This window comes from Macaca fascicularis, chromosome 2 (genome assembly GCF_037993035.2).
Source record: "Macaca fascicularis isolate 582-1 chromosome 2, T2T-MFA8v1.1".
NCBI classification, from domain to species: Eukaryota; Metazoa; Chordata; class Mammalia; order Primates; family Cercopithecidae; genus Macaca; species Macaca fascicularis.
In genome coordinates, this window is record NC_088376.1 from 63,593,808 (window position 1) to 64,025,242 (window position 431,435).

Below are 431,435 nucleotides of genomic sequence, written 5' to 3' on the forward strand. Positions count from 1 at the left end.
GGCATATGCTAGTACTTCACTTAAAGATACACCAGGCGGCATGCTACTTAAGGCTTGGAATATTAAAAAATGGAGGAAAGATGGTAAATCCAGGAGCCCATTGGAGAGGAACTGATTCTCATAAACCACTAGAAAGAAACTCTGAAGCATCAAGAGTCACTCAGTTTGGAAATCTGCTAAGGTTGATTCTTCAACTGAATCAAATGTGATGACTAGGCAAAAATCCCTTCCCGAAACAGATTTTGTAGGCCTATGCAATTTCATGGCAAGTGGAAAAGGAAGCACCCTTTGTGGCTCAGGCCTGAAAAGGTCTGCTCACAGGTTGTTAATGAGACTCACATTCAGTTTTGCTCTGGGGTGCCAGAAACAAAGAGAAAATGGAAAATTAGATTATGAATAAGTAGAAAGGTGGGGGTGCCTGTGTTGATTAATACTGAGTGTCAACTTGATTGGAATGAAGTATGCAAAGTATTGATCCTGGGTGTGTCTGTGAGGGTGTTGCTGAAGGAGATTAACATTTGAGTCTGTGGACTGGGAAAGGCAGACCCACCCTTAATCTGAATGGGCACCATCTAATCAGCTGCCAGCGTGGCTAGAATATAAAGCAGGGAGAAAAACATGAAAAGGCTAGACTGGCTTAGCCCCCTAGCCTACATCGTTCTCCCATGCTGGATGCTTCCTGCCCTCGAACATTGGACTTCGAGTTCTTCAACTTTAGGACTCCGACTGGCTTCTTTGCTCCTCAGCTTGCAGATGGCCTACTGTAGGACCTTTTGATCGTGTGTGTTTAACACTCCTTAATAAACTCCCCTTGATATGTATATCTATCCTATTAGTTCTGTGCCCCTAGAGAACCCTAACTAATACACGCCTCAAATAAAGCTGGGTGATTTGGGCTGACACCGGTTCAAGTTTCTAACTTCGCAAGAAGATTGTGATGTCTCAAATGCTACTATCTTGGAAACAAGGCTATTTGCAGATCACCACCACCTTCCTCCAGCCTCACCCTCAGATATGTAGATAAAGAGTGTCAGAATTAACTACTAAATGGGAGGTTGATCCTGAGATTCACTGTAAATTCAGAGACTGTGAACTTCAGATAACTATCCCAGACTGACTCGCATCACTGAGAGGTTAAACCAAGTTATTTGTTTTTGGTCTGACCTGCTTCCATCCAATACCAATGAATCTCTGCTAGGGCCTTTGACAATACTAACTCTGGGCTATGGAATTTTATATTCTATGATAGCAAGATTGGCTTGTTTTCTGGATTTGGTGGGTCAGGGGCCCATGCTGGGATAGTCTTCTGTATTCGATTAAGGCTTGGAGCCTTTAAACACAGGACATAGTAGAGATGCATTCAACTTCTAAAGTCCTAAAGGACCTACATCCATTCCATAGAAGATAGCCAGGTTGCAGCTGCCTACTCCCCACCCCCTACCCCAGACCCTCCTAGCTGAGACTAGGCAAATTATTAATAAGAAATTGAGGAGGATAAAGTTTAAACTTCCGTTTCTTCGGGTTTTTAACTCCCAAGTGCATGAGAATGTGATTTTGGACGTTAATTCTTTTGACCTCTAAAATCCTTGGACTAATTTACATGGAGATTTAATTTTTAACTTTAATTTCCTCCCAGGAAAATCCATCTAAGAAGGCAATTAATATTCAAATCTGGGACTTTGTTTGTTGTTGGCAGTTTTATTATTGGAGTATTTTTATATTGTTATTTTAATCATTGCCAAACCTTATATTAGACAATGTGATGGGACATAGTTTGGGAAAGGAAATAAAATAAAGAAAGAATTTTCAGTTTTGGGTGCAGGTTTTAGAATTAATTTAATCAATGTGCTATTCTGGCCCATTTTAGAGTCCATGGGGTTAAACACAAAACACTGCCACCAGCATCCCAGAACAGCCATGGTTGGTGTTGGAGGAATAATTTTTTGAAGATGGGATGAAGACGGCCCGAGTAAATTTTTAATCTTGTACCCCATGGAGGGAAGCCACTCCACCAGTTAATGGTTAAGCCAAATAGGGTAAGAGAACAAAAATTGGGGGAATTTTAGAGGAGGGAAAACTTCTTTCCTATAACTTGCTTATAACTTCCCTGCCTCTTTACTCTTCATCACTCACTCCTCGCAGAACTTGTCAGACTTTCAGCCCATACCGGCAGTACTGGACAATGCCAGCATGCTCCTCCTACAACCTGCCTCCTCAAGATCTGTCTGCTTCCATCCAAAATGTGTAGTCTTCCCTATACCTCTGCTGCAAGTACTACAGGAGCAGGCACTCTCTGCCCTGCACAGTGAAGTCTGTGGTGGTCTCATGCCACCTGGGGCTAGGTAGGAAGCCTGTCTAGCTGTGAGTTCACTATTAGGATGCCTTCTTACCTGCAGACAGAAGAATGAGCTGTCAATATTAGCTGTAATCCTGATAAAGGTAATATTTTGACCTCCATTTGTCTCCATTTGTCTGACTTTTGTGTCTATTTTCAGTTGGTTCTTAACTGGAGATGGGAATATAAGTGTTAATTTTTAGGCCCTCTTTAACTCTATTAGGATTACCATAAATTTTTTGAGATAGACCTGATAGGGCTTGCCAAGTTAGAATTAATTTGAGCTAGTTAATTAAAATTAATAACAGCTAATTCAGTGTGGGTTGTGAAGAAAAATGACAAATCGAAGATGATTTTGAGGTTTTTGGCTTAAGTCACTAAGTAAATAGTGGTTCTATTTAATGATATAAAGGCCCTAATTCTGAGGTGAGAGGTGTACATGTGGTGAGAATTATATGCTTGTGTCAGGGGAGGGTATATATGTGGTGAGTGATTTTTGGGGAGGAGGGTATAAATACAGGGACAATGGCTTAGTAAGGATGAGATGGCTTGGGGGCAGGGAGAATGAGCCGGAGGCCATTGATTTAGTTCCACATAAGAGATAAGGGCTTTAAGTAGGGTACTAGAAATAGAGAAAGGGGATTTAAGGTTGGAGACATTTAGGAGGTAGAATTAATGGAACTTGGTGACCTGCTGGATATGGATAGAGGGATGTGAAGAGGGAGTTGAGAGAGAATCCAAGGTTTCAAGTTTATGCACTTTCTCACCTAACTTAAACATTAAGTAGTTACATAAAGCTGTTCATTTGATAGATACTGCCATTTTGAATATGACAACTCTTTCAGCCACAATAAAAACATGCAGGGTATAGAGAAAGGAATATGGAAGGATAAACTTCTCTAGAGCCTAAGTCTTTTGTTCAAAAAAAAAAACAAACAAAAACAAAACAAACAAACAAAAAAAACAAAAGTCCCACAACTATTCAAAACTTTTGAAAGCAGCAGCTAAAGTGGATCTTTTGGTTGTGGTGGCCTTGATTTTATTAATAGACATGATACACTATATCAGGGATTGGTAAACTTTTTCTGTAAGGAACCAGATAGTAAATATCTTAGGCTTTGTGGAATGTGGTCACTGTTACAACTAATGTACTTTGTTATTTTAGTGCAAAAGCAGTCATAGACAACAGGGTAATATATGGGCGTAACTGTATTCCAATGAAACTTTTCTCATAAAACAGTCAGTGGGCTGGATTTGGCTTACAGGCCATAACCAGTTTGCTAATAACCTTCATAACAATACCTTATATGAGTGATGAGGTTGCCTTTCCCTCAACCCTTACTAGAAGGCAATGGCTAGTCCAAAGACTAGTTAATAAAAGGAGGCCTTGCAATGTTATACAAGGTTGGGAGGGAAGTGGTGCTCTTTTGATTGATGAGTTACAGCAGCAAGGGGAATATGACTCCCATACATGGACCTGTTGAAAGCTGTTGGCAGGAGATTAACTCTCCAGTGCAAGATGCATGACTTTTTTTAATGGGCTGGACAAAGAAGAGAGGGAGAAGAAAAAAGAAAACAAATTTATCCAGGTAGTGTTTTTCTGACCACATATCTATCTTCAGGATATAAACCTTCCCTCTCCTCCCATCCAGCAGCAGAACAGGTGGAAGAGTGGTTGTGATTCCTCGCCTAGGGACTGACAGGATTTCCAGATCACAGGAGGAGGCCAAAGACTTGCTAATACTGGGGAAGGGCCACTTCTGAAAAGGGAGGGTAGGATAACATAGGGGAAGGGAGAAGAAGGGAAAGCACTGAGGGCAGGGGAGAAGAGGGTGGTGTGATGAGAGACAAGGGGTCTGGAAGAACACTTTCCATTGCCAAGGAAACATTCATGGAGGAATATCATCAAGGTCTGATCAGTGAGGCCTATGCTCACAGATCATGCTCAGAGATGAAGCAGTTCAATAAGGAGGGCAATGGCGAACTTCTTTCCACTATCAGATTTATAGAGATTGGAATTTGTCTCAGAATTCTTAAGAACTGTTTGACCCTAGTGTGTTTGCATGTGTTCACTTGGCCCGAGAAGGGGCTTAGACCCCTGGCCCCACCAGTTAATAACCAGAGACACTGAATGATATAAATGAAAACAAGAGAAGCTGAGAAAATTTGGATGTGATACACAATTATACAATTACAGAACTGCAAAGGACTGTAAGAGAGTATCTGACCTAGTCTTATGCCTTTAGAAAAGTTAGTCTTTCTTAATGATATGCCTAACAAAAGATCAGACATTCTGTTTCAATAATCCATTCTGATATTTTCACTCTGGCAGCCTGGGAGCTCTTCTTTACATCCAATAGAAATTTCACCTACTTTACTTTCATTTTCTCTTATTCGATATGTGATATAGACAAAACTAAACCAAACCATCTTTTTGAAGGACATTTTATAGTCATTCAGATGTAGTAGAGTGTCATTTATTAGGATGTTTGAACACTGGGAATAGCCACACAACAGACTTGTAATGATGTTTTCCTCTGCCAGTGTTGGCCCAGTATTCCACATCATGCCGTGCAGACAGGGTGGTGCAGATTATAATGGACAAATAGAAAATAACTTTGTCAGTGGCTATTCCAGGTGAAAAAAGTCTCATACATTTAAAGGAAAGTTCATTTCCTACTAAGCAAAAAAACTCACTGTCGTGCAGGCCAAAATAGACATTCAAAAAGGACAAGGGCTACAAAAGTAAACAGACATTGGTGAATCTGTTCAAATGAGTGTTGCATTCACCTCTCTTTTAGTTTTGCTAGAAGCAATTTCAACAAATTGTGTTAGCAATTTTCTCATACTTCTCTCTGCAGACAACAATTTCACACTAAATAAAAATGGTTTACTTTTTGTATTATTGCATACTTCTTTTTGGAGGGTAGTTTTAAGGAAACTAATATGCATTATGAATTCTTTTTGTGTGTGTGAGAATTGAAAAGCATAAACTTTTTGTTGTTTGACATCACTCAATATTTAGGGTTTTTCATAATGTGCCACATTTTTTTGGTTGTTGCTGTTGCCTTCAAGTAAACTAGATAACTTTGCTTAATGTCAAATGACAATAAATCCTTAATTCATGTTTTATATAACTTACTTTTGGTGGTGGTGGTGTTGTTGTTAGAGATAGGGTGTTACTCTGTTGTCCAGGCTGGAGTGCAGTGGCACAGTCACAGCTCATTGTAACCTCAAACTTCTGGGCTCAAGAGATCCTCCTGTTTTGACTTCCAGAGTAGCTAGGACTACAGGCACATGCCAACATGCCTGTTTAAGTTTTAAATTTTTTTTGGAGAGACAGGGTCTTGCTCTGTTGCCCATCTTGGTCTCAAACTCCTGGGCTCGAGCGATCCTCCTGCCTTGGCCCCCCAAAGTGCTGAGATTACAGGCATTAGCTACTGTGCCTGGCATTTACTCTTATGGAATAAAATGTTTTTCTAAGACATACAAGGCTTTACACTTTAAATAAATAAATATTTATTTATTTAGATTGTTTAAAAAACATTCGGTTTTAGATACTATTGTGTATTAATCAGGCCATGCTAGACTATGCCATATAACAAATTGACCCTCTAATCTCGGTGGCCTAACATAACCGAGGCTTATTTCTTGTTCATGTTATGTTTTATTTGGATCAGTAGGGAGCTGTCTTCCACACAGTTTTTCAAGGACCAGGGCTGATGGAGACTCTGACACTTTATAGCTGCATCATCTGGAACAGGAGGCTCCATGGTGGCTGCAGCAGCAGAAGTGAGAGCTACAAAGTCATACTCTTAAATGCTTTGGTCTGGACGTGACACTCATGCATTTGCTCACTAAAAGATCTTTTTTTCCCAAAATGTCCCTTTGCAGTTAAGATAAAGTCTCAACATTCACTTAATCCAGAATCTCCTGGTTGAATGGTCTTCTCTTTAATAATGTCATCCTTCGTTCACCTTTTCTTAGGCAAATCCCAGTGTTGTTAGCCTTTCTATCTGTCAGCATTTTTAGTTAGAGACAGAAAACTCATCTCTAGCTCATTTAAATGGGAAGGAACTTATTAATGGAGACTAGAAAGCCTGATAATCATTGGAAAGGTTAAAAGAACAGGTCCTAGACTGAGCCAGAACCAAACTTGCAACAAACGCAATGGGGAAGCTACTGCTCCCACTGCTGACCCCAGAACCATGACCTTGGAACAGCCTGGGCCAGCAGAATAGATGTCTGGAATCTGCCTGTTTTTCGGGTAGTTTTTCACCAGGTGCAACTAGAGCCAGAAACTAAGTTATAGGACCTAATTCTTGACTCTAGAGGCTAGAAAGATTAAGAAATGTTAAGTTTTTAGAATTTACTTTGGGAAGACAGGATACACAATGTGGGGAATTATCAAAATGTGGGGTGGTTTCTCGAAAGATTTGGGCTGCTGCCATGAATAATAGATGTTCACTAGACTTTCTTTTATACAACTCATTTTACTCAAAAAAAAATTTTTTTTCTGTTGCAGAAGTAATATAACTAAAGATAAGAAAGAAGTACTCACACTGCTACTACCCTAACCAGGCTACTATTATTGTTTGGGTATTTTTCCTTTTTGCCCTTTTTCTTGCAGAATTCTTTTATTAAATAGCAGATAAAATCACATGACAATAAATATTGATTTCTAGTGAGATATTAGAATATAAACTTTTCCCCCATGTTATTACATTATGTTTAAAATAATAAATTTTAGTATTTGTACAATATTGTCACAGTCGGAATGGTGATTTTTGTAATTATAATAATGTGATGCAAGTCAACGGGTATAACTTCTCTGATTAAAATTGTATGTTTATTCTTTCAACTGTGCTACAATTAAGCCGACATCTTGTTACCTTATTTTCCAGTTTTTGTCAGGATGTGTGACCTTCCAGAGACACAGTTCAACATAATCTACATAAGGAAAAGAATGTGAAAATTTCAGACAATTGTTTTATAAGTACCAAAACATAATCCGATTCCACTCATTTGAGACACTCAGGATAGTCAAATTCATGGAGACAGAAAGTAGAAAGTAGTGGTTGCTAGAGGCTGGGGGAGGAAAGAGGAATGGACAGTTATAGTTTAATGGGTACAGAGTTTCTTTTGGGAGGATGAAAAAGTTCTGAAGATGGATGGTGGTAATGGCTGCACAACATTGTGAATGTACTTAATGCCACTGAACTCTACACTTAGAAGTGGTTAAAGTGGTAAATTTTAAGTTATTTATATTTTACCAAAATAAAAAATTTAAATGAAGAAGTCATAGCAGAAAAAAAGGAAAGCTAAAAAAAGCCTTCATTCTTCAGTAAAAGGAAATTTAGTATGTATCACCCATGCTGGCAGTTAGCCTTCCTTTATATAATGTCAGATAATTTTTTAAAATTCCAGATTCATTTACCTATGTCATCATAAACTTAAAGTAGTTCCTAATAATTACACAGAGCAAAATTCTGTGTTAAGTTATACCAAAAAAAGAAAAAAAGAGTCACACAAACTATAACCTTAGGAGAAATCTATTCATTTGTTTGAAATATATGTATTGAGCACTCACAGTGTCCAAGAATGCCAGGCCTTGTGTGAACACAAAGATGTATAACATATGATTCTCCCAAGGAAGAGACATTTAAATTCTCTTATCAGGATTTTTTTTTTAAAAGCAGCAGTATGTTGGACTGCCTTTTAAGAGTTAATATTTAAAGGTACTAAAAGAATATTGAATTGGTAGTCAAGAGACTTTTATTCACAATTCTAGCACTGTGTTATTTTGAACAAGTTACCCAAACTCTCTTGGCCTCCATTTCCTCATGAGTAAGGAGAAGTTATTAGACTAGGTGAGAGCTCAGGTTTTTCATCTTGAACATCCTAAAAATAACATGAAAATATCCCACAGGTTGTCTGTCAGTGTTTCTATGTCAAAAAAGAATAATAAACACACAAACACACACAAATGATATTTGCACTGAGAAAACGTGTAAAGTGGGTATCCTATATAAAATTCATGAAATACTAATATCACCTTACAAACTATGACGAAAAGAACAATTATTCCTTAAGAGTGATCTGTAACACTTGTAGTCTTCATCTGCTTAGAGTCTTTCAAAGTGTTAATGAACCACTGGACACGATTTTTTCCAAATAGGATCATTTAGTCTTACAATTAGGTAATAGACTCAGCTAAAAGAGGGCAGTTACTATTTTTAAGGGCTTAATGGACAACCAGGTTCTGAACAAAGCACTCTTCAAATATAATCTCATTTAATCCTTGTAGCAACCCAATGAAGACGGTATTATCTTGTTTTATGGGTGAGGAAATGGAAACTTAAGGGTTAAGTAATTTGTCAAAAGCCATATAGCTTGCAAGTGGCAGAGCCAGTTTTCCAACCCAGGTCTGTCTGTATCCAGAGGTCAATGCTTTCCATCACAACCTGTTTTGTAGATCTTTCTCTGAATTTAATTAATATTGATTTTCCTCTTATTATAACAATCATACCTTATTTGAACTAATTTCTCATATCCTGATCATTATTTTTGGGTATGCCTGAACCCAGCAAATCATGCAGGGAACCCAGTTGATTTTCAAAATAATTAAAGTTTAGGCCAGGCATGGTGGCTTAAATCTGTAATCACAGCACTTTGGGATCTGTTTTGTAGATTTTTCTCTGAATTTAATGTTGATTTTCCTCTTATTATGATAATCACATTTTATTTGAACTAATTTCTCATATCCTGGTCATTATTTTTGGGTGCGACTGAACCCAGCAAGTCGTGAAGGGAACCCAGGTGATTTTCAAAATCATTAAAGTTTAGGCCGAGCGTGGTGGCTTAAACCTGTAATCCCAGCACTTTGGGAGGCCATGTATTAAGGAGAGTTGCTTGAGCCCAGGAGTTTGAGACCAGGCTGGGCAATATGGTGAGACCCTGACTCTACAAAAGATTTTAAAAAGTCAGCTGGGCATAGCAGTACACACCTTTGGTCCCAGCTACTTGGGAGGCTGAGGTGGGATGATCTCTTGAGCCCAGGAGTTCGAGGTTTCAGTGAGCCCTGTGTGCACCATTGCACTCCGGCTAGGCAACAGAGCAAGTACCTGACTCAAAATAAATAAAAACTTAAAATATCTTCTCAATTAAATTATGTGGCTATTTTGGGCAAACTTAAAAAAAAAACCTAAACTGCTAGTAAAAATAGTAATCTTGCCTATTAAAAATACATATATATGCATATACACATATATATGCAAATATATAGAGAGCATCATTATTTCAGTCATAAATAATTTCCTACATATTCTAGTACTTCCCACATTTCTTTCTAAAATGAGGAAAAGAAGAGCTTTCCCACCATCCCCTAGTTGCTCAAGAACATCTAAGCCAAAATTTCTTTCTGAGTCTCAGTCATTCTCAGATATATTCTAAAGTAGTTTCCTTTTTTTTTTCTTCCAGGTTTCTTTTGAAGGATATCCCTTTCTATTTATTTATGTAAAGATGGGGTCTTGCTATGTTGGCCAAGCTTGTCATGAACTCCTGGCCTCAAGCAATCCTCCTGGCTTTGCCCACCAAAGTCCTGGGATTACAGATGTCAGCCACTACCTACAGCCAGATATCCCATTTTTAATCATTATTATTTAGCATGCAACTAGAACATCAGGCTTGTAAAGCCTTTTGTAATTATTATCCAATACATTCTTCCAGCAGTTTCTAGGGAGACCAACATTTTACAAAAAAGCAAAATGAGATGTAGATATATTAATTTATTTGGCCAGAGTGAAACAGTGCCTTTCCACAGACATAGCCAAGGGACAGCTGGAGCAGTCTTGGATTATTAAGACAGAAATTCTGCTCCTGGAATGGTAACATTTAATGTTGTGCTGGTTTTATAATTGCAGAACAGCCCACTTCACTTTGCAAATGAGCCAGTGATAGAGGTGTCTTAAGAAAAAAATAGAGAGTTCTCAATTTGCTACCCAGAATGGATTCTCCTGATTTTCCAGTGATTTTCAAGTGTTTGCCCTTAAGTAAATGATAAAAGTCTGCTTTTGCTCTTCACTCTTCTTTTCAATTTTTGTATTGATTTAAAAATGATAGACATAATGCTATTTTGTGTACAATAGGCTTCCTAGACACCATTTTATCTTGCTCTTTTAATTCTTACATTAACATGAAGCTTGATGCTAAATCTGAAGTATGAGAGAGAAGTGGCAGCTCTCCCTATAAATGGATGTCCTCCTGTATTTGACTTCTAGCCAGATCCACCTGAACATACGTCCCTGCTATTAAATCAATATTTTCTGATTCACTTTACTGTTCTCTCTTGGCAAGAGGACTTCCGTCTTTTAACCTTTCTGATGACTAAGCTGTATGTGTCTTTGGTTCGGATAAATAATTATATAGCTTAGTGAAGATAGTAAATCTTTGCTATATGGCTAATAAATAACACTGTGGTATTTTATATTTGATTTCTTGATGCTTCAAATTTAGAGTTAATAAGCAGACTCTCCAGCATCATATTATAAATAAAATGCCAACTTTATTTAAAATTTTATGTTAGGTCATATGATAATTTGACAATAATTTTGAATAGCAACAAAGGAAATGAAACACCAGAAGAATCTATTTCAGAAGGTGTGTCATCCTGTACACTCAGAATCAGAAAAATAAAACTCCAGGAACAGAAGAACTCGTATGTTTTATTAGGTAAAATCTGACTCATAGTCTCCAGATTGATTCAATGGTAATTTTACAGATGGGGTATGTACTAATTTTTATGAAGTATAATTTAGAAATTTTGGAAGATAGATAATTAACATTACTTAGCAATTATTGACAGCCACCTTTGTAATTAATTTTTCTCCAAACTGTCCTTTAAGGATGATTTCTGAAAATTAATTAGGATGTGTTACTTAATTAGTTTAATATTTTAAATTAAATTACCTCTTTAAAAATATTTACGTAAGGCCAGGTTTCTTGGAAAATTCAGATTAAATGGAAATAAGTTTATGCAGCTGAGAAGTTTAACATATATGTCATATGTATGTATAGATATATATCATAAACAAATATGAATTCAAACACTTCTGTTTGACTGCTCTAGAGTGATAGACTTTAGTCTTTATGGAATTAATTGGGAAAGAAATTGAATTAGTAAAATGATGTTTCTGCCACTAGATTAGTCAGTTGACTCATTTCTTGGCAGAGGAAGTGAGGCTGCCCACAAGAAGTAGTCACTGGACTGGGACCTAGAATGTCTAGGTCCAAACCCTGGCTCTGTTGATGATGAGTTACTTCATGTCTGTGCATCAGATCCCACCCATAAAATGTTATAATGATATTTTCAGACTTAGGCAGATTGTGAAGGATATTTTATGAAGTGCTTATAAAACGCTTTGAAGACTACAAATCCTGAATGACACAATATTCAGGGTAGATAGAATATTTAAAAGCTGCTTTCTCATTACCATCATATATGAATGGATTTCTCAGGATTAGGAAACTTACTTAGCTAAATATAGAGCCCAGTTGCTGGGGTTTGGAGGAAAAACTGCTATGTTGGACTCACTGAGCAATAGTGTGTCAGTCTCTAATGAAGCTTGGATATAGACTTATATGCCCTACTAGACTTCATTTATTTTGGTCTTCTGGAGATTTCATGATCAAATTATAAACTTCAAATTATTTTAACTTCAACGTATTTATTTTAATATTACCTTGGTACTGTCTAGTCTTTAAGGGCAGGGAAATATTTGCTTAAACCCAATCACAGAAATGTGAATGGTTTCATTACATATTGTTTTAATGATGTATCTTTTATTACCAATGCTGTGATTATTGCATCACTCATTGTTGGGAACTCTAGGTTTTTAGTTGACCTGGTTACACGGATTTTACCATTTTTCCCCAACAGGTGACAGTCCTGTTAATGACTTTTCCTCTCTAAAACACGGTTACAGAGGCACTTTCTTTAATAGTCCTCTAAGAATCTCCAAAGTAAAACAAACAAAAGGACTAACACAAAACCTCAAACTCTTCAATATTAGTAGGCTCATAAAATTATATAATCATTAAAATTCTTTCTAGGTCCAAAGTGCTGTAATTCTACAATTCTACAATTGAAAGTTGGGAAAAAAAAAAAAAAAACCCACACTCCTGGTAGTTTCCTCTGCTCCCGGCACTGGTGGATAATAACCACAGTTGCTCTGCAGCATTACGGTATCTGCAGTGTTCTGCCAGGACACGTGCATTGAGGAGAGCCCTGGGATGCTGGGGAACAATGACAGATCACAGGAGGGCTCAAGGGCTGGAAGAATTTTTATTTCCAGGTGGGAGAGGCCTAAGCTAGGGTGAGGCAAGTGAGGCACCTTGGGTGCAAAATTAAAGGAGACAGTCACTCTTGGGGTCAGCTTGAGAGTGAGTGCCCCCTTAAACTTTGTTCCCCAGAAGCCTCAGCCTTGGGAAAAGTCTTAACAAGGCTTGTGCCAGGGAGTAGGCAACCTCCCACAATCTAGGAATTTTGAAGCAGTGAGTGTGAGTTGGAGAAGCCAATCAAATCAAATGAAGAGCTAGGTGGAGTTCTTTGTTTTTTGCTGTGTACTGTTTCTGGCCTTGGAGCACTAAAGTCCAGCATCTTCACAGCCCGAATGGCCTCCCATTATCTCCCACTCTCTCAGGGCACCCATGAAGAGGGAAGGAAAATTCTAGGGGTTAACATGGAGACAGCAGAGAAGAATTAAGGGATACGGGAAAAAAGTAGGTCAGAATGAATAGTGTACACAGAGGCTTGGCCCTGGGTTCCTCCTAGGTCAGGAATTTCTCTGGTTGCTTGGACGTGGGTCCTTGAAGGAGTCCATCCTGCCAGGTGACTTTAAAGCCTCTGTTCTTGGAGGAACCCTTTCATGCTCTTGGTAGTTACTACTCCCTTTGCACAGATCCAGGTAGCCAGACCTGTGTTTTCAATTCACAAAACTGAACTTAAAATCTCTATTACTGAACTTGCAATCTCTATTTCAAGCTTCCATTCTGTCTGATAACAGAAATATAGATCAGTAGATTGCAGGTAATCATCTGTTTTTTAAAAAATAACTTCGGATAAACTCCATCAATTCAGCATTTCCCCCTTCCCCTCATCTCCCTAGGTGGCATCTAAGTTCCAGGAGATGTGGGGTGAAGTGTTGGGTTCCTGACCCCCAATTCCCCTCCAGGCTGGCATTTGCTGCTAATGTCCCCATTGTCCAGTCATCAGCCCTAGTGCCTGTAGCTCCCTTATCCTGACTGTGGTGGTTCTCCCTGAGCCACATCCTCACCCCTCTTAGGAAAATGGGAAGCTGTTGGGTGTTCTCTTGTGCCCCTCTGAAGCTGTGGAGACTTAGGGGGTTGTCTTAGACACACCTGGTTGCCCCTTCTTCTCTTCCTTCTTGTTTATCCTGGTCCTACCTGAGAAGTGGTGACTCTTCCCTCAACTGCCCACCCCTGGGGCCTCAGCCAAATCTTGGAGTCACTCTCTCATTTGACCCTTCCCTCTCTTCAGCATGCAGAATTATCTAACACTTCACTGTTTAATATAGCAGCCACTAGTCACATGTGGCTACTGAGCTATTGAAATGTGGTTAGTCCAGATTGAGATGTACTGAGAGCGAGAATGCACACCAATTTCAAAGACTTAGTATGAAGAATAGATTTTGAAATATTGATAATTTTAGTATAGCTTTCATGTTGAGATAATATTTTGAAAATGTTGAATTAAACAAAGTATAGCATTCCAATTAATTTCACTTATTTATTTTACTTTTTAAAAAATGTGGTCACTAGAAAAATTTAAATTGCACTGTTTTGCTTTTGGACAGAGCTGATCTAACAAGTATAAGGAAGTGTTATGGACTGGATTGTGTCTCCCCCCACCCACCCAATTCATATGTTGAAATCCTAACCCCCCACGTGACTGTATTTGGAGACCGGACCTGTGAGGAGGTAATTAAAGTTAACTGAGCTTGCAAAGGTGGGATCCTAATCCATAGGACTGTTGTCCTTATGAGAAGAGGAAGAGATACCAGGAGCTTATGGTGTATACAGGAAAACCCACATGAGGATGCAGCAATGAGACATCTGTCTGCAAGCCAGCAAGAGAAGCCTCACCAGAAACCAACCCTGCCAACACCTTAACCTTGGACTGCCAGGCTTCAGAACGGTGAGAGAGTAAATTTCTGTTGCTGAAGCCACCTAGTCTCTGGCATTCTGTTGTGGCAGCCCTAGCAGACTAATACAGGTAGGAAAACTCACTCTGGTAATATGCATTCTCCCAAAATTAAATGTTTATAGCATTAATTTTAGCTTGTGTTCCTCAAAAACCCATTCTTAGTCTATTGTCTGTGCCGGGAATTAAAAAAAATCTATTTTGAAATTCCAAAGCAGAGTGAAAATGGACTCTATTGTTCTCTGTTGTCTGTTGTGACCTTCCTTTCCCAAGGCCATAGAAGCAGCTACCCTCTGCTGTCTGAAGTTGAGGGAGGAGTCACATAGCAAAAGGGAAATATGGAGAATGAAAAACACATTGGCTAATATCAAAATATCCCTCAGCGATAGGAGTACACTTTGCCTTACCTCATGCTATCAAAAATCAGGAGGATCTAATTTCATTTGTCATCATCAATTTGTTATATATTTATTGCCTACAGATTGATTTTGTGTACTTTACTGTGAATAGCCTTCGGACAGCATTTGCATGTCCGAAAATTTCAGGTCTTTAATTTCGTAATGAAAGATATTTTTCTGTGAAAGGAATTGAAGGTATCATAGAAACTGTGGGAGTGGTAGAGAGGTGGTTGAAGGTACTAAAATCCTGTTGTTTGTATCATTATAGTTCAGAAAGTTTTGTTAACTATGGAAGAGACCTTGTTGCCCACCCTCAGCACAGATCCTGTTTTGCTAGAAGTCCTGTTGTTCCTGATGTAATGCATATGGCACACACAGAGTCAGTCTTGGCTTCCAGCCTAGAAGTATACATGGTGGACCCTGGGGGACAGCAGAGGGCCAGAAAGGCAAGTCTTGCACTTAGAAGAACATGACCAGCTCATCTCATCCTTTGTACTTCTCTGATGCACTAGGTATAACTGGGTCTGTTGCTGACCTCACTGCATTATGCATGTTGGTTTACTTTTCTGTGAACCTCTAGAGGGCAGGTAAATACAGCTTTCATCTCTAAATATTCCTTTGCACAATACCTAGCATATAGTAAATGCATGATAAAAGTATTTGGAATTTTATAAAATGAATGCATGAATCCAACAACTTCTGCTCTCAAATCCTTACTTCAGATGTTCTCCTACCACTTATCTCTGTTGGCCTGGGTATTTCAGATAATCTTACTTCTGTTCTCTTAAAAATCATTTCTGATAAACTCTATGAATTCAGAATTTCCCCTTTCTCCTTTGTCTGCCTAGCTGGCATCTAAGTTCTGGGAGGCATGGGGTGAAGTACTGGGTTCTTGACCTCCTCCAGGTCACGCAGTTTCTCCAGCTCCTTTAATCCTAACCAATGTATTCTCTTATTTATACAAATTCTTCTTAAAACGTGTTTAGGAGGGGAAGAGCAAGATGGGGGAATAGAAGCCTAGACCATTTATCTCCCAAACCTGGCTGGAACACCAAATCTCAACAACTATCTGCACACAGAAAAGCACCATCACAAGAACCAAAAATCGTGGATCAGGTATCAGCTCGGCCACCGTGGGGTAGAACAACAAGCAAGCTCTTGGGGGTCACTGAGTCCAGGTCTAGGCTTTTGGACAGCATTTCTGGACCTGCCCTGGGTGGGGATGCGGGTGCCCACTGCCGTGAAATGTGAGTCCCAGGGCCAGCAGCATTCGCCACAAGCTGACGGAAGGGCCCTTGGGCTTTAAGTGAACATCAGTAACAGCCTGGCAGAAATCCCCATGGACTGTGGTGAGGGCCACAGGGAGAGGCTCCTCTGCTTGTGGAAGGGGGAGGGAAGGGCAGGAACTTTGTATCGTGGTTTGAATGCCAGCTTAGCCACAGTAGAATAGAACATCAGGTAAACTGCTGAGGTTTTAGACTCCAATCCCTGGCTCCCAGACAGCATCTCTGCACATGCCCAGGGCCTGGGGGAACATGTCAGCCGGAAGGGAAAGGCCTTGGACAAGGCCCAGTGCTGTGCTGGCTCCAGGTCTGACCTAGTACAGCCCCAGTGGTGGTGGCCTCTGGGGTGCTTGCATCATGACACCTCCTGTTCCCAGTGGCTCAGCACAGAGAGAGACTTTGTATGTTTGGGAGAAAGTAAGGAGAAAGAACAAGAGCCTCTGCTTGGTAATCCAGATAAATCTTCCGGATCTTATCCAAGACCACCAAAGCCGTACCTCTACAAGTCTGCAAAACCATAGTGTTATCAAGCTTGGGGCCCAAGTCCTTTTGAATACCTGGAAAACCTTTTCAAGAAGGATAGGCACAAACAAGCCCACACTATGAAGACTACAATAAATACCTAATTCCTCAAAGTCCAGACACTAATGAACATCTACAAGCATCAGTACCATCCAGGAAAACATAACCTCACCAAATGAACTAAATAAGGCATCAGGGATCAGTCCTAGAGAAATAGAGATATATGACCTTTCAGACAGATAATTTAAAATAGCTGTTTTGGGGAAACTCAAAAGACATTCAAGATAACACAGAGAAGAAACTCAGAATTATATCAGACATATTTAACAAAAAGATTGAAATAATTAAAAAGAATCAAGCACAAATCCTGAAGTTGAAAAATGCAATCAACATGCTGAAGAAAGTATCAGTCTGTTAATAGCAGAACTGATCAAGCAGAAGAAGGAATTATTGAACTTGAAGACAGGCTATTTGAAAATACACAGAGAAGACAAAAGAAAAAAATAATAAAAAACATTGAAGCACACCTACAGGATTTAGGAAATAGCCTCAAAAGGGCAAATCTACGAGTGGTTGGACTTAAAGAGGAGGTAGAGAAAGAGATAGGGGTAGAAAGTATATTCAAAGGGATGATACCAGAGAACTTCCCAAACCTAGGGAAATACATGAACATTCAAGTACAGGAAGGTTATAGAACACCAAGCAGATTTAACCCAAAGAAGACTATTTCAAGACATTTAATAATCAAACTCTCTAAGGTCAAGGATAAAGAAAGGATCCTAAAATCAGCAAGATAAAAGAAACAAATAACATATAATGGAGCTCTAATACGTTTGACAGCAGAGTTTTCAGTGGAAGCCCCACAGGCCAGGAGAGAGTGGCATGACATATTTAAAACGTTGAATGATAAAAAAAAAAAAAAAACTTGTAGTAGAATGCACTAGAATTGTATATTTGGTGAAAATATTCTTCAAAGATGAAGAAGAAATAAAGACCTTCCCAGACAAACAAAAACTGGGGGATTTTATCAAAACTAGACCTGTCCCACAAGACATACTAAAGGGAGTTTTGAATCTGAAAGAAAAGGATGTTAATGAGCAAGAAGAAATCATCTGAAGGTGCAAAAGTCACTGGTAATAGTATATAGAAAATTGTAACACTGTAATTGTAGTGTGTTAACCTCTCTTGACTGAAGTAGAAAGACTAAATGATGAACAAATAAAAAATAATAGCTACAATAATTTTTCCAAACAGTACAATAAGATGTAAACAGAAACAACAAAAAGTTAAAAAGCAGGGGTGGGGGGCGGGGGACAAAGTTAAAGTATAGAGTTTTTATTAGTTTTCTTTTTACATGTTTGTTTGCTTGTTTGTTTATACAATCAGTGTTAAGTTGTTATCAGTTTAAAATAATGGATTATAAGATAGCATTTGTAAGCCTTATGGTAACTTCAAATCATAAAACATACCAACAGATACACAAAAAAATAAAAAGCAAGAAATTAAAGTGTACCACCAGAGAAAATCAAAACAATAAACTCATAGAGATAGAGAATAGGAGGATGGTTACCAGAGACTGGGAAGGGGATGGTTAATGTGTACAAAAAAATCAAAAGAGTGAATAAGACCTAGTATCTGATAGCTCAATAGGGGGACTATCATCAATAATAATTTAATTGTACAATTAAAAATAACTTAAAAAGTATAATTGGATTGTTTGTAACATAAAGGATAAACTCTTGAAGGGATAGATACCCAGTTTTCCATGATGTGATTATGTATTGCATACTTATAGCAAAATATCTCATGTATCCCATAAATATATGCACTTACTATGTATCCACAAAAATTTAAAATAAAAAATTTAAATTTGGCCTGGAGTGGTGGCTCACACCTGTAATCTCAGCACTTTGAGAGACTGAGGTGGGAAGATCACCTGAGGTCAGGAGTTTGAGACCAGCCTGGCCAACATGGTGAAACCCTGTCTCTACTAAAAATACCAAAAAAAAAAAAAAAAAAAAGAAAAAGAAAATAGCTGGGCATGGTGGTGGGCACCTGTAATCCCAGCTACTTGGGAGGCTGAGGCAGGAGAATTGCTTGGACCAGGAAGGCGGAGGTTGCAGTGAGCTGAGATAGTGCCATTGCACTCTAGCTTGGGTGACATAAGTGAAACTCGGTCTCAAAAAAAAAAAATTAAAATAAAGAAAAAATTGTTTAATTACCCAAGTTCTATATGAAGATGTTCTCATTGTAACATGAAATGATACAAAAAAATTTTAAACCCCTGTTACCATTTCATGGCAATCTCTACCTTTGCATAGTATGAGAATAGCCTTCCAAGCCCTCCTTCTTCATGCAATTTCATATATTTATCATATATCTGTTAAAATAGATATGTGTGTGTGTGTGTGTGTGTGTGCATAATAGACACACAAAGGAAATATCATTTAGGTTAATCATGTACATATATGCAACCTAAATAATTTCATGCTGTTGTGTACCGTTCTGCAACTTGCTTTTTTTAAAAAATTAATCAGATACCCCCTTTTTTTCCTTTTTTCAACTTTTATTTTAGATTCAGGGGGTACATGTGCAGGTTTGTTACCTGGGTATATTACATGATGCTGAGGTTTGGGGTACTAATGATCCCATCACCCAGATACTGAGCATAGTACTCAACAGTCAGTTATTCAACTTATCCCCCTTCCATTCTCCCCCGTGTAGTAGTCCCCAGTGTCTATTGTTGCCATCTTTATGTCCATGAGTACCTGATGTTTAGCTCCATTTATAAGTGAGAACATTCCGTATTTGTTTTTCTCTTCCTGTGTTAATTTGCTGCATCTATGTTGCTGCAAAGAATATCTATGTTGCTGTAAAGGTCATGATTTTGTTCTTTTTATGGGCTGTGTAATATTCCATGCTGTGTATGTACTATATTTTCTTTATCTAATCCACCACTGATGAATACCTGGGTTGATACCATGTCTTTGCTATTGTGAATCGTGCTGTGATGAACATGCCAGTACATGTGTCTTTTTGGTAGAACAATTGTTTTCTTTTGAGTATATACCCAGCAATGGGATTGCTGGGTCAAATGTTAGCTCTGTCTTACATTCTTTAAGAAATCTTCAAACTTCTTTTCACAGTGGTTGAACTAATGTACATTCCCACCAATAGTGTACGTATATTCCCTTTTCTCCACAGCCTGACCAATATCTGTTGTTTTTGACTTTTTAATAATAGTCATTCTGATTATGTGAGATAGTCCCCCATTTACATTTTTGATTTGTAGTTTTGATTTGCATTTCTTTGTTGATTATTGATGAAGAACGTTTTTTTCATATGTTTGTTGGCTGCTTGTGTATCTTTTTTTTTTGGAGAAATGTCTGTTCTTGCCTTTTGCTCATTTTGCAATGGGGTTATTTGATTTTTGCTTGTTGAATTGTTTAAGTTCCTTTTAGATTCTAAATATCAGGCCTTTGCCAGATGCATAGTTTGTGAACAATTTCTTCCATTCTGTAAGTTGTGTGTTTACTCTGATGATAGTTCCTTTTGCTGTGCAGAAGCTCTTTAGCTTAATTAGGTCCCACTTGTCAATTTTTTTTGTTGTTGAAATTGCTTTTAAGGACTTAGTAATAAATTCTTCCCCAAGGCTCATGTACAGAATGGTATTTCCTAGGTTTTCTTCTAGGATTTTTATAGTTTGAGGTCCTACATTTAACTTGTACCCTTTTTATGTCACTATGCATGCATCTCTCTCATACTCTTTTTAGTTGCTGCAAAGTATTCCATAGCACAGAGGAATGAAAATATATTTCAAACATATGTAACTTCTCCTTGGTTGATGGTTACACAGGTTGTTTTGGAATTTTAATGTTAGAAACAATAAAGCATGAATGTCCATCTTTGTGTGTGCTTCTTTTGGACATACATAATTTTTTTTATGATACACTCTTAGAGGTTGACTTATTGCGTTAAAAGGTACATAAAGGTACTGGGGAAAATCTTGAGGAAGGGGCTTTCTTGGTCATTTGTCACACAATCTCTTCTTATTTGTAAACCAAATGGATTTACTAAACTGTACTAGGGAAGACTGGCACAGCAAGACTTAGATTGTTCAAGTTCAAGGGGATAATTTATATGTTTTATGACCATAAGATGAACATATGACCTCCTCTAACATCTCTAGCAATCTTTTCCCACTGGATGGCAGAATAGAATTCCACGCCCTTTTCCATGTATTTGTATTATGTCTTAAGGATTTTTGCATGCCTGCTACTTTGTAATACCTCTGTCAGTAGATAAGAAGAGGCCACCTCCAGTACCCCAAATGAGAAAGAAAATATTGTTAGTAGATGCCATTACTGACTATCATCTTGTTCAAAAAAGGAGAGGCGGATCATGTCAAAAGAATCAGCGGCCGTGTCATATTCAAGGTGATAGACCTCAGGACAGACATCCATCTGTTCCACGGACTCAGTTCACCAGTTAAAGAGGAGAATCACCTCATTATCCAAGTGCTAAGGAACCAGAGGGGGTAATATCTGAAAACTTAATGTTATCTTGATAATATAGTTTGAATGAGTCCCCCCAGGTTCATGTGTTAGCAAATTAATCCCCAATGCAACATTGTTGGGAGGTGGGGTCTGATGGGAGGCATTCATGTCATGAGGGCTCACCATCATGAGTGAATTAATGCCAATTATAAAAGGTTTGAGGCTACGAGTACAGTATTTTGCTCTCTTGCTGTCTTACTCTCACTTTCTCTGGCCTTTCTACCTTCTACCATGAAGTGATGCAGTAAGAAGACCCTTGCTAGACATCAGCACCATGCTCTTAGACTTTCCAGCCTCTAGACCATGAGCCAATAAATTTCTGTTCTTTATAAATTACACAGTTTCTGGATCACCTGAGGTCAGGAATTCAAGACCAGCCTGGTCAACATGGTGAAACCCTGTCTTTACTAAAAATACAAAAATTAGCCGGGCATGGTGGTGGGTGCCTGTAATCCCAGCTACTTGGGAGACTGAGACAGGAGAATCACTTGAACCCAGGAGGTGGAGGTTGCAGTGAGCTGAGATCGCGCCGCTGCACTCCAGCCTGGGCGACAAGAGTGAAACTATGTCTCAAAAAAATGAAATAAAATTAATTAATTAATTAATAAGTAAATTACCCAGTCTCAGGTATTCTGTTATAGCAGCAGAAATGAAATAAGACACGTGAAAACTTTCTTAAAAATCTTTCTGGTTGATATTGGCCTTTTTGAGTTCAGATCCCTGTCACTCACTGTTTCATAGAAATAAACTACTAATTACTGGGGATTTGGAAAGAGAATGGTACATCCTCCAAGCATTGTTCAAAACTTCTTAAATATGTTGTAAATTTTAATAAATATATTGCTAAACTGCCCTCCAAAAAGACTGCATCAATTTTTACTCCCACTAATAATTAATATCTAACATATTATCAGTCTTTTGAATTCCCATCTGTTGGGTGAAAGATGATACTTTACCATTTTAATATGCATTTCCCTGGTAACCAGTGACATTATACATATTTTTAATATAATTCTTGGCCATTTGTATCCTCTTCTATGGACTGTCTCCATATCCTTTGCTCATTTTCTAATTCATTTTATGTGTTTTCTATATTGACTTGTATGAGTTAATGACATATTATATAATCTTTCATTATATATTGTTAATATTTGCTTCTGGTTGCTTTGTGGTCTTTTAATTTCATTTGAGGTGTTGTTTTCATACAAAAATTTTAAAAACTTGTGTAGCTAAATATGTTAATCAATATTAATTCTTCATAGATTTTGTAATTTTAGCTTAAGAAGGCCTTCTATAACCGAAGTTATTAATATATTCTTCATTTTTCTAACATTTTATTATATTTTAAGTGTATTTTAATAAAAAATTCTAATATATGCATATATTCTCACTAAAAATTCAAAGTTTTTTGTAATGTGATGAACTAGGCCTTAAATAAAACTCTTCCCAGTACAGTACACTTTCAAAATGTGTTATAGAATATTAAGGTAAACAAACACGCAAAAACCCAATACAACTTTTTTTCATGTTGGACTGAAGCTGAGCTGGTGGGAAATTAAGGGAATTTTTCAGCGGCCAGGAAAAAAATAAAAGTAAAATATGTTAGGTGGAGCCCTGATTAGGTTTATGAGCTCCTTAATGGCTGCTGGCCTGTGTTTTACTGGGCCCATCGCAGCAGGGATGAAGATAAAGCCGGGGCCTCAAGCAAGACAGAAGGTCATATAGGGTGCCTTGAAGGGTGGCCCTTTCAGTGAGTATGATTATTAATTCTATGGGTTGACTTGACGATTCTGGTACCCTGATATCAGATTTCCAGCTCCAAAACTGAAAGAAATAAATTTATGTTGTTTGTAAGCCATCCAGTCTATGGTATTTTGTTATAGCAGCCTGAATTGACTAAGACACTAAGGTTACTGGGTATAAGATCAATATTCAAAAGACTTTTGCTTTTTTAGGCAACTGAACAGTAAGAAATTTTAATTTAAGAAAAATGTATGATATTGTATTTGTTTGCTATTGCTTCATAACAAATTACCCTAAAAGTTAGTTGTATAAAACGATGATAACAATTCATCATCTCATACAGGGTCAGGAATTCAGAAATGGCTTAGCTGGCTTGTCTGGTTCAGGGTCTCTTACAGGATGTCAGCTGAGGCTGCAGTCATCTGATGGCTTGACTGAGACTAGATCAGCCTCTAAGATAGATCATCTCTACCTGGCTGGCAAATTAATCCTGGCTGTTTGTGGGAGGCCTCAGTTCCTCCCCTCATGGACTTCTTTGTAGGGAAGCCTGAGTGTCCTTATAATGTGGCAACTGGCTTCCCCCAGAGCAAGGGATCCAATAGAGAATAAAGCAGAAACCACAGTTTCTTTTACGGCTTAGGCTTAGCAGTCACACTCTGTCATTTTCATGGTTACACAGGTCAGCCCTATTCAGTGTGAGAGGAGAGTTACCAGTGTCAATATCAGGAGGCAAGGATCACTGGGAGCTAATTTGGAGGCTGACTACTACAGATGCACAATGCAAGGAAAATGTAAAGATTCTCAGAAATTTAAAAAAGATTTGAAAGGCATTTAGGGAAAAATTTTAAAACTATCACAATATATTAAATACAAATAGTTATATTATAAAACGGTTCATATTTTAAGAAGAATATAACAAAGTAAGTGGAGAAACATATCACATATAGGAATCATCAATATTATAAAGATATCAATTCTTCTCAATTAATCTATGGATTCCATGGAAAGTTAATCCAAATCCTAACAGTTTTTGTTTTAGTAGAAATTGACTATTTTGCTCTAAAATTTTTATGAACAAGTAAAAGCCTGAGAAGAAGATACTACTAAAGAAAAACAAAGGTAGCTAGTTTTGTAATGCAGATTTCAAGAATCATATAAACTTAGCCGCAATTAATACACTATGGTATTCATACAGGGATAGACAGACTCATAGAAGAGACTTATAGACATAGATTCATGCATGCAAGGGAATTTGATATAGAACAGAAATGGCAGATGAATGGAGAAAGATACTAATAAAATTGATTTTCCACAGAAAAATTCAAAATCAATTCCAACTTCACACACACCATGCACAAAATTAGCTTGGTTTAAATGTGAAAGCAAATTTTAAAAACTTTCAGAAGAAAAACCAGGAGAATATTGTTATGGCCTCAGGGTAGGGGAGGATTTCTATAAAGAAAATCACAAAAGAAGGTTGGATAAATTTGAATTCATTAAAATTAATAATTTCATTTTCAAAGATACCATAAACGTGGTGAAATGACAAATCACAAATTGTAAGGAGATATCTGAAACACAACCAACAACGGATTAGTATTTAACACATACACACATTGACAGCTCACATACATCAATAATAAACAACTAAGAATCTAACAGAAAAATGGGCTAAAGACATGAATAGGTATTTCACAGAATGGGAAATATGAGTGGCCAATAAATATTTTAAAAATTCTCCGCCTTACAATTAGTAATCAGGAAAATGCAAACTAAAACCAAAAGATTTCACATAATTTCACATCCATTACGATGGCAACAATTTAAAAGTTTGACAATACCATGTGTTGATGAAGATATGAAGCAAGGAAACTCTTATACATTGCTTCAGAACATAAACTGGTACAACCTTTTTGGAAGACAGTTGGGATTACCCAGGAAAATTGAGTAAGTATATACCCTCTGACTCAGCATCAACTCCTGGATGTGTGTATATAATAAAGAAATTTGAAAATGTACAGTAGGGTATGTGTACAAGAATATTCAGAATGGCATTATTCAGAACAGCAAAAAATCTAGAAAGACACTAAATATTCATTAACGGTAGGATGACTAAATAATGAAAAAATATTCTAGAGTGAAAACGAATAAATCTACATGCAATATACAGATTATTATTAGAAATGCAATTTTGAATCAAAAAAGGAATTGTAAATGAATTCACTTATGTGAATTAAAAAACAGTCAAGTAATACATTGCATGAGGATGTGTGTGTATGTGTGTGTATATTTTCTGTACAAAAACACTAAAACCAAGAGCAACAAATAGGTAACACTAGCTTCAGGTCAGTGGTTATCTCTCAGGGAAAAAGAAAGGGATGCCATCATTTAAGGCCATGCAGAGATTGTCAGTGGTACTGGTGATGTTCAATTTTTTTAATATGTGTGGTAGATATACAATTGTGATCATTTAAAGATTTATTTTTCTTCTTTAAAATGTACATATACTTTGTATAATTTCTTTCATATGTGTAATATTTTGCTTTTCCTAAGTTAAAAAATTCAAAGAATATAGATAAGTAAAAAAATCTCCTTTTAACCAAGCCTCCCCTAGTGGTAACCACTCTTACTAGTTTTATGTGTTACCTTTCTAAATTTGCTCTATGCACTAACATACCTATATCTGGCCAGGCGTGGTGGCTCATGCCTGTAATCCCAGCGCTTTGGGAGGTCGAGGTGGGCTGATCACCTAAGGTCAGGAGTTGGAGACCAGCCTGGCCAACATGATGAAGCCCCATCTCTACTAAAAATACAAAAATTGGCCCAGCATGGTGGTGGACGCCTGTTATCCTAGCTACTCGGGAGGCTGAGGAAGGAGAATCACTTGAACCCGGGAGGTGGAGGTTTCAGTGAGCCGAGAGCACGCCACTGCACTCCAGCCTGGGCAACAAGAATGAAACTCCATCTCAAAAACAAAACAAAACATACATATATCTGTAGAAGTATATAGTTTGTTTTGTGAGATGGGAGTTAACGTAAATGGTATTAGACCAACAGTCTTATTTTAGAATTTGCTTTTTTTCTCCTTAATAATACCTCTTAGCAAGCTTTACACATGAGTACATGGATATCCAGCTCGTAAGTTTTATCTGCTGCACAGTATTACATGATTTGGGGACATTCGTTATTTTACCCTACTCGGGGCTGTGCAATAGTAACAAGCAAACTTAGAATCTTGGTAACTTATAACAAGAGCTATTTATTTTTATGCTCATGCTACCTATCCACTGTGAGTTGACTGAAAGCTCTACCTCATATTTCCTTACTCTTGGGACCCAGGCTGATGGAGCAGTCACTACAGCAAACATTGCTGGTCACCGTGGTGTAAAGGAAAAAGAGCTTTGAAACATCTTACATGGGCAGTTAAATGCTCTGTGTTACAAGTACATCTACCACTTCCACTCACAACTCATTGGCCAGAACCAGTTGCAGGGCACCATCTAACCACAAGGAGGTAGGAAATGCCGTCCCACTGTGTGCCTAGGAAAGGAGCAAGCCAGATCTATTTGGTAAGTAGTACTGATGACTACCTCACCCTGCTGATGGTCTGGTCTTTTTTTTCCTTTTTGTTTTCCTTAGGTTTAGGCCTTTAATTTCTCCAGAATTTTTTAATGAACGGTATGTCTGGTTCCAAATGCATAGTAAATTTTCCCAACAGTATTGATTTAAAAGCTCCCTATTTGTTGAGAATTGTGTTTGTTTTTAAGCAATAAAGACAAAAAATCCCCAGTGGATTAAACAAATTAGGGGTTTTATTTGTTCTTACATGAAGAATCTAAGGGGACACAGTCTGGGGATGGTGCTATGATATCATTAAAACCCAGCCTTCCCTTGACTTGTTGCTCAGCCATCTTTAAGACATGGCTGTCTCTACCTACAAGGGGGAGCTGGAGAGATGGGGCTTCTTAAAAAGATAAAAATAAAAAAGGACGTATTGCCATTACCAGAAAATATTTGTATGTGTAATTGTGTATGTATGTATGTGTATGTGCTTGTTTCTGCACTTCCTACTCTGTTCTATTTTCTTATTGCTTATTTTTCATGATTGTTTTTAGTTTTCTTTTTCCATTTTGTTTTTGTGTCAAATTTCAAACAGCTTGTCAAGTTTTATTAGAGAACTAATTTTTTTTTTATTGTTATACTTTAAGATCTAGAGTACATGCGCACAACCTGCAGGTTTGTTACATATGTATATATTTGCCATGTTGGTGTGCTGCACCCATTAACTCGTCATTTACATTAGGTATATCTCCTAATGCTATCCCTCCCCCCTCCCCCCTCCCCGCAATAGGAACCTGTGTGTAATGCTCCCCTTCCTGTGTCCAGGTGATCTCATTGTTCTGTTCCCACCTATGAGTGAGAACATGCGGTATTTGGTTTTTTGTTCTTGCAATAGTTTGCTGAGAATGATGGTTTCCAGCTGCATCCACGTCCCTACAAAGGACACGAACTCATCCTTTTTAATGGCTGCATAGTATTCCATGGTATATATGTGCCACATTTTCTTAATCCAGTCTGTCACTGATGGGTATTTGGGTTGATTCCAAGTCTTTGCTATTGTGAATAGTGCCTCAATAAACATACGTGTGCATGTGTCTTTATAGCAGCATGACTTAGAATCCTTTGGGTATATCCCCAGTAATGGGATGACTGGGTCAAATGGTAATTCTAGTTCTAGATCCTTGAGGAGAGAACTAATTTTAACTATGGCTTTTTTCCTTGAATTCCTCTTCTCCCTCTTCTCAGCAAATGGCACCACCATCCTCCCCGTTGTTTAGTCAAAAAACCCTGTGAGTTATCTTGAGCTCTATCTCTCACCTTCATCTAATCCATTAGCAAGTCCTATGGCTGCTGCCTCCAAATTATATCTTGACTCTGATCAATTCTGACTTCCTCCTTCTCTGCTACCCTAGTTCAAGCTGCTATCATCCCAATAGGTCCCAATAGGACTACTGAGAGAGTCTTCTAACCAGTCCCCCTGCCTCCACATTTCCTACCCTCTCTGCCACCAGCCCATTTGCCACACAGCAGCCTAAATGGTCCTCAGATGATGTCACTTCCCTGCTTACGACTGCCCAAGGGCTTCACAATTAAATCTAGAATCAAATGCCTCCCCATGGCCTAGAATCTCTACACATTTAGCCCTGCTAATCTACTTTATCTTCCCCAATACTCTCCCTTTCAACTAGGTTCCAACCATAGTCCCTTTATTCTGTCCCTTTAGCTGGCTATGATCATAGTTGATTCAGTGTCCTTGCTCCTCCTGTTGCTTGGAAGGCTGGGGCTTCCCAGATATTTGCATGATTGACCCATTTGCATAATTCAGATTTGACCTTACCTGTCACCTGTTCTGGGAGGTGTTCTCTGATTCGCTCTAGTTAGAATAGGGTCCCATCCTCTCCCCTGCACTGCAGTGCTTTTGTCAGTCTCCATCAATGATCTATTCTCCATAACACATGATCCTCTGAAATTATCTTGTTTATTTTTTTATATACTTATCTTCTCTCTCCTCCCTTGCATTAGAATGTGGAGAGCAGGGACTCTGTGCTTTTCACCATCATATCTCCAATGTTCAGCAACTGACTCATAATTAAATGTTATATAAGTATTTTTTTACCAACTGCTTTTGATTGGCCCTGAATTTAACTCATAGATTAAATTAGGAGTGAATTGGCATTTTATAATGCTATATGTCTTCCTTTATTGGGTTATTTTTTTAAGACCAGCAGTAAAATTTTATTATTTTCTCCATACAGAAACTGTGCATATATTATTGAGTTTATTCCTAGATGTTTTATAGTTTTATTGCTACTGAGAATGAGGTCTTTCTCAGTTATTGTTCTCTAAGAGGAATACTACTTATCTTTGTATGTTGACCTTGCAAATGGCCACAGTGTAAATTCTGTTTGTCATCCTGTTCTCTGGGTTTCTCATCTGTACATTTTCTTGCCTTTCCCTCTGACTTGGGACTCTTGGATGACTGTCTTATATTTTTGAACTCCCTGGATGTTATTTAAATTAATATTTAGTGAAATTGTTACACTATAAATGTACTGATTTGTTGTTCTGGATTACAGCTAAGAGGCTAAGTCCCTCCTCTTTTCTTAGGGGAAATTGTGTATTCTTTTAGTAGGCTATGTCAGATATCAGGCTATTATGAACCTGTAATGATAGGAGTTTGGGGACTACTTGCAAGTGGATGGGGTTAAAATTATCAGTAAACATCTGGGGAAATGCAAGGAGCTAATAATTTAAGCTGGGGAGAAGCTTAGGTAGGTCATCAAATTGGCTGATGTTGGCCAGGTAGCTCCTGCACATCATCTAGGGAATGAAGGAACTCCTCCAGACAGAGATGGGAACTCTGTAGTTGAAACAGACTAGGTATCAAGACTCTTCAGGGTCTTTTCTGCCCAAACTCCTAGGGAAGAAGCACATCAATGAGGAATATTCTGAAGGAAAAGAAAGCTGCAGTCTCCATGAAGGGCTCCCATAATCTGGACTCTGACAAAGGTCCAATCTTCCTGGAGGATAATGTGTCACCCTTTGCCCCCAATCAGCATGACCCACCAAATGGTCTAAATCTTTCTGGAGGATAAGGTGTCAACCCTCGCCCCCAATCAGCATGACTCACCAGTCCCAGAATCAGCACCAATAAAACCTCCCTAGAAAGGCTCTCTCAACCTGAGACTGAGTCAGATTCTTACACTGGACTTTCTTATTAGCCTACTACCCTCCCAGTGCCTACTACCCTCCTAGTACCTGGCACAGGGCTTGGCTCATGGCAGCTAATAAATATTTGCCTAGCTGATGGCATAAAGATATTTTCTGAGTGGATAAATTTGATTTCTGTCAACCCATGGAATTAAAAGGTAGAATTTTTCAATACTGGATTCAAGAGAAAGTTGCATGATATCATCCTGTTAACTTTAGACCTTTCTTCCTTCTAGGTATTTATACTTTATACTGAGATTTCTGTGATATTTTCATGCAAAGTTATATGTATATTTTTGACTTAGCAAGTATTCAGTTAAAGATTGGTGTACAAAAAATTGATGGAGAAACCAGAGTGGGCAATAATGAGAAGCCCATACTCAACAACTAAGAAGTTTTCAATGGTTAACATGGATTTATCCTGAAGGTTAGATTTTGAGGGTTAGAGATGCTAATTTTGGAGAGGCTATGGCTAATGTGAATTCAGGGTGCCTATTTTAGGAAGGTGCTGGAGTGGAAGAAGCCTAGTTACTAGAACTAGGTTTAACAATAGGGACTGGGACTTAGTAAAAAAGGCAACCATCTAGTTGTTAAAATTAGGATACCATGTTGTGATTGGATTCATGGTTAGGATGACTCTGGGCTGGATCTTAGAAAGGAGGATTGGAGCTGCTTAAGTATTTGTTGTCTTAGGTGAGGATTGAGACTACATTTAGCTTCTAAAAGAGGATCAGGTGACCTCAACTATGGGGAGGAGGGATTATAGGCTTGGGAACCATGCTGTGTCTGATACTAGCAATTGAAAATGGCAAATATGGTTACTATGCTCCTTCCTACACTCATAGCAGACGTTGTCAATTGAGCATAGTAGTCTTTTCTATGGAGCCAAGAAACAGCTGTAGACTCCCTGTAGACTTTCAAAACAGTTACTAATAATAAATCTGATTTGGCCTGCAAATATAAACCTACTGCCATTCATCTGACCAATAATAAAATCACAATAGCTGCCATTTACTGAGTGCCTAACATATGCTGTATACTTCTCTGTGTTATATCTCATTTATTCCTTATAATAATCCTGAGAGATAGATAATATTATTTCCCAATTTACAGATTAAGAAGTTGAGGGTTGTTTTGTTTTGTTTTGTTTTGATGGAGTCTCACACTGTTGCCTGGGCTGGAGTGCAATGGTACAATATCTGCTCACAGCAACGCCCACCTCCTCAGTTAATGTGATTCTCCTGGCTCTGCCTCCTGAGTAGCTGGGATACAGGCACACATCACCACATCCGGCTAATTTTTTGTATTTTTAGTAGAGATGGGGTTTCACTATGTTGGCCAGGCTTGTCTCAAACTCCTGACCTCGTGATCCACCCACCTCAGCGTCCCAAAGTGCTAGGATGACAGGCATGAACCACCGCACCCTGCCAAGAAGTTGAGATATTAAATAACTTGCCCAGGTTCACACAGAGAGAAAATAGTACAATTGTGATCAGAAGCCAGGACTTCCAGAGTCTTGCTTGACCAATTCAACCTAGAAAGTTTAATGCTTCAAACCTATACCAAGCTAAATTTGAGACACTGATTTACTTTTGGAATATTTAATTCATACTCTGAAATGTCTCATGCTAGAATTAATTTTAGCTATGCATTTGAAATCATTGTGTGTCCAGGTTGCACTTTTGGAGGTAAGAGGGATAACCAACGGAGAATAAAAGTGCAAGAGCAGAATATTTGATGAAAATAATTTTATCTCATCTGACCCTTCGTTGGTATTTCTGGAAAGCCAACCCTGAGATCCTGCAGCAATGGAACAGGGCCTGGGAGTCTGGAAGGCTTCTCCATCTCTTGGGCGGCCTGACTTAGTATGTCGCTGTCACTTTAAATGTCATAACATTTCTTTTTCTCTCTCACTCTACCGTTCCATTTATCTCTGCTTATTCAAAATTTCCCTTTGAAATTCCTTATCAAAAACACTTGTAATCCCAGCACTTTGGGAGGCAGAAGTGGAAGAATCGCTTGAATTTAGGAGTTTGAGACCATACTGGGCAACATGACAAAACTCTGTCTCTACCAAACAAACAAACAAACAAAAAACCCCAGTTGTAGTGGTACAGCTGTAGTCCCAGCTACCTGGGAGGCTGAGGTAGGAGGATTGCTTGAGCCCAGGAAGTGGAGGCTGCAGTGAACCATGATCACACCACTGCATTCCAGCTTGGGTGACAGAGAGACCCCATCTCAAAAACAAAACCAAACCCCAAATAACAACCTGTCATCCAGGTATATTAGCACCTGGTTAATTATTTACACAAGTATTTAACTTGGTCATGGTATTTTGTCATATCCTTTATGGAAGTGAGAACTGAATCATATTAATCTATTTTTGTGGTTATTATTTTTACTTTCATGCTTATCATACAGGAAGGAATATTTTTAAAGATAAGAAAACAAAGAGTAAGGGAATAATTTTGCTGTTTATATGAGTTCTTGCTTTCACTAAAATAGAATTAGTTTTACTTATATACTCCTAACAAATTTATTCGGAATACATTAAAAATGGCAGGAGATTAACTTTTCTATTATGATCAAATTGACAACCATTATATTTCAAGAAGAAACGTTGAAACTCTGAAGGCTCTTGGTTTACATTTTGATGCTCCTTGACCATGTTGCAAATTTGTACAGAATTATTTTACTTTTAAAGTCAATCAGTGCAAACAGGAGAAAGTTGCTACAAGTTCCATCTACAGCCTTGTGGTTTGGAGCTGGGGACAGAGATAATAGAGGCTGGTGGGAAGGAACTTGATTGCCCTCAAGGAAAGATTTACTGTTGGTTCAGGTTATAGAAAATCAAAAAGCGAAAACACAAACAAAAACAAAACCCAATTTGTGAAGTGAGAAACATGTTTATCTAGGCTGTAATATGTAATAATAGGGCAATCCTTTAAAATGTAATACTAATTATTCCTGAGCACTAGCATTTTACTGACCTGACCTAATCAGACAGAAAATAGGAAAGGGGAAAGAAACAAATTGAAAGGAGTTGGGGCAAAAGGAGAAAAGCAGGGGGACGGAAGGAGAGTAGGAGGGTGAAGAGAGAGAAGTGAAACAACTTTAACCCTAACAACCCTCACTTTTGCTGTCTGTTCCCTTTGGAGTCAGAAGGAAGTCATGACAACTGTGTCAAGTACACGTTATATCCCATTATATCTTTTTAACACTTTGGTTTCTTAGTTTATCCTTTAGAAAGACTAGAAGGAGAATGTCAGTGAGTGACAGTGGACACATTTGAAAAGTAGCTATGCAACCCTTGTTCTCTTTCATCCTAAAATTAGCTCAAGCTTCCTTTCATGAAGCCAGGCAAGTCTCAGTGGCCTATTCTAAAATGACCATACAGCCTAATTTTCTTAAGCCTGTTTACACCTGTTTGCTGGTGTACTCATTACTAGTACCCCTTCCACTTTCAAAACAGTCCCAGTTTGGACAGATAGAAGATGTGAGCGTCCCATAATGAGCCATGTTGACTTGACACTGACTTGCAGCCTCCTAAGTCCTGTTACCTTATTTATAGCAACATTCATACTGTTAGTAAGTGTTGGTCTCTTTCATTAGATTGTTAGTTCCTTGAAAATGAAGACTGCTTTGATTATACACAGACAATTGCCAGTGTCTTGAATTATATACAGACATATTACATGCTCAATAGAAGTGTATTGAATGAATGAAGCATGTAAAAATTACATATGTATGTGAACAAAGAGAAAAGTGAGACTCATAATCACATTAAGTTTTAAATGTTTTAGATTATTTAAATAGTTTTAAATGCTTTTATAGTAAAATATTTCTTTTCTAAAATTCGAAGGCTGTGTATAGAGCATTTAAAAAATATTTTTAAATGTTTCAACTTTTAGTTACTTCTTAAATGGTGAACCATCAGTTATTCTGAAGACAGAAGATAGACAGTGCCTGCCATTTAGTGTATACTCAATAAATGTTGAATGAATAATCAAAGATTTTTCTTGAGTTTGAAGAGAGATGAGCAGCTGTAAAAAATAGAGACCTGTGAGAACCATTTGGATCATTATTTCACGGAAGTGAAAAGGGAACCAATTAGGTCAATGGCAGTCAGGTTGCATAGTTGAGTTCTTTTGGGCCCCGTTGCTGCTGACTAGGTAGGCACCCAGGATACTGAGAGCTTTGCAGGTAGCTAGGGCCAAAGATATCTGAGTCATCCATCCCTAAATAAATTCCCCATCTTCACCAAGGCAAAGGGGTGCAACTATTGCTCCCAAGTTCCAGACATAGCCCTCAGACTGCCCCTTTGGTGTGTCATCTCTCTATTCTTCTTTATCTTATTGAGGGTGGGCTGGATAAAAATGGGGTGTTGGGGAAGGGGTCCAGCACATGGTGGTTTGTTCTCCCAATGGAATACTTTTATGGGAATTATCAGATTGTTTCTCATCTGGAAAAGGTTAAGAATCACAGGTATTTAAAAATGTTAGCTAAGACACAAAAATTGTGAGAGAAGAGGGAGAAAACTTGTATCAACCATGGGCGGGGCTCTTTGATAATTTTTTTTCACATTTATTTTATATAATTATGACAACTATTTAATATTTAGTGAGTGCCAGAGGCTAGATTTGAACTCACATCCAATGATCTACCAATGTGAAAGTAAAAAACTTTTGGTGATGTGGGTGAAAGTGCTGGTTCAGTTTGATGGAAACAGCTCTGGGGAAATCTTTATAGATTAGGATATATCATTCTTTGCAGCTTCAAAGAATCTCAACTAGGACAAAGAGTGACTGTTGTTCAGGAACAGAGCATATTTCTCATTACGGGTATAGAAATACATGAGGTCTTGCATTTTTACTTGCAAAAAATAAAAAAAGGAAAGTTAAAAATTAATCCTGGCCTTAGTGGAGGTTACATGGGTATTTTCAATTTTTGGTAACTCTTTGAGCTATATATTTATGATTTTTGTATTTTTCTATATATGTGTTATACTTCAATTTTCCAAACATTTATTTTTAAAAAGACCAAAAAAAAGTTATTGTAGGGAAGGTAGGGGATGTTCCAAGTCTCTGTAAGCTAAGCAATTTACACAGCTGCATCCTGATTCTTTCTTCTTTATCTGTGAAAAATAAAGATAATGGAATACGTTGCACCTTCTTCCAAGAGATAAGCTTCTGTATTTTTGCTTGGTCAGTACATGGTTGAGCTTCTAATTTAGGACTTTTTGCCTCACACCTCCATGATAAGAAATTAAAGAAAATGTTTCTTTCATTCCCATATTAAAAAAAAAATTTCCTGTGACACCACAGAGTCTGCCAGTAACTCTCTCACAAGTCTACCTTTATTTGCGTAATCTTAGAATGATTTACAGAAAACAAATACCTTGCCTTCCCTCAAGTTTGGCTGGGACAAGTGAATCCATAAATGTTTTGGGACAGTAAGAAAGGATATTGAAACATTTGTAGATTCTTTTATGACAATTAGCATTGACAAAGAAATTATTTTATTTCTTTTCATAGAAGAGAATAATATTCTTATATGGATATAATATTCATGCAGAATTTAAGCCCTCATTTGTTTGGCTATCTCAAAAACAAGATATAATTGGTGAGATGGGAAATGGTGAAGGCATATATGTATGATCATGCTCATTACAGCAAAAATGTATTAAAGGATGTCCCCAATACCAACAGTAGACCTCATAAAGCACTCAAATCATTGAGTTTAATATGAAATAAATGTTTAACTTCTTTTAAAAATTTTAATTTGTTGGCTGGGCGCGGTGGCTCAAGCCTGTAATCCCAGCACTTTGGGAGGCCAAGACGGGCGGATCACAAGTCAGGAGATCGAGACCATCCTGGCTAACACGGTGAAACCCCGTCTCTACTAAAAAATACAAAAAAATTAGCCGGGCGAGGTGGCAGGCGCCTGTAGTCCCAGCTACTCGGGAGGCTGAGGCAGGAGAATGGCATAAACCCGGGAGGCGGAGCTTGCAGTGAGCTGAGATCCGGCCACTGCACTCCAGCCCGGGCGACAGAGCGAGACCGTCTCAAAAAAAAAAAAAAAGAGAAAAATTTTAATTTGTTGAAAATATGGAGGTGAGAAAGAGCTTAAGTAGTAGTGCAGTCACAGTCCCTAAATTCACCTTTGGAAGTATAGACTTACCCCTAAGTAAGCTGAATTATTTTTCTGTATTACTATGGCCTGTAGTCTAATTTTATTAGCTTATTTCAATTATATTCTTTTTTTCAACATGTTGTTTTCAAAAATTTCAAATCTAGAGGAAAGTTAAAAAATAGCAAAATGAACACTCAATACCTCTGACCTAGAGCCACCAACTATTGCCATATTTACACACACTTCCTCCCTCTCATATACATATCTTTGTGTGCATGTGTTTGCTGAGCCGGTTGAAATTAACTTGCTGATATCACCTCTAAGTACTTTAGCCTGTATCTCCTTGAAACAAAATCATCTTCCTACATAACAATAGAATCATTGCCTTCAAGAAATTTATCATTGATAAATAATACCATCTAATATATAGTTCATAATCAAGTTTCCCCAATTTGAATGGTCATAATTGTTATAATAATTTCCTTAATCACTATTATTGACACAGGATCCAATAAAAGTTTACACAATGCATTTAGAAGTCGTATATCTTTTATTTAGAACATTCTTCCCCTGATACTTTTTTTTCCTTTTGTCTTTCATGACATGGACCTATCTTGAAGAGTCCAAGCCTGTTGTCTTGCAGCATGGCCTATAATCTAGATTTATCTTATGGTTTTCTCATGATAGTTCAACATGTTTATGGAAGAAACCCCTACTTATCCATATACAGTTGGTTTTCCATATACATTCCCATATTTTCCCGTTTCTAAGACTTTGCTCTCACAGAATGTTTCTTTCACGTATGCCCTCACGTGTCTCTACAAGGCCTGGTTCAATACTTAACCTTCTCCAGGAAGATTTCTCTGACGCCTTTCATTCTGAAGGAGTCTATGAATATCCAGAATACATTAGCCTTTCTTTTCTTGCAGCATGTGTAATTTTTTGGCTTTGTATTTATTTTTATTAGGTCACATGTCTTTTACCTTCTCCCCAGTGAAAGCCAACTAAAGGCAAGCCTAGTTTATCTTTGTGACCTCCCTGGCATCTAGCACAGACTAGGCAATCAATATGTTTATTTCCTGAATGGTTAGATGAATAAATCAATGAACAAATGAAAATGGTATCTTTGGCCTCTGAGACATAGTGAGTTGGTTAAGAACTTAATTCTTTAAAAAGGGTTACAGAATTTCTTCATACGTGTGCTTTCTGCATCTAAAATAGTCTACTTATTTTGTATAAAAACTAAATAAATTTTTAGTTTTAATAAAAAAACATGTATATCACATTGTATAGCTCTTTTAAAAATCATGTTGGTAAGCATTGAGGGAAGTCTTTCAATCTGGCAAGTTCATTCTTTAGCTTTGGAAAGTGGTCCTGTATTATTTCTTTATAATTTCCTCTTGTGCATATTTTTTTTTCTCTCTGGAATAAGTCCTACAAATCAGACTTCTGAGTTAAGACTTCTGAGTTCATCCACTATATTTCTTATCTTTTCTTCCATATTTTCTATCTTCAACTTTCTGAAAGACTCCTTCAACATGTCTTCCAGCCTACAGGTATTACTGTTCTTTAAAATTTTTTGAAATTTGTGTTTTTTATTTTTAGGAGTTTTAATTTTATTCTCTGAGTGGTCTGTTTAATACCATCCATTTTTTGTCTTATGGATGTAATGTCTTCTCAAGTCTGTACAAAAATAGTAATTAGAATTTAATGAAAATGTTCTTCTATTCCCTTCATTAGCTCTGTTTAAGCTTTCTTAAAAGTTCTTATTTTTATCTTGATCTCTCTCTTATTCATATTGAAGGCATGCTATGCATTAAGTATAGAAACTTCTGTGCACTGCAAAGCTGATTGGGAATTCTATGTATGTGAGCAAGTTTGCCAACTGCCAGGTTGGCTATAGGTTAATTACATGTTGACTTAGGCATTATGGTCAGAAACTCCCAACTGTCAAAAATGGAGGTCTTTTTTCTGAGATCTTTCAATTTCTTTAATAAAAAACTCTTCAGTATTTTGCCTGGGAATAAATATCTAGTTGGTGAAGACAGCCAGCAGAGGGGTGTGTGTGTGTGTGTGTGTGTGTGTGTGTGAGAGAGAGAGAGAGAGAGAGAGACAGAGAGTGTGTGTGTGTGTGTGTGTGTGTTCTGTTTATTTTGGCCTCTTGTTAACCTTCTTCTGTTTTTAGTCCTTTATTTCATCCCTTCTCTCTGCCATACCTGTCACCTTGTCTATCTCCTGTGCATCAGCACTCCAAGGCTTGGCTTTATCCTGCTATATCAGTTACCACTCATTTTTCCATCTAGTTTCCATTTTCCAGAATTTTGTTAAAATCTCTCACCCTGTGATGAATTATCTTGTTGTTTTGTTATAGATTTACATGGTATTTTTGGTTTGTTTGTTTATTTTGAGACGGAGTCTCAGTGTCACCAGGCTGGAGTATAGTGGTGCGATCTGGGCTCACTGCAACCTCCAACTCCCTGGTTCAAGCGATTCTCCTGTCTCAGCCTCCTGAGTAGCTGGGATTATAGGCATGGGCCACCACGCCCAGCTAATTTTTTTGTATTTTTAGTAGAGATGGAGTTTCACCATGTTGGTCTTGATCTCCTGGCCTCGTGATCCACCCACGTCGGCCTCCCAAAGTGCTGGGATTACAGGCATGAGCCACCATGCCCAGCCTATATGTTCTTTTAATGCCTTTACCATTATTCTGTGGCGTCGTGGGAAGAAGAGGAAATAACTACATGTATTTATTTGCCATCTTTAATTGGACTGCTTAATGTAAAAGTGTTTGTGTTATAAATTCCCCCTCATATATTTGGTTTTGTGACTGCAGTCATGTAAATTCTCTGCCTAGAAGTTTAAAGAAAGTGATTCTGTATGTGATTAGTGAGTAAGGTTCAGATAACCTTGGGTGGTTTAAGGTTTCCTAGTGAGTAATCTGGACAAGGGAGATTTAAGATACTGCAGACAGAATATGAGAATAACTCTCTCTTCACGACTTAAGAAGCCTGGTTCCTTATTTACAATTGGGATAAGATAAATGGTTGAATACCTAGAGAAGTTCTACAAAAAGTTACACAAAAAGTTTAGTTAAATTTAAGTTAAAAGTTAGTTAAAATGAAAAGTTAAGTTTTTGTTCTGCTGCTAAACCATGCTCCTCTGCATGTTGAACCTTCAGTTTCCTCTAGATTTCTAGCACCTGAAAGAAAACAAAACTGCAGCCAGGTAGGCCTCTCCTAATCTTACTCATTTACAGAGAATTTCCCCTTTGAGTCACCATGGCATTGGCTGGTTACTCACACCACAGATACCTCAGGATTGGCTGGGACTGCAAATAAAATACTGTTTGCCCATAATCAAGTTGATAAGCTACAACATAAACACATCTAGGTTCTTGTTCTTAGAATACAGCATGAAGCATTTGCTTTCTTCTTTCTTCCTAACATTTTCATGCGAGATCCAGAAAGGACACATTGTCTCTGGCCATTCGAAGAAACAAAGAAAGAAAGTAAGAAAAGGTATTTAAAGAGAGAGAGAGAGAGAGAGCGAGAGAAAGAGAAAAGCTAAAATGGGTTTGCTGGGTTCTAAAAATCCCCAAACCAAACAAGCCCAAATTCTTCTTTTGGGACTTGACTCAGCTGGGAAGTCTACTCTCCTTTATAAATTAAAGCTTGCTAAGGATATTATCACCATCCCTACAATAGGTTTCAATGTGGAGATGATCGAGTTGGAAAGGAGTCTTTCGCTCACAGTCTGGGATGTTGGAGGACAGGAAAAAATGAGAACTGTTTGGGGCTGTTACTGTGAGAACACTGATGGGTTGGTGTATGTTGTGGACAGCACAGACAAACAGCGACTGGAAGAGTCTCGGAGACAGTTTGAGCACATTTTGAAGAATGAACACATTAAAAATGTGCCTGTTGTTCTATTAGCCAACAAACAAGACATGCCTGGAGCTCTGACTGCTGAGGACATCACCAGAATGTTCAAAGTGAAGAAGCTTTGCAGTGACCGGAACTGGTATGTGCAACCCTGCTGTGCCCTCACAGGGGATGGGCTGGCCCAGGGGTTCAGGAAATTAACTGGATTTGTGAAGAGCCACATGAAATCAAGAGGAGACACTTTGGCATTCTTCAAGCAGAACTGAGACTGAAAAATCCAAGTCTCAACAGAGACACTGATGAAGTTGAAAGGGTAATTGTTTTTCTATGCCAAATGAGGAAATCAAATTATTGAGATGACAAACTTTTCCTGAGATGTTATTTCATTTACATTTAGTTAAACAACTTAGAATGATATCTAGAAAATATTTATTTTTCAGCCAGAAACTTTAGCAAACTGTGGCAATGCTCACTGGGAATGAAAATGTATAATGTTCTACAAATTTTTATCACATTGGATGACTTTGAATATAGTAGTCACATTTGGGACCAAATAAATTACTACATTATTAATTGTATATGACTACTAGAACAAAGTTTTAGTAAGCTGTCTGCTAATAGAGTCAGAATTCTTCCAGATTGTTTCCAGCTGTAACAGGTATTGAATTTCCACCATGCTCCTATGTAATAGCTGGGTGGTGTAAAAAACGAACTTCAAATTGTGGAGTGGAAAAGGGGTAATGTTAACATCTTGTAAATTCATGTTCCCTAAATAAAGCTTTCTTATTTCCTAAATAAAGCTTTTCTTCTGGATTCCTGCCAGCTTTTTTGAAATCTATTGCTGGGAACTTCCTCCAGTGAATCTTAAACAATGAACTTCAGGCTGCTAATTACTCAGAGGCTGTGTTCTGCCATAGGGAGCAGAGTGTATTTACTTAAAGGTCTGGTGATCGGGGTAGCACCTTGGAGTTTAGGGGCTCAGGGCTCAGCTCTAGGCTACAGCCCCGAGTCTCGCTTCCTTGGAATTCAGTTTAACAGCCATTGCTTGGAAACATATGTGCAGCTCATTGTACTGATCAAACAGGAACCAGACCTAGACTTTGCTCTCAGAGACCCACAATTTACAGCAGGAAACAACATAAAGCTAGCAGCTAGATTAGGGCAATAAATGCTATGTGCGATTACGGGAGATACTCTTTTTAACCAGGGAAACAAGAAATGCTTACTGCAGGAGATGGTATTTTAGAGGGTCCCTCACTCCCACTGACCCTACAAAGGTACAGGTTAGTCACTGGAAGTTCCCATCTCTAGGAAACTTTCCAGAGGCATTGGGCGGGAGGGCAGGTGAGTGGGCAGAGGAGCTGGAGATTGGAATGGAAGTCCCCTGAGAAGCTCAGAACTCCCAGGGAGGCCCTGGTACAAACAGACAACACTTTCCTCCTACCCCACTTCCAACAAGGCTCATTTGGGGCTGGAAGCAGAGCTCAATCATCCATAGCAGACCCTAGGACTCCAAATCTTAAGGTCACAGAGGGAAAAAAAAGGGGGTAAAATAAACCAAGGATGCCAGCCCTTGGATTCCTCTTAACGATTTTCTTCTCTCGTCTTAGCTATTTGTTCAGCAAAGATCCGAGCACTACCTTCTGTGCTACGTGGTAGAGATTCAAATAATAAACTAGACACACAGGTAATAATAGTTACTGTGGGATGAGTACTTGTGGGTGCCAGGCACTGTGTGCTAAGCACTTTCATACATCTTCCCATTTAATGTTCACAACTGCCCAAAGAGAAACAGGCATAATCTAAATTTTAAAGATGAGTGTACTGAGTCTAAACAAGATTACACAACAACCACCACAAAAAAACTACTTGATATTTAACTGAGGAGTAGCAACAGAGCCAAGATTCAAATTCAGGTGTGTCTCACTCCAGGGTCTGTGCTGTTAGGTGTTCTGACGTTGTTTTACTAATAAGGTATAGTCTCTGTCTTCAGTGAACTTACCACATGCAATTAAGAATAAATCAGGCCAACATACATTACTTCTATAATAAAAATGTTCTTAGAAAAAATTTACTAGGCAGAATAAATTAAGTTCAATAACAGAGATATAAAAAACATGAAAGACTGGCAAAAAGTTTCCTGATTTCAGGGAGATCTCAGGGGAGTGGCAATGTTAAATGCTTCGTAGTAGAACTTTTCTTTTTTGGAACGTAATTAAAATCTCAAATATGTATCTTCCCTTACAATTTCTCTGTGTGTGTTTTTATGGAATCTTCTTAGTAACCTTAAATTGGAAGTCACTAACTTACTTCTACAAAAAATGCCCTCTGGTGCTCATGTATCTTGGTAATCTGAATTAAGTCAAGCCCTTTATGGCCCAGTCTTGGCATGATGTAAAAGTAAAAGTTGAAGAAAACAGCCTGTTAAAATACTGAAAGGAACCCAAATCTTCACTTTAGAAAGCCCCTGGGTGTATGTGTTGGGTGTGGTGGGCAAATGCATTCTTCATGTAGAGCAAAACTTATAAAGCAGCATTTTCCTGTCATTTCAACATCTCCCCCCATATAGCAGCTATTCCTTAAAATCTCTGTTAATATTCTCCCCAAAACGTGTACCCTTCTCATGCTTTTCTCCTTTCTTCCCTGGGATCCAGGGATTCAGTCTATTTTCCTCCATCAGTCACTTGCTTTCTTTTTTTTTGAGACGAGGTCTCACTCCATCACCCAAGCTGGAGTGCAGTGACGCGAGCTCAGCTCACTGCAACATCCACCTCCCAGGTTCAAGCGATTCTCCTGCCTCAGCCTCCCGAGTAGCTGGGACTACAGGTGCGCACCACCATGCCAGGCTAATTTTTGTATTTTTCAGTAGAGATGGAGTTTCACTATGTTGGCCTAGCCAGGCTGGTCTCGAAGCTTTCTTTTTGAGTTAATTTTATCAGTCTTTATTTGGCAATTCCCTCCTGCTCTCTGCAGTATGATCTTGTCTGCCCTCCAACACACACACATGCACATGCATGCACATACATACACCTGTGCACTCTTCACCCTGGTCTACTAATAAAGCCCGAGACTGAGGGACGGGAAAAAACTAGGTGGACAGTAGCAAAATATTTCTTGACAGACAAGAGAAAGAGGCTTGATATTTATTATTGTCATACATTTTATTTCATTTTTATTTTGTGCATTCCTTTCAGGTGTTTATCTTTATATTTTTATTTTATTTTGTGTATTCTTTAAAATGAATTTTATCGTGTATATTTGAGGTTTGTGTTATGATGTTTTAGGACACATATAGATACTAAAATGATTACTATAGTAAAGCAAATTAACGTACCTATCATCTCACATTGTGACTTTCTTGTATGTGACAAGAGTGACTAAAATCTACTTATTAATATTTAACAAAAATCCTAAATGCCAAGTAATTTTACTCTATCATTTATCTGTAACAAGGTAAAACTTAACTTATCAAAATAGCATGCTGCCATGGATTTAATAGCAACAAAAGCATAACACTTCTGAAATATTCCTTGCCTAAAGAGTTAAAGAATAAATCTTAAATCTTTGAGATAAAGGTAAATATCAGTTACATTTTCTGAAAAGTGAATATCAGATAAATATTTCTATCTGATTTTCTAAGCATTGTAAATGACAAAAATCTCGACAGGGCATAAGAATGAATAATGGCGAATAAATAAAACACCCACAGTGACTGGTGTGTGTGTGTGTGTGTGTGTGTGTGTGTGTGTGTGTGTGTGTGTATATATATATATATATTTTTTTTTTTTAAGGCAGAGTCTCACTCTGTCTCACCCTGTCTCACCCAGGCTGGAGTGCAGTGGTGCGATCTTGGCTCACTGCAGCCTCCACCTGCTGGGTTCAAGAGATTCTCCTGTCTGCCTCCTGAGTAGCTAGGACTACAGGCATATGCCACCACACCTGGGTAATTTTGTATTTTTGGTAGAGACGGGGTTTTCACCATGTCAGCCAGGTTGGTCTCAAACTCCTGACCTCAGGTAATCTGACCTCCTCGGCCTCCCAAAGTACTGCAATTACAGGCATGAGCCGCTGTGCCCAGCCCGAACATGACTATGTTTTGATAATGAACAAACTGGGTTTTACCAAACTAAGGAAGACCAGGTATGGAAGGAGCCCTGCAGTTCTAGCTCCCGGTAGGTGGTACCGAGAGGCAGTCTTGGAGGCCGACTGAATTCCTGCAGTGTGTTGACTGTGCGGAGGAATTAACCTAAAAAGAGCGACCCTCCGCTGTGTTCTGCTTTGCAAACCTCGAGTTGGCCGACTCTCGCTTGCATGAGCTTTCTCACCACAGAGATAGAGACAGAGACACAGAGGGACAGCCAGAAATAGAGAGACCTCCTTTGGCAGTGCCAGTGAGTATTTTAACGTAATAACATAATTTAATAATGTCACAGGGGTTCCAGTCCACCAGATTTTTAGCACAGTGTTGAATTACTTTAAGCATAAGATACCACACTTTACCTTGAAAGTACCACACACACAAAAAAGATGGTTATTAGATGACTTAACCATATAAGTAGTATTTTCACAAATATCTCATTTCGTTCTCACCAAATCTTATGAGGGAGGCATAGCAAATATCAACTCCATTTTAAGGATATAAGGAAACTAAGCAGTTACCAAAAAAAAAAAAAAAAAAAAAACCAAAAAAACAAAACCCACACACACACATAGGCTGGGCGCAGTGGCTCACGTCTGTAATCCCAGCACTTTGGGAGGCCGAGGCGGGCGGATCACGAGGTCAAGAGATCGAGACCATCCTGGCCAACATGGTGAAACCCCATCTTTACTAAAAATACAAAAAATTAGCCGGGCGAGGTGGCACATGCCTGTAGTCCCAGCTAGTCGGGAGGCTGAGGCAGGAGAATCACTTGAACCTGGGAGGCAGAGGTTGCAGTGAGCCGAGATTGTGCCACTGAACTACTGAACTCCAGCCTGGGTGACAGGGAGAGACTGTCTCGAAAAAAAAAAAAAAAAAGAAAGAAAAGAAAAGAAAAGAAAAGAAAAAGAAAGTACATGAGTAAATTAGAGGTAGGGAATGGCAGGGAGTGTAAGGCTCATTTACATAAGGATTCAGAAAACACCCCTCTACACTTTTGGTTGGAGACCTACAACATTGAAGACCTGAGGAAGGTGTATTCTAAGTTGGAGAACAGCAAGTTTAAGAGCTGTGAGGCAGTAACAAGCTGGGAGTGACAGAAGGGCATTGAGGCCGGTATGGCCGGATAGGGAGACAGGTGGGAGAAATAGAAAGTGGGCATCAGCTAGGGAAAGGAGTGAATGGAGAGGTTTAAAGCAGGTGAATGATGTAATCAGATGTTCACTGTTAGAAGACCTTCTTGGCAGAATTCTGTGTGGAGAATGCAGCCATCCAGGCGAGAATTGGTGGTGGCCTCATGGTGGTGGGATTGAGAAGTGGTCAGAAGGGAGAGGTATTTTGAAGGGTGAACTGACAGGATTTGCTGGTGGATGTAGGATCCAAGGGGGAAAGGAAGATATCTTTTAGGTTTTTGGCCCAAGAAACACTGTATCCTGTAGACCCATTTAGTTTCTAGAAACAAAGAGATTTAATAGTAAAACCTGTATGTGCCACATTATAGCTAAATTCATTGTATCATAATATTTGTGTGTGTGTGTTTGTTTGAGATGGAGTCTCGGAGTCTCGCTCTGTCACCAGTGTCTCCCGCTACACACACACACACACACACACACACACACACACACAGTTGCAATCATCCTGACACTTTACACGTAAGTACTTTATTGTGTATCTCCTTAGAATCACCCTTCTCCTGTGTAACCATATTTGGGCTTCTTTTCTCTTCCTGTTTCTCTCTCTTTCTACCCGCCCCCCTCACCACCACTTTCTGCTACACATGTGCCCACACGTGCATGCACACACACACACAGTTGCAATCATCCTGACACTTCACACTTACTTTATTGTGTATCTCCTTAGAATAGCCCTTCTTCTATATAACCACAGTGCCATTAATTTACACATAAAACTTCAAGCATTAATTCAATATTATCAAACAGTCTATAAGCAAATTCCCCCAGGATACCCAATATCATCTACAGAACTTGTTTGATCCAGAATCTATTGCATTTGGCCATGTCACTTTTAATTTAGAATATTTTCCCCACCTTTTCCTAGTTTTTCATGTCCTAGAAATTTTTAAGGAGTCCAAGCCAGACAATTTATGTCCCACAGTCTGGATTTGTCTGTTTCTTCATGATTGGATTCAGGTTAAACATTTTTGGCAAGAATATTCTACAGATGCTATTGCACTTCCCACCATATCCACTAGGGAATATATAGTGTCAGTTTGTCCTCTCATTGGTGACACTAAATTTATTACTAGCTTTTTCCATGATAAAAATATAATTGTTTTCCTCTGCTGTTAATAAGTGACTTGATATGTATTTGAAAGGATAAATATGATCTTTTGAGAGCTTATGAATATCCCATTCCCCAAAAGCCTTTCACTTAATGGTTTTGGCCTCCATTAATGATCTTTACCTGAATCAGTTATTGCATTGGGAACTACAAAATGGTGATTTTTCCTCCTAAATCTCTAATTCCTTGACATTTGCTAGCTGGCATTCCTCTATAAATATGAGCTTTATCACCCGTATCCATCATTTATCTCTCTCTCTTTCTCATCACTATGGACTCACAGACACTTTGTAATTTCAAAGTTTTATAATTCAGTGCTATTCAAACTCAGGTCCATGGATCAGCAAAATCAGCATTGCCTATGAGCTGTTTAGAAATGTAAATTCCTGCTCCCTCCCTCTCCACCACCCCAGACTAACTAATCAGAATCTTGGTTGGGGACAAGGGGTGTCCAGGAATTTGTATTGTGACCAACACTGTTATACAGTCCTCCCTCAGTATCCATGGAGAATTGGTTCCAAGACCTCCCCAAGATACCAAAATCTGAGGATACTTAAGTCCTTGATATAAATGGCATAGTATTTGCATATAACCAACCCACATCCTCCCATACACTTTAAATCATTTTAGATTACTTATAATACAATGTAAATGCTATGTAAATAGTTGTTATACTGTATTGTTTAAAGAATAATGACAAGAAAAGGGGTCTGTATATGTTCAGAACAGACACAATTTGATATGTATTTGAAATGATAAATATGATCTTTTGAGAGCTGATGAATATCCTATTCACCGAAAGCCTTTCACTTAGTGGTTTTGGCCTCCATTGATGATGAGCTTTAAATATGAGCTTTAAAGCTTATACCCAGGCTGGAGTGCAGTGGCGCAATCTTGGCTCACTGCAGCCTCTGCCCCCTGGTTCACGCCATTATCCTGTCTCAGCCTCCCGAGTAGCTGGGACTACAGGTGCCCGTCACCTCGCCCGGCTAATTTTTTGTATTTTTAGTAGAGATGAGGTTTCACCATGTTAGCCAGGATGGTCTCAGTCTCCTGACCTCGTGATCCACCCACCTCGGCCTCCCAAAGTGCTGGGATTACAGGCTTGAGCCACTGCACCTGGCCAACAAAATGATTCTTACATATCTCTCCTCAAATTATATGTAAGGTATAATATAATACAACCTTGTACTTCTAAGTCAGATTGGACTTTCTTTCACTTTAAAGCATTTTTCCACTCGAGTTTAATGTACGTACTTTAGTTGCCAATGAATGAGGAACATGAGAGACCGTGGTGATGACACCAGCTTCTGTTTAATGGGATAACCCCCAGTAGCCTCATGGTTTTATTTCTGCTCTTGCTTTAATAATGTATTTTACATGTATTCTAAAATTTAATATAACATAAAAATGCACAGATCCCAATTTGTAAAAATGCATATATAGAATACATAAAATACATAAAATATCTAGGTAGTTGTACATAAGTGACTAGAATTCTGTACAGTTCTCAATATTTTCCAAAGTTTCTACAGTGAACATATGTTACTTTTATATTCAGTGATAACACACTTTATTTTTAAAGGAGCTATTTAATCTTCATAGCGTATATAAACCATGAGTTGACAATGCATGTATGGCCTTAGAACTGTCATTTCAAATGCATTAATCTAAAGTATTAAGAAGTCCTTTTAAAGACCAGAAGTATTGCAATGTATAGACACATGGGGGCACTGTAACCAAGTATTAATAATCAAAGAAAAACAAATCCAATAACCAAAACAGTTGACATATTGAAAATTCACTGTAGTCCAGGTTCTGTTCTTAGCATTTATATGTATTATCTCATTTAATCGTCACATTAAATCTGGGGAATACCCTTATTATCCTCATTAGTACAGTGATCTGAGACTCAACGCTATGCAGCCACCTAAAATTGTAAAAAGCATTTACTGTGGCCTTTTATACATAATCAAGCTTTCACTATCAGTTGTTTGGTGAGAATTCCTTTTTTTTTTTTTTTTTTTTTTGAGACGGAGTCTCGCTTTGTCGCCCAGGCTGGAGTGCAGTGGCCGGATCTCAGCTCACTGCAAGCTCCGCCTCCCGGGTTTACGCCATTCTCCTGCCTCAGCCTCCCGAGTAGCTGGGACTACAGGCGCCCACCCCCTCGCCCGGCTAGTTTTTTGTATTTTTTAGTAGAGACGGGGTTTCACCATATTAGCCAGGATGGTCTCGATCTCCTGACCTCGTGATCCGCCCGTCTCGGCCTCCGAAAGTGCTGGGATTACAGGCTTGAGCCACCGCGCCCGGCCGTTTGGTGAGAATTCTATACTGTACTTCTGTGCAAAAGTTTAATTCTCTTTTAAGTCATGGCCTGCTTCATACTATCAAATGCTTTCTCGGCTGGGTGCGGTGGCTCATGCATGTAATCTCAGCACTTTGGGAGGCCGAGGCGGACGGATCACTTGAGGTCAGGAGTTGGAGACCAGCCTGGCCAATACGGTGAAACCCCATCTCTACCAAAAATACAAAAATTAGGCGGGCATGGTGGTGTGCGCCTGTAGTCCCAGATACTCAGGAGGCTGAGTCAGGAGAATCGCTTGAACTCAGGAGGTGGAGGTTGCAGTGAGCCGAGATTGCGCCACTGCAATCCAGCCTGGGCAACAAGAGCGAAACTCCATCGAAGGAAGGAAGGAAGGAAGGAAGGAAGGAAGGAAGGAAGGAAGGAAGGAAGGAAGGAAGGAAGGAAGGAAGGAGGGAGGGAGGGAGGGAGGGAGGGAGGGAGGGAGGGAGGGAGGGAGGAAGGAAGGAAGGAAGGAAGGAAAGGAGGGAGGGAGGGAGGGAGGGAAAAAAGAAGGAAGGAAGGAAGGAAGGAAGGAAGGAAGGAAGGAAGGAAGGAAGGAAGGAAGGAAGGAAGGAAGGAAGGAAGACCAAAAACTAAAAAAACCCAAATACTCTCTCTGTTGCTCTCCTCAGAGTCTAAGGACAGCTAAGGAGCAGAGAATCGATATTTAATAAAATTTGGTTTCTTCATCAGCAATATATCATAAAATTACAGAAAGTTAGAAAAAATGGATAAATATAACTATTAGCATTTTGCTGCATTTTCTTGCAGTCTTAATTCTTCTTCAATGTGTATATAATTCAATGTATCATTTAAAATTGTATTTATGTTTTAGCAGGTAAACAAAAATTGTATATATTTATTATGTACAATGTGACGTTTCAAAATATCTATACAGTTTGGGATGGCTCAATTAATGTATGCATTACCTCACATACTTATTTTTCTATGGTGAGAACACAAAATCTACTCTGTTAGTGATGTTCAGTTATACAATACATTGTTATCAACTATAATCACCATGTTATACAATAGCTCTCTTGAACTCATTCCTCCTGAGTAAAATTTTGTATCTTTTGACCGATATCTACCTGCACCAAGCCCGGTAATCACCATTCTACTCTCTGATTCTATTGAGTTCAACTTTTTAAGATTCCACATTTATGTGAGATCATGTAGTATTTGTCTCAATATATCATTTTTGATAATTTGGTAATTCAAGTTTTTTCTTCTGTCATCACATTCACATATTATATACCTTTACTATGTTATATATCTTTTAGAACCATCAATTTTCAGTGTTACCTCATTTCCAATGTAGTAGACATATCATATTAAATGTTTAGGTAGTTGCACACAATTGTAGGTTTTTAACCATTTCTCTACCATTAGTTTTTTACATTGCAGTCAATTTTTCATGTTGTAAATAATTCAGCAAAAGCATTTTCATGCATATACTGCCACCCCCATATTATTACTTCATTCACTGATGAATCTGGGCAAAGTACACTGAAAAGCTTCTGGAAAGGGTTCAATATTCTAGGTGCTATTAAAAGCATTTGTGATTAGTGGAGGTTAAAATGTCAACATTAACAGGAGTTTGGAAGAAGTAAATTCCAACCCTCATGCATGACTTTGAGGGAGTTCAAGACTTCAGTGGAGGGGGTCACTGTAGATGTGATGGAAATAGCAAGAGGACTACAATTAGAAGTGGAGTCTGAAGATGTGACTGCATTTCTGCAATCTCATGATCCAAGTTTAGCAAACAAGGAGTTGTCTTTTATACATGAACAAAGAAAGTGGTTTCTTGAGACAGAATCTATTGAGATTTCCTTCTTGAGAGAGAAGGAAAAGAGAGCTCTGGAGTTCCTCAGAGTGGCAACTACATGCTATATCTGAAAGTAAGAGAGTGGGATGGGTAGGGGTGGGTCATATCTACTCAAACACCTCACTGCTCAGGCACCAGGAAGCATAATCCCATTATGTGCTGGGAAAGAGTAAAGTTGGAAATATTTGGTGAACTAAATTATTATTAAAGATAAATATATATGTATTAATTTAACTAAGGAAGCAATTTGAGTAAGTTAGAGGTCATTTGAGGAGGCCTTATCTAAGGGAAATAGAGACTAGGGAAGGAACAGGAGATGGAGTGAGGAACTAATCGGGTGTACCAGGCATGAAAGAGCAGAATGATAGCAGATTTTCAGTCTGGATGATTATAGGAAGGGTGATGTCAATGAGAAGATAAGGTGAGTGGTGCTTGTCAGCGTGCAGCTGAGACATCTACATTTGACCTTACCTTTTGCTTGATAAGATCTACTATCTTCGCTTCAGGCCCTTTGCTCAGTATACTCTGCTTCTCCTTTGTGTTGAGTTACTGGAGATCCAGCTAGAAATCAGAATTGGTCCCTGCTCTGGGTGGATGGACAGATGCCATGGGTAAGGAACATATGCAGGAATTTTAGGGATATGTAAAGTGCTTTGTGTACATCACCTAATTTTTAAAATTATAATTTATGTTCTAGGGTACATGTGCACAACGTGCAGGTTTGTTACACATGTCCGTCAATGACAGACTGGATTAAGAAAATGTGGCACACATACACCATGGAATACTATGCAGTCATAAAAAGGATGAGTTGATGTCCTTTGTAGGGACATGGATGCAGCTGGAATACATTACCTTATTTAAATTTCAAAATATCTCATGAGTAAAATATGATTATGTTCCTTTTAAAGAAAAAGAATTATTAGACTATCTAGAATCCAGCTCTGCTATGTAATCTTGTGCCAGTTAGTTCACCCCTCTGAACCTTCGGTCTCTCCATTTTAAAAGGTGAATACTCCCTACACTGATGGTCATGGGGACTATGGTGTTGCGAAAGGGCCAGAGAGTCCACCAGCACACCGCCCTGATGTCCTCTCACCCTGCCAGGGCCTATGATCCAGAGAAAGGGGAGAGGGGCACCTAGCCCCACCCCTGGCCCTTGCAGTGAGATGATGTCATGCCCCTCAGTCTCCACACACTTGGGGCTGCCCTTGAGCCGTAGCCTACAGAGCAATGATTAGACCCTACTCCTGGCCCACACAGTGTACTGACGTCATGCCCTACCGGCTGCTGCTGCATGCTGATGATGACATCACCCTGTGGGTGTTCTCACCCCCGAGGACCCAGAATCTCATTTGCTAGAGGGAGAGGCAGGTACCAAGAGCAGTGGGGCTTGTGTGGAGTCGATGTGACATCAGCTTCAGTGACCAATAGCTCTGGACAACTTATAGGGCCATATCTGAACCTTGACCTTGGGGGAACCTTGTCTGATGGTTGCACTGAGATTGCATGCAATAGGGATTGGTTATTTCTACAGAGCAATGTAGAGCCTGCCTCTCTGGAGGGGTAATGGAAGAACAACTTGACCTCTAATCTAAACTTTTAAAAAGAGTTGTTTACATGTGTTGTCTCTACTCATTTTCCATTCACTCCTCAACCCATTCCAACTGTTAAAGATTATTTCTAAAAGGTAAAATCAGAAATCTATGCAAATATGCAAACATAAAGTGAACATGTATCAATTAACTCATTAATTAATAAAGGAACCAGTTGTCAATCTAAAATAAACAGCAGAGAGACCGACTCTCCAAAACAGAGTTAATTCAAGAATAGCAAGAAATTACAATTTGGGATGCGGGTTCTGTGTCAGGCCATAGGTGCATCCAAAGAGGTTTGGGTAAGAGCAGGCTTTTAAAAGAAAAAAGAATTACAGGTAACATGCTTTGAAACAAAGACCATTGGTTACCGGGGCTTGTTGCAGGAGTTGGCATTAGCTTATTGGTAGAGACAGCCATTGTTAGGCAAGTGTCCTTGTGCAAGTGGCTTATCTGGAATACTGCGATTTTGAGGAATTTCTTGCAATAATTCGTACTACCAACTTAGATGCCTGAAGGCTTCTACTCCATAGCCTCGTGGCTCCATTTCATTAGACTTGACATAAGTGACTTCATTTTGACACTGATAACTTCACACAGTAAGACATTATGACTGTCTCAAAGAACCTTAAGAAGTACATAAATAGGCAGTAGTATTCTGGAATGAATTTCTTCCCCCATCCTCTCTCTCATGCAATGGATGAAAAAGATCTTTTGACTCAGCTTCCAAATTGGATTAATCTTTTCTCCAGCTTCACAAACAGCATCTTACTCCAAGCGAAATCATCTGTGGATCCGACTATTGCCTTCCAGTTGGCCTCACCTTCTGCCCCCCAAATCTGTTTGCTAGAGTTTCCAAAGTGATCTTTTTTAAAAAAAGAAGAAAAAGAACAACAATAAACTAGATCATGTTGCTTCCCTTTGTAAAATCTTCCAAGAGCTTCTTTGCTTGGAGATTTAAATCGACACTTTTTTTGCTTGCTTACAAGGAAATATGTGATCTATCTGTGCCTCTTTTCGGATATCATGTACCAGTCTGCCTTCCCACAGTGCTCTAGGGCCTTCTGCTTAGAATGTTCTTCCTCCTGAATTTTCCACTGTCATCTCCTTTTCATTTTTATATTTCAGCTTGAATATTGCCTTCTCAGGCCTTTCCAGATCCTGCATTCTAAACTGGCCACTCAATCATTCTTATTTAAAATGCTAAATATCAATCACTTTGATACAAAATTTGTGTATCGTCCCTCTCTCCACCCCCAATAAAAATGAAAGTGCATAAGTTCAGCAAGAAAAGCTCTGATTTACACTGTTCACCAATGTCTTCTCAGCTAATAGGACACTTAATTGAGTTCAGCATGTTATCTTTTCATGAGTTGGGGTTTATCACTTAAATTAAGAAGTTATTATGAATATTCTCACTATTCCGATTTTGTAATAATCAGGACAGGCTAAACATTCACAATATTAAGACCATGCATGTATCCCTAGACCTAGTTATTTCCCCAGGTCTGGTTTCATAAATGCTGGTGATAAAACAGGTCTGATAGATTATATGATCATTTTGTGTGATCATATAATGGCTGTGATTCTAAGTTATCTTTGATCAACCTTAAGAAAAATGACAGTACAGCTAACATAGTAACTTTTGCAAAAAATCAGTGCTAATTTGCAGACTGTGGTCTAAAGAAGGGATAACCAAAGTAGAGAAATTTGATGGCACCAGTTGCTATTAAATGAATTGTAAAAATTACTGTATATACAAATTTAAAAATAAAAAATAAGCAGCTAATTGTCATAACAAAAGGTCTAATTATTTAAAATAAGTACTACCTGAGATACATTTACAAACAATATTAGATTATTTTATGTGAAAAATACTTTGGATTCAAGAAAAAAGGTGTTAAAAATATTTTCTGTGCTTGATTTCCAAAGCATATTATTGAAGATGATCTTTTCAAGGATTCTAATAGTTATTTTTCTCTTTTAATTGCTTAGATCATAATCTAGAAAGAGAATTTTAGGTTAATAATCCAATCTAAATTTCCAATCACTATTTAGCAGACATTTTTTGCTCCATCTCTGGCCAATCTCCATGTTAAATGAGAGAGGATTCCAAATAAGACCTGGTGAAGGTAACATTTGAGTTTCAGTATGAGTAGAGTGAAAATAGAAGTAGGTGAAAAGCAGAGAAACTGGCGCTTTAGGCAAAGGCGTGAATTCAGGTCTTGTTCTGGAGACAGAATATAAACGAGATTAGCTAGAAGGGTTGGTGGGAGCCAAAACATCAAAGGCCGTAAATTTGAGGAGTTAGGGTCTTACTCTGCATGGGAAGCCAACAGATTTTAGACTGAGTGTCATGGTCCTGTGTTGTTCGTGTTGTCATGGATAAGATTGTGCAACATTAGCTAAGTAATGGACACAAATAGACCTCACATACTTAATCAAAATCAATAGGGGCCAGGCACTAGTGATTATGAACAAAAGGAGTTTCCAGTAGACCTTGGAATTACACATTAGAGCTAAAGGACATATAAAAAAGATTTATTCATTTATCTTTCAGTCGTTATTTAGAGGGCACTAACCATGAGTCAGGCACACAGGGAGACCTCCAAGCTATTTTCAGTATGCTGAAAGACCCAAAAGAAAATTGTCTATTTCCTCTCAACAGGCTGAGTAGGGTGATTAAAATTTCTTGTTAGTTTGCTTTGGGTTGGAATTTACGGGAATTCACTATGGGAACACTGATAATCTCAGGCTGACCAGAAGCTCTGATAACAAAAGATAATAAAAAAGATGATAATTGGTATTTGGTTTTCTTAAAGAGAGAATGAACTGAAATTTAATGTAGTTTGCTAGGTAAAATTATTCAGAATGTGGAAAAGCCAATGCATGGAAGAATATTCAGGAGACAAAAGTAATGAAAATCAGATTCCCACCTTTACACAGTCTCTTTTATATAAATCCCAACCTGTTTCTCCTCCCCTAATTTCCACCTCAGTAATGGCCCCACAATTCTTCAGCTACAAATCCCAGAAACTTGGGCATTCTTCTCAACTCCTGCCTCCATTTAGTTCTTCTATCAAATCACAAACCAAACTATTGACTCTACCTCTGAAACTTTTCTAGAATCTTACCTTCTTCTTTATTCACACTATTCTAGCCTCTGTTGGTGTCACAGGAGACACTCTTCCTTCACCACACTATGGCTTTTTCCTTTGTTTTGCAGAGTGGGTGGAATTCACAAACTAACTGTTGAGCAAACCAAGGTCTGTGTGACCTTGCCCAGAGAGATTAATTATACATAATGCAACAGGGAATAAAATATGTCACAGTTGTCAAATTCTTCTGAGATATCCTCCTATGTCCAGAAGCTGTGCTAGCTAGTTATTGAGTTTTTATTAGAAAAGAAGGAGGAATGTGTCCTTCAATGTCCTGAATGAGCTAGAAAGTTGTGATTGGGTACCATAATCTAATCTGCCTTAATTGAGATAAGCAAGGAATGATGGGTTATTACCACAGGGTCACCATTCCTGCCCAAGGAAGTTATAACTATGATCGGATTACCTCTCCTCTTGGGCAGTTGGGCTTGGTGTATGCATGCAGAAATGAAGGTGATAACTATTGCTTAGCATTGTCTTGGATAAATAATAAAAGTAAAGTTAAAAGCAATTTATCAAACCACTTTCAACTTATTCCATGTTCTGTAACTATTATCTCTTTGTACCTAGGAAAAGCAAAGTAAGACCTAGCCTAGTGAGGTACAAATTGCAATCACTTACCCAGCAGCCATTTTTCCCCTTTTCTTATCATATTTGACACATACATACACTTTAGAAAATTTGTTATTTATTTTAAATTCAACTGGCAATCCTGTATGTTTTTGTCAACCTTAATATTCATAAACTCAATAGTCATATTCCTTGGTAGCATATACTTATACAAATATGTCCAGATTGGCAAAAAAAAAACTTTTACAATGATAATTTTTCCTCTCTCTAGGATTCCTCTTCTCATAGTTTCAAATGAGTAATAAAAAGCCATATCAGCAGTATCAATTTGTTTTTTAAACAAATATAAATGATATACTGTGAACAAAGAATTAAGTATCCTGACTTGACAGTCAGAAAAATTTGTGCTAGACTTTGAAATGGCAAAAAAATATTACTGAGTCTTCTGTCTAATGCATCCTTGTGGGGTATCTCCTCCTTCGATTTTATTTGAGCAACCTACAACTTTGTAGATGATAGAGTCTGCAGATGACTCTTGTCCATAATGTGCAAATGAATTCTATCCAGTGAAGGGACAACTGATTTTCTTCCATGCCCTGTGGAAAAAACCAGTTTTGCATCTATTTGTAAATTCATTTCAGCATTCCTTCTCTCTCTCTCTCTTTGAATTCACCTTTGAACCAGTCATATCTTTTACATGTTCTCTTGTTAATTAATAAATTAAATAAAATCTTTGACACATGTCCATTTTACATTTTTACGAGAATCATGATTTTACATTTAAAATATGTATTTTTAGCAATGCCTTTGGAATAATAAGTCAGTTCACTGATAGTTAGTGCTAGGATATATTTTCAATCATCTTAGGAGGCTTTTTATGTTTTTCTTAAAGCAATTCCAAAACAAATTATTTCTTACACATATTTTTGGTAATTTTTTCGCTAAGGAGAAATAAAATATAATGACTTACAAGATAAAATTTGAGGCACTGTTGTCATAGGGAAACTTAGGAAAGGAACTGGAAGATAAGATTGAGGTAGAGGAAGAGAAAGAGAATAATAATGACTTTTTAAAGTAAAGTAAAGTAAACAAATGAACAAACAAACGAAACCCAAAGCCCTTGCGCCAAATCCTTACAGAGAGACGGATAATGCCTTAACATCTGGACCAATTAGTGACCTTACTCTTCAGCAGTTATTACCCAATATGAGGACCAATTCTTTGGGGGAAGGAAGAAGGATGGAAATGGAGACGAAAGCCTCCAACACTTCCCCTTAGAGGCCAACACACCCTTTCTGTTCAGTCTACCCACTTCCAGATATTCTCTCTTCAAAAGCACCCCATTCCCCTGCCATGAGCCCTGTCCTTTCAATGCTTTACTTGTATGTAGGGACTGTATGGAGAGATAATATGAGGAATATTTTAAGAAAAGCAAATAGAGGGGACAGTGCTTTTGGTGGTGAGTTGTTCTGGGCTGGGTTCTTTAGGAAGTGAGGAGCTGGAAGAAGAGGAATAACTACATGGGCATCTGGTATGGTAGATGTTTGGATCTCTCTGAATACTTAGAAAGACTTTAGCAGGTTCACAAGTGATGGCCCTTCAAGACTACACAGCAACAATTTTTCTCCCTACCTGCATACCCCAAGCTCCCCAGCTGCCCTATCAGGAGACTTCAAGAGCAGTATCAGGGGACAGAAGGTAAACACTATGCAAAGGTCCTGAGCCTCAGTGTGAAGAGGGTGCTGGGGACAAGTGGGGGTGGTGTGGGTACAGACTTATGATCTGACACCAGCAACAGTAGGCTCCTCGCTCCAAACTGAGGTTCACACTTGGTGAGGGCAGGGCCATTCCCCACCTCCTGGGCTACCCTAGTAACTCTCAGAGCCTTGAAACTCCCTGGCCCCTATATCTTCAATCCCCAATGAAAGTTGTGGGTTCCAGAAGTACCTCTGGCCCTAAATGACTTTTTCATAGCTGCTGTCTTTTGTTTGTTTTCAGATGAAATAACTGTTGGCCAGGCACAGTGGCTCATGCTTGTAACCCTCGCTCTTTGAGAGGGCAAGGCAGGAGGATCACTTGAGCCCAGGAATTTGAGACCACCCTGGGCAAAGTAGTGCGACCTTGTCACTATTATTACCAAAAAATTAGTTGGGCATGGAGTATCGCTCAAGCCCAGACTTCAGTGAGCTGTGATTGTGCCACTACACTCCAGCCTGGGCAGCAGAGTGAGACCCTGTCTCAAAAATAATTGTAGTAATTTTTACTTATTAATACTTTATTCTATATTGCAATATATCTATTTCTAAATCTATAATCTCCAGTTCTCAAAACAAAATGTACAAGGCAGCTATTATTATAAATGGTCCAGTATAAATAGCTCATTAGAGGGAGGGTGGTTGCATTCTACAGAGCTCCAGGAGCCACAGAAGTGTCTGCTGCAAAGCTTTGGCTCTTCCCAGCATCCCCTTGCCCCTACCTGCACCCTCTGAACGGGTTTTGTTCCAGTCTGCAGCAGAGGCTTCTATAGGAAGAGATACTGTCTTTGCCTGCCACATCTAAATGACCTTCCTGAGTCCTCGCCTAGGAAAAGGCAAAGTTTCAGACTTGTGCCAGGAAAATATTAAACCACAGTCTTGATGAATGTGGCCATAGCTGGCTTGTTTATTAATTGCAATGCATTTTCTCACTAGTTAGTTTAGTGCAGGGACCATGTACAGCCAAGCCCTAGCAAAATGCTTGGCACAGAGAAGACATTTAGTAAATATTCGTTAGGGGAAATTAATGCATTGCATGCAATCTTTTATTTTGTTCACATTAGAAAACAAAAGCATGCAATTCTCTTTTAGCATTAATAAGTATTGGATTATTAATGATGGAACAAGCTGGAATGATGGAACAGCAGAGTGTTATTAAAGGCCAATATAATGAATTCCCTATATCCTCTAACAGATTCAGATACATATAGCTAGATTCCTTAGTACGATCATAAAATCTTGCAAGAGGGAGACGAACACAGGTTGCAATTATTTTAAAAATTATATAGTAGTACATGTTCACAATAAAAATTTATACTACACAAGTGTATTGCAAAAGTAAGAGTCTCCTTCTACATCCCCCCTCCAATCCTATTTCCCTCTCTAGAAAAAAGTGCTGTTAATGACTCAGTATGTATCCATCAAATCTTTTGTGCATTTATAAATATGTATAGTGATTCTACATAAGTAGGATTATGATCTACATATTGCTCATGAGTTGATGTTTCATTAATCACCTTTCCACTTCAGTGTAGTTAAATTTGCTGGTTGCACAGTGTGGCTATCCCATAAGTTATTTAATTATTCCCTTACTGGTGGATTTTCAGGTACTTCCAATATTTCATTCGTATAACAATTGCTGCAATAAGCATTTATATGTGAGTATGTGTGCATGTCTCACATTTGCTTATATTTTTGTAGACTAGATCTCTAGAAATGACATCGCTGAGTCAAATGATAGGGGCATATAAAATTTTGACAGACACTACCAAGTGGATCTCCAAAAATCATGTGTCATGACTGATGATACATAATTAATGATTGATATAGATGATTGACATGTTCATCAACTGTATTTGGCAGTCCATTGCCTGCATTCTTACCGATACTGAATATTAGCAATGTTTTTCATTTTTCCCCGTTTCAAGTGTGAAAAAATTATATCTCATTGTTATTTTACTTTTTGTTTTCCTGAATACCAGTGAGGGTGGGCATCTTTTTGAAAGCTTCTTGGTCATTTATCTTTTACCATATGTGAATTACCTGTACATGTCCTCAGGAAGTAGAGATCGCTATCCTCCTGTGCAACCAACAGGGCTAAGACTGAGGCTGAGGGTATGAGAGCATGTGTAAATTGTTCGGGATTGTTTGCCTGACACCCATCCACTCTGGCTTCCAAAACCTGGAAGGTTTGGCTTAGCGATACTTCACATGACTGTTAAGAGTGCTTTAGTCAACAAATCCAGGCTGGGGAAAAGAAAGGACCTGCAAATTGAATTACTGCATATCTGAAAGCAATAAGGATTCCCATCACTGGAGGTAAGCAGGGTAGCACTAACATTTGATGCATTACTAAGGTTTTAACATAAGATTAATTGGGATTGGGTAAGATACAGGGCAAGGTATTGAGACCAAACCTCTGTTTCTCTAAATCAGTATAGGGTCCTCATTAATCTTTAGGACTGTGGAGTGGGATGATCCCTTACAACCATATGGAAGGCCTTGGAAAAAGCAAATGATAGGTTTGTTAGTTAACTGCCAACCCAAGGGATGCTTTGAAAGCCAGAAAGTTTCTATGGCATCTCAAAAGTTGACTCATCTCCTGCAGACTGTGTTGAAAAGCAGCCTCAGATCTGATTATAAAGGTGTCAGTGCTACAAAGGAGACTAGATAGATGCACGGCCTCAGCAAAGCTCCTACATCAGAAGCAGGGTCCTGATAGGGGAAGAAAACAAGCCTGAAACTGGGTATAAGGAACATATTGATGGATGATTCTGAGTTCTTAAATTTCAGATTTCCCCAAACCGTATTACCTGTCAGAAACAGTTCTTTCTCCTGGGAAAAGTCTTCCCTTGCCTGAAGAGTATACCACGGCTTTACATGAAGCACATGCCTCACAAGATGACGTGGATTCTCCTCAACGATTCCCCTCAAGAATCTTCCCCCTTCCCCTGCCCCTTATTTTACAGACTTATAACCAGAGTCAACTCAAAGCCAAGCCTTAGAGGTGAAATATAAGAAAGAATTATTCTTGGAATAAATGGCTTACATACCAAAGGAATTACAGAACTTTGCTAATATGCACAGAAAGAAATAAGGTAAAATATATGATTTCAGAGATGTTTTTCCAGTGGGAAAAGTGTATAACAGGCTGGAGAAGAGAAATTCATTGACGTAAGGATACTCACTCATGACTCAGGACTTAATGCCTGGGAGGGACCCTGGAATAATTAGTTCTAAGAGTTTTCTGTGATGGCTTGTTGAACCCTGGACATGATGAAGGATGATAGTAAATTAAGTGGAGCTTCCAGAATTTCCTTGGCATGGTATTAAATTGGTTCTTGGTATAGGAAATATTAGGATGGATTTATTATGTAAGGCCTAAATCTGTATTCTCCAAGAGGGCCAGCCACTCTCTGTACTGAGGTAATAAGGAATGCATTGATGAGAAGCCTCTGGTATTTATTGGAAAAGCTTGGTAATCGCTATTTTCTGAAGGCTGGACATTCCCTGTTTCCTGTAGACAGTGAGAGAAGCTTTCATGCAATGGGACTCCCTGATGTCAGTGGGGATTTTGGGATTCCAGAATGGCAGCAGCTAGAAGACAGCACTTAAGCATTGAAGGCAAAATGGTGTAGTGTCTGCAGCAAAGCCAGAGTAGCAATCAGGGTGCCTCCATTTACAATACCTGTGGCAATGGATGAAAGATAGCATACATCTAGATGTGACATAGATGAGCACATTTTTGCTTGATTTTTTGGCATTAGCTTTATTATTCTTGTTAAAATGACACTTACAAACTGTAAGCAATCCTATGTATATAGAAAATTCCCCCCAAAAATAATATTCTCACCAGAGAATACCACCTTTACCATTTTGGTGACCATTCATCCAGATATCTGTCTATGCTTGTGTTCACAGTTTTATATGCATGAGATCTGGTTGTATGTGCTGTTTCTTTAACCTGCTTCTTTAGCTCAGTTTTCTGTAGGCATCCTTCCTTATCAATGACAATAGTAAAGAATTTTGACTATATAAGGATAGTATGACATCATTTTATGAGCCTTGACATTGGGCCAGATTGTCTCAGTTCAAATGCCAGGTTCACCAATTTCTAGCTTTGTGAAAATAAATTGAATTCCCTGCACCTCAGTTGCCTTACCTCTAAAATGGGTATAGTAGCCATACATAGTTACTTAAGACTCTTGTGAAGATTAAAGGAGAGTTAATACATTGATCAATGCCTGACAAGTGTCACTTATTATTAGCCATTGCTTTACAATCTCCTAGTAGTAGAAATTTAACTTTTATTTTTAAAAAATTTACATAAACAATGTTTCAGCGAACATCTTTGCTCCTACATCTTCTTATATTTGTGATTATTTTCTTTTTTTTTTTTTTTTTGAGACGGAGTCTCGCTCTGCCGCCCAGGCTGGAGTACAGTGGCGGGATCTCAGCTCACTGCAAGCTCCGCCTCTCGGGTTCACGCCATTCTCCTGCCTCAGCCTCCCGAGTAGCTGGGACTACAGGCGCCCGCCACCTCGCCCGGTTAGTTTTTTGTATTTTTAGTAGAGACGGGGTTTCACCGTGTTAGCCAGGATGGTCTCGATCTCCTGATCTCGTGATCCGCCCGCCTTGGCCTCCCAAAGTGCTGGGATTACAGGCTTGAGCCACCGCGCCCGGCCTTATTTGTGATTATTTTCTCAAGAAAATTCCCGGAAATGAGATCTCCAAAGGAAAAGTCATAATCCTTTTTCCTGAATGATATCTTTTATATTTTTCAGAATTTAAAGTTTCTAGCATGTGAATTGTGTCCTCCTGGACTACACATGTAAATACGGATGTGTTCTATTATCTCTTTTTTATTATTAAATAGGAATTTGAGCTTGGGGGAGAGGTAAATTAGAAAACAAGGGCTCATATTGACATGTGGTGTTTTGCGATTCTTAAATTGCTTCTAATTCCATCCCCCGCACGTTTTGGCATGAATACAGAAGCACTGAATCTTGACCAGGGTATCATGTTTAGAACAAGTGAGTGAGATCAGTGACCTTGTGCTAATGACCATGATCCCTTGGAAAGTGTTTTCTGTAACATGATCAAGTAGCTTAATGGATGATATCTGAGTCTTGAGAAAAAATATTTCATTGATTCATCCCACTTTGGCATCCAGATGTAGCATTTAGATGCTTCCCAGTTCTCCTATCCATGACAATTGATCCTCATGGCAGTATTTGCCGGCTGGGTTCCTGTTCCATGGCGCCTTTCTCTGAGCCTGTGAACTACTGTTAATTTCCCTCTAGAGAAAGGAAGCTTCATTCTTTCCACTCCCTATATTCCATCTCTATGTTCTGCTCCTCTAAGGAAAGCTCTACCTCGACTCTCTGTCCTTTTCTTTAAAATTTGACTTAATCTTTTCCAAAAACATTTTTCCTAACTTAACTTCTTAGTGCCTCTCTCTGGACTAGATTTTCATGTAACAGCTCTGTTTTAGGGAGAAGCTCATCCATTCCTTTTCTTTGCATGTGTTCTAGTATATGGAGCCTGGGAGGTGGTAAAGTCAGGCATCGAAATTGATTAAAACTGGTCTTAATTCACATTTTTATGAATTCGTTCTTCATGCTTCCATTCAGTTTTTTACATGGGTGTCATTCATTTGCTTAGTTATTATGCAATTATTCGTGCATGAAATAGATACATAGTCTATGTGCCTGCATTCAGTTTTCATACAGTCATCTCGGTACCCATTCATTCATTCATTCATTCATGCTTTAATTCACTGGGTTATTTAACTCAATCATTCATACCCCATTGTCCATGACGTGCTTATTTCACATTGCATGCCTGTATCAAAACATCTCATGTACTCCATACTTACATGTACTTACTATGTACCCACAAAAATATAAAATAAAAATTAAAAAGGCATTAAAATAATTCATTCATTTACATAGAATACATGTATTCAATTATTTATTCATTTGCTTCTTCTATATCAGTCAGGAAGCAAGAAACCAATGGCATACTCAAATTTAGATGATTTGAAGGGATTATTTACAAAGGCGTGAGCAGAACATAAGACCACAAGGATTAGTGTAGCACCCTATCAGCTGGGCACTATTACCACCTCTGGGTCTGAAAAAACAAGGGAAGGGATAACCTGAGGCCTCATACTGAGGGATGCAGTAGGCCCCTGATGGCCTATATGGGAGGGAATCTGGGCATAAATATTATCATGTAATGCTCCTTCCTCTCCTGCTCATGCCTCCTCACCCCTAATATTGTCCGAATGGAACTGGAAGTCAGTGTGCAAGAGTGAGATAGAGGTGGTTCACACTGGTTAGCTTTCTGGGGCACAGAGCAAGAGAAACGGGAGTGGAAAGAGGATCTGGAGAAGCAGAGGAAAGATATTCACACACTCTCTGAGGTGCTGAAGCTGGGCAGCACTGTGTCTTTCTTTGTCTTTCCTACTAGTGGGAAAGAAACAGAATAAATAGTCAGGAAAATCCTGTCCAGGAAACTGTTTTCGTACCAGAAAGCCACATAGAATGGAAAGAGCCTGGCTATTCATGAATCTTTGGATTATACCCCTTTGGAAAAATCTTTTGGGTTCCTCTACTACCTCCAACCAAGAAGGGCACTATCTTCTGTGACAATATTTTAACAACATACTGTGTCTGGATGACTGCACTACATACCATGAGGATACAGACTGTGTCTTACTTGTCTTACGTCCCCAGAGCTTAGCCAGGGCCTGGCACACAGTAAATGTGGCATGAAAGGATGAATGGATATATCAATGCTTGAATGAAAGGATGCTGAGTTTAGGGAGGTAATAGATTCTTGACTTTCTTTCACAGTCCCACAAGGTGGCAGCAATTACCATGGTCCAATTTCTATGTGTCGCATTTAGATATGCATCTTCATCAAAGGTCTTATGAATAGGATATGTCTGTTTTTAAAATTATTATATCAAGGATGGAATAATGCACTGAGGGAAAGATAGGAAAAAATTAAATATTTACTATCATGAATATGTAGACATATAATAGACATGGCACTATAAATTTTACTTTAAAAGGGTTAATGCCTGGGTGATGGGGTGATCTGTGAAGCAAACCAACATGGCGCATTTACCTATGTAACAAACCTGCACATCCTGCACATGTACCCTGAAATTAAAATAAAAGTTGATAAAAAAAGAAAGCAGGATTTCAAGATTTGCACACCCATGTTCAGAGCAGTATTATTTGAAATAGCCAAGAGGTGGAAGTAATCCAAATGTCCTTCGATGATGACTGAAAAAAAAAATGTTATGTATGAAAAAAAAGCATTTACAAAACACGTGTTACTAAATTTGCAAAAGAAATAAAATTTTCCCTCTGTGAAAATGTTAGATATATGAATTATATTTGCCTGTCTATGTTTTCTGCATAGTGTCTGTGTTATCTGCTTACCCAAAAATCACTCTCTGAGCTTTTCTTGTACACCTGGTCCTGTTTCAGGACTTCAAAGTTAAAAAATTTCACAGGTTCTGGTTTCTCAAGGAGCCTGCTTCTTTCCCCTCTTCTCTCCAGCCACTTCAGTCTTTGCAGAGACCATACATTTTGCTTCTTATACTGGGCTGTAAATTCTTGAATTCATCACTATTTCAGGCCACGTTAACTTCTGAAAAAGGGCATCATGTTTTTTAAAAAATTACTAAATTTTCTTTACAAGCTCAGGGATGATGGTGTCCCAGTGAAGTCAACAGTACTTTAATTTCATTGAAAGCACTTAAAATTCCTGTGTGTCTTAGAAATCAAGAGTATCATTTCTTTATTTAAAAAAATTGTTTTAACCTGCAGAAATCTTGCTTGGATTTTTATTACTTTTGCACTGTAGCAAAGATTGCCAAAACTTATCTTCAAAATTATCAGCAATTCTGGATTTAGCATAAATTTTACCTTCTAACTTTAAACAAAGCTATGTCCAAGAGATTAAAAAAAAGAATGCTAAGTAAAAGGAGACTTTTTTTTTTTATGATCAAGAGGTCACTACAGAAGACCGATAAGAAGCTACATGGGTGATTGGCTGGACCATGAATGAATTCTTGAGTTAAGATATCTGTCTTAATAACAAATAAGAATAAGAAGGTCAAGAATACGAAGATAATAAAGAAACAACAACAACAAAAAACAACAAGGCCCACAACACAACTGCGTCAGTGTACATTAGCCCTTGGCAGTGGATCAAGTCTCTCAGATGTTGCTTCTCCCAAATCTCTCAGGTTTTTCTCAGCTGCTAAAGGAGAACTCACGTTCATTCAACACCTGCTGAACCCCAGGAACCAAATCAGTCTTTTAAATATTGTATCACTTAAGCTGTACAATAGCTCTGTGTCAAAGTACAATTTTCAAAAAGTTAAAAACATGACTCTCACACAAAAATTGAATGAACATGTCAAAAATGTACTCAACTCATTGATGAATGAAGGAACTAGTAAACTGGCGAAGTTGGCACCCAAGGGCATTTGAGGAACAGGGGCTTATGTAGTATATCAGGAAAGGAATTTTTAAAAAAATACACCAAAGACTGTTAAAGTCCTACAGATAGTAAAATTATAACCTTCAGCATTATTTTTTCCTGCTGGACAGAAATCTACAAATTAACGTGTAACTTCATAAGGGGGCTCTGATCCAGTAGCAAATAGCAAAGTCAAACAAAATTTCATTCGCCTTGGAATCAAACAGTCCTTGAGCAGACCTGTTATATAATGACCCAGCATGACGCTAAAAAAAAAGTCATCCTTTTTGTTTCTTTTAATTTCTTGTTCTACCTCCAGCTTTTTGTCTCTAAGCTGAGAGCTCTGTGGGGTCCTGGGCTGGCTATGTCTGTCTGTTTCACCACTGTGAAAAACATCCAAACATGTAATGTGCAGTGACATGCAGTACATAAATATTTGTTTAGCTGAATTGAATTGAGTTGTATAGAAAGGTTAGTAACTTGCATAAAATCCAACAGTAGGAAAGTGGCCGATTCCCTGAGACTTCTTATAATCTCTCAGTAGGTAGGTCTATTAGTTTCCTAGGGCTGCTGTAATGAATTGTCACATACTAAGTAACTTAAAACAACAGAAATTCATTCCTTCACAGTTCCAGAGGATGAGAGTCTGAAATCAAGGTAGGGCTGTGATCCCTCTGAAGGTTCTAAAGAAGAATCTTTCCTTGCCTCTTCTAGTTTCAAGAATGCTAAGGTTGCCTGCAATCGTTGGTATTTGTGGCTTGTAGCTGCATCACTCCACTTTCTGCCTCAGTCTTTGCATGGCTGTCTTCCCTCTATGTGTGTGTGTGTCTCTGCAAAGACCCTATTTCCAAATAAGGTCACATTCACAGTACTGGGGGTTAGGACTTGAACATATCTTTATAAGGGACCCAACTCAACAGGAGGCTTTGGAGTCAGAAGATCTTGGGCTTGAATTCCTTTAGACAATTTAGTCAGATAAGGATCTCTCAGCCTTGTCTGTATGCATACTTTCTGCTTCCCCAGGTACTGAGGAAAATTCCTGTTCTTAGCCAAATAAAATTCCAGGAGCCCGAGGCACTTATCATGGCTATTTTGCATCATGACCTTTTGATCTTATAGTTCTAGTTCTAATAACAAATCTCTTTCACGTTCTCTGAAACAAATCCTTGCCTTTTGCCCGGGTTTTAGTAAGTGGATCTTTTTCTTTTCCCTGCCATGTCTGAGATTTTGGTACCTGCCCAGGAGGCCAGTTTTCCTGGGTCCTAGTCCATGCCCTGCTCTTGCCAGGGTACCTGGGTGCCATCAGTGCCAGCTGAGCAACATGAGTTACTGGAAAACAGGGAGACAGCAGATGTCCCCTCCGACTGGAAAAGAGAAAACTGGCTTGAGTTTTGCAGTTGGCCTGGAATTCACAAGGTGTGGTCAACAGATTTCAAAGCCAGGTGGCTGGCAGGGATCCCACCAAGATCTCAGGAAGCCTATTGGGTCCCAAGGATCCCAGAGAGGCCTTTTGGAGCTTGGGGGAAGCAGCAGTTCTCAGCACTTGGTGGTTGTAGAGAGCCGTAATCTTACAGTTTTTCATTTAAAAAAACCTTCTAAATTAATTTTGAAAAATGAGGAGTCACGTCATACATTTTTAAGTTAGCATCTAAAGTTTTTCATCTTAAATTTAAATAATTATAAAATATAATTTTTGACATTTCATAATCTATTAACATTCTAAAATAAAACTGTTCCATCGCTCTTTTAAAAGTGTCCAGTGAAATCTAAATACTATTGTGATTATATCCACTATGACATCTTTATATTTTCATGAACAAGTTTTTTAAAAATGGTAGAATTTGTTGTATATTTCTTTATTCTTCTTTGAGCTCATATTTCATTTTAATTCTTCCACAAAATTTAACCCTCATGTAATACACATTTAAGCATGAAAGCATCTTATGTACTCTGTCCTATTTCTCTGTGAAAAAAGTTTAGAAAATCAAATTTTAAAACTGCCTTCTTCACCATAACCTAAGGTTCTGACGGTTAACAAATATTTCTTTGGGTTCAGTTACTATAACCATTGTTAGTACACAATCAAAATGACATAAAGATAATAAATATTGATAAATAATTACTAAATATAAAATGTAAATTTTTATTGAAAATTCAATTCTTACTGAAATTACTGGCTTTTCCCTCCCCATAATTAGTTTATGTATCTGTAAATGATGATTACTTATTGATGGAATGAAGTAGAGTTTTATGTTAATTCTATTACTCTTTTTCATTTTTATAGATAAAAGTTCTAAAACGCCTGGGCGCAATGGCTCACGCCTGTAATCCCAGCACTTTGGGAGTCTGAGGAGGGCAGATCACCTGAGGTTGGAAGTTTGAGACCAACCTGACCAACATGGAGAAACCCTATCTCCATAAAAATACAAAATTAGCCAGGCTTGGTGGCACATGCCTGTAATCCCAGCTACTTGGGAGGCTGAGGCAGGAGAATAGCTTGAACCTGGGAGGTGGAGGTTGCACTGAGCCAAGATCGTGCCATTGTACTCCAGCCTGGGCAACAAGAGCAAAACTCCATCTCAAAAAAAAAAACAACAAAAACAACAACAACAACAAAAAACAGTGCTAAAAAATATTAATCATATAAATAAATAGCAAAAATGGAAGGAGTTATGTAGTAATGATGCAATTTAATCTTTTGAGCTCATTCTGAATTATATACCCAAAATAATGATATATAATTATTTAAATTCATTTATTATCTGGCAATTTAGCAAGGTCCTTCTTCAAAATTAATGAAAAAAATGAACTGGAAGCCACATGGCTTGGAAAATGATTTGCTGCCCACTCATCACAAGGCACTGACTTTCTCAAGTTTCTGGGAAATATAACAGAAAGGCTTTACCAAGACTTAACAAATTATTATTAGTTATACTTATTGCTTTCTTGCTTTGAGATATCTTGATTAACTCAATACACCCAACGAGGACTCAGAAAATTGAAATATTGTTTATTTCCTATGCCTTTGCCAAGGTGGTACATTTTATAAAATGATTTTATCTTATTACATTACTAAAACATATTTTCATTTAAATCTTAGAGCTGAAAATTTTCTTCATTCAGGTAGTGGAGGGGTCTACCTGGCAAACCAGTCATCTTTGTTAGTCCCATCAGCCCTAATCATGCTCACTATCCATCAGAAAAAGTCTGGCCTCATTTTTCAATTTAAATACATGTGTTAGGCATTTCAAAGAAAATATAAAAACTGCTCAAAAAAGGTTAGACAACACATTTTATAAGATAGATTAGTAAAAGCAGTCAAGATTTGAATGACGTAATTTAACATAATTAATTCATCAATGTTTTAACAAGCTATGAAAAGGTAATAAATCAACACCAAAAGCAATGCCAACAAAAGCCAAAATTGACAAATGGGATCTAATTAAACTAAAGAGTTTCTGCACAGCAAAAGAAACTATCATCAGAGTGAACAGGCAACCTACAGAAAGGGATAAAATTTTTTTTATCTACCCATCTGACAAAGGGCTAATAATCCAGAATCTACAAAGAACTTAAACAAATTTACAAGAAAAAAACAACCCCATCAAAAAGTGGGCAAAGGATATGAACAGACACTTCTCAAAAGAAGACATTTATGCAGCCAGCAAACATATGAAAAGAAGCTCATCATCACTGGTCATTAGAGAAATGCAAATCAAAACCACAATGAGATACCATCTCATGCCAGTTAGAATGGCGATCATTAAAAAGTCAGGAAACAACAGATGCTGCAGAGGATGTGGAGAAATAGGAACGCTCTTACACTGTTGGTGGGAGTGTAAATTAGTTCAACCATTGTGGAAGACAGTGTGGCAATTCCTCAAGGATCTAGAACCAGAAATATCATTTGACCCAGCAATCCCATTACTGGGTATATACCCAAAGGGTTATAAACCATTCTACTATAAAGACATATGCACACGTATGTTTATTGGAGCACTATTCACAATAGCAAAGACTTGGAACCAAGACAAGTGCTCATCAATGATGGACTGGATAAAGAAAATGTGGCCCATATGTAGCATGGGATACTATGCAGCCATAAAAAAGGATGAGTTCTTGTCCTTTGCAGGGACATGGATGAAGCTGGAAACCGTCATTCTCAGCAAACTAACACAGGAACAGAAAACCAAACACCGCATGTTCTCACTCATAAGTGGGAGGTGAACAACGAGAGCACATGGAAGGGGAACATCACACACCAGGGCCTGTCAGGAGATGGGTGGCTAGGGGAGGGATAGCATTAGAAGAAATACCTAATGTAGATGGCAGGTTGAAGGGTGCAGCAAACCACCATGGCAGGTGTATACCTATGTAACAAACCTGTACATTCTGCACATGTATCCCATAACCTTTATAAAAAAGGTAATAAAAAAGGTATAAAAAAGGTAATAAATCAAAATACTATTTTTCATTACTTAATTTACAATGATGCAGTACAATTTGTAGCTTAAAATATTACTTATTTATGAGAAAGAAAGTATGATAGAAAGTATGCACAGATGCTATGTTCAGCCTTTGGGATTAACTAAATATGGATCATATATAAAATTAGAATTACTCCCTTAATTATTTTAGACATTATGATCAAGGTTTTCAAAAATCCATATATTTAAAGAGAAAGAAATATAAATAGCACTATAAAAATAATCAGTTCTCCAGCTAACGTGTGTGTGTGTATATATATATATTTTTATATATATTTTTTTGAGATGGAGTTTCACTGTTTTTGCCCAGGCTGGAGTGCAATGGTGTGAGCTCAGCTCACTGCAACCTCTGCCTCCCTGGTTCAAGCAATTCTCTTGCCTCAGCCTCCCTAGTAGCTGGGATTACAGGCATGCACCACCATGCCCAGCTAATTTTGTATTTTTAGTAGAGATGGGGTTTCTCCATGTTGATCAAGCTGGTTTCAAACTCCCGACCTCAGGTGATCCACCTGCCTCGGCCTCCCAAAGTGTTGAGATTATAGGCATGAGCCACCGCACTCGGCCTCATATATATATATATATATATTTAAAAAGAGATAGAAAATACTAAACATTTAATAAGATGAAATAAGATCCGGATTATAACTGCAGTAAATATTTTATTGTATGATTTGATAAAACTAAATTATAACTCCATATTGAACCATATTCACCAATTCTTTAAAAGCTTTGCAAAGGTTTGTAAACAATTTTTATTCACTAAATCTTGAAAAACTTGGTAGCTCAAGAAAGTATCTCAGTTACATTAAGAGTCAGTTACTAATTGCGGTAGACAATGTCTGAGGTGACTCCACAGGATCCTTGCCACATGAGGTCCATGCCTTGTGCAATTCCTTCTCTTGGGTTCTAATCAGTAGAATACAGCAAAGGTGATGGGAAGTGATTCTGGGATTACTTGATGTTATAGAAGACTCTTATCTTGCCAGGAAACTCACTATCTTGCTAGAGTCTCTCCCTGCTGGCTTGTAGAAGTAACTGGCCACATTGAGGAAGCTCATGCATGAGGCAAGGAACTACTGATGTCCTCTAAGAGCTGCTGGTGGCCTCTAGGAGCTGATCCTGGTCCCACCTAGCAGACAGATAGCAAGCAGCCAAGGCCCTCGGCTTTACGACTGCCAGGAAATAAATTCTGTCAATAACCTGAGTGAGATTGGAAGTGAATCCTTCTCCAGTCAAACTTCCAGATAAGAATGCAGCCCAACTAACACTTTGATTGCAGTCTTGTGAGACCCTAAGCAGAAGATTCAGCTAAACTGTGGCTCCTGACCCATAGAAACTTAAATAATAAATGTTTGTTATTTTAAGCTGCTAAGTTTCTAGTAATTTGTTGTGTAGCAATGGGTAAGTAATATACTAACCTATTCAGCTTTGGCATTTTTGAAGTGCTTTTATTTGCAAATAATTATAAATCCTAGAAACGAATATTAAGAATGGCTGAAAGTAATTGCTTAAGTGTGTGAGAAGGGACTTTTTTTAAAAAGGCATTTAATATATCTCATTGACTCTGCTTTGTTCTTGTGGCACTCTTCCAGAGTAATGCCGTTTGTTGGGGGGGTCAGCAGACAGAAGACAGAAGAGGCAAAGTTTGTAAATGAGAATTTTCATTACTCTCACTACTCAACTACTACATAACAGAACCCCTAGGTCAAAATGTTCTGCTTGGCCAGGTGCGGTGGCTCAGGTCTATAATCTCAGTACTTTGGGAGGCTGAGGTGGGTGGATCACCCGAGGTCAGGAGTTCAAGACCAGCCTGGACAACATGAAGAAATCCCGTCTCTACAAAAATACAAAAATTAGCTGGGCATGACGGCGGGTGCCTGTAATCTCAGCTATGTGGGAGGCTGAGGTGGGAGAATTGCTTGAACCTGGGAGGCAGAGGTTGCAGTGAACCATGATCGTACCATTGCACTCCAGCTTGGGCGACAACAGACAGAGACTCTGTCTCAAAAAAAAAAAAAAGCTCTGCTTATAATACAGCTTTATTCTGACTCGAAATGAATATACAACAGGGAAAGACAAGATGCTCTAAGGGTTTATTATGTCTTGATTAGTCATTAAAGGAGTCTACCTCTTTATTTCCTTGGAGGATTTTGTACTTAGAAATGCTCCATTCAAAGACTTGGAATGGGTGAGACAAGTGCCTTTATTTTAGAAGGTAGAATAATGGCTGATGTGAACACAGGCATACTCTGTGGCATACTGGTTTTGAGAAGGAGTTCGTCTGGAAGGCGAGGGTCTGAAAATTGATTCCCTTTACACTCTCGCTGCTGACATACCTTTTGGAAAGTTTTAGGTCTAGATGATTAATCAGAGACATCTTTAAGAATTTAGGGGTGCTGAAGCTTAGAGCCAGGCTTTTGTTCTCACGGGAAGGACAAAATTAAGGGAGAAAAAACTTGACCTCTTGAACCTTATAGTCTGGTGGAGGAGTACATGAAATAAAATAAGTTAACAGTGTGTTAGGATATGATAAGTGTTTTTAGAAGAAAGTAAAGCAATGGGATGGAGGTGATGAGAAGACTGCAACTTAAAGAGTTTGTCAGGAAAGTCCTCACTGAGGTTAAATTTGAGTGAAGATTTGAAGGAGGTGAGGGGAGAAGCTATGTTAATATCTGGGGGAAGAATTTCATACAAAGTTAAGTAAAAATGAACTTTTCATCCAGTAACACTATGTACTGGAAAACAATGAATAGAAATGGAATGGATAACAACAGTGGGGAGGTAACAATGCCTCACTAGAGTATGAGAGTATGCCTCACTAGAAGGGCAGGGGCTGGAATAGCCAGGAACCCAAGAGCAAAAGTGAGAATGCTCAAGGGAAAGTAAGAAAGGTTTTGTATTATGTTAATTGTTATACATCAACAAATTAAAGGAAAAAATTAAATAATCATCACTCTGGATGAAAAAATAAATCTTATAAAATTAAATATTAATTCCAGACTCTCTTAATAAACTAGGAGAAGACAACTACCTTAATAACATCAAATTTTTGTACCAGAAATGAACAACATACATTGTACTTAAGATTGAAATATAAGATTAAAGCTATTTCTGTTAAATTTACAAATAAGACAGGGATAGCTATTAGCTTTGCAGTTTTTAAAATTCTCCTGAGGCTGGGCATGGTGGCTCACACTTGTAATCCCAGTACTTTGGGAGGCTGAGGTGGGCAGATCATGAGGTCAGGAGATCAAGACCATCCTGGCCAACATGGTGAAACCCCGTCTCTATTAAAAATACAAAAAAAAAAAAAAAAAAAAATTAGCTGGGTGTGGTGGCTCATACCTGTAGTCCCAGCTACTCAGGAGGCTGAGGCAGGAGAATCACTTGAACCCAGGAGGTGGAGGTTGTAGTAAGCCGAGATTGTGCCACTGCACTCCAGCCTAGCGACAGAGTGAGACTCCGTCAAAAGAAAAAAAAAATCTCTCGAATGTTCTAGTCAATGCTATAAGATAAGAAAAATAAATAAAAGGCATACTGTCAGAAAGGAAGATGCAAGATTATCATCATTTGCAGACGAGATAGAGTAGAACATGGTTAGGAGTCTGAAGATACTTAATTTATAAGCATATTAGACCAATGCAAAGATCAGATGTCCAAGTGTTAGAGTAATATACATTTTTTAAAAATCAGGTTATACAGTGTGTACATATAGATTGAGTAGAGGTTATAGGTAGGCTAGCAGTGATAAACACATCTACTACTCAAGGCTGGCATAATGCTTGAAGTTCAGCATGACAACAGCACTCACATACAAACCAATCTCATTTATGCAGTAGCTTTTCTTTAGCTATATAATTGATAAGAAAAAATAATGGGAAAAAACTATTCACCATAACAACCTATAAAACACCTAGGAATAAAGTTACCGAAAAATATATAGGATGTAGGCTAGACATGGTGGCTCATGCCTATATCCCAGCACTTTGGGAGACCAAGATGGGCAGAGGCCAGGAGTTCGACACCAGCTTGGCCAACACGGTGAAACCCGTCTCTACTACAAATACAAAAATTAGCTGGGCATGGTGGCACACGCCTGTAATCCCAGCTACTCGAGAGGCTGAGGCAGGAGAATCGCTTGAACCTGGAGGCAGAGACCACAGTGAGCCGAGATCACACCACGGCTCTCTAGTCTGCATGACAGAGCAGCCTGTCTCAAAAAAAAAAAAAAAAGAAAAAAAAAAAAAGAAAAAATCTAGGATGCAAATATATTGAATTTAAAAGAAGAATAGTTTGAGAAAAAGGAGATTCAATATTTCATTTTATTTTAAATGAATATGGACTAAACACTTTATTTAAAAGATAAATAAAGTTTTTTATCCCATTCAGATGGGATAAAAAAATCAAGACTTGACAGGGTGCAATGGCTCACACCTGTAATCCCAGCACTTTGGGAGGCCAAGGCAGGTGGATCACCTGAGGTAAGGAATTTGAGACCAGCATGACCAACATGGTGAAACCGCATCTCTACTGAAAATACAAAAGTAACCAGGCATGGTGGCGCATACCTGTAATCCCAGCTACTTGGGAGGCTGAGGCAGGAGAGTCGCTGGAACTTGGGAGGCGAAGGTTGCAGTGAATCGAGATCACACCATTGCACCCCAGCCTGGGCAACAAGAGAGAAATGCCATCTAAAAAAAAAAAAATGAAAAAAAAATCAAGACTCAAATATACGATATCTAGAGAAGACACTGTTTAAATACAAAGAACAGACAAATGGTCATATCACTCTGAACACACCTGATCTCTTCTGATCATAGGACTAAGCAGGGTTGGGCCTGGGTAGTACTTGGATGGGAGAATCAATATTTTTAATACAACCATTCTCCCCAATAAATTCAATCCCAATCCAAACCACAAGAAGAAGCTTGATTCAACCCTTGAAAAGTTCATTTTAAAGTTCCTTTGAGAAAATAAATTAATTAAAATCCCCATGAATATTTTGAAGATGAAGTTTAAAGATGGCTAACGTGTCCTACACCAGCAGTCCCCAAACTTTTTGGCACCAGTTTTGTGGAATACAGTTTTTCTACAGACCGGGGTGGGGCAGATGGTTTTGGGGTAATTCAAATGCATTACATTTATTGTGCACTTTATATTATTACATTGTAATATATAATGAAATAATTATACAACTCACCATAATGTAGAATCAGGGGGAGCTGTGAATTTGTTTTCCTGCAACTAGATGGTTCCGTCTGAGGGTGACAGGAGACAGTGGCAGATCATCAAGCATTAGGTTCTCACAAAGAGCGTGCAACCTAGATCCCTCGCATGCGCAGTTCACAGTAGGTTTCATGCTCCTATGAGAATCAAATGCCCTCGCTGATCTGACAGGCGGTGGAACTCAGGTGGTAATATGAGTGACAGGGAGTGGCTGTGAATACAGATGAAACTTCACTCGCTTGCCCACCACTCACCACTTGCTGTACAGCCTGTTAAATAAAATTTATGGGCGGCCATTGATTTGGACTGAGCTCCTATACTAGGCTCCAGCAGACCAAACCAAAATGGAGTCATTCATGCTAAAGTTTCACATCAGAAGCGGGTCAGGATGGTGGACTAGAAGCAGCTAGTGTGTGCCACTGTCACAGAGAGGGAAAAAAGTGGCAAGTAAACATTGACCCTGCAAGCCAGTTGTCTAAGAAACCATGTTGGGATCCATCAAGGGAGCAAGGGGACACTTAGAACAGAAAAGAACAGTTAGGTTGCAGCCCATCTGGGTTCAGTGCAGCCAGGAGAAGCCCCCACCACCAGAAAAGGGAGAGTGAGTGAGAGCCTCCTGGGGATCCACACTTCCCACAGGAACCTATTCAATCCTGGGAATGGGAGAATTCCTCCAACCCTCAACCCGGGCTTCTGCACTGATACAGAGAGCCACCCGGAGTTTTTGTGGAGGCAAACACTCAAGTCCACAGGGGCCTCCACAGGCCTTGGACCCTGGAGCAGCCCAGCCCCGGCTGCTATATCCCCAAAAGAGGCCGCGGTTGTGGTGCCCAGGAGCAGTAGGATTGCTCCACTCCCCTTCACCAGATAAGGCTCGCAACAGCTTCTAGCACAGCGGCCCCACTTCTGCCTGAACTATGCTGAGATACACTGCTCTGTGTTCCCCCAGGAAGCACCCTGACAGTGGATCAGAGGACTCCACCCATCCACACTGCTTGGCCGGGAGGGCCATGCCTGCTGGGACTTACAGCACAGTAGGCCTGCTTCTGCCTGAACTCTGCTGGCAGGCACAGCCCCATGATCTCCCGGGAAGCACCTGGATGGTGGATTGGGTGATTCCACCTACCCTGGCTCCTCCGAGCCAGGCGAGACACACCAGTTAGGGATTGAACACAGCGAACCCACCCCTACCTGAATTCTGCTGGCAAGCACAGCTCTGCCTGCCCCTAGGAGGCATGAAGATGGCAGAATGGGTGACTCCACCCACCTCTGCTGTTCCTAGCTGGTTGAGACTTGCCAGCTTGGGCAGCACCCAAGCAGTGGGAGAGCCCTTACTCTCAGAAAACTGAGAGGGGCAATACTCCTGAGTTAATGGGCTGATTGGGGAGCAGGGTATGTCCCTCCACAGGGCTGGCCTGGGAAGGGTATGGCCTGTTTGCTAGCTGTGGCTCTTGCATGAGGGAGCCCTGCAGATCGGAACACCTAACAAAGGAAATGCAAACATGGAGTCAGTGATCAGAGGTGCTCCTCCAAGGCCCAGCAGCAGACCAGGTGAGGGGGTTATCTTTTCACCCCTCACCACAGAGCACTACTGCCAACTGGGCCAAAATATAAAAGAACCCTGTGGCTGAGAGCCTATCTACAGGCCAACACTCTTAAGCAGCACCTACTGGATTGCAGCCCAAAATGCAACACCAAAATACCCTGCCAGTATACAGCACCTGTGAAACCTAAGGCAAAAATGCAGCCACAAATAAAGATTCTGTATATTGTGGCCTTCTGAAAACACCCAGAAATGAAGTCAACTGACTATTTTCAACTTACATCACATTTAAATGAATATTAGCCCTCACACATGAGAAAGAATCAGCACAAGAGCTCTGGCAACTCAAAATGCCAGTTTGTCCCCTTAACTCCAAAAAAAAAAAAAAACCCCCCCCCCCCCCCGCACCCCCCCTCACACGTTTCCCAGAAATGGTTCTTAACCGGATTGAGATGACTAAAATGACAGACAGAATTCAGAATCTGAATGCAAAGAAGTTCATTGAGATCCAGGAGAAAGCTGAAATCCAATCCAAGGAATCCAGTTAAATGATCCAGGAACTGAATGATGAAATAGCCATTTTAGGAAAGAACCAAACTGAACTTCTTGAACTGAAGAATGCACTTCAAGAATTACATAATACAGTGAAAGCATTAACAGCAGAATAGATCAAGCTCAGTGCTTGAAGGGAGGTTCTTCCAATCAACTCAGTCAGAAAAAAGAAAGAAAAAAGAATTTTTAAAAGTGAACAAAACCGCTGAGAAATATATAATAGTACTATGTAAAGAGACCAAGTCTGTGACTCACTGGCATTCCTGAAAGAGTAGGAAAGAGAGTAAGCAACTTGGAAAATATGTTTGAGAATTCAGTCCATAAAAATTTCCCCAGTCTTGCTAGAGAAGAAGACATACAAATTCAAGAAATACATAGAACCCTGTAAGATACTATACAAGATGACTACCCCCAAAATACATAGTCATCAGATTCACCAATGTCAATGCAAAATAAAAAATTCTTAAAGGCACCTAGAGAGAAAAGTCAGGTCACTTACAAAGGGAACCCCATCATGCTAGCAGCAGACCTCTCAGCAGAAACCTTACAAGGCAGAACAGATTGGGGGCCTTTTTCAGCATTCTTAAAGGAAAGAAATTCCAACTAAGAATCTCATATCCTACCAAAATAAGCTTCATAAGCAAAGGAGAAACAAAAACCTCCTCAGACAAGCAAGCACTAAAGAAATTTGTTACCACCAGACCAGACTTACAAGAAGTCCTTAAGGGAATGCTAAACATGGAAACAAATGATCAACACCTGCTACACCCAAAACTCACTCAAGCACATAGCCCATGGACAATCTAAAGCAATGACACAATCGAGAGTACAAAACAAACAGCCAACAACATGATGATGGGATCAAAATCTCATCTATCAATACTAACCCTGAATGTAAATTGTCTAAATGCTCCAGTGAAACAGCATAGAGTGGCAAGCTGGATAAAAAGACAAGACCCAAATATATGCTGTCTTCAAGAGATGCATCTTACATGTCATGGCACACACAGGCTCAAAGTAAAGAGATGGAGAAAGATCTACCATGCAAACGGAAAATGAAAAAGCACAAGTCAATATTTTTATATAAGATAAAACAAACTTTAAACCAACAACAATCAGGAAGGACATAGAAGTGCATGATGTAATTATAAAGGATTCAATTCAACGAGAAGACTTACCTATCCTAAATAAATATGCACCGAACACTGGAGTCCACCTAGATTCATAAAACCAGTTCTTCTTGACATACAAAAAAACTTAGCCACACAATAATAGCAGGGGACTTCAACACCCCATTGATAGTGTTAGACAGAAATTGAGGCAGAAAACTAACAAATAAATTATTGACTTAAACTTGACACTTGATGAATTGGACTTAATAGACATCTATAGAATACTTCACCCAACAACCACAGAATACATATTCTTCTCATCAGCACATGGGATATATTTTAAGATTGATCACATGCTCGCCATAAAGCAAGTCTCATTAAATTCCAAAAAGTATTAGGTGGTTGTTGCAAAAGTAATTGCAGTTTTTGCCATTACTTTTAATGGTAAAATACCATAATTACTTTTGCACCAACCTAATAGAAATCATACCAAGCACATTGTTAGACCATAGTGCAAAAAACATAGGCATAAATACCAAGAATATCTCTCAAAACTACACAAAACATGAAAATTAGCCAACTTGCTTCTGCATAACTCTTGGGTGAACAATAAAATTAAGGCAAAAATTAAAAAATTTTGAAATTAATGAAAATAGAGGCACAACTTAGAAAAACCTTTGGGATGCAACTAAAGCAGTGTTAAGAAGAAAGTTTGTAGCACTAAACACTTTCATCAAGAGATTAGAAATATCTCAAATTAACAATCTAACATTGCACTGAGAGGAACTAGAAAAAAAAAGAAGGATCTATCCCCAAAGCCAATAGAAGAAAAGAAATAACTAAAATCACAGAAGTACAAAATGAAATTGAGAACCAAAAGTCAACACTAAAGATCAGTGAAACTAAGACTTTGTTCTTTGAAAGAATGAACAAAAGTGATAGACCACTATCTAGATTCATGAAGAAAAAAGAGAGAAGATCCAAATAAGTGTAATCAAGAATGACAAAGATGACATTACAACCGATCTCACACAAATACAAAAGATCCTCAGAGACTATTATGAATACCTCCACACATACAAATTAGAAAATAAAGAAATAATGGATAAATTCCTAAAACACACAACCATCCAAGACTGAACCAGGAGGAAAGTGAAAATCTGAACAGACCAATACCAGTTTAGAAATTGAATCAGTAATAAAAAAAACTTACTGGCTGGGGGCAGTGGCTCACATCTGTAATCCCAGCATTTGGGGAGGCCAAGCTGGTCAGATGACCTGAAGTCAGGAGTTCGAGACCAGCCTGGCCAACGTGGTGAAACATCCGTCTCTACTGAAAATTCAAAGAAATTGGCCAGGCATGGTGGTGTGCACCTGAAGTCCCAGATACTGGGGAGGCTGAGGCAGGAGAATCTCTTGAACCCAGGAGGCGGAGGTTACAGTGAGCTGAGATCGCGCCATTGCACTCCAGCCTGGGTGATGAAGTGATACTCCATCTCAAAAAATAAAAATAATAAAAAATAGGGGGGCAGAGCAAGATGGCTGAATAGGAACAGCTCCAGTCTCCAACTCCCAGCACGAGCAACACAGAAGGCAGGTGATTTCTGCATTTTCAACTGAGGTACTGGGTTCATCTCACTAGGGAGTGTGGGACAGTTGGTGCTGGTCAGCTGCTGCAGACCAACCAGTGAGAGCTGAAGCAGGGCCAGGCATCGCCTCACCTGGGAAGTGCAAGGGGGAAGGGAATCCCTTTTCCTAGCCAGGGGAACTGAGACACACAACACCTGGAAAATCGGGTAACTCCCACCCCAATATTGTACTCTACCAAGGATCTTGGCAAATGGGCACACCAGGAGATTATATCCCACACCTGGCCGGGAGGGTCCCACACCCACAGAGCCTCCCTCATTGCTAGCACAGCAGTCTGTGATCTCGCAGCAAGGCAGCAGCCAGGCTGGGGGAGGGGCGCCCGCCATGGCTGAGGCTTAAGTAGATAAACAAAGCGGCTGGGAAGCTCTAACTGGGTGGAGCTCACAGCAGCTCAAGGAATCCTGCCTGTCTCTGTAGACTCCACCTCTGGGGACAGGGCACAGCTAAACAACAACAACAACAACAACAACAAAGCAGCTGAAACCTCTGCAGACACAAACGACTCTGTCTGACAGCTTTGAAGAGAGCAGTGGATCTCCCAACACGGAGGTTGAGATCTGAGAACGGACACACTGCCTGCTCAAGTGGGTCCTTGACCCCTGAGTAGCCTAACTGGGAGACATCCCCCACTAGGGGCAGACTGACACCCCACACCTCACACGGTGGAGTACACCCTTGAGAGGAAGCTTCCAAAGCAAAAATCAGACAGGAACACTCGCTGTTCAGCAATATTCTATCTCCTGCAGCCTCTGCTGCTGATACCCAGGCAAACAGGGTCTGGAGTGGACCTCAAGCAATCTCCAACAGACCTATAGCTGAGGGTCCTGACTGTTAGAAGGAAAACTAACAAACAGGAAGGACACCCACACCAAAACCCCATCAGTACGACACCATCATCGAAGACCAGAGGCAGATAAAACCACAAGGATGGGGAAAAAGCAGGGCAGAAAAGCTGGAAATTCAAAAAATAAGAGTGCATCTCCCCCTGCAAAGGAATGCAGCTCATGGCCAGCAACGGATCAAAGCTGGACGGAGAATGACTTTGATGAGATGAGAGAAGAAGGCTCCAGTCCATCAAACTTCTCAGAGCTAAAGGAGGAATTACGTACCCAGTGCAAAGAAACTAAAAATCTTGAAAAAAGAGTGGAAGAATTGATAACTAGAATAATTAATGCAGAGAAGGCCATAAACGAATGGACAGAGATGAAAACCATGACACGAGAAATACGTGACAAATGCACAAGCTTCAGTAACCAACTCGATCAACCAGAAGAAAGAGTATCAGCAATTGAGGATCAAATGAATGAAATGAAACGAGAAGAGAAACCTAAAGAAGAAAAAGAAATGAACAAAGCCTGCAAGAAGTATGGGATTATGTAAAAAGACCAAATCTATGTCTGATTGGGGTGCCTGAAAGTGAGGGGGAAAATGGAACCAAGTTGGAAAACACTCTTCAGGATATCATCCAGGAGAACTTCCCCAACCTAGTAGGGCAGGCCAACATTCAAATCCAGGAAATACAGAGAACGCCACAAAGATACTCCTCAAGAAGAGCAACTCCAAGACACATAATTGCCAGATTCACCAAAGTTGAAATGAAGGAAAAAATGTTAAGGGCAGCCAGAGAGAAAGGTCGGGTTACCCACAAAGGGAAGCCCATCAGACTAACAGCAGATCTCTCGGCAGAAACTCTCCAAGCCAGAAGAGAGTGGGGGCCAATATTCAACATTCTTAAAGAAAAGAATTTTCAACCCAGAATTTCATATCCAGCCAAACTAAGTTTCATAAGTGAAGGAGAAATAAAATCCTTTACAGATAAGCAAATGCTTACAGATTTTGTCACCACCAGGCCTGCCTTCCAAGAGACCCTGGAGGAAGCACTAAACATGGAAAGGAACAACTGGTACCAGCCATTGCAAAAACATGCCAAAATGTAAAGACCATCGAGGCTAGGAAGAAACTGCATCAACTAACGAGCAAAATAACCAGTTAATATCATAATGGCAGGATCAAGTCCACACATAACAATATTAACCTTAAATGTAAATGGACTAAATGCTCCAATTAAAAGACACAGACTGGCAAACTGGATAAAGAGTAAAGACCCATCAGTTTGCTGTATTCAGGAGACCCATCTCACATGCAGAGACATACATAGACTCAAAATAAAGGGATGGAGGAAGATCTACCAAGCAAATGGAGAACAAAAAAAAGCAGGGGTTGCAATACCAGTCTCTGAAAACAGACTTTAAACCATCAAAGATCAAAAGAGACAAAGAAGGCCATTACATAATGGTAAAGGGATCAATTCAACAGGAAGAGCTAACTATCCTAAGTATATATGCACCAATACAGAAGCACCCAGATTCATAAAGCAAGTCCTTAGAGACTTACAAAGAGACTTAGACTCCCATACAATAATAATGGGAGACTTTAACACTCCACTGTCAACATTAGACAGATCAACGAGACAGAAAGTTAACAACGATATCCAGGAATTGAACTCAACTCTGCACCAATCGGACCTAATAGACATCTACAGAACTCTCCACCCCAAATCAACAGAATATACATTCTACTCAGCACCACATCACACTTATTCCAAAATTGACCACATAATTGGAAGTAAAGCACTCCTCAGCAAATGTACAAGAACAGAAATTATAACAAACTGTCTCTCAGACCACAGTGCAATCAAACTAGAACTTGGGACTAAGAAACTCAATCAAAACCACTCAACTACATGGAAACTGAATAACCTGCTCCTGAATGACTACTGGGTACATAATGAAATGAAGGCAGAAATAAAGATGTTCTTTGGAACCAATGAGAACAAAGATACAACATACTAGAATCTCTGGGACATATTTAAAGCAGTGTGTAGAGGGAAATTTATAGCACTAAATGCCCACAAGAGAAAGCTGGAAAGATCTAAAATTGACACTCTAACATCACAATTAACAGAACTAGAGAAGCAAGAGCAAACATATTCAAAAGCTAGAAGAAGGCAAGAAATAACTAAGAGCAGAACTGAAGGAGATAGAGACACAAAAAACCCTCCAAAAAATCAATGAATCCAGGAGTTGGTTTTTTGAAAAGATCAACAAAATTGATAGACCGCTAGCAACTCTAATAAAGAAGGAAAGAGAGAAGAATCAAATAGACACAATAAAAAATGATAAAGGGGATATCACCACCGACCTCACAGAAATACAAACTACCATCGGAGAATACTATAAACACCTCTACGCAAATAAACTAGAAAATCTAGAAGAAATGGATAATTTCCTGGACACTTACAATCTCCCAAGACTAAACCAGGAAGAAGCTGAATTCCTGAATAGACCAATAGCAGGCTCTGAAATTGAGGCAATAATTAATACCCTACCAACCAAAAAAAGTCCAGGACCAGATGGATTCACAGCTGAATTCTACCAGAGGTACAAGGAGGAGCTGGTACCATTCCTTCTGAAACTATTCCAATCAATAGAAAAAGAGGGAATCCTCCCTAACTCATTTTATGAGGCCAACATCATCCTGATACCAAAGCCTGGCAGAGACACAACAAAAAAAGAGAATTTTAGACCAATATCCCTGATGAACATCGATGCAAAAATCCTCAATAAAATACTGGCAAACCGGATCCAGCAGCACATCAAAAAGCTTATCCACCATGATCAAGTGGGCTTCATCCCTGGGATGCAAGGCTGGTTCAACATATGCAAATCAATAAATGTAATCAGCATATAAACAGAACCAAAGACAAAAACCACATGATTATCTCAATAGATGCAGAAAAGGCCTTTGACAAAATTCAACAGCCCTTTATGCTAAAAACGCTCAATAAATTCGGTATTGATGGAACGTATCTCAAAATAATAAGAGCTATTTATGACAAACCCACAGCCAATATCTTACTGAATGGGCAAAAACTGGAAGCATTCCCTTTGAAAACTGGCACAAGACAGGGATGCCCTCTCTCACCACTCCTATTCAACATAGCGTTGGAAGTTCTGGCTAGGGAAATCAGGCAAGAGAAAGAAATCAAGGGTATTCAGTTAGGAAAAGAAGAAGTCAAATTGTCCCTCTTTGCAGATGACATGATTGTATATTTAGAAAACCCCATTGTCTCAGCTCAAAATCTCCTTAAGCTGATAAGCAACTTCAGCAAAGTCTCAGGATACAAAATTAATGTGCAAAAATCACAAGCATTCTTATACACCAGTAACAAACAAACAGAGAGCCAAATCAGGAATGAACTTCCATTCACAATTGCTTCAAAGAGAATGAAATACCTAGGAATCCAACTTACAAGGGATGTAAAGGACCTCTTCAAGGAGAATGACAAACCACTGCTCAGTGAAATAAAAGAGGACACAAACAAATGGAAGAACATACCATGCTCATGGATAGGAAGAATCAATATCGTGAAAATGGCCATACTGCCCAAGGTAATTTATAGATTCAATGCCATCCCCATCAAGCTACCAATGACTTTCTTCACAGAATTGGAAAAAACTGCTTTAAAGTTCATATGGAACCAAAAAAGAGCCCACATTGCCAAGACAATCCTAAGTCAAAAGAACAAAGCTGGAGGCATCACACTACCTGACTTCAAAATATACTACAAGGTTACAGTAACCAAAACAGCATGGTACTGGTACCAAAACAGAGATATAGACCAATGGAACAGAACAGAGCCCTCAGAAATAATACCACACATCTACAGCCATCTGATCTTTGACAAACCTGAGAGAAACAAGAAATGGGGAAAGGATTCCCTATTTAATAAATGGTGCTGGGAAAATTGGCTAGCCATAAGTAGAAAGCTGAAACTGGATCCTTTCCTTACTCCTTATACGAAACTTAATTCAACATGGATTAGAGACTTAAATGTTAGACCTAATACCATAAAAACCCTAGAAGAAAACCTATGTAATACCATTCAGGACATAGGCATGGGCAAGGACTTCATGTCTAAAACACCAAAAGCAATGGCAACAAAAGCCAAAATTGACAAATGGGGTCTAATTAAACTGAAGAGCTTCTGCACAGCAAAAGAAACTACCATCAGAGTGAACAGGCAACCTACAGAATGGGAGAAAATTTTTGCAATCTACTCATCTGACAAAGGGCTAATATCCAGAACCTACAAAGAACTCAAACAAATTTACAAGAAAAAAACAAACAACCCCATCAAAAAGTGGGCAACGGATATGAACAGACAGTTCTCAAAAGAAGACATTCATACAGCCAACAGACACATGAAAAAATGCTCATCATCCCTCGCCATCAGAGAAATGCAAATCAAAACCACAATGAGATACCATCTCACACCAGTTAGAATGGCAATCATTAAAAAGTCAGGAAACAACAGGTGCTGGAGAGGATGTGGAGAAATAGGAACACTTTTACACTGTTGGTGGGATTGTAAACTAGTTCAACCATTATGGAAAACAGTATGGTAATTCCTCAAGGATCTAGAACTAGAAGTACCTTATGACCCAGCCATCCCATTACTGGGTATATACCCAAAGGATTATAAATCATGCTGCTATAAAGACACATGCACACGTATGTTTATTGCAGCACTATTCACAATAGCAAAGACTTGGAATCAACCCATATGTCCATCAGTGACAGACTGGATTAAGAAAATGTGGCACATATACACCATGGAATACTATGCAGCCATAAAAAAGGATGAGTTTGTGTCCTTTGTAGGGACATGGATGCAGCTGGAAACCATCATTCTTAGCAAACTATCGCAAGAACAGAAAACCAAACACCACATGTTCTCACTCATAGGTGGGAACTGAACAATGAGATCACTTGGACTCGGGAAGGGGAACATTACACACCGGGGCCTATCATCGGGAGGGAGGAGGGGGGAGGGATTGCATTGGGAGTTATACCTGGTGTAAATGACGAGGTGATGGTTGCTGACGAGTTGATGGGTGTAGCATGCCAACATGGCACAAGTATACATATGTAACAAACCTGCACGTTATGCACATGTACCCTAGAACTTAAAGTATAATAATTAAAAAAATACAATACAATACAATACAATACAATACAATAAAATCACCACTAATAATAATAATAATAATAATAAATAAAATAAAAATAAAAAATTTACCAGCCAAAAAGAGCGCTAGACCTAATGGATTCATAACAAAATTCTACCAGCTATAGAAAGAACTGAAACCAATCATACTAAAACTATTCCAAAAAATTGAGGAAGGGGGCTTCTCCCTAACTCACTGTATGAAGTCAGCATCATCTTGACACCAAAATCTGGCAGAGACACAACAAAATGGAAAACTTCAGGTCAATATCCCTGGCGGACATAGACACAAAAATCCTCAACAAAATACTAGCAAACCAAATCCAACTGTACATCAAAAAGTTAATTCACCATGATCAAATAGGCTTTATTCCTGAAATGCAAGGTTTGTTCAACATACACAAGTCAATAAATGTGATTCATCACATAAACAGAATAAAAACCGAAGACCACATGAGCATTTTCACAGGTGCAGAAAAGATTTTGATAAAATCTAACATTCCTTCACGATAAAAACCATCAACAGACTAGGCATCAAAGGAACATACCTCAAAGTAGTAAGAGCCATTTATGACAACCCCATAGCCAACATCATACTGAACAGGCAAAAGCTGGAACCATTCCCTTTGATAACTGCAACAAGAAAAGGATGCCCATTCCTACGACTCCTATTCAATGTAGTACTGGGCGTTCTAGCCAGAGCAATCAGGCAAGAGAAAGGGATAAAAGGTATCCAAACAGAAAAAGAAGAAGTCAAACTATCTCTTCTTGCTGATGATATTATTCTATAAATAGAAAGCCCTAAACACCCCGCCAAAAGGCCCCTGGAACTGATAAACAATTTCAGTAAAGTTTCAGGATACAAAATAAATGTGCAAAAATTAGTAACATTTCTATACACCAGTAATGTCCTAGCTGAGAACCAAATCAAGAACACAACCCTTTTACAATAATCACCAAAAAATGAAATATATAGAAATTTATCTAACCAAGGAGGTGAAAGATCTTTACAAGGAGAACTACCAAACACTGCTGGAAAAAATCAGAGATGACACAAATAAATGGAAAACTATTCCATACTTATGAATTGGAAGAATCAATATTGTTAAAGTAGCCATACTGCCCAAAGCAATTTACAGATTCAGTGCTACCCCTATCAAAATACCAATGTCATCTTTCATACAGTTACAAAAATCTATTCTAAAATTCATTTGGAACTAAAAAAGAGCCTAAATAACCAAAGCAATCCTAAGCAAAAAGAAAAAAGCCAGAGGTATCACATTACCAGACTTCAAACTATGCCATAAGGCTACAGTAACCAAAACAGCATGGTACTGGTACAAAAACAAACATATAGACCAATGGAACAGAATAGAGGACCCTGAAATAAATCCACACACCTACAACCAACAGATCTTTGTAAAAGTTGACAAAAGTAAACAATGGGAAAAGTACTCCCTATTAAATAAATGGTGCTGGGAAAACTGGCGAGCCATATGCAGAAGAATGAAACTGGACTCTTACCTCTCAACATATACAAAAATTAACACAAGATGATTTAAAGGTTTAAATATAAGACCTCAAACTGTAAAAATCCTGAAGGAAAACCTAGAAAATACCTTCCGTGACATCAGTTTTGGCAAAGAATTTATGGCTAAGTATCTGAAAGCAATTGCAACAAAACCAAAAAAGACAAGTGAGACCTAATTAAACTAAACAGTGTCTGCACAGCAAAATAAATTGCCAACAGAGTAAACAGCCTACAAAATGGAAGAAACTATTAGCAAACTATGCTTTTGACAAAGGTCTAATATCCAGAATCTACAAGGAACTTAAACAAATCAACAAGCAAAAACTAAACAGTCCCATTAAAAAATGGGCAAAGGACATGAATGGACATGTCTCAAAAGAAGCTGTACAAGCAGCCATCAGACATATGAAAAAGTGCTCAACGTCACTAATCATCAGAGCAGTGCAAATCAAAACTGCAGTGAGATACCATCTCACACCAGTCAGAAAGATGATGATTAAAAAGTAAAAAAATAACATGCTGGGGAGGCTGTGGAGAAAAAGGAATGTTTATTGACTATTGGTTGGAAATACAAGTATTCAGCCACTCTGGAAAGCAGTTTGGAGATTTCTCAAAGAACTTAAAACAGATTTTTTTTTTTTTTTTGTGGCAGCAATTTGACGCAGCAATTTCATTACTGGGTATATATCCAAAAGAAAACAAAAAAACCCATGCACTCACATGTTCATCACAGCACTATTCACAATAACAAAGACATGGAATCAACCTAGGTGCCCACCAACAGTGGGTTGGATTTTTTAAAATGTGATTCGTGTACACCATGGAATACTACACAGCCATAAAAAGAATGAAATTATGTTCTTTGTAGCAATATGGATGCAGCTAGAGGCTCTGTGCATTGAAAAAACAAATGTAGAAAGATAGGCATTTTTGTTAATAGTGGTTAATATCTCAGTAAATGGCAACTCAATTTTACTGGTTGCACAGGCTGAAAACCCAGGAATCGTATTTGATTCTTTCTCACCCCACATTTAATCTATCAGGAAATCCTGTTGGCTCTATCTTCAAAATATTTCTGGAGTCCGACCACTTCTCGCTACTTCTGTTACTACCACGGACTCCTGGATTTTTGCAATCTAGTCTTCTTAATTTGCCTCCCTGATACCACAGCTTGCCCACCTGTAGTCTCTTCTCAACACAAAAACCAAAAGTTGAATCATATTACTTGCTGGAAACCTTCCAGTAGCTCCCATCTCATTCTGAGTAAAAGCCAAAGTTCTTAAAAAACGGCTTATAGCCCAGGCGCGGTGGCTCATGTCTATAATCCCAGCACTTTGGGAGGATGAGGCGGGTGGATCACAAGGTCAGGAGTTTGAGACCAACCTGGTCAAGATGGTGAAATCTCGTCTCTACTAAAAATACCAAAATTAGCCAGGCACAGTGGTGGGCTCCTGTAATACCAGTTACTTGGGAGACTGAGGCAGGAGAATTGCTTGAACTCAAGAGGCAGATGTTGCAGTGAGTTGAGGTCGTGCCACTGCACTCTAGCCTGGGCGACAGAGCAAGACTCTGTCTCAAAAAAAAAAAAAAAAAAAAAGGGCTTATAATGCCTATAATGCCCCAAATGATCCATCTATCCTCCCCCATGTCCCCATCTTCTTACTGTTTACTCCACTCTCCCTTCCCACACTCATTTCTCTCCATTCATACTGGCTTTCCTGGTGTCTGTCCGATCTCTGGGTAGACTCTCTTCTCAGGGTCCTTTCACCTGCTGTTCCCTCTGCCTGGACTACAATTCCTCTACCAGATTTCTCACCATCTGCTTAACTTGCTCCCTCACCTCCTACAGGTCTCTGCTCAAATGTCAGGGATTCAGGGACAGGAATGTGTGGTACTATGGGAAGAGTGGATTTCAGGGAGGTCACAGTGATTCTCCTGGGAAGGGATGAATGGTGGCTTATTGTGACGCCAGTGGAAATACAGAGAAGTGAACAGATTTAAGAAATATTGAGGAGGGGCAATTCACAGGGGTTAGCATTTGATTGGCTCTATGGATAGGGTGAGGCATCAAGGCATCAACATTTAATAGGAAATACTGGAGGAGAAAAAGACTTGGAGAGATAATAAAGAGTAGGATTGTAACTTTTTACTTTTAATGTATTATATGTGACGGGTGTTTGGAGACACAGACTTCATTTTCTTTTAAGCAAGAGAAGTGTCATTCTCCAACAATTTTTGTGCTATGGACTCCTTAGTGAAATAAAACCTATGGACACTTTCGCACAATAATGTTTTTTTCCTTTTTTTTTTTTTGAGACGGAGTCTCTCTCTGTCACCCAGGCTGGAGTGCAATGGTGTGATCTCGGATCACTGCAGCCTCTGCCTCCCGGGTTCCAGTGATTCTCCTGCCTCAGCCTCCCAAGTAGCTGGGATTATAGGCACCTGCCACCACCCCCAGCTAATTTTTGAATTTTTAGTAAAGACAGAGTTTCACCAGGTTGGCCAGGCTAGTCTCGAACTCTTGACCTCAGGTGATCCACCTGCCTCGGCCTCCCAAAGTGCTTGGGTTACAGGCATGAGCCACCATGCCTGGCCCCACAATAACATTTTTAAGAGCATATAATTAAGTACAGTTGCCCGTGAATGACATGGGTTTGAACTGCATAGGTACATTTATACATGGCTTTTCTTCAACCAAACACGGACCAAAATGTAGTGTTCAAGGGACGTGAAACCCATGCATAAGGGAGCTGACTTTTCATTTACTCAGGTTCTGCAGGACTGATTATGCATGAATATTGTTACATGCTGGTGGTGCTGGAACCAATCCCCTGTATATACCGAGGGACAACTTGTACATATAGTTTAAAAGAAAATTAATTATACAGAAATACTGCCAGTTCCTGGATCCAGATTAGGAATTCTTCTATGGAGTAGCTCCTCTTTGAGTTTTTATTCCTTGCCTGAATAGGTCTATTTGGCCACATGTGTGCAAGATGAATGTGCCCATTGCTGAGGAAGGGTTCAGGGATCCAGAAACTTTGTTCAAAGCATAAGACTGCAAGGACAGTAGACCACCACTTTCACAGTAATCCTGGGTGGCAGCAACAGGAGGAAATCTACCCCAAAAAAGGTCAGTTATTCACTGGTGACACCGTCCTGGCATGTGGAAACAGCAGGCCTGTGTAAGCCCAAGGTTGCTTGACCAAATGAGGGGAGGAAGGAGAGGGAGCATCAGGAGGTAGATACTGGACTACCTGTTAGCAGGGGCATATGGGGACCTAGTGATTAAAGGGAAAATGACAGAGATATGACTGTAATTGTACCTCTACCAGGTGATGTGGGTCCTATCTATTGCATTCATTTCTAATTGTATGACTTTTAGAAAATTTTCACAATGACCACTTACAGCTTTTGTAATAGAAAAAAGAGTGTACAGGATTTTCTTTTCATTTCATTTATGTCTTATTAATGTCGCCTGGATTTAAACATCTCAGGCCTTTTGGCAGATGTTGTGGAATCTGAGAAAGGATTGGCCCAGGGTAACCTAGACCTAGCGGACAACTGTGCCAAAAGAAAGAGACAGTGGAAGCTCATAAGCTTTTACCCTTCACAGCTATTCCTGTGACTCCAATAATAATAAATTGGTAACAAATGCTCAGAGTATATTGTGCTCAGGAGACTTTATTATTATTTACTTCTGAATAGAGGGATCAACAAGAATAATGTATGCCTGGAGACAGATATCTTCAAGCTATGCAAGCTCAGAAGAGTTGGGAGCTTGTGGATCTCCCTTGGGAATTTTAGCCTGTGGAGGGGTTTGAAACAGAAATGGAGCATAGCTGCTTTATATAGTTTTACATGTTGAACTTCTGCTCATCTTCTGAACAAAGGGATTGGGGCTAAAATAAATTTGAAAACAACAGCACTGAAACCTATGAGAGAACCAGTTTGGAATTGGGAGAAATAAGTGCTAGGTGCATGGAACAGATGTTACTGACTCTGACAAGTGTACACTTGTCAAATTGTGGCTACTCAAAAGTCTGATTGAGCAGAGGGTCAGCAATGAGTTTCCCGGGTGCCACAGAACTCTCACACAGCACTGGATTATATATACATCACTGAAAATGCAATAGGATGGAGAAAAGCCTATTACTGAAACTTCCCTTGGGGAGATGACTCTGAGTAGTTGGAAAGCATTCATTCCCTTATTCGTTAAATATTTACCAAGAGCTTACTGTATGCCCAGCATTGTTCTGGACACAAGGATAAGCAGTGGACAAAAAGTCAGAGCTTCTACTCTCAAAGAGAGTATATTCTAGTGGGGGATATCGTCAATAAGGAATAAACATGTAAAAATTCAGGTAGCGACAAGGACTATGAAGAAGAGTATAGCAGATTAAGGGGACAGAATAACGGGAGAGGAGCATTTTATACTGTGGAGAGGAAGACTTTTCTGTTAAGGTGACTGTTCCATTAAGGTGACTTTTCTGTTAAGGTAAGACCTAAAAGAGTGAGGGGCAATGGGGGAAAATATACCAGAAAGAGGAAACAGAAACACAAGCAGTGAGGACCTTTCAGGGGAGCTTGAAGAAAGTAAAGAGGCCAGCGTGGCTAGGGTGGAGGAAGACAGGGGAAGGAGGTGAGCTCAGAATACTTTTATAAGGTGGTGTGTATAGGATATGAGACCTCCAGGGAGCCTTGTTCTGAGATGTCTAGGTCTGTGTGGTTTGTTTTCTGAGTGGGGCTTTTGTTTCTAAGCGGCCTGCACTGCAGCGCTGGGGCAAGCAAATCTGGGACCTGAGCTGAGCCTCTCAGGGAAGGGACGCCATGCTGAGCCCTGTCATCTGGTGCTATACTTCTGGATCTTTTCTGTACATAACTCTCAGCCTCCCTGATAAATGGTGAGTGAGTACCAAAAGAACAGAGAATTGAAGTACAGTTGACCCTTGTACTGCAGGGTTCACACATAACGTGGCGATTTTCAACCAATGTGGATGGAAAATGCGGTATTTGTAGGATGCAAAACCCATGTATACTGTACTGTACTGTAGTTTGAAATTATCAGCCTGCCCACATGCCCACTGCTCCTAAAATTGTTTTGTCTGAGGACTAGATAAAATGAGAAGGGTCTGAAAACTTAGAAAACAGGAATTCCTTGGCTCAGGTGCCCTTCCCTCTTCAAAGCCAGCAGTGGCTGTTCAATCCTTTTATACCAGACCATCTCTGTGGCTCCAGCTCTTCTGTCTTCCCATTCTCCATTTAAGGACTTGTGATTATATTGGGCCTACCCTGATAATCCAGGATAATCTCCTTATTTTAAGGTCTGCTGATTAGTAAATCTAATTCCATTTGCATACTTAATCCCCTGCTGCCACGTAAAATAATGCATTCACAGGTCCTGGGAATTAGGATGTGGACATCTTTGGGGAATCATTATTCTGCCCACTGCCATCACATTCCAAAAATGTGGGCTCCTTCTTATGGCCTTTATTTTCTATTTCTATGTTAATTTCCTTGTATTTATGTTCTTTAGTATAAGCTGCTTCGAACCTATCTTGAAAAAGAGACAGAGAAAAATGAACCTCTGGAGATACTGGTCTTTTTCCCTGGTTCCTGGCACAAAGCTTCCACAATCCTTAGACCCTCCTGGATGGTAAGAGTGTCTTTGCTATGGTGGCAACTCTTGGCTGAGAGACTCCTAGATAACTTCTGGATGTGGGGCTGGCCACCAGAAAGACTAATCCAGAATTAGAAGATTGAAACTCCTAGTCTCACCTCCACTCTCCAGGGCGAGAGAGGGGCTGAAGATTGAGCTGATCACCAGTAGCCAATGATTTAACTTTGTAGTGAAAGCTCCATAAAAACCCCTAAACAACAGGGTTCCAGAGCTCTCAGGTTGGTAAACACTTTGATATGCTGGGAGAGAAGCATGCCCTGAGAGGGATGTCATCTCCCTCACAAACCTTGCCTTATACCTTTCTTATGTTTGGCTGTTCTTGAGTTGTATTCTTTATAAAAAACTGATGATAAGTACTGATAAGCACCTTCCTGAGTTCTGTGGGCTTATTTTAGCAAATTATGGAACCTGAGGAGTGGGCTGTGGGAACTCTTGATTTACAGTCTGTCTGTCAAAAGTACGGGTGACCCAGGACCAGCGATTGGCCTCTGAAGTGAGGGAAGTCTTGTGGGACTGAGCCTTTAACTTGAGGGATATAGCACTAACTCTGGGTAGTGTTAGAATTGAATTGAGTTGTAGGACATGTAGTTGGTGTCTGGAGTATTGGAGTCATGCCATATTCTATTGATTAGAAGTGAGTCAGTGGGTCCAGCCCACACTTCGAGAGAAATGACTTCATATGGGCATGAGTACCAGGAGCAGAGGATTATTGAGATCTGTTTTGATGCTGCCTATTACGGCCACTATCAAATTTTTTAGTGTCAATTTAAAATGCCTTTGAGAACCTAAAAAAGAACTACCATTCAACTCAGCAGTCCTACTATTGGGTATGTGATATGGTTTGGATCTGTGTCCCTGCCGAAATCTCATGTCAAATTGTAATCTCCAATGTTGGAGGAGGGGCTGGATGGGAGGTGACTGGATCTTGGGGGTGGAGTTCTCATGAATGGTTTAGCACCATCCCCCCTTGGTACTGCATAGCGAGTGAATTCTCATGAGATCTGGTCGTTTAAAAGTGTGTGGCACCAGCCGCCTTCCTCCTGCTTTGGTCGTGTAAGATGCATCTGCTTCCCCTTCCCCTTCCACCATAATTGAAGGTTTCCTGAGGCCTCCCCAGAAGCCAAGCAGATGCTAGCATCATGCTTCCTGTATAGCCAGTGGAACTGTGAGCCAGTTCAACTTCTTTTCTTTATAAATTATCCAGTCTCAGGTATTTCTTTTTTTTTTTTTTTTAATTTATTTATTATTATTATACTTTAAGTTGTAGGGTACATGTGCATAACGTGCAGGTTTGTTACATATGTATACTTGTGCCATGTTGGTGTGCTGCACCCATCAACTTGTCATTTACATCAGGTATAACTCCCAATGCAATCTCTCCCCCCTCCCCCCTCCCCATGACAGGCCCCTGTGTGTGATGTTCCCCTTCCTGAGTCCAAGTGATCTCATTGTTCAGTTCCCACCTATGAGTGAGAACATGCGGTGTTTGGTTTTCTGTTCTTGTGATAGATTGCTAAGAATGATGGTTTCCAGCTGCATCCATGTCCCTACAAAGGACACAAACTCATCCTTTTTGATGGCTGCATAGTATTCCATGGTGTATATGTGCCACATTTTCTCAATCCAATCTGTCACTGATGGACATTTGGGTTGATTCCAAGTCTTTGCTATTGTGAATAGTGCTGCAATAAACATACATGTGCATGTGTCTTTATAGCAGCATAATTTGCAATCCTTTGGGTATATACCCAGTCATGGGATGGCTGGGTCATATGGTACATCTAGTTCTAGATCCTTGAGGAATCGCCATACTGTTTTCCATAATGGTTGAACTAGTTTACAATCCCACCAACAGTGTAAAAGTGTTCCTATTTCTCCACATCCTCTCCAGCACCTGTTGTTTCCTGACTTTTTAATGATTGCCATTCTAACTGGTGTGAGATGGTATCTCATTGTGGTTTTGATTTGCATTTCTCTGATGGCCAGTGATGATGAGCATTTTTTCATGTGTCTGTTGGCTGTATGAATGTCTTCTTTTGAGAAATGTCTGTTCATATCCGTTGCCCACTTTTTGATGGGGTTGTTTGTTTTTTTCTTGTAAATTTGTTTGAGTTCTTTGTAGGTTCTGGATATTAGCCCTTTGTCAGATGAGTAGATTGCAAAAATTTTCTCCCATTCTGTAGGTTGCCTGTTCACTCTGATGGTAGTTTCTTTTGCTGTGCAGAAGCTCTTTAGTTTAATGAGATCCCATTTGTCAATTTTGGCTTTTGCTGCCGTTGCTTTTGGTGTTTTAGACATGAAGTCTTTGCCCATGCCTATGTCCTGAATGGTACTACCTAGGTTTTCCTCTAGGATTTTTATGGTATTAGGTCTAACATTTAAGTCTCTAATCCATCTTGAATTAATTTTCATATAAGGAGTAAGGAAAGGATCCAGTTTCAGCTTTCTACTTATGGCTAGCCAATTTTCCCAGCACCATTTATTAAATAGGGAATCCTTTCCCCATTTCTTGTTTCTCTCAGGTTTGTCAAAGATCAGATGGCTGTAGATGTGTGGTATTATTTCTGAGGGCTCTGTTCTGTTCCATTGGTCTATATCTCTGTTTTGGTACCAGTACCATGCTGTTTTGGTTACTGTAGCCTTGTAGTATAGTTTGAAGTCAGGTAGTGTGATGCCTCCAGCTTTGTTCTTTTGACTTAGGATTGTCTTGGAGATGCGGGCTCTTTTTTGGTTCCATATGAACTTTAAAGCAGTTTTTTCCAATTCTGTGAAGAAACTGATTGGTAGCTTGATGGGGATGGCATTGAATCTATAAATTACCTTGGGCAGTATGGCCATTTTCACGATATTGATTCTTCCTATCCATGAGCATGGTATGTTCTTCCATTTGTTTGTGTCCTCTTTTATTTCACTGAGCAGTGGTTTGTCGTTCTCCTTGAAGAGGTCCTTTACATCCCTTGTAAGTTGGATTCCTAGGTATTTCATTCTCTTTGAAGCAATTGTGAATGGAAGTTCATTCCTGATTTGGCTCTCTGTTTGTCTGTTACTGGTGTATAAGAATGCTTGTGATTTTTGCACATTAATTTTGTATCCTGAGACTTTGCTGAAGTTGCTTATCAGCTTAAGGAGATTTTGAGCTGAGACAATGGGGTTTTCTAAATATACAATCATGTCATCTGCAAACAGGGACAGTTTGACTTCTTCTTTTCCTAACTGAATACCCTTGATTTCTTTCTCTTGCCTAATTGCCCTAGCCAGAACTTCCAACACTATGTTGAATAGGAGTGGTGAGAGAGGGCATCCCTGTCTTGTGCCAGTTTTCAAAGGGAATGCTTCCAGTTTTTGCCCATTCAGTAAGATATTGGCTGTGGGTTTGTCATAAATAGCTCTTATTATTTTGAGGTACGTTCCATCAATACCGAATTTATTGAGCGTTTTTAGCATGAAGGGCTGTTGAATTTTGTCAAAAGCCTTTTCTGCATCTATGGAGATAATCATGTGGTTCTTGTCTTTGGTTCTGTTTATATGCTGGATTATGTTTATTGATTTGCGAATGTTGAACCAGCCTTGCATCCCAGGGATGAAGCCGACTTGATCATGGTGGATAAGCTTTTTGATGTGTTGCTGAATCCGGTATGCCAGTATTTTATTGAGGATTTTTGCATCGATGTTCATCAGGGATATTGGTCTAAAATTCTCTTTTTTTGTTGTGTCTCTGCCAGGCTTTGGTATCAGGATGATGTTGGCCTCATAAAATGAGTTAGGGAGGATTCCCTCTTTTTCTATTGATTGGAATAGTTTCAGAAGGAATGGTACCAACTCCTCCTTGTACCTCTGGTAGAATTCAGCTGTGAATCCATCTGGTCCTGGACTTTTTTTCGTCGGTAGGCTATTAATTATTGCCTCAATTTCAGAGCCTGCTATTGGTCTATTCAGGGATTCAACTTCTTCCTGGTTTAGTCTTGGAAGAGTGAAAGTGTCCAGGAAATTATCCATTTCTTCTAGATTTTCCAGTTTATTTGCGTAGAGGTGTTTATAGTATTCTCTGATGGTAGTTTGTATTTCTGTGGGGTCGGTGGTGATATCCCCTTTATCATTTTTAATTGCGTCGATTTGATTCTTCTCTCTTTTCTTCTTTATTAGTCTTGCTAGTGGTCTATCAATTTTGTCGATCTTTTCAAAAAACCAACTCCTGGATTCATTGATTTTTTGGAGAGTTTTTTGTGTCTCTATCTCCTTCAGTTCTGCTCTGATCTTAGTTATTTCTTGCCTTCTGCTAGCTTTCGAATGTGTTTGCTCTTGCTTCTCTAGTTCTTTTAATTGCGATGTTAGAGTGTCAATTTTAGATCTTTCCTGCTTTCTCTTGTGGGCATTTAGTGCTATAAATTTCCCTCTACACACTGCTTTAAATGTGTCCCAGAGATTCTGGTATGTTGTATCTTTGTTCTCATTGGTTTCAAAGAACATCTTTATTTCTGCCTTCATTTCGTTATGTACCCAGTAGTCATTCAGGAGCAGGTTGTTCAGTTTCCATGTAGTTGAGCAGTTTTGATTGAGTTTCTTAGTCCTGAGTTCTAGTTTGATTGCACTGTGGTCTGAGAGACAGTTTGTTATAATTTCTGTTCTTGTACATTTGCTGAGGAGTGCTTTACTTCCAATTACGTGGTCGATTTTGGAGTAAGTACGATGTGGTGCTGAGAAGAATGTATATTCTGTTGATTTGGGGTGGAGAGTTCTATAGATGTCTATTAGGTCTGCTTGCTGCAGAGATGAGTTCAATTCCTGGATATCCTTGTTAACTTTCTGTCTCGTTGATCTGTCTAATGTTGACAGTGGAGTGTTGAAGTCTCCCATTATTATTGTATGGGAGTCTAAGTCTCTTTGTAAGTCTCTAAGGACTTGCTTTATGAATCTGGGTGCTCCTGTATTGGGTGCATATATATTTAGGATAGTTAGCTCTTCCTGTTGAATGGATCCCTTTACCATTATGTAATGGCCTTCTTTGTCTCTTTTGATCTTTGATGGTTTAAAGTCTGTTTTATCAGAGACTAGTATTGCAACCCCCGCTTTTTTTTGTTCTCCATTTGCTTGGTAGATCTTCCTCCATCCCTTTATTTTGAGTCTATGTATGTCTCTGCATGTGAGATGGGTCTCCTGAATACAGCAGACTGATGGGTCTTGACTCTTTATCCAGTTTGCCAGTCTGTGTCTTTTAATTGGAGCATTTAGTCCATTTACATTTAAGGTTAATATTGTTATGTGTGGACTTGATCCTGCCATTATGATATTAACTGGTTATTTTGCTCGTTAGTTGATGCAGTTTCTTCCTAGCCTCGATGGTCTTTACATTTTGGCATGTTTTTGCAATGGCTGGTACCGGTTGTTCCTTTCCATGTTTAGTGCTTCCTTCAGGGTCTCTTGTAAGGCAGGCCTAGTGGTGACAAAATCTCTAAGCATTTGCTTATCTGTAAAGGATTTTATTTCTCCTTCACTTATGAAACTTAGTTTGGCTGAATATGAAATTCTGGGTTTAAAATTCTTTTCTTTAAGAATGTTGAATATTGGCCCCCACTCTCTTCTGGCTTGGAGAGTTTCTGCCGAGAGATCTGCTGTTAGTCTGATGGGCTTCCCTTTGTGGGTAACCCGACCTTTCTCTCTGGCTGCCCTTAACATTTTTTCCTTCATTTCAACTTTGGTGAATCTGGCAATTATGTGTCTTGGAGTTGCTCTTCTCGAGGAGTATCTTTGTGGCGTTCTCTGTATTTCCTGAATTTGAATGTTGGCCTGCCCTACTAGGTTGGGGAAGTTCTCCTGGATGATATCCTGAAGAGTGTTTTCCAACTTGGTTCCATTTTCCCCCTCACTTTCAGGCACCCCAATCAGACATAGATTTGGTCTTTTTACATAATCCCATACTTCTTGCAGGCTTTGTTCATTTCTTTTTCTTCTTTTTTCTTTTGGTTTCTCTTCTCGCTTCATTTCATTCATTTGATCCTCAATCGCAGATACTCTTTCTTCCAGTTGATCGAGTCGGTTACTGAAGCTTGTGCATTTGTCACGTATTTCTCGTGTCATGGTTTTCATCTCTTTCATTTCGTTTATGACCTTCTCTGCATTAATTACTCTAGCCATCAATTCTTCCACTTTTTTTTCAAGATTTTTAGTTTCTTTGCACTGGGTACGTAATTCCTCCTTTAGCTCTGAGAAATTTGATGGACTGAAGCCTTCTTCTCTCATCTCGTCAAAGTCATTCTCTGTCCAGCTTTGATCCCTTGCTGGTGATGAGCTGCGCTCCTTTGCCGGGGGAGATGCGCTCTTATTTTTTGAATTTCCAGCTTTTCTGCCCTGCTTTTTCCCCATCTTTGTGGTTTTATCTGCCTCTGGTCTTTGATGATGGTGATGTACTGATGGGGTTTTGGTGTAGGTGTCCTTCCTGTTTGATAGTTTTCCTTCTAACAGTCAGGACCCTCAGCTGTAGGTCTGTTGGAGATTGCTTGAGGTCCACTCCAGACCCTGTTTGCCTGGGTATCAGCAGCAGAGGCTGCAGAAGATAGAATATTTCTGAACAACGAGTATACCTGTCTGATTCTTGCTTTGGAAGCTTCCTCTCAGGGGTGTACTCCACCCTGTGAGGTGTGGGGTGTCAGACTGCCCCTAGTGGGGGATGTCTCCCAGTTAGGCTACTCAGGGGTCAGGGACCCACTTGAGCAGGGAGTCTGTCCCTTCTCAGATCTCAACCTCCGTGTTGGGAGATCCACTGCTCTCTTCAAAGCTGTCAGACAGAGTCGTTTGCGTCTGCAGAGCTTTCGGCTGTGTTTGTTATTGCCCTGTCCCCAGAGGTGGAGTCTACAGAGACAGGCAGGTTTCCTTGAGCTGCTGTGAGCTCCACCCAGTTTGAGCTTCCCAGCAGCTTTGTTTACCTACTTAAGCCTCAGCAATGGTGGGCGCCCCACCCCCAGCCTCGCTGCTGCCTTGCCGGTAGATCACAGACTGCTGTGCTAGCAATGAGGGAGGCTCCGTGGGTGTGGGACCCTCCCGGCCAGGTGTGGGATATGATCTCCTGGTGTGCCTGTTTGCTTAAAGCGCAGTATTGGGGTGGGAGTTACCCGATTTTCCAGGTGTTGTGTGTCTCAGTTCCCCTGGCTAGGAAAAGGGATTCCCTTCCCCCTTGCGCTTCCCAGGTGAGGCAATGCCTCGCCCTGCTTCAGCTCTTGCTGGTCGGGCTGCAGCAGCTGACCAGCACTGATCGTCCGGCACTCCCCAGTGAGATGAACCCAGTACCTCAGTTGAAAATGTAGAAATCACTGGTCTTCTGTGTCGCTCACGCTGAGAGTTGGAGACTGGAGCTGTTCCTATTCGGCCATCTTGCTCCGCCCCCAGGTATTTCTTTATAGCAATTCAAGAACAGACTAATGCAGTACATATTCAAAAGAAAATAAACCTCTCTACCAAAAAGGCATATACACTCTCATATTCATCCTAGCATTATTCACAATAGCAAACACATAGAATCAATCTAGATGCCCATTCATGGTGAATTGGATAAAGAAAATGTGGTACACATACACCATGAAGTATTTTCCAGCCATAAAAGAGAACAAAATCATGTCCTTTGCAGCAACGTGGATGCAACTGGAGGCCCTTATCCTAAGCGAATTAATGCAAGAACTGAAAACCAAATACCCCATGTTCTCACTTATAAGTGGAAGCTAAACACTGCGTGCTCATGGACATAAAGATGGCAATTGGGGACTACTGGGCAAGGGGTGGCCTGGAAAACCACCTACTGGGTACTGGGTACTAGGATACTATGCTCACTACCTGGGTGATGGGACCATTTGTACCTAAAGCTCAGTATTGTGCAATTTACTCATGTAACAAATCTGCACATGTACCCTCTGAATCTAAAATAAAAGTTGAAATGATAAAAAGTAAGTAAATAAATGCCTTTCAAAAAATTCACCTGAGTTTACTACAGCCATTTTGGCATCCATCCAGCACATGTGGACACAAAAATAATGTGTAAATTTAACCACTTTCAAGAGAGTTAGATGCAGAGGATGTTGCTCCTTGGGTGCATTGATCTGAAAACAATGCACCCAAGGAGCAACAAGTTGCAATATATTGTTATTAAAATTTTGATTAACAAATATAAGCAGAGTTATATCAAGCAAAAAGAAGCCAACATACAATTGTTATTACTATCTACCACAATAATGTCTCTATACTAGACTTGTTCGTTCCCCTACAGAGTTTGTAATTGACATTATAAACAGCAAAACAATGGAAAGGCAGGAGATGTTTGCTGAAATAAGTAAAGCCTAAGTGCACGTTATTAGAAAAGTGAAAGTATTAAATATTAAGCCAAAGTCAAATTCTCCATTACTAGACTCCATTCTGGGATAGCAGGAAAACTACCATAGTAACCCAAATAATAATAAATCTGAAGAAAAATCATACATCAGAACATTCACAGAAACCCAGCGTATGTCTTTGATTACTGATAGAGTGATTTAATGCAGAATAAATAATAAGGTGTGGCAAATGTAATTTCTATAGTGACAAACTCACAACATTAAAAAACTCAAAAGAAATAAGTATCATATAAATAGCAGTATCTCTGAAAGCATAGATATCACTTATATGTGGGTGATTTTTGTGGTGGCTAGGCACATACAACTTTTGAAAAATAATTATTTTTATTGCTCTTCTTTCTCCAGTTCCATTTTTCTTTAGGTTAATTTCCTTTTTCTTCCCTAATTTTGGCTATTTCTTCTATTTGTCATTTCTCAAGTTATTGTTGGTTAAACTTTTCTTCTGGTCATAAAAGTATTCCAGGTTTCACATTAATATATCTTGAATCACAAATATATGAAACAAATACTTTAGTTACTCTCTGGCGCTCAACTTTTCTTCCTCTATAGACAGTATTGAGGCAATATTAAACTCTGCACTGGTATACCTTGCCTGGAAAACAGGTTAATTGAGCAGTCCCTTTTGTTCAACATTTTTGATGTCAAAATCATGCAGGTAGAGGACTTTGTGTTTTAATATGAAAACATTGATCAGGACTTGGTGGTTATGATACCACTATAAATAATTACTTGAATGTTTTAATAGTTCTATTAAGGTATATTTGACATACAGTAACCTGAACATAAAAATCTGAATTTTGATGTCACTTTCTTCTTTTCACTATATGATTGAACTTTGAACATTTTCATTGAAAAATATCTCTCAAGGTAGAATGTAAACAGGTTTGTAATAGACATTTGATGATAACCCTGGTGGACATGTAAAACACTGTTAGTTGCCAATACAACCTTGTTAAGAACCCCAATTTTCTTCAGATTATTAGGTGGCAATGTACACAGTGAAGGTGGGATCTCTCCTGAGTCCCAAAATATAAATTATAATTTGCCAAATCCCATTAATTTTTTCCTTTGTTTAGGCAGTTGACCCAGTTCTGGTCAATGAGGTGTGAGGCAAAGTCTGCAAGGCACTTCTGGGAAAAATTTTCCTCCTTGTCAGCATCTTGGGACTACAAGAGACCAACCCCAACCTGTTGAGGATGCAGAATGGAAAGAGAAGGAATATAGCTCTTTAATGATCTTGCTGAACTGCTAAAGTAACCAACCCTGCATCAGGCCTACCTCTGAACTTCTTGTTACATGATTTTATAGTCTTAGCAAAGCCACTGTTTAAGCCATTTTAGGTAGATACTCTGTTTTTGCAGCCAAAAGCATCTAACCTCATAAAATAGGGCAAATAGGGTTCAAATATTAAGACTGCCTCTGTGTACCAATTTGTACCTTGCAAAAGACTACCATTAGAAAGTTTTAAATTACAAGTAACAGCGATACAACTCAGACCTAATATAAAAGGAATTTATTGGCTTATGTAAATGAGAACTCCAGAGGCAGGGCAGGCTCCAGGTGGTTTGATCTAGAAGGTTTTGACATTATCAGTAATTTGGCTTTTTTCCTCTGTGATTTCCTCAACTCTGTCTTCCCCATGTGTTGGCTTCTTCTTCAGGTTGGTTTTCTTCATGATGGCAAAAACATTTGCAGTAGTTTCAGACTTCACATTTCCATATCCCAACCCTCAAACTCTGATTGTGCCATTTGGCTAGCCAGGGAGTCGAAGTGCTCAGATTGGCTTAGCCTAAGTCACCTGCACCATCCCAGGAGCAAAGGATGGAATCAGATTTCCTAGAAGCTCATGGGTCCCTAAATGGAAAGGAGAAATGAAGTGCCGGGACCAAATCATAAACTCTACTCCATGGGCTAAGAATTATAATGGAAATAGACTTTTAAAAATCTGTTTGGAATGTATTTGTACTCTACTCACTGTCTAGAGAATGTGAGATGGAAGTAACCATTGGCGTTAGGCCCACGAATTACCAATAAATCACAAGATCTGTTTAGCTATTTGGGAACTAAGGATAGACCTAGCTATCTGGAAGCCTCTGCTAAGTTGTGTTGTGAATATTTGTAAGATAGGACTTCTGTTTATTTCTAGAACTAGACGTCAAGGCAATCAATAGTGATTGAAAGCAGCTGCTTCAGGAGAAATGTCAAACTCTTTACTCTTTAAAAAATGTTAATGGGAAATTTAAAAATCTGTGAACTCTTTTCAACACCTCTACTTTTATGAAATCCAAAATTACTAGTATAAAAAAATGCAATGCAATTTAGTCAAATCCACAGACACTTCCTGGCACAGCTGCCATTTGCACCAGAAAATGAAGCAAAATTGGCAGGATACACAACTAGCTATTTGCAGAAGCACTTGAAACCCACAGCCTATGTTTGTACAGATTCCTGGCACATGGTGCTCAGTGGCGAACCATGGTCATCTGAGAGCCTGGCTTAGGTACTCATCACCCTATAAACCTTAAATTTATTTCATACCTGCTTTTGAAACCTGGAAATACTGCCAAGTTGTTTTTCCAGATGGATTTGGCAAAAAATTCCAACGTACTGTACATTATAATCTGAGTAAATTCACTTCCTAAATTTATTGGACATCTGGAATTTTTTATTTTTATTTTTTTCTGTTTTTTAAGTGGCCAGGTGCAGTGGCTCACGCCTGTAATCCCAGCACTTTGGGAGGCCAAGGTAGGTTGGATAACCTGAGGTCAGGAGTTCGAGACCAGCCTGATCAACATGGTGAAACCCCACTTCCACTAAAAATACAAAATTAGCTGGGTGTGGTGGTGGGTGCCTGTAATGCCAGCTACTTGGGAGGCTGAGGCAGGAGAATCGCTTGAACCTAGGAGGCAGAGGTTGCAGTGGGCCGAGATCATGCCATTGCACTCCAGCCTGGACAACAGAACAAGACTGTCTCAAAATAAATAAATAAAATAAATAGATAAAAATAAATAAATAAAATTAAATTAAAAAGTGATGTCTACTTCAGAAAGGAATCTGATGCCCTTAGAGGTCCTTATCACTTTGACCAGAGTGACATAAACTAGGAATGGGAGAAGCTGTGGTCCCAGCATCTGCTTGTCCTGGGTTCTTCCCTCAGAAATATTGCTAGTCAGGTGAGGCTAGCCATGCCTAAAGCTATAAAGATTTTGCTACTTGCTCTCAGAAAACCATTCTACAAGCTAATTGCTTTTGTTATGGAAATATATTCCCGAATTGAACTGCAAGGGTGATTTTGAAAATTCAATGTGGTGCAATGTGTACATAAATAAGCTGCTTAGGAGGGGGAGAAAGGAGGCAGTCAATGATAATTCCTTACTAATGCTTTGAGATTGTTTATGGTTTAAGCAATTAACCTTTTATTTTTTTCTTGAATTAAAAAAAAGAGACAATTTAGGCACTTGAAATAACCACAGTGGTGCTATGTTCGCGCTATAAGTAGAAAGTGCAAGTAATGGAAGACACTGAAATTTCTCTGACCATAAACTCCAGCTTTCCACTTTCATGTACTAAAAAGGCTGTATTGGGTGGTTGTTAAGAGCTTGAATCTAGGCCAGACTGCCTGGATTCTGGGCTGAATCCTGGCATTTGTTAACTGGATGACCTTGAGTAAGTTATAAACTTTCCTTGTTTAGAAACCTTGGCTTCTTTATCTGTAAAATGGGGATAATAGCAGTGCCTGGAGTATTAGAGTCATAGGGTTGTAAGAGGATTACATAAATTAACATATGTAGAGCATTGAGAGCAGCAAGCACAATTGAAGCATTAGCTGTAAGTATTTATGAAGTTTCAGATACATGCACTGAAGGAAGTTTTTTTTTTTTTTTTTTTTTTTTTTTTGAGACGGAGTCTCGCTCTGTCGCCCAGGCTGGAATGCAGTGGCGCGATCTTGGCTTACTGCAAGCTCCGCCTCCCGGGTTTACGCCATTCTCCCACCTCAGCCTCCCGAGTAGCTGGGACTACAGGCGCCCGCCACCACGCCCGGCTAATTTTTTGTATTTTTAGTAGAGACGGGGTTTCACCATGTTCGCCAGGATGGTCTCGATCTCCTGACCTCGTGATCCGCCCTCCTCGGCCTCCCAAAGTGCTGGGATTACAAGCATGAGCCACCGTGCCCGGCCTGAAGGAAGTTTTATTGGAATCCCAAGATAACTAAATCAGTATGTACTTCCAAATTGTATGTTTGAAGAGGAAAGTATCTGTTTTGAAAAGTCATTTAATAACCTTATTAAAATATAAATAGCATTCTATTAGTTAAAAGTTATTTGGCATATAATATTAGTCTTCAGTCTGTACAGATGTTGCAAAACATATATGATTTGAAGGTTCTACAATTTATTTAACAAATATTTATTGAGCACCTACCATGTGGAAGGCAATGTTCTAGCATGGGGTTGATAGTCTGTGTGTGTGTGTGCACGTGCAAAATCTTTGCTTACATGGAGCTAATAACCTTCGAGGAAGACACATATAGTAAATAAACAAACAAGTGATGTATCAGATGGTAATAAATTCTGTGAAGAAATATAGAGCAGAGTCAGGGGTAATAGAGAGCTGGAGGGTAGGCACCTAGAGGGAAGGGCTCTCTGACAAGGCCACACATGAGAAATGACCTGAAGTAGTGAGGGAAGGAGTCATGTGGATATTTGAGGGAAAGGGTGTTTAGGAAGCAGGAACAGTAAGTGCAAAGTCCCTGAGATGAGAGAGTGCTTGATGTGTTTAAGGAATGGCAATGTGCAGCCAGGCGCAGTGGCTCACGCCTATAATCCCAGCACTTTGGGAGGCTGAGGCGGGTGGATCACCTGAAGTCAGGAGTTCAAGACCAGCCTGGCCAACATAGCAAAACCCCGTCTTTACTAAAGATACAAAAATTAGCTGGGTATGGTGGCATGACCTTGTAATCCCAGCTACCCAGGAGACTGAGGCAGGAGAATTGCTGGAACCAGGGAAGCAGAGGCAGCAGTGAGCCGAGATCATGCCACTGCACTCTAGCCTGGGCAACAGAGCAAGACTCCATCGAAAAAAAAAAAAAAAAAAAAAAGGAAAGAAAGAAAAAGAAAGAAATGGCAGTGTGGAGTTTAAACCTAGGAAATCTGATTCCAAAGCTTGCATTCCATATTCCCACATTATCTTCTGCACTCTCCTCCATGAACTCTCTGCTTCAGACAGGAAGACTATACGAAACAATGACCATCACCGTGATATACCATCTTACATCTGTGTGTTATGCTGACTTATATATGAATTCCAAAGAATCAGCATGGACGACAAATTTGACTTCTCCTTTTCAATAGCAGCTCAGACTAGGAAGCAAAATATATTAAATTAAGAACAGCAACCAGGACATTCCCAAACAGACTAGAAAGGTCCTTAGCCTAGAGGTTGTGTGTAAAATTGTATGTAAAATTTTGCATGCCTGTGCCTTCTTCTGAGGTGAGTGCTGGGTCCTTGCCTGAAGAATCTCTGATCCCACTAAAGGTTAAGAGTCACCATGTCAGGTAATAGTGTTTTAAAACAGAGAAATATTTTTGGCCTTGTTTAAAAAAATCTCAAACAGGCAAAAATGTAGTAGAAAAATAAACATGGTTTTCATTGTCTTAATTCAAAAAGGAAAGTGCAGAGGAAACCACATTTTTTTTTTAAAGGTTTCTAGGTATGGCACCATTTAGAGAATAATTGCTAGTTAGCTGAATTAAAGCAGAGGAGCTAAGTCGGGAAGTGCATATTTTGAGGGCAAATTGTAAAGAGTAGCAGATAACTTCGTAGAAAAGCAGCCACCTGGCTAGAAGAATATTCTGAAGAACATGCACAACTGAGTATTATAAGCTTTCTATTTTTGAGGCAGTGCTAGAAATTCTGAGGAAAGAGAATCTAAATCAGTGGTTCTCAACTTAGAAAGTGTGTTATTCTGGGTCCTCTGAGAATCAGCCACCAAAATGGGATTCAATGTGAAAGGATTTTATTAGGGGAAATACCTCTGCAAGAGAAAATGGGGAGGAAGGCAGACAGGCTGGGAGAGCCATCAAACTGTGATGTAAGTGTGACCCTGAAAGAAGGAGACCCAGAAGGAAGGTTAGGTGGGAACATCTTAGATCATTGAGCAGCCTAAGGAAGGTTCAGCAAGGTTCTCGGGGAGTCCTTGAGCCAAAGTCATGAATCAGAGAAGTTCCATGTCTCCTGGGACTGGGCTTGTTTTGGTACTGAGTGTCCCTGTAGCACTCAGTCATTGGCTGGGAGCAGCCCGTGAGAATCCTGGCCTTGGCATGAACTCAGAGATGGATTGCAGTGTGGGGCCCTTAGCCAATTATGCTGTAGCTGAAATTGGAGAGGTGCAGTCTCATGGCCACAGAGTGGGTATGGGAATCACTTAGGGAGCTGTATCTATGCATCTTCCACAACTCCAGCCCCAGCCCTTCTACCTCAGCTCAACCCCATGGAGGCCTGCTGCCTACATGAAAAGCACTGTCCAGGCAGCCAGAAACTGTGTGTGTGTATGTGTAAGTGTGTGTATGTGTAAGTGTGTGTATGTGTGATGTCCCTCACAGATGCTGAGATGGTAAAAGGGTTGAGACCATGGGAAACAGAAAAATATCTTCTGCTTTAATGTTTATTTCATAAATGTATTGTTAGGAAAGATGTTTTGTAAATACCTTACTAAGGATTTGCTAAAAAGTTACTTGGTAGCTAATAAATTGCTATATCTGTATCTTTATTTTTTTTCTAAAAATTTAGGGGAATAAAGCTGTTCAGTAAAGAGCTCCCTTGGTATATGGACAGAGCCCAGTCTCCAGAGTCCTGAGAACATTTCAGCAAAGGACAAGTTTAAACGCTCGCTGGTGAAAGAGAGCTCAATAAAAATTACATTGTGGCTAAAACACAGGATATTTCAGAATATATCCCCACTGTACCTCACTCATGCCTCCCTGTGTTCCTCTCATTGGCTTTCTGCTCTTCCTCTTCACTGCAACATTCTCCTCTCTGGCTGTTTCAATAAAGCACTTCCTGCCTACTGCAGCACACAGGGATGCCTCTCTCTACTGTGGGATCTGACCTAGAGCATAGCACTTGATTATATACAAGCATCACCCTGGAAACCTGAGTTACTTCAGTCCCCAAAATCAGATGTCACATGCAACAAACACTTGCGGGTTTCTATTTGCCATTGTTTTAAATGGAAAAAACTGTGATGGCTATTGGTCAATGCCTAGCAATTCCTAAAATGCAATGTGACACAGTAGAAAAGTCAATATGTTTAAAAAACGGATGTTAGAATGTAAGTTGCTCAAATTATCACTTTCTGATCACCAGAAAGATGAATACAATTATTAACTATTGCCTTGTATGCAATAATGTGCAGTTTGCATGTCCTATATGGCAGTCACTAAATTTAGTATTAAAAAACTCCATCATATTGAAAAACAACTGGAAGTTCAAAAATAATTTTGTAACATGCATAATATTTTCCTCAGAAATTAGAGCCAAACATAAATGAATTAAGCAAAGAAAAAATAAAAGCAAAATTATAAGGACTCAAAAACAACTTTTTTAGCTAAAGAAATTTTATTTAAGGTGGGACATGGTACATTTCAATACATTTTATATGACTTGGGGTAAGGTGTCCTAAAATAAGTCCCTGGGGATTACAACAATTTTAAAGAAGTCCTGTTGACCAGGGCCTTGGGGAATCCTCTCCTTGAGGCCATCCAGTAACCTTGCCCATCTGAAGCAGGTCCTGCTTACCTGGCTTTGTGCCCAGGGCTACTCATACTTGGATGTGCCTTGAGGCAACAGCCATCCTCTGATGGTGGCATCCACTCCTTCTGTCCCAAGCTTGCGCCCCAGAAGACTTTTGGCCTGGGCTCCAAAAGTCACGAACTTGGTGGTCAGTTCTCAGGAATTTGCGTTACCCCTCCCTTGTCCCGGGTGTTCCGCCTCTCTGGAAACCCTCTGTCCTATTCCCAATTGCATGCTTTTCCTCTTGCATAGGCACTGACCTTCCAAATTAAAGTGGGATGATCTGCTGGACAGCCTCAATACCACTGAATAAGCTATTAGTGCCCTCCTGGGGTAAGGGATCCTAGGGGATCTAGAACCCAAGGTATGGAGGTTTTTCCTCAAAAAGAAGAAGAAGAGAATTATTTTTCCAATTTGGTTTGTTTGCTGCCAAGGCTACCAAAGCAAACGTTAAAAAAATACATTAAAAAGGAACCAAATGGATTGATTTCTTTTTAACTCAAAGTGTTACATTTGTATTTCTAGAAATACAAAGACTAAAAATATCTCCCTCCTTCCATCCAATTATCATATACATGCTTTTCTTTCCCTGTTTCCCTTTACTTCCATGAGAATCGTCTGATTTATTGTTCAGTAATTGTTAATCCTTGGGATGAATTCCAAATGAGAATGCACTCCTCTTTTAAACTCCCAAACCACAGGATATAATTCTGTTGTAAGGTTACATATATTTTAAAATTAAATTCAGACATATAATCACAGCAATCAGGTCTTCTCTTCAACTTCTGACTGGGTTCCATGCAGCAAGCATAGATTCTTATCCAAAGACATTTTCACTGAGTACAGTTTACAATAACAATAGAGTGATATTTTATACTTACTAACATCTGTCCTAAATACAGTCTCATCATGTTTGTATGCCATAACCTTTGAGACCTACTGTTTCTTAATGTCTTCATAGATACCAATTTATCATTGGTTTTATCTTTATTTCCTTAGAATTGTAACTGTGGAGGCACTGAATCCAGATGTGATCAGCTGGTTTCAAAGGAAGACTGTATAAAAAATGGATCTGACACTATTAGTACATGAATGCATGTTGATAAGGCTGATCCTTCTTTCAAAAAGGACCCCAAATTAGTTTATTGGTGGGAAATACTTAAGTTACCAACACTTATAAGTTTCTTTGAAATTGTAGTAAGAAACACACATGATTATCTTAACCAGTTTTGTGTAGTTTAGTAATGTTGCCTATATTCACATTGTTGTGAAACAGATCTGAAGAACTTCTTCATCTTGGAGAACCAAAATGCCGTTCCCATTAAACAACAACTTCTCATTTCCCCTCTTTCTAGTGTGTTTCCACCTTTCTACTTTCTGTTTCTATGAATTTTGTTACTTTAGATACCTCATATAAGCAGAACCAAGCAGTATTTGCTTTGCTTGTGTGTGTGACAGCTTATTTCACTTAGCATAATGTTTTCAAGGTTCATCCATGTCGCATCATATGACAGGATTTCCTTCCTCTGTAAGGCTGAGAAATACATGCATCCTTTGTACATGTATACCACATTTTGTTTATCCATTCATCCATTGATGGGCATTTGGATTGCTTCCACCTCTCGGCCATTGTGAATAGTATTGCTGTAAACACGGGCATACAAATAGAAGGTATACATTTTGAGGCATCTTTTCCTACAGTGTTGTGGATCTGAGTTTATTTAATAATATTCTCTTAGCAAAACTAATTGTGTTGTTCCTCTTTTAAAAACTGCCAGTCTTCCTATATAGCCAATGAAATAATATGAACATATTATCCAAAGTTCTTCAAGATACAGTGCCAAATGATCAGGCCGGGCATGGTGGCTCATGCCTGCAATCCCGGCACTTTGGGAGGCCAAGGCAGGTGGATCACTTGAGGTCAGGTGTTCGAGACCAGCTGGTCAACATGGTGAAACCCTGTCTCTACTAAAAATACAAAAATGAGCCTGGTGTGGTAGCGAGCGCCTATAAACCCAGCTACTAAGGAGGCTGAGTGAGGCAGGAGAATCACTTGAACCTGGGAGGTGGAGGTTGCAGTGAGCCGAGATCACGTCATTGTACTCCAGCCTGGGTGACAGAGCAAGACTGTGTCTCAAAAACAAAACAAAACAAAACAGAACAATGCCAACTGACCAGTCATGCTCTATATCCTGTTAGTCCTCTAAGCTTTCCTCTTTTTGAAGCACTAAAAGCAAACAGAATATGTCATTTCTTCTTTCTGGAAGTCCATCCCTTCTACCCCAAACCTCTTTTTCTGATGTCAAAATCCTCCCATCCCCAAATCCTCCCATCCCCTTCTTCATGAAACCTTCCTGATCTCTCTAACCCAATATGATTTCTTTTTTTCTGAAAAATTCCCATGATATCTTGGGCCATATATAGGGTCCTAACACACTCTGCCCTGTATGTATGAGTTGCCTATAAAGTTGTTTTATCTATTTACCTCCTCCAACTAATAATAGTTTACTTCTCCTAGTTGCTTATTATGTGACAGGCATTGTTCTAAGTACTTCATGTATATTAGCTCCATAATTCTTACAATAGCCTATGAAATAGTTACAATAATATCCATTTTACAGATGAGAAAATTGAAGTACATAAAGAGAAGTTAGATAACTTGCCCAGTCACACACACTGCGTGTATGTATGCAAATAAACTTTTTAAAGAATAGTTTTAGGTTCATAGCATAATTGAGCAGAAAGTACAGAGATTTCCCATTTATTCCTTGCCTCTGTATATGTACAGCCTCCACCTACTATCAAAATCCCATACCAGAGTGGTACATTTGTTGTAGTCAATGAACCTACATTGAGACATCGTTATCATCTAAAGTCCATGGCTTACATTAGAGTTTACTTTTGGTGTTAGACATTCTTTGTATAATGACATGTATCATACAGAATAGTTTTACTGCTCTAAAAATAGCCTGTGTTCCACTTCTTCATTCTTCCCTCCTCACTGACCCCTAGTGACCACTGATCCTTTTACTGATTCTGTAGTTTTTCCAGAATGTCATATAGTTGGAATCACAGGGTATATAGTCTGTTCAGATTGACTTCTTTCACTTAGGAATATGCATTTACATTTCCTCCACGTCTTTACATGGCTTGATTGCACATTTGTTTTTAGTGCGGAGTAATGTTCCATTCTTTAGATGTACCAGTTTATCTATACACCTACTGAAGGACATCTTGGTTGCTTCCATGTTTTGGCAATTAAGACTAAAACTTCTACAAACACTCGTGTGCAGGTTTTTACGTGAACATAAGTTTTCAACGAATTTGCGTAAATACCAAGGAGTGTACTTGCTGGATGACGTGGTATGTTTCGTTTTGTAAGAAACTGCCGGACTGTTTTCCAACATGGCTATTCTATTTTGCCTTCCCACCAGCAAAGAATGAGAATTCCTGTTGCTTCACATCATCTCCAGCATTTGGTGTTGCTTTGTTTGGATTTTGGCCATTCCAATAGGTGTGTAGTATGTTTTCAGTGGTGAAGATGGATGCATATTCGTAATTCTAGGGTGAAAATATAAGAGACCAATAGGGTGGAGGCAGTGAACTCTTGTACAGGGAACACTAACCCAAGAATGGCCATTTCTTCCATTACAGGAGGGCTGCCAACACCTTCTACCTGACTTTAGAATTGGCAAGTTGAAACTCACCACAGGAATCACACTCTGCATGCTTATATTTTTGTTAACAACATTGGTCAGTGTGCAACTGAATATTTATGAATGTTTATATGTTAAAGGTCTTTCTTACTGCAAGCTCTGTGAAGACAGGGTCTGTGTCTATTTTGCCTGGTTCCTAGTACAGTCCTGACATATAGTAGTTGCTGAGTAAGTGATAAATTTACAAAGAGATGAATTAGCAAATGAATGAGTTGTATCCTGCAGTGGTGAGAAAAATAGCTGGAGGACTGTACCCTTGAGCACAGCAGACTCTCATGCACACAGAAGTGTGAAAAGCCTACTTGCCTGTTCTAAGCATGATGAAAAAAGCACAAGTTATGAAAGAGTAAAATTGACTTTGTAAAAATAAATGTAAACAATAACAAAAAATCAAATAAAGCTCCTTATATTTCAAATATCATAAACAATAGAAAGCTAAATGACGAGATGGGGAAAATATATACTACTTGAATGATAGCTTTAGTACATAAACAGTTTTAACATTTCACGAAAAAAAGACAAACACCCTAGTAGAAAAATGGACAAAGACATCTATTTTGTAAAGATGTTTGTTTTTCTAAGAATTTCCCTCTGTCTGTAAGCTTAGTCTTAAGATAAAGCGAGCAAGAATGTAAATGTAAAAAAAATTTACAAATGAAAAAATCTATATGGCCTTTAATGTTTTCTGTCTGTTAGTAAAATTAATCTTCAACAATTCATGAGTGACTTGTGACTTAGTCTTTGACTTTCTTTTTGTTGCTATTCATGATTAAAAATCACACTAATTAGTTTCACTACTTTCTAGCAATGTTGGAGAGACTTTGAGTGGAGCTGAAATAATGATTTCGGAATAACTGTCTTCATTCATTTATGAACATATATTTATAATATGCCTCCTATATTCCAGGAATTGCATTGGTGCTTGGATTACAATGGAGGGTAAAACAGACGCAGTTCCTGCCCTCATGGAGCATATAAACTAGTGAGAATGGGAAAAAAGACATTTAAAAAATCCTAACAAATATGTATTTATAATTCTGATGACCACTCTGAAGTAAAAGTACAGGTTGCCATGAGAGGGGGTGAGAAGGACTTCACTTTGATTGAAGAGTCAGGAAGGGCTCTTGAGAGAGTGTTTTATGAGCTAAGATCTGAGGGATCATAGTTAACTAGGAAGAGTTAACTACGTGAGTGGGACAGCAGGCTTGGGAAGGTCAATATTCCAGCTATATGGAACTGCATGAATAAAGGCCCTGAGTCAGGAGAAAGTTTGGTGCTTTATAGGAACTGTAAAAAAGCAAATGTGGCTGAAGAGGATGGACTGAGGTAGGAAGTGGCATGGAAAAGGCTGAGGAGAAGTTCACAGTAAAGATTTTTGTCTTTATTCTAAGAGCAATGAGAAGTCTTCTAAAGTTTTTAAGTAAGATTGTCGCAGGATTAGATCTGTGATTTTAAAAAGGTCATACCTTTTTTATTTTTTTCTTATTTTTATAATCTCTTATCCACACCCTCCTTCACCAGATATCTTCTCTGGCTGCTATAGGTACAGTGGATTATAAGAGGGCAAAACTGACTACAGAGAAATAAATGGGAAGGCTATAGCAGTGTCCTAGGTGGGAAGTGATGGTCAACTGGATGAGAGCTATCACAACAAAGGTAGAAAGCAGTGCACATATTAGTGCTCACATATTGGCTTTATTGGTGGTAAAATCAACAGGGTTTGATGATTTGGTTATGGTAACTGAGGAAGATGGAGAAATGAAGAGTAACTTAGGTTTCTGGCTAGTGCAAATGGACATGGGTGGTACCATTTTCAGAGAGTGAGAGAATACTGGAGGGGGCCACCAGCTTGATTTTGAATGTGTTGACCTTGAAATTACTTTAGCAGAAATGTTAACTATTTGGATGCAGAATAGGAGAGGTCTGACTAAAAAAATGTATTAAGGAGTTAATAAAGATTGTAACTGATGTCTTTCTTGGGCACAGATGGGAAATTCTAGGGTGACAATAAAGTGAGAGAAAAGGGCTTTCAGTGAAATTTGGAGAAAATTCAAAATTTACTAAGACATGTTTTCTTTTTCCTTCTTTTTGTATGTCCTTTTAATATTTTTACTTTAAAATTAAAATTGCTTTTTGTTCTCATAGTTGAGCTAATTTTTCTCAAAAATTTCTGATTTTCTCTTATTTCTATAATGTCACATTCTCCCTACCCCCTGAATATTTTTCTCCTTAAGGCGCTCTAATTCAAATTATGCCATTCAGTTTTTTGGTTATTATAGATAGTTTAGTAAATTATCTTTGGTTCTAAATTATTTGCTTAGGTTTGATTCCATTAATTCAAATAAAACAAATCAGTAAATTAACCTGTAAGGTAAACAAAGAAGAATGTTCTATTGCCCATCCATAGGCTTCTTTACATATTGCATTGCTTCAGAGATTTTGTTCTTCTCTAAATAGAAATTGTGAGAGACATTAAAGCATGATGAGCCGTCACAGTGTCTATCATCAGACTGTATAGATGATAATAACTCAGCATGAACAAATGCATTATCAGGCATAAAGAGAGCAGAAGAAATGAGATGAGAAGACCAAAGGAATAGCTGAAAAAAAATATAAAGACTTTTGTCTACAGGATAATTGCGTTTATTTTATTTTATTTGAAACAGAAGACTTCCTTCATAGCAAAAACTGCTCTGTGGCTAAAAAAAAATTGGCAAAGAGATGTTTTTCCAGCAAGCTAAGGGCTTGCTGGAAAAACAAAACAAAACAAAACATACGACTGGAAGGGAGACCTGAATAAAAGGATGAAATCCATAAGGATAAAAGCGATGTTGATAGAAAACAAGTGAAAACTGATTCCATCTTAGAATAATATGCTTTTCTGTTACCTAGAATCTCTTCCCTCCCTCTCTTCCTGGCCCCCCTAGACACACTGAAAACAAAAGTGGACAGAGAGATGTAGACTAGTTGTAAGAAATACTTTCTTGTAGAAAAAAGGTGTTAAACATTGTATGTATTACGCTCATAAAGGAAAGTCCCCAATTCCTTTCTCTAGTTATTCTTAAAAGAAAAAGGCAATTTTGTTTGTCTTTCCCTAAAATATGGCTGCATTCCAGTAAACCAAAGAGGTTGTATAAGATAAAAAACCAACCAAACAAAAATGACTAGTCATTCTTCACTATCAGGTCTCTGATGTTATAAAAAATAGTAATAACAATAAATACTTTCCTTCTCCCTCACTTAACTGAGCATTCTTTTTCTTGACTCTAGTACATCTACTAAAAAAAAATTACAGAATAGTAATTGATTAATGTCACAGCATAATCTCAGGATGTGAGTGAAATGAAAGTACCATCTGAGAACATTTAGAATGAGGAACTACGTAGGTAAACAGATTAACTAAACCTGTGCTGGTGATGATCCTTGGGATGTTGCAAGAAAGAAACAAACAAGCAGATGCCAAGAACACATGTTACATGAGGGTTTGGTGCAGAAAACAAAAACAGAAACACATTAGGTTCTTGAAGAAGAGTCATTTAATACAGGGAATTAGGCACTCACAATAGCATTATAAGGCTCTAAGCAGTTGAAATCAGGGGCTGTCATTAGGCAATAGCTCAATTTCTACAAAACTGGAGACTAGAAAGGGGAACCTGGCTGGGTGTTGTGGCTCATGCCTGTAATCCCAGCACTTTAGGAGACCAAGGCAAGTGAATCGCTTGAGCCCGGAGTTTGAGATGAGCCTGGGTAGCATCTGTGCCTGGGGAGGTTGAGGCTGCAGTAATCGGGTCACTGCACTCTAGCTTGGGTGACAGAATGAGATGCCATTCAAAAGATTAATAAATAAAAAAATAAAAAATAAATACATAAAAGGACAGAGAACCTGATTTGGCCAAACACTCAGTTTACCGGAGCTTGGCCAGCAGCCAACTGAGCTGTAGGAAAAATAGTTTCTGTCTTTTCTCTGCATTCCAAATCTCACACAGGGTCATCTCATCAGCAAAACCTAAACAGTAAAAATTCCAGCTGGAAGGGATTCTGGAAAATGTAGTTTTTGTTCTTACATTTTCGTGACTGGAAGGGAGTGAATTTAGATGGAGGTACAAATGGATGTTGAGATTCAATTGACAATATCTAGAACACAGATATTCCTCCAGCAGAAGAGTGTTGCCAGTCTGTTGCTAAACATGGGCACTATTAAAATTAAATTATGTAAATTTGTAATTAAGTAAACTATATTAAAACAAAGGTAGTAAATATTCATCACCTCTTATTTTACTACATTTTGATACTACTTATGCTCTTGATGTTATTTACATCTATCATGTCCATTTGATGGAAATACACTGTATAATAGTGGGTTACTGAGCAATTATTTCCAGCTTCATGGTCAGTGGTAAAGTTCAAAATCAGCCAGGGTGAGAGGATTTACACCATGGAAATTGGCACAATAGAGCTGAGTCTTTACCTCCTCTTCCCAGAGGGCAGGTGGTTAAACATTTACTTGCACAACACCGGCTAAATGTATTAGAAGAGTTGTATAAGAAGAAGAAAAATAAGGTAATCAAGAAGTTGTTTTCAGATAGCTAGGAATAGGAGGGTCACAATGGGAATAATGGTTCATGATCAAGAAAAAGATTGGGAAATAGAAAGTTACTGGTAATTAGAATTCAGGGCAGTAAGTGTTTGTTATACTTGACCTTGACTAGTGCCTGTCACTTAAAGCCGTAGCAATTACAGTATATTTAGTCTCAGGAGCAGGATTTAGGACATCTGGTCAACATCTGAGAGCTCCAAGGCCACACATGATTGAGTCTTCTCCATATGTAGGATAGGCATAAGGAGTTTGTGGTGATTAAAATCCTTTACTATTATGATATCATTTGGGAACTATTTACTGAAGTGTAACAGTTTGGGAGGGAGCCATGTGTGCTTTGAATAGACGGAGAGAGGCCAGAAACCTTTTAAGGAGTTCCTCATTAGCACAGGTATGGCTGGGGAAAATGGATTGAACAGGGACTTTGCAAGCAATGCCCTGGTGAATTTGGGTTATGGCTACAATGTAAGAAGCCATTATAGGCAACTTGGGCTCAGGTAGCAGTGAACGAATGTCGGAAGTTACCAAGGCACCATAACAGCTAGGAAACAGGAACTCTTTTGAAAGTGCCATGAAGGCTCGGTGCGGTGGCTCACACCTGTAATCCCAGCACTTTGGGAGGCCGAGGCGGGTGGATCACGAAGTCAGGAGATGGAGACCATCCTGGCTAACATGGTGAAAGCCCGTCTCTACTAAAAATACAAAAAAATTAGCCGGGCGCGGTGGCGGGCGCCTGTAGTCCCAGCTACTCGGGAGGCTGAGGCAGAAGAATGGCGTGAACCCGGGAGGCGGAGCTTGCAGTGAGCCGAGATCGCGCCACTGCACTCCAGCCTGGGAGACAGAGCGAGACTCCGTCTCTAAAAAAAAAAGGAGAAAGTGCCATGGAAATGGGACATATGTCTTAGTTTTACCTCTTTGTAACCTTAGATCACACAATTTTATTTTGGGGCATAACAACCTTTACCTCAAGTATCATGTATAGAAATCAACTCTCAAGTTAAATCCTGTGTGACTAGATTTTCTCTTAGTCCTATCAAGCAAGCATCTTAAGAGGTAAAAAACAGAAAGGTTTTGTGAATACTTTTACATATTAAAACTACTCAGGTTCCCAAATTTAGTGTTTCTAACAGTGCCCCCAACATAAAACAAATGTTTTCAATGGGAACCATTTGGGGAACATAGAAAAACTGGAGGGAATACAAATTATTCTCAGGGTGCTCAGAGAAGCCATCAGAAAAATTTGGGTATAAGAATGGGATGTCAACATTAATTTACCTTGATATAATACAAATGGACATCAAGCTTGAATTGATACCAACAATTCTCAAGGGCCCAATTCTCACTGTTCTGTTGGGCTACCAAACAGGGTTAGTTGTGTTCCTGAGGCAATTTTTCTCTTTTTTGAATTGCGCTAAAGAAAAAAAGAAAAGTTCCTACCTCCTATGGAAATAAACAAAATTTTATCTTCCCACTCATGTTATTTCTTGGATTCACTACAAAAGAATTGTTCAGTTATTCACAACGCTTCATATTATAAATTGGCTAGAATATTGATGTGTGTCAATTGGTATACAAAAATTTAGGAAATGCTTTAGATTAATATTAAAATTTAGGAACCTTGTTTGAAGATTATTAGAGAGAAGCCTAGGGGAATCAGATGATGGATTCTTAGAATATATATGGTTTGTGTATACATAGTGCAATGGTATAAAAGTTTTATTCAGAAAAAAACTATCTGTGATATATCTCTGTAATTAATATAAAAACTTGGGTTTCAGAAACATTCTTGTGTTTTTGGAGTTCAGTGAAATAAAATCATATTGCACCCCAACATAATTGGTGTCTGTCACGTGAGTTCTTCGTTTGATAGAACCCCAGAGATATTAACGTAAATCTAAATTGATATACTATTATACTTAAAGTGATGAATTTTTTTCTTAGCTATACTACTAAAACATTCATTTTTCACTTGAAGGTCATTGACATTTTTTATGTAGTTATTTTAAAACGTTTTTATTGATATATGGACATGCATTTGAAACAAGATTTAGTATTAAATTTTGCATCTAGAAAGGTTTTATGAGAATAATTGAAGGCTTAATACGGTTTAATAGACATGACCATGGATAACTATTTACTAAAGGACCAAATTGAAATCTACTTTAAAACATAATTTATATGGTCCTTTTCATTAAGGAGCTTTGATTACATTGTTGGTTAGACTGTAAAAGGGAACAACATATTTTCAAAAACAATTTGGCCTTAAGTTGTAAAGCCGAACATTTTCATTCTCTATCATTAAGTAATTTCACTTTTGGTATATATAGAGAAACTTTTGCATATGTGCACCAAGACATAATACAAGAGTAATTCAAGAAATTATTGATCCTAATAGTAAAAACTTGGAAATTTGAACATCCACAGAAGATGAATATATAACTTATGGAACAGTCACACAATGGAGTATTACATAGCTGTAAAATGACTGATTCACAGCTATATGTAACAGTTTATAGCTATACGCAACAACATAGGAGGATCTAGAAACATAATAGTGAGAGAAGAAAACAAGTACCAGAGGACTATATACAGTAAGATACCACTGTTCATAAGGCTCAAATCCAAAACAAAACTAAAAAATATACTACTTAGGGATGCAGACATATATGATAAAGTTATTTTTTTAAAAGGGCAAGGCAGGTGGCTGAGGTGGGTGGGTTGTTTGAGCTCAGGAGTTCGAGAACAGCCAGGGCGACATGGCAAAACCCCGTCTCTACAAAAAATACAAAAATTAGCCAGGTGTGGTGGCATTCGCCTATAGTCCCAGCTACTTGGGAGACTGAGGTGGGAGGATCGCCTGAGCCAAGATAGTGTCACTGCACTCCAGCCTGGATGACACAGACCCTGTCTCAAAAAAAAAAAAAAAAAAAAAAAGGCAAGGGGATAGTAAAACATAAAATTCAGGATAGTAGGCTACCTGTAGAGAGGACAGGCATGGAAGTGGGATAGGGGAAGTTGGTATGAAGATATTGGTAACACTCTAGTTTTTTGGTTGGGTGCTGTGTTTATGCATGGTTGTTGTATTTCATAACAATACCTGAATGCTCTTTTATATGTATCCTTTAAAAGGTTATAATTACTAATAGAATGTCAGTAAGAGAGTCCTACTTAATGCCTACTACATATTTGTATACAGATGGCAGGAAAAATTTAAGAATATAAATCAAAGCGATAATTGAGAAATTTAAAACTGTGCAGAGAATTTCTATGTGTATAAGTTTCATATAAAATTTACTTGAAAGGATTTTAAAAATCATATTTATCACTCAGAGTCTCAGTAGATAAGTCACTTTACATTTTGTTTTTATGAGACAGGGTCTCATTCTGTCACCCAGACTGGAGTGCAGTGGTCCAATCACAGCTCACTGCACTGTCTGCCTCCCGAGTTCAGATGATCTTCCCAGTTCAGCTTCCTGGGTAGCTGGGACCACAGGCACATGCCATTCCTGACTAATTTCTTGTATTTTTAGTAGAGACAGGGTTTCACCTGTTGCTCAGGCTGGTCTCAAACTCCTGGGCTCAAATGATCCGCCCACCTTGGCCTCCCAATATGTTGGGATTACAGGCGTGAGCCACTTTTTATCATGTTCTATGAGGTGGTAAAAAATAGATAAGGACATCCTAAAACAACATCATACTAGAAAATAGATTTATTGGTTATCAAACTCCGTTTTAAAGACTTTTTAAACCTAAGAGCTACAATTCTGAAATATTTTTGAGAATACATTATTTTTAAAAGCTATATATTTTTTTATATACTTGCAGGGCTGACATGGGTTAATTGCAAAGTAGAAAAGAGTAATTGCCTGTAAACAGTTTTATCACTATTGTTATATCCCATGAAAACCTAGGATTGCCATTAATTCTCTGTTTATTACCAGGTCACTTGGAATGGCAAAGTATTTGTATAATGCATATTTTATGGTACCTCTTTCCTCTGTGAAATTTTAACACTATTTTACTTTAGCAACAGATCTCTTAGGTGTTTATTAAAGAAGTACACTTTACTTGCACCTGTTTTCTGCCCCACAGGTATTCTCAATGGGTGAGGTAAATAGTCATGGTGAAGTGCTTATCCCAAAGGCTAAAAACAGAATTGAGGAATAAGAATACATGCATTCTTTTTGAGATTTCTGTAACAGAAATCTAGTGAAATATTAGTGGAGAAGCATAAAAATTAGAGTAATCATCTCAGTATCACTGGGCAATAATGGATGTTACAGTATTGAACTGGTAATCAAAAGAACTGAGTTTGAATGTATAACCTCTTATTTGCTGAACAGTGATATTCACTTAACATCTTTGTGCTTCACTTTCCTCATAAACAGAGATAATAACTTCTATCTTCCTCAGAGGATTGTTAGGAGAATGAAAATAACATTGCCATACATGAAACACCTTTATAATCCTCACGAATATGCAAATGTTAGTTTGTCACTAGAGGAAGGTCTTTTTTCTTTTTGTAATATATTAAAATTAACAGTAAACCATAACAGAGTTTATTTAGGCATTTTTGGAAATTGCCACATAAACCACATGAATTTTTAATAAGAAAATGCCTATAGGGTCTGCATGAAAAAATATTTTACTGATTTTCACAGATGAACACTTAGATGTAAATGTCAAAGCATATTTCCACCAAATCTTCAGGATATTTAGATTTATTAATTAATTCATCAAGTCAAGCCTTGCTATGAAACCTCCAGGGAGATCATCAGTATGGTAATCTCTCTTCTTTACTTAGTTATGGGGGAAGAAGTCATGCCTCTCATGAGTGTCTGTTCTGCTCTCATCAATATAGGAACGTAGTGGACAGACTGGATGGACCTTTGGGTTTGGAATTTTACTGCTTGCTACTCCAGGGCCTAGTTTGATTTGTAGTTCTGGAATTTTTTATCAGCTTATCTGCAAGTTGCCTTTGCCACAGTGAAACGGATTCATGTACAGAAAGACTGACAATGCACCCAAGAGTGATTTGATAATTTACAGTAAGAAATGTTGTAAACTTATCTTCAAAATAACACTTATGCATTACTTTTCTTTCTAGTTCCTAAAGGTTCTTTAATTCATTATCTCATTTTGGAACCTCTTGACAGAATGACTGAATTTATTTTAAACTGTTTATTTTCTCGATTTATCAGATGAAAATACCTGAAATGTAAAGCAGGACAGGAGACTATATCCTAGTTGTGAAAAATAACATACTGTTAGCAGTTCTTATCTCCTTCCTGTCTTTTGTACGCATGTTTATATTATTGAGATTATATTGTATATGCCATTCAAATGCTTACATTTTCATTTTTTTCTGCCTATGGTGGAAATATATAGCTTTTGTGGAAACTTTAGAAAAGTTATGGAAAATAGACAAAAGTCTAAAGCAGAAAATGAAAGCGGCATATAATGTACTACTGTATGAATGATTAACCACTGGGAACATTTTAGTGTATTTCCTTCCAGGACTTCTTATTTTTTATTTTTAGAAAAGGAATGGGGATCACATCAAGGCAGAAGTGTTTGTTGGGTGACAGACACTGGCTTGGCTGGGATCAAGCAGCCTCTCTGCTCTTCAGCCCAGCGGACTGGAAGAAGCAGATCAGCACTCTTCTTCCTGGACAGGGGTAGTGAAAATGAGTATTTTCCTTCAAAGCTCACTTCTTTCCGTATTTTAAGCGGACGTGGACATTGTTCTTTTCTCGTGCCTTCCCACCTTCAAGACCCACCAACACCTGCCTGCCCACATTTCGAGTTATCCTCTTCGGCTCCTGCAAGCCCGCACTCTTCTCCAGGGCGGCTACTCTCCGCTCATCCAGACTCCCGCCCCCAACTGAGCCTTCTTCCTGCGATGACCGAGGAGGTGGAAGGAGACCACCACTTCCGAGCTTCCAAGGGACCTTCAAACCTGAACCGCAGAGTCAGAGCCCTCGCCCCGTAGAAGAGTCAGGTGCGCCCGGGGACCCCCATCGGAAGCTTCGTGCCTCCCCGTGGAAAGGTTGCGAGCAGGCAAGGCCTTCGTGGCCGCTGAGTCCCCTGCTCCAGGGGCGGCGGCCGCTCTCAGAAAGAGCGGCCTTTCTCGTCCCTCCCGAGGTTATCGTCAGAGTGCACTTCCTTGGGGAAACAGAGGTCATTCTCTCAAGTCCCCCCTTTCTGCTGTTTTCGGGAGGAAGAAGGTCGCTAGACCCAGGCTAGCTCCCCGACTCTTGAGAGAGCCGGGAAGGCCTCTGTTGCTGAACGCCGAGACCGCGGCCAGCGGCCAGGTCGTCTCCCTATCGCTTTGCAAGCCGGGAGAAGTGCGTCCCTTCTCGCTTGCCTTATGCCTGGCGAAGAAGGGACCGCACTACAGTGCTGCCGCCGAAGGGGGGAACGCTCACGTGCAACTCTCGGCTTCCCAGTGAGCAGCAGTAGCTCCTGGAAAACCAACGCTAAGACTACCAGGGTCAGTATTAGCTTGTCTTAGGAGCCGGCACAGGGGGAAGGAACAACCATTCGCAAGAGCTAGATAGCTGACCTCCCTCTTTTCTCCCCCTTGGCTGGCCTGGACCGCCTGGGGCTGCGAGCGCGCACCGGCGGCCGCGGAACTTGCTCAGCCTCTGACAGCTCGGTGGGAACACCTCCGAGTGTTGAGTCCCGACTTAAGGGGCGGGACGGGGCGGGGTGAGCGCGCGCGGGGCGGAGCGCGCGCGAGCCGGGACGCGAGGAGGGAGCGCGCGAGTGAAGCGGCACCGAGCCGAGCCGAGCCGAGCCGAGCGGAGCCGAGCCAAGCCGAGCCGAGCCGAGCTGGGAGGTGCCTGGGGAGAGGCAGGCAGAGCCCAGCTGGCCGCCTGCGGCTCAGTACTGATCGTGCCGCGTCGCCGGGCTCTGCGTACCCCTGCCTCTGCCCAGGCATCCGCAAAACTTTTATTCTCTGGGGCCCCAGGGGGTGTGTGAAGGAATTGGAACATTCGGCCATCTCGGCGCTCCCCTGCGGCGGCGACCGAGGGGACCTGCATCCCTTGTCCGCCGGGCTGTGGAGCCTTGCGCCTCACCTGCTGAACGCTCCCGGGAATCTCGAGGGGCACCCCCGGAGGGACCGCGCGGGCGCTGGCGCCCCTGAACTCTCCCGCTCACCGCGGCAGACCCGCCCGGCGCAACTTTAACTTGATTCCTCTTGCCCAATCGGGGCATCCGCGGCTGCTGCTGCGGCGGCTGCTGCTACCGCTGCCGCCGCTGTCTCACAAAGGGGCTGAGGAGGGGAGGCGGCGCGGGCGGCAGGGACGGGCCTCCGGGCCGCCGAGGCGGGGAGACAAAAGGGAAGCTGCCTGTGCTCGCGCTGCCCGCTCGGAGCCGCCTGCTCGGCTGCCTCCGGCTGGGTTCCGCGAGCCTCGCCCCCACCCTCGGGCACTGCTCCACCTCCCTCCCGGCTGGCTGTCCCCGCAGTGCTCCCGGACCCGGCGAGCCTTCGGGGCGCGCGTCGCTGGTGGTGGTTGAGGCTCTAGCGATAATAAATGATAGAGGATACAATGACTTTGCTGTCTCTGCTGGGTCGCATCATGCGCTACTTCTTGCTGAGACCCGAGACGCTTTTCCTGCTGTGCATCAGCTTGGCTCTGTGGAGTTACTTCTTCCACACTGACGAGGTGAAGACCATCGTGAAGTCCAGCCGGGACGCTGTGAAAATGGTGAAGGGCAAGGTAGCCGAGATCATGCAGAACGATCGACTCGGGGGGCTTGATGTGCTGGAGGCCGAATTTTCCAAGACCTGGGAGTTCAAGAGCCACAACGTGGCGGTGTATTCCATCCAGGGCCGAAGAGACCACATGGAGGACCGCTTCGAAGTTCTCACGGATCTGGCCAACAAGACGCACCCGTCCATCTTCGGGATCTTCGACGGGCACGGGGGAGAGGTAGGAGCTACCCGGGGCTTTGTATTTGTGTCTGTGTATATATCGTGTGCGTGTGTGCGCGCGCGCGTGTCTGTGTGTGTGTGTGTGTGTGTGTGTGTGTGTATAAACAGGACAGCGTGTGCGCAGCGTGAGAGGATCTGGGTGCGAGGGGCGTGGTGATGACACCATGGTACCTGGCTGGACAAATGCGGCTCAAGTTGCCAAAAGCACTGCTCGATCCAGACTTCTTGGGGCTGAGGGTCCACTTTAGGGAAAGGAGAGTCATCCGCAGCATATTTGTTGCTACTTAATACGAGGTTCCCAAGGCTGGAACCCAGCAAACACTGTGCTAGCTTAGCAAGGAGAATTAATGGTATCTCCAGTGAACTTTGGTCCCAGACCCCAGTGCCCTTGTTCTAGGGTTTGAGTTGAACTAGGCACAGAGAAGGAAGACAACATCTTTTATGCTTCATTAGGAAAAGAGACTATACCTGCAGAGCGAGCTCATTGAGGGTGAAGGAAGCTGTGACTCCTTCCCATCGCCTTCACTCTAGGGAGGAATCCGAGGGGCTGCTCTGCGCTTCTTTCCAACTCTATCAACTTTACAAGTGCAATCGGGCCAATTGACAGGAGCGCCTCGCTGGCCGCTTGTTTTTACCAGGATCTCAGAGCAGGACCTAGATGTCTCTGGCCTTTGCAGAGGTGGCTATGCCCGCAAAGGAGGCGGTGCCTTGACCTCACCCTTGCGCCCTGGCGGGCTTGGGGGTGCAGAAGTCGCCCTGCTTCTAGATTCCTTTGTTTGTGGTTCATCTGGAAACAGGAGATAGCTAGAGGCCGGTTCAGTTCCCTCTCCCACATTTCAGCAGCACCCGGGTTGTGCGCTGAGGCCCAGATTTCCTGGAGGTTAGGCAAGGGTTGGCTCTGATCGTTGCGCATTGGCCCAGGCAAAGTGAGAGGCTAATGTGGCTCTAGCGCCATGCTCCAAAGAACACTGGACCAATCACCCCATCTCTCAATTTGGCAGTTTGTAACGGGTTCTTTGCCGCATACTCTTTGTTTTCCCTTTTGGCGGCATACTTTTCTTATTCTTAACCCCTTCCTGTTTTTGATTACACCCTTCCCCTGAACTCCCATACAAGTTTTCCCCCAACTTTCTTCTCTGCCCTCTGATCTCTGGGTAGGCTGTAGGGAACTGCAGGGACTGCCATTCTTTTTCAAGCATTTGCTTGTTCTTTGGCCTTTGTTTTGGGTAAACATTGAGAAAGCTTTCCACTGGATATCTCATCTGCATTCCTCACCCACCACTCTGCTAATCTTTTCATGCTACTGTGCCTACCTGCCTTGTGGAACCAACTTTATCAAGAATGACAAACTTAGTAGGAAAACTCATTTGGTAGAACTGAAATCAGTTTTTGCCATTTTCCATCCACCCTAGCTTTTTTTATATTCTGTTTTTTCAGAATGCAAGTTTCTCACTGGTTGTAAATTTGTAACCTCTTGGGTAATGTTGGGATCCCCTCCCCTTGGTCACAGAGTAAGTGAAAGATGTAAAATTAATTGAGGGAAAAGAGGCTGTGTACATGGGCAAAAACATGCCATAATGACAAAGTTGCCAGTATAACGGCTGATTTGTCTTCTTGGCTTGAAGTAGACTATCTGTATTTTCATTTTTTGTGCCTAAATTCAGTGAGGGTGAAGGAAGCTGTGATTCCTTCCTTTGTAAATCATTTAATAAGCTTATATTTATTATATATTTTTATATTAAAATTGGTGGCTGGTAATAATCTGCTTCTGGTCTTAGAAAGCAGTTTTAATTTTATTAAAGATTTGGTTGTAATAGTAATGTGGTGAAATTTTGAGTTGTGGTTGTCTGGGTGTGATGCATTGGCATAATTTTAGCCTTGGGTTAAAAAAGTGTAAGTGATTGGGTGATTTAAATTTTTTTTCTTTTAAGTTGATACTGTAAAACCTGAAATGTGCAGACCAAAACACTTTTCAGGTTGAAAATTTTCTAGTACTATCTTGTGGTAAAGGTACCCTCCAGAAAAGGGACATGATAAATGCTTTCATTTTACTAAAAGTATTTTACACGTATGTGGCTTGTCATTAAATTTTTTAACAACAAATGAAAAGATGATCATTGTTAGCCAAACCATGAAATACTTTTCTTTGTGCCTTACATTAAAAAGCATACTGTTTGCAAAATAATTGATATTATCAGTACTCTTAAATAGAATACTTGTTCTGTTCACAATCTCTTACCGTATGTAGCCAGTTAGTTCATTTTGGCTTTGTTTTAGGGCAAAATAAGGGGAGTGCTACAACAGGAGTTACTTAGTTGCTATTGGGAGTATAACGGTGATGGATAATATTAGGTAGTTTCTCTCTTGCTTTTTCTTTATGTATAATCATTCAAAATCCTACCATCGAATTCTTGTGTGTTGTTTAGCTCCTTTAACATTCACCAGAGGAGGGTGCCACTGTTTGATTTTAGTATAGATGATGTTAGCTCCTGTCACAAAAGAGGAAGCTTTTTCTGAACTTTCTATTATTTATGTATATTCTGTCTCTAGAATGGTACAGAAGATAAATGAGGAGTTTAATTTTATTTCTAATAACTCACACTAATAAGGTAGGCCATCAAAAACTAGGGCCCATCTATAATTGTAGTGCTCTTTAGATGCAGAGGAGACATTACCTTGTGTATCCTTCTATATCCATTTCATCTGTGTATATTAATTTCATCCCCCACCTTTTTTTTTTCTTTTAAGCTGAGATGCTGATAGCTGGAGAAGTTGTGACCTTCCTAAGGCTATGTGGCTAGTTCAAGGCCTTCAGTTTGTTGATCTCCATATGAAACCACTGGACAAATTGGCTTGAATATTTACCTAGATAGATGGTGCCCTGGGGATACAAGGGTGAATGAAATATAACCCCTATCCTCAAAAAGTTTCAGTCAAATGAGAGAGATAGACCTCTATACCAAAAATTATAGTCATGGTACACTTAGAGTGTTATGGTAACACAGAGGAGGGACATTTAAATCAGATTGGGAGGTAGGAAGGCCCAGGAAAAAACACCTTGAAGATATTGTTTACTTTAAGATTAGAAGCATAGGTTTTGACTTGAGATCTGACTTTGAATCTGTGCTCTGCTTTATAGTAGTTGCAACATTGGACAAGTTGCTAAAACAACTTTATCTGGGAGTTTATTATCTAGAAAATAGGGATAATAATGTGTGTAAGGTGTGTCTTCATCAGTTGTATTATACCCTGTCTAGAGAAGTACCTAATGGAGAGAAGGATATGGAAGAGGAAAGGCCAAGAAGACAAGAAGTCTGCAGTGCTGGGGCAGCAATATTCAAGGGAGAGAGACTCTTCCCGTGCGAGCCACAGCTTTGATCACTATGAAGATGTATGTAGTGCAAGGATAATTTATTAGGTATCTCCCAAACTCTCTATATCTCAAGGTTCTAACTTTCAGTGGACTTCTGATTACTAATTCAGGATTTCAGTTATCCAGATATTTGAGAAAACTGTGTCGTGGCTTCAGGTGTAAATTTTCTTACAGTCAAAAGGAATATTCTCTATGATTAATTAGTAAGTTGGTATTCTGATTTGTACTTCAGCCTCTTATAGATTTGGGTTACCATGAGGTAGTTCCTCTTGAGCATATTTAACTGTGGATTCTTTGGCAAAGATATGTCTCTGGACTTTTTATGCTGAGGACCAGACTCTGTAGGGCTGTGTCTTCTTCTAGATGGATGAGATTTTAAAGAGCCTTATCTCAGTGGTCCTACAGGCCAGCTTCCTCCCTTGATTCTAACCATGATACTGTGTGTGGATGGTTCACTGTGTGTGTATGTGTCTAAAGGTATGGCGGTGATTGTTTTCTTATATAACAAGATCAAAACAACAAAAAGGTAAAAAGGAGCTCGTTATGTAAATTGATGTAGAAAGATTATTTTAAGATAAAAATGATTTTTATCTAGGAAAATCATTGGTTTTATGCTTACTTGTAATTTTTATTTACAGGCAAAAGGTGTTTTGTTGTTGTTGTTTTTTATTTTTTTAATACTATCTAGAAGAAGTATCACTAAATCCTTTGGCACCTCTATCAATGTTTATGGGTAAAGCCTAGCTAGAAGAATAGTTGTTATGTGCTCCATATGTTCATGAGCATTACTTTATTAAAGGTCTTATGTATCTTGACAATTGACACACAGCTTGGCCAGTGGTTAAAGCCTAGAGTTCTACATTTTGCATGAGGGAGAAGCCATACTTCAGGCGCTTGCCAGGGACTGCAGTCTTGAGGCTCAGCACTTCTCAGAAGCTCAGAAAATAAACTGCTTATGGAGGGTTGCCTGAAGAATATATATATATAGTCTGATTCTTTGGATCAGTGGTTCTTAACTTTTCTTGAGTCATGCTGCTCTTTGAGAATGTTATGAAACTACAGACATATTCCCCAGAAAAAAGGACATGCATATCAAATTTTCTTTGTAGTTTCAGAGACAAGTGGATACATGAAGCCTCTGGATTTCAGGTTAGTCTAGATAGAATAAAATCTGGTTTTGATACATTTAGATCTGCAAGAAACTGTGTATCTGAACCCCTTGCTTGGCCCTCCTGCTTTCCTCTCCATCATTTGCTTTTATTGAATTGTTTGCTGTCATTTGCCTATGAGGGTTGTTTGGAGGAATAGTCTCCTCAGCTCTGAGAAATCAACTGCAAGAATGTTGTTGAAAAATCATTTGTTATATTATATAGTATCATTTTAATGAGGACTGAGGGAGAAACATTACTCTATTACCTATTTATCTTAAGGAGGCTGAATTGTGTAACTGATTGGGCCATCCTGGGTTTGTTGGCTGCTACAAGTATTAAGAGCCAAACCTCTGACCTACCTCTAGCGAATGTGCAGACTTTTATGGAATACAGTCATCTGGTACGTGAACCTCACTCCTAGGAAAGCTTATCTTTCCTACACTCAATTTTCCTTTATCTCATTTGTATTAGCCTGTTTTCACACTGCTGATAAAGACATACCTGAGGCTGGGCAATTTACAAAAGAAAGAGGTTTAATGGACTTACGATTCCACGTGGCTGGGAAAGCCTCAGAGTCATGGTGGAAGGTGAAAGGCGACGTGTCTCACATAGTGGCAGACAGGAGAAGAAGAGGGCTTGTGGAGGGAAACTTCCCCTTATATAATCATCAGATCTGTGAGACTTATTCACTATCATGAGAACAGTGTGGGAAAGACCTGCCCCCATGTTTCAAATTACCTCTCACCCAGTCCCTCCCACAGCACGTGTGAATTCAAGATGAGATTTGGGTGGGGACACAGCCAAACCATATCACCATTTTTCTCTTCTCTTAGATATGTCATTTTAGCTTGTATTATATGTATTTATGTAAGTTTCATTAGATTCTTCTGAAATAAGATACACATCTGAGTAAATAAATAATGAGTGGCACAGTGAATGATCTGCTTTTCAGACATTATAGCTGCTGTTAGTAAATATTCGACTTTCACATTATGATGTACAAGAGGCCTAGGGATTTTGTGTGGCTAAGTGCCTTATGGTTTAAGAGAAGATTCTGATTATTTTGGTTTAATGTGGCACATTAAAGTTTCTGCAAAAAAAATTTTTTTTTCAATGAAACTCTCTTTCCTATGCCTGTACTTGAAGACCTTTTTGTACGGGAATGTAGGAACCTGAGTGCTGACCTTGCTGCATCTTCTGAACAGGTTGTTAAGAAATTCGGTTCAATTAAGCCAACATTTTCTGTATAGTCTGGCACCTGTGAAAAGCAGTGTTATGCTCTGTGTGATGTCTAAAAATGACTTGGTGCATTCTGTACCCTCAGGGAGCATTCTGTCTACTTGGAGAGATGAGCATTTTTTAAAAAATAGCAGAGTTACAAGATGCCTGCCACCTACAAGTGTGCAATGGCCTGACTGAAGGAGCTTGGAGAATTTTGGATAATTTTGAAGAGGAACTGACATTTAGTTGTGTCCTAGCATTTCTGTAGACAGCGATTGGGTGGAGGAAGGAGGGGAAGATGACATTAGAGGTTGAGGGAAAAATATGGAAATGGTACAGAGGAAATAAAATGCAGGTACCATTGGAAGAAGGCAGGTAGTCTTATTTGTCAGGAGTAGGCTTTCCCCAACGGTAATCATTCTAGAAGCTCATTCATTATTTTTTTCCATATTCAAGTACGCTTTGTGTTTTGATATACTTAACATTATTTTTAAATTAACTGTTTTTTAATGTTAAGTATATTTATTTGAAAAAGAAACTTTATATCAGCACCGGGAGTGGAAAATGAAATTCTTGGCCTTTAACCTGCTGAGATACTGTCTCCATCTTGATGGAGGAGAATGATTCTAAAAAGATTTATCTCCTAGTCTCTGGTTGTCTCTAGAGTTCCTCTATCCTCCTCTCCTTGCTTTTTTATGAGGAGAAAAGGTGGCTTTTAAAATTTAATTGCCAGCCATAATTTGAAGCAAGGCAGCCTGCTTGCTCCCTTTGCAGGTGGAGAGCACTTTACAGTGATGCTACTTCGTGAGCAGCTCTGGTTTGGAGGATCCCTTTCCACTGTGACTCATGTGACAGAAGATTTTATTTGTATCATGCCTCCATGGGAAACACAGAGTTACGGGCAATGTTTCAGCATAAATTCCATCCTCATTTTTAATACAGGTAAATGGGAAGAGATTATAGGAATAAAACTGATGTTTTTCTAGGTAGTTTAAAAAAATAAATAATTCACAACTAAGGTACTTGAACCATTATGGATAACAAATTGCTTGTGACATAACTTATAATGACAAAAATATACCAGTATGCTAGGTCCCCCTGTTGAAGAGCCATGGCCTGGGGTTTGGGATACACACAGGTGAGGAGAGTGGGAGATGCTGCTGGAACTACTGTTAGCACTATTATTGAAGCCGTGCCGAGGAGCCTGGGCCATATTCTGTATATATTGGAGAGCTACTGTATAGGAATGGCACAAAGTGCATGCTTTAGTAATCCTGCTCCTCTAAACTATATGGAGGATTGATGTGAACTAACAAGAAAGAAGTATGAGGGGAGAGGGTCAATTGGGAAGCTTGAGACAGAGCTGTGAAGATGAAACCCCAGGAGTGTGGGCCATTGTTGAAAGAGAGGGAGAGGATGTGATGGGAGTGGATAACTCTTGAGGTGGTAAGACTGATGTCAGGGTTTCCATAACTTTTGTTACCATTTTAGTAATTCTGCTTAATGAATGTTAAAATAAATCTACAGCAAGTCAAATATATTTTAAAGTAAACTAATTTTAAAATTATAAAAATAATATGACTCCATGATAGATCCAGAAAACAAGAAATATTCCTTCAAATCTTATTACCCTGTCACTTCTACTGTTACATTTTTGGTGTATTGCTTGCTGGTCTTTTTGTTTGTTTGTTTGTTTCTTTTTTGGCGGGTGGGTGGACAGGATCTGGCTTTGTTGCTGAGGCTGGATTGCAGTAGCACGATCATAGCTTACTATAGCCACAAACTCCTGGACTCACATGATCCTCTTGCCTCAGCCTCCTGAATAGCTGGGACTATAGGCATGTGCCACTGTGCCCAGCTTCACCTTTTTAAAAACAGTATGCATTTTAAATATAATTTTACATAATTATAAAAATATACATATGTAGATTTAAATCTTGTTTTTCTTTGTATAATTCTATAAACATACTGTCATTTTGCCCTATAATGCTTTATATTTGATTTGTTTTTTTATTTATTTTAATTCTGTCTCTCTCTTTTTTTTTTTTTTTTTTTTAAGACGGTGTCTCGTTCTGTCCCAGGCTGGAGTGCAATGGCGCGATCTAGGCTCACTGTAACCTCTGTCTCCTGGGTTCAAGTGATTCTCCTGTCTCAGCCTCCCAAGTAGCTGGGATTGCAGGCACCCGCCACCATGCCCAGCTAATTTTTGTATTTTTTAATAGAGACAGGGTTTCACCATGTTGGCCAAGCTGCTCATGAACTCCTGACCTCAGGCAATCCGCCCCCCTCAGCCTCCCAAAGTGCTGGGATTACAGGCATGTGCCATCGCGCCCTGCCTGTTTTAATTCTTTACATTTATGTTTTGAATATGTTTTTTAGTGATAGAGCAATATTTTATTAAGTAGATATTTGAGAAATTACTCAACTGCTTCCTTATTGGTATACACTTAGGCTTCTCTAACTTCTTACCATTGTAAATACCATTGTAATAAATCTTTTTGTGCTTCTACTGTAGTTTGGATTATTTCTCTAGGGTGGGTTTCCAGAAGTGGAATTTCTGGATCAAAGGAGTAAAGGAGAAGCCACCATTACTGATGGTAATAATAATTGCTGACATTTATTGAGTATGTATAATATGCCAGGCAGTATTTATAAAGTACTTTATATGTGTTATCTAATTTTAATTCTGATAAGAGTTTATGAGGTAGGTACTATATTATCCCCCATTTTGTAGGTGTAGAAATTAAGGCACTGAGAGGTTAAGTAATTTGCCCATGGTCTCTCACAGCTTGTGGGTGGTGAAACTAGGGTCTGAAACTGCGATTCAGACTTAAAAGCTCCCTGCCTCCAAAGCCTGTACCATCAGTTTTTGGTTGACGCCCTACAGAGCTCCTAATTTGGTCAATGAACTGCTGATAACATTGTTATGTGGACACTGCCTAGTCTTCTCGATTTGCTTAGTGGGACTTTGGTTTTCTCATATGACTGTGACAGATGGTGGTGTTTTTGAAAACCCTACGCTGCTAACCTTGGTAGGTTGATCTTGTAATTACCTAGAAAAGTCCTGTAGTTAAAAAAGACTGGGGTCAGAAGTCAGAGCAGGTGATGCTTCACATTCAAACATCTGTTCTCATCAACCCTGCTTCTTTGCTGGCAGAATCTCTATCCCACTACAGAAAATCTGCAATATTTTTGCCTGTTGGCTCATGAAAGGCTTTCATAGAAATTATAGTGGTATTAGCATAACCAGTCACAATAAACAAAAATGATTTATGTTTTATTTTACTTCAAAGTACCAAAGGCTTGACTTTAGGATCAATATGTAGGAGTGTGGATGTGTTTGCATAATTTTTCTTTATATTCAAGCTTTGACTTTTTTTTTTTCTTTTTCAGGATCAAAACAGCTTCCTATTACATATATTGTTAATTTTAAACAGCAAATATCATTTTCTCATTTGTTTATAATACTGAGTTGGTATGTTTAGTTTGAGTGGATGCTAATTCTGTGTTTTCATTCTAGAAGGCTACTTAATACATTATTTTCTTAGCCAACCGTAAGTCAAGCCAAGCTTTGGCTATAGCTAGTTATAATCTGTTTTTAATAGAAATCTTCAAAGTCAAAATTTAAACAAACAAAAGAAGCCATTCTTTTCAAAATAGTTAATGTAATGATAATCCCTTTTATAGCTTTGTTTTGTAATTCTAGGCCCTCCTTTGTAAAGTACAGAGCATTTTTATTAATATTTATGTAGGTAAAAATCATGCATATTGATAAACTAATATACTTTCAATAAAGTTGAAGTCTATGCTATGAAAAACTGCTTAAAAAGTGAAGACATGTGATATGGTCTGGGTCTGGGTCCCCACCGAAATCTCACCTTGTATTGTAATTTTCGTGTGTTGAGGGAGGGACCTAGTAGGAGGTGAAGAGGGGGTTGGGGGGATTAGATCATTAGATCTGGGGATTAGATCATTAGATCATTAGACCCCCTTGCTTTCTCATGATAGTGTTCTCAAGAGATCTGATGGTTTTATATGAGGCTTTTCCCCTCTTTGCACTTCTCATTCTCTCTCCTGCCACTCTGTGAAGAGGTGATTTCCACCATGATTGTAAGTTTCCTGAGGCCTCCCCAGTCATGTGGAACTGTGAGTCCATTAAGTCTCTTTTCTTTGTAAATTACCCAGTCTCAGGTATTTCTTCATAGCAGCGTTAGAATGGACTAATACAAAATGATATTTTACTTCTGAAATAAAAGAAGCTACAAGCCTTGATCACTTGATTTCTCTGGAGTTTTTTTTTTCCCCTTCTCTTTCTCTGTTTCTTGAGAATAGGGCCTAATTTAATGGAACCTTAGCTGCTTCCAACTTTTCTGGAATTAAGGAGGGGCTTGATACTTGAGTCTGTTAAGATTGAGACTTAACCTACTTTCTTCCATTCCTAGAAGACAAGAGAATTCCTGTCTGCCACTGGGCGTGAGGCTCCTGAAGGCAAGTTTGGGGCCATTGCATATCATAGTGCAAGATGTACACTGTACAGTGATAGTAGGTGGAGAGACATTATTTTCTAATGTGTGCAGAACTGTCTGCTCCCCAAGCTAGACATCTGTGGGTCTACAATAACTTGGAAACTTTTCTAGTTTGTACAGAAGCTAAAGGCACCATAGCAGTAGGCTGTATTTCTGAGACTCACAGACTTTTTACCATACCATTAGTGCCCTCCATGTCCTGCTCTTGTATGAGCAGTTAACCAGATCATGATCTTTGTGTCTTAGTTTCTTTTTCTTTTCTTTTTCTTTCTTTTTTTTTTTTTTTGGTCTAGGGTCTCACTTTGTCACCCAGGCTGGAGTGTAGTGGCACCATCTCGGTTCACTGCAAACTCCACCTCCCAGGCTCAAGTGATCCTCCCACCTCAGCCTCCCAAGTAGCTGGGACTACAGGTGTGTGCCACCATGCTTGGCTGATTTTTTGTATTTTTGGTAGAGATGAGGTTTTGCCATGTTACCGAGGCTGATCTTGAACTCCTGAGCTCAGATGATCCACTCGCCTTGGCCTCCCAAAGTGCTGGGATTACAGGTGTGAGCCACTGCACCCAGCCTGTGTGTCTTAGTTTCTAAATCAAAGACCAGTTGTCTATTGCATGTCAGTAAACCTTGTGACTTCTCTGGAGTAGTGAACTCTTATTTGCATTTGCTTTTCAACATTAATATTGCAAATTTTGGTCATTATAAATATGAGTGGTGATTTAATGCCCTATAGCAGTAAATTTCAAATTGTATTTTTAAGAAGAGGGTTTATATTCAGCACTACTCTTGAACAGCAAAGTTTTTAATCTAAAATATGGCATAAAAATTTATTCTCTTAGTTATGAGATTGCAATAGGGCAGAAACTGTTTTATTCTGATAAGTGTATACAATTTCTTTTTAATCTAGTAAGTGCTTTCATTTATCGTTTTTAATTAAATGAATTAATTTTCAGTTAAATTAGTCACTGGATATTTTCTGGCCAAATAAGTCTCTTAATGACACTGTCAGGATTTTATGGAAATTGAGACATAGTAGGATCTTTGATCAGAGTGTTTATCTTTTTGCTCCATAGATAATGAAGTGCATTTTCTATAACAGCTGGTTTACGTAGTTATATGATAGATATGTTCCAGAGTTTGAGATTAAGAAGTTTTTACTTCTGTTTTATTTTAGCACTTACATGTTTTTCTAAATTTGTCTTTCTGAGTTTTCTCTCTAGATAGGTCTGGCAGGGATTTTTGAATTGTCATGTAATCCAAATATAGTGCCTAAGGCTTCACAGCTACATGAAATATCTATTTTTAAAGACTTTCATCAAGGAGATTCCACATTTTCCCTGGAGAATTTTTTTCACTGTAATCCTTTCTCTTAAGAAATTCATCTCTATATGTGAACTAGGTCCCTCTGGTTTAAGACTATTTCTTCTAGTCTGGCTTCATCAGAGAGAGATAAAGATTAAGTTGTTACCATTTTAAAACTGGTAAAACTATGATATTAATAATTTTTTATCTTCCCCTCAAATTAAATATTAACATTAAATTTATGTGAGAAGTACTCATCTCAAAAAAAGGGAAATTCAATGTAATTTCTACCAAAGACAGAATAGTTTCTAGGTAATCAGTAGTGGCTTCTGTTTGTAAAGAGCTAGTCTGGCAATAAGGAAATGTCCTCTTACAGATCGGTTAGTTTTGTCTATCATAAGTCTCTGTTGTCAGAGACTTATGCTACAGGTGGAGTGGGTTCTAGCTGGCCACCTAGATGGTACATTATTGGGAAGTTTTTGGTTGCAAGTAACAGAAAACTCAAGTAGAAGCAGATTAAGCACTGGAGACAGTTATTATTTCACATAACAAAAAGGCCCAAAAGAGGCTTTTGATCTAGCAGCTCAATGACTTCAAGGCTCTAGTTCAGTGTCTCAGAAATTCTCTTCAGTTTTCCCTCATGGTTGCAAGATGTGATACTCTGAACTGCTGCAGTTGTCTTTGTATAACTACATCCAGAGACATGAGCAGGAAATTATACCTGTCTCGTTCTTCTTTAAGCTTCAGGAAACCTCTCTAGAAAGTACTCTTCATATCTTATAGGCCATAGTTGTATCACATGTTCATGCCTAAACCAATGACTTGGTCATGGGAATGTGATCAGCGTGATTAGTCTTGACCCATCATAATTCATTCTGGATCTGACGGGGAGCCCAGCCTCTGGAGGACATGACAACTTAGAAAGGTGAATGAAACTAGAATTGTATTAGCTAGGAAGAAGGAGAAGTGGAAATGGTTGTTGGGTGAGCCGCACTGGTGGGAAGGGGGTTTAGAGAATGTTGCTTGTTCTGCATGTTAGCAACCTCATTGGAGAATGTTGCTGTAAAGTGTATAACACTGATGTGGGGGAAAATAAACTTTAGAGGACTTCAGAAAAGAGTAAGCCTTCTTATTTTTGGATTGCCTTAGGGATGGTTTTATTTTGGAGCTGAGACATAGATTTGGTATTTTAGGGTCCCATCAAGTCTTAAAAAACTACTAGTAGGTATTAGGTTGGTGCAAAAGTAATTGCAGTTTTTGCCATTAGTTTTCTAACTCAGGTTTTTTCTCTGCTGTGTGAACTAGTGATCAGGAGGGGTCTGAGTGTTTGGAGAATGACAAGGTGGGTTTTTTATTTTTTCTAATATATAACTGTGTATTCACTATAGTTAGTGCTGCTGATGAATGTGGAAATATTATAGTAGTTCTTCTGTTGGCTATCCATTTTTACTTCACTATCTCCTGTTTTAGACAATGAATTTGTTGGTCAAATTCAGTAGGATTTTTGTTCTTTAATTATTAGATATTGTATTATTTTGTTTTAAAATATTCGAGTCTACTCCAGGCCAAAGAGGGGATTCCTGGGAGGGTAGGACTTTTTGTACCCATTTCGGAGGGGACAACCTTACAGTGGTCTAGGCTACAGTGAGAGAAGAGTGTAAAAGACTTTTCGGTAGGCCAAATGAGTGCACTTGGAGTAAATTCTGTGTATGAGGATGAAGTACTCATCCTTCTGCGGCTACTATAAACTGATTACAGTGAGGCCATCTTTTCATTATGTTTTCTGGTGTGATTATTGTCAATTTATAAAAATGCTTACTGACTCAACTTCCTATTTAGCTTTAGTAGCATTTCTGGTGATTCATTCTCTCTCTACTTTCTTTTCTTTTCTTTCTTTTTTCTTTTTTTAAAGATATGCCGTCATATTGACTACAGATAATATAATTTTGTCTCCTACTTTCTAGATGTACTTTTTTGTTTTTGTTTTCTCCCTCATTTCATTAACCAGAACTCAAAGAACAATGTTTTTTGATACTGATGATAGTGGATGTTATCATGTTCCTGTGTTTGAGATTATTTAAAAATTTTGAGATAAAGGGAATGTAAAAATGCCTTCAGTTTATGGATAATGGGGTAAATTTTCTTTACTGATGTAATGAAAGATGAAAACCAGTAGAAAGTAGGGCCAAAGAAGAAAGGATATTTAAAGTATAATAATATAGAGAATTAATAATCACAGAGTGGACTAGAACTTATGTAGATGTAATGGTAAAAACCAGCATGCATTGATTACATAACGGGAAGAACAGATACTGTAGTTTTTTCTTTGGAGAAAAGTATCATCATTAGATCCATCTGAAGGAAATGACCTAGAAAGCATTAGTCTAAACAATAGGCAGAATATCTGACTGCACAGAATAACGATTCTGCAGGTTGAAACACCTAATGAGATATGCTTAGGAATCCTGCCCTCTGGTTTCAGAAAAGTGGGAGCTCTGGAGCCATCTTGCCCTGGCACTTCTGCTGATTTTGGTGAAGGTCATCCTTATTTTTTCTAGGATTTCCTGTGCATAAGATCCTTGCCCTACTTTCTATTACCTGTCCTGTAAAGAAGCAGTGGCTGCTTGCAGAGGAGTCTCATACTGAGTGAGGTTAGGTCCTGAGTTGGTATAAAAGACAAAGTCCTATCTAGTCAAAATCTCTCTTGAAAGATCCCTCAAATTGCCCATAAAGAACAGTGTACACGATTTTGCACATCTTACTGTATAGAGTAATATGTGATTATAAATGTGTAATACCCAAAGTTAAAATTTATTCTGAAGAATAAAGTATATGCATGTAAAATATATTTTATAGTGTTTTAAATGATATAGAAGAGTATTTTGCATTTGTATAAATTGTGAATGGTACCATTTCACTACACCTTCTATAAAATAATAGAATAAGTCATTAAATAATACTTTGAGATTTTCAGGCAACTTTCAGGAACTCTTCTTTTCTTTTTTTTGAGACAGGTCTCACTCTGTCACCCAGGCTGGAGTGCAGTGGCGAGATCTCGGCTCACTGCAGTCTCTGCCTCCCAGACTCAGGTGATCCTCCCATCACAGTCTCCTGAGACACAACTACACCTGGCTTATTTATTTATTTATTTATTTATTTATTTATTTATTTATTTATTTATTTTGTAGAAATGGGGTTTCACCATGTTGTCCAGGCTGGTCTTGAACTCCTGAGCTCAAGCAGTCTGCCCTCCTTGGCCTCTCAAAGTATGGGGGATTATGGTCACGAGCCACCAAGCCCGGATTTTTTTTTTTTTTTCAAAGAACAGCATATTAAATATTTCTGTGCGTGATCAGTTGGAGGAAATTTAGCCTCTTAAAGTTTTAAAGATACAAAGCAGAATAAACATGTGACTTTTGAGTTGGGAGTAAGATTAATTCATTCTGATTATATTTTGATAGTCAGTTTGAGGAAGATAATTGTAATGCCATATTGAATGCTTTATTTTTAATCTAAGTGCCAGCCATAGCTTTGACACCAGATGGGAATATAGAGATGGGCACTCAGCCTGGTAATTTATATTCTAAATACATGGAGAAAATTTATATCTGCTTTTTTTTTTTTTTTCTTCTCCATGGCTTGAAACCTTGGAGGATTTTATTCTCTAATGATTTGAGAAGAGAGACCAATCCCCAGTTGGGGATTCTGACCTTTTCCCTACTTTTCTGGAACTCTTCTGAGCATCTGATATGGTACCTTCAGGCCTGACCTGTTTTTATAAATGCCTGGGCCAGGATTTGTCTAAGAGTGAGACTCACAAAGCAGCAAATAATTTTTGGAAAGGAAGCTCATATTTTTAACATGTAGGGAGACCTGAGTGTCTGCTGCTGTAGAAGTCATGGGGTAAAGAACTGGGATCTCGACAGTGGTCAGAGAAACTCTCTATACCTTCATACTAGGGCCACAGGGCCTGCTCTGATTCATGGAGCTACACAGAGACAGAAATTGTTTATCCCCAAAGGATTATGTAATGCAAACAGATTTAGACATGAAACAGTACAGGCAGGCTCATACTTGGGAAACGTTTCTTAAAAGGGAATTCTGTGGAGAAAAAGACAGCTAGTTTTTACTTTCCTCTCAAAAATAGGATGACAATGGGAGTGCTTGGCTGGTGTTCCTCCTTTACCAAAAAGAGGTCCTCACTCCTTAGCCTCCATGGTGGCTTTATGATATAGGGATAAGGTCATCTAATACATAGTTCATATTCAAATTTTGCCAATTTATCTGGCTATTCTTTTAAAAATATCTTTACTGAAGTATGATACATATAATAAACTGTACATGCTTAATATATGCAATTTGATCAGTGTTGTATATACCCATGAAACCATTGTTACAATTAAGATAGTGAACATATCCATCACCCTCAAAAGTTTCTTCATGCTCCTTGGTAATTCCTATCTTTTTTCATTCTCCTACCCTTCTCCTTCATCTCTAGGCAACCATTAATCTACTTTCTGTCACTATAGTTTGTGTTTTGTAAAACTTTATATAAATAGAAATATGCAGTATGTAGTCTTTTTTTCTGGCCTTTTTTTTCTCAGCACAATTATTTGGAGATTCATCCATGTTGTTCCACTTATCAATATTTCATTCATTTTTATTACTGAATAGTATCCCATTGTATGGATATATATCAAAATTTGTTTGTTCATTCACTTACTGGACATTTGAGGAGTTTGAGTTTTTAGCTATGAACCTTCATGTACAAGCCTTTGTATGGACATATGCTTTCATTTCTCTTGGGTAAATACCTAGCAGAAGAATGGCTGGATTACGTGGTAGGTGTATGTTAACTTCTTAAGAAACTGCTCAACTGTTTTCCAAAATGGTTTTCCAGATGTTCCACATCCTCACTAATCTTTCTAATTTTAGCCATCGTAGAAGGTGTGAAGCAGTATCTCAATGTGGTTTTAGTTTGCATTTTCCTCATAACTAATGATGTTGACCATATTTTCATGTATATTTTGGAAGATGCCCCTCTTTTGAAGAGATAGAGAGGAACAGTTATCAAATTGTGATTATCTTGTAAATTCTGACTTTTGTCCTTGCCCCTATAATATGAGTGAAAAGAGAGAAAAAAAGGCAAAAGGGAAAGGGGTGATTGGCCTGAGTCTCTCTTACTGCGAGGAAAGAGGCTGAGAAGTACAGCCTAGAAATAAGTGTGGAGAGACGTTGTGTGGGGTAACCAGGAAATCAGATGGAAACAAGGAGGGCAGAAAAGAAAGATTAGGGCCTGTGCCACTGCCGTCAGTGTGTATTTTCAGATTCTCCTGATTTCTTAAAGCCTTGTTTTCTTACATTCCAGGTTAAAAATCTGAAAGAGACTTCTCTTAGAAAAGTGCCGAGGGAAGCATGGACTATTTACACGGTGTCTGCTTTCTTCCTACTTACCTCATTTCCTTTTTCCATCTGATACTTTCTCGGACTTGAGTTTTTGGAGATCTCTAGGAGACTCATACTTGTCATATGTGAGCCTATTTTCAGCTCTCATCTTTGATTTTTTGTTGGATCTTACTTTCTTGACCACCTCTCTTCCAGAGACTCACCTCCTTGGTTTTAATGACACCACCTATGTTTCTCTGCTCCTTCTTTGACTTCTAGGAGGGCTTCACTTCCTTCATGAGCCTGGGTTTCAAGGAGGGCTGTGCTCAGTGTGTTGGTCTCATTTTGTTTCTTTGCATCAGAATCTTTGCAACTTCTATGGATTCAGCCATCCTTTCTGAGCACAGGACTCCCCTTCCTATCAATAGCCCACATCTTTACATGCTGACTTTACCATTTTCTTTCTGGATGTCTCATTGATAACAACCTGCCTGAAACCAAATTTGCCTCTTTTGTCCCTAGATTAATTTCCTCTCCAGAGTTGTCTTTTCTTCTCATGGTGGTGCCTTCATTCTCTCAGTCCGCCACTCCTGAAGCTGCTGTGTCATCTTTTCCTTCTTCCTTCTTCATGCAAGTCTGTGAGCATTTCTATGCCTGTCACTCCTGTCTCCATCTTTATGGAGACATGCCATAAAGATGGTACTGCCACCATGCTAATTCAGGCTTTCAACACTTTACGCTAGGATTGTGACAGTGGCCTCCTCACTTGGCATCTCTCTTCTTCAATCCACTCAGTGATGTCTCTGATAGATCAATCTTCTATTAATAAACCAACTGGATTATATATTGTTTCTTTTTTTTAAAAAAAACCTCTGATTTCCAGCAACCATGATTTATTTCTCTGAAATTTTGGATTCTCATAATAGTATCCCTGGCTCCTTTATCTTATTCAATCTTACCTTCTGTTGTTTGCCTATGCAAAAGTCTGCACTACAACAAAAATAGTCTCTATTGTTCACTGAATACCTGATGGATACACATGCCCGCTGCCACTTTGTTAACACATAGCCATGGGGAAGAGGATGTCTTGTCCTTATTTCAAGGCTCCCCTCAATTTCCTGCTCTTCCATAAAATCTTGCTTGGTCATGTCAGCTCTCTCCTTTGAATTTATGGTTTGTTATAGGCAATCAAACATTTTATGTTGTTGTTTGTTTTTAATGTACTTTTCCTCTCCAACCAGGGTTCACCTTTCTTGAGTTTCACATGTCTATTGTGTTCCAGTGATAATGATACCTTGCAATAATTCTAAAAATAATGATGTCTAACAAATGAAAAGGGAATACCAAGCTGTCTGATTGCATTTGCTGTCACTTATATCTGTGGGAAATCAAAGGGGTGTCTATAACATGCCAGGTACTTGTAGTGGTACCTCACAAAATCCTCATGGCGTTTGAGGCAGCGGTTGTTATCCCCATTTTACAGTTGGGGAAACTGAAGCTCAGACTACTGTGTGCCCAGGGTTACACAACGGCTAAATGGAAGAGCTGAGATTACAGTATTTCCCATGTCTGTCTGATTCCAAAAGCTATCCTGTTCTGGTCCCATGCTCTCCTTTGCTGTGTGCCAATAGGCCTGGTTTGTTAAGGCATTCATATAGGGGTTACACCATTAGCACTCAGTTTCTAGCATTGTAGATGATCTGTGGGAAATATTTCAAGGTTATGGGAATGGAATTAAGTTGAGGAGATAATTTATTTATACCGTTCACTCATATTTATTCTCTTTGTTTTTCTTATTACCCCTCATAGCTCCTGCAATGTATGGTCTATCCAAAAGCCCTTTAACTAATGACCAGGAAAAATATAGATTAAATATGCATATAGGATTCTGAAGGTCATCCTAGGCAAGTGGTTTTCATCATTTTGACAGGTAACTCTATTTCTGGTGTGAGGTAAGAGGTTTGAGAATTGGGGGCTGGCTCCTCAGAGGAAGCTAGGCAATACTCTCAGATTTAACTCAGCCTGCCATTGAAAAGGTGGTTCAATTATTTGGTTGGGAGTGTTATAGATTACGGTACATTACACATGCCTCAATTTTCAAACATAAGTGCAAGAACACATCCTCAAAAGTTCAGTCTATAGTTTCTCTTCCCCAAAGGATCATGCAAAATAAAATTAAACGTAGTATTTAGTGAATATCAAAAAGTGGGGAAGTGTAAATGAACCATATCAACTTCCTAGGGGGCAGAAACAGTGATTTATAGACTTGAGATTTAGAACTCAAACATTCTTGGTTTGTACTCAAGGAAGACCATCATTAGGCAAGTTGCATGGCAGAACAGAAAAGAGCTTACTAATAGTGTGGGAATACCTTAGAAAGAAATAAAAATTATCACCTTTATCTGATTTTACCTAATTTCATCTCTCTCTCGCTTTATATATGTGTATATATTTGTTTCTTCTACATTAACTATTAAGTTAAAGGAATGACAGTTTAGAAAATGTTGATTATGAGGAAATAGTAGAATTCTCATGTACAAAATGCACATTTTCTACTTTGGGGAGCTTTATGAATCATATTGAAAATGAGAGTAACTCAGTTCTTAACACCTAACACTAGCAGCTACCTCTTAGCTCTTCCAACCATGGGAAACAGAAGTTGCTTTGTGTGTGTGTGTGTGTGTGTGTATGTGTGTTTACTCATGCAGTTATTACTAATCACCATACTAGAGAAAGATGGTCTCATAGGATGAAAATATGATGTTCCCTTAAGGATTAGGTTAAACTTCCCTTGACAGTGTTGAATCTAAACTGAAAAACATTTTTGCCTTCCTTAAATTGAGGAGGAGTTATGGCTGTGAATATTTAGACTTTTATCATGCCTATGATTTTATGGTTTACTTACTGTATGTCCACTTTCAGAGATACTGTACTACCTTGGTGGCTTTTTTTTTTTTTTTTTTTCTGAGATGGAGTCTCACTCTGTCACCCAGGCTATAGTGCAGTGGCATGATCTCGGCTCACTGCAACCTCTACCTCTGTGTTCAAACGATTCTCCTGCGTCAGCCTCCTGAGTAACTGGGACTACAGACGCACGCCACCATGCTCAGATAATTTTTGTATTTTTAGTAGAGACAGGGTTTCACCATGTCGGTCAGGCTGGTCTTGAACTTCTGACCTCATGATCCACCCACCTTTGCCTCCCAAAGTGCTGATATTACAGGCGTGAGCCACCATGCCCAGCCCTTGGTGGCTTTTATAGAGTGGATACCCTATAAATGTGTGTCAGATTAATCTCATCATGGAATCAGAGAAGATTAATACTATGAAGGGTCTTTGTTAACCTTTCCATTTTTTCTAGTATGAAAGTTTAAGCTAAATAATTTCTGCTGGGCATGGTGGCTCATGCCTGTAACCGTAGCACTTTGGAAGGCCAAAGTGGGAAGATTGCTTGAAGCCAGGAGTTCAAGACCAGCCTGAGCATCAGAGTGAGACCTCATCCCTACAAAAAATTAAATATAGGCATGGTGGTGCACACCTGTAGTCCCAGCTACTTGTGAGGATGATGCTGAGGTTGCTTGAGCCCAGGAGTTCGATGTTGCAGTGAGCCATGATGACACCACTGCACTCCAGCCTGGGTGATAGAGCAAGACCTTATCTAGGTAAAAAAATTAAATACATATTTTTTGATATGTGCTCTTTTTTAATTGTGGTAAAAATCATGTAACAAAATTTATCACTATAACCATTTTTAAGTGTGCAGTTCAGTAGTGTTATATATGTTCACATTGTTATGCAATAGCTATCTAGAAGTTTTTTATGTTGGAGAACTGCAACTCTCTACCTGTTAAACAACTCCCCATTTCTTCCTACTGATAGGAAGCCCCCTGATAATCATTATTCTACTTTCTGATTTTGTGAATTTGACTACCACTGCATATAAGTGGAATCATTCAGTATCTGTCTTTTTTGTGACTGGATTATTTCACTTGGTATAATATCCTAAAGATTCATCTATCTTGTAACATGTGACAGGATTTCTTTTGTTTTTTAGGCCAAATAATATTCCATTGTGTGTATATATCACATTTTGTTTATCCATTCATTCATTGATTGATATTTGAGTTGCTTATACTTCTTGGCTATTGTGAATAGTACTAGGAAAGTGGGTGTGCAAATATGTATTTGAGATACTACTTTCAATTCTTTTGGATATATATATTTATACCTAGAAGTAGGATTGCTGGATCATGTGGTAGTTCTATTTTTAATTTTGAGAAACTGCCATGCTGTTTTCCATAGTAGTTGTACCATTTTACACTCCTGCCAACAGTGCACAAAGGTTCCAGTTTCTCAACATCCTTGGCAATACTTGATATTTTATAATTTTCTGAGAGCCGCCATTTTTTAATGGCTGTGATAGCTCATTGTGGTTTTCATTTGCATTTTCTCTAATGATTTGTGCAGCTGAACATTTTTATCTGCTTGTTAACCATCATTTTATATGCTTATTGGCTTTCTGTATGTCATCTTTGGAGAAATATTATTTAAGTTTTTTGCCCATTTTAAAATAATTTTTTTTCACTGTTGAGTGGTAGTTCTTTATGTAGTCTGGATATTAATCTCTTATAAGATAGATTATTTGCTAATACTTTCTCATATATTTCTAATATATTTTTGTAACTTTTTATATTGATATAATTTCAAACTTACAAGAAAGTTGCAAGACTAGTACAAGGAACTCCTGTGTACCCTTTGTTCAAAGTCCTCATTGTTTTTTTTAAGCAGCATCTGGGTACTTGACATTATGTTGAGCCAATCTAAACACACTGAATTACTTGCGGCTGTGGAAGAGATAAAAATACAAATGTGGTCCCTGTCTGAATATGCAAAACAAATAGGAATGTTCATAAAGCAACAAGTACAGATGAGATTAAGATAGAATAACTTGAATTGTTAGAACTGGAGACCTGTCCCAGTGGTTCTCAACATGGGTTCATTTGCCCTCACAAGGGGATTTTTGATAATGTTTCAAGACATATGGGTTGTCACAGCTGTGGAGAGCATGGGGGAAAGTTGTCCTACTGGTGTCCAATGTGTAGAGGCCAGAAATGCTACTAAATATCCTACAGTACACAGGACAGCCCTATGCAACCCAGGAAAAGCAGTATTTCGTAGAAAACCTATCTTGAGAATTTTAAAGACTTTGAGCCCAGAAGCTATCTCAAACTCATTCTAAGTGCTTGGTGAAAACTGTGGTTGGTAAAGAATATGGTACGAAAAACTATTTCTTTTTTTACCTTTTTATGCATAATCCATAATAAGAGGACTCAGTTTACTGTAGAAAACCTACAGTAAACAGTCTAAAAATGCTTTGTTTTCCCTGGTTTTATTTTGTGTTATAGTCATTGATAGTTAATGTATTCCTGTTATTACATATTCTTTTTTTTTTTTGCTGCTTTCTGCTGTAAAAAAAAAAAAAAAACCCTATGTAAACGCTGAAAAAAGCAAATGTCATTAGACAAAGATCTTGAAGCACAGAGAGAAAGAGGTGGTGTTGGGAGAATGTGACTTAAATGGCTTCCTTTCAATTCTCAGTTTACTGTGGAGAAGCTAGGTGTCAGTTCTGCTTTATCACTGACTCCAGAAGGCAGAGAAGGGGATAGAAATAGTATGGGCATTGAAATCCTGTATATCTGGATTTGAATCAAGGCCCATCCGTTACTAGCTGTCTGAATTTGAGCAAGTGACTTCTACACTCTGAACTTAGTGTCTTCTTCTTTGCTAGGGGGATAATATCTGCTTCACTGAGTGGTGAGGGGCAGTGGAGTGCAGTGGTTAATGATGTGGACTCCCACACCTAATTGCCTGGCTTCTAACCTTCACTCCGCTACTTTTTTTTTTTTTTTTTGAGACAGGGTCTTGTTCTGTTGCCCAGGCTTGAGTGCAGTGGCGCGATCTCGACTCACTGCAACCTCCGCCTCCCGGGTTCAAGCGATTCTCCTGCCTCTGCCTCCCTAGTAGCTGCGATTACAGGTACCCGTCATTATGCCCTGATAATTTTTGTATTTTTTTTTTTTAGTAGAGACGGAGTTTCACCATGTTGACCAGGTTGGTCTCGAACTCCTGACCTCAGGTGATCCGCCCGCCTGGGCCTCCCAAAGTGCTGGGATTACAGGCGTGATCCACTGCGCCCGGCCTCTGTTACCTTTTAGTTACATGCCCTTTGGTAAATTTTTCAAGTTTTCTAGGCCTGAGTTTCTTCATCTGAAAAAATGAGAATGATATTTTTAGTATATACCTCCTAGAACTGTTAAGACATTAAATGAATTCATACGTGTAAAGTACTTAAAGTGGTGCTTGGCACATAGTAGGCACTCATAAATGTTAGTTTTTTTTTTTTTTTTTTTTTTTTGAGACTGGGTCTCATTCCTGCATTGCCCAGGCTGTGGTACAGAGGCATGATCACTGCCCACTGCAGCCTCAAACTCCTGGGCAAGTGATCCTTCCACCTCAGCCTCCTGAGTAGCTGGGACTACAAGCACATGCCACCATGCCTGGCTAAAGCTATTTTTAGGATTAATTTGAGACAAAGGATGTAAGGAGCCCCTCAGCATCTAGCAAATAGAAAGTGCTTGATAAATGATCTATAGGTATTTACATTTTAGTAGCAGATAGTTTGTTATAATATAATGCCATTATAACAAAATTTCATCAGCCCCTGAAAAATTAGTGGGAACCGGTCTTAAGAAGTCTTTAGAATGCAAAAAGGAAAGTGGTCATTCTTTCACTTCCTACTTGTACCTGGCAAAGACTCCATTGGATCCTTATTCAGAAATGTGCTTAAGGAATTACAGGCCCAGCCAGACTTCTGTGGAATTATAAAAGGCTACTAAACAGCTGCTTGAGTGCATGGAGTGGTGAGGAAGGGAAATAGCTATTACTCTAGTTCAGCTTTCATGACAGTACCCTTGTTGATGAGAAAGTGGAGCAGAAGTAAAGAATAGCATGGAGTTTGATTCCTTTTGAACTCTATTCATCCGCAGGATGTGGGTGTGTCAAGGTGGAAGAATGTGCCTTTCTTTCCTACTGGATAGCATAGGAGATTTAGACTCAATAGTTTATGGTGGGACTGACCATCAGGTTGTACCAGTTCCTGTCAGGCAGATGTTGGCTAGTAGACAGACATATTTTTAGGAAACACATTGTTCAGTTCTGTTTTGAAATATAAGGATATATTATTTTGTTTTAAGATAAAATGTATGTAAAAGGTTTAGTATAGTGCCTGGCATTGCGGTGCTTTAAGAGTTAGCTGTCATCATCATTGTTCTCTTTAACTTGATGTTTTATTTTAGTGAAGAAACTAATGAAGTCTTTACTCTTCATTTAGCAACTCTGTTTCCCTTTTATTTATTTTTTACTTTCTATGGAAGTACACATATTTACAGGTATACATTGGTATTCTCTAACTTAATGAATTTTCACCAATGGAACATTACCAGTAGTACCCCAGAAGGCCACTCATGTTCTACTGTGGTCAGTATCCCTTCTTTTTTAGGAAAAGAATGGTTTTTCTTTTTGTGATAGAGCCACTCATGGCTTTTTGTAAACTCTTAATAGCTATGGGTGACAGATGTAGCTTAGGGATGACCTTATTATATGCTTTTATTTTCTTTGGCTTTAAAAGCATGTCTCCTGGAAAGGGATTTCAGTCCTGCAGATTGTTACATTTAGACATGGATAGACTGAGTGATCTTGTAGATCTTCCTCTCCAAATAGGTGAGGTGTTCTTTGCTTTTATTTGTATATACTATAGAAGTCCATGGAAACCAAAAAGTTGTCCACTGTATTAAAAGAAAAGGAAAATGGCCCAGCTGCACAGACCTCTTAAATGTCCCCTCTAAAAGCATTTCACATTCAAAAGAGCTCAGGGCACATGAAAGAAATCCTGTGGTAGAGGAAGGCTGCACAATGCTGGGTGCACTCATTTCCCACAATAGGATGAGATGATTAGGCTGAAGGACCCGCAACTTCTAGAAGTAATGGACTACAGTGTGTTTACCCTGCTTTTGTCTGCACATATTTAGAAAACCAGTGGTGTTTTTTCAGAAGGCAACTTCTCAGAGGAAGCCTAAAAATATGGGGGTTGAGCTTAGGCCCTTTATATATCTTCTTTTTGAAACCAAAGTGCAGAACACGTTCATTCTGAAACACCCTGGACATGAGCTGTACCTATGTGTCTTGTTTAACTTCCTGTGCCCAGCAATGGCTCTGCTAAAATATTGTATATGTATTTAAGAATGTCATTACTCACTTTTGGCCAGTGTTTTGTTCCTTAAGATTTATTTACTTGGTTTTTTTAAAAAATTGAGATATAATTTACATACATAAAATTCACCCCTTGAAAGTGTACGACTCGCTGGTTTTTAATATAGTCATAAGGCTGTATGGCCGTCACCACTGTCTACTTCTAGAGCATTCTCTTCACTCCAAGAAGAAACCCTGTGTCTGTTAGCAGTCACTCTCCCTATTCTGTTTGTCTTGTTTTGCCAAATAAATGTTGTCATGATTGTCTCTATTACATAGAAACCTGTCTTCCGCTGAGTGTCATGACAGTTGTTTGACCTTTTGTGTATAGGTTTGTCATGTTCACCTTCTGTTCTGAGGTTGATGGGGAGTTGCAGTTTTCAGCACTACCACCAATACCATGTTGACTAAAATTGTTATAGGACATAAAATGACAGTGTGTTACTCACAGTCACTTATGAAAGTTTCAGTGCTTATGAACAACAGAAAACTGAGCATTGTGCAGATTTCTGACTATGTGACAAAGTTGGCCTGTGCTTTAAATGTTTAATGAATAGAGAAGTAAATTCTTCTGGGCTATGTGGAAAGGTTTAGATTTATTTGTTTCTTACACTAATTAGTTTTTTGAAAAAAATGCATAAAATGTGTTCATACTTAACTTATTTCTGAAGGACTGGAATTGGTTGTTCCTAAACTAACATGATTGACTTTCTTAAAAAACCTCATTTATAATTTAAAACTATTTTGAATCTTTGTTTTTATTATTGCAAAGTGATATATGCTAGCTGAAAAATTTTTTTGAATGCATAGAGCTTAGAAATGTTGTCAAGTAAAAAAAAAAAAGAGTTATTTGTCATCCTTTAACTTTATAGGGTTTATGTTTCAGATTTTTAAAAAATGCCTAACTCTATAACCTACTTAATTCTTTACTCAGTTTTTAAATACTTCAGAAATGCTTGTTTATTGAATTGTGTTATTCTTTATTTTAAGACTGTTTGAAGTTGATGAAAAGCTTTAAAATTTTTGCCTTTCAAAGTGGTGATTGCTAAGAAAAACTCCCAGTGATCTTTCTTAAAAATTACTTCACCCTCTTCATGGACCAGTGGAACTTCTGAGCGACTATAGAAATGTCCATGCTTCAAGACCTGGATCTGTTTATTATCAAAGAAGGCCACAAACCTTAAAAAGACTTCCTCCTTTGAGTGGCTTCTATAGAAAGGCTTCAGGACCCAGTGGCTTCCAAAGTCACATCTGCATCTTTTCAGGCAACGTTGTTTCATCATGATGATGCTGCCTCCTGCAATTATACTAGCACATTAAAAAAAATGATTCTCAGGAAAAGAATGACATTTATCATGTCCTATCGATAGAAATTAAATATTGGAGGTATCAAAATTCTGTGGTTTAAAGAAAAAAAATTCTAGGTTGACTTGATTCACTAGCAAAAGTAAGTAGTTACCATGTTCCCCGTCTGGGTGTTAGATGCCTCTCTATTTCTCTATTGAATCTCAGCTTTCTGCATTGTGTCCTGAGTTTCCCAAAGGCTCCTTGTAATTATGTAGGGATGCCTGACTTAGAACTATATTCTAAGGAATCAGGTATTGAACTAAAGAAATATCTGATAGTTAGAAGAGATGACTCTAGTAGTAAGATTTTTGAAGATACCAAAAAAGTGATTTTGAAGAGAATCCTATATTCATTTTAGGTTACAAGTATCTAAAAAGAGTATAATGTATGTGAATTGTTACTTAAACATGTTGGATTTCACTATTGGCTGAACCTAATAATGGTTTTAACATCTTTGAAAGTTCTATGATGTTTTCATTCTTCTAGGTTAACTTGTATCTATTTAATAATTTTAATGTACTTCATAATGCTATACTTGCTTTTAAAAAAAGCATACCTATCTGTATTCACAGATATATACAGATACCTATATGTGTATATATTTTCACTGCATTTTAAAAATAGTTTAATACTGTTCTAATCTACCATACTGTTTCATTCACATATAGTATCATTTACTAGAGTTATGTGGTTTTTGGAATGTGACTTGATATTGATAGTGGACTGGAAAAGTTGTAAAGAGACAAGCAAATCATCTTCTACCATATGAATAGTTAATCAGGAATAAGAGTATCTTGCAGAAAACTAGAGCTTTAATGGATATTAGATAGCACTCACTGTTGAAAGAGAAAATGGAAAGAAAAAAAGCCACACAGTGTAAAATGAGGTCAGGTTACCCATACTCTGTTTTTGCAGTAAAACAGGGAAAAATTTATAGGCTTGAAAGTTTACCTTGTGAGTTCAACAATCTACAAAAGGCTGGACTTAATACTTATTAAATGTCTTTTTAAAAAATGGTTTTGTTTTTCTCTCCCTGCATGCTCTCTCACTCAAAGACGAACCCATTTCCTATGTAATCACTCTGTCAAACATTAATTTATCTCAACATTCCTTGTTATGCTCCATAAGCGCTGAATCTTGTATAAATCAATGGTCAGTTGGTTAGTTGAAAGGAAAGTAGTTTTATCTGTCCCAGATAAACCTTACTTAAGGGAAGGTTGAAGGAGGGGAGGTTGAAGAAAAAGTGTACTGATCAACAAGCTAGGATTGGAAAGACAAAAGTGGTGATTGTTTGGGAAAGAGTATGTCAGGAAACTACTCTGACCAGTCTGTCTGCCTCTGTAGTTGTTCTGAGGGTGGCTGGAAAGTTTCTAAACCTTTGGCACACCCAGTAAATTGTTGCTCATATTTGAAGACTAGCGTTGGGAAGTATATTTAGTTTTATCCAGTCCATTTTTTTCTTTATCTCCTTCAACAAGGATTTATACAGTGTTTGCTTACCCTGCTAGCCACTGTGCTAGGTGTTAAACACCTGTGGTTAGACTGTTAGAATTGTGCTTCACAGTCTAAGTATCCACATTTTTATAGAAAAGAATTTTAAAGTTCATTTCTTAGAACATTTTGAGTTTTCTATACATTTTTAAGTGTTGTATAAGAAATAATAAATTATTTTATTGTGTTAAAAAGAAAATAGTTTATTATTGAAAAAGAAAAATTGATCTTTAGTGCCATAAATCTGAAAGCAAAATGAAGGATGTATTACTTTTTATAACTTAAAATGCTCAAACTAAACATTTCAAACAGCATAAAAAATACTCAATTAAAAACTTAAATTATCTTCTACTCTGGATCTCTAAAACACCTCCCCAGAAGTAACTGTCATTATCCATTTTCTGTTGCATCTTTTGAGCAATATTTTAAGCATGTGCAAATATATCTGTGTGATTCTAGCTTCCTTTTCATATAAATAAAAGCATGTTATTAAACTCTTCTGCACTGTGGACTTTTTCACTTAATGTATTTAAGAGATGAACTTAGACACATCTGCGTTCCTTTTACTGGTTGCTCAGTATTCCATTGTATGAGTGAACCATTCATTATGTAACCATCCCTTGCTGATGTACATGTAAGTTTTCCCTTCGTTTTTGTTTGTTCCCTTCATTTTGTTCTTACAAGACAGTGGTGCACTGATCTTTTTTTTTTTTTTTTTTTACATATGTCTTTCCCACATGTATATATTTTTAGAAGTAAAATTGCTGGGTGAAAGAGCAAGTATAGTTCTAATTTTAATAGATATTGCCAAACTCCATTTGATAGATATTGCCAAATGGAGTTTGGCAAAAATCTAAAGGCGGTTAACCAATTTATACTTCTATTAGTGCTATGTGAGAGTTCTTAAATCCCACTTTCACTCCAGAGCACTGTATCTTTAAACTTTTTGATTTTTGCGAGTTGGATAAAGATGGAATATCATTTTACTCTGTCACTCTCTCTCTATGTGTGTATATATATATTTATTATTATTATTATTATTATTAATATTATTATTTTAAAGACAGAATCTCACTCTGTTGCCCAGGCTGGAGTGCAGTTACACGATATTGGCTCACTGCAACCTCTGCCTCTCGAGTTCAAGCGATTCTTGTGCCTCAGCCTCCCAAGTAGCTGGGATTACAGGTGTGAGCTATGATGTCCAGTTACTTTTTGTATTTTTAGTAGAGACAGGGTTTTACCATGTTGGCCAGGCTGGTCTTGAACTCCTGACCTCAGGTTGTCCACCTGCCTCTGCCTCCCAAAGTGCTGGGATTACAGGCATGAGCCACTGCGCCTGGCCTAATTTTGTTTTTTAATTATGAGTAAAGTTGAACATCTTCTTATGGATTAAAAGCCATTTTTCCTTCCAACTTTTAGGTTCAGGGGGTACCTGTATAGGTTTGTTACATGGGTAAATTGCACGTCATAGGGGTTTGGTGTACAGATTATTCTATCACCCAGGTAATGAGCATAGTACCTAATAGGTAGTTGTTGAAATCCTCACCCTCCTCCTACCCTCCATCCTCAAGTAGACCCTGGTGTTTATTGTTACCTTCTTAGAGTCCATGTGTACTCAATGTTTAGCTCCCACTTATAAGTAAGAACATGCAGTATTTGGTTTTCTGTTTCTCTGTTAATTTGGTTAGGATAATGGCCTGTAGCTGGATTCATGTTGCTGCAAAGGACATGATTTTGTTGTGTGTGTTTTTTTTTTTTAATGACTGTATATTAGTCCATGGTTTATAGGTACCGCATTTTCTTTATCCTGTCCACCATTGAGGGGCATCTAAGTTGATTCCATGTCTTTGCTATTGTGAATAGTGCTGCAGTCGACACACACATGGATGTGTTTTTATGGTAGAACAATTTATATTCCTTTGGGTATATACCAAGTAATGGGATTACTGGGTCGAATGGGAGTACTATGTTAAGCTCTTTGAGAAATCTCCAAACTACTTTCCACAGTGGCTGAACTAATTTACATTTCCACCAGCAGTATATAAGAGTTCTCTTTTCTTCACAGCCTCACCAGCATCTGTTAATTTTTGACTTTTTAATAATCACCATTCTGACTGGTGTGAGATGGTATCTCATTGTGGTTTTGATTTGTATTTCTTTAATGAATAGTGATGTTGAGCACTTTTTGTATGTTTTTGGCTACATGTATGTGTTTTTTTGAAGTGTCTATTCGTGTTCTTTGCCCATTTTTTTAATGGGGTTGTTTTTTGCCTAATTCATTTAAGTTCCTCATAGATTCTGGATATCAGACCTTTGTTGGATGTGTAGTTTGCAAATATTTTCTCCCATCCCATAGGTTGTCTGTTTACTCTGTTGATAGTTTCTTTTGCTGTGCAGAAGCTCTTTAGTTTAATTAGGTCCCATTTGTCAATTTTTGTTTTGTTGCAATTGCTTTTGGAGTCTTTATCATGAAATCTTTGCCAGGACCTATGTCCAGAATGATATTTCCTAGGTTTTCTTCAAGGGTTTTTATAGTTTTAGGTTTTACATTTAAGTCCTTAATCTATCTTGAGTTGATTTTTGTATATGGTGAAAGGAAGAACTCCAGTTTCAATCTTCTGCATAGAGCTAGGCAGTTATCTCAGCACTATTTATTGAACAGGGAGTCCTTTACTCATTGCTTGTGATTGTTGATGTTGTAAAAGATCAGATGGTTGTAGGGGTGTGACTTTATTTCTGGGTTCTCTATTCTGTTCCGCTGGTCTGTCTGTTTTTGAACCAGTACCATGCTGTTTTGGTTACTGTAGCCTTATAGAATAGTTTGAAGTCCAGTAGTGTGATGCCTCTGGTTTTGTTCTTTTTGCTGAGGATTGCTTTGGCTATTGTGGGCTCTTCATTTTGGTTCCATACAATTTCAAAATAGTTATTTCTATGTTTGTGAAAAACAATGTTGATAGTTTAATGGGAATAGCATTGAATCTGTAAATTGCTTTGGGCAGCATCGCCATTTTAATGATATTGGTTCTTTCTATCCATGAGCATGGAATGTTTTTCCATTTGCTTGTGTCATCTCTGATTTCTTTCATCAGTGTTTTGTAATTCTCGTTGTAGAGATCTTTCACCTCCATGGTTAGATGTATTTCTAGGTATTTTATTCCTTTGGTAAAACCACTTGTTGGTATTTTCATTTTGTGAACTTTTGGTTTATGTCTTTTGCCCATTTTCCTATTGCATTGTTCTTTTTCTGATGAAATGTAAGAGTTCTTTCTATAGAAAGAACATTTGCCCTTTATTATATGTGCTACCAATATATTTTGTAGTTTGTTATTTGTATTTTGATTTATGGAATTTTTTTGTAGATTAAAACAAATATTACGTCATCACATTTAGTTATTTTATTATTTTGGGATTTTGAATTTTACTTAGAAATAACTTTCACATTTAGAAGTGATAACGTTTATCTATTGTTTTTGTCTAGTATTTTAATGAATTCATTATTTTTATCTTTGATCAATTAGAAATGAGAAGTGAGTTATATAGCAATTTAGTTTTATTTTTCCAGCTTGCTAGAATAATCCATCTTTTCTCTGCTTTTTTGAAATGCAGTTTTATGTGTACTAAATTTTTACATATAGGGTCTATTTCTGGACTTTTTTCTATTTTATTACTTTTCATGAAGCCAGTGTAAACAACCAGTTTTAATTACTATAACTTTGTAATATTTTAATATTTAGAATGTTCTGGGCTATTTTAATATACTTTATTTTTGTAAGTGACATTTAGAATCAACTTATCTGGTTGTAAACAATAACAGCAGCAAGATTCTGTTGGTATTATTGAGATTACATTACCTTTATCATTTAATTTAGATAAATTGATAATTTTACAATACCCAGGAATAGGATACTTCTTTAATTTATTAAAGATTTCTATTATGGATTTATTAAATTGTTAAAGTTCTTCATATAAATATTTTACGTTTGTTACTAGACTTATTATTGAGACTTTTTTATTTTAGTTATGGTCTTAGAAATGGATCTTTTATGGCATAATGTTTTCTAATTGGTTGTTTTTACATACAAGAAAGTCACTATACAGAATTCTCTTATGGTTTATAATTGTTCTTCCAATGATCCTTATAGATTTTCTTGTTATCTAATTATATTGTAAATGCTGATAATTTTGCCTCTCCCTTTTCTATTTGTATCTCTCTTCTTTCTTCTAATTTTATTGACTTATGCTTTTTGAATAATGTAAAATAATAGTGGTGATAAATGTGCATCTTTATTTTGTTCCCAAGCTTAGTGGTTCTGTTTCTAGAATTTCATCTTTAATCATGACGTGGGTTTTGGACCCATGATATGTATATAATTATACATATGTTAATTATGTTAAGGAACTACATACACTTTTTTGTTTTATTAAGAATTTTTCAAAATTTGTAGTTTATATTGAAGTTTATCAAATATTTTCAAATTTATACTATGATCATAGTTTTTTCCTCCTTGGACCTTCTAATGGGATAAATTACATTGGTAGATCTTCTGATACCGAACCATCTTTGTTCTACTAGTATGAATCTCACATGATCATGTATGTATAGTCTTCCCTTGGTATCTGCAGGAGATTGCTTCTGGGACACCCTTCCCCACTGTGGATACCAAAATACATGGATGCTCAATTTCCTAATATAAAATGGCATAGTACTTGCATATAACCTACACATATTCTCTTGTATACTTTAAATCATCTCTAGATTGCTTATAATACCTAATACAGTGTAAGTTGTATGTAATAGTTGTTATACTGTATTCTTTAGTGAATAATGACAAGAAAAACAGTTTTTACAAAGTTTGGTACATAAAACCATCCATTTTTTTTCCCCAAATATTTTTGATCCATGGTTTGTTGTGTCAAAGGATGCAGAACACACAGATACAGAGGGCTGTGAGGTAGGGCTTTGACGTCTTTCTTAGTTACATGAGCTGTTATTAACTAATTTTGATGATATTATACTGATAAATGACTTGTTTGTTTATTTGACATTAATTTTGTTTGTGAGTTCAGATGATCATTTTTAACATTTAAATGTTTACTAATATTCTTGTTCCTCCATAGCACCTTAGAAATTAAGCATGCTTCTTTAACTGTAATGTATAAAAGTATTTTATCAGGGTAAAAATGCAGTGCAGTTTTTGCAAATATGTTATATGTAAATATATAACAAGACAAAATAAGTTGGGGAAGGCAAACTGGCCTGGCAGTGAAGGAGCAAATTCAGGGAGATGAACACCTTTTTTTTTGTGGGGGCTCTACTAGTAGAGAGGGTCATATTTGGGAACACTGATTTCGGAAAGCAGAGGGACAGGAGGGAGAGCCTGTGATACAGTGGAGATACTCTGAGGATGGGATGTATTACTGTCATGAAAACTGGACTTGCTGAGGTTACATTACTTGGGAGTGCTCTGTGCAATTGTGTCTTCTTTTTGGAGGCAGAACAGAGTGACAGAGTCAGGCTGCAGAGAAGTCGCAGAGAGATGGCAGAGATTACCATGGGAAAACCAGCAATATATGGGTCATTTAAGGGTTGGCATTTAGATTTATGTGTAGAACAATTTTCATATTTTCTCATTCATGTTAGTCTCAAAGTATGTGTGTTTGACCTGGGAAGGAAATTGTTGAGGATTATGTTAGTCAGATTTAAGCTGATCTGTTAAGAGTTATTTTCAGGTTGTATTTGTACAGTGTTCATGGGAGGAGGATTCTGAGGGGGTTTCTTTAAGTCATCCTTTAGTTTAAAGAGAGATCCAGAAGGTCTTTTGACTTGTAAACATTCTCACTGGCTCCCAGTATTTTCATTCATTGTGCCAAACTCGATTAGCACTACTCTATCTTCTGGTCTCTCACTAGTTTTATAAGGCTAAGGCCACAGTGACAGTCACTGCACTAGGCATCCCGGTTTTCATGCGATCATTTAAAGAGAGACGTAAAATGAACAATGGGTTTATACGTCAAAGAAGGAGTGGAAAAAGGCATAGGCTTAGAGTCAGTCAGATGCCATTGAACTCCTTATTAAACCTTTAAACCTAAAGCCTCTATTTCTCATCTGAAAATAGTAAGTAGGGATAATAATGTGTACTTTACAGAGTTTTGTAAAACCTTAATGAGATATGTACCCAAAGAACTGGAGCAGCATAACTAGGTCTCAGTAAGTTTATTTATTTTTCTCTTAATAGCTTATATTTTAGTCTTATTGAATAATTTTCTTTAAATCTAGTTTCATTTTATCCGTTCATTCAACCAAAAACCATTCACTGAGCACTTACTCTGTGACAGGTATTGTTCTAGGGCCTGACATTAGAACAGTGATCAAGGCAGGCAGGGTCCCTGTGCTTATGAAATTTGCTTTCCAGTGGATAGGAAGAGAGAATAAAAAGCAGATTAAACTAGAAATAATCAGATAATGATTAGTAATGTGATAAAAATATAAACAGGGAGAAATAATGAGTGTTAGGAGTGCTTCTTTAGATTGGATGGACAGGAAAGGCCTCTTGAATAAAATGACATTTTACTGAGCCCTGAATAACAAGAAGGAGCCAGCTGTATTAAGATCTGGAGGAAGAACATTCTAGGCAGAGGGACACTACTGCAAAGGTGACATGAGCTTTTTTTATTTTAGAAAGAGAAGGATGGAACTGTTCAGTCAACAACCAGATCTTGAGGGATCTCATGGGAGTTTAGTGTAAGGGGGGTTTGGAGTTTTTCACATGCCTAAGATATATGGGTGTGTGTTAACTTATGGCTGAACTACTGTGGTAATGGTCTAATGTCAGCATGTACCCAGGTAATATTCATAATACTATCCTTTGCGGGAGAACAAGAAAGAAATCCTTACTTGTAGGTAGGTAGGTAAGTAGGTAGATTAAAATTCAAAGTGAGGCTAATACACATAACTAATTTTTGAGGTTAGCTAATCAGAGGTGATTAAAGTAATATGCTCTTATAATTAACTTTTAGTTATTTTTATTAGTATCATTTAGTTTATGATAATTCCTTGGATATTGTGGTATAATATGAAAAGTTATGACCACTTAAGTAACAACTTAGTACCGAAGATCAGTTATATTTGATGGTGATTTGGTAGCTTAGAATTCAGATGAAGATGTATTTTTTAAAGTAAGCTTTTAATTTTAGAATGGTTTTAGGTTTGCAGAGAAGTTGCAAAGATAGTACAGAGTTCCCATATGCTTTACACCCAGTTTCTCCTATTATTAACATCTTGCAATACTATATTTGTCACAATTGATGAGCCAATATTGATACACTATTATTAACTAAAGTTCATACTTGCAGTGCAATCCTGAAGCTAACCACAATGAGTTGGTGCAGACTTCAGAGGCTGAGAGCACAGTCGTCCCTAAGGCTCTTCTCATTTCAGATACCTGCAAACTCTGGGGTTCCCAGACTATCTGTGTTTCTCACCAACTGGCTACAATTCAGTAATTTGCTAGAATGATTCACAGAACTTAGGGAAGTGCTATACTTATGATTACAGTTTTATTATAAAGGATACAGCCAATGAAGAATTACATAGGGTGAGGTCTGAAAGGGTCCCCAGTGAGGAGTTTCTTTGTCTTCAGGACACAGTCACTCTCCCAGCACATTGATATATGATTACCAACCAGCACAGCTCATTGAGGAATGTTCCTCAGTTTGGGGTTGTCTGATGTTTTTCTCATTAGATTGGGGTTATGGTGGTTTTAGATGGAAGGTCACAGAGGTAAAGTGCCTATCATATCAAGAATGTGTAACTGACATGACTTATGACTTTTGATGTTAACCTTGATCATCTGGCTGAGGTAGTGTTTGTCAGGTTTCTCACCTGTGAAATTATCCTCACCCACCTCTTTTTCATACCTCACTATTTGGAAGGAAGTCACTACATGCTGCCCACACTTAGGTCTCTACCTCCTTGAGAATGTAGTATGATAAAGAGATTTGATAGGTAGAAAGAGAAAGAGAAGTGATTTAAAACTTGTAGGTTATTAAAACTCTATTAACCTTTCCAAATACTAGAAAAATAGAATCGTGGAGTTGGATGGGACCTTTCTTGAGATGAGCAAGTTTGAAAGAGCCATATAGAGACAGAGTTCACTGTTGGTGAGAGGTACGTTGATAATTGAAATGCTGCATCTACACATTTCTGTCAAGTCATTATGATCTGTGGCACGTGAGATGACCTATGGTTACCCTGTTGAATAAAAAGTTGCCCCTATGTCAGGCCTTCCAATGTGTTTTGGGATAAGAAATATGGTAAGAGCTGCATCTTTCCTTGTAGAGGATTTAAAATAAGCTCAGTAAAGTGTTGTGTATGTTGATTTCCATGAAATATAATTCTTCCATGGCTTGGACTTTTAGAAGGTGAACTTTGGGGATATGAACAAAAGTTCTCTAAAAAGGAATTTGAACGAAAGAGACTTTATTTCAGTGGACAGTTTGCAAACTGAGGAGAGGCAGCCTTAGGTGTAAAACAAAAGTGCATTCCAGAGAACAATGGCAGGGTTCCAACAAAAGTTCCCGCCCAGGTTATCAATCAGGTTTGTTTATGCAAATGAAGGACTAAAACTTGCTCAGTTCTGATTTATCAAGACAACTGAATCCTGATTGGTTGATACAGCTGAGCCTAATTGGCTGGGGCAGGTGAGCTCTGATTGGTTGGTTTCCAAGCTGGAAACCGGAAGTCTCTGTTAGATGTTTATTTTACAAATAAAACTGGGGTGTGGGTTTCTGGCTGCAGTTTGTCTTGGCACTGACAGCAGGAACTGGTTTGGCTTGATTGTAGAAAGGGGAGGTCCTGTGCTATTTTTACATCTGAGAATAGAGTACAGGACTGCTCCCTCACCCAGCTATGTCTGCCTGGTTCTGTTTTAACTTTGAGCAACTCAGCCACAGGAAATCCATTTTATCTGGGGCCTCTTTAACAGAGGTTTTGTTTCTGTCTTTATCTGGGCAGATTCAACTTTTGGCTTATGGAGGAATTATTTTAGTATATCATATATATTCAGGTTCTGTGTTCTGGAATGACAAGTTACTTGTCGAGCTACTTAAAGATGATCACTATATTAAATCTGATAGTTGATGAGTGGGGAAAAGGGCATTCTGAATTGGTTGAAGGAATTGAGAACCCTACTGTGACTAGTGTGTCTGTGTCCAATAGCTCTCCTCATGATAAAACTCTAGCTTCCAGCCATATGCACATAACATGACATTTTAGACAAGAATATTCACTGAAAAGCGTTTGGTATGAGAGGAAAAGATGTTCACTTTGTAGTTTGATTTACATATTTTTATTATTACTCTTTTAATGGCTCCAAGCAGCAAGGAAGTATCATTTGTAACTTCTAAAACACTTAGCCTCTTTTGTCCTCATTGTAAAGCACGAAGTTCTTAAAGGACTGATTAATTCAAACAACACCCTCTGAGAGCAAGATTCTTATCTTCACTTTGTAGCAGGGGTGTCCAAAGTTTTGGCTTCCTTGGGCCACATTGGATGAATAAGAATTGTCTTGGGCCACACATAAAATACACTAACATGATAGCTGGTGAGCTTAAAAAAAATTGCAAGAAAATCTCAGAATGTTCTAAGAAAGTTTACAAATTTGTGCTTAGGCCTCATTCAAAGCTGTCCTGGGCTGCATGTGGCCCATGGGTGGAGGGTTGGACAAGCTTGCTTTAGAGAAAGAGGAAAGGCAGGAGGTAATGGTGAAATGGTCTGATTTGAGGCAGTGGCTGAGCCTGGGAGAAGATGAACCTGGGATGGCTTGACTGAGTCCATATCTGCCTGAGAAAGATAAAAGCTGCTGCTTTAACTTCAGGTGAGCCTCACTCCCATGCAGGGAATAAGATTTCCAGGAAGGAAGAAATGTTACTTAAGGACTGGAAAAGATGAAAATGGGAAAGTGCCACATACATAGCAGATTGTATAATGTATTGGCATGTCTTTTCTTCAAAATTCCAATCCATCAATAAGCATTTTTTTTCACAATAATTTTTCAAAATTTGTCATTTTAAAAAAAGGCACTCCCCCCTTTTCTAAGTAGCTCTAGACCAGGGTTTAGATCTGGTCTTAACACGGTTAGCATTTTGGACTGGACAATTTTTTGTTGTCGTGGAGGCTGTCTTGTGTACTGTAGGACGTTTATTTAGCAGCATCCCTGGCGTCTGCCCTTTAGATGATAGTAGCAACCAACCTTCCCACCCCCACAAACAAAACTGACTCCAGACATTGCCACGTACCCTGGTGGGGGCAAAATTGCCCCTGGGTGAGAACTGCTCCCCTAGTGTTAGCAAAACAACCCTCAGACCCCAGTTGTGACTGTGATCTCTTTCAGTTGGGTGCAGTGCCTCATCACCAACCTGATTTTCTCTAGCTGTAAAAGAAATGAGGTTGGGAGACTTTCTGTGTGCCTTTTTATCATGTTTCTAGAATCAGTTTAGAAGATAAAACATTAATGAGTAACTTTATATGGCAAATTTATCTTGATACAATATCGAACAATTTAAAAGTAATACAGATCATATTTACACGTTAAGTACATTTCCCCAGGTGAGTAAACTGTCTTCAGTCACTACTTAATTTTATTCTTGTTTACCTTTTCACTTTTAGGAAGACTGCAAACTTACCCCCACTTATTTCTTCGTGAAGCCTCACAGGGCTCCCCCAGGTTTTGTCTGTAGCTCTTTGATCTCATAGTGGCTTTGCTAACCAGTACTCAGTGCTAGCGATTTCAGCTAGTTATTTCCTCAGAGAAAGCCCTAATAAGGTTGATCTTAGCGAAATTCCTTAACTGATTTCCCCGAAATCTGAATCAGGGAACCAACCAGCAACCAGGGACTTCCTCCTCTCAACTTCCTTCTCCTAATTCAAACCTGGGAGCCTAGGAAAACCTGGTCTGGGAATGCTTAAAAGAATAAATCTCCACTCTGTTGTTTGAACATTATGTACGTTTTAGACAAAAGGTATATGATATCTGCTCAAATGCCCTCCTGTAAAATTGGAGTAAGGCAAAGGAAAACCTGCGAGCATTTCTTGCCTCCACCATCACCTCCTTTTGGATTTGCATACTTATAGCTCTCTTTTTGGGAGGTTGCTTCTGCAGAGGCCTGGAGGTTGGGTGGGGTCTGGGGAAGGGTAGAATGAGCTGCCTAGTCTCTGTGATGGTATTTCTGTGCTGCATCTCTGCTACCTTTTTTCCTGCCCCAATCATAATCCTCAGTTTTTGAAAATATCTCTTACATCAGATAGCACATTAAATATCTTCCTTTGGGTGATCTGAAAAGAAATAAGAATCCCTGAGAAGAATGTACTCATAGAAGAATCATAAGCGTGTCAGCGGTGCAGCTTCACTTTGCTCTTTGTGGGACCTCAATTAGTTTGAGTAGTCCACCTGTTATCTTTGGCTATCTCAGCTGTTACCTTTGGCTATCTCAGGGAAACAGGGGAGCATGACCAAGGGCTTGAACTTTGGAGTAAGAGGGATCTGCATTTAAATTTGATTCTCCTCTTTACTAGCTTTCTCCTGACTTCTCTGAGTCTCATCTGTGAAACAGGTGTATACATTGGTGTGGAACACCCAATTAGGATAAGAGTGTGGAATAAAAGAGATAATGTGCTTTATCGGGCATTGAATAGGAACTCAATGAAATGTAGCTCCTGTTCTTTCACTCTCCCTTCCTGCCTTTCTTTCCCTTCACTTACTGAAGCCAGTTATTTCCAAATACCTTGGATAATCTAGGGTAAACACAATGACCTCCTTTCACGCCGCTCTCCCATGCTCACTCTGTCACTTTTTCTAACCCTCAGCACTCCAGGTACAGGCACATCTTGTTTTATTGCACTTAATTGCATTTCACAGACACCGCAGTTTTTTTTTTTTTTTTTGGTTTGTTTTTTTAAACAAATTGAAGGTTTGTGGCAACCCCGTGTTGAGCAAGATTATTGGCACCATTTTTCCAATGGCTTGTGCTTACTTCATGTCTCTGCTATATTTTGGTAGTTTTTTCAATATGTCAGACTTTTTCATTATTATTATATCTGTCCTGGTGTTTTCTGGTCAGTGATACTTGATATTGTTATTGTTTTGGGGCACCATGAATCACACTCATAGAAGACAATGAACTTAAATGCTGTGTGTGTTCTGACTACTCCATTGACCCGCCATTCTTCAGTCCCTCTCCCTCTCCTAGGCCTCCCTATTCCCTGAGACACAACAATATCGAAATTAGGCCAATTAGTAACCCTTCAATAGCCTCTAAGTGTTCAAGTGAAAGGAAGAATCCCATGTCTCTCACTTTAAATCAAAAGCTAGAAATGATTAAGATTAGTAAGGAAGGCGGGTTGAAAGCTGAGACAGGCCAGCAGCTAAGGCTCTTGGAACAGACAGCCAAGTTGTGAATGCAAAGGAAAAGTTTTTGAAGGAAATCAAAAGTGCTACTCCAGTGAACACAAGAAAGGCAAGAAAGTAAGACAGCCTTCTTGCTGATATGGGAAAAATTTTAGTGGCTTGGATAGAAGATCAAACTAGCCACAACATTCTCTTCAGCTAAAGTCTGATCCAGAGCAAGTCCCTAACTCTCTTGAACTGTGTGAAACCTGAGAGAGGTGAGGAAGCTGCAGAAAAAAAGTTGAAAGCTAGCAGAGATTGCTTCATGAGGTGTAAGTAAAGAAGTCTTCTCTACAACATGAAAATGCAAGGTGGGCTGGGCGCAGTGGCTCACGCCTGTAATCTCAGCACTTTGGGAGGCCGAGGCGGTTGGATCATGAGGTCAGGAGATTGAGACCATCCTGGCTAACACGGTGAAACCCTGTCTCTACTAAAAATACAAAAAAAATTAGCTGGGCGTGGTGGTGGTCACCTGTAGTCCCAGCTACTCAGGAGGCTGAGGCAGGAGAATGGTGTGAACCCGGGAGGTGGAGGTTGCAGTGAGCTGAGATCGCGCCACTGCAATCCAGCCTGGGTGGCAGAGTGAAACTCCGGCTCAAAAAAAAAAAAAAAAAAAAAAAAGAAAAGAAAGAAAAAAAAGCGCAAGGCGAAGCAGCAAGTAATCCAGAAGATATTGCTAAAATAATTGATGAAGGTGGCTACACTAAATAACAGATTTTCATTGTAGACAAAACAGCCTTCCTGGAGGAAGGTGCCATCTAAGACTTTCATAGGTAGAGAGAAGTAGTCAGGGCCTGGCTTCAAAACTTCAAAGGACAGGCTGACACTCTTGTTAAGAGCTAATGCAGCTGGTGACTTTAGGTTGTAGCCAATGCTTATTTACCATTTCAAAAAAACCTATGGCCCTTAAAAATTTTGCTAAATCTACTCTGCTTATGCTCTCAAAATGGAACAACAAAGCTTGGGTGATAGCACATCTGTTCACAGCATGGTTTACTGAATATTTTAAGCTCACTATTGAGATCTATTGCTCAGAAAAAAGATTTCTTTCAAAATATTGCTGCTCATTGACAATACACCTAGTCACCCAAGAGCTCTAATGGAGATGTACAAGGAAATTAATGTTGTTTTCATGCCTGCTAACACAACATCCATTCTGCAGGCTATGGATCAAGGAGTAATTTTGACTTTCAGGTCTTATTATTTAGGAAATACATTTTGTAAGGCTGTGGCTGCCATAGATTGTGATTCCTCTGATGGATCTGGGCAGAGCACATTGAAAAGCTTCTGGAAAGGATTCACCATTCTAATTGCCATTAAGAACATTTGTGATTCATGGAAGGAGGTCAAAATATCAACATTAACAGGAGTTTGGAAGAAGTTGATTCCAACCCTCTTGGATGACTTTGGGTGGTTCAATAGCAAGAGAGCTAGAATTAGAAGTGGAGCCTGAATTTCTGTAGCTGAAGTTCTGTAATATTATGATCAAACTTTAGTAGATGAGGAAGAGTTGCTTCTTATACATGAGCAAATAAAGTGGTTTCTTGAAATGGGATCTATCCTAGTGAATATGCTGTGAACATTGTTGAAATGACAACAAAGGATTTAGAATGTTACATAAACTTTGTTGATAAAGCAGCGGCAGGCTAGGAGAGGACTGACTCTAATTTTTAAAGAAGTTCTACTCTGGGGAAAATGCTATCAAACAGCATCATGTGCTACAGAGAAATATTTCATGAAAGATGACAAATTTCATTGCAACCTCATTTTAAGAATTGCCACACCTACCCCAGCTTTCAGCAGTTGCCACCTTTATCAGTCATTGAGGCAAAACCCTCCACCAGCAAAATTGCTGAAGGCTCAGATGACTGTCAGCATTTTAAAAGCAATAAACTAGTTTTAATTAAGGTATGTACATTGTTTTTATTAGACATAATGCTATTGTACACTTAATAGACTACAGCATAGTGTAAACATAATTTTTATGTGCAGCGGGAAACCAAAAGTTTGTGTGACTCTCTTTATTGTGATACTGCTTTATTGTGTTGGTCTGTAACCAAAACCTCAGTATCTTTCAGATGTGCCTGCGTGTTCATATCCTGGGCCTTTGTGCTTGGTATTCATTTTGCCTGGAACATGTTCCCCTGCTTATCCACGTGGCTTGCTCCTTTTCTTTCTTTGGGTCTCTACTTGTATGTCACCTATCAGAGAGGCCTTCTGTGACCGCTATATATAAAATAGGACTTGCCCTCTATTTTCTGATACTTCCCAACCCCTTATTGTGCTTGGTTTTTCTCCCTGCCACTCAGTATCTATTGGCCTATTATTTATTTGTGTGTGTATTGTATGTCTCACCTCCCTATTATGTAAGTCTCACAAGGATAGGGACTTTTTGTTAATTGCTGTATCCTTAGTGCCTAGGACACTACTTGGCCTGCATTTGGTACTCAATAAATGTTTGTTAAATGCATGAATAAAGGAATAGTATTTTTTATTCATGCCACATTTTCCTTCAGTTATTCAAGAAAAAAAGTATGCATACTGATTTTAAAAACAGTTAAATTATTTAAATTGTCTATTATTTTTATTTCAGGATATTATTCAATTTAGAGGTGACCATTTTTAGCCTTTAGTATTTCATACTAAAATATGATTTCTTCTGAGGCTTTTTTCCTTTAGACAGTTTTAATTTTAGAGAACTTTTAATTGTATCATTAACATTCCTGTCTGTAGGTCACTGTTGTGTGGTGGATTGGGAAAACAGGGAGAGACCTATGTTCTACTTATATCAATTCTTCGTGACCTTCAGCTATTGTCAAAATCTTTAATACTTTTTTTCCCCCAAATCCCCTATTCTGAGAAGCATTAATACTTTTTTAAATGGAGGAATTGAAAATACATGATATATTGAGGTAGATTTTCTTAGTAGCCTAAAATGATATCAAGAATGTTTTGGAGCCATAAGCCAGTTGGCTGATGTAGGGAAAAATCTTCTGAGCTTTTTTTTTTTTAAATTTAATTTCTTTGCTTGAATAGCATGTAATATTTTAACAGCCAAAGTTGTGGTCATTTTTAACAATTCCGATGATAATTACACTTGCAAGCGAGGTGATTTGTCATATATCTTTAAAACTCTCAACTAACATGCTGTTTTATTTCTGCTCTGTTTGGTTCTTCACCTCTGATTCTGCACCTAGGCTCTCTTGGATTAATAATGTATTCTAAGAACTGGAAGGTCTGGCATCCTTATAATTCTGTATTTTTCTGTATTGTATTTTCTGTATTGTTTTAGGTAGAAAACAATGATTAACAATTTAGGCAACATTTAAACACACTTGGATAAGGTAGATTTTAAAAATACAAGCCAGTTCACATGTTCTGGATAAGAAAGGTTTTAAAAATACAAGCCAGTTTACATGTTCTGTGATTTTTAAAAATAAGGCTGCATAAAGTTTTCATTTTTATATATATTTCTGCATATGAAGCCTGTTCAGTGAGTGTTATGCTTTGCCATAGGTAAGCTTAGAGAATTTATTTGAGAAATATATAATATATGTAGGAATATAACTAGGTCTATTTTTCAATAGGGGAGTGGTAAGGTTTACTAAATGTTTAGCGATATATATACACACACACATACACACACACACACACACACGGGAATTTTTTGTCCTTTAATATTGATAAGGGAAAAAGCAAAGATATTTTTCATGTTTTTTGCTGTATTTGCTTAGACTATCCCAAACATTGGTGATTTTTATCTAGGAGGTTTATCCATTTAAGGGCCAGAGTCAGCCTTTCCTGAATACGAACATAAAACCGTTGCTTTGAAGGACATTTTGCACTTGGGGCAAAGTGAAATTTGTTAAGTAAATGGGTTTTATGTGTTGCAGGACTAGAGAAGTAGTAACCTGGGACTGAGAACATTGTCCAATTTAAGACTACCAGACCATGGACAGTCACAGGATGAAGAATATTAGAGCTGAACCATCTATATTTTCTAAGTTTCGTGCACACCAGCAAATGATTCAGACTATGTTTGTTCCCACGTGCCAGGGAGCTCTTGTGCTGATGTGATGAAACTTGGCATAGCACAGTCCTCCAGCAGAGCAGTGCCTGCCTGTTTATGCTGAGATAACTTGCACTCTCTTGATTTTACTCAGGGGACTTCTGCAGTTTTTTGTTTTGTTTTGTTTTGTTTTGAAAACTGTGTCCCTGCCTCTAGTGCATTTCCCTTTTAGTATTTTTCCTCTCCCACAGTGTCTCAGCCTGAGGTAATTTGACTGTCATATATAGGAGGTTTGGGGTTTATATTATCTACAGATTATATATGTTGTATAGGTTCCCATGGCTTCGTTTCATACATAGTTTGAACTTATATAGTCATTTCCAGCATTCCTTCCTGTTTCCTCTTACTTTTAGCTACTGCCTAATCTGCCCTAGAGCTGTTTGTGTCCATTGCCTTGGTTGTAAATGCAACAGCTCCCCACACCCAAGCCCTTAGATTCAGAAGTGCTTTCCTTATGACTTCACAGAGTCATCTTGGTGGCTACCTCGGGTTCTGCCCAGCATCCTGTACTTAGACATCTTGTCCTAGGAATTAACTCTGTAATACTCCTCCTCTCTCAACTGCCTCCTTACATGGCAAAGACTCATCTTAGTCTTTTTGGTTTCACAGTGTTTCAGAAAGCTGTAGTTTTCTTTCAACTCTGCCCTCATGGTTTTACCTTCTGTTCTCTCACCCTGGGTCCCTGGGTCCCTAACCCTGGTCAGGGATCTGTGACAGTACCTGGCCATGTAATTAGGAGAGAGGGGTCTGGTCATTATGTAACTAGGTTGTGGAATGCCAGCTGAGTAAGTGGTTAGAAATCTACAATCCGGCTTGGAACTGAGGTTTCATGGTGTTGATGTGACCCCATGCGGGTGAGCAATTTACTCTGTGTTAGAACGTTTTCATTTTTAAAAGGTAGACGACAAGGTCTCATATGATCGTTAGGAAGAACACTAATGTTTTTGAGCTCTGAGCTGGGCACTTCATTCTCACGTTCTTTTTAGCCCTCAGAGCATTCTTGTGGTAGGGAAAGTGAGTGGCAGATGCATTGAGGAAAACATGCATATGGATACACACATATTCACACTTTACACTGTAAATTTTAAATATGCCTAATAAAGTTATACTAGGAGACAGTGTGGTGTAGTAGAAAGAGCATGGGCTTTGAAAAATTCACAAAGACCTGAGTTTAAATTTCACTTTTATCCTGGCAAAAGCAATAGTCCTCCTGGGGCAGTGTACTTTTTAAAAGGTAAAGAGGCAAATACAGAGTTTGGATGAAAAAACCAGGCACAATTAAAAATTTTTTTGAATTAAAAAGTCTCACTACTCTTATCACTGGTATGGCTGTACAGACTCTTGGAGATAAAACATGGACTCTATTAAGATGGAGACTGACAAAATTCCCTTCATGGATTAACTTCAAGATACCTGGATACTCCAGAAAGCTCAAAGAGGTGAAAATGGAAGAAACAGTGCTGGCCAGATGGTCTGGCTGCAGCATTAAGGCGAATCCTAAGGTTAACTCACCATCTCAGTGTAAAATATGCGTAGGGGACATTTAGGGTGCTAACTCAAAAGATAAACCAGGAGCAGCAGAAAGAGATGTTCTCCCCTCCCCCAAAAGTAGGCAGTCATATGCTCATACCATTCACTTTCCTTCTTTTCTATGTGGTGTCATTAGTCCAATCCTCTCTGTTTGACAGGACCATCCCTATTCCAGCGTCTGATGATTTGTTTAATCAAAATTACTTTCTCTGAATAATAACTTCAGAAATTAAGAACTTATGTCATATTTTAGAGAGATCATTGGTAATTTTTGTACAAATAATTTCTGAATCAAGAAAAAATTAAAATGGTATGTCAGACAAATTTAGATAAAACAATGAAAAGTGTTCATACTAGTATATATAGACATGCCTTATGGCTCCACTTAGGTGACTCTATTTTTTTTTTTTTTTTTTTTGCTGATAAACAATCTCTTCTAATAATTTTACTGCTGTTATTTCTTTATTTAGCTATTTAATTATGCATGACAATTGATGGATAGAGAGCAGTTTTTCAAGTTAAGCTTTGAGCCTTCACATTCAAAGGTATTTTTCCTCTTGTGTTTAGAGATCTTTGTTGAGTTTATGTAGTATTTAATATTTAAAAACTGAGACTGAGAGACACTTAGCATAGAGATTGTTAAATATAATTTATTTATTTATTTATATTTATATTTATTTATTTATTTTTTGAGACGGAGTCTCGCTCTGTTGCCCAGGATGGAGTGCAGTGGCGCAATCTTCACTCACTGTAAGCTCCACCTCCTGGGTTCACGCCATTCTCCTGTCTCAGCCTCCCCAGTAGCTGGGACTACAGGTGCCTGCCATCACGCCCAGCTAATTTTTTTTTTTTTTTTTGTATTTTTAGTAGAGATGGGGTTTCACCACGTTAGCCACGATGGTCTCAATCTCCTGACCTCGTGATCCGCCCGCCTTCGCCTCTGAAAGTGCTGGGATTACAGGCATGAGCCACCACGCCCGGCTGAGATCGTTAAATACAATTTAACTTTTAAAAAACCTCCTCCCTGTTAAAGAAAAGATCATTGTTTTTGTTGAATTATAAATGTTATTGTTTAAGCTTCCAGATATTTAATATTTCAAAGTTCAATAACCCATCTTTGAGTCAGAATGCCTGAGAGAATCCCATTTCCATATCTAAAATTAGAAATGGCATGCGGAGACTACAGGCATTTTACCAGACATGGTAATTATATGTTTTCTCTTTTTGAGAAAACCTGAAGAAAAAAATCAAGCATTAGTTCTTTACTGAATAAATAGTCTTTCTTGGACAGTATCTCTGTCCATTTATTTTATTTGAGAATCAGTTGTAGCCATGTATCTGTGATGTATTCCTTACCATTTCTCATTTTCTCATTTAGAATTTTATTTTTCCCTAAACAAATCTATTAGGTCATACAAATGTTACAATTTCCTAATTTTGTTTATAGATAACTATGTTTGTGAAATGTTTTGCCAAATTTACACAAATACCTTTTTATATTTTGAGCATCTTCTTCCTGTGCTCTAATTGCCATGCATGGGGGCTAATGTACACACTAGCTTTGCCTTGTGACTTTAAATTGATTCCGGATTCTTAGAGTGTGTGGAAGATGCACATTTGTGGTTAGCCCCTATAGTACTGATGACTGATCATCATGTGTAAGGGATCTGCCTCCTTCCTCACGTTTGGGAAATTGACCTTGGAGAGGAGTTTGAGGTGGGACTCAAATGGAGGAAGGGAAATACTCTCTGGAGACAGTGTGACCTTCTCCTGGCATCTGGGTTCTCCACCTCCTGCTGTCAGGCTGCCCTGCTTGGGAAGCTGGCTGTGTTCCCAGCCTACAGAGGATTGCTGCTCAGGGCCTAGAGCCCTAGCCCAGCTAGGCAGATCATCTGTGATTTTTTTATTACTAACTCTGTATTCCACTGGCATATGTAATTCAGTACTGACTGTAATTTATATCACTTTGAAGTCTAATAAGTGTGCTTTTTATCTGCATCTTAATATTTGCCAAATTGTTTTTTTCCTCCATTATTAAAAGTAATAATTCCTGTATTGAATTTGAGAAATGAAAAAGTAGGGGACTAATTTCAGAACGGTGGTACCTCGACTAGGATTACTGGGGAAAACTTTGTACTATTATGCTTATTACATTGCTTCTGCTGCACTGCTGTTCAACTTCACATTTAAAAATGTACTTGAGGCCAGGTGCAGTGGCTCATGCCTGTAATCCCAGGACTTTGGGAAGCCGAGGCAGGTGGATCACTTGAGGTCAGGAGTTCAAGACCAGCTTGGTCAATATGGTGAAACCCCATCTCTACTAAAAATACAAACATTAGCCGAGTGTGGTGGCAGGTACCTGTAATCCCAGCTACTAGGAAGGTTGAGGCAGGAGAATTGCTTGAACCTAGGAGACGGAGGTTGTAATGAGCCAAGGCCGTGCCATTGCACTCCAGCCTGGGCGACAGAGCGAGACTCCGCTTCAAAAATAAAATAAAATAAAATAAAAAATGAACTTGAATCGAAATTGGATACTACCTCCCCCACCTTTAAATCTGTCAGTAGTTAAAGGTATAGCCCATACCTGTAGCCCGTAGGTAGAATCTGGCCTGCAGACTTATTTGTTCTGCTCAGCATTTAAAAACCTGTAAATTTCACATAAGGACCACATTCTCAGCATCCCTTGAAAATCTGCAAAATATGTCAATATTGAGCCCATATGCTTGCCATGGCTGGAAAAAAGCAACAACAACAACCATCCCCCTGCCCCCTGTGACATCCTTGGTTTGACAGTTTGCCATACCAACTGGTGTCTCACACTCAGTCTGCTTGGCCCATTTGCATTACTAGTCTGAGCCCTCTAGGTACCCTGGAAAACCACTCCAGCCTTATTTCGTTCTTGTGTTTATATCCACTCTGTGCCTTATCTGTAGAACTTTCAGAGATCCAAGGTAGGGGCTGTGCTCTCCAGCCTCTGGACCTTTGCACATTCTAAACCTTCTTCTGGAAATGCCTTTCCCCACTTCCTTCTCCTGGTTGACTCTCACGTAGCTTACAAGACCCAGCCTGATCATAGTGTTTGAGAAGTCATCCCTGACTTTCTCTGCCTGGTTGTGTAAAGATACCCCCTGCAGAGCACCCTTCACTGCTCTCTACATCTCAGTTTTAGCACTTAGCGTACTGTATGTTAACTGTTGTATTACATGTCTTTCTTCCCCTTAGATCTAGGGTCTGGAGGGAGGGTCTGTGCTACACTTTTCTGTTTATTCAACTATTCACAATTGTTGTTACACAGTAATCTTGAACTACATACTTTTATTGATATGTTGTAATATTGTCTAAGGCAATGAATCCCCACCTTACCTGCATGTTAGAATCACCTGGACAGCTTTGAAAAATCGAAGTAACATCTTGGCACAGTGGCAGGCTGTAGACCCAGCTTCTTAGGATGCTGAGGTGGGAGGATTGCCTGAGCTCAGAATTCGAATGTAGCTTGGGCAACATAGTGAGACCTCTTGGTCTCTGAAAAAAGAAAGAAAGAAAGAGAGAGAGAGAGAGAGGCGGGGTGGGGGGTGGGTGGGGGGAGAGAGGAGAAAAAGAGAGGAGAAAAAGAAAGGAAAGAAAAAGAAAGAAAAAGAAAATGAAAAGGAGGGAAGGAAGGAAGGGAAGGAAAGGAAATAAAGCAAAGAAAGGGAGGAAGAAAGAAGAAAGAGAAAGAGAAAGAAAGAAGGAAAGAAAGAGAAAGAGAGAGAAAGAAAGAAGGAAGGAAAGAAAGAAAGAAAAGAAAGAAAGAGAAAAAGAAATCTTAATATCCAGGTCACACCTAGACCAGTTACATCAGAATCTCCGAAGATGGGGCCGAGGCATCAAGTTTTTAAAACTCCTCTGGTGATTCCAGTGTGCAGCCAAGGTTGAGAGCCAGTGGTCTGGGACATTTAGGATTATCTAAAGAAAAGCAGTTTACCCTGATTTGGTTTGAGATTAAAACATTTGGTGATGATCTTAGGAAAATCACCCAGGATGAACATCTTTTTACTTAACTTTGGTAGCATATGGGCATTTAAACAAATAGGCACCCATCTTCAATAAATCAGTTCCTCCCACAACAGTCAAACCATTCTGCAAGCTATATTGCTGACAAGTTATTAATCACCAATGTCATGTGCAATTATTGACAGTTTTTTATAATTTTGGTAGTTTATGTTGGTGTAGCCATGCACCATTTCCTTCCTTGCTACATTTTGATTTAAATTTCAAGTGGATTATTTTTCAGGTGCCCAACAAATTAGCTTAGGCATTAATTGAGTTTCCAATGCCAATTGCTTTTGTTTCTTCCGTATTCTTCTTTATTTTATATTGGGACCGCTGTTTGGAATAAAGACAAGCAAAAACAGAACATGAACTGGTATCCGATGTGGATAACGCACCTGGAAGAAAAGCCATTATCACTTGGTGAAAGCTGTCACCAGCTGCATTGTCCAATAAATGATTAGTCCTGAGCTCATGGTTAGTTTGGAGGGAGTTTCAGGAAAAAAATGAAAATAGTGAAAGAGTTGAGGAAACATTTATGACTTGGGATTGCCTTTCTTTTGGAGAATAATAGATTGAGGTGAAAGAATTCTTGTATGGACACTTTTATTTTTTTATGAATGGTAACTTGACTTTGTTTCTACTGAAAATGACAGTAGTAGACATTTGGTTTAGAATTAAGGGAGTTTTAGAAATTTATGTCTACAGAATAATTTTTTTTTTTTTTTTTTTTTTTTTTTACAAAGACTATGAGATAGTAATATTAATTGTGTGATCTCTTTTCTGGGAGAGTGTTATGACGAGGATTGACTACTGTCTGATCAGAAAACTTCTTCAGATTTATTTTAACTCTTTGATTAGAAAAATCTTTTTTTAGTTAATCTTTTGTATCTGAAACAAGTGATCTTTTTCACATTGCCCGTTTATCTTACTGAGAAAGCTGATTTATCTACACTGAATTGGCAGCAGTCCCTTGTTGGTATAGTAATTTAGATTTTCTAAGAATTTTCTGCTTATTCAACTCTGTTTTCCCGTTTGAGCTAACTGAGGCTAAGAGGGAAGAATTTGGTTGTTCCAACTGCCCTTTGCCAGGATTTTCCTCTGTGCGTGTGTGTGTGTGTGTGGTGGGTGAGGGAAGCCAGGCTTCATGAGAGCTGCAGTGCAGGTAACATGGTAGAGTCCTGATAGTGGCTGCCTGAGGAGCCCTGGCCTATAACTGGGGGTGGAAGTCTCCCTTTCCAACCCCGCTCTTTGACCCCAGCTGGCTCATTTTCAGGCTGGGAGTAGTGGCATCACTTGACCTGGGAGGAGAAGCAGCCAGCCCCAAAGAGCCAGACTCAAAGCTCTGCCCAGCCTGGCTGTCACCTTCAGGCACCTGAGGACACTCAGCATGTAATTATGTGCCTCGAGACAGTGGCTTCCCTCACAGAGCAGAGAAGGGAACTGATTAATCAGTTAGTCTAGTGCACTCAGCTGGATCTGTCTTCACAGCCTAGTGAATCAGGGGTTGAATTTGGAATTCTTCCCTCCTCCCGTCTTTGTAGAGCAGCCCCTTTCTGAAGTGGAGAGGACAGTCACTGTGGGGCATTCTACCTTCTTGGTCACCTGTCCCTCTACTCATTGCTTCTGATGCCAGCTTTCTTCCCCTACCCCCATATGATCGGGAAACTGATCAGATGACTTGAGTAAAGAAGTGGTGGCGGTACCCACAGAAGGGTGCGTGCACTGCCAGGCAGGGAAGGGCTGCCAGCTGCTAATGTCACTGTGCCTGGCACCAGCATGCGTCCCAGAATCTGCTCCCAAGGTCCAGCTCTGCCAGCGTGAGGCTGCTGTTTGGAAATATGAAGTTGTGATCTAATTCTGGCAAAATACATTTTTTTTTTCTGGAGTTGTTTTGATTATTATCCTGCTTTCCTCTTCCTTTGGCCTGAAGTGAAGGCCATTAACAGTGCCATGATGGCAATTTTATAGATGAAGAAATTTCAAGGAAAGTTATTATATTTGGCATGGCTCGGAAGTAAAAAATTTCCCATCCCTACCTCATAATTCCTGCCTTTACCTCCCTCTTCTTCCCTACTTGGAATTTCTTACCTGAAGGCTCAACTTTAGTTTTCAGGCCAATCTGGAGCCAAGACAATGGCTCCAAATGGTATTTAAACAGCTTCAACCCCTCAGTTGCAGGAGTTCAGAATACAATTCCAGATAGGTGACCTCCTGGACTCTCATGATACCCACTGAACCTCAGCTCTACCCCCTATTTACTTTGTGCCCTGACTTCTGGCTTCACTTTGATAGCGCTGGGCCTTGGGAGCTGACTTTGTGAAGGTTATTGGTGCCAAGTATGACGTCATTACCAGCTATAGCACTTGTGTTCTGGCTTGCTCTTACCATCTCTCCAATGGGACAGTAGAGTCCTGGCTTGAGCTTAGAGCCCTGCTGCTTACCAATACCGCCTGCTTATCTGACTTCTGAATGTCATTTACTCCATCTTGTGTTTTGGTACTTTTTTGAGGGGATTGAAGCCTGGTGGAATGAAAAAGGCAAATTTGATCCCTGACAGATCTAGCTCTAATGCTAGGCCTGGCACATCTTACTTGTAATCTTAGGTATGTTTCTCTCCAATCGTCGGTTCTTCAGAGGTAAAAAGATCTTACAAGTTTGTAATGGTTATATGATATACTGTGTGTAAAATATCTAGCATACTTCTAAGCCCTTAGGAGGAATTCACATCTTAATTCCTTTCCTTTATCTGCTGTCCCTGCTTGGTGTCTTGCATCATGACTGACATTACCATGCCCTTCATATACAGGAAAGCATTTCCTTGCTTGACTGCACCTCTATAATTGGCTTTTGCAGTTGGTCACTTTTCTCCTAGTCTCTGCTTAATGTGTGTTAGTAGGTCTTGAGCCAGGTCTTCATCCTGACTGTCCTGTCCCTCAAGAGGTGATTATACAAACCCAAGAAGGGAGCTGCTTTTATTGCTGTCACTCCTGTTTCAATTCACGAGCTGTTCCTGTGATTAAAATCAGCCTGTATGTATTTGCTCCTAAGATGGGCGATGTGGTTCCACATGTAGCCTTATGAAATAAGTTACCATCCTTTGGAATCTGGAGTCTTCTGGTTTCCAACTGGTTTAGCTCAGCAATGGGAATAGCATTTGTTGATATTAAATTGGTCCCTGGTGGCCACCTTCTTTTTCCACTTTGTAGTTACCAAGCAGCTGGGCATGAATCAGCAGAGTTGAAAATATTTTAACCAGAAACATTTGGACTTGGCACCAAAGTTGTATTGCCCAGATCGAGGCAATACGGAGGTCAGCCAGCCAACTGACAGGGCACATAGCTACTAGCATTTGCTTACGGATGACCTGCCAGCAAATCCCTGGATGCAAGGTCTGTATCTAAAAAGAAAATTAAGGAGGTCGTAAATTGTATATTATTTTGCCTTGCATAGCAAAATCTGAATGTCGTTTAAAATGCATCTCATTATGCACTCTCATGTTGACGACCTGGATCCAGTTTGCAACATCTGTTAGGTTGACTTGATGGTTGTTGCAGATTTCAGGGAGTATTCAAAAGCCTGTGTTACAAGTGTCAATAAAGTGAATGAAAAATATTTTCTATAATTTCAAACAATAGAGCCCCAGAGGCCTTTGATCATATTGAAAGAGCCCATGGTCAGCTTAAATCTCCCTAGGTTTCTATTCATTATGTTATGGCCCTCTGAAATAGTTCTAATTATACTGAAGAAAGCATTTGATTTTCAGTGATAGATTAATGCCTAAGTTGGAATATGCAAAGGCATGGAAATAGTGGAAACAAATGAAATAAATGCCTGATAGCTTGTCAAACTACTCTAATGAAGGGGTCTAAGTAAGGGGCCACTGTTCCTTACACTTAACAATGGAATGTTTATGAAGTGACTAGACTGAACACTGATTCTCTTCTATCCCCCTCTTTTCTCCCCGTCTTATAATGAAAGACACTGTAGTGAATCAAGATGTCTGTGAGTAATCAGTATTACAGTTCTCATCCATCAGAATCATTGAGCCTTGCTTGGATTGTGTTTTCTAACATAGGGATTGGCAAACTATGGCCTGTGGCCAGTTTTTGTATAGCCTCGTGAGCTAAGAATAGTTTTTATGTTTTTAGAGAGTAAGAGAAAACAAAAATGAATATTCATCAGAAAACCTACGTGACTCACAAAGCCTAAAATATTCACTATCTGGCTCTTTACAGAAAAAGTTTCCCAACTCCTGTTTTAACATATTAATGAGATCTATCTCTCTGTGAGCTTAAATTAAACATTCTTAATTGTGCTGTCTGTGAGGTTAGCACTGTGGAAGTGTGGAAAAGGTATGGGCTTCAGAGCTGGATAGATATGGTTCTGAATCCTGGCTCTGTGACTTCTACCTAGAGAACCTCAGGAAAGTAACTTAAACCCTCTAAGCCCCATCGTCCTCAGAGTAGACTCAGTGCCTTCCCTTCCACTTAGTAGGATCATAGCAAATGATAATTCTTCAGTCAAAAAATAGTAGACCACCTATAAAGCCTGTGGGCAGCTGTAAAAACATTGCAACAGGCTTGTGTGCAAATGGGCAAAGGGAGAAGCAAGACTTGGTGAACGCCCAGGGCTTGCCAGGCACTTGGTGTGGCACTGAGTGGGCATCATTTTATTACTTCAATCCCAAAGCAGATTCCTCTGGACTATGACATTTCTATTACGTCTCCAAAGATGGCTTCTGCTTCAGATTTTGATGAGGGCGCTTTTTTCTCAGCTTACGATGTTGGCGCCTTCCATGCTCTTCAGCTGCCTAAAGATGTGTTGGGCCTCTGCACTGGATACTTATCCAAGTATATGTGAGGCTTTGGCCCTTTGTTGGTGATTTGCTGCCAAAAACTGTTCTTTCTCCCCTTTTCTCACCTTCCTCTTTTCTTTCTTAAATATAACTGTGCATTAATTGGGTCAAAGAGAATTTGATCCTTCCTAACTGTTCCTTTCCTAAGTTGTCACTGTGATTTCCAAGTAACTTTAGACAAAGGATTTAAACCATTGTTCCTTTTTCTTTCTTCATAAAATGAAATTGGCAGTGTTGCTGCTTTATACCAGGAGGACTCAGAAGCATTGCATTCTGGGCTGAGAATGTCTAGGTACTTTTCTTAGGAGGCTGAAATTGTGGGTGTGATTTTAGAAATAGTCTTCCTTGTGCTTGCTGTTTTGAAATGACTGATCCTAGAAAGGTCTCTGGCTGTGTGGTTTTACAATGCTTGATTTTAATAGAAAACGTCTGATAGGAGCATTTTTTTTGGAGCCTTGCATTCAGTCTATGAGAGTCTGCAAGGCTTTAACCAAGATAGGGTATGCAAAGACAGGCTGTTCTCCCTTTCCCTGGAAAGATGGGATTGCTTGGCAAGTAGCCTTAGAGGAAGTGTTTAGCGTGTGACATCAGGGAATGGGGCTGCTGGCCAGGATTTCTAACACCAGGATTACAGGTAGCAAATGCTAAATTAGGGTTCTACATCCCTAGTACGTGGCTGCATTTAGCAGGAAAGTGAAGAAGTCTGAATGTGAGAAAGTCCTTGCCAACCTTATAATAAAGTAGGTGATGTTTATAATGTCTATTATGTATATAGCATTTGTCCTTCCAGGACAGAATGTCTTGTTAATATGTTACTTAAATATTCTACAGGGATATTCCTTTTGTCCTCTTTGGTACTTTTTTGTTGTTGTCTAGCAGGTTTTATTTTTTTGAACTGGCTAGAGAAAACCCCGTTTTCTGGATGTCAGATATTTATTTCATGTACTTAATGCCACTGAACACTTAGAAATGGTTAAGATGGCAAATTTTATGTTATTTCTATTTTATTACAATTAAAAATTCAATTTTATGTATCCCAGATTATGGAGAGGCAATTAACTTTAAGTATGAAAGAAATTATTTAAATAACAGCTATCTCTAGGTAGTTTCAATTTTTTTCTTTGGTTCTTTTACATTTTCAAGTTTAAAAAAATATGTATTAATTCATTTTATTTTTTTTGAGACAGAGCCTCACTCTGTCATCCAGGCTGGAGTGCAGTGGCACAATCTTGGCTCACTGCAACCTCCTCCTCCTGGGTTCAAGTGATTCTTGTTCCTCAGCCTCCTGAGTAGCTGGGACTACAGGTGCGTGCCACCACGCCCAGCTAATTTTTATATTTTTAGTAGAGAGAGGGTTTCACCATGTTGGCCAGGTTGGTCTCGAACTCCTGAACTCAGATGATCCACCTGCTTCAGCCTCCCAAAGTGCTGGGATTACAGGCATGGGTCATTGTACCTGGCCTGTATTACTTCTACAACCAAATAGAATTTCAAAAAATTAGCAATGTTCTCTGAACACTGACAAATAATCCTCTCATACTTCTATAACAAAGTTTAGCCCATTAATTTGGTTTCACGCATGCATTTAAGCCAAAGATTTTATTTTTGAATTCAAAAGTATTATTCTCTGATAACCCTTGCCTCAGAGATTCAGAAGTGAAGGAAGTACATGTGATTCAATGGAACATTCTGCATATGTTTTACCTCTACTTTATTCTAGAAAACAATTTTTGACAACTTGACAGTACAGATCACTACATCTGAAACAAGTAAAATGTGCCAATGGTATAGTCTACATATTTGATAAATTTTGTTTATAGAGACATAGGAAAGTAAAGATCTTTTACTGTTAGACACATTATCTTTTAAAAACTGCAACTGACAGGATATATTAACTTACTTAGATCAAAAGAATGTTGAGTTAAGAAAATATTTGGAAGGAGGTTACAACCTTCTATGGCCTAGAAACTGCCTTCCTTTTCCCACCTAACATCTCATTTCATGCCTTCCCCTCCTCTGCAGAGCTATGTCTTCATGCCTATCTGGGCAGCTGGGTCCTGATAGGATCTGAACAGTAGATACTGCCCCAGATCAGGTTAAGTCTGGAGCAAAGGTCAGAGTGAACTAGCTTCAGCATAAGTGAAATAGGTGGATGACTCAAAGTGATGGACTTGTCATTATATAAAAAAGACACTTGCACGTACATGTTTATAGCAGCACAATTCACAATTGCAAAACTATGGAACCAGCCCAAACACCTAACAATCATTGAGTGAATGAAGACAATGTGGTGTATATATATATGTGATATATATACATATGGTATATATACACATGCACACACACACACATACATACCATAGAATACTACTCAGCCATGAAAAGGAATGAAATAATGGCATTTACAGCAACTTGGATTATTGGATACCATAGAATACTACTCAGCCATGAAAAGGAATGAAATAATGGCATTTACAGCAACTTGAATGGCACTTACAACAACTAAGTGAAGTAACGCAGGAATGGAGACCCAAATATCATATGTTCTCACTTATAAATGAGAGCTAAGCTATGAGGATGCAAAGGCATAAGAATGATACAATGGATTTTGGGGATTCAGGAGGAAGGGTAGAAGGAGGGTGAGGTATAAAAGACTACATACTGGATGCAGTGTACACTGCCCAGGCGCACCAGAATGGGTGCACCAGAATCTCGGAAATCACCACTAAGGAACTTATCCGTATAATGAAATACCACCTGTTCCTCAAAAACTATTGAAATTTTAAAAAAAGAGAAAAAAAAAAGTTGAGGGACTTGAGACACACTTGGCATCCTTTTTGCCTTTTTTCTCATTTCTGCACAGTTAAATTGTACCTATCCTTCAGTACCTGGCTCAAATACTCTTTTACGAGGCTGTATTTAATTCTTCCACTCCAGCATAAATGCTGTCTCCCTTCTCTGAGTTCTCCAGCCACAACTGTTCTCAGATTATTTTGTGGAGTAGTAAATAGTTAATTGAAAGTAGTGCTGGTCAAATAAGTCTGGGAATTCCTGTATGTCAGGGCTGCTTTTTAGGGAGCAGGTGCAGGGGAGGGGGAGGGTGGTGGTACTAATTAGCATATTAAAGGTGCTGAGGAGCCTGCTTAATCCAGGGTTAAAAAACTTTTGATTACAAATTTTTTTTCTCCAGGAACAATGATTAATATTTCAAGGAAGGTTCAAATTGTCTGTAGTGGTGCTTAATAAACATTATTTCAAGGAAAAACTGTCCTTATTCCATCATAATATAGTATCTGTCATTCTACCATTAGAAATTATTCCCAAGGACTGTGCAGACTGCCAGATTTCTGGGACATATAATCAAAGAGAAGGGGAAGGGTAAAGAACATAAAGAGAAACATTTTACATTTTGCTTAGAGCGAGGCTCTGAATAGGGGCACACATCCAGTTCTTTGGACTGGTACTGGAACAGTGAAAGGTCATAAATGTTTTGAGTTCTTTTTCCCTAGGAAGGATTAGTATGTTTAAGTTAGATGCCAAAAACTGAAAAGAAGAGGAATCCTAATGGAAACACAATTGATTTACCTGAAAGTTATCTTCCTTACACTCCTTTTCTGTTTTTTGCATTCTCGCAAAAATATACGGTCAGAATACAAATAACCTTTCCTTTTCAATAGAACCCTTAATTTTTCCTTCATTGAGAGAAGAGACAAAGGAAGGGAGAAGTTTTAAACGATCTAAATTTCAATTAAACTGATTATTCTCTCTTCCTTAAGAGTAAAAAGTATTGGGGACAATGGAGAAAGGAGTGGATTGTGTCTATGTGTGTGTACATTTGCAATCAAGAGCAGTTTCGTGTGTGTGTGTGTGTGTGTGTGTGTGTGTGTGTGAAACCCATAGACCTCAGGTTGAAGCTTTAAATATTTGTGAGTATAGTGAGAATTGTGGATTTGTTTCTTTTCTGTGAAAAACAACATTTTACGAAATGGGAAAGAGCATTTATTTACCATTGAAGATGCAAATATGGCCTAAGGAAATGCAGTTAAAATACGAGATTTAAGAAAGACAGAGAGTCTATTTTTTTTTTTTAAACCCAACTAAGCACAGCCTGTATAAAGACAATTTAGCCTTAGTTTGATGTTGAAAAAGTTCCCAGGTTCCTTAATTTTATATTGAAGACATTGGCCGACAGAGTTCTTTTCTGTCAGATATGTATCTTCAGTGGAGGAAAACCCAAGGCCCTGTGTAGCTTCTGATGAAATATAGGGGAAAGAAATCTGGAAAACTATAACTGGAAGAAGTTATGTTTATGCTACTTCTATATTCCTGAATAAATGGACAGCAAGGCATCTTCACCACTCAGTGAGGCCCCCTTCATAAGATCTGAGAACTTGCTTGGCCTCACTTCTAACCTTATTTTAGAATTGCACTGAGAACCTTGGACACATGGTTATTCCACAACCAACGTCTCCTTCCTTCTACTCTCCATTCTGTTGTGTCTGAGTCTTTTTTATTGGTAATTATTGATTAGAATAGTGATCAATAATCTCTTTAGTTCTTGGAGTTACTAGGGATTATAAATTCTTGCTGGTAACATTGGCATAAAGAATATGGAAAAGACAATGAGTATAAGAAAGTGGTAGAAAAGAAGAAAAGTTACAAGGAGGAAAACATGTGGAGAGAAAGAGAACAAAAATGAAGCTATAGATATCTTTGGATCTACCAGTTGTCTTCTTGATCTCATACTTGCACGGGTGCTTTCAGTCTGTACAGTGTGAGAATGTATCTGAAGTGGAAGGGCTTTCCAAAACCAGGAGAGGAAAATAAGATTATATGTCAGACCAAGTAGTTTGAAGGTTTTTGGCTAAGTGAACGGCATAATAAATATTGTGCTTTAGCATGATTGATGTCAGAGGCGGAAGGATGAAATGGATTGGAAGAGAGGCAAGATTCGTTGAGATGTGAGGTAATGAAAGTGTGAACTACAGCAGTGGTATTGGTGAGTAAAGAGGAAGGGATGTCTGTAAAGGCAAAAATGGCTAAAGATAATTGGATGTATATGATTACCAGCATCTGAATTTTTACACGGCACCTTCTTCAGATATTCTGTTTTCAAACTCTAGCGACATATGGGAAATCCCAATATTTTAATCTTCAAACTATTTTTCTTTAACTGCTCTTCTATTGTGTTGGCATTTTTCTTATTTTTGCAGGTCATGTCCTAAGTAAATATTTCAGTGCCTTAATGGACTGAAGGAGACAGAATGGGCAAAGGTGACTGAAGATCTGTACCTTAGTTACCGAGAGAGCTGTGGTGCCATTGATGGAGGACAGAGAAGTAGAGAAAGGGAATTGGTTTGATCGAAAGGATGATTTGAAGGAGGCAAGTTCAGTTTTGGGCATATTTAGATTGAGGTGACAATTGGCCAGATAAATATTCTCTTTTGATGATAGCCTGGAATGGATAGTAGATACAGGGACTGGAACCAGAGATTTAAGCGTCAGCTATGTGAAGCTGTTGGTTAAAACCACGGAGTTAACCACAGTTAACAGATGGAAGGAAAAGGAGTATTTAAAGAGAGATAAAATCATAGCATGGGAAAATCCAAAAACTACCAGTCAGGGAAGCTCAAAAAGAAAAGAATTTGAAGAAGTTTAATATTACCAGATGCTGCAAAGATATCAAAGTGAACTAAGCACACTGGCTTTTTGGGAAGTTTGAAGATCTTCAAGAGCAGTATTGAATACAAGAGAAAGGTTATGAAGCACAGACCAAACTGCAGCTTGAGAAAGGTTACTGGTGAAGTTGAAACCAGTGTAAACTTAATGAAAAGAATAGTCTTGAACATAGTTTCTATGAAATTAGCACCTTACTCAGATTGCTAGGACACAGTATTTGTTTGAAAGCCTTTGTTTAGTATTTGTGGCATAGTCCTAGTAAACTGGAATGCCTTTGATCTGATGTCCGCTCACTGCCCTACATTTCTTTCAGTTCTTTACCCAACTTAGTAGCACTTCTAGTACATCAAAATATTAACTAAAATAACCAACTTTAGAAAATGAGATAGCTCACAGAAAAAAATAGCAGTTGTGCTATTAAAAATCTGATTCCACTTGATAGTCATTTTCACTGTCCTTGTTTCCCACTTTCATTGGTCTTGTCAGACTGCTTTTCTTCCATTGTAATTTTTTATTTTACTCATTTATTTAGTTTTTATTAACACATAATAATTATACTTATTTATGGGGTATAGTGTGATGTTTTGATACATGTATATATTGTGTGAAAATCAAACCATGGTATTTAGCATATCCGTTACCTCATACATTTATCATTTCTTTTTGATACGTTTTGGGACAAGCAAAAACAAGCTTGCCTTTTTTTGAAATTTGTTTTTATTTATTTATTTTTTTACTTGTGCATGGTTCTAACTTCTGTTGCCCTGTCTCCTCTTTTGGTGAGCTGCCAGAAGTCTTGCCTTGATATTTAGTATTTGGTATTTGGTCAAAAGTGATTAATATATTGTTGGTTAGCTTGGTGGTAAAGTTGAGCAGTAGATGAAAGGACATGGAATGGTATAAACCAATTATCATAATGATGGTAGACAGTAAGCAGTGAGCCTAAACTGATATTCTGAGTCTAAGAATTCTAAACCAGGCTTTAATGCATCTAACTTCAGACAGGTCACTTGATCTCAGTTGGCCTAAATTTCTTTTAAATTATAGAAAAATATTTTTTAAATTGTACTTTGTAAGGTACCCTGAAATCTGTGGAATGACATTACCTAGTCTCATTTAATATAACATAAGAAACTGAGTAGGCCAAGTTATAACAATCACTTGATGGAGGTCTAGACTCTAGACCTAAGTTTTTGTTTTAATGCCAGCATTGTTGAAGGCAAGGTATTTTTGCCTTTCCAAAATTCATTTTCCTGTGGACAAGTGAAGCCTGCCCTACAGATACAATGATAATGACAGCAACAGTTTCCATTTATTGAGCACTATTTTGTCATGTATTGTTCATTTACTCATTCTCAGCAAATATTTATCAATTACCTACTATGTGTCAGATTGTCGTCTTCTGGGTGTTTTCTAGGTGGTATTATAGGGTATTCTACAGCAATGAAAACATTCTTGCCCTCATGGAACTTACATTCCAGAGGGGACAATTGGTCAGTAAACAAAATAAGTTTTCACTGTTTAACATACTGTATATTTTTTGTATTTATTTTGTTAATTATCCTTCTCTATCCACTAACATGGATAGAGGGAATGGATCCATGGGGGAAGGGAGAGTAGCCTGGAGAAGTAGGTTGGTCCCATTATTGTTGTTATTTTTAAAAAAATAGATTTTAGGTATACAGAATAAGATTAATCATATTTTTTGCTCCATGACATCCTTTGTCATTTTATTGTTATTTATATACTCATAATGCAAGGAAATCCTATGAACCTATTACTGACTACATCTAGAACATTGGCAAGAATTTTAATCTTCTAAGTTCTCCTATTCATCATGCCTTATTTTGACATCATTTTTTAAGCCAGTAAGTGGGGACAACGTGGGGTCCAGATAGGAGGTGGGAAGAGACCAAAGGCGAGGAGACCAGCTGGAGGTGGTAGATGAGGAGAGGATGATGAGGCACAACCTTAGCAGTGATAGTGGAATGAAGAGCTGGATGAGATTGGCTTTATGAGAGAATGCAGTATTGCATTGTCATTATGGCATGGAGTTATTATTCATCAACTCTTTATGTTTGTTTAGATAAAGCACATGATGATGAAATCATCCTTGGTTTATTTGTTTTCATGCTTTCCACGTGTAGTGCTACAAAGCTAGAGAATCTCAAAATTTTTATTTCAGATTTAAAATTTTGCTGTAAAATAATTAAAACATAAAAGTACATATAAAAGGATGTAAAGTTTAATGCGCTGGACCCCCATATTCATACTATCTAGCATAAGACGTTAAATATATTAGTCCTCATATTACCCTGTTGATTTCATATCTTTGTCTTTAGCCCCAGTAGTAACTCTGCTGTTTAAATATGCTGCTTATCATTTTCTTACTTAACAACTTTTACTACATTTGTATGTTGCTGTAAGATATTTATAGTATTGTTTTGTATGGTCTTAAGCTTCATGTAAATGGCATTATGCTGTATGTATTCCTTGGCAGCTCTATTTAGCTCAGAGTTGTTTATGAGATTCATTTATGTTGATGCATGTAGCATTAGTTCACTCATTTTCACTGCTATCCATTGTGTGAATATACCATGATCTGTTTATCTCTTTTTCTGTTAATGGATATTTCATTGTTTTTAATGTTTTGGCAATACATTGTTCCTATGGCCCAACGTTCCTATGAACGTTTCTGTAAATATTTCCTTGTGTACATATGCAACAGTTTTTTTAAGGATATATTTTTAAGAGTGGAATTTCTGGGTAATAAGATATACATACCTTAAACCTTACTAGCTATTACTAAATTGTTCTTCAAATTGTTTGAGCCAGTTTATGCCCCCATTTGTAGTGCAAGATAGAGAGCATCCCTGAATTTTACAGCTGGGAAGAGAGCCTGTATTTTGTAGACTAGTACTTCTCAACAGAAACAAAGCAATGTGTGTTGTATGAGAATCACCCCACCTGGCCCTCGAAAGCACACATCTTTTCCTCCCCCTATTCCTCTCTAGGTTTTCACCCCTTGGTGTGTACATGGTTTGGTGCTGGGAACTGGAACATATAATTATAAAAAGCATATAATTATATGTTATATAACTTATATAACTTACTTGTTGAGCCTAATTAGCTCTTTGAGGACTGTCAGTTTAGTGGTTAATTGATTTAATAGTCTATCCTGAAAGCCTTTATAATCCCATATTTTGTTTTGTTGGTTATGCTGCCTAACCCTAGTCATGTTTTTTAATTTCTGCAGTTTAAAAATGGAAATATATTAGAATCATTTTCTCTAATGTCATCAAAATATTTGAAGCAATGGATTGCAGTTTTCATATGTAATCCTTAAGAAATCTTTTTTGCTTAGCTGACATTTTAAAGACAGGGATGTTATAATGTAATAAAACCACAAAAAATAAGTCGATTTTTTTTGGGGTAACTTTTGGTTTAAAATGGTACAGCTAAGAGTCCTGCAGTGGACGTAGGATTCACCTTTCTCAGCTAGTTATGACACATCGATCTGTTTCCACCTGCTAGAATTTTGTTTTTACTGATTTTTCTCCTTTTTTTTTTTTTTGAGACAGAGTCTCACTCTGTCGCCCAGACTGGAGTGCAGTGGCGCGATATCAGCTCACTGCAAGCTCCGCCTCCCGGGTTCACGCCATTCTCCTGCCTCAGCCTCCCCAGTAGCTGGGACTACAGGCACCCGCCACCACGCCCGGCTAATTTTTTGTATTTTTAGTAGAGACAGGTTTTCACCGTGTTAGCCAGGATGATCTCGATCTCCTGACCTCATGATCCACCTGCCTTGGTCTCCCAAAGTGCTGGGATTATAGGCCTGAGCCACCATGCCTGGCCTTTTTTCGTTATATTTATGGACTTCTTTATCTTTAATCCCATTATTTTCTAGGAGAACTTTGGGAGGGGGAAAGACTAAATATATATTCAATGTGCTTTCTTTTAATTCCTTTTTTTAAAAAACTAGTAATGGTATGATTAGTCACTGAGTTCTTATTGTGTATCAGGCACTGCACTAAATATATTATCTATATAATTTCATTTAATTATCTTGATAGTCTAAGGAGTAAAGAGGCAAAGGTGGGATCAGAACTAAGGTCTTCTGGTTGCAAAGCCTGTATTCTTCACGCTATACCATACACCCTCTAGGCCTAAAAAAAATTTTTTTAAAGATTTATACTGTGTGTAAATGTTTAGTTTTTGTACTTTTTTGTAGTACCATTTATTAATTTATAAAGTATTTAAGATTAAGGATAAATTACCCAACATAATTGTCATTCTTTTGAAATATTTTCCTTTTAGCTTCTTTTTTCTAAAAGCAGACTTCTTCGCAAATCACCGAATGAAATATTCTTTGTATGAAGAAATTAGTGTTTTTAAAAAGACAATATGAGATCATCCCATGGTCCAAAACTCCATCATTTGAATAAACGAGATTTCTTGTCTTCTCTTATCTTTGCTCCTTTAGTTATTGCTGTACCTTATAGGACACATCTCATGATTAGGGTCCTTGAAGAAAAAGTTCCTAAGGATATTTTATGTTTTATATGTATTAAAATAAAAAAAATGTATAACAAGAATGTTTCTGGTCCAAAATTTTGATATATGTATTTGTTATTTAATATTATGTCATTGTCTTTAGGTTCTTTAAAAGATTCTGTCTTTTAAAAAACATTGCGTATTTATTTTTTGTAGATAAACTTCTTTCCTAACTCTGTTGAGTGTTGTGATAGTAAGTATACATGAGCAATATAGATTAGAAGGCATATTTCAATTCTGAAATGTGGTCAAATAGAAATTACCCTCCTGTAAGTGGTCATGTATATAGTTACATCATGGTGAAAACATATTAGTAGTAATGACAACTAGCATGCATCCATTTGTAAGAATGTTGCAAATGGCTGGGCTGACCACAGGTGCTTTGTTACATTTATTTAACAAATAGTAGAGTATCTATTATGTTCAAGGCAGTGTCCTAGGCCCTGATGCATAAAATTGAGTGTGAAATTAAGAAAAGTTGAATGAGAATATCTAAAAGGAAGAGCTAGTTAAAAAAGGACTATCTGTAAGAAAAATAAAATGAGATCAAAAGGGGAAAACATATAAACAGAAACCGTGAGACAAAAAAACAATATGAAAAGTGAATCTTAGAAGACAAAGTAAAAAAATAAAGGTCCCTACTCACAAAGAGATAGAACTATCTTCTGTTATCTCAAAAGGAAAAAAAAAAAAGCCTGCTTTACATAAATTAGTATGCATAATTTGTACAGGCACTGGACTCCTGGAAGGTTGCCAGGATAGCTTTTGTTGAGGTGAAGTTCAGGGGACTTCTTATTTATAGGAAACTGGTTAATGTTGTTTTCTATTCTTTAGTTATTTACTGTCTTTGACTGTTCTTAATGTTCTTCTTGATCTCAGATGGCTAGAGTAGTGAAATAATTTTCAAAAATAGTTAATATATAATATATTAGTACAAAATAATGTTGTTTCTTAACATATGCAAATGTATAAATGATTTTTTTTTTTTTTTGTATATTTAGTAGAGATCAGGTTTCGCCATGTTGGCCAGGCTGCTCTCAAATTCCTGACCTCAAGTGATCTGCCCACTTCGGCCTCCCAAAGTGCTGGCATTACAGGCATGAGCCACTATACCTGGCCTAAATGATTATGTTTATAGTTTTAATTTATCTTCATATATGATGATTCTTTATAAATTTCATTTTTCATTTTCCATATTTATTTTATCATTATTAGTATGGAAATGGCCAGAAATAATTAGTATAATAATACTAATTGTTACCATTTCTTAAACATTTGCCATATGCCAAGTACGCTGCACTTTTTGTATATTAGCTCACTTAATTCTCATAAGAATCCGATGAAGCAAGTGTATTGGTATCCCCCATTTATGGATGATGAAAGTGAGGTACAGAAAGGTAATGTAATTTGTTTAGGATCCTATAGCTACCAAGGCTGGGATTTAAATTCAGACAGTCTTGACTCCAGAACCCTTGACAAGAATGCTGTTCAGTATTGATGACTAGGTCTGATTTATTCTGTAAATTGGCTCATTTGAATCATTGTGGACATAATATCAAGAGACTCGGAAGGATTCCTGCTTTTATTGTGCATTTCGTATCAAGACAAAGTTCTCATTGAACTTCAAAAAGAGTTATAGATGTATGAGTGTGCAATAGATTGAATATTTGTGTCCCCAAAATTCACATGTTGAACTCTAATCCCCAAGGTGATAGTATTTGGAGGCAAGACCCTTGGGACAAAATTAGATGAGGAGTGTGGAATGTTCATGAATGGGATTAGTGTGCCCTTAAAAGAAGAGGGTGGAGAGTTAGTTTGCTTTCTTTCTGCCATGAGAGGATAGAATGAGGAATAGGCAGTCTGCAACCTGGAAAAGAGCCCTTACCAAAACCTGACCATATTGGCTCCCCTGATCTTGGACTTCCAGCCACTAGAACTGTAAGAAGTCAATTTCTGTTGTGTATTAGCTACCTGCCTATGGCCCTTTGTTATAGCAGCCTAAACTAAGAGTGCTTATTAAAGTACTGAACCATAAGGTTGATAGTATTTTGAATACACGTTTTAGCACCATTGGTGTGTGATTAGGGCAGGGAATTCTCTAATGAGGGAAAGGTCATAGGCTGGAATCCTGTGCATGTCCATTGGCTCATTCAGTGGCCTAAGTCTGATCTTTTAACATGCCTCCTCACCTGACAGTTGTAGGCCCTCGGGCATAAGGGGTGCCATATGAGAGACTATGGATGGATCACTGTACCTCCATCACTAGGATCATGGCCACAAATCAAAGCTCTGTCACTGAAAGCCTCTTTGGAAACTAATAGTTTTGCATCTGTACATATATGTACAGATTTATGTTTTTCAGAACAAGAGCAGGAGATGGTTCCATTTTAGTATTATGAGACTAATATATTTTTTTTAAAAACTGTATCTTCTAAGATTCATGCCTTATATATACATGTACTCTTTTTAAGTTTCATATTTTTATACCCTCTTTCCTGCTTTGGGTCTCATTTTATTTCCCTTAGCTTAGTGTTTTTGCAATTATTCCTTTAGGGGTTTCTAAATATTCATATTTTAATTTGACTTTCCTTAATTTGGAATTCCATTTTATGCTCCAGAGCCTCAGACAGTGTCATATATATGATGATGGCTCAAATGGTTAAACTATGTGTCAAAAAAATCTGTGGTCAGCTCAGCCATGTGTAACATGCTTATATCCTGATGTATGCTGGCTCTCTTTATTCCTGACACATCTTTTTAGGAAGGTAGACAAATAGATAAATAGACAGATGGATAAACAGCCATTTGCAATGGAGTAATTTCTATTTGTCTACATTTCCCAGTTGAAATTTGAGTATTTTGGATACTAAACTAGAATCGTAAGGTATCAAAAATTTGTCAATAACAGTATTATTAATAATATTAACAAATTGATCATGATGATTTATGAAAATTTTAGATCAAACCATATGAAATTGCCAATATTAGACCATTTTGACCTAAAAAAGTGTCATTTTCTTATGGTCTCACTTAAAGTACTGTTAACAATAGCAACTCACATGTATTGATTGCTTACTATACCTGAGGTCAATGCCAAGTGCTTGCATGCATTGCTGCATCCTCTGATCTTATGAGACAAGTATTGTTACCTCCCCCATATTAAAGACAGTGGAACAGGTTACAGATGTTAAGTTACTTTTCCAAAGACACTAAGGGCAACACTATTAACTAATGTTTAACTTTGTAGTTATTTTGCCTGGCATTGCTGATTAAATCAATAGAAAGATAAGAATGACTTTGGCCGGGCGCGGTGGCTCAAGCCTGTAATCCCAGCACTTTGGGAGGCCGAGACGGGCGGATCACGAGGTCAGGAGATCGAGACCATCCTGGCTAACACGGTGAAACCCCGTCTCTACTAAAAAATACAAAAACCTAGCCGGCCGAGGTGGCGGACGCCTGTAGTCCCAGCTACTCGGGAGGCGGAGGCAGGAGAATGGCGTGAACCCGGGAGGCGGAGCTTGCAGTGAGCTGAGATCCGGCCACTGCACTCCAGCCTGGGTGACAGCGCGAGACTCCGTCTCAAAAAAAAAAAAAAAAAAAAAAAGAAAGATAAGAATGACTTTACCATTAAAACAGTGTCAGATTTGACACTTTTTTTTGAGCCAGTGATATTTGTAGTAATTTTAGCAACAGGAGATAAATGCACAAAGGCTCTTAGCTCCTTTTGGCTCTGGCTGATATTCGTGAACCCTCCACACTCATGTCTAGTAACTGCTATAAAACAGGGCAGAATTCAGCCAGCTTCAACTATATAAACAGGGGCATTGTCCCTTCTCATTCTGGTTGCTTTTGCCAACCTTTGAATTTTCTAGGTGAGAGTTTGCCTTCCTGCTCAGACTTTTGATACATGGATGTTCGTCACTGCCTGGCTGATCTGCAGGGATCTGATCACTTTCTGCCTAGACTTGTGGTGCCTGCCAGACCCTGTCCTGCAAGAGGATGCTAATTTTGCATCTCTTGGTTGGCCTGACTACCCATGCCTTGGCATCACAGTCAGGATTCCATTATTTTCAGACATGACTCTGCTGTAGGTAAAAGTAATAGTCTTACCTCTGAGATGAGTAAAATGGGAAGGCTTTCATGATAGACATTGCACTGGTGTTTGGGTATTCAAACCTTGTTAACAAAGAATATGACTAATTGTAGTTTGGGCTCTAATATGGAATTTGGCCCATGGCTCAGAATGTGGTTTGGGGTCTTTGCTAGACCTTGGCTTAAAGATGCCATTTGTTTTAACTTTTTCTTTTATTATGCTTTCTAACATCCTTAGAGGCCATTAGAACAGTTGGTAAATTGAGTGTAGTAAATGAAATAAGATGTTTAGTAAAATTAATGAATATGAAGATATATTAATAGCAACAAAAATGTCACTGTTAAGCAAATGAATTCCATTCCTGGTAGAATCATTATTCAAAGCCCATTTAGATTTATTCTATTATTTTGTCTGTTAAAGTTCATTTTTTAAGGTAATGTGATTTTGGAGTAGGGAGTGAAACAAACTGTGGAAGTATTATCTGCTGGTATCACTGTCTGGTTTTTCTTATTTAAAAGTACTATCTTTAAAAGAAAATATATGTTTACCACACTCATTGAAACAAATTTATTAGATAGTGGCAGCAGTCCCTGGATGAAAAACAGCATTGCAAAATTTGACTTAGTTTTATCACTACTAAGAATTTTTATTAGAACTGTACAGAATCATCACCTATAAATAGAGATCAGCTAATTTGATGAAGAGGCTGTAGGTCTGCAGATAATTGAACAAATACATCATAGTTTAAAAAACACACATGAAATGACAGTAATAGTGAATAGGGCCAAGGAAAGAAAAGCAGGGGGAAAGAAAGGAGAAAATAAAATATAAAAGGACAATTTTGGATTTGTGTGAGACAAAATGTGGTTCCAATACTGGCCTACTTAACACACTTTCTCACTAGGACGGCATTGTTTTTTCTCAAATTCTTTTTGCTTGGCTGCTTTCCTTCCCCATTTAGAAGGAGGATAGCCCACTCTCTCCTACTCTGGTCCTTAGACCAGAGACTAAAGTTGCTGAGGTCGATGGGGAAGTAATGGAATGTTGCATCTGCAAATGTGATCAGCCTCTGCAAGCCTGGCTTCCAGCAGAAATCCTCCTGTTGTCCTCTGAGATACTTTTTTACTGACTGATTTTTTTTTTTTTAAATTAATGTAAAGAGGCTTCTTTGGATTGACCAATAATACTTTTCTTGTTACCTTCTCTTTTCCCCCTCTTGTAGGGGTGGCATGCCTTGATTTACAAAATGAACATTGGGAAAGTGTTTTGGTATAAGTTGTGTGTGTGTGTGTGTGTGTGTGTGTGTGTGTACATGCACGTTTTAAGCTCCAAGGGTAGGAGTTACAGAACTGGGGAAAATGTGTGCATACTCTAATATCCAGAAAGACTGCTACTTTTAAAGATGACACTTGGAGAGTTAGGATAGAAAGTATAAAAGTATGTGGCCAAATCATAATGCCTGACAAAGTGATGGCTATTAGACTGTGTTTTAATGCAGGTCTCTGCATCCTCTATCTAATTGACTAATGACTGAAACAGATCCATGTGTATAGAAACCAGATGAGTCAGTGGGTATATTAGGCCATTCTTGCATTGTGATAAAGGAATACTGGACGCTAGGTAATTTATTAAAAAAAGAGGTTTAATTGGCTTACAGTTCTGCAGGCTGTATAAGCATGGCACTGCATCTGCTTGGCTTCTAGGAAGGCCTCATGGAACTTTTACTCAAGGCAGAAGGTGAAGTGGGAGCAGGTATGTCACATAGTGAGAGAAGGAGCAAGAGAAAGGTAGGGGAGAGGCACCACACATTTTTAAACAACCAGATCTCAAAAGAATTCACTCACTATTTTGAGGACAGTACCCAGCCTCCCTCATGAGGGATCCACCCCCATGACCCAAACACCTCCCACCAGGCTGCCCCTCCAGCATTGGGGATTACATTTCAGCATGAGATTTGGGGGCTGGGGAGTGGGGAGTCATCCGAGTTCTCAGTAGGTTAGTGCTTCTTGATGCTATCTGTGTAAGGATAGTGCTTAAGCATCTTTACAAATAGCAGGTATTAAGCTACTTTACCTGCTACTTCACTATGTATGTATTCCATGCCTTGCTTGACCATATTTACCAAACCTTAAAGTCATGACAACTGATCTAAGAATAGGGGTGTGGTGTTTATATGGACAGTGTGACAGTGTTTAGAATTTGGACTATCCTGTGGAATTCATACATTGACTAGGCATTCAACAAGTTCATATTAAATGCCTACAATATACCAGGCATTATGTGGGTGCTAAGGATGCAGTGGTGACAAAATAGGAAAAATCCCTTATTCTCTAAAACAGAGAGATAGACAATAAATAAGTAAAAAGTGGTGGAGGTTAGATAATGTTAGGTACTAGGGAGTAAGGCATAAAAAGGGGCAAGCAAGTATTGCTGGGGGTGGGTAGAGACTGCAGTTTTTGGTAGGAAGTGAGCATCATTCACACCTGGGACACATGATCATGGTACCACCTATATGTTCTGCCCGGGCACAGCTCTCGAGTCTCCTGCATTATTTCCTTAGACTCCGCAACCTGCTCAGACCTCAAGAAAAGAGAACCTTTCAGCGTATAGACATAGGTAGAGCCACTAAAAGCTAAACCAGAGCAAAACACCCCAAACACCCTTTATTTATAATAGATTGCCAAAAATCAGCCAAAACTACTAAGTAGCAAGTATCCAAATGTTCTGAGAAAATGCATAATTTTTAAAATAAAAACTCCTAATTCAAACATTTCCACCTGGATCCCTGTACCTCCAACAGGACGGCCATTCTTAGTTAAGGAGACCAGGGATTACAACAAGCAATAATTTCAGGGCAAGGAAATCACACGGTGAGAACATGATACATGTTGTCATTGACACAAGGAAGAGCAAGCAGTGGAAGGCTTTGGTCTCGGTATTCCAGAACGTGCCCTGTACTTGCTGCTTGCCTCTGCCTGTTATTTCCCCGACCCCTTCCTTGGGTTTCTTTTACCTGGAACGCCCTTCTCCTTGTTTTTGTTTAGCAAAACTCCACCCTAGGTAAACAAGACCTAAATAAAAAGACCTAGATAAAAAAACTTCACCCTTAATAAAAAACAAACAAACAAACAAACAAACAAAAAACACCTAGCCTTTTATGTCTGTTTCTGTGGTATATGGCACCAATGAATGCTCAGTAAATATGTAATATGTCAATGAGAGAATCGGATGAAACAAGGGAGCATGACTGGCATATATCTACTTCATTTCTCTGTCTACAAATAGCTGTCAGAAGTGACATTTCCAGGCTTTGTCCCATTTCTGACTTAAACACTCCCTCTTCACACTCTTCTGATTAAAACAAAGCAAAACTCTGGTTAAGGAGGCTGCCAGACAACTCACTCAACTGCCAGAAAGGGAGGCTCTTTTGCGTTCATGTTTTTGAGTGGACATCAGATACAATTTACTCTTTTCCCATCTACCTTTAAAACATGGCTGATTTCCCCTTATCAGGGCCTTCTGTTTCCTTCCTGCCTCACTAACTCCCTTCTCATCCTGCAGGTAGACAGGCTGGAAGAGGATTTCATTTGTAGCCTGTCAGCTCTTCTTGTCAGCTAGCAGAGATATGGTTGAGCATTAAGAGGGGTTGGGAGGTAAAGTTATTAAGGGAGCAGCAGTTTTGGTTTATCAGGAAGTGGGAGTTGGGGGATGAATACACAGATATTTTCCAGGTCATTAAAGACAGCAAAAATCCTGAGCTTTGGTCCCATTGGCATGCCTTTCCTGGCCTGTTCTCTAACACGTTAGGGTGTCCTTCACACATGCTGCACCTCGACTTGCAAAGGTACAGCCTGGCAGCTGCGTCTCAGCCATGGGAAACAAAGTGGATTGGTCTGTCACATAAACAGAGTTGAAATCCTTAGGGCAGTTGAGAAAACAAGAAGAAATCCCAAAGCTTTGGTATGATGAATCTTGGCCTTGTGAGCTGTCTTTGTTCTCTGCTTAGGCATTTCTTTGGGTGTCGTGGTTGTAAAAACAAAACCTAAAGATTTTCTGTTGTTACTATCCTTCTTATCATCCTTATAGTCACTGGTATAGCTACTATTCTGGAATGCCAACCCTGAGCCAACTGTGGACCCTGTGCTGTACACGGATTAGCTCATTTAATCCCCTAATAATCTTACCAAGGAAGGGTTGACTCTGAGCTTTTAACCATAATCTAGTACTACATCAGAAAGAAAAAGCATGTATATAGTTCCATCATGGTGAAAATGTATTAGTAGCAATGACAACTAGCATGCATCCTAGTGGAGTCATTTGTTTGAGGTAGGTTAAAGCCATGAAGGGAAGCCTTTTGTAAACTGGAATATTTTACGTTATTCCCACCATACCCTGAAAGTTTAGAATTTATTTTTCTAAATGGATTATAGAAGTTTGGATTAATGGAAGAGAAACAAGTTAAATCATGATTGTGCTTTGTTGCTCTAAAATCTGAGAATTTTTCATTTTTTTGGCAAATTTTATGGTCTCCAGATTGGTGTGAGATGATAGGTCAGAGTCTATCCTTAGTCTACCATTGCACGTGCTGTAGTGGAGAAAACTAAGACATAAAAATTGTACTCAAAGCTTTCATTTTTCTGTTGAATATTGATGTTATGTTTTCTCATACAATTTTAAGACTACTTTAAATAGTTTAAAAATAGTTTTGTATGCTTCTTATAAGCATGAATAAGATTACAGCAGTAGTAGACTTAAGAGTATTTAAGCACTATTTAAAGCAGCTTTCTAATTGTCCACTTTAGCACAGATTATAAATCAGCAAAAACATTTTCTGAATTCCATACTAGGAACTGTGTTAGGTGTCGGGGATGGAATTCAGCTGAACAGTACCAACTGCAATCTGCCCATACCTTGGACAGCACCCAAGAGGGTTTAATATTGGATGCATCAGAATGCTCTTTTTGTTTTTGTTTTTTTTTTTTTTTGAGATGGAGTCTCACTCTGTCGCCCAGGCTGGAGTGCAGTGGCGCGATCTCGGCTCACTGCAAGCTCCGCCTCCTGGGTTCACGCCATTCTCCTGCCTCAGCCTCCTGAGTAGCTGGGACTACAGGCACCTGCCACCGCGCCCGGCTAATTTTTTGTATTTTTAAATAGAGATGGAGTTTCACCGTGGTCTCGATCTCCTGACCTTGTGATCCGCCCGCCTCGGCCTCCCAAAGTGCTGAGATTACAGGCGTGAGCCACCGCGCCCGGCCCAGAATGCTCTTTATACATGTTCCATAGTTGCTAGGGAGAACCCAGGTTTTTCGTTGGTGGACACATATTTAAAAACCAATTTGTGTATGGTGTGTCTTAATTTTTTAACTAAAATTGGTGATGAGTTAGATGTTCCCAACACAAAGAAATGATAAATGTTTGAGATGATGGATATGCTAATTACCCTGATCTGATCATTAAACATGATATGAATCAAAATATCAAAAAGAAATTAGTGATGAGTTGGGACAAGGGAGTATTAAGTATGATTTGAATATGAGCTGATGGCAGTAGAGGCTTTGTTCCTATATATTTTCCTTTTGTCAGTAATCCTTTTTAATGCCCCAGTATCATGATCTAATTTGAGTGGAATTAAGCTTAAACAGTTCAAAATTATATAGTTAAGACATTCTGTTTCAAATATTATTCCAAGTTAATCTAAGCCAACTAGCATGACCTCTGATACACAAAGGCTGGTACAAAAAGGATTTTGAGGAGCAGGTGGCCGGGGCCCTCGTGGGAGTTAACAAAATGTCTCTTCCTGCTCACCCTGACCACTGGGTGCCCCTAAGCCAATAGTCTGTTAGGCCAGCTTCTAGAGTCTGAAAGGCTGTTTGTGAGGAGCTCAGGATTTGTATGAAACAATGAGCAGAGGTGTAAGAAATTTAGATTTGAGTTTCAACCATGTCCTATTTAGCACCTGTGTTATCTTAAGAAATCTTCAGCTCTCTGAGTTTTGGTTTTCTCATCAGTAAAATGTATATGATATGCCTGATGTGTTTCAGGCATTGCTGGCTATCTCACTTCAGGCCCTAGAAATCCCCAGCTGAGAAATGGTGCTAGAGCGGGTACCCTGTATTGTTCTACAAGTAGTATTAATGAAGTTAATGGTAGTCACTGGTTTTTATATTGATTGCAGCTTACAAGTCAGGTGTAAATTCAATCTACATTTACTTATTGAATACCATCTATGTAGTAGGCTTAGTAGAATAGATTAGAGATGTAAAGATGAGTATGTGTTCATTTTATTCAGGGAGCTCACAGTTTATTAAGGAAAGAGGATGTTGAGTTAACTAACTAGAGTATGGTGAAATGTTTTACTCCCTGAATGGATACACTGCTATGTACAGTGGCGGTGGAGGAGAAGAAACAGGACTCTGCTTGGTGGGATGGGGAACTCAGGCCAGGCAAGGCTTCTCAGAGATGTCATTTAGGTGGGCCTTGGGATATGATGGAGTTCAGAGAAAGAAAGGTGGAATGGAAGGGGATTCTAGGTGGAGGTGATAGCCTGAGGACAGGCATGGAGCTGAGAGAGTGCCTGGTATACTCTTGGAGTTATGGGGAATCTACTGTGGCTGGATTTTAAGGTATTTGGGATTGTACAAGTGAGACTGGAAATGTAGTTTGAGACATACCTTGTTCTTGTTTTTAATTTTATGAGTCCTAAAAACAATGTTAATGCATTTTTTCTTATTTTGAAATGATTGTAAATTCACAGAAAGTTGCAGAAATGGCACATAGAGTCTCTTGAACCCTTCACTAAGCTTCCCCCAGTGATAATGTTCTCAATAATTTAAATAAAAGATTAAAACTAGACATTAGCATTGGTACAATAATGTTAACTACACTGCAGAATTTACATTCACTTTTTACCAGTATTTTATTATTAATTTTTATTTTTAAGTTCCAGGATACATGTGCAGGATATGCAGGTTTGTTACATGCGTAAATGTGTGTCATAATGGTTTGCTGCACCTATCAACCCATCACCTAGATATTAAGCCCAGCATGCATTAGCTGTTTTTCCTAATGCTCTCCCTCCCTCGACCCCACCCCATGACAGGCCGCAGTGTGTGTTGTTCTCCTCCCTGTGTCTATGTGTTCTCATTGTTCAGCTCCCACTTGTAAGTGAGAACATGCGGTGTTTGGTTTTCTGTTCCTGTGTTAGTTTGCGAAGATAATGTCTTCTAGCTTCATCCATGTCCCTGCAAAGGACATTATGTCATTCCTTTTTATGTCTGCATAGTATTCCATGGTGTGTATGTACCACATTTTCTTTGTCCAGTCTATCATTAATGGGCATTTACGTTGATTCCATGTCTTTGCTATTGTGAATAGTGCTGCAATGAATATAAGTATGCATGTATCTTTGTAATAGAATGATTTAAATTCCTTTGGGTATATGCCCAGTAATGGGATTGCTGGATCAAATGGTATTTCTGGTTTTAGGTATTTAAGGAATCACCACACCATCTTCCACAATGGTTGAACTAATTTACATTCCCACCAACAGCGTAAAAGCGTTCCTATTTCTCCACAACCTCACCAGCAGTTGTTGTTTTTTGACTTTCTAATAATCTCCATTCTGATTGGCATGAGATGGTATCTCATTGTGGTTTTGATTTGCATATCTCTAATGATCAATGATGTTGAGCTTTTTTTCAAATGTGTGTTGGCTGCATAAATGTGTTCTTTTGAGAAATGTCTGTTCATTTCCTTTGCCCACTTTTAAATATTTTTTTTTCTTGTAAATTTGTTTAAGTTCCTATAGATTCTGGATATTAGACCTTTATTAGGTAGATAGATTGCAAAAATTTTCTCCCACTCTTTAGGTTACCTGTTCGCTCTGATGATAGTTTCTTTTGCTGTGCAGAAGCTCTTTAGTTTAATTAGATCCCATTTGTCAATTTTTTCTTTTGTTGCAATTGCTTTTGGTGATTTTGTCATGAAATCTTTGCCGGTGCTTATGTGCTGAGTGGTATTGCCCAGATTTTCTTCTAGGTTTTTATAGTTTTGGGATTTACACTTAAGTCTTTAACCCATCTTGAGTTAATTTTTGTATAAGGTGTAAGGAAGAGGTCCAGTGTCCAGTTTCAGTTTTCTGCATATGGCTAGCCAGTTCTCCCAGGGAACCCTTTTTTTTTTTTGAGACGGAGCCTCGCTCTGTAGCCCATGCTGGAGTGCAGTGACGCAATCTCGGCTCACTGCAAGTTCCGCCTCCCGGGTTCATATCAATCTCCTGCCTCAGCCTCCCTAGTAGCTGGGACTACAGGTGCCCGCCACCATGCCCGGCTAATTTTTTGTATTTTTAGTAGAGACAGGGTTTCACTATGTTAGCCAGGATGATCTCGATCTCCTGACCTCATGATCCACCCACCTCGGCCTCCCAAAGTGCTGGGATTACAGGCATGAGCCACCGCATCCGGCCTTAAATAAGGAATTCTTTCACCGTTGTTTGTTTTTGTCAGCTTTGTCGAAGATCAGATGGTTGTAGAAGTGCCGTATTATTTCTGAGTTCTCTTTTCTGTTTCATTGGCCTGTTTTACCAGTTTTTACATGCATTTGTGTGTGTGTGTGTGTGTGTGTGTGTGTGTATATGTGGTTGTGTGTAGTTCCATCACCACAAAGGAATTTCCTTGTACTCTCCATTTGTATTCATATCCCCTATCTTCCCAGAATCCACTAATCTTTTCTCTATCTATATAGTTTTGTCATTTTGAGGATGTTATTAAGTGCAATCATATAATATGCACTTAATACTCAATATGTAACTTTTGAGATTGACTCTTTTCCCTCCACTAAACATAATGTCCTTGAGATCCGTCTAAGTTTTCTCCTGTATCAATAGTTTGTTCCTTTTCATCTCCGTGTAGTATTCCATTGCATGAATATGCTATAGTATGTTTAACAATTCACCTATTGAGCGACATTTGGGATGTTTCTAGTGTTGGGTTATTATGAATAATGCTGTCATGAACATTGATGGACAGGTTTAGTGTGAACACAGGTTTTTATTTTTCTGGGATAAATGCACAAAAGAACAATTGTTGGGTCATAAGGTAAGTAGTTGTTTAATCTTAGGAGAAACTGACACTGCTACTACTACTACTACTACTACTACTACTACTACTACTACTACTACTACTACTTCCACCACCACCACTACTACTACTACTACTAGTACGTCTTCTTCTTCTTCTTCTTCTTCTTCTTCTTCTTCTTCTTCTTCTTCTTCTGCTTCTTCTTCTGCTTCTTCTTCTTCTTCTTCTTCCTCCTCCTCCTCCTCCTCCTCCTCCTCCTCCTCCTTCTTCCTTCTTCCTTCTTCCTTCTTCCTTCTTTTTTTTTTTTCTTTTCAGAGTGGGGTTTGAGTGTTTGCAAGGAGTACCAAATCCATGATGTGAAGCTATTTGTAGTTTGTTTTAGACATGGATTTGCATCCTGCTCTGAAAGCCCATTGTATAGTTCCTTAGCTCTTAAGCAATGAGTATCCACATCTTATTGCGTTTTTGATATTCTCTATAGTGATTCTTGCTTCCTTACTGAGGCTGTGATCTGCAAGAGCCAGTCATGGGGTTAAGCTATAAAGTATTTTTAGAATAACTCAATTTTTAAACTTGTATTTCTAAAATAACATGAAGAAGATACATAGCTCATCCCAATACTTCATGTAAATTCCCGTTTCCACCCTATTCAGCTGCCCTCACACCTGTAGCTTTTATTCCCCTTCTGTAAGATACTCCAGCATCATCCATGCGTTTTTATTTCTCCTCATCTGCCGTACCTTCTTACCAACTAATCTCTTATCTTGTCCACTTCTCTCTACCACAGATTCCTCCTAATAATTTCTTCTTCTCATTTTTGCCTTTTTATTCTATTGATCATGTTGCCATCCCTAGCCCCACCACTTGGCGGATTCTGCATCATAGAAACTAGCTTAGCAGCATATTATCATGGATGTGAATATATTTTTGAGTAGGGAATATGATCAAGAGTTCTATACTGTCTTTCCAAAAAATTTTTTTAGAGGCAAGTCTTTTCTCCCAAATATTTGTTTAGTTTGGAACATCTCTGCTCTTACTGTAAATTACAGTGACATTTTCCAGGGGGTATCTAGGGATACCCTGGATAATCTGCTTTTTGATCACATCCCATGACTTCTTATCCTTCTCTGTTCTGGCCAGAAATCAATGTGTCCATTTTTTTCTAGGCCAGCTAATATTCAAGGATTGAAATATCTTTTCAGGTATCTTATTAGTTGGAAATACGTGATTAACTCTAACTATGACAGATAGGAATCTGTTGCTCTCAAGCAGTCATCCCAAGGAAACTAAGCTCTGAAGGCTTCCAGACGTATTTTTAAGAAGTAGGAAGCTGCTCTTGAATTTATTGCTGTTCTTTGGAAGGAAAGGAAGAGAGAGAGAGAATGAGAAAGAGAAAGAGAAACAGACAGGTTAGCAGCGTGAATACTGGGCAGGGGACTTCAGAACCTTCCGCTCTGTTACTGATCTTGTGGCTTTCTAGCAAGAAGTCTCTTATGCCTTTGAGCAAGTCATTTTACCTTATAGCAGCTCAGTTGAATTGTTCAGTCTCTCAAATTTTGGCATCACTGATTCACGGATATAGAGAGCGTAAATGAGTTGCCTGAAGTTACGTGATTTACCCATGGCAGAGCCAGCACTCTCCCCCTCCCCCACCTAGGTCCCTGTAGTTCCTGCCTTGTATATGGGTAGTAGATTATCTGAGTGTAGGTTGGACACTTTCTGTATTTTTTGAGTGGACTCCTCATTAATCCATCTTTAGTCAATCAAAGACTCCTTGTTATTACTTCAAGTGATAGCATTCTAAGAATTTTTAGGTTCTTTACTAGTTGGTTTCCTGTTTTTGACCTGTTGGTGAATTTTTACCAGTCTCATGTGACAAAGATTGTGGAAGCTTTAAAAAATGTTCTCTAAAATCTTAATGCAAATTGGTATTCTACTTCCCTTCTTAGAGACATTAGCTCCACTGGAGGAAAAAGATACAAATGCCTATTTCATCTTAAAAATAAATTATCTTGCCTTACAATATAAAGCAATATTTTCCACATTGAATTATTTGAGTTCCACCTTGATATTTTTTTCTTCTTTGATTGCCCCCCCCACTGTTATTTTGTTAATATTTTTCTTTAATGGACTTACTTTATTTTACTTAAGTATATTTTCAAAATTTGGTAACTGTGAACTTACAGGTTGATTTATTATGTTGTTTCCAATTCACTTTAAAGTAATAAACTATATATTAAAAAAAACTTTCTTGTACCATCTGAAACCTTCTCATGTGTATTATATATACAATACTTTGGGAAACTGCATAAAACCATCTGGGTCTACTGGTTGAATGGTAAGAGAAGGGAGTAATAAAAAAATAAGAAACAAAAATGATACTGTTATAAGCTTATAAGTCCTATGGGTAATAAATTAGAATGGAAACATGAGTTTGTAAAGACAGATAAATGAATTTCCTTGACTTCAAGCCACTGTTATTGTCAAGATAAAGTTGTGCATGTAAAGAAGGAAGTCTAACAAAATTACATTTCATTCTGGGACTTAAATGCTTGCCCTTCCTTCTTTTTTATGACTCTTGCTTTATTGAATAGCACTGGGGTCATAAGGCCCCAGTAGATGTAAATGCTATGCTGTACATCTTGTCAGGAAGGCCAGCCTTTGTGTCAGGGGGAGGAATGCTTGTCCTTGTTGCAAGAAGGTAAAATGGTCAGAAGCAAATGAGATCAGATTTAGATTGCCAAGCCTCGGGTGGGACCCTTGGAGGTCAGAACACAGACAAAATGAAACAGGAAAGCATATTTAAGAGGAAGAGATGGTTAGGGCTAGCATCATGGTCATGCAACCATGTGAACTTGTGGTTGCACAAGTTCCCATGCCTGGAAGGGCCCTGAACTTGGTTTAATGCTCTGCTGTCACTGTCTTGAAATTCTATTTAATTTTTAAATAAGGAAGCTTGCATTTTTATTTTGTACTGGGCCCTGCAAATTACGTAGCCAGCCCTTGGTGTGGGGTAGACAAATGCTTATAGAAGACTTTGTGGTTTAGGTTCATGGGGTAGAACTTGAAGAGTGAGAACTAGATAGTAAGTTGCAAAAAAGGAAAAAGTTTCAGCTACTAACTGGTGGCGTCTCTTCTGATTGACCTTAGTTCATAGATTAAAGAATTTAACATTGGACTCCAGGATTCTTTTTGCCTTAAACTCCTAGGCTGGCTGACTAACTTCCTTCCATAGTTATGGAGTAGTAGAGGGAATGGCAAATTATATCTGGAGGACATGGACAACGAAATGAATAGATCTCTGAGAACTTGAGAAAAAATTATGTAGTAAGTTTGTTCCTGACGTGTTAAATTGTAAAACCAACTCATAGTGGGTTAAGTAGGGGCTTGCATGTAAATATCCACAAAGGGTGGCTGTAAGACAACAGAGAGTGGTGGACAGTAGAAGTGATGGTGGGCACCCAAGGAAACACAGCATGTTTAAAGGAAAATCTGTATTGAAGTTCAGCCTGTTATTGCCAAGTTATGTTCTGTCATGTTATTGTTCCTTGTAGCTAAAAACCTTCCAGGTTTTTTAGGAGTAGCTGGAAATCTGGATTTTTGACCGTGATATTTTTCAATTAAAGAAAAACAACTATGTGGACTATGTCTGAGTTGAATTCATTTTAATCCTTAAGTGGACTTCTAAAAAATTTCTTCTCTAAAGATTAATATAAGAAGTGACCATTCAAATTACTGTTTTAGGGAGGGAGTCATAGCAATGTGAGACCATCCCTAGTAAGGAGATGGAATTAGAGTAAGAGTTGCCAGTGGATACTGAGGATTATGATACAGAAGGAGCTCTAAATTTTTCTATATTGGAGGTTCTTGGGGGTTAAAAACGGGCTTGCCTTTGAGGACTTATGCCACGGTTTGAATGTGTCCCCAAATTTCATATATTGGAAACTTAATACCCAAATTTATATGTCGATGGCATTTGGAAGTGAGGCCTTTGGGAGATAATTAGGATTAGGTAAGGTCATCAGGGTGGGCCTCCCATGATGGGACTGGTAGCTTTATAAGAAGTGGAAGAGAGACCTGAACAGGACTTGCCTTCTTACCATGACCATGGGATGCCCTCTGCTCTGTTATGACATAGCAAGAAGACCCTCACCAGATGCTGGTGCTATGCTCTTTGACGTCCCAGCTTCCAGAACCATTATCTAAATAAATCTTTATTGTTTATAAATTACCCACTCTATGGTAATTGGTTATAGTGACAGAAAACAGACTAAGAAAACTTATTTGGAATTATGTTTGCATAGCAAACTCACTGTTTTTACTTAGATTATATGACGTAGTCATAAGAAATAGCCAACCTTTCTAGTACATTTTTCCCACACCTTAGATAAGATTGAAAAACCAGCAATTGCCCATCTCTAAGAGTGGGTGGGGGACTCTTAGGGCTGCTGGAGTCTAAGGGGAAGTAAGAAAAAAAGGTTCTAACACCCCAGACCAGTCTTTTGCCCACCACTCTATGGTTTATTGTTAAAACAAGGTCATCAGTATTATGGATACAATCAGGCCTTCTTAGCCTGATATCATTAAACATGCAATTCATTTTGTGATTTCCCCCTGATTGTGTGCTCACCTTCTGAATATGATTTGACTTCCCAACTGGATTGGTCAGAGGGAGGGAATGGGTAGGTCCTGCAGTTTAGAATATAGGTGCTTCTGTGACTATTTATTGTTAATTATAACTTAATAAATTGACATTCTAGTGTTAAACAGTAGTCTTGTGACTGTGGTCAGTGAACCTGCCAGTGAAATTTCAAATCTCTTTGGTCAGCTGACACACTCAGTTTTGAACTTGGACAGCTCAGAACCAGACCCTAGACCATAGCAAACTGGTCAAGTAATGCATGTCATTTTGGGAGCCCCCTTGGAAAGCCCTTCCCTAGGTCACATAAAAAATATATCTCGAGTGTATGCATCTTTCCTATTTGAATTTCTTTGGTAATCGAGTTGAGACATATGGTTTATAAAAGTCATGGAGTAGGGAGGGATAGTCCCATGGAAGTGTTAATAGGATTTCAGATAATTTTGGAAAATGCTGATTTAAGTGAAGGTAACTGATTTCTTTCTAAGAGGACTTTTCCAGAACGTTTAATCTTCTAATGAGTGATCCAGTAGGAACACATGGTAAGTAGTGTTTCTCAACCTCATTTGCTAATGGTACTTTTAAAATGTTTCCCTGGCAACACTTTTGGAAAGCATCATGAAATATTTACCAAGTACAACCTTAAGTATACAGTGAAATTGAGATACTTCTGGAATTTTCCTGGTGTCTAGTCAGTTTTGGGAAATTTGTGCTGCACCCCAGTTTGCATCGGGTTTCATAAGACCTACCACAGGGTTCTGGAATCCACAGGAATGACCATTTGCTCACTAGGTATCTGTATTAGTGAGAGTTCTTCAGAGACACAGAACCAATAGGATATACATACAGATGTACATATAGGTATAGATATATGAGCTGAGATTTATTAGAGGGATTGGCTCACACAATTATGAAGCCTGAGAAGTCCTACAGTAGGCTACATGCAAGCTGAAGAACCCGGGAAGCCAGTGGCATGGCTTAGTTCAAGTCCAAAGGCCTGAGAACCAAGGCCTGGTGTAACTCTCAATCTGTGGTCGAATGCCTGAGAACCTGGGGGTGCTGCTGGTGCAAGTCTCCAAAGGCTGGAGAACCTAGAGTTCTTATGTCCATGGGTAGAAGAAGATGGGTATTCTGTCTCCAGGCAGAGAAGGGGAGAAAGAGAGAGATTGAGAGAGAGAGAGAGAGAGAGAGAGAGAGAGAGAGAGAGAGAGAATGAGAGAATTTGCCTTTCCTTCTATCTGGGCTGTCAACTGATTGGATGGTGCCCACCCACTTTGGGTGATGGAGGATCTTTCTTACTGAGTCTACTGATTCAAATCTCAAATCTCTTCTGGAAACACTTTCACAGACATTTGCACAAATAATACTTTGCTAGCTCTCTGGGTATCCCTTAATCCAGTCGACGCCTAAAATTAATCATCACAGTACATGAACCTGGAATTGTCCCAGTGTAGAACCAAGGCAGAAATGGACCTTAGTAATCTGGGATTGGGAATCTGGATCTACATATTGTGAGTCATCTTGGAATTGCCAGAGTTCAAGACTTTTTTTTTTTTTTTTTTTTAATCTGTACATATCTTCTCCTGATAACTTACTTCTTAAAAGGGAACTTCCCAGGTTGAACATGCAATGCTTATTAAGGCCCATTCCAGAACCCAGCTGTGTTCTCACAGATAGGACTCAATGAGCACAATGGTTAAATCTTTATCTTTAAAGAGATTTTTTTTTCAGAGAATTGAAGCTTAGATTATAGACTAATATGTTTTTATAGACATTCATGCTACTTTCTTTGATTCTAGAATAAGGAAAAGGAATGCAGAGCTACATTTCTTGATATGAAATGGCAATTGCCAGTACAGCTCAACTGTATATTTTCAGTGTGTAATGACAACATTAGGAGGAAAATTGATTAGTATTTTTAAAACAGCAGGAAAATTATTTCTGCCCAAGCATTGATTAGCCTTTGAATGGACTTTCTTATAATTCTTTTCTTCCATAGACTGCAGGGTGCAGCACAGTCATATTTTATGCACAGTCAAGCAGAGAAACCTACTTGCTGCTGTTAAACTTATTGCTGCCTTTTTCAGCAGGTGCAAATAACTTTGTCTTCAGTAGTTACACTCTCCTGGCTTGATAATACATAAGGACTTCTTTGTGTTATTTTGTTTAAAGAGACAAGAGACTTTTGTCTTATGTGAAATGTGAAAATGGTGAAGTGTTGAAATTTTTTGATACTCCAAGCTGCTACTTGGAGTATGAAGAATTCATCCAGGTGGAAGAGGGTAGGAGGGATGCTGGTGCCATTAGCAGAGAGGGCTAGACCAGAGCATGCCTGCTTTTTCAACAGTGAGTAGATCTGTTTGGCTCTAAAAGAGGACTCATGATAGGGGGTAATGAATAATGGGAAATAAAGCTAGAGAGGTAGGTTGAATTCAGATTGGGAGGGGCTTTGAATGCCAGGCAAGGGAAGTTGGACTTTATTCTGTAGCAAATGGATAAACAGTGAAGGTTCTTCATCAGGAATAAGAAGAAAATGGAAGAAATGGCTTTGTAGTTTAGTTAGAGCAGAAGCCGCATACAACTCTGAACCCAAGTGCCTTAGGTGGAAGATAAGGGCAAAAAGAACTGTATGCAAGCTCTGTCTTCACTTCTGATGAGATGCAAGAAGAAGTCAGCTGCTTAAATCTCTTTATTTTTCCTTCTCTCATTTAAGGCTTGTATTAAATCTCTTTTTCAGTCTTAAAATGCATTAATTCAAATTTGACCTTCCTTACTGTCTGGTGGTTGAATATCCAAAGCTATTTTCAGTTGTTCCAGATTGTCACAGGTTTTGATGTCTAGGTGCCAACTGGAAGGGCCAAACCTGGCCTGCGGAGGATTGTTTTTAAAATCTGATTCTAAATTAAGCACTTTGAGACAGAAGAAATGAGATGTGGCCTAGTTCTAACTCACCATTTAGCTAAATGTATATGTATTTTTTTCTCTGCCTAAATATTTGCCTGACTCTTTTAGACTCAAAAAGCTCAGAGCCAAGAATACTTAGATTCTCTTTCACTCTTTCACTTTTTCTGATAGTTTTTGGCTTTTACTATGCTTAAAAAGTTATAAAGGAATGTCTCCAAATCTAATTCTTTTTTTAAAAAAAATTTGTTTTAAATTCCTGGCCTTCCTGCTATCCTGTATCTCACAAATTATTAAAATGGAATTGAATTAATTTCTTGAAGGGAGAGCTACTGAGAGGATTTAGACTTTTAAAAATCTAATATTAAGTTCTAAACAATAGTGTTCCTATTAGCAACAGAAATTGTGGTTATCGGGAAACAGAGTATAGTGTAAGCTTTAGAGCAAGCCTGTGCAACCCGTGGTCCATGTGCCATATGCAGCCCAGGGTGGCTTTGAATATGGCCCAACAAAAATTCGTAAACTTTCTTAAAACATTATGAGATTTTTTGTGTATGTGTGGCAATTCTTAAGAAAAGCTCATCAGCTATTGTTAGTGTAGTTTATGTGTAGCTCAAGCCAATTATTCTTCCATGTGGCCCAGGGAAGCCAAAAGATTGGATACGTCTGCTTTTGAGCCAGAAAAACCTGTTTTAAATTTCTCCCTCTGCCACTCACTACTTAGGTGATCTGAATGTATTACTGTGACTACATATCCTTATTTTGAGTTCATGGGTACAACTTAAAGCAAGTTCTTTTCTCTTTATATAAGTGGACTCTTGTCTAAGACTTACAGTGATAGACTATGGGTAAATACACAAATAGAATTTTAAGGATATCCTTTATCCTTGAGGGTTTCTGAGACCTGCTGAGATACAGAGGAGAGGAAGTGGAGAGACTCCATGGGCTAAAAGGGACTTGAGGGTTATCGCTTCTCAAGGTCTAGGTTCTTATTCTCTCTGAGCCTCAGCTTCTTCATCTCTAAAATGGAGAATAATATTTAACTTATAGAGCTATTATGAAGGCAAAAATAGATAATTTAGCTTAATGCTATATATATATATGTTTTAAATACTTGTCTTTTGTCAGATACCGGTTTGCAAATCTTTTCTTGCCATCTGTAGATTGTTTCCATCCTCTTCACATATCTTCTGCAGAGGAAAAGTTTTTAATCTTAACGATTTCCAACTTGTCAGTTTTTCCTTTTCCTGGATTATGCTTTCAATGTCATGTCTGAGAAGTCTTTGTCTAGCCTAGATTATGACAATTTTTTCTATGTTTTTTAAAGAGCCTTATTGAAATATAATTAACGTACTGTACAATTCACCCATATAAAGTATACAATTCAGTAGTTTTTAGTTAGGTTCACAGAGTTGTGCAACTGTCATTCTGATAAGTTTTAGAACATTTTCATCACCCCAAGCAGAAGCTTTGTACCCATTAGCAGTTATGCTCTATTTCTCGCCATCTTCCTTGTCCCCCAACCTAGGCAAATACTAATCTACTTTCTGTCTTTGTAGATTTGCCTATTCTGGGCATTTTGTATAAATGGAATTTTTCGTCTTCTGTCACTGGCTTCTTTCGCTTGAACCGTGTTTTCAAAGTTCATCCATGTTGTAGCATGTATCAGTATTTCATTCCTTTTCATTGCAGAATAATATTCCATTGTATTAATATGAATATATAATATTTTATTTATTCATTAGTTGATGGACATTGGATTGTTCTCACTCTTTGGCTATTATGAATAATGCTGCTATGACATATGTTTCTTATATATACAATATGTACGTAAAAAGAACATGGTGCATATATTGGTGTATGGTTTGTAGAAATGCCTATTCAGAGTCTTTGTCCATTTTTTTAGTTTTAATCTTTTTATCATTGAATTGTAAGATTTTAAAAATATATTCTGGATATAAGTCATTTATTAGATACATGATTTGCAATTTTTTTTCCATTCTTTGTGTTTTCATCTTCTTGATGATATCATTTGTAGCACAAAAGTTTTAGATTCCATTGAAGCTGAATTTATCTATTTTTTTATTATTATTATTTTTGGTCTCTTGTGTGCTGTTGTATCTAAGAATCCATTGCCTAAGCCAGGGTCACAAATTTACTCCAATGTTTTCTTTTAAAAGTTTTATAGTTTTTACTGATACATTTAGGCCCTATGATACATTTTGAATTGACTTTTGTGTATGATGTAAAAATTTCTTATGCTTTCTTCTAAAAATTATATAGGTTTGTGTTTTACATTTAAATCTGCTATCCATTTCAGTTAATTTTTGTAAAAGGTATGTCAATTATGCTGGTGTAATTTGTTGAACGTAAGCTAAATTTTTAGGTAAAAATTTAAGTGCCCCATGTGTAGTCAGACTTCAAGCTGGTTTTTCTTCAGAGAAAGAAGTACATTTGAGAAGGGATATTCCACTTTATTTAGACTTTAAAGAAGAAAATGAATAGAAAGTAGAAGTATTAAGAAACTACGAAAGGTGTACCACCTCCATTTTTCCGATTGCAAAAAGAAGATAGTTTTTATAAAGGTGCTTCATAATACCACTTAAAAGATTTGCAAATAGAATAGTATTTAATGAGATTATCTTCCAGTAAAGAAAATGGAAAGGTTTCTCACTGAAGGTGAAAACACATATATTATTTTTAAAGTTCTGAAGTCTTCAAGCTAAAATAATGTACTATAATAAAAAAAACTTGGTTTTTCATATTTCAAGTCTTTTTGTCTGGATTTTTGTTCATTCATGGCTTTTATTAGGTTTGTGAACAGTTGGCTGACATGTGGTGAAGTCACACCTCATTAATAGAATATAAATTTTCCATGTGGTTTTTTTGCCTCTTTGCAGTTATTTTGCTTTAAAACAAACTTCTGTTTCTTAAAAGTCGGGCATTTCTGTCTTGGGAAATCTCTGCAGATACTTTATATTTGTTTTAAATTACACATTGTCTCTTAAGTTTTACAGTCATGCTTTATACTTCATTGTGTTCCTTAAAAATGTTGTATTATTAGGTTGTTCACCTTGATAGATTATTTCAAAAAATTGTTATTACATTGAAATCAGCCTTTAAAAGTACAACAGTCTTCTGTTATCTAGATTAGATGGATAACTGAGGATTAGCATATATATGGAAGATCGATCACCAGTTAAATTGGTTGGTTAGTTATAAAGTATATGTTGACAGTGTACATAGTGCTTTGTGATACTTTGAAAAAAAATTTAATTGACATATAATTTTATAATTAACATACCATAAACTTCACCTTTTAAAGTGTACAAGTTAGTGCTTCTTTTTAATATGTTCACAAAGTTGTGCAACTGTTACCCCAATTCTACATTGTTATGATATTATTTGTTAATTGCTTATTATTTATTTATTTTTTACTACTTTTGTATGTGTAGCTTACTTCAAAATATATTTGAGGTAATTTACAGTAAGAGACTCATTATAAGAGGGCCACTATGATATAAGAGGTCAAAAACATTAGTAGAAAGAAAAGAATACCAAAAACTCAAACTGAAATTAATGTACTATTGCTATTAGGCAAAGCATAGAAATCTAGAACTCTGAATCTGGAAGCATTTTTTTCTTCTATCGTGGTGCCAAATTTCTCCTAAGAACTTGCTTTTCTTAAACAAGTCAAATCACACTGTTTCTTCCCTCTTTAAAGCTCCCTCTTGATTCTCACAGCCAGAAGTCATGTTTCATATTAATGTTTGAGACTTATTCAAGGTCACATATATTGAAACTGGTGGCTAGGTAGGGATGTTTTAGGGGGCAAACATGGCACATCTTCTTGTAGTATCAATTTTTCCTAAAAAATTTAGAGAACTAATATTTTATATTAATTTTAAAACATTGCTTAATGTAAAAAATAGATATAGAGTGGAATGAAGAATTTGCCTGAAATCAATGCCAGATTTCAAATAGATATGCTCAATTGTGATCTCAGCTGAGAAAAAATGGAATGAAAATAGAGTAGAATAAAGAATTTATCTGAAAGGAATGCAAGACTTCAAATAAGTATTGTGCTTAATTGTGATCTCAATTGATAAGTGTGATCGCAAGAACCCTTCTACCCTTCCTAGTACATATTTTCTTTTTGCCGGTAGTGATGCTGCCTTGGAAATAACTGCAAACTGCATAAGTTCTGGCTTACCAAACCAAACACATACATCCTGGGACATACCAAAACCAAAACAAAACAAAGGAAAAACCTCAGAAACAAAACAACCTAACAAATGCCCAAGCCTTATTTCCAAATCCTTAGATTGGTATAAAATCCCTCACAATATGCTTAACATCTCTCAGATTGGAACCAATATTGGGCCTTTTCCAGATTCTTCTTGCCTGGAATACTCACCCTGCTTCCTGCCCAGCCTATCAGATCCCCACTCTTTCCTCGGGTCCCAGCTGTGAAATTTCTGTATAAGTGTCTGTACTGCTATGTTCTCTAGGCATTGTGTTCCTGACTCTGTCCTCTGTTGCTGTAATTACCACAGTGAATTATTATGGAATAGAGGGCAGTCTGATTAGGCATAGAGTACGATGGTAATGGATGTATATTCCTTCTTAACTGCAGACTACTCAAAAGCAGGGTTCATCTTTTACTCATCTTTGTATCCTTGGTGCTTCCTATTGCTCCTGACACATAGTACATATTTAATAAATGTATTCTTGAATTAATGAATGAATTCTGAATGATAATAATTTGTGGAATATAGTAATGCAGATAATTTTATTTGGGCTTAGTAGGTTTTTTTTTTTTTTTTGTATTTTAGAATAAATGGTTTTCTTATATTTCTTATTCCCTTCCTAGCGCATCCCAGTAAGGCTTCTAGCACTCATCAGTGTACTGAAACTGCTTTTGCTGGGTCAACAACAACCTAGTGTCCAAATCTAGTGGACTTTTTTTTCCCCATTGCTTTCTTAATGGAGCTTTCCATTGCATTTAACACTATTGTAACTTCTTCATTTTTGAAGCTCCTTACTCTCCTATTTCTGAAACAGTGCCCTCTGCCACATCTCGTTATATCAACTATTACATGTCAATAGGCTATTCTTCTGGCTGCTTCTTAAGTGTTCGTTAGTGTCCCCAGGTTCTATCTTCCACTCTTGTCCTTCTCTACCTTGTGCTGAGGCATCTCCCTCTGTACTCTCCCTGTGTCTGTTCTGTGACCATAATCCTTAGATTGGGGTCCTTAGTTCAGGCTCTTATGTGAATATTCTTCTCATCTCTGCAGCTGCCTCCTTGGCATTGCCACCAGAATAGTACAAAGCTTCACAAACGTTCTGTCTAAAATGAAATTCCCCTTCTTTCCTGCTAAACTAATTCTTCTATTAACATATTCTTTCTCTCATTTGATGAAAGTATACCATCTACTCAATTACTGCAGCTGGAAATCTGGCAGTCCTTTAGGATCCTTCTTCTTTACTTTGCCCTTCAAATTAACCATGAAAACCTCTCATTTTTTCCCCTATGTATTTCACAAATTAATTTTATTATCCAAAGTGATGGCCTTCTCTCTCCAGTAGTACTGCAGAGTGGAGAGTGCATTTGGGGAGTGGAGAAACTGACACTGTCTAGCCCAGTGACCTCATTTTGAACCTATTAATTCAAGACTTATCAGTTAAATGGGCATATATTAAACACTAAATAATCGGTGTTTTCTGGTCCTGGCATTTCCAGAAGCACTCTGTCTTTTTTCACAACTACACATGCACTATTTCTTGGTTCATGCCTCATGGTTTCCCTGCTGGCCTGTCCTGCCCTAAGATTCTTTGGACTACCCTAGACCTAGAACGACTTGGGTCTTTTCCAGAGCCACCTTAGGGAATGTTCTCCAGAACTTCTTTCACATTCAGCATTCCCTGCATCCAAGTAGCAGCCAGAGGACTCTGGCATGGCTAGGAGATCTGCATTCTCTTTCTTATTTCTGAACTTGGGCTGCAATCTGGGGATGATTAGGAAAAACAAACCATGCCTTGTCTTCCATACAATCACACCCAACACTCATACTTCGCTTCTGGCCACTAAAATATGTGGAGGTTTTTCCTACACAGCCAATTCTCTGACACCAGCTGAGTGTCCTACAATTCAACTCAATTCTGACACTACCTACAGGTTAAGGGCTTAGTCCCACAAGACTGCCCTTACTTCAGACACTGATCACAAGTCCAGATTGTCACTTATACTCCTTAACTACGGCTGTCAATCAGAGGTTCCCATGACCCCGTCCTTAGGTTTGATCGTTTGCTAGAATGGTGCACAGAATGCAGGGAAACACTTTACTTATGTTTACCTGTTTAATATAAAGGATACAACCCAAGAACAGCCAGATGAAAGAGATTCATAGAGCAAGGTCCAGGGGAAGCATCTATACCTCTCTAGGAATGCCACCTGCCTAGCACCTCTGTGTGTTACGGAAGCTCTCCAAACCATGTCTTTTTGGGTTTTTATGAAGGTTTCATTAAATAGTCATTGTTGATGAAATCATTGGCCATTAGTGATTTAGTCAGCCTCCAGTCTTGCCCCTCTCCCGGGACTTTGGGGGTTGAGGCTGAAATCCCGACCCTCTAATCACATGGCTGGTCCCTCTGGCAACCAGCCCCCATCCTGAGACTATCCAAGAGCCTCTAGCCACCAATCATCCAATTAGTATACAAAAAGGAACATCATTTTGGAGATTACCAAAGGTTTTAGAAGCTGTGCACATGGATACTGGGCAGAGACCAAATATATATTTCTTCTTATGTCACGGCAATTACAATTTTTTCCTGGGCTGGCAGGGAATAGGTCTGCTTAGCCAGCTCTCAGTCTGCAGCTCCATGTCATGACTACCATTGATTCCACAGAGGAAGAATCTTATTTCACTTTAAGGATGTTGCTTCTTTTTTTGGTCATTATTGTTTTTCTCTCTTACAGTTTTTTGGTCATTACTGTTTTCCCATACTTGTCAGAGAGCAATCCCCCCAACCTCGCCTTCCTATTTTTTATCTCCTGTCAGTCCCAGTGCTCTCTAAAAGACATCCTTATAAATACGGTCATTTTTATACCTTTTTAATTTTCTTCCCTCTGTCACAAAAGATTTGAAATATTATACCACTGTACGACCAGATAGATGTTAAATTTCAGTTATCTTGTAGGCAAGAGTTTTTTTTTAAACAGAATTGTGGGGTGATAGGATCTCATTGTTTAGAAAACCAGAGGGGTAGCTCCTGTCATCAGTGATGATTAAAAATTAAAGGTAGTGTCTGCTTCTGATTTATCTGTATTTACTTAAGTGGATGTGTTTTTGATTGTCTATCACCTAGGGTTAAAAAAAGGGCACCAAATCAGAGATTCTATTATTTTCTTTGAAAAGTTGAGGGCTATGTCCAAACTTGAGTCCAAACTATGTTGAATATAAGTAATTTAAATGCCTGATTTGTTAGGAGTAAATTACCTCTGCCAGCAGATTCCGTGGCTGCTTGGCAGGGGTAATTTGCTCCATTGCAGTGTTTTCTAGTTGAGGCAAATTATTCCTTTTAGAAAGTTAGGTCTTCGTGGAGAAAGTAAACATTTCATCTTTGAGAAGGAAGAATAGCTTGTTAAAATATTGAAAACATTTGTTGAACATCTAACATGAAGCTTTGATAGGGGAAGAAAAGAGACACGTTTTAGAGAACAAAACTTTTTACAGAGAGTATGTCTTGGGTAAAGTGCTTCGTAGGAGCATTAGTTAGCTAGAGGGAAAGATCTGATACTTGGAGAATGAAGAGAGAGGCAAGCCAGGAAATGGGAAGGAAGGAGAAAGGTGGGAAGGTAACCAAGACATACTCTGCTGTTACTCCTTAGTGACCCTTTCCGAAGCCTGTATTTCCTGAGCCAAGACCTTCCATTGTCTTTCAAATATCAGGCCTGGTTTTGCTCTTCATAGGAAACAAGTTCTTTGCTGTTTTTGATATCGTGTCGATTTTTTCCCCTTAAAGAGTAGATAATTAGAACTTTGATGAAGAAAAGGTCCTATGTTCTGTTTTATACATAATCATTTTCTGAATCATCAAGTGTAATTCAGCTTCAATCTTCAGGGCAAATGAAGATTACATAGGATGTATTAAACTGTGTGAATTTAATGTTCATGACAAGTATTTCATAAAGGAAGATGCTGGCCATTATCTCTCCTCAGAAGGAAATTGTTGATAAGAAAGCATTCTGAGAAGTAAGATTTATGGCAACATCAGAGTCTAGAGAAGCTGGAGCAGCTGAGCACCCAGGACGATCAGGACAACTAGGACAATTCAGTTTTTCTCGTGCTGTCTTTTGTGTTACAAAAACAAAAAATAAATAAATTTTTATACAGCCTCACTTCAAAAGCAATTAAGGAAAATATTTATTCATTAAAAGCAATGCTGTATTTTAACAAAGCATGTTAATCTTTGACAGAGATAGCTTATTAAAAAGGGATAGCAGTGAGAGAGCTTTCCCCCTTTTTGTTGTTTTTCCCCTCAAATAAAATCCTTACATTTGAATAATTTATTGATTCAGGACAGAGTGGGTTGGTAATTTTATCTTGACCTCATTCATCCAAAGAACCATATAACCCAAATACAAAAAGTCAGACTGTTATGCTTCAAAAACCAATGCTGTTTAAGTAAATGAAGTTAATTTAACTCATTCCCTTTAAACAAACTGGCTGCAAGGGTCAACTTTTCAATGATTGTATAGTCAGCAACTATGCTTTTAATATCATACTTTTCTGATTGTATTCTGTGGATGGTTGGTCATCTCTAAAGGTACTTCAGGTAGTTTACTGTAGAATTTATGTTTATGACACTGTATTTTATTTCTTCTAGAGTTCACCGAAAGCAGAGTCATTTCATCTTTTAACTGAAAACAGATATTGTTTAAGATGTTAGTTTCCTGTGGTTGCTGATATAAATTATTATAAGCTTGGTGGCTTTAAAATAGTGGAAATTTATTTTCTCACAGCTCTGGAGGCCAAATTTCAAAAATCAAGGTGTTGACAGGGTCCCACTCCATATGAAAGCTCTAAGGAGGCATCCATTTCCTTCTTCTCCAGCTGGAGGTAGCTTCTGGCATTCCTTGGCTTGTGGGTGCATGATGCCAATCCTCTTTTGTCTGAAAACGCCCTCTGATTGCATTTAGGGCCAAAATTCTCAAGGCCCTTAATTTAATCACTTTTTCTTTTTGACAGTGGTGGGGGGCATATAAAATAATAATCACAGGTTCTGGAGATTAGGACATATACATAATTGTTTTTGGGGCCACCATTCAGCCTACTACAAATACTTTATTCTTTTCTATTGCTCCATAGATTTAGAATGTTCACTCTACCTATCCTACCTGTATTAAGAGTATAGCATCATAATCTTTCTAAAATCCCATGTAGATCTAGATAGAACAGAAAATACAAACTTTTCCCTTTCCCAATAATCAGCCTACATTTAATTATTTATGCTATGATGGACTGCATAAATTAAAGAAAAAATAGAAAATCTGAAAAGGAAGATAATGATCTCATTTATTTATAGTTGACCGTGGTCAACTATAAAAGTATAAAAATACTAAAATTATTAAATATCATATTTATGGTCATTTGTTCACCTGAAGAGTATCAAATAATAAGGGGTACATTTGAGTTATACTGAATGAGTGTTGAAACTGATTGAAAATCATTGAAAATAATTTATTTGGGGTTGAATTTTATCAAGTAATCTATAAGGTGCTTACATTATGAGCAAGTTAGCAAGACAGTCTTGATACAAAGTATTTGTAAAAGAAAAGGTAGTTTGCACTGGGCTTGTTTTCAATTTAATTCATTTTTACAGATGTCAACAAAATCTTTTACCTTTTTATAGTATTCAGGAAGAAGAGAGCATGTAAGGTCAAACTTTAATTAACTTTTCTTTGTCTATACTGGACTTTCCCTGCACAAATAGGTACTTACATTCTGATCACAAGTCCCCACACATCGGTTGTAGGTAGCAATGTCAAGTTAGTGCATACTCAGCTAGTAAAGTTTACTGGACTTTCAGGTGTTCTTGGCATGCCAGGTAGGTGGTACCCAGTTATTTAGAGAGATCTTTCTTTCAGACCTTAGACATGTATTTTACGTATAAATTACTTAGGTACTTTGACCCCATCATGTGGTTCAGTTTGTTTTACAATGAAGACTAGAGCTTGGGGAAAGGTGGTTCTTGTTGCCCATACTTACCCGAAATTCAGAAAACTTATCTTGAAGGAGCGAGAGCCAGTTGGTATATTTCTGGGAACTGTCCTTAGACTCTTAGCTGGATAGTGTTTTCCTAGTCCTTATGTAAAAAAGGGTAAAGATGGTGGAATGTACAAGGTAAAGTGTTTTTAGGATATACATGTCTGGTTGCCTCAAAGGGCATGAGTAGGGAACAGTGAAGGATATGGGTAAAACCATTCATTGATCCTAATCATGGAAAGCCTTGAATACCAGGCTTAGAAGTTTGGATTTTCTCAATGTGCAAAAATTGGTAGCATTTCTATATACCAACAACATCCAAGCTGAGTGCCAAATCAAGAACACAATTCAATTCACAGTAGACACACACACACACACACACACACACACACACACACACACACACCCCTAGGAATACGGCAGATCAGGGAGGTAAAAGATTTCTACAGTGAGAATTACAAAACACTGTTGAAAGAAATCAGAGATAACAAACAAATGAAAAAAACATTCCACGCTCATGGATAGGAAAAACTGGTATTGTCAAAATGGCCATATTGCCCCAAAACAATTTTTTTTTACTATACTTTATGTTCTAGGATACATGTGCACAACGTGCAGGTTTGTTACATATATATACATATGCCATGTTGGTGTGCTACACCCATTAACTGGTCATTTACATTAGGTATATCTCCTAATGCTATCCCTCTCCTCTCCCCCCACCCCACAACAGGCCCCAGTGTGTGATGTTCCCCTTCCTGTGTCCAAGTGTTCTCATTGTTCAATTCCCACCTATGAGTGAGAACATGCGGTGTTTAGTTTTCTGTTCTCGTGATAGTTTGCTGAGAATGATGGTTTCCAGCTTCATCCATGCCCCTACAAAGGACATGAACTCATCCTTTTTTATGGCTGCATAGTATTCCATGGTGTATGTGTGCCACATTTTCTTAATCCAGTCTATCATTGAGGGACATTTGGGTTGGTTCCAAGTCTTTGCTATTGTGAATAGTGCCGTAATAAACATACATGTGCATGTGTCTTTATAGCAGCATGATTTATAATCCTTTGGGTATATACCCACTAATGGGATGACTGGGTCAAATGGTATTTCTAGTTCTAGATCCTTGAGGAATCGCCACACTGTCTTCAACAATGGTTGAACTAGTTTACAGTTCCAGTAACAGTGTAAAAGTGTTCCTATTTCTCTGTATCCTCTCCAGCACCTGTTGTTTCCTGACTTTTTAATGATCAGCATTCTAACTGATGTAAGATGGTATCTCATTGTGGTTTTGATTTGCATTTCTCTGATGGCTAGTGATAGTGAGCATTTTTTCATGTGTCTGTTGGCTGCATAAATGTCTTCTTTTGAGAAGTGTCTGTTCATTTCCTTGGCCCACTTTTTGATGGGGTTGTTTTGCTTTGTTTTTATTTCTTATAAATTTGTGTGAGTTCTTTGCAGATTCTCGATATTAGCCCTTTGTCAGATGAGTAGATTGCAAAAATTTTCTCCCATTCTGTAGGTTGCCTGTTCACTCTGATGATACTTTCTTTTGCTGTGCAGAACCTCTTTAGTTTAATTAGATCCCATTTTGTCAATTTCGGCTTTTGTTGCCATTGCTTTTGGTGTTTTAGACATGAAGTCCTTGCCCATGCCTATGTCCTGAATGGTCTTGCCTAGGTTTTCTTCTAGGGTTTTTATGGTTTTAGGTCTAACATTTAAGTCTCTAATCCCTCTTGAATTACTTTTTGTATAAGGTGTAAGGAAAGGATCCAGTTTCAGCTTTCTACTTATGGCTAGCCAGTTTTCCCAGTGCCATTTATTAAATAGGGAATCCTTTCCCCATTTCTTCTTTTTGTCAGGTTTGTCAAAGATCAGATGGCTGTAGATGTGTGGTATTATTTCTGAGGGCTCTGTTCTGTTCCATTGGTCTATATCTCTGTTTTGGTACCAGTACCATGCTGTTTTGGTTACTGTAACCTTGTAGTATAGTTTGAAGTCAGGTAGCATGATGCCTCCAGCTTTGTTCTTTTGGCTTAGGATTGTCTTGGCAATGCGGGCTCTTTTTTGGTTCCATATGAACTTTAAAGTGTTTTTTTCCAATTCTGTAAAGGAAGTCATTGGTAGCTTAATGGGGATGGCATTGAATCTATAAATTACACTGGGCAGTATGGCCATTTTCATGATATTGATTCTCCTATCCATGAACATGGAATTTTCTTCCATTTTTTTGTGTCCTCTTTTATTTCATTGAGCAGTGGTTTGCAGTTCTCCTTGAAGAGGTCCTTCACATCCCTTGCAAGTTAGATTCCTAGGTATTTTATTCCCTTTGAAGCAATTGTGAATGGGAGTTCATTCATGATTTGGCTCTCTGTTTTTCTGTTATTGGTGTATAAGAATGCTTGTGATTTTTGCACATTGATTTTGTATCCTGAGACTTTGCTGAAGTTGCTTATCAGCTTAAGGAGATTTTGGGCTGAGATGATGGGGTTTTCTAAATATGCAATCATGTCATCTGCAAACAGGGACAATTTACTTCATCCCTGGGATGCAAGGCTGGTTCAATACACACAAATCAATAAACATAATTCAGCATATAAACAGAACCAAATACAAAAACCACAGGATTATCTCAATAGATGCCCAAAGCAATTTACAGATTCAATGCTATTTCTATCAAACTACCAATGACATTGTTCAAAGAATTAGAAAAAACTATTCTAAAATTCATATGGAACCAAAAAAAAAGAGAGTCTGAATAGCCAAAACAATCCTAAGCAAAAAGAACAAAGTCAGAGGCATCACATTACTCAATTTCAAACTATACTACAAGGCTATAGTAGCAAAAACAGCATGGTGCTGGTATAAAAACAGACACATAGACTAGTGAAACAGAATAGGGAACCCAGAAAAAAAAGCTGCATACCTACAACTATATGATCTTCGACAAAGTCAACAAAGACATGCAATGGAGAAAGGACTTCCTATGTAATAAATGATGCTGGGATAACTGGCTAGCCCTATGCAGAGCACTGAAACTGGACCCCTTCCTTTCACTATATATAAAAATCAACTCAAGATCAATTAAAGACTTAAATGTAAAACCTAAAGCTATAAAAACCCTTGAAGAAAGCCTAGGAAATAGTATTCTGAACATAGACTCTGGAAAATATTTCTTGATGAAGACACCAAAAGTAATTGCAACAAAAACAAAGATTGACAAATAGGACCTAATCAAATTAAAGAACTCTGCACAGTGAAAGAAACTATCCATAGAGTAAACTGACAGCCCACAGAATGGGAGAAAATATTTGCAAACTATGCATCTAGCAAAGGCTAATATACAGAATCTGTGAGGAACTTAAATTAATAAGCAAAAAACAACCCCATTAAAAAGTGGACAAAGAACATGAACAGACATATTTCAAAAGAAGACATCAACACACGTCCAACAAGCAGATAAAAAGTACTCAACATCGCTAATCATTAGATACAAATCAAAACCACAATGATATACAAGTCAGAATGGCGATTATTAAAAAGTCAAAAAACAACAGATGCTGGTGAGGTTGCGGAGGAAAGGGAACACTTACACGCTGCTAGAGGGAATTTAAGTGTTTCAGCTATTGTGGAAAACAATTTGGTGATTTCTCAAATAATTTAAAACAGAACTCTCATTCAACCCAGCAATCCCATTATTGGGTTGTATTAGTCAGAGTTCTCTAGAGGGACAGAACTAATAGGATAGATGTATATATAAAGGGGAGTTTATTAAGGAATATTGGCTCACACCATCACAAGGTGAGGTCCCACAATAGGCTGTCTGCAAGCTGAGAAGTAAAGAAGCTAGTCTGAGTCCCAAAGTTGAAGAACTTGGGAGTCTGATGCTTGAGGGCAGGAAGCATTCAGCATGAGAGAAAGATGTAGGCCAGAAGACTAAACCAATTTAGTCTTTCCACGTTCTTCTGCCTGCTTTTATTCTGGCGGCACTGGCAGCTGATTAGATTGTGCCCACCCAGATTGAGAGTGGGTCTATCTTTCCCAGTCCACTTACACAAATGTTGATCTCCTTTGGCAGCACCCTCACAGGCACACCCAGGAACAATACTTTATATCCTTCAATCCAATCAAGTTGACACTTAATATTAACCATCACATGGGTATATACCCAAAGGAATATATACTGTTCGACTGTAAAGATACATGCATTCATGTGTTAATCACAGCACTATTCACAATAGCAAGGACGTGGAATCAACTTAGATGCCCATCAACCATGGACTGGATAAAGAAAATGCGGTATATATACAGCATGGAATACTACACAGGCATAAAAAGAAACGATGAGATCATGTCCTTTGCAGCAGCATGGATGGTGCTGGAGGTCATTATCCTAAGCAAACGAATGCAGAAACAGAAAACCAAATACCACATGTTCTCACTTGTAAGTAGGAGCTAAACATTGAGTACACATGAACACTAAGAAAGGGACAGACACCAGGGCATACTTGCGGGTGGAGAGTGGGAGGAGGGTGAGGATTGAAAAACTACCTATCAGATACCATGCTTATTACCTGGTGATGAAATAATCTGTACACCAAACCTTCATGACATGTAATTTACCTGTATAACAAACCTGCAGGTGTACCTGAACTACAATAAAAGCTAAAAAAATAAAGAAATTCAGATTTTCTTCTTTCTTTGATCCTCTCCCTCTCATTTAATTCTTCTCCCTGTTTATTTCGCCTTAGATGGCAGTGGATTTATTCAGTTTTTGTAGTTGATTGTTTAATAGTAGTTTAGTCTCTATAGTTTTAACCAAATTTCTGACACTTCTTTCCAAAAGTATATTTTGATGTTTGATTCTAAATTTCCTATCCTTTACTTGCCAAAAGCCACAAACAAAAAATCCAGATTTTAAATTCTAAGTTTCTACCACTTTAAAAGAAAGAAGTTAATATTCCTGATGTTACACTTCTTTTTTAAAAAAATGCCTTTTGTTTCCAGAAAAAATATGGAATTTTTTTTTTTTTTTTGCTTCCAAAAGGTCATGGTTTCTTCCTTCTAATTACATTCTTTAAAATTCTGACAGTGTGGGCTTTGCAAATTATACCACCATAACTCTTGAATGTGCTTTTCATAAAATTCAACACATTTTATCTTTAGCCTCCAAAGTCCTTATGACTTAAACCATTATTCATACAAACTACAGGTTTAGAATCAAGTAAACAAAATTCCTGCTTTAATTTACAACTACAGTTGTTTTTTGGTTGTGTTTCTGGTTGGATAATCCAGATCAGACTTTGTGACTAAGAGCTGTAAGTAAGGTGGCTGCCTTAAAATATAATACAAAAACAGTCCTTTTGCCTTTTTGTCTTGCAGTTGGAACCATATGGTTTTCTGAACTTCATATGTATAATAGTCCTTTTTTGTGTGGACTCCATTCATTTATATTCTAGTGTTTATTCATTCTTTCATTTTGAGTATCTATTGTATATAGTCTTGTGAATATAGAAATGCAAGGCATGATCCCTGCTCTTAAAGAGGTTAAAGGCTTATGGGAGAGGCAGGCATATAAACAAATAATTATAGCCTAAAATAATAAATGCTATTGTAGTGTAAGACAAAGTCTTTTTTGTGGCTTAAACTCTCTAGCCCACATTCCTCATCTAATTATTTTCTTTTGTGGATTTTCATCCTTGTCTCTCAATCTCTTTTTCGGATATATGCATATCCATATTGCTTACTTAACCTTTTCTGCTTCCAGGTTTCCCATTTTGGGTGTGGAAGCCTTTTGCAGTGACTATGTCCTGTCATGACTCTTTTGGTAGCCCTCTCCAGTATTCCAGCTTTGCCTTTAAATTTTAACAGAGAAAAATAACGTATCTCATTCTTGGTGAAACATTTAGGCTGCTTAGTTGACATTTGAAATGGCAGAGTCTATTGTTCTAAAAGGAAAATTGTCCATACTGTATAATGTGGACTATTGATAGAATATGGAATCAGGTGTGTCTTTTTATGTATTTATGAAGTAAAGCGGTGGTTCCATTTTAGCACAAATAACTTTCAAAACAAAGTTATTTGAAATTTCTCCCTCCCCTCCCCTCCCCTCCCCTCCCCTCCCCTCCCCTCTCCTCCCCTTCCCTTCCCTTCCCTCTCTTTCTTCTCACTCTGTCATCCAGGCTGGAGTGCAGTAGCATGATCTTGGCTCACTGCAAGCTCCACCTCCCACGTTCAAGTGATTCCCCTGCCTCAGCCTCCCGAGTAACTAGGATTACAGGAGCCTGCCACTACGCCCAGCTCATTTTTGTATTTTTAGTAGAGACGGGGTTTCACCGTGTTGGTCAGGCTGGTCCTGAACTCCTAACCTCAGGTGATCCACCCGCCTCGGCCTCCCAAAGCAAAAGTTATTCACTTCAAGTGCCGTGAATAACAATAAGTCTTATTTCCTTATTTTTATATTTGTTTTTATAATGAAAGGGACTACATTACCCTCAATAAAAGGTGGACAATTTCGCCCTTTACTTTATATTTTGAGTAAAAATACAAGGTTTATAGAGTGTTTGCTAAAACAATGAAGCACAGGTAAATAAAATTCAAAAGTATCTACATGGGTGGTGTTAATTTATCTGTTTAAATTCTGAATGAATTACTGAAAACTTGAGATATAGTCCTAACTCTCTGACTTCAGTTTTTTCATCTATAATAAGGTGTTTTTATGGTAGACATTTGTTTTGTCTGCTCAGCTTCCATTTCTCCCTGTACTTGAAAAAGTTCCTACTTTCAAGTATTGGGTCCAACCCAGTCTGTTCCCTTTTATCCAGGAGTGAGCATGTGACCCAGTTTAGGTCAATGAATCTCTACTTCCCTTGGCCACTGGAGTAGTTAGGGTGGGTAGGCAACCCAGGATGGATGGATCAGAAGTTAACTTCTGGGCTTTGTCTGGAACTATTAAAGAAGATGCTTTTTTTCCCTATAATATTCCTAAGTAAGTAGAATAGAAAGCTGGAATTGTGTGGAGGTAACTGGAGATGGAGCCTATATGGAGGAAAGCAGACCCTATCTATGCATGAATCTAACACTACCTTTTCAGGTGTTTCTCCAGTAAAGGCTTTTAAAATTGTTGTTGTTTTCTTATGCCAGTTTGAGTTGTCCTTTATTATGTCACATGTAAATGATAGAATCCAGGCTAATTCAGTTGGGTCAGTTAACCTTTAAGGTCTTTCCAGCTTCTACATTCCATGATTCTTTGCCTTCTTTTATTTCATGCAGGTTAGATTACTATGATTGAATGACGTTAGGCAAATAACAACTGGATATTCTTAAGAGGAATAACTTCTCTATCTGGGAAATATCAGTGTATTTCTCATAGGAATTGTCAAGAGTAATCGTTCTACATTTTGATCTCACTTGTGTTTATTTTATGGCATACTTCACCTTCTTTGACTTTTGCCCACCCTTGGTCTAGCTGTATTCACTCCTACTAGGGCATGTAAAGTTAAAGAAAAGAATGAAATGCAAACATTGCTTGATATTAAAATGATAAGCAAAATTTATTTCCTTCTGAATTGTGTACACATGACCCTTTTCTGAGCCACCCTCACCTGTGGGTCAATATGTGCATTTTGTGAGGATAGCTTTTTAAGAACACGGCGTGAAAATGGAGAACAAGGAAATACCTGGGAGCTGCCTGATAAAACTGTATTTGTGAGAAGGTTTATGAGGTAGTGATGTCAAATAAGAAGAACTTGGCCAGGTGCGATGGCTCACGCCTATAATTCTAGCACCTTGGGAGGCTGAGGTGGGCGGATCACAAGGTCAGGAGATCGAGACCATCCTGGCTAATGCGGTGAAACCCCGTCTCTACTAAAAATACAAAAAAGTTAGCTGGGTGTGGTGGCGGGCACCTGTAGTCCCAGCTACTCGGGAGGCTGAGGCAGGAGAATGGTGTGAACCTGGGAGGCGGAGGTTGCAGTGAGCCAAGATCGCACCACTGCACTCCAGCCTGGGCGACAGAGCGAGACTCCGTCTCAAAAATAAATAAATAAATAAATAAATAAATAAATAAATAAATAAGAAGAACTTGGATGCAGAAGCCCCTGGTGAGTCCTGGCTCCACCCTTTATTTAGCTGTAACCTCGATCAAGTTCTGTAAACTTGCCTCATCTTTCCAATGGTTGGGTTGTTGTGAGGATGATGTGATACGAAATGTGAAGGCAGTTTACATGTCAAACCTGATGAAGAGCTGAAATTATGTAGGAATGAATGAGCCTAACTAATTTAGTGAGTGTCATTGATGATTTGTGGAAGAAGCAAGAGACTGGGAAACATTGGGAGATAAGATTACACATGTAGATAGTTTCAGATTTTAAAATCTGTACTGAGGGGTTTAAACTTATTTAAAAATAAAGAAGCAAGTTTTAGTCACCACGTCCAGATGCCTTCCTCCAAATCATTTTTAAAACTTTGTTCTTTTCTTTTCATTCCCATAACCAGTACAAACTCCTGACTCACCTAGTAGATTCTAATATATTCCTCAGCTAACATCCTGTTGCCATGTTTATTGTCCTAAAAATAATAGACCCTAATTACATGAAGAAGGCAACTGAATGTGGTGCCTGACAGACTCCAGAGAATGAAACATAGGGATGTGTAAAAATGTATCTCAAAGACTGGGAAAATGGTGGTATTATTAACGAAAGGAGGCAGATGGTAAGGGACCCACGATGAAGTAATAAGGCACCCAGCTGGAATCATTGCACAAGAAATTGCCGATTTAGGATTAGCACTTAGATAGTGGAGTCCCTGTATAGATTTGGAAGTTACAAAGCCAGAACTTTATATCTCAAAGCATTCTGCCTAAGGTTGGGCTGCTATAACGAAAGACTATAGGTGAGTGGCTTAAACAACAGACATTTATTTCTCACAGTTTTGGAGGCTGGGAAGTCCAAGATCAAGGTGCTGGCAGATCTGGTGTCTGATGAGGTTCCTCTTCCTAATTTGCAGGTGGCTGCCTTCCTGCGGTATTGTACCAGGTAGAGAGAGGTCATTTCTCTCTTGTCCCTTCCTGTAAGGGCTCTAATCCCATTCATGAGGGTTTCATCATCATGACCTAAATACCTCTCAAAAGCCCCACCTCCAAACACCATCACATTAGGGATTAGGGCTTCAATATATGAATTTTGGGGAACACAAGCATTTAGTTCATAACAGATCCTTAAGACATTGTCTGGCTTTGACTTTTTCAGATAAGAGCTTCAGAGTAGAAAGAGGTTTTTCATATAAGAGGTTGAAAGGTTCAAAGTGGAAGGTCACATAGTATATCATTAGTAGCACAGCTGGGAATACAACCTTTATTTGCTGACTCCAAGGCCAGTTTCTTTCTTTCTTTTCCACTGTGCAGCACCTCTGTGGCATTAACCCAGAGACTACAATGGAAGTTGTATAGAGTAAGGATTATAATGAGAAACAACTATGTGCTAAGCAGAATATAGTGTAATGTCCTACTGTTGCCTAGATACAACTCTGAAGATACTGATAGCTTTAACATGAGAAAGCCAAGATGTTAGATCATTTAGACGGGATGGATAATAGGGAAAAGCTAGATTATCAAGTGCTTGGCAGCTGATATAAATAAATACTAAATAATTCTTATGCCAATTGCTCTTGAAGGCATTATAGTGTAATTATTTAGTTAGAACATGAATTTTGATGCCAAACAGTACTGTGTTTGATTTCTGGCTCTGTTACTTGCTATCTGAAATGCCTTTGAGCTTCAGTTTCCTAATCTGTATAGCGGGGGACAATAACAACCAACCACCTGATAGGGTTGTTGTATGTACTGATGATGGTAGTAGTTTCCTACTGCTGCTATAAATTACAAAAAAAAAAAAAAAAATCTAGTGGTTTAAAACAGCACAAGTTTGTTGTTATGGTTCTGGAGGTCAGATATCTGAAAATGAGTGTTATGGCATTAACCAAGGTGTCAGCAGGCCTGTGCTCCTTTTGAAGGCTCTAGGAGAGAATTTGCCTCTTGTGTTTTCCAGCTTCTAGAGACTGGCTAGTCTTTTGGTGCAGCCACCTTCCAGCAATGGCATCAGTTCAACTTTTGCTTCCATTGCTAGATTTCCTCTGGCTGATATTCCTGCTTGTCTCTCATAAAGACCTTTGTGCCCACCTAATACATTGGGACCACCTAAGTAATGGGGGAAAATATTCACATCTCAAGACTCTTACCTTTATCACACCTGCAGGGTCCCATTTGCCATGTAAGGTAATGGATTCACAGGGGTTAGGGTGTGGACATATTTGAGGGGGGCCATCTGCCTACCACACTGATGATGATGATGCTAATGAAGATGATGAGGAAGAGTAGTTGCTGTTAGTATTTCACTCACTCCCAAAATTACTTTTAGTATTTTGTCAAAGAAAATAAATTCTATCCCAAAACATGTAACAAGAGAAAGGCTGGCCTGATCAGGGGATTGAGCTTCTGATTTGATAAAAACTTCCTTACCCCTTCAGTTGAAAGTGGTTTCCTTCAAATAGCTTCCTGGAAACTCCTGGACAGTGCACATAGGTCCCTTTCGATTCAAGCACTGAAATGCTAGCAAAATAAAGGTATGTTTTCTGCAAACCAGCTATCAATCTAGCACAGGCAACTATTAGGAAAATCAAGGAGATGCTGTGGGGATGTGGAATAGGACACCTGGGTTTTGATTTAAAGTAAGTTAAAGGAATTGCTTATAGCAGAGAGTTAACATTCATATTGGAAATTTTGAGCAACCTGTTTGACTCAGATCTCGGTGAGAGGGCAGTCTTACACAGGAGATGTACAGAAAGTTTTAGTGTCCATCCCTAATCCTAGATACACACACACACACACACACACACACACACACACACACACACACAATTCTGAAACCCTAATACCGCCAAATCCCCAGTGAGTTTCAATTTTCAATGAAAGCTATGGATAAAAATGATCATATTTAGGAGTGTAGGGGGAAAAAAGCTTTAATAAACTGGCAGCAGAATAAAATGATTATCAGTTTTTTGAAAGCACTAGTGTAAAGAATACCTCTCAGTTTAATTTTCCTTTTAATTTATTATAAATTATAGGCCTGCTTAGGAGAAAAATAAAAAATCAGACTGCCATTTTCTTTAAAAACGCAAATCAGACAAATCGTTACACAGCAGGATACTCTGCTAAATTTTGACAGCCACTTATTCATTTACTAGCCTTTTTCCGACACAATACCTGTGTGGCTTTTATTTTTCCAGACTTTCCACTGACACATTTTCACATTTTGGATGTTTCTGTCCAAAACATGTCATGTATTTTGTCATATATATGACAAATAGAAATTGGAATTTTTAAACTTCAGATACAATACCACATTAAACTAGTGATTTTACAATGAAGATGGTAGAATTTTTTAAATACAGACTTGGAGACCACATTCAAAACACTTCATAGCAAACAAGTGGCCCTCAGTTATCTGGTCTTACCTCAGCCTTCTTTCTCACTTTCTCGGCCCCTGGGATACTCAGTGCTGTCTGCCAGCCAGCTAAATTCACTCTTTCCTGCTTAGCACTTGTTATTCCTCTTCTTCCACTAAATGCCTTTAGTTATTAAATTATTGTTTCCTACAGAAATTTAACCTCATCATTTTTGCTGTCTGGAGAAAGCTTTGTTGTCATCACTCAGTGGTAAGAAGGTTGACTTTCTCATGAAAGTTCCAACCCTAGGTCTTAGGTTTTGTTGTAAGTCATGTGCTGCTGTGGAAACTGTCTAGTGCCTGTACAGTGTGATCTGAAGTTACTGGACTGTGAGGGGGGCCCTTACAGATTCGACAGCTATCAAGTATGTTGTGCAGTTTGATCTTTAACAGTTTAATATCAATATTGGGCTCCTGGTCACACAAATAAGCCTAGTTCTTCAAGTAAGCTGTTCTTTCTGCCCGAAACCTCACATCCCACTGTTCTGCTTGAGCACTCTTCTCTTCCAGGTATCAAAGGCTAAATTCTAGGGCATGCATAGTCCCCTGCAAACCCCTTATGAATCTGAGAATGCAGGTATGAACCTTCATTCTGAGAGTAAGTTAGCTGGTCTACATGAATATTTGAGATGGAAAAAAACATCTAGGTGGATATAGGTAGATTAAGTAACCCTGGGTAGATAAAGAGGCTGATTTTAGCAGTGCCTGAAAGACTCTTGACAAAACACCTCAGAATCTACTTCCATTACTCAGAACATTTTATTGTATTTGTTACCACTCCGTATTGAATTGTTGGGGTCTCACTGAGTCCTTTTGAAAAATCTTGTCCCAAAAAGGTCTTAGAACGTTATTCTCCCTTGTCCATCTGTTTTTCTTTTCTTTTTTCTTTCATGTCTTCTTGAGACAGGGTATCACTCTGTCACCTAGGTTGGATTGCAGTGGCATGATCACAGCTCACTGTAGCCTCCACTTCCTGGGCTCAGGTGATCTCCCCCACATCAGCCTCCTGAGTAGCTGGGACTATAGACACTTGACTAATTTTTGTGTTTTTTTTGTAGAGACGGGATTTTGCCATGTTGCCCAGGCTGGTCTCAAACTCCTGGGTTCAAGCAGTCTGCCCACCTCAGCTTCCCCAAATGTTGGGATTACAGGGGTGAGCCACCACACCCAGTCACCCTTGTCTTCCTTGACTACCATCAGCTTCTATCCTAGAAGGAACATGTGAAAGGATATATAAATGAAAATTGGAGTTCCAGAGTAACTTATTTGTCTCCATTTAGTCACATTGGTTTCAAATCTTTATCAGTTCTTTCACAAATATGTTTTTGAGCATCTATCACCAGGTGCCAGATATAAATGGATGAATAAGACATAAGTCTTGTGGTCATGGATAACCACCACTACTGACATGGCACCATTTCCCCCAAGAGATTCTTTCTGTTTCCAAAAAGGGGCCCAAGGCCCCGTCCTCATCTGGGTATTAGACAGAATGCTTTATTTTCAACAGGAAATAAACGGAAGATTGTTGTAGAAATTTCTGGGTAAAGCATTAGCCAAGATTTTCTAGGAAGTTTATACCCTGTAAGTGGGTAGAAAAATTAGGTATCTAAACTTCAGATAAAAGTCCAACACTTTAATCTACTATGTGTTGTCTGCAGATGAATTCAGCCCCCTGAGGAAGTTTATACAGGTTAGTAAAAACTAGCCAAACAAGAAATGTTTTTGTTTTAGCAAAATTTAAAAATTCTATTATTTTTGTCTTGGCTGTAATTTGTTTCTAATTGTATCCAGTTTTTATGCCAAATATCAGAAAACAGAGAGCTGAGGCATTCTGGGAAAGTCAATAATTGAGGCTTAGTGGTTTCAGTATAATGACTAACCAGGAAGACTGACTTTCTAGGAAGATGAAGTCTCAGAAGAAACATGATCCAGATTTATGAAATCATGAAGTATGCAAATAGGGCAAATATGAACGTGTTCATCAAATCCTAGAAACAATTTAAAGCTTTGAAGAAGTAATTTTAGGGTAGATGGAAGGTCCCAGGAATTATATTTTATTGTTGACTTTAAGGTCTATACTATAGGATTGCTTAATATAAACCACTTTAACAAATATATTTTGCTATTATAGTAATTAGCCCCTTTGGGTTAGTTTCAAAATTGTCTGCTTTAAGAAAAAAAAAATTAATTGTCCTGGTGTGGTGGCTCACACCTGTAATCCCAGCACTTTGGGAGGCTGAGGTGGGCAGATCACAAGGTCAAGAGATTGAGACCATCCTGGCCATCATGGTGAAACCCTGACTCTACTAAAAATACAAAAATTAGCTGGACGTGGTGGCACGCACCTGTAGTCCCAGCTACTTTGGAGACTGAGGCAAGAGAATTGCTTGAACCTGGGAGGCGGAGGTTGCAGTGAGCCGAAATCATGCCACTGCACTCTAACCTGAGCAATAGAGCGAGACTCAGTCCCATAAATAAATAAATTAATTAATAAGTTATAAGACAAATGGGTCTTTTAGCAGATTTTCAGATATAAAGTAGGAAATTCTTTATTTCAGTGAGTGATACAGATTTATCTAGTTAATATGCATTAAGTAGTGGAGATAGACTTATAGTAGGTTATTAAAAATCAAGTAATATTAAAATATGTGTCTCTTAGCATCAGAAGTTGTTGTGGAGAGCAATTTTATTTTTGCCTTAGAATGTAGTTTGGTCTATCTGTGAAAGACCAAATAACCAAGTGGACAACTGACCGTATTGAGTAAGGCCTCTCAGGTTATCCTGGACCATTGAAGCTGCTGCAGTTTTTTTCTCCCCCTATTAGACATAGGAAATTTTTCTCATGTCAGTGCTCAGAAAGGTACTTGGCTAATGCTCTTCTGAATTTCAGGAGAGTAAAGCCTCCTACTTAAAAAAAAAAATCTGCTGTATTTAGTACTATACAGACACACTTTTAGCTTTTAATATTAATGGGGTGATTTCCCTTTATTCATTTTATAAATTATGAAGGTTATTTCAGCTATTTGCTAGATTTTACCAGGCTCAAGATAGTAAGGGCATACATAGTCCATGAAAACATAACAAACCTTTACAATTTCATTCTGCTTTGTTGGAAAGATCCATGTCCCGTGTACATTTTATGACTTATTCACATTTCCTTTAGAAATATTCAACATTTAGGACTTAATTCTTACTATTTTAGATAATAATGTGCTCATAATGAGAATAATAATACTAAAATAGTGATATATATCATCACATACTAGAAGCATTAAAAGTCTTTGAATTTTGAGATTTTCAGCTTAGAATCACTTTAATGGAGCTCTTAAAAGTCAAATGTGATTTCCATGGGACAGTACTAAGGTGTGATAATGGTAAACCATCTCTCCTAAAACAATGAACTCATTCTCCCATATATTTTAGATACTTTATTTATGAAATATTTTGAGCAATTAATATGACATCTGATTATCTCTCTTTATAATTCATAATCTCTTGAACTAATCTTTGGACTCAATAGATTTCTTTCATTGCCATTTTATGTATTTATTATTTTTTTGAGACAGAATCTTGCTCTGTCACCTAGGCTGCAGTGCAGTGGTGCATCACAGCTCACTGTAGCCTTGACCTCCTGGTCTCAAGCAATTCTACCTCAGCCTCTTAAGTAGTTGGGACCATAGGCATGTGCCACCACACCCAGCTAATTTTTATTTTTTGTAGGCACAGGGTCTCACTATCTTGCCCAGTCTGGTTTTGAACTCCTTGGCTCAAGTGATATACCTACTTTGGCCTCCCGAAGTGCTGGGAGCCTTTATATATTCTTAGAATCAATTTATCTTACAACTTTAAAAAGAACTGAGAGGAAAGATGATCAGCAAATAATATGCAGTTACTGGAAGTTATTTGATTGTTTTTTGAATTTTTAATGAACTCTTAAAACGACCTTTAGCCTTAGTTGATTTAATAGGAATCTTAAAATCACATTCCCATTTTCTATTTTGGCCTAAAGTGAGTTCCAAGGTTTTTTTTTTTTTTGGAATTAGAGAAAACAGGCTTGTGAAGTTGTCTGTATTACTATCCTTTTTTCAGGTTTTAAGTACATACATCTAAGTGTTCATCTGGGTTCTCAAACCCCCTCCTCTATGCTGTTATGATGTTACTAAAATTTTATCAGTTATAAGTAACTTTACTTGACACTTTCTTCACATTTTCTGGCTTCCTTCCTTTCCCTGCTTTTTCCTTATATGCTTAAATCTGGAGGAAAATTTTGCCCTAAATAATATATTTTTTAGTCAATATTGCAGACAGACAATTGTAAACCTCAAGTTTTTGTTAATGAAGTACTTGAAAATAAGATTTTTTATGTTTTTGCTATTATGGTTAGAAAATAGCGATAATGTTTTAATGAATGGCTGGTGAAATGCAGCGGGCACAGTGCAAGTTGGTGGCATGGTATCATTGTAAAGGTTAAACAGCTGTGCTGAAAAGAGTCATTTTGGTTTAGTCCTTTTAATTTAGAACTTTTTTGGTGGCTGAATTCCAGGACAGATTGTCTATGACACTTTAATATATTTAACATATTTTCAAAAACTATCAGAACTCAGGCTAAATAACCTAAACCACTTGACTTCATACTGGGTTACATTTTGCTTGCTGAAAAAAACCCTTAAGTTGGTTTTTAAAAGAACAGGCTGGTCTGCAAAAAGGTGATGAAGACATATCAGCCTTTGATGGAAGTTGAGAAGTATTATATAAACCTTAGACTGATATTGTAGAACGGCTTTTAAGACTGAAAAATTGTAGGCATCCTGTTTTAATCCTCTGTAACCCAGCCACATATGTCAAACTGAGCACTCCTAATACCTGATACTTTGAAAAAAAGAGTAAGAGAGCTGTTTTTCTGTGTACAGATACACAAGTGCCACCTAGTACCTATCCCTCTATTCCCCCTTCCCTGGTCTTAGGGAAGGAGGGTCCTGGCATTTTCCACCTGGAGAAGTAGATGCCTGACAGCAGATGCAACATTGGTGATTTCCTGGACTGTGACTTGTCTTCAAGGCACGCTGTCAAGACTTTGGTGTTGGGGGAACTAGAGAATTAGGTAAAATTTCAGGGCCTCACCTGTACAACATGGTCATAACATTAATACCAGCTACTCTGACATCTATCAGATCATTTATTTAATTAACATCCCTTTTCTCTGGGCCACCAAAGCAGGGCTACTTTTCACTGGCCCATCTTCTTTGCATGTATTTCAATAAAAGTTTGGGGGCTATTTTTCATTGTCATGTTTCCACCTAAAACCCAGTCTGAGGAATAGTGATCTACTTATTTTTGATGCACATGCTTTATTTTAGTAAAGTGGATAGATTTTAATGATACTTAGGAATTGAGGCTTCTTTTTTTTCAGTCATGGTTTTACTTGTAGAAAGCTTTTCATATTTTAAACAAAAAAACACTTCATCTTTGGACTGAAACACATTTAATATGACAGTTAATTTCTTCTTTTCCAAAGGAGAAAATCACAACAGAACTTGAAGAAGTTTCCTATGCAACTGAATACAAATATTGTTGATTCATGGAATGTGATGCCTCTGGTATTAAGGGTAATAGTTATTGTTTTGGGTTTAAAACTTCAAGGTCTGTCTCCTCGTTTTCAGGGAAGCCTCTTGTATCTGAATAGGGTTTCTAGAATTGTGCTCTGATCAGGTGTATAAGGACTCCGAACCAGGAATGTGGGCTTTACTATACCTGCTCTGAGAATTTGTTTAAATTACTCAGCTTCTCCAATCCTTGCTTTCCTCATATGCACAATGATATTAAATTCATAGGATTGTTATTAGGCTTCAGTGAATTCACGTTTGTGAAATCTAGAAGTACAATGCTTGGAAAAGATAAGATTCTTTCCTTTTCCCCTTTTCTCCAGCCTAAATTAATAACTGGCCTCTTAGGAGCAGCAGGGTAGAGGTAGGACTATATGAGTGTCATTATAATAGTAATAACAAAACTATTTAGATATGAAATTTCCTGCCCCCTCTTTTGTAACTTTCCTGTGCACATCATTATCCCTTTTCCCTATTGTTTGCTCAGCTTTGGTGTGATTTGTAAAAGCTCCTGGTTATTAAGGGTATAAACCTTATGTTAGGCATAAGGCTATAACCTTATAACCTTATGTTAGGCATAAGGCTGTTACCTTATAACCTTATGTTAGGCATAAAGCTGTAACCTTATAATCTTATGTTAGGCATAAGGCTGTAACCTTATAACCTTATGTTAGTCTTAAGGCTGTAACCTTATAACCTTATGTTAGGCATAAGGCTGTAACCTTATAACCTTATGTTAGGCATAAAGCTGTAACCTTATAACCTTATGTTAGGCATAAGGCTGTAACCTTATAACCTTATGTTAGGCATAAGGCTGTAACCTTATAACCTTATGTTAGTCTTAAGGCTGTAACCTTATAACCTTATGTTAGGCATGAGGTTGTAAATACTTTTTAAGTTTTCCTCTTAACAGTATATGTGGTATTTTTTGCCGTATAGAAATTTAAAGTTTTGTTTTTATGTTGTCAGATCTATTGTTTTTTTCCAAAAATTGTATGACATATATTGATTTCAGAGATGTTAAAATGTGAAAAAAAAAAAAACGTCTTAGATTCAGTGGAATAGAATAACAATTTTTTATAGTTTCTGCCTTTGGTGCAGTATGTACAAATATTTGTAGGTATGTAAATTGGTCTCATTTTTGTACTCAAAAGATACTATTGCAAACATGACTGGATATGAGAATGTTCTCTCCAGCTAAGAAAACTCCAGGAAGAATGTAGTTGCATAGAGCTTAGAAGCCCTGGCATTTGCTTCAGGTATTGCTATGGGATGCTTTAGTCTTGGCTTGTCCATTGTTGCTAGAATCACGTGCTGCCCTCACTGCTGCTCTTGTCCAGCTGCCGCTGTTACTCAGTCCCTCCCGATATATATCTCTGTGGTAGCAACAATTCAAAATTTGCCCTGAGGACAAGGTTAGTATTTCTTGCCAGCACCTGCCACTTTCCCTTCCAGATCCTGACCATGGGAGAAGTGTGTGTGGGTGTGGGGGTAGGGGAGGAGGAGTTACCAAACCCTGTAAAGCAGACCTCAGGGTAGAAGGCTAGAATGCCAGGTAAAGGCTCATAGGACAGAGTGCTATAACTACCTCTTCACAACTATGACAAAGTTGTCCCACCCACTTTCCAGAAAAGAGTTAATGTTGGTTGAAGATTATGAAGCAATTGTCCTCCAAAATGCCCCAAAAATATTAGAATATGATAGAAGATTATTTGCTAATGAAGACATCAGAACTAGCCAAATGGTTCAAAAATAATTTTAAATACTTTATACATTGAAACAAATCAAGCCACTGTAATAATTAGGAGCCCCTTGCTCTGGTGCAGGGCATAATAATTGCTAGCCAATCATTAGTTGATGACATCACAGTAACCTGAGACAGAGAGGTGGGAACTGTAGTGGACACTTAAAGCAGCATTGCTTTGTCTCTTTGGTCATTCATGAATGACAGTTCCCGGCAATTCATGAATGTGACACTTCTCAGTCATTTCTGTGTTTTGGCAGGTACTGGTGGCTTTAAAGCCAGGGAATCAAAGTCCTTAAAGTTGCAGTTAATTTTCCTGAAGCTGATAATTAGACCTACTGCGATCCTTTCACATAAGACAGTTCTTTACACAAAATTTAAGAAAACAGAATAATTAGTAGAAAATGATTTCAATTGTCCTCTGTAATAGTTCATTGAAATAAGTGTTGTAGAGTGGTTTTAGCTCTTTGCAAATCGCGAAATAATAATAATAAAAGAGAAGACGGCTGTGTGGGAAAGAGTAGTTATTTTTAAATCTTGGTAGACAAATGGGACCTGCCCACTTGTCTATTGAGCACATCGCTGTAATTTCTCAGAAATAAAATAGCATGACCCTTTGATTGAATCCAAAACTGGAAATTTAAATAGGTAACTTCAAAGTAATTGGCTTGAAATCCAAGGATCTATTCTGGGATGCTTTAGAAATTTTTAATCCCTTTTCACCTCAGCTTTAAAATATATATAAATGTCAAGGCTTCAGTTTCAAAGTCTGCTGTTGTATTCCTCTAAACTATTTTCTTATAATTGGCACTGTTCAAATCCTTTTTGGAATAGGATTTGAGCTTGAGTGAGAAGAGAAGATAGTTTGGGAGAATCAAGAAGTATATAACAGTGGGATCTAAAAATCTAAACAAAAAAAGGTTAAAGGGACAGATCTGATCTATTTCAGAGGAGCAAGAGTAGAAAGGTGATACATTATCAAAAAGGTCTTCATGCACATGAAGTGTTCTAGTCCAGACTTTGGGGATTAGCCGTTCTTCACCTCTGCTAAGAGCAAAATAAAAGGAAATTATTTTGAGAATGTAGCATGAAGATACTAAGATTAGAGAAGGAATAATTTTAAAATACATGTTTATTAACCCAAGAACCTCAGCCATCTAAACAAGAGTAAATATGCCAATAATTCTACCATCTTAGTCTGATTAGGTTGTGAAATATTGAATCTTCCTTGGGTAGCTTTTAAACTGATATGGGATGGTTAGTATGTTTTATGGCTATTTCCAGTCCTAAGACTGAGTGATCCACTTCATTTCAGCAGACTCTGTAGGTATTATGGGCTTGTTTCCCTCTGTTTTTTCCTCTGTTGTCTCCTTCCCTTTTTTTCTTATTTCATGTAATATTTAAGAGTATTTTACATGTAGGTGTCATTTATAATTTTTTTTCTTACTAAAGTATTCCTTTTTTATTATGGTTCACATTGTAATTCAGGTAGCATAATTAGAACATTTTTATTGAGCAGAAAATGACCGCTTTTGTATTTTAATTAAAACATCTTTTTTTTCATTATTTATCTTATCCAGTAGTCATTGAACACTAAAGCTATGTTATGTGCCACACAGATCTTCTCTCACTTTACTCAGAACAATCTTTTCCTGAGAAATAAGTCTTTGCCCAAAGCAAGACGCTCCTGCAGTGTTGAAAGGTGATATGGGCTTTTAGTGTGCACTGTAGCTAACAGCTGGCAATCACTCACCGGTTTGAGAAGTACGTATTGGCCATTTTCTGTCAGTTTTTGGAGGCAAAGAGAAGAATTATCTAAATTTTGGAGGAGAAGGGTTTAGGGTGTTACTTATAGCATCCAGCTAGCCAGAAGAAATGAATGAACAATTATTCGGTGTCATTGACCCAAATATCTTTTCTAAAATAATCTATTACTATTTTCTTTCTTCTTTTTGCTACTTTTTTCTCCCTCTTTCGTCTCTTTAAAACTTTGACAATAACAACAACTGATGCTCTCGAGCACCTCCCATATACCCCATACCAGGAACTGGGGATATAGCAGTGAACAAGACAAACATGTCAGGTCCCCTGCTCTCAGGAAGTTTAAATTTTCTCCATTATTTTGTGCTCACTTACATAACAGGGAACAAACCAGAACTAAATTTTGATTGCATTTTAATTTATTGTTAAATAATACAAGAAAAACACTAAATATACTACAAGTTTTAGACATTCAAAATTTATATAAAGATATTAGGGCTGGGTGCAGTGGCTCACATCTGTAATCCCAGCACTTTGGGAGGCTGAGCCGGGTGGATCACGAGGTCAGGAGTTCAAGATCAGCCTGGCCAACATAGTGAAACCCTGTCTCTACTAAAAATATAAAAAAATTAGCCAGGCGTGGTAGCTGCTTGGGAATCTGGGACAGAAGAATTGCTTGAACCCGGGAGGCAGAGGTTACAGTGAACTGAGATCGCACCACTGCACTCCAACCTGGGTGACACAGCAAGACTCTGTCTGGAAAAAAAAAAGGATATTAGTTATACTGTTCATGATGTGAGGAAAATCAAAGTTTGTCAAGTAACTTTGTATTCAGAAGTTTGTGAAGTATTTAGAGTCTTTATCCTAATATGTAGGTAATGTTAAAGATGATTTTTAAAAAAATCATTGTGCAAAATTTCCTGCCATATGAACAGTTAACTTGGCATGGACTCTTTTCTTCCCACTGTTACAGGGTAGTTAACTTCCTGCTCCCAGTAAAGCTGAGGCAAAGAGAGACTTTCTGTTGCCAAGGCTAAGGGAGAAGTATTCTAGGTTCTAATGAGCACGTGGGCATCTCTCCCTTATAAAAGCCATGATATAAACACAGTACTGCTTGTATTCTATAAACAATATTAATGGCTAGAATCAGCTGCATAAATTTCTGGGCTAATTAGATGTTTATATGCTAACCTGGAAATTTAATCAGTTTGGAAATTTTTTTTTATAAATTCAGAATGGCTGACCTGTAGGTAGACTATGGAATATTACCTGTCCTTGCACTGGGTATATACAAACCCATTCTCTGTGAAGAGAACAAACACATTTCTATTTGTGGGATATCCATAGTGTTAGAATTGGACTTTGCTCTAGTAGAATTATTATTACTATTATTATTATTATTATTATTATTATTTTTGAGACAGATTCTCACTCTATCGCCCAGGCTAGAGTGCAGTGGTGCAATCTTGGTTCACTCCAACCTCTGCCCCCCGGGCTCAAGAAATTCTCCTGCCTCAGCCTCCTGAGTAGCTGGGACTACAGGCACATGCCACCATGCTTGGCTAATATTTGTCTTTTTGTAGAGATAGGGTTTCGCCATGTTGGCTAGGCTTGTCTTGAACTCCTGACCTCAAATAATCTGCCCACCTCAGCCTCCCAGAGTTCTAGTAGAATTGTAACCCTAATTAATTTAATACATGTCACTATGAGAAAATGGACATGCATCATGGATTGAGGATTTGGCCTTTATTCCAAATTAAAACCTGATTATTAACCAGGCTCTAGTCTTATCCTTTGCTGACAGAAAATGGGATGGTCTTTTATATCAAAATTGTAGAGGGCTACTAATTTTCTGTCTATATCAGACATTTGCTAGGTTTTTGGCTACCCAGAGTCTGAACCTCTGTTTTTATCTGGCGTGAATTCTTTGTTATGTGGGTTTTTGTGGGAGGCAGGATTCCTTTTCAAGAAGGAGTCAGATCTTCTTGTCTTTAGAAGCTAGGCTGCAGCCATGTGAATTAGGTTCAGCCAATCACTATTACTCACCCAGAACTTTGAATCTTGAGCACATAACTCAAAGATGCAGAGACAGTTTATTCTTTTTAGCAGTGGTGATGTTGAGAGTCTAGCAACATCATTGTCTAGTTGCAGTAGTGGTGATGAGAAAGGTGTGTTAACCAGACTCTTCTATGGCTGAGTCCCTGTGTTCTAGCCTCCCTTCAGCCTCCCTTGCTTCTGGCTCACTTCCAGGTCAGGCTTCTAGCTTTTCCTTCAAGATATTTCGGTATCCTTCAAATATACTTTTTCCCTTTAAGTCTGCCAAAATGGATTTCTATTGCTTGTAACCAAGAACTCTGACTGGTACACTGTGTGAAAATTAAGACAACTGTGGCAGGTTATACTTTCCAAAAATTATATCACCAATATATATACTATCCTATATGCTCTTCTTACAGTGTGGTTTCACATCCCTCCGTTGAGAGGTAGAGGGCTGTGTCCCCCACTGCTTAAACCTGTGTCGATAAATAGAATGTGTAGAATTAATAATGATGTGTGGGTTCCAAGGCAAGGCCTTAAAAGGTGATATAGCCTCCTCCTGGTCCTCTTTCTTTCTTGTGACATGTGCCTTGGAAGCTGAGTCCAGGTACCCCGAATATGCCATATTAGAGAGAGCACATGGAAAGACTGCACAGAGTTAGAGGGGTATGCCAGAGCAACCCCAGCTGTTCCAGTCCCCAGCTGTCTGAGTTTTCCCAGTGTAGGCGATAGGACAGACATGTGATTGAGCAAGCTGTCAGATGGCTTCTCAGCCCCAGCCTTGCAGGTGGCCTAGCTGACATAGAGTAGAGCAGAAATAAACTCTGAGGCCTTGTCCAAATTGTAGATTCATGAACAAAATAAACATTGTTATTATTTTAAGCCCCTTTGCATTTATTTTGCATATATTATGTGATATATATATATATGTATATCTCCAGAATGATGGCTATTATAAATATGCAAACTATAACACCTAAATTGTAATCTCTAGCATAGAATTATGTATGCCTTCAGACTCTTACAAGGCCAGATTATTGATATGGAATGTACTTATTTAGTTTCACATTTTTGAATCTTACAGTTAAAGAGAGTGGCATTTGGGCTATTATCAAATTACTTGGCTGGAATAACATTACAGAGCTTTATTGTTGTTAGAAACAAGGCTATCTTCCATATCAAGATGTTTAAAATACTGGTTTTCTGAATATTTATAGTTGTGTGACAGCTAAATCCATTAATTCCAAGATGTTGCTTGGTAGTCCCCTGTGCAAGTAAGTCTCTAAATGTAAGTTCATTCCTTCTATTAGGATCGTAACACATCTTTTGGGAAGCAGGATGAAAATTCTACTTTTCTTTTGGATTCGGTATTCCACCTAATATGGGGATTTGGAGAGAGCTTTAGAAATTAAATAAAATAGCTAGAAGTTATTGAGGATTTACTATGTGCAAGGCACTATGCTAAGTGCCTGCAAGTCTTCTCATTTAATCATTATAACAATCGTATGAGGTAGATTTTTTATTACTCTTCCTTTTTTATAGGTGAAGAAACACATTTAGGTTAACTAAAACTTGCCCAGGTCACATAGCTAGTAGCTGGGATTTGTATCCAGGGTTATATGTGACCCTAAGGTCAGTGTGTTCATAACCATCATGCAAAATGGCTATGAGTAATACTTCAGCATTTTATCTCCTACCTTCCTCTGACTTGTCCTGGATTATCCTTAAGACTCTTGACATTCAATGTAATACACAAACCCTAGCCCTTTTCACACATTTTTCTTTCAGAATCAAGCATGCGTTCTCTTATTTGCTGTAAGTCCTAGTCTTGAAGAGTTTTAAGGGACTCCACCAAATCTATTAGGAAGAGTGTGCAAACATAAGCTTTATGGGGATTTTGATGACCTTGGTGGAACCTTCTTTCATCAATTCCTTGGATCAAATCTGCTTTTTGTAGGAATTGTACAGGTTGTACATCATAAATGATTCAAAATAACCTATCCTTCATGATGACACCAACTGTTGAGTGTTTAAAGTAGAAAATTCCTACCTCTAATGCTTCAGATTTGAGTGACTTACGACAGTAAATCAAGGGTTTGAGAACTTCTGAGAGAAAAACTTGAAGACCGTTCTGGTTTTGTGTGTATGTTTGTGTGTGTGCACTCTCCCTGCCACACTTGTTAGTGTGGAATGGTGGCAAACTGTGCTGCTGTAGAGTTGAAGAAGAACAAAGAAAACTGTATTGATGTTGAATGAGATCCTGATTACTTCAGTGTTTTATATGTATATCATGTCTTGCTTCATCAGCATAGATAATTTATAGTAAAAAACTGGCGAACAAGATGTTAGAAGAAATTCATCTCTGTGCTCCTCAGCAAAGCCCAAATCTCTCTGAAAGTGCTGCTGTTACTGCAGACACTGTGCTATTACTATATGAGTGGCACCACTGAATTGTACTTTAGAGGAATTGATTTACTAGCAAACAATGGGCCCCTGGAAACTCAGCACTACCATATACTCTGCACTGAGTTACTAGAAGCCCTTTTAATACAGAGTCTCTGTGTGGGCACAACTACAATGCTACAATGGCTGGAACACCATATTGCGGGGGGCCATGTGGGGGTGGTCATTTTCCCTAACGACACAGAAGGGAATGAAAAAAGGCTTCATGTTGTTTTAGAGTCTTGCACACAGCAGCCTGAGCCTAGCATGTGACAAAAAGCATTTGCTATTTTTATATCCTTTGGGAATGACATCTGCACCTAGGCAACCAATCATAGGCTAAGAATCCCCAACAACAAGGAAAAGGATAGTTTTACTAATTAGCCACAGAGAAAGGGACATTGCCACATTCTGGAGAGTCTAGGTTTGCAGGAATCCAGCCACGGACAAGGCTTTGCATTTTTAAAAAAGTCTGATATTTGTTTTGGTGTTTCATTGCAGAGACCTAGATTTAATTTGAATACTCCTCAAAGGTCTATTTATCATTAGCCTTGTGTGTCATGGGTACAAATACATCTTCAAACTCAGTTCTGTAAGAAATAATAATAATCAAAAAAACTTTTTTTGAATAGCTTGATTTCCTGCAGAGAACCAGGCTGGAGAAAAATTTGGCTTTTTCCATTTTTAGAGTTCTCATCTCCAAGCTCATGGCAAGCTAAGTTTTTCACATCTCCAAATTCATGGCAAGATGTGTACAATTTATTTCAGCTGAGATGCATCTTGCCTCAGTGTGCACATCCTCTTCAGATCTGACAGCTTTCTGTTACTTTCCAGTTATGCCCGGCTCATAGAAATAATTTTGTTTTTCAGGTTAGGTACCAGGTGCCATTGAAGCAGCATCATTGTCTGGTGTAAATATCTGAGGTTTGTTGTCTCATGCCAAGGAAATAGAATACGCAGACACATGAGAAGTTGGTTTAGGAGCGCAAGTTTAATAGGCAAAAGAAAGAGAAAGGAGAACAGTTCTCTCTCCTACAAGAGAGAGGGACTCCCAAGTGGGACATCTGGCCCAAAGTGAAATACACTGGATTTTATAGACTGACCTGAGGAGGTGATGTCTGATGTACATAGGGTCCAAAGATTGGTTGGACAGGTGTGATCTTTACATAACACATGAAGAAGCTGGCCACCCCACTCTAATCTTCTTATTAAGCAAATGGGTTTTCTACTTGGCCGGTGCTCTGTTGTCTGCTCCTTACTATGCACGTGGTTGGCAAGGAAGAGGGAAGATGGAGCCACCATGTTGAACATGCCTAGCCCCAGGTAATCTTTTCCTAATGGCACAGCTGAAGGCATTCACCTGTGTAAGCTTTCCTATGTTGGCAGCTCGATTTTACAGGCTACTCTTTGTTAGAGAAGCAATGATTTGGGGGCTGCTTTTCATTAAAAGGGAAACCTTACCGAGGACTTCCTTAACCTCACTATCTGCCTAAATAATTTAACTCCTATAATCACCATTTTCACCCTGCAAGCCATCACACATTGACCCAGCTGGAGTGCATACAGATAATTCAGCTCACACATGCACTGGCATATGCAAACAAAGGCTGTCTTAGCTTTAATAAGGATTTGGGTTCAGAGTTCTACTGAGAAGGCATGGAATAGTAGTTCAGGGTTGGTATGTCAGTCCACTTGGGATGCTATATCAAAAAACCATAGACTGGGTGGCTTACACAACAGACATTTATTTCTCATGGTTCTGGAGACTGGGGAGTCTAAAATCAAAGTGCTGGCTTATTTAGTTCCTGCTAAGGGCCCTTTTCCTAGCATGGTTGCTTTATGACTGTGTCCTTACATGGTGGAGAGAGAAATCACACGAGAGTCAGCTCTCTGGTGGTCTCTTCTTATAAAGGCACTAACCTCGTCTTGAGGGCCCCACCCTCATGACCTCACCTAAACCTACTTACTTCTCAAAGGCCCCATCTTCAGATACCATCATACTGAGGGTTAGGGTTTCATCATGTGAATTTTGGGGAGACACAAACATTCAGTCCATAACAAGGCCCCTTTCAGATTGGCTTGAAGAACCTACAAGATATATTAATTGGAGAAGTGGGAGAAGCCGGTACTCTTAAGTGTACAGCCCCTTTTTTAAAATATCAGGTATAGATTATGGAAAGCACCAGTGACCCTTTCCATCATGATATAGAATATCTTTGCACATTCAGTTTAATAGGATTTCTGCTGGGTGCTAACAGAACACATCTGAACACATTTCATTTATTTATGCCTGATTGAAGAATGCCCCTGTTGTTAGGTCCTCCCTAGGAACCATGACTAAGCTCCAAACATTTATTAAACTCAGAACCTGAATTATTAGCAACTGAGCAACTAGTTTTACTTTGCTTGAGGATAGTGAGGACACCTTGTGTGCAAGGAGAAACATTTGACTTTTATGCTTTGAATGTAGCAAAGAAAAAGAAGGCAAACAAAACATTTTCGTATTAAAAGTTTGAAGGTTATATCCTGCCACAGGGGTAACTAAGAAACTTTCCCATGTATATGGCCCCTACTGGGGGCTCCTGAGAAAGAAATGCTAGCTTTTTTCTTCCCCACTCTCTGTTCAAAGTCGCCAAGCCTTTGGGGGAAATATTTTATACAACTTTTAATTTGTTTTCAGTTGGATTACTCAAATTCTGAAGTTGAGCAGTTCCATCCCAGGAATGAAGAACCCTCTGTAAATAGGATGAAGGTCTTTTTAGCCTAGATTATAATTAAGGGGAATAGATATCTCAAGTGGAGGGAAGTGTCATTAAAAAAAGGACTTTCTCCAAGGTCCCCCTCCCCAGCTGCTGTCATTATAAATGCTCATTATGTTTTCTTTTGTTATTAGCTCTATGAGAGGTACTGGTGGGTGATGGACAGCAAAGAAGACAAGGGAAGAGAAAGAATTTTTGTCCCAAAGGATCCTGTAAATGAGTGAGAATACATACACATGAAAATTTTCAGTAACAATTTGGGTGACATATGATTAAAAGCCAGAATAAATTGGCAGATAGTAAATTCCTTTAGGACATTGGTCAATCAAATCAGAATCCCATCGAATGCCTGTTAAAACACAGATTTCTATGTCCCACACCTAGAGTTTCTGATTTTGTAAGTCTAGGGTGTGTGCAGCTTGATAATTTGGATTTCTGGTAAGTTTTCAGCTGGTGTTTATGCTGCTGATCTATCCTTTTCTCCAGTCTGTCACAGTGATACAACTTGAGAACAGCTCCTGTAGGAGACCAGAGACTAGAGAGGTCTCCAGTATGATTGCTGTGTATTGAGATGGTGCTTCCTTTCATCACTCACCTGCTGCAGTTACCCATGTTTCTCTTTTCTGGCCCCCATTTTATGAGAATAGCTGGTAGCACTCTTAAAATGTCCACTTCTGTAAAAAGTGCTACATGGTAGCACTTCTGATATCATAAGCAGAGAGCATGCCCTTTTCTATAATTAGGTAATTCTCTACAGAGAGAGGAAATTATATGATCTTCTTGGCAGCAGTAGGAGGAGAGGAACAATATTCTTGTTTTTGCTTTGACCATTTTTTTTTTTATCTTTTAACCATTACCCTACAGCATTCACCCCTACATTCCCTAATGTACATTAAGAATTAGGAATTTTCTGTAGCCAAAAGCAAATAGGAAACATGAGTTTTCAGATTCACAACCAATTAAGTTAAAATTAGGGAAATGGAGAGGAGAAAAATTGAGAAATGATACAGGGTGAAGAGTTCAGAAAACAAGCCTTTTGGGAAGGAGTTATTTGGTGCTTTTGAGAAGAGCATTTGCTGATTGAGTATACATATATTTCTAGAGAAGAAATGCAGTAACATTTTCCCATGCTGCAGATGAGGCTTTGTCATAATGTTTTACTGCAGTGAGGTGGGAGGTTTCATAGCTGTTAAATTAGTAGCAGTCCAAACTGTCATACTCCCAAATATGTGTTCCTACCAAATAATATTACTGATAAAATAGCATTCTGTGGTTAAAAAAAAAAAAAGTAAAGGAATCCTTACTTAAATTTCTGTTTCTATCAAATACCAATATGGGCAGAATAAAAACTTTTCCTAAAGTATCTGTCCTTTGCTGAAAGCAGCTTCTCACCTGCCAAAAGTTTAGCATTGACCCAATCAAATTGACTTTCAGCATCTTGAGCAGGGACAAGTTACTAGAATCTCCTGTTTCCGCCCCTCTCCACCCAGATTTTGCAGTTAGTTATCCTTTTTCCCAGTTTCTCACAGTGATACACATACACCCCTCTTTCAAATGGTATTAGGATATAGTGGGATATAATGAAAGTGGAGTTTTTGTGATATAGTGAAACTCTGTTTATTTCATAGGACAGTAGATCTTTGTTTTATTTTATGGTAATTTTTTAAATGGTTGCATGTGTGATTCTTGATACAGAGAACAGCTTGTGATTTTTCCCACTTTTTCAGCAGCATTTAAAAAATAAAACTCTCTAAGGTAATGTTCTTCTAACTTAAAGAATATCAATGCATACATATATTTAGGCACTACTGTACTATTATGCTGCAAAGATTTTAACTACGGGAGTTGGGAAATAATCTTAATGTGAAGATACATGTTACATGATGTCAGTTATTATTGTTCTGTTGTTACTTCCAAGATTCAGGACTTGGTTCTGAGGGAGGGACATTTCTTTTAAATGTTTTCTTCCATTTTTTTCATGATGGAGAGATGATTGAATTACTGTATTGTCAATTTCTGGAAACTTGAATTATCAGTTTTTTCTAATTCAGCATAGGAACAGTGCTAGGAGAGAGGACAATGTGAGAAAGTATGTCAAGCCTGATTTGTATATTATACTTCTCTTGGCCAATATATTTAAAAAATAATTTTAAATACACCTCCCCCATCTTTCTTAAGATGGTGGAATCCTCCAACATGACTCCAGTTTTCATTCTTTTAGCACTAGACTTTTAGTGATATCAGAATTTGCATCTGCTTTTGACTATTCTCCCTGGGGTTTAAAAAATAGTTATTTCTCCTATTCTGAATTCTCGATAGGGTTTTTATGCCATTGACCTCACTTTCTAGTAATGTGTGTCTTATCTCCCAAGATGCTCCTCGGAGTGGTCAAGTAAGAGGTATGTATTCCGGCCCCCGGCGCGGTGGCTCATGCCTGTAATTCCAGCACTTTGGGAGGCCAAGACGGGCAGATCACGAGGTCAGGAGATCGAGACCATCCTGGCTAACATGGTGAAACCCTGTCTCTACTAAAAATTCAAAAAATTAGCCAGGCATGGTGATGGGTGTCTGTAGTCCCAGCTACTAGGAAGGCTGAGGAAGGAGAATGGCGTGAACTCGGGAGGCGGAGGTTGCAGTGAGCCAAGATCGCGTCACTGCACTCCAGCCTGGGCGACAGAGCGAGACTCCATCTCAAAAAAAAAAAAAAAAAAAAAAGAGGTATGCATTCCATATCATTAATCTTTGAATAAAGGGAAGGAGGAAGATCTGCCTCATATACGTGGTTGAATACCACTTAAAACTTGATCTTAATCTTAATTTCTCAAGATTCATGAATAGCACTTTCACTAGTGGTTGATGTAATCTATTTCTTCTGCAATTATTTATTGGAGCAGACAGCATCCTAGAGGACAGGAAATATCTGATTTCTGGATTCTTTAGAACCTTTCCCATGCCACCTCATCTGGCACAGAGTAAGCACTTAGTTGAAGTTTGAATTAATGAAGGAATAAATAAACGAGCATGTAAAGCTTTGAGGTCAATATGCATATTTTAGTTATAGGATCAAGATAATTATTAAACTGTAATAAAAAGCAGAACTTTTACTTTATTTTAGTTTCATTAGTTTTTGAGTAGGTTCTACAATCATGTTACGTAAAATCAAAAAGATATTGTATTAGTTTCCTAGGGTTGCTAAAATCAGGCCCACTCTAATCCACTGTCATATATCTCATCTTCACTTAATTACATCTGCAAAGACGCAATTTCCAAATAAGTTCATATTTATAGATATGAAGGGTAGTACTTAAACAGATCTCTTTTTGGAACACAGTTGTGCTCACCGCAGATATAAAAGTATATAAACGAAAAGTTTCCCACTCACCGTTGTCCCCAGGTCACCCAGTTGTCCTTCTCAGAGGTCATCAATGTTATTTTACTTTATTTTAAACAACTTCAGCTAGTGTAAAAATGATTCTCACTTTATCCAGTAAGAGCCAGCTTGTTCTTATCTGTTTCATTCATCAAAACTTTTTGGGTTTTAGTCTTCGAATTTATCCCATGTCCTCAGCTGGGTTCAGGGATGGGGAAAAAAGGCGAAATGTTCAAGTAGACACTAAATATAGTAAACCTGTATTAATCATTGAGTGAAATATATTCTACATGCATGTAACTCCCTCATTAAATGTCAGACATTATGTGGGTAGCACTTAGTCACTCATTTGCTGGCACAAAGTAGATAGTTGCTAGTTTTAAATCCTAGTAACATTAAGTCTTACAGCATTTTGTTGTCAAATTTTTTACTTAAATACATGTTATTAAATAGTTTGGGAATAAATTTGTTGTTATGTTTGTATTATATTGTGAAAATGATGCTGTTAAAATAAAACTTTTTTACCTGACAGTGCTATATGGAATTAGATGAAATTTATGAAATGTAGTTGCATTCCATGATACTTAACAAAACATATGTAATATCCTGTGTCTTAAAAATGAAATATGTGTGCAAAAGTTATATATAATGCTGCATAGTAGCAAATTAAATTATCTGAAAAGTCCTGCAGTAAGCACCCAGTTTAGCCTACATTTTCCCATAAACTCTTCCTTTAAAAACAACCACATCCTGCATTACTATTGTTTCCCAGAATACACTTTGAGAAATGAAGGTCTACAAGCTGAAGACAGAGTCAGAACATTGAGTCAGAAGCCAGGCAGTAAATTAGGGCAGAAAAATAGAACTTTTATGCTGCCTACCTGCAGTAGGAGATGACTTAGGTCCTTTTTGTTTCCATAGGATGTGGCACAGGACATGGGGCGAGGGAGAAAGAAGTTAGGGGAAAGAGACTGGGTTTTGGGGTCTGGGCTTTGGGGCTAGGCAGATTGGGTGTAATTCCCAGCACTGCCACTGACTAGTTATATGATCTTAGACAAGTTGCTCCATTTTTCTAAGCCTACATTTCTTTATCCTCCAGGAGTTTGAGACCAGCCTGAGCAACTTAGTGAGACCTTGTCTGTACAAAAAAATAAAAATAAAAATTTAAAATTAAAAAACATTATCCAGGCATGGTGGTGGGTGCCTCTGGAGGCTGAGGTAGGAGGATTTCTTGAGCCTGGGAGTTTGAGGCTGCCACGAGCTGTGATTGAACCACTGCACTCCAGCCTGGGAGACAGAGTGAGACCCTGTCTCAAAAAAAAAAAATTTTTTTCTTCATCTAAATAGGGGGAAGACACAGTTCCTATCCCTAAAGAATTTACCATTTAATTGGGAGATGAGATAAGAAGACCTATGGTTATATAAAGATAATATGATTATTGCTTTAAGAGATACACAGTGTGATTGGGAGTTTTAAAGAAGGGAGAAGCCAGTTAGTTGTGGACAATCAAGAAAGGCTTTTTGGAGGAGCTGGCATTTAGGTGTGTAGGTCTCCATGGGTTAGTAAAGCTTCAACATTTGGAGACTTGATAGTGGGGAGTGCATTCCAGGTATTAATAGATCAAGAAGCAAGAGCAAAGGTATGGAGATGGGAAAGGAAAGACATTTTAAAGAATAGCAAGTGGCCTCATTTCTCTGGAGACAGTAGAAATGAAGCAGCCATTAAACTTTGTGGCCTATGTGCTGTAAGGGACCCAGTGGTACTGATAGTTTTAACAGTGCTGATAGTGGGTTTTGAGTAGACTAATGTATTTAATAATCGCTTTGACACTATTACCAAGTAAACAACCTTGTACTTGAGTAGAATTTAGCTTTTGCTGGATGGTCCCTGTCCTAAGGTGCTAGTACACATGCTTTAATCTGGCATAGAGCCCACATACAATGGAATGGGGCCATTTTCATAAATATTTCAGGATTTCTAAATTATCTGCCCCGAACAATGTTGAGGGAAAGCTTGGTAGATGAATAAGATTTTAAGACCACTAAATAAAGTAAAGCAAATTTCTTTACTCATAAACTTCTAAGAAAGTTTGCTATGCTAATGAGCAGTGTGAGTCCCATGGAGGGAGATTTAGTGTGTGGGATTCTCTGAACTTGGACCTCAGAACCTTCGGTGGTTCCCTGATCTCATACTAACACCTCCTCAAAAGATGTTCTCTTCTCATGTCTGAAGTCAGTGATCTTATTACCTGTGGAGCTTTTTCAAAAGGCAAATTCTATAGTTCTTTTCTTTACCTTTGTCACCTTCAAGCATATTGGACTCTTGGTGTGTAGGGGAGGGATAGGTACTCAGTAGGATAGAACCTCTCACTCCCTATCTTCACCCCTTCACTGACCTGACCTAAGGTATTAGAAATCATTCTGTCAGTCACATGAACAATTAAGGCCCACTCTCTAAAACCCTAGTTGCTCACTTTTTTTAGGTAAGAAAACCTTTTTTAAAAGCTGTGAAGAAAAATATAAATACTTTTATGTAAGCAAAGGCAAAGGTTATAGATTGCCATAGAATAGTAGCAGATCATTGGAGAAGAGTATAACATGCCTAGACTATTATGAATGCAGTAGGTGGTCTATTCTTGTGTTGCTATAAAGAAATACATGAGGGGGCAAGGCCAAGATGGCCGACTAGAAACAGTGGTGATCGGAGGCTCCCATTGAAAAGAACCATAATAAACATGTGACTCTTTCACTGGCAACCAAGATATCCAGGTTGTCTCATCAGAACTGACTAGACTCTGGTTGGCATGATCCATGGAGAGGAAGGAAGAGAGTGTGGTATGGTGGCCCACGTGAGAGCCACCCAGGGCAGGGGAGCCCCCAACCCACAGCCAAGGGAGGCAGTGAGCGAGCATGCTACCTAGCCTGGGAAACCGTGCTTTATCCACGGAACTCTGTCACCTACGGATCGGAAGAGCCCACTGGCAAACCCACACCACACGGCCTAGGGTCCCAACCCTGGAACTGCGCAGATTCTCAACAGCCTCTCAGAGGGAATCTGCTTAAGCCTGTGGAGCTCCCCTGGGGGAGGGGCAACCAGCACCACAGCTGTGGCTGCCTGCTGTGTAAGCCATTTGAGCTCCTTGGGGGAGGGGCCACAGGCAGCACTGGGACTCATAACTGCCTAACATGTTAAGCTCCCTGGGTGGGGGAAAGGCATCATTCATCTCTATAGCTCCAGGCCACGCTTTGCTTTTCCCCTGCTGGAGCCAGTGACGCTGGATGGCTTGGTCCCAAAAGGTGTCCTTCATAGCCCAACACACCAGCTGTGGCAGACTGCAGCCAGAAAGCCTCTTCTGGCCTGACCCTGACTCATATTTCCTTACTGGGCGGGGCTCCCTGCAGTAACTCCAACAACTCCTGCCAGAGGCTCAGGGACAGAACAGGGATCTCCCTGGGCCTGTGCCCCTAGTGGGAGGGATGGCTGCAGTCTCTGTGGACCAGCAGACTTAGCTTTTCTTCCTGGTAGTTCTGAGGAATCTGGGCAGCCCAGATGCGTGGGTTTCTCCCAGCGAAGCACGCCCCATCCACAAAGGGACAAAGTGCTTCATTAAATGGGTCCTGTTCCCTGTACCACCTAAATGGGTGAGACACTCCAACAGGGGTTGTCAGACACTCTATACAGGAACAATCCTACTGGCATCAGGTTGGTGCCCCTCGAGGACAGAGATCGCAGAAGAAGGATCAGGCACCCATCTTTGCTGTTCTCCAGCCTGCTTGAGTGACACCTCCAGGCACAGGAGCAAACCAGATGAGTAGGGCCTGAAGTGAATCCCCAGCAAACCGCAGCAGCCCTACAGAAGAGGGACCTGACCATTGAAAGAAAAACAAACAGCAACAACAACAAAAAGTCCCCACAAAAACCCCATTCAAGGGTCAGCAGCCTCAAAGATGGAAACTAGACAAACTCAAGAAGATGAGAAAAAATCAACAAAAAAACGCAGAAAACCCAAAAAGCCAGAGTGCCTCTTTTCCTCCAAATGATTGCAACGTCTCTCCAGCAAGAGAGCAGAACCGGATGGAGGATGAGGTGGACAAATTGACAGAAGTAGACTTCAGAAGGTGGGTAATAAAAAACTACACTGAGCTAAAGGAGCATGTTCTAACCCAGTGCAAAGAAGCTAAGAACCTTGATAAAAGGTTAGAGGAGTTGCTGACTAGAATAACCAGTTTAGAGAGGAACATAAATGACCTGATGGAGCTGAAAAACGTAGCATGAGAGCTTCATGAAGCATAGACAAGTATCAATAGCTGAATCAATCAAGCAGAAGAAAGTATATCAGAGTTTTAAGACCACCTTGCTTAAATAATGCATGCAGACAAGATTAGAGAAAAAAGAATGAAAAGGAATGAACAAAGTCTCCAAGAAATATGGGACTTTGTAAAAAGACTGAAACTATGATTGATTGGAGTACCTGAAGGAGACGGGGAGAATGAAAACAAGCTTGGAAACCATCATTCTCAGCAAACTATCGCAAGAACAGAAAACCAAACACCGGATGTTCTTACTCATAGGTGGGAACTGAACAATGAGATCACTTGGACTGGGGAAGGGGAACATCACACACCGGGGCCTATCATGGGGTGGGGGAAGGGGGGAGGGATTGCATTGGGAGTTATACCTGATGTAAATGACGAGTTGATGGGTGCTGACGAGTTGATGGGTGCAGCACACCAACATGGCACAAGTATACATATGTAACAAACCTGCACGTTATGCACATGTACCCTAGAACTTAAAGTATAATAATAATAATAAAAAAATTAAAAAACAAAACAAAACAAAAACAAACAAATAAAAAAATACACTTCAAGATACATCCAGGAGAACTTCCCCAACTGAGCAAGACAGGCCAAAATGCAAATTCAGGAAATACAGAGAACACCACTAAGATACTCCACGAGAAGATCATCCCCAAGACACACAATCATCAGATTCTCCAAGGCTGAAATAAAGGAAAAAACGAAGGAAAAAAAGCCATAGAAAAAGGCCAGGTCACCTACAAAGGGAAGCCCATCAGATTAACAGTAGATCTCTCAGCAGAAAATCTACAAGCCAGAAGAGATTGGGGTATAATAGTCAACATTCTTTTTTTTTTTTTGAGATGGAATCTCGCTCTGTTGCCCAGGCTGGAGTGCAGTGGCGCAATCTTGGATCACTGCAAGCTCTGCCTCCCAGGTTAACCCCATTCTCCTGCCTCAGCCTCCCTAGTAGCTGGGACTACAGGTACCCGCCACCACGCCCGGCTAATTTTTTTTTGTATTTTTAGTAGAGACGAGGTTTCACTGTGTTAGCCAGGATGGTCTCGATCTCCTGACTTCATGATCTGCCCACCTCCCAAAGTGCTGGGATTATAGGCATAAGCCACTGTGCCCAGCCTCCAACATTCTTAAAGAAAAGAATTCTAACCCACAATTTTGTGTCCAGCCAAACTAAGCTTCATAAGTGAAGGAGAAATAAAATCCTTTCCAGACAAGAAAATGCTGAGGGATTTCATTATCACCAGGCCTGCCTTGCAAGAGCTCCTGAAATAAGCACTAAATACGAAAAGGAAAAACTGGTACTAGCCACTGCAAAAACACACAAAATATAAAGACCAATGACACTATGAAGAAACTGCATCAACTAGTGTGCAAAATAACCAGATAGCATCATAATGACAGGATCAGATTCACCCATAATAATACTAACCTTAAATGTAAATGGGCCAAATGCCATGATTAAAAGATGCAGACTGGCAAATTGGATACAGAGTCAAGATCTATTAGTGTGCTGTATGCAGGAGACCCATCCACATGCAGAGACACACAAAGGCTCAAAATAAAGGGATGGAGGAATATTTACCAAGCAAATGGAAAGCAAAAAAAAAAAAAAAAAAAAAAAAAAAAAAAGCAGGGGTTGCAATCCTAGTCTCTGACAAAACGGACTTTAAACCAACAAAGATCAAAAAGGACAAAGAAGGGCATTACATAATGGTAGAGGGAACAATTCAATAAGGAGAGCTAACTATCCAAATTATATATGCACCCAATACAGGAGCACCCAGGTTCGTAAAACAAGTTCTTAGAGACCTACAAAGAGACTTAGACTCCCACACAATAATAGTGGGGTACTTTAACTCCCCACTGTCAATATTACTCAGATCAATGAGACAGAAAATTAACAAGGATATTCAGGACTTGAACTCAGCTCTGGATCAAGTGGACCTAGTAAACATCTACAGAACTCTCCACCCCAAATCAGCAGAATATACATTCTTCTCAGTGGCACATGGTGCTTAATCTAAAATCGACCATATAAGTAAAACATTCCTCAGCAAATGCAAAAGAACTGAAATCATAACAGACAGACCACAGACCACAGTGCAATTAAAGTAGAACTCAGAATTAAGAAACTCACCCCAAACCACACAATTACATGGAAATTGAATAAGCTGCTTCTGAATGACTCCTGGGTAAATAATGAAATTAGGGCAGAAATAAAGAAGTTCTAAATAAAGAGGAAATAAAGGAATAAAGAAGAATTAAAGGATGGAGAACAAAGAGACAATGTACCAAAATCTCTGGGACACAGCTAAAGCAGTGTTAAGAGGGAAATTTATAGCACTAAATGCCCACATCAGAAAGCTAGAAAGATTTCAAATGAACACCCTAACATTACAATTAAAAGAGCTAGAGAGGCAGGAGCAAACTAATCCCACAGGTAGCAGAAGACAAGAAATAACTAAGATCAGAGTTGAAGTAGATAGAGACATGAAAAACTTCAAAAAAATCAATGAATCTAGAAACTGGTTTTTGAAAAAATTAACAAAATAGATAGACTGCTAGCTAGACTAATAACAAAGAAAATAGAATAATAAAATAGAAACAATAAAAATGATAAAGGGGATATCACCACTGACACCACAGAAATACAGACTACCATCAGAGAATACTATAAACACCTCTACACAAATAAACTATAAAATCTAGAAGAAATGGATAAATTCATGGACACATACACCCTCCAAAGACTAAGTCAGGAAGAAGTCGAATCCCTGGATAAGACCAATAACAAGCTCTGAAACTGAGGCAGTAATTAATAGCCTACCAACTAAAAACAGCCCAGGACCAGACAGATTCACAGCTGAATTCTATTACAGGTGCAAAGAGGAGCTGGTATCATTCCTTCTGAAACTATTCCAAACAGTTGAAAAGGAGGGACTCCTCCCTAAGTCATTTGGTGAAGCCAGCATCATCCTGATACCAAAACGAGGCAGAGACACAACAAAAAAAGAAAACTTCAGACCAGTGTCTCTGACGAACATTGATGTGAAAATCCTCAATAAAATACTGGCAAGCCAAATTCAGCAGCACATCAAAAAACTTATCCACCACGATCAAGTCAGCTTCATTCCTGGGGTGCAAGGCTGGTTCAACATATGCAAATCAATAAATGTAATCCATCACATAAGCAGAACCAAAGACAGAACCACATGATTATCTCAATAGATGCAGAAAAGGCCTTGATAAAATTCAACATCCTTTCATGTTAAAAACTCAAACTAGGTTTTGATGGAACATATTTCAAAATAATAAGACCAATTTATTACAAACCCACAGCCAATATAATATTTAATAGGCAAAAGTTGGAAACATTCCCTTTGAAAACTGGTACAAGGCAAGGATCCCCACTGTCACCACTCCTGTTCAACATAGTATTGGAAGTTTTGGCCAGAACTGTCAGGCAAGAGAAAGAAGTATAGGGTGTTCACATAAGAAGAGAGGAGGTCAAGTTGTCTCTGTTTGCAGACAACATATTTTTACATTTAGAAAACCCCATCATCTCAGCCCAAAACTCCTTTAGCTTATATGCAACTTCAGCAAAGTCTCAGGATACAAAATCAATGTGCAAAAATCACAAGTATTCCTTTGCACCAACAATAGACAAGCAGTGAGCCAAATCATGAATGAACTCCCATTCACAAATTGCTACAAAGAGAATAAGGAATACAGCTAACGAGATGTGAAGGACCTCTTCAAGGAGAACTACATACCACTACTCAAGGAAATAAGAGGACACAAAGGGAAAACATTTCATCCTCATGGAGAGTAAGAATCAATATTGTGAAAATGGCCATACTGCCTAAAGTAATTCATATATTCAATGCTATTCCTATCAAACTACCATTGACATTCTTCACAGAGTTAGAAAAAAACTACTTTAAATTTCATGTGGAATCAAAGAAGACCCCATAGAGCCAAGACGATCCTAAGCAAAAAGAACAACCTGGAGGCATCATGCTACCTGACTTCAAATTATACTACAAGGCTACAGTAACAAAAACAGCATGATACTATTACCAAAACAGACCAATGATACAGAGGTACAGAGGAGACCTCAGAAATCATACCACACATCTACAACCATCTGAGCTTCGACAAACCTGACAAAAATAAGCAATGGGGAAAGGATCTCCTATTCAATAAATGGTGCTGGGAAAACTGGCTATCCATATGCAGAAAGCTGAAACTGGACCCCTTCTTTACACCTGATACAAAAATTAACTCAGGATGGATTAAAGACTTAAATTTAAAACCCAAAACCATAAATACCCTAGGAGAAAACGTAGCCAATACCATTGAGGACATAGGCATGGGCAAAGACATCATGACGAAAACACCAGAAGTAATTGCAACAAAAGCCAAAATTGACAAAGGTGGTCTAATTAAACTAAAGAGCTTCTGCACAGCAAAAGAAACTATCATCAGAGTGAACAGGCAACCTCCAGAATGGGAGAAAATGTTTGCCATCTACCCATCTCACAAAGGTCTAACATCCAGAATTTACAAGAAACTTAAACAAATTTACAAAGAAAATTTAAAGAAAAAGACAACCCCATCATAAAGTGGGCAAAGAATGTGAACAGACACTTCTTGAAAGAAGACATTTATGCAGCCAACAGACATGAAAAAAAAAAAGCTCAACATCACCACTCATTAGAGAAATGCAAATCAAAACCACAATGAGATACCATCTCACACCAGTCAGAATGGTGATTATTAAAAAGCCAGGAAACAACAGATGCTGGCAAGGCTGTGGAGAAAAAAGGAATGCTTTTACACTGTTGGTGGGAGTGTAAATTAGTTTAACCATTGTGCAAGACAGCATGGCGATTCCTCAAGGATCTAGAACCAGAAATACCATTTGACACAGCAGTCCCATTACTGGGTATATACCCAAAGGAATATTAATCATTCTACTATAAAGACACATGCACACGTATGTTTATTGCAGCACTATTTACAACAGCAAAGTCATGGAACCAACCCAAATGCCCATCAGTGATACACTGGATAAAGAAAATGTGGTACATGTACACCATGGAATACTATGCAGTCATAAAAAAGGAATGAGATTATGCCCTTTGCAGGAACATGGATGAAACTGGAAGCCATCATCCTCAGCAAACTAACACAGGCACAGAAAACCAAACACCACATGTTCTCACTCATAAGTGGGAGTTGAATAACGAGAACACATGGACACAGGGAGGGGAACATCACACACCAGGGCTTGTCAGAGGGTGGGGGGCTAGGGGAGGGATAGCATTAGGATAAATACCTAATGTTGATGATGGGTTGAAGGGTGCAGCAAACCACCATGGCACACGTATACCTATGTAACAAACCTGCACGTTCTTCACATGTATCCTGGAACTTAAAATAAAATGAAATAAAATAAAATGGAAATATACAAGGCTGGGTACTTTATAAAGAAAAGAGGTTTAATTGGCTCACAGTTCTGTAGGCTATACAGACATGGTGCTGGCATCTGCTTGGCTTCTAGGGAGGCCTCAGGAAGCTTTTATTCATGGCAAAAGGTGAAGAGGGAGCAGGCACATCACATGGCAAGAGCAGGAACAAGGCTAGGGGAGAAACCACACACTTTTAAATGACCAGATCTCCTGAGCTGTCACTCACTATTGTGAGAACAGAACCAAGACACGAGAGATCCACCCCTATGACCCACACGCCTCCCACCAGGCCCTACCTCCAACACTGGTGATTAAATTTCAACATGAGATTTGGGCTGGATAAATATCCAAACTGTGTCAGTGAATATATTTTAGAGTTTAAAAGTCTGTTTCTAAGCTTAACTTTGATATGAATATTTTAAACACACATGAATGTGCCTTCAAATCGAATTATACAATGTGTAAAAACCCCTTTGTTCCAGATTGGGGTTTCGTATTATGAAATGTAAAAGAAAAAAAAAAAAAGAAAGAAATACATTATTTGGCTCAGAATTATCAAGAATCTGCTCTGCAACTAATATTACTTCTCACTACACATTTCTTTTTATTTCTCAGATTCCTAGCACTTTTTGAGAGATCAGAGAGAAGATAAAATGAAAGTTTTTACTACTTGTTATCACTCTTGATGCAGGGGAGATTACAATTAATCATTAGATTCACAGAATTCATCAATAATAGAAATCATTATTCTTTTGGCCATACAACAGGATTTCTGTTTCTAATGTAAGTGTTTGGTATTTTTAACAAAGATCCCTATGTTACTTTTCCTTAATAGTTTTCAGTTGGAATGATATACATGCCATATATATATAACTGGAATTAAAATGTTATGTTGTACAATCATTGCATGTATAAATGTAATATAAGGTAGACCTAAGAAGGCCATCTGCAGTAATTCTTGGAAGAAAAATGTCTTAACTTCCTGATCAAGAACCTTAAAATATGTTGAACTTGCTTTCCTCTCATCATCAAATTGCACATACTTCCTGTTAGAAATGATAACATCTCTCCTTATTTTTGTGAGGGACAAACATTTTCTCCGTATGGAAGGCAGGGAACCAATACAGGGAAATGCCTAAAGGAACATGTATAAGTTGCCAGCATTCATACTTCCTGAGATATTTCTAAAAGCACCATAAATAGCATATAGTGAACATCTTCCCTCCAGCTGAGCTTTGAAATAGCTCACTCAGCATTTTTGTTAAACAATATCCCTGGGAAAAAAAAAACAAAACAAAAAAAACAATATCCCTGGGACATAAACCAAATAGTATTTCCTATTCAGTCTCATCTGTCATTTTCCTGATTTCACAACCAGCCTCCAGATGTCAAAATATGAAGGTGAAAGTGAATGAAATTGTTTTTCTATCAGAGCTCCCTAAATCAAATAGACCAAGATTATCCTGTACCCCCGATGCCCCAATAAATTGGTCCGTCGTCCCAAAGTAAAAGCTTGACCCCATGAGTTTCTAAATCATTTCCAACCTTTATTGTAGTTTAAAACAGAAAATTATGCTATACTTGAAGGCCATTTTAGCTGAGTTATAAAATTTGCTTCTATAAATCTTGCCAGAGTAAAATGGGCCTTGGATAATCATCGAAACAAATACAGGTGGTCCCTGACTTATGATGGTTCAACTTACAATTTTTCTACTTTGTGATGGTACAAAAGCAATACCATTTAGTAGAAACCAAGCTTCAAATTTTGAATTTTGATTTTTTTCCTAGACTAGTGATATGTGGTATGATACTTTTACATGAGGTATTCAACACTTTTTTATAAAATAAGGTTTGTGTTAGATGATCTTGCTCAACTACAGGCTAATATAAGTGTTCTGAGCACATTTAAGGTAGACTAGGCTAGACTATGTTGTTCAGTAGGTTAGGTATATTAAACGTATTTTTGACTTATGATATTTTCAGTGTATGATGGGTTTATCAGGATGTAACTGCATTGTGAGTGAAGGTGCGGTTGTATTCTAAGATCTCTACAAACAACACTGACAGCCTATTGCTATTTTAATATCTCTAGGATTGCATTCTTACAATGTAGATGTAGATTCAGATTAGATTTAGACCATTGGTTTCTGTTTCTATTGCAACCACTTATTATATAATATGAATCTGGCTCCAAAGCATGGAAGAAACATGTAAAAGTGCACTGTCAAACACCATATGTAACTGCCGGCTATATTGATTTTGTGGCATTATCTATTCTGTGTGCATTTTAGGTTTTGAAGTATGCAAGTTTTATCATATTCTACTGGGGAAAATGGCTTATGTAGTCTTTTGAATGGCCCTTCATACACCACAAAGCTTGGGAATTCATAGATTCAAATAATTTTTAGGAAAGAAGGACTCCTGAATATTACCTAGTTGAGTTGTTTTTTTTTCAGAGGCCTGGAAAGGTAAGATGTCTTGCCCAAGATTACAAAGCCAGTTAGTGGCAGAGCTGAGTTAGGAATGCTGTAATTCCCAGATACTCAGCTTATTATTTATTCTTCAATTCATTCTTTAGGAGTCTTTATTAGCAATATCATCAACAATCACAGAGCATGCTTGTTTTGCCCATTTTGGTCAGTGTACTCTTTGAGTTTTTTGCATAAAAAATATACTCAGTAACAAATCTGCCTTCACCATCATTTCCCATAATTAAACATCATGATTAATTTTAAAGTATGAATCTAATGATTTTGGCACTCTAGATTGTTGTGATATTTTACTTAACTTTGTACAAACTTAATTTATGTATCTGTTTTAATTCCTTTTTACTGAGCTGTATATCTTCCACCTTTTTATCCTATACCTTTTATTAAACTGTGCCTTGGAGAAGAAAATGGATTTTTCATAGCTTGTATTCTATGTTACAGCCACATTATTGCTTAAAAATAGAGGTTAGATGTAACCAGGGACATTACTGTAGTATAGCCAACTTGAAATTTCTTCTTCCATTGGTGAGCTGATGGGAAAAGCTCTTGACTTGCCATTGGAAAACCTGACTAAATTCCTGCAGTGCCACATTTCACCCATTTATGGGTTTTTTTTTGTTTGTTTTTTAGAGACAGGATCTCATTCTGTCACCCAGGCTGGGGTGCAGTGGCATAATAATAGCTAATTGGAGCCTTAAACTCTTGGGCTCAAGCAATCCTCCCACATCAATCTCCTGAGTAGCTGGGACTACAGGTGTACACCACTGTGCCTGGCTAACATATATATATATATATATTTATTTATTTTAAATAGAGACCAGGTCTTGCTGTATTGCCCAGGCTGGTCTCAAACTCCTGGCTTCAAGCAATCCTCCCACCTTGGCCTCCCAAAGTAATGGGATTACAGGCATGAACCACCATGCCCAGCCCATCTGCTGTTTTAATTTGGGTCATCACTAACCCCTCTGAACCTTTTCCATGATTGATAGAATGGGAATAATACTTGTCTATTATTTTGTGTCTTGGAACGTGACCCTCATAGCAATTCTGAGAAATTTATAAAGGAGTACTTTGTTTTGTTTGTGGTTCTTGATCCTTTGTTTATCTTCTTTTAATAGGGACATCAAGAGTGTCACCCCAAACCCCCAATATCTGTTAGTGAATAAAAAGGTGATGATGGAGAAAATGTTTTATGAATTGAAAAATGCAGTCTAAAGTGGTCTAATATTGTTACCAAATAATCCCCAAAAGTTTTTAAATTAGTACCTAGGGATCAAGAAACTGCTTCACTCTGCTATTTGTGGTGCTTTCTTATCTTTCAAAATTTTACCCTTCCATAAAGACACCTTTAAATGCTTGATTTCTCTTTTGTCTTTTCTGATTCATCTTCTCCCTACCCCAACATTAGCTTGGATCTCATGTTTGTTTATTTTTTACTTAGTCCAGAACTAGAATGATAGCAACTTTAGGGACTGCTCTCATGAAGCATTTGAAGGAGGAGAAGGCCTTGCCTATGATAGTTGCTTAGTAATATCTCTTAAAGTGAGATTTAGGGAAAATGCATTTTTTGTGTGTTGTTTATCAATTTCTTCTTTATAATTTTACTTTGAATTACTTATTTAAAGTTTGAATAATAGTGTATGGGAAAAATCTTTAATTTTTAAACGACTTCTAGTATACATTCTTTTATGGGCTGGAATTTGAATGGTTGAAAACAGTAGCATTTTAGAAGATTAAAATTTATGAATTAATTTATCTAAACATCTTTTTTGAAAACCTTCATTTAAAAAAATCTTATTTTCCATTTATGTTTTTCTTTTCTCTCTAGGTGATCATATTTAAGTATTGTAAGTTAAGGACCTGGGCAAATAATTCCTCAAAAATTATATTAATTTATTTTTAAAAGGAAGTTTATTCATTTGCTCATGGCAAACCAACTTTGAAGATAAAAATGTGTTGCCTTAAAGACTGAAGATATGTTCAAAAAGAGTCTTCCTACCCCTTTTAAAAAGTAAATGCAGAAGCCACTGTGAGCAGTGATACTTCATGTTTTGTTTTCCAGTAGTAAAAGTGTTTTAAAATGATAAGTATTCTTTAAAATATTATGGTCAAAAAGAAAAGATATTTATTGGCTGGGAGACTTGTGCTTCTGATAGCTTTGCCTGGAGTTATGATGGAAATTTTGACAGAATCATAACTCAAGTTGACATTAATGGGAATCACTTCCTTATGATTTTGTGTAGCCTAATAAAAAGGCCATTTGAAAATTTTAGATACTCAGATGGTTTAGTGACCAAGTAGAAATAGTGCTTTATTTTTTGTGTGTTAATCTTTGAGTGCTTCCACTAAGTGTAGATTTAGTGTGTACCCTTCCTTTGACTGTTAGCACCTCTTACAGCTATAATGATTACTAGTCTAGTTGCAGTCAATGGCTGACATTTCTATGACTACTGACGCTTTTTTTTTCTTTTCTGAGATGAAGTCTTGCTCTGTCACCAGGCTGGAGTGCAGTGACGCGATCTTGGCTCACTGCAACCTCCACCTCCTGGGTTCAAGTGATTCTCCTGCCTCAGCCTCCCAAGTAGCTGGGATTACAGGCGCCTGCCACCACACCCAGCTAATTTTTGTAGTTTTAGTAGAGACGGGGTTTCATCGTTTTGGCCAGGATGGTCTCGATCTCTTGACCTCGTGATCTGCCCGACTCGGCCTCCCAAAGTGCTGGGATTATAGGTGTGAGCCACCGTGCCCAGCCGACAAGTGACTCTTGTAAAGATTTATTACCAGATGATGACATTGCTCCTGATGTCTCTAACAAGGTGGTCCCCCTTCACTTTTCTTAGTCTTCTGCCATGACCCCTCCCTGTATCTGTATAGTGGAGGTGGTTCACATTAGTTGGTCCTTACCCTTAATTCTAACATAAATGAATGTGGAATACCACAAAGAGAACAAAAGTGCTAGCTGTATGCTAGCACTGGCTCTGACAGCTAACAAGCTTTAAGGCTTTGAGCAAAGGACTTCTCTCCAGATTTCTTTTTCCTGATTTGTAATATGTGCATTGGATTAGGTGATCTCAAAGATACCTCTGACTTCTAAGATTTTATATTAATCAAAATTCATCTGCCAGAATGGCACTGTGATAATTAGATAGACTGCCAGCTGGATGCAGGGAAATAGCAGAGCTAAAAGCTCCAGTCTAAACTATCCCTGGTGAATATTCATTTTTGCATATTTTAATAACAATATTCTTAGTGTCTCACCTCTACCCAGTCACTCACTTAGCAAGACCCTTTCTTTTCCTTCACGTTTTACAACTCTGTAATTTAACAAAATCCATTGGTACCAACAAAATTGAGTAACAGTGATATTTTAATATATGGCATATACCCTTAATATCACTCCTAGTATTTGAGAAACTAAATGAAAGATTTTTAACTTTGACTTTTAAGGAAGAAAAAAAAAATCACCTTTCTTTAATGAGGAAAAAAGACCTCCAGTAAAGAATAATGCACCATAATTGTTATTCACTTCACACTTATTTATTTTTTTGGCATGCAGAGCCTCATATGTTCTTAAGCATAAAATGCAGGATGACATGTTAAATGAAGGGTCATTCTGGAAAATAAAGTAGACAAAATGGCTTTACTCTCAAAGATAGTTGTGAAGTAAAAACCAAAATAATAGCTTATTCATAACTATTTGGAGGTATTTCTTAAGTCCAGAAAGGTCAGAGGGAAATTGAATAAATGTCAACACTGTTTGTCAGGTGGGGAGACTCTCAGCGTCTCCTGAGGAATTTAATTTATATTAATGAGAAGTGAGACCTGCTTAGGGCTCTCTCAGAGACTGCTCTGGTGTCAAATTTTAATGATTTAACTTCATGAAAAAGATTCCTAACAAGTTATCCAACAAGATAACCTCACGTAAGATTGCTTTTTAATTGTGAGGCCTCAATTACTCTGACCTCACCAAACCACAGGCACGTGTTGGGGCTTCTTGAGGACTTGCTTTACCAAGTCGATAACTTGCTGTCAGTTCTGGCCCCTCTAGGGGACCAGGTAAACCAAGTGAGATTCTGATGATAAAGTTCTAATTCAATTCAGCAGACATTCATGAAGACCTATAACTGGGGAAATGTGAGTGACAATAGTAGGTACCACTTGTGAACACTTAATGTGTGTCAGGCTCCTTACTCAATGTTTTATATGTTCCCAATTTCTAATCTTCACAACAACATTACAGAATTACAGATGTGGAGAAGGAGACTCAGAGACATTAAGTAACTTGCTCAAGATTATAAGTATTGCCAAATAGCTAGCAGAACCAGGATTCGTTAGGTCAGTTTGCTTCCCAAATCCATGGCTTTCCACTACTCACCTATGTCTTAGGTTTTTTTCTTTGCTCCATCTAACGTTCCAGTGTTCATAATAGATTCCCTTTGTCTAGCTATGTTCCAGATACTGTGCTTGGTGTTTTATTATGTAAACTTACCAAATAGATGATAGTAGCCCCACTAATGTAAAAGGAGGGATGGAGGATTCAGCAGCTTGCCCCAGATCATACAGCTAGAAAATGGCAGGGCTAGAATTCTAACTGAGATCTAACTGATCTTTTAAACCTATGCTCTTACCATTAGAGAACAGTGACTTTAACAGTGCTGTGCCCTGAGTTGATACAGAAGTGTTAAAGCAGGGCCTGTACACTCTGATAGCTGAAAAGTCTACTGGGTTGAGATGGACATGGACTCAAGTGTCTGAAAAGCCAAGCAGAATAAATGTGAAATGAAGTGATTTTGAAAAGATGCTGGGGAAGTACAGAGGTAGAGAAGATTAATTCCAAATAGAAGGCACAGAATGATTTTGCCAATGAATTGGATTTTAAAATACAAAGAATGAAATAAAACACATTTCAGGCAGAGGAACTGTTTTCCCCTTGAGTACAGCTTTGGTCACTTCACTTAGATTTGGATGTATAGTGTTTTTGTTGTTAATTTCAAATAACTGGTAACTTTAGTTTTGATTTTCTCATTGGTTCATGTCTTATTTAATAGTTGTCAGAATCTTCGTTAGTTTTTTTGTTATTTAGTAAGTTATTTTTATTAGTACTGCCTTTGGGTTGGAGAAGATAACTGAATCAATAGTTCATGAATTTATTAAGGGTTTCTACATGGCTTGTGAAATGACTGATTTTTATAAATGTTTCATGGATATTTGAAATGAATATTTAAATGTAGATGAATTTTCTAAAGAGTGAGAAGGTAGAAACTTGTTTATTAAATTATTTGAATCTTCACACCTTTTTTCATTGTCTGAGATAACAAATTCTCAGATAAGAATCTCCCACTTGAATTTTGGGTTCAAAGACTTTTTCTCATATTCTTGGTGTTTACTTCATGTAATTGATGATGTGTGTTTTGGTATATATAACTTTGTGATTATTATGTCTTCTTGGATTATACCTGTTATCAATATAAAATATCTGTCTTTGCTGTATTTTTTTGCTTTAAATTCACTCTGTTATGAATATTGCCATAGCAAATTCTGTTTCTATAACAGATCAATTGTTGCCCACATATTTCTTTAGAGTTGTCTTTTATATTAACAGGTTTTTACTCCATCAGATGGTCTTTTAAACAGTTTTACCAACAGACATTTATTTTGATTGCTCATATGATTGATTTTATTCCTGCCATTTTATTTTGTGTTTTCTGATGCTTTTTTGGTTTGTTTTCTTTTAACCTCCTTTTCTTTCTTTGACTTTATTGATTTTTTAAAAATGCTTTAAAACTATATTTTCTTTCCTACATCAGCAGCCTTTTAATAAACACCTACATAGTTTATTAATATTAGAAATGAAAATATCCATAAGCTCCAACCGAACAGGAAAACATATTTAATATGCTTTGATTTATCCTTTTTTCTTCCCCTTCCTTCAGTGCTTCATAGGTTTTATGGAAATAATATGAGATTTTATTTCCACATCATTATCTATATAGGTGTACTTTACTTGTATGTTTTGTCTCTTAAAAATATTTTCTTAACTATGATATGAAACTTTATAGCCACATTATAGTAATTACATGTATTTAACTTTGAATTTTACTGAGTTCGTTGTTCACTACCATTTCATGCCTGCTATACACTCCTTTCTTGAGTTTTTGTATGAGTTAATTTCTCATTTCACCACAATATTGCAAGTAATTTTTCCAGAAAGTGTAAACGGGTGAACAGTATGATGATACCATATCATCAGAGACCTCCATATTGCTAAATCTAAATGATAGTTCTTTGTCCTCACCTTACTTGAGCTCTCAGTAGCACCTGGCAAATGATTGCTTTCTTGTCTTCATTTGGCTTTTAAGATACCAGTTTCTTTTGGTTGTTTTAGCTCAATGGACACTGTTTCTTGGCTTGCTTTTATTCATCTCCCCAGTTTCTTAATGTTAGGCTATCCTAGGGCTCATTCCTCAACTCTCTTTTCTTCCATCTCCTTGTATTCCCTAGGTGATTCCATCTAGGTTTGTGGCTTTGTATGTCATCTGTATAAATCCAAAGTTTACATCTTTAGCTCAGACCTCTCCTGTGACTGCATGTTTCCCATTGTATACTTTATATCTGAGACTTAACATACTCCAAAATGAAGTCCTGGTCTCCCCACCCAAACCTGAACTTTCCTAAATATTATTATCCATCTATTGCTATTATTATGTAGCCTCCTAGTTGGTTTCTCTACTTCCATCTTTGACCCTCTACACCCCATTCTCCAACACAGCAGCCAGTAAACATCCATTTCTTCAAAGGTTTACATTTTTATAATGGCCTACAGGATCTGCATCGACCTCACACTATAAACTCATCTTCCCCTACAATTCTCCTCCTCACCAGTCATATTGGTCTACTTGCTATTCTTCCTTCACAGCAAGTGTTTATTTAAATGTCTTTGCCCATGCTCTTTCTTCTATCTGAATGCTTTCCCCCAGATTTCTACATGACTTCCTCCCCCACTTACTTCAGGACCCTGCGCCTAGGTCACCATATCTCAAGTGCTTGAATATGTCTCATATGATGTAGCTCCTTGGTACACATTTGTTGGTGTCTGTGGGGAAAGGAAAAATGTCTTTTGTCGTGTTTGGGTCTAGTATTTTACCTCCTAATTCTTTTTTCTTAGAATTCAGACCAATTATTGAGAAACTTTTGGGAAAAATTGTTTATCTTTCCTCATAGGGCATGAAAAATCTCTTCTGTGTTAGTTTTGGGGGCCAGGCAGCTTTGCATTATCTGTTTTTGCATAAGTTGATCTCATTTGTTCATTTTGTCAAAAAATCCTTTAAAATTTCTGATTGATGGTTTCCTAATTTTTCAATGCTATATTTCTTTTTCTAATTATTTTTGTTATTTCCATAGGACTTTTGAGAAGGAAGGGAGGTAAATGTGTAGGGCCAATTCTGAATCTTTAAAATAGAAATGCATAAAATGTGCTTGGCTTTGTTCATTCACAACCATACCTATCCATTTGAAAAATTAAGCATTTTTCTGTTTGTGTGTGTGTATGTGTGTTTTAATTTATTAAGTCTGATTACAATGCTCACTTCTACATATGAATTTTCAGAGCCTCTTGTAATAGTTCCACAGCCTTAAAATTGGGAAACTGCTGCTATGAATATATAGCAGAAACATAGTCATTGGAAATGGTGGGCACACTGGTATCTCTAAAGAGTAGAGTAAAATTCATTTTCATCTAAAGGAACTCAATCCTCTTGTTTCACATTTAGAAATCGTCTTAGGTCATTCCCTGTTACTCTCATAGAAAATTCAGAGTAAGGAACACAGGTGCAGAAGAAATGGGCAGGCGGCTTTGCAGAGATGTTATCAAGATAACATTTTTCTTCACATTCTGTAGACTGTAGGGAAATGGTTTACAAGAGAGCTTAAAAGGTATTGTTTTAACAAAGATATGAGCTGTGCTTATTTATGAACCTATTTTACTTTTTCATTTTTGTTGTTATTGTCAGAACAAGGCCAGGGTTTTTCTACATCGACTGGATTTCTGGACCCACTTCCCACTCAAACAGTCCTATGATACTGAGTGTCTCAGTCATTTCTTTTGAATGTTTTGTGATCCTTCTGAATATGGAGTTAGCATGTCATAAAAATGACTGTTTCTTTTCAAAAACAGTCTTATTAATTTCCTATGTATTTAGTTTTCCTTCCAAAATTTTTAGATTCAACCATTAGACAAAAACGTCTTTTTACATCTGCTTTGTTAGTTGCGGACATGCCTTTCTACCCTGTCCCCCCATACATACACCCATTAAGATGTTCATCTAGCTCGACTAACACTGAATGCTGGAATCTGCAGCTACAGAATTGAGAAGATTTAGATCACATTTCAGTTACTCTGAAGAGAGAGAAAGGGCACAGGTTCTGGAAACAGGTAAGTTTGAACCCAGCCCTGTTACCTATAAACTGACTTGTGGGACCTTGGATAAGGTACATATCTTTAAAAAGATGGATAGTAATACACACCTTGTTAGACCGTTGTAGAGACAGTGATATGAAATCATTGCCCAAGGTTACGTATGGCATAGTAGCTGTGTCAGTCAGGGTTGTCCAAAGAAATGGAAGCAATAGTGTGTGTGTGTGTATGTGTGTGCATGTGTGTATGTGTGTGTGTTGTGTATTAAGAGATTTATTTTAAGGAATTGGCTTATGTGATTGTGGGAGCTGGCACATCCAAATTCTGTGGGGCAGGCCACCAGGCTGGAAATTCAAGTGGGATTTCTTTGTTCCAGTCTTGAGTAAGAATTCCTTCCTCCTTAGGAAAACCCAGTTTTTGCTGTTAATGCCTCCAACTGATGGGTAAGACTCACCCTTATTATAGAAAGTAGTAACTTTTACTTAAGGTCATCTGATTGTGATACTGATCACATTCTCAAAATACCTTAAAACAACATCTAGACTAATGTTTAACCAAAACAGCTGATCACCATAGCCTTACCAAGTTTATGCATAAAATATACCATCAGAATATTTAATAAATGGTAGGTGTTATTTTTAAAGGTGGTATTTTTCTATTACTTCAATTATTATTATTTTACTCCATAAACATCTCTTGAGGATCTACTATATACTAGGCACTGTGCTAGGTATGTGTGTGTGCACACATGGATGTGGGGGAAATGGGGAGGGATAAAGGTGGATAAGTTATACCACCTGCTCTCTAGGCATCTATATTCCAATGGAAGATACAAGTCAAAGGGAAATTTTAATGTATTAGAAATTATGGATAGATATATAATACTATAAAATATATACTTATGCTTTTGTATTGTATTTACTTATATTTATACCTATATTGGTAAAATTCTGTCTTTCTATTCATTCTTCCATCCAATTATCCATCTAATCTGCAGGACCTTGTTTCCATTTTTGCCTTGAGTTGAAGGGAAGAGAAAAATTGTCTTGGATGAAACTACTCTGAATAAGCATTGGTTGATGTCAAGCAGGGGAATGAACCTCTACCATGATTATAATGGGTCAGGTAGCTTTGTTGTTTTAAAAAGGTATTTCTAAGTCTCTCTTCAGAAGCAATGCATAAGTAAAATAAATTTTCTATGTGAACCAAGGCTAAAGCTCCACTCCCCTGTAGGTTTTGTGATGTTGCTCTAGATAATATGTGCCATTAAATTATGGTTCATTCATATAATAAAATATTATGGATCTGTTAAGTACTTTTAAAAGCATATTTGATGTTCTTTCAATTTGTTAGGTAGGGGATGTGACTGTAAAATATTAGTTAGTATAATCTTTATATGCATTGAAAAAGACTGGAAGAAAATATACCAAAAACTTTACAGTAACTATTTTTGGACAGAGGGATTATGGTTGGTTTTGATTGACTGCTGTATATGTTTCTGTATTTCTTAAGTTTTCTGATTTGAATGTCTGTTACTTTTATATCAGAAAAAAATGTGTGATTGAAGGGGAGCAGTTAAGTTTCTTCGATATAGTATAGCCTAAGCAAGATACACAAGTTTGTATAAAATAATTTGAAAGCTACCTGTTTTCTACAAAATGTCTTCGTATTTAATTACTATAGCACTTGGCATTACTAGATTCAAAAAAGGAAAGATAGGTACCATGTATAGATTTTCGTGAGCTTTTGAATTAATAGGAATGCATGAGAGAAGGTCTGCAAAAAGATAATCAGCTTTATTAAAACAAAAAAAAACAATAAAACCAAAACCTCAAAACTTTCTGCTTAGAAATTGTAGGAAAGATAGATAATCAAAGGATCCATCTTTCACTTTATAATGAAAAGATCTTTAGGGCATTAAAAAATTAATGATCCCAAGTGAACTGAAGGAAAGCTAGAGATTGGGAGAACTGAACATAGTGTGGATTATAGGTTATCTACTCTAAACCAATCCTTCTGGGTATGAGGATAACTGGATAGTGGACATGGCATACCATCCAGCATTCTGAAACAGTGTTTTCAAAGTGTCGTCTCCTGAAAAGAGCTGCACCAACATCAGCAACACTGGGGAACTTGTTAGAAAGGCCAATTCTACTGGGCAGGGAGGGAGGACCTCTTTGTTTAAGAAATCTTCCAAGTGAAAAATGGAATCTTCTATAAACAACCAAAAGGGAAAAATAAAAGTTGTTCTCCAGGTGATTCTTTTCTATAGAAAAGGGTCTTTAACCTGATGTTTCATGTCTACACTATTCCTCTCTGTTATTTGCTTTGTTTGAAAGTCTTTCTTATAAACTTACTATAGGAAGAGGATATTTCATATCTTTTTACTCTGTCTCATCTTTGCCACATCTGGGTGAGGTTGCAAAGGAAACTGAGGCATAAAGAACTTAAATGAGCATTCAAGTTAAAAAGTAGCTACTTAAATGAATATTCTACTGCTAGGAAGGCAGTGTCAGAAAAGAATCACGTTTTCAAATTCTAGATTCAGAACTCTATCCACAGGAACAATACATATTCAGATTTTCCTATAAAGTGACAATTTGAAGAAATTAATCATGGAAGATTTTTGCTAATTTTTCTTTTCCTTTTTCTTTTAATTATTAAAAATTTAATAGATGTATTTTGTTGTTTGTACTGTTGTATCTCACTGCTGTTTATTCTTAGTTCTAGGTATTCTATACTGACAAAGCAAACATTTTGGGGGCCTTGTGGTGAGTTTAGGAAAACAAGACCCTCTAGTGGTTACTTTTAAACTGAGCACTCTCTTACCTTCTGAGAGCTAAGACAGGGATCAGATGCAGTGGCTTCCACCTGTAATCCTAGCTCTTTGTGAGGCCAAGGTGGGAGGATCGCTTGAGCCCAGGAGTTTAAGGCTGCAGTGAACTATTACCGCGCCACTGTACTCCAGCCAGGTGGCAGAGCGAGACCACATCTCTTAAAAGCAAACAAACAAGTAAGACAAATTGAGATTAGTGCTTTGAGATGTTTGATTTCATCTATATTTTGTTTTGAAAGACGGTTTATTTTCAAGTAACTTTGGTGAAATGAAAGCTAACAAAAAATCAAGAACTTGGTGTTTAGAGAAAAAAAATTAGTTGAGATTTAGAGCAGTACATGTAGATCAAAAAAAGTACTGAAATACATGCCACTGAGAACAAACAGGTAAGATGGGGCAGTGAAAACTCAGAATGTCCCAGAAGTTGAAATGAGTGGAAAACTCATCAGCTGAAGCATTTTGTAAGCCAGGTGAATCCTTTTTTTTTTTTTTTTTAAAGCACGAAATGCATATACAGTGGACCCCTGAACAACATGGGGGTTGGGGTGCTCACCCCGCTGCAGTAGAAAATCCAAATACAACTTTTGGCTCCCGAAAAACTTAACTCTTTTTTTTTTTTTTTTTTTTTTTGAGACGGAGTCTCACGCTGTTGCCCAGGCTGGAGTGCAGTGGCGCGATCTCGGCTCACTGCAAGCTCCGCCTCCTGGGTTCACGCCATTCTCCTGCCTCAGTCTCCTGAGTAGCTGGGACTACAGGCGCCCGCCACCGCGCCCGGCTAATTTTTTGTATTTTTAGTAGAGACGGGGTTTCACTGTGGTCTCGATCTCCTGACCTTGTGATCCGCCCGCCTCGGCCTCCCAAAGTGCTGGGATTACAGGCTTGAGCCACCGCGCCCGGCCAAAACTTAACTCTTGATAGCCTACTGTTGATTAGAAGCCTTACCAATAAAATAAATGATTAACATATATTTATATGCTGTTCTTACAATAAGGTAAGCTAGGAAAATGAATATGTTATTAAGAAAATCATATAGGAAGAGAAAATATATTTGCTACTCACGAAGTGGAAGTGGATTGTCATTAAGGTCTTTATCATCATTTTCATGTTGAGTAGGCACTAAATTATATTTTCTAAAATGAAGTGATTCTGTGATTTGGGATTAAATTGCTCTTTGAATGACAGAAGCTAACCAAAAGAAACATGATAATTATGTTTTTTTAATAACAATACCTTTTCAAATAATTTGTTTTTAATTAACTCTCTTATGTGGCGTATAAGTTCTGCTCCTTAACATTTCTTTAAGTAGATTATAAAATTCTAAACATTTCCCCCTCTTTTTCTTCCCTTGCTTTTAAATCTACCTTTTAAACTTTATTTTTAATTTGATACGAGACAGGGTGTGATTTTTAGAGCAGGATAAAATCTCATATAGCCTTACTGGACTTTTTCTCATATAAGCAAATAATCTCCATTTAAACAGATTTTCTGTTTCTGTGTAAGTGCAGACCACTGTCCATACTTCAGAAGCTTGTCCTGGACTGTCAAACGCAGAGTCGACATGATACCTTGGACAGAATTTGATTTAGGGAATTTTATAGACTGGCATAAGGAAGTAATGAAGCAAGGATATTGCTTTGATATCCTGGGAATCATTTGCTTCCTATTCTTCTTTACAGAGTAAGGTCTGGAGCTTCACCCTAGCCAGACATTTAATAAACTTTTATCCAGTAACAACATCATCATCATCATCATCATCATCATCATCATCATCATCATCATTTATTTAGAGCTTAAAATGTGCTAGATTTTACTAGGTGATTTATGTATATTATCTGATTTATCTTCCTTGCAATCCTATTGCCAAAAGGAATATTATTGTCCCTATTTTAGAAGGGAAAACAGAAGCTCAGAGAGGTTAGCATCTTGCCTATTGTCACAGTTAGAAAATGACAGCTCTGGGATTTGAACCCAGGTCTACCAGACTTCAGAGCCCAAGCTCTTAAGCATTAGGCTGTAACACTTCACAAGAGATTTATCACAGAACCAGTAAACACACACACACACACACACACACACACACACACACACACACACCCCTTCAAAACATGATGTAGGGAGAAATAAAGCCATGATCCAGAGCTGAAAATTATCTTAGACACATGACTATCTAGAATACTGTATTTCTAAAAAGAGAAAGCTGAGGCCTAGAAGAATTATGGAACGTGCTCGTGTTCATGCAACTAGTGTAGGGTAGAGCTGATCTAGAGCCAGTTCTCTTGACTTTTTGGGCAGTGTTGTTTCTATGCCCCTTGATGTGTCTGTCTCCCATGTAGATGAGTACTTGGTATAACCCAAGTGTGGAAGAGGAACAGATGGTAAAGAGTGTGACTGTAGACTCTTGTATTGGGAGGATGAACTCAAGCCAGTGGGCCAAATTCTTACTGACTTGCCTTCTTAATGTATCAGTGCTATATTATTGATAGCTGCACTTATAACTAGACCTTCTATCGTGTTCAATTGCGGTGTCTTATTATCACATGCACATTATATTATGGGGGAAGAGAGGGAGAGAAAGAGAGGGAGGGAGTGAAGGAAGGAGAGAGAGAGAGAGAGAGAAAAACTATCTTTCACAATATGAGAATCTATGTTTCACGATATGAGTGGTTCCCTATGCTATTCCTGGATCCAGCCTGAGATGTGAGATGTGAACCTGCTGTTCCTCAGTTATATTGGTTGCCATGTGTGTCTCACGTTGTGAGCCTCTTGACATGCTGGGTGTGATTTTGGTGTTGAAAGATAAATTATTTTGTAAAATACGATCCAACTTATTCATTTGGTTCACAGCAGAAAAATAAAGATCTGCTCTAGTACTGGAGGAGGGACTGGCTGAGTTGGACTCATTGAACGATGTTACATTCTTTGTTTCCATGACTTTTCTAAGGAATATTAAGGGTAGTTTTGACTGTGTGATTTGCTAATCTAACCTCTTATATGTTTATTATATGGAATTTATTTTTGCATTTCCCTACCAGTTCCAATATATAAAGTGCCTTTCTGAATAAATGTTCTTCCCATTGTGGCCCTACTTTGTTATGACTATCTAATTATAAAGAGCATATTCTGCCAATGGTAATTCTCATTATACTCTATTATATATACTCTCATTATATTCTCATTATACTCTAACCTGAAGCCTGTTCATCTTGGAACATTATAGTCTTACAGGTTGACACTGATTTATTGATAAGCTCAGAATATTAGCTTTCCAGTCTTTTGAATGCCCATCTAATAGTTCTGAGATATGTATTTTATTTAACTAGTTTTTTGGTGACACCCCCATCATTAAAGTTAAGCTTGCATTTAAATCAGTAAGTTTTAGGTCTAGGACTATCTTTGTTTAATAGTCATAATCATAATCATAATCATATTTATATACATTGCAAGTGCTTTGTTTTAAACGATTGTAACAAGTGATTTTCAAGAGACATATGCAGTTTATTTTAGTATACCAAAAGGAAGTCATAAAAATCTGCAGATTGAAATATATCTAGATTTTTATGTTATCTTTCATTACTTCTTTCCCTTCCTTAGTTTAACACAGTTTTCTGTTCTTAAAATTCTAGTATTGGTTGACCCTATTCTCATTTGATTTTTGATGGGAAAAGTAGAACTAGACAAAACATTTTTTAAAAACTTTTTTTTTAAAAAAATCATTTTTTCTAAGATTATTTTTCTTTTTATTTGAATGCTTTACATTTTAATTGCTCATTTAAACCTTTTACAATCTTAGCCCTAGTTTTCCTTTATTCGTTGGTTTTAGCCTTTCATTTCTATTGTTTCCTTTTGGGCTTCTATTCATTGAACAATTTCTAATTTTTGCTAGTTTTCTTTCTACTTCCTGCCCTTTCTTAACATTATTATTATTTTTTTTTTTTTAGGAAAGACCATGTGTTCTGATGCTTTAAATTTTTATATTTTTCCCTTGGTGCTTTTCTATTAGATTCTACAAATTGTATTTCTGTAGGAGTGTCCATTTTAAAAAACAAGGTGAGGTGTCTGGATCAGTATGTATATTAGGTTATCTATTGCTGCATAACAACATACCCTAAAAATTAGCAACTTAAAACAGCAAACATTTGTATAATAATTTTTGTGGGTTAAGAACCCAGGCAGGCCAGGTGTGGTGGCTCATGCCTGTAATCCCAGCACCTTGGGAAGCCAAGGTAGGTGGATCACGAAGTCAAGAGATGGAGACCATCCTGGCCAACATGGTGAAACCCCATCTCTACTAAAAATACAAAAATTAGCTCGGTGTGGTGGCGTATGCCTGTAGTCCCAGCTACTTAGAAGGCTGAGGCAGGAGAATTGCTTGAACCTGGGAGGCAGAGGTTGCAGTGAGCCAAGATCATGCCACTGCACTCCAGCCTGAGAACAGAGTGGAGTGAGACTTTGTCTCACAAAACAAACAAACAAACAAACAAAACAAAACCCAGGCACAATTTACCTGGTGCTTCTGACTCAGTAGCTCTGATGAAGTTATAGTCAGGGTGGTGGCTGTGGCTGAATGCTCATCTGAATGCTTGACAGGATGGATTCACTTTCAAGCTCACTCATGTGGTTGTTGGCAGAATTTAATTCCTTGTGGGATATTGGACAGAGAGCCTGAATTCCTCACTGTTTGTTGGCTGGGGGCCTCCCTTGGTTCCTTGCCACATAAGCTTCCACAGGGCAGCTTACAACATGGCAGCTGGTTTCCTTTAGAACAAGCAAATGTGAGAGCAAGATAGAGTACTTAAGATGGAAGTCATAGTCTTTTTGTAACTCCAGAATAATCATTTTGTCCATCCTCTATTTGTTAGAGGCGAGTCACTTGGTCCAGCCCATATTCAAGGGAGCAATTACATAAATAGCAGGGGCTCAGATTATTGGGGACTATTTTAGGGGTTGCTTACCAGTGTATGTGTTTTAGAAGCAGAATATAATACATACTTACAAGGAACAAAAGCAGAGCTCCCATGGAACATGGAAGGCATGGAATATGGAAGGCAGTAGAAATACAAGTTCGAGATAATATCTCAGACTACAAGAGTAGAACAGTAGCAGGGCTTTGTAAAAATATAGTGAGAAATAAATAGTTTAGGATGAAGATTAAAGAAAACTTTCTTATCAATATTAATATTAATTCTGGTCTACATATTTTCTGTTCATTGAAGTACCTAGCTTTTTGAAAGTAGTTAAAACAAATCATATCCAAAACTAAGAATAACTATGCAATTTATGTTCAGGAATTTATCATAAAATTATTTTTAAAAACTTATCTGCATATGTTTTTCTTTTTCTCTCAAGTTTATTTTTTATTTTCTGTATACTTCTTCATTTCTCTTGGCAATATAATGTTTTCCCTCTTGTGCATATAAGTGTTTTGCTGAGATTTTGTCATAAACTCTCTAGCCAAATTCCTTTTTAAGTATTGTCACCATGTTTAATTAATACTAAAGCATGGCAGAGTTAAAGATAATCAAAAAGGGATAATGAAGTGTTCCTGGGCTAGCAACAGTAGGAAACTATCACTACCCCAAGCATGTAAGGGCAAGAGGAGGGAATCATGTTCCTGGAAACTAGCAGGAGCTGCACATACGACGGAGGGAATGCCCAGCTGGAGCAGGAATGCAGCCACGGCTTGTGGTCTGTCAGGGAAGAATCCAAGGAGATGAATACCCCAGCTTTGCTCTCCTCCTACCCTCTGATCTCTTGTCTCCCCTTAGCCAAACCTACAAGGATCCAGAAGGTAAGGGAGCCCCGTTGATGCAGGCCATGCAGGTCAGCCTCTCCGGGCAGAGTGTAGCAGAGAAGAGAAGGGGAGAGAATGATTCTGAAGGGGGCAAAAGGAGCATATTCAGCAAAGAAAGAAGTTTTTTTAATTCGTGGTATTGTCTGTGTTTGGATATTAGCCTGTTTGAATGTATCCACTGTCTAACTTTAAAAGTTTTGAGTTTTTGTTAGTCTTTCTACTCGAATGACCCCATAATGGTTACAATCAAGTCTTCAAGAGACTTTGTTGTTGGTTTTCTTTTTTAAGTAGTAGGCTATGTTTATATTATGTTTATTTATTATCAAATGCATGGTGTAAGAGTGCTTTTATTGTGGAAGTTTGACTTTAAAATGGCCTACCAAGAAGGAATATGCATCTTCGTTACATTTGGAACTATAAAAGCTAAATACGGTGTTGTTCACACAAACAAATAATTTTTGCTGAATAGTTGTTTATCAGTTTCTTGGAGCCTTGTTTTATAAATACTCATAAACTTGGAGGAAAAGTCTGCTTGAAAGAATTTGAGACTGTATGTAGTCTACTTATTACTACTTTCTTTTTTTTTTAAGTATATATTACATTTAGAAACAGATACTGTAACACAGAAGCAAAGATGACTGATGAGATTTTTTTCACCAAATATTTATGGAAGCCTGTCCACTTAATGTGAACACACAGAGATAAATAGTATAGGCATATGGTGATTACCAAGACAGAGTCCTTGCTCTGGAACAGTTTACCACCAAGTAGGGTATTTAAGTGCATAAACAACTAACTGTAATGATGAGTAGTGTCCCATAAATACTGTCTTATAGGGACAGGCAATAGTATAGCAGTGCAGAGAGTGATTTCAGAGAGGCTAGTGTTTCAGCTAAAGCTTAAGTGGTGAATACAATTATGGTAGAGGACGGGGGAATTCATTTTGAGCTCAGGGAATGGCATGAATAAGGCACAACTGAATAAAAATACAAATATGAAGGTGGGGTAAGAATTGTTCAAGGCCGAACCTTGGTGAACAACATATACAAGCAGTGGCAAGAGTGAAGGGTATTCAGAAACATGGTAGAAGATTAGGCTGCCAAGAGAGAACAAACAGGGCTAGATTGTCAAGGTCCTGAGTGCTTTGTTAATAATTTTACATTTTCTACATAGACCTTAAAAACTTTTTTGTGAAGAGGAGATAAATAATAGTAAGGTAAGGGATCAGCTCAAGATGGAAGAGAATGGGGCAGAGAGGCTTTTGGTGATAGTGTAGGAGGAGTGAGGAGGAATTTGCATGAAGGAGGGAGAGGATTTGCCTGAAGGCCATGGCATGGAAAGGAAATGGAGAACATAGGTATAAAACATCATACGTGCTGATGATAGACATGGGGGTTTCTTGATTTCTGTTTGGAGTAATTGGTAGAAGGTGAAGCTGTTACCTAAGAGACAATGGAAAAGAAAGAGCTGGCTCTGGAAGAAAGTTAACAAATTCAATTTTAGACTTACTACGTTTGAGATATTAGCACTGGTCTAATGTAGATGTCCATTTTGATCCACTGGAAATTTTGTCTGGAGCTCAGGAGTTGCCTGGGTTCAGGATAGAAATCTGGAAACATAAGCCTGAAGATAGTTTTATCTTTTTAAAGCCGTGAAAGTAAGCAAGCCCTCTCTCAAGGAGGGAGTTTAGCATGAAAAAAGGGCCAAACAGAGAACTGCCTACAGAGAGGTTGGACAAAAGTCCATTTAAAAAGACTGAGAAGAAGAAATCAAAGAACTAAGGGGAAAATCAGGGAACCGCAGTTGTCATAGAAGCCAAGGAGTTGGGGAGTTTTTAGAAGATTTTAGAACAATGCGACATTAAGAACTATGTTTATAGCAACTTGTAAATTAGTCCTTTCTTTTTCCCCCAGGAGCTTTAAATTCTGCCCATGTGGGTGGGTTGAGGGAGTCTTCAGAGTTTGTAGAAGTAGCTCTGGGTTTGTGAAAAATGTGAAGGTGATGTACTGACCTAGTTAATACCCCTTAATCCTGGGAGAAAGGAAGGGGTTGTGGCTGAAGTATTTATTTTTTGTCATGATAGATCTTGTCATGAATATTAACTATTTACTCTTTGAAGTCACAAGTGAAAGAAGGGCCTGGCTGTTCTGTTTAAGCATGTCGGAAGAACAATGATGCTTACTATGATGACTTCTCAATCTTGAAATATATTCAGAACTTGAAACTTTCTTTCCCTCCCCTTCCCCTTCTCTTTATCTTTTCCCTTTCCCTTCCCCTTCCCCTTCCTTCCCCTCCCCTTTTTGACAGAGTCTCACTGGTCACCCAGTCTGGAGTGCAGTGGTGCAATCTTGGCTCACTGCAAACTTCGCCTCCTAGGTTCAGGTGATTGTCATGCTCAGCTTCCCCAGTAGCTGGGAATAAGGCATGCGCCACCACACCTGGCTAATTTTTGTATTTTTAGTGGAGATGGGGTTTTGCCATGTTGGCCAGCCTCAAATGAACTTCTGGCCTCAAGTGATCAGCCCACCTTGGCCTCCCAAAGTGTTGGGATTACAGGCGTGAGCTACCGCGCCTGGCCAGAGCCTGAAACTTTCAAGCTTTCAGTTTAATTCCATGGCTTTTATTTTCTTTTCCATTTTAAACCCAGTTATTTCCTAAATCTAATTTATTTATTTTTGTGTACATGTCTTTAAAAGGTTTCCTAATAATTATATTTGGTAAATAAGTTCTTATTGTTTCTTTTAGTTGTGCTTTTGTTTATTGAGAGAAATTGAAATAACTATTTTTAAATGTTGCACCTTGGTTGCAGGCTGCCACGGGTAATCAAGATGATATGCACCATGGTAAGCAATTTCTTTTGGAAATTCAAGCTATTTCTTGAACTTGGGGATTCCGGAACTGAAGTTTGAACTTCTCTTACTGTATAAATTACTTTAACATTATGGTACTTTTATACCTCATTTGGAGATTAAAGAGCTTGACCAAACAAGATAGGTTAGCATCCAGTCACCTGTAATGAGGAAAGAGTTAGTTTTCATGTGTGGTGCTTTGGGTATCAGAGATATGCATAGCTTCATAAATAACTGGGATTTTCATTGGCATTTTCCTACCACAAGTGTACTATTTTGATATTAACAGTCTTATCCTTTGAATCTCTTATGTTTGGCCAAATAGAAGTAAGAAATCTGAATAAAGGTTAATGTTAAGTGTGTTCTTGGAGAAGTGTATGTCACTGTCAGAGTAATGAGATTTAGGGTGAGGTTGTATGTTATGTATCTCTGATGGAGATTTTGAGGGGTAGCCAGACAGGTCACCAAACCTCAACCATAGCTATGTAGCACTGCCATAGGTTCTGCAGAGCAGACCTTCTTAGCAAATGCACCTTCCTCCTTGTGCTGGGCTTTGACCCCAGAGCCTTCCATGGAAGCTAGAGGTCTGGTGGGTTGGCTTCAACCACTTGTGAGTGGGTATTCGCTTTATCCTTCTGGTCTATGACTTAGACTAAAAGAAGTCTGCCTGGGCCCCTTTTACTAAGGGCTAATTTTTTTTCTTGGATTCTTGCCATTCCTATGCAATGAGAAAAATAAACCCCAGGGGGAGAAAAAGAGAGTATACTAGCATTGCCTTCTAGCCTAGGCCCTCACAAGACAGGAGTCCTGCCAAGCAAGACACAACCTTTTCACATATGGGAAGAGGCAATTCAAAGGAGGACCAGTAACTTCTAGTGATTCAAATAGAGGAATCCAAAAGGAGCACACAGAGTGGACCTAACAACTTTAACTGTCCCACGTCCTAACACGTGGACCATTTGGCATTGATTCCATACTAATGCTAATTCTTCTGCTGCTCGGAGTGATGGAGGAGGAGTGTTGAACCCTGAGATTAGTTTGTATCTCTGCATTCAAGAGGGAAAACAGAGAAGCTGGTAGAAAAGGCTTCTCAATTTGTGAGATTAATCTGTGTTACATTAGAAGTAGTGAGAAAGGAGAGTTAGGATTTGAAAGGCTTGGGAAGACCTGAATAATGTGGATAATGGTGTGTGCAAAGCCATAAAATGTGTGGTTTTGATGAGGTTAGAATCGTACCTGAAAGCTGAATGGTAATTTAGAGATCATCTAGGGTATGTAATCTGCAAGCTCCATCGTGGGCCCAGGGAAAACCTTTCTGTGAGCTTTTCCTGAAGCTGTACTTGAGGCAAATACAAACAGGGATCTCTTTGCCATCTCTGAGCAAATTCATGCCTCCCACCTGCTATAGGTTAGGAAATAATCTTTTATATCTGTTGGTGTTGCATTTCAAAGGGCTTCCCCGTATATTATCACATCTAACTGCCTGTTAATCACAGAGGAATAAATCGTGGCATCCACAGAGTAAAGCCTCTGCCAGGGTATGTACTCTCTATACAACCATGGACCTGCCTTCTGTTAATAGGATTCTGTATTGGGAGAGCAAACCCTTAAAAGCAGGGATAAAGATACTAAGAGGTCTTCCTGTCTTTTACTAAGGTCTGAAATGCTACCAATTCTAGCAATTGACTTATCTGGGTCCCCTAGGACCTTCTATTAGAGTGTGAATATCCATGCAAAAGAGTTATGAGCTCAGATTGAAGTGTGTCATGTGGAAATGATGAAGAAGCGGTAATTATAGCAGATACATTGGTAGTTTTAGGTATGTACTAATTTACTTGATGTTATTAAGAAATTGTGAAGTTTAGAGCATTGCTATAGTTACTGTGAGGATTAAAATGCTGAAAAATAAATGCTCCTTCCGCAAAGATTTTACAGTGTAATGGGAGGTCCTCCAGTGAAGAAAGGGGGAGACTTTGGAAACAGAATGTCTGTAGGAAGTGATGAAGAGTGGTGTAGATAACCCTAAGCTTTCTTTTGTAAAAGTTGCGTTTGATAACCACTTTGAGATGTTTACTTGGTGGCATTGCATACTGTGATGGGGTAAGTTGAATATGAAACAGGTTTTCATGGGATAGATGAGATGCTTAATGGGATACCCTGTGGACAAAAACCATGAAGATGGTATATGAATTTTTGGAAATAGATGAGGTGTTCCAGGGGCCATGATTAAAAGGAAGAAGAACAGAGGCTCAAGTAATAGCTCAGAGAGTTTTAGGCCTTCCAACAGCTAGAAGAATTGGATTAATGGGTTTTGAAGGAGATAATGAACAAAAAGTTAGATTATGAAGTCACAAAATAGGTAAATTCTTTATTCTGGGCAACGAGCAGGAAATCTAGCCCACCTTGGAGTAGACAGTGAACCCTGATGTCAGAGGTCGAAGAAAATCTGATTTCACTATTTTTTAGTTTTGTTAGCATGAAACTACTTTTTAAAATCAACTTTATTGAGGTATAATTTATCTGCAGTAAAACAAACCCATTTTAAGTACATTTCAGTGAGTTTTGATAAATGTATATAGCTGTATAAATACCTCCACAATCGAGATCTAGACTTCATTACTCCAGAATGTTCCTTGTGCCCCTTCCCAGTCATTCTCTACCCTGATCCTTGGCCCCAGGCAATCACTGCCCTCTGTCATTATAGATATAAATTTGTCTTCTCTAGGATTTCATATTAATGAAATTGTATAATATGTACTCATATCTGGTGTTTTGGGGATTCAGCATAATGTTTTTGAGATTCATCCATATCGTTTTTTATGTCAATAATTCATTCCTTTTCATTTCTGACTAGTATTCCATTGAATATACTACAATTTGTGTATTCATTCAGCTATTGATGGACATTTGGGTTGTTTCCAGTTTTTTGACTACCATTAATTTCCAGTTTTTGACTACTGTTAATTAAAGATACACATATTTTGAGTACTCAAATATGTACGTCTTTCATTTTTTCATTTTTCTCCGGCGAATAGGAGTGGGATTGCTAAGTTGTATGTTAAGTATATGTTTACCTTTATAACAAATTGACAAACTGTTTTCCAAAATGGTTGTATCATTTTTTTTTTATTCTTACCAGTAGTGTATGAAAGTTCAAGTTCTTCCACATCTTTGCCAACACTTGGCCTAGACATTCTTTTTAATTTTAGTCATTCTAATAGGTGCATAGTGGTATATCATTGTGTTTTATTTTTCATTTCCCTGATGACTGCTAATGTGCTTGGTGGCCATTCATACATGCATTTTTTTGAAGTTTCTGTTCAAATCTTTTTTTTTTTTTTTTTTTTTTTTTTTTTACTGCGTTGTTTGACTTCTTAGTATTGAGTTGAAGGAGCTCTTATATATCCTAGATATAATTTTTGACCACTAGAAATTATTAAAAATTTTGCCATGATAGTGTTTTCAATGCATTACTGAAATAAAAATAATGGTCCAGATGCTAAAATGTAACACATCTGCTATGATATAGCTCATTTGAGGATAATAGAAAAATATAGATAAAAATATTCTTTTTGTTATCTTCAACTTGCATGATCTCAGATTTCAAAAAAGATGCCTGCCTACATATTTCTTCTTCCAGTACACTCTGCAATCTACTTAAAAAAAATTTTTTTTAAGATAGCTGCTAGATGAGTGCCAGTTTTATATTCTGTTTTTTTTTTCTGGCAACCCCTTTGAGAAACATATGTTTCTAAGTTAAGTTACTGCTTTTTCCTCCATATGCTTCTTATTCCATTTCTAGGTATCAGAAAGGCATTTGGGTTGAATACGTGCATGATTAAAACCATGGAGCTTATTGGTGGAGTCAGGCCCTCCAAATAGGAAAGAAAATGAATCTGATCACCACCAATTTAAAAGTAACTTAGAAACAAAACATCAAACTCTTTTTCTGCCAGTGACTTTAATTTTTAAACTATATAAACACTTGCTTATCAGCTATTTTTTGTGCTATTTTGTACATTGTTCCAAGCTAAACTTCCTGGGGAAGAACACAGGCACTACTCTCAAGAGCTCAGAGAACAAGTGCTGGAGGACAAGAGAGGGAATTAGGATTCTTGAATGCTTCTTATGCTATTTGCTTCTGGTCTTTCACAACTTCATGTAATTTATCTTCTGCCCTTATTGACCTAGAAGCTTACATGATAGTATTTGGTTCAATGACATCGAGTAAGCATTCTGCACATGAATTAGTGGGACAAATTTGGTCTCAGAATTCCACTACTGCTTAAAGTTATTAAAGAAATCTCTCAATCTATTAGCATTATAAGTATCCTATTCTAGCTAGTTATATAGATTCAAAACTTACTTTATTATGTAAACTATAGAGTGAAAGGTCAGTGAAAGTGTTTCAACTTTTAGAAATTGTTGACTTTCCAGGACTTGCATTTCTGGCCTTAATTATCTTGAATATAACACATCAGTGTACAGTAAGCAAAGTGATCTCTGGAGGACTAAAATAGATATTGTATCTCATATCTCACATGGTTCAGGCACAGCAGAATTCCTCCAATATCACTCAGAGCTTATGTATTCTTATATTAGGCATGGTTTTCATAAGCCTGGTTATTTATTTCCCAAGTCCACAGCTATTAAAAGCAAAAAAGGTGGGAGTTGGGGGGAGGTGGTGGTAAAAAGGGACTCCTATATGCATAAACACTGATAGCAGATTAGAGAAGGAGAGAATCATATTAAAAAAAAAAACATGATTTCAAAGGAAGGCCAATTTAGGACAGTTTAGGACACATATGGCAAAGCCCAATGGACCTTAATGGCATCCCTGTGTCATAGGGTATGCCAACAATATGATGGCCCATGAGTTATAAAGTCTTTACATTGTGATTAATATTCGTTTTGTTCTTTGTTTGTAATAAAATTCTAGATAGATTTCAAACCAAAATGATAAACAAAACAATTATGGGTCAAGATTAAGCGCCATCTGGAAAACTTTCTCCTGTTCCTTGCCCTAATGCCTTTGTGCCTTCCCTCTCCCCAGCTGCACATGCACACTTGCACGCGAATCCTCACTTGCAGGACTCACCCACTGATGGAATTTTCTCTGGGAAAAACTGGTTGAGCTGCCCTTCCTTTGAACTCTCTTTGCTTATACTATCATGGCACTAACAACCCCGTATGGTGATTACCTGTTTATTTGCTCATCTTATGAGACAGAAAGCTATTTGAGGGCAAGAACCTTGTCTTATCCATGGTTATATAAGCCTAGCACTTAGGACAGTCGTACCTGGCACATGGTAGAGAGGTGATACACAATTCTTTTTTTTTTTTTTTTTTGAGACGGAGTCTTGCTCTGTCACCCAGGCTGGAGTGCAGTGGCCGGATCTCAGCTCACTGCAAGCTCCGCCTCCCGGGTTTACGCCATTCTCCTGCCTCAGCCTCCCGAGTAGCTGGGACTACAGGCGCCCGCCACCTCGCCCGGCTAGTTTTTTTGTATTTTTTAGTAGAGACGGGGTTTCACTGTGTTAGCCGGGATCGTCTCTCGATCTCCTGGCCTCGTGATCCGCCCGTCTCGGCCTCCCAAAGTGCTGGGATTACAGGCTTGAGCCACCGCGCCCGGCCGTGATACATAATTCTTAAATAAAGGAATGGTTGAATGAATGTTGAATAAATCCAGAATAACTTCTGAGAAACCAAGATTTTTCTGCATAGTACTTTAGAAAAGCTGCATGGTAAAACCTTTGGAAAATTTGCACTCTAATCTGTTTGGAAATTTCTATTAGAAACCATCATGTAAGTTAGAGTCTTTAAGCTGTGAAAAATAAAACTGAGTCTGACAAATTAAACTATGCATAAGTATTCTAACATAATAAAGAAATTATGGATTGTGTTTTTCCTTAAGAGTTCTTATTTGGTATAAAAATATTCATAGTAAAAAATTGAGTATGCTATATTTCTAAAATAAAAAAATACTTTTGAAAATGATACTTTAAGAACCATTAATAGTTCACCATTGATTTGGCTGAAGGAGAACAATCAGAAGCATGTTGTTTCATGGATCTAGTAACTAATAAAATACTCTTGCCTGGAATAATTTAAATCCAGAAAAGAGAAAAAGCTCATTACTGACAACTTTGCTAATGATAAAAAATTAGATGGCAGTAAATAACACTGGGCAATAACATTAAAGTTAAAAATGCCGTGTTCAAGTTATTAGACTTGGAAGTACAATGATACATACAAATGAATAGAAGACCAGATTTAAAGTACAGTACCAGGAATAAAACAGATTAAAGAGAAGGGTTATTTAACACTGGAATGGTTAATGAAAAATCTCCTCAGACTGGGATAATGGCTTTGAAATCCTTTTTATGTGAATGAGTAAAAATCATTGTCATTAATATTATTTAGTTTTAGAATAAAATTTGTGAAGCCCACTAAATACATGAAGAGTTGGATTAGACAGATATTTTAAGGGTCTTCGATTCAGGAGACTGACTACTCTACAAGCCTTTTCTGAGAGATTCTTTTTCCTTCTGCTTTTTTCTCTCCTCTGGCCTCTGTGACAACTATGTTCTTCTGCTTCTTCATTTATCTGAGATCATCGTTTGGCCACTTAAGAACTGGGCTTTCTTCCAAAATAGGATATTTGACTGTGGCCATTTTGACAGTGTTGTCTTAAATATAAAAGGCACACAAAAATGTTTCTTAATAGCCAGCAGGCATCATCAGCAGGCGCGGGTGTCGCCCTCGTGCTGCCTTACAGTGCCTGGCAGGCTCACGGATGGAGGAAGGCTCTCGGAGTGAGAGGATATCTGTTGCAAATATTGTGTTACTTGTCATGTGTACAAAAGCTAAGAAAGCTTAATAGTTTGTTTTAGACTGTAGAAAAATATCCCCCTTTCAGAAAAAAAGCTACATCAAAATGTCATATACCTGCTTATTTCTGTTTTGCATTAGGAAGTTAATAAGCAAGTAGGTATGTGAATTGCTCTATGAAACCTGGGCTCAATAAAACATTTTGTTTTCTTTTTATTACTTAAATCAGTTTTTGAGCCCTGTTTGCTGGTGTGGTATTTGATGTCACCCATTGTTGGGGTTCCTTCCCCAACTTTCTCCCCCCAGTGCCCTCTCCCCTGCAACACTATATTGCCTTGGACTCCCAGGGCTTAAATGGGTCCTGGGAACATGGGCAGACGTCTGGTCCTGAGTCATCACTGTGGTCACCATGACCCCTTCTGTCCACTTTACCAAGTCTGAAATGGCACTTCACTCCTTGGGGGGTGGGGAGCTCTCAAAAGTGCCTCTCCACAGCTCTTGTCTCTGCAGGCAGGCTCCATAGTGTCAGCCAAGGGCGGGATGTTCTGAAGCCAGCCAGTGCCCACAGCCATTGTGGGTAGCCTGCTCAGAAGTCTGCCACCTCAGGGAGCTCTATGGCAATAAGGGCCAGGCTTCTAAGACTCTAGAGACCAACTGCACTCCCAGCCTACCCCTTCTCCTCCCCAGGCTTCCAATACCTCAACCCTGGAAGGAACCACCTGGAATTTCTAAATGGATAAAACCTGAAGACCACCAAAGCCTGTTTACTTTTCCTGCACATAAGAAGGACTTGATTTTTAGGAGTGCAGTATATGGTCTCCCATCTCCCAAGGATAGACGGTGTATTTCTTTGAGGCAGCTGAAACCCAGCAAATGCATTTATGCATTTAGTTTCTGTCTCTCTCTCTCTCTCTCTTTCTCTCTCTCTCTCTCACACACACAAACAAACACACACAAACACACACACACACATTAAAGATCTAAGAATATTTGTTTTGGACAATCTCATTTAGCAGTAGAAGGGTGGTGATGAGGGAGCTTTATCTCAAAATGCTAATGATATAAAGTTATTTTACTCATCTCCTTGACTGTCTTCATGACTATAACATGATCCAATTGTGGTGTGAAATTTAGCATAACCAGGTTCCCTTGGCAGCTAAGAAGGTGTAGTTACTAGAAGGCCTGCATTATAAGATAGCCACACTGTGAGACAGCAGCACAGTAGTGACTATCTCACCATTTTCTTACATTTTTATTCAGTTTTCCAGGTATCAGAAATTTACAAAACCCTTTTCTCTTACTTTCCATCTTTTCCAAGGACATAGAAATCTGATGAGATTTCACCAGTCGAAACTCACTGAAACTCCTGAAATTTAAGTTAGGCAATTTCTGCTTTTCACTATGGTGTGTTCCTGTAAAGAGTAACAGAAAACAAAGACAGCAAAAAATTAGTAATCTTCCCTCCTGCATAACTGTAGAGCCTGCAGTTACCCTTTTATTTTATTTTATTTTTATTTTTATTTATTTATTTTTTTTTTTGAGACGGAGTCTCGCTCTGTCGCCCAGGGTGGAGTGCAATGGCGCGATCTCTGCTCACTGCAAGCTCCGCCTCCCGGGTTTACGCCATTCTCCTGCCTCAGCCTCCCGAGTAGCTGGGACTACAGGTGCCCGCCACCTCGCCCGGCTAATTTTTTGTATTTTTAGTAGAGATGGAGTTTCACCGTGTTAGCCAGGATGGTCTGGATCTCCTGATCTCATGATCCGCCCGCCTCGACCTCCCAAAGTGCTGGGATTACAGGCGTGAGCCACCGCACCCGGCTGCAGTTAGTTACCCTTTTAAATCACTAGATGACCTTCGGCATTAAGGCTAGCTGCGGGGACGGGGACGGCCAATCAGCAGGCTGAATATTAGGATGGTAAAGACACAGGCAGTGAGTGATATGCGACTTTTTATGTTATCCAGGGTGATTTTTGTATGTGACAAAAAGACTTTTAATAATGTTTAATTTTGATTTTAAAAACTGGCTTTTACTTTTTTAAAACTACTTTAGGCTTTTCAGTACAGCTTCCAACTCTAGTTTCTTCTTTTTTATGTATAAGTCAGACAGAAGTTAGTAATAATTTCAAAGGGCCTTTGAATAACGTTTAGTCTCATTTACAAAATTAATTAAACATTTAAACTGTCCTTATAAATTTAATATATGTGTTTATTTTTAAGAACTTAAATTGTCTTATTTAAAATGTCACTGGATAGTAAATAACTTCACATTTAATAAATCACATTTATAAATACAGTGATCCTCAAATTTTCTCAAATGTTCCAAATATATAAAATGTCAAAAATTAATAGATTCCTGAAAAATAATTATTTTATTCCTAAAAATCTTTATATACTTATACTTAACTTTCTAAACTTCTGCGGCATAAAAGATACAACCCCATTTGAGGAAGGCAGTTAAAAATTCAGTTAACTAAGATTACTTATGACCAGGGATTTCAGTTAGTATTAAGACCTAGAGTTGCAGAGACCCAGAGCACTTCGTCTCATCACTAAGGAAACTACCAAGTATCGAGTAATTCAGGGCATTTCTCAGTATACAAAGGTGTTACTAATGACCAGAAATTCCCATCTGGATGCTGATTAGATTCCTGCTGACGGCCGGGCGCGGTGGCTCACACCTGTAATTCCAGCACTTTGGGAGGCCAAGGCGGGCGGATCACAAGGTCAGGAGATCAAGACCATCCTGGCTAACACAGTGAAACCCCATCTCTACTAAAAATACAAAAAGTTAGCCAGGTGTGGTGGTGGGCACCTGTAGTCCCAGCTACTTGGGAGGCTGAGGCAGGAGAAGGGCTTGAACCTGGGAGGCGGAGCTTGCAGTGAGCCAAGATTGCACCACTGCACTCCAGCCTGGGTGACAGAGCGAGACTCCAGCTCAAAAAAAAAAAAAAAAAATATCCTGCTGACTAGATTGCAGGAGATCTGGATGATGCTAGTAGAACCCATTTTATAGTTACTTTCTCAGGGATTTCAAAACAGGCCCTGAGTCTTATATGTTCCTCTGTCCCTGGGTTTAGATTATTTATACATTACTAAGTCCCCCCAAGTACTCATATAATTCTCCATCACCCACCAGGTTCATCACTTATATCTTTTTGGTTCCCAAGTTGTACAAATGACTTATCTAAGTCTAAGGGCTTTTGAACTAGATGGCATCTTATATTCTTTCATATTCTCAGGACCATACAACTCTAACAGGTACTTACAATGAGATGGATTGAATTTGGATATCTCAGTATCTACTTTGAAGTCACCTGTCATGAAGTAATGGTTCCCAGAGCAGTAAAAAGTAAAAGGATTTATACACTTTTGATATTTGCAGATAAGCAAAATTATGTAATAAAATTTTTGTCTTTTTAAGGAACCATCTATATGTCAGGTAATGTGCTAGGCAGAAGAATACAATCATAGTTAACACAGACATGGATTCTCTTCTCATAAAGGGTATGATAAAGTGAAGCTGACCATATCCTAGTATTGAAATTTGGATAATAAAAGGGTAGGTACCTAAATATTGGACCTGATTTCTGCCAGCGAATAAACTACTAAAGGTACTAAATTCCCTCTTTTCTGGAGTGAAACTAATGCCTATTCAGCTGGAGTTGCTATAGAATTAACATGGAGATTATTACTAGCGATGTAGCTAGAACTTGTGGCAATTTACATTAAGAATGACCTCATGGAACAAAGAGAAAAAGTTCCATTTTAAGAGTAATTTATTTATTCCCTATTCACTGATGAAGTTTAGTTTTAAATGAAACTACTCTACCTTTTAGGATCTCACTATAGATATAGTAAAGCTTGATCACGAGACTTTGGGCAGCTCCTGCTGAAGCCTGTAAGGAAATTGGAATGAGTCACATGTTATAGAAACCAGTTCATCTGATTCTTGCCTTATTTCTATTTGAAGGTACTTTCTGAATTAATATTTTATCATTCTGAAGAGCTTCATAAAAACCATATGTGTTATTTCCTGATTCTTAAGAAAGGGCTTTAGAAGTTGTTCTAGTCACTCAAGATAACTTAGAAAATATGGCCTTATTTTAACAAGTTTTAGGCCATCGAATGGCATATGCAACTGGTTTCTTAAATGGACTCAACCCATGGCAACACTTGGGAAATAGCTGTATTCTTTTCTCACTACTGCTCTCAAATCACATCACATCAAAGAATATTGAAATGGTGTCCAGAATATTAAATAGAAAAGTAGTTAACCATAAGAAAATACCAGTTTCCTCTTCAGTCATCCCTTGCTTTTAAATGAGTTGGGAGGCTGAGTTGGAAATTCAGACATTGTAGGATGCTACTGCATTTGATATGCCCCAAGAACGATTCTCTGATGGGCAAAATAGTATTTTCAGTAGAGCATGTGGCGGTGCATTTGAAGCCTCAAAAGTAATAAAGTCTCAGGACAGTCCTCTCCTTGGGCTCTGGGACTCCTGATACCTTCACAAGATGCTTTTTATTTTTATTCTCCGGGGAAGCAGATGGAATGAACAACTTCTGTCTATTATCTGCTCTTTTTAGGCAAGTTAAACCATCATCTGTGTGCCCCCTTTTGAGAAGATGAGCTAATTTAGCAAAAACAAACAACAAACAAACAAAAACAGTGTAACAAATGTCCTGTTAAACGTCTGTTTTCATTAGAAATTATATTCACTTGTTTCTGTTTGTTTTAGAACAGAAGTAAATGATGAAAGTGGATGTGATTGGATGTTGCCATTGAGCCACAATTTCTGCCCTGGGGAAACAATTATCCTCTTTGGAACTGTCAATCAGTTGCTCCCACAGAGCTTGGTTATGGGCTATGAGCAAAACCCAGCTATACCAGCTTGAAGCCTAGAAATTTTGGATACATTGAAGAATCCAATCTTCTGCAAAGGGTCGGAAGCAGTGTGAGTAATAGTTAAATATTGTATTGGACAGGGACATTAAAAACTTTTGGCTGTTCTCTCTCTCTCTTTATCTGAAACTTCCAGAATCAAAAGATCTAGCCAAGAAAGGAAATTGTTCCTAATTTTGATATGTTCTGTAATAAGAAGAAATAATCAAGTCTAGCTAGCCAAATCTAGCCTAATAATCAATGGGGCAACTTCTAAATGTGGAAGTCAGTGCCTACCTACCATTGTTCTCTAGTACAAAACAAAATAGTTTAGTAAGTCATTTAGCTTAGGTGTTAGAAAAATGCAGCATCTTTAGTATAGTTGGTGCCTGAAAAACATTTGCTATTCCAAGGCTTGATAGAGATACCGGCATATGCCTTCCTCAATCTCAATGTAGTATATAGTACCTCATGGCCTATCAAAGAGAAAAATCTCCAGAGTAAAGGGAACACTTGTAAAATAGGGTATTTTTCTCCATATAGGACACAGATAGGTCAATTATGGTGCTTTTGCAAAGTGAACCTGAAATTACAAGCTAAATTCTGACGTTAATAATAGGAAACAATTCACATTTAGATTTTCTTTCTGGTATGTTGTCCTTTTGTCAGCTCTTTACTGAAATAAAACCTCATTGTAGACATGCTAGAAGTTCATTTTTTGCCTAGCTTAGCAAAAGTATGTAAAACGACTATTCTCTCCTATTTGTTTTATATTCCCTTTCAGAATAAACTGCATCTGCCCAAATTCAAGTTGTAAAAAGCAGAAAATCAAGAAGCTATTCCTAATCATTGAAATCAGCTTCTAGAATTATAAATATGGAAACTGCTTGTTATTATCAAACAAGAAATGGTCATGACCATTTACAACAGCCGCTGCTCTGCAACTCTGATTTACCAGTCACTAAAACCCCTATTTGTAAGTGTCACATTTATATGCGCAGAATTGAACTTCTCATTCCAGTTTATACTGCCAGTGAGTTTTGGAAATGGGAATCATGAATTTTTTGAGAAGTTTTTTTATTTATTTAGCGTGGTATCTTACAGAGTAAATGGTAAATAGATGGAAATAAAATGTAGTTTTACTTTAAATTAGCCATTTAGGTGATCAAAACATCAATTCAATTGAGTTTGGCATATTGTTCTAATGTGATTATTATTAACAGAATTTATAGTCTTGGATTTTTACACTAGTTGTAAAGTGTTTAGTGAGTCCTTGTGTTCTCAGGAGGCTGTTTTACTATAAACTAACCTGCCATTACTAGAAGTAGAAGACCAACTCTTAATTCATTATCTCAACAAATCATAACAAGGATGAAAATAACTCTACCATATGTTTTGAGAAGACCTTATGGTTTAATTATACCTATTATCTCATGTATAAGAGATACATGAGATCTTCAGATGAAATTAGTGATGTAAGTAAGAAGGAAGGAAGAAAATGAAGGAGGAGGAGGAAAATGAAGTCTAAAGAGTAAGTGGCTGGTCCAGAGCTGAACAACTAGTTTGGGGTAGGGCCAGAGAAAGGACAGAAACCCCATCTTTCTAGTTCTACTCATTGCACTCTTACAGGGTGCTGACACTCTTTAAAGGATCTTCTTGAATGAGGTGATGGTGGTGGATATTCTAGCTGTAATACAAGCTAATCTCATAGCCACAAACCTCTGGATTCAGAATTCTAGCACCAAGGAGTACTACTGATAGAAGGAGAAGAGGCAGCATTGAGGGCAGCTGAATGAGAGAGATGGGTCTTGTATCTAGGAACTTTGAGGCAGGGTCCTAGCAGAGGGTCTCCTTCAGGAACCTATGTTACAGCCCAAAAGCCTGGTTGTATACCTACCTGCCCCTTTGCCCCTTTCCTCTAGCGTCTTTTTCTCTGTGGATTCATAATGTAATTCAATTGAAACCTTTCTTTCTGGAGGGCTTCAGCAGCGGCCTCTCTTAATGATTTCTGAGCCATAATAGGTTGTCCCATGCATTTTGATGCTTGATTAGAATTTTAGAATGTGGGAACTGCAGTTTACAGACCATCTAGCTAGGTCCTTGTTTGAAAATGAATGCAGTGAGAAGACTGCTATGTTTGATATGAAAGCTGATAAATAGTAAACCTGGAACCAGAACCCTTAATTCAGATCTCTTTCCACTGCATGATTGCTCTTTTGTTTCATTTCGATAAGGCAGTCTGCACACCAAGAGTGTAAGCTTTTTAAAACCAAGGACTTCTTAGAACTTTCCCGCTTAATGGCTACCCCATGCTGAATATGTTCTAGGGTAACAAAAGTGTACATTGAATTGACTTTGGAGCAAAAGAATCTGCTGGCTGTGCTGACTCTGGCTTCCTCTGATCAAGTAGGGGTTTGTTTGTTTCAATGTGAGAAATTCCTTTTCTGAGCTCTGCTATGAATATGCTATGCCAGTGGTGGCTGTGGGTGGTGGGTACAAAGTCAAGATACTAAGCCACAGGACTGCATTCTGACCTAGAATAGATGGTCGTTATGACAGCATTCTCCTGAGCTCTCCTGACTTGCTTTGGTTATTGGATATGTAAAACATTCATTGATAAAGGAACTTCCTTAAGAGGCAAGGCACTTGTGCTTGTTTTATTTCAAGTATATTCCAAGGAGCTTGTTTAGTCCTGTAAATAATCATTGATACTCAATGCCTCACAGCATGTATTATTTCTGTTTTGCAGATGAATCAAGAAAGTCAGACTTGTTGGGTTTTCTACCTAAGGCAAATGTGTTAGTATTGTATAAATAGATGCTCTGAAAGACAGTGGGATAGGGGGCCTTTTTCTTCACCTTTACCTTTGCCAGATGTATGTACAAGGAACATCCCACGACTTAAAGATTGAAAACTCTAACCTGTGTGACGTTAATACACCAACATCAACAAAGGCCCAGAATCAAAGCTGGGCTGTGTTATCTTTTCTAACCAGAAGCTCTCTCAGAAAAGTACAGCTGGAAAAGCAAAGTAATTTCCAGTTGTGTCTTTGAAGTTGTCTGGTGTGATATGATGGATGTTTAATACATGGTATGGATATTTTTAAAATAGGGAGCAATCATAAAATGATAACATAGAGGAACTTTTGAACAACAACATTTAAGGTCTAAAAGAAAAACCCTACAGAGCATTTTTTTCTTCCTTTACTTTATAGCTGTGTCTGTAGTCTGATGCTGATGAATTTTCTTTTTAAACTAGTGGTTTATACTCATTGGTAGTGAAACTGTTACATATTATATGATTTTTGTACCATGAAAAATTTCTCAATTTCATGAGATCTATCATTTCCCTGTGTGTGTGTGTGTGTGTGTGTGTGTGTGTGTGTGTGTGTGTATGAATTTATTGTACTAATTTTTTCCATTTTTGGTCAGACAGTTGCTATGTGGTTTAGTGGCTTTGTTTAGTATTAAGTCTCCTAGATGAGCAATACAGCAAGAGAAGAGTGTCAGTGACACATAGTGTGTAGTAGGTACCCAGTAAATGTGTATCGAATGAATTAATTAGGGAATGAATGACTCCAGATCATAACACAAAGCCTGGACTAAACCAATTAGTGACCTATTTTAGAATGTTAGAGTTAAGTTACATTAGAAGTCACTTAATCTAGTTTCCTGTTGGGAGATATCAAATGAAATAGATCTATTTGCTCTAGAAAATATTTTAAAGGAGAGATTTAGAGTATTGGAAAGGATACCAGATTTAGTTAGATGATCTGGGTTCCATAGGCAGCTAAACTCTTGCTTTTTTGTATGACCTTGGATATGTTCCTTAGTTTTTCCCTTGTAAAGTATGGATAAAATGAGATAATGGATGTAAAATTGTGGGGTTCAAGTATTTAATCTACCTAGCACCCTTCTTGACTTCTAGCAACAGACTACACACCCATCCTGACCGCAGAGCATATGGCCTGGTACCTCACCTTATCTGAACACAGTTCAGGAGGTGGGAACATGATTGAAACAGGGCCAACTAGAGTATTCCTGTGGGATTCTTCAAGGCTATCCTGACAAGCCTTTTTCTCTAGTATGGTATTGCTGTAAGGATCAGTGTTTGGAGCTACTGGTAGCAAATTGCTACCTTCTGACTCCCTCTGTTGGAGAGAATATTATAGCATACAAAGAGTATCAGTGCTATGTTTGAATGTTTATGTACCTGCCAAAGTTTCAGTTTGTGTTGAAACTTAATCCCCAATGCACAGTATTATGAGGTAGGGCCTTTAGGAGGTGATTAAGTCACCAGGGCAGAGCCCTCAAGAATGGGACTAGTGACCTTATAAGAAGGCTAGAGGGAACTAGCTAGGTCCTTTTGTCCCTCTTTCTCTCCTACCACGCGAGGACACCTGGACGGTATCATCTATGAGAACAGGCCTTCGCCAGAGACTGATCTTGGGCCTCCCAGTTTCCAGAACTATGAGAAAATAAATTTGCTTTATAAAATGCCCACTCTGTCGTATTTTGTTATAGCAGCACAAATTGATGAAGACAAACAGATCTAAGGCAGAGATGCAAGGCAGATGGGGTCTAAGTTTCTGATTTAGTTCTTCTTTGAGGCAAACCTAACTCCTATGTTTACAGCAGTTTTTTGTTTTGTTTTGTTTTTAGTCTCAAAATTCCCTTTTAGGGGTTAAGGTAGCTTGTGAGGTTTCTATGATTCGCTGACTGAAAGATTTTCAACTCATCTAGTAACCAGTGAACTGAAGAAGACAGGATTCATGGGGTCTAACCAGAAAGCATCTTTATTTTGTTTCCTATTTTCCAATTAGAGTGTATTCAGTAGAGGAAGCTCCTCCCTACCCCAAAATGAAAACTTGGGTGGCCCTATGATTTTCCTCTTAATTTAAAGTAATATACTTCATTACAGTGACTTTTAGTTGGAAATTATCAGAGTAGAATGGCCAATTCCATGAGGTAATCAAAACTTCAAAGTTGATTTGAGTTAAATTTCCCAGTTTTCGTTTCCCAGGTAGTTCCTTTGACAGTTAGAAACTCTGTCTACCTTAAGTTTCTACTTGATAGTTCCTGATCCTGCCAGGGCCTAAGCTGGAAAAGGAAGGAAAAGAGGGAGAGGAAAAGAGAGGGGGCAGGATAGTGCTTACTTGGCTGATAGTGACACATGGCTTCATGCTTCAGTGCCTGGTAAGTGTTTAAAGCTCACTCTTTCTGCTGGTCACTGTGAGTTTCTGCCATGCCTACCCTCTTCATTTTATTTACTTGTAGTGTAGTCAGTGCATTTTCCCCACATCCTGGTTTTCAGCAATCTGTTCCATAAATGTTCCATTGTGAGATTCCTTTCACTGCTCCAGGCAGTCCTCTGGCAGGATCTAAGTGGCTTCAGGCCAGCTCTCCCCCTTGTGGCTCGCATCTGTCCACAGGGACCACTCGTGATCCTGGACAGACAAGCACTGGGAGTGCAGGCCAGTCTACCACAGTCCCCGCCACCTTCCCACCTCTCCTTCAGCTTCTGCTCTTCTAGCTTTTCCAGACAGGAGTCACACATATATCCCCTCCTAACTGTAGGGGCACATGCCAGGCTTCCTGAACAGCCCTTTTGAAGCCCCTCTCTCCTGACTTGCCCACATCACCATCACTCATTCCTCTGTGTTACATGTGAGAAGGGGGACACTGTGCTCCCAAGAAACCTTCCTTAGAAACTCTCCCTTAATTTCCATACTTTTGACTCTTTTATTTTGAATGTGGATTAGGGCTTTTTAGAACCACAAAACAGGTTGCAAAATGTTTCTTTTACAAATGTACACGTGGGCCTGGAACGTCAGAGTGGAATTTCATGAACATATCTTGGTATCTGTGTTGAAATTTCTAATTTAGCAGTCCCTTAAAAAAAAAAAAAGTGTTTTGTAAACTGTGAAGTGCTACACAAATGTAGGGAATTAACTCCCTTTGCCCTAAAGACATGCAAGAACTGAATGAGACAAAAGAGAGAATAAAATGTGTTTATACTTCTTGAAGAAGAAAACATTTGCAAGAGATTTATGGGGGCTAGCCTGAGTGACTTGTTTTTGTATCTAGTTAGTTCATACTGTATTACTTAGTTGAGGTAGTATTGTTCATAATACACAGCTTCCAATTTGTGCTGCTTGTAACCGAATTCAGGTTTAGCTGCTCCCTACCTGAAAAACCAAATACATGAGAGGTGAGATGTGGTGAAAGGAAGGCAGTTTTATTCAAATGCCAACAGAGGACATGACCAGGCTGAAGCCTCAAAGGAACCATCTCAAAATTTTAGGTGGAGCGAAGGAAGAAAGCTTGGTATGGGAAACATGCGGGAGCAGTGCATGCTGCAGGTCTGTATGTCACTTTCTGATGGCCGTCTTCAGTTCTTATACACCTGGAGTGTGAGCTGGTGTCATTTTGGTTGTGGCTGGGTTGTAGATTCACTGCCTTGAGGTAATCTCTAAGTGGGGGAGAATTCCATACCTAAGTCTTCATGCCGGGTTCATTTTAAGATTAGCCCATGAATTTCTAAGCAAGCATATGGTTAGATAAGTGCAGAGTGCCAGGGAGTGGGAAAGAGAGGGAAACAGTGAATTTTAAGGTACATTTTAAGGCTATAGTTTAAGACAAGGGGAAAAGAAGTTTTAAAATGCATTTCTAAGCTGAGAGGTTCAGTTACATGCTCTTCTAACTGAATGTATAAATGACACTAATTAAGACAGTAAGGGACAAACATTTGAAATAAAAAATAAGAGTTGCTCAGGCAGCCAGTATTTCTCTGCCTTTTGGTTTAGGCAGCCTGAAGTTTGTACAGACACTTAACATGTCCACATACTCAGTGTAGGTTTTTGTGGTTATGGTATTTTGCCTATGTGCACAAGCTGATTGACCATCCCGTACGTACCACACCAGAAAAGTACTTTCTTCACTCAAAGGTTGGAGAAATTGCCAGAGAACAGGAGAGATCAAATGGGAAGCTGCACCCATCACCTGGAATCCACAGGTCCTCATTTATCCATTTAGTTCATTCAGCAATTATTTACTGAACACCTACTATTTTCCCAAGGCACTATGCTAGCCAGTAGGTCTATAGTGGTAAAATAGACAGTTAGCTATCTAATGGGGGAAACAGGACATCACACATTTTCATGCCCAATTATAAATTGTGCTAAGTGGCAAGAAGAAAAAGAAAAGGATGGGAGAACAGCAGGGATCTCCTAACTTAGTTTGGTATGTATGGGGAAGGCAATCTTGGCGGAGGAGACATAAAGGGTGGGTCTCACTATTTGTCCATGTTTTCAGTTCACATGTTCCTAGTTAAAATTAAATACCAGTAGTCAGTATCTAAATATCCTTAGGTTAGGACATAGTATTTTCCAGGGTTATGATGCAAACCTATTCTTCCAAAATGTTTTCTTCTTCAGATGGTGCTTGATACTTTTCTTAAGTAGAGCTAAGAATTTGTTTTAAAAAGGCTACTTTGAGAAACATCACTGTTTATTGGAATATAAATTTGTGTATAATACTTTCTCTATGTAGTCAGTTCTGCCTTCTCAGAGCTTTTTTTTTATGCCAAACTTGAAGAACTCTTGCAGAGGAGTCATTCTTTTGTTTTTTTGCTCTTTCTCATACTTTATAGTCAGTTCTTCCACTTATTTTATTTCAAAGCAGGGATCCAAGGGAAGGAGGGGTGAGGAAAACCTTTTTCACTATGTATGTTTTCTCAAAAAAAAAATTTACTTAAGGTTTTCTTCAAGAAAGTAAGAAAGTGAATATGGTTTTGAGCATATTATGAACACAGAGCAATTTCACTTGACTGAAATAAGATGGATTGAAAAAAGCCTGTATTTCCACTCCTATATAGTATCTGCTTAAAGTATGGGCTACAGTGAATGCTTGACTCCTCTTCAAGCTATCAGAAGTTTTATTTTGATAGAAATTATTTCCCAAATGCTGCATGACATAGGAGACATAGTGCTGGACAGTGCATTAAGAAACTTTGCTTCTGACTTATATTTTGTTCCCTGTAGTCTTGGGTAAGTTGTTTAGTTGCTGTATGCCTCAGTTTCCTTAGCTACAAGGTGAGGGTGGTGATAATACCTGCCTCACTGCTTCTCAGAATTGTTGGGGAAATACATGAAGTAATCTTATAGGATGAAGACTCCTTTAAATGATCAAAATCTTCACATTTGATAACTGATTATTATTGCCATTTGTCTGTTTCTGAGTATGATATTCATGGCTGATCTTAGTCTCTCAAGTCATTTTCCCCAAGTTTACTTACCCTTAGACCAAGATTCATGGCATCTTACCTGTGTGTCTAGCTGGAAAAATGTTATATGACATGGGTACCACTAATGCAGATATTCCAGGAGGTCGTGTATATTAGAAAAATGTGTCTTTTGAAATAGAAGAGAACTGAATTTGAATTTCAGCCTCATCATTCACTGCTGAATGACCTGGGGAATTTAATCTTTTTGTGCTTCAGTTTTCTCATCTGTGAAATGGCTGTGAGAATTAAATGATAAACACTATGAAAATGCTTAACACACTGCCAGGTGTTATCGTAGGCTTTTAGTATATGCTAGTTCTCTTTGCTTTTAAAACAAGCAGAATGGAACCCATTACTTGCAACACAGGTTATTTTCTTTATAAGAGATCCATAAAGGGAGTATGATTAACACAAACTTAGTTTATATTCACATTTCGCTGTAGTTGAGAAAGTGAGGCACATCTGTACTTGTTTTCTAATAAAATCATAATTTCTTAGATAAAATTGCCTTGTATTATTTGCAATTTTTAGAGAACTGAGTATTAGCTGTTTGTTGATACAAATAGCACAGAAAACAATTTTTATTTTAATTTGAAATGCTATATTTTGAGTGAATGATTTTTTTGTTATTTATGTAGGACTTATATCTACCTATTCCTAGAAAAGTTTTTGAATTGTTCACAAAATTAAGCCCAATGGAAAACAAGGCAATTAAAAATGAAATTGAAACAAAAATAAGGTAAGCATAAAGGTATCTTCAGACACCTGATGATAAGTGGTATAAAATGGAAGAACAAGAGCTCTTCTTGTTTATTGCATTTCTTGTTGTTCCATCATCATTTTTCATTATCCCTCTTTGAGCATCCCCCACCTCCCTCTCTTCCTTGCCTCCTCATTGTTTGGAGGAATGTGAGACATGGGAGCTAGGGAAGTTGGTGGGTAATGAGCCACAGCTGACCAAGAATTTGCAGCATGCAAATAGAAAGCATACATTCTTTTTGTTGCTTTGACTTTTTTTTTTTTTTTTTAATTCACAGCTTCAAATATTGCATCTGCAAATATATTGTCTCTTGCCTGGGGTATAACCTTTCTTCCTGTCTTTATTTGAAATGTTTCTGAGCCAGGAATCGTGGAATGAATGACTCAGACAATCTGATTACATAAAAAAAGATTTTGATACATAGCTTTCTATTTGTGAATTTAAAATGACTGAATTTGTCTTTAATAAAAGTGCCTCTTGAGAAATGTGTTTAATGGAGGTTTATGCTGTTATGGATATTTCAACCTAATAGTGTAATTACCATATGTCATTAATCCTATTTCTACAGGGAATTTGTCCCCTTTTTTTCTTTTAAAGCTAGAGAGTAACAAAAGCAAATGTTTTTAACTTTTGCACATTATTCATTTTAGATGTAAGTTGACAAGTTGAAGGTATGAAAATGAGAAATCTGGATGATCAATTTTTTAAAAAGTGGCAACCATTAAGCTATGTTCAAAAAAAATGCCTCATGGCATCCCCCTCCTGTGTTGATATTAGTGTAAAACACTTCCTGCTGAATCTTTTATTTTTAGCTTTTGATTTTCTGTGCTCCCCACCCCAAATACTTTTTTGGTAGGCCTCCTGCTGTGACAAAGTCAAATAACTGGAAATGAGGGAAGGTTAATATTTAAGTGGTGAATTTAAGAGATTACACATTCAGTGTTTGCTTGCTCACTCTTCTGAGAGAAAGAGGTGGTGTTACCTCTTGCTTTTTTCTCTTCCCTTCTTTCCATTATTCCCATCCAACATTATGTTATTATGAAAGTAATATATATTCATTGTAGAAATCCTTAAAAATACAGAAAACTTAAAGAAGTTAAAAAAATGTCTCATGTAATTCCTTCACTCCAAAAGAACAACTAATGCTAGAGGTTCTGTAATGATACACATCCTTATTTTATGTGTATATGGATTCACGCTATAGGACAGCTTGGTGAACTTTTTTTTCCAGTTACCAATATACTATAAATATTTTACACCATTGGCCAGGTGCAATGGCTCACACCTGTAATCCCAGCACTTTGGGAGGCTGAAGTGGGTGGATCACTTGAGCCTCGGAGTTTGAGACACGCCTGGGCAATGTGGTGAAACCGTGTCTCCACAAAAAGTACAAAATGAGCTGGGCATGGTGGTGCTTGCCTGTAGTCCCAGCTACTTGGGAGGCTGAGTCAAGAGGCCCACTTGAGCCCAGGAGGTGGGGGTTGCAGTGAACTGAGATCGTGCCATCACACTCCAGCCTGGGTGACAGAGTGATACTCTGTCTCCAAAAAAAAAAAAAAAAATCCCATCATTAAATCATGTTTCAATGGCTGTGTGATGTTTTCTCTACAATATAAATGTATCTAGATATGGACAAAACATAGTTACCTGAAAACAAAAGCCTTTAAGTCCCAAACCCTGAAGGTAAGTCACAAATCATATAACCCTGGCATGAGTGAAGACCTGTGTGTTACTAAGCAGAGACTAAGCTGCTTGGGACCATCCAGAGAGTTTGTAGAACCAAATATGTAGTCGTCAGGGACTGCTCAACTCCTTTTGATTATAAATAATAACTCCTTTAACTTTATATTGGCAATCCTTTAATTCTCTCATCCTGAAGATGTAGTTTAGATTCTGATCTGTTGCTCTTATCTCCACTCCAACCTAATCTTATTTAAAGAATGGTATAATTTACAACAGTCAGGGTAACCTTTCTGGAAGGGAGGAGGCTAAGAGAGTGACTGGGTACGTACATCTGTATGTGTATATAAATGCCCCCTTCTTGTTTGGTTTAGCATAGTCAAAAAAGTAGTGATCCGTCAGATAGAGTTTGCTGGGCCAGAAATACTGCAGTGCAGCAGAGACCTTGGAAAATGTGAGATAGCATATGCTTAAGCAATACTGCACTAGTGTTGCATAAATGGTGGAGGCTGCGGCTCCCCTGTTTGTTTTTCCCAGTAGACTTGTCCTGGGACCTGAAGCTATGCAACCTGAAAGGAGAAGCTTCAGTGATGGAGTCCTAATTGTACCAAATCAAAGTTCATTGAATCAGCCAGGTCATTAACTCGTTGATATTTAATTACTAGCTGCTTCACTGCTGGAAAATGTCATCAAGCCATTGTACTAAATCTGCTTTAAAGAATGCATTTTCCTTTTTGAATGGTTCATGTTTTGTTGTCTTGTAGAAAAATCAGAAAAACATCTTGACAATCCAGTAAAGCTGGCAGTCCCACCTGCTGTGTCCTCAGCCACCATTGGTCTCTCAAGCCTGCATCTGACTGTGGGCAGGCCCTGCAGAAGAAACACATCTGAAGATTGCCAATAAACTAAGACTCACCTGGGTCAAGGGTGTGGCAGAGCTTTGAAGTGGGTCCTTAATCTAGATGTTTCATCTGTTTGAGTCTCTCCCACCTCTTCTATTATAATTAGAAGAGTTATATGGGGGAACCTGGGGAGATTTTTTTTCCCTCAGGCTGGAGTGCGGTGGCACAATCTCGACTCACTGCAACCTCCGCCTTCCGGGTTCAAGCTATTCTCCTGTCTCAGCCTCCTGAGTAGTTGGGATTACAGGTGCACACAACCACGCCCGGCTAATATTTTTTGTATTTTTAGTGGAGATGGAGTTTCACCATGTTGGCCAGGCTGGTCTCAAACTCCTAACCTCATGATCCGCCCACCTCGGCCTCCCAAAGTGCTGGGATTACAGGTGTGAGCCACTGTGCCTGGCCAGGAGACTTTTAAAACAAATTTCTTGACATTTTAATGGTCCAAGATTCATTCAACTGTAGGTATCAATCTAATGATGTGAAGAATATATGCACCAGCTTCTCTAAAACAGCTGTAAGTGAGTAGAGTTTCTTGGATGTTTAGTATTCCCAAGAGTGTATTTTGAAATATGGTTTCAGAATCAACAAAATTGTTTCTTAACATACTCTTTTGCTTGTGTAATTATGCCAGTTAGTTAATGGCAGAAACATTATAGTGGAAAACAGCCTTAAATATGAAGTATTTAAAGTAGTTGTGAGATTTTGTTTCCAAAATGGACTTAATAAATCCTACCTGATATTATATTTCCTTTTTAGGAGAGTTTAATCCATTTGTCATCATTATAATTATCTTATTGGTCCTGACTTTTTAAATTACTTTCTTATGGTTTATCATGTCACACAGGTGGAGCCTCATATGTATTGATAGTTATGCAATGTTTGGTAGAATAATTCTAAAGTAGAATGAATTTCACTTGAAAAAACCAATCTAGTGTGAATTTTGTTAGGCCAAGTGGGTTTCTTTCCCCTCTTGATTTTAGTTTAATTGACAGAATACATCTGTGGTCTTAGCTTAGTGCCTGGCCTACAGTATATGCTCAATCACTGTCAGCACTTGTGAACATTTTTATTATATTCACTAAAATATTTCAGCTCATTTGTTTTTTACCTCTACATAGTAGCTGGTTGCTTTTGATTGAAATAATGAAATCTCTCAGTATTTGTATTTACATAGTCTTACACAATTAAAAGAAAAGTGAACTCTGTGAATATATTTTAATAAAATATGTTTCCTAGGAGCTAGTTAAATAATTTAAATTCACTTAATAGTCATCTCAGAATTATAACTTTTCTCATTTATCATCTGTTTTATTTAATGATGAAAGAATACAAAACCATGTAAGAGAAATATTTGACCCAATCAGAATAAAATGGCTATTGTCTGCTTAAAGCATTTCAACGCTTTATACTATTTTTAAAAGTCCATATTAATCAAGGTCCCAAATGTTTTATGCCCTCAAAGCACAATGAATTAACGTGAAGAGTCACTCAATGGTAGGAACTGTTGTGCCTCAAGTTCAGGATACTTTCTAAGTGTATGTGTTTTAATATTTTTATTATTGTTCAGTATTATTTTTTGCAGGTATGATCTACATAAAATTAAGAGAGTGTGGTTTAAGTTTGATGATACTTAAATTTATTTTAAAAGACTGACCTCAAGAATGCTTGTCCTAAAATATTAAGTGTTTTTACATTCTTGATAGGAAGTTCAAGTATTTTTCCTGCTTCATCCTTATATCATTACTTCTTATTATCACCACAATCTTATAATGTTGAAAATCAGTCACACTTGGTCTCATTTTTGCTGCCTTAGTTAATGCTCAGCAAGAGAATTGCTATTATTTAATAAATAGGTTTGTTCATTGTCACTACTGTGACAGCAGGAATTTGAAGCCATCTGATTTCTTAGCTGGTTCTGTTAATTCAATAATGGTGTCATACGGCCGATTGATGGCTGCTAAGTCACCAAAGCTAATGTGGAGGTGTTGGAGAAACTTCTATTTCAATGATACATGAAAATACGAGCATATCTGTAACCTTCTGGTTAATTAATATGCCTTCTTTCCTTTAGGTTTATGCAGTTTAACTTTGCGAGATTACCACTTAATATGATGGCTGCGAAATAGATAGTCATATTAGGAGCCTGTGAACTATTATCTTTACTCTGCTATTAGTCTGTCAATATTATGGTTAATTCTCAGGATTTCCAGATTATATAGGCTTTGCAGATTCTTTGTAGCCTGCCTTAAATTACTCATTAACACCTCAGAAGTAGGGTAGTATGGTAGAGGGAAATAAATAACTAAAATATATGGAATAAAATTTAAGACATAAAGTGATTTTGAAGATCTTCTAATCCAATCCCTTCAGCCCACTCCCCGGTTTTACAGGTAAGGGGACTGACAGCCAGTGAGGTTAAGGAATGCGTACAAGAGCACACATTCACAGAGTTGGTTGATTGCTGTGTGACTGGGAACCCAGATTTCCTAGTCTTGTTCAGGACTCCTTCCAGAAGCTGGAATAACAGAACTTTATTGCCCTGCATTTTACTATGGAACAGAATGAATTGTCCAAAAACAGCATGCCTTACCCACTTCTAAAGACTTTTGAAGCCGGTGAGTTGTGGAGCACAGTTGTTGTTAGAGCAGCTCCAAGGCAAGAACCCAAGGACAGAGCAATGGCAGGGCTCTGAAAAATAGGTATATAAATAAAGGTTTGAGAGTATAATGAGGAATAAATAAGATAATGCATTTAAGCACTTAGCATAGTGTTCAACATATAGACAGTTTTCAATAAATATCAGCTATTGCTGTTTATCATAGAATTAAAATTCTTAAGTATCCTTACATAGTTGCAGCCTGCTGTTACTTCTGGTCTTCCACCATTTCCTTTCCCTTTCCCTTCCCCTCCAAACACACATACATACTCTTACCTCCAGCTCTATAACTCTGCAGCTCTGTAACCCAATTCTAAACCCCAAATATCCATGTTTTTCAGCCTTTATGTTTTTATATGGAATGTATTCTCTGCCTGGATTGCTACCCAGCCCATTCTGCTCAGCAACTCCTTACATCCCTCAAAATTTGGCTCACATGTCCCTTTGGACATGATATGATATGGTTTGGCTGTGTCCCCACCCAAATCTCAACTTGAGTTGTATCTCCCAGAATTCCCACGTGTTGTGGGAGGGCCCCAGGGAGAGATAATTGAATCATGGGGCCCCGTCTTTCTCATGCTATTCTCATGATAAAGAGTAAGTCACATGAGATCGGGTGGGTTTATCAGGGGTTTCTACTTTTACTTTTTCCTCATTTTTCTCTTGCTGCCAGCATGTAAGAAGTGCCTTTCACCTCCCACCATGATTCTGAGGCCTCCACAGCCATGTTGGAACTGGAAATCCAATTAAACTTTACTCTTTTTCTTCCCAGTCTCAGGTATGTTTTTATCAGCAGCAATGAAAACGGACTAATACAGTAAATTGGAATCAGTAGAGTGGGGTGTTGCTGAAAAGGTACCTGAAAATGTGGAAGTGACTTTGGAACCGAGTAACAGGCACAGGTTGGAACAGTTTGGAAGGCTCAGAAGAAGACAGGAAAACGTGGGAAAGCTTGGAACCTCCTCGAGACTTGTTGAATGGCTTTGACAAAAATGCTGATAGTGATATGAACAATAAGGTACAGGATGAGGTGGTCTCAGATGGAGATGAGGAACTTGCTGGGAACTGGAGCAAAGGTGACTCTTGTTATGTTTTAGCAAAGAGACTGGTGGCATTTTGCCCCCTCCCTAGAGATTTGTGGAACTTTAAACTTGAAAAAGATGATTTAGGGTATCTGGTGGAAGAAATTTCTAAGCAGGAAAGCATTCAAGAGTTGACTTGGGTACTGTTAAAGGCATTCAGTTTTATAAGGGAAGCAGAGCATAACTATTTGGAAAATTTGTAGCCTGACTATGCAATAGAAAAGAAAAACCCATTTTCTGGGGAGAAAGTCAAGCCAGCTGCAGAAATTTGCATAAGTAGCAAGGACCCTAATGTTAATCCCCAAGACCATGGGGAAAATATCTCTAGACCATGTCAGAGACCTTCATGGCAGCCCCTCCCATCACAGGCCTCAAGTCCCAGGAGGAAAAAGTGGTTTTGTGGGCTGGGCACAGAGTCCCTGTGCTGTGTGCAGCCTAGGGACTTGGTGCCTTGTGTCCCAGCCGCTCCAGCCTTGGCTGAAAGGGGCTGATGTACAGCTCAGGCTATGGCTTCGGAGGGTGGAAGCCCCAAGCCTTGGCGGCTTTCATGTGGTGTTGAGCCTGTGGGTGCACAGAAGTCAAGGATTGAGGTTTGGGAATCTCTGCGTAGATTTCAGAAGATGTATGGAACTGCCTGGATGCCCAGGCAAAAGTTTGCTGCAGGGGTGGGGCCCTCATGGAGAACCTCTGCTAGGGCAGTGTGGAAGGCAAATGTGGCATTAGAGCTCCCACACAGAGTTCCTACTGGGGCACTGCCTAGTGGAGCTGTGAGAAGAGGGCCACCATCCTCCAGACCCCAGAATGGTAGATCCACTGACAGCTTGAACTGTGGGCCTAGAAAAACTGCAGACAGTCAACACCAGCCCATGAAAGCAGCCAGGAGGGAGGCTATACCCTTTAAAACCAAGGGGTGGAGCTGCCTAAGACCATGGGAACCTACCTCTTGCATCAGTGTAACCTGGATGTGAGACCTAGAGTCAAAGGAGATCATTTTGGAGCTTTAAAATTTGACTGCCCTGCTGAATTTTGGACTTGCATGGGCTCTGTAACCCCTTTGTTTTGGCCAATTTCTCCCATTTGGAATGGCTATATTTACCCAATACCTGTACCCTCATTGTATCTAGGAAGTAAATAGCTTGCTTTTGATTTTACAGGCTCATAGGCAGAAGGGACTTGCCTCGTCTCAGATGAGACTTTGGACTGTGGAATTTTGGGTTAATGCTGAAATGAGTTAAGACTTTGGGGGTCTGTTGGGAAGGCATGTTTGGTTTTAAAATGTGAGGACATGAAATTTGGAGGGGACAGGGGCAGAATGATATGGCTTGGCTGTGTCCCCACGCAAATCTCAACTTGAATTGTATCTCCCAGAATTCCCATGTGTTGTGGGAGGGACCCTGGGGAGGTAATTGAATCATGGGGGCTGGTGTTTCTCATGGTATTCTCGTGATAGTGAGTAAGTCTCACGAGACCTGATGGGTTTATCAGGGGTTTCTGCTTTTGCTTCTTCCTCATTTTTCTCTTGCCACTGCCATGTAAGAAGTACCTTTCACCTCCCGCCATGATTCTGAGGCCTCTCCAGCCATGTGGAGCTCTTAAGTCCAATTAAACCTCTTTTTCTTCCCAGTCTCAGGTATGTTTTTATCAGCAACATGAAAATGGACTAATACATGGTGTTTCTGAGGCTTCTCAATTAGAGAATTTGTTGTATTCTTTTGTAGTTATTTCTCTACAAGTCATCTGCTTCCTTAAGTGATAAGCTCTTTGAGGTCAAGGACTTTCTTTTAGCTCTATGTGTTTAGCATATGCTTGGAGTATGATAAACACTTGATAAATGTTGAAAGAATGAATACTTGAATTAATTATTAGGCTTACTTTGTAACTCAGTTCAGCCAGCCCTCTGCTTTTCATAGGTATGAATTTTGACAATTGCTCATGTAGTAGACAAGAGGACAACCACGCTTACTACTTTATTCATTTTCCCTTTTGATTTTCATAGACGTTTAAACATTTCACTTGATTCATGGGTGCCATCTGGTGGGGAAAAGACTAACTACAGATGCATGCTTCACCAGAACCATGTAGAAGTTTAAGATTATTATTGTTCATTAATATGGAAGTTGTCACTGTTTCATGGTAGTTTCCAGAAGTGTAGTCAGGAAAAACTCCTTGGCAACTGCTTTTTTCATTCCTGTACATTGGTTTCTTATTTTTATTTTGTAGAGATGGGGGCCTTGCTATATTGCCCAGGCTGGTCTCAAACTCCCTGGCTCACTCAAGCAATCCTCCTATCTTGGCCTCTCAAAGTGCTGGGATTACAGATGTGAGCCATCACACCCAGCCTTAATTTTATGAAGTGGCTCATTCATGAATAATTTTTGAAAATATTTTCAAAAAAGATAAGGTTTATTAAATATTGTTTACTTGTCAGTGTGGCAATTTATGTAATTTAAGGTAAACTGATTATTTAAAGTTTGAGGGCCGAGTGCGGTGGCTCAAGCCTATAATCCCAGCACTTTGGGAGGCCGAGACAGGCGGATCACGAGGTCAGGAGATCGAGACCATCCTGGCTAACACGGTGAAATCCCGTCTCTACTAAAAAAAATACAAAAACCTAGCCGGGCGAAGTGGCGGGCGCCTGTAATCCCAGCTACTCGGGAGACTGAGGCTGGAGAATGGTGTAAACCCGGGAGGCGGAGCTTGCAGTGAGCTGAGATCCGGCCACTGCACTCCAGCCCCGGCGACAGAGCGAGACTCCGTCTCAAAAAAAAAAAAAATAAATAAATAAATAAATTAATTAATTAATTAATTAATTAAATAAAATAAAGTTTGAGATACTGAATTTTTAAATTTTTCCATGACACTGTGTTTTTAATTCATTCATTCTCCAAGCATTTATTGAGCATCTGCCTAATGCCTGATGTTGTAAAAAGTGCTAAAGAACCAGAAGTGAAAGACAGTATCAGTCTTGGTCCAAAGAATAGTTAGGTAAGAATGTAAAGCCATTTAACTTTTCTTAAGACAAATCATACAAACTTCATTTAGATTTTCATAAGAATTCCTTATGTGCATATAAACATCATAGATACAACGTTACCAGTTTTAGTCTTGCCATTTTGATGGATTTTCTTAGAGTATATGAATCTAAAGGGAAATTATTTATGATTTTTCATAAAAAGTAGATATTCATTCAATATTCACATTTCTGTACTGCTTACAGTCTACCTATCTGAAGGATAGACTTTTTTTTTTTTTTTTTAAGCTACCTGGAACATTGTAATGAAGCAGGAAGTAAACAAAAAGGAACTGAGGGGTAAAAAACAATCACAAAACTCATGTACCTTTCTCCAGTAAGAAGGTTAAACATTTTGCATGTCTTAAGGCTAGATAATTGTGCATAAAGCACCCTCTTAGAAGCAGTACTATCTGCCTATGGAGGAGAATCAAGAGCTTCTCACAGAGATCAGGGTGATGTGCTGTGGAAACCAAACTCACATACAGGAGACATGCATGCCACAACCCTCCCTTTGTGTTCCCAAGATAGCCCTAAATCATCAAGAAAATGCTGGGTTTTCTTCTGTGCATTCTTTTTGAAAAACTTTGAGAAGTATGTTTTTTCATTTTTGAAGCATTTTCATCAAAAGAGATTAAAATAATTTTTCATCACTTAGGGCATTAAAGTTGAGTTAAATGGGACATTCACTTATGTGGAACTCTTCATTCCCTGGTGGCACTCATTAAATGAGGTATTGTGGAATTTAGCTATCATTTACAGAAGTTGTATTTGAAAGATTACACAAGATACACACATAGAAATCCAAACTTAATTTTCTTTTTAATTGAAGAACTGGAAAGAATTGTGAGAATGTACCTAGTTCTTAGGAAGCATACCATTAAATATTACATTAAAATGTGTTATGTATAAAATTTTGTTTTGTACTGCTCTTGAAGGAAAGATTTCAAACAAAATTGGCATTTCATTTAATTGATAAGTAGAAATGCAATGCAAAAATGGCCAGCCACCTGTCTTCTGAAGTTCTATTAATCTTCACTATTTAATTGCCTGAATGTGGACATAGATTTGTGTTAGAAAAGAAAGCTTGGTTTGCTGTGTGTATCTCGTAAGTCATGTTGACTATTTAACGACTTCTTTATTCTAGGGCACTTGTATCAACACAATGTGTTTTGAAGAAGAATCACAGGTACTACCTGGGGTAATAGAAGGAAACTAATAATTGAGTATATTGTAGATGGCAAAGTTTATAATTTTTCTAATCTCTTTCCATAATGATTTATGACATCTGGAACTTGCTTGTTGCAACAATAAATCTTCAGGTGGATCACCCTTGTCTATGGACTATTTGGGTGTAGGACATAAAGATAGGACACTTCCACAGCAGATGTTTTTTTCTTGCTGTTTGAGAGACACCAGCCTTCACTAAGCAGTTCATTATTTTCTAAGGTTGGAGCAGCTGTGGATCACCATAATTATGGATTTATTACGTCCCTGCCAATCTACTGTGAATCCTAATTCAAATTTTACATGTCTCTTTGGGGCCTTGTTAATTTTCTCATGATTATGTGGTTCCTGACAAATGACAGTTTTGAGAATCTAAAGTTGCTTAAGTTAGTTTTTTATGAGGTATTGCCAATTGCTCATTGTTTTTAGAATGCTTAATAACCTTTTTATTTTTAATCTTACATAAAATAAAGCAGCTTCCCTTTATAATGTCTGGCTGTATTTTTACCCATCCATTTTCTCGGAGGACTGCTACCAGACTACAATTTCTAAGACTCTCTAACTTTTTAGGTTATATGGTCAAGTGGAAAGAAATAAAATGCTTAAGAAAAATATCTGGAGCATTAGAATTTTTAAATCAGAGCTATTTCAAGGTGAGGACGATGATGTGCAGCTTATTTTTGTATGCCTCAAATTTAACACAGTGCCCCATACATGAAGGCACATAATAAATGCAAGCTAAAAAATTAATTTTTTATATATATGTGTGTGTGTGTATATATATATCTCCACTGATTTTGTTTCAGTTTGGCCATCCATCTGTAACAGTGTTTGGCACGTGTTTTCTGTAAGGAGCCATGTGGTAACTATCTTCGGCTTTGCGTACCATCCAGTCCCTGTCTCAGCTGCTCAGCTCTACCACTATAGTGCAGAAGCAGCCATAGACAATATATAAACAAATGGGCAGAGCTATGTTCCAGCAAAACTTTATAAAGACGGATGTTTGGGCTTCAGTTTGCCACCCTGGATTTAGACCAAGGGTCATAAAGAGGTCTCATCTCATGTGCTAACTTTGATCGATTGGTAGCTGCCTTAGAATACTGTATTGAGAAGGATTCTCAGGGTCAATCTAGGTTCAGTGGTAAATAATTCATTAGTTAATGTCTGCCATAGGCATTGTTTTGATCTTTCCTATAATTTATCTTGAGGACACTGTGACTTGTGCAGATGGTTGCCTTTATTTCTTTGCATTGGGTGCCAAGAAACTCAGAGTTACTTTTTAATCATCTGTAACAAATATAGTTGACTCTTGAACAACCTCGATTTGAACTGCACAGGTCCACTTACACACAGATTTTCTTTTGCCTCTCACTCTTAAGACAGCAGGACCAACTCCTCCTTTCTCTCCTCCTCCTCAGCCTACTCAACATGAAGATAATGAGGATGAGACCTTTATAATAATCCACTTACACTTAATAAATAGTAAATATATTTTCCTTATGATTTTCTTAATAACATTTTCTTTTCTCTAGCTTACTTTGTTGTAAGAATACAATAGATAACACATAACGTATAAAATATGTATTAATCAACTATTTATGTTATTGGTAAGACTGTCATTCAACAATAGGCTATTAGTAGTTACATTTTGGGGGAATCAAAAGTTATTTGTGGGTTTTTGACTGTGTTGGGGTTAAGGGTCAACCGTATGTATGTAACCCCATGTTGTTTAAGGGTCAACTGTAAAAAGAATAATAAAGTACATATTTTGCATCCAACTTTATCCCTAGCTTCATCTCAATTTCACCATCTTACTTTTCTTAGTCCAGAGTTCCTAAAACTTGCCTACATAAAATATTTATGAAACCATAGACTTTACCAAAGAGCAAAGGCTTACTGGGGGTTTGCAAGGACACATCTGCAAAACATTGATGATCATAACTACCTTGCAGGGTTGGTGAGAATTAAATGAAGTAATTAATGTATAATACGAAGCCCAGTGCCTGGCACATAGTGAATACTGCATACATGGTAGCTATTAAATGTATGCCTTCAGAGAACTCCGCCAACCTACCTAGAAGGGTAAATCACATTACTTCTGATTTCTCCAGCCCTCCTTTGCAGATAGGTGGAAAAACCCCTGAAGATGTAAAAACTCTGTCCAGACTCCCCATATTTCATCTTGTGGAACTGAGTCCTCCCTGTGGGAAATACTAGGCCACCCTATACATTTGAGTCTTTTTTTTTTTTCCTACTCCTCTGTTTGTGGGGAACTTTCTATGTGGAATAGGACCACGTATCCACATACGTGATAAAAAGGATAACACAGGAAAATAACAAGGTGGGATTTGGAGTGGGGAGACCGTTGGGCTTCTTTCCTTTGCCTTTGAAAGTGCCACTTTCTTGTCATACTGGGCAATTTCCATACAATTCTTAAAAGTTCATTTTAGTTTTATTCCACTGAGTTTTGGGGCAAGAATTTTACAACTTGAGATGAGTAATTTGAAGTTAGTTGATGCTTATCAATTGATGCTATTTTAGCCCACAGTTCCCTTCATAAAATAATATCTTTTCTGACTTAAAAAATGACTAGTTTAAGACACCCAGATATGTTATAATTCTACATGCTATAGTGAAGAATCAAAATGGTGAACATTCTACACTTGAGAGAAATGTGAAAGGAGAGTTGCCAGCACTAAAGAAAAGCAACAGCATGAGTAAGAAAGAGAGTGACAAATACACAAAGTGTTAACTGGCAAGTCAGGAGGTCATTAGGCCTAACCTTGTTCTTAACTCAGACTCTTCATCATAAACCCATTTTAATGAAAAGAAAGTCAGAAACTAATTTTTCCCCACAACAAATAGAAAGTTAGTATTGGTTTTAGTTGGGCAAATGTAGTGATATTTCTCCCTTCCTTAATGTTCCTCAACAGTCCCAATGGCTGGTATCTAGTACTTCAGAGCAATTTTGAAGCCTTTTCTCCTGTAAAATTACAACTTCTATTCACCCATGGCTCTAATTTATCCACATTTTTGAAAATTCGTATCAATAAATATACTGTTTTTCCTGTCTGTGTTAGCTTCTTCTTGCTCCTTATGCCTTTGTCTGTGAACCTCCTCATCATTTTTTAGATCTTGGCTCTACATCACTCTCAGGAAAGCCTCTTCTCCCCATTCCTCCTTCACCCCCAACCAGGCTATTTAGGTTCTTTGTTTTATCTCATCAAAGAATCTTGTTCATTTCTATCTCCCCACTAGACCATAAGCACCATGACAGCAGGGATATGTCTACTTCTGCCCATTACCCAAGAACAGCTGAAAGAGCACACCCGTCTATGTAGCAAAATAGTGGGAAGATTGATGGGTGGTGGTGACAAGTCCGCCGAGCCTGGTGATAGCTGGTTGTCCAACATAGAATCTTAGTTCAACTTTGAATTTACCTGCAGAACCACTTACTCCCCCTGTAAATTTAACTGTTACTCTAAAGAGGGACAGCTCTTTAGACACTAGGAAACAACCTTTATGTAGAGAGTAAAAAATATTATTTTCATAGTTGGCCCAAAAGCAGCCATCAATTAAGAAAGCGTTCAAGCTCAACACCCAACCACCCCAAATTCTAATCACACCACTGAACTCACATCACATTGGACTAATCTATTACTTTATAGAAGCAATAATGTTAATATAAGTAACCATTTATCTCTAGCACCTAGCACAGTATCCAGCACAATCGACATCCAATAAATATTAGTTAAAAGGATATACTTCTAGCTTATGACTGTGTAACTGCCCATCCAGCTATATTCTTATGGAGTTGAAGTTGGAGTTGGGAAAAAGATGTATTTTTCTCTGTAAGGTTCATGAACTGTATGCCCATCCAGATTTTAAAATGTCATTTTCTATTTACACAAGCAGCTGCAGTCACTGCTGAAACTATAGCTTTTCCACACAATTAGGTATCTCATTTTCCTCTTGCTAAAATAAGATACCCTTTCAAACCTTGTTTGCAAAGTTATGCAACACTGCCAGTGATGCTGAGTTCCCTTCCCTTCTGTTATATTTTGCTGCAGCTTTCCAGGATTCAAAATCCCACTAGCAGTCCTTGGCAGGGAGGGTCAGCTCAGTGTTCTTACCATGCCTGGGGATGGTCAAGAGGAAATCATTGTGTTTTCACAGTGTTTTGCCACAGGTTGTTTTGTGGCCTGTTTCACGAAGCTTGCTGATATTTGCCTGATTGCCCACAAGCTGTTGGGAAAGGATTCCAGGTGCTCCCTTGCATTAGAAGTACACAAGGTCAGTTTGTTTGCTTCAGGAAAGGGCTCAACCTTTCTGAGGCTGAGAAGACTAGCAATTTTGTATGATTAAAAAAAGCCTGTGGCACTGAGGGTTGAAAGGCCATGTAGGAATGTCATTGCATATAGTCAAGGTTTTCCCAGGAATACAGCATGTTTACTTTCCAAACTCTGTCTTGGGGGATGCAGAAGGACTGTTCTTGTGGAGGGTCTTGTACAACCCTAGATGTACATCAGAATTTGTTACAAAGCTTTGTAAAAATACACATGCCTAGACCTTAGAAAATCAGAATCTCGAGGGGGTAGAATCTGGTGTTTTTCACCTGTTAGTGAGCCTGTTAAAATACAGCAAACGTTTAAAAAGCAGATTCTAGAGTCCTACCCTAAAAAAAAGTTGATTTACTAAATATGGAGCAGGCCCCATGAATCTAAATTTTTAAAGAAGGCAATCCCCTCTTTCCACCCTAGGTGACTTAGAAGCAGTTGGTTGGAATACCAGCCATGAAGAAACACTGATGAAGCCCAGTGACCTAATTTTGTAGAAAAAACTGAAGCCCTGTCCTAGTGCCCTTCCTCTGTATGGAGCTAATAAGACTTCACCATGGCCCTGTTTATGAGCTTTATACCTGGATTCCTAAAATGAAACGTTAGATACTGGGTGTGTATTTCTGGGAAGAGGATCTGTTGCTCTCAAAGATGTTTTAGTCGGGTTGAAAATAATACAAAAATATTTGAAAACACATTTTTATTATGAGATACAACAGGCTCTGGCTCTGTCCAAACCAGCAGTCCTTGCAAGTGGGTTCCTGTGATATAAAATAAGATGTGATGCTTGGCAAGTATAAAATAGTATGACATTTATATGCTTTGTGGCAGAAGAGAGGTAAATGTCAGAGTGATAGGAAGAAACATTGTAGGCACGATCCCTTTTATCTTTCTTTGTGATCATGTAGAGTTATCACTCATAGGATATTAAGACTGGTTTTAAAGCACCCATTCCCCATCCTTTTCTGCCATCATGCCCATGTTGGACTAAGTGTCAGGGAAACCCACATAGGTGAAAAAGCTTCTGTCCTACCTTCTGGTTGCTCATAAACTAGTGGGAAGGCAAATAGGTGACTAGATAGAGATACTTTGAAGTAGTTGAGAGCTGTAACAGAGATCTGAACGTAGGACATTGTGGTGACAAGTGGGAAAGCAATCGCGTTAATTCTGAGAGACTACTTTTGCAACCAAAGGGATGATTCCTATTTGTACAGAAGTTTTAAAATTATATGTATGTAGTAGATGCTACTGAATTTGTTCTTTATTTATCCATATGTGAGATACAACAAATTAAGTTTGCTTCATTAGGTTAGCCTCAAACAAGCTTTGATGGCAGGTCTCGAAGCGGGAGCCAGAGACAGAGAAAAGTAATTTAGACCTTCAAGGAGCACAGATCTTTGTGTTTTCCTCCACACAAAATTAAATTTCAAAGTAGAGAACATTTGTCTTTCTTTATCTTCACTTTCATACTTTACACTCCATTCCCAGGAGTCTCCTTGGGTGCCTTATTGCTTGTCAATCCACCTCCTTGTAGGTAAAAATCTGATCAACTTGCTCATACTAAGACTGAATATTTACTTAGTATACTACTCCTCCTGAAAATATTTACCTTTTGGTAGGTGAAGAGCTGGCGTTAACCAAAGATTGAAGCTATAATGATAGAATTTCAGGTGTCAAAAAAGGGAAAATGATTTGGGGGTGGGGATCCTTTTGGGGTTACTCATATCACACTAAATAAGGCCGTTATCAGCTCCCTGGACAGAAAGACCAGACCTTCTCCATATCCCAACTACACATACAGGGAGCCTTAATCTAATACGGGTTTTGAAGGCACCTCCTAAAGTCATGTCAGATTGGAGACAGAAGCCCAACTGGCATTCGTCTGGAGCTTCCCTGCCACCCTGGCCACACCTGCCTTCTGGAGGCCCACCCTAAAGAGCCTGGTAGATAGCTGCAAGGCAGAAGCCAAACGAGGCCTAGTAGGAGTTCTGTGGCGCTACTCCTATATAAATAGAGGTTGCCAGCCAAAGAACGTTTTTATCTGACCGTGTTTTGGCTACCTCCTAAGCGGCTGCTCTACTGTCATAGCTTCAGAGTTCTTTTTGATTAATAACTCATGAGTGTTTTATAATTCACTTCTAACAGTCCCATTGGCTTCCTGAATTTCCAAGGGCATTTTCAGTTAGCATTCCACATGGAACTTTCTGGAATACATTTGGATAGCACTAATGGAAGTTAATATTTCTCCAAGCTCTATAGCCCAAGATTCAGAAAGGGAAGGGAATTTTATCAGTAATTAACCATAATTTTCTCTGAAATAGGAAACATAGTTCTCTCTGTAAACAAATATTACTTTGCAGTTTTCTTCTATAGATCTCATGTGTATAGAATGTGAAACATCTTCTTTCTATAACTGCAGAAAAGACAGGAACTCACCCATCACAAAATTTAGCCAGATTGCTTTGACCGAGTGCTGCTTGTTTTCTCAACAGGTTGATGAGAAAGTCCGACATTAGGCTGTTTTATCCCTCAGGAGAACATAGATGTGTATGTGTGCTTTAAAACAAAAGGATCATGAAACTAGTACAAACTATTCCCCCTGAATCCCTTAACCTATCCCTGGATCATGTGTAATATTGAGGGACAAAGAATTCATCATCACTGTGGCAGTAGGGAAGTAAGGTCAACTTTTTGTTAGACTGTAAAGCAGATACATTTTTTAATCCTTTAGAGTTTGAGGGTAGATTTCCATCGAAATAATAAGATAAGGAAAATGGGCCACATAGGTGAACAATGTTTGATAATTTGGCAAAATTATATTTTATTGCAATTACAGGGTAAGATCTAGAAAAGAGAGGTAAGTTAGTTTTTATGTACAAAAGCATCCATCTGCAATTAGGGAAGCCATCAGACAGAAAGTGGGATTTGAGTGATATTTTCACACGCTGGCATACTTGGTGCTGCCACATGAATATAGTGTCAGATTGAATATGAATTAGATGACTGATAAAGTTATTTAATGCTTAAACTAAATGGGAACTTTAGTCTTCATATTCCATCGGTTAGATGACTTCAAGTCTTTCACACACTGAGTGTTATGCCCTCTGCGGTAGTCATTTTACCACATGACTAGCATTTGCACGTCTGCAGCTTTCGTTCTCCAGAGCAATCTTAAATCTCTGTAATAGGTGTAAGATTTCATTTTTATGCTTCTGGTTTAAGCTTGGGACTTTTTCCTGATGCCATCTCTCTTGAAGGAATCAAATTTGCCTTCTTGAGGCAGAATTATGAATTCAGGAGTGCAAGATGGTCATCTTATTTGAATAACCTCTCCAGGTTAGAAGTGCCGAAGACTAAAAATGGCAAGAAATGACACTCTTGGCAGGCATGAGAGAGTAACTCCCTTGCCTTATGTTCTCTTCCTGGTGGGCAAGGGCACTCACTCTGACTTTATTTTAAAGTGCCTGGAGCCAAAGAGCAGCTGTCAAAAGTTAATGATATGTTACCATAAGAAAGATGGATTCCAAGGTGAAACTAAGTAAATTAACGTGTGGTCTGTGTGCTGGCTGCTGCCAGGTCAGCAAACACACATCCCTTCTCTTCAAGGGCAGGGAAACCTTGCTTGCGCTAAAATATTACTCTCTTCTGTCTTCTTTCTTCCTCTAGTGTGAATTTCGAAGCATTCCCATGATAATCTCTCCTTTATCTTGTGAATACCTTATGATTGTCCCTCAGTGACCATTTCCCTAAATTCAGCCCTTTTTCTTTTTTCTTTTTTCTTTTTTTTTTTTAATTATACTTTAAGTTCTAGGGTACATGTGCATAACGTGCAGGTTTGTTACATATGTATACTTGTGCCATGTTGGTGTGCTGCACCCATCAACTCGTCAGCACCCATCAACTCATCATTTACATCAGGTATAACTCCCAGTGCAATCCCTCCCCCCTCCCCCCTCCCCCCTCCCCATGATAGGCCCCGGTGTGTGATGTTCTCCTTCCCAAGTCCAAGTGATCTCATTGTTCAGTTCCCACCTATGAGTGAGAACATGCAGTGTTTGGTTTTCTGTTCTTGTGATAGTTTGCTAAGAATGATGGTTTCCAGCTGCATCCATGTCCCTACAAAGGACACAAACTCATCCTTTTTTATGGCTGCATAGTATTCCATGGTGTATATGTGCCACATTTTCTTAATCCAGTCTGCCACTGATGGACATTTGGGTTGATTCCAAGTCTTTGCTATTGTGAATAGTGCCGCAGTAAACATACGTGTGCATGTGTCTTTATAGCAGCATGATTTATAATCCTTTGGATATATACCCAGTAATGGGATGGCTGGGTCATATGGTACATCTAGTTCTAGATCCTTGAGGAATTGCCATACTGTTTTCCATAATGGTTGAACTAGTTTACAATCCCACCAACAGTGTAAAAGTGTTCCTATTTCTCCACAGCCTCTCTAGCACCTGTTGTTTCCTGACTTTTTAATGATTGCCATTCTAACTGGTGTGAGATGGTATCTCATTGTGGTTTTGATTTGCATTTCTCTGATGGCCAGCGATAATGAGCATTTTTTCATGTGTCTGTTGGCTGTATGAATGTCTTCTTTTGAGAACTGTCTGTTCATATCCTTTGCCCACTTTTTGATGGGGTTGTTTGTTTTTTTCTTGTAAATTTGTTTGAGTTCTTTGTAGGTTCTATTCAGCCCTTTTTCTACTCAGTATTTGCAGAATTGATTCTCATCTTACTTCCCTGTATGTCTTCCTCAGTGCCAAAGTCTCCTCACAGGAAAGGGCCACTGATCAGATGCCCTTAAAGCCAGATCTAGCATCTTATTTTATGACTTATCAGTGTTTTAAAATTTATCAGTGTTAAATTTACTGTTGACATGAGTGCAAAGATGAGTCCTTTTGCTTTTGCTTTTGTCCCTTTTTTTCCAGCTTTAGAAGGCTGTGTCCATTCACAGTCAACACATGTAACTGAAGCAGAAGCCCTGTGTGCTTTTTAGGCATATATGTGGTGTAAACATAAATTAAAAGACACTGCCATCAATTATTTGTCTCATTCAGTTTAATGGAGCTTGAGGGTTTCTCTCTCTTTTCAGATTATAATTGTGTGTGTTCAGGTGTGTTAAATAAAATGGAGGGGGAAAGGTAATTTATAAAATTGTGAAATTTGAGGGGTATTAAAATTCTTAAACTCTTTATCTTGGCAAAGCACTCTCTAGACCATCCATGAGGCAAAAATCCCTTTTCTTCTTAAGATGCTTGTCTCAGGTTTTGAAATCTTAAAATCTCAACTCATGGTTTTTCAGTTAGTTGGAAATTGCGTCTCTATATCAGGACCAACATTTACAACATACTTCATTACAAAGTTAATGATAAATCCATTTCTTGGTTTAAAAAGTATCTTCTAAATAAGAATTTATTGAGTATAGAAGCACTTTCTTTTTGATTATCATTACCTAAAACTTCATAAAATTGCTTACTATTCACTAAGTCTTAGAATTGGTAGTAAAATAGAATATTTGTTAACAACTGAAGGAACAAAAAATAAAAAACTCACACAACTGTGACATATGAATTATTAAGTAAAAATTATTATGTGATGAAGCATATTTTCATAGTTAAGGATATCAGAAGCCTGTTTTTATTTTAAGTCCACTAAAGGTCAAAATGAGTAACGTAACAAAGTGAGTAAAGTAACTTGACTATGACACTTTTTTTTTTTTCCCAGAGAAATATACTAAAAGTGATTTGAAACATTGGTCTAGTTTGCTGGTCATCTTTTTCTAATGGCAGCTCTATTAGAATTTAATTACATCACTTAATATGAAGTCAAGCTTCATATTGAGACAAGCTTTTGGCTCCCTGGAAACTTGCAGATAAGTTTAATACTTTTCCCTCACAGAGATTTTGGGAGGGTCATGGTGATGGTGGTGGATATTCCTAAAATATGGAGTGATGAATGTTTTCAGGCTTACTGTTAAATTTGCAACAGTGAATTTAATATGTTGTGTAACTTTACTCAGTTTTCCCGTTGCTTTTAACAGCTTTGCCCTCAGCTTTAGCTTCCAGTTACGCAGCATTGAAGGCATGTTTTTCTTTCCCATCTGTTGGGAAGCTTTGCTCATGTGTTCTTTTGTTCTCTTCTGGGTTTTATCCCAGCCTGGGCTGCTTTACCGTGTAAAGAAGTGACCACAGAAGGCATCGCCATCTTTGTAAAAAATTAATATTTTTTTCTAATTTAAAAGCAATTTGTGTTTCCTGCTCCAGTACTCACTGTATAACCGAGGATAAGTTTCTTAACCTCTCTGAGTCTGTTTCTTCATCTGTAAAAATCTGTTAGGGTTGTTGTAAGGATTAAATATGCTAACACATTTAAAGCATTCAGCACAGTGCTGGCACATAGAAATATTGTTTTATTTTATAAAATTTGGAAAACTTTAGAGAGAAAAAGTAAGTCACCCCAATGTTTATTACTCTGAGATAACTAATGATATACATTAATTTAATTCACCCATTTTTTTCCTCATAGATGAGGTATACAAACTACTTTGTAATCTCCTTGTTTTTGAAAGTGTCTCACTCTGTCACTCAGGCTGGAGTGCAATGGTGCCATCTCAGCTCACTGCAACCTCCACCTCCCAGGGCTCAAGCAATCCACCCACCTCAGCCTCCTGAGTAGCTAGGACCACAGGTGCGTGCCACCACGCCTGGCTGTTTTTTTGTATTTTTAGTAGAGACAGGGTCTTGCCATGTTGCCCAGGCTGGTCTTGATCTCCTGAGCTCAAATGATCCACCTGTCTCAGCCTCCCAAAATGCTAGGATTACAGGGGTGAGCCACTGTGTCCAGCCTTAATCTGCTTTTTATTATGAATATTTTCCTACATAATTTAGTACTCTTTTATAACACAATTTTTAATTGCTTATTCTGTTGATAGTTTCTTTTGCTGTGTGGAAACTCTGTAGTTTAATTAAGTCCCATTTGTCTATTTTGTTGCTTTTGCCTTTAGGATCTTCATAATCAATTCTTAATAATCAATTCATAATCAATTGCCTAGGCCAATGTCTGGAAGAATATTTCCTAGGTGTTATTTTTCTTTTTGAGTCAGAGTATCGCTCTGTCATCAGGCTGGAGTGCAATGATGTGATCTCTGCTTACTGCAACCTCTGCCTTCTGGGTTCAAGCGATTCTCCTGCTTTAGCCTCCCGAGTAGCTGGGACTACAGCACGCGCCACCACGCCCAGCTAATTTTTGTATTTTTAGTAGAGACAGAGTTTCACCATATTGGCCAGGATGGTCTCGATCTCTTGACCTCGTGATCTGCCTGTCTTGGCCTCCCAAAGTGCTGTGATTACAGGTGTGAGCCACCGCACCCGGCCTTCTTTCTTAAGTTATTTTTTTTAAATTGCTCTTTAAATTCTACCAGAATTATTTCCTGATTATTTTTCCGTGTTCCCCTCCTATCTTAATTTCTCTCCCTAAAGGCTGTTTAGCACTTAACATAACTCATGCATTAAATAAATATATTAATTTATCTCAGGATTCATGCCTATTTTTGCATTACTTTGTAAAATGTGTTTTTCTAGTATTTCATGTGTTTTGTTTGCATATTAAGATTGCAGGTTCCTTTATGGTAAAGGCTTGTTTTCCCAACAGTTCAAGCCTAATATGTATTACTCAGCAGACAGTCAATAAATTAGAATTGGCCGGCTAACAAGTTTTCTTTTTAAGATAAATTGTGAAACATTTAGCAGCTCTTGAAATACACTTTTACACCACCCCACCCAAATTATTTAATATGTATTGGTTCTTAAACAATATACCATATAATAGTAAATAGTTTTTTAGCCTAATGACCAGCATCAGCATTCTAGCTACATTTCCAGAATTTAGGTTCTTAATCATTTTGCTTCTTTTCATTTATCCTTCTTACCCACTGAGTTCTTTTTATAGAGTTTACTGTAACCCTTTAATGTCTTCCAGACTAACGCTGGAATGGGTAATATAAATATATGTCAATTCTATAAGAAGGTACATTCAGCACCTTTTATGCCCTGCCTTGTAAGTTTTTAGTTCATCTTTTTACTCTGGCTGTTGCCGAAGCCACCGTCTTTTCATGTCTAACTGGAGGGAACCTGTGAACTCTTTTGCACTTTCTTCCCTAAGGTTTCTCTTCAGCCATTTAGGATACATCTGGCTAAGCATAAAGCTGAAAGTCCAGGGGTAATTAACATCCTGCAAGGCAACTTTAACTCAGGTGTACTGCTCTGATGTACGTTATACATGATTCCTCAAAGGGTCCCTAGAAGAATCAATCAAGCCCATTGTTAAATGCAGAAATAAAGGCAAGAATGGAGAAGATCAAATGATTATGGAGAGGAAAACATTAAATAAAGCTTCACACAGCTTTAAGTGTGAAACACATAATTTGCCATTTTGTCATGTGAATGATGATTGGGTTTGAGCTGTTTACTTTTCTAAAATAATGGCATGAAAGAAAATTAAAGACCAAGAATAGTTCCATTTGCCAGTAGAAAACCAGACTTTTATTCTCTATCTGAAATTGTGAAAGGAAGATCTGTATGCAAGCAAAGAATTAGGAACTGTCAAAACATCTTCTCCCAAGCTATCTGAAAGTACTTGTTTTTTGCATAGTGTCAAAGTATTGCGCTTCTGTGGTACAAAGCATTGAACCAGATATGGGGCAACATAATAATGTGTAAGATACAGTCCTTATTTCTGCCACATGGAGGAGCTAAAGTACCTATACCTGTACAAATACAAAATAATTGGAAAGCTGTTGGATGCTCTTAGATGTTCAAGTTAGGTTAGGCAATACTAACAGTATATACATGGCTTTTGAGCCAAACTTTGAAAAATGAAGGATTGGCTAAAACCAGTAAGAGACCTCAGTATTTGGTTTTCTGTTCCTGTGTTACTTTGCTAAGGATAATAGCCTCCAGCTGCATCCATATGCCTGCAAAGGACATGATCTTATTCTTTTTTATGGCTGCATAGTATTCCATGGTGTATATGTACTACATTTTCTTAATCTAGTTTATCATTGATGGGCATTTACGTTGATTCCATGTCTTTGCTATTGTGAATAGTGCTGCAATGAGCATATGTGAGCGTGTGTCTTTATAATAGAATGATTTCTATTCCTTTGGGTATATACCCAGTAATGGGATTGCTGAGTTGAATGGTATTTCTGTCTTTCTGTCTTTGAGGAATTACCATACTGTCTTCCACAATGACTGAACTAATTTACACTCCCACCAGCAGTGTAAAATGTTCCTTTTCCTCCTCAACCTTGCTATCATCTGTTATTATTTGACTTCTTAATTATAGCCTTTTTGACTGGTGTTAGATGGTATCTCATTGTGTTTTTTTTGTTTTGTTTTGTTTTTTGTTTTTTTGAGACGGAGTCTTGCTCTGTAGCCCAGGCTGGAGTGCAGTGGCATGATCTCGGCTCACTGCACGCTCCGCTTCCCAGTTCACACCATTCTCCTGTCTCAGCCTCCCGAGTAGCTGGGACTACAGGCGCCCGCCACCATGCCCGTGTAATTTTTTGTATTTTTGGTGGAGATGGGGTTTCACCGTGTTAGCCAGAATGGTCTTGATCTCCTGACCTCGTGATCCGCCCACCTCGGCCTCCCAAAGTGCTGGGATTACAGGCGTGAGCCACCATGCCCAGCCTCTCATTGTGTTTTAATTTGCATTTCTCTAAAGATCAGTGATGTTGAGCTTTTTGTCATGATTGTTGGCCACATGTATGTATTCTTTTGAAAGGTATCTATTCATGTCATTTGTCCACTTTTTTATGGGGTTGTGTTTTTCTTGTAAATTTGTTTAAATTCCTTATAGATGCTGAATATTAGGCCTTTGTCAGGTGCAGAATTTTCAAAAATTTTCTCCCATTCTGTAGGTTGTCTGTTTACTCTGATGATAGTTTCTTTTGCTGTGCAGAAGCTCTTTAGATTAATTAGATCCTATTTGTCAATTTTTGGTTTTTTTGCAGTTGCTTTTGGTGTCTTCATCATGAAATCTTTGCCCGTGCCTATGTCCTGAATGGTGTTGCCTAGGTTATCTTCCAGGGTTTTTATAGTTTGGAGTTTTACATTAAAGTCTTTAATCCATCTTGAGTTAATTTTTGTATATTGTGTAAAGAAGGGGTCCAGTTTCAATCTTCTGCATATGGCTAGCCAGTAATCCCGTGATGTGCTTTCAATAATACAGAGTACATCAATATTTGTAAAATGTGAATTATGGAACTATTTCCTGTACCTCATAGGTATTTCAAGGAGGAAAATTAATGACAGATATTACACTGAGTAACAAGGTAGTGTGAGTTTAAAAACAGTTATTGATGGGTGCAGCACACCAACATGGCACAAGTATACATATGTAACAAACCTGCACGTTATGCACATGTACCCTAGAACTTAAAGTATAATAATAATAATAATAATAATAATAAAAACAGTTATTGTGCAGTGTGTCTCTTCATTTTCCAGTGTCAGGGAAAAAATGTTATTAAATTCTACAATTAAATATGTTGCACAAATGTGCTGAGTCCATTTACATTTTATGGAATAATTTCTTTTGTTCTGCACTAGCTGGCTGGCAGAGAAATTGAACAATGTTTGGTGATGTTAAAGTTGTAATTTTGTCAGCAACAGAATTAGGAAATATAAATATAAATCTCGAAATAAAACGTGTTGTGTTATCTTTGGCTACTCTAGGGGCTAAAATACAACTTTTCACCACCACTTCTCAGTGGACTTTTCCTGGGAAGTCAGTTGTCATTGTTCTGGCAAGTTTCTTTTCATCCATCCTGAATTGTGTTAACATTTAAAGGGAAGGTTATAAAGAAGTATATTTTAGGGTATCTACCCAAAGGAAAAGAAGTTATTATATGAAAAAGACACATGTACGTGCATGTTTATAGCAGCACAATTCACAATTGCAAAATTGTGGAACCAACCTAAATGCCCACCAACCAACAAGCGGTAAAGAAAATGTGGTGTATTTACACCATGGTATGCTACCCAGCCATAAAACAGAATGAAATAATGGCATTTCCAGCAATTTAGATGGAGTTGGAGACCGTTGTTCTGTGAGAAGTAACTGAGAAATGGAAAACTATAAATTCTCACTTTTAAGTGGGAGCTAAGCTATGAGGATGCAAAGGCATAAGAATGATATAATGGACTTTGGGGACTTAAGGGGGAGGGTGGGAAGGGGATGAGGGATAGAAGACTAAATATTGGGTACAGTGTACACTGCTCCAGTGACGGGTGCACCAAAATCTCAGAAATCACCACTAAAGAACTTATTCATGTAACCAAAATCACCTGTTCCCCAAAAACTACTGAAATAAAATTTTTACAAACCAAATACATTTTAAAGACAATTTTAAAAAATTACAATAGTAAGAACCTGGAAGCAATACGAAAACGTGGAATGTAGAAAGTATTGTCTGAGCGTGCAATCCCAGCACTTTGGGAGGCTGAGGCAAATGGATTACCTGAGATCAGGAGTTCAAGACCAGCCTGGCCAACATGGTAAAACCCCGCTCTACTAATAACACACACACACAAAATTAGCCGGGCATGGTGGCAGGCTCTTGTAATCCTAGCTACTCAGGAGACTGAGGCAGGAGAATCACCTGAACCCAGTAGGCAGAGGTTGCAGTGAGCCAAGATCACTCCATTGCACTACAACCTGGGCAGCAAGAGTGAAACTCTGTCTCAAAAAAATAAAAATAAAAAAATAAAGTGTCTTCCACAATTGGAGTATGTTCTTCCATATCTTCTCCTATGCCTATATGATAATACTAAATATGTGTGTCACTTAATTGTACTCATATATATATATGTTGTAGGATATACTATACCTGATATTCTGTGACTTTGATTTTTTTTTTTTTTTTTGAGACGGAGTCTCGCTCTGTCACCCAGGCTGGAGTACAGTGGCCGGATCTCAGCTCACTGCAAGCTCCGCCTCCCGGGTTTACGCCATTCTCCTGCCTCAGCCTCCCGAGTAGCTGGGACTACAGGCGCCCGCCACCATGCCCGGCTAATTTTTTGTATTTTTTTAGTAGAGACGGGGTTTCACCGTGTTAGCCCGGATGGTCTTGATCTCCTGACCTCGTGATCCGCCCGTCTCGGCTTCCCAAAGTGCTGGGATTACAGGCTTGAGCCACCGCGCCCGGCCGTGACTTTGATTTTTAACCTCAACAATATATCATGGTATTCTTCCTGGTCAGCACATATAGTCCTATCTCATTTTTTCCAAAGGCTATAGAGGATATTACTCTATAAATGAAAAAAATGGAACCTCTGTTGATTAGCATGTATCATATATATATCAGTATGTATGTTTAATGTATACTTATTTTATTGCATAATTAATAGCTGTACAGAATTTTAAAAATTGATACATTGTAACTTTACATATTTATGAGGTACAGTTTGATGTCTCAATACATGTATGTCTTGTATATTGTTCAAATCAAGGTAGTAAACATGTCCCTTACCTCATTCATTTATAATTTACTTATGTTGGGAACATTCAAAAACAGTTATTCTAGCTATTTTGTAACATAAAACACCTTACTGAGAACCATAGTCACCCACTGTGCAACAGAACACTACGGGGTTTTTATTTTCTGTGTAGACAAGTCTGCCTTACTCTAAGAAAAGATTGCCCCAGAGACCATCTTTTCATTGTTTTTTTTTCAGCAGTTTTTATTGTTGTTGTTATTGTGTGTGTGAAGTTTTATACTGGTTGTGAATATAATTTTGAACAATATATGGAGGACTTCACTGACTGATTTATTAACCTTAGACACTATGTGAGTAAAGCAGGACTGTACTGCAAGGAGATGCTAAACTTTTGACATTCCCAAGAGAGAAGTTTTATAAATTTCAGAATTCCCCTGATTTATGCATGCCTCTCTGTCACTTAATTATGCTCATAAAATTCTGCTTAACTAGCACTGGGATTCTTAACTTGGAGAGAAAATAGTATGCTACCACTGCAACCTACCAGAAGAACATATCAGAATCTTTGGGAAAATCTTTTCAAAATATGCATATCTTCCTTCCTACCCTCTACCCCCAAGTGGAACATGCTTACCTGATTGAAAATCACTGCATGTAATTAGTTGTTACTAATTGGAATGTAACTATCTGGGAATGTGTTGTACAGATAGTGTAAAAGCAAAAAACAAACAGCAACAACAACAACAAACTTGTCAAAGTAAGAATTATATATATGTCAGCTTAAGGCATTTAAGTGGTGAAGAGGTTTTTTTTTTCCCCCTGCCCCCCCCACCAAGGTTAAGGGGCTTTGTCTTAAATCTCCTCATTTTCTGTTTATCCCATTATTTCATTATCGATCCTAGCAGAGGACTCTCCTTTATAAAATTCACTTTACAAGAGTTCTTGTGTAAACATTAATGAGTAGAGACTAACAAAACAAAGTAGGGATGTGGATGCCATAGCATGGATGGGGTCATTGCTGAGATGAGTGACTGTCTTCTGTATTGTAGACAAGGGCAAGTCAAATTTGTATCCAGCAAAATCACTATCAGGGGCCTTCAGTTCACTATAATAGTTGAAACTCTGAGCACTAATTCTGTGAATATCTAACCAAATCTATCATCTTTTATACCTTTAAACCTAGTAGAAAACTCTTAGAGGTTTGCGATTCTGTCTATTTGAAGATCACCTTACTGGGTACAGTGGATACTAAAATGACGATGACAAGGACATGCCTGTCTGGAGGGTGGTTCACAGTGCTTTGAGCTTTCTCTGTAGCACCTGAGGGTAAGTAAAAAGTCTAAGAGGAGAATTTCTAATGGAGTTCTCTCTGTCTGTTTTATCTGCAGACTGCAGCTGAATATGTAAAATCTCGACTCCCAGAGGCCCTTAAACAGCATCTTCAGGACTACGAGAAAGACAAAGAAAATAGTGTATTGTCTTACCAGACCATCCTTGAACAGCAGATTTTGTCAATTGACCGAGAAATGCTAGAAAAATTGACCGTATCCTATGATGAAGCAGGTATGTTTGTTTTTAAAACACACATTTTTTTTTTCTCCTTGCAAAAATATTTCATTATAAACCTTGGTTAAACTTGGTAAAAGGTTAAGGGCAAACTGGATTCAAAGTTATGTAACGTGGACTAATAGTAAGTTTCTTCTCTGCAGTTTTAGTCTCAAGATGGTCAGAAGATTCCTAAAAATGGATCTTAAATATCAAATACCTTTAAAATTTTGGTCTTTTTTATTGAGCTTTTTTTGGCCTTTTATTAACCGGGTACTCCTAAAGTGTTATTTCAATTTGGATAGCAACTGAAAACTTTTACATCTGAGAATCCAAGAAATGTTATTTGATTCAAATATTTGAGTTAATTTTAGTTGTTTTCTTTTCTAAAGAGGTATTTTTGTTTTTTGTTTTTTTTTTGTCAAACTGTTAAGCTAATCATTACTTTCTTTTCCTTAGCAACTCAGACACTACCACATCAGAGACTTCATCTCACTGCCTGCCATAGGTTCTTCTCATCCAAGGGAGCTTATTAATGAAGTCATGGACAGACCTCCTTATAACATTATTTCCTCCTTATAACATTATTTTAATCTATTATATGGTCTGTCAGCTAAGACCCAATTTTAATTAAATGAGTATAGTATTACTTGGAATTATTAAAATCTTTAATAAAATTAAACTTAAGCAGCAGACCCTGATTAAAATTGCTGTACCTCTCCACCTCCCCCTCTCAAAAAAATTGGAGGAAAAAGTATAGGAAAAATGGTTTCTAATGGTCAAATGTTAATGGTATTCTTCTATTAATGCCAAGAACTTCTGTTTCTATTTTTACAAGGATTTTTTAGCATATATCTTATTTTCTTCATCAGAATCTATGCATGCTCAATACTTTCTTACCACTTGATTTCAAGTTCAAATAGCAAACAGAAGAGCAAATCACACAAAACAAAACATTATAGTACATTCGCCTAACCACTTAACCAATATTTCTAGTTACTAAGCTGCCCCCGTGTATATTCCACCCTCTAACCCCTTCACCTCCCTCTGAGGCAGGATCTATATTTCCAGTTTTGCCCAGGACATCTCTGCTTCTCTGATTCTTCTTTGCTTTTTTTTCGTTTTCCAGACACATTGGCTTTCTTCTGCCTAGCATTTTCGTTATTTTCAATATTCTTCTCATTGGTATTCTTATTCATCTCTTCTCTCATCCTTAATGGAATAAAGTAAGGTTTTGATCAGTCCCAACCAAAATCATATTTAAATATTCATAGCATCTTATAGATCATAGAACTCATATAGTCCATTCACTATGACCATTTTATGGTGAGAAAACAAACTCATGGACTTGCCTGAAATAATGCAGTTACTTAGTTGTAAAAACTGGGACACCAACTTCCTAATTACGAATCAAGCTATGCTTTTACTACACTGATGCAGGTTCTCATTTGCTCAGTAAGCACTTGTTGAATGCATGGCAATATACTAGGCAGTTGAAGCAAAGAGAAAAGCAGTGAAAACATGGAAAGGAATCTGAGATGTAGAAAATAGATCTTGCTTAAAGTCTTGCTGGGGGGCTAAAACATACATGTATGAGCTCTAGAGAAAAATTTCTGAGGAGTTTGGGACTAAATACACCCCGTAATATCTTCAAGTTATTAAAGTTAAGATGAAATGTGGAGTCAAGAAATAGTAGAAATGGCTGAAATTTTCCATGAAATTCTGTAGAGGGGGCATTATTTTAAACCTTGAAGGGCAAATGGTGGGCAAGTATTTGTGAAGAGAAGGGGGATGCATTCTAGTGGATGAAGGGGCACAAGGAGACATCAAGGTGAGCATGAACATTAGCTGCAATCACCCACCACTCAAGTTTTTCCTGCCTCAGGAGTAATTTTCCACTCTCCTGCACTGTTGTTGAGCAGCAACTGATCCTCAGAGGTACACTTGCACATGGCTTTTAGGGGCTAATAGTTTGGCATAGAATTAATCTGTCAATAATGTAGCATGAAACGGTGGAAATAAACACAAGATTGAGAGTTAGAGGATCTAAGATCTAGGCCTTCCCCCAGGTTAATACTGGTGTGATCTTCGGCAAATTAACCTCTTAGAACCTATGTTTCTTCATCTGTAAAATTGGGCTAATGTAATCTCACAGGGCTATTATAACAATAAAATATTATCATGTTTGGGGAAGTCCTTAGAGATCATATTGCAAATGCTAATTAATGCCACTAGTGATGAATGAGAACAGATTTGGACCTTGTCTATCCCTTAAACCAGTGTAAAGTACACCTGACCCTTGCACAACATGGGGGTTAGGGATGCCAATTCTTCATGCAGTCAAAAATTAGCATAAAACTTTTGATTCCCCAAAAATCTTAACTACTAATAGCGTACTGTTGACCAGAAACCTTACTGATTACATAAACCGTCAATTAACACATATTCTGTATGTTATATGTATTTATACCGTATTATTATGACTAATTAAGCTAGATAAATTTATGAAAATAATAAAAAAGAGAAAATATATTTACTATTTATTAAATGGAAGTGGACCATCATAAAGGTCTTCATCCTCACTGTCTTTACTTTGAGTAGACTGAACAGACTGCTGAAGAGGAGAGGAAGAACTGGTCTTGCTGTCTCAGGGGTGTCAGAGACAGAAGAAAATGCACATATAAATGGGCCCATGCAGTTAAACCTATGTTGTTCAAGGGCCAGCCGTATTCTAACTTAGTCTTTTCTTGGCATGTAGTGTTTGGGAAGGCAGAGGGGAAGTTTTTTAAGTGATCTTCAGAAGCTTTGAAAAGTCTAGCAACATCTATTTGATAAAACACCCACTCTGAGCTTAGTTTGCCTTTGGTCATCTCTGCATGAGGTGATGCAGGGCAGTGGATGTGGGAGGATAGGCTATGTGTATGCATGAGTGAATGAGTGTCACTGTGTGTTGCAAAACCAAAAGTCACTACCTCCAGCTCCATAACCCATATGTTAATGATTTCAGTCAAAGAAAGAGGATAAGAAAAAAATATTACTATTTAGCAGAAAAATATAATAATACAAAAGAATTAGGATAGAAAATTGGTAATAGTAGGCCAGGTGTGGTGGCTCATGACTGTAATCCTAGCACTTTGGGAGGCCGAGGTGGGTGGATCATGAGGTCAGGAGATCGAGACCATCCTGGGTAACACGGTGAAACCCTGTCTCTACTAAAAATACAAAAAATTAGCCAGGTGTGGTGGCAGGTGCCTGTAGTCCCAGCTACTCAGGAGGCTGAGGCAGGAGAATGGCGTGAACCCAGGAGGCAGAGCTTGCAGTGAGCCAAGATTGTGCCACTGTACTCCAGCCTGGGTGACAAAGCGAGACTCCATCTCAAAAAAAAAAAAAAAGAAAAAGAAAATTGCTAGTAGTATCCAATATGTGCAGATATAACCATCCTACAGAGAAGCTTCCTGACTTAGAATGGTTTAATTTAGTAGTTTTTGACTTTATGATGGTGCAAAAGTGATGCACATTCAGTAAAATCTGTACTTCACGTACACCCGTTTTGTTTTTCATTTTCAATATAGTATTCACTAAATTACATGACATTCAACACTTTATTCATTTTATTATGAAATAGACTTTGTGTTAAATGACTTTGTCCAACTACAGGCTAATGTAAGTGTTCTGAGCATATATAAGTTAGTCTAAACTAAGCTATGATGTTCAGTAGGTTAGGTGTATTAAATGAATTTTCACCTTAGGATATTTTCAATTTACAATAGGTTTATCAGGACATAATCTCATTCTAAGTCAAGGAGCATCTGTACTAAGACACTCATTTGCTTCAACTGTTTAGCTTCTTTCTATGCTATCTTAGTTTTGACTTCCTCACATTCTTGATTCAGCTCTCCCAGTTTTAGGAGATAGTTAATTATTAGTTAGAAGATATCTTGGTCTCTAGAAAGGTTAATTTGTCTTTAATACTGATTCACTGATAAATTAGCCTGAGTGACTTAATGACAATTACTGCTATTTGTAGTGTCTAAACTTCTATTAATAAAAAACCAATTAATGAAAAAAACACTTAGACATTTTTCTAAAATCATTGGCTCAGAATTTTTTCACCCTCTCCTTTTTTTCTTTCTCTTTCTCTTCCCATTTAATACATATATACTTTAATGCTTTGCCCATCCACAAAATTCAGCTATCTAGCAACCTTGAATTCAGCAAAGAAATGGGAAGTGAGCAAAAACCATGTGTGTACAACCCTACCGTGTCACAGAACTGTGGACAAGTCCATACAACAGAGGCTTTCAATTCTCACCTAGAATCTATATATTTTTATTTTATATAGTTCTGAAGGTTATATTTTCCAATGTGATATTTTCTTCTATAAAATTCTTTTTCTGACTTAAAGTGTTAAACTTTAATTGCAGAAATGAACAGAAATACATAGAACAGTATAATCTGAGAATAATTGTCAGTAATCTTACTACTGTAAACACTTTGGTATGTTTTCCTCACTCTAAGCATTTTTAAAATGTAGTTGGTATCTGGTAGTTTTATTGTAATTTTATATCCTGCTTTTTGCATTTAACATTATTACATAAGCACTTCCTCATTTCATTAAAGCCTCTTCATGTGAAGATAATTTTAATGGCTACATCATACTCTATTTGAAAGTATCACTCACTCTTACGTTGGACATTTTCATTTTTGTTTTGCTCTTATGACTAATGCTGCAAGAAATAGGGGATTCATTTGTCTGCATTTTATATTACTCTAGAGGATAGACTTCAGAAAACATAAGAGTTTAGAATTGAAACAAGAAGGTGGGGAAGGGGATGATACTTGGAGCAGCAACACTGAAAACATAAGTAATGAGAGCAAAGAGTAAATCTATAAAAAGCACTTAGATTCCTGACATTGTACTACACTCAAAGTCATATTAGCATTCACAGATTGTATTATAGAGTTCACATTGTTGATCTTCACACTGGTGACCTTGATTCCCAGAGAAAAGGTTCAATAATGTTTTTTATATTCTGTATATAAAAGCAGGAATTATGTAAACCAGTGTATTAATCCTGTCAGCCTGTGATATGGTTTGGCTGTGTCCCCACCCAAATCTCATCTTGAATTGTAGCTCCCATAATCCCCATGTGTCATGGGACGGACCAGGTGGGAGGTAATTGAATCATGGGGGTGGGTTTTTCCTGTGCTGTTTTTGTGGTAGTGAATAAATCGCACAATATCTGATGGTTTTATAAAGGAGTGTTCCCCTGCACGTGCTCTTCTTGTATGCCACCATGTAAGACATGCCTTTGCTCCTCTTTCACCTTCTGCTATGATTGTGAGGCCTCCTCAGCCATGTGGAACTGTGAATCCATTAAACCTCTATTTCTTTATAATTACCCAGTCTTGGGTATTTCTTCATAGCAGTATGAAAATGGACTAATACAGCCTGCTATAACAAAATACCATAGACTGGGTGGCTGATGAACTACAGAACTTTATTTCTCACAGTTCTCTAGGCTGTGAGGTCCAAGGTCAAGGCACCAGCAGATATGGTGTCTATAAGGGCCTGGTTCCTCATAGATGACTGTCTTTTCACTGTAACCTTACATGGCAGAAGGGGTGAGAGATTTATCTGGGACCTCTTTTATAAGGGTACTAATTTCATTCATGAGGGGTTCACCCCCATGATCTAATCACCATCCAAAGCCCCCACCTCATAATACCATCACCTTGAGGATTAGTTTTCAACATACGAATTTTGGGAGGACACAAACATTTAGACCCCCTTTCTAACATTAGTTTAGAAAGTTTTTCACTCAAATGGTTTATATTTTGACGATTTTAAGAACTAATATGTTTTGTGGTATAGTTGAAAGAAAACTTGGAACCAAAAGATCCAGATTCTATTTCTAGTCTAGCTCTACTGCCAACCATATATGTGACCTTGAGCAAGTCACAAACCTTCCTAAAGCCCATTTTCCTCTAAACTGATGGCATGAACAGGGCCTCATAGATGTCTTCTAGTTCTAAAACTATGCTTCTGGTCTTATGACAATGGAACACTCAACTAGCTATAATTTCTGCAAGGCTTCCTGTAGCTATGGCTTTTCTGCTTTTTCTATTGATTTTCTTCTTTCTCCTTACACGGCCACATAATTTGTACCTAATTTCTGACCAAAAGAAGACCATCACTCAGCTTTCATCACATCTGCTCTTGAATATTCCCAGGCATACTTTTATTGGTGGGATGGGGAGTGAAACCGTATGCATCAAGCAAAAGTAGATTTTGGAAGAAGAGATTCTAAGCTATCATTTATGGATCCTCATTAAAATAATTTAGACCTTTTATTGTATTAGTATGTATTAACACTAAGCAAAATTCAGAGTAACAAGGTGTGGTTTATATTTGATCTATTAATGTTTTTATTTAATTGAAGTACAAGTTTGTGCGCACTTCAATAGATTGGGTTTAACACAGAGAAGTTTTCAAGGAAAGCAGTGGCATAATTTGAGATGAAGAGATCAAAATAGAGTTTTACACTGTCTCAGGAAGCATCATCAACCTAAATATTTATTATGTGTCATAGTGGGCAAAAGTCAAAGGGTTGAGATACCAAGAGAGGGAATCTTTCCTCATATTGTTTATTTTTATGCTGGAGTATTATTTATGTTTCTGTAACTAATCTCAAATTCTGTTTTTAATTATTTTTGAGTTTGGGCATGAATAAATATTCCCTACATATTTCTTTGTTAAGGATTAACTAGTGTGGTTTGTAATGTTAAGGATAAACAGTGTTTGAGGGAATTATGAGGAATTTATTTGAGAGCAATATTTTCTGTCACAGGCTCAAGAACCCTAAGCCATGGGAACAGAAGTCTAGAAACAGGAGTGAAGAGCTGCATATTTTTCCCTTTGGGAAAAGCTGAGTACACCTGCAATGGGTAGAATGCTCAATGGTAGCATCTTGTTGCAGCCCTCAAGATAGTTGCCTAAGTTGCTGCTTAGATCTTCTCAGAGTTCTTAGACCAGCAAGAGCTTTCTGTTCTTACTGTTTAGCTACAAAACCATACAGCCTTCCAATGAGCACATGCTTCTGCAATGTGGAAAATGCACTTACATGTAGAAAGTGAACCAGATGGTGCACATGAGGGAAGAAGAGAGCTCAGCTGACTCTTCCTTGTGTTCCTTGGGGTATCAGAGTTGGGAGCCTGCATATTCATTTGTAAGTGTCAGGCAGTCACATACAGCTTTCCCAGAGGTGAGAAAGGAGGAGCAGCATTAATTTCTCAGCTTTTGCTTTGTGATTCCCTGATGTTGCCCTACCTGCAGGTGAAAGCTACCTGTGGTGCAGACACACCAAGCACTGTAATTTTTGGAAAAATAGCTTTTTAAAAGGGTGGGGGAATGTGCTTTAAGCAACTTAGGAAGTAGCTGGAGGGTTACATCCTATTGAGCTTATTTTATTCTTTTTAAAATAGATGGTACCTGAAAGTTACATCTACATTTTAATTGGGCCATTAGTGTCATAGTAATCAGTAATCTCAAAAGAAAAACCATTTATTGTCATGGAGAAAAAAATTTGAACTTACATCCAGCAACCAAACCCAGGAAAGAGTGTGTAAATTATTTAGGGACTTTTCAGGTTTTCTAAGAACATAAAAAATCTAGTAAAAGGCATTTGCAGGAAGTTCTTCACTCCAACAAATAGAGTGAATTTCTCAGTATATTTCTCAAACAGCTCGTAAGGGAAGAAGTGACACTGAGGTTTCATTACTTTATATCTTCAATCAGGACCCCATTTCTTAGCTCAAAAGATATCCTCTCCAGGGACTTTTTGACAAGAATTGGAGAATTTGGAAGGAAGACAAAAACAGAGACCCAAAAGAAACTTACAAAGGGAAGTTCAATATTGACTGTGCAGCCTCTGATACCAACTTCTTAGTTTCTGTAAAAAGATTTAATCTATTTTATTTTTCCATTATAAAAGTAAATAAATATGCTTTAGAACATTTTTTAAATATGGAAAAAGGAAGAGAAGAAGATAACCTTTAATTCTACCACCTGAACATAACCAACATCTTTGGTGTATTTATTTCTTGCCATTTTTCTCTGCTGAGTTTTAATTATTTATGCCAAATTTTATATCTTTTTATTTAACACTATTAATCATATTTTATGCTGTTATAAACTACTCATAAAGGTCACTTGTAATAACTGCAGTATTCTATTGAGTGGATATACCACAGTTATCATTCTCATAACCTTTTAATATTTTTAATATGATTCCTTTCTTGTGTCCATGTTTCAGTTCTCTTTACCACATAGAATCCCAGAATTTGGGGGTCTGTTCCTTATCTGTGAAAAAAATGAGAATGGTAGTATGATTAACAAAAACAAGACTATTGTAATGCAGACAATTACTAGCCATGTATAATAACAGTGGGAAGAGGGGAGTAAAATAGGTATTCAAAATCCACTTATAAACTGAGAACTTCTTTCTGGCTGATAATATTAAAAATTTTTTTGAGGCTACGTAGGTGACTAATTTACCAATCTTTTTAACCAAGCTGATTTTTTTTTTTTTTTTGAGATGGAGCCTCACTTTGTTGCCCAGGCTGGAGTGCAGGGGCGCAATCTTGGCTCACTGCAACCTCCTCCTCCTGGGTTCAAGTGATTCTCGTGCCTCAGCCTCCCAAGTAGCTGGGACTACAGGCCTGTGCAACCACGCCCAGATAATTTTTAAATTTTTTTAGTTTTTTAGTAGAGATGGGGTTTCACCATGTTTGCCAGGTTGGTCTCGAACTCCTGACCTCAAGTGATTCACTTGCCTTAGCCTCCCAGAGTGCTGGGATTACAGGTGTGTGCTATTGCACCTGGCCTCACCAAGCTGATTTTAATTTCAGTTATAATTCTTACATTTTCCATTTAGACTGTGGAGTATAAAAGCCGAATTATCTTTTGGTGATGGGGAGCAGTAACTAAACAAAGTGACTTTGACATCTGTAAAATAGAAAACTGTTGGCCCCGGTTGTTTGAAAGTACCCAAACATGTAATTTACAAGCCCCAGGCTAGGTTTTTGTCTATGGTGGGACGTTGCATCTCTCTGCATGGTTTCTTCAACTGTAAAATAAGGGTATTGAATTAGATATTTTCTTAAATCTCTTCCAGTCTTAACAATGTATGATTTTTGTCTTCAGTTTACTTAATAGTTATTGGTTCAGTCATTTATTCACTCTGTAAACATTGACTGAATGAGCATCTATGAGCCAGACGCAGTGCCCACCACCAGAAATGCTCAGATGACCACGTGGCCCTTTACTCCAGATGCACAGTGTATGCATTTGTGTCTGTGCTCATGTGGGAGGGCAGGGAGATAGCCAGTAAAAACAGATAACTAGAGTATAGTGGAATTGGTGTTTTAGGGGACGGTAGATGTGCAGAGGAGGAAGAAATTAGGTTTGGAATTGGTAGAGTTCTTAAATCAGAAAATCATGAGAGAACCCGTAAATCTTGTGAACTGTTCATCTTGAACTTTACTGTCCGTTGTGTTTTTAAAGGCAGGCTTCGAATAATTTTTGTTTTCTTCTTTGCTTCTGTAACTGTGGTTATATGTTAGTGCCTTATACAGACCAATTCTTGCCTTCTGCCATAGCAACACCTACCACATTCTTTTTTTTATTGAGACAGGGTCTCACCCTGTTGCCCAGGCTGGAGTGCTGTGGCATGATCTTAGCTCTCTGCAACCTTGAACTCCTGGGCTCAAAGGACTCTCCAGCCTCAGCCTCCAGAGTAGCTGGGACTACAGGTTTACACCGCCATGGCTGGCTAATTGTTTTTTGTAAAATTTTTCTGTAGAGACGGGTTCTTGCTGTGTTGTCCAGGCTGGTCTCAAATTCCTGGCCTCAAGCAATCCTCCCACCTTGGCCTGTTAAAATGCTGGAATTACAGGAATGAACCACCACTCCCAGACCCACCACCACATTCTAACTGCTGCTCTCCAACTGATATTAATAAGTTTAGTTTATATTAATATGCTCTCAGCATTGCCTGTTTGCTTATGATTCCTCCAATGTAGAAAAAATGATAATTCAGAATTAATCTTGTAAAAGTGGTATGATAGGAAGGTATTTTAAAAAATCACATTCCCCAACTTCATCTTACCTTTCTAATAGAACACCTCATATCTACTCTGAAAATACATTGATCTAAATTTTATGGTGGGCAGAATTGTAAAGAACTTTGCTGAGAATACCAGAAACCACAAAGGAACACTGATAGAATCAGGAAGTGCCACCTCTAGTGATTGAAACATTTGAACTGGAGCTGTATTTATCTTTCTAATCAAGTTGTCCTTGTTTGCCACAAGGGAAGTAGTGTTACTTCCTGTCTCTGAAGTAGTATTTGATTACAAGGACTGAAGGAAATGTGTACACTTCAAAGAAAATAATTGGACTGGGTGGTCATACTTTAGAGTACATTAGCTATGCAGAGACAGGATGCCAATGCCATCGGTATCTCTTCCTTTCTGTACTATCGGGATTTTGTAAACAAGATTTTATAGACCTTGTTGGAATGTTTGTAATAAATTTTAATGAGATGCACATTAATGGTAAGACCTTCAGTTTATAGAGAAAAATCAAATAGTGTTTAAAGTGCCAGGATTTCTAATGTATTATGATGGTCCATTTGTAGTAGTGAGAGTTAGGTAAATGCATCCTTGGTTGACTCTCAGACTCTGAAGATATGTGATCATAGACAGCTGGGCTGCTGTTTAATGTCATTTTGCAAATGTTATGTTCAGTCTTTGGGATCTACTAGACACTTCAAAATTTCATCTGGTAAATTGCCTCCTGAAAGGCACTGTTTTTTAAAGTCACCTTCTAGTGCCCAGAGGAATTATCTTTGTGTTTCTTTAGTTGATAAGGTTGTCTCAAGGCTGTGTGGCTTAGGCCATTTCTGATGAAGCTGGGTTGATAAGGAGTTTCTTTAGTATATGCACTGGAGTAGCTCCTGGATGTGCTCTTGTAGTTCTTTAATCAATCCTGGGGAACTCTAAATTGACTGTGGAGAAATTGCTAGGACACACACTGTTCATTCAACACAAACATTTACTATGTGCCAGGTTCTGGCTAGGTGCTGAGAGTCTAAGAAATGGGTAAAGACAGATGAGTTAGAAGTCTGCTCCCTTTGAATTTATTGCTAATCTTTGACTTCTGTCTCTATGAATGTATTTTCTAGAATTTGTTTCAAAATGATACCTGAACTTAACTGACTTATTCCTTATCTGAGTCACTCTGATTTCCATTCTCCTATCTTAGTCTGCCTCATTCAAGTAAGGAAGTAACACAAATTATATTTTTATTTTTATATCCCTCTTCTTCCCTAAAAGTTTGATTTGCCATTCTTATAATAATAATGTTACAATAAAAATAGATCAAAGCCATAATTAAGGACAAAAGCAAATGTACTATCCATAAAGAATACTAAAGTATAATAATATACTTTAATTAAGCATCTAATTTCTCCTAAGCTTTCTGATAACCAGAGCAAAAAGAGAAACCTAATGAGTTATAAAGTTCTCACTGTTTTAATAGATAAAATAAAAGTTTTTCAGTGGAGACAACTTCTCTTTTGGCACTAAAGGTCATAAAGACTTTATCACAAGGCTTCCTGTATATGGGACATTGAACAACATTGTCTTAGCCTGGGTTCCTCCAGTGTAGAGCCTGAAACAAAAGGCTCGCTTACAGATGATTTATTTAGGAATATCATCCCAAGGAACAGGAGTGAGGGGCACTGGGAATGAAACAAGAAACAAGGAAAGCTAGTATGAGGACACTTATGGAGTTGGGCTCATCTGAGGACAACTGCTGCTTAAGCCCAGGTACCTTCTAAGGTAGCCTGTGAATAGCATCCCAGACCATTTAGCTACAAGTACCACTCCTACACTGGCCAATGGTAGTTCCACAGACATTAACTTCCCTGCATTTCTGGTTTTTGTCAGCCTAAAGGCTGAGTGAGTTCTGTGGGCATCCCATATGTTAGCATCAGGGAAGCTCCAGGGGAGGAAGCAAACAATAAATAGTTTAGTCCAAGACAGCATTTGGGCAGAACTGGTCTCCACAGTGGTGGCAGGAATAAGAGGTATGGGAGCAAGAGAGTATGAAATGGTGCCTAGGAGATGGCCTAGACAAGCTCAACAAATAAAATCTTAACTTCATAGCAAATGCATGTAAGCCCATCTTATAGTCATTTCTTGCATAACAACCATCTATAAAGGCTGAGGGCCAGGCACAGTGGCTCATGCCTGTAATAACAACACTTTGGGAGGCCAAAGTGGGAGGATTGCTTGAGCCCAGGAGTTCAAGATCAGCCTGGGCAACATGGTAAAACCCCATTTCTACAAAAATAAGAAAAATTAGCCAGGCATGGTGGTGTATGCCCATAGTTCCAGTTACCCAGGAGGCTGAGGCAGGAAGATTGCTTGAGCCCAGGAAGTTGAGGTTGCAGTGAGCCGTGTTTATGCTACTGCACTCCAACCTGGGTGACAGAGCAAGACCCAGTTCAACAACAACAACAACAAAAGAAAGAAAGAGAGAGAGAGAAAGAAAGAGATAGAGGGAGAAAGAAAGAAAGAAAGAAAGAAAGAAAGAAAGAAAGAAAGAAAGAAAGAAAGAAAGAAAGAAAGAAAGAAAGAAAGAAAGAAAGAGAGAGAGAGAGAGAGAGAGAGAAAGAAAGGAAGGAAGGAAGGAAGGAAGGAAGGAAGGGAAAGAAAGAAAGAAAGAAAAAGAAAGAAAGAAAGAGAAAGAAAGAAAGAAAGAGAAAGAAACTGAAAATACATTATTCATGTTTTTTCAAAGCTCTTGTATTGGACAAGAAAATGCATCTGAATACTCTCTATATTGGACATACTCTATATTGGAATACTCTCTGTATTGAACATGTATAATATAGAGTGTATTCACATGCATTTACAGAAAAATATTGCATATAGCAGAAGATGAAAGAAAAGAGGATGTTTTGTTTGATGTAATGGCTCAACAGGACAGCTTCCCAACTCAAACCTAAATAATTAACTAATCTTCATTTTTATCACTAATGAATTCAAATACCTGGGCCCTTCAACCTGAGTGGCATAGTGAGATGTAACATTCAAATTGGGGTTTATTTATTTGACAGTAACCTGTCCAGAGCAAGACAGAAACCAGCAAAATGTTGGCTCCATAAGCCTCCTGTTCCTTCCTTGCCCTGTCCTGTATGGAAAAATATTTCCTCAATTTAAGAGTATTTATATGGGTTTAATATCTTTATCTTTTCTAATGTGGTGTATTAGTTACCTATTGGTACATAACAAATTACTCCAAAACTTAGCAGCTTAAGACAATAAATGTTTATGAGCTCATATAATTTCTGAGGATCAGGAATCCAGGTTGGTTCTCTCAGGAAGTTGCAGTCAAGCTGTCAGCCAGGGAAGCAGGCTCTGAAGATTTGACTGGAGCTATTCTGCTTCCAAATATACTCATGTGGCTCTTGGCAGAAAGCCTCATTTCCTGTTTACATGGGTTTCTTCATAAGGCCTCTTGCCACATGACTTGAGTGTGAGTGATGTAAGAGAGAGAGAGAGCAAGGGAGCACCCAAGACCAAAGCCACAGTCTTTTACAATGTGAATGTCGAAAGTGACATACCACAGTTTCTGGCAGAAGCTGGGGTTAGTCAAGCAAACCAACCCTAATTTGGTGTGGGAGTATTCATACTAAGCAAGGGTATGAATACCAGGAGATGGAGATCATTGGGGGCCTCTTGGAGACTAACTACCATAGGGTGTATTGTAAAAATATCTGCTCTTACTCTTCCAACTCCTTCACTCTCCCTTCTATTATCATTGCCTTTCCTTCTATTTATTTATTTATTTATTTATTTATTTATTTATTGAGATGGAGTCTCGCTCTGTCACCCAAGCTGGAGTGCAATGGCGGGATCTTGGCTCACTGTAGCCTCTGCCTCCCAGGTTCAAGTAATTTTCCTGCCTCAGCCTCCTGAGTATCTGGGATTACAGGCTCTCACCACCACACCCAGCTAATTATTTTTGTATTTTTAGTAGAGACGGGGTTTCACCATGTTGGCCAGGGTGGTCTCAAATACCTGACCTGAAGTGATCCACCCACTTTGGCCTCCCACAGTGCTGGGATTACAGGCATGAGCCACCGTGCCTGGCCCCCTCTCGTTTTCTAATCACTACCTGCATCTTATTTCTTAGACGTCCAAAGCTGGAATGTTGAGCCCTGCATCCAGCACGTGGATGGCTTTAGGATTATTTAGACTCAGCGTCCTTTCCAGTAGTCACAGTGTACATTTCATCTGGCCAGGGTCAATGCCTTTGATGTATCAGTTTTTAAGTATTTTGACTATCACTTCTGATAGTCATTAATTGATAGTCACTTCTGATATCAATTCTGATAGTCACTCTAATTCATTAAGATATTTCCTTCTAGAGCTTCCTAACACTGTGCCTGGGCATCTCGACAGCTTTGAAATTTCGGATCAGTTTTTTATAGCAGCATCCTAAATGCTTCAAGATTAAGGCATGACTCTCTGGACAGCAAAAAAAAAAAAAAAAAGTCTCTCTCCTTTATCACTCCCTCCTCCCTTTTCTCCCTTTTATTTTTCTCTTTTTTTCCTTCACTGTGTTCTAAAATTTATCACGTTTTAAATTTTCATATCTATTAAATAATTTGATCACTTGTTCTGTTAATTTTTTAAATGAATGAGTAAAGAACCACATAAATTGCTTTTATATTTCACTTTCAATGTTTGACCCAGCAGTTTTCCTCAGTACAAGTTTCCTATTCCTTTTTTATTGCTCTTGGTTGCCTTTTCTATTGTGTAGAGAAAAAGGGATGAAGCAAAAAAGAGGAGGTCACTGAAGAGCTTGTCTTTTTCTTCCACTTTTTACTATGCCATAATTTCCCTTACTGTGGTCATCTACTTTTTCACCACATCTCCATCTCTGGTTCTCTGTTCCTAAAGAAAACAACAGTAAACATGTAAGCCTCTCATTGTATCTGCATTAGTGGAAGAAGATTGTGATGGAACTACAAGTCACTTTCCTAGGGACTGCTTCACTGTGGCTAGATTTTTAAAAATGTTATGAGGAAAGCATCATTTTTTAAAGAACTCATATTTTTAACCTGTTTCTCTTTTCAAATTGCTTTTTTGATCTATGGGAAATTCAATCTGAGATTAAGCATTAAAGAACTTGGGGCCGGGCGCGGTGGCTCAAGCCTGTAATCCCAGCACTTTGGGAGGCCGAGACGGGCGGATCACGAGGTCAGGAGATCGAGACCATCCTGGCTAACACGGTGAAACCCCGTCTCTACTAAAAAATACAAAAAACTAGCCGGGCGCGGTGGCGGGCGCCTGTAGTCCCAACTACTCGGGAGGCTGAGGCAGGAGAATGGCGTGAACCCGGGAGGCGGAGCTTGCAGTGAGCTGAGATCCGGCCACTGCACTCCAGCCTGGGCGGCAGAGCGAGACTCCATCTCAAAAAAAAAAAAAAAAAAAAAAAAAAAGAACTTGGGAAAACCAAAATGCCTTCACAGAATTAGAGATGCATTTGATTTTTGTACTCAAGAATCAGCTTGTGAGAAGTGTTGGCCCCTGTAAATCGAGATAAACTAAGCCAAATTTGTCTGTAGGCCTTGAGTTTTAAAATCACACCTGAAGGCCGGGCGCTGTGGCTCAAGCCTGTAATCCCAGCACTTTGGGAGGCCGAGACAGGCGGATCACGAGGTCAGGAGATCGAGACCATCCTGGCTAACACGGTGAAACCCCGTCTCTACTAAAAAAATACAAAAAAAAAAAAAAACTAGCCGGGCGAGGTGGCGGGCGCCTGTAGTCCCGGCTACTCGGGAGGCTGAGGCAGGAGAATGGCGGGAACCCGGGAGGCGGAGCTTGCAGTGAGCTGAGATCCGGCCACAGCACTCCAGCCTGGGTGACAGAGCGAGACTCCGTCTCAAAAAAAAATAAAATAAAATAAAAATAAAAAAAAAATAAAATCACACCTGAAAGTGTTATGAGCCTGATATAATTGCATTTGCAAATAAAATGCAAGAAGGTCTAGGGCTCGGAGTACAATTAGATGTATTAATTTTTTCTTTTTGCTGTAATGACAGTAACTTTAGGCCTCTTCATTTGACTGTACCTCTTTGTAAACCTTCCCCTGAAGGAGAAATCAGCATTCCACAGCCACTAAAGAAAATGAGCTTGTCTAAAAATAGTTGCCTGTTGACTAGATTTTAGCAGATTTTTTTTTTTTTTTTTTTTTTTTTTTTTTTTTTTTTTTTTTTTTTTGTGAGGGGGGTGGGATGGGTGGTGGGTAATATGAAAGCTTTACAAAAGAAATGAGGTCAAATATGACAGATGTAAGTCCCTGACTAGCTACAGTTGTGCTATTTTTAAATGTATACTTTGAAGTTATACTGAATCCATGACATTCTCAGCATTTTCCTGTATCTCCAAGCATTTGGGATTACTCTGTTGCATTCTGTGGGTTGGCGATCAGTGCATCATTGCTGGTCTTATAAACTAGAGTGTCAAATGAGGTCCTGTTTTGCACTGCTTTTGTTTGACAGGAATTATTTTCTAACCACCAAAAATAATAAAATTGATTTACTATGAACTCTTTCCTTTATAAGCAGTGGTTCTCTATCAGAGACGATATCTACCTCCACCCCCATGGGACATGTGGCAATGTTGGGAGGCATTTTTAGTTGTCACAGCTTAGAAGGGGAATTGGGAGGGAGGGCTGGTGGTGTCTAGTGGGTAGAACCCAAGGATGCTGCTAAGTAAGCATGCTCTAATGCACGGGACAGCCCCCCACAGCAACATTTAACCAAAATGTCAGTAGTGCCAAGGTTGTCTTTAGAGCAATAGTTCTCAACCTTTGTGGCATATGAAAGTCACCTTGGGGGGCTAATGCCCAGGCTGCATTCAGACCAGTTACACTAGAGTCTCTGAGCAGTGGGACCCAGGCTTCAGTATTTTTATTTTATTATTTTTTAATTATAATAGGGTTTTGGGGAACAGGTGGTGTTTTGTTACATGGTGATTTCCGAGATTTTGGTGCACCCATCACCCCAGCAGTGTACACTGTACCCAATGTGTATTTTCCCCCACTGACTCCATTGCATAACCAAGATTGAGAACTGTTACTTTAGAGCAAAAATTTTTTAAGGGTAAGACGAGTTTAGACATCATCACAAATAGTTTCCTTACTAAAGTAGATGAAAGGATCTCATTAACATGTGGTTGGACCAATCAGGCATGTCCTAGTATAGTATTATAGTGAGGTTCAAATGAACTTTTAATATTCTCTAAAGCCAGTACTTAAAACATGAGAAACTGCTATTCTCATTCCCATCTTGGAAGTTTGTTTTCCTTGTTTTTTTCTAATATGTTCTTTCTTTTTCCAAGCAAGTGGAGATAAATATTTACTGGTAGCCTTAGTTAGTCAAGTTCTTTCAAATAACACTAGGTGTTTGAGCATTGGTGATTTGTTTTCCTTGAAGGTGTCTTATGTATCTTTATTACTTGAGTAAATACCATCATGTAGTTATTTACCTGAATTGATATGCTATGCAAAGGAGCTAAAGTATCCTCTCTAAAAAATTTTGTACTTTCATTCCTTTAACTGTTTCCTGTCCCCAAAAAGTAAATCTTAAAATTTGTGGACAGTTACTCTAAACAGATAAATATTCTCCAGGTATGATTAATGTATGATTTTTAAATTTCACTATAGATGCCTATATTGATGGCACAGTTCTCAGGGACCACTCCTCACCCACTAAAAATAAATAAATAAATAAATAAATAAATAAATAAAACCTAGCATCTCAAAGCTTTTGAGAGTCAGGGTAGATAGAACAATTTTTAATGATGTGTTAGTAAAAACGAGTCCATTTATAGAAGCCTACCTCGTAAATAATAAAACTGTCTTCTTTCACATCTCAGCGTCTCAGTGAGAGTTCAGGCTGTTGAACTATGGAAAGCATCCAGCTTCTTTGAAGAAATAGAGTGAGGTATTACTCACAGAGAGCCATCTGGTATCTTGGTCATTAACCCACTTTTGCTACCCATGCCCACATGCTTATCAGGAGATGCTGGAGAATGAACGAAAGGAACAGACTGAGGAAGTAAATGGCAGTGCTTGCAGAGCCCAGAGGCTCCCATGTTGGTAAGAGGTTAGTCAGATTCCTCAGCCAGAGCAGAGACTGGCCAAGGTTTCCTGAGGCCTGAGGTTTACACAATTTAGAGAACCTTTTTTAGGAAAAAAATTAAAAATAGGTACAAAATGATTTCTTTAGAATGAGAAAATAAATCACAATAAATTACAAATTTTGAAGAGCTAACCACTACCACTGAATCTAGTAAAATAACATTTGTATTAATTAATTGCCTGATATATGCTATAGTCTGACATCTGCTACAGTTTTTCCCACATCTTTTGGCAGCATGTTCTTTGGTTACTTCTTCATACAACTGTGAGTTTGTAACATCATTTCCTACAGAGGGGCCTGGGAATATAATTTAATCTTCCCTTTTTCCTTGGTTGAGCAAAACTTGTGATTTTTATCTTGCTTTGTTTTTTAACTCATACTTCAGAGTCTCTTTCAGCTTTTCATTTCGTTATTTGTAATGTCATACAAGTTTTTAGGGTTGCTACTAAATCTTGGAAAATTTCTATCAAAGTTTCTTACATATTCTTTCTTTCTTACAATAAAAGATTTCAGATCATTTGAAGTTTTCTTATACAGTTACTAATAAATACTCCTTGAATTTACAATACTCATTAACTGATTGGTTGTCATTATCCTTGTTGCAATGGCGCATAATGAGTTTTATTTGTCTTCACTTAATGTCACATTATCCATAAGAACCTGAGCTGTAATGGAGTGAGGCCATTTCAGTCAAGGGAAAACAAAAGGTGTGATCTGGCAAAGACATGGTGTCCAGTTTGGATGGAATAGCATGTACAAGTAGTGTAGCAGTGGGCCACAGGACTAGAAAGGTATGCTGGAGCCAGACAGGCAAGTGGGAAGGGCTGTCAAAACTTGGTAGGTGGTTAAGAATAGACTCTATGTTGTACCATAAAGTTAAGAAGCCCAAGGCCATTCATGGACCACCAAGCATATGAAAGGCAGCATGGTGTAGTGTTAACATCATTGGCCTTACAGGCAGCCAGATTCTGGTTTGAATACTAGCTTTTCCCCCAACAGGCCTGGGAAGCCTTGCTAACAAGAACTATATGTGAAAATAATGGCAAACTACATATATATTTCACTATACCCAAACGTGATGTATCCTTGACTTAAGTTCCTCTTAGATCCCAGCCAGAGGCCAATTTAGCATCAGTGTATACACAGGGAAATATGATCAAAGGGAAGTAGAAGTGAAGAGACAGTGCTCTTGCCTGATTACTTCTTACTTCTCCAGATATCTTCTTCAAACTTTCGAAAACATATGACCCAGGCCTTTGAAAGGGCTTGGGCAAGGGAAGGGCTCTCAAGTTTGAAGCTTCATTAGCTTCAAGTAAATCTGCAGGTGATCTAGGACTTATTCTTCCTCTCCTATATGACGTCAGAATCAGACAGGTGAGTTTTAGTGCAGTGATTTAGGCAATCATTATCATTTCTGATAGTAATGAAGGATATGCTCTATGTTTTAAACTAAATCATAAAATGAGTTTTTAAATCGTCACACTGGGCTACTAGCTTCACTTTGTTCCTTGGCTTAAATTCTTGAACTAGGGAAGTACATTCTATGGATTGGCTGTTCTGGTTCTATCGGCTGTGGCAAAGGGGCCAGGCTTACATGGTGCAATTTTCCTTTCCTGACCCTGGAAGAGGCAGATTCTCTAAGAAGAGTTAATGATTGAGGAGGAAATAATTGGATCTCTAGGGTAGACGCTGTCAAGAGTGGCAGTCACATTACTGCGTTCCACAAGAATAGGGGAACCTGGGCAAGAGAGGAGGAATAGGGCAGACACCATGAGGTGACTGAAGCTCATGGGAGGCACCCCTTGTCAACTTGTGGAAACACTTGGACAGGTTCTGTCGAGAGCATGACATTTACGTTACTAATGTTTATATGACATCCATAGGAAGGTGAGGTCTGCAAACATTCAGGTTAAGGAGTTAGGAATGATATGAGAAAAGAAAAAAAAAATCAACCTTGTTCTTGAAATGAGAACAGACTTGACCTTAAGCAAAATCAAAAAATGATAGAGCCACTTCACAGCTGCTATAGATTTCTACCTTTTAGACGCAGATGCAAAAAATCAGATTTTCTTGGCTTTTGGTCTGTCAGCCCCAGTCAATAATTAATAACACTGAGTGAGACATTTTTCCTCTGAGATCCTCAAGCTGCTTAACTGATCAGCTTAGCTTAGCTGAGCATCCTGGGGTAGTAAGAAAAGGGAAAATATGGTTTCAATTTTGGTGTGTGTGCCACTAGAGCAGGCACTAAAAAAGAAATAGAATGTTTTCTAATCTTCCTTTCTGCTTGGGAGATCTAATTCATGGAGAAGTTAAGTGATTTCTCAGGATCTCAGAACAACTTACCAGAATAGAACAGCCAGTCTTTAACTGTCAAAGCCTTCCTGGGAGCCACCACTTAAGCTCTGCTCACCTGCTTCCTCTGTTCATATAGAATTTATACTGGTAGTGCAGTTAACAGAAGGTATCTGTACAATTCTTTATGCTTAGGAGGCCAGGAATGTCTATGATTTCATAAACTAGTTCTGTGTTTCTCATGAGCAATAGATTTTAAAGGCTTTAACATCCTAGTAATCAGAAGGGGGGAAGGCATCAATATTTTCATGCCTTCGAAGAGATCAAACCATGGCCAGCTGATATAAAACCCAATGTACTGATTAAAGGGAATGTGTTACTCACTTCTGATGTGAAAGGGAAGAAAGGAGGAAATAGAAACAAATAAGACAATCCCTTAGGAAAATCTGAAAACTGAAGAATATGAGGACTTCAGTGCTTCATGCTAAAGCCCTGCCTTTGCTATTAATATTTCCGAATCTGTTTCCTTACTTGCTCATTTCTCCTCTTTTAGTTTTTATAGTAACAGGTCCTATAAAACCAACATGATAATTGTCCTATAATAAGTTCCTCTGCAGTGGGAAGTTTAGGGAAAAACAATTTAAGTATCTTTCCTCTCTAAAGTAGTAACTCTAACACTTACAGAACCAACCACCACTTAAAAAAAAAAAAAAAGATTATTTTATTTTTTATTTTTATTTTTTAAAACTTTTTTTTTTTTTTTTTTTTTTTTTTTTTGAGCAGAGTTTCACTCCTGTTGCCTGGGCTGGAGTGCAATGGTACGATCTCGGCTCACTGCAACCTCTGCCTCCCAGGTTCCAGTGATTCTCCTGCCTCAGCCTCCTGAGTAGCTTGAATTACAGGTGCCCCACCACCATCCCCGCCTTATTTTTGTATTATTAGTAGAGACGAGGCGTCACCATGTTGGCCAGGCTAGTTTTGAACCCCTGATCTCAGGTGATCCACCTGCCTCAGCCTCCCAAAGTGCTGGGGTTACAGGCGTGAGCCACCATGCCTGGCCTATTTTTTAGAAACAGAGTCTTGCTCTGTCACCCATGCTGGAATGCAGTGGCATGATCATAGCTCATTAGAGCCTTGAAATTCTGGGCTCAAGTGATCCTCCCACCTCAGCCTCCCAAGTGGCTGGGACTACAGGCATACCCCACTATGCCCAGCTGATTATTATTTTTTATTTTTTGTACAGACAGGGTATCTCTTTGTTGCTCAGACTAGTCTTGAACTCCTGGCCTCAAGCAGTCCTCCTGCCTTGGCCTCCCAAAGTTCCAGGATTATAGGCATGCACCACTGCACCCAGCCATAGCAACTTTTTTTTTTTTGAGATGAGATCTCATTCTGTCACTCAGGCTGGAATGCAGTGGCATGAACATAGCTCACTGCAGCCTCAACCTCCTGGGCTCAAGTGATCCTCCCACCTCAGCCTCCCAAGTGGCTGGGACTACAGGTAGGTACCACACTGCAACTGATTTATTTATTTATTTATTTATTTATTTATTTATTTATTTAGTAAAGACAGGAGTCTTATCACGTTGCCCAGGCTGGTCTCAAACTCCTGGGCTCAAATGATTCTCCCACCTCAGCCTCCCAAAGTGCTGGGATTATAGGCGTGAGCCACCATGCCCAGGCAACAACTATTTTTTAACATTGTTTGTACCATCCTAAAATGAGATTCATAGATAATATAATCTACCTATATGTATACATCATGATTTAAAAATTCAGCTAAATGCCCTAACATAAAGGGGAAAACAAAGGGAAAGTAATATATAATTATATGTATTTCAATATATATTCAGGCACCAATACATTAGAAGTCATAATGGAGTTGTCAGATGTGTGTACGCAGATGTACAACAGCTGCAAATGAAGACTAACAGTTGGATTATTTTGATAACTCCAACACAGTAAGTAGCATTGTCATTGATGAAGTGATTTTTTGAAGATAGCAGTTCCTCTTTGTGAAGTTCTAAACAAAACAAAGTGAAAGCTCCCTTCATTTATATGGTAGTTGCATTCCTGGAAAATTCATTGTATACTAAAGCGAGTCCCAGAATACTCTTTGTTTACATGTAAAACAAGTTCCAAGCCCATGTGATTTTTATTATTATTATTATTTTATTTTTTTTTTTTTGAGACCGAGTCTCGCTCTGTCACCCAGGCTGGAGTGCAGTGGCCGGATCTCAGCTCACTGCAAGCTCCGCCTCCCAGGTTTACGCCATTCTCCTGCCTCAGCCTCCCGAGTAGCTGGGACTACAGGCACCCGCCACTTCGCCTGGCTAGTTTTTTGTATTTTTTAGTAGAGACGGGGTTTACCGGGTTAGGCAGGATGGTCTCGATCTCCTGACCTCGTGATCCGCCCATCTCGGCCTCCCAAAGTGCTGGGATTACAGGCTTGAGCCACCGCGCCCGGCGCCCATGTGATTATAAACAGATTTTCATTTCTACTATTTGCAAGTTGTATGAGATGTGAGGAAGTCTCTTTTGTAGGACTGTCTATCACATTGCAAAATCTTTAGTGTCCTTTTCCCTTGCTGAATAAGTCCTAGTCATACCCACAGTTATTTTGACAACCAAAAATGCCTCCACAAATACCCAGAATATCCTCATTCAGGACCAGTGCTTTGTAGGGGTGTCCAATCTTTTGGCTTCCCTGGGCCACACTGGAAGAAGAATTGTCTTGGGCCACACATAAAATACGCTAATACTAATGATAGCTGATGAGCAAAAAAAAAAAAAAACAAAACAAAACAAAAAAAAAACAGAAAAATCACACACACAAAAAAAATCACAAAAAAAAACTCACAGTGTTTTAAGAAAATTTACCAATTTGCGTTAGGCCACATTCAAAGATATCCTGGGCTGGTGGGCCACAGATTGGACAAGTTTGGCTGGAACAAAGGTGAAGAATTAAATTCAGGGAAGAGACGTTGGGTTCTTTCCCAAACCATTTTGAATGTTTTTGGTTCCTTTTCTTTGGATTTGAGATGTTGAGAGCCCCTGTTTCATTTTCAATTACTGGAAACTTAAGACCCCAGGGTATTCTCAGGAAAAAGAAAGATGGTGATGGTGTAGTTATAGCACATTAAATTTATGGCTTTCATAAAACTACTTGAGTTAAGAATCCCTAAGGAGAATTTAGTTAGGGAAAGAAGACTCTCAATTACAGATATTGATTCAAACCTAAATACCATCTTAAGGAACCTAGAAAATAGAAACAGTTATACCTCGGGCAATTATGTAACTACTTGATGAAATTTTTAAAAATGTTCTTTCTAGAATTAATCTAGAGCTACTATAAAAGTCTATTACAGTCTCCCATAAGTCATACTTATTTTCTGTGAAGTCCTTGAACCCTGGGCCTTAATTGTAGTCCTAAGGACTGTGGCCTGAGAAAAAGACCCACCAGAGGAGCTACCCATGTGCCAGTGAGAACCCAGTCTTTAACTGGAAATTGACCAGCCTAATGTCTACAAGTGTATGCCATTCATCTCAATATACTGCATCCTGTATATGTATGATGCATCTATAGTAAATTCATGAAGACAGCTCAATCTCTTGGTTTCCCTAGGTAACATAATAATAACTAATAATGAAAACTAGTAATTATTGAGCACTTCTATGTGCTAGATGCTGTTCCAAGCTCTTCATGTGTATTAGCTTTTTGAATTCTCTCAACAACCCTAAGATGTAAGTGTTATTATTATTCTCATTTTACATGGGGAAACTCAGGCACAGAGAGGTTAAGTAGCTTGCCTAAGGTTGTATAACTAGCAAAGCCAGAATTTGAACCTAGGAAATCTATATCTCCAGAACCCAAGTTCTCAACCATTATACTATGCATATTTAAGAAATAACAAGGCTTAGTAAAGGATATGGGTGGGTAACTAATAATCCATGAAGAGGATTAAATACCATCCTGCTTCCAGTTCTGATCAAGCTAAATATTTGTGGGAGATAATGGTTGAAAAAATTGGTAGTGCTGTTACAGCTTTATTCTTTTAAGTATCTGCAGTGTTCGATGTAGTAAACCAGAAGACATCAACACAATTATCTCTAAAACTGAGATAATGGCAAGTGTAGCTTTCACTCACATCATCAAAATTAGGGCCCAAGACTCTCTATCCAACTAACAGAAATTCAATTCAAACTGGCTTATGCAAAATGAAAACAACAGCAGCAAAAAAGACTGTGAAGTTCAGTGGTTCTGTGAGTGAAGAATTCAAGGGATATACCTGATTAGGAATGGTTTGACCCAGGTCTCAAATGATGTCAAAAGCCTTTCGCTTCCTTACTCAGCTCTTTTTCTCTTTGCATGTTAACCATATTCTTGTCCATTGCAAACAACTTTATCCTTGGAGCCATAGATGATGTTCACAGTATACCAATACAGGAAAAGAAAGGAAGAGACCCTCTCTTTCCTGGTATCTGCTGGACAGATTTTGATCCAGTTTGGATCACATGTTCATCTTTGAACCAAGAACTGTGGCCAAGGAGAAGGAACTCTGATTGGCTAGCCTGAGCCATATGCTCATCTGCCTCATCTCTCTGAAGGAAGGTGGGCACGCACCATGGACATCATGGCTTGGAAGACAGATGGTTCTCAAGGGGAAAGGGATGATGGACAGGTAAAACTAACTGCTTTAAGGAGCCAAACTGAGCCATAACCTGACTACTGCTATTTTTATAACACTAGGCCATTGAATCCCTAACTCATAACTGAATTGTTGATCCAGGTACAGTGTACACTGGTGTTACAACAAGGTTTTTTTTTTTCTTGGTTTTGTTTTATACATGAGGATATAGAATTATACACAGTGCCTGATATAGCTTAATCATTCAGTAATTATTAGCTGATATTCCATGCTAATAAGTAAAAATGATATTCCTGCTATTGCCTTTATAATGAATATCTAACAAAAAACTTGCTGCAGTGTATGACAGTCTGAGTTGATGCCCAACATCAGTATTCCAAGGCATGTCAACAACTACATGAATTATGGAGCATCACTTTCTAATCTAGATTAGTCTCGAGTTTGATAAATTATCCTGATTCTCTACAGGAGAGTTGGGAGGGTTGGGGGAAGGAAGTCAGGTAAGAAAACATGGGAACTAAACTACAATCTTTCATACTAAAGAGGGTCAGAATAGAAATGGTCACAAGGTGGTAAAAAATAGCTTCTTGCCTGCTCAGGTCTGACAGTTGGAAAACATTGTTCTGGTGATGCTTCCAAATCATCAGTAGCCCTCTGCTTGCACTGGGTGAATTGGGTAACTTTATAGAACTAGTTTATGGGCCTCAGCCCTGAAGAATGTTTTGGTAAATGTGGAGGGACCCAGATTCCCATTTTCAGACCCAAGGTAAGCCTGACATGCCGCTAGACATGAGAACTGCAATAATCAATCTCTATAATTTAAAAAGAGAAAACAAATGTCATAGTAAGAACACTGAGTAGCAGTTCAGGTGCAGCCAAGTTACGAAACTTGAACCAACAAATGGTATATAAAGACAGACAGTGCTTATACCCTGTCCTTTCTTTTGATGACAAAGCCATTGGTTCCTTTTTGTTTTTGTATCCTCAGGGACTGATACAAAAGCCTGCTCTCTCCCCAACTCCTATTTTTCCTTTTTTTTTTTTTTCACTGCTCAGTTAATTTCACTTTGATCCATTTCTTTCTCATGTATGTAAATAAATTTATCCTGATGCCTTTTCTGGTCTTTCTGCAAATTTTACTCAGGATTTGTGGGGGGGTGGGGGCGGATATTACTTCTCTCTATTGATTCATGAATAAAAATTACCTTAAATATGCCTTATGAATTATTCATTCATCCAAAAAATAGTTATTGGGCACCTATTTGTTATGCTGACCCTATCGACTCCAGTGGGGAAGGCTCCAAGTTGAAGAGGCTGAAGAAGAAACCCAGAGCCAGAAAACAAGCTGTGGCTTTTCCCAGGGGCTTACATGCAGAGGAGGGAGTTCAGTGGCAGCAGGCTCGGCAGGATATCTGCATGGCCCAGTGGCAACAGGCTGGGCAGAAGAACCATAGCTGCTTGTAAAAGGCATGCAGTTTAATATAGCATTTTCATTTAGCACCATTTCCCCAGTGATCTTCACCTGGCAATCTACATTCAACCCAAAACCTGGGGCCTTGATCACCTGTATAGCCTGTGTTCCATGGGACAGCCCGGGGACTCAACTGTTCCTCATAGACAAGGAATGAATCTCCAGGTTGGCCACTTTCAAGTTCCCTAGCTCAGAACATACGTTCAGGTGCGTCTGCCCTACAGGGTTATTCTCATGGTATGCTTAAGCTATTGCTATCAGGTATGTTTACCACACACTACTATGTGCAGGCATAGTACTAAGTTCTGGAAATTCAACTGTGAACAACTCACACAAGATTTCTGTCATCATGAGGTTTCAGTGTAGGGAAGGAGACAAAATAATGAACAAATGACTATCAAGGTGCCAGATGATGCTAAGTGCAATGGAGAAAAATAAAGCAGGACAAGAGACTGGAACTTGACAGGATGGGGAATAGGAGAAGCTGAGGCACAGGCAGTCAGAGAAAGGCTTGAAGGAAGTGAAAAAGTGACCCTTTCCAAGATCCGTAAGAAAAGCGTTCCAGGCAAGTGACCAGCAAATGCAAGGACGCTGAGGCGGGACGAGGCAGAGGATGATAGGATATAAGTTTGGAGAAATGATGAGGAAGGTTGTAGGACATTTCAAATGGTGTTTTAAACAGTGTTATTAAAAGGTGGTGTAAAACGGAAAGCAAAGGTTGACAATTGGATTTTACGAGATGGAGGTTTCCAATGTCCTCAACAAGAGCAACTATAATGGTAATGTGAGAACAAAAGCACCTTTGAAGTGGCTTAGGGAAAAATTATGGAAGGTGAGGAAGTGGAAATTTCAAGTAAATACAAGTTTGTTGTTTTTTTTGTTTTTTGTTTTTTTTTTTTCCAGTCTGCTATGAAGATGAGCCAAGAAATGCATCAGTAGCCAGAGGGTTTGTGATATGTAGGTAGAGATTTTTGTTTTCTTCTTATTTTGAGATGGAGTCTCACTCTGTCACCCAGCCTGGAGTGCAATGGCGCAATCTCGGCTCACTGCAACCTCCACCTCCCGGGTTCAAGTGATTCTCCTGCCTCAGCCTCCTGAGTAGCTGGGATTACAGGCGCCTGCCACCACACCCAGCTAATTTTTGTATTTTTAGTAGAGACGGGGTTTCACCAGGTTGGCCAAGCTGGTCTCCAACTCCTTTCCCCAGGTGATCCACCCACCTCAGCCTCCTTAAGTGCTGGGATTATAGGTGTGAGCCCCCACGCCCAGCCCAGGTAGAGATTTTTTTAAGATGGAAGAGATGATGGCATATTGATATGCTAATGAATTATTCTAAAGAATGAGAGAAACTAATGATGCGGGGGAGAGAAATATAATTACAAGAGCAAAGCTCTTGAATAGATGAGAGATAGGAACAAGGAGAAAAAAAGGCAAGGGGTTTTTGGTTTTGTGGGTTGATAAATTGATCATGGGAAAACACCTTAGTTTTCTAATGGCATCTCTTGGTAAAATAGGTCAGATCCTGCATTAAGATTGAAATAGGGGAAGTGGTATGGGAAGTTTGAGAAAAGAGGGTAATATGTGAAATATTCAACTTGGACTGAGTTAACCAAGAAGTGGGCTAAGGATATGAATAGACAGTTATCAAAAGAAGATATACAAATAGCCAACAAGCATATGAAAAATGCTGAACATCACTAGTGATTAGGGAAATGCAAATCAAAACCACAGTGTGGTACCACCTTACTCCTGCAAGAATGGCCATAATCAAAAACTCAAAAAATAATAGATGTTGGCATGGATTTGGTGAAAAGGGAACACTTCTATACTGCTGGTGGGAATGTAAACTAGTACAACCACTATGGAAAACAGTGTGGGTATTCCTTAAAGAACTAAAAGTAGAGCTACCATTTAATCCAGCAATCCCACTACTGGGTATCTACCCAGAGGAAAAGAAGTCATTATACGAAAAAGATACTTGCACGTGCATGTTTATAGCAGCACAATTCACAATTGCAAAAATATGGAACCAGCCCAAATGTCTATCAATGAGTGGATTAAAAAAAAATGTGGTATATATATCATGGAATACTACTTGGCCCTATAAAATAATTTAATAATGGCATTCACAGCAACCTAGATGGAATTGGAGACCATTATTCTAAGTGAAGTAACTCAGGAATGGAAAAGCAAACATCATATGTTCTCACTCATAAGTGGGAGCTAAGCTATGTGGATGCAAAGGCATAAGAATGATACAGTGGGCTTTGGGGACCTAGGGGAAAGGATGAGAGGGGAGCAAAGGATAAAAGACTACACATTGGGTACAGTGTACACTGCTCTGGTGATGGGTACAGCAAAATCTCAGAAATCACCACTAAAGAACTTATTCATGTAACCAAACACCACCTGTTCCCCCAAAACCTAATGAAATCATTAAAAAAAATTTAAAAATTAACTAGAAAAATACAGTAAAAATTCAGTGATGAGTGAACACATCAGGAAGATTGTGTTCAGAAAGCACAAAAGATGGCTGGATTTAACCAGAGTTGAGGTTGTTCTAGGCAAGGCAATACCAGGAAGAGCAAAGGAAGAATTCAGTAGTGGGCAGACTAGGAGGGATAGGAGGACTTAAGGTGAGTGAGGAACAGTGAAACAGTGGCGGGGCTAATGGATCAGAAGTCCTGTTGGGCTGAAGAATTATTGGAGTCCAATTGCCAGTGTGAATGCTCTGGAAAGTTAAAAGGTAGTGGCTGGAGAGAGAGATTCTTCAAAGATTTCTGAGGTGGTTCAAGGAGTGGATGGTCTATGTGAACTGTGACAATGTTAGTGGTACAGAAGGTGACAGAGGGAGTTCCTAGTCCTTAAATGAATGAGGAGGTGAAACCAAGGGGACAGTAAATGATTGCAACAAGGAGCAGGAGTTGGATAATCTGACTGCACGTGTTTGAAAGGAGCTGGATATGTGCGGGAGGTGGACTCTGCCCCTCACCAGTTAATAAATGATGAAGATATCCCCAAATATTATATCTATCTGCTGGAAATAACTTTTGAGTTTTTGACCTTTAGTAAAAGGGAGAAGGATAACATTGTTGGCAGAACTGTGGATGGTGATAGGGGAAACCAGAATGGGAAACCATTTGTTGAATTTTTTTACGAGACTCAGGTATAGTTATTTAAGTATGTCATAAGAAATTTTGGCAATTCCAAGAAGTCACATTGTCAGATGCCAAATAGTCTGGTTTAATGACTAACTTCTTGTCCTCTTAAAGATAACCTTAGGTAGGATAGGCCTAAATAAGACTAAGAAAATTCCAGGTCTTGGTAGCTGGTCTCATTCTGGCTTTAAAATTCTTTTGAAGAGGGGGTGTTGTGGGGAGGGGTCAGTTGGACAAGCAGGAAGCAAAGAAGCAGATATAGTCTGCAGTTTTGTTTTTCTCATTTTATAAATTGTCTCCTTCTAGGTTAAATAAAGACAGCCTATCGCTAACAATCTCAAAAAAAAATTGTGTATGTCCTGAAGAACCTCCAAAACTTTCAACAGTCAAGTACCACGTGAAGCAGGATCCAAGTCTCATACACAAGTAAATAGATTTGAGGGAAATTTTCAGAAGAGCATATCACAGAACATATTTGGAAAATATAATAGAAGGAAAATAATATAGAAGTAAAAGCTATTATATAAATTACTTTGCATATATAAGTAACTTTTGCATTCAAGACAAATAACATTATTGGAAAAATTTCTCTGTTGGAAGACATTCCAATTTTCACATTAAAAATGGCATAATGAAAGTGCCCCAAATTGTACTGAGATGACCACAAGCACCATACTTAGGTATAACAGGATTTCACCTGGGACTCACTATTCCAGTTGTTTACAGCCAGCATCTGTTCTAATTGATTAGCACCTGTGTCTCACTAGTTGTTAATGTTTTCATCATCACCCTTGCTCAAATATGTATTTACTTGTCAAATAGCAAAAATTATGTACAGATTAATAGAACAAGAACAAAACACATAAAAATTAGTTTATCTGGTGTGGTTCTTATCCATGCCATTCTTGTCCCTCTCTCTTCCCTCCCTCCTTTTTTTTCCCTTTGCAGCAAATCGTAAGGTGACTTTATCATTACCTTCATCAGGGTCACAGAATTCAAAAGGACTTTCCTGAGGGAGATTTTTGACAGGCATCTTTGAAAAGATGTCTAGGGAGACTTAGAACTACTGGATGACATTTTAGGAAGCTTAACAAGAATAAATAAATTTATTGGCAATATTAGAAAGACTGTTAGAAGTCATTTCTTCAGTGTAAATTTTTGTGAAGCAAGAATAAATATTGACCATTAAGTTATAGCACCATAATACAAGGGTCTGTTTGTTAAGCACTGTGTGTGGAAAATGATATGATCCTGGTAAACCCAGAACTGAGGGGGTTGACCTGAAAGTTATTTCATAATTGTATTTATTAGTAATGAGTTACAAAGGTACATGACTTTTTAATAAAGAACTTGACCTGGTAAAGAGAATAGGTTTCAGTTTTTATGAATCTTAAACAAAAAGAAAAGAAAAGAAAAGAAAGCTGGTGGTGAAAAGAACCATGTTTTCTCAGTAAAGGCTACTCAGAGGATAACATGGTTGCCTCCTCCTGGCATAATAAATGCAATTTTGGTGCAATGTTGGGGAAAGTGTAAAAATACTAATAATAGCCTACATTTTTCAGCACATTCTATGTGCCTGCACTCTTTTATTCATTCTACATGTAGGAACTCATTTAATCCTCACAACCACCCTATAAAGAAGGAACCATTAATATGTCCATTTTTAAAGATGAAGAGAAGGAGGTTAAGTAACTTGCTCAAGGACGTACTACTTGAAAACGGCCACGTGTGATTTGTACTGCAGACAGTCTGATCCCAGAGTCTGTAGTCTGATAAAGCTTAAGATCATACTGTGGTTGCACTTAGTAAGCCATATTTCACTGCCCTAATCTGCCTATGACTCATAACATAATATTTGTGAATTCAGATGATTGTGCCATAGACCCCACTTGGCCACCAGAGGGAAATAAGAATCTCTTAAACCCCAGTTATTTCTTCTCAGGGTAAGGCTTCACTTGTGCTCAGTGTTTTCTTTCCAGCATTCTCACCTTGTTGCTGTGGTTTCTGCTGCCACACTCTTAGGAAGTTACTGCTATGTCAGGCATAAACGTGTTTTGGATGCAACCACCTTAATGCTCCTACTCTGACCTCAGTAAAGACATAGCTTCCTATAATTCCCCAGAGTTCAACTAGATCAACCAGTGACCTTCAGGAGTCCTGCTCACATGCCAAGTTTACAATGCCAGTATCTCAGTCTGAAGCATCTATAATTTGGGTCATTTTACTGTATTCAGAACTTCACCAGGAACAAAGCAAAAGTACTTACCTTTGACGCACCAGAAGTGTCTTCAGAATCAAGAGAGGACATGCAGCCTAATTCTAATTACCACCCTAAAAGAGACAGTATGCATTCAATGCTTAATGTGGCAGTTACTATGGCTGAAAATCTTGTGAGTTATGTATGAAGGCTACCTTTTAAAGTGGTATGAAGTGATGCAATTAACTATGATCTCATTAAAAAGTGATATGTATCATGAGAGGTACAGGTTTTCTGGAGTTTAGGAAAAAGAGATGGCCATCTCAAGGTCAGAGTGGGAAGGTGTTGAAGAAGTGGTGTTTGATAAGATACCACAGCGTAATGATTAAATACAGAAGCTCTGGAACCAGCCTTGCCTGTGTTTAAATTCTGGCTATCACTTACCAAATGATCTCGGGCAAGTTATTCAGTAAGCTGCCACTCAGTTACCTCTATGAAACAGTGGTATATACCTTATGGATCTCTTGTGAGTATTAAATGAGTTATGACATGTAAAGCACTTGGAACACAATGTAAGTTTTCCACAAAGGTTAGCTATTATTCTTTAGACAGGGCTTTGAAAAACAGGATAAATAGGATTTAGACATGCAACAATGAGTCAGAAATTAAATTTCAGAAGATGCAAAGATTAAAATGTAAAAAGGTTAGACCATACAATTATTAGAAGAAATCGGGAAGAAATCCCAGGGTGGAGAAGGCTTTCTTAGGTATGACTTCAGACCCAGAAGCTATCAGTATACAATTTTAAAAGGTGCATTAAAAATAACATAAAAATATACAATTTTAAAAGATGCATTAAAAATAACATAAACAAAAAACACAGTCTCAAAGAGATATTTGTACAACTATGCTTATTGCAGCATTATTCACAAGAGCCACGAGGTCAAAACAGCCCAAGTGTCTGTCAACAGACGAATAAAGAAAACATGATATATACATACAATAGAATATTATTTAGCCTTAAAAAAAGAAAGAAAGAATCTTAAATGCTGCAACATTGTAAGTACTGATTTACAGGTATTTCTCTCTCCCAAGACTCTGAGATACTACAGAGCTGGAATTGTCATGTTCACCTTTGTATCCACAGAATCCGGCACATCATAGGTGTTCAGTAAATGTTTGTGAACAGATGGGGCATAAACAGGCCACGGAAAGGAACGGCTCTTTGCCATCACAAGTTCCATTTTGGACTTGTCCAGTTTAAGATGGTGCAACATTCAAATACACATGTGCTTTTAGTAATTAGAGGTCAGGTGATATAAATTTTGTAAGAGCTTAGAACTGCAGATACAGACACTCGTATTGTCTCTTCACCTTACTATAGCAAAGGAGGTGTGAGAGGTGGTCAGATTCTAGGTACATTGTGAAGGCTGGCGGAGATTTCTAATAGATTGGATGTAAAGTGTAGGAGAAAGAACAGAGTCAAGAATGAGTCCAGAGTTTTTGACCCAAACAGCTACCAAGAGGGAGTTACTGTATAATGAGACCAGGAATGCTACAAGAAAAGAAGATTTGCTGGAATGATATTAGGAGCTTAGTTTGGGACATGCTAAGTCAGACATGCAAAGTTGGGTCAAGTAGACAATTAGATTATGAGTGTAAAGCTCAGTGGAAAGATCAAAGCTGGGAATAAAAGTTAGGACATCGTCAGCATATAGATGGTATTTAAAGCCAGTAGACTAGATGAGACCACCTAGAGAGTAAATGTAATTAAAAAAGAGTTCTGTGGAAGGAGGCCTGGGGTGCCTTAGGGTGGGGACAATAAGGAAGCATCTGCAAAGGGGGAAGAAGAGCCAGTGCCAGTGATGTGGGAGATGATTGTTGTCTCAGAAAATATCCCATTGTGAGTGACTCTGATTATCAAATAACTTTTTGTTTGGTCAATGCTGATATATATGTCTACAGTGATTTCTACAGTGTTTTTAATCGGTTGCCAGAATGCTGTTTACTCCTGGTTACATGGGCTGTGTTGATCCTGGATCACTCTTAAATGGTAAGGCCAATGCAGTGGATAGCTTGCCCATGGTGTTTTCCCTATAGATGCTTTCAATTTCTTTTTCTTTTTGGAGTGGAACACATGTTATTATATAGGCTTACATATGAAAAGTTAAAATAAGGTAATTTATCAAGAAGTTTTTTTAAAAATATGTGACCACATTTAGAGATGGCAGTGTTTGTTTTTTAACAGGATGCAAATCAACTTTCTATAATATTTCATCTCCATGAAAATGTTTAAGAATCCCAATCCTACTATATTTGTTACCTAACCTCCCTTTTCATTCATTACTCATCCTCAGCAATCAATAAAGCCTCTCTGCAGCCTCTTAAAATGCAGTGAACCTATTGATTTCACTTGTTATTGCATCTCCCTCCCTTGCCTCTGGTACAAATTACTCTGAGTCAGAAAAGGTGGTGAGATAATAAGACTATATATAGACTGTCCTTTTCTGTTCTCTCCGAAAAGATTTTTTTTTGTCTATTTAACTAGGAAGTGATAAAAAGCAAAACTCAGAACCAGCTGTAAGCTATATGTCCTACTGTTGAAATCTTCCATACTTTAAAACCACACATTTTGACTTGCTCTATACTATTAATTAAGCACAAGAAGCAGTGCTTACTGTGATTTATCTTTTCCTAAAGATGCATTACAGAAGATTTTCAAATACAATATGTCATTTAATGGAAGTAGTTGTTTCAACTCCAAATTGTAAAATATCCATGTTAGTTGTTTTTATGTCTCTATTCTCTAATTTAGGGAATAGATTGACACTGTCAACTCACAAAGCCAAATATTCCTTTTTTTAAAGTCAGAATATATATATATATATATATATATATATATATATGAATATATATATATTCATTTTTAGACGGAGTCTTGCTCTGTCGCCAAGGCTGGAGTGTTGTGGCGCGATCTCGGCTCACTGCAACCTCTGCCTCCCGGGTTCAAGCAATTCTCCTGCCTCAGCCCCCTGAGGAGCTAGGATTACAGGCGCATGCCACCACACCCAGCTAAATTTTGTATTTTTAGTAGAGACAGAGTTTCACCATGTTGGTGAGCCTTGTCTTGAACTCCTGACCTCATGATCCGCCTGTCTTGGCCTCCCAAAGTGCTGGGATTACAGGCGTGAGCCACTGCGCCTGGCCAGGATTTTTAATAGTAGTAGAAACTAGTATAAGCATTAATGCTTCAGATTTCTCAGACTTGCCTTCATGTTTTGGTTTGGGATATTTGGGGATGGCGGAGTCATATTGTAATACCTCCGAGCAACTGAAATCCACCACTTATGGTGCAAAATCAGTATGCCTGAGTTTCCTTGATGCTGTATGCAGGCAACCACTTCCATACATTGGAGCTGGCCAACAAGAGAGCTATTCCATGGGAAAAGGTCACAGTTGTAAATCAAGGAGCAATAAGTCTTCTAGGTGCATGTAGGGCAGTTGGTAGGGGGAGTCGCAAAGCGGGGTGAATGGGAGAAATTTTTAATGAATTCTCTTAACACCACTCACACACATCAAAAGCATCATAATACACATTTCTATTTGGACATATTCTATTTTAAAATTAATAATCATGCACTATCCTTCCTTCCCCTAAACCAGCTGGAAAGCTTAGTAGTTATTTACAGGGCACCTCAGTGAAATTAGGAGTAGACTGAAACATGACTGTGTCACTGATACGTGCAAGTTCTTCATAAAACCTCATTACCAGGGCCTGGAGATAATGTAGTTGTAGTAAAAAAAACCATTTGTCAAATGTGATCTGAAATCCTAAAGGGGATTTTCCAGCAGCTATATTTTATTAATCTGGTGGTGATTGAGTTGATCAGAATATGCAAACTACATCTCTAAACTGGTCATTATTTACATGCTTCAGCTGCACTCACTAATTGAATCCCTGAAGTTATTTCTGACACCTACCACCTGGGACCTGTTTCCAGACAAACGCTTTCCTGTGGCACACAGCAGAGATAGGTCTGGGCCCTTCTGTTTCATGTCAGAATAAATATTTTAGCTCTGAGGCTTTTTGTTTAACTGAATTCAGTGGTTCTCATGATTTGCATTAGTTCTTTCACCAGGAATCAGTTTACCAAGCTAACTGTTGTTCGGATGGGCTAATTAAAACCTGCTCAGTGTGTGTGCAGGCAGCCTCTAAGCCAAATATTGCCCTGCACAGAACTTGGATAAAAACGTGGCATTTGTATTTGTATTTATTAGAACAGATGAGCCTTGTGACTTACCCCTAGCCAATCTGACTCTAGTGTTTGCTTTTTTCATTGTATGCCCTTCTGAATGTACATCCCACCTTAAAAAGTGGGGAGTGCCCACAATTCCTAGTCCTTGAGGAATCCCATGGGAAGGAGGGATGTGGCTGAGTGTTCCTGAGAATGGTCCTGCTGTCAACTTCGCGGGTGGCAGGTCACCAAAAGGCGTGTCTATATAACATATGATATTTGGTCTCATGAGACACTTAGGAATTAGTTGTTTATACTGTTTTTATCAAGGTTTCATGCAAAGTGGATAACCAGTTATAGAAGCTTTGCTGATACTGCCATTCTTTTGAATGGGGGCATTCTATCTAGGCAACTGGTAAAAAAGAAATCCAAATATTGTTTCAGATAGTTAAATGCATTAGACTATGATCTCCATCTATATCAAATATTTATTCGTTTCTGTCATATTGCATGGTCCTATATTCTAGGAGAGGCCTATCATATTCCCCTAAGGAGCTTGTAGTCTTGTGAGTGAAACAGATATGCAAACAAATATTTCCAGTACAGTGTGATACATTGTCTCTCAGATTTTTAAATTGGGTAACTATGTGTATGATGATGCCCTAACCAAGATATGGAATGCTGAAGAAGGAACAGGTTGAAGGAGGAGGAGAGATGGAGGGAGATGTTAAATTGGGTTTCACATACTCACAGGACATTCAGGCTGAAGTTTCTAGGAGGCAGTTCTAAAGAGGGTTTATAAGATAGATGAGGAACTCCTTCTTGTAAGAAAATATTATTTCATCATATTCCTATTAGAGGGCGAGGCATAGTACAAATAGATTTTGATAGGAGAGGTGAATAAACAAAGGATTGAGAGTGGAGGCTATCATGGTAGGACATGAGGTTGGGGAAAAGTAAGCTTTTCAAGAGCAACTTTCCTAATTCTCAATTTTATTTAGAGTGTGCTCTGATTATAACAATATGTGGATGGTGTGGAGACTTTCTGAGAGATTAACCAGTGAATGAGTCTTTAAGAGAAGAATGTTTGCTCATGGATTGGCTATTCATTTGGAGAAGATTGTGTTTTCCAGTTTCTTAGAAGATAATATTTGGAGTATTATCTGAACAAAATGTAATGCACTTCTTTTTTTTCTTCTTGTTTATGCTTATCTTGCCAAGTCATGAAAGAGCCAATTTGAAATATTTCTGCTGATATTTCTAGTTGGAAATGAATGGATTTTTGAAATATTTCATTAGTATACTTATAAAGTGTAACTGTGGATAGAGATGATTCATAGTCTTCTTTTTTGGAGGTGGATTTTTAGAAAAAGGAGGGGGTGTGTCTCCAGTTATCTTATGGGTGAAATTCTCCCAAATGATCTCAAATTAAAGAACATTTTAAAATCAGTACCATGGTGAAATTTGCAGAGGGAAGAAAATGTCATAGAATGCAATAAATAGCAAATTATCAGAACTCCAAGGAATTTGAGGGAGATTAGATATAGAGAAGTGTCATATTTTTGTTTAGACCTATTATGGGGTCTGAGCATCTTGATGCAATTGATTATGCTGATTGGCTTTTCAGTAGCCTTTTCATTTCTTCACCAAAGTTATCCAAAAACCTTCAAGTTTCAAGTACCTAGCTGAATAAACTACCTACTTTTTGGTGCCTTACCAAGGATCCACATGTTCTATTTTCTGAAGTAAATGCCAGCCTCAGAAGTAAGTGCCAATTATGCTTATTGTATTACAATTTTCCTAAGCTCAGAATTGTTGTGGGAAGTTGAAAACATTCCAGTGGTCAAAGAAAGAGAGCAGTTAGCTCATTTAAACCCTCTTCAATGTCCCATTCTGTCCTTGGTGCAAAGGTGCCAGCCGGTCTTTATAAGAATAAATCTATTTGACAAACCTGGAGCAGTTATTGTCTGCTGCTAAGGTTTCCACTACAGATACAAGGAAAAAATGTTGCCAGGGTTGAGTAGGGAAATACAGGGGAAAAACAGAGAGGTTTTGCATTCTGAAATAACCTTGGAATCAGTAAAGCACCTGCTTTACTCCAGTGAAGTACCTAAAATTTGAGTTTACACTAGAGGTTCTAGGAAATTTCCCCTATTACCCTAACCTGATTGAATATACCTTTAAAAGCTTCACGAGGTCAGGAGATCGAGACCATCCTGGCTAACACGGTGAAACCCCGTCTCTACTAAAAATACAAAAAATTAGCCAGGCGCGGTGGCGGGCACCTGTAGTCCCAGCTACTCAGGAGGCTGAGGCAGGAGAATTGCGTGATCCCGGGAGGCGGAGCTTGCAGTGAGCCGAGATCTGGTCACTGCACTCCAGCCTGGGCGACAGAGCGAGACTCCTTCTCAAAAAAAAAAAAAAGAAAAGAAAAAAAGGGAAAAAAAGCTTAAAATTAATAGGAGCAAACCAATTACTCTTAAAAAAATAAATAAATAAAATAAATGGGGTATACATCTTGACATTATTTAATTCAACTGTCAATCTTAAAAGATAAATTTGCATTCAGACTGTGTGTGCATGTGTTAGCCTCCTCACACATTATGTGCTGGCAACCCCATTCTGTGCAGGGACTCCTCAGGAAGGGCCATCTTTATAGAATTCTCCGTGGTGGATCACAAAGAGAGGATTTGCATTTACACATAAAAGACCATAACACATCAATTTTAGAAAGAGCTTCTTTCATTTTACAAATACATTGGCCCTAAATAAGAATATTTCAGGTAGAAATCTTGAAATGTATTTTGTTTATTCAATAGTAATAATATCAAATGGTTTTCATATCTTCTCTCATCTTTCTATGAACATGAAAGGTAGCATAGATATTTTTACAAATGGAATTCCAATATTATTGCTTTGGAATTTTTTTTTGTCTTTAAGATACTATAAACTACAATTGATGATAAAGAACATTTAATTAGTTTAGGAGTAGAGTTAATTAGCATTTTAATGAAATTGAATCATATCTCTTTAGGAATTTTGTAGCATTTCAGTATTATGGATATTTTTTCTTGTATAAATATTTATTATACACTTTCCAATTATTATGAAGCTGATATAAAATTTAAATCTAAAAATAATGTTTCTCACAATATCACTTAATAGTCGGAAAAAGATTTGAGAAAACAAATTAACCATGTTACCTGCAGGAAGCTGATGACAAGAATCGAAGCAGAACCTCACATTTTCCAAGGTATGTTCCTTGGCATCTAGGCATTCCAGGCATTCTGGAGGGAAAAACATTTGGGATATGTTGCATACCATGACCTTCTTTGGAATCTACCATTTGACAGTATATTAAAGGCTTCATAAGACTGATAGTTTCCCTGCCTTTAACTTTGAGAACTTGGTATTTCCCCAACTTATTGAGGCATGAACCCTTTTACTGAATAATTTCTATCTATATTCAGCTGAATTGGCTAGCCACAGAAACCACTTCAGGAAACACTGAAGTAGAAGATAAGATTATTTGATTAACTTGGTTAATTAATTATTTTAGATAATACTATAGATGATGCTCAACATTGCAACCCAAATTAAGATACTTGTGGTCATTCTGGGATTGTTGTTGTTGTTGTTACTGTTTCTTTTTAGGAACAAGGTCTCATTCTGTCACCCAGGCTGGGGTGCAATGGCATAATCATAGCTCATTGCAGTCTCAAACTCCAGGGTTCAAGTAATTCTCCTGCCTCAGCTCCCTGAGTAGCTGGGACTATAGGCATGCACCACCATGCCTGGCTGATTTTTCAAAACTTTTTTGTAAAGACGGAGTCCCACTATGTTGCCCAGGTTGGTCTCAAACTCCAGATCTTAAGTGATCCTCCTATCTCGGCTTCCAAAAGTGCTGAAATTACAGACATGAGTCACCATGTCTGGCCACCAATTCTTTTTTAACTAACTAAGATAAATTCTAGACACTTTTTGGTGAGGTCAACAGCTGGTTTTTAGCTACTACAAAGATGGAAATTTATTCCGAAGTAAAATAGAATCAAAGTACCATTTAGCAGTAAGAGATCTGTATATAGAACAAATTTTCAAATAAATAAATTTGAGTGAGTTTGTGTTACCTGTCACTGCTACAACATCAGTCAGTTAGCTCGGGGCATTTACTGCATGATATATGTCCACTAGAGCCACAGTAATGCATGAACAAGATGATATGTCATATAACAAGTTGGCCTTTCTCTCTAATATCATAAATGAAGCTAACTGTAAAATGTTGTGCTGCCCGGCATGGTGACTCTCGCCTGTGATACCAGCACTTTAGGAAGCCGACGCGACGAATCACCAGGTCAGGAGATCGAGACCATCCTGACCAACATGGTGAAACCCCGTCTCTACTAAAAATACAAAAAAGTACCTGAGTGTGGTGGCCTGTGCCTGTAATCCTAGCTACTCAAGAGGCTGAGGCACGAGAATCACTTGAACTCAGGAGGTGGAGGTTACAGTGAGCCAAGATCGTGCAACTGCACTCCAGCCTGGCAACAGAGCGAGACTCCGTCTCAAAAAAAAAAAAAAAATTGTTGCTCCTAAGTCAATTTTATACTCTAATACATTCTGGCATTTCAAAATATTTGAACATATATTTAAGTCCTGAACCCTCGTGTAGGCAAATTGGTTATTTATTCTTCACCAGGACATTTAAAATAATACCCTGTTTCCTCCCTTTAAACTTATAAATAATTAAGAAATAAGACATAGGAGACAGTCAAGTAGCAAGCAAAATAACAGCTTTACTTCTGATAAAGCTCATTGAGGAAACTGACCTTAGCATAAGCAAACATTTCAGAGAAGAGGAAATAGGAATGTCCCTTAAAAAGATGCTAAACCTTATCAACTAACTAGGGAAATGCAAATGAAATCACCATAAGATACTATTTTGCCCATACCATAGAATTAATTGGAAGTGCTCCTTCCTCTTCTATTTTTTGGAAAAGTTTGTAAAGAATTGGTTGGCCTTAATACTTCATTGCATGTTTGATAGAATTCACTGATGAATCCATCTGGGTCAGGGTTTTTCTTTATGGGAAGCTTTTGATTACTGATTCAATCTCTATACTTGTTATAGGTCTGTTGGGATCTTCTGTTTCTTCTTGAGTCAGTTTTATTAATTTATGTCTTTTTAGGAGCTTCTAAGTTTCATCTACATTATCTAATTTATTGGTATACATTAAATTATTCATAGTATTTTCTTATTATGCTTATTTTTTATTTACGTAAAATTGGCAATGATGTCCCTTCCTGTATTCCCAATCTTGGTAATTTGAGTCTTCTCCCCTTTTTCTCTTCATCAATCTAGCTAAAGTTTGGTCAACTTTGGTGATCTTTTTTAAGAACCTACTTTTGTTTGTTGGTATCTCTATTTTTTATACCATTTATTTATGCTCTAATCTTTATTATTTTCTTTCTTCTTTGGAGTTTAGTTTACCCTTATATTCTAGTTTCTTAGGATGGGAGCTTAGGTTTTTTATTTGAGAACTTTCTTCTTTAATATAGGTGTTTATAGCTGTAAAAACTTCAGTTGTATCCCATAAATTTTGGGTGTGTATGTTCATTTCCACTCATCTCAAAGTATTTTCTAATTTCCCTTGTGATTTCTTTTTTTTTTTTTTTTTTTGATACGTTGGTTATTTAGGATTGTGTTCATGACTTCCTTATATATTGTTACATTTTCCAAATTTTTTCCTGTTATTGATTTTTAATTTCATTCGTTTGTGGTCAGAGAACATACTTAGTATGTTTCTAACCCTTTTAAATTTATTAAGTTTTGTTTTATAGTCTAACCTGGAGAATGTCCTGTATATACTTGATAAGAGTGTATATTCTGTGTTTGTTGGGTGGAGTGTTCTATAGATGTCTGTTAGGTCTAGTGGTTTTCTAGTATTGTTCAAGTCTTTTATTTCCTTTTTAATCTTCTGCTTAGTTGTTCTATTACTGGAAGTGAGATTTTGAAGTTATCATCTATTATTGTTGAACTATCTATTTTGTTCTTTAATTCTGTTAGTTTTTGCCTCACGTATTTTAGAGCTCTGTTGTTACATGCATATATATTTTTCTCCCTGATGTATTCACCCTTTTATTGTTTTAAAATATCCTTTCTTGTCTCTAGTAATAATTTCTTTGAAGTATATTTTATCTGATACTTGTAAAACTACTCCAGTTCTCTTCTTTTTTTTTTTATAGCATACTTTACTCTTTACTCTTAACATATTTGTGCCATTGGAGCCAAAGTATTTTCTAGAAAGCACATAGTTGTATCAGATTTAAAAATCTGTTTTGCTAATCTCTGCCTTTTTATTAGTTTTTAATTCATTTATGTTTAAGGTAATTACCTATAGTTAAAATTTATGTTTACTATTTTACTATTTGTTTTTTATATATCTTATGTATTTTGTTTTTATCACTCCATTATTGCATACTTTTGCATAACTAGATGTTTTCTGTTTTAATTCGATTGTTGTTGTTGTTTTTTTACCTTTGGTTACTTTTTGAATGGCTGCTTGGAGACTGCAAGTAACACCTTAGCTTCAAAATTTATCTTTTAAATTAGGAGAAAAAAATAGTTACAAATAAGATCAAATTAGAACAAAATATATTTTTTTAAATTAAAATCCTGCTTCTGTTAAAAAAATACATTTCTATTGTCTATTATATTTACTACTATTATGAAATCCTTTTTTGTTCAGGGCTTCAAGTGACAACTTTTCTCAGTTTTTATTTGAGAATAACTTTATTTCTCCTTCATTTTTGAAGCACAATTTTGATGGATGGAGAATTCTTTGTTGACACTCTTCTCATGAACACTTTGATATGTCCCACTGCCTTCTGCTGTCCATGGTTTCTGATGAGAAATCAGCTGTTAGTCTCATAGAGACTTTCTTGTACATTATGAGGGTTTTTGTTTGTTTGTTTGTTTGTTTCTCTTGCTGCTCTCAAGATTCTCTTTCCATCTTTGACTTTTAACAGTTTGATTATATGTCTTGGTGTGGATCTCTCAGAGTTTATTCTACTTGGAATTTGTTGAGGTTCTAAGATGTATAGATGAATGTATTTCATCACATTTTATAAGTTTTGGCCATTATTTCTTCAAATATTCTTTTGTTCCTTTCTCTCTCTCATCTCCTTTAGGGAATCCTGTATATGTTGTTGTAATTCATGATGTTCCCCAGACTGTTAAGGCTCTGGCTCTATTTTTTTTTTTTTTTTTTTTTTTTTGAGATGGAGTCTCGTTCTGTGGCCCAGGCTGGAGTGCAGTGGTGCCATCTCTGCTCACTGCAAGCTCCGCCTCCCAGGTTCACACCATTCTTCTGCCTCAGCCTCCCGAGTAGCTGGGACTACAGGCACCTGCCACCATGCCTGGCTAATTTCTTTTTGTATTTTTAGTAGAGACAGGGTTTCAGCATATTAGCCAGGGTGGTCTCGATCTCCTGACCTCGTGATCCACCTGCCTCGGCCTCCCAAAATGCTGGGATTACAGGTGTAAGCCACAGTGCCCAACAAGGCTCTGGCTCTATTAAAATTTTTTTTTTTTTTTTTTTGAGACGGAGTCTCGCTCTGTCGCCCGGGCTGGAGTGCAGTGGCGCGATCTCGGCTCACTGCAAGCTCCTTTTTTCTATCTATTCCTCAAATTAGATAATGTCAACTGACCTATCTTCAAGTTTGCTGATACTTTATTATGCCTCCTCATATCTGCTATAAAATCCTTCTATTGAATTTTTCATTTCATTTACTACACAAATATAAACTAGAATTTCTATGTGGTAATTTGGTAATTTTTTAATGATTTTTCTCTCTTTATTGATACTCTCCATTCAGTGAGATATCATCCTTACACTTTCCTTTAGTTCTTCAGACACAGTTTTCTTTAGTTCTCTAAACATACTATGATAGTGGATTAAAAATTTTTTGCTTGAAAGTCTAACATCTGGGCTTACTCGGGAGTAGTTTCTACTGATAGTTTTTTATCCCCATGTGTGGGCCATACTTTACTGTTTCTTTGCATTTCTTATCATTTTTTTTCACTTCTTGCTTGTGTAGGGCCATAAAGTCATCTAGAGGTAATAAATTAGGGCATTTTAAGATCTTTTCTGCACATGCACAAAGTCTTACACATGTATCCCAGGAATATGGTTTAGCTTTTCAAATTCCACTGTGGACATCCATTTCCCAAATCTTCCTCTTAAGATTTTTGGGGCTCGGCGTGGTGGCTCATGCCTGTAATCCCAACACCTTGGGAGGCCAAGATGGGTAGATCACTTGAGGTCAGGAGTTCAAGGCTAGCCTGGCCACCATGGTGAAATTAGCTGGGCAAAATTAGTTGGGCATGGTGGCACACACCTGTAGTCCCAGCTACTTGGGAGGCTGAGGCAGGAGAATCTCTTGAACCCAGGAGGCGGAGGTTGCAGTGAGCCAAGATTGTGCCACTGCACTCCTGCCTGGGCGACAGCGCAAGACTCCATCTCAAAATAAAAAAAAAAAAGATTTTTGGATAGTCTTTTGTTTGACTTTCACATGACTGCGATGTTAAATAATTGCCACTGATTGCTTTTAACCAATACCCTGGGGATAGGGCTTTCCTACCTAGGAAGCTCTGAATCAGATCAAATGAGAAGCTCTGGCCGGGTGCAGTGGCTCACGCCTGTAATCCCAGCACTTTGGGAGGCTGAGGTTGGCGGATCACCTGAGGTCAGGAGTTCGAGACCAGCCTGACCAACATGGAGAAACCCCATCTCTACTAAAAATACAAAATTAGCCAGGCATGGTGGCACATGCCTATAATCCCAACTACTCAGGAGGCTGAGGCAGGAGAATCACTTGAATCCAGGAGGTGAAGGTTGCGGTCAGCCGAGATCATGCCATTGCATTCCAGCCTGGGCAACAAGAGGGAAACTCAAAAAAAAAAAAAAAAAAAACTCTGCAAATGGGGTGTTTTTCCAGTGAGTCCCACAGATGGTGACAGTTTTCTGGGGATGGAGCTCTTTTTCAGAGTTCCAAACCACCTCATCCCCTTTTCATGACTGTTAGGCTGCTAATTTTCACAACCACTTTGAATACAAGGCTGCTGGTTTTTAAGGCTGCCACAGAGTTGGCTAGAGAGGAATGAGAATAGGGTGAGTTAAAACAACACAAAGCTCACTCTTCTTACCAATATTCAGCCATTTTCTTCCTAAATAAGCACTCCCTAGGTTGTTGAAAGCTTCAAGCTAATTTCTAGAATTCTGAAAATGTTGATTTTAACAATTTTTTCCAGTGTTCTCATAGTTTTGTGGAAGAGCAGACTTTTGGAAGTGCTTACTCTGCCATTCCAGAAGTCTCTCATGTATAGGTGCTATGGTTTGAATGTATTCTCACCAAAACTGAAGTGTTCCCTGTGTCATAGTATCAAGAGGTGGGGCCTTTAAGAGGTGATTAGGCCATGAGAGCTTCTCCTTCATGAATAGGTATAAGGCCCTTATAAAAGATCCTTCATGCCAGGTACAGCAGCTTGCACTTATAATCCCGGCTATTCAGGGAGCTAAGGCAGGAGAATCACTTGAGGCCAGGAGTTTGAGACCAGCCTGGACAACATAGTGAGAATCCACTTCTAAAAACCTTAAAAAAAAAAAAAATTAACCAGGCATGGTGGCATGTGCCTGTAGTCCCAGCTACTCAGGAGGCTGAGGCAGGATGATCTTTGAGATAAGGAGTTTGAGGCTTCATTGAGCTATGATCACATCACTGCAGCCTAGCATGGATGACACAGCAAGACCTCATCTCTGAATGAAGAAAAAAAAAAAAAGAGTCTTCATGCAGCATTCGGTTAGCTTGCCCTTCTATCTTCTACCATGTGAGGACTCAGCAAGAAGGCCCTCACCAGATGCTGGTGCCTTGATCTTGGATTTCCCAACCTCCAGAACTGTGAGAAAATAAATTTCTGTTCTTTATAAATTACCCAGTCATTGGTATTTTGTTATAGCAGCACAAATAAACTAAGACAATAGGTTAATTAAAATGGAAACTAAATATAAACAAAAACTCTTTGAGATTGTTTATTTTGATTAACTAGGAAATTGATAATTCTATGTATTTTCTTATAATATTTTAAAGATCTAAAGCAAATAAAGTAAAATCTTAAAAGTTATTAAAACTGAGGTATGTGAATATTTGTTATATTTTACATTTTCTAGTTAGGGAAATAACAAACATAAATAAAATCTTTTTAAAAGAATTAAGACCAGTTTTGCAATATAGTCATAAGGGGAAGTCCAAAGAAGGAACCCAGAAAGGAGGTAGGAGGTGAGGGCCTAAAAGTGGCATTGGCTGTAGTTTACATTCAAACATTAACAGAGTTATTAGCTACTTCCCAGATGCAATGGTAAGAGTTTGTACTGCCCTTAAGGGGGTGCTCACTGTTTGGTGAAGGGTTAGACAAGCAAGCAGGTGTGCATGGTATAGTTTCAAAAGATAGCTAAGTGCTTAGTGCTAGGGGAATTTCCACAAAAGGAGGGTCTTTAATCCACAGCTGCTGAGGAAGAGCTGGGAAGACCTCTCAGAAGAGGTTCTTAGCCAAGCTTTACAAAGGATGAATAAAAGTTGATGGCCAGGCATGGTGGCTCACGCCTGTAATGTCAGCACTTTGGGAGGCCGAGGCAGGTGGATCACCTGAGGTCAAGAGCTCAAGACCAGCCTGGCCAGCATGGTAAAACTCTTTCTCTACTAAAAATACAAAAATTAGCTGGGTGGTGATGGTGGGCGCCTATAATCCCAGCTGCTCAGGAGGCTGAGGCAGGAGTCCTTCGCGTGAACCCGGGAGGCAGAAGTTACAGTGAGCAGAGACCACGCCACTACACTCCTGCCTGGGAAACAGAGTGGGACTCTGTCTCAAAAAAAAGAAAGAAAAAGTTTGACAAGGAGATAGAAGTGTCTTGGTGTCTTGTGCAGGGGAAAATGTACTTGCCAAACCAGTTTGTAATGGCCAGACTCAAGGAACAAGGTAATGGGTGGTGAATGAAGAACAATTCACACAGGCCGTGCCAATTGTTGAGTTTAAATCCTGGAGGGTATTGCTCTTTGGAAGATTTTAAGGTGGAGAAATAGCAGGGGAAGAAGGGCAGTGAGTACATTGGCTCCAGAGATGAGGGCTGGAATCTGGTCTAAAATTCTGGCTCTGAAACTTACTACCTTGGATCTTGGACAAGTTACACAAGGTCTCTATGCATTGGTTTTCTCATCTGTAAAATGGAGATAATATTGTCTACCTCACAGAGCTGTTCTCAGCTTTAAATAAGTTAACTGATGTTAGTCACTCAGAGCTATATCTAACCACATTGTAAATGCTTAGCAGCTACTAGGAAATTCAAGCAATTTTATGTAAAGATTGGATCATGCTTTAGAAAGATGGCTTTGACAGCACTGTGGAGCAGCTATGATGCGGGTGGGGAGATTGCAGGCCAAGAGACCTTTAGATCACTGGTGCAATCCAGGTGTAGGCCTAGGAGCAGCAGTCAGCATCACCTGGTATATTAGTCCATTTTCACGCTGCTGATAAAGACATACCTGACACTGGGTAATTTATACAGGACAAAGGGTTTAATGTATGTACAGTTAGTTCCCTGTGGCTGGGGAAGCCTCACAATCGTGGCAGAAGGCAAGGAGGAGCAAGTCTTATCTTACATGGATGGCAGCAGGTGAAAAGAGAGAACTTGTGTAGGGAAACTCCTCCTTATAGGACCATCAGATCTTGTGAGACTTATTCACTGTCACAAGAACAGCATGGGAAAGACCTGCCCCCATGATCCAATTACCTCCCACAGGGTCTTTCCCACAACACATGGGAATTCAAGATGAGATGTGGGTGGCGACACAGCCAAAGCATATCACCTGGGAACGTGTTAGAAATGCATACTTTCTGGATTGGGGCCCAGCAATCTAAGGAGCAACAAAAGTCCCTCCAGGTGAATCTTAGGTACATCTAAGTTTGCAAAAAGATAACTGAATCAGTTTGCAAAAAGTTTGCAAAAAGAGAACTCAGCTGGTCAAGCTGAGAAGAAATGAGAAACTGAATAAAACCTAACCATACGTACGGCTCCTCATGGCCGAGGTACTGAACATTAACTGGTTTAAACAGCAAATCAAAGGTTATCCTCATTTTACAGATAAAGAAACCAAGGCTTAGAAAACCGTGGCTGAAGTCCTTGTTCGGCCTCATGGCTGGCAAGTGGTGACACTAGGAATCAGACCCAAAGCCTGTGCTCTTAACCACTAGGCTCTTCTCATAATCAGAAAGCGATTGAGAAGAAGGGAAATTTTAGAAATCACAAAGTAATAGAATTAGCAAGCCTTACCGGGTGATTTGCTATGGTCATGGAGTCATTGTGGACTCCCAAGTCCCTGGATTTGGATTAATATTGATGACGCTCTGTGATTCAGGCTGCATGAATGAAACAGCACGTGTAAATCTAAGAAACTTTTTTTTATCATAATGAGTTTGAGGTACCTACAGGAAAATAGAATGCAGAGTCCCTGTAGTTTGAACACTCAGGCTAGAAATAAAAATTTGGCAGGCATAAGTATACAGGTGGATGCGGCTGAAGATGTGGGCGTGGGTGAGACAATCCTAGGCAAGTATTGCAGGAGAAAAAAAAGGGGGCCAAGGGCAGAACCCTGGGGAACAGGTAGAAGAAGAAGCTTCTGCAAAGTAGACAGTATAAAGAACCAAACAGAGATAAAGGAGAAAAGGGAAAGGACCCAGAAATCCAGGAGAAAATCAGCTCAAAGTCAGCTCAATGAGAGGCTGGGCCAGCATGGTTGTTGCTGAGAATCTCAGCCTTACTGCAAGGCAGAATCAAATTACTCTCCCTCTCCTACCACCCCTCCCCTATGAATAAACTGGGATACATGACACCAACAAAGACCAAAAAGACTCTCCCAGGTGCTAGAATGTTAGGAGAGGGTACCCTAGGCCTAAGGCAGTCATTAATAAAAGCTTATCAGGATGCTGACAGAATGCCAGTGTACATGCCCTATAAAATTTTAATTAGTGAGATTGTACTCCTCAACATGCAACTTGGTGTAATAGCAGTAATCTTGATAAACTGTGGTCAGTATGGATTCAGGGAGGTCATCCGGACTAGTAAAAGTCTAATTCATCACAGTTAATACACTTGGGGGTTTATATTACACTCCCAGTGCCTTTAAGCACTTATGGTGAGCATAATACCCATTATTTTCCACCTCAATTCCAGTGTCAGAGCCAGCACATATACAAAAAAGAACCAAACAAAACAAAACAAAACAAAACCTAACTATATATAGTCTAATGGCAGCTCAAATATCTGAAAGGGTAGATGTGGATTTGAAGTCTCACACGTAAGAAAACATTTACTGAGTGCTTGTGGCGGCCAACATTTTACATAGGTTATTTCATTTTATCCTCATAAGCACCCTCTGAGATAGTTACAGAAAGAGCCAGATTTAATGAACAAATGAAGTTGAGTTTTACAGTGCTATTAACTAGCCAAGGTCATACAAATGGTAACTATGGAGCTAAGATTTGAAACCCCTGTCCATCTCATTGCAAGTTCATATTATTTTCATTAATGATGCCAGAATGGAATTGGTATTAGATCATCCTGCACACTTTACAAGAATGTCATAAAATTCCAATAAATAAGCTGAATGAAACCACTTTTAAACTTCGAGAAGAAAGCGATATGTAGGCAGGATATTTTTTATTTCCACCATTAATATCGAAAGTAGCATCTGAAAATATAAAAGAGATTTCAAAATAATGTCTAAAAGCACATTCTTATTAATAGTTTCTAAAAAGAAAATCTTAATATATTTCCATTTTTTTTTTCTTGACTTTGCTGTTTATCACTACCCCCAGGAGCTCATTTTTATACACACCACTTTATGGAAACCACCTACCCCTCTACTATCACCCTTAATATACACACCCCCATAGAGTTTCTCCTTTCCTTGCTATTCTACTGAGACATAGAGCAGAACTGGCAAGAGAAAACAAAAGAGAGCAAGCCTTTAACCTCTCTGCCTTGGTGGCTGTTTTATAAAATGACATGACTTCATTATATTCCTGATATCAGAACAATTCCCTGCCACCACCACCACCCTACAGCCTCCCTGAGGTTTTCAGCAACCATGAAGAAAAGACTGAGCACAAGCTGGCGCATGGAAACTTGGGAAACTTTTTGACTTCATGCCTGCAAATACCGTGGGAGTAGACTTTGAGCTGCTTCATGCCTATCCCAGACAAAATCTTACAGACTGTCTCCTATTTTCCATTTTACGGTTTCCCGATCAGCAACTGCTGTGTTCTAAACGTGCCTCCCCCCCGAATTCATATGCTGAAACTTAATCACAAAAGTTAGTACTAAAAGGTAGGGCCTTTAGGAGATAATTAAAAATTAGTGACTTTATGAAAGAGGTTGAAAGGAGTGCCCTCGTGCCTTTTGCTCTTTTATCTCTTGGCCATGTAAGGACACAGCCTTCATCCCTCCTCCCTTTTTTTTTGTTTGTTTGTTTATTAATTTGCCCTTCTGCCTTTTCCACCATGAGAGGATGCCATAAGAAAGTGGCATTTATGGATTAGGCCCTCACCAGATACTGAACTTGCCAGGACCTAGATATTGGACTTCTCAGCCTCTAGAACTGTAAAAAATAATTTTCTGCTATTTATAAATCACCTAGTCTCAGGTATTTTGTTATAGCAGCCCAAATGGACTATGACAACAGCCTCCTCCTGTCACTATTATAATAATATCAATTACCAAGAGATGCCAAAATGGGAATTTGGGTATTTTGTCATTTAGAGGACCACCAATTAGAGTCAGACTTCTAGACGGGCCCAGGCTCCTAATATTTTTGTTTCCAAATATGTTTTTCAAAGCCATATATCTCCTTCCCCATGGATAGCATCCATACATCAAAATCCTCAGTTATATGAAATAAGAGAAAGAAGGCCTCTAGTACCTACTACATTCTACTCACAACACAGGATATAGAAGCAATCTCTGTTGAGAAAAAAAAGGAAAGCTTCCAGAAGTTCTTCCTTTGGTATACTCCACCAGACCTTAGGAAAGGAATGGGATGTCAGCGAAGACTTCTAATCAAAATAAGAGAAGGAAGAAATTTTAGACAAGTTGGCTTGATCTCAAAAACTACACCTACCCTCCTTCTTGAAAAGGAGCCCAAAATGGTTCACCTCCACTTTCTTTTATTACTTTCCTTTATAAGCTGCTGTTACAGGCTCCAGAGGACTGGTAAGTTCTCTTCCAGTAGAAATTCAGACAGGTCAGAAGATTGTATTTCTGAGAAGTACGGTGGGCTGGAATAATCAGATGTCCTTGTCTGTTTGATAAAGCAAGAGTTCAGGTGCAATTATGGAAGAAAATTCATGAAGATACCACAGGCACAAGCTGGAAAGTAGTGGTTGTGGTGGCTTTGTAGATTCCAGTGACCTGGAAAGAAAACGATGGGAACAAACTGAGTAACAACTATGTACCTTGATGTATATTGCTGAAACGAAAAGAGGTCATTTGCCTGAGATAGACTGTGAAGCTAGGTTGTCTGACTCCAAAGCTCAAGTTCTTCTCATCACACTCTGTGGCAGAACAGCTCTTCCCTGACTTGTGAATGGCAGCTATGCATTCTGTACTTTCTGTTTGTTTGCTTGTTTTGAGACAGAGTCTCACTCTGTCACCCATGCTGGAGTGCAGTGGTGTGATCATAGCTTCCTGCAGCCTGAAACTCCTGGGCTCAAAGGGTCCTCCCACCTCAGCTTCCCGAGTAGTAGGACTACAGGTGCATATCACCATGCCTAGCCTAACATGCATACCACCTAACACCTAGGATAATTTTTTAAAATTTATATTTTTGTGGAGACAGGTCTCGCTGTGTTGCCCAGGCTGGTCTCAAACGCCTGGGCTCGAGTGATTCACCTCAGCCTCCCAAAGTGCTGAAATTACAGGCATGAGCCACCACACCAGACAATACTCTATACCTTGAAGCAGCAACACCAGCAGTCCATGGGGATGTTTTAGCCAATTTAACTTACCTGCTAATGATGCTGTTCCCAGACAGCTTTCTATGAGGCCCACTGAGTGGAAAATAGGGCAACAAGGGTGCATAGTAGCATCTTCCTCTGCCTAGGGGGGAAAAATGAGAAAGAAAGAGTGAAGTCTAACAGGGCTGACTTATCACCTTCTTGTCTCCTTACCACATCCCATACCCACCCAGCCCGTTTTATTTTAGCGCTTGAACACAAGAGACCATTTTAAAATTACTCCTTTGTAATAGTAGCAGTAGAGATAACCAAAGGGCTAAAGAGATTTCACCAAATGGTTAAAGTGGAGCCACTTTATTTTCCTATAAGTGGCAGCAATGAAATTACCTTCCTTCTGTTCTGTGAGGGTTAGGTATTCCAGTATTTCAAAGAGCGATCCTACCCTCACCTTTGTCCATTTCTCTATCACTCAATAGGTCATCCCAGAATAATTTGTGAACACTCAAAGTGAACAAAGAATGTATTACAAGGGCTATCTTTACACATAAATGGAGTTGGTCATCACCTACCTGATGTACTTTGAAAAGCACATGGAAGGCTTTCTTTCTTACATATATATCTCCTACTAGGATATGACATTTCCTGAAATCCCACTATTGCAGATTCCTGCCCTTGTGTTAGTAGATCAATTGCTATTATAGAAACTTGCTATTCTCAGGTGTCCACCTAACACCTAGGATCCTCAAACCAAGGCAATAGGAATCCTAATGAGGGGATGGGGGTGAAGAGGGAGGAGGAAGAGGTGGCAGATTTTGAAGGCTTGGAGCATTGCTTATGAAGAACAAATATGAGTAGAGTACCTCAGTACAGAGAAGTTTCTTTCCTTTTTTTTTTTTTTTTTTTTTGAGATAGAGTCTTACTATGTAGCCCAAGCTGGAGTGCAATGGCACAATCTCAGCTCACTGCAACCTCCGCCTCCCAGGTTCAAGTGATTCTCCTGCCTCAGCCTCCTGAGTAGCTGGGATTACAGATGGGCATCACCACACCCAGCTAATTTTGTTGTTGTTGTTGTTGTTGTTTTTATTTTTTTTTTTATTTTTAGTAGAGATGGGTTTCACCATGTTGGTCAGGCTGGTCTCGAAATCCTGACCTCAGGTGATCCACCCACCTTGGGATTACAGGCATGAGCCAGCACAACTGGCTCACAGAAAAGTTTTAAAGTATTGGGTGTTAAGGGATGGGTCACATTCAGGGAAGAGATAGAGTATCCTTTGTGATAAGAATCAACTCCCATTCACAGTTGCCACAAGGAGAATAAAATACCTAGGAATACAACTTACAAGGGATCTGAAGGACCTCGTCAAGGAGAACTACAAACCACTGCTCAAGGAAATAAGAGAGGACACAAACAAATGGAAAAACATTTCATGCTCATTGATAGGAAGAATCAATATCATGAAAATGGCCATGCTGCCCAAAGTAATTTATAGATTCAATGCTGTCCCCATCAAGCTACCATTGGTTTTCTTCACAGAATTAGAAAAAACTACTTTAAATTTCACATGGAAACAAAAAAGAACCCATAGAGCCAAGACAATTCTAAGCAAAAAGAATAAAGCTGGAGGCATCATGCTACCTGACTTCAAACTATACTACAAGGCTACAGTAACCAAAACAGCATGGTACTGGTACCAAAACAGAGATATAGGCCAATGGAACAGAACAGAGGCCTCAGAAATAATGCAACACATCTACAACTATCTGATCTTTGACAACCTGACAAAAACAAGCAATGGGGAAAGGATTCCCTATTTAATAAATGGCACTGGGAAAACTGGCTAGTCATATGTAGAAAACCGAAACTGGACCCCTTCCTTACACCATATACAAAAATTAACTCAAGATGGGTTAAAGACTTCAATGTAAGACCTAAAACCATAAAAACCCTAGAAGAAAACCTTGGCAATACCATTCAGGACATAGGCATGGGCAAAGACTTCATGACTAAAATACCAAAAGCAATAGCAACAAAAGCCCAAAGTGACAAATGGGGTCTAATTCAACTAAAGAGCTTCTGCACAGCAAAAGAAACTATCATCAGAGTGAACAGGCAACCTACAGAATGGGAGAAAATTTTTGCAATCTATCCATCTGACAAAGGGATAATATCCAGAATCTACAAGGAACTTAAACACATTTACAAGAAAAAAGCAAACAACCCCATCAAAAAGTGGGCAAAGAATATGAACAGACACTTCTCAAAAGAAGACATTTATACAGCCAACAAACTTATGAAAAAAAGCTCATCATCACTGGTCATTAGAGCAACACAAATCAAAACCACAATGAGATACCATCTCATGCCAGTTAGAATGGTGATCATTAAAAAATCAGGAAACAACAGATGCTGGAGAGGGTGTGGAGAAATAGGAACGCTTTTACACTGTTGGTGGGACTGTAAATTAGTTCAACCATTGTGGAAGACAGTGTGGTGATTCCTCAAGGATCTAGAACTAGAAATACCATTTGACCCAGCAGTTCCATTTCTGGGTATACACTCAAAGGATTATAAATCATGCTACTATAAAGACACATGCACACTGTTCACAATAGCAAATACTTGGAACCAACCCAAACGCCCATCAATGATAGACTGGATGAAGAAAATGTGGCACATATATACCATGGAATACTATGCAGCCATAAAAAAGGATGAGTTCATGTCCTTTGCAGGGATGTGGATGAAGCTGGAAACCATCATTCTCAGCAAAGTAACACAGGAACAGAAAACTGCATGTTCTCACTTATAAGTGGGAGTCAAACAATGAGAACACATGGACACAAGGAGGGGAACAACATACACTGGGGCCTGTCGGGGGGTGGAGGACTAGGGGAGGGATAGCATTAGGAGAAATATCTAATGTAGATGACAGGTTGATGGGTGCAGCAAACCACCATGGCACGTGTATACCTGTGTAACAAACCTGCACATTCTGCAAACGTATCCCAGAACTTAAAGTATAATAAAAAATAAAATGTGGCACATATACACCATGGACTACTATGCAGACATAAAAAAGAATGAGTTCATGTCGTTTGGAGGGATATGGTTGAAGCTGGAAGCCATCATTCTCAGCAGACTAACACAGGAGTAGAAAACCAAACACCGCATGTTCTCACTCATAAGTGGGAGTTGAACAATGAGAACATGTGGGCACAGGGAGGGGAAAAACACACACTGAGACCTGTCAGGGGGTGGGGGGCTAGGGGAAGGATAGATGACTGGTTGATGAGTGCAGCAAACCACTACAGCCCATGTATACCTGTGTAACAAACCTACACATTCTCCACATGTATCCCAGAACTTAAAGTATAATTAAAAAAAAAAAAAAGAAAATTGAAAAAAAAAAAAAAAGTGAGCCATCTTGCAGTTTTGCCTGAGCTTTATTCTGCTTATTGAATAGGTAAGTACCCAAATGGAAAGAAGTGGTGAGCAATGCAGGAAGCGCTCAAGCCTGATGTAAAACAGGAAAACTTTTATTTCATGGTTTGTGGCACGGGGCCCCTTGGCCAAAGAGGAAGAGCTAATTTTGAGAGAAGTAACCATTGCTTTTAATTCTTTAGAAAGTGCTTTTAACTGTAGACAGAGATGCTAAAGGCTGTGCTTCATTGTTTGAAGTCAAGATATGTACAACTACTCCTTGTTGTTATTGTAAAAATAGTTGCTGAAAGAATGACTAAAAAGAATAGGAGATGCAAGATTAAAATAACATGAATGGGAGAGGAAGTATGAGACTAAAACTTACGTCGTGTCAGAGGTAAGATTGCTTTATTTCCCAACTAAATAAAATCAGGTCATGTATGATTGTTAATGGCAATTCTTGCCAGGAACTTAACCAACGTTAAAGTAATTTTACAGGTTGCTCTAATTTTCCCAGTTTCTGGACATTCCTAATAGATGACTTTGCTATTTTCAAGGACATTCTTGGGGTTTGAACACATTATTTCTTTTTTGCAGTGCTTTTCAGCGTATGATTGAACATACTCAGGAAGGGTCATTGTTAGTTCAGCCAGCTGATTTCAACATTTAGTGATTGTCTCCGGTTAGTGAGCTATACATATGATGTCTGCTTTTGTTTTCATCATCATAAACCACAGAAAAAAGGGGAAACAGTATACCAGCAAGTCAGCAAGTCCAAATCAAGCCGTGACTGAGATTTTCTAAGAAAGGAAAGATCAGACTCTGCTTTAACCTATTCTATCTTAAATTTTGAAATCACTTTGGAGACAACATTAATTATCCAGGTCAGTGTGAGGGGATAGCAGTTCTTCCTTGACCATCCTCTTTATATGGTATACTCACTGACTTCACAGATCTTTACTGAAAAGTTGTTTACCTTTGGGGAAATTGCTCATTATAATTATGTATATAGGGAGTAGTAATATAAGAAAAAATCAGAAAGATTTGAGGGTAAGTAGAGATCAGGCCCTGTGGAAGTTTTTTTTTGTTTGTTTTTTGTTTTTTGTTTTTTGTTTTTTTGAGACGGAGTCTCGCTCTGTAGCCCAGGCTGGAGTGCAGTGGCCGGATCTCAGCTCACTGCAAGCTCCGCCTCCCGGGTTCACGCCATTCTCCGGCCTCAGCCTCCCGAGTAGCTGGGACTACAGGCGCTACCACCTCGCCCGGCTATTTTTTGTATTTCTTAGTAGAGACGGGGTTTCACCGTGTTAGCCAGGATGGTCTCGATCTCCTGACCTCGTGATCCGCCCATCTCGGCCTCCCAAAGTGCTGGGATTACAGGCTTGAGCCACCGCGCCCGGCCGGCCCTGTGGAAGTTAATAGCATGGGCCTTGGAACCAGATTACCTAGATTCAAATCCCATCTTCTCTTCTTAATACCTCTGTGACCTTGGGCAAATTACTTACTCTTTTTGTGTCTTAGTTCAACCATCTGCAAGACGGGCATATGAGAGTATTATTAGTAGATTGATGTGAGGATTATGTGAACGAGTGTGTGTAAAGCACTTAGAACAATGCTTGTTACAGAGTAGGTGCTCGATAAATGTGACCTGTAATTGTTATCCTTCAGTAATTGGTAAATTTTACATCTATAGTCAAAGAGTTTGGTTCTTAACCCAGGCCAGGTGCCATTCAAGACACTACAGAGCATAGTACATATTCCTTCATGTTTATCTAGGTTTTTTTCTCCGTTTTAATGTTACCTTTAGTCCCATAGTAGTCATGTCATGATGAGATGACACTTGGGCAGCCAGTGGAGAGACCTATATGGTGAAGAACTGAGGCTTGCCAGGATCCATGTGAATGCGCTTGGAAATGTACCCTCCCTTATTGAGCTTTTTTTTTTTTTTTTGAGATGGAATTTTGCTCTTGTTGCCCAGGCTAGAGTGCAATGGTGCGATCTCAGCTCACTGCAACCTCCACCTCCCAGGTTCAAGTGATTCTTCTGCCTCAGCCTCCCGAGTAGCTGGGTTACAGGCATGTGCCACCATGCCTGGCTAAATTTCTTTTCTTTTCTTTTTTTTTGTATTTTTAGTAGAGACGGGGTTTCTCCATGTTGGTCAGGCTGGTCTTGAACTCCCGACCTCAGGTGATCCACCTGCCTCAGCCTCCCAAAGTGCTGGGATTACAGGCGTGAGCCACTGCACCCGGCCGCTACTTGAGCTTTTGAGATGACTGATAGCTTGACCACAAGCTCATGAGAGATCCTAAGGCGCAACCACCCTACTAAGCCCCTCAGGATTTTTGATCCTCAGAAACTGTGAGATAATAAATATTTGTTGTTTTAAGCTGCAATTATGTTGAATGAATCTATCTTGTGTTCATTTCTTCAGCAAGACTGAGTCACATTGCCTCGTAAAAATATATGACAGAGGGTTGGTTGTAGGTTGCAAATATCAATAAATATCGTTATGAGTTTTATTTTTCTTGTATTTTTTTTAGAGAAAGGGTCTCTCTCTGTCACCCAGTCTGGAGTACAGTGGCACAATCATAGCCCACTGCAGCCTCGAACTTCTGGACTCAACCAATTCTCTGACCTCAGCCTCCTGAGCAGCTAGAACTACAAGCATGTGCCATCATGCCTGGCTAATTTTTATTTATTTATTTGTAGAAACGTGGTCTCACTATGTTGCCCAGGCTGGTCTCAAACTTCTGGTCTCAAGAGATCCTCTTGCCTTGGCCTCCCAAAATGCTGTTTTTTTTTTTTTTTTAAAAGCAAAATTGACTCCATCCTGACATCTTTTTCATTCTTTATTGTTAGCATATCTCCTTGGTAAATATTATAGTCTAGTCTCCCCTCTTAAGTGATTAATCTGAAAATCATGTGAACATTCTTCCATTTGAGTGTTTCTGTCAGGGGCGTGTGAACCAGAGCAACTCTATCTTAAATGGGACCTGGGTAAAATGAGCTGAAATCTACTGGGCTGCGTTCCCAGGCGGTTAAGGCAATCTAAGTCACAGGATGAGATAGGAAGTCAGCACAAAATACAGGTCATAAAAACCTTGCTGATAAAACAGGTTGCAGTGAAGGAGCTGGCCAAAACCAGAACCAAAATGATGACGAGAATGATCTCCAGTCCTTCTCACTGCTACCCTCCCACCAGCACCGTAACAGTTTACAAATGCCATGGCAACGTCAGGAAGTTACCCTATATGGTTAGAAAGGGGCAGCATGAATAATCCACCCCTTATTTAGCATAACATCAACAAATAATCGTAAAAATGGACAACCAGCAGCCCTAGGGGCTGCTCCATCTATGGAGTAGCCATTCTTTTATTTCTTTACTTTCTTAATAAACTTGCTTTCACTTTGCACTGTGGGCTCACCCTGAATTCTTTCTTGAGCGAGATCCAAGAACCCTCTTTGGGGTCTGGAGTAAGACCCCTTTCCTGTAACAATTCTGCCTCTCACCAATTAAGAATGAGACAATTCTGAGGACTCTCCTTTGGAAAAATGATCAAGGTTCTTGGAACTCTGCCATGTTAGGAAGTAAGGTGACTGAGTGGGAAAGCAGTAAGGAGGGAGCATGTATTTTTTCATCTGAAGCTGTTCTAGTGTTGGAACCTTCAAGGTTCCAACCTCACTTGGAATTTTATGAAACTCATACCTCATATTTTATTTTATTTTTTATTTGTTGAGATGGAGTCTCGCTCTGTTGCCCAGGCTAGAGTGCAGTGGCACAGTCTCGGCTCACTGCCTCCCAGGTTCACGCCATTCTCCTGCCTCAGCCTCCCAAGTAGCTGGGACTACAGGTGCCCACCATCACATCTGGCTAATTTTTTGTATTTTTAGTAGAGAGGGGGTTTCACTGTGTTAGCCAGGATGGTCTCGATCTCCTGACCTCGTGATTCGCCCCCCTTGGCCCCCCAAGTGCTGGGATTACAGGCATGAGCCACCGCGCCCGGCCATACCTCATATTTTAAATGATAACAAAAAGCTTCTTCCATGTGGCAAATTTAGATAGAAAGCATTGAATGAACCTGCTTCCCGTCTGCTGTTCAAACTGGAGCCTGAATCAAATAAACTTCTCCAAATAAATGCTACAATCCTGATTTCTGCAAGCCTTTGGGCTTTTAAACCTTGGTGGTCCTATCTCAGGCAACGTATACCCTCTTTGGAAACTGGATATAAATCTACCGGGTTTGGATCTGGAATGAGTTGGTCATTCCATTTGTGTGCTCTCTCTAAGGCGATGATAATTTGCCATGGTTCATGATCATAGTTTGAATAGTACTAGCTGGCCAAGTGCTGGTGCTTAGTGAAACACATACTTATATCTTTAGACACCCCTTTCCTTTCTTCTTTGACATGAAGCCATTTCTTTCAAGGAGTGACACTTAAGCCTTTTTTTAATTGAAATTTTAAGTGCAATACATAGTTTGATCATTCTGGCCTCAGAGATTTAATTCTTAAGTAGTGCTAAGACCTCTCCCACCTTTTAAAAAACTCACCTGGATGTCATTCAACCATTGTATCAAGGGACTGATATAACATGTGTACTTAATTAAAGATTCTTAAGGGTGGGTATTTTCCATTGCCATTAGTTAAAAATTTGCAAGCAAGAGCAACATGTTCCCTGACTCTCCATAAAGTTAAACATGCGAACTGAAAATAGAATGAGAGAAAATCAAGCATGGTTATTTACTTTCTACAGTGCTGTAATTGGGCACTATAGCATATGGCCAAAACCTTTACTATAATATAATTAATCACAAAATAATCCATATTTTTTTTTGTGAACATTCTAAAGTCAGAGTGGGAATTTGCTTCTTTTTTATGTTGAGGACTAAGCTCTCTCTCTTTTTTTTTTTTTAACTTGCCCAAATTCCTATCTAAGGGGTCTGGGGAATCATACCGTAGAAACCATAAATTCTCATCAGATGGGTTTTATTCAACCCTATATATTGTGACTTATTTTCCAACCTGACTCTGGCATAACATTATAAGACAATTAAGAAAATCCAATTATTTTATCCCCAAAACATGTTTATTTGCCATATCTTGAAATGGCCCTGCAAAGCTGTCCTTTGTGGGGGACAATTTGCATCTGTAAAGGATCTCTGTTAACATACCTAGATCTGTCTCTTCCAGGCCCTTCCAATCCTAAAGAGATTACCTAAGAGTCTAGCACCTTTTAAAGATCTGAACAGGAAACATTTGTCATCTATTGTCTCTAAGGGCAGCCACTATAGAACTTCAAAGGAACCTTGGCCTCCACAATCTTTTATCTTAACCTGGACATTTTCTTTCTGTCAACTCCAGGTCTTTAGACAAACTCAACCAATGACAAACTCAACCAGTTGTCAACCAGAAAATGTTTAAATTTACCTATAGCCTGGAAGTGCCTCCCTCTACTGGCCCCGCCCTGGCTTTGAGTTGTCCTGCCTTTCTGAACCAAACCAATGTATTTCTTAAATGTATTTCATTGATGTGTCATGCCTCCCTAAAAGATATAAAACCAAGATGCACCCTGACCACCTTTGGCACATGTTCTCAGGACCTCCTGAGGGCTGTGTCATGGGCCATAGTCACTCATACTTGACTCAGAAAAATATTTTAGAGTTTGACTCTTTTTATCAACAATGTTTTCTTTCTAAACACAATTTTCTTAAATGGTGCCTGGATATCTATTAATATTTGCAATTTGGTAATGTTTAAAAGCTTTGACATTTCCTAATGTCAGAAATTTCCATATTGAGATTTGACATATATTTGGACTCACATAAAATTAGACATCCTAGTCATTGTTAAAAAATATTTTTAAATCTTTAAGTTAAGGAAGATAAAATCCCTTCTTATTCATTTACTTATTCAACTTCCCACCACCACCACACATACATATACATACTCATACACCACACATACACATACATACTCATACACCACACATACACATACATACTCATACACACCACACATACACATACATACTCATACACCACACATACATACTCATACACACCACACATACATATACATACTCATACATGCACACATTACATATACATACTCATACACCACACATACACATACATACTCATATACGCACACATACATACACATACTCATACACCACACATACTTATACATACTCATACACGCACACAATTCAAACCTTCCTCCCCACCACCCTTGGCTAACTCCCCATTCATCAGTCAAAACTCAACTCAAATAGCTCCTCCTTGTATCACAGCAGGCTGGTTTCTGTGCTTGGTTCTGTCAACTTCAACTATAATAGAACTGTTGTTGTTCTATTCTTCCCTCTTTGGCCTCCCATTAAGCTGTCACTTCTTTACCTGAAGTTCTTTTGTTTCTGAGTTCACAACACTACCAGAATTCCTGGCATAGCAGAAAGTGCTTGTTAAATGCCTGCTGAATGAATGAATAACTTCAGCCACCAGGCTAGCGAGCGGATGAGTTCAGAGGCTATATAAACAACATTCATAGGCTCAGCCAGAATCTTGTTCCAGCCAGAGCAGCAGAAGCCCAGAAAGTCAGGGACAATGCCACCCTGGGGCTTATAAGTCCTTCAGGGGCTACACAAGGCCAGACCAACTCAGGAAACCACCTGCGAAGGTGCCCTCCCTCCCTGGTTCCATGCTGCCTGGCAGTTTTGTGCGGTCTGTGGGCCTAGACCAATTCAAAGTGAAGGAGTTCTCTGAAAACCTAAAAACATTGTGTTTTTTTTCAAGTCAGAGGTTGACTTCATTACATTTCCCTGGAAAATAGACTGGTAACAAGTGAAAAACTACCTGAAGAAGCCAGTTCAACTTGGGGTGGATCCAAAAGGGCAGTGGGGCCGTGAGAAGCTTCATTTCTTAGCAGTCAACCAGAGGCAGTTTCCAGGGGTCCTGGGAGGAGGGTTTCGATAAGTGGAAGTTGTGCCCCTTGAAGTGCTCTTATTTTTCAGTTTAAAAGATGCCTCCTGCCATCCACATATTATGCACTTGGGGATTTCAACCTACTTAGAGCATAGTCTTCCCTATTTAATCATAGACTCTCCTCATTCTTAACTGATGTGGCCAGCTTCTTTATCTGTTTTGTTCACATGGTGTTCATTTAAACCTCAAGTGTTCATTTAAACCTTTGGGACTGTAAGTGCTAAAGCTCTTTTCACATGTGGAAATATATGAGCCTTCAAGTTTCGGTTAACAGATGCTTGAGCCAGCAGCCTGGAATATGCCCCAGTTCTAGGGTGGTACCCAGAGTACTGGGCTGAGCAGCTGAAATGCAGCTTAAGTTCCGGTTTCATTGCAAATCACCCACCAATGTTGAATTGGTTTCTTAGTCCCTGAGCCTGTTGCCTTATTTGATGAATAAAAATTAGTAATATAATTCAGGACCCTTGGAAGAAGTGTTTGATATCACTTTGCTAACTCTGAAGACTCTCCAGTTCTGTCTCTGATGCACTGGAAACATTGCTTTCTAAATACCCTAAGAGCCCCTTCAGCAGGAGATTGGCCTCAGGGTGCTGGGAGACATGTATCTGGTGGTGTTTCTAAAGTGATCAGCTCCCCCTCCTCACTTTATCCCTTGGGCTTGTAACTTTCTTGTTTCTGGCCTCCAAGGAAATCACATCTTCCAGCTCAGCCATGAATTCAAAAAACAGTTAAAAATATTTTATACCTCATTTGTATGCTGTACCAGAAAGATTTCTTTGAATATCTCATTTGTATATTGCTCTGTATATATTTTTGAGACCGAGTCTTGCTCTGTTGCCTAGGCTGGAGTGCAGTGGTGCGATCTTGGCTCACGGCAACCTGCGCCTCCCGGGTTCAAGCAATTCTCCTGCCTCAGCCTCCTAAGTAGCTGGGATTACAGGCGTGTATCACCACGCCCAGCTAATTTTTGTATTTTTAGTAGAGATGAGGTTACACCATGTTGGCCAGGCTGGTCTCAAACTCCTGACCTCAAATGATTCACCCACCTCAGCCTCCCAAAGTGCTGGGATTATATGTGTGAGCCACTGCACCTGGCCTGCCCTGTATTTTTTTTTCCAGTGGAAGCAAATACAGGTTGAGCATTGCAAATTCAAAATCTGAAATGTTCCAAAATTCAAAATTTTCTGAGAACCAGCAGGGTGCGGTAGCTCATGCCTGTAATCCCATCACTTTGGGAGGCTGAGGCAGGCAGATCACTTGAGCCCAGGAGTTCGAGAACAGTCTGGGCAACATGGTGAGATCTCATCTCTCCAAAAAATACAAAAATTAGATGGACACGGTGGCACACACCTCTAGTCCCACCTACCTGGGAAGCTGGGGTGGGAGGATCACTTGGGCCCAGGAGATCGAGGCTGCAGTGAGCCAGGATTTTGCCACTGTACTCTAGTCTGGGCAGCAAAGTGAGATCCTGTCTCAGGGGAAAAAAAAAAAAACCAAAACAGAAACAAAATCTTTCTGAGTACCAACATGATACTCAAAGGAAATGCTCACTGGAGCATTTTGGATTTTGGATTTTTGAATTTGGGATACCCAACCTGCATAAACTTTAAAGAATCCTTAAATAAAGCTATTTGCTGCCAAAGCTAACTGTCTCTTTGCCATACTCCTAATAAGGTTCTACATCTTGCAGAAATTTTTTAAAGCCTGATTTAGGGTGTCAGACCTGGGTTCAAAATCTTGGTCTTCTACTCAAAAGCAATGTGATATTGGTGAGCTTCTTATTCCATATCTGTGGAATGGGGTAGAGGGTAGTAGTAATAATCCCGTGTACCTTGCAGGATTTTTGTGAAACTGGATGAGGTCAGGTTTGCGTGAACAGCGAAGGGAGTGTCTGGCACATTGTAGCTGTTTAGTTAATAACGTTTCCTATTGTGACTTGACATCTGGTTTGAGATTCTGGCATCCTGTAACTCTTCCTTCTCACCAGCCCTGCCCTCCATCAGCCTGGTCCCCTGTATCATGTGATACCCACTCAGTAATTGCCCGTAGCAGAAACAGACTCACCACCTGTTCTAGAGCTGGCTCTCCCTGGTCAAGGCTTCCCATGCAGCAGGTGTTTCATAATCACCCTGTTCCTGCTGCCCTCTGTCGCTTTTCCCCTGACCTCCCTGGCTATCCCTTGTCCCTTCCTGGGCAAAAGCATCTAACCACATGGTATGGTGGTGTTACCTGAGTGTGGTGTCAGCGAACCCAGAGCTTTCCAAGCCTACCGACGATGAGTCTACGACCTGGCGTTCCCTGTTCCTTCTGATAGTGTTTTTTTCTCTCTCTGGAACTACATTGGCCAAAACGGAAAACAGGGAGGCAGTAAGGTTTATCAGTATTTCACTTGCATAGCCACAGTCTTCAGTGACTGAAATGACAGGTTGATGCAGTGAGGAAAATCAAACAACTATCAAAAAGTCCAGTCAAGTCATTGTGGACCATGACAAAAGACCCTCAGTAGGAGAGGAAAAAATGCCTAACACCAAGAAACATGAAGGTAAAAAGCACTGAATTTGGTAAAAGTGAAGTAATTTCTATAAATGAGTCATATTATATCTAGAAAATCAGGAAAATTTCAGAGAAGTTTTTTTTAAAAATTCAAATCAACTTTCAAAACTGATATCCTTTTTTCTTCTAATATCTTTTGCATATATTTGTATACACATTTCAAGTATTTATATGAATGAAATTGGAATATTTTATATCTAGTTCTTTTCAAGTAAAAATGCTAATGTAATATTTATTTTTAAATTTTATAAACAGTGTTTTATTTTTTACTTAAAATATGAGACTTTCTCATGACAATATATATTCTTCAGAAACACTATAATTAATGTCCTTATAACGCTTTCTTGTTTGGATAGTTAATAATGCATTTTGTCATACTATAGCTACTCATTTTGGCTGTCTTCATTGTTGTGCTACTTTAAGTAATTCTGTGAGGTCAATCCTTGTACATAAAGCTCTGTTCAAATCTCTGATTATTTCCTTAGGATAAAATCCAAGAATTGGCATTATTATGTCAAAGAGCATAAACAAGTATTTTTTTTCTATTCTTTGTTTTGAAAGTGAATTACAAAGAAATCTTCTTTTGAAGGTTGCTCCTTTCATTTGGTTTTATTCTACAGATTGCTTCTTTACCTCCTTCTTTGTGTCAAGAACCATATTAAACTATGTGAATTCCTCTCTCTGCTGCATGTGTAAGAGAGAGTTGAGGTCTCACTTACTCCCAGCTCTCCTCTCCACCACCTACCTGCCATCTCCTCAGACTGAGACAAGTTCCCCTCTCTGCTATCACCCACACCCTTACATCCAGGCTCTCTCTCTCATAGCACTGTCATAACATTTATCATGCTGAATTCTAAGTGTCTGTTTGATTTTATTTTGGCATTAGACACTAAGTGCCTTGGGGGTAAGGACTATATTTTATTTGTCTTTATTTCCCCAGAACACACCTAGTACTTTGTACATAGCAGGCACTGAATGAGGGAACAAGGAACACAGAACCATTTAGTCACCACACACACACACACACACACACACACACGATCCTGTCCTATATTATTAAGTACAGGAGATAGAAGTGTGAGGGAGAAAGAGGGTCATCTTCATGAAGTAATATGCTTGTATTTTCTCAGATATAGATGCATAGATGAGATATCACTTTTTGATATGTGTCCAGATAGGCCAGATAGAATTAATATCAGGATTTTATCAGGTCATTGGGACTTCCTGGAAACATAGCTTTAGAGTCAGTTTTATAGTCTGCTGAGCCCAAAACAAGCTAGAGAATTAATAATATTATTGGATCAAATTGGCCCAAAATCTGATTAGGGGTTATTTATCCTACATCCACTTGATAGCCCAGTCTTTATTTTGTCCCTTTGAGTGCGGTTATAAGTACCTGTGTTCTGTTTGGATGGAAAATATCATCTGGAAATGATTTATGAGTAACTGCAGAACCTGCCAATGGCATGCTTTACAAGGGCTTATTTCATTCACTTCCAGGTATATTCCATAATTTCCTGATTTTCTCAGGTTCTTTTTTGTAAATACCAAATTGAGCTTATGTTTTTGTCCCCCTTTTCCCCAGGGGCGATCTAAGTGTCAGGATGGTGTTACTGTCCTGGCATCTGCGGGGGTGACCCAGAGTCTCCATGACCTGTGGTCGGAAGGCCCACTCATTGGGGCGCTGAAGCTCCTGAGAGTGACTGTTCTCACTCAATGGGAGGCCAGCGGTTCTCCGCAGTTTTCTCTGCTTCACACTCTACTGTCCAGTTAGCTTCTCATTCAGCCATTGCCTCTCCATACTGGAGCAAAGGTTTATGATTTATTAGGCTATTCCCAGGAAAGCAAGTTCTAAGTCTTCTATGCTTTAAGCTCCACATAATTCTTGGAGATCCTCACATCAATGACTCCCTCTTGTTTTCCTCTTTGTCTTCCTTGCATCTTACTCTACTCACACCCCTGCTGTCTGGCCAGCCTTACTCATCAGGGAGAGCAGGAAGAGAGTACTCATGGGCAGGAAAACTCACTGTTTGCTCCATCTTCATAGGCCTGGGATGTGGTCCAAAACCTTGGCTGATAGACCTGTAAGAATATTTTTATCTTGAGAATATTGTCACTTTGTGACTTTCCACAGTCTCCTTGAAATTCAAAAGCTAAGCATAACTATTTCTTTTTCTTTGCATTTCAGCCATAGCAATCCTAATGGTCCCTAGGACAATGAGTGTCTCAAGCTGAATGGAAGAGGGTCATATACATGCAAGGGAATGGGAACTTAATATCTCTAAATATCATCCTACCAACACATGTGTGTGTAAATAGATTGATAACTATATGGTCATTTATATAAGGATAACCTAATAATATCAAAGTACAGGTTTGTTTTTCATTAAAACTATAGGAAAGAGGGTTGATTCTACACCATGAACAAAAATGTTAAAGAAAGTGTACCGGATGCTTCAGGCTGTGCTTCTCATGTTCAATCTTCTTCTCCCCTTTTCCTCTCTCTGCTTTTCTCCTCTCTGCCTTTTATTGAAAGACAGATGCCCCTTGTAATAAGGCTATATTTCAGAAGTTCCTGTTATACCCCACACCCATAGCCCCATAGCATTCATAAAAAAAGCAGAGACCATACTTGTAATTTACTGGGAACCCTAAAAGAGAAGTGAGACCACTCACTGAAGAATCCTCAAATAACATGAAGACATGAAAAAATATAGCTGGTGCTTCTCTGGCTTATGTAGGAAGAATCAAAGCAACCATGAAATTAATTTTATTTACCATTAAAAGATACTGGACTTAGAATTCATGTTGTGATTATGTAATTATAAATTAATTTCAGTAGCATTGTACAGTCTGAACGAAATGCCAGCAATAACTATGAGAAGTATGCTAATGAGTATCACAAAAGCTTGTCTGCTTGAATGTACCTCAAAATAGTCATGCCTAGAGAGTATATATGAAAGCTCCTGCACCAAGTGGACCTGCTGTGGTTTCCTAAGACTCTCCAATGCATGTGATCAGTTTACTAGGAAGCAGCTCTCTTTAATATGTTCATACTTAACGAAAAGGAAGGACCAGAAGGGTGCCTATAGGCCGCACCCAAGTGTGAAATAAACACTAGTATTATAGCAATTGAAATATGACGTTGAAGAACATTTCGATTTCAAAATAATATTCATGAGAATCAGATGACACATCTATACTTTAACTCTGGTGAAGTGTGAAAATTAAATGAATACTCCATCAGATTCTGAAAGCTTGAATTATGACCCCCACCTCCCTCACTAAAGAGATTGTTTTTCATATTTAGGGTGGCATACCTCATTTGTGGCAAAGATCTTTCTGGCACTGATACCCTGTTTCTCACTTTATTGTAGCCATCTTATTAATCACTATGTCTGTTGGGGGAGGAGCCTAAGTATACCTAAATCTAAAATTAAACTATATAGCACTAGGGTTTAAAATAATAGAATTTGTCATCAAGATGACTGCCTCACATTCAGCCAGTGTCAAACTCAATAGTTGGTATGTTTGCTTATGCAAAAATATCAGAGAGGAAAGGAAAATTTTAATTTGTAATGGATCTATTTCTCATAAAATGTCATTCCTGCCACTCTGCTCTTTAGCGTGTGATGAGGGGAAGCTGAGGCAGCTTCTATTATATAGGAAGATCCAAGGAGGTGCCATTTTAGAGGACCTTGGGTCTCCACCCAGTCCAGGGGATTCACATGAGCCTCCCTGCATATATGGGCGTGTCCCATCACTGTTGTGTCTGCTTGGAAGCCCACAAAGATGGTTTGCTATCCTAGTACCTCAGGTCTTGATGGAAGAAGGCCTTGGTGTGTTCTTAACAATATCCTTTGCCTCAGATATTTTGTTGTCAGTGTTTCATTCTTCCCGGTCAGGTTTTAGGGCTGCTACAAGTCTCTCCATGAAATAGAAACCCCCTAATGTGCTGTTCTGCTGAACTTCCTCATTGACTGACCTTGTTCTATGATGTCTTTCTTCCTGGGGCCAGTGGGTATGGGATAAAGCCTCCAAGCAGGGTTGCCCATATGGTTGTGTATGTTTGGATTACCCCACCGCTCTGGGAGGCACCATTCACACTGTGGTCATTGTTGATTTAAATATGTATTACAGCCATTTTATGGGGATGGTAGTAAAGGGTCTTGATGAAGACATACCTTTTTCTGGTTTGCACAAAAAAATTAAACACAAGGTAGCAATCGCCTGCCTTGACGTTGAAAGCAACACTCTGGCAACAGACTAGGTGGGTTCTGCCCCTTACTAGCTGTACGACCTTGGGCTAGTCACATAATCTCAGTTTTATCATCTGTAAGATAGGAATAATAATAGTACCTCATAGGCTATTAGGATTAAAGAAATTACATATGCCACGGACTAAGTACACAGCCTGATGCATGGTGAATGCTCAGTATATGGCAGCTGTCACAATGTGGCCCATTTGTGTCCTTCCATATAGATAGATCGTTTCCTAATTTCCAATTACTTTCTACCAGTCCTCTCTTAACATAAAATAACTTTCAAGCCTATTACTACAAGACTCATTACAGTGGACCTATGGATTTGTGATTTGAATCGTAATTAGTATTAATTTAATAGCCTCTTGCACAGAGTTAGACTAATGTGTCAGGTGACACAGTCTTAGCCCAGCCACACACATTAATATGACTCTGATGAGGGCCTGCCTCTCAGCAAAGTCAGAGCAGGGGGTTCAAGGACTCAGGCAATAGACAAGAGAGAAAAGAAAGAAAGATAAAAGCTTACTGTTTATAGTGTTTTCCACACAGGGTATCATCCCTGACAAGTCTGTCTATGCCATGGCATTGATTATTAGAAGAAAGACTCGTAAAAAGCTCTAGGCAGGTCAGATTTTGGCGGACCTGAAGATTATGCAGACAAGAGTAGGGGTCAGGGAGTCTTATCTGAGAGCTGCCAGGTACTTTATCTGTGTTTCAGGACAGGGCTGATCACAGTGTTGGCTGTGGAAGATGGAGGCTGGAAACCTCTGCTGACAGTGATCTTATCTTTCCCATGTGATACTTTCATTAATGACTGCCTTCACCTACTCTTCCGCCAGTATGTTGCACTCCAATGTAATTTCTGTCCGTTATCAGGCCTTGATGTCATCTAGGCCCTGAAATTGTGTTATTGAACTAACATTCATTGTCAAACCTTTATGAGATAAACCTATTTTATTTCTCCTCATCCTATAAATGTGTTGATTCTCCCGTGCTGTGTATAATGAATGGCCCTTTGGCTGTTGCAATACCCTCACTGAAATCTTTGAAGTGTGTGTGTGCCTATATCTCTGTGTCTCACCCCCTTTCTCCTCCTCCCTTTCCTTACCCCTTGCCACCCCTTCCTTACCCTCCCCAATCTGTCTCTGTCTTTCCTAAAGAACAAAAATGGCAATTTCCCTTATTCTCATAGAAAAGACTTTATGTCACAGGAGGGAGCTGCTATTAGCATAAGCAGCCTGGCATTGTGTGGGTGAGTGTCCACGTGCATTATCAAGCAAGGCTTATAAACCATGTTAATTCCACACAGCTTTCTCTACTCCATCCAGCTTCCTATCTCTACCCCAACAACATAATAAGTGACGTCACTTACTTAAGAAAATGTTGCACTAAGGTGGATTTTCATAAAATAAGGATTTTCAGGACTCCAATTTTAAAACCATACCTGTGTGCCTACAGAAAGGTTCGAGGGGGGCAAGGGAATGAGGATCTTGATTGGCACCTAAGGCAGAATGTTTCCACTGAGGAGAAGGATTGGGTGGTATTACTTAGAGATGCAGCAAGGCAGTGCAGGGAGAGCCTAAAAGCAGCTGAGGCTCTCATGTCACCCAGACACTGATGAATAGTCATTGATATTTGAATCTGAATCTGAATGTGTACTATCAAAATGGCTGCTGTCATCATTGTTACCACTATTCCTCTGAGTCCTTTTCCATCTCTTCCATCTAACTCTTTGTAACAGGATTGTTAGTTCTATATTTTGTTTTATATATTGCATACTTTGCTTAATGCAGTAAATATGCTCCTGAAACATTGTGAATAAGTAAAACTTCACCTTACTGCAACATTTAAATAACATTAAATTCATCTGAATACAGAAAAATATAAAGAAGAAAACAAAAAGATCCAAAATCCTATCACCTAGATAGCCCTGTTAATATTTTTAAAAATAAGAATATGTGTGTGGACATGGTTAGAGTGTCTATATTTGCATAGTATAAGGGGTAAATTATACAAGTAGTACAATTAATAGGTATAAATTGAAAAGCACCCACATTTCTTTCACTCCCACTCCAATCCTTAGCCCCTCCCTCAGCATTATGAGTCTGTGCAGTGTACAAAGCACTCTTATAAGAATATGGCAATGGGCTGGGCATGGTGGCTCACGCTTGTAATCCCAGCACTTTGGGAGGCCGAGGTGGGCAGATGACCTGAGGTCAGGAGTTTGAGACCAACCTGGACAACATGGTGAAACCCCGTCTCTACTAAAAATACAAAAATTAGTGGGCATGGTGGTGCACGCCTTGTAATCCCAGCTACTTTGGAGGCTGAGGCAGGAGAATCATTTGAACCCAGGAGGCAGGCGTTGCAGTGAGCCAAGATCGCGCCACTGCACTACAGCCCAGGCAACAAGAGCGAACCTCCATCTCAAAAAAAATAAAAAAGAATACAGCAATGAATAAGGCATCTCCCTGGCCCTAAAAGGGACTTTCAGCCTAACGGGTCAAAGAATCATAAATAAGGCATATAAATAGCATGATATGTGTGATGTACAGTAAGTTGGCAGCTGGGCAGCCATGAGATGTGATGCAAATGTTACCCTCAGCTGCTACAGGTCTCTATTGTGATTTCTTCCCTCCTTTGCCTCACCTAACTAGCCAGGTGACCTTAAACAAATACCTGAGCTGTCTGTACCCAATTTATGCATGTATAAGGTCGATGTGATCATTCCTCCCTGTCTGATGAGCTTTGAGAACTGAGTGCCAGAATGGGTAAGAAAACACTTCACAACTCATAAAACAGACCAGAAGTGTAAGATTTCATTGTCATCTTTATTGTTATACAAAGGGGTACTATGAAGAATCATAGTAATCTTGGGCTTTAATTTAATAGAAAGCCCGGGAGCACAGGGTCACCAACAACCCGGATTTGACCAACAGCTGCCTTTTGCTTGGCTTGTACTGCTTTTTAAGATAAAAGTTGCCAACGTTTAAAAATCAGGAGAGTTCATACAAAAACGACTTCCCTTGAAAAATCGGAGGAAACATTCCCAGTGCACCTGCATTCCTACACAGCAACCATTTTCATTGCTGAGGAACTGCTTTCCCCTGAGCACGTGTTCTCTGGTTTGTTACAAGTCCCCCGCTCCCTTTTGTAGCCCCAACACTGAAACCTGATGTCAGTTTCACTTGTCATCATGCTTGCCCTTCCTTAGAGCCGAAAAATGTTTTAGAACCCAGGTTCCCATCAAAAGTAGCAGGGTAAAGCTACGCCAAGAAGGCCAAGATTTTTTCTTACACCTGACCTGAAAGGATTGGAGTTTGCAATTTCAATTTAAGACCTGCAGAGTATTCAAGCTGAAAGGGGCCTGGAGGTTAACTAATCCAAGCCTCTTGTTTTTAAGTTCCAGAGAGGTTAAGTATATAATATAAATAAAATGTTTAGCATTATAATAAAATACTTAAGTAGTAGGGACCATCATTTTCTTTTCTTTTTTTTTTTTTTTTTTTTTTTTGAGACAGAGTCTCACTCTTTCAGCCAGGCTGGAGTGCAGTGGCACTATCTTGACTCACTGCAACCTTTGTCTCCCAGGCTCAAGCAATTCTTCTGCCTCAGCCTCCCGAGTAGCTGGGATTACAGGCATGTGCCACTACCCCCGGCTAATTTTTGTATTTTTAGTAGAGACAGGGTTTCACCATGTTGTCCAGGCTGGTCTCGAACTCTTATCCTCAGGTAATCCGCCTGCTTCAGCCTCCCAAAATGCTGGGATTACAGGTGTGAGCCAGCACACCCCGCCCATCATTTTCATTATCACTAAAGTGACAATTTGGGATTCCCAGGTTTTTTAGTCATTTACTCATTCAGTACATATGCATTGAGCAATGTGATCATGGATAAGACACTTGAGGTTTCATGGAAAAGAAACTGTTTTTATCATAGTGCTTTGTACACTACACAGACTCATAATGCTGGGGGAGGGGCTGAGGATTGGGGTGGGCATGAAGGATAAGACATTTGAGGTTTCTGAGTCCCATTTTCCTCATCTGCTTAGAGGGAGAATACTGGCCCTCCCTACCCTGAATGTTTGAAAATCAATTGCAAGTGTTTGTGAGCCACTTAGTAGAGTTTATAGTACTGAATGAATCATTATTACAACTTTGTTAGGAATTTAACTGAGAAAGTTTTAAAACTATTTATAACGAGGAGTTTAAAAGATGTCTGAGATACCCCAAGTTACATAATCCTCATTAGGATTTACAGTTTTCTCAAGCTCTACTTGTCAAATGAATTAATTGTCTAATATTATCCAACCAAAATATTTAGTTTATAATAACTTTTTTGTGTATTGTTACTTAGTCTGCATTCCAGAAATTAAATCAGAGGGGAGAATGTTGGTTTACAGGAATAGACTGATACATAATTTGCATTTGTGTGTCTTCCCTATTAGGCCAACACAAAAACATGCCCATTTTGCTGAAGTACATATTGAGTTCAGAAGCAGACACAGATGGTCCTCATAATGACCATTGTGATGTACCTTTATTGCTTCACAAAGTGCCATGGCTTTGGGTGGTGTGGTGAGGATGGAAGCCCTACCCATGTGTTGTTTGCACTGGACCAGAATCCTGGATGGAGGAAAGAACTTGGGACATACCTGGGCCAGAAGTTCTCTCCACCTACCAGGAGTGAGCATGTGAGCATGAGCTGTACATGTACGGGAGGGTCATCATGTTTTCATCAGTGTGTAAAGTGTATTTTGCTACATCTGATAGCTCCTTGTATGGCAGTAGCTGGACGATGGTGTTGTCCATTGTGGTACTGAACTGGGCTCAACTGTCAGAGCAAGACTTTAGGAGCTTAGCATTATGTCAGGTCAGGACATTATGTGTGAATGCTTATTCACTCATCTATTAATTTGTTTATTTAGCAAATGTTGGGTGCTTTTGATATTCTAGACATCAGCATTATGGTGGGAAAATCCAAAACTTCTGATACGGTTAGGATCTGTGTCCCTGCCCAAATCTCATGTCAAATTGTAATCTCCATTGTTGGAAGTGGGGCCTGGTGGAAGGTGATTGGATCATGGGGGCGGTTTCTCATGAATGATTTATCACCGTCCTTCTTGGTGCTGTTCTTGTGAGATCTGGTTGTTTAAAAGTGTACTGCACCTCCTTCCTCCTGCTCCAGCTATGTGAAGGGCCTCATGCCTCCTTTGCCTCCTGCCATGATTGGAAGCTTATTGAGGCCTCCCCAGAAGCAGAAGCCACTATGCTTCCAGTACAGCCTTGAGAATCATAAGCCAATTAAACCTGTTTTCTTTGTAAATTACCCAGTCTCAGGTATTTCTTTATAGCAGTGTGAGAATGGACTAATGTATCTTGTGAAGTTTATATTCTAAAGGGGAAGACTGACACTAAATAAATAAATAGTCTAAATAAATAAGCAAGATATCTACATAATTGTGTGTTGTAAGGGCAGTAAGCAAAACAATGAGGAAATACAATCCCTGTCAGAAAAGGCCTCTCTGAAGATGTCACACTTGGGCTACAACATCTTCATATGGGTCAGTCAGCCAATGTCAAGCACAGGAGAACATGTCGGGCAGAGAGAACAGCGAGTACAAAAGCCCAAAGATGACAAAAAGGTTGGCATGTATGGGCAACAGGAGGGAGGCCTTGAGCAAGGAAGGGAGTGATGTGACATGATATTAGACAAATTAGCTAGGGGCCAGGTCATGCAGGACTTGCCACCATTGTTTCTCACCTGGACTACTGAAATAGCCCAGGGGCTAAAATGACAGTGGTTGGGACTGGAGTCAATGCAGTGAGAACAAGAGAACTGGAAGGGTTTAAGAGATATTTTAGAGGTAAGAGTAACAGAACTTAATGATGGACTGAATGTCAGGAAATAGGAAAAGAGAAAAAGCCAGGATGATTCTTAGGTTCTGGCTTGAGCAATGGATGGATTATGGTGCCATTTTCTGAGGCTTAAAAGTCAAATAATTTGCCAGACCTCACTTAGCTAGGACATTGAAGTCTAGTCCATGTGAATTCACCATTTTTTTTTTTTTTTTTTTTTTAGCCTTTTGGTTTTTTTTAAACCTGTGAGATAAGGTTATTAGGTGAAATTTTCAAGATCTCTTTCAGATTTGCAGTTAAGTTCTCATCTAGATTAAATCGTTAATATAGAAATATCCTGAGGTTCAGAATTAAGTAACATTGTCAGGCCCTGGTATTTTTGATAAATACAGTGCTATGATGGAATAAATATTTTATCTCAGAACTAATAGCCAGAATCTTGCAAGTGTTTTGTCTCAAGTATAAAAAAGGAAATGATTTTTTCATTTTCTCTTGGGCATAATATCTTTTCTGGAGTTTCCCAGTAACAAGCAATTCGTTCTGTCAAGCAAGATTAGATTGTAAGCTGTCTGTTACAATCCTAAGCTAAAACTGCAAAGCCCAAACAATAAGCTGGTTTTGGTGTCCTGGTTTGTTTCAGATCATTCTTAAGCCTCCCACCCCGGTGCTCAGCCTTGCTTTCCACATATTATTTCTCCAGAACCACACACATCTCACCCAGGATGGGGGCAGGTTTCCTCTGTAGAGAGAGGAATGGAGACATTTCAGTAATTCAGAATATATCTATAACTCATAACCCTGCTATCTGGGGCTCACCCATTTTGGCCAGGTCTAAGATTCTGTTGCTAACATAGGCAGTATAGTGCTGAAAACTTCACCATGAGGTAGATCTTAATTTACCCACAGAAACAGTGGGATTTGTTTGTGACAAAGGTGGGTCATAAATCTTAAGTATATTCAATAGCGTGTGAGTACAGCTGGCCCTTCATGTCCATGGGTTCTGCATTTGTGGATTCAACCACAGATCAAAAATATTTTTAAAGCAATAAAAAACAATATAACAATAATACAAATTAAAAAATAATATAACAACTATTTAAATAGCATTTACATTGTAGATTATAAGTAATCTAGAGATGATTTAAAGTATACAAGAGGATGTGCATAGGTTATATGCAAATACTAAGCCATTTTATATAAGGGACTTGGCCACCCATGGATTTTGCTATCTGTAGGGAGTACTAGAACCAATCCCCAGCAGATACCAAGGGACAACTGTATAGCTGAACAACCACACTCTAAATCTCTCACCAAATTCAGATATTACAGGGAACAACAAAAAAAATTCAACTCAAAAAGTCTCAAACAAGAAAGGCATTTATTGTCTCATAGAACAAGGACAGGGCAGTTCTAGGGTGGTTCAGCAGTTCCCTGATATTCTCCGGGACTCAGGCTCTTTACTGTTTACCTCTGTGCTCTACAGTCCTGCACTTGTTGCCATGACCCTAAGGGATATCCCTTCATAGCTGCACGATGGCTGCCACACGTCTGGGAAACACATAGGCTAGCACTGGGCCAAACAAACAGTTATTGTCTGCTCTGTGTCTCTTTTAGTGGGGGGGGGTGGATGCCTTTCTCAGAAGCACCCAGCAGACTTTTTTGAGTCCTTGTCCATGGAATGCCCAGTTTCGCCCATCTAGATATAAGGGTATTATCCTAAACTTTTCCCCTCATCCTTTATTCTTCTCAGTTTCTATGACTGATCCATTCTGGTTTTTAAAAACCTGTCACAGGAGCTGGGCACAGTGTTTCACACCTGTAATCCCAGCACTTTAGAAGGCCAGCAGGAGGATCACTTGAGGCCGGAAGTTCAAAACTAGTCTAGGCAATATAGTGAGAACCCATCTCTAAAAATAAAAAATAAGAACCTATCACATATCCTCTGTCCCTATATTTACTACATTAATTCAGATCCTCATTAACTCCACCTGTTCTCACTGCTCCCAATTTATCTATCTTCTGCATTGCCCCTGGAATCATCTTTTAAAACATGAATCTCATTGTGTCACTATCCTGCTTAAAACCCTTCAGTGATTCTTAATCACAAAATATGGGACTAAATTTTATTTTATTTTTCTAGCTGCAAGAATGACTCCTTCTCCCTTGTTTGAAAAGAAATCTTGCATGGCAGCTCACTTGTTAGCTGTTAACAGGTGGAAGTAGAGCTGTCCTAGTTGAAATGTGGCTGGAGAAGTGGCCTTTAACTCAGCCAGCTGGATTCCTCCCCTTCCCTCTCATGGAGGCCCTAAAGCCTTTCCTTGGATCCCCTGGAGTACAAGCAAATGGAAATGCCTACTAGGCAGTTGGTGTACACCTCAGGAGTGTCAACCAGGCTAACTGCATAGACTTAGAAAGTGTGGAAGCCAAGGTCGGTGACACACTCACCCAAAAAGTACATTGTGAGAAGAGAGTCCTATAGAGAGAGGATTCCAAGAGTGATGCTGAAGTAATGCCTACAAGCCATGTAATATCCCATGAAGCAATCTTTCTGTTTTACCTTTCAAGACTGTGCCTTATTGGAGAATTTATGCTATGATTGTGTAGGACAATTTAACTCAATCAGATGCTTGAGGACAAAGTGAGGATATGTTGAATACCAAAATTTCAGTTTCCAGTATCAAAAAAACACTATCAAAAACTGAGAACAACAATTTCTAATTGTGCGGATTGTGCTTTTGCTTAATTTTTATTCTTATAGCTTTTTAAAAATTGTTTTGATAATCCATGAGATTAGTCTTTTTTTTTCTCAAGGCCTTTTGTATTAGAAATCCTGCAGTAACCAACATTTCATGTGTTTCCATATCTGATCAAGGCATTTTTAGTTAAATAAGCTTAAGAATGGAATTTCAAGCAGAACTATAATAACTGATTATGATAGTTATTTTAATTATTCTCTCTGCTCTTGATATCAACTTGTATTTATTCTTTATGTCTATTTAAGAATTCAGTGTTGCTTTTTTTTTTTTTTTCTGTTGGTGGGAGTCTAAATTAGTTCAACCATTGTGGAAGACAGTGTGGCAATTTCTCAAGGATCTAGAACCAGAAATACCATTTGACCCAGCAATCTCATTACTGGGTATATACCCAGAGGATTATAAACCATTTTACTATAAAGACACATACATACATATGTTTATTGCAGCACTATTCACAATAGCAAAGACTTGAAACCAATCCAAATATCCATCAATTATAGACTGGATAAAGAAAATTTGGCACATTTACACCATGGAATACTATGCAGCCATAAAAAAGGATGAATTCATGTCCTTTGCAGGGACATGGATGAAGCCGGAAGCTATCATTCTCAGCAAACCTACACTGGAACAGAAAACCAAACACTGCATGTTCTCACTCATAAGTGGGAGTTGAACAATGAGAACATATGGGCACAGGGAGGGGAACATCAAACACCAGGGTCTGTCAGGGGCTGTGGGGCAAGGGGAGGGAGAGCATTGGGACAAATATCTAATGCATGCGGGGCTTAAAACCTAGATGACAAGTTGATGGGTAGAGCAAACCACCATGGCACATGTATACCTATGTAACAAACCTGCACATTCTGCACACATATCCCAGAACTTAGAGTAACATTTTTTAAAAAAGAATTCAGTTACTTATTTTTATTTTTATTTTTTTCAAGCCAGCACCATGGTGTGCACCTGTAGTCCCAGCTACTCCAGAGGCTGAGGTGGGGGAATTGCTTGAGCCAAGGAATTTGAGGTTTCAGTGAGCTATGATCACACCACTGCTCCCTAGCCTAGCTAACAGAGCAAGATCCCCTCTCTTAAAAAAAGACAAAAAAAATTCAGTCTTTTTTGTTGTGCCATGAAAACTAAAGAGCCATTTAGATACAGTTGACATTCTTGTTATGGAATATGACCTTAATGAGGAAGGAAACATTAATGAAGACTAATTAATGCATAATTTTTTTTTTTTTTTTTTTTGAGACGGAGTCTCATGCTGTTGCCCAGGCTGGAGTGCAGTGGCGCGATCTCGGCTCACTGCAAGCTCCGCCTCCCGGGTTCCCGCCATTCTCCTGCCTCAGCCTCCTGAGTAGCTGGGACTACAGGCGCCCGCCACCGCGCCCGGCTAATTTTTTGTATTTTTAGTAGAGACGGGGTTTCACTGTGGTCTCGATCTCCTGACCTTGTGATCCGCCCGCCTCGGCCTCCCAAAGTGCTGGGATTACAGGCTTGAGCCACTGCGCCCGGCCTTAATGCATAATTTTAACAAGTAAGGGTGATATGTTTGAAGCTAGAGCTGAATGGGTTGTGCATTTCAGCAGATATTTGCATATTGAGTGACACTGTCAAAAAGGAAGAGGTGAACAGAAAGGAACTGGACAGGGCAGGCTCCAACTAGACCAGAATGTTCAACGCTATTTGCTTTTATCCATTCCCATTTCAAAAAGAATTTCAGGAGAGCTTGTCCTTTGTGTCTTGTGTGGGCTTCAGGCAAGGACATCTTCAATCTTGCTTCCTTCTGACTCAGACCACCCTCTCCCTAGGCTTTAGTTCCGTCATCACCAGAGCTTTTTCTGCTTCTGTCTTTATGGTCTGCCTCCATCACACCCTGGAGCTGACCTGTTTCTGGCCACCAGTCTTTGCTGTCAGACTTTGAATAGGCAAGCTCATCCTGCCCCGACATCACAACTTCCTCATGCTCCACAGGATTCAGCTGTTGGCATTTCTAGGCCCTCCTAGAAATGAGGAGCCCACCACACCGCCCCCATCCTTCCCACTTCCAACTGGGACTTCACAGAAACTCAGCACCAAGCAGAAGCCTAAAGTGTGTATCAGTTGACTGAAACTTCAAACTGATTTTGTTTCTCTCCTAATCCTTTTAAATATGATATGTGTTTAAGAGTAGCAGAGACAAAGTGATTTAGGAAAATTATAATGTTATCCTAGCCTATTTTAGTGACACTCTAATATGGTTAAGAAAATTGACTGTCAGATTTGACAGTTGTCGAAGCGAACAGCCGTCATTTTCAGAGTGGCTGGAGTCAAATTCTCACCCAGCAATTTCTTCTCACCCAGAAGCAATTTTAATGACTGAAGAATCCAGTTACCACAAGAAGCAATGGAACCTGAATGCATTGCTGACCTCCCGCATTGTCTCTCTCTTCTGTTTTTAAGGCACAACGTGTTTGATTGCTCTGCTATCAGATAAAGACCTCACTGTGGCCAACGTGGGTGATTCGCGCGGGGTCCTGTGTGACAAAGATGGGAACGCTATTCCTTTGTCTCATGATCACAAGCCTTACCAGTTGAAGGAAAGAAAGAGGATAAAGAGAGCAGGTAAGCTTGTGAACACCTCCAAGAAATGTCTACTGTCTTGCTGGTGAACAAGGCGGCTTGCTTGGGGAGCTCCTGGATAAAATGTTCAGTTACCCGGTATTAGAGAGGCTGCTACTGTGGTAACTGAGATTAGACAGAGGCTGCTACTGAGGTAACTGAGATTAACTTTGTATCGTTGCCTATCAAATAAATGGCCACTAAATCTGTCCTTCATAGCCAAAGATTCCAAAAGAACTAAAAAGCCCATTTCCAGTTTAAAGGCTAATAAGATCTTTGGGCCGCTGGTCCTCACTTTTCTCTAGCCTGTTGCTATACGCTGCTTCCCTCGGAGCCACACCAAATTACTAATCATTCCTCAAAAGACCTTGTTTCCAATACCTCTGTGCCTTTGCAAGTGCTGTTCTGGGTGACAGTTACTTATCCCATAAGATTCAGTTTAAGGTGTTCTTTTGGAAGCTTTCCATGTCACACTGTGGCAAGGGCCTTCCAAGTCTGGGGTGGATGCCCCTCTGCCTTTCCCCAGCATCCTATGTGGATGTCTTGGGTCACCTTTTACAATACATGGACATACCTGGCTCTCCTATCTGCCTTGCCTTCCTGACTGTCACCTCTTTGAAGACAGGAACTTGGTTTTGTTCATCTCTATACCTTGAGCATCTGGCTTACTGCCTGGTATAAGTAAATATTTCAGAGCAAGGTTAGGGGTAGAGGGGCCCCTTATTCATTCATTCATTCGTTTATTCAATATTCTAGGAGCTGGGGATAAAACAAAGCCACATTCCCAAGCTTTCACGAAACTTATATTCTGAAATTGTCATGGGGGTGGGGAGTGGAGTAAGTAGACATTAACAAAAAAAATAGTAAAAATAAGTCATTCATATAGTGTATCACAAGGTGGTAACTGCTATGGAAAGACATGAAGCAGGTAAGGGGAGTGTCAGGGAGTTGCAGTTTTAAGTAGTGTGGCCTGTGTGGGCTTTGCTAGAGTGACATTGGACATTGGACGATGACAAGGAGGATAATTATCAGTTGATTATTACATTTTCATAATTAGATTTCAGAGGATACCTTTACACCTATGGAAGGGAAGCATTCTTTTGCTTTTCAGACTGAGAGCTGCAGGATGTATGCTGTTCACGATGTGCCAGGCAGCAGGTCAGCTGTCAAAGGGGAGCAAGCGAGGTGCTCATAGACACTAGTCTGACCAGGATGGGCCCCTGCTCTCTGGGTTAATCTGCACATTGATCTCTACAGGTCAGCTTCTGCCCAGTGAATGAATTGAATGAACCTAATCAACATTTTAGTTTTCACAGTAGGGAACCATACTGTTAAGTCAAAATGTGTTGAATTTTATTACAACCTCCTGCTTCAGTGACTGCTTGAGTTGCAAAATAGTTTTTAATGAAAGCATTGGTCAGGTTTTCTGTTGATGGGATGGAACAAATGGTATTTTAGGAGCATCCATCAAGCTTAGATGACCTCCAGGCAGTAAAAGCAAAGTTTGCTGGCTTCCCACTTACAAAACACCATCTCCCTGTTAAGAGTCTGCTGTGAAATTAAGGTACAAGTTAGCCCACTCTTGCATCAACACAGGCAAGGATGTGTACACAATACACCTGAAAATGTCATCTTACCATTCAGTACTCTTTTGAAATGTCATGGCCATTTTATCCTTCCTCTTCTTCCCTGCCGTACCCACTACCCACGCCTGCACTCTACATTGATTCTTTGTAGAAGCAAATTTGGACACTGTCTCCAAGGTGGTTAATTTAACCTCTCTGTTCTTTTACATAATTTGATCAAGGGCATATTTTCTACAGGGCTTAAGAAACAGTGATTGGTTTTACCATCTTCATGTGTGTTTTCTCTGGCCTCAGCCTCTTTTCAGGACATCTTTCCCCCTCCTGCTTAGCATGACAGTAAGGTCCAGCCAGTCTGGGCCATATACATGTTGGGCTTTCTGTCGCCACTCCTTATACTGTTTCCAACAACATTAGCTGTCATTTATTGTGTGCTCACCCTGTACTGGGAGCAAAGCCTAGCACTTTATGCATACACTTTCTCTTTGCCTGTCTTAAGAGGTTGATAATATTATTCTCATTTTGTAACCAACAAACTGGAACTTCACAGAGGCTTACATACCCAAGCACACACAGCTAGTGAATGGTGAGACTACAGTTGAATCCCAGGACTGGGTTTTATGCTCTTGCCTATTAGACCACACTTCTTGGAATGTCCTCCTACGTATCCTGCCCATAGATGTTTCACCTATCACTCAAAGCCCACCTTTAATGTTCATTACTCCCTCATGATCAGAACTGGGAATCATCCCTCCCTTCTCCATCTGCCTACAGCATTTAGCAGACACTGGTCTCACCGTGAAGAATACCACTTCGTGCTTATTGTATTTATTACTTTCTGTGACTTAATTCTCCCGCCAGGCTGTCTACTTTTTTAAAGAAAGGTCTGGATCTTGTATAACTTCATATCCTGCACATTGCCTTCCATGGAGTAGTAAATATCTGACAAGTATGTGAATGGAGAAAAAAATAATAGATACAGTTATTAAGTGTATATTAGGTTCAGGGACCTTGCCAAATGACTTATGTGGAATAAGACCTTCATTTCTCAACAATCCAATAAAATAGATACTGTCTCTATTTTGCAGGCAGGGAGACTAAGGATCAGAGAAAGAGTTTCTCATCCAAAGTGAGACATGGCTAGAAGAGACAGAGCCAGGAATCACATTCAAGTAGTCTGACCTGAGCCTTTAATGACTACACTAATATGTGCTTTTTCTTAATCTTGATCCTATTTGGGGGGACAGAGCTGTTTTGAGATCTATATTGGCACACTTAAGGGTGGCCTCAGGCCAAATGATATATATGCCTGTGACCTGCCTTTCAGCATTCCTTTGCCACTCTCCTTGAATCCCTATCCTCACACTCTCTACTGTCAATCACTGAGCCACCATGGTGTTAAGTTAAAACCAATGCCCTCCCCCATATGTATCCCCTACCTTCAGTACTCTTATTGATATATTCTTGAAATCCTTCAAGATGCCAGGATGAGGGTATGAGGATCAACTGGTAGAGTATGAAACCCCAGGCCATGCAGTGGGTCCCGGGAGTGATGGGGTTAAGGGGAGTGTCCACGGCCCAGTTCACACAAAGTAGGTCACCCTGTTGCGCACACACCTAGACTATCTCGGGTATGTGAGATATCAGCTGGTCAAACTAATGGGCTCATCCTGTCTTTCTAGGTGGTTTCATCAGTTTCAATGGCTCTTGGAGGGTCCAGGGAATCCTGGCCATGTCTCGGTCCCTGGGAGATTATCCGCTGAAAAATCTCAACGTGGTCATCCCAGACCCAGACATCCTGACCTTTGACTTGGACAAGCTTCAGCCTGAGTTCATGATCTTGGCATCAGATGGCCTCTGGGATGCTTTCAGCAATGAAGAAGCAGTTCGATTCATCAAGGAGCGCTTGGATGAACCTCACTTTGGGGCCAAGAGCATAGTTTTACAGTCATTTTACAGAGGCTGCCCTGACAATATAACAGTCATGGTGGTGAAGTTCAGGAATAGCAGCAAAACAGAAGAGCAGTGAACCCTTCAGGGGTCTCAGCTGCCTTAGACTAAAGGACTTGCAACACACTGGTCTCTTTTAATTTAGTGAAAAGTGTGGGAGTTGTAATTAGGATCATCCATCCCAGACATGGAATCCCCCCTCCCTGGTGGTCTTAGGTCTATAAGCAGTGAGGAACAGAGGGTGCCCTTGGCCAATGTAGTTAAGAAGCTGGAAAATGGTTTCTTCGTGTTTTCCCGACTCTTTCATCCAGTGTCAAAAATATATAAATAAATAGCTATAGAGTCACGTATATGAAGTGAATAGCATATGTGCCATTTAGTCTCCCTCAAGATTCTTTTCAAGATCCTGTTCAGGGTCCTCCAGGCATCAGCTGTTGTGTCCTCTCTTTGGAACAGTGGACAGGACAGGCCACCCAGTGCTGCAGGAGACAGGCCACTGCGTCACCTGTGAGTGGTCAGGGGCTGACGTGGCAACACCCTCTGCCAAGAGACAGAGCTGTCCTAAGAATGCTTTGTCCTTCTGAGCCCATGTTTTCTGCTCAGTAGCAGCTTGAAAGCAGATTTGGAATGGTTTATTATTTTGGCTGCTCTTGGGGACTGCGAGAAGCAGAGAGGATGGGAGACCAGTGGCAACTGCCTGCACAGCAGAAATAACCCTTTTCCCTTGCTTCCTTTATTAGTTAAATAGACTTTGTATACCACCTGACCAGCCTTTGTGCATTTATCCAAATCATGCATGACCGTTAACCTTTTTGCTTAGTCCTTACCGTATGTAATAGGCAGCTGTTAAATTCACAAACAGACACCATGATTTTTCATCTTACATGACCAAGAAACCATGTTAGGGGAAATGAAAAAACCAAGTCACAATACCATGATTCCTTCCATTTTCAGCAGTAGATGAAGGAAATGATACTGAATGAGTCACAGTGTTCCCTGGCAAGTAAGCTGTTTGCATCGAGAAAGGAGTGAGCTGGTGAGGTTACCACCCTGAATTGAGCTCCAGCTGCCAGTTCTTGTGTTTTTCCTTGCCCCTTTCCTAGTGATTTTCAAGTGTCTTTCAGGCAGTGTTCTGAGAAGCAGCAGCCTATAACTGTATGTGTGCTCCTTGAAGCCAGCTACAGAGTTCCCAGCTACTGCAGCTTGGAATTTGGTGGGAAACTACTGGAATAAGCTTCTCTTTGACAATGGAAAGGCAGCAGCCTTTAACATTTAGTTGCAAATCTCCATCCACATCAGGTTGCTTTCCCCAGGCAAACACAAACCGCCCCCTGTGGCCTGCAGCCCTGCAGGGGAGGCAGCAAACAGACCGGCAGTGGCAACACAGCAAGTCGGGAATTCCAGCATGAACCCATATTGAGAAGTGGGCCAGAATTATTTAGGGGCCTGGCTTGCTGCTCTCCATTTCCTGTATCACTAATGTATCGTTTTTCCAACCTTGGTATTTTATAAGTTTATTTAGAGAAAATGCTGGGTCACTCTCTTTGCCTAAGGTGACTCAAACAGCCAAACGGAACTTTTGTTGCCTCCCACCCCTCTGTATCCACCTGGTGGTGTTCTTTCCCTGTGGGCATTTGTGGTTATAGCTTCCCATAGGCCACATTCACCGGACACCTCCTCCCCGTGGAGCCCTGCCCTCTCCCCTCCTGCTGCTGTAGAGCTTTCCCAAAGCCGTGTCCAGGAAAGAGCTTGAGAGAGTGAAGAAATTGCCTTGTGGATATGGAGGGCTGCAATCTATCTTGATTTCTCTAAGCCCTTACCTTTCTTTGACTGCACTGAGAATTGCTAATGACTTCCCATGAGATTTGCTTACTTTTGTATACTGTATTTTCCAGCATTACAGTTAGAACCTTGGTTATTATTTTTTAGCCACAGAATCTTCTAGTACAAAATATCTGCCACCATTTCAGATTTAAGCATTTGCCTCTGGAGAGACACTGAATATGTGGATGTGTGTATTAATATTTGGGGTGGGGGGACAGGAAAGGGAATGTGGAAAACAAATGCTGGCTGTGAGCAGTGCTGATATGGCCAGGCCAGGCGACTGGGTTTGCTTGGGGATTCAGGACGTTCTGACGCCTGAGAGTTGCCCCCACCCACCATCAAACTGAAATCAGCACCAATGGTGTCAGCACTTTACAGCCCATAGCCAACTTTCTTTCTTTATTTTTAACATAGCACAAAAATGTATAATAGCAAGGGAAAGACATTTTTAAATTCCACAGTTATTTTTATTGTCTAAAATGAAAGCAGCAGTGTTTTGATAAAGATGAAAAAGAAAAGCTACTAAATTAGTAAATCAGTGGTTACGTGCCCTGCAGAATTTCTTAACAGATGGTGCTGAGTGCACAAGTTACATAACTTTTCTCTCTAATTGAGGTTCACAAGGCGTCTTCTAAATTTTGCTTTGTGCAATTAATTCATTTCTAATGTTAACTGAATAGAGTGTATATATCCTACTCCCATTACTGCCTCTTTCCCCCCTACTATGGCTTGTAGATTTTAAAAGACAGAAGTTCTAGGCAAAACTGTAGCAGTTTCATTAATAGTTAGGACAGTTATATCTAAAATCAGAGTATTTTGTTCTCTTCCTTCTGGAGCTCTCTCTCCCTAGCCCTTTTCCAGCTGTTGGGGATTTGCAGACATCACTCCTGAGGTGCCCTGTAGCACACTGGCTGCTCCCCGGGACCCGGGAATGCTGAGTCTAGCCATTAGGGAAATTCATATGAGATGTCTGCATGTGAAGCTTCCCTAAGCAGCACTGCCAAAGCTTTGGAATTGTCACCCAAGGCTTCCTAGATTCCCTTGCTAGCTCGAGTTCGAATTGCCAATAGTCCCCATGGTGCCAAATTTTGGGATGGTTTTACAGTCTTTTAGAAATGAAGATGGGAATGGCCATGTGCTTATGAGACCCCAGCAGGGTGCCAGGCCCAGGTCTCCATTAATGCAGTGCTCTGCTGCTGCTCCACTGGCAATTTGTACTCTTAACATAGGTTGGGGGAGGGACAGCTAGGGAAATTTTTTACAAAATTAATTGTATTTACAATTCTTTCATCATAGGAATAAACAATACTTATAGAGAAAGCTCCAAAGCTGTTCCCAAGATCTGCATTTATTTTATATGACCAACTTGCCCCAAGGCAATTAACTCTGAATTGCTGTTCTAATGTGACATATCTGTGTACATATGTACATATTAGTGGTAACCAGTGGCTGCATTTTATTCCTTGCTGTGGATTGAGGTATTGGCTTCTTGAATCATGTATATGTCATAAGAGTATTACACAGAGAGTGTTATAGTGAAGGATGCAAGCTGGATAATTTAAAACAGGCCTTATTTCATACAAGTGTAATTATTACATCATTTTGGGTAAATGGCAAAGAGGACTGCATGAGAATCATAGCATCATCATTTCAATTTAATCTGAAGTGATTCTAGGAAATTGATTCCACTGTTGGATTCTAGGAAATTGATTCCATTGTTTCCTTTGAGTTTAATTTCCTTTGTGTTTAATTTGACCACAGAAACTTTTTTGAGTAGCACCTAGTAACACTGCAAGGAGCTTGTGTATCAAGGTGTATCTTGATTTTCCTGATTTTTTTGTACTCTAAGTTGTTGCCAGATCTCTCTTGCAACTGTGTCAATGAAAGATCTGTGTTTAGAAAAGGCAGCATATCATTGTATATCAGAAAGTATAGGAATATATACTTTGTATAAAACTTTTCCAATCATTTCAGACATTCTTTTTTCCTCCTTTTGACCCACCACTAGACTGTTCATCCCCTAATAGTCCCCCAAAATTGCCTTAGCATGTCACACCAGCATTCGTCATCCAGCTCTGGAGAAATGACATGACTGTTAGATACCATGGCTGTTTAATTGCCTCTGGATTAAGTCATTGATATCTAGACTTTTGAGATAGTTAGCTGTAGAAATAATAGAATCCAGTGTTTACCAAAGTGTGTTCTAAAGAATACAAGTTCCAAAGATGCTCTTCTAAATATAGGGTTCCAGGATCAAGTAAGTTTGGAAAACACATACCATCTTAGAAAGTTATAACATGAACATATCTAAGGCTCTAATTTAAATGTCCTGCAGGGGAGAGAAAAACACAACAAATATCTACTGTCAGTTAGCCCAGTGTTTTCCAGATTAATTTGACCACAGAAACTTTTTTGAGTACTACCTAGTAACATTGCAAGGAACTGGTGTTCTAAAGAACACTCTTTGGGAAATTCTGGTATATTGAAATATTGCTGTGGTTTCATTCATGCTGACTCTTAGTAGTAGCAATACAATTTGCAACTTAGAAGCATGAGCCTTTCATATATGAAGCTGACTTGTTAATAAAAGCAGTGTTAAGAAGTAGTATGACTTACTATGACCAACAGCAGCCTCATATTGATAGCAGAACAATCCTACTGAAAGCTCTAAACGTCATCCCTTTTTTTTTTTTTTTTTTTTTTTTGAGACAGTCTTGCTCTGTCGCCCAGGCTAGAGTGCAGTGGTGCAATCTCTGCTCACTGCAAGCTCCGCTTCCCAGGTTCACGCCATTCTCCTGCCTCAGCCTCAGCCTCCCGAGCAGCAGGCACCCACCACTATGATCGGCTAATTTTTTGTATTTTTAGTAGAGACGGGGTTTCACCGTGTTAGCCAGGATGGTCTCAATCTCCTGACCTCGTGATCCGCCCGCCTGAGCCTCCCAAAGTGCTGGGATTACAGGCATGAGCCACCATGCCCTGCCATCCCTTTCTTTTATATGAATAATGAGCAAGAGCCCTGCCATAGCTAGATATGTCTCAAATTCATTCCAAGATCTTTCCATTGCTTTTTTGCAGTTACCTTTGCTTTTCAGGTTGAATCAAAATGAATATTGTTATATTTCATTACTATGTGATATTAAAAATATGTAGAAAATCACAGAAAAGGAAAAACACAAATTTGATTTTAATTCACTTTTGAAATTTTAATGATTTTTAAAACTAATGCTCTGTTACATAATAATTGAAATGTAAACTATAAACACTTAACTTACTTTCTTTCCTTTATTGTCCTCTCTGGATTCAGTGAAATAATTTGAAATCAATTAGAGCTCATACCTTCTAAAACTCCTGTCCCGTATCATCCCACCTTTCATGTTTTATGTACATAGTTAAGTTTGGCAAGTTATCTCTTGCCTAAAATGTGAGGCCTTCCTGTAGTTTCATAGTAGTTACTCTTGGCTGCAGAAATAGGTTTGGGAAGCTATGAGAGATTACCCCAAGGTAATGGATGAAACAAATCTAGTCGAAAACATGGTATGGAGTGAATTAAGGCAAAAGTCATTAACTTAAAATTACATCCAATATTTAGGAATAGCTCACCCTCTGCACATTATCCAAAATAGTTTAAAAAACTAAAAGTAAGATCTCTTAGGCTAGGTGGTGGATTGCAAAGGGCAAGGGGCAGTTGATACCATGAGGCTTCCATTAGATGCATTTCTAAACATTTTTTCTAACATGTAAATTTGTTTGCTGATCCTTAGTAATGTTAATGCTTTGTCTATTTGTTATTTTTATCACTGTTGAACAGCAAACTATTGAGGCTGGGGTTGATTATTGATAATTTTTATGTGATTAGTAATAACCATAGCATCATATGTACAATTGCTTTAATAAATCCAAGTTAAGGACTTTGAGGACAGCATGTAGTAACTATTCATTTTAACAAATCATCACAGATAGTTTCACTGTTCAAAGCTCCACTGAAAAGCAAGCATGCAGCAAAGGTATAGATTGTATTTAGAGATATGGTTTCATTTATTCTTGAAGTCCTATAATCTTTCATTATTTAAACACAAAATCCCACGTAACATTTGCCAAATCCAAGTTAATCTCAAAAACCTCCGAGGACATTGAGCACAAGCAGATTAATGTTAAGGCACTGGTGGCAGATTGTGGTGGAGAGAGGGTTGAGTGACCCAGAGCAAAACCTGCCTGGGTTACTCACTGCCACTTCAGGAGAAGGATTGTATCAGCTCTCATTACCTTTTGTCATGAGGCAGTTCATAAGTTAAATACGAAATCATGCATTATCTCAAAATATTTCTATATTAATTAGATAATTCATGCTGTAAAGTGTGTTCATGCAGAAGCAAAGATGGACATAATAGTCAAGTATCAGGGGAAAACCCCTTTAGGATACCCAGACATTAAAAATGTAAAAAGTAGCTTATAAGAAATGTGGATTATCAGATTTTTTACTATATACAGGTTGTGTTTAATAGTAATTTCTGACACCTGCACATAGATCAAGAAAAGGCAGTTGTTACCACTTTTCACCATTCAAAAAATGGGCTTCTCTCTTAAGAGTATTGGTTAATGCTTTGCTTATTCGTTAATGAAGATAGCATTTTAATTTTAAAGCTTCCTTTTGTAGAACTGATGGCACGGGCAGAATCACATTTAAGAAAAACGGTTTGGAACACTTTTTAATAAAAAAAATTGTACAATCAGTTTCCAGTGTGGTCAAAATTAGAATGTAAAGGAAAGCATTTTTAAGAAAATACAGAAGCCCAAATCAAGGGAAATATAAAAGGAAATATTTTAAATTAAGAAAAGGAGGTGCTACAGTTTATTACATCACAAATTATGCTTTCTGTACTTACGCTCTTAGTGAAGGAGGTAACATTGAAGTGATAACAAATAACATCCTCAGTTATTTGTGAACTTAGTCCCTATTCCATTTTTTTTTTTGCAGTCCCTATTCCATTTTTTTCTGATGAAAATGGATACACGAGGTCTCATTTATTGCTGTCCTCAACACCTTAACTGTCCTAGGTTCCGTTCGCGTTCCAAATCATGGACGATAAAACTGAAGTCAGATAAACACAGACACAGCTACAATGTGAGCAAGTTTTAATATACTGGTAATTTTGCAACTGCCACCATGAATACTAGTGAGTACTCAATTTACAACAGACAATTTCACAGAAACAAACCAGAGTGATCTGATATTCCTGCTTCTTAGTTTTCTAATCCATATAATTAAAAAAATTAATCCTGTAGAAATGATGTATTAGACATCTCTAACCCAAGAAAAAGATGTCTTTCGTATAAGTTTTAAATTCCTATTTGTCTTAGTGTATCTTAGGACAAATGGTGACTTCTTCGTTTAGTAATGAAAACATCTAAATCCTGCTGTGTGGAGAAAAGCTAGAACCATGGGACATTAAGCCACAATACTACTCTTATTGAGGCTCCCAGACTACAACTAACGGTCTTTATGTATTTATCATCTTGATGATTGTTTTACCTCAAGCATATACAGTGTGCAGAAAGTAGAATAATGAATAAAATATGACTATGGAGAAACCCATAACTTTTGCTTCCATTCTAGAAAGCAGTGTTTGTTCTTTTTAATTTATTAGATGTTCACATTGAAATATTAACATCTACAATACTGTCTTTCAGTTTACTATTCAATTACTAAAGCAAATGATTTTTATTTATAGCACTTACACAACTGCAATTCAGGTCACAGAACTGAAATCTATTTGATAACGTCTCAGCATTCTCATGGGCAGCCAGGAAAAAGAAAAAAAAGAGACATACACAAATAGAAATTTTAGTGGGTTCAGATAAATGATTATTCTGACAAACCTGGAAAATAGTAATTAAACAGTTCATTCCAAAACACCCCAATGTAAACTCTGCTCACATAATTTGTATAAGGAAAATGTATGAGTTTTTTTCTTAAAAATAGAAGCATCATTGCATTTATAACAGATTGATCAGTCTTATGAACATATTACATTGGGGAAGTCACTATTATTGCTCTAAGTGTGCTTGCATATTTTATTCTTTCCTTTTTTAATTTCTTTGTGTGTCTGAGCATCTACTACTTGCTAGGCAGTGACTGTGTCTGAGTGAATGTATCCATTGGTGAGCACTCAGGCGCCATCACTGCCCTCTTGGGGCTTACATCCTAGTGGGGGCCTCAGAGATATTATAACACTCAATATTGACCCAATGGGATGAAAACTGTTATCTTCATGATTTCTTCCACTGGTCATAGATTTGTTCGGACAGGGCAGAATTAGAATAATTATTTCTCACATATAAAAGCAAGTGATATGAGATTGGGAATTTCTTGCCCACACTAAAGCAAACTGCAGAAGACAATTACTCCATTTTACTAGCTCACCTCGTTTCCCAAGGATGGGGTGGGAAGTGAGACATGGAGCCTCTGGGGACCAGGATGGGGGGTACGAGTGTCCCAGTGGAGGGTGCCACTGGAAGCCTCCACCCAAGTGGGCCAGCAGCTGTGCAAGGGCACAGCAGTAGGCTGGTGAAAGCCAGGTTGTCTCTCTCTCAGGATCTTTCTGGGGGAAGAAAAGGATTATAGAAAGGAGAAAAAGGAGGAGCAAGAACGTCTCTCCATGGCCTATTTTTATTTTTGTTCCCAAGAGACTATATAGTGTAATAAACCTTATGCCCCCAAAGAGAGCCCTGAACTGAGAGTATCTTCAGTGTTCCTGAGTATATAAATCAGTCAATCTGTTATATAGAAAGTTAACATTTCAGGAGCACAATTATTTCCTGATTTCAAATATGAACAGATTAAATGTCAGATTTTTTTAAATCATAAATTTGGTATCCATAGTTACTTTACACATTCCAGAGTCTAAGCATGGAATTTAAGTTTTGTATTTTGAACAAAAATAGCAACATCTGTTTTCTGTATGGCAAAGAAAAACTAAATCCCAGACTTTTATTTTTAACCACAGAAACCATCACTTCTTTCTAAATTATCTGCTTGCCTGCTCATTTCCCCTAAACATCTCCTTCTGTTTATGCCAATGGCTTTTTAAATCCAAACACTAGTTATTGCCAAATTGCATTAGAATCCTATTGAAGTAGAATAATTCATATACTTCATATACTGGAGAAGGAATGGTTAGAGATGGTAAAGATCTTATTGTGATCAAAAGCAGGGTTTTTGTTGTTTTTAATCATGGGCACATATAAAAGGAAATTCAAATGAAACTAAGCCAATTTCTGATTTAGTAAGATTAAAACCATAGGTGGAACTCAGTTAATAGGGATGGAAAGGAGGAAAGCACAGGGTGGGGAGAGAAAAAGGGGAAGGAAAAAAAACTGAGTAGTGTTTTCTTTGGGAAACAGTATAATGTCTCAGAAGTTCTTATCTCTTATCCTGCTGATGTTGAGACAGTGGCTTTGTATAAGCTTCTATTTATACCTATTTCAACATCATGAAAATTTTTCCATCAGCATTTTCTTGCAACTTTAAAAATCACAAGGGATTATTTGCTTATAAAAAGATACAGGATCTACAATCTATTAGGAATACTTTATTCCAGGAATCTTGAAATTGTATTTAATAAATAAATCACAGGTCAAAATGACTGTCAAATCAATCAGGCTTTCTGGTAAGTTATTTCCTGAAAACTATCCACGATAAATACAACAAACCTTGGCGAAACCTCATTACTCTTGGAAGTCTTCAGGGTTATTTTACCTACTGTTCTATATTTGTCTCTAAGAGACATTTGAATCACAGTTACAACGTCAATTTGGTGTAACATTACCTGTAGTAGAGCTCAGAGTATATGGCAGTGCACGTCACTCAAGATGCATGGCGTGTCATTTGGGTCACTTTGATGGGTGCTGGGGTAGAATTAGCCTTGTAGAGACTAATGTGTTCACGTTATCTCTGATCCTATGTTGTTGTATAAAAATGAACAGCTAAAAATTTACCCATGATGACAGGATTAAAGCAAAAATAAACACATAAAGTTGTTAGACTTTAAACCTGAGACTGTTGGTATTCTTTTAAGTTAAACTCATTTTCCATTCTAATATCTGTTCTTGAATTTTATAATTTCTCTATGCTTCTGAGTTGGAATAGCTTGAGTTGGGGTTCTGTGTGGAAAGCAAAGAAACGATTCATGGGTAGAGGATAAGACCAAAGCATAACAGAAGCAAGAGGCAGGAGGTTTTGAGACTTTGGTGCTTTCATTTGGAATGGGAATAAGCCTGGCTCTGGTTCAAAACAAGGCAATTTATAAACATGTATACAATGTATGCAACAAAAAATGTTTATTGTAAACCTAACACAACTTTTACCCCTCTGCAGAGTAACGCATCGACAAAGTTTATAGTAATTACTATCAGGTAACAAGGGTTACATTATACATAGATGACAGACTCCAGCAACACAGCACGATGCAGCTTGAGGAAAGTGTTCAGGAAAGAATATCCGTCTGCAAAGGTTTTCACAAGATGCAGGAAGAAACACTGTAAACTTTGGAGACAGAATGAAATAGAGGTAAACTCTCTCCAGGATTCTAGGCTCTGAAGAGTGGGTAGTACTCATGGCTTGGGCCATATAGTAGTAACATGGTGACTTGCACTAACCATGCAGATGGAGTTCATGGATTAGATAATTCCAGAATTTTCTAGAAAAGGTTGGGGCCAGACATAGTGGGTCTCGCCTGTAATAACTATACTTTGGGAGGCCAAGGCAGGAGGATCACTTGAGCTCAGGAGTTTGAGACCAGCCTGGTCAACACGGTGAGACCCCAATCTCTTAAAAAGAATAAACTATTTTTTTAAAAAACAAAAGGGAAAGGAGTTAAGCAGGCAAAACAAACTGCCTACTCTACCTGCTTTCAAATTTAAGTCTGAGAAATATAAAAGTTCATGTCTACATATAAAATGCTTTTTAAAAAAATATTTTGTTTATATGCTAAGGTTCACTGAAGGAGAAAAAAAGGAAGTGCAAAAGTTTTTAAAGGTACATATAAAAAGGGATTCAATACAAAAGTGAAGTTACTCTCCTAATCCTACTATTCATTGAGCTATGAGATAGAGTGGACTATCACTTGATTTGTGAACACCAAATTAACCTCTACCTAGAGCTTTTCAACTGTTCTTCTCCTCAAACTGTGAAAGACTTCTTAAAATAAATTAATCACAGCAGCCTTGAGGGATGGGAGAACTGCGAGATCTGTGTCCAGAGAAAGTCATTGCAATGTGAATTTACTAGAAGTCAGAAATGTTCCACCTTTTCATTTGTGAAGAGGGCAGAGTGAATGTTGTTAACATCAGGCCCAGAACCTACTTTGTGCCAGGTTCATAAAGTAAACCTTCCCTGATGCTATTGAGTCAGTAAGCAGTAAAAGGCAAGCAAATGTGACTCTGTCCTCTCTCCTCATTCAAATGGGAAGACCTGGCTCCAGACTGTGATGGCTTCATTAGTGACAGATGTGTAGACTTCAGGTTTGTAACCAGGATGCTGTGCCCCTTTCTGTGCTCCCAGCAGATGGGAATTCAGACTCTGCTGCCTGAAATGGAAGGCAATCACTTATTGAGGAGCAAGGAAGAGAAGGCATTTTTTATTTCCGATATCTCTAA

General features: G+C 38.6%; 2 protein-coding genes and 1 non-coding gene across 6 annotated transcripts; all 3 read left to right on the plus strand.

Moving 5' to 3' along the window:
• Positions 1–39,323: 39,323 nt before the first annotated feature.
• On the plus strand, positions 39,324–40,636 carry ARL14 (ARF like GTPase 14). The gene has a single exon (XM_005546257.4). The coding sequence runs from the start codon at positions 39,529–39,531 to the stop codon at positions 40,105–40,107; it is 579 nt and encodes a 192-aa protein (XP_005546314.3). The 5' UTR covers positions 39,324–39,528; the 3' UTR covers positions 40,108–40,636.
• A 12,814-nt stretch (positions 40,637–53,450) lies between these two features.
• Positions 53,451–53,582, plus strand: LOC123572055 (small nucleolar RNA SNORA72). The gene has a single exon (XR_006696395.2). It is a non-coding gene; the product is annotated as a small nucleolar RNA SNORA72 (small nucleolar RNA).
• A 71,669-nt stretch (positions 53,583–125,251) lies between these two features.
• On the plus strand, positions 125,252–426,511 carry PPM1L (protein phosphatase, Mg2+/Mn2+ dependent 1L). 4 transcript variants are annotated; one of them, XM_015445263.4, is made up of 6 exons: positions 125,252–126,304; positions 297,505–297,720; positions 298,432–298,623; positions 335,488–335,662; positions 416,266–416,427; positions 419,690–425,700. In XM_015445263.4, the coding sequence occupies exons 3-6, from the start codon at positions 298,555–298,557 to the stop codon at positions 420,034–420,036; spliced, it is 753 nt and encodes a 250-aa protein (XP_015300749.2). In that variant the 5' UTR covers positions 125,252–126,304; positions 297,505–297,720; positions 298,432–298,554; the 3' UTR covers positions 420,037–425,700. The 4 variants fall into 4 exon arrangements, with proteins under 4 accessions (XP_015300749.2, XP_073887445.1, XP_005546317.1 ...); XM_074031344.1 differs by lacking the exon at positions 298,432–298,623; XM_005546260.5 differs by lacking the exons at positions 297,505–297,720; positions 298,432–298,623 and having other exon boundaries at positions 419,690–426,511.
• The last annotated feature ends 4,924 nt before the right edge of the window (positions 426,512–431,435 follow it).

What these genes read in the sequence shown, in the direction of transcription:
- ARL14 (XM_005546257.4), top strand. Translation starts at nt 39,529, where the DNA reads ATGGGTTTGCTGGGTTCTAAAAATCCCCAAACCAAACAAGCCCAAATT.
- PPM1L (XM_005546260.5), top strand. Translation starts at nt 125,906, where the DNA reads ATGATAGAGGATACAATGACTTTGCTGTCTCTGCTGGGTCGCATCATG. An exon ending in TCGACGGGCACGGGGGAGAG is followed by an intron (nt 126,305 to 335,487) that starts GTAGGAGCTACC and finishes TTTTATCTGCAG; the next exon opens with ACTGCAGCTGAATATGTAAA. An exon ending in CGTATCCTATGATGAAGCAG is followed by an intron (nt 335,663 to 416,265) that starts GTATGTTTGTTT and finishes TCTGTTTTTAAG; the next exon opens with GCACAACGTGTTTGATTGCT.